At 41.5% G+C, this 470,243-nt stretch overlaps 3 protein-coding genes, 1 non-coding gene and 3 pseudogenes across 6 annotated transcripts; 2 read left to right on the top strand and 5 right to left on the bottom strand.

Moving 5' to 3' along the window:
- Window positions 1–9,734: 9,734 nt before the first annotated feature.
- On the top strand, window positions 9,735–124,902 carry TMEM241 (transmembrane protein 241). 3 transcript variants are annotated; one of them, XR_010021491.1, is made up of 16 exons: window positions 9,735–9,839; window positions 14,072–14,118; window positions 17,593–17,670; window positions 31,369–31,450; window positions 47,485–47,562; window positions 53,238–53,263; window positions 56,370–56,421; window positions 58,016–58,064; window positions 59,050–59,095; window positions 60,384–60,419; window positions 64,474–64,508; window positions 72,081–72,150; window positions 76,017–76,110; window positions 113,973–114,037; window positions 124,436–124,609; window positions 124,703–124,902. XR_010021491.1 is itself a non-coding variant. In XM_063076975.1 (15 exons), exons 1-15 carry the CDS (start codon window positions 9,768–9,770, stop codon window positions 124,494–124,496), a joined length of 891 nt encoding a protein of 296 aa, XP_062933045.1. In that variant the 5' UTR covers window positions 9,735–9,767; the 3' UTR covers window positions 124,497–124,902. The 3 variants fall into 3 exon arrangements, 2 of the variants coding, with proteins under 2 accessions (XP_062933045.1, XP_062933046.1); XM_063076975.1 differs by having other exon boundaries at window positions 124,436–124,902; XM_063076976.1 differs by lacking the exons at window positions 113,973–114,037; window positions 124,436–124,609; window positions 124,703–124,902 and adding an exon at window positions 107,451–107,479.
- Window positions 124,903–144,785: 19,883 nt separating this feature from the next.
- CABLES1 (Cdk5 and Abl enzyme substrate 1) lies at window positions 144,786–251,060 on the bottom strand. The gene is made up of 10 exons (XM_063077352.1): window positions 250,149–251,060; window positions 209,639–209,710; window positions 203,829–203,921; window positions 187,429–187,506; window positions 170,444–170,540; window positions 169,177–169,333; window positions 167,988–168,091; window positions 151,950–152,056; window positions 150,383–150,590; window positions 144,786–147,829 (listed from the first exon to the last, which is right to left on the bottom strand). The coding sequence occupies exons 1-10, from the start codon at window positions 250,961–250,963 to the stop codon at window positions 147,689–147,691; spliced, it is 1,872 nt and encodes a 623-aa protein (XP_062933422.1). The 5' UTR covers window positions 250,964–251,060; the 3' UTR covers window positions 144,786–147,688.
- Window positions 251,061–337,559: 86,499 nt separating this feature from the next.
- Window positions 337,560–411,880, bottom strand: RBBP8 (RB binding protein 8, endonuclease). The gene is made up of 19 exons (XM_063076784.1): window positions 411,647–411,880; window positions 409,015–409,221; window positions 396,486–396,528; window positions 390,170–390,265; window positions 381,889–382,001; window positions 373,826–373,892; window positions 366,717–366,892; window positions 364,656–364,760; window positions 360,339–360,436; window positions 358,424–358,536; window positions 356,333–357,221; window positions 356,124–356,250; window positions 354,199–354,287; window positions 352,791–352,902; window positions 347,427–347,570; window positions 345,676–345,745; window positions 341,606–341,702; window positions 339,311–339,452; window positions 337,560–337,680 (listed from the first exon to the last, which is right to left on the bottom strand). Exons 2-19 carry the CDS (start codon window positions 409,121–409,123, stop codon window positions 337,583–337,585), a joined length of 2,688 nt encoding a protein of 895 aa, XP_062932854.1. The 5' UTR covers window positions 409,124–409,221; window positions 411,647–411,880; the 3' UTR covers window positions 337,560–337,582.
- Window positions 343,861–345,521, bottom strand: LOC134362106 (large ribosomal subunit protein eL34-like; annotated as a pseudogene).
- LOC134362044 (glucosamine 6-phosphate N-acetyltransferase-like) lies at window positions 348,775–350,225 on the top strand (annotated as a pseudogene).
- On the bottom strand, window positions 353,886–353,992 carry LOC134362355 (U6 spliceosomal RNA). Its single transcript, XR_010021612.1, has one exon. It is a non-coding gene; the product is annotated as a U6 spliceosomal RNA (small nuclear RNA).
- A 27,282-nt stretch (window positions 411,881–439,162) lies between the features above and the next one.
- LOC134361599 (RILP-like protein 1) lies at window positions 439,163–444,012 on the bottom strand (annotated as a pseudogene).
- Window positions 444,013–470,243: the final 26,231 nt, after the last annotated feature.

Genomic DNA, 470,243 nt, shown 5'->3' with positions numbered 1-470,243 from the left:
TTGAGCCAATATGATGATTACAATGGGGGAGACACATGGATCAGGTAGCCTGAATATATGTTCCAAAGAGGGCCAGTAGAGCTTAATATTTTATAATCACAAGAAGGGGAAACAGTCAAAGGAGAGGAAACGAAAGACAGCTCCGCCTAATTACTTCATCAGGCTTTCTATTGGTTGTAGATGACAGATAGACTTGGGATTGTTACTAGGTTACATCCTACATACAGGGATCTAGCGGAAGGGTAATAAGGATTCTAGGTTATTTTATGGTTTTCTGGCGCCATTATGGCTGCTTCTAAGTAAAATGGTCTTATGATAATGTGTTCCAGGATGTGATTACTGACTTATCCCAGATCTCGTAAGGCACTGTAATTTAGCTAGCCTGATCAGAGCAGATTCTTTTGTTTACCACAGCCCCAACATACTAATATGGGAATGAAGTACAGATACATGCTAAAAGGTGGATGAACCTTGGGGAAAAAAATATGCTAAGTGAAGGAAGCCAGACACAAAGATCACAGAATGTAAGATTTCATTTATATGAAAAACCCAAACAGGTAAATTCTAAAGACAGAAAGCAGATTGGTGGTTGCCAGAGGATGAGGTGGGGAGGGGGAAATGAGGAATTATTGCTTAATGGGTATGGGGTTTTCTTTTGGGGTAATGAAAATATTTTGGAACTTGATGTAGGTGGTGGTTATACAACATTGTGAATCTACTAAATGCCACTGAATTTTACACTTTAAAATGGTTTATTTTATAGTATGTGAATTTCAGTTCAATTTACAAAAAAAAAGAACCCAGAGAGAGAGTAGTAGGCTATTTAAGAATTTTAGAGGTTGAATGGTTGCACGTTATTCCGAAGTCAGAGGAAGCCATAGTGAAGCAGTGGTGAAGTTGAGGTTGGGAAGCTTAAGGGACCCGTATAACATGTTAGGATATTGGATGGGTGATCCACATGGACCATGATATCACCCATCAAGATGGCAGGACTTGGGGTAGAGTGGAAGAGTGTGCGCAGGCCCCAGAGTCTCCAGGAAATGTGCGAATTGTACCCCTGAGGTCTGTAGATGATGCTGATAAGGAAGCTTAGAGATTGTGATAAAAGGATGGGCAGAAACTCAGGAGGAGGGGCAGGAATAACTTTCGGGGAGCTTCACTAGAGCGAAGAATACTGCCCATACCCGCTGCCATGGACACCATAGGCAATATATAGTCTCAGAAGACACTCAGGTTTTACTTAAGATGAGGAGATAGAGAGAGCAGGCTGTGGGGCGAGGGAAGTTGATTCATCATAGGATGGAGATCCAGGTTTGCACAGGTTTTGTGGGTTAGTTTTTTTTTTTTTTTTTTTTTTTGTCTTTTTCGTGACCGGCACTCAGCCAGTGAGTGCACCGGCCATTCGTATATAGGATCCGAACCCGTGGCGGGAGCGTCGCCGCGCTCCCAGCGCCGCACTCTCCCGAGTGCGCCACGGGCTCGGCCCTTGTGGGTTAGTTTTAATGATTGCATGTTGACAGTTAATGTATATACGTGATGCCACTAACTATGCACTCCATAAAAAGGAAGATAGGCGGGCATTTATGATATTTACAAATTTTACCTTTTACATTTACAAATATTATTAATAGGAAAAATGTGGTTTACCATGAAGAGCATTTAGTTCTATGTGATTTAATAGTGAATCTTTGAGTAGGCTAATAGCCATCTTGTTGTGAAGGAGAGTGACCACGATGTTTAAAATGTTTAGCTCCACCTTTTACTCCATCTCATCTCTGTTGATGAACTCACTGGTGCTCAGGAGAAACAAGGCTATTCGAGAACTTTCACTACCTAAACAGGTGAAATCAACAGATTTTTGGTCTCTATAGAGAACAGAAATAAGGCTCTTTAGTCTTTAATATTGAAATTAATTAAGTCTATTTTGCAAGTAGTATTTCAGGCAATTAAAGAATATTTATTAACTGCCTAGGTTACCCCTAAAATCCTGCGGGAGTAACAAAGAACTATGAGATTATAGTTGGAAAGATAACATATTCACACAACAATATTAAATAATAATACAACATTTCTATCTCAAAGAGTGCCTGATTTATTTCTAAATGACAGCTATAGACAATGAACATTTTAGGACTCATTGTGGGTTGATCAGATCTGGAAAGGCTGCCTGGAGGAAATGCCACCAAATTAGGCCCAGAAGTTTGGAGAGAAGTTGTAAAGCAAGTTTATGTGGAAGAACAGCATAAGACTAGGCAATAGTGACTATTGAGTGTTTTCATAAGGTTACTAGAGTCAAATGTTATGAATATGGTTCAGTTAGGTTCAGTTGGGACTTAGTATTTCTTAAGCCTATCCAATCCATTGTCTTTTTTTTTTTTTTTTTTTTTGTTTGTTTTTTTTTTGTCTTTTTCGTGACCGGCACTCAGCCAGTGAGTGCACCGGCCATTCCTATATAGGATCCGAACCCGCGGCGGGAGCGTCGCCGCGCTGCTAGCGCAGCACGCTACCGAGTGCGCCACAGGCTCGGCCCCTCCATTGTCTTTTTTAATAAAAAATATTTTGTTTTACTCCCTTTACTGCATAGTATCTTTTAAAGTTGATATACAATGCTCTAACTGACTATAAAGGACACATAAAAGGAAAATAATTTTAAATAATATGTATTTGATTCCACTTGTATGAGTTGTCCAAAGTAGTCAAACTCTTAGAAACAGAGACTAGAACGGTGGCTACCAGGATGGGGAGGGAGGGGAAAAAGGGGAATCGTTTAATGAATGTAGAGTTTCACTTATTGCAAGATGAAAAAGTCTTAGAGATCTGTTGTTCAGCATTGTACATAAAAGTAACACTACTGTATATTATACACTTAAACATGATTAAAATGATAATTTTTATTTTATGCGTTTTCACCACAATAAAAAAAAATATGTATTTGGATATGTAAATATGTCTGAGAAGGCTTTCCTTCCATTTGGTTTGCTCAGGATTCATTGTCCCTACTATATTTATACCTTACATTAGTTCTGGGAAAGAATGCCATTCTCACATTCTTCCTGTTTGCTTTTTATGGAACACATATTAAATGTGTGGTAGACTTTCTTATACTATCCTCCATAACTATTAACCACTTTTTCATATTTTCTATATCTTTGTCTCTCTATGCTGTGTGCTTTTTATTGAAGTAAAACATACATGCAAAAAAAAAAAAAGTAGTGAGCATACACCTACACGAATATTTGCAAACTGAACACATCATGGAACCAACACCCAGATCAATAAACAGAACATTACCAGCACTCCAGAAGTACTCCTTGTACCCTCTTCCAGTCACAGCCACCATGAAGAGGAACCATTATCCTTGTCCCTTAGTTTTGAGGTAGATGTTGGGGTGTAGTTTTGCTAAAGGTTCTGTGTGTGTTTGTTTTTTTATAATAGCATTATTGAGATATAATTCACATGCCATATAATTCATCCATTTCATGATTTTTAGCATATTTGCTAAGTTGTGCAGCCATCAACACAATCAATTTTAGAACATTTTCCTCACCCCATAAAGAAATTCCATGCCACTAGCAGTCACTCTCCATTCCCCCCAGCCCCAGGCAGCCACTTGTCTATTTCTTCTCTCTAGAGATTTGTCTATTCTGAATATTTAATATAAATGAAATGATGCAATGTGTGGTCTTTTTTTTTTTTTGTCTTTTTCGTGACCGGCACTCAGCCAGTGAGTGCACTGGTCAGTCCTATATAGGATCTGAACCCGCGGCGGGAGCATCGCCGCGCTCCCAGCGCCTCACTCTCCCGAGTGCGCCACGGGCTTGGCCCAATGTGTGGTCTTTTATGACTGGCTTATTTCACTTATATTTGAGTTAATTTTTGTATGAGGTATGAGGTAGGGGCCCACTTCATTTCTTTTGCATGTGGACATCCAGTTGTCCTAACACCATTTGTTGAAAAGTGCTAATCTTTGTTTATTAAATTGTCAAAATAAGTTGGCCTAAAAAAGAAAGATACAACAACCACAATAATTCATTGAACTTTCAGAAGAAGAGACTAGGCCACCAGAGGTGGGAAAGGGGGAGGTGGAAGGGGGTTGGTGAGAAGTTGGTAAAGGGCCACAAAAAATGACTACATTGTATAATGTTGCATATACTAATTATCCTAATTTGAGCATCACGTATTGTACACAGGTTTTGACATTCAACTGTACCCCACAGATATGTACAATTATGTTTCAATAAAAAATAATAATAATTTGGCCATAGATGGGAGGGTTTACTTTTAAACTCTCAATTCTATACCATAGGTCTATATATGTATCCTTATGCCCGTATTATACTGCCTTGACTACTATAGCTTTGTAGTAATCTTTGAAATCAAGAACTGTGAGTCCTTTAACTTTGTTCTTATTTTTAAAGATTGTTTTGGCTATAATGGGTCTCTTGAGTTTCCATATGAGTTTTTGGATCAATTTGTTAAGTTCTGCAGAGAAAGAAAAGTCAGAATTTCAATGGGGATTGTGTTGAATTTGTAGATTAGTTTGGGAAATATTACAATCTTAACAATATTAAGTCTTCTGATACATAACCATGAGATGTTTTGCCATTTATTTTGGTCTTTTTAGTGTCCTTCAGTAATGTTTTGTAGTTTTCAGAGTTAATTTTGCACTTATTTTGCTAAATTTATTCATAGGTATTTTATTCTTTTTGATGATTTTTAAATGGAATTGTTTCCTTAATTTCATTTTCAGAGTGTTCATTGCTAGAGTATAGAAATACAATTGATTTTTGTATATTGATCTTGCATCCTGAAATCTTGCCAAACTCATCTATTAGTTCTAATGTATTTCAGTGTATTATTTATGATTTGCAATACAAAATCTTGTCTTCTGTAATAGAGATAGTTTTACTTCTCCTTTAGTAAATCTGGATGCCTTTTATTTTCTTTTCTTGCCTTATTGCTGCGGCTAGAACCTCTAATACAATCTTGAATAGAAGTGAGAGAGAGGTCATTCTTGTCTTGTTCCTGATCCTAGGGAGGAAAACATTCTTTCACCATTAAGTATGATGTTAGCTGTGGGTTTTTCACAGATGCCTTTTATCGTATTGAGTGTTGAGGAAATTCCCTTCTATTCCTAATTTTCTGAATGCTTTTATCATGAAGGGGTGTTGAATTTTGTCAAATACCTTATCTATGTATATTGAAATGATAATGTGCTCTTGGCCTTTATTCTGTTGATATGGTATATACATTAATTGTTTGGGGATGTTAAACCAACCCTTGCATTCCTGGGACAAATCCTGCTTGGTCATGGTGTGTATTTCTTTTTCATGTTGCTGAATTCCTTTTGCTAGTATTTTGTTGAGGATTTTTACATCTATATTTACAGGAGATATTCATATTTTGTCTGTTTTTTAAGGGGAGTTTAGGGAGTTTCAAAAAGTATGCTGCTGCTTCTCCCATCTTTTGAGAATTCTGAATGAGTGCTGTCATAAAAATTCATTATTTAAAAAATTAGGCGGAGAAAAGCTCCCCCAAGGCAATGTTTTATCTGAGCTCTACTTTTTTCTTTCATTCAACAAATATTTATTGAACACTAACGGATGCATTATCAAAAAATAAAGTAATGATGATGACCCTTTGGTTTCAAAGATCTCAACAATACAAGTAGTTTAATCTTCTCATGTGTATAGGCCTACCTCAATCTCATATATAACAGGTTATTGATTTTCACTGTAAGATGTGCTGATTTTGTTTTTATTCGGTCTTAGTTTAGTTTGTTATGTGGAACATAATACAGCTTTGGAAAAACAAATACGTCTTGCAAGATCTATCAGCACTTTTGTTATAAATGTCAATTTCTGTTTGTATGATTGTTTACTATTATGGTTGTTTCTGCTTGTTAAGCAAATTCTGTCAAAGAAAGTAAGTTAAGCAATGACTGGAAAATAATAAGGCCTTAATTGAATTTGTTCATCTACTGAAAGAGCTCAGAGAAATCTCAGGTAAATACCAACCACTGATTTCAGGCAAATTCTATTGAACAAAAATTTTCTTTGTAAGGATGATTTAGCTCTGAAATAAGTTTCCTAAAATAACTTCAAGGAAAAATAGCTTTTTAGTTTACTATCTTTAATGTAGAGACTATACATCCAATGTTGCTTGGATAATATAGTTTGATAAGCAATTTTACTTAGAGAATACAAATGATTAGTTATTTGTTGGCTATATACTCTCCAAATCATTTTGTATATTGTAATCATATACCAAAAGAAGTCAGTGCATCAAGTTCTGTTAGACACACTGTTTCAAAGTTGGCATTTGTTTTGAGACAGTGTGATATTAAGGAAGCACAGGATTGTTGTTTGTTAAATGGTGGAAGAAAAATTCTCCCTCATTCTGAAGCTGCATGAGGGCTCAAGTAGCCCTGGTTACTGCTGCCAGCAGTAATCACACGAGGACCCAGGCATCCTGGAAAGCAAAGCAGAGACTAAGAAGAAACTGGGTTTTTGATTGGTGACCAAATAATTGATTATACAAACTGGGACACATGTAGGAGTGAAAGGGGTGCTATTAATAATTAAGCTAGGACAAAGTATAAATCAGAACATTTTTTTTTGGAAAATCAGTATCCATGGTCACCCTTGTTCACCAGTCCTTGGTGACACTGTTGAATACCTGGATCAAACTATATTTGAAGCCTGATCTACCTCTGGACTTTCCAATTATATAAACCAATTTATGCTCCTCATTATGTAAGCCAATATGAGTTAGGAGTTCTGTAACTTACAGTAGAAGATATCCTAACCAATATAGTCTCTCAACTTCCTTCTAATTTCTTCTCTGTTTTGAAGCTGTTAGAATTTCTGGACATGTCTGGAAACAATATTAATAATCTTCCATGACATGTGCTTATAAGTGACACTCAGTTGGCATTTCTGCATCTGAAACCAGGTGACATTCTGCCTATTTTTTTGGACCTATAAAATAAAATAAAATAACTAAATATTATAATCATGTACTAGAACTATTTGATTTCTTCAGTAACAATATATAAGAGAAGTGAGAATAAACTTAATATAATATGAATACTTTTAATTAGAAGCCAAATTAGCATATTCATTACTTTTCAGGCAAAACTGTATAAAGCTTGGACAACAGTGGGAATAAAAACAAGAGGAAATGCCAAAGAACTCTACGAAGGCAAGTGTTTTCAGGCAATGCAATTTAAGTCTCTCATTCATGTAGTTTTCATCCTGTCAACAAACTCTCTAAAGGCAACATTCTGTGAGAATGATGTTCATGTGGCATGTTGGTGACTGCAAGCATCTTTTGCGTTATGGCTCTCAGGCCCTTTTGGTATTATACACGTTCCATGCTGTTTGAAATTTTAAAATCCCATTCATACATCACTTCATTGATGCATTCATTCAGTTGATAGGTTCATTCATCATCCATTTATACAAACTATACCTAGTTTGTATAGGCACTGAACTAAGCATGGGAGAGCCTCTGCTCTTCAAGAGCTGCTCTGTGGCTGGAGAGGGAGGGCACACAACACCCAGACTTTAATGCAGCAGTTCCCAACTAGTGTGACTGGGAGAGAGTAACAGGTGTGCCTTCTCATCCTCAGGGTGGTGGGGCCTGGACAGCCCCTCAGGCCTTAAGCAGTATCAGCAATTCAACCTGGGGCTTGGAACAAATGCTGTCATTTTCTGTGTAGGCCATAATGTGGAAAAGGGTTTAAGGTGACAATTGTAACAGGTTTTAAAAAGGACTATGGGAGAGTAGAGGAGAATAAGTTCTGCCTGAAGAGCTTGAGAAGAGTGGACTTTGCAGTTAAGTAGGATTCCTGCAGACAGAAAATACAGGAAGTGCAAAGTAATGCTTTTTAAAAATACACATATGCTGTGATTCTGTGGTTCTCCTGTTGGGAATCTGTTCTACAGAAATTAAACCAGCAGCAGGTGAAGACATATGTACAAAGATGTTTATTATAGACTTGTTTGTTGTACCAAAAGACTAGAAACAACATAATTATGTCAACAGCAGAATGGTTGAATAAATTATGGTGTATCCATACTATGGAATATCTGCAGCTTTTAAAAAGAAGTAATTAAATCTCTGTGTTGATCTGCAGTTGTAAAAAAATGTCACATAGTAATGTGTATAGTCAGATCCATTTTTTTAAGGCAGCATCTTACAAATGGGTATATGTTGGTCTGTGAATATAGAGAATATAGAGAAAGGTGTAGGAGGATACACTAACCTGTTAAAACTGGTTACTTGGGTGGTGGTGGTTAAGAGGGTGGTATTGGTTGGGGAGGTTTAGTGTGGATTGGAGGAACATAGAGAGAGGTGATTAATTTTTCTTTTATAAGTCTTTACTCTATTGGTCTTGTTACAGTGATCTTGTTTTACTGTTATTAAAGGTTGGTGCTTTGAATAGGGAGACACAAACCTGGGGGCAAGACTGATGGGTGGGAAGTGAGTGTACAAGGATTCATCCACTTCTTACATGATTTCATATCTATGGAAAGGAAAATTTAGCATTTTTAGAGCTTCATCTCATCTCTCCCTACTCTGTACTTTCCCTTTTTAGTAACCTGACCTTGGTAAAGAAAGTTACATCCACCATCACAACTTGGCCAGGGGGGTTTGAATGAGACTGAATGTCAGTTCAGGGAGGGTAGGTGTGACCAGGCCTGCCTCCATCTCTCTGCTGGTCCTCTCCGGTGACCAACCAGGAGGCCCAGGCAGAGACCTGCAGAAAAGTGAGCAGAGGCACAGGCCCGTGATGGGAAAGTGGAGTGACTCCAAGGGAACAGGCCAAAGTCAGCCTTCCCTCAATACTGGAGGAAGCTGAAACAGGGCACGCCTTTGAAAAATGCAAACGTTATCTAAGTGTTGGCATGCTGTTTCCCATTCACTGCTCCAGTGTTGAGAGCCATGATGTGAACTCATGCTCTTGCTGAAGAGTGAAGGTTTCCTGGTGTGTGGGGTGTTCCTAAAAACCTGTGTGTTTGTGCAAGTTTGGAGAACACTTGCACCTCTTGTAACCCACCAAGTCCATCGATATGTTTTCATGTACGTTCACTCTTATTTGTGAGAAGCCTAATTAGGTCAATTTTCCACCCAAGAGACTATGTGCTTGAAACTACTTTAGAAAAGATTTATTTTATAGAAATGGCAAAACAATGGCAAAACAAAACAGAAAAACCTGTAGTCATTCTACTTCCTTCCCCCTCAGCCTTCCTTCTTTTGAAATAACATTTATCGTTGTTAGCTTTTTTGTGTCGTTTGCCAAAGTAATACAGGCTCAATGCAGAAAATTGGAAAAATTCAGTAAAGCACCAGCAATATTTTGGTCCCATCGTTTAGAATCAGCTTTGAGCATTTTTCTTTAAACGGTAAGGAGGTATTGTAAATTGTTTTGTAAACTGCTTTTCTTTCTCTTCTACCACTTTCGACTTTTTTTTTACAAGTATTGCCATCCGACCTCTCTCTACCGGCGCTCACAGCCCCAGCCAACCTGGGATCTCCCCCGCCGAAACAAGAGGGCCGGGTACCGCCCCGCCCACCGCGCGGCTGCAGCCCTTCGCGGGCACGGCCCCTTTACGGGGGCAGGCGCCGGGGGCGGTCCCCACGCTGATTGGCGGAGCTCGGAGTCACGTGGCCGTCCCGGATAGCTGTGACTGCGGGGCTGGGGCGGCGGGGGACTGGGGGCTCGGGTAGCTCCTCTCCCTGGGAGGGGAGCGAGTTGGCAGATGTGCGTGAGGAGGTCCCTGGTCGGCCTCACCTTTTGTACCTGCTACCTGGCTTCTTACCTCACGAACAAGGTGAGGGGCGGGCGCGGGAGGCGGTGATTGCACATGGGAGGTTTGAGTCCTTTAATCGTACGTACAGTGCAGCTTCCAGCTTTGTGTCTTAGTTTTCCCTGATGGCGACGGAGAAGAAAGCGACTCTGAGCAGGATGCTTTTTTAGAAATAGGATTTGTCGGACTGTGGTGTCCCGGCTTCCCGGCCTGTGAAGCACACTGTACTTCTCCTGGGAAACAGGATTTTTTGACTAGCCATTTTCTGGGAACTTAATTTGGAGCTGTGTGGACTATTTTTAAGGGAAAGAAAGCAATCGGTTACTGTTTCCTCGGGGAAGGAAAAGTCGGAGAAGAATCAGAAACATCTCGCCTTCTGCTCTTAACATACCTCTGCCCCAGAACCCCCTAAAGTTCCAGAAGCCTTTAAATAGTTCCCCCTCACACCGTGGATTCCCAAACCTATTTTTTTATGTCTCCATCCCAAGCACTTCCAGTATATTCAAGAGTTTTTCGTGGGATTATTTTTTAAAATAAAATGTAAATTTAATTTTAAAGTTAAAACATTTAATTTTAAAGTTAAAACAATCATGAAACTCTGTGATGAGGAGGCAGAGAGGCAGTGGTGCCGTGTTTTGGGTTTCATTTTTTTAGGAGAGGGAGGCAGGCCTTGAGGATGGTACCATGTAGGGAATAGGGAACCCGGTGGGCATAAGTGGGACATCACCTGATGTCCTGGACTCTGGGCTGGCCCCAGCCAAAGTGATCATACGAGGCCCATATTATCCCACTATGGAGTCTCTACTGCTCTCTCTCCTTTTGGAAAAAAACCATCACCAAACAGCATTTCCTTGTACCTTCTCTCAAAGTGAGTGGCTGTCTTCAGTATATTCAGAAGATGCTTCTCAACCTGCTTTTGGTCTCCAGTTGATCTTTAGTTATGATGATGGGCCTTAAAAGGTCCGTAAATATAACCATACTGAAAGGCAGTGATGCATTTACATCCTGGCTCCACTTACTTGGCCAATGGGACCTTAATCTCTCTAAACCTAAGTTTTTAAACTTTAAGATGGGATAGAGTTCTCTTGAAAGGTTTGTTGTGAGAATTAATAGAAATGATGTTTGTAAGGTGGTCAGCCTGGTGCCCACCATATGGTAAATGCCCCATAACATAAGTGGTAGTTACTTTGGAAGAAAAAAAAGAAAGAGGAAGAAAAGACAGTAAGACACAGTAATGATTAGCTTTTAACAGATTTATTTTCTCCTCATGGGTCAGGTATCTAAACTAAAAGATTTTTTTTGTAGCACCTGCTCAGGAATCTGTGAATTTGTGAAATCCTGGCCTTTTCTTTTTCTTTTTTCTTTTGATTTTAAGCCTGGCCTTTTCAATTTAACTATTCTAATTTGTCTAGCTAACCTAATGGATATATTGATAATATTTTACTTTAAAATGGTATGATTTTCCTTTTATTTCCATATAATCTGGAAGGGGCAGAGTAACACATCTTTCCTGAAAGCCTACAAGCCATGGTATTAGATAGAAAAAGAAAAAAAAAATTATCCAAAGGAAAAAAAATCCAGCAGACAAATAGTGTTTAGTTCATAGGGAATACACTCCCTCTGGATGTACGTTTGCATTTGTGGCATTATTTTTTATTTATTGGATCACCACACCATTTTATAATTAGTATAAGAAAGACTAACTACCTTCCATGTGCATAATGCCTCAGGGTGTTAGATAAAATGAAACCCAGTTGTTGTCCTCAGGAATATATAATCTGAGTAATGGAAATTATAGATTACCAAGGGCCCTCAGAATTTAAACAGGATGGTTTGGAATGCTTTGTCTTGGAGCTGTGGGGAAGTGTCAGAGGTGGGTGGAGAGAGTAGAACAATAATGGCAGCAGGCAGCACAGAAGGGGAGACCGAGAACATTATCTAAAGAGGGAGGAGGAGGTGAGCTCAGGAGTGGAGAGAGGAGATGGGAGGGTCGGGTAGGTGGGGAGATGTGGTTGTGTATATTGGGACTCTGGTAAGGACCTTTTAGCTCTTAGCAGTTTGAACCTTTTATGGCCATTGTTTACCCTCGCAATCAGGACAGTCATGTTTCCTTCCTGCAGCTGGGGCCAGGTGGGTCTGCTTGGATCAAGCAGAAGCCAAATGGGAAGAAAGCTGTGCAGTGGACATTGCATGAGGATATATTCCTGCATCCCATCTCTCTGCCAAATTAATTTTCTGTTGAATTAGTGAAGATTTTTGTGTCAATGGTAGAGGATTTTTGTGTCAATGGTAGAAGATTTTTGTGTCTCAGTTTTTCAAAGACTTTGTGCTAGTTTATTTCCATATGTCTTGGTGTAGTTTCCTCCTTCAAGTATTTTCCCTCTTTGTAGAAAGGGGAAAAAAATCTTTTTTTGATCTTGTGTGTCTCAGTCTCTACCCTTCTGCTGTTTGAAAGAATGGTTGATTTTTGCTTGAAGTTTGAAGCAGCAGGTGTGCTGTCAAAGGAAGCTTCTTTAGGTGCAGAGGGAGGAGAAAGCAACCGTTCTGACTTTGGTGACCCGGGCTGGCTGAACCTGAGTGACATGTTCCTGTATCCTGTGGGAGGTACCAGCGGTAATTGGGGCCCAAGCAGCCACCTGTCCTTCCCCTCAAGGCTCTTGAGCCTTCAGCCTGGAGACAAAGTGCATTTCTGTTCTCCTTTCAAAGGCTCCCAGATTGCTCCTTCTCTCCCCTGGAGAACTTTGCTGCTAGGGCCTTGCTCTTCTACCAAATTGTATTTTGCTGAGCAACACTTTTTAGGGACATGAGAAATTGCTGAAAGGAGACACTTTTAGATTCCATTTGTCATAGATTTCTTTTTTTCACTGTTCTTTAGCAAGATGAGATGAGAGCTTCAGGAATTTTGATCTCCCCCAGTATCTAGGCCAAAGCTAAGCACACAGTAAACCTAAATAAATATTTGTTATTATAACAAAGGTTGTTAAGAGTGATACAGGACATGACCCAGATGCATACTTAATCCTTTCTCTTTCTTCATTTTAGAACAAAAATATCAGGGAAAAGTAGGGAGGAATATATTAGAGTATGAGTAAATTGGCTTCAGGGAAGAATGATGAGTGTAGAAAAGAGTGCAGGCAGTGAGCCGTAACTGTGGCTTTTAGGAGCTCACACAAGGCCAATTCTGTGTGGGCTAATCCCTGGGAAAAAATAGATATGTAAACTTGCCCCAAACTAGTCCACTCCATTTTTTAAGATCATGTGAGAAATCAGTGGAATCCTTGTCTAAAGCCATTTAATGGTTTTAGACTTCTAAAAATTTCTCAAAGTGTTCAGTAATAGGAAAAAATATCCAGAAAGACAAAGCACAATTCCCCTATTCATGAAGTGTTGTCAATTTGATTAACAGACATAATAGAAATAGAAATTGACCTTAGCTGAGTTGATTAGGAAAAAATCCTTAAAATGCTAAAACACAGCAAAAATTGTGACACCTATGCAGAATTAGTTAGGGGAAAAAAAATCCTTTAAAACAAAAATGATACAAAACCCCTTAATGGAAGGAAAACAAAGGAAATTAAGACTAGGATTCAGTCTAGTCAAAGAGAAACAAAGAAGGGGTTGACTTTTAGGTAAACTGGATGGTAGATAAAGTGGAAACCCTGAGAAAACAGGCTGCATCCTGGAACTTGTCTGGTTTTCTCTGGAATTGCCGCAGTTACAAAATAACATTTCTGGAGTCAGCGACACTGAGTGTTCAGGCATCTACAGCATCAGACCCAGCTACTGGCTTTTTTGCTCACAATGCCAGCTCCATCCCTCAACTAAGGTAGCCCTGGGGAAAAGCGGGCCTACTCTTTTTAGAATGACTTGGAAGGTCATTTGTTTGTCCAGTGTGTGATTTGGGGGGAATGAAGGCCTTTTATTTATTTATTTATTTATTATTTATTTATTTATTTTAAAAGATGACCGACCAGTAAGGGGATCTTAGCCCTTGACTTGGTGTTGTCAGCACCACGCTCTCCTAAGTGAGCTAGCTAACCAGCCATTCCTATATAGGGATCTGAACCCATGACCTTGGTGTTATCAGCACCGCACCCTTCCAAGTGAGCCGCGGGCCAGCCCCCTGAAGGCCTTTTAAAAACTTGAATGTACTGAAGTAATGTACTTATGTTTCTTCAATAGGAATTTCTTTGATGATATGATCTATCAATTCTCTGTCATTTGAAATGTCCATTAATCTGGTCTTTGTTTTTCAGTATGTCCTATCTGTCTTGAAATTTACCTACCCTACATTATTCCAAGGGTGAGTATCTTTTATGCTCTTTATATACATTTTTAGGAAATGTCCCACAAACATCATTAAATATTCTTTGAAATACTTTTAATGACTGTGTAGGTTTTTCATCAAATAGACATACTGTAAATTATTTAGTCATTCCATTAAAGGGCATCTAAATTATGTTCCATTTTGGGTGTATAAAAACAACGTTATCAGACAGACATTTTTGTATTCAAATCTACCAAATTTCCAACTATTTCTTCGAGATAGATTCCTACATAAGAAATGGATTAAAGAACACGAACTTCTTTAGTATTTTTCTTGAATATTAAGAAATTGTTTTGCCCCCTTTATTCAATTTTTAATCATTGTGAGTTTATTCTGGTGTAATGAAATTGTCCCTCCCCCAATAGTTAACTAATTTATACTAGCCCCATTTATTGTATCATCCTTCCTTTGCCTTTGGGTTGCTAATATCACATATAAAGTTACTTTTGTGGGTTCTCTTTTTGGGTAAGTTTTGTCAATTTTTATGGAAAAGGGCTAGTGCTGAATTGTTTTAATTATATTGTATAAATATGTAGTAGATCAAGTCATCCCTCATCTCCTTTTTTTAAAATGTTCTTTATATTATCACCAATATGTTATTTCAGGTAAACTTTAGAATTAAGTTCCTCCCTCATACTTTATAGCAAAAGTTTAAAAATATTGTCTGCGATTATGTAAATTTTAGTCAATAAAGCTGAGATAGTTTCTCTCTTAGTGAATAGGAAGCATTTTCTGGTCCTGACTGTCCTTTCACCTCTCTCCAGGTGGAGGGGCCTAGGGAGCCTATGTGGGAAAGGATGCTGTTTACACCTGGGTAGCCTTTTCCCTTCTTGGCTGTGGGTGGGTCAGGCTGAATGCACATCCCTCGGTAGAATGTAAGATCTACAAAGGCAGGAATTTTGTTTTACCTGTTTTGTCTCTGGAGCATCCCCAATGTCTAGACCAATGCCTGGGGCATAGGAGGAGCACAGGACAGCAGAGTAACTTACTGTACAAATATGTACTGGTACATGCTATGTTCCAGGCACTGTTCTAGATACCTGGGGTACATCAGTGAAGAAAACAAAGACCTCTGCCCTTGTGGAGCTTGTCTTTTTCTTCTGTCTGTCCCTGAAATTTACCTGCAGTGCATGGTGCCTCTGTTGGGTTGCCCAACTCAGAAACCTGAAAGTTATTCTTGATTTCTTTGTCTCCTTCAGCTTCAACATCCAGTTAGCCGCCAAGAGCTCCTGAACATCTTTAGAATCTATCCACCTTCTTCATCCAGATTGCTGCTTCCTGGGCCACTGCCATCCCTCAAGTTACTATAACAACTCCTAACTTGCTTCCTTAACCCTAGTCTTGCTTCTCTCAAAAAACATTCTCTTCGTTGTAAAGAGAGGGAGCTGTCCCAAATGTAAATGTGACAGTGTCACTCCCGTGCTTGACACCCTTCAGTGGGTCCCCAGTTTGAAATCCCAGCTCCTTACATGATTGATGTGGCCTTTCAGAACCAGCCCCTTCCCTCCAGTGCCAGCTCTTGCCACCCTCCCTCGAATGACCAAATACTAAAGTCCATCACTTGAACTTCTCTGAGAAGCTTTGAATGAACCATTGTCTCTCCCACCTCTGGGCCTTTGCCCCTTCTGGGTCTTCTGCTTTGAACACACTTCAGGTTTTTGCTCAGATTTACTTCCTCTGGAAGGTCTTACTCAGCTCACTGGACTAGATTAGTTGCCCTTGCTAGGGTGGTTCATGGTACCTGGTATTCTTCCTGTTAGGGCATCATCACACTTTCTTGCCGTTATTGGTTAATTATCTTACTTCCCACTAGACAAGGGTTTCTCAACCTTGGAATGACATTCCAGAATTGACATTTTGAGTTGGATAATTCTTTGCTGTGGCAGCTGCCCTGCACGTTGGAAGATATTTAGCAGCATCTAAACACTTGCTTCGGCTCACTAGATTCCAGTGGTACCCACTCCCCCTCCCACTCTTAGTTGGGACAGCCAGAAATTTCTTGAGACACTGCCAAGTGTCCCATGTCAGGAGAATTGCCTCGTTGAGAACCACTGCTCTAGACCGAGCTATTTGAGGGCCCATCCGTATTGGTCTGTTCTGCTTGAATGGGTCGATGGAGCATCACAAAAGAGACATGCAAGCTGGGTCTTATAGGCTGAGCAGGTGTCACCACCATACAAGGAGATGGGAAAGACAGTATGGGGAAGAGGACAGTGCACACAAGCTCCTAGTGTGTGAAGTGGCCTGGCACATTCCCAAGGCTGTGGGCCATTCAGTAGGGCTGGAATGTGTCTGCCTAAGGCAACAGACAAGCTGATCCTGGAGAGGGGCGGGTGCAAGTCCCAGAGGGCTGTGTGTCACACACAAGTGACTTTGTCCTGTAGGCCAGGGGTTCTCAGCTGTAGTGTCACAACACATGGGTGTGTTGTAGTCACTTCTGAGTTGAGGTGTCTTAAGTCACTTATAACTAAAAATAGGGTTTTGAAACTTACGAATGATTCACCTAAAATAAAAAAGGCCCTGTACTGGCCAGGTGCCCAAAAAAAAAAAATATAGTTATGTCTTCCACTCATTTGGCATTTTGATATGCTTTCTGCAGTGGGAAAGGGAGAGGTGTTTATAACCTGTGCACCCCCTTAAACTCTGCATGCCAAGGGCAGTGTGTCTCACGTGAGTTTTGTGACCCCAAGTGTGTCATAGCAGAAGAGGGCTGAAGGCTGCTACCTGTGGCACCAGGAAGAATCATCTGTTTTGAAAACAAGCAAGCAGCACAATTAAATTTACATTTTAGAACAAACACTTCAGCTACAAGGTAGAGAATGGGTGGCGGGGGACAGCCCTGTTGAGAGGGGCAACAGTTAGGGATTGATGCAATGGGCCAGGTGTGAAATGATGAGAGCCCTCATTGAGGCAGAGGCAGAAGAGATGGAGGCAAAGGCTTTGGATTTGACTGCTGTTTTGGGGATAAATAAAGTCAGTAGAATTTTACAAGTAGACGAGAGAGGTGATGGGGAGGAAGGGCCAGACTGACATCTGTTTGGCTGATTAGGGAGGACCATCAGGATGGGGAGGGGGAAGCATAAGGTGATGGTTTAGCTGCGTTTTAATTGGGAGGGTGTGGGATATCAGCGTGGCGATATCCGGGTGAGAAGGGGGATTGGGAAATATCAGTGCAGAGGCAGTGGGAGAAGCAGTGGCTGTGGAGGCGGTTGTTCAGGAAAAGTCCAGAATAAGAAGAGAAGAATAGCCAGGACAGCTGGACTCAAAGGACTAGTAGAAACTGAGAAGGAAAGATCTGAGAAATGGGATGAAAATTGGTAGAGAGTGGGAGAGAAGAGTTGTAAGAGGGGTTGAATGTGTCTGTTTGTGTCAGTCAGCAGGTCTGCTGGGGCTTGACGGTGTTTGAGACCGTGGCACTCTTAAATTCACGTTGGCACTTGTCTTTTTCAGGTGGCAGACATTCATTGGTGGACTTCTGCTTCATGTGTCATGGAAACTGGGCTGGGTGGAGATCAACAGGAGTTTTAGGTATGACAACCTTTCTGTGCTTGGTTCATGATTCACATCCTGCTTACTTTTGGTATTATTTAATTTCTCATAGTGTTGCACTGGGAAACAAGGATGTTTATTTGAGTTGTTTGGTCTCTTAGTTCCCCTCTAACTTTGAGAGCCAATGATTTTATAACCAGATAAAACTCAAATAATGTTTTCCTGGTTTGTAATGCCACTAATATAATATTAAAATTAATTGAGATACACAATTTATGATATGTTAATTTAGCTTTGTTTTAGAGTGTAGGATCACTATGAATGAGTTATTATGCCCGCTTAAATTTTTTTGTTGTGAATTTTTAACTTTGAAATGATTTTGTACTTACAGAAAAGTTAGAATAGTACAAAGAACCCCCATGCCCATTACTCAGATTCCCCAATTGTAGTTATTTTACCATGCTTGTCCTATCATTTTCTCATGATATATATATGTATAATTTTTTTTCTGAACTATTTGAGAGTAAGTTGCTGATTTGACAGGAAGATAATTCTTTTCTTTACTTCTGAATTCTTTACTGTGTATTTCCTAAGAGCAAGGACATTCTCTTACATGACTACAGTATAGTTATCAAAATTAGGACGTTAACATTAATATAAAACTATGATTTCAACTATAGATCATATTTCTTCCAATTTTCTCAATATTATCCTTTATAGCCCTTACTCCCAAAATTCTGTTCCAGGGTCCAATCCAGATCACACATTATATTAGTCGTATGAGTCTATTAAAATAGCCTTTCAAATAAGTTTAAAAGAAATCTCAAAGGACATGACATTTTTCAGCCAGAATTGTCATCTGAATTGGTTATCTCCACTCCTTTCCTGTCTAGCCTGAAATGATGCACGAAATTGAAAGGAAATTAAGTCAAGGTTTATGTGAGTAAACATCTCAACTGAATGACCTGGCTAAGTCATTTACCTTGTGGTCCACATTATTCTACCCAGTTTGTCCATTAATCAGATTAACTACTTAGTTCCTAAGTCACCCGTTTGGCACTCTGGAGAAGATTTGAGAACATGTCCAGTATAAATATTAATAATTTTGGCTTCTCCTGAAAATATAAAACTGGAGAGTAAAAAGCTAGTATTAATAGATTTTATGGAGGAGAAGCCATGGGAGCATAGGTGTACATTAATTTATCTGATCTTATTATATCATAGTCCATATTCTGAAAGAATGTTCTAAACAAGAGGCTTAACTAATTCAAAGAAGTAGTTCATTAAGTCATAATTTAACATTTTCATGGTATAACATCCTCAACTTGAGGAAATTAAGCTACTTTTGGGATTTTATATGTTGTATTAAGCACAAGTCTTAGTGATACTCCATTGTTATGGTGGATAGTTCAGTGAGAACTGGGGCTTCATTTCAACCAACAGGGATCCTAAGTTTACAAGGCCTATGATAGTTCCAGTATTTAAATAATGAAGCATCCTGGTCCCCAGTGGTTCAATTTATTCCTCCACAGAAGCAGGACTAGAATCGGGGAATAGGCTATCACATCTTGGACTGGGGTCCACCAGAGCTCAGCACAGAGAATCCCGAGCATGCCTCAGAACCAGGCCAGATATTTCTTATATTGCAAAGAGCTGTGTCCACCAGTCTCTGGCCAGGTCATGTTTGGCTCCATAGAGCAACCTTACACAGTCATTCTCCTCCCAGGATATTTGCCAGGCGACCCTGTCATTACCATTTAGTCTTGGATGGTGCCCTTGAAACCTTCTTTTTTTTTTTTCTTTTTAAAAAGATGACCGGTAAGGGGATCTTAACCCTTGACTTGGTGTTGTCAGCACCACGCTCAGCCAGTGAGCAAACCGGCCATCCCTATATGGGATCCGAACCCGGGGCCTTGGTGTTATCAGCACCGCACCCTCCCGAGTGAGCCACGGGCCGGCCCTTTTTTTTTTTTAAAAAAGAGAGAAACCTTCTGACTTAGGGGCAGATACCACTATTTTTTAGCCACAAGATTGTCATTATGTGACAGCTACTGCTGTTGCCAAGCGATTGCAGAATATTGATTATTTCCAGCAGATGTTGAGGTCCTTTACTGAAGGCTTTCACATTTCCCAAAAGTGATCCTAAAGAGCATTGTGACCTATGAGTGGACATCTGGTGGCACAGTGAGACCATGGCACTTTTTATTTGGATTCTCGAAGCATTGCTGAGGATGGACTCAGGTGTGATTTCATACACAATCCTACAGTTCCTGTATTGCCAGGCTACACGTTTAAATAAAAACACATTGGAAGTAATTTTTAACCTACTCACCACTTTTTGTCCATTGTAAATAAGAGCAAAATTTGAACTCTCAAGCATTCAAGGATGAAAAGTTCTAAGTTTAAAATTCTGTGCCACAATATCTTTGTGACCAGAGTTTTCTAAGATGATTGCATCTTAAAGAAGAAGCAGCCCCCACCCCTTAATTTAATGTGGAGAGTCTTTGCTGGAGAACCATAACAAATATTTTTGTTAAAATCTTCAAATTAACTCAGCACTGTCTGTAAATAAATGAATGATTAGTTAACCAATCAGGGTCCAGATTGTACTTATTATTATTATTATTTTTTAAAGATGACCAGTAAGGGGATCTTAACCCTTGACTTGGTGTTGTCAGCCCCACGCTCTCCCAAGTGAGCTAACCGGCCATCCCTATATAGGGATCTGAACTTGTGGCCTTGGTGTTATGGGCACCACCCTCTCCCGAGTGAGCCACAGGCTAGCCCCTCAGATTGTACTTATTTTTAATGATTGATTATTTATTTTTTAAGTTTTTAAGTGAGATGGCTCACCTTCATCAAAGCTGCTGATTGTAAGAATTTCCTAGATATGTCTTAATGTGCTGGTATTTCATTGTGAGTGACTCTTATACTTTTATTAAAAGTCATCTTTGCTCACAGGTAAGTTAGAGTGCAAATTTATGTGTTTTTGATACTTTCCCCTCTTGTTTTCTCTCCAGAGGAATGTTTAAATATATATGCAGAAATTACGAGAGTACTTAAAAAGTTCATGGAAAGATTTGCATTATCTTTTAATTCTATTTTTCCATGAACCTTTTGAAGTACCTTCATACTTTTTGGCGATAATGAAACCAACTTTCAGAAGTTCGTCAGGAAACATACTGAGAGCCACTGAACGGATATAATACTGAATAAGATCTGATTGGTGTTGGCGTGGTGATTATGGTAGTTTCTGGGAGAAGAGTCCATGAGGCCAGGGAAGGTCAAAGGATGGGATTTTTTGACCTTCAGTGTGCATTAGTGCGTGCAGGTCATGTCTATAGCACCCGGTGACTGGGAGTCCACTGAACTGCTTTCTTATAGACTATAGACCACACCTGATGTAGCTGTCATGCTGTGTCCATCAAGCCTCTTTCTGGCCTCCTCATAAGTCTAAGTCAACAGTACTAGATGTAATACTCCCCAGACCCAAGCTCCAGACACTGCATCTTGCACATGAGCTTGGCTTTTCAGTCACTCATGGACTGTCTTCTGGCAAGGTGCTCATACTGGGATTTCTTTCCTTCTCATACTTAGCAGAAATGAGATAGGCATCTCTTCTATCCTGCTTCGCTTATTATTCAGGAGCCTAGGAGACCTGTATTTCTTTATTTTTATTAATTTATTTCTTTATTTATGGCGGCTGCCCAGTAGGGGGATCTGAACCCTTGACCTTGGTGTTATAACACCATGCTCTAACCAACTGAGCTAACTGGCCAGCCCTTTATCTTTTTATTTTTGTTGGCTGTGTTTTGTAATGCTAACATCTCCTCTGATCTTCTGTGCTGTACCTGCAGTTCATCTCCTGAGGCTCACTCAGCTGCACATCCAGCCTTGGTCCTCCCGGGAGAGGGGGGAGATACGTGGGGCGGTGGTGGAGGGGCAAGTGCTCTGACAGTGGAGGCGGCCCAAAGACTGCAGCAGGGTAAAGGCCTGGACTTCTGGTGAGGAAGGAGAGGAGTGGTCCTTGAAACATGGCAGTGTTGGGACCTGTCACCTCGTCTCTTTGAAGCTCTTATTGGCCTTCAGGGGTTGTCGGAACCTTACTGAAGATGAGAAGCTTTCCATGTCAGCATGATCTGGGATTACATGTTAAGAATCTTGGGCCAGTCAATGACACGTAAGCGGGAGGAGTGATGCTTCTGCGTGTTTAGAGTGGTGGGAAGAAGCACCGATGGAAGTGCCCTGAGAAATGGAACTTTACAAAAACCCAGTGGTAGCAAGGTCCTTTGCATCCAGCCAGGCGCACTGCCTCGAGTATGAAGCCTCGGGCACTTCAGCTAGTAAGCTGCAGAGGTTGGGACCCAAGCTGCCTTAATCTAAATTGGGTCAGCAGTAAATATTTTGGGCTTTGGGGGCTGTACAGTCTCTGTTGCAACTACTCTGCTGTGCTCTCGTAGCACGAAAACGGCCGCAGACTTACATAAACGGGTGGCTGTGGCTGTGTGCCTATAGTGTGCTGTCTTCAGAAACAGGCAGCAGGTGGGATTTGGCCTGTGGGCCATACTTTGCTGACTCCTGCTCTAAATTATGTTCTGTGAGAAAGTGTCATCACAGGGCTCTTGGGTTCAAGTAATATTAGCGCTTTGTCAAGGGAATGTGATGCTTTCTGAATCGGGAGGAAGAGTCTGAGAAACAGTCACCAGTAGTGGACCAAAAAAATGAAATCTAGGGTTCCTCTATAGTTCGTGAGTTAATATGTGCAGAAGTCCTTTTCAGGTGTAAAGCAAATATTGACTGTTTTGGGGAATGCCAATATTCAACATCTGAACCTTGGTGTCTTGCTCTATTTTCATGTTTGAGAACTGTTTTTAGGTTCACTAGGTGTCAGTATAACACAGAATTTTCAAGAATTCTTCTCAAAGAGCCCTTCCAGCACCCTTGTATAGATAAACTGCAGAGTGTTTTAGGGAGCAGATGTTCTCTCAGTAATGCACGCTTTATTTGAAAAACAAGTGATTTAATTTAATTAGCCTTCATCTCAATAACAACAGTTTTATAATTTGTGCCGACAGACTTTTGTTAGCTTCTTGAAAATGCTTTATTCATCAAGGTTCTTTGGGATGGTAGTGTGCATGACAAAAGACAAGCCCGTGATTCAAACAAGATGCAATATTTGTGCTTATATATCAGTTAAGAAAAATTACGTACCACCACAGTTTTCAAACCAGACCCTGTGGCAAATCTCCTTCAACATGGCAGGGTCTTCAGTCTGTCCAGCTAGGAGCTGCTGTGAGACCCCACTCTCTCTAGGAGCTGCTGTGAGACCCCCACCCCCTACACACACACACACACACACACACACACTCACACACTCTCTAGGAGCTGCTGTGAGACCCCACCCCCTACACACACACACACACACACACACACACACACACACACACACACACACACACACACACACACACACACACACACACACACACACACACACACACACACACACACACACACACACTCTCTTACATGGACATGTGCACACTCTCACTGGCTCAGCAGTTCCCCAGAGGCCCACACACCACAGGAACTAAAGATTCTGCTAGGATGACTTCAAAATATAATTCCATCTTGCCTCCTTTGCAGGCAAACAGGACGGTGAAAGAATAAACCAGTACAGGAGTCTCAGGTGGCACCAACTGATGAGTGAGAAGCAGAGAAAGGGTGCTTTAGTCATATGTGCCTGGCTTGTTCCTTGTTCCTACTGTTCAGGCCTCTGGCTGTCTTAGAATCAGACAGTGTTAGATCTACAGAGGAGGGCAGGTCAGTGTCACCGCTCTTGGAAGGTGGTTTTATAACCAGTTATAAACCTTAATGCATGTATCTTTGAACAGCAATTCCACTTCAGGGAATTTATCCTGAATATTGCAAAAACATCATGAATATGAGAAGAGAATTTATTTAAGGATGATCATATAGCATTAGAATAATAAAAATGTAGGATTAACTTAAGTGTCCAGCAGTAGGCTGGTATTTAATTATTGATAAATTGGAGGTGACTTTTTTTTTTTTTTTTTTTTTAAAAGATGACCGGTAAGGGGATCTTAACACTTGACTTGGTGTCAGCACCACGCTCAGCCAATGAGCGAACCGGCCATCCGTATATGGGATCCGAACCCGGGGCCTTGGTGTTATCAGCACCGCACTCTCCCGAGTGAGCCACGGGCCGGCCCGGAGGTGACTTTTTTGACAGGGGAAGATGTTAAGTTAAGCAGGTTATAAAACAGTGTGTACAATAAGATCCTATTTTTGTTGATGTGTTCATATACATGCATATGGATGCTGTTTGGAAGTAGACATAGCAAGGTATTAACTGCTTTCTGTGGGCAGTGGGATTATAATAGTAATGATTTTCTTGATTATATTTTAAAAATTTTGTAGTATGGATAGTTACTACTTTTTAATAAGAAAAGATAAATTATTGTAGAAAACAAAATAACTGCCTCCATTTCAAGATTCTAATAAGTTCATGTTTATTGAAGATGTATGTGTTTGTTTTTTAATACAGTTTTTTGTCGTGACAGGTGTAGGTTACAATATGATTGTTAATAAATGTTTATGGAATTTGAAATTGTTAGAATTCCCCATTAGTGCCATTTCAAAGAGGTGCAGGATGTAGGTATTTTTTGCTCTCCTCGCTACCCTTTAAAACCAAGTAGCTGTCAGCACCAGCAATCCTGTTCAACACAAAGCCTCTGAAGGGTTTGAGAAAAGCAGAAGAAGAAATGTCCGTTATGGTCATGACTGGAATTTGTTGCTGTTGTTTTCTCCTTGTGTCAGTCTAGAGAGAGAAGGAAAAAAACTTTGTTACAAAGGTAATGTTAATTTGTTCAGTGAATATCTGAGTGTCTGCTGTATGCCAGGCATTGTTCTTGGAATGTGCAGTGAACAGACAAAAGTCCTTGTCCTCATAGAGCTGACATTCTAATTGAGGTAAGCAGACAGTGAATACATGAAAATGTAAGCATATGATGTGTCGATGGCTGTGAGTGTAGAAAAGAATAAAGGGTGTGTGTGTGTGTGTGTGCGCGGGTGCATGCTGGTGGGTGGGGGGAGGTTGTTATTTTAGGTAGGGTGGGTAAGAAGGAGACACAGGTAAGATGACTTTTGAGCAGATATCTGAATCCAGAGAGAGTGGGCCAGGTCAGGGTAGAGGGTTCCTGTTGGAGGAAATGATAGCAAGCCCTGATGTGCTTGGCATGTTTGATGACCAGCAGTGAGGCCAGGATTCAGTTTTATTTCCACTTTCAAATGAAAGCATTATTATAAATACCTTTACCCACGTCCAAGATTGTTTTCTAGGGATAAAGTCATAGAAGTGAATTTTCTACATCAAAGAGTATGCATATTTTTAAGGCTTTTGATAAGTGTAGCCAAGTAGTACATACATACCCTCCGGAAAGATGCCAGTTTTTATCTCAGTGGTATATGAAGGTGTTGGTTTCATGACCCTTGACATTAGACAACTTTAAAATATTGCTAGTTTCTTGGGCAAAACCTGATATGTCTTTAATTTAAAGCTATTTCATTTAAAGTTCTTTTATTATTAGGGAGTTTCAATAATTTTTCATATATTTATTGGCCATTTGTATTTCTTGTGTGTGTGTATGGGGGGAGTGAGAAGGGGGAGAGAGAGAGACAGAGAGAGAGAGAGAGAGAGAGAGAGAGAGAGAGAGAGAGAGAGAGAGAGAATTACCCATTTTTGTCCACTGACTGGTTTTCTTTTAGTGAGTTGATTTTTTTCTTATTGATTTGTAAACATTCATTATAAATTAAGGATACTAAACAGACTGTCTTATATGTTGCCATTATTTTTTCCTGGTTTGTTAATTATCTGTCGATTTTCTTTATGGTGTTTTTTGACCAGTGCATTTTATGTAGGCAGATCTATAAATCTTCCTTAATGCTTCTGTCTTTGAGGATATGTGTAGAAAAGCCAGAAGGAGAACATTTATGGAGTGTTGTTGTTTTTAATGTGCCATACACTGCCCGTAAATATTGCATATTTATTCTCTTATCTCACTTTATCAGTAGTATTCTGAGCATTATCACCCCCATTTTATAAGTGAAAAAAAGTGAGTTCTCATTGCAAACTGGCTTTAGAGTTGGGATACAGATCCAGGTTTTCCTGGCCACCGTTAAAAGAAAAAGTTCACACAAAATAAATTTAACAGAGTTTATTAGAGCAAAGAACAATTAACGTATTGGGCAACACTCAGAACCAGAAAAGGTTCTGAGAGCTCTGCTGCAGCAGCCTGGGCAGCAAGCTTTTATAGGCTGAACCTGGAAGTAAAGGAATTCCTTGACTGGCTACAGCTAGGCATTTGCCTTATTTGGGTATGGTTCAATGGAAGAGCCATTAATTATATAACCAAATGGACTGGTTGGCCTTTTGTGATTGGCTGAGGCTCAGAATTTTGTTTTTTCACTGTTAAAAGAAATGCATCCAAGTTAAGTTTCAGTTTGCTCACGTTTAGAGCTTCGGGTACAAAGACAACCTCAGACTAATGTCGTCCTCCTTATTTGCTTTAACACCAAAAGGGCCACATTCCTTCCACTATGTAAAACCCCCTGCTCTGTGCTGTACATCCTTCCCTCCCCTGCCCCTAGATGACCTGGCTATACCAACAGGAAGGACACAGCCCAGGGAAATGTGTGACATTTGTCCAGCCCTTGGAGCTGTTGGTTAAAGTTAGTCAGCTAGTTGCCAGAACGTTCGTTGGGAACAAGAGAACTAATTATAATTTCAAAAGATTTGGGTAACCACTTAACCGTTATAAGATTATATTCTTTAGTGCCTAGAACCAGGTCTGATTTGCATCACTTATGGCTATTTCTCCCTAGAAAATAATCCTCAGCTGTAGCAGAACTAACTAGTATTTTAAAATTGTTTCATTTCTTCCTGAAGAAGTGATTTTTAAAAAATATTTCAAGAGATGACAAAAGAACAAAGAAGCACCGTGCTTGTAGCTTGTGTCTTTATCTTGTCTCTACACTACCTAGAAAAGCATGGAAAACTCAGTTGTCATGAATGTATCTGCACCAGGTAACTACTGAAAGGTCTGACCCCTCTGTGTTGTGATAGCACATTAACCGTTGTGGAAACTTTGTAAGCTAGAGATCCAAATTCTTATTCCTGAATCAGCAAGTGTCAACAGTTCTTCAAATTATGTAAATGTAGCTGCCAGCTGACTACACTCCTTGCAGCAGGTTCTTTCTCTCTTCCCATGACTGCTACAGTCTGTTATAGTCTGGCTCTCCCACTAGCTTGTAAATTTTGTGAAGTCAGGGACTTGGTCTGTCTTGTTAAGAGCTGTATCTTTGTTTACTAGAATATTGGTTAATAAATAGTTAATGGATGTTTTAGTCCATTCGTGGTGCTATAACAAAATGCCGTAGACTGGGTAGCTTAAAAACAACAGAAATTTATTTCTCACAGCTCTGGAGCCTGGGAAGTCCAAGATCAAGACACTGGTAGACTTGGTGTCTGGTGAAGGCTTGCTTTCTGGTTTGTGGATGGTTCTTTCTAGCTCTTTCATTATATGGTAGGAGGGGCAGCTCTCTGAGGCCTCTTTTATAAGGACACTAATCCCATTCATGAGGGTTCCACCCTTGTGGCCAATCACCTCCCAAAGACCTTACCTCCTAATGCCATCACCTTGGAGGCTTGGATTTCAACCTATGAATTTTGGGGGAACACAAACATTCAGACCACAGCAATGAAGAATAAGTTTGTGACAGTCTCACCAAGCCACAGAAGGCTTTTATTGCTGATAATAATGACCAAAAGTGAGAAATTATGTTGAAGAAAATAGATTTGAATTTTATCCTCAAAACTGAAGGATTAGGGGATATGAAAAATCAAATGTAAGATGTACTTAAGAGTGCATTCTTCTTCACTAGAGGACAGGAAGGATCTGCAGACCCTTACATCCAGTTGCCTACTTGATGTCTCTGCTGGGATGTCCCAAAAGCATCTCAAGTTCATTATTTTCAAGATTTGAATTGTGATTTTTCCTAATCAAACCTGTTCCAGTGTTTCCTGTCTTCATATACCACCCATAACTCCATTCCAGTCTGTTGTCCATACTGTAGTCAGAGCAACCTTTTCCAAATACAAATCTGGTCATATTACATCCTCCCACCCATGGGTTTGCCCCTCCTTCTACTCAAGATACACTGGCCTTCCTCTGATTTCCTCTTGCCACAGGGCCTGTGCACGTGCAATATCTATGTCTGAAAAGTGTTTCCCTTGCACTGCTCTACACAGTTTAACTTTGAATTTCATCTCAAACACTTATTTGGGGAAGTTTTCTGTTTCCTCACTGACTAGGTCAGATGCCCTTTATAGTATAGCATAGTGCTTTAGTCTCCATTTTAATATTTATTAGTGTAGCATTTTACATTTATTTTATATGAGCAAAATACAGTTCCCACCCTTATGAAATTTACAGTATTATTTGGAGGAGGGGGAGACATTAATAATTATTCAGAAGCTCCCTAATCTGACTCTATCATACAGATAATTAGTGGGTTGGTTGAGAATCAGGTAAATCAGGGGATCATTTTTTTGATGAAACATCTGTTTTAATTTAAGACATATAAATATGTATTAATTTGCCAATCTTTTGGTAAGGCTTTTCCCTTATGGATTACTGACTGATGTTCCCTCAGGTCTTTTTTTGCACAAACTACACTTAACATAATACTCTGTGATTTTCAGTTGAAGTGTATTCTTAAAGGTGGAATGAGAACTGTGATGCTTTGAAGCTTTATGAGTACAGAATCCTTGATTTTTAACTCTTTTTTCCTTTTTGCCCTCTCCTTCCACACTTGCCTTGCCCACACCTGTTTTGGCAGCAATTTTTTTTAGTGACTCCTATTTATTATTCTTAATAGCAGCTGTGGTTTTATGTTGGCGAGTGGTAGAGGAAGGCAGCTGTCTCACTGATGAGTGCTTAGGGGGGCCAGGCAAGGGCTCTGCAGCCAGCCACTTCTGCAGGCGGCTGAAGTTCCACCACAAGTGCATGTTGCTTTGGCTCCGTGGGTGCTAAGTGAGATGACTTTGGAGAACACAAGCACCAGTGTCCTGTGCCTGGGTTGTAGGCATTGGAGCCAAATGCTCACACAGCTGTCCTGTAGCATTTCCCAGAAGTATCTTTTGTCCAACTAGACCTGTATATATTTGTTCTAGGTAAAGTTATCTCTTGGTATTTTAGGATAGAAGGGCTAAAATACAAGATGTTCCCTAGGCATGTTTTCTTTTCCTCATGTCCATGGCCACTCAGATACTCTGATGTTCCTGAGAGTTTTCTTTGTTTATTTTAAAAGAGAATGGAGTGCAAATGTCTGGGGCCTCTGTGACCTTACATTCCGAAGTACGGGGCCTGCTGCTGCCTAGCCCAGCGCACCCTCCTTACCCATCAGTGCTCCATCTGCTGCCTCTGCTCCAGGCTCCTTTCTCATGTGCAACAGGCTGGGGATCCGTCCCCTTGATACATATGAGCTTTATGCAAGTGGGAAAGTCTTTTCCTAGAAGAGTGGCAATTGGCTGATGTTGCTCCTGATCCATTAGGGGGGAGGATGGCAACCTCCTTTCTCTGTTCACCTTTTAGATGGGGGTGCAGACATCCCTTATTACAGCAGAACTAGTGATACTAGAATATTCCTCAGATAATTAGCTACTTGGGCAAAGTATAAGAGGGTGATGAAAAGCTAGAACTTCAAGGATTTGGATGACCACACCAGCCAGCTGCAAAAAAACAAAACAAAAAAACCTAGGGCTTTAGAGCCAGACAGACTTGAATCCCCATTCTGGCTTTGTCATTTACCAGCTGTTCTAACCATAGGCAAATAACTCGAACTCTTTGTGCCTCAGTTTCCTCATCTTCACAATAGGGCAATAATCATACCCTCTTTGTAAGATTGTTGTGCAGATTTTATTTATTTATTTATTTGTTTGTTTTATTGGCAGCTGGCTGGTTACGGGGATCTAAACCCTTGACCTCGGTGTTACCAACACCATGCTCTAACCAAATGAGCTCTCCGGACAGCCTCTGTTGCATAGATTCGAAAAAGATACAGCATATGAAACATTTAGCACAGCGTCTTGTTTGTCGCAAGTACTCAATAAATGTTAACTGTGATGCTGCTGCTATAATAATTCTCAGCACGCTGTAAGTTGCTATTAGCATTTGCTGAATTACTTTATACAGCAAGTAAGGTTTGAAGGTTTTACTAGAGACTGGAAACATTTAAATGCTAGGTTCCCTGGGAAGTTTAACAAATCAGGTCTGATTTTGGATGGAGTGCCTGCCCATGCTAATAAAATGAACAGAGAACATTTCTTGAGCAGGCACCATTCCAGGAGAGCAGTTCATTGAGTTAATTGGGATTATTATGTTATATCCGCAAACAAACAAACAAAAATACCTCACAAATCTTGTTATGTTATGTCCTGCCGGAATGGTTTCATTTGTTTTTATTCATTATTAGGGTAACTCTGGGAACCGGAATTAGTGGATCAAATGCATTTTTAAGTGATGGGGGATGCCAGTTGCAACCTCAGTGGTATGCACTGTGTGTGAAAACTGGGATTTTGCTTTTCTTGAGAGCAAGATTCTAAGCTGTAATGAAAAAGCAGTTCCTGGTATGGCCACAATTGAATCAAAGAAATATGCCCTTCATAGGTCCTTCAAGATTCCCTGAATCTGATTTAGAGAGGATAGGTTATTGGTGAAGAAGTAAGTGTATGGCCACCTAGCTGAAGTTCTAGGACTCTTTTTTTAAAAAAAATTCTGTCCTTTGATATTTGTGGTTCTTTTTGTTGTGATCCCATGGAACTATTTGATATATTGCCTAGGTAAATAGCCTTTTAAAATTCTTAGTAATTTGGTGTTGATTCAAGACTTCTGACCTTCTTAAAATCCAAAGAATATTGTTTACTCCCCTTGAAGAGATCAGATTTGTTTTTTCCCAACCCGTGGCAAGGCTTTTTCCATTTCCAACTCTGGGATCAATAATGCTAGGTAGTTGGCAGAATGACAGTGCTGTACATAGGATGTCTTTGTCTGCCTCCATCACTCTGTTGATGGACAAAAACCACTTCTCACTTAACATGCTGTATTAGTCCTTTTTGTGTTGCTGTAACAGAATACCTGAGAGTGGGTGATTTATAAAGAAAAGCAAAGTTTATTGCTTACAGTTTCTGAGGCTGGGAAGTCCAAAGTCCATCTGGTGGTGGCAACAGTGACTCAGGGGCCTCACATTGCAGTATGGTGGAAGCAGAGAGAACAGAGAGAGAGAAAGACAGACTCTTCTCTTTTAAAGCCCTCAGAACCACACCACTGACCACCATTTTTAATCCATTCACACTGCTCAGTCCTATAATCCAATCACCTCTTCAAGGCCCCACCTTTCAATTACCATAATAGGATTTCCCACCCTCTTAACAGTCACAGTGGAGGCTAAGTTTCTAATACATAAAACTTGGGGGACACAATGCAAGCTTCAGGGAGTTTTGGGGGGACATAATTCAATGCACTACATGTGCCCATCAGGGATGTTTAGACAACCTCTATTGCTATTGCTGGTGCCTCTGAAGGGTCCAGCCTTCCAGCTAGTTCTTTTTTTAACATGAAGTGGCAAATGTATTATGGCTTTTTTCCCTCTTTCTAGATCTGATGTTTTCACATGGCTTCCTGCTTCGGTGCTGTTTGTGGGTATAATCTATGCTGGGTCCAGAGCCTTGTCCAGATTGGTAAGTGTTAGAGGTTTGGGGGGACAACCCATCTCTCTCTTCCCTTTGCCTGTTAACTTACTGTGGCTTGGACCTATAGGGGGCAAAGCATCTGCTTTATTAAGGTAAAGCTAGATTGCAGAACAAGTCTTTGGCCTGAGGCTAACATGAAACCTTTTACCCCTTTTCACTGAATTGAAGATTACCAGATAACAGGGAAAAGCCAACTTGTTTTCCAAGGTGGAGACGTACAGGTGGAGAAGCAGAAGAAAGAGTAGTGATATTTGTGGAGCCTGCCATAGACAGGCCCTGTTGGGCTGCCTCCTCATGGAGAAGGGCCATGAGGAAGAGTCAGGCCAGCCACCCTGATCTGCTGAATGCAGGCTGCCCATGGGAGCAGGGAGAGGAACCATAACCTGCTCATTGGTAATGTGGCCTGGTGGATGCTGGGCTTGGTTGTGGATGCAAATGCCTGGCATAGAGTTAACACCCTGTACATGCGGATGCTGGTGAAACAAGCTGTCGGTCTGTCCTCCCATCCCTTTTCCCCAGGATTGAGCTCCTCAAGTGAAGGAACTGTGAAGACCAAAGTTGCTTCCACATACATTATGTGGAACTCCAGAATTTTAGTTATTTTGCCATCAAAAGAGAATCCATTTAAACCACCATTAATAGAAGGTAGCTTAGAAATCAGGAACAGTGTTAATGTCTCCATCTGTCTTGTACCCTGACTGCTAACTGATTTTATCTATTAGAAAATGGTTGTATTCTGATTTTTAGAAAAATGTAGAATTTGCAGAAGGATTTAGTCTCTTTATGTAAAGTTTGTTGTTACGTTGGTCCCTTAGATTTCAGATATGAAAACAGTAAAAACAAACAAATAACAAAATCCACCTAACTGAACAAAAATGTTATCGTGAGGGGAACAACTCCAAAGTTGCAAAATAGTGGCTGCAAATGTAATTTCGAAATTAAATTATCATTTTTTTGTCATGATTCATAAGCTCGAGTAGATGGGAGGATACATACAATGGGAGAGAAACTTCCTGGGAGGGCCTTAGAACTGACCCACAGTGCACGCTGGTGCTCAGCCTAGAACACAAGGCTTTCTGCTGCCTCTTCTTGGTTGTCAGGCTCCAGCAAGTCTGCTGATTCACTTTACACCCTTTGGCCTGGAAAGGATGCACCCTTTCTGCATTAGTATGTTTCTATTGCTTATAGCAGAATACCTGAAACTGGGTAATTTATAAAGGAAAAAAATGTATTCCTTAAGTGTCTGGGGCTAGTAAGTCCAAAGTCCTGGGAACACATCTGGTGAGGGTCTTGGTGGCTGGTGACTCTTTGCAGAAATGCAGGGTGTCACATGGCGAATATGGCAGGAGCAAGAGAGAGAACTAAGCTTCTCAGTTGTTCTCCTTTTAAGGCCATCAGAATCACGCCCATTACTCCATGAATGGATCAGACCATTCATGAGGACAGAGTCCTCACAATCTAATCACCTCTTCAAGTCCCCACCTTTCAATTACCATACTAGGATTTCCCACCTTCAACACTATCTCAGTGGGGATTAAGTTTCTAATGTATAAAACTTTGGGGGACACAATTCAATCCATAGCGTTCCACACCTGGCCCCCAAAGTTTGTGTTCTTCTCAAAGGTAAGTGCGTTCATTGAATCCCCAAAGTCTTAACTTGTTTTTAACTCAGAAGTCCAAAGTCCCATCTGTGAAAATCAAAACAAGTTATCTCCTTCCAAGATACAATGGTGGGACAAACATAGAATACATATTCTTGTTCAAAAAAGGAGAAACAGAGCAAAAGAAAGGGGTAACAGGTCCCAAACATGTCTGAAACCCAGCAGGGCAGCCATTAAATCTCAAAGCTGGCGAATAATGTACTTTGACTCCATGTCCGGCATCCTCTGCATACTGGTACAGGGGTTGGGTCCCCAAGTCCTTGGGCAGCCCTGCTCCTGTGGCTTTCCTGGTCTCCAGCCATGCTTTAGCTCTCCCAGGCTTGTGTTGCATGCTGGTAGCTCTACAGTTCTGGGGTCTCTGTGGTGGTCCCACTCTCATGGCTCCATTAGAGATGGCCCTGGTAGGGATTCTCTGCTGCAACTCCGATTCCACATTTCTACTTGGTGTTGTTTTAGTGAAGGTCCTATGCTGTGACTCTGTCCCTGTGACGGCTCTCTTCCTCGTCCCCCAGGCTTTTCTTACATCCTTTGAGATCTGGGTGGCACAGCTCTGGCATTCTGGGAACCAACAGACTTAATACTACATGGATGCCACCAGGGTTTCCAGCTTGGATATCTCAAAGCAGCAGGTCAGAGCTACACCTGTGGTCAACTTAACCACTGCTGGAGTGGCTGGAACAGCTGGAGCAGCCAGGGTCTGGGGAGCAGCATCCTGAGGTAGTAGCCCTGGGTAGTGAGCCCGTGGAGGGCATCTCAGACCTGTTCCCCAAAACCATTCTGTCTCCCTAGGCTTCTAGGCTTGTGATGGAAAGGGCAGCCTCAAAGATCTCTGAAATGTCTTCAAGGTTTTTCTTCCATTTTCTTGATAATCTTCTTAGCAAACAGTCACTGGACTGCACCCTTGGTTTCCTCTCCCAAAGATGCCTTTTCACTCTTTACAGGCCCAGGCTGAGAGTTTTCCAATTTTTTATTTTCTGTTTCCTTTTTAATTATAAATCCTGCCTTTACATCATGCCTCTTCTGCCATAATTCAGCATAGGCTGTTGCAGGTAGTCATACAACTGCCTGAATACTTTGCTGCTTAGAGATTTCTTCTACCAAATACTCTGGTTCAGCACCTTTAAATTCCACATTCTATAACACTTTTGGGCATGAACAGAATGCAGCTAAGTTCCTTGCAACTCTATAATAAGGGTGACTCTTGCTTCAGTTTCCAATAAGCTCTTCGTCATTTCCCTCTGAGACCTCCTTAGAGTGCCATTTACTGTCCAAATTTCTATAAGCATTCTGGACATGACCATTAAACCCATCTCTAAGACGTTCCAAACTTTCCCTGGTCTTTTCTTCTAAAATCTCACCAGCATCTAGGCTTTTTCTAGCCTGCTCCTCCAAATTCTTCCAGTCTCTGTGCAACACCCAACTCCAAAGCTGCTTCCATATTTTCGGGTATTTGTTATAAGGAACAGCTCACTCCTGGTACCAAAATCTGTATTAGTCAGGATTCTCCAGAGAGACAGAACCAATAGGATATGTATATAAATATATGAGAGGGGACTTATTAGGGGAATTGGCTCACACAATTGTGAAGGCTGAGGAGTACAATGATAGGCCGTCTACAAACTGGATGCCAGTAGCGTGGCTCAGTCCAAGTCTGAAGGCAGCAGAACCAGGGAAGCCAATGGTGTCCTTGGTGTAAGTCCTGGAACTCAAAAGCTGAAGAGTCTCTGTTTCTGATGTCCACGGAAAGGAGAGGAGGGTGTATCGCAGCTCCAGCAGATAGAGTGGTTCTCCTTTTCCTCCGTTTTTGTTTTCTCCAGGCCCCCAGAAGATTGGATGGTTCCTGTCCATATTGAGGACAGATATTCCCCACCTAGTCCACTCAGACCCATCTGCTAATCTCTTTTGGAAACACTCCCATGGACACACCCAAAAAGATTGCTTTATGAGGTTTCTAGGTGTTCCTTAATCTAATCAAGTTCACACCTAGAGTTAACCAGCACACTTTCCTACAGCGGGAACACAGAATGGTAAAACAATGTGTAACTCAAAGGCTTTTAAAATTTTTTCCATCTGGCTGGTTAGCTCAGTTGGTTAGAGCATGGTGTTATAACACCAAGGTCAAGGGTTTGGATCCCTGTACTGGCCAGCTGTCCCCCCTGTCCCCACTTTTTTCCCCCTAGGTTCTGGATAGTTATGGATGCCATAATTTTGAAGTTTGAATACATAGAGTGTTGTGCTCATAATAGGAATACTTTTTGTTTGTGCAGTGCTTTTTCATAGGTTTCCAGAGTGATTTCCTGTGTATCTTTTATGTGATTCTCACAATCCCCTGACAGGTGATGGGGGAGACAGATGCTAATCACTTGACAAAGGAGGAGATGAAGGTGTGGAAAGTCTTGCTAACCTGCCTCTAGTCCTAGATTGTGGCAGCTCTTCTGACTTCCTACCTTTAGCTTTTTGAGATTTGTTTCTTAGTACTAATGCATGTGGATTTTAGAGTGAGCCTAGGGTATAGTAGTCATGTATAACTACTCTTGGTTGTAAGTGTTAGAAAGCTCACAAACTGGTCTAAGCAAAAGGAAAATTTACTGGTTCATGTAACTGGAAAGTCATGGGATAGAAACCTACATCAGGCATGGCTGGATCCAGAAGTTCCAATGACATACTCGGAATCCAGTTTCTCTCTTTGTCTTTTAATTCTTCTATCTGTGCTCCATTTCACGGCTAGTCCCTCCCATCATTGGTGGTGTTAACTCCAGGCTCACATACTCACAGTTTTAATGGAAAGGAACTTTTCCTGGTAGCCCCTGCATGAGTCCCAGGCTTCACTCTGATTGGATCAGTCAGGGCCACTGTCCGTCCTGATGTGAGAACTAGCCAGGAGGATGGAGTTATATTGATTGGCTGGCCCTGGAGTGTGGGTTCCCTGAACCATTCACTGTGGTTGGAGGGACTCAGAGCACTGATTGGCCAGCTCTGGCTGTACGGGATCCCTGCCTGCATCTCACAGACTGAGAAGAGGATGTGGTGGAGCCTCGATATTGAGATGCTTTACCAGAAAAAGGGACATGGATACTAGGTGGCCAAAACCCCTCAAAAGTCCATTGTAAATGTCAGTCTAGTACGTTCTCAGTTAGATGGGGAGTTCTGTAACCTAGAACAATGCTTGACGTGTGATCCACAGGTGTGAGGGTCTTTCAGCTCTTTTACCTGTCCATGAGAAGATAGTGCCAGAATGTACATCAACTTCAGCACTCAACACACTGCTTAGTTGAGCTGACTTTTTGAAGAAGGAAGCAATCAAGACTTTTTGAAGAAGGAAGCAATGTGTTGACTTGCATTTGGTACGAATTCCTTATCTTCTTGAGGTCCAACATGTTGAGTGGAATTGACCTAGAGCACAGCCTGCTTTAATAGGCAGAAAGAAGCTGCTGCAATACAAGCTCTTTGAGTAAAGGGAAATAACCAAAAGCCAAATATACCCAATTAGAGTGGGAGGAGGGTGGAAAAGAGACACATTGTTTTTTAATAAAATTACTCAACCCAGCATCTTTTCTTTGTTTTCTGAGTTCTTTGTTTTTACATAGTTGCTTAGAAATTCATAGGGTGGATAAACATGAGGCACTCGTGCGGTTTGTATTGGATAGAAAACTGGCATCAATATGCTGGTGCCAAGCTGTCAGTTTAATGAATCCATAAGGAATCAAGGGAAAAGTGCTCAGTTAAAAATCCGTGGGTGTATTGTTATGCAAAACATGGCCGAGATAGCTCAGCTCCAGAAAGGCCTCCTTTATCTGACAAAGACTTGAGATTCTGTTGCCCTGGTGTGCAGCTCCTGGGGGCAAGCTGAGTTAATTCTGCAAAGGTGCTGTGGGAAGAGTTCTTTGTTGATTTTTCCACCTCAGACTTACAGTTGAATGATTTTCAGAGTTAAGGGAAAGGTTATTCTTGTAGCTGTCTATTCCGCAAGTATTTATTTGGTATCTATGTGCTGGGGGCTTAAAAGCAAATAAGATCTGCTTCCTGACCTTGTGGAACTTAGGGGAGGGACAGTGAGAGACACATCACTCATCATGGGAACAGCACCATGAATATTCAGTGTTAAGCTTGTGCCAGTTACTTTCTGTTGCCAATATGTGACATATGAAGTTGGACTTAAGCTTCTTTCCACTTGGCCTGATTCAAGCCTGCTTGCCCAGCGTTTTTTTTTTTTTTTTTTTTTTTTTTTTTTAATCTGTGACACTGGATAAGGTCATGGTGATGATGGGTCTGATATCCTGTGTGTCAGTCTTTGGAGGGACAGTACAACTTCGACAGGTCCTTATTACTCATGTTATAATTTCCTGGTCTGAAACTTCAGTTAGACAGGATTGCCTCAGAGCCTGCACCGGTGAGCATTTAGAACAGCTGTGCAAATTCATACATTCATGAGCTTGCTGGTGAGAGGCTATCCTGGTGTTGGTGACTTGGCTGCTTACACCATGCTGTTTTCTTGCTTAGGGGAGGTCAGGGTCAGCAGTTGGAGGGACTCTGCAAATCTAGGTTAAGGCACCTTGACAGGACTGGAATTGGTTTCCTTGCTAGGCTCTTTGATTGTAGTCCTTCCTAACTGCTTGTCATGGTTTCTCTCTTCCATGAGCACAATATTCACTCAACACGTTGGGGATGGAGATGGGATTGGGGGGAGGCATTGGTGAGGAAACACATATGGATAATCAAACTCATGTGGAGTGACTTAGTTAAGGAAAATGGGGCCTGTGGGCCCCCTCTCCCCTTGTTTGGATCCAGTATCATATAAAGGAATCCACACAGGGAAAGAATGCAAATGGTGTAGACAGAGAGTCTGCCTCTAATGTTCCCTGTTATTGCTACTTAGAGGCAGTCCTCCTCCTTCACATTGTTTTCTTATCACACGTGATCAGAGTCCAGCTACAAGGATTAATTTTTAAAATGTGGGCTAGGTGGAAACACAGTAAACCCCTCCCCAGATTTTTGTTATCTTCTAGCTCCATCTAAAAATGTTTTCCATGGAGTTCCGGTCAAGATGGCAGAATAGACGGTTCCCAGTGTCACTCTCTCCCACAAATCAACCAAATTTACAACTATAAACATGTAACATCAGCCAAGCTGGGGCTGGTGGAGCTCAGGGGAAGAGGAGGAGAGACCTATGGAGTTCATGAAGGCAGGAGAAACTACGATGAAAGAAAGAAAAAGCTGCTCTGAGCATTTCGGGCCACGGCTGCTTTAAGGCTCGAGCTGCTGAGCACATGGAGCAGGAGCCAGCAGAAGCTGCAGCTGTGCCCTTCAGATGGAGTCACTAGGAGGCAGCAGGAGAGAAGACGGCCTTGGCGGCCCCCAGGACAGCAAGACCTCTAATAGGGTTCCCATGGACCAGCAAAGGAGCAAGGAGCCAGAACAACTGAAAAGAGGGGAGCCACTCAGAGGCCAGTGAGTCATTGCAAGGGACCAGTGCAGGGCCCGTCCCATGGGAAGTGTTTAGAGCATAGGCGGTGGGGGAGATAGGCCCACTAGGAGAACACTGGGACACAGCAAGAACAGCCGACCTGCCCCCCAATCAGCACAGGACCACTGAGAGGAGACTGGTCTGGAATGCAGAATTGCATGGGGTGCAGTTTGATGGAAAAACTCGGGCCCAGATCAGAGATTTTATAGAACACAGATCCACCGGGTCTCTGGAGAGCAGGAAGTACCTATAAGATAAACCATTAAACCCTGAGCTGCACAAAAAGCCTTCCCTAGGGAAACAGCAGCAAAGCAGCAATTTAAACAACCACACACTCAAGTACTGGTTCTCACAGGAAGTTCCCCTGTGTTAGAAGCAAAGGGCAAAAAATTAGTTCCGGCCCAGGCACACCACCAGTACCTTGGAGCCTTTCTGGGAACCAGAGGCTTGGATCTGGGGACCAGACCCCACTCCCACTTCCAGGCACACTGCGCCAGTCCCTCAGGGCCTGCCCAGGGACCCGAGGCGTGGAGAAGGGGACTGGACCCCCCTCCCACAACCAGGCACACCAAGCCAGCTCTTTAGTTCCCGCCCGGGGACCCGTGGTATGGAGTCGGGGACCAGACCACTCTCCCACAACCAGGCACACCATGCCAGTGCCTCGGGGCCTGCCCAGGGAACTGGGGCATAGAGAAGGGGACCAGAACCCTCTCCCACAACCAGGCATACCACCTCCACGTGGGTGGCCCACCACAGCCACCACAATAACCATGGCTGCCACAAAAGCAGCTAGATGCCACAACCACCACACAGATGGTCTGCCAACCACTGGAGTGCATTCACACAAGAACAGTCACCAGCAGAGACAAAGAAAAGAAGAGGATGTCTCTTTCCACAAAGCCCATTTCAGAGTGACAGAAGAAGCATCTGCTCTATGATAATATTGGGGGACCTGATCACATCTCTTAGCATTGGACAGATCATCTAGGCAACAAATTAACAGAGTAACCATTTTTCTTTCAGAAGGAGAGAAGAAATCTAGGGCAATTGGGGAGGTGGATGAAGAGGGAGATGGGGAGAGATTCAACAAGGGGTATAAAGAATGATTACAATTTGTAACAATACATATGCTAGTAATATTGATTTAATCAACATATCTCAATATTCAACCTCCAAAATATGTAAATCGATTTTGATTCAATAAATAAAAATTTAAAAATAATAATAAAAATAAAAATGTTTTCCATAACTCATAAAATGGCTTATTAAAATTGGACTGTTAGGGGAAAAGCTTCATGACATTGGATTTGACAATGGTTTCTTGCATATGATATGAAAGGCACAGGCAACAAAAGCAAAATGGATAAGTGGACTTCATTAAAATGGAAAACTTTGGTGCACCAAAGAACACTGTCAACAAAGTAAAAGGCAACCTACAGTATGGGAGAAAATATTTGCAAATCACTTGTCTGATAAGGTAATAGGCTATAGGTTATATAGAGAACTCCTAAGACTCAACCACAAAAAAAACCCAAATTCAAAAATGGGCAAGGGATTTGAGTAGACATTTCTGCAAAGATGATATATAAATGGCCAATAAGCCCATGAAAAGGTGCTCAACATCATTAATCAAATCAAATGCAAACCAGAACCTGAAAGAAAGTGAGCCAAGACACTGGGTACCAATCAAGCTTTCTCAAAGGAAAAGAATCTGCCGGGCTGTGCCCAAAGTGGGGGGCAGCCCAAGGCTGCCCTCAAAATGGAGAACAGTACCAGGTGTGGGGGTGGTAGAGCTTATATAGGGCACCAAGGGTTGGCTGATACCATCAAGGAGGGGCATTATGCTAATGTGGAAACTGTACAACCAGGGTGGAGAATTATGCCCTTGCAGAAGCAAAAGGGTTTCCGTTTAAGTCAGTAGGCTTCTTGTAAAGGGAAGGGGAGGAGGGGTTTAGTGCTGGAGTGGAAGACAAGGCTGGCAGCTATTTTGTGCTTATTGTGTGCACAATGGCGCCAGTCACATCCAAAATCCATCAGAACCATATGAGATACCAGATTATACACATTAGGATGTTTATTATCAAAACAACAGAAAATAACAAATGTTGATAAGGATGTGGAAAAGCTGGAACCCTTCTGCATTGCTATTGGGAATGTACGATGGTGTAGCCACTATGAAAACAGTATGGTAGTTCCTCAAAAAATTGAAAATAGAATTATCATATGATCAAGCGATTCCACTTCTGGATATATACCCAAAAGAACTGAAAGAAGGGACACAAAGAGATATTTGTGCACCCGTGTTCATTTGGCTATTTTTCACAATAGCCAAAAGGTGGAAGCAACCCAAGTGTCCATCAGAATAGGTAAACAAAATGTGTACACATACAGTGTTATATGACGGTACTTTAAAAAGTTCACGGATTCACATTTATTTTAATTCTATTTTTCCATGAACTTTTTGACATACTCTTGTATTATTCAGCCTTAAAAAGGAAGGAAATCTTGTTACATGGTACAACACAGATGAACCTTGAGAACATTATGCTAAATGAAATAAGCCAGCCACAAAAAGACAAATACTGTATGATTCCACTTATATGGGGTACTTAGAGTAGTCAAATTTGTACAGACATAAAGCAGAATGATGCCTGCCAGGGCCTGGGGAGAGGAGGGGATGAGTAGTTAGTATTTAATGGGTACAGAATTTCAATTTTGCAAAATGAAAAGAGTTTTGGAGATGGACGGTGGTGATGGTTGCACAACAATGTGAATGTTTTTAATGCCACTGAACTGTTCACTTAAAAATGGTTAAGATGATAAATTTTATGTTATGTATATTTTACCACAATTTTTTAAAGTTTAAAAAAAAAAAAACCTGGGCTCTGGTAGAAGTTTTCTTAAGGATTACATGAAAAGTAGGGGGTGATAATGTGTTCTTACTTGTCTCAGCACTCCTTTGGGGTGCTGTGGGATATGCGTATTTAGTTTAACTGAATTCAGTTGTAAAGGATAAAAGTGCAAGAAAAATAGCAATTCACTGAGAGCGGGCAAGTCTGCCCACTGTTCCAGCCCATGTATTTATGCCAAGCTGGAGGACCAATGCCCCCATTAGGATTAGCATTTTGCTAACGTGGAGGAGCTCCTGGTATTTTAAGATGTCTATTTTTCATACAACAAGGACCCTAACCACAAGTCAGCTACTTTATGTGAGGCACAGATGAAGGAAGGAGATTACCTCCCAGCTTTGTACCAGAGATGCATGGGGAAAGAGGACAAGTCTGGTCCTCTGCCCTCAAGGAGTTTGCCATCTAATGGCAGAATAAGGTTCATGTAAGTAAAAAATTTATTCCATGCTAATCAATTTATGAATATTCATTATATGTACACATATGCTTAGTCAAATACGTCACCATCTTCCAAAAAGGATGTGTGGTAGCTTATAAAAATAATTATGATTAAAATGGGATAAACATTTTTTTTTTTTTTTTTAAAGATGACCGGTAAGGGGATCTCAACCCTTCGCTTGGTGTTGTCAGCACCACGCTCAGCCAGTGAGCTAACTGGCCATCCCTATATAGGATCCGAACCCGTGGCCTTGGTGTTATCAGCACTGCACTCTCCCAAGTGAGCCACGGGCCGGCCCACGGGATAAACATTTTTATGGAGAGAATTTTAGGAGAAATCAAGGTAAAGGGTAATAGAACTCGAGGAGACTGCAGAGAGATTTAGCACATAGAAGTTTATACTCTAACGTCTCACAACATAAATACAGTTGGGCCGTGAATTCAGCTCTCAGCTTTCTGCAACCAGATAAAAAAGTTACACAGCTCTCAGTGCTTATAAGATAAGAGTAGATTTGGGTGACTCAGTGGGGCAGGTCTTCAGTACCATTCTTATAACGAATATGACCGTAACCTTGTGTCTAGGAGTCTCAGTGCATTGGAGGTATAATGACTCAGTGTAGTTCAGTAGGAGCAGCCCTCTGGGGGTAAAAACCACTGCTCTCTGGTTATCTGGTCTTGTTCAGGGGTGGGCCGAATACCTTTAGACTGTCTTCTAGGAACATTACTTTTTGTATGCACGATTTTGATAAAAATGGGGCAGCCAACAGTTCAAAGTTACTTTTTTTGGCAAGGTTCCAAAGTGTAGTTATTCTATACCATAGATTAAGGACACAACTACATGTTTTAAAATCACCCAAGAGAAAAGGTAGGATTGAAATTGTTTTACAAAAGTGAAGAAGCTGACCCAGGACTTGTGCTTGAGTGAGAGTGTCATTGCAGGGCTAGGGCCAAGGCTTTCCATAGAAAACTGTTCTAAGTCAGTCCCAACACCTGAACAAATAATAATCAAGCTTCAAAATTCCACTCTGGGAAGCACGAGAATAATGAATATGTCCAAGTAACAGTTTCTAATTTTTCTTCATAGCCAGAGAAAAATTCCCATGTAATATGGATAAAATGTTGAATTTTAAGCTAGTGGACTCTAAGAAAAAATTAGTTGCAAATTGTGTCCCTAAGTGATTAAATATATTTTAATACATGCCTGCAGTATACTTGAATTTGGTCAGTTACATTTTGGTGAACTTGGGTAAGAAGTGATGATTTTGGCTTTGTGGTAGTTGATGTTGCACCATTTTTCCTGTTGAAAGATGGTAAGAGCTTTTGTTACTGAGGCCATTCCTGTGAGGCACTGAATAGCAAGCTGACAGAGTCCTTGTTATCTTATGGGAATTACTCCAGCAAAGGCTGGCTTTCCATTTGCCTGTTTCCTCCTTCTCCCTCCCTTTGAGATGTGACCTTTTAATAAACCTGGGATCCTGAGATCTTTGTAAAGGAGGAATTTATACTCTTATTTTGCTGATAAGTGGTTAGCCATGAACCTTCAAAGCGCCATGGCAACAGAAAGTGTTCTAGAAACAGCTTTGTACCAGATATAACTGGCTTAATCAGTATAATATGTTATTTTTACTGGCTTATAAAAAGAGCCTAAAATAAACTAAGGTGCTTCACACATCAGCAGCCTGGGAAGTCCTTTTAACCTCATAAAAGTGACTCCTCATTAATTCCCTACCATCTCCCCTCTGGTACCGATCCTCTACACATTCCTAGAGTCTTGACAGTGTGGAAGAATATATTTTTCTGTTCTCTTTAGCAGCAAACAAATATCTAGATCACCTAAAAGTGGTTTCAGATGATTAAGAGGCTGGTTAAAAATGAGAACCAGAGCACATATCTCTCAGTTTTCTCATCTGTATAATGGGGATGTTACTGTCTACCTCATAGAGTTATGGAGTTTAAATATATAAAAGCGGCTGGAGTAGTGTCTAGAACACTCAATATATCTTAACTACTATTATTGCTGTTATTTCTCAGAATTTTTGTTTGATTTAACAAAGCAAGTCCTGCTGAACTTGACTCCATAAAGATAACAAAAGGCAGGTTTTCTAGAAGAATCAGTCTCAACAGGGTCTCCTGAGTTAATGTACCATAGTTCAGACCGGAATTTGTGCAGAGTTACAGACCAAGGAAAGATTGGTAATTAATGTTGCAAACTGTATTAATATTGTTGTTTTGCTTTGTTTTGTTTTTTGGTGGCTGGCTGGTACAGGGATCGAACCAATATTGTTTTTGATGGATCAATACAGAGGCTGATAGAGCGTAATTGGAGAATAAGCCCGATAGCTTCTCAGAAGAAAAAATGGCTTTAGAAAGTCAGATTTTAAATTTGTTAACTAGGAGTGGAAGATAGCCCTTTTAAAAATGGCAATGATTTTACTGAGCTCATTCATTTTAGATCTTACCAGTTTTATTACTGGAGTAAGCAGTAATCTGCCAGGATTTGGAACACACCAGTCATATTGAACTTTGGACATTTGGAGGTCCAGGAAGTTTTCACTGGAGCTTGACATAATTTGGGTATCATAACATTGAGGCTAGGAGTGTGGGCTTTGCAGATGGACATGGCTCTGCCCCTGAACCACCTGTGAGTGCTCAAGCAAGTTGCCTGATCTCTCTAAGCCTCAGTTCCCTTGTCTATTAAAACAGCATAACAGCATCTACTAGAGTTGTTGGGAGGAGACAAATAAGAGAATACAAATAAAATAATTAGTACAGTGTTTAAAACGTTGTTGGTAGATATTATTAGTGTACTTTAATTCTTTTTTTTTTTTTGTCTTTTTTGTGACCGGCACTCAGCCAGTGAGTGCACCGGCCATTCCCATATAGGATCCGAACCCATGGCGGGAGTGTCCGCGCTCCCAGCGCCGCACTCTCCCGAGTGCGCCACGGGCTCGGCCCAAGTGTACTTTAATTCTACATGTATAGAGAGATCCTTTTCCAGAATGGGATAGAGTAGGGCCTGGGAAGATTGACAAAACTGTCCACAGATCATAAAATTGAGAAAATTAAGCCTCCTCGAAGTCTAGAGTTAAGGTCTAGAGTTCTGTCATCTCAATCCCAAATCTGATCTCATTATTGATTTTATAGCTGAGGAGGCAAAAGCCACTTTAACTAAGGCCTTGATTTGATAAGCTCCAGGCCAGCCACCCTTTTATATTTGCTGTGATGTGCCACATGATTGACTTGTCCAAGCTTTTCTTTGCTGTCCCCTCAAGCCAGGAACTAGACGGCCAGGGCCCAAGTTTGCCAAACATGGGCCTAATGGATAAAGCCAGCTTTAAAATCTACATATACATATAAAATCTCTTTAATAATCTTAAAACACAAAAAATCTGTATAAATAAAAATAAAAATAAAAAAACGAAAACCGCAAAATCTTAAAATATAAAAATTTTAAAGTAATAAAAAGAAGCACAAAAGGTAAATGAAATAATAGAAAATAAAATAAAGTTTTAAAGAAAAAACCAATTTGAATTTTTAATGAAAGTAAAAGTAGAAAATATTAAAAAAAAGAAGGCAAGAACTGAAAAGGACATAAAATAGTGCAAGTTAGAACAGAATATTAAAATAGGGAAGAGCTGTACAGTTATAGAAGAAGTTTCTAGAAGTTTATAAAGATAAAGAATAAACTCAGATGAAAGTAGGCGAGTGGCATAATCTTGAAGTGGGTCCTCTAACCTAGAACAGTGTACCCAGGTTGGTTCTCAGCAGAGGCTGCTGAATTAATGATGTTGACCACCCTTCCTGCAGTGCTCTTGGGCCACTGTCTTCAGGTCCTTTACCTACAGTATTTCGGTCATTCCTCCCAGCTGCTCCAGGTTAGAGATGTTAGTATCCCCATATGAAAGGGAGGAAACAAAGGTTTGGATAAGTGCCTTGCTCCACTAACAGATGGTGGAGCTGGAGTCTGAAGCCCAGTCTGAGGCTAAAATCCTTTTTCTTTGTTTTCTGCCTTCCAGGAAACATCATTATCACCAACGATAAGACAATAACAGAATCCCCTGCCCCTTAGTCCTTCCCCCTCGCCTGTCAAGTTAGGGGACACTGCCATTCTCAGCAAACAGCCCAGCAGTAGGAAACGGGCAGCAGGTACCTGCCTATCCTAATAACCCACTGGAGTGTTACATTTTTTGTATCTTCTCCTCCCATTTTTTTTTTTTTTTTTGAGCAGAGTTGATCCCATTTATTCAAATGTTTACCTCAGTTCAGTCTCCTAAATATTTTCCTAATGTGGCCACTTCTCTCCATCTTCACTGCCACTCCCAAGTTCAGGCCACCATCTTGTCACTCCTATTAGTTTCCTGTGGCTGCTGTAACAAATCACTACATACTTGAGTGGCTTAAAACCACAGAAATATATATCCTCACAGTTCTGGAGGCCAGAATTTCAAAATCAGTATCCCTGGGTCTAAATCAAGGTGTTGGCAGGGCCGCACTCCCTCCAGAGACTCTAGGGGAGAATCTGTTCCTTGCTTCTTCCAGCTTCTGGTGGCCCTGGCATTCTTTGGCTTGTGGCCACATCACTCCAGTGTCAGCCTCTGTGGGCAGATGGCCTCTGCTCTGTGTGTGTCAAGTCTCTGCCTTGCTCTTATAAGGATACATGTGATTGCATTTAGTGCCCATTGGATAATCCGGGATAATCTCCCCATCTCAAGATTCTCAATTAACTCACATTTGCAAAGACTCCCTTTTTTGCCATATAAGATAACATTTATAGGTTCCGGGGATTAGGATGTAGATCTCTTTCGGGGGAACCATTTTTCAGCCTATGATACCCCTTTTTGCAACCTCTCTGCTTCCTGTCCTCTACTCTGCAGCCTGTGTTCCTTTAAATAAGCAGTTCATGTCATGGTCTGCTTTCAAACTCTGAGGTGGTTCCTCTCGCCCTCAGGACTATCCTCTGTTCCTTGATACAGCCCTTCCTCTGCCCACTCTTCCCTTCCTCATTATATCTTCCCATGCTCAGCTTCTTCCAGTTCCTTGGAGGAGCTGGATTCACTCTCTCCTGTGGGCCTTTGTGTGCGCCTCTGCGCACGACACTTGCCTACCTGCTCTCTTTATGTTTGGCTCATGTGAGGTCATCTTCAGTTCTCATTTAGACTTGGGACTTTGCTTCCTCCAGGAAGACTTGCTGTTCCCACACTGGGCTCGGTCTGCCCTTCTGTGTGTTCCATCTGAGCGCTCAGCTGATGCAACAAGTGCCCTATCATGTGCCCTCCTTGTTCACGGATGTGTCCCCTGCTTGGGCACAGTGCCTGATACACAGGAGACTTAATAAATACTTGTCGATGAGAAAACCCACAGAAGGGGAACCTCTCCATCCACTCTACCAAGAATAATACTACAACAAAGAGCACTCACTTAGGTGGAAGAAATTATATGTGTGAATGCCAGAAGTTCCCACAGATCATTATTTTTAAGTAAAAATCAAGAATCATGTAATTATGATATAGACGAAAATATTTTTATGCTTATTATTCTGTTTTCTTTCAGGCTGTTCCTGTGTTTCTCACTTTGCATAATGTAGCTGAAGTTATCATCTGTGGGTACCAGAGGTGTTTTCGGAAAGAGGTAAATGATCATGCAAAATGCTACTTTCATTCCCTTGCTTTAAATTGCAAAGAAGCACTTTTCTTTTCATGGCCCAAATTAGTGTCTTCCTTTTCCTGCCACCAGTTTCCTGTCAAGACTGCCTGACGGTGGTCACTAATTTCAGGCAACACAGTTTGGACATAGCTTCGGTTCACCAGACATACGTGGGAATGCTTGTTGGTGCAAACGGAACTCGCCTGCAGGCCAGGGCCAAATCAGGCCCTTGGGAGAGAGAGGAACCTGCCGAGGGCTGGTGCTGGCACTGGCTGGGGGTGGAAGAGCATGGCAGACTTCCACACGGGCGCCGGTGCTCTAGCCCAGCAAGGGAAATAGTTTTGTTTCCAGTCTCTGCTCTACCTCATTCCCCTCCTGCTCCTCCGTCTGCGAAAGGCATGACAATGACACCCAACTCATAGAGTTGTTGGGAGGATGCAGCAGCCACCCACGTGTAAAGTGCTTCCAACAGTTTCCAGCACGTAGTAGGTGCTCTGTACATCAGCTATGTTTATTAATATTGTTAGTGGCGGTTTTAATTTGGTCCCTCCTTCGGGAGTTCCTTTCTTCTAACATCTGCCCATTTGGTTTCATATCAAGTTTTGGAACTTTTTAAACTACAGAGAGGGCTAGCTGGCTGCTTCAGGCCACACACCCCTTACAGATGTGCGGGAGACAGAGGTGTCCTTCCCGTGGGCTGAGGCCACCACCACACCTGAGCTCCCTCTGTCATTCCCTCGGCTCCTTGGAGGTGGCTTCCTCGGTTATCCCCTCCTTCCTGTATGGTGACCGTCTCCCTCTCTGCTGGCTCATTTCCCTCAGTCCCCTGAGGATGGAACGGGCTCTGGGAGACTGACTCTTGTTAGCCCAACCCTGGAAGGGTGTGTTTGCAAAATCAACCCTCAGATGGGGACGTCAGCAAGCTCGTTGCCTGTGTATCCACCTCCACCTCTGCCTCATCTCAGCCTTTCCCTTCTTGGACACAGGCCTTAAAGAGCTCAGGGCTTTATGCTGTCCACGTCCTCTTGTCCTTCTCACTTTCAGCTACTACTGCTTCTGCCCCTGCTGTTTCCCTGACGTTGCTCTGGCTGAAGTCACCAATGGCTTCATCTCTGCAACTCCTTGTTGGCTTTTCTGGAATCTCTTGGCCCCCTTGGCCTTCATGACCCTGCACACTGCCTGCTTCTCTTCCTGAGTCTCGGGCTCTTCCTTCACAGCCACTGTCCTTCTCTTCTTTTTCCTTTGTCTGCTTCTTCAAGGTCTTCTAGGGCTACGTCTCAGGAGCCTTCTGTTTACTTGGGATGACTCCCAAGTGCCCATCTCCAGTCCAGACCTCTTTCCTGAGCTCAGGTCCCCAACAAGGCCCCAGGGCCTGATGTCGTCTGGCTGTCCCTGGGTATTTGAAATGCAAAGGGATCAAAGTGCAGCAGATCTGTTCCCCCAGACCTACTTCCCACTTGGTAATCAAAATCCTGTTCATCGACACCCAAGTCAGAAGCCAGGAGTCGCCCTTCCACCCACATTCAGTCTGTTACTGAATCTGTCCTCTCTGCTTCCCCCCACTGCTGCTGCCGCCTTAGCTCAGGTCCTCATCTGTGTTTCACGGCTGCCCCACTGGGGGCCAAGGAATGAGAACTTGATCCCCTGAGCTCTTGGGGCAGCTGGGGAGGGCCTGGAGGGAGCAGCCCTGGGTTTATCCAGTTGTTTTCCACGCAGGCTGTCCCATGACAAAGGCAGGGAGGTGGGGGCCTCAGCACTTTTGGCCAATCTCTGTGCAGTTGTAGTCTGGGCTCCCCAGGGAGGCCATGCAGCTTTCTCTGACGTTTTACTCACCGTCCCTTGTGCAGCATCCGTATTTCATCAGTTCTAACGTGTGATTCTTTTTTTCACATTTTAACCTATCTAAAACTGGGAGGCTCTTTCAATCACTGATGTGTCCTGGTGTCAGTTTTTCCCCTTTCTTTGTAGTACATAAAATAAGGGGAAATTTTACAGTCAGCAGCGTCTTGTGTTTAGTAAGACATGGCATAGTTTTCCCTGTATCTCCGGCTGCTTCCTCTGAATCCTCCAGTGGTGGGGACCACATGACGGCTCTCTCCCTAGCTCTGGGCTCAGCCCCCAGAACTGGAGCTGAGCAAAATAGTCACTAAATAGTCACTGAGGGTTCAGGTTCAGAAACTTCCTGAGAGTTACTTAGCTCTGGGAGACTGACTCCTGCCACTCACATTCCAGAAAGCCCTCTTGTTCACCAAAGGGGTACTTTCTTATGAATGGAGAAATGAAAATTTACCTGGCCTAGGGCCAAGATCGAGGCTTCTCCAGAGGGTTTTGCTTCCTGATAGACAAGTCAGATCCTATAGATGAGGGTGAGTGCAGGACTCAGGGTGAGGGAGCTCTCCAGGGAGAGTTCCATCCAGGGTCAGATATCTGGCTGTGAGTGCCTCTAGAGACCAGGGTCAGATATCTGGCTGTGAGTGCCTGTCCCTGGAAATAGGTGGATGAACAGCACAAGATTTTGAATCTTCACCTCCATTTCATCACTAACACAAAACATCATTTCCTGTCAGGGAAAATTAGAAAACAATTGAGTGCGTAGGGTATTTTTTTAGTTATTAAAAAAAAAAAATCCACCTTTCTTCCCTTTATAAATGCAATAAGGCATAAGAAGTTATAGAAAATGCAGAGGGAACGCCCCACACCTTCCTCCCTGAGGACACCACTCTATTCTTTCAGACTTTTTCCCAATGTGCATATATAGATGTATTTACACAAATGGTAAAATACATCCTGTTTTTCCATTTAAAAATTTGTGAGGAATCTCTTTTCGTGTCACCGTTGGACACTGGAGGAAGCGTAATACGTTGGCCTGTCCTGACTTGTAGACTTTCAGGTGGTTTCCAGCAGTTTAGGATAAAATGTGCTGTGGGTTGAAGAGTGCTGTGGTATGTTCTCGATGTGACTTCATCCCTGGTCACACAGCCAGAGCCTTTATGAGGGGATCTCACATGAGGAAAACAGTTGCATGCCACCTCACAGATGGTTACATGGTACAGTGAGGGTTATTTAGTTCATGATGTGTAGATTTTATTGGAATCAATTTTGGAAAGTAAAGTCGGCCTCCTTGTGATCTCATTCCCAGATTATTAGAACAAACTCCCTCTGGAGCCTGTAGCTCATTTTCAGCACCCACAACTAGTTCTTTGTGGACGCATGCACACACATGTAGTTTGACTGTAATGTAATGTGTGGCTTGTGAGATTAATCTTACTACCTTGCAGATATATTTATCACGCTTTAATATCAGCATACTGCTGTTGTATTCATATGTTTGTTCAGTATTTATTAAGTAGACACTAAGTGTCAAATGTTTTTTAGGCCTTCTCCAGCTGCAGAGATGTAGAAGACACATTTATTACTCTCACAGAACTCAGGGTGGAGTGGAGGAGTTGACATGTAAACAGGGGCTTTGACTTCCATAGAGTGTCTTATGGGCGGGGACAGAGATGGGGGTGGACAACCAGTAAGTCTGCTTGGAGTGGCAGGGAAGTCTCCCCCAGGGGGCTAGATTTGTGTAGAGGTTTCCAGCTGGACAAGGAGAAAGGCACTCCAGACAGGCAGAAGAAACAGCAAATGAAGACTACTACTGGCTTTGGGGCCAGTGGGGGTGTCACTGCGGGACTGACAAGTGTGCTGTGGCAGAAAAGGGCCTGGTTCTAGAAACAATCTGGAGCCAGAGCACATGGACCCAACCCTGTGACCCTGGGCATTTTCCCTAATTTCTCAGTGCCTCAAGTGCCCTTATCTGTAACATATAACCCATGACTGTTAATAAGCCCATAATTAAGTGAGTCAATCCATGTAGAGCTCTTGTGACAGTGCCCAGCACAGAGTAAGTGGCACTCAGAGTAAGTTAGCTAACCCAGAGAAATGTGAGCTATTTATTGTTATTTTTGGCAATATGACTTTTTTTTTTTTTTTTTTTTTGTCTTTTTCGTGACCGGCACTCAGCCAGTGAGTGCACCGGCCATTCCTATATAGGATCCGAACCCGCGGCGGGAGCATCGCCAAGCGCCGCACTCTCCCGAGTGCGCCAAGGGCTCGGCCGGGCAATATGACTTTTGAGGAGTTAAACTGACCCATTCAGAACGCTGAGATATCTTTAGAACTTATTACGAGGTTATTTTTGGACTAAGGTCTTGAAAAGGTGATTGCCCCCACATTTACTCCTCAGCTGTTTTCAGAGCCCTGGGGGAATGGAGCTAAGTCATGAATCTATTGTTTGTTTTTACTCTCCATATCTCAGTTTCTGGGCTCTTTAGGTCAGAGGGAATTTAAATGAAAAAAAGAATCTCTCCTGCGTGGAAGGGGTGAACTCTTTCAGGCACTGGATTGATCAGTTGAGTTGCCCTGTAGTATAAGCCCTGGAACGCTTACTGGGTGGACATGTTATTCAAGGAAAACTTGGAGCATCCCTTTAGTCTCTGTCTTCTCTTTTTCTACTCTTCCATCAGACTGTTGAGATTTCAGTTATATTTAGCCCAGAATCTTTTAGTCCCATGTTTTACTGTAATGGGGCAATCAGGCAGGTATTGTGAGCCAAATCACCTTTGCCCTGGCTGTCTTCTCTGTGCTGAAGGGCCAACTGTTCCCTCCAGGGGGCAGTACAGTCACGGTGGGCCTTGCTTCCTGTACTCTGCAGAGGCAGGGTTGGGCAAAGATCAGAGAGGAAAGATTACAGAGATGCAAGCCACAGCTTTGCATGCAAATAGAATCTGTTTATTACACCAATGAAAACTTGGTTATTTGGAAGCACATAAAAACTCAAGTGCCTTCACAGCAAACCACATATGTTTCTCTTGTCAACTCTTCACTTCTAAACAATGTTTATACTTCACACTTTATCTGAACTGGTATCAAAAATTGTAGTTTGTCCCCAACTAGCAAAATAATCCTTCTGAAATGTTCAGAATTAATCTGTCATTCTACTTGTTCTTTCCCTGTATCAAATAGAGAAAAATCTGTGCTACTTCCTGCAAAAACTTCCTCAGTGCAAAGGACAAATTCCCTTAAATTAATTAAAAGGAGTTGATGAGGGTAGATCCAAATCGTCATTAAAACAAGCTTTAAATGCCAACTTTACATTTCCCCAGTCTGCCCTTTTTTCCTTCTCTCTAAGGGTGGAGTAAAATGTTCCTTCTCTTTTTTTCGTTTGTTACTTCATATTCACATTATACTGGATAATTTACAGGGCTGCTCAGAGTCACAGCTGGATTAATGAAAGAGATATTTAAAGAGACAGAACTAGGGTAGAAGTTGAACAAGAGCTTAATTTCTTTTTTTTTGTACAGGTTATATAATGATTTCTCTCTCCTTTCCTTGGTAAGATTTCGAGGGCTTGGCCCTGACGTCATTTTGTTTTTCTTGGGTAAACATAGCTCTAATGCTGAAAGTGCTTTGCTGAAGTGACTCACCTCTGGGACTGAGTCATTCTTCATTTGGTCCCTGCAGAAAAAGCCTCAATAAATGCTCAAGTGCAGCAAGCTATTAAGCCCTCTAATGAAATTACTCATAGTTTATTTGCCTTTTGATCTAAATGTTTTCTGTTGGGGAGGAAAAAAGGTTTTTAAAGACTAATTATAAGTCTCTTTACTTTCATACAGAAAACATCTCCTGCAAAGATCTGTAGGTAAGTTTAAAAAAAAAAAAACCCTCTAAAATAGAAAATTTAACCCGATTTTAACTTGGATGATAAACTGTTGAAGATTCATACTCTGGGAGCTGACAGAAGAATTTATTACAAATACTAATGTGTTCCTATTTTGTATCTTATTCTAAAGTTTATTTTTTCTCTTCCTTTTTTTTTTGTGGGAAATTTTATTCGTAAGGGGGAAACAAACACAACCAATCCATACTAGATTTCAGCCATTGAAGCCTAAAACTTCACTAATAGTTGCTCAATACTGATGAAGAATGAAAATGAAAAACATGGAAATGACTTAAAATTTTAAAAATAATGTTTGCAGTTTATTGGGTCTTTAAGATTTTCCATTGTGGAAAAAGCACTAGCCTGTTGGTCCTGGGATCTGAATTGTGGTCCTGGGCCATAGCAAAGTGATCACGGGCAGGTTTCATTAACCCCTGTGCCAAAGTTCCTTAGTTGGAGCATGAGCCAGTCTGTCCTCTCATGCAGGCCTGCAGTATTCTAATTCTAACCTGGGTGCCTTGCTCTCTGACTGCTTCCTACTTTCTCTGCAGTAGCTAAGAAGCTCAGTCCTATACACAGAAAACCAACAGAGATGCTTTATTTAGTAGATGGATTTAAGATTTTTGTTTCGGGTATTTCTGGGCTTTCATCTAAACTTCCCTTCTTTTTTGCCTTTACTATAGGCCGCAACTTGAAAGAAAAACAAACAAAACCTCAGGACTCAAGCTCTTGTTTAGAAGGACAGGTGTTAAGGATGCGTTAAATCCCACTAATATCTGATATAATCAGATGTGGCTCAAGGCCAAGTGTGGTGAGAAAACCAGGCAGCTCTGCCCTAAGGTGTTGTCTGTTGGAGGGGATCTCCAATGCTCATTCCCTGTCGATGGGGAAGCATCCCGTATTCTATAGCGACTTCCACTATAGGCAGACACCAACCTTGTTAGGATTCTCCCTTCCTTCCACCTAAAACTTGCCTATTCCTGTGCAATCCCAGGAAGCCCCCTGACAATCTCCCTTCCACTCCCCACACTCTTTGCCTCGGATTCTTCTCTAGGTCCTTCACGTGTGTGCCTTGAGAGTCAGCAAAGCTGTAGGAGTAGGGTGGCCTATTGTCGTGACCTTTCCAAGACTGTGGGGCCCCAGCTCCGAGGGCCCCTCTGTGCCTGTCCTCCTACCTCTGGCACAGCTGGCCCTACTAGTCTGTCAGGTACAGTACACAACTACATGTGGTTACAGCAGAGAGGACTGTCAGAATTGATGAGCATCACTGTTTTCAGAGAACTAAGATTATAAATATCAGGTTGTTGCACATTGCATAGTATAATATGAGGGTACTTTGAAAAGTTCATGGAAAGATTCATATTATCTTTTTTATTTTTTGGCAGCTGGCTGGTACAGGGAGTGAACCTTGGACCTTGGTGTTAGTACCATGCTCTAACCAACTGAGCTAACCGGCCAGTCTTGTATTTTAATTCTGTTTTTCCACGAACTTTTTGAAGTACCCTTGCATATATGTGTGTATATATAAAGCATATAGTCTATATGTAGAATACAGAATTCTATATGTATATAGAGTACATACTGGTATGAGACTGAATATGACAAAGTCCCTAAAGTGCCCATGCTATATTCAGTGCTTTTGTTCATACCTTTGGTCCTTTGCTGTTTGCCGTCTGACGAATGGTCTGTAGTAAATGAGCCCAACACTATAGTTTATGTTGTTGCATTTATAAAATGGAAAGAGGATTGAGTCTAAGTGATAGTTTGGGTTTTGTGCTTTCTGGAACTTCTTTTAGGAGGAGAGAATGATTGGGGAAAGCTACAGGCAAGACCTTTTGGTATATGAAACCCAGAAGAGATGCTAAAAACCGGTTATTACTGAACCAGCTCCAAATCACCTATCCAGTGAATGAGGATAGCTTTCTGAAAGTATTTGTGATTGGCAATGTGACTTTTTTATGCAAGAATTTTTAAAAATCATTTTATTGTGGAAATTTCTAAACATATATGAAAGTATGCAGAATAATACAATGAAGCCCCATGTACCCGATTCCCACCTTCAACAATTTCCAACTTATGGCCCTGCCTACTGCCTCGCTTCAGTATTACTTTGAAGCAAATCCCAGGCACCATAGCATTTCATCAGTAAGTATTTCAGTATGTATAAGAGATTTTTCTAATCAAACTTTTTATCTGGGGAAAAAAGTTTAAACCTACAGAAAAGTTGCAAGAGTATTACAGTGAACTCCCATTCACTTATGTTTACCCACTGATAACATTTTTTGCATTTGTTTTCTTTCCCTTTCCATATAGATGTATGTATATTCACACATAAGACACAAAATATGTAATATATTTTACTATTCTTATCTTGTTTTTTCTCAACTGTTTGAGAATAAGCTGTAGAGATCATGACCCTGTCCCTAAATACTTCAAAGTGTATCTCCTAAAAATAACAGTCTCTTATATAACCAAAGTGCATTTATTAAATTTAGAAAATTAACATCTGATACAATACTCTTATATAGAGTTCATGTTCAAATTTTGCCAGTTATCCCAATATTGTCTTTTATAGCAGTTTTTCCTCCAAGATGTCATGTCTCTGAACACTTCTTCAGCCTTTCATTATCTTTCATTGCCTTCACATTTTTGAAGAGTATAGGCCTGCTGTTTTGTGGACTGTCCTTAAATTTAGGTTTGTCTCAGTGTTTCCTCATGATTCATAAAGTGGTCTGATTGCCCAATTTTCCAGTTGTGCATTTTTTGGGATCTGTAGTTGAAAAAAATCTCCTTTTATTAGACATTTAGCAGGCACACTGTTTTTCTTGAGTGAGCCAGCTGTGGTTTTCCAGATGTCCTGCAAATGCCTTACTCTGGGAAATGACTCGCTGAGCCCCAGAAAAGGAAATGTCTGGTTATCAGCAGACCACATAATTGAAAACTATACCCGGGTTCTTAGAGGATGAACAGGGGAGCTGGGCAGGATCTTTGCCCCATCCAGACCCCAATGAGTGCATTTCAGCCTCCTTCTCTGGGAAGCCTTTGGTGTTGAAAGGTGAAGCTGCCTTGTTTTATCTCCTCCCCACAGTGCCCTCTTCCTCCTGGCCGCTGGAGGGTGCCTTCCGTTCAACGACTCCCAGGTAAGTCCAGGTGAACTCATTCTGCCTTCAAAGTGCCTTTTACTCTCTGAAGCCTGCGTGTATGAGCAGAATTTTCTAGTCCTTCCTTTTAGAATTGGGATAACCCCGCCTATGCAGAGGCATTCAGAAGCTTTCAGGCTAGGTGACTTTTGGCCTGGGCAACACCTTTTCCCCAGGGCTTTGCCTTCTCCCCAAGGCTGTGACAGCATGGCCTGCAGAGCTCTGGCCCCAGGTGCAGGTGCATGCAGTCTGCCCTCTATGTGCCTAGTGAACCTGCAAGCCAATGCCTAAGTTGCCCCAACCTTGAGCATTGAGGCAGAGTTGATTTTTCCTCTCCACCTGAGGGCCCCATCTTCTGCAGAGTGATTTTCACTTTGTTATCTGGTGCCGAAGTTGAGTTTTCTTTATGAAGCACTGAGGACCCACTCCTGCACCCAGTAGTCATCTCATTGCTAGGTTTCTTTTCTTTCTTTTTCCCTCTCTCCTTTTCTCCCCCAGCATAATTAAGTCCCCACCAAGTATCAGGCACTGAGCCAGGCTTTGGGGGCACAAAGACGAAGATTAATCTTTGTCCAGGCAGAAGTCGAAGTCTAGAGCAAAGGGGAAGTAAACAGATGAGTAAAACAGACCATTATCACACAGGGAGACCAGGGCTCTGCCCCAGGAGGAATGGGGGGCTGTGAAGCACCTAAGGAGACTTGGGGAGGGGAAGTAGGAGCAGCTAACAATTACGGGGAGCCTGCTGTGTGCCAACCCTGAGCCAGTGCTTAATGTGCCTCATTGTGTTTAAAATCTCACATTTCTGTAAGGATAGGGACAAGTATTATGTCTATTTCATAGCTAAAGAGTAATGAGGCTCAGAAGTTCCACAGCTAATGAATAAGCAGGGATTTTAAAATTTAACCCCGATCTTTCTGATGCCAGAGCCAGACTCTGCTTATTACACCTAAATGTGGAAGAGCGAGGAGGTGTTAGCCAGGAGAAGAAAGCAGGTGAGGGTAGAGTCCTGGAGGTGTCATGACTATTGTGTGATTCAACTTTATTGAGCACCTACTGTGTGTCTACCCCTGTTCCAGTTCCTGCCCTCCTGGAATTTACAATCTAGGGGAGGGTGGGTGGAGATAGAGACAATAAGCAAAGAATAAGTAAAATGGAGAGTGTATCGGATGATACAGAGTTTTACAGAGAATAACAAGGAAGAGAGGAAGAGGAGGGAATCCCCTCAGCTGAGTTGTAGGGGAAGCAGGGAAAATGCAGGTCATCCCTGTTCTCTAGGGAAGGGGATTGTAGATGCGACTGGAGGGGTTGATGGGGGCTTGTCCTATATAGAGGTCCCTGGGTGTCGTGAGTTTGGACTTGAACACAATGTGATGGCAGCATGGGGCATGGGTGCTGGAGGCAGAGCATCCTGTTAGGAAGATGTTGTAGGCAACTGGGTGAGGAACGTGGAGGAACTGACTTGAGGACCCAGGAATCCTGTTTTGTGACCCTCCCCTGGCTCTGTACACTGATGACTAGGGTCTCTGATTGCCACGCTGGATCCTGTTTGTCTGTACTTACAGCCATTTCTTCTTTTTTCAACCCTGTGTTACAGTTTGATCCAGATGGATATTTTTGGGCTGTAATTCACTTATTCTGTGTGGGTAAGTTTTAAAAGAATATTTGCTTAAATAATTGAGGTGTATTATTTAGACCTTATTGTGTGTCCACTTTTTAGCAACCCTGGACAAAAGGAAAATTAAATCCGAGGTGTCAAGGTTAAAATTAAATGGGCATTTTCTGGGTTGGTTTTCTATTTTTGAGCTTTCCTCCAATGTTTCCATTTCCAGTATAGCTCCCTCTTTTTTTTTTTTTTTTTTTTTTTTTTGTCTTTTTCGTGACTGGCACTCAGCCAGTGAGTGCACCGGCCATTCCTATATAGGATCCGAACCTGCGGCGGGAGCGTCACTGCGCTCCCAGCGCCGCACTCTCCCGAGTGCGCCACGGGCTCGGCCCTAGCTCCCTCTTTTTCATGATAAGTATTAAGTAACTCACCATGGCTCAGGTTTTGCTTGTCAAAGTTTACTTGTGGAATGCTGGTTGGTCTTCTCTAAAAATAGTGGGAAGATATCCACAAGTTCGTGTCAAGAATAGTTTCTTTCAGTAGTACAGCAAAAAAAAATTTAGGTGGTGAAATAAAAGTACCATTAGATTTTATTTCAAATCACATGTTCAGTGTTTCTTGTCTGGAGGCTTAGATGGAAACAACAGTGCCCTGAGTTTGTTAACACAGATCAGAAAATTTCAGAAATCCACTGGTGATTCCCTTTCTCATGTGTGTCATGTAAAGGAAATAAAAGCTTCGTTAATCATGTCGTTCTGTGGTCATGGAGCTTTCATTGCCCAGCACGCTCTTTGGGTCCCTTGAAGGACTGAACTGCATTATCATGGAGGATTATTGAATTCGCATCCTTGAAACTCTCCAAATTTTGGTCTCCTCCTGTCAGCTGTGTGTGACCCTTGTAGGGAAAAGGGGACCAGCAGCTGCACCTTTGGGGGCCCTTTTCCATGAGTGTTTTGTGCTTCCCTGGAAGTGTACTAACTTAAGCAGAAGGCTGTGTACAGTGACACATGTAGCTTCATTTTCAGGAGCTTACAGAATACTGCAGAAGTCCCAGAAGCACAGCACGTTAAGGTAAGCTCTTTTGATGAGCTGTCATTTGGTTAGGCGTGTTGGAGAGAGTGTTCCCTTCAGCCGTGAGGGCTGCAGACTCGGCCTCAAAGCCATATCTCCTCTGGGTGCTTGGCCCACACAGGCTGAGCCCACCAATGCCTAAAACTAGTCACCCTTGGTGACATGTGAAGAGGCATGGAGTCTCATCCCCTTTCTTCAAGGGCAGCCATTTAGATGGCTTTGTAATGAAATGTGTGTGACCAGCTGCTCTGGGCCCCAACTGACTACATCCGGCTGAGAGAGACAACTCTTTTTTTCTTGTTTCCCCAGCCCCTTCCTGACTTGACTCAGTTTAGATCCAGAAGTCTTCCCAGTTACCAGCTCTGTTCTTGGGTAAAATGAGGCCTTTGTTGCAGGCAGTCAATGAAACAGCCTTGGTGAATGTAAATGAAAAAAGATGAGGATTCAGGCCTCAATTGAGCTATGTAGCTAGCTGGCCAGCTGGCTTCTGGGTTTGGGGGCCTGCCTCAAGGCCTAAAAAGAAGGGCTGAAGGGAATGACTCCTGAAAATAGGTCTTACCCTCTGAGAATGTGTGGCTTTCACTCCCTAGGGCACCTTTTGTTCTTTCAATAAAGTGTTTTTGTGGCAAGAAGCCAGTAGAGTTGCCAGATAAAATACAGGATGCCCAGTTAAATTTGAATTTCAGATAAGCAGCAAATACTTTTTTTTTTGTTTAAGTATGTACCATGCAATATTTGGAGCATACTTACACTGAAACATTACTCTTTATCTGAAATCCAAACTTATATTTGAGTGCCCTGTGTTTTTATTTGTTAAATATGGTAGCCCTAGAAGCCAGTCCAGTGGCCTGAGTTGACACTCCTTCAAAAGTGGCAAATGTATGCATGGGAAACAGTTGGCCACAGGGAAAAATGTATGACAGTACTAAACTAGGAAATGTTTTTTAAAAATGAACCAGGAACTTGTTTTGAATATAAAGTACTCTTCCTCCTATTTATTGATAATTTACAAAAGTAGTAACATATATACACATAGAATTTATTAATGAAAGGTAAATACTATTTCACGTATTTAAAATACTTTTATTTCTGTTTTATCTTTTTTTCTGCATAGAATTTATTAGTAAGAGTAATGACTATTTTAAGTATTTAAAATACTTATATTATTTCATGTTTTATCTTTTTTCTCTAACATATATATACATAGAATTTTTTAATAAAACAAAATGACTATTTTATTTATTTAAAACCCTTTTTTTTTCCTTTTTTTCTCTCTCTCATTTCTTAGTGACATTGACCAGCAGTACTTAAACTATATATCCAGGTAAGTATAATTTACATTTTTAAAGAATGCATATCCTTCTAGAGCTAATGGATTTTTGTTTTCCAAATATTTTGATTAGAGGGTTCTGAGCCAATGTGCCTGCCAGGAATGCTGGTAAAATAATTTGTGAGGTGACCAGAACTGAGGAAACGAAATAGTAGTCCTGCCCTTAGACTAGACAAGAGGGGCCTTTGTCTGAACTTGGGAGGGCCACATCCCTCCCCATGGAGGACTTGTGCTTTAGAGGTGGAGCAAAGGAAGAGCCTGAGAAAACCGGAAATGAAGCAGGGAGCTAAGTCCCCTGTGAGGCTAAGGGACATATCATCTGGAGCCCACACCTTCACTGCTAGACTGCCCTAGAATCCCTTACCTGGGTGGCCCTGAGCTCAGTTCCAGGGCTTCCCTGGATCTGTCTTCCCAACTTATTCCTAGGCCCAAGGGATGTCCCAAGGGAGGCTTGTAGTGGGGGTGGGGGAGGGTGGAGATGAAGGGTGGCCTTGCAGGCCGAGCTGTCCACACACATGTGTGAGACCCTCAGGTGCAGGAGGAGCCTGAGGTGGAAAGAGAAGAGTTGGCAGTTTGGAGCCAGAGGCTGCCTATGCTTCCACATTCTGACTTGAAGCTTCAGGGAGTCCAGGAATGCAGCATTTTAATCTGGACTTCACATTGCTTCAAGTGTATATTTGTTAAGGTAGAATCAAGTTTGAGGTTTGATTAATAACTTTAAATAGGGTATATGGATTTCTTGCCATAGCCATTCCAAACCAAGCAGGGGTCAGCCTGCTAAATAGAATAGCTGGGATTGTTCTTAGATTTTAGCAGTCTCAGACAGGGCACTGCAGGGTCCTGACTGAGAAACAGTAAGATTTGCTCCTGGGAACCCAAGGTTGCCTCGTGCAGCTACTTCCAATGAAGAGGACCGAGGTTGGAGATGCACCTCAGCATTTGGTCATGCTGATTTCTGGAGGAAGTCACTCAGCTTAAATTGCTCAACACGAGCTGTACATTCCCTTTGCAGATAAAGCTTATAAATATCGGTATTTATTCAGATGCCTTTTTGAAAGCAAGATACACCCCAAGCATGGCTGCGGGCCTCTTCTGTACTCAGCTGAAAACACCCATTAGCTCCTCTGTGCTCTGACCTGCCAGCTATCTTCCAAGAGACTTTTCTGAAAACACAGAGGGCTCCTGGTATTTACAGTGTTTCCATGACATTGGGCCACTTTAGGCAGTTCTTTTTCTCCAAGCAGCCAAGGGATAAGGGATATGGAAAGACGGTCCTCCTGTCCTCTCCCGCTCCCCCCAGCTCCCTCACCTCTGCGAGGGCATTTATTGCCAGGAGCATGTGGCTGAGGCTGTGGCACACCCACCAAAGCCCCGACTCTGTTTCCAAGTCTTTTTTTCAGTACAAGTGATTAAGACGTGCAGATCAGAACGAGGGCCACTATTCAATTTCGTACTGCTGCTGGACACTGAGGGCTCGGCCTCCAGAAGCCTGCAGTCCACTCAGATGTATGGGCTGTCCTTGTGTGCTGGCCCAGAGGGCTGTCTGCCAGGGCAAAGTATTGTTCTGAGCTCTCAGTTTGAGAGAGGCAAGTAGTGGGTTGTCTCTACCTTTGGCACACACCACTATTTTCTTGAGGATCTGTTTGCTCCCTGGCCCTGACTTTTTGGTGTTTCTAATTTAGATGGAGGGATAAGTCACAAGATAGGGTGAAAGGGTGAAGAAGAAAATAAAGGGAAGGTTGTATGTGGGGCTAAAGATAAGTGCAACTTCTAAAAATGGGTATGGTTTTGATCTGCCTTTTGGGGAATCTTGGTAGTGTATCAGGAATAAATATTATGGGATGTACTGGTAGCGCCATTTCTTTTTAAGATGAGGCAGACTCTAGTCTCCCCCAGTCTATTAAATAGAAAATTATCATAATGTTACTCATTCACACTCCACCTCCTTATTTTGTAGATGAGATTGTGTGTGTGTCAAAGGGAAATAGGTGTTCTCTCTAGGGTATGACTTAGTGACACAGAAAAAAGTGTGTTGGAGTTTAACATGTGGAGATTATATTTTCCCTTTTTATTTCCTAGGAGCATAGGGAAGTTTTCTGTTTTGTTCACTGCTGTATTTCCAGATATTAGAACAGTATCTGACATATATTAGGCACTCAATAAATATTTACTGAATGAATGAATTTAAAAAGCCTGCTGCTTATCTGGCATAATATGACTTTTATATTAGTATAATTTCCTTATTAAAATTCACATGTAATTTACATTCTTAGAACTATAGGGTGCTTCAAGCTATATTTCTCTTGAAACATATTTTCACCACGAATACACCTGGAGGTGATCAAGTGCATTCAGAAAACATATTGAGCACCTGCTGTATGTATGACACTGCTAGACACTTGGGATCCAGAGATGAATAAAATATGGTCTTGCCCCCAAAGAGGCCACACGAGGAATTAGGAGTGGTTTAACACTACTTGGAATATTCAAACAGGGACTGGAGAATCAACTCTTTCATTTAATTATTTCTTCTTATTTCTACCCTCTAATATTTTATTTTAGGATTACCTTTTGGGGTGATCCTGATGATGGGATTTGGGGTATTATGGCAGGCCCTCAGAGATATTTTGGGATGGGAAGAGGTCTGTCATGTCCTGCCATAGGGCCAGTAAGTTTTGCTCCTGAAGTTATAACCAAAAGGGGATCCAGGGAGATATAATAGTGGAGTACGCACAGGGTATGTGTCTTCCAAAGGAAGACAAGTTTCAAGCACAGACTTCGTCTGTGCAGAGGACCAGTCATCGCAGTGTCTCCAGTCTCGTTTATAGTGTGTGTGTTTTTTACAGCTACCTGTAAACACTATTTTAAAAACCACAATATGTGGCTCTTCTCCATTGCCTTTCTCCCGAACCCCCTCTCCTCCTGCCTCTGCCCACGCTGCTGCTGCTCTGGGGACCATCGGAGAACTTGTGCTTTAGAGGTGGAGCAAAGGAAGAGCCTGAGAAAACCGGAAATGAAGCAGGGAGATAAGCCCAGCAGTAGGGCAGAGCCTGCGGGCTGACAGTGGTTTCCCTGCTCTCAGCCATCTCCCTACACACTGCCTACAGTGTCACCACCAACTAGAGATGCCTTGCGATGGTTCCCAGTCCCATGCACCTTACAGCCACTGAGGCTGTAACAGAAAAACAACTGCTGCCTGGACCTTTGGGGAAAGGTTCTTATTTAAGCCAGGATGCTGAGCTGTTCTGATGTGCAGCCGGGGTTGAGAACCAAAGTAGGCCATCCAGCCCTTTTTAAAAAATAATTCTCTTCTGTACTTAGATAAGTTTATTCTTAACCTCTAACTAGATCAGCTGCCTGGATGTCATTGAGTTTTGATGGAAGAGTGTGCAGAAGGTGGGGGATCTGGGTACCGTGAAGATACAGTAGAGGGGTGGGAGATGGGAGAGGTTCCTAGAGAGGAAGGTGGGAGGGTGCCAGGGTGCACATGGCTCGCATCAAAGGGACACCCCTTCACGTTCTCCTTTTCCTCCCTCCTCCCCTCTGGCATCTGTTGAAAATCAGTGCAGGCAGTGTTCAGCCACTTGGTGGATGGGATGGGTCATTTTGTGCACTTACCTTTTTAGAAATTTACCTCCTACACAGTTAATTTTGTGGCACAAAAGTACTTAGCTCACACCTACAGCTGGCTTTTAGATTGCAACCTATTTGTAATTTGGAGTTTGCATTATTTAGCTTACAGATACCCTTGGTAAATAGGTGAGTATGATAATAATTAGGATCAACTGGGTTTAAGAAAGTGACACAGCTGACCGCCAGGTAGGACATAGATTCTGTCTGTCCCAAGGATGGATTCAATCCTCTTGCCAAAACAGGAGGCATTTCAAGAGATTCTCACTCTCTCTGAGGGGTTGGATTCAGGCAGAATGAGACCAGTCAGTGCTTGTAGGCAAATCAACTATTTCTAAGTACAATGGGTAGAAATTTATATTGTTGTTTTTTTACTCCTGGCGAAGTTTTCTTGACTACTTTGCTGTATCTTTTGCAGTGTGGTGCTCCTGGCATTTGCATCTCATCCCACAGGTAAATGCCATTTGAATGTTATTTTGTTTGTTTTAGATTGCCCATTCAACCCAGTGGGCATGTCTCTGAGAGATATTTTATAAAAGATTATGGTCGCTTTCAGAGTGTCAAACTGGGAGGTTACAAATGGCTCACTTATTTGAAACTGCTCTTCATAACCCATGATATAATATTGCACAGGAATTTATTCTTTTTCTCTCTTGAATTTTGTTGTCTTTGTTTTCATTTGGTGCGATCTCAGATGTACAGACAGGTTTATTACCTGCTGAGTAAACTAGAGCTTGTTTTTACCTCTTCCAAAATTCCTTCTCCAAGCATCCACAATTGCTCATCAATTTTAGTGCTAAAGGATTTGGTGAAAAAGTTCAAATTTAGCTAGAAGCTGACCTCATTTCATAAAATTTTAACATGTGTCACCATCCATTTTTTGGAATTCCAGATTACAGACAACAAATTTTGAAATTCACCTTCATCCCATTGCTGTCTCAGTTACTCTATAGTTGGTTTTCAGATTTAGGAATTGCCCACAATACTCTATTCCATCATGGCTTTTTAATCTGAAAGGCTTTGAAGTTGATGCCAGAGATAAAACAATAACGTGTGTATGTGTGCCGTGGTTGGAAACACACATGTTCCTCGTGGCATGGTAGAGTACGGTGGAAAGAGCAGAAGGGTTGGAACCTCTCTTGCCTCCTCCACTGAGTGGCCATAAGACCTGTTTTCTTTTTTTTAGCTAATGTTTATTCACCACTCGCTGTGCGTAAGGCATTGCCCAGGCTCTCAGGATCTCAGTTTTCTCATCTGGAGAATGAGAAAGGCGGACTGGATTATTTCTAAAGCACCTTCTAGCTCTCATCTTGTGCCCAAAACAATGGCTGCTTTATGCTGGTGTTTTTAGCTGCTTCAGACTTTTTGAACAAGTATCCTCAGAGAACTGTCAATTGTGACTCAGGAGTAATGTTTCTAGGTTGTATGTGACATATTTGAACCCACGTCTCGTAAGGATAATTTGAGTTAATTTTTTCTTAATTCATTACTCTCCACTTGCCCACACTGAAGCCATCTGCTTTTGTCTGCCTGGTGACATCTCAAGATTCAAGTTTGCTGTTGAGTGCCCTCTCCACTGACATTTGTTGAAAACCCATCCTCGTGAAAGGATAAATCCTATGAAGCCATGCCGTTAACCCTAAACAGTTTCTGCTTACCCGCTCTGCTGATTGTCTGCCTTCCAGTCATGTCGCTTGTCATTCCTTCATGCAGACAGGCGGTTGTCCCCTCACAGATATTTAAGAGCCTGCTAAGTGTCCTCCCTCTTTGAAATGTGCTTTTTTCAAAGGCCTTTGGAAAGTTATGTTCGCTGTTTCTTGATTTACGTGTTCATTTACTTCCTGAATTATTTCTATTGGACTTTGGCAAATAACTTTTACTTCAAGAAATCATTTTGCCCTTCAACCAAGAGGTGATGCTTGTTCGTTGGTTATACTCATGATTATCAGAGTGGGGAGGAATCTTAGTGATTATTCCAGGTGCTACCAAATTTTACAAGTGAGGAAATTGAAGCCCAGAGGAGTTAAGTGACGTGACCTAGATGATGCAGAGGGAGACTGGAGTTTAGGTCTCATGACCCTCTTTCCAGGTTTTTTCCCCCTAAAAATGCTGCTTTTTCAGTGATCTTATACTTTATTATAAAGTATCCCAAGCAAGTGAATACTTTTGTATGGAAATTTCTACATTTCTTTCTGGAGCTTCTCTTGGTTTCGGGGCATTTTATCTACCAGTTTCCAAGTTGGTGTCTGCTGGTAATAGTGGCCAGTGGTCTGACATTTTACCTTGAGCTATTGCTAAACTTTTAAGTCAGTACAAGAATACCTTGGGCTCTTAGTTACTCTCTGGGAACACAAAGTGGTCAGCAGCCTAAGACTGTAGACTGGCCTGGGCAGAAGAGTAATTTAAAGTAGGCTTCCATTTCTTTTTGAGGTGTTAAAAATGTTCTGGAATTAGATAGTGGTGATGGTTGCACATCTCTGTGAATATACTAAAAACCGCGGAAGTGTATACTTTAAAAGGGTTAATTATAGGTAAACAAGAAAATGTGTGGGTTGGGAGGAAGAAATCTCTCTGATTTGAGAACCTATTTGGAGCTTAGTTATGCCACAAGAGGATACTTGCAAGGATTACTTTTCCTTTAAATTATATTTTAAAATTAAAAAAAAGAAGAATGGACACCAGGTGCTCGCCTCCCATTCTTTCTCCTGCTGGCTTCAGTCCTAGCACATGGTAAATGATCCAGGATTGGCCTGCAGTGGGCAGCTCAGGGCGTTGCATAGCCTGTGGGATTCGTCAGAGAGCGCCTTGGCACATGCTCTTGAAGGAATCCTGTCTGTGGCTTTGGTTTGTTGCAGTTTCCTGCTGGCTGAGGTGGTGTCACTGAAGAGGCCAGGAATAGAAAGTTGGGCTTCTGAGGATTTTGCTGGGCCAGTGATACTGGCTGTGCCTCTCATGTCAATAGCAGAGGTGGTTGTGGCCTCCCTTGCTATAAGTAGCTGAGGCTCCCCAGCCAAGAGATGTAGGGTTCAGGAGTCCTGCAGACCTCGGTAGCCCTCATAGCAGGGCTCCTGCAAAAGCGCTGGGGAAGGCATAGGGTTATGTACAGACTGGTTGCAGCCTTCCAAAAGAAGCCAGACACTTCCATGTACCAAGTTCAGTATCTAACCCATGAGCATCCCAGCGAAACACTGTAAAATCACACCTACTTTTATGTGTATTAAGTGATGTGAAAGCATGTTCTTTTTATAAAGGTGTTCTATGTGTGATCCCCATGGTCATGTTTGTTACTTTCTTAGAGTTTTTACAAACTGTGTCAAAGTTTGTGTGTCTGCTTCTCCTTTCACCTCTTGTCAGTGGAGCGCCACTGACTTAAAGCCTTGGTAGACGTGGAGTTTGTCCGTGGTACCTGCTTGGATGAGGGCTACTGAGTAGCAAAACAATCTTGACTAGAGTAGTGAAGCTGCTTATGAAATCCGAATGAGAAGAGACTGTCCAGGTTTTGATCAGATTTAACTTTTACAAGCTCTCGGGGCCACTGCAAACAATTATGTAGACAGTGGCCTGTCCTTTGAAGTTGTGTAGCGCACAACTTGTGCAACTGTAAGCATTGCCCACTGCTTCAAAAAGCACTCGAGAATAGTAAAGTGCTTCATTTGTTTGTTAGAGTGGATAAGTACTATCTAAGGCAGGTCCATATTAAGGTAATCATTTGGTGTGAGAGATGATGGAAGCTCAGAATCTAGAAGACCCTTGGCGGGTCAGTTGCCCTACACTCACTGATGGTTCCTGATGATGTTTTCTCATAGTAGTATACAGTTGACTACAAAGTTTCAGCAAATAAAACAGCTAAGAAAGATTTCTCTCCTCCACAACTATTCAAGGTCTACTCTTCTTGAGTGGCTCCAATTCTTGCCAATTTGTTAGCTTTCCGATTGGACCCATGTGTAGTCTAGCTCATTTTTAAGATAGAACACTATTCTTTCCCACTTGCTTATTACACTCTCCATCTAGAATGTCCTCTGTGGGGCCCGAGTGTGGGTTGGGGAGAGCTGTCTTCCTGATTCCCCACCTGCCCTAGTTAAGACACAGTGAGAGTCAGGGTCTATAGGTACAGTCTTTTTTTGAAGAATCTGTTAATACTTTCTGAAATTTTAAAGTGGGGCTTCATTTTTTGGGGTCGTTCTTACCCCTTCTTTTGTTATTTATGTCTTCATTATTTGGTAGTGCTTTAAAAACATTTTTTGAGATATAATTTACATACATGAAATACACATATCTTAAATGTACAGCTCAATCTACTTTAGCAAATGTACACACCTGTGTAATTCACACCCCTATCAATATAGAGAACATTTCTGTCCCTACAGAAAGTTTCTTCAAGCCCCTTCCAAGCCACTCCTCACCCACCACCGAGGCCACTACTGATCTGATTTCTATTACCATGGATAAGTTCGGTCTATTCTAAAGCCTCATATAAGTGGAATAATCAGTTAAGTATTTTTTGGGTCTGGCTCTTACATTCAGAGTAGTGTTTAGAGATTCATCCATGTTGTGTGTATTACCAGTTTGTTCCTTTCTGTTGCCGAGTAGCGTTCCATTGCGTAAACATACCACGTTTTATCTGTTCACCTGTTGATGCCCCCCTGGGCTGCTCCCAGTTTGTGACTATTTTGAATATCCAAAAAGCTACTGTGAACATTCTCATACAAGACTTTTTCTGGACTTATGTTTGCATGTCTGCCGGATGAATACCTAGGGGTAGGATTACTGGGTCTTAGAGTACATTTGACTTCCTAAGGAAGTGCCAGTTTTCCAAAGTGTGTGTGCCGTGCATTCCCACCCAGCAGTGTATGACAGTTCTAGCTGCTGCACATCCGTACTGACGTGGGTGTTGTCAGTCTTGTCTTAGCTGTTCTGGCGGGGGTGTAACTGTCTCTAGATGGTGTTCCTCATGGAGCTTCCCCCCTCGCTCATTCATGAGTGACTAGGAAGATGAGCTTTCATGTAGATGCACCTTCGGGGTGCACTGGCAGTGGTGGTAGGGATCAGGTAGACAGTTCTCCCTGCCCTGGGCCCAGGCCCTGCCACAAGGTTTGCTTCTTGGCAGGTGGAAGCCATCTCCCCCTCCAGCCTTTCAACCTCATGATTCATGTAGAGGCTCCAAGAATATTGGAACCGTGTTTGAGATGAGTACCACCTTCCCCCGAGACTGTTTTAAGCAGTCACAGAGAAGAGAAATTCTTCCCATGCTGGAAAGTTTGCACCTCATAGTTGTATGGGGCCCTCTGCTGTGGTGTTCAGGGGAGAGAAAGAATTTCAAGGAACCAGAGGTGGAGGGAGACCTACAGGGATCTGCCCAGAAATAATCTGGCTACCTGGTGTGTGCTGCTCATGTGTGAGATAAAGCAAGCAGCACTAACTACTCTTTGGCCTTCCCTGCCAGTTCCGAGGCTAAGATGTGGTGGGAGGAAATTTTCTTCATGTTCAGGTATCAGTCGCAAATGTGGTAATACTGTGCCCCACTTCTCACCATGGCAGTTTCCTGCTGTGGGATACACTCCCTCACTCCGAGTCAGCAGAATTTTAACTGTGGAGCCCAATGAAGGCTCAACTCTGGCTTATTGAATAAGCCTCATGTGGCTGCCACAAAACATGTGTATGGCTCTTTTGTCACTTACACCAGGCAGTGCAGGAGTGTTATCTTGTGAGCATCTTCACATATTTTTTAGGCTTCCGTGTCAAGTTCTCCTGTGGTTGGGGCCGGCCAGCTACACTGTGAATACTCTTCAGGGGCATTCACAGCACAGTTACAGCCTTTGCTGGTTAGGGGTTGCTGTGCATCCTGTCGGCTTAAGAGCCACTTTGTAAAAGAGAAGGCAGGTTGAAGGCATCAAAGGGGAAGCATTTGTGGCCAACTGGAAATCAAGGAGCACAACTGGAAACCGTACCATACATTCCCACCCAGCAGTGTATGAGAGTTCTAGTCTCTAAGAGCAGCAACTAGACGAAGCCAACTGGAAACTGGAGCATTATCTTCAGGGAAAGCAAGAGAGGTTTAGGTCTTTTGGATATTCTCAGTTCGGTATTGCTTGCTACATGTCGGGGGTGGTACTGACACAGTGGATATGGGGATGAGCAAGGACCCGATAGTTCTAGGAGGAGGGGCAGCTGCAGTCAGCATAGCGCTGGGTGAGAAATGGCTCGGAGGTAAGATCGGGCTGTTCTCTTGTTCCCTCATTCTCTCTCTCAATAATTTGTAGAATCAGTTTTCAGGATTTGGGTGGGGGTTATTATCTAACTGGTAAATTCTGTGATTTTTTGTTTATCTTCCTCCCTCCCAATCTACCTCTGACCACTCCTCTGCTCTTCAGACCGCCTTCAAAGCCTGGGCTCGGCTATAGAAGTTGCCAACACATCCCCAAGTCCAGTTCACCCCCTGGGGCATTTCTAATGAATGACTGGGTGTGAGAGGAGGGATGTGCAGGTCCTGGATTTAACCAGCCTCCCTCTCCGCCATTGCTCATTATCACACTGACTGCATTGCCGTCCCTCTCACACTGAGAGGGAGATTGGGAAAGGGCTCTGAACCCACAGCTGCCAAAGAGACAAAGCAAATTCCCCATGACGTCTCCTCCAGCTGCCTGAAAAGGGACTCTGGCCACTCTATAGGCCTGGGGTCCCCAGGGTTGCCTGGGCTGTCACTTCTGTGGGGAAAGGGACTTCAGAAGATATCGGGGCTCTGCATGCACTAGATGTTGTCTTTTTCAAATTGCCTTCACCAACATACATTAGATGGTAGAGGTGTTCTGTGAAGTCATGGCAGATCCCAAGAAACCCTCCTTGTAAACACACACAGACACACACACACGTGCACACACACACACACACACACACACAATTGACATGAACAAACATAACAATCATGATAAGAAACAACCCTCCAGGGAAGTAGAGTTCAGAACCTTCCTTCCCAATAGAGGGTTGAATCATTTGAGATGTTTAGGCCTCCAGGGAAACATAGAAGCCAACTGAGTCTTTCGTTCTGAATGGCTTGATTAATAGGTGCAGTGGTGATGCAAATGCTGTCTGGGTGTCCCACTGCACCCCAGTAAATCATGAATACTTAGGAAAATCAGCCTTTCCCTCCAGTCCCCCCGGAATGAGAGACAGACCAAGGCCTAGCGTATGGAAGGCCAGTTTCTCCAGAGTCTTAGAAAACCCAGATTTGAAGGGATTAAGCTATCTGCTGTGGAAATGTTTAATTCCTTTTCTCTGGACATTTTTGGAAGGCTTTCTGCTTTTCTAATCTCCTGACTTCTTGTTTGTGACCAAGTTCAAATTCCAGAAAGGGAAGCAGCCAATATGTGTGATTATTTCCTCTTGCACTAAGTGGAACTAAAAGAATGAACTTACTTCACGAGAAATAAATGTACCCTTTGAACCTCAAACTAAATTGAGTATGCACAGTCAATCTGGTCCCTGTGTTGTTTCCACAGTAATTAAACACAAAAATGAAAAAAGATGTCAGGGGAATACATTCATGCCTTTTTTTTAGACATAACACAGAAAAGATTCTTTAAAAAGTTTCTTTTTTTTTTACAGCCTCCCTTGTTCAGGGATGGCTGCCTGGTGAAGAGGAAAGATCTCAGGGTTTGGATTGACTGGAGTTCACGTTCTGGCTCCACACTTCAAGAGTTGTGCAATCTCAGACACATCTCTTAACTTCTCTGAGCTCCAGCTAAAATTCAAACCCCACAGAACCTTGAGAAAATTGAGTGATAATATGCATAATGCTTTAAGAATAGGGCCCTGCACAAGGCATGCTCTCAATAAATGGTCACTGTTATCAAGCTATTATTATTATTATCATAAGGCAGTGCCAACACAGAATCCCTAGGAATGCCAGAGTGAATTCAGTGCAGGCCTCTCAGTGCAGGGGGCTTCTGTGCTGAAGACCCTCGTCTTGCGTGTCCTGGGTGTGTGGGGTCATGCGGGCCAATGTTTCACCATTTCTGTGCCCCTCAGGTGATCTCTTCAGCGTCCTGGACTTCCCATTCCTGTATTTCTACAGATTCCATGGCAGCTGCTGTGCCAGGTAATCTTGAACTCACTGATTTGTCTGTTTTCTGTGCTGTCAGCTGTGTCTTTGTCTCTTTGATGTCCAGGGTCATTGCTGGTGATCTGAATGAGTGGCAGGAGCAAATGGGTACAGGCAGGAAAGCAGCCTGCTCGGGCACCAGTAAGTTGGTACTGAACACCCTTGGGCACCCAGGGTCAGCTTATGTCCTACGATGACCCCTGGCCTGCAGAGGTGCCTCAGCCAGGGCAGTGGGTTTCAAAGTTGCTGAAAAGCTAGGATTCCCCCACTTTTTTCCCCTCTACAAGTAAATCTCTCACAGAAATTCAAGATATAAAACTAATGAAACTGATTCAGTTCAAGGGTGGATTTAGGCCACAAATCTCACCCTCTCAGCTTCCATCGTGGCCTCCGTCTTGCTCCTGAAGTCAACTTCCAGAAAACCTCCACTGAACCCTAAGACTCTGAGCAACCGACAACTAGATGTCTAGACAATAAGGTGATCATTAGTATTTGGCCTTGGACAGTACTCAGGATGTAGACCAATTAATGAAGATGGATACATCTAAATATACAGAAGTTCATACTTACCCTGCATCCCTTTTCCTGCCATGATCCCCACTTTGCTTGACTTTATTATGCTGAGAAGTAGAAAGGCTTCTGTGGACAGTCTCAGAGCATGTACCTGGTATGGGGGAAAGACCAGACCTGGGTTGAACCCCAGGATTGCTGCATGCTGCTTGTGTGGTCTTCAGGCCAAGTTACCAAGTTCTCCCAAGCCTTAGTTTTCTCATCTGTAAAATGGAAAAATAGACCAACACAGGGCAGTTGTTTGTATTATTAAATAAAATGTGTAAAGCCCTAAGCATGATGCCTGGGCTAATAAATGGTGACCATTACTATTATCTGCTCATGTCGACTATAAATAAAATGTTAAGAAACAATGAGCAATAGCTATGTAAAATTGCTGTGTCAGACCACCTGTTCCCACACATATAAAATGGCACCTTGTGAAGCAGTGATTTTGGACAGAGAGTTAAAAAGCTGATGTGTGCCTGAATACTGTCTCTGAGTGGGGTACATTATGCCCCTCAGGTTTGTTGGGGTAAAAGAAAAAGAAAAAAAGTCAGTATTATAGAGTTTGTTTCTGCATATGAGCCTTAAAATGATTTATTTATCACTCTTAGAAAAGTTTCAGGAAGTCACTGACAGAATGCAATTTCGTAGTTCCTGTCAGTTTGATTAGGCCTGGTCCGCTTGCCCACTTGCTGGGATTAGGTGGCTCGGGTCTTGGTGCTGCCCGGTGCCCACGTGCTTGTTGCTTTCTGAGTTGGTTGTTGGCAGCACAGGCAAGCCGGGTGCAGGGGCAGTCAGCAATTGTTTGGTTATTTGGAACAGAGCAGCACAGTTCACTGCACATTGGTGCTGGCTTTGTGGGGGGACACTCTGCCTCTATTTCTGCCCCTTTCAATCTGCAGGTTTCTCGTGATGCACATGATAAATCAGATGTTTTTATTTTAAAAATTTGGAAATCATTATTTGAATTAATTCTCTGTTACATTTTGTCCCCTGGCTTCAGTACAAAGCTTAACCCCTTTAAGAATGTGGTGGTTTTCCCCGTGTCATTTCAATGGCTCTTCTATGACCATATCTCAGACTGAGAATTGTCACTTTCAGAAGGTCCTGGGACAGCAGACCCGAAGGAAGCAACAGTACCCATGACCTGAGGACCCCACTAATAGGGTGTCTCCTGTGCCCAGGCTCCTTCACTCTTGGGATCCTGTCTCTGCTTTTCAGAGCTATTTCCCTAGCAAGGGATAGAAGAGCTGCACATGGAAGGAGAAAGATCAGAGATCCACGTGTCATTTAGAAATGATTCACAGACACACAAGTCAAACCATGGGGAAGAATCCTAGATGCTTCCATAAGCATGTCTGTCACAAGCTGGGACTCGCCTTTCCTAGCCCAGAGTCTTTGCTGACTGGATAGGTTACGTGGAATCATACCCTTTCTCTGGCTGCAGATAGATAGGAGATGAAAAGACTGGGAGGGGAGTAGGTATGGGGTATTGCACAGGCCCCTGTGCATTGGTACCTCCTTGGACGCAGGGCATGGAAGCCAGCAAGAGGAGGCCTGGAGCACTGGCTGCCTCACTTTCCACTGCATCCTCACAGCCACAGGACCTGGAATGTCCTGCTCTTTGTCTAGCTGGTCAAGGACACATGGAGACCTGAGTTCTAATTGTACATGTGCTGCAGTTTCTTTGTTAATAGAGTGAGACTTTGGGCTTAGGAGGTAACCTGTCTGTTCTAAAAGTCTCTGATTTTTGTAAAATAGGATGATGACTGCTATGCATATTCCTACTTTAAGAACACAAAACCTGAGGCAAGAAAAAGGGGGATTTGGTCAAGGTTACAAGGGTCAGTGAGCACAGCTAAGAATAGTGATCCAGGGCATTTTATTTCCAGCCTGCTGCCTACCCACACAGGCCTCTTTGCCTTTTGGGTGTGACTTGATGTCTTAATCCATAGCTGCCTGGTCTCCCATGGCTGCAGATGCAAAACACAGGTTATCAGGGCCAAACAGGCTGAAATGTACACAGGGGAAACCTAATGTCTGTCTCCTGTCCTGCCCCGAGAATGTGGCTATGAACTGATCTAATCTAATGAAGTAAAGGTACACATCTCTGTGAAATTTGGTCTTAGATGTGCTCAATTCAGTTCAAACTGCTTCTAATTCAACCTGACAAGCCTTTATGTAGTACTTACTATGACCAAGGCACCATGTTGTGCTCTGTTGGAGAAAATACAAAGAGCAGCCCAATACTGGGCCCTTCCCTCTCAGAGTTTGTGATCTGGGTCGAGCTCACACCAATGCCTATAATGAAGTTCAGGTGGAGTGTGGCTCTTGAGGCTCTGCAGTTACAAAAGAAATACAGCTTGCATGACCGGGCTCTCTGGCTTGGGGAAAATATACAGTCATTTCTCTTGCTTTTCAATTTTTAATTTCAAATAAAAGTCACACTCAAGCCACCACTTGCACATAGTCATATTTGTGAGAAATCAGCCTCTCTCTCTCTCTCTCTCTCATGTTTTCTTGCCTCACTTCTTCCCAATTGTCCTGTCTCCAAATGCCAGGAAGAGTTGGGAGCTGCCTTTGCTATGGCTCTGATCACATGGTGACACTTTTGAATATGGTTCCAGCATAGGCACTACATCCCTACCCACTGCTGTGCCAGTGCCCTTGCTGGTCCAGACCTCTGAATAGCCCCAAGATGCTGCCCCACCCTAAGGCTCCCAGGGGTGGGGATCTTTCAGTACACACATATGTGCTTAGGCATCATTTCCAAAGCCTAGCTTCTATGGAGGTTGGCCTGGTTTGGAGACCTCTGGCCTCAGCTGCATGGGTTACTGGAGCCAAGTCTCCCCTTCAGATTCTTACCTTGAGCCCAGGAGACATGTGGTGAGTTTTCCTTTGGAAGTCTTTTCCTGCCAGTTTGTTTTGCTTGAAAAAATTGAAGCTCTACCTTAGCAAGCACCAAGCTCCAGAAGTAATATGAGAAGGAGTGGAAGGTATTGTCCTCTATGTTATAATTTTTTCTTTCTTGATTTAGCCTGAGACCAGAGACCTCCCAAATTTCTAAACCCCCTCCCCACCTTCAATGAAATGGTCTTATTGCATAGCTCCTTAGAAAAGAAGAGCTTAATGGTTTGTTTGGTTTTTTTTAATTTTTGATATTTTTATCCAGAGGTCACTAGAAATCACAGATGAGATAGAGGTTGCATAATAATTAGAAATTGACTGCTAAAATGTAGCAGAAACTAGACAGCTATTGGTTAGAGGAAGACAAGCTTCACTAACAAAAGAATATTTTCTCTTTCCAGTGGATTTTTGGGATTCTTTCTCATGTTGAGTACAGTGAAGCTAAAAATCCTTCTGGCCCCAGGGCAGTGTGCAGCCTGGATTTTCTTTGCTAAGGTAAGAGGGAGGGGAGGGCTGGGAAAATCTCTCTCAAGAGCCTGTGTGTCCAGTGTTCTCAGAGCTTGGGTAGTGTAAAGTTGGATCTTCATGAAACCATTTCTAGTCACTGGCCCTGAGCTTGATTCTTCACTCATTCAGATAATTTCTGAGGCCTTCTGCCTATTTTATCAGGATGACATATTTAATCTTTATCACGCTCCTGGAAGGTGGCCATGAGTAGGCCACTTAATTTCCCTGAGCCTTAATTTACCCATGTGAAAATGAGAGGTTTGCCAAAGAATCTCTAAGACTGTTCTAGCTCTGAGACTAGACTCCTGGATGCAGGGGGCAGTTCTTATTTTCCTTCCTGGGGGCTGTGAGGGTGTCCAGAGCTCAAGTGACTTGCCCAAGAGGACTCAGCCTGACCAATGTGACAGAGAAAGGAAAACAGACAGACGGCCAAGTTGGGTAACATAGCCTTCATAAAAGAGTCTATTTCAAGAAAGGCCTTTGTATATGTGAATGACCATAGTTGATGCATAAGATAAACAGGTGGGAAAATTACCAAGACACAGGAGGAGCAGAAAAGCAGCGGTGGGATGCACAGTCTTAACTAAAATGCTTTGGGACTAACTTCTTGCCATTGGAGGATTCCATTTCCCTAATGTCTTGGAGTCAAGTTGCAGGGCCCTAGGTGCTGCTTCTGAGGAGTGAGATTTCTTAATTAATTTAATCTAATGAAATAATTAAACTTGCATCTTTGATCATTTTTATGTTTTTTCTTTGCTTTTTCCATAAAAAATACTAATACTCAATCATTTTTCTTTGAAAATAAGATTTCACAGTGATATTTTCACCCAGTGGTCTACTTTTTAATAGAATTAGAAATTTGTAATTCCAGACAACTGTAAAGAGTGGCTGAGATATTGATTTCCAGCATGACCAAGTGAGGAAGTTGACAAAACCTTTCCCAAAAAAGCAACTAGAAAGCTGGAAAAAGACTGTCATAAACATCAATTTCAGCTCTCTAAAAGTTGACAAAAGGCATACACCAAACTGAGAAACATTTATTTATGAAAACTGCTAAACTTTGAGTAGAAACTGAATAAATAAATTTGTGATGTTCTTGCCTGTCGTTGCTCCCATTCCCTCCGCCCCAGTGCTGTCAGTGTGATAGTTCAACCAGAGCGGGGCAGGCTGTGAAAACCAGCAGCCTGTTGCAGCTTCCAGAAGGGGCTCACTCTGTTTGGAGGATTGTCAGTTAAAGTGGCCAACTTGGTGATAAATGAACAGGAAAGGTCAATAGCTCCACTAGCTTAAGTTGATTGTCCTCTTTGGAGCAAGTAATGGACCAGTGGTCTAGCTGGGGACTTACTAGGTAATTCCGGGAGTTAAGACAGACATCAAGGGCTTGATAGCTCTCCATATATTTCAGATTGAACTTAGTCTGTGTGCATGAGCAGCAGAGATGGAGCAGGACCAAGACAACCACACATCCCTGGCCAACAGAGCCTGCATTCACACACAGGAGATGTGAGAGAGCCAGCAGAAAGCAAAAGCCAGGGCAGACACGAAAACAGCCTGAGGTTTGAATGTGCTCCCCAGCCCACACACAGAGTCAGAAGCAGAGAGAAGCCTTTTTGGCTCAAGGTGTTTGAGCAAAACTTCTCAATAGTCTTTGCCAGAACACTAAGCTATGCAGACATGGCGATGACCCCTAGAAACCACACTTAAAAATAAAAACAAGGAAAAATATTGAGTAAAGACATCAGCAACTGTACCTTATATGGGAGACATATTTCATAGACTTAGCCCAGGAAAACTTCTAAATAAGCAAAACAACAATAAAAACAACATTGTGGGAAAAGTCAGAATCTGGAGCTGCTACCATATATTATCTAAAATGTCCAGTATTTAATAAAATATTAAAGACATTCAGGGAAGCAAAATGTGATGCATGTGCAGGAAAAAAGCGATCAATATGAACTATCTCTGAGCATCTATCCTCAAATGTAGGATTTAGCCAAAAAAGGCTACAAAGCAGCTATTTAAATATGTTCAGAGATTGGGAGGAAACCAAGTTCAAAGAATTAAAGGAAAGACTCAATGAATACAGAATCTCAATAAAGAGATAAAATCTTTTTTCTTTTAAAAAAAGAACCAAATGGAAATTCTGGAATTGAAAAGTACAGTAATTGAAATGAAATTCTTTAGAGAGATTCAACAACAGATTTGAGATAGCAGAAGAAATAATAAGTGAACTGGAAGATAGAGTAGAGGAAACTATTCAATCTAAAAAACAAAGTTTTTTTTTTTTTTTTTTTTTTTTAAGATAACCGGTAAGGGGATCTTAACCTTGACTTGGTGTTGTCAGCACCACGCTCTCCCAAGTGAGCTAACCGGCCATCCCTATGTAGGGATCCGAACCCGTGGCCTTGGTGTTATCAGCACCACACTTCCCAAGTGAGCCACGGGCCGGCCCTAAAACAAAGATTTTTAAAAATTGAAGAAATGTGAACAGGACCTCAGAGACCTGTGGGACATCAAGCATGTCAACATATGTGTAATAAGAATCTCAGAAGAAGAGGAGAGAGGGATAGAAAAAAATATTTGAAGAAATAATGGTTGAGAACTTCCCAAATTTGATTTAAAAAGCCTATTAATTTATAGATCTAAGTAGCTCAATGAGTTACAAGTAGGATAAACAAAAAGAGATCTATACCTGGACACATTATAATTAAACTGCTGAAAGACAAAGAGAATAATCTTGAAAGCAGTAAGAGAATAATATTTTAACACATATGGGGGATCAACAATACTATGAATAGCTGACTTCTCAGTGGAAGCAATGGAGGCCAGAGGCAGTGAGATGACACGTTGAACTTGCTGAAAAGGAAAAACCTATCAACCACGATTTTGATATACAGCAAAACTACCCTTCAAGTATGAAAAAGAAATAAAGGTATTCCCAGAAGACTGAGATTCTTTGCTAGCAGCGATATCAATAATTACATTAAATGTTGTGAATGGACTAAATACCCCATTCAAAAGACAGATTGTCAGATTGGATTTCAAAAAGGAAGATCTGGGCTGGCCAGTTAGCTCATTTGGTTAGAGTGTGCTGCAAATAACACCAAGGTCAAGGGTTTGGATCTCTGTACTAGCCAGTTGCCAAAAACAAAACCAAAAAAGCAAGACGCAACTATCTGCCATTTACAAGAGACACACCTTAGATTCAAAGACACAAATAGAGTGAAAGTAAAAGGATGGAAAAACATACACCATGCAAGCAGAGAAACCATAAGAAAGCTGGCTGGAATGGCAATAGTAAAGTCAGGCAAAATAGACTTTATAACAGGAAATATTACTAGAGAAAATAGAGACATTTAATACTGATAAAGGTTTAATACGGTAGGAAGACGTAATAGTTCTAAATGTATACATACTTAACAATGGCACCCCAAAATATATGAAGCAAAAAGTAATAGAAAAGAGAAATAGACTATTCAACAATAATAGTTGGGGATTTCAATGCCGCACTCTCAACATTTGCTGGAACTAGAAAGAAGTGCAAGGATATAAAAAGACACAGAAGACTTGAACAACACTATCGACATACTTGACATAAATGATGTTTATATGACATTCCACCATTTGATTTCAGAATACACATTCTTCTCAGGCACACACAGAACATGCTCTATATGATAGATGATATGCTGGGTCACAAAACAAGTCTCAATGATTTTTTTTTTTTTTTTTTTTGTGGCTGGCTGGTATGGGGATCTGAACCCATGGCCTTGAGGTTATAAGGCTGTGCTCTAACCAACTGAGATAACTGGCCAGCCCTCTCAATAAATTTTTAAAGATTGAAATCATATAAAGTATGTTCTCTGACCATAGCAGAATTAAATTTGAAATTCATAACAGAAAAAGTATAGAAAAATCCCATTTACTTGGAAATTAAATATACTTCTGAATAACCCATTGGTCATAGAAGAATTTATAAGAGATATTAAAAATATTTTGAACGAAATGAAAACAAAAACACAACATATCAAAATTTATGGATGCAGCTAATGTAGTGCTCAGAGAGAAATTTATAGCTGTAAACACCCATGTCAGAAAAGAAGAAAAGTCTCAAATCAATAACCTAAGCTTCCATCTTAAGAGACTACAAAAAGAAAAGAGAGCAAACTAAACCCAAGTAAGCAGAAGGAAGAATATAATAAAGTTCAGAGTGGAAATTAATAAAATAGAAAACAGAAAAGCAATATAAAATGTCAGTTTTAGTTCTTTGACAAACCTCTAGCTAGACTGAACAAGAAAATAAGAGAGAAGATACAAATTTTTTTATCAAAATTAGAAATGAAAGAAGGGACATTACTACTGATTGTATAGAAACTAAAAGGATTGTATATTATAAATAACTTTATCCATTTTTATTTTGAATAACTTTATGCCAGCAAATTAGAAAATTTAAACGAAATGGACAAATTCTCAGAAAGGCACAAATTAGGAAAACCAACTCAGGAAGACGTAGAAAATCTGAATAGACCTGTAACAAATAAATAGATGTAAGTAGTAATTAAAAATATTTCCACACAAAAAAAGCCCAGGCCCAGTTGGCTTTATTGATGAATTCTATCAAATATTTAAAGAAGAATTTTTTGTTTTACAAATTCTTTTAGAAACTAGTGGAGGAGGGAATAACTCCCAGTTTAATCTATGAGATGAGTTACCAAGATATTAAAGCTAACCAAAAAATTGTAAGAAAACTACAGACTAATATCCCTCATGAACATAGATCCTTAACAAAATATTAGCAAACAAATTAAACATATAAACATATATAAAAAGGATTATACATCATGATCAAGTGGGATTTATCCCAGGACACATCGTTGGTTTAGCATATGAAAATTAATTAATATAATGTGTTATATTAATGGAATAAAGAACAAAAATACATGGTCATTTCAATAGGTTCAGAAAAATTGTATGGCCAACTCCAACATCTATTATGATAAAAAAAAACTCAAAAAACTAGTAATAGAAGAGAACCTCCTCAACCTGATAAAATCTGTGAAAACCCTTTAGCTAACATTTTACTTAGTGGTGAAAGACTAATTACAGTTGACCCTTGAACATGCAGGGGTTGGGGGAACTGACCCCCTCTCTCTCCCATCCCGTTATCCCCCACAGTCAAAAATCCAAGTATAACTTTTGACTCCCCCAAAACTTAACTGCTAATAGCTTACTGTTAGGTAGGCTACTTAACTGATTAGGTTTGTCATGTGTTCATTTATTGCAAAAAAACCACGTGTAAGTGGAGCCACGCAGTTCAAACTGGTGTTTGAGGGTCAACTGTACTTTCCCCCTTTCGGGAGCAACACAAGAATGTTCACTCTTCCCACTTCTATTCAAAATTGTACCGGAGGTTTGGGGCAGTACAATAAGAAAAAAAAAAAAAAAAAAAAGAAGGCATCCAGATTGGAAAGGAAGAAGTAAAATTGTCTTTATCCATGAATGAGCTCATCCTATGTGTAGAAAATCCAAGGAATCTATAAAAATACTAATTGAACTACTAAACGATTTATCAAGTTCTCAGGATGCAAGATCAGTGTACAAAAATCAACTGTAGTTTTTTATATTAATAATGAACAAGTCATATTCATAAAAATGAAATTGTGAAAACAGTTCCATTCAACAGTAGCATCAAAAAGAAAAAATACTTAGGAATTTAACAAAGGAGTATGAGATTTATACACTGAAAATTACAAAACCTTTCTGAGAGAAATTAAAGAAGATCTCAGTGGAGAGACTCAATATTGTTAAGATGGAAGTTCTTCCTCAATTGATCATAGATTCAATGCGATCCCTATCAAAATCCCAGCAGACTTTTTTTTTTTTTGGTAGGAATTCACAAACTTATCTTAAATATTTTTGGAAATGCAATAGCTAAAACAATTTTAAAACAGAAAAACAAAGTTGGGGACTTATACAACATGACCTGAAAATTCAATACAAAGCTAGTATTAGCAAAAGGATAGGCATTTATGGTCTATTGATTTTCAGCAGAGGTACCAAGGCAATTCAATGAGGAAAGGATTGTCATTTCAACAAATGGTGTTGGAACAGTCACATATCCATATGCCAATCAACCAACAAACAAAAAAGCTTAGATTCCTGCCTCACTTTGTTAACTCAAAATGGATTATAGACCTACATGTAATGCTAAAACTAGAAAACTCTTAGAAGAAAACATAGGAAAAAACCTTAATGGCCTTGAGTTTGGCAAAGAACCTTTAGGTAGGACACCAAAAGCATGGAACATAAAATAAATTCATTTAAATTAAATTACATCGGGCCGGCCCGTGTCTCACTCGGGAGAGTGTGGTGCTGATAACACCAAGGCCACGGGTTCGGATCCCATATAGGGATGGCCGGTTGGCTCACTGTGTGAGCGTGGTGCTGACAACACCAAGTCAAGGGTTGTGATCCCCTTACTGGTCATCTTTAAAAAAAATAAAAATAAAAAATAAATTAAATTACATCATTTAAATTAAAACCTTTTGCAATTCAAAAGACATCATTAAGAAAATGAAAAGATAAGCCTCAGCCTGGGAGAAAATACTGCAAATAATATATCTGATAAAGGACTTGTATCCATAATGTATAAAGAATTCTTATATCCCCAGGAGAGGACCTATAACCCAATTTAAAAATGGTCAAAAGACTTGAACAGACTTTTCACTAAAGAAGATATATGAATGGTTAATAAGTACATGAAAAGGTGCTCAACATCATTAGTCATTAGGGAAATGCAAATTAAAACCATGATGAGATACCACAACACACCACTAGGATGCCCATAATAAAAAAATGTATATATAGACCATACCAAGTGTTAGCAAGAATTTGAGAAACTGGAACTCTCATTAATTGCTCGTGGATATGTATATAGCCACTTTGGAAACAGTTTGGTAGTTTCTCAAAAGGTTAAGCATAAACTGCTTATACAACCCAACAATTCTATTCTTAAGAATCTACCCAAGAGAAATTAAAATATATGTCTGCAAAAAACATTCATACATGAATGTGTATAGCAGCATTATTTATAATAGCCCCAAACTGTAAGCAGTCTAAATGCCCATCAACTTACTAGTGGATGTAAAAGCAAAATATAGTACATACATGCAGTGGAATACTATTCAACAGTAAGGAGGAATGGGCTGATAATACATTGCCAAAACATAGATGAATCTTAAAAACATCATGCTAAGTGAAAGAAGCAGTCACAAAAGAATTCATATAGTCTTATTCCAGTGAAATGTCTAGAAAAGGAAAATGTGTAGAGGTAGAAAATATACCAGTAGTTTCTTAGAGCAGAAATTGACTACAAATAGGCTCAAAGGAGTTGGGGGTGGGGCACAGGGGTGGGTAATTGAAATATTCTAAAACTGGTTGTGGTAATGGTTGTACCATCATTTAAATTAATTTATTAAATTTATTCATTAAAAATCATTACATTTTACATTTACAGTAGGTGGATTTTATGACATGTAAATCACCCCCTGAAAGCTGTAAAGTAGTAGTGCTCAAAGCATAGTGCTAGTGCTTAAAACTTGTCCTTTAGTATTTGGAAAGACATTTTCCCTATGTATATGGCTTTGCTTGTTTGACCTCTAGTTTCATGAATCTGCTCTTCATTCATTTTATTTTATTTTTCTTCTTTAAGTCTGAGGGAGGTTTACCATTTCCTCCTTAGTAACTGGTTTAATGCTAATCCTTCTTAAATGTGGAGGATTGAATAAGATGAGCCATTAAGATCTCTTCCAGCCTCAGTACATCAAGCAGTCTGTCTTCTTTTTCTATTCTTTTTGAAAATAAACCCAGTGATCCTCAGTGGCAAATACGTATCCATTCTCAGGACCACCTACACGTCAAAAAGTGCTGACATTTGAAATACAACATGATCGTATTTAGAAATAGCACATTTCCCCATGATGTCATTGATTTTACTGGGTGCCAGCACATTCAGAAAGTGACTCAGAAGGATGTTCTGTTGGTGCTGGAGGAGAATTTGGATTCTGTGAAAGACTCAAAGACACACAGGAGGGGAGGTCATTCAGGGGGCTGAGGATGACTTCTTTCTTGACACATTCTTGGCCATTTTCCTAGGCATAGTTAAGTCAACCTCATCATTTCCAAGTCCTAAGTGAAGGCTTCCATGGCTCTCTCTAGTCCTCACCTTTCTCAGTATTTTCGTCGGGTCTGTGAATGCTTAGTTAGCATGGGGGAAAAGTGCCTTCTGAGTCATTTTATATTGTTATCATTATTAGGATTGTTTTTCTTTCTGGAAATTTGAGAAACATTCTAAGAAGCTAAAATATCAGAATATTTAGCAATCCCCCTCTTTTTTTTTTTTTTTTTTTTAATATTTCTCCTTTCATTTTGGTAAATTCAGACATGTGAAATCTAACTGCTTCTTCATAAAATCTTGGGCGTCTCCTTTCATTTGTTGTGTAAAGCACAAATACAGAAAAAGTGAATGAATTTAAGAGAAAAGCAATGAGTGTGTAGACGTGTAAGGGAGACCTGGCATGAGTTTATATTTTTCTCCTAGTGGGTGTTCCAGCAGATTAAGTTGTCACAGCAGAGTTCTTCCTGGATTGAGTGGTGCCTTGCCTCATGCTTGTTAACTGCAAACCTACTCACCCTCTCAGCATCGCTGGGAAGCAGCAGTTGAGGCAGAATGAGTTTGTGTTGAGGACGAGCCAGGGGTGGGGCGGTGTCCCCAGACAGCAGTGCCAACCCTGAGAGGCCAGAGGAGCCAGCACTTGTTTCCCTTTCACAGCTGTCGCCCTAAGAATTCTTCCTTCCTTAAAAGTCAGTGCAACAATTGTTGTCCTGAATACAGTGACAGACCAGAAAACCAAGTCTTAGTCTGTTCTTATTATGGCCCTGGGAAAATAATTTTCTGTAGCTTGCTTAGGATCAGTCTGTTGAGTTGGTTGGTTTGTTTCTTGCTTGTTAGAGTTCTGTCTTTCATGTACTCAGAGGGGTCTAGGGGGTCCTCACTGTCAGGGCTATGAAGCACTGTCGCCACCTGAGAGGAAACTGGTGCCTCCTTAAATGTTGTCACCAAGGTTCCTTGTGTGCCTCCCCCCAGTCCCTTCCCTAAAACTGGGTCATAATTTACTGCCAGCCTGAAACAGCTGGCAATTCGGTGGGATTTAAGATGCACTAGATTCTTACCATTTGGTGGTATTGGAAGTGTCACATCAAGGCCTGTGGTCTTTCTTTGAGTGGCCCTCCACTCAAAGAAATGCCAGTTGGTCCATGTAGAGCTACGGCTAGGTCTCACAGACCCCTCAAGCCAATTGTCCAGACTGGGTCACAAACCCTTCACACGCAGGTCTATGAGCTAGGTAACAGGAAAAGGTCCTTGGAGCTGTGGGTGAAGAAATAATAGGCTTTATTTCTAGATGCGAGCTCTCTGCTGACCAGCAGTTCAGAGCTTCTGCTTCACACACCCTGAAAAAACATGCAAGAATAGCAACAAGCTAAAAATACATGGGCATGCATGCACACTAACTCCACCCACACACAACTTGTTTACAAAGAATGTGCTGCACCACTCCCAACCGGACCTGAGTCAGGCAGCCTGACCAAACTACTCTATTTTCCTCACAGTCCACATTTACTTAGGGAAAGCTTTGGAGTGTTTGACTGTCGTTGGAGGGGAATGCATTAGTTTTATGCAGCACCTGCCTAAGGCATGTTAGAAGCCAGAGAAGAAGGACAAAAGAACATGGGAGAAACTATATAGAGGGTGATGCTGGGCAGGGTGTATTGATTTCAGGAGCTGGGAGAAGGAAGAGCTCTGTGAACAGGCCAAGGCAGAGGAGCAGCAGGAGCTGGCTTCTGCAGGTCAAGGTTGCCCACAAAAGGTTGAAGAAGGGAGCGAGAGCCTTCTAGAAAGAGTAGCAGGGCCCTGAGGCGGGATGAGCAGGTGGGGAACCATGATAGATAAATGTGACCAGAAGAGGACGAGGGTGTGGAGGTGGGATCAGGCACAGAAGAGTCAGGTGAGAGGAAACCCTAAAAGCTACTCCACAGAAACCAGTATGGACCTCTGAATGAGACCGACCAACAGTGAATAATGTTTAAACCGGTGAGTATGGCAGTGGTGCTTAAAATAGATTGGAGATGAGTTCCATACATTTTGAAGAGAGGTAAGTCAAAGCAGTGATGGCAAGACTAAAGATGAAAGGTCAAACTTGACTGACACTTTGAAGGAAAATAACTTTTAATCATCTAACTTATATGATTATTGTGTGGCATGATAAAAGAATTAGGTAACAAAGACTCAGGTCATTTTAGAACAGATAGGGTGGGTAATGATAGTTTGGACATAAGGAATGCTGGATGAGGAAGATCATAAATGGTCTGAAGGTTTGTAGCTAGAGACACAGGAAATCCATGGCATGACAGACAGAAATGGGGTGATTGTAAAATAATCTGTGGGGAGGAGAGCTAGTGAAATACATTTTAGACAAATGTGTGTGTTGATAAAACATATAAATGGAGCTGTTTTGTGTTGGAAACATGGGACCAAATGTAGATGAGAACTCAGGTCTTTGCATGTCCACTTGGATTTCACCTACAGAAATCAAGAAAATGAATCAGTAGATAAAGTCACTGAGAGAGTGAAAGGACAAGGAGAGAGGAACAGAGGCCTAGGACTTAGATTGGGAGACAGATGCCAAGGGCTAGTAATGAGGAGGAGAGAGAAGTAATAAGCAAGAGGTGGGAGGCAAGCTAAGTTCACTGTGGGAAGTATATATATATATATATATATATATATGTATATATATATATATATATATATATGTGTATATATATATATATATATATATATATATATTTTTTTTTTTTTTAAAGATGACCGGTAAGGGAATCTTAACCTTGACTTGGTGTTGTCAGCACCATGCTCACCCAAGTGAGTGAACTGACCATCCCTATATAAGGATCCAAACTCGTGGCCTTGGTGTTATCAGCACCACACTCTCCCAGGTGAGCCACAGGCCGGCCTTAAGAAAGGATTTTAAGGAGTAATGCAAAAATGCCACCAAGACGTCTAAGAGATCCTGATTGAGAAAAGACTAGAGCAAGGACATTGCTAACCTTTGAGGAAACACTTTTAGTAAAAGGCAGGGATGTGAATGGGCAGAAGAAGGATTGTAAATACTCAGTGAAGAAGTGGGTAGAAGATTGTGATTGGTGGTGGGCAAGGGGATAGCTAGATCTCATTGTGGAGATAACCTCTTTTCTAGGAAATTAAGGACTTTGGTGTGCTTGAAGCTAGGAAAGGAGAAAGCCATATACAGAGAGATTGAAAGATGCTATAAAAAGAGGGGAAATTGGGAAAACTAGTTTCAATAGGCTGTGGAAAGAATAGGGAGACCAGCTTTAGAAAAAATGGAAAGCCCTTCTCCTGAGCTTTAGCAGAAGGGAGGCATACGTCAAGGCTCTTTTCTTCTCCACGAGGTGTGTGGTAGAGTGACTGAGATTTCAGGAGGAAAAAGGAAAGAGTGCTCTTTGACTTTCATCACTGTTCACTGTACCTGTCTGCTGTGGTCTGAATATTTGTGTCCCCCTAAAATTCATATGTGGAAATTCTGACCCCCGAGGTGATAATACTAAGAGATGGGGCTTTGGGGAGATGATTAGATTGTGAAGGCAGAGCCCTCATGAATGAGACTAGTGTACTTACAAAAAAGGTCCCAGAGAGCTGCCTTGCTCCTTCCACTGTGTGAGGACGCAGTGAGAAGGCGCCATCTATGAGAAAGCAGCCTTCACTGGACACCGAATCTGCTGGTGCCTTGATCTTGGACTTCCCAGCCTCCAGAACTGTGAGGTATAAATTTCTATTGTTTATAAGCTACCCAGTCTATGGTATCTTGTTAAAGCAGCCGAAACAGATTAAGACATGCTCTAATCCTCAGTTGTTTCATCCATCAGGTAAGGAGTCTGGACTAAAAGATATCTAAAGATAGCTCAAAACTGTTAGGATTCTAGTGTGCTCTGCCAGTGTTGGCTTATCTGATATTCAAGACTAAATGCTGATGGCATTTGCATTCAATTGTAGCACCATATAGTGATCTTCTAGGAATCATATCATTAATTATCAGTACCTACTTAATAAGGCATTTGTCAGATTTAAAAATTATTTAATAGACTGATCAGAATAAAGTAGGAAACCAATGAGGAACCTGACCTTCTCCTATCCCTATCCCCAAATTCTACCTTCTCTTGTGGAAGATTGGGATGTAAATGTTACAAGTGGTTACTTGGAATATATGTCCTCTTTTTACTTAGTTTAGACAGTCAAAATTTACATTTATGGAATGGGATTTTCCTTCCCATTGCTCCGTAGGATAGAATGCTGCTCACACTGTCCACGTGTGATGGTAAAAGCCTCCTTAGATGTGGTTCCCTTTGAGTCCTCAAACCTGGAGTGTGTTGTAGGTGCAGAAAGGGAGCAAGGAGTCAAGGACCAATGGGGGAAATATTGCAAAATTAGGAAATGCTAGAAGCTGGGCTCCTAATTGTTTCAAAGCAGAATATACGAGATAATGTATGTGAAAATAGCTGGGGAGCGACAATGTGCTCTGCAAACACAGAGCATTATGTAGAGTCCTGTAGACTTGAACCAAGACTTAATTATCACCTAGCTATAAGTCTCAGGTGTGCCACTTTCTGGGCGTGTGAATCAATTTTCTCATCTGTAAACAAGTATAGTAATACTGTCTACTTTATTAAGAGGATTGAATGATGTATAGACAGCCCTAGATTAGTGAGAGCCAGCAATTGGCAGGTCCTCCTTGGCTCTCTCAAGTCACTAGTGTAGTTCTTTCTTGAAATTAACTAGTGATTTTCTGGGTCTGAATTTACCATTTGTATTCATGAGTTCCAGGTGGTGAATTTAGTTGTGGACTGCCTACTCTAGGCATGGCTGAGAATTCAGCATGCATGAGAACATGGTCTCTCGCAGCATATTTAATCAGACATTGTCTAACAAAAGAAGCAATTGATGCACCATTCACAATGTTTTTAAACCTGTATAAAGAGTCATTGATTCAGAACAGTTGCTGTGCATGTCAGAATGTACGTCTGGTGGTTTCCATGGACACTACCCTGCTGGCTGTTCTGTGATCACTCACTAGCCTTAATTATACACTGGAATTGCCAGGGAGCCTTCAAAGCTGTCTCCATAGCAACATCTCCTTGTGGAGTAACATGACCACCATTCTGGACTGTGTTTCCCATATAGGAGTTGAGAAGATTCAGCTGGTAAATTGCAGCCTCTGTTTGATTTATTCTTATGAAGAGCTCTTAAGAGCATAGGAATTCTTTTTGAGTTTTGACTGCCTTTCAGGCTATTTTGCCAGGTCTGAGGAGCTTGGGTGAAGATAATAGTGGGGCTTAAAGTCTTTCTTTTTTCACTGACATGTTGACATGTCTCTTGACCTATTGATATGGAACTAAGAAAGAGTCTTGGCTATGTCAGTTTAAATATAGGATGACACTAAGTTCAAGGGTTCAGATCCCTTTACTGGCCAGCCTCCAAAAAAATTAAAAAGAAAAAAAAAAAAGAAAAGAAAGAAATGTAGGATGAACTTGTGAAAACATTGACAGCAGATGCTATTAGGATTAGATGTTTGGGATTTTAAAATATCTCCATTTGTAAAATTCTTGCTGTTTCTGGTGGAATTAAAAAAAAAAAGCTGAGTGATTTTTAATGGAATCACACAGATTTCATTACTTCTAAATAGCATAATTTTTTTGCTCTCTAGCTAATTTTTCTAAATTTCATTTCATTTTTATTTTTTTGGCAGCTGGCCAGTAAGGGGATCTGTCCACCTAATTTTTTGAGACATTTATATGGAAGTTCCAAGGTTTAACATCATACCTTGAACTTCTGAAGAGGTGACAAGTTAACGCATCATTCAGGTTCTGTAGTCAGAGTTCTTAGGTTCAATTCTAGCACACATGCATGTACAAGCGTGTACATGCACACGAGCAGACCACAGAAGAAATCCCAGAAGTACAGTTATGATATTCATCACGTTTGCTCTCACTAGGTCAAGTCTGTGCTTAACGGAGTTAGTTCTTTTCCCCTTCTACTTTGTATCTATTCCTACTGTTATTTCTTTTTATTGTTGTCGCCATTATTATTGTCACCATCATTATCACTATCTCTCAGGTGGGGGGCCTGTTGCTGTCTTTCTACACTTCCTGCATGACAAAAGGTGATCACAGAAGAGGAGGCTATTCCCCTTCAGTTCACTATTTGTAGTTCCTAGCTTCTTTTTTTTTTTTTTTTTTTATGATGACTGGTAAGGGGATCTTAACCTTGACTTGGTGTTGTCAGCACCACGCTCTCCCAAGTGAGCTAACCGGCCATCCCTATATAGGGATCTGAACCTGCGGCCATGGTGTTATCAGCACCACACTCTCCCCAGTGAGCCATGGGCTGGCCCGGTTCTCAGCTTCTTGAGACTTCTCATCCCTTCTTTCCATCACATTTCAAAGTTCTTTTGAAGATACAGCTTTCTGTTAGTGGTTTGGTATTCCTTCTCTTTTCTTCCTTCCGTTGTTATTCAACACCTTCATGTGTTCTGGGAATGGTCTGGTGAAAATGGAATTGTTAAACCGAATGAAGCTGTCCTGTAATGTAACTTTAATGTTGAAAGAGTATGCTTAAAAATCTAGTTATGGCTCTTTCCTAATTAAATCATTTTTCTTTTTCACTATGTAAGCAGCTGAGGCAATGAGAACAATTTTTCGTGGAAAATTAAGTCCTACAGGAAGCAGCCACATTTTCCCTTACAATCTCTAGCTCTGCAATAATAACAGCGTTTCAATGTCTTTCCATGACATCACTGATGAGGTGACAGGAGCATGAAGTGGCAAGTCAGGGAGCTGCTGTTCGTGTTGAGCTGTATGGAAACAGTCAGCAAAGAAGTTAGTTATCTGGGGAGTATTTGTTTAAGGACAAAGTTTCCCAGAGGGCACATGGGAAGGGAAGTACAGTTTTGGCTTCTAGAAAAAACTTTAAATTCCATTTCCTATTGTCAAAATAATTCATAGAGAAGTGATGGAAATTAATGGACATTTTGCTATTTTGGTAAGGTGGTTGTTTTTCTTGTTTCCATTTATGTACTTTTAATTTTTTCTGGGTTATTTTTAGTGCCATTGATCATCACTGTGTTCTGTTTTGCAAAAATATGGTAACAATTCTGGGTTTCACAACTTTGACCAGACTGAATTTACTTTTTAGTTCATTTACTGAGGAGATACCCTTTATTTCTGTAAATTTCCTGACTGTAAAGTTTTTGTGGGTGCTGTTAGTATTTCAGATAATTTAAAATAACTAAAATTAAACTGATTTTTGCAACATAAAGTCCAGTTAGTTGGGAAAGTTTGCAAGGTCTCTCCTAGGGGATGGATTGATGTGTACCATAGTTGGTTCATTGTAGAATAGTATGGAATAAATGAGTGTCAACTGAGTGCTTAAATAGAGTGATCTTACTCCACAAACCTTTTCAGGTTTGTGTGCTCACATCAGAAACAAAGATGGGATTTCGTGAAGTGACTGTGATACACGTACTCCTTTCTTTATTTCTGCCATCTACTCAGAGCTCACTTTTCTTTTTTTTTTGTTTTATATTTATTTTTTTATATATATTTTAATTTTTAAGCTCACTTTTCCTTGTAAAGACCCTGTATCTGTATCCCTAGTATTAAGTTCTCCAATGGTGGCCCAACATAAGGTAATCAGCAAAGAGCACGTCAGGCTCTGCACACGCCACACCAGAGCACAGGTGCCACGGACCTGCGGGCCTTTGTGGGGAAAGAATGAAGTGTGATGGTCAATCAGATGAAGCAGTTCTTGGGAAATTTGAATGAGCAGACTTTTATTATGGGGAAGCTAAGCTTTGACACATGAAAGATAGAAAGGAATGACATGCAGATTTGAAAGACTTTTAGTAGATATTTACTAGGTGCAATTTTGTGAAGATAACTATTCCGTCACATTGTGTGCTAGAGACATCTTGGTGGCCTGGCACCTTGGAGGCCTCCTCACACTCGTTGTCTTGTTTTATCCCCAAAAGTGGAGTTTATTTAAAGCATAGAGAGTTGTTCACTTATTTTTTTCCTGTTTAAAATCTCTCTCTTCTGTTACAAAAAGTAGTCCAAATTTGCTTTTCCCTTCTTGACTCCACATTGGCACTTTGCACTAACTTGGTCGTTCTCTAGGTTAAGATTTTTGATGTTGTTTTTGTTAATATATAAGCAAACTGTGTCTGACTTTAAAGCCAGACAGTTAAGTACAAGCAGCTTGTGCTTGTTTACAGGACTCCAAAATAGCCAGTCAGTCAAGTATGTGGCAAGAAAAGCTTTTTAGTCAGCAGCTAATTGCCTTGTACCGCGTAAACACAACTGGCTATTAGACTGAATTTGTAGTTTTATTTGATTGTTTCTGTGCAATTTGGTGGGGAGGAGGTGTTGGAGAGGATGAATGTGTGGGGAAGGGCATCTCCCATGCTATATATCCACATCTGTCTTCTTGTCGTGTGACTTCTGGGAAGGGAGGGCTTCACAAGGGAGCGGGCCCATGGTTGCATCTGTGTCCAAGAAGAATCCTTTCTTTCCTGCCTCACCACAGGCCAGTATTCTCTATTTGGGGGGACTTTGTGTGTTGTCTGCACAGTTTTCCAGCCATATGGTTATGAGTGGCCTGGAATATGGTTGGTGATCAGTCAGGATTTGATCGATAAAATGCCCCCCACTTTCTGTTACCTCCATGTTGGGAGAAGAAAAGTAAGGGTAATTAGAAAAATTAACAACAACGATCAGGTAACTGTACTTCCCAGCAACCTACCTGCTATATCATCCTGTAAGCCTGAGGAAGGCAGAGCGTATCTTACTCAAAGTTTTATCCCTGAGACCTGGTAGAGCACCCAGCACACCATAAGTACTGCCTAAAGAGCAAGTGAAGGATAGAGTTTTTTTGTTTTTTTGGGTTTTTTTCAGATGCAGAATTTCAACTGCAAATGGATTAGGTGACTTTTAAAGTACTGAATTTTTTTTGTCGAAAGGGAATTAGGAGCCAAGGTTTTCAAGTCTCCAGTTAGTCCTTTGTACAATGACTACCCTTTCTCCTCCAAAAATAAAAAAGAAAAAGATTTTACTTCTTCCACTCTGTGTTAGATTTATCTTCTTGAAATTTGAAATCTTCAGTTTCAATGATCCAATCACCTGTTACCTGTGCCTTACCCCCTGCCTCAAAAAAGGAGAATTTGTCATCTGTGAAAACATATTTTTTCTTCAAGTGGGAGTTATAACTTCAGGCCTTGTGTTCCCACCTTAGAAATGTCACTGCATGCAGTGTTGGCCCAGCTCTTCCAAACTGTCAAACATTTGCTGCCATTCAGAGCTCTGCTTCCCTCTGTGCACCCTTAAAATATTAGGATTCGAGAGCTCAACACTGTGGGAGAGGAGGTTTTGGCAGTGATTAAATTTCATCTTCCATTGGAGTACGCTTTCTATGTTCCGTCCTTCACAGAGAGCTAGAGCACTTGAGAAGTCAGAGGCATTCACTCCAATGAACTGAAAGAGTGGGTGTCTTGTTGTGTCCCCCACAGCAAACAGCCTAGTTCTGAGCCCACAGTCAGTGAGAACAGGTGCCTCTTTGGTTCGAGTATTCTCTGCCCTGGCATCCGAATCGAGCTACTGCGGTGTGAACCCCCCAGATCTGATCCATCCTGATGATTTGAAGTCTGTATCTTCTATGAAGTCAGTCACGATTATTATTATTTTCCTCAAGTTATGCTTGGACTGTGACTGTTTCCTACATAACCTGGTTTTAATACTCATCCTCTTACGACGGTTTTCTTTTCCATGAAAATTTTTTTCCAAGTTGCTTTGGTAGAAGATGTTATATAAGCAAATTTATTCAGATGTATAGAGTGACCTATCATATTCCAGGCTAGGGAGATAAGACAGTAGAGAGTTAGTGACACAGCCCAGCCTTGCGGAGAGAGAAAAACCTGGGTAAGAATCCCACTCCCCAGCAACCTGATCTTGGAAAGATTGCTTAACTTCTCTATGTATCAATTTTCTCCTCTAGGAGTAATAGTACTTCACAGAAATGTTGCAAGAATTATACAAAATAATGTGTGTTAAGCAGTTAATATTAACTGTTATTATTACTTGAAGAGAATGAGCTCTCCTTTGCAGATGGAGAAATGCTTGAAGTGCTTATTTGCATTCTGAATTCAGCCACAATTTGAGAGCTGCTGGTCGTCTTGGTCTATAGAAAGCCTTTGCTTCTTTGTTCCACTTTGCTGTTATGGGATCAAGAGAGATTTAAAAATTACCAGACTCAATTGGCAACATAGATTTTAAAACACATTTTGGGGGGTTTTTTTTCCCCAGATTTTTTAAGTAACTCGGGACCTGATTTATCATTTTATCCAATGTTCTCAAAGTGCTACCCTGGTGTTTATTTTTTTTAAAAGAAGCATCAACCATAAAGACTGTTGGGTGAGTCCATGGTATGCAAGTGGCAGCATTCAGTTTGTACAAGGTTGGTGGTAAGAGAGTGGGAAATTGAGACAGAGTGATGTTTAACCTCATGTGGAACTGCACACCCACCAGAATGGTCAGAATGAAAGACTGACAATGCCGAATGTTGGTGAGGATGTGGAATGACATTTCTGGTTTAGAAAACGCTAAAGCTATACAACATCCACATTATAACCCAGCAGTCCCACTCCTGGGCATACCCGAGAGAAAGGAAGATGTATGTCCACAAGAAGACGTGTTCTGTGTCATGGCATTAGATAGTGGTGGTGGTTGCACAACTCCATGAGTATCCGAAAAACTATCGAGTTGCACCATTTATCAGGGTGAATTTTATGGTTTTTGCACTATATCTCAATAAAGCTATATTGTTTTTAAAAAGACATATTCCAGAACATCTGTGGCAGCTTTATTCATAATAGCCCCAAACTGGAGCAAAGATCCACACATCAGTCAAGGAGAAATTGTCATCGATCCCTACGATAGAATGCTGTGCTGGAATGAAAAAGAGCGTGCAGCCACATAGGTGATTGGGGTGGGGTGGCCTGATTGGGAAGGAGCCTGAGGGAGCCTGGAAAGATGCTGGGAAGGTTCCGTGTCTCTGTCCAGGTGTCCAGATGTCCAGGTTTTGTGGGTGTTTTTGGATGCAAATGTTCAGTGAGCTGTACACTTGAGGTTCCTGTGCTTCATGGTGTTTATGTTATACTTGGGTTTAAAAACAAATCTGCTGTGGGTCCCATCCTGATGCCATCGTCAGGCAGAGAGCCAATGTGCCAGAGCTACTCTCCTCCTGGTAGGTGGCTGCAGGGAAGGCAGCAGGGGCCATGCTGTGGCTTCCCGAGCACACCCCTTATGCCCTCACTTGGATGCTGTCTTAGAGGTCTGGGGCCTCACCTGCCAGAGAAAGGAAGGCCTTGTGGGCTGGTGCCTTGCTGTTCTGGGCAGTGGCCACCAGTTCTCCTCAATGTCACGGTTGGAGGCTTTCTAACAAATGTTCAGCTTGGTGCCAAGGTAAACAAAGTGACCCAGACTTCGTGGTAGCATTGCGGAGGGGTTTATTGTTCTGCTTTTGCTCCACGGGTGAGGGCCATGCCCTGTCAGGTGCACGCTTCCTTCAGGGGCTCTGATGATTTAAGGAAGACAGCATACCTGCCATTCTCTCAGGTCATGTGGTGTAAATAAATGAACACCGTGGCCCAGGGCTCTCTTCTCACCAGGCCTGCTACCGGACCAGGGCTGGGAGCTCCCCCGTGGGTGCCCTTGGGCTTGTGGTGCTGGTTCACCTCCCTCTCACCTCTCAGGCTCCCCTTGGCTTTTTCTTCAGAGCTGGGGTCAGACACGTTTTAAACATGCTCTCCATGTTGGCAACTCGCTTAGTCCGGCAGACCTCCTTCCTCATGCTGTTGCCAAAACATAATTTGATTTTTACTCCATAGATAGCAGCTCATTAACTGATCTGATTTTATTTTATCTTATTTTTTTGCTCCTCTCTCCCCCAACCAATCTGATTTTAGTTTCAGGGCTACTTAACACTCATTGAATACCTGGTGTAATAAAAGTAGAAAGAGCTTTCACTGCTGATTCAAACTGTGATCACTGTGTGCTAAGCAGTGTGGTACGTGCTTTGACACACATTTCTTACTTGATTCTCATCCCAAGCTTGTGTGGTTCCAACTATGTGCTTCTCTCCACTTTTAGAGATGAGGAAACAAGGACATTACATGAATTGTCTAAGGCAGAATAAAGGGGTTGGACTTGAACCCCTCTCTACACTCCAAAGCCTGTGCTCTTTCTGGTGGGCCTCTTTCGAAAGACTCTGTGTTGGGTGAGAAAGACTCCTATTAACTGTGGGTGACATTTGAGAGACCGATTCTGAATGTGATTGCTGCACGTGCAGTCTCCTGGGGAAGACGTTATGGTGGTTGGATCCCCATGCTTTGCTGTTGTCGCAGACTTCCTTATGGGTAACTGCACAATATTGAAAACACCCCCAGGAACCCGAGAACTGATGGAGACTAACAGGGAACAGATGAACGTAAGGGAAGTAGGTTGTCACCTGAGCCAGGAACTCAATCTGCAGCTTGGGTAGAGCAGAGCCATGCTGTCAGCATGTGTCCTAGGGACACCCACTGCCTAGCCATCAGAATAGCTGAGCGCTAGCCATGCCCAGCCTTGAGCTGGCCGTGGGCTGAGGAGTGGGGATGCAAACAGCATGGTTCTTGTGTTAGGTTTTGAATTTCTCCATAGGTGTTTAACTGTGGGACACGTTCACCATTATTGAAGCAAATAACTTTCTCCTTACCTTGGGACTTGAATTTTGATCCATGACACCTCTAGAAAAAAACCTTAAAAACTGTTTAGTTCATTCCCTTTATTAAAAAAAAAAAAATGCAAAAGGCTTATTATAGAGAATGTAGAAAGTAAATGAAAAGAAAAAGCTTGTGTGATTCCACCACAGTGAACATTTTGAAGTATGTTCTTTGGGACTTTTCTGTATACACAGGTAACTGGGTTTGGCTATCTGTTTTTACAGAAATGGGATCATTCTCTACCTGTTGAGTTTTATGCAGTGGTACTGGGAATACCTTCCCCTTCCTGAGGGCGGGGTGAGGAAATGGAGGCCTAGAGGGCCTAATGACTTATCTGAGGCATTCTATACAGGCCTGAACTGGGCGAGGTGGCCCCAGACAGCTGCCCCGACCAGAGGTCTCTCAGTTGGATAGAGGCCTGAGAAGGCAGCTGGGGGCCCAAGGCCTGTGGGTCCAGGGCACCAGGCTTCTCAGTGGCCATGGCATTCAGCATAGTGTCTGACATGCGATAGGCCCTGGATAGAGGAAACGAATGTGAGAAAGAAACTGGCTCAGTGGCTGAGGCCTCTCTCCCACCCTCTTCATGCCTAGGCTGCCCAGAAGTTTGTTTTTAGCAGATGCCTTGCTCTCCCCACCAGCCCAGAGCTTCATGTAGTAGTTGACTGTGGTGAACTCAGAGCTTCTAGTGTTAAGTTTGCAGAAAAGGCTATGTCTTCCCTCTAGCAGGTGTGCTATGACTGTAATGTGTACAGTCTAGCAGTTAAAATCCCAGTTGTGGGGGTGAGTTCCTTGATTTCATATGCCACAAAGCCCTGGAGAGCCTTGGCAGGTTGAGGTGGTAGCTGATGGGCAGACCAATGGTTTTACACATGGTTAATAGGGGATTCTTGGTTGAGATACTGAGTGAACCACAGTTAATCCGTTGTATTTCTCTGCAAACCTATCTGACTTTCTATACTTACAAATGTGTATACCCTTTGACCCAATACCTCCACTTCTGGGAACATATCCTATAGATATGTTTCCACAAGTGTAAAATGGCATATATGCAGGGTTATTAAACAACATTGTTTATAGGAGCAAAAGACTGAAAATAATCCCAGTGTCCATCAGTAGTGGATTGCAGTTGAGGACACTTTATGTACTGCCAATATATATTACCAGGCGAAAAATGTAGGGAATAAAACCATGTGTGTAATATGCTAGCTCCTGTGTAAAAAAAGAAAAGAAAAGAAAGAGAAACAAACCGAGAGTCTGTATTCACATCACTTACATGTGCACGAAGAAGCATTAATACGTAAGCCCATGATGGTGTATGACAGGAAGTGAGAACTGAGCCAATGGGGACTAGGAGGGGAGGGAAACACTTGACTATGTGTATTTTTACAGTTTTTCGTTTCAGAATCATGATTGTATTACCTGTTTTAAAATGGAATTAGGAAAATAAAAGTCTTCAGTATGCCCTCGACCCCCGGCAATGTCATGGAAAAGGTTACACCTTTGTTTCTACAGAGCTTAAGCCTGGGTACAAGAATTTTGAACCAGAAAGAGTGAATCAATTGCTGGAAACCTGAATCTGAAAGAAAGATGATAGAAGTAGCAATGAAGTGGGTCTCATTAGGGGAGAGAGAACAGTGTCCTAGGTACGGTGCCCTCCTGGGTTGAAGGGTATGACCTCCTAGACCACTAGGAATAGAGCTGCTCTCAGCAGCTGGCTTTGTTTGGAGTAAGCTGAGCGTTGTCTGCTCTGTCCAAAGGGCGGCCATGAGCACTCTGAATGTGAGTTCTTCAGTGACAGGATCACACAGCCTCAGTCCTAGTATCATTCAGACAAGGACTAGATGCTTTGTCCTGAACAGATGCTCAGTCGATGACCAACTGAAACGGAGCAGGGTCATCCACGTGTGTTGCTGTCCCCAGCAGTTTGGAGATGGCAACACAATAAGGCAGGCCCCAAATTCTTCCTTTGTAGATGAGTAGACCGAGTCACTTTGGGGTGCTGCATGGGAAATCTGCAATGCATACTTCTTGCCTTCAGACTATTGGCATGTGCCTGGGTCCACAGGCTGTAACAGGTCCTCAATAAAAAGTAGCCACTCCTGGGCACTGTCCTCTTCTCAGTAGAGGAGGATGCTTGATGGGCTGCTGGCTGTATCCAGGGAAGAGCTGGGTCCACGCCAGCAGCTCAAGTTCCTTTCATGGGACCCAGGGAAGGGCCACAATCCAGATTTGTTTTTAGCTTTCATGAAGGGTATGCCTTGTAAGTTAGAGGGGGACAAGACCGTGCATTTTTTATTCTGGGTCATTATATTAGGCTTTATTGTGGCAGTTGACAGATTTATGAAATTAAAGGCTCTCTTCTTTCTTTGGAATATGGCTTGAATATCTGTAACAAAGTTTTCCCTTAAGTCGCTTCTCCAGCATTGGTACATCTTTGCCTTAGGGACACTCTGTGTGACGATCACATGCCCTCTTTGCTTTGGCTACCAGAAAGCACACAGTCAAATTCATGAGCTTCCTTCCTCCCCTCTCGGTACGGTCCCTCCCCGCTGCAGCTGTAGATGTCCCTGGTATGGATTTTGTATTATAGCCTCCTCTCTGCCTCCCTATCCTTGTTTTCCCCTTTCCTTCATGTTTCTTATCTACTTCTAATTGATATTTTCTGTCTGTATCCATCTATCTTTTTAAGCTTCTTGAAAATCTCCCTGGAACAAGTCAGGGAATGAATAAAATTTCCCTTCAAAGAAAGGTGTTAAGTGAAAGAACAAAATTCAGTCCCTGAGAAATACTGTCTAAACAGTTCCTTTATTTCATAGAGGAGGAACCTGAAATCCAGAGAGGGGGATCAGCTTGCCTGGGGTTACTTGGCAAGTTTGTGGGCCAGTGAGGGAATGCCTGGGACTCCCGCCACTCGCTTGCAGATGCAGGCACAGGCACCGAAGCGCACAAGGCTGGGAGAGTCTCTCCTGCAGTTTGTCTCGAGGATGGCCTCCCGTGTGCCGATTGCACACCCAGCCGACCTGGGAGCAGCGGCCCCTCCATGTGCGGCTTGTTCCCATCACATTCAGAGTATGCCCATGTCTTAGCACTTACCATGTGATACTGAAATTATTTGCTTTGTAACCTCTAGAATTGGCTGACCTAGTGTGGGGGTGCTGCAAGGGCGGGTTCTCACCTTTGTGTAGTCTCTCCAGTGTCTAGTTGGTGCATAGTGAATGTAATTTGGCCTCAGCTTCATCCCATCAAAACTCAAAGCCCTTTTCCTTTTTTCACTTCTAATTCAGTGAAAGCTCTTCTGAACGTTCTGAACTCTCCAAAAGAGCAAGGAAGGGTGTCTTAGCTCAACTGCTGTAACAAAATACCATAGACTGGGTGCCTTAAGCATTAGACATTAATTTCTGGCAGTTCTGGAGGTGGGGATATCCAAGGCCAAGGTGCCAGCAGAGTGGGTGTCTTGTGAAGGCTCCTGCCTTGGGTTGCAGATGGCTGCCTTCTTGCTGTGTGCTCATATGACCTCGTCTTTGTGCATGTGAGGTGGATGGGGACAGAAAGAGGGCCATCATGAGGGCCCACTCTCATGACCTCATCTACACTTAATTACCTCCCAAAGACCCCATCTTCAAATACCATCACATTGGGGGCTAGGGCTTTAATAGATGAATTTGGGGTGACACAATTCAGTCCATAGCAGATGGGTTCACAGGTGACCTATTGATATTTGCAGTGAGGTCTGAGTTCTCTGGCGAGAACTAGAAGGCCTTCATGGTTTGTGTCAAAGCTTCAAGTGGAATTCTGTTGGTGGACTGAATCTCATGTGAGCTTTGTACTTTTCTAAGGAGTTCTCATTCTCTGGTCATGTGAAACTAAGTGTGACTAGACTTGGAGCCAGGGTCCAGCTCTTGATAGCACACAGAGGACTTGCTTCTTTCAACTGGTCCTCCTTCAGGAATTGTTGGTCTAGAGGAAGGAGGCAGGTCAAAAGCAGCAAAGGGTTTTTTACCAATGGGCACCACATTTCCTACCTGTGAACACTGCAAGGAAGTGCTGGGGTCTATGGTCTCTATGTACATCTTTTAGCAAATCTATTCTTTCACTTCCATTATTGCTAAGTAAACAGTAGCATGAATTGAAGTTATTGTTATAACAAAAGTAGATGAAAAAAATCCTCATGGCCTTGGGGTAAGTATAATTATGGTATTTTTATTTAAAGCTCCTTTGGTCATAAATTCATCTCATTTCCAAAAATAGTCTGTAGAGATTAGATCTATGCCTTGAGTGAATCAAAACAAAAACACCTTAGCCATATGCCCTTCCTTTTCAGCACAGAGTACTGCTTAACTTGGGAGACTGATAGAACTTTCTAATCAGCAGGACAAAAGTTTTAAAAATAAGTGGCAGAAACTCATCCTTCTAAAAGTAATATGATGGTAGATGAGTGTATTTACTGAGTAAAATGAAGTTGAGAAAGTGAAAAGTACTAGAATGAAGAGTCAAGAGACTTTATACCAGGCTGTCACTAAATTGAGTTTGAGGGAAATTTAGGGTAGTCTCAAATTCTCCATTTGGCTTCTACCACTGGAGGTTCAGAATATGCCTACATTATTTGGCTTTTTATACTACTTGGAAAAGGAAGAATACTGGCAAACGTATAGCCACTTTATTAAAGAAGATTAGAATAGCAAATAAAACAAAGAAACAACCCAATCAGGTATTTTAGGACTAGTTGAAGGGGAACTCCCAAAGAGAAAGATGAAGGAAGAAGCCATCTGAAGGTACCTTGAAACACCACTTCAGCAGACATGATACTACTTCGGCCTTCTGAGAAATGTGAGTACTGAAGAGAAAAGTCGGATACCCAACCCAGGGAAGCGTTAATGCCTCTTTTGTACAATTGGGCCCGGAGCACTGCAAGTCTAAGAGAAAAGGTCCACATGTTTCTGAAGTTATGCCTGTGTTAAAGAGTTAAGCGTTTTGGTTCTTGAATTCTCCTCCCTCCTCCTCCCTCTTCCTCCATTCTTGGAGTATAGACCAAGAGAACATATGGACAAGGAATAGTAGGCAAGTGGGAAACAAAGGTGAGTTTCAAAAAGCCTCAACCCTGTCTGGGAAACAAGGCTTTCTGCTCACTATAGGAGGCATGGCTTCCTTTCCATCCTCCTCCCCCAACCCCAACACACGGAGACAGAAAGTCTAGAGAATTTTGTGGCATGGATTCAAGAGAAGAAGAATAGACCATGTGGAGTTTAGGTTCATGCTTTTAAAGCACTGGGATCCCACTAACTAATATAATAAGCTCAGTAAATGTACAATCAGATGAACAATTTTTCCCCTTGAACTTGGAAAAGAATTAAAGGATAGAAGTGAAGGCAAAAGAGTTTCCCTCCCCATGGGCAGAGATGGAATCAGGAGAAGGAACTGAGTATTCTTCTCACCTCTAACCTGCCATAGTAATCACCGTCAGTTGTATCATATCTGCAACCCTATATCTGAAGAGTAAGAGACTGTGCCCTTGAGAAACTCTCGTTGCCACAGGCTGGTGTATACAATACCCTAGACTATGATAAAGAAAAAAAAGCTAATTAAAATTATAATGATGAATTAATAAGGTTGTCAGTAATCAAGAAGCCATGAATCAATCAACAAAGCCTCCCCACCTTGCCTCACTACAGTATTCAATGGCTGTAGGGAACTAGTGGTCAGCCAAGCCTGGTTGAAAACCAGTGGCTTAGACTATCTTTTAGCTCTCAGTTTTCTTATGTATATAATAAAGGGAAATCTTTCACTCCGGAGTAGAATGTTACACCTGTGATAGGCCAACATTTCAATAGAAACTACTATGGGGAAAAACAAATAAATTGCAAAACTCATATTTTTAAAGAAATTGGAGAGCTGTAAAAGCAATGAGATTGAAATTAAATAAATTTCCAGATAGGGAAGAACCTTTCCTAGGTATACTGGGTAAAACAAGGTTTGTTTGTTTTTTTTTTTTCCTTTTCCGTGGAGGGGGTACAGAGGGAGGGAGGATATTTGCTGATTATGGGTGTGGGCTAAGGATCTTGCTTGGTCCAAGAATGGGAAATATTCTGAGGGAAAGAGAAAAGGCAGAGGTTTTGGCAGTCCTGTGGAACTGGCTTGATGGATTAGAAACAAGAGGAGCCCTAAAGGCAAGTCCAGTTTTCCCACGGGACACTTCCTGAGTTCTGGGATGGTGCAGGAGGCCACAGACTGGCCCAGAAAGGCAAAGAGAAAATTCTCTTAGTCTTGAGGAGTTTAGGAAACAGGGGCCTGCAGCAAATGCCCAATGAATCTTTCCATAAAGACCATTGCCAGATTTTGGACTTGCCTGGGATGGGAGGCTAAAAACCTAAGGTCAACACTTCTGAAAGGCAGAAATTTCATGCATGAGGAGACAGAAATCCACAGACCTCTAAAACACAAGTCTGGGATGGCCACACCTGAGGGACAGGTAAAGTAGAGGTGAATTAATTTACTAGAGCTACAGCCCACCCCTGTGTCACTTGAGCCCATCTTCCTAGAGGAAAAGGGGAATGCTTCCTGGTAGAAGCTATCATCTGGAGCCTCTACACAGTGTCCAGCATACAATCAAAGATAGAGACATGTAATAGGTAGGAAAATGTGCCTGATAATTAAGTGGGAAAAACTAAAGAACAGAACAGCAAATGATCCAGATATTGGACTTAGCAATAACTTTAAAATGACTGGTTAATATGTTAAAGAAAATAGAGTAAAAGACAGATAAAATGATGAGAGAATTTCAATGCAATATTGGAATCTATTAAAAAACATTAAAGTTGTTATAAGCTGAAAAATTATATCTGAAATTAATAATTTATTGAACGGGTCTAAGAGCAGACTGGACACAACGTAGGTGGATTAGTGAACTCAGGGTCAATAGAAAATACTCAAAGTGAAGCACAAAGAGGGAACAAAGAATGGAAAGGACAGAACAAAGCATAAGAGACATGGGCTAAGTGTTAAAACATCTAGTATATGTGTAATTGGAGTTCTAGAAGAATAGGAGAGAGAGAGATTGGGCAGAAGCAATACATGAAAGGATAATGGCTGAGAATTTTCCAAAATATTGAGAGACATCAACTCAAAGCTTCAAGAAGCTCACTAAACCCCAAACATAAAATACAAAGAAAATATACTTAGGCATATCCTAGTCAAATTATTGAAAACCAAAGGTAAAGAGAAAATCTTAAAATCAACTAGAGATTTTAATTGAAACGTAGTTGATTGTACATATCTGTGGGGTACAGAGTTGAATATCAATACCTGTGTGCAATATGTGATGCTCAAGTCAGGATAGTTAGTATATTCAACGTTATACTATGTAATCTTTTTTCATGGCCCTTTACTAATAGATTGAAGAAGCAATTATAAGATTGATGGCTGACTTTTCAACTGACACTATGAGTACAAATAGACATTGAAACAATATTTAACATGCTGAAATAAAGTAAGGAGAGAGATTAGATCATCTCAACACTCCATTTCTCTATTCTCACTTCAAAATTCATATGAAGGTATTTGGAGAATTACTATGTAAGGTGTCTAGACTCTTTCATTAAATATATGTGGTTATTAGATTTCCTAGTCCCCAGATTTCTACTGAATCACAAAACCTCAGATTCATATCACATAGCATGATGTCAGTTTTTTCCCTAATATCACATTGGAAACTCATTATAAATCAAGAGTAACAGTACATAATTTGGGTAAATCATGTTCTGAAGTAGAATTTTTGAAGAGAGAATAAATAATTTTATAAAAAGGAAACCATGATATAACTATGATACATGTATAGTGTTAATTAATATGTTGGATGTAATAATGATTTAGAATTCTTTGCTACCTAAAATGTGGCTATGACACCAGAAGCACAGCAACAAAAGAAAAAAATAGATAAGTTGGACTTTATCAAAATTAAAAACTTGAACTGTCAAGAAAGTGAAAAGACAATCCACAGACAAATAATTCATCTGTTATGGGACTTGTATCTAGAATATATAAAGAGCTCTTACACCTAATAATGAAAAGACAGATAACCCAATTTTTAAAATGGGCAAAGGGATCTAAATAGACCATTCTCCAAAGGAGATGAGCTTATGGCCAATAAGCTCGTGAAAAGATGTTCAACATCATTAGTCATCAGGGAAATGCAAATCAGAACCACACTGAGAGCCCACTTCACATGCCCTAGGATGGCTATAATAAAGACAGATGGCAAGGATGTGAAGAAACTGTCACCCTCATACCCTGCTAGTGGGAATGTAAAATGGTGCGGTGGATGATACCTGCAGACACTGATGCTGATGAAGGAGATAGTCACGATGGTGTCTTGTTTTACCAGGTATCTGGTCTCTTCCATCAATGTGATGAAGTTTTTCTGTGATGTTTGTCCATTTTGTGGATACTTTCACTATGTCAATACTCAGGGCTTCAACTTTATCTTCATCTGAGATGTAAAAGGGGATCTTTTAAAAAATGCCTCATTCTAAGAAATTTTATTTGAGTGATGTGAGACAAGAAATTAGTGTTTTTTTGCTTTTGCTTTTGTTTTTAACTTCTCATGAGATTCTGGATGTGCAGCCACGGTTGAGAACTACTGAGTCAAACTGACATCTCCAGGGTTAAGCAAAGCCACCGTTGAGGGTTAGTGTGGAGCTGGAAAGGAGGTTTGGCACAACACTCAGGAGACGTGGGTTTTAGTCCCAGATCTTTCTTTGTTATAACTGTGAGCTTTCAGCAAGGTATTCATCCTCTGTGAGCTTCAGTTTCTTCATCTGTAAAATGGGACTAAGCACCCTCCTGCACAGGGATGTTATGGGGAGCACATGAGATCATATATGTGACACTGCCAGCCTGATGTCTGTGACATTTTAGGCTCTCATTGCAGTTTGGTTACTTTCCTCCCTTACCTTCCATGAACTAGATAGTTATGGTTTTCTAATTTCATTCTTATTTATTCTGTAAAATATAGGAGTTTGTTCAAAGTCACTTAAGAATTCTAGGTTTAATTTTTTTTTTGGCAGCTGGTTACTATGGGGATCAGAACCCTTGACCTTGGTTTATAACACTATGCTGTAGCCAACTGAGCTAACTAGCCAGCCCCAGGTTTAAAGTTTATTATGTCCTCCACATGAACCTCATCTCTTTTTGTTCCTCATCTGTGTTCTCAGTCCCATTGTGCTTACAATAAATTTCGGTTTTCTGATACCTGGAAAAATGAATGGTTCATATATTTTAATGAGGTGATACCAAATGCTATTAGTAGCCATGTCTGGAGTTTAGCATTTGTTGTTGTTCATTAATAATTACACTGATTATGGTAGTAAATGAAAGGATGGATGATATGAGGGTACTTCGGAAACTTCATGGAAAAATAGAATTAAAAGATGATATGCATCTTTCCATATACTTTTTGAAGTGCCTTCATAAGGGTTAATCGAATCTTTTAAAAATGCCAAATAGAGTTCTTAGCCTTAAGTGTGGTTTCTACCTGGTGGACTTGGTTCCTTGGGTCCTGGGAGAAAAAGAGAGCCTGCTCTCAGATTATAAATGTTATATTAGATTTACTTTTTAACCTAAAAGGAAGGCTGGGTTAGTAGGATTCATATATGAGTCTGCAGCACAGCCAGGCTCCAAGACCATCTGCCCTATACCCCCAGCTCTGCGGCCTATGAGGGACCTAGTGTCTGCCTGTACCTGGGGATCAGCAGTGCAGAGTGTCCATACACCAGCTGGATAAAGTTGTTCTTGAGCCTTGCTGCTGGAGTTGAGGGTATAGAACAGCACTCCCCACATTAGTGCGTGCACGCAGACCACCTGGGCATTTGTTCTAGTGCAGATGCTGTTCAGCAGGTCTGGGGTGGGGCCTGAGATTCTGCATTTCCTACAAGCTCCCAGATGATGTCGAGGCTGCTTGTCTGTGACCATGCTTTGCATGGAAGATAGAAGATATCTGCTGTTCTGTGTGCCAGCGCTTTCCATACCTTCCTGTAGGGAAATGTTTCTTCCTATACTCCAACCTTGAAGTTCCCAAGTGAGCTTCCTTATTCTCTCTGCCTCCCGGACCACCATCGGTTGGTCCAGTAGCCAATTGGAATCTTCGCTGGCATTTTTGGACATGGAACCAGAGAAATCCAGTCTTAGATCCTCTCTGTGAAGCTCCTTCTAGCCTTGTGGAGGTAATTGGTCAAAGATGAGGTACAGAGAGATTGTCTCAGTGGTTCTCAAGTCCTTGGTCCAATAGTCCTTAATATACAAAAAGGGATTTTAAAAAGTTTCATGACCTTAGGGGTTATATTACCAGCTCTGATGATCTATTACAATTCTGTAAAATGTACCACTTGTCACACTCAGGTCTCTGTTGTTTAGCCCCTGAACATACAAAGAGGATGAGCACACACCCTGGTTGAGGAGACCACACATCGCAGTAGAGTTTGGCCTACTCTAATGGCGAAGGATGGTACAGCAGTGCCTGATCCACCCGGGTGTGTGGAAGGGAGCCAGGTTCAGGAAAAGTTTTCTAGAGACAGATTTTTGAATGGTGAGTAGGAATTGTGTGGCAGGCCTATGAAATGATTCCGGGCAGAGAGAACTTGCTGAGCAAAGGCAAGAAGATCGTATGAAACTGTGTTTGAAAAACTACAACTGGACTCAGAGGGAGGTGCATGGCTCTAACGGGCTGAGGAAGCAGGCAGGGGAGGGCCTGTGTGCATCACTATTGTCTTAAGTCATGCATTCAAAAAATGACAAAACAATAAACCTGAATCTGTGATTCTCCTCCAGTACCTGACTGTCTCTCCTAACAACCCCTTCCTCCCTTTTCTCTTAAACAGAAAATTTGTCTTAGGATTGAAATGAATGTTTAAAAAACAAACCTGATCTGCTTTAAATACCAAAATCTGTTTAAATAACACAGAGGTTGTGACATCCCTTGATAAAGCCAGGAAGTTCAAAGCCCTGGGCCCGCACATTGTATTGAGTTCTGCTGTTGTTGGCAGTCCTCGGCCTGTGGCAGGTCCTGGTGTTTGTTATTCAGGGCTGCGTGCGTGAAGGAGACATTCCTCAGACAACAAGACTCTTCTTGGAAAAAAATCTGTATTTTAAAAAGGCTTTTTAAAATTTAACAATTGGTAGTAATGGCTATTTCTTAATTCTTCTTGAATGGCAAGTTCCACAAGTAACTTGAAGTCTTTTTCATGGGCAGATTTTTAGCCATTTTAAAAGTTGACATGTTTTTTTTCTGTAATGTTTATTCTTTTACTGACATTTTTGGAGGGCAAAGTGTAATTTATTTGAGACTATTTATTTGTGCCTCAGGCAATATTATCATATTGAAGGTAGTTGGAGACATTGAAGAGGTTGGGGCACTTAGTGGCACTGTAGGGTGAGCACACACAGTAGGGTCATTAACATCTGGGACCTGACTCTCATCTCAGCTCTGGGACGTTGGGAGCTTGATTTTATCCCATCACCATGGAGTGAGATGCACTGGACTGATTTCTGTTGCTTGGTTGAAGGGATTTCTTGATACAGCAAGAGACCTATCTGTGGATCAGCGATGGAGCGAGTGGCATCGCACCTAAAGCCTTACAGTATGAGGCCCATTGCTGAAGCCCACAGCAAGGGAAGAGGGGAAATGGCTAGAATTAGGGAGACTCTCCCATCAAGGTGTGTCCAAGTCTGAGAGGCTATTCATGTGTGTGGAGGCTGGCTCTGGAGGTACAGCTGAGTGGGCCACGCATAGTGTCTGTTGGGACATAATAGTTATGTCAGCTATGAAAGTGGAAGGTGGGACACAGGGTCAGAAATCCAGGCAGTGGTCAGTACTCAGACGGAGTGTCCTTCTGGAAGATCAGTCTTGGTACTGGGGTATAAATCAAGGCTGTAGTCCTGAGGCCGAGGACTGGCCCGAGCCAGGCGGGCTAGAAAGCTCCCTTCCCTGAGTTGGAGACGAGAATCAAGTGTGGAGTACTGAAAGGGAAACTGGTGCAGCTCCAGAGTCAGGACCAAGGCAAGGTCCCATTCTGTGGTCTGGGTGGCCTTGGGTGGCTAGGGTGCAGTGAGGAAGGATGGGAATAGAGAGGGCTGCTTCTGTGGTTCCAGCCTCAGTGCTAAGAACTGGGGCGCTATGCCTCAGGTTTCACCATCAGGGTGATCACTCAGGGAGCCCCTGCTACAAATGCATGTCAAAAGCAGTGCATTCCCACAACCAGTGCTTAGCAAACGGTGTTGGGGGTGGCAGTGAAGCTCTTTGAGGGTTAGGCAGGCAAATAGAAGCTAGTATAGAATTCATGCTTGCATGTTCTTGGTAGAATTACTGGTCTATAATCAGTCGGAGATTTGGTGACCTTGTCATCAAGGAGCTGGAAGTTAGGAATTAAAGTTATGCTTCTTGTGTCACACATACACCGCAAACCCCAGTGCATTCCTTTGCAAGCCTCTAAGGTATTCCAGAATCACAAGAGACTCTTCCATTTCCTGTTTTACCCTTTTGTTTTTAAATGCTTCTTTTGTGCTTAATGATAAGATATTTTGTTTCATTGTTGAACCATATGCTCCTACATATTTTTCAGAACAAATTTTGAGCTTTCAAGCACAAGAAAAACCTCTCCCTTGGAGCTGGCTCTCCAAAGGAGCAAAGAGGAAGTCACTACCAAGCCTGTTACGTGGTCCTGTGCTCTCCAGAGATAATCAGTGGCTCCCATTCTTTCCAGCCTTTGTTGGATGCCGCCTGAGCCAGGCTCTGCGCCATTGAGCTCCGTGCCGGGAGGGCTTCCAAGTCTTTGACCTCAGGAGCTCACAATCTAGAGAGGAGAGATAGACTTGTACATAGATCAGTGGTTAACAAGTATAATGGGAGACAGCTAGTGGGGCTGTCATGCAGGTAGCAATCAAGTCCTGTGGGGAGAACAGGTCAAGTAATAGAGTCACTTGAGGAAGGTTCCTGAGGAGCCATCATTTCAGAAAGGTCTCGCCAGAGGCCTTGAAGATTTAGTTAGGCAAAGTCGGGGGAAGGCCTAAGATTTAAGAATTCAGGCAGACAGAAAGATATAGATTTGTGTGTGTGTGCATGTGTGTGTTAAAATAAACATAAGATTTACCATTTTAGTCATTTTTAAGTGGACAGTTCAGTGGCATTACATACATTCACATTATTGTGCAGCCATCACCACATTTATCTCTGCAAATTTTTCTTCTTCCCAAACTGAAACTCTGTGCCCATTAAACAGTAGCTCCCCGTTTCCTGCTCCTCCCGGGCCCTGGTAACCACCACTCAACTTTTTGTCTTTAAGAGTTTGATGTCTCTAGGTAACTTAGATAAGGGGAATCACACAGTATTTGTCCTTCTGCGTCTGGCTGATTTCACTTAGCATCATGTCCTCAAGGTTCATCCATGTTATATTGTGAATCAGAATTTCCTTCCTTTTTAAGGCTAGATAATATTGCATTGTAGATATGCAGCACATTTTGTTTATCCATTCATCCTCAGTGGACACTTGGATTGCTTCCAACTTTGGCTATTGTGAATAATGCTGCTATGAACATGGGTGTACAAATATGTTTGGTGCTGATAACACCAAGGTCCAGGGTTTAATCCCTGTACCAGCTAGCTGTCAAACAAAAACAACAAAAACAAACAAAAAAACCCCCACAAATATCTGTTTCAGTCTCTGCTTTTTTTTTTTTTTTTTTTTTTTAAAGAGAGAAAAGACTGTATGGAGCTTGTGTGGACCCTTTCTGAGTTTGTGGCTGTGAGTGAAGGTTGACTTTGGAGTCAAGGCCTTGGTTCTACTTCTCACTGCCACAGACTAGCTGGGTCCCTGGAGCACGCCACACACCATTCTGGGTCATGTCTCTCCACCTGTGAGCAAAGGGAGTCCCTTGCCCCTCTCAGGCTCTGCCCCTCGGGTGACTACATGTGGGACGTTCTGTACTCAGCCTTGGCACACTCAGCCGCTCCTGGAATTAGGAGTTGAGTGGACCCTCGGTGTGAGTAGATTTAACATTCACACTTTCTTGAGCAACCCTGAACACCCACGGTGTCCAGAAACCTATCATTTTGCTGAGATATGAACTTGAACTTCATACATGGTCAGGGCGATGTGTGGGAGCGACTCCCTCGTGGGTGTGCCCAGCTGGCCAGCTTTGCAGTGTTGCCTCTCTGCAGGCGTGTCGGCTGCTGCTCGTCCTTTCTTATGAAGTGACTTTTATGAAGTGGTAGGACTTTGGTGACTGTGTGTGTGTGAAAATGCCTCCAAGAAGAGAGCTAACTGCTGGGGCTAGTAATGGAAGTAAAAGAAAGTGGGGGAGCCTGAGAAACCGATAGTTCTTCCTGAATACATTAAAAAGTGGCCCGTCTACTCCACAGTAGCTCTGCGGAGCAAACTGCCTCTGTACACATTCTCTACAGAAATAAGACAAACCTTGTGAAATTTCAGTGAGTGTGTCAGCCAGCAGAAAACGTCCTCACTGAGAGAGGAAACTTGAGAGAAGTCTGAGAAAGTGGCCCAGGAGAGAGGCTGGAGGCTATACTGACACTCGCAGGAAGTATGCAGGGCGAAGGCACCAGTGTGGCACTAAAGCAACCTTATTTTCAAGTAAGGGCTGGCTTGAACATTGTAAAATGTGTTTTTCTTGCAAAAGTTGCAGTTAATAGGGATAAGCAGCGTAGCTCTCTGTCTCACAGCAGACATGATTCTTCCTATGCTAGAGCAGCTCATGAGAGAACACAGGCACAATTCCCAGGCTGTGAGTGTGGCAGGGCACAATGAGGTGTCCCCCTTCACAGGCTGGTCTGAAAGTCATGTGAAGAGGCAATCAGATAGTAAGGAGAGAAGCCAATCAAAGGAGGCTTTGAATTGCTGGTCAAAAGGGCAAAGGAGATACAGATAATGGTGAAGAAATGAAAGAGGCAAGCTGAGTCCTTCATGAATTCAGTGAATCGTTCCATTGTGCCAAGCTGTGCACACAGCAAACATCTACCTACCAGTGGGATGGAGCCTTTTCCAGCAATTCCAAGAAAGACATCTCCATTGGCACCATCCCAGGAAATGTTTAAGAAGTTGAGAAAGGAAAGAAGGATTAACAAGATAGTTAACTTTGGTCAAGACTAAGGAAGGAAAAGAAAAATGAAAATAAGAATAAAAAGGAAGGCAGTAAAAACAGGCACAAAGGATATAAAATAGTATTTCTCCAAATGGCTAAATGTTAATGAATTGGAAAATCTCCATGAAATACATTTTGGGGAAAAGTGAAAATGGAAAACTTGCAACAAGGAGAAAGAGAAGACCGGATTAGGACAGTGTCCATTAAAGGCCATCCCCAGCTAGAAGCTCCAGGAGCCTTCAAGTCAGGGTTCACTTTCATGGTCAGAATTGTCTTTATCCTTTGCAAGAAAATAAGCAGGGAAGCTGATGAACCCACTTAATATGGTTAGTATAACCTTGTTTCCAAAACCAGACAATTGTATTGCAAGGTAATAAAATTTTAGGCCTATTTCATTTGTGACCATAGATGCAGAAATCCTAGATCAAATGTTAAATTTAAAAAAAGAGAGAAAGAAACAGCTGTCATTCATCATGCTCTTTAAGAAAAAACCCACCACTCACTACTTTGAGAACTCTTTTCCCTTATCATTTGTGTTCCGCTTTGCAATCATCTCTCTGGCCCTTTTTTTCCTTCTTTATTGCCCCTGAAGACAATACACAGGTCTTTTTTGTAGTCAGCGTCTTTGCTGCAAATCACGAGAACAGGGCAAACAGAAAATGATCTCAGTGGGTAAACTATTGAAGTTCCAAAATCTCACCAAGTTTATATGCTTAAGGTTCTAGGTTTGTAGTTTTGACTTCTTTCTGAGATGGTCAATGAGAGATGGTCAATGAGTGAGGAAGAGGATAATTAAACACGTCCTTCCTCCTGGCCATTCCCACATGGAGACCTGCAGAGGCCTCCAGGGCAGCATATTAAGGTCCTTGAGTGAGATGAAATTTGGCATTTCTGAGGATCTCCAGCCAAGTGACCCTCATCCCAACATGGCCTGTTTCCCACTTCTCACTGCAGGAAAGCAGGTCCTTAGGGTACCTTCCTGTGGGAAGCCGTTTTAACCTGCAGAACACAGAATTCCAGAAGCAAGGAACATCTTTTATGAAGCAGACGTTCCAAGTGTGGACAGAGTTGGGCCACTGGTTCACACACACTCTTTGTGCCAGCTGTTTAGAGGCACCCCTGGAGTGTGAGCCTCTAGATTGCCATTCCTAAGAGACTTTTGGAATTTCTGGCTCTGAGAGATGTGGGGGGAACTTCTCTCTCCTTTGGCTTCTAGACATTTGCAAATAATTAGTTAATGATTTAATTGCTCCCTTCTCCAGGTTGCTTTGAATGTGTGTCATAGGCCAGAAAGATGGGTACATTAGGCGAGGTGGGAGAGATGTGGTAGGGGCAAAGGCAGGTTGACAGGTAAGTTTTTATCTGGAGGATTGGGGAACAGGTTAATGAGCACCCCTGACTTTGAAGATGAATTCTGCATCACTTAGACAAGATGAAAATGAGTGTTCTTCATGCACCCCCATCCTGGAGAGAGCTGAGGGAAATGTTGGCTGTGTGCCTCTTTTAAAGAGTTTGGAAGCTAAATGCTTCTCTGAAGATTCCGACCTCCCAAACAGACCAGAAGTTAACTTTTTCTATACCACATGCTTTGATCAGAGGTAGCACTAAATACAGGGAACTAGGAAGTGTGTGGGGAAATGGACATGAAGTGGGAAGAAATGGCTAATGTTGGGGATCTGAACTAATACGAACTAAGCTTGTGAAAAATACCTCTGAAGGTTGCTGGAGTCCTGCTGCTCTGATGACCTTTTGTTGAAATTATTTCTGCAGGTAATCACAGCTGGTTTATCAATATTGCTGTTTGATGTTATCCTGACCAGTGCAACCGTGGGGTGGTAAGTCTTTTGCACAGAGAGGAACTACAAATTAGTTTTTTGGGTTTCATCATGATACTAATTTTGGCCCTCAAATGTTGAAGGAAGGATATGTATTTGGTGTATGTCTCCATCCAAATGTAAATCCCATGTTGGCGAAGGTTTCTTTTAAAAAAAAACTATTTTATTGACATATAAATATGTGCGCATTCAGAAGGGTATGTATATCATAAATACACAATTTGATAGGGCCGAGCCCGTGGCGCACTCGGAAGAGTGTGGCGCTGGGAGCGCAGCAACGCTTCTGCCGCGGGTTCGGATCCTATATAGGTATGGCCAGTGCACTCACTGGCTGAGTGCCGGTCACGAAAAAGATAAATACACAATTTGGTGAACTTTCACAAACGGAACATTCCATACATATTGTACCCAGCATTTGCCCATTCACATAAAAGTAGACACTGTTGGTGAACCATTACCCACATATGCATATATACATACATATATATGTATATGTATGTATGTGTGTGTGTATATGTGAGTGTGTATGTGTATATATGCGTGTGTACAGGGGAGGCTTGTGGGAGATGAGGCTGGAGAGGTGGCAGTAGTAGATGAGGTGGCAGACCGTGTGGGGCTGTGAAGTCCATTGGAAGGGCTTGGCTCTACCTGAGAGAGCTGGGAAGCTCCCATGTTAAAGATGCATCCCTCTGCCGTGTGGAGAACAGGCGGTGGCGGGTGCGCGGAGGAATCAGAAAGATCAGACAGGGCTCTGGCGAGGATCTACGTGCAAGATGATGGTGACTGGGATCAGGCTGCAAGCTATGGAGGTGGCAAGAAGTGCTAGGATATCTGAGGCAATAGGACTTGAGAGAAAGAAGGGTTGAGGATGGCTTATAGGCTTTGGGCCCGAGCAATCGGAAGAAAGAAGTTGCCTTTCACAGAGATGGGGACTAATGTGTGAAGAGCAGAGGTTTGCAAGGTGGCAGTGGAGTCGTATCGGAGGTGGTTTGGACATAGTTAAGCTGAGGTGCCCATTATACCTGGGATGGAGATGTCAGTAGGTAGTTGGCTCAGTCGGTGTGGGAGGCAGGGGAGGGGTGAGCCTTTCTGTGCCTTGACCATGGTGTGCACATTCCCACCAGAGCCTTTGGGCTCATCCACTCAGCCCGGGATGCTTCTTCCCAGCATGTAGTTGGCTGCTAACCTTTCATCCTCCATCCAGGTGACCTCAGAGAGGCTTTCCTGACCATACCCTAGGTAAACCCCCCTAGCTGTTTCCTATTGCCTGGTTTATTTCCTTCCTGACAGCGCTGCCCTTGGTGACCTTGTCTGTTTATTGTTCTACTGGTTGGGGTCTTCCTCCCTCAGAGAAGGAGCGCAGTAGGACTCCGGGGTGGCAGGAGAGAGCTGGAGAAGGGCATCCAGTGAAGGAGGACTGGAGCAGGTGGACCCTTTGGAAGATGGCCAGGGCAGCCGGGGTGGGGGAGGATGGCTATGGAAACGTGGTGACCTGCCATCTGCAGGAGGACCTGAAGAGGTAGATGTGGCCGTTGTGATGTGAGTTCAGGACACACCTTCTGGAGAAGGCCACACAGCCAGCACCATAGCCCTTGAAGCCTGCAGCTCACGAGGAGGGTTTGGCTGACTGATGACAAGGTCATGTAGAGTCTGCTCAAGGAAATGTAACTGCCACAGCATGACTCAGTGTGGCCAGTGCTCCTAGGCTCGCCTGTGTCAGGAAACAAGCCCTTTGAACTTGTGCGGGACCATGTATCTCTTGCTGGAGGGCCAGTTGGTCATGACCGCATTAGGGACAGAATGAAGCGATCATGTGGGTTTCACTTCTGCACTCTCTACCCAAGACTCTGCCTATTGGAGAGCTGACTGGTTACGAGTTTTATCTCCTCCAGATCGCTAATGTTCAGGCCATGGACGGGTCAGACCGTGGGTTTCAGCTGTGGTCTGCAGGGGGTGCTTACGCCGGGGAGGCAGTAGCACAGTTGAGACTGTGAAACTGCTCATTGCCGCGCTCATCAACGGGCATGTGCTAATTTGCCGAATGTGCACTTAGTGTTTTTAAACAACAGTCATATGTACTATCTGGAAGATGTTGAAAATAATACAAAAATACATCAAGTAGAAAGGAAAGGTCTCTCGTCCTTCACTGCCTTGGTCGCCTCTCCCCAGAAATGACCACAGTTTGGTCTCACAGTGAGAGCACTGTCCAGTGTTGGTCAGGGATTATATTCCAGGTTCCCTGACCAGGTTTTCCCTCCAGGGAGGGATTAGATTTGCAGGCCCAGCCACAACAATGTTTCCTAAAATGAAGCCACACTGAATGGTGCTTGGCAGGCGAGACACCATGTTGTTTCATGTGAATAGTTCCATCCTTGGTCAATTTTTGGCCAGCCTCCAGGTGCCGGCTGGTGACATATAGCTTTCCTGCCTATGACCCTGTGCTCCCTACCAGGCCCGAGTCACTAGTGCAGCACATCGTGTAGAATGACTCACATTTGTTGTTACTGTTCACTGGTCTTCTCTCTTTTGTTTTAAAAAGAAAAATAAGCCTTGGGCCACTTTAGGGTAATGTTTCTTTCCATCCCAGGTTCGAATTATCGTGTGGCAGGTTTTTTTCCCCCACAGGATGGCACTACAAAATTGAAGTGTGGACAAGTTTTAGAATGGGTTTTTACATTTCTTTACCAGTACTGTCAGGAAAGAAGAGGCATGTTATTGCTTACCTTTGCCCAAGTAAAGCATGGCTCTAGAAAGTATTTTTCCCTATGCCTGGGATCAGAGTGATCCCAATAGCTCATTCCTCTGTCACCCCTCTCCCCCCCATTTTTCTGCATTTGTTTACAAGCTGGACCTGCTGAATTGTCACTTGTTCAACTCAGGACTGCAGTGCTGGTTGGTGGGGGCTGGCACAGTGTCTGGGTGTGCCCGGATGTGCCCATGCCAGCTTCCCATCTTCCAAGCCTTCTTGTGGGAAATGCCCTTGGGTGCTGTCATAGTTACAGTAACAACAGTGTTACTTTTAAACATCAGTAGGAGGTTCTGATGGGATAAAGTGAGGGGCAGGGCCAGTAGCCCTGTGGAATGCCAGGATAAGGAAGTCCAAGAGGTGAGCTCGCACCTGGTGGGGCCCTGGGCTGAAAAGCTTCGTTCAGTAAACAGATATTTACCAAGGGCTTAATATGTGCCAGGAACCACTCTTTTATAAAAGTAAAAAATGACTGCCTTTGTGGTGTCTGTAGATGCTTATCTCCCTGCCTGAGGCTAAGGTCATCTCAGACTGACAGAAATCAATATTTTTGCTCATGACACTCAGAATAAGGGATTCCCAACCTCTCTCAGAAGCTGCTAATGGGGGCATTTCCTGCCCCAAGAAGAAAAATGGAAAGAAAAGAAAAATTAGGAACTACCCCTACACCTTCCTTTTCTTCTTGTTCCTTCTCCTGTCTCCCCTCTTCCTTCTAATCATAAATACTAACCATTTATTGAGCAAGTACTATGCTTTAAACATTTTTACTTTAATACTATCTTATTTACTTTTACAACCACTCTCTGAGTTACTCACATTTTAAAGATGAAGAAGCTAAGGTTCGGAGACATTTAAATGATTTTCCCAGGATTTTCTAGCTGCTAGGTAATTGGACCGGGATTCAAACTCAGGTCTCTGTGTATACAAAGCCCCATAACCTGCCAGAGCTGATTTGAGAAACACTAAGGAATTACTGGCAGTATAGGTAATGTGTAAGTGGAAGCTTGTAAGGGAGGTGTAAGGGAAATTGGCCCAAATGTTTCTCTTGCCACCAGTGTGATCATCTGTAAAGAGCATCTAGAGGAGTCAACAGCTAAACAGAGAGAGCATTACCCAGGTCAGAGCAGTTCTACTTCTGGTTCAGGGGCTGACTCGGCAAACTGAGAATGTCCAGTGGAACATTTTGAGGCAAAAAATCTCACTGTCTTAGATTTTTAATTCCATAGCTATAATCCTATCAATTGGTTATATTTATTGAGTGACTGCTGCATGCAAAGTATGTGGAAGCCATTGAGAAGTATAAGACATCATCCAACCCTAAAGGGATATGCAGGGGAAAGGAAAGTCAAAAAGATAATTTATGGGATGGAGAGGCCCAATGCATGGGAGAGAGGACAGGAGTGCTTGGTAGGGAGGGCCTTGGACCTGGCTTGAAACTGGGATGCATAGAAGGGAGAGGATTAGCTAAGTGGAGGGAGAGGATTCGGTCCCTCTCACCCAGGGGAAGCAGGTCACGAGGGAGGGGTGGGACATGTCCATGGGGAGACTCAACAGTTTGTAACTGGAGCTGGGCTGTGGGGCAAGAGCTAATCCCAGCTCCCTCCTCCTTCCCCCGCACCTGTCCCCCAGGCAGTGAGGCCACATATGGTGGCAGACTGACATCCGAAAACCCAACCTCCGAGAGCAGGAACCTTTATCTCCTGGTACGTCCTGAGACTCTTCCCCAGATTTGTGTATGCTAACCTCCATGGTGTTAGTCTAAATTTTCAACAGTATTTTTCTTTCTTACAAATAAGCCCTCACTGACCATATTTTGTACAGAATTTCAAAACAAACTAAAGAAACCCAGGCATTGAACTGAGCCTGAGAAATAAGCAAGACAGCTCTCCAGTGGCGAGGAAATGCAGAGTGGGAATATCGAGGCGGCATTAGTCGGTAAGAGGCTGTGTCTTCAGGCTGCTTCACGTCCTGTGAACTTTATGGTATGCCATGAGCAAAGTGGAAAGAAAGGCTTTGTGTACCCAAATCAAGGGAATAGCATGTGCCATTATTGCAGAAGGAACCTTGACTTTGGAATTTCCTGATTTTTGAGAACTCTTGAGGTTAAGAATGGTATGTTTTCAGCCTCAAAGAATTTTCCAACCACAAAGCAAACCACCAGAAGAGTGTCAGGCCATACTTCAGATTTTCTGTCTGGCACAGAGCTGGTCTGTATTGTCTGTAGACTGGGTGTGTTCAAGCCATAGTGACCAGCTCTGAGATCCTGGGTGGGGGTGAGCTCGTCCCTGTCGCATGGGAGTTTAGACTGACCAGAAGTCACAAAGGGTGGGGGCTGCAGGCCTGTTTTGTCTGGGCCTACTGTATTTGCCTGTACAGTTATTGTTTCTTGTGTTTTGCTTTTCAAATTTTAGATTAGTCATCAACATTTAGAAATTGGGCAATTTCCTCATACATGTCCAGATTTCCAGATTCTTTTGAAAATGTGGAACAGCTGTTAATGTCGGGCCTGCACTTGCACACGGCAGCAGCTGCTGGGCTGCGTAGAGGCTGTGTCTCCAGGCTCTTTCACATCCTGTGAGTGCTGTAGTGTGCCCTCAGCTCACTACAGCATGTGAGCGTGTGCTGTCCCTCGGCTAGCTGAGATGGGAGGCCCTGCCTGCTTCTGTCCTTACAACCATTTGTTGGTACAGTCATTCATTCCACAACGGTGCAGTGCTGGGCTCTGAGGCTACACTGTCCTAACATCCATTTGCTGGTAGAGTCATTCATTCCATAGTGATGCGGTGCTGGGCTCTGAGGCTACAGAGGTAAGGAAGACACAGTCCCTGACCCCAGCGAGGTCCCCATCTAGGGAATCAGTGTTCATTTACATGTCATTGTCCACCTTTTTGAGTGGGCAACAGCTTACCTGTACAAAATAGGCTATCTAAAGTAGGGTTTCTCACCCTCAGCTCTGTTGACACTTTGGGCCGGATAATTCTTTGTTAGAGGGGACTGTCTTGTGCCTTATAGAATGTCTAGCAGCAAACCTGAACCCCAATCCACTAGATGCCAGTAGCACCCCCTGAGTTATAGCAACCAAAAATGTCTCCAGACATTGCCAAGTGTCCTTGGGTTGGGGAGTGGGCAGGGCAAAATCCCCCCACTTGGGAATCACTAATCTAAAGTTGACGACGGCTAAAATTTTATCAAGGCCTTAAGGAACTTGCTCATTTCCTAATTAGAGATTTGGATCAGCTTGAGCGTCAGGTCTTCTGCAGCCACTCCCACCTGCTCTGTTTCTGGCTCTGTACACAGTTGCCATGCTGAATGACAGGGGTGCAGGCTTCATCTCACCCACAAGGCTGTGAGCAGCTCTAGGAGAGGGGCCACATCTCATTCACTTTGCATCCCTAGATCTAGCACCGAGAGCTTGCTGAATAAACAGTGAGTGGCCAGCCTTCTAAATATCATATCCAAGAACAATTAATGCTGGTTGATTTTTAAAGTCTTTAATTAAAAGCAACTGCTTGTGTCCACCCAATTATCTTGTTTTCAAACATAAAAACAGTCTGTTTCAAGCCTAGTAATTTAAATATCCATATTCATATTTAATTATTCATTTTCTGATTAACAGTTTCATATATTCATATATATTTCATATATTGATATTAATTCCTTCTATTTCAAAATTTCAGAAAGGAGATTAAACACATACAGAAGAGAAAGTTTCTGACCTATGAGCAGTATCTCTGTCAAGTAGAATTAGATGTGGTGCCCGCTCTCTGAATCCCGTTTCGGACTATGAGAGTGATCCTTCTCTTTGGAATAGTTTAGGTACAAGGAGAAAAAGGAATAACCAAAATGCAATCAGATTCTGTGATCACCTTCTCCTTTGCCCATCATTTATTGAGTCTGCCATTGATCACAGGTCAACAGCCATGAGGATGGCTTGAACTTGATCCCAGCCCAAACCTCACTAACACCAAGGGGTCGTTAGAAAATGATCTCATATCTTTGAGTAAAGCTGTCTTATCCCTTTAATTTTAGGGGACTTCATAGACACTGCCCAAGTCTATAGGAAGAATGAATTTAGGGTTTAGAAAGAACTTCCCCCAACACACTCCAGAACGCCTCTAAGATGACAGTGTCTGCAATTTGTCAGATTGCCATTTGAATTAAAAATTTGAAACCCCCTTTTTAAAATGCTATTTTAGAATGGCTTCTCAATAACTCTTGCTCATACCTGTGAGATTTTATCTATCACAGCTTATCAGATTATACTGTCATTTAGCAAGGCCCTGAGGGAATGGGACATTGGGCAGATGTATTTCAGTGAGGAAGAGAGAAAAAAGCAAAAATAGTTTGGGATACAGATAGGAGAAGGGGAGCAATATAACAATTCAAGTGTTCATGGAATAAATATTTATTGGGTGCTGCATTAGCTGCTGGGCCTGCAGCCAGGAAAAGGATACAGTCTCCATCCTCTGTCTAGTGAGTTCAGTAGGAATTTATTGAATAACCACAATAATAAATGTAAAATTGAGATGGGGCCTTTGGTTCCCCGTAAGAGGAAAGGGAAGGGCTGGAGAGGCACTGAAAAGAAACCCTGCAAGAGAAGCTGGTGATGGATAGTTCTGGCCGTGTGTGCTCTGCAGTCTGATGTTTATGCCTTAGTCACATGCAGTGTGTTCATTTCTGGAATGATGGGGATTACAAGATCTGCAAACAGTTCAGTCAAGCTCTGTCTTAAATAGTTGTAATGCTATTAAGATTCCTGGACCCTGTGTCAGCTTCTCCTGCAGTTTAGAAAACAACATCAAAGCTCACCTCCCTGGCTGTCTCAACGGTAAAGCAACCTGAGGTTTGTTTTCATTTTAGCACTCACTAAGCTCCTCGGGCATTTCATAAAATAGCTCAGCCAGAGGGACCAGTGCAGGGTGATTAGGCTCGGCATTGTGTGAGGCTGTGGGAGGGAAGGTGGCACTGGGCCAGCCACTGCCCCGCTCTGCCCTCTACTGATTAAAGGGGATTAGTGGAAAGTTTATGAAAGGACGGAGCCCCGGTTACATTTGCAGAGATAAAACCCTCCAAACCCAAGCTCCACACAGCCCTCGCATCTGGTTGCAATGACTCTGCACTTGCCCGGGGACTTGAGAAGGTGAAGGATGCGTTCTTTAAGGGATTTTGAAGGGAATGGCAATCTGCTTAAAAGGAAAAGCTGGATCTTTAGAGGACAGCCTATGTACGAAAAGAATGGCTTCTCTTTCCCAGTCACGTCTTCTCCAAAGAGAAAGGGCGAGAGAGCCTCCAGCTTCTGGGGTCCTGAACAAGGGACAAGCAGGCTCCCAACTTCACACCTGGGTTGTGTTTCAAAATATGGTCTTTTGGAACTTGGACCTCGGTTTCTCACAGAAGCAGTGCTATACATGATGGTTATAGATTAGGAAAGTCCTCAGAAATTTCAGCCACATTATTGTGAGTTAAATAGATCAATTTAGTATTACTGTTTATATTATTTCCACAGGAAAGAGGAAAGTACATTTCTCCTTGGAGCTTGAGATACCGGTATCTACCTCCCTCACCCCCCTCTTCTCCTCATCTCAGTTGTTAGCCGGGTGGGGGATATCTTCCTACCCCACCCGCCCAGTGACTGGCTCCTTGATGGGCATCTCTCTCTGCCCTTGCCTAGCGGCCTTTCGTCACCAGAGAGAGGAAATCATGGTGGTTGGGGTGATTTTCCCAATGTCTAGTGTGATGAAGGAGTAGATTTGATCTCTCTTGCTCCAGAAAGCAGGACTTGGACTTGCAGGCGAGGTTATAAGAAGCAGCTGTTGGGTCAGTATGAGGAAGAGCCTCCTCCTTGAGGGAGGGCCCATGTGTCAGGCAGTCCCCAAGGCCAGCCTTCCACAAGTGGGATGCTTGAGTCCAGTGACTCTCATCGGTGAGACAGGCTTGCTTTGCACTACAGGACGTGCCCCTCACTAGACGTCTTCAGGCAGAGGTTGGGTAGCCAGCCAATGAGGAGGATCTTGAGGAGGGGATTACTGCTCCAGGAGGGCAGTTGACTAGAAAATAATCATATTTTATTGATGGTCCATTACAGGCCAAGCACAGGGGGTGGGTTGCTTCATGTGTATTATTTCTAAGCCTCTTAATTCTTAGATGTCAGAAACTGTTAGATGTGATCATCTCCCATTATACAGATGGGAACACTAAGGCTGAGTAACATGGACAGAGTTACATAGCCAATACAGTCATGCATTGTTTAACAATGAGGATACATTCTCAGAAATGCATTGTTAGGTGATTTTGTGGTTGTGCGAACATCGTAGAGTATACCTACACAAACCTAGATGATATAGCCTAGTACCCACCTGCTATATGGTATAGAGTATGGCTCCGAGGCTACAAACCTCTACCGCATGTTACTGTACTAAATACTGTAGGCAGATGTAACACTGTGGTATTTGTGTATCTAAACATATCTGAACATAGAAACGGTACAGTAAAAATGCCATATTATAGTCTTAAGGGACCACTGTCATATATGAGGTCCATTGTTGACTGAAACTTCATTATGCTGTGTATGATGGTAAATGCCTGAGCTGAAACGGGAACTCAGGTCTGCCCAATTCTAAAGTTTATTGATTTTATATTCTCACACATGGTCAGTTCATTCCTATACTAAAAGTGGAAAATGGTGCAAGTTACCTGTATGTCAGGGTCACCCAGATAGGTGACATTTTTACCTGGGGATGTAACATGAACAGCCCGTGTGTATTTCACACATTCATCACCCCAAACATATGTTAGAAATATAGGCACCATGGCTTGAATGTATGTGTGTTATGTATGAGCATATAGGAGGATTGGGGTGTTGGGGGGTGGGTGGGAGAGGAAGGGAGGAAAAGGGTGTAATTGAAGGGCTGCTGGCACCTCTGAAAAGAGCATTTCACCCTCAGGGACCCGCCATCATTATCCCTTAGCAATGACCCAGCCAGTGCCCAGAAGAGGAATGACAAGAGATTCAGACAGACACCAGACTGTTTACTGAGAAATTTAAAATAGAAAATGAAGAAACCTTTGAATGTATTAAATTTTAGGCGTGTTAAAATATTCAACTCTTCTTTTTCTCACAGTCACCAGTTCTCCTGCTGCTTTTTCGTTTTCAAATCACTGACCATATTTCTTTCTGTGCTGGTGGGAAATTCATAAGTCCCTATTTGTATTTTCATCTTTAAATGTTCTGTTAGTATAAATGAAATAACAAGATTCAGACATTGTCACCTTAGTAATAATAAGATTATGGATACCTACGTGATTTCATATCCATTGATCTTTAGTGAAAAGCAATAGAGGGCTCTGTAGGAAGCCCTACTCCCAGGTTTCCATCAGAGAGCATTAACCTGAGCACAATTGTCCCTACTGGTCAGCATGAGTGGGACCCCAGTCCACCTGCCTCCCACCATAGAGCGGGGATTTGCCCAGAGTGATGGGCACAGTTCCTGGGCTTGACCTGGAAGCATGGCAGTCTGGGCTGATCATGAGAGTCACAGTCGCAGAATGAGGGGGGCATCCCTGCCCTCTTGGACGTGGGTACTAACAGCTCAGTCGGTCTCGGCCTCCTGGCCTGAGGGACTAGAAGGCTGACCTTATGCTGTCATTTGCAGCCTCCTGCTTGGTGGCTTTGGAGAGGCCTTGCTGATTTTCTCAGAGCAAAATGGCTCTTAAAGAAGACAGTCAAGAAGAGGAGACTCACAGATTGCCATCTGGAGGATACAGCCCTGGGCTTGGAGCTCCCTGCTGAGTGTGTCAGAAAGAGGAACAGAGTGCAGTGATACCAGGTGGGCAGCGCCAAAAACCTAGTCCTGCCCTGACCAAGTTGAATGTGGTGGTGGTTGATGATGCAAAGGTCCCACTGCATCTCATTGTTTCAGGAAGAACTTTCTGGGGTCTCCAGGCTGCTACAGAAGAATGGTTCATGTTATGTCTTACCATTTTGAGACTCTCTCTTGACCGCACTACACCCAGTTCTGCAGAAACAGAAAATACAAGATTTCCCCAGGATGGCCCTGCCCCCCTTGATTGGCCTGCAGGCCTCTGTGCACTAAACTAACAAGCTTTCAGTATGAGGCCATGTGCCGGAGGGGTTGTGCTGTATTTGGTGTTTTGTGGTTTCACTTCTTTGGAGCCCTGTCCTTTCCTTGCTGTCCTCTAGCTTGCTAGAGCCACACTCGCCTATTTGCAGCACAGAGAGAATTGCTTCTGAAGGCCTTCATCTGGGGCGGGGGCAGAGAGGAAGTTCTGGGCCAAGTAAGAAGCCTGCAAGGACATTTCAAACTCTGGGGTGAGTGATGGCCTGTTTGTGGTTGACGTTGCTGTGTATCTCCTACTTCCAAACTTCTCTTGGTTCTTGTGAACTTGTTTGGGGTGTGTTGTGTTGAATTCTGCTTTTTTTTGCCCACCATTAGATTAAGCTGGTACTAAATGGTCACCAGGAGGAATAGGGTTTATAAGCACTGAGGGATGTCCTCCCTGGGCAGGTGAAAAAAACCAAACAATAGTCGCGTATAACATATGTTCACACACACATATTTATATTTATATTCCTTAAATCTTCTAATTCATTTAATTCCCCGATGTCACAGGAGGTTTCAAATCATTGAACACTGAAGTATATTTTTCAGGCCAGATTAAAAATTGGATTAAAACCTTATTGTATTAGTCAGTTTTCTGTTGCTGATAACAGAATACCTGAAACTAGGTAGTGTATAAAGAAACAGAATTTATTTCTTACAGTTTTGGAGGCTGGGAAGTCCAAGGTCTAGGGGGCACATCTGGTGAGGGTCTTCTTGGTGGGGACTCTGTACAGAGTCCCATGGTGAAGAGGCAGCCACATGGTGAAAATGGCAAGAGCGTTTTTACGTGCTCACTTATCTCCTTATAAAGACACCAGTCTACTGATAACTCATTACACCATTACCCATTAATCCATGAATGGATTAATCCATTCATGAGGGCACAGTTCTCACCTTTCAAATACCATTTTGGGGATTAAGTTCCAACATGAGCTTTAGAGGGGACAGATGTTCAGACGATAGCACCTATACTTTACTTCTATAGGAGTCAAAAGAAATGAATTTACACTAAATGGTCCCATGATTCTAAACCCACAAAGAAGGTTTAAGAAAATAATGACTGAATATTTCTTCTCATAATAGGTTTTTTAAATACCTTGCTATTCTGCCAGGTGTCAGAGAGTTTTGGTCATTTTGAGGTGACCAGTGAGTCTTCTCTAAACAGGAAGCCAGTCCCTGTAGTATAGTATACCCATGTCATTGATGGAGACCCCCCTGTATTAGTCTGTTTCTGTTGCTTATAACAGAATACCTGAAACTGGATAATTTATAAATGAAAGAGGTTTAATTGGCTCACAATTCTGGGACAGATGCATCTGTCGTGGGCTTCAGGCTGCTTCTACTCATGGCAGAAAATGGCAGGCAGCTGGCAGGTATAAGCAGATCACATGGTGAGAGTAAGCAGAAAGAGAGAGAGCAAGAGAAAGAGAGAGAGCAAGAGGGAGAGAGGAAGGGAGGGGAAATTCCAGGGTCCTTTGAACAACCAGTTCTCGGGGAACTAATAGAGCAAGAACTCACCAACCCCCTAATCCCGGGAGGGCTTTATCTATTCATGAGGGATCTGTCCCCCATGACCCAGACAGTTCCCAACACTGCTACATTGGGGATCAGATTTCCACGTGAGCTGTGGGGGACAACATATTCAAACTCTGTCACCCTGCTTCGGCCTCTGGGAAATATGCTGTGTCTGTTCTTGGCCCCAAGAGGAATAAAGTCAGCTCAGTGGTCCTCCTTTCTGTACATTTTCTCCAACTTGTTGAGAAAAGAAAAAAAAAAAGCTTCAAATAGGAATGGATTAGGATATTTGGAACTGGAGTACCTTATATTCACTTCCTTGTCTTTTCCTGGTCTCTGCTTGTTGGTTAAGGTAAGAATGTTTAGAGTGACCTTTACACATATGTAGTTTTCAGTTTGCTTTTGTTCTTCATCTAGGATGTCAAATTTTCTATAGACTGAGGACCAAATAGAAAATCTGGGTTTAAAAGTTTCTTTACTCTTACTTTCTTTACAACCAAGGCCAGTTCTTTTCCACTTGCAGCAAGTGGCATCTGTCCAAATGTCATCTTATGCCTGTCTTTCTGAGTGCCATTTAAGCAGATGTAGGTTCCTAAGGCTGAAAAGAACCATGCAGTTATCAAGGCCAGTCCCCTGTTTCTGGCAGGACTGACCTCAAAATCTTTTGCTGAAAAGCTTTAGACCCTTTTCTTTTAAGGATCTCTAGTATTGTTTGGGGGAGAGGGGGTTGTTTGTTTTTTTGGATCACATTCCAGAGTAACATCATTTTAAAAATCTCAAGTCTCAGAACTTTGACACCAGCAAGAGGCATAGGATAAGGTGTTTCTTCAATATACTATCCTGTTTCCTTCAGTTTCAATCTGTTTTAGGGCTTTTTTCTTGAAGCTTTAAGCACCATCTTTTATGCCTGAGTTCACATGCTCAGCTTTGAGTGCAGGGTGAGCCCAGGGGTCTGTGAGACAGGGAGGGGGCTTCCCAGATCATTGCAACCCCAGCTCTCCTTTTCTCTGGCTCTCTGGGCCCAGGGTCCCCAGCGAATCTCCAGGTAACCCCACGCTCCTTCTACCCTAATGACCTGCTTAGGTCTTGATCACTTTAGTCCTTGCTGGCCCCTAGTCAAAGCTGGATGTTTTGGGTTTTTTATTTGTACAAATAAAGAATACGCTTTCTGTCAAGAGTGTCAAGTTCTGTATGATTGTGTATTATTACTAACCTGCTATGGATATGAAGAAAAATAAACCATTTATTTTCTTGGTAATTTGCCTTTCTTTCTCTTCTCTTCAACTCAGGAGGGGAGTATTGCAGAAAAGGTTGTTGTTATCCCTGGGGAGGGAGTTCCTGTGTATTTAACACAGGCCCAGACTCCTTCTACCCACATCCAGGCCACTTAGCTCTAAGCAGAGGAAAGCCCCAGCCCCTTGTAAACCTGCACTGCCCAGTGTGGTTCCCACAGCGACTGTTGGGCATTGCAAGATAATTGGGTCAGATTAAGATGTGCTATAAGAACAAGTACACACTGGGCCGGCCCATGGCTCACTCGGGAGAGTGTGGTGCTGATAACACCAAGGCCCCGGGTTCGGATCCCATATAGGGATGGCCGGTTCGCTCACTGGCTGAGCGTGGTGCTGACAACACCAAGTCAAGGGTTAAGATCCCCTTACCGGTCATCTTTTTTAAAAAAATAAAAAATAAAAAAAAAATAACAAGTACACACTGATTTCAAAGACAGTATAAAAAAAGAATATAAACTATCTCAAACATTTTCTATTGATTACAGGTTGTAATGGTAATTATTTTTGATTTGTTAGGTTAAATAGAATATACTATCAAAATTAATTTCTCCTGGTTGTTTTTATTTATTTGTTTTTACCTTTTTAAATGTGATTGCTAGAGAGGTTTAATTTAAAGATGTGGCTCACGTGATATTTCTGCTGGTCAGTGCTGATCCAGAGCAGTCCATCTACACTGGGCCCAAGGAAGTGGCAAAGGAGAATGGTGTTGGCAGCAGCTGCTGGGGTTACCAACTCAATAATAATATCTAAGACTATTAGTTATCAAGTGCTTATTATATGCCAAGCACTGTGCTAGGTACGCTCTGCTGCACATCACTGATTTGTCCCAGTGGTAATACAGGTGACGTTCTCCCCATTTTATCAAGGAGATCAGAGAGATACAGTGACTTTTCCAGGGCCATCCAGCTGGAACTCAAAACCAAGTCTTTCAAAGCCCATTCTTTCGATCTTCACTCTTGAGAGTACTGTTGAAAAGGGGCAATGAAGCTGCCCACCCCCGGCCCCCATGTTTTACAGGGGCTTCTCAGTTCCCCAAGTGCTGAGATGTGGATTCCGGCTGTCCCTGAGGTCATCTGTGAATTTTTTCCTGAAGATCCTGTTCTCTTTCTTTGCCAGAGGGCAGGTCTGTGGCCTGTGTCCCAGCTGCCTTCCCAGAGTGTCCCAGCTCCTCCCACCGGCCTCCTCCTTTGGGTTGTGTCTGATCCGCCATGAATGGGGCTGGAGCAACCAGGAACACTTTGGGTCAGGTACTATTCTCACCTAAACCACCACTCTGAGTGTTCCTAGAACAACTAGCCACCACTTGTTGAATTCTCAAGCTTGAGTTTCTCGGATTGGCATGTTCAGATGGCTCAGCCGTTTGAAGGTTGATGGGAGAGCAGCAGCCTCAGGACCCTAGGGGAGAGGTCAGGAGACAGGTCAGGAGAGGACACCTTTCTCTTCACTGGAAAAAGGGGAGTACAGTCACAGATCTGGATGAAAACACAAGCAGGTAATAGCATGGCAAGTGGTTAGTAATGCTTGGAACATGGCATATCTATTGAGTAGTTGCCTTGTACAAAGTATTGAAATAGAATATGGAATCAGCTGGAAATTCAAGTGGTTGGGACTCTTTTGGGGTCACTTACTGGTCCTTTGATTCTTGTTCTGGAGAAAGCCAGTCAAAGGAATGCGGCTCTTGGGCTTGTCCCAGCTCCACCCAGTATCCTTGGCTTCAGATCTGTCACTCCCAGTTCAGAGAGTGCTGGGGCAGCTTGTCTCCAAAGATGCCCCACCCCCACCCCAATAGTATGCACACCCCTGTGTAGATTCTGTTTCATTCTCTTGAATCTGGGCTGGCTCTGTGACTTGCTTGTAGCCAATAGGATGTGATGGAGATGATGTTACATAACCTCTAAGGCCAGGTCAAAAGCAGCCTTGCAGTGTCTGCTTTGGTCTTCCGGGACAGCCTCTGAGCCCTGAGCTGCTGTGCTGGAGAGACAGGGCACAGGCGCTCCAGCAGACAGGCCCCACTGAGCCCAGCCTTCCGGCCATCTCGCCAAGCTGTCCTGGATCCTCTAGACCTGCCCTTCTGCCAGCTCAGTGCTATCAAGTGACCTCAGCCAGTGCCATTTGGGGAAAGGAATCACACAGCCGAGCAGTGCCTGAACAAATTCCTGACCACAAAATCACGAGATATGGTAAAATTGTCTTAAACCACTAAGTTTCGGGGCACTCCGTCACACAGCAATAAAAAATAGGGCAGAAGCCCACAGCCCTGTTCCCTCTGGAAGATGCTGGAATGAATGGGTTGTGCTCTGAGGCCCTTGAATTCTGCAGACTGTCCAGGGCTTGTCAGACCCCCATTGGGGGGCAATGCAGTCCTTAGCCTTTGGGTCAAAGTGCCTCATTTACTCATTCGTACAAAAGACACTGAGAACCTACTACTTGCTAGACTCTATTTTAGGATCTGGGTATATAACCATGAATAAGATGAGTCTCCTGGAGCTTTCTAGTGGTGGAGACAGACAATAAACAAGGAAGTAATAGGATTTCAGGGCGAGGTAAGTGTTTTTAAGAAAATAAAGCAGAGAAGAGAAACAAAGATGGTCTCTTCTGAGGATCTGATGAGAGGTGAGGAATTTCTCTTCCGAAATATACAGTATCTCACACAGACACATAATGAAGCATGTACTTTGGGGACATTTTTGCTCCCTGAAGGCCGTCTGAGAATCTTTAGGGGCTATGAATTCCAGGTTAAGAATGACCGACAGAACCATGTTAGGGGACACAAAGGATCTCCGCAGGTGGAAGCGTTCCACCCCGCCCCCCTCACTAGTTCCAGGGGAGGCCAGCTCCATCAGGTAGCCAGTTGGCATGTGTGGACCCTTGGCTGGCCAGTGGAGGCTGGGGGCTGCCTTTGGGATGCTCTGTCTGGCATAGGAGGAAGATGTGCAGACTGGAAGTGGACATTGTGGTTAGTGTCAAGGGCCTGAGGCACAGGACAGGTGCTGAGGAAATACCTGCCTGGAGGGAGAGGTGCCTTCCGGCTGTGTGGCCCATCGCTGAGGCTTAGCTGTGCAGCACCAAGGGCTTCACTAGTGGGCATCTCACTTAATCCTCACAGGAGCCTCTGATGGAGGAATCAGGGTTTGCCTCATATTAAGGTGGAGACAGACATGGGAGGTAAGTGACTTCCCGGAGGTCCTTGGCTAGTTAGAGAGCTGTCTGCCCACACAACCCACACCTCTTAGCTCCCACGGCATGCCGCCCTCCCCTGCAAGGCTGGGGTTTGGAAAGGCCTATTCGAGGGGGACCCGAGTCGGAGGTGTGAAAGTTGGGTGACAGGCAATGAGGCTGGAAGGTAGGTGGGGCCAGCCCAGAGTGAGCATGGGAAATAATGTTTGTGAGCACCAGACATGGTGCAGGTGCCTCCTCCTTGTTTTGTCACCTACTCTTCGTGGCCCTGGATGGGCCGACTTACAGATGAGGCCTCTGAGCCCCTGACAGGACAAGAACCCTTCCCAAGGTCACCTGCTACTAAGCCAAGATTCCAAAGCTATTTTCAAAACCAGTGTGCCCTGCTGCCACGCCATGTGCCGGGTCACTGGGTTCCAAACAACCAGGGGACACAAGCCCCCCCCCCCAGACAGCCCTCGCTCAGGGCCCGGGGTACTGCTGCTCACCCGGCATCACCGCCTACAGGGCAGCTCTGGGTCCTCTGAACTGGGCAGCCATCCACCGGGAAGGCCAAGCCATTCCAGGGCTTGCACAAGGCTCCCTCTGTTCTGGAAACATTTCAGAGACGGCAGACATTCTGTGCTCCCTGGTGAACTGAGGGAGTCTGCTCCTGCTGTGAGCTGATTTTCGGTGGCCCGACTAGCAGTGATTTGCCCTTAGTAAAGCAAACAATGACACATAAACCTCTGTTCCATCCAGGATCAACTGGGGAGGGTCCGAAGGAACCACACCCACCTCCTTTTTTGGCATCTGAGGGCGAAATCTCATTTAAACAATTGCCTGAGCCAGAAGGAACATTTGAGTCATTGATTTCCTGCTCTTGATGAGAAAGGCCCCGAGGATGGGCAAAGGCAGGGCTTTGTGCCCATTTGTCTTCACACCCTTCACTCTGCTGGAGCCTCAGGGAGAGCAGTGGGAAGCCTTTGGAAATTTGGAAACTTAATCCAGGCATGGCTCACCTGGGCAGGTGATCTGCGTGACAAACAAGTTAAGTGGGACTGTTCAGTGAAAGGGCTGTAAGTGGGGCTAGAGCCCCTAGCTCTCACTACCCTCGCGAGTTATTTCAATCATTTCTTCCTTTATCTCCTCATCCCTTCGTTCATCAAATGCAGATGGAATACCACGGTGCTAGTCTTTGTTCCTGACATCTCTGTTTTCTCTAGCAGGGCTGACCTGCCATCCTACAGAAGTGGGAGGTCTGGCTCTCAGGTGCTGAGCTGTCCTTGAGGCAGAAGCTCCCTGGTTGGCAGGTGCAGCTCTGGTGACTCTGTGTGATGGTAGCTGTACAGCGAATACCCACTTCCTGTTCTCAGGGAAGCCAGAGCCTACAAGAAGGCACAGACTGAGATTTTTAAAAAAATAACACCTTCATTGAGATACAATTCACGTGCCCTAAAATGCCCTAAAGTTTGAAGTGTGCAATTCTGTGGTTTTTAGCAACCATCACCACTACATAATTTTAGAACATTTTCATCATCCAAAAAGAAACCCCATACCCATTGTCACTCCTCCTTCTCCTTTTCCCGGTGACTTAGGCAACCACGAATCCACTTTTTTCCCTGTAGATTTGCCTAGTCTGGAGATTTCATGTGAACAGAGTCATGCAATATGTGGCCTTTCATGTTAGACTGAGGTTTGCAAGTGGTTCATGTACGTCTATCAAAGGCTGCCTTCCCTGGCAGCCCCATCTCTGCCTTCTCTACCTGGGGGTGGGGAGAAGGGTGGGGTGGTAGTCCTGCCAGCACTCTCCCAGAGCGGTGGTGGCCACGCTGCAGTTTTATTTCTCAGCAATGCCCTGTGTTATCCTCAGGCCTTCAGTAAAGTCTGTTGAGCATGACAGCCTGTGTTGTCTGTGTTTTGGGTAATAAAGGGTCTGGGTCCCCCTTTTGTGGTGAAAGTGGACAGGGGAGAGGAGACGGGGTCACCAGTATCAGGTGGCTCGGCTTAAGCTTTCAGTTCTCTGGGGGTCTTGAAGATACGAGGGAGTCAGAACTGTGCCTTGTACATTTGTGTGCTGACTGCTTATGAGATGTCCACTCTAACCAGAGCACCCTGTCCCCGGCAGGAGGAGAACACACACATGGCCATTACAGGAGTTGGTGCCCTGGCACGACAGATTCACGCACACACGGGACATGAGGAGGGGGACCAGGAGGCCGAGTGGAGAGCACCCCTGAGAGCTGCCAGTCTCCAGGTCCCCCTCCACAGTCCTGGTCTCACGGTGGAGACAGGCCGTCCCAGCTGAGGCCCCAGGCCTGGGCCCGGCCCCGCCGCCTCCATAGGGCAGCGTGGGGAGCTCTGGCTGTGGCATGGCTCTGGTGCTGGCCACGGCTGCCAGCCCGCGTGCTTATCCTCTTCTTCCTCACTGTATTCATTTCCCAAGGCTGCCCTGACAGTGCCACCGACTGGGTGACTTAAACGGCAGAAATGTACTTTCTCACAGTTATGAAGACTGAAGTCCAAATTTAAGGTGTCGGCAGGGCTGCTTCCTTCTGAGGGCTGTGAGGGGAGCCCTGCTTCAGACCTCTCTGCTTGGCTTGTAGATGGCTGTCCTCTGTGTCTCGTCATGTCGTCTTCCCTGTGTGCATGTCAGTTTCTGTGCCCTGGTTCTCCCTTTATATGAGGACACCAGTCATCCTGGGTTAGGGCCACCCTAAAGCCTCATTTTAACTTGATTACCTCTGTAAAGACCCCATCTCCACATAAGGGCACATTCTGAGGTACTGGGGTTTAGGATGTCAGCCTATCTTTTTGGGGGGTGCTCAGTTCAACCCGTAACACTTAGTGACAGAAATCTGATTTCGAGTAGCTGTGTATGCAGTTAACAGGTTATATTTTCCAACTTCCCTTGAAGCCCACGCATTTTATATGACCTAGTTGTGACCAATGAGATAAAAGCAGAAGTTGGGGAAGACGTCGGGGACAGTTCCTTAAGAGTCACAGTTAGGTAGAAGATGCCCTTTATGCCCCTTCTACCTGTTTCTTACCTGGATTGAGGATGTGATAGCTGGAGTTCCAGCATCCGTCTTGGGCCTTGAAGCAACTTTGAAGTTGGAAGCTGTCGTCTAAGGATAGTGAGCAGAATCTAGAAAGAGCCGAGTCTCTGAGGGACAGTGTACCCCCCATGCCAGCTTGGCTGCCCACATCCAACCTTTTTATGTGAGAGAAAATAATAAATTCCTTTCTCGTTCAAGCTACTATTGTTATCTAGTCTCTGTTACTATCAGCCAAAGGCAACCCTGACTAAGACTGCCTCTAAAGAGCCAGCATAGTGTCTTGGGAAAGGCACGCATTGCTACTGTGCTGTGACATGGACCTGATTGAGGGTCCCTCCCCTGTTCTCTTCACACACATGGTTGACACACAGGATAAAAGTGACCTGTTCGCTTGTCTGCCCTTCCCCTTCATGGTAAGCTCCATCAAGCCAGGATCCATGTCTGTTTCTCCATGTTTTCACAGTGCCCAGCACAGAGCCAGCACTCAGAAGTCTCTCTAGTAAGTGTGACCTGACAGTTTTAATCCTCTACGGTTACTGGCTCTGTGTGGTCTTGGGCTCTCCGAGTCTTAATTTCTTTAATAGTAAAAATAGGAGTTACAATACCTGGGCTATTTTAATCACATTAAACATGATTAGTTGTATAGCATTTAAAACAATGCCTACCACACGTAGGAATGGTGGCCATCGTTAGTATTATTGCTAAACTAACTTTCTAATAAATTCCCATTCTCATCCTGGTGTGACACCCTGTCTACTTCTGACAGCCAGACTTTTGCTTTTCCTAGGACTCGTCTCTGACTTCTGCGCATTGTGTTCGTAGGTGTCCATCATCCTCTCTTGGCCTTCCTTTGGTCTTGAGAGCTTCGTCATGAAATAGAGCTCCCTACACCCTCCTAACGGACGCTATCTGCTTCTGTAGAATTGCTTGCTTAACCTAAGTAACTCCATTTTGCCCCCTGTCTGATCTGCAGACCACCCCCCCTTCTGCATGAGAAACCATTGACCTCATAGAAACAAAAACCATTGCATAGAAACAAGAACCATACACAGTGAATTATTACAGGGGAACAGGAACCATACACAATGAAAACTTGTATGCTTGATTGCTCGAACGGATCATTCTTGGCCTCTGTGACCTACCTCCCTAGCTTGCTTTGTGCACCTGGACAAACCCGTGTGCCAACGGGATGTAGTTCTTGCCTTTAAAAACCCTACAAGACCAAGGCCCGAGGCTGCTCTTCCTTACTTTCTCCTTGGGAGATGGACACTGGCCAGCTGGAGTGAATAAACTGCCCTTTTCTGCATGAGTGGCGTGTAAGTGCATTTCTTGTGGAAGGGTGCCTCACAACAATCAGGACATGCAGTCCCTAGGTTGCCTGGGTCCCAATTCTGGCCCCTTCCAGGCTGCCCCTTCCATTGCAGTTAAGCCTTCCATGCTCAGCTGGGATACCAGATAAGTCAGGACACAGGGAACATGTGGGGGTTTATTCTCTGCCCAAGGGTCTTGGTCAGTGGAAAAGGGTCTTCCATGAAGAGTGTAGGAAATCAGCTGGAAAGATGGACACAGTTCTCCACCTTTCCCTGTGTCCATGCCATCTGCAATGTGATGGAGCCATTTACCCACTGCTTGGACTTGGGCTAGCCTTGGGGCTTGATTTGGCCAATAAATGCAGTAGAAGTGACACAGCCAACTTGGAGCCTAGACCTTAAGAAACCTTGTACATTCCAATTGCTGTCTTAGACTTCTACTTTGACAAGGATTCCCTCCTTAACCCAACTTTAGACAGACTCCTCTGAGCCCTCTTCTTAACCAGGCCTTGTTCTTGGCCTACTAAGCCCAGTTCAGCAAGAATTCTGCCAAGCCACTTAAGCAAGATCTCCCCCAATGCCTAACCAAATTCCCCTTGGTAACTTTCCATCCCCTAACTCCTTCACTTGCCTGTTGGCTATAAATCTCCAGCTGCCTCTGTTGCCAGAGTTGAGTTCGATCTCTCTCCCCTATTGCAATGTCTTGAGTAAAGTTTTCCTTGCTTGTTTAACTCCATCCAGTGCAATTTTTCTTTGACACCTTCCACCATGAGAACAAGCCTGGACTAGACAGCTGGAGGATGAGAGACCACGTGGAGCAGAGCTAAGTCCTCCCTGCTGAGGCCATCCTAGACCAGCCAGACCTCAGCTGACTGGAGACATGTAAGCATGTTGCTTTGTGTTGCTTTGCCCCCCACGGATTTGTCACCCCACTTCCCCTGGGTGACAGAGATGAAAGGATTACTCAAAGCCCATCTCTTCTGAGCAGTGAGAGGTCCTGAAGGGGTTAATCTCCCTTTGGGATGCTCAAACGAGAGCCATCCCTTCCTTGGGAAATTAACGCGGAATTGGGATTCTCTTCCAGCATTTATTTTCCAGACCAGGCAGTTACAGGAAGAGACATAGGTGGGGTTATAGTTTAACAGTATAGGCTGGTAACTTTCAGTGAAACAAGCCAGATGACATTCCAGTAAGGCAGTTAAGTGGTCCTATCAACAACAGTTTGATCTTAGCAAACATTCCTTCTTTTCTCAGTATCTTTACATAACTAACAATCAGTAACTAGTCTGTCTTTGAGCCAGCAACCTGCTGTGCCACAATCCTTCTGTTGCAACAGAGACTTATAGCCTGAAGAAAATTTCCTGTCCTTGCAAGGTCAATATTTGAAACTGCAAGATTTTGGAAAACCAGGCCCTGTGAAGTACATATGCTTTTTAGTATATTCCACATAAGCAAGCCTGGTCAGAATCAGCTGAGCTTGGCTCAGATTGGCAGAGCTGCCTGGCCAACTCATCGACTCTTGAGAAATAATAAATGGCTGTTAGTTTAAACCACTAAGATTTGGGGTGGTTTGGTTTGCAGCATTTTTATGACAACAGATGACAGATATAGAGGAGAAAAGGTGAGAGAAGCAGAGCAGAAGGACTTCCTGAAAGATACCCCTGCCCTGAGTTCAATGGATCCTGCAGATGCATATTTTCTGGTTCCCATAGCACTAGTGAGGGACAGCCCTGTCTCTTTGGCTGCCACTCCCAGGAGGGAGTTGCAGCTGGTTGTCTGGGTCCATCCGTCAGTCACCAGCAGCAACTGAGAGGCAGGCGAGGGAGGATGTACATTTAGGCAGGAAGGGACTGGCCAGTGCTGGGGCTGACTTAGCGGTATGTGCCATCTGGGGAACAATTAAGTTCTGTATGCCAAACTACTTCAAGTGAACATGTGTGGGACTGAGCTATTAATAATGGGCCTGTCTGAAATACCAGCCCACACACTGGAGGCTGGCGCCCCAGTCCCGAAGGTTCCCCTCGCCGGGCGGAGGCCCCACCTTGCCCTAGGCCTGCTGTTCCCCCACACAGCCTCTCTGGCCTCCTCAGCCCTGTGTTCTTTTTTAAAATTGTGGTAAAATATACATAACATAAAATTTACCTTTCTACCCATTTTTAAGTGTACAATTCAGTGGCGTAAATTCACTCACAACGTTGTGCAGTCATCACGACCATCCATCTCCAGAACTTTCCATCATCCCAAACCGAAACTCACACCCACTGAACAGTAACTCCCTGTTCCTTCCCTCCCAGCCCGGGAACCGCTGTTCTACTTTCTGTGTCTGCGAATTTGCCAGTTCTAGATACCTCGTATCGGTGGAATCATCCAGCATCTGTCCTTTTGTGTCTCTCAGACCTTTCTTCTCACCAAACATTTTATTTTCAGACACCTGAGAAGCAGCCCACCAAGCACGTGAGAGCTGCACTTTCTCTAATACCCGTCCCACTTCCTTTGGCCCCTGCAAGAGGGGCTGCGTGACCTTGGCCTTGGGATATAGGTGTGTCCCTCTTCCCCATCAAATCCCCAAACAAAACAAATCACTCCTCCTGGCCAAGCTCCTGAGGAGGGTATGAGGACGCCCACTCTCCCTTTCCCCTTTCTGCTTTTAGTTCTGGTGTTCTCACTGGAGCATGGTGGGCTGAATGGTCACCTCAGGTCTGTCTCACCAACCCCCCGAGGGCACGGTCCATGTTCCTCAGTACCCTCACGGTGCTTCACCCAATTTTAGGTCCAAAGCTGAGCATGTAATTATTGCTTCAGTAGCAGAGACCTGCGTTTGAGGTAAATTGGAATCAGATCAGTCCTGTGGGGCCTGAAAAATCTGGAAGAGCCTGACGTTTGTAGGCACCCTGTTTGCGTGAGCTGATGAGGTCAGTGAGACAAGCAGGTGAATGCAGAATATTGCAACGTTTCCACCCTTCGCTGCCCCTCCCTGCGTCCTACACACGCACATACACCCACACACTCCCCTGCCTCAGGGACTCATGTTTCTGAGGCCTGAGATGAGATGGCCGTTGCAGGCATTAGTCAAAGAAAGTGTTTTTCAGGGCAGCAGGGTGGGCTGGGGGCTGAGCAGTAGGGTCAGATGTGAAACCGAGGGAGACAGGGGTTTTCCCCTCACTCCTGTGAGAACACAAGCATTGCTCTGGTCCTGTGGTGCACTGGGGACAGTGCTGGGGCCCAGTGGGTAAAGTCAGTCATGGCCCCTGAGCCTGTAGGTGCCCATGGGGGGAGGGGAAGGACTGTCGCTAGCCAGGCTCATCTCCAACATGTCTGTGACCCAGGGACTCCCAGGCCGGCAGGAAACTCACTGGCATTTGATAAACTTGGCACCCTGTGGGACACCAGCCAAATTCTACCTTATCCTAAGGCATGGAATTTATTTGTATTCTGTGGCAAAGCAGATTCCCCCTTGTCAAAGATGATCTACCTGCTTATCCTCCATGGTCTTTCCCAACCCCCTTGATCAGGCATGTCCCGCCCCCTCTGTTGAGGTTGGCTGCAGCCTGGGCACTTGGTTTGAGGCTGAAGGTGAGAAACCGGCTAGGCCCCAGTTCTCTCATCTTTGAAACAGGAAAGGCAATTTAATCCCTGCATGGGTTTGTTGAAATAATTAAATGGAAAAAAGTGTGTAAGTATGCATGGTGCTTCATGTAGTACCCAGCATGCAGAAATAAGCAGTACATGTTACTGTTATCCTCGATACCAGTGTCCAGGGGGCTTCCATAGTGGTTGGCTTTAGGTGGCAGGACACTTGGGGCTTCCCAGTAAATGGAATAGGACAATGAGGTAAATGACTTTAAAATCTATTAGCTCTTCCATATCCAAGTGAGTGTGGAATATGTAGTCACACCGGAAGTCCTCATTCATTCATTCGGGAAGCCACAGAACAGGGTTGCAGACCAGTAAGCACCAGTCTCAAAGGGCTCCCTGTCCTTAGGGAAATTGAAGTTTCTTTTTTTTTTTTTGTCATTTTTTCGTGACCGGCACTCAGCCAGTGAGTGCACGGGTCATTCCTATATAGGATCCGAACCCGCGGCGGGAGCGTCACCGCGCTCCCAGCGCAGCACTCTACAGAGTGCGCCACGGGCTCGGCCCGAAATTGAAGTTTCTTAGGCTGGTTCACTTTCCCCGTCTCCACAATAATTATTCCAAACACTTTTCACTCCTTTCAAGCTACCTTCCCCTGTTTGCCCTTTTCTCTCCTGTTTAGAGGCCTCACCTCTCACTAAAGGGAAAATAGAAGCTGTCAAGTAAGAGTTCTCTCACCCTCCCAATGGCATCCCCACACACCTGCCCGTATTTGTATCCCTCCTTCTTTCTGCAGTCGAGCGTCCTCTTCAACTGGGCACCAATCTCTCTGCCTGTGCTCATTCGATTCCAGCTTCTCCTGCCTTCCCAGGAACTGGAGGGTGTCTCTCTCTTTTGGTTATTGAAGAAGAGTGAAAAACTGCTAATGAAGACAGTGGAATAGCAAAGTCAGGTAATGGAGGCAGTAGGTGTGGTTTTTCTTCTCTGCATCCAGGCCAAGTGTGAGGGGAGAAGGTTTTGGTTCTCAGCTTCTAACTTCTTCCCTAGATCTTTCCTTCCTTTCACAATTAAACTTCTCAAAAGAAGTTGTCTCTACTTGCTGACCCCATTTCCTCACATCTGTTCACTCCTGAGCTATCCAATCTGACTTCACACACCTAAAACAGCATTCATTAAGGTCCTCAATGATGTTCCTATCTTTAAGTCAATTGATACTCTTCAGGCCTCATCTCAGCAAAAAATTGGTTCTTCTTGGGTCTCAAGTCTGCAGGCTTTGAGACTGTAATGCACCATCAGCTCTCCTGTTCTTAGGCCTTCAGACTTGAACTGGAACTTATGCCACTGGCTCTCCTGGGTCTGCACCTTGCAGATGGCAGATCTTGGGATGCTCTTCCCTGGAGTGTGAGGGGGGCAGGCTCAATGGGGGACACAGACAAGCAGGCCAGGCAACCTGCCAGCCCCTCATCAATGTACTAGAAGTCCCCTCCTGCCCCTCTGTATGGGAGACCTCTCTTAGGGAGGAGACTAGAGGGAGAGAAACTAGGCAGCCCTGGCAGACACCGCTGAGGGGACTCTCCAAGGGCCACCTGCAAGGACCGCTGTCCAGGTGAGGTTGGTCTGGCTGTGGAACTCCCTCTTCTTGGTGGTTACCAAGAAAGAAGCCTCGGCACCACAGGGCCCTTATGATCACCCCATCGAGCTCCCAATTAAGCACCTGGGGGGAATTGGGGTTAATAGCAGCAGCAAAACACCTGAAACCCATTTGCTGGCCAACAGGTAGGGGAGCCACCTGGTTGAAGAGATTATGTGTCTCTTCAGGGACACCACCTGTCCCAGCTCCTGCATCCCCTGAGCTGCCACCAACGCCTCTGTCTGCGCAAGCAGTAGGGGCAGGAAAGCAGTTGCTTTATCATCCCCATTTGGTCCTGAGCTCCAATGTCTTCCTCTATAAACAGGGTTTGGTTTTTGCTAACTCAATTCAGTGGATGTAAAAAATAATAATTGTTACCATTTATTGTCTACTGTATGCCAGGCCCTGGGCCAGGCATTTACTGTACCATCTCATTTGATCTTCCAGAACCTCTCTGATGAGAACACTGTTCAGTGGTCAGCTTAAGGCCACACGGTCTGCTGGGCTCTGAAATGTTTTCCTTCTCTCCTATGCCTGCCTTTCCTAGAGTTAGCTGCTTCTGGGTTCCCTAAGGGATGCTGTTGAAAAATTGTCCCTTCTCTTCTGGTGCCTCCTGCTTTTGGCTGCATCATCTTCTCAGAAAAATGTTCTTGCCCCCAGGCTTCCCTTTGAGACCCGATTGTTACTTTCTCCAGTACTTACAGGAAACAGGAGGGCAGAGTAAGCTACTCCATTTGTGTCTTGTTTTTATTTTGTAAATAAGAATGAAAACTGGCTTTATGGGAGAAGGCAGCTGCCTTAGGAAAAATGATATCTGGCTGAGAAGCTCATAAAACAGAATGTAGGTTTCATCGGGGATGTCTACATATGTCTCAGAGGGGATCTGTTTCCTGTATTCTTGAAGCCAAGGTTTTTAAAAAATAATTTGTAGTGAGTGGTTTTGGCAGAACATACCATCCACCCTCCTCACTGGACCCACTGGATTTTCTTTTCGGTCATCTTTTAGGATCAGTTCCTGTTTAGAGGCCCTGCATAAGAGAAACTCCAAGAATTCTAAGGTTCCAAGAAGAGGTCCAGGTGGGCAACTTCAGCTCATGGGGAGGAACCTGGATGCCAGCAGTGCCCAGGTGTACCCAAATTGCCTTTTTTTCCTTTTTCATTTTTTGGAGAGGTGCGTGATTTTCTTGACCTTTCCAGTCCATAGTTGGTGCTTTTTCAGAACAACTCCTCCTGCTTATTTCCAGAACGCTTTGGAAGTATGAACAATCCTGGACTGCCTGTGCTTGATGAGACACCATTTCTTGCTCTCCAACCAGGTATATCAGGTAGGGCCATTGCTGGCACATGCAGTAGGAGCAATCAAAGTGAGTTCAGTGAAGGAACTATTCGAGAAGGAGTGGTGAGACGAGACCCTGGGTCTAGCAGGGCCCTCTCGGTTGGGGGTTGGGGGTGGGGGCTGGGAACACATAACCTGGAATCCAGTCTCCTCCTGCTCTCTGATTTCTGGTCAATGCTTCTCCTTCCAGAACATAAGCTGCAGCTGGAGGGCAAAGGAACCTTGGTGCATGGTCCATGGAATTAGCCCTGAGCAAGATGCTGAGCAGAGAGACTTGATTCAGAGGCGCAGAGAACAATCTTCCCAGGGGGGTCATTGTTGTGTGATGGTTCATTCAACCCAACCAGTATTAGGTGGCGAGTTCTGGGTAGCAGGCACTGTGGTAGGTGCTTGTGGATATGGTGGCAGATGGCAGTTCTGCCCTGCTGCGTCTGGTGGTCTAGAGCAGCAGTAAGGACTGTGTGAGGGTCTCAGTACATCTTAGGAGGACCTGTACTGTGCAAGTGGGGTAAATTGGAGTCTACCTGTGACACTTGGGGTCTGTGGCACGAACAGCCTCAGCTTATAATCCCCGAGCCATTCTTTGGCCCTGTGTGCTGTGGCCTTCCTTGCCAGCTGCCTGCCTGCCCAAGGTGTACTTAGTTTAGCCTTAGAGCAAAACAAACTTGCGTTTCCCAGTCACACACTGATGGGAGGGACTGTAGCCAAGGAGCACGCAGAGCAGCAGGGCAAAAAGAATCTGTGTTAATTACAATGCACAGTGCAGAATCCACACATGCGCATGAGACACTGTCGGAATGCTGTGGACGTGGACAGCAGCCGTGCTGCACCTCAGGGCCATCTTCTACTTACTTTCAAAGCCCCTCAGCTCACCTGTCACAGAAGTGAGTTTTCCAAACAGCCCGTTCTCTCAGGGGGCCCATATGTGTGTCCCACATCAGAGATGGAGGCTGCTCATCCCTGAGAGGACAATGTTATGTGTTTAGTGGCCCCAGAGTTCCTCCGCCTTTTTTTGGTGGCTGGCTGGTCCTGGGATCCAAACTCTTGACCTTGGTGCTGTAACACTGCATTCTAACCAACTGAGCTAACCACCAGCCTAGTCTCTCCGTTTTGACCCAAGCTTGAGGCCAGTTTCTGGGTCTTTGGAATCAGACAGATCTGTATTTGAATCCTACCTTTGTCACTTCATAACTGTGTGACGTTTATTGGGCATGTAATGCAGTGTTGCAGAGCCTGTTTTCTCATCTGAGGGGACAGATGAGGGGAGCAGGATACTAATTTTAGCATTTGTTTGAGGGTTCAGTGAGAACCTGTGCTGTAAGTGTCTAGCACAAGGCTGGGTGTTATCTGCTTGGTGAGTATTAAGTCCTCCCCAGCTCCACCCCCTTGTCAGACACCCCATCCAAGGCTTTAGCTGTCTACTGCAGTTCATGTCTCTGGCTTCTCGCCAACCTGTCCGGTGCCTTTGTAAGAAGTCCCTGATTTTATTCATACCTGTCTTCTGGCCAAGTAGCTAACTGGTTGGTTCTGCTTTCTTGGCTGTCACTCGTGGGACCACCCTTGCTCTCAGCCTACTTTGTCACCTGTGTGCTAGGCTGATTCCTGAGCACTGACTTCCACCCCTGCTGCCTTGGCCTTGTCCATTCCAGGCCCATCTTCGGAGATGCTGTTCCTCTCCTGGAGCTTCCCTTGCACTGTTGAGGCTCCCCCTGGAGAGGAGCACCTCAGACCTGGGGAGGGTGCCTTCTGCCCCCACTGGTCTCCCTCCAACTGGAAGCCCACAGAACCCAGTGTAAGACATGTAATAAACGCAAGGTGGACCTCAATGAATGTCCAGGCAAACTGGGGTCCGTGATGTCCTCAAGGTCATGGTCATGACCGTATAGTCCCCAGCTATAGCAGAGGGAAGCTCCAGCCCCCTTGATGGCCCTGATTCTCCACCATTGCATCTCTCTATCCTTGGGCCTTGAGAATCCGGCACACAGGGCTCATCTGAGCAGTGACCTTACCTGTAAGCCAGCTCTGTGCTTGGGACCTACATATTACCTGTAGCTCAATTCAGTTGAAATCTTTTTGGCCCTGTGCATCCAGAAAATGTTAGATGAGACAGCTAGGTAAACAGATGTCAAAACAACCTTACAGTGAGAGACTGGCACAATGATTTTTGGTATTAAACCAATCTACATGTTCGTTGCACCTTTCTCTTAGACCAACTCTATACGTGGTGGATAGTATCTTTTTTGTGCAATTTTATGTCCTATGCTTGCGTGGGGGAGTGGTGCCTCTTAGATTGATAAGCACACACATTGCCCAGGGACCTTGCTAAGATGCAGCTTCTGCGGGTGTATCAGGCCCTGGGGTGGGGGGCTGCTGCTGGTGCGTGGGCCACACTGGGGAGCGGGATGGTGGTGGAGATGGAACGGAGGGAAGCAGCTCCTGTCGGGCGGCCTTCGTGGTTCCGCCAGCCCTCTGCTTGCAGTCCTTCTGGAACAGGCCGCCCGCTCCCACTCTGGATTGGGTCCCTTTGGCTTGGCTGTGTGGATTGAGCAAGAGGACCATTCCCTTCACCTGTTATTTCCTTTTACAGCTTTTATCTCAGCTCTGGCTTTTATTGACGTTGGTGTTAGCAGTACGTGACTCTAGATCTGATGTTTACTGCCTTCTCCGGCCCTCAGCCCTCTCCTACCTGGACCTGCTGTGAGCTGGCCAGCACTGTCCTTAACCAAACTGCCCCAACAGCCCCTGGGAGGGGTGAGCCCTCGGGATGGCCCCCCTTCACACCCCCTTCTCCGAAGGACTTCTCCCATCACTGGCCAGACAACACAAGGAACAGGTGACAGATCTGCCTTGCTCCAACTGATTTTGGCCTCCAGCTCCCCTCTCCCCCCACCATTTGCAGCTTGCAAGGCGGGCAGGAGGCTTCAGGTTCTCATGCTGTCTGTGGAGGCAGCCAGGCTGGCAGAGGGCAGAGGGCCGGAAACGTCTGAGAAATAGATAAAGAATTCAGCAGCACGAGTGTCAAATAGTTTTATTTGCCGCTGGGGGATGGCACAGACAGGAAGGGATAACACGGAGGAGGGAAGGAAGCTTGCCCCTCCCCTGCTCCCCGCTCACTAAGGTGGGCACGTGGTACAGAGTGATTTGTGTGGCAGGAGGGACCGCCCCACGCTGAGCTGAGCCCTGCCCCCCATGACAACAGAGTGCTAGGAGAGGTTTTGATCAGAAAAAAAAGCCAAGAAAAACTAATCGCATTTGCATTTTGTATGGATTACCTGTTTTAACATAGGTTTTCTATGGGGGAAAGGGGGAAAAGGAGGAAAAGTGGTGACTTCTGGCTGTCACTGGGCTGGCCTGGGCTCAGGCCTCCAGGGCAGGCACCATGGGGGTAGGGGACTCAGGCGGGACAGCTCCCTGCTGCCCACTTCCTCTGAGGGCAGCTGCACCAGCCTTTCTGCTGTTGATCCCATCTTCCCTAGCAGGGCTCAGGAGAGGAGCCCGGGTCCCCAGGCCAGGTCCGGAGGAACTGGCTCAGGCAGGAGCATGTGGCCAGGCAGAGCTTCCCCACAGATGTTTATGCGTGGGGAGGATTGGAGACACTTCTGGGCAGTCCTGAGAGGGACAGGGCCAGGAAGGGGTTGAAACTGCCCCTCTGTGGTGGAGGTCAAAGAAACCCCTAGACCAGTCTGCTGAGTGGCCTCACTGCAGTCTCAGCCCAAGGCTGGGGAAGTATCTGGAATGTTCCATATCCCAGGGGCGGCTCTGGGAGCTACCCGTGTCCCTCACCCTCGTTCTCGTCTTCGTTTGCCTCCAGAAAGCTTGTGTTACAGACTGTTTTGAGGAGACTGCTTTAAAAAATGCCTTCATTCTCAGCCTCTACCCCTCCCTACTAAATGAAAACCAACAAAACTCCCCAGTCAGCAAATCCACAGGCTAACAGAGTTTAAAATTAAAATGAGACTTTAAAAAGAAATGGATTAATAACTTAAACCCATTTCTTAAGTGCTGAAAACCAAATCACCCCAAATCCAAGAATATTAGCCCGATTTTAAGACACAGGAAGGACTCAGGCTTCCTACCCCGTTTGGGTGGGTGGCCTGTTGTCCAATGGACCCCCCCCCCCCACAGCCTCTCCCCCTGCAGGCATTGCCAGGCGGCTCATCAGAGAGATGCGAGGTGACACACACCAGAGAGGAAGGTCAAGGGCATTTTGCAATTCAGTGATAGAGACACTCTGAATGCTTCGTGCTTCCCAGTTTGCTTTATAAACAGATAGCAGGTGCACCCAAAATATCAGTTGATCTAGCTTCCCATCAGCCAAAGAGAATGTGCTAATCATATCCCTCCACCAAAATTGTCTTTCAACTGATTCTGGCCAGGGAAACTCGTTAGCAAAATATTTAGAACTAAACTCAGTTAAATCTAAGACTCTGAAGAAGTCAAGTATTCTGTTTTGTCCCTCACCAGCTGCTGCTTGAGCTTCTCCACCATGTGACTCACATTCCCTCAAGCTCTGCTGACAGCCATATGCAGCCGGTTCCTCCGACATCTCCGGGGTGATGTGAGCAGCTCTGGATCTGTGACCTCAGTAGGGTGTGTGTGTGTGTGTGTGTGACCTGAAATAGCGGAGGAATTTAGCAGTGGAGGCCATGGTGACTGGTGAGACATGTGTCTACACACACACATACATGAACATAGAAAATATTTTAATTCTTGTTTTACATGGCCATGGGCTTGCTTCAGTCAGGTGCCTCACCTCTCTCTTGCAGCTACGAGGTGTCGTGCCTCAGTACAGGTCATCCCGGCAAGTCAGTACAAATCTTAATCAAAATTCTGCACTGACAGCCCTGGACACGTGGTTATGAGCACCACTGCCTCCTTAATCAATGCAACCCCAGCTCAGAATGTGGTTTGCCCCAGCTGCAAGAGCCTGAGAACACCAACCATGCATCTCACCCCTACGCTGGATTTTTATAAAACACTTTTATATATACACATAGCACAATAAATGTGCTTATTATGCACTCTAACATAGAGCACAGGAATACACGCCATGGAGCACAACCTTGGCCATCTCCATGGTGGGGAAAGTGCGATGGTTAAATAGATGCCTGTGGGGGTGACAGCAGACAGCACAAAGGGACAGAGCGTGCCACACTCCATGTCCTTCCATGCAACTCATCCAACACTGAGCACTTGTCTTCTTTGTCCCACTGGTGGTAGAAGAAGTAACAAAAACAGTGTGGCTTTCTAAGGGCAGAGGATGTCAAGCAGCCTGGCACTGAGAGTGAGTTATGTAGGAGTCACCTAGAAATAATTGCCGCCAGTCAGCCTGGCTCACGACCCCAGGCCGAGGCTGCTGTACAAAGGGCGGGCCAGTTTTGGGTGTCTGGGATTGGTGCAGTCTCTCTCAGGCTCTTGCTCGCTCACTCATCCACACACCCCAGGAGAAAGTATACCACTAATGGCTGATACAAAAATAGATTGGCACGCTCTTCTGACACAGCGAGGGTATCTCCCCAATCCTGCGGATTCTCTTCCCCTGTCTGCTCTAGCACTTCATGCTCTCAGTTGGAAGAGGTCTGGAGAGAAGTCCCTGGCCCAGGCTCACAAGGTTTGTATGTGCCCAGGAGGAAGACTGGGTGGGGCAGCTCAGGCTTCTTGCTAAGACAGCTGGAAGGGCCTGGCCTGTCTGTCCTCAGCGTGTCTCCTCTTCCCTTGCTCCAAGCAGCAGGCAGCTCACAGCTCCTCTCAGCTAACCAGACCAAAGACCCCTTGAAAAAATTCCAGTACTGCTTTTCCACAAAAATATGTTGAAAGGAAAAGAAGGTTTGAATTGTGTTTTTGCATTTCCAGTAGTGAGTGCTGCTCCGCTGAGCTCAGAGGAAACCATCCTTGGCCCTCCTTGGGGCCGGTGCTAGGAGCTCTGGACCAGGCGTCTGTAGTGGGGCATGACTTCATGCTCTGGTAAATGGAGTGCAAATTCCAAGGCCACTAACACTGGGAATTCAAAGGCAATCAGTTCTCGCCTATTCAGCCGGAACTTCTCTTCCAGTTTCTGCAACAAAAAATATTTTAGTTTTAAAATTAAAATCCTAGGCTTTCTCTTATTGCAACCTCTCTATCCACCAGCCAGTGAGTGTTTATGGAGAAACCTAGCATGGGCAAGACTGTGTGGAGAAGGAAGGAGGCTCAGTGTGCTTCATGCCTTCAGTCCTGGTGTGGAAGGAATCCAGCCTTCCCCCCCATGGGCCTCCAGTCTGCCTGCAGCCTCACAGACATCATGTGACTTCATTTAATCCTCTCAATAATCTTGCAAGGTTGATATGACATTTATCTCCATCTTACAGATGAGAAAGCAGGCTCTAGGAAGTCAGGTAACTTGTCCCAGGTCACACAGGCCGTAGACTGCAGTACAGAGATACGAATCTAACTGGGACTCAGACTCTACCTGCTACAACTATGTTATCAGGCTTAGAGCAAAGACCAAAAATACAGCAAATCACCCACAACAATAACAACCACGTGGTATGTTCAGCACTGGGTGAGCTGATTATATGCAGTTTGGTCCTTTCATCTTAAGCACAGGGACCCCGAGTCCTGGCGAGGTCACCCACTTTCAGTGTCACACAGCTAGTATATATCTCAATAGGGCTAGCTCCCTGCCTGTCCTGCCCCTCAGTCCACCCTGCTAGACAGGCTGCTGGAGTCAGAAGTGGAGGAGAACCAGGGTACAGGCAGACATGGAAGGGCTCGTTTTTGCTAGGGTACAATCAGCTTTGGCTTAAACTCAGCTCTTGGCTTAAAAAAAAATCTCACCAACATAGCACTTGTTGACTGCATTTGAGTATACAACTGGGCTGGGATTTTGTGTTAGGTTACTTGCTATTGCAAATGATTTGTGAAACCATTACTGTTACATTTTGTATTAATACTATCAGCCTTTGCTGTGTGGTATATTATTCAACTACAATTAAATGTGCATAACATTACTTATAATTTCTATTAATATTTACTACTTCTAAGGATTTGTTAGCTCAGCAAATATCTAAAATAAACCTATTGATTCTGAGCTCCATGTTCATGTATTTACTGTACAAGCTAGGTGATTCCGTGCCTCTTTGTAAAATCAGTAAAGCACTGACTTAAAGAATACTCTTTTTTATATGGTGAGTACCTATATTAGCTCCCTTTCTGCTTTTTCTCCTTTGCTACTGAAGATGGTTGGACAGCAAGACACAGGGGGCACTGTAGTAACCATGTCTTTCATTTTCTATACTCCGATGCTTTGACAGCTGGGGTCTTGCTGACCCTAGAGGGACTGCCCCTCCCAGGGTTAGCCAGTTCCTGGAGATAGCAAACAGCTCACCCATGGCTTTTCAAATGCAAACCAACCAACCCAGAACCTGCACCCCAACCACCTCCTCTATCAGCTCTCACTCTCTGGGCCACCTGCCTACCCCAGGCCAGGCACCAGACAACTAGGGACAGGCCCTGTGCCCCGGACTCCACTGAAATTACTCGAACTGGCCAATGCTAAGCCTGCTTCCCCTGCCTCACCCATTCCTTTCTGCAGAACCCACGGGAAGGCTCTTGTCTGCGGCTCCTCCTTCTCCCTCGACCCTGGTGCTTCCCTGCATGGCCCACATGGCCCACATGGCATACACCTTCTTATGGACTGAATTTTGTGTGTCCCCCCCCGCCACCAAATTCATAGGTTGATGCTGGGACCCCCAATGTGATGGTATTTGGAGGTAGCGTGGCCTTTGGGAATAATTAGGCTTAGATGAAATCATGAGGGTGGGGCCGTTATGATGGGATTAGTGTCCGTGTAAGAAGAGAGCAGAGAGCTTGCTCTCTCTCTCTCCGCAATTAAGGATACAGTAAGAAGACATCTGCAAGCAAGGAAAAGGGCCCTCACCAGGAATCAAAGTGGCTGCTACCTTGACCTTGAACTTCCCAGCCTCTGGAACTATGAGAAATTTTTCTTGTTCAAGGCACCCAGTGCTAAGATACCCCTCCTTTGGGATCTATGAGTAACAAACTATCTTTTCAATGGCTATTGTCTCCTGATCTGGTAGCTTTACTGTACCTCATATTTTTTAGTAATATGCTGTATTTTAAAACAGGCATTCATGCATCTGTCCAAGGACATCAGTGTTTCCTTGCTTTGACAGAGCTCTCCTTTAAAAGAAAGGAGATAGCACCTTGTCAAACCCACACTCTTCCCCAAAGAGGCGGGCCACCAGGGCAGCAGGAAGCCAAGATCTGTTGAATCAATGTGTCTGACAGATGCTCTGAAGGTCACACTGCCCACAGGTCCCCTTGCAATTATAGTAGCTTGTATGGCTGTGAGAATTTCATCCCTTGTAGTGCCTGAAAATGGATTTTTATGGCAAAACCCAAGGCTGGGGATCTTTGTCTTGTCAAAATGGATCATCCTCTGCTAAAACAGCTTGAGATGGGGCATCTGACATCCACTGCAGGAGGGAAGACTTCACTGCCCTCACTGCTATTACTTGTGAGGGATCAGAATCCTGCCAGGCAGGATCACCAGCCAGGGTCCTTGTGAGTGAGGGCTCCCCCAGCCATCAGGACACAGGCCACTTACATCAATTAAATGCTTGACTTCATGTTTTTTTAGGTCACTTCCAATTTTGGCTGCTAACAGCACACACGCTCCAGCACACAGCTTCCGGTTCTGTTTGTTTAGCTTTCCCTTGAGAGCAAGCTTCTCAAAGTAGACAAAGGCCATGGCCACCGTGGGCTCCTCCAAGCCACATTCCTCCTGAGCAAGCTTCCGCATCTCTCGCTTCAGACTAGAGAAAGACAGGAAGGAGAAAATAGTCCTGTTAGAACTTGGAGTTTCAGGAGACCCAAAAGAAAAAGACTACTCCATGTTCTTTCTCATTCCCAGAGGGTGACATGGAAGGGATTAAACCCCTAGCAGTATGAAAGTTACGTTACGTGTGGCGGCCAGCCTTACACAGCTGGGATTTAGACTCTTCTCTGCTGGTCGAGTTGTACAGACCATGTAAAGTTACTTTTATTCTTGCCCCAGACCCAGCAGTGCTGTGCTGTCACCATCGCTGCTTTCAGGATAACAACAAACAGGTAGCAGACCAGGTAGAGAGTGACCAGCCAGGGCTCCAATGAACATGATGTGGGACACTGAGCATGAGTGGATGTCTGCGGGTCCCCCTGGAAACTAGGAGTAGAGCTGTCCACAGTTTAAGAGGGACACCATCTGGGGAGCTACAATCATTCCAGAGAGACGACTATAGAAATAAATTATGTTTCTGGCCTAAGCTGCACCACGTATTGATAATGTTCATTAACTAGGGCAGAGGAGGGGTTAGGCTAAGAGAATAAAAGCCAGTGTCCCTAGAAAAGCTGCCCAGCAAAGAGAGTTCATTTGAATACTTAATTTTTCTCAAAAATTTTTTTGATTCTTTGGCTTGGAACATGCCAGAATCAACCCAGTATTAGGATACACACTTGTGTAAATGTCGGCATGTATTCCAACATCACGTTGGTTGAAAGTCCAGCTTCCATTACTATACAGACACGTGTACACTGATGTTTTGCTGTCACGTAGTGCAGACCCCACAACACGAGTCAGCTCCTCTCTGGCCTGGTAGGGCCAGTCATGTTGACTATTTGGCTGGCAGATATGGGTCAGCACAAAGCCGACCGAATCAGTTACAGGGGCGGTACAGGCCTGACTTTTCTCTGGCTGCTTTGGTCACAGCTTAAAGATAGGGCTTGGCTGTCCTTTCTGGGTGGACAATTGTGGGCTGAGAGTCATCTCCTACCATATGACACCAATGCTTCTCTTCAACTTTGCCTGTGTTCAAGGAAGCAGAGATCCGGATGCTGCCCCTTCTCTGAGTTTTCCATAACATAAACCTTACTGAACTGGTGAGCCTCATAGCATGAAATGATTCCTTCACTGAAGGCACATCCCCCCCAGATCCATGTCAACTGGATGTTAAGAGCTCTGCCCTGCCCTGCCCTGCCCTTCAGCACTCCTCCAAGTCAAAGCACGAGTCAGCCAGCATCAGGCGACATGTCTCACTTCCCCAGAACCACAAGAACCATCATGCAAAGGATGAGCTCAGTGCGTACTGGGAGAAGGGTTTGAAGGGAAAGTTCAAGGGGTGTCGAGCCTCCTGTACCTCCTTATTTTGCTGAGTGTTAACTTAATGTGAGGAAACTTCTCCTTGAAGGTCTCGTTCATGTCCTTCTTGAGATCTGAGGGCTTCACGTAGTCAATCACTGTGGTCTGTAACAGATTGGGCAACACGGGTCACTCTTTAAAATAAGGGTCATATGTACTAATGATGTGCAGGTTATGGCCAACTTGCAATTCCCCAAACCATCCAGCAATGGGAAAACTCAGATCAGAGCCACAACAAGGGCTCTGCTGAATCCTGGAGCCTGACGGGCAGTGGTCTTCCAGAGGCAGATGGAAAACAAATCGCCACTATTAGCAGGATGAGGCCACATTTAGAAGAAGTGGCCCGTGGACCATCAGGAGTTGGTGGCTGAGAGGGAGGCAGTCCCTCTTCCAGTCCCGCGTTTCAGCCTGTTCTACACACAGGGCCGTGTTTACGGGCATGGGATTTGGACTCGCGCAGACCTGGGGTCAGTCCACACTGGACCATTCATTAGTTGTCCGGCTTATGGGAGATTTATTTAATCATCCCAAATCTCAAGTTCCACATCTGTAAAATGAAAACGATAACAGTACCTACTACACATGGCTATTTTGAGAACTATAGGAGAAACAAAATGCTCCGCACAGTGCTTGTCATACAGCAAGTGCTCAATAAGTGTTAGCTACTGCTTTAAAAAATTTTTTTTAAATGGTAGTAAAAGATAATGACATAAAATTTACCATTTTAGCCATTTTTAGATGCACAGTTCGGTGGCATTAAGTACAGTCACATTGCTGTGCAGCCATCACCACCATCTACCTCCAGAACACTCACCCCCCATTCCCTCCCCCAGCCCCCGGCAACCACCACTCCACTTTTTTTTTTTTTTTTTTTTTTGTCTTTTTCGTGACCAGCACTCAGCCAGTGAGCGCACTGGCCATTCCTATATGGGATCCGAACCCGCGGCGGGAGAGTCGCCGCGCTCCCAGCGCAGCACTCTACCAAGTGCGCCACGGGCTCGGCCCCACCACTCCACTTTTTGTCTCTAGGAATTTGCCTCATAAGTGGATTCGTATATTTGTCTTTTTGTCACAGGCTTATTTCACTGAGCATGACGTCTTCAAGGTTCATCCAAGTTGCAGCATGTGTTAGAATTTCCTTTCCTCTCAAGGCTGAACAGCATTCCGCCGTGTGTGTATAAGGACAGTTAACAGACCTCAGAAGCTTGAGTTTCCTCCTCCTCCCCTCGCCCTTTCTAAAGCCTACCCATCCTTACAGACTAGGCTCCTTCCAGCCCTTTCTGACTTCTCTGGTCCTCTGTGCCCTGCACTGTTAAACGTGGTCTTTTGGTGGGTTTCATCACTTAGTCTCGTCCTTCCTAAAGACACACCTTCCAAGGGCTGGTCTTTCTGGCTGACTATGGGCAATAACCTTAAACAGGCAAAGCCAGAGAAAGAAGAAACCAGAGATTCTGATGTGCAGGCCACTCCCATGAATAGCTAACCACCAGCAAAACACCTCCTGGTTTCCTGAATGGCTTGAATAAAAGTTGGTGGTTTTCTCTAAACACCTCCAATTATAAGACACTTGGTTGAATGGGATTTTGAACAGGCATACAAAATGCTTTGGGTGTCAGTTAATAGCAAAGAGCAGGCAAACGGCCAGCACATCCCAATTCCAACTGGCCTAATGGCGCCATCTTTGCTTCTCTGGTGAGTAAGCAAACCACAGCAATGCGAACTCAGTCTCCCCAGACTCATTCAGAGTTTCACAGCATTTGGTAACTACCAGGGATGTGCCTTGCTAGGAGCAGAAATGGGGCAACCCAGCAATGTGGGACCACGGTACTAGGACCTGTGCATGTGCACCCACGCATGCATGGCTCTGCTGTGCTGGGAAGGGAGGGAAGGTGCACCAGGGATTTTCGTGGAGGCTACTCCTGCTGCCGAGGTCCAGCAGAGTGGACACCCCGGGCAGCCCTGCCAGGTAGGTTTGCTTCCCTTTCTCAAGGCAAGACTTTTCATTTAGAAAACAGGCAATAGAATGGGGACCACATCAATAGAGTGGGGACCATTCTCCTGCTTCTTACTTGCCCAGCACCACCCTCCTCTTTTCAATTCCCCACCCCCATCTGACTCCCAGACAGCCCCTCCTGCCCTTCCTCTGCAGACAGAAGTCATGAAGTTTGCAGCGAGGGGGCAGGCTCAAGCGAAAAGCTGCCCACCTCTCCTGGGGGCCTGAAATCCCATGGGTCCCAAGCAAAGATATCCTGTTGCTTAATGGTCATTTGGGTTTTCAAACCGGGTTCTGGCAAAGTGCTCAGGGAGGTGGGGGCCTGGGTCCCTCCCTGCCGCAAGCACAGCAACTCTGCTTTGATCTGTTTTGTGTGTACATCCGTGCAATACTTCTCTTCAGACAAGGCTCTCACTGCTAAAAAGAGGAGTGCAAGCGCATTCCACCCACACCATCTCACAGACGAGGAGACAGGTCCAGGGCGGTGAAGAGGCCCCTGCTTGACCTCCGTGAGCTGTAGGCAGGGCCATTGTTGGGATCCTGGTGTCCTGGACTAGCTGCTTCCAGCTTGCCCCCCCGCACAGCCTTCCTGTCTTTCCCTTTCCTTGGTCAGCCTGAATGAGCAGTGGAGGGGAGCTCTCTACTTCAGCGGCTTGTGGCATGGAGGTCTGGAGTGGCGGCCAGCCGTGGAAAGGCCTGGGGTGGTGGTCAGGTGGCTCTACCTCCAGCAAGTTGGGCAATACGAGGAATGCCACTGACCCTCCCCAGCCTCACCTTCCTCGTCTCTGGAAAGAGGTGAGAATGCCTGGTGGGGCTGTTCGTAAGTTTATCCTGAAGACTGAGGGACAGAAAAGAATGTACCTAAAGGACACTGGAAAAGTTTGTCAAGAACACAAGGGGGAAGGAAATCTGGGCTCTGCTCAGGTCCCACCGAGTCAGTCTCTGAAAGTGGGGCCCAGGTGTCCACGATGAAGAGGTTTCTATGCGCTGAAGTCAGGGGACTTAAAAGTCACATTCTCTGTGCCCGCTGACACTCGTTCCTGGTTTGTCTGTAACGCCACTTCTGCAGAATCATCCCCTACCCCACAGTGCTTGGGTGGCTCTCCCTGTGAGTTGCCTCTATCGAACACTTGGGTCTGGAAATCCAGCCTCCTCCTGGGACGCCCTGCCATGCTACAGAGGCTGGAGACCTAACGGTTACACCTCTCCAACTCCAGTGCAGCCAGGACTCCAAATACATTTCCAGTTCTTCCCACTGGACGCCCTGCTACAGCTGTGTTTCTGTTGTTTCTGCTGCCAGAAGGGGTCAGGACAGGAGTCCTAGAGTCCAGTCACGAGCTTCTGGGTGTCATTTTGCAGGTGGAGACCGCAGCAGAGGCAGAAGAAGCCACAGCTCCCTGATTGTGGTGGTTTCCTGACTCTGCTGGTGGCAGCTCCCCAAGTCAAAAGCCAGAGGCCCGAACCCAGAAGAGGCAAGGCAGCAGCCTCCCTGGTGGCACAGCTCAGCATTGTGGCTTGGGGATCATCCCTGACACCTTGACTTAGGCTGTTCTGTCAGCCTCCCCAGTGGTCCAAGGAGCTAGTTAGCACCTACCCTGTAACAAGTCCCTTTCTTCTTAGACTAGCTAGAGTGGATACTGTACCTCGTAACTGAACCACAGCCAGTGCACACATGCTGCGCTTTTGGTGATGGCATTTACCACAACTGTGACTGAACCTCACTTTGGGGAGGGTGGAGAAGGGAGCCTCTGATCCTCCTAAGGTACCAACGTCATCAGTTTACTGGAGCCGTGAGTCTTGCCCCAGGCCCTGACCAGTACTGGCTTTGGAACGATCCAGGAGAACCAGCGACTCAGCTCAGCCTGCAGCCCTGCAGGGAGGGAGGGAGGGTGGAGGGAGGGCTCGGCACACCCCAGGCCCAGGCCTTGCAGGGGATGGACTTCACAAGCAGCCTCGTCCTACCTCTCAGGGTATGGCACTGGGTCCTACCTTTCCAGGCTGAACTGGGGGCTGGGGTGGGGTGAAGGAAGACAGTGAGCTGATGCCATGGGACCCTTGGCCCAGGACCCAGTCCCCAGCAAATGTGGCATATGCGGCTGCTGCCAGGATGGCCAAGCCCTCGGTTCTTACTAGGTGACAGAATTCTGCTGCATCCCAAGTGTGACGCTTGCACGTGCAAGCAGCATTCTGCACACACCTCCCCTGCTGCCCACCGTCCTTTTGTGTGGAGTTTCTAGCTGCAGAGCTGTGTCCCTGTGACAGCTCCCAGCACTGAGAAGGCCTAGTGTCAACCTGACCTGCCACTTGCTTATCTATTTGGCCTTCATCTGGCTACTCTGAGTCTTTTCTAAATTAGACATAATACATCTTGGGGTGGGAGTCTCTGCAAGCCCCCACCTTTCTGTCAAGGCTCAGAGGTAGTGGTCGCCAGGACCAGAACCCCCCAACTCCATTCTCAGGGAGGCAGCAGTAGCGCATCTTGCTGGACTGGCAGCCTCTCTGTACGGCCTCCTGTTTCCTGACCTGCAAGTGGCCAGTAACTCTAGCCTCCCTGTCCTCAAATAGTTGGCAGAGGGAGGAAGAGGTCCAGAGAAAAGTGCTCCATCGGGAAAGGTACTGGATGGAAGGACACAGACCCACTGGGCCCAGCATCCCAGAGGTGGCTGCTTTGGGAAATCCAAGGGCATCCAGGGAAAGAGGCTGTGAACTAGGGTGGCTGTAGAATTCTGCTGCCCACACCCAGTCAGGTGCCCAGTGACACCGTCACTCTAGTCGGTTTGCTTAAATCTATTTTGAAGTAAATTGGGTTGGTTTCTGGGGCAATCAAATGCCTCCAAGACTCAAGATGGCACAAGGATGGTAAATCACGCTGGGTAGTCTGGGCACTGGAGGCTGGCGGAGACTGGCAGGAATGAGTGCGTTAGATTCCTGCGGCTGCTCTAACACAATACTGCAGCCTAGGTGAAATGTGTCTCATAGTCCTGGAGGCTGTAGGTCAGAGATCAAGGGGGCAGCAGGGCCATCCTCCTTCTGAAACTCTGGAGAGAATCCTTCCTTGCTTTTTTCTGGCTTCTGACAGTCCCAGGTGTCCCTTGGCTGGTAGACACATCACTCCAATCTCTGCCTCTGTCTTCCATGGTGTTCTCCTTGTGTGTTGTCTTCTCTGTGTCTCTGTCTTCTTGTAAAGACATCAGTCATGTTGGATTGGGACCCACCTTACTCCAGTATGACCTCTTTTTAACTCATTTCATCAGCAATGACCCTATTTCCAAACTAGGTCCTGTTCTGAGACACTGGGAGTAGAACTTCAACACAACTTTTTGGGGGACACAGTTGTACCTGTAGCAGTGGCTGGCTCCTAACGGTGCCCTGTGCAGCCTTGCTGGTCTCTGATCCCAGCTGCCCTTCGCCTGTGAGGCCCTCAGCCCCCACGCTGCCCAGCTCTGCCCCATGCAGCAGGCTTTGGCTTTGGCCTTGGCCTCAGTCTGGGGAGGACTTAGTGGCTTTCCTCCTCCCCTGCCTGCTCTGTATGCCACGACAGCTCTCTCTTCAGTCTTTCTCTCTCCCTGCTCTTCAGAGCGACAGCTCAGCAGGAAGAACACAGATTCTGGAGCCAGACCCTAGGTTTAAGTCCCAGCTCTGCCACACAGCATCTGGGGGGCCTACTACAAACTGCTTAAGGACTCTGCCTCAGTTTCCTCCTCTGGCTTCTCCATCATCTGCTTTATGGTGATGGCTGTGGGGCACCTGAACTGTGGGGCTGCTCTGTGTCCTCACACTCAACTACATGGATACACAATTGGGGCGGCAGAGTGGGTGGCCCCAGAGTGACAGTCTGCTCCCAGACCCTTGCTCAGACGGGGCCTTTCACACATGCTGATCTTGAGGCCACTGCTCTGCACCAGCCCTGCACGGGCCAGACTTTGGGTACTGGATGCATCACCCTGAGCCCATGGCCACCACCTCCAGAAGGTACAAGAGTGGATGACAGTGCTCACTGTCCTGGAGCATGGCAGGCAATGATTCCTCGGCACAGTCCTACCTGTCCTGAGGGAGACTTAGGATGTAAGACCCTTAGAGGCTGGGCCTCCCAGCCACAGTTTGAGATGGCTGTCCTCACTACGGTGATGGCGTGAGCACAGAGGCAGTGCAGGGCCCCCAGACACACATTCTTTCTGGCTCGAGAGAGAATAAATCAAAAGTGAGGCCAATGCTTTTTTCAAGGTCACTTACTACTCTAATTGCACGAGTTATAAAAACTTGCAGTGCCTAGGTCTTGCCAGTGCAAGCAGTATAAATTGAAGTGCTAATTAAACAGGCTGTGGCTCTGTCCTGGTCTGGGACAGACTGGGTCACCACTGTGTTCCAATGCTACCTTGTTACAGGCCATGAAATTCACCAGATAAAGGGCTCCCTGCAGCCCACAGCTGCAGTCCACAGCAGGCGGACTGTGTGGTGGATGGGAGGCTCCAACCCTGAGTTTTTGCAGACATGGCCATTCTGCTCTCGGGGTGAGAGGCACTGGGATGCCCTTTCTCGCAGCCACCGGGTGCAAGGGAGCTGTGTGTGCACAGTTGTGAAAAGGGAATGAGGGGAAGGTCATCTGGGAGCAAGACTGTCCAAAACACAGAATGTCCAGAGAAATGCCCAGCCTGCCCTGCCAGAGAGTTAGGAAGACCTGGTGTGGAGGCAGATGGCAGGAAAAGGTGGTAAGCCCACAGCTTAGTTATTGAGCGGCAAGAGTCTACCACGGCATGCGGAGACACTGGGACAGCCATTGTTTTATAAAAACAAACGAAGGCTCGACTCATCACGAGAAGAGAGACAGGGCCTCCACGGAACTGAACTTGGGCCTCATCCTGGCCCAGGATGCCAGCTTCGATGCTGTGAGAGCCTCTCGGGGTAGGGCTGGGGTGCAGCAGGAGAGGGTGGAGCCCTCAGCAATCCTAGAGAACAGTGAGGGGCTCAGAGCTGACATACTGTTGGTGTAATTCCAAAAGAATTAAATATACATCCTGAAATAATATAACTCCTTAAAGAAAACATAAGAGACACACTCCAGGAAGTAGGAGTGGGTACAGAATTCATGAATAGGACCCAAAAAGCACAGGCGACTAAAGGTAAAATAAATGGGATTATATCAAACTAAAAAGCTTCTGCACAGCAAAAGAAACAATTAACAGAGTGGGAGAAAATATTTTTTGCAAAATATACCTCTGACAAAGGATTAATATCCAGAATATACAAGGAACTCAAACAACTTTACAGCAAAAAAACAAATAACCCGATTAAAAAATGGGCAAAGGAGCTGAATAGGCATTTCTCAAAGGAAGATATACAAATGGCCAACAGACATATGAAAAAATGCTCAGCATCACTCAGCATCCGGGAAATGCAAATGAAAACCACACTGAGATATCATCTCACTCCAGTTAGGATGGCTAATATCCAAAAGACTGAGAACGATAAGTGCCAGAGAGGTTGCAGAGAAAAACGAACTCTCATACACTGTTGGTGGGACTGCAAAATGGTGCAGCCTTTATGGAAAGTGGTATGGAGGTTCCTCAAACATTTACACCCAGATCCACCATAGGACCCAGCAATTCCACTGCTAGGAATATACCCAGAGGAATGGAAATCATCATGCCGAAGGGATAGTTGTACTCCAATGTTTATTGCAGCTCTGTTTACGATAGCCAAGAGCTGGAACCAGCCCAAATGTCCATCATCTGATGAGTGGATAAGGAAACTGTGGTACATCCACACAATGGAATTCTACTCTGCTATAAAAAAGAATGAAATACTACCCTTCACAACATGGACAGATTTAGAGAAAATTATATTAAGTGAAACAAGTCGGGCCCAGAAAGAGAAATACCACATGTTCTCACTTATTTGTGGGAGCTAAAAATAAATAAACAAAACCACAAATAAAGGGTGGTGGTGTGGGGGGAAGACAGAATAACCACAAAAATTCCTTGAACTGTTTAAGTCAAGTGAACAGATACGATGTGGGGTGGGAGGGGAAGGGGTGGAGAGGAATGGGTAAAGGGCCATGAGAATCAACTACAATGTATTTTGAGAAGTAAAATAAAAATACATACATACATACATACATACATACATAAATTTACTGAAGTCCAAAAAAGAAAACAGAAAAGAGGCTTCCACTCCAGGGCCTGGTAAAGCTCAGTCCTCTTCTGTCCCCCACTCTCCTGTCCTCCAAGTCTCCCTAGGAATTCTTAACGAGTAGCTCTGAACAGATGTGAGCTTGCTGTGGACTCTGCAACTACTGTTCTCCTCTACATCAGAGAATCCCCCACAGGCAGGAAGATTCCAAGGGAGCCAGTTTCTAGCCCCAGCGCTACCTGTTCCCCAGGAGCTGGCTGCAAGACCTGGGGCAGCTAGGCAGCCTCTCTGAGCGTCGGTGCCACATCACGCCTGTGAAAGTCTAGGTGATGATCCGGACAGCTTTTTCCAGCACCAATGGCCACTGCAAAGCCGGACTATTCTGCTGTGGCTGCACTTGCCCCATTTCTCTCAGCCTGAGCTCAGCCAGGCGCTGGGGAAGCAGATGTTCTGGGCTTGTTCAGGTAATTAAGCAAAGCAACAGCCCTCACCGAATCTATCTACCCACCAACAGATGGGCATTTCAACTGTTCTCTGCACTGAATCCTTCCCCCTAAGAGGACAGTAAATCACAAGAACACTATGGGAGTGAGCGGGCAGCCTGTGCCACCTGGGGCTGCATTTGCTGCTATTTCTACCCAAATTCCAAATATGTAATCCAGGATTGACTCTTCCTACCTTCCCTTTAGTGGAGTCATTCTTCAGTTTCCTTCAATGAAATGGTTTGCAAATGGAGAGAGACACACAAAAAGTTGCCTTTGCTTCGGGTTTACCAGGCAGTACAAAGCATGTTCAGTGTTAGACATTTGTCGAATACTTATCTGGTGCTACAGAACTTCTGGAGTAGTGTCAAAACCCACTTGAGATGACCCTGGGTTGATATGCCCTGAGTTCACACACACCCAGATAGAATTTGGATGGACTTTTAAATGCACACTTCTTACACAGTAACCACAGAGCATGAGCCAAACTGTGCACGGAAGGAATGTCATGTTCGAAATCATGAAGTGATCATCAAAAATCTAAGACAAATCCATAGAAAGGGAACAGATGCTGCAACATCTTAGGTAAAATGTCCAGCTCATATTTCATTTTGTATTATTTTTATAAAAAAAAAAAAAATCACAACACTGATACATTTTACAACACAGATGAACCCTGAAAATATTATGCTAAGTAAAAGAGGCCAGACACAAAAGACCATATATTATATGATTCCATTTATATGAAACATCCAGAATAGGCAGATCCGTAGAGACAGAAAGTAGGTTGCTTAGGCAATTGGGGTTGAGGGTGATATCTAAAGGGTATGCGGGCTTCTTTCTGGGATGACAAAGTGTTCTGAAATTGATTGTGGTGATGGCTGCATAACTTTGTGAATATACTAAAAATCAAGAAATTGTATACTTTAAAGATGTGATTTGTATAATATGTGAATTATATTGAATAATGTTGTTACCAGACAAAACAAAACAACCCCCCCCCACCACCACACACACACAAAGTAAGGTATTCTAGGCATTTTATTTTAATGCTTACACCTAATGCTGGGGGCTTCAAAGACCCAGCTCCACAGCTACTGTGCACCTGAGGGAGCCTTATATGTCTTAGGGAGGCACCTAGCAATGGTGTTTCTGTAATGTGGCATTACTTTTCTTAAAGAGGGCCCCCACCCCAGAAGTGAGTAAGATACAGGCATCTTGAAAGCCGAGAGCCCTGGGAGGGGCCATACAAGGAAGGGGACTCAGGGCTCAAGTTGATGTAGCTTCCTGACACAAATGCACCCTGCAGACAGGTAAATACACTCCTGAGCCACTGAGACAACTTTTAGTGGAAAAAGGAAATACAGTATACACACACACACACTAAGTATATATACTCATATACATAGGGGACAGGACAGGCAGAGTCCAATCACCTATCACATAAAAATTTGATTTATTCTTTGCTATGGGTTAAATGTGTCCCCCCAAAAGTTCATGTGTTGAAAACTTGAGCTCCACGGTGCAGTGCTAAGAGGGTGGGAAATCCAATTATGGTAATTGAAAGGTGGGGCCTAAGAGGTGATTAGATTGTGAGGACTGTGCCCTTGTGAATAGACCGATCCATTTGTGGAGTGATGGGTGTGGTTCTGATGGCTCTAAAAGGAGAGCAACTGAGGAGGTAGTTCTCCCTTGCTCGGCCCATTCTGACCATGTAACATCCCTGGGTACCACAGGACCCTGTAGCGTTCCCTCCCGCCCAGGAGAAGGCCCTCAACAGATGTGTTCCCTGGACTTCGGACTTCCCATCCTCTGAAACTGTAAGAAATAAATTTCATTTCTTCATAAGTTACCCAGTTTCGGGAATTCTGTTATCAGCAACAGAAATGGACTGACAGTCCTCCTTTTATTGACTCTTATTTCACACTGCTCAGCATTTCATACTGTACTGAAAAATGCAGTTCTAAGATACATTCTCACAACATTAGGGAGATGCAGGGGTGGAGGCAAGGCTTTCTCTATATGAGAACTGTCCTTAGAATTTGATATTAAGTAAATTTTAAAATCGGCACTTTATCATGGAAGTCAATCCAAGAGATGTTCTCTAGAGATTTATAAACCTATAGATATCACAAAGGATGTTAGTCAGTTTTCTTTCCAATGTCAAAGCAGCGCAAGGAGGATTTCTTCCTGAGAAAAGGAAAGGATCCGGAAATCTATTCAGAGAGTGTTAATTTGGTTGGCATTATCTCAGCTCTCTTACTTTCTCTTCTTAACTGCTCTCCACACCCAAAAAAACCACTACTGACCTGAGATGCCAGGTTCTAATGATAAATAACCACCCTCCAGTGAACCTTTAACTATATGCCAAGAGGAGCAGAGCACTGGAAGCGTCCAGTTCTGATGTGAGGCTTCCACCCACCTTGGCACACCAAGACACATCTTCATTAAGCCAACGCCCTACATGCAGCCCAGCACCTTCATGTTCTGTGGTCGCCTTCTAGAAACTGGAAGGCCAAACCACAGGGGTAGCTGCAATTTGGTTTGCACACCTGCCCAGGAATTTTTTGTTGTTTAAAATCTCACCTTTGCACTTTCCCAGTCAATAATAGTGGGAGTGACTTGCATAGTTATTTTTTAACAAATACAAAAATACAAATGTGACTATGAGTGCAAGGCCAATTTTAAAAAGGTATCCCCTGTACTTTGTAAATGACAGCTTCACCTCTGGAACCCTCCAACTTGAAGGCATGTACTAACCGTAGCAATGAGTGGCTTTTGTATATTACACTTAGAACAAACAGGAAAGAAAATATACATCTACATCCTGGATGTTTAATATCACCTGCACTATGACTCAGAAATCCTGCTCCTAGGTATTTATTCAACAGAAATAAAAATATATGCCCATGAAAAGACATGTACACAAATGTTCACAGCAGCAGTATACACTGGAAACAACCCAAATGTCCATCACCATGAGTGGATCAGTAAACTATGGTACATCCAACACCACTCAGCAATTCAAAAATCCAGGCTACTGATAAACACAACATGGGTGAATCTCACAGGTACCATGTGAAAGACAATGGACAAAAAAAAAGTACATACCACATGATCCCATTTACATGAAATTCCAGAATAGGAGAAGCTATCTATAGCAACAGAATTCAGAATAGCAGGCGCCTTTGCGGGGAGGGAATGGGAGAAGTGGGATGGGCAGGGGTAACTTTCTAAGGGGACAGAAATGTTCTATGTCTGGATCAGAGTGGAGGCTACGAAATTCAAGGAACTGCACACTTAAAATGTGTGCATTTGATTGTAGGTAAATTATGCCTTCTAAGGCTGCAGCAGCATTTGATGTGTAGGAGGATTAGCTCATTACTCTGATGGTTACTTGATAATAAAGGCCACAAGGACATCTCTGCTGTGGGTTGAATGTCCCCTAAAAGTTTGTGTTGGAAACTCAATTTCCATTGTAACATTGTTAAGAGGGTGGAAAATTCAATTATGGTATATGAAAGGTGGGGCCTTTGAGAGGTGACTGAATTGTGAGGACTGTGCCCTCGTGAATGAATCGATCCATTCATGGAGTAATGGGTTGATAGTTTAAATGGGCTGTCATGCGTGTGGACTAGTGGCTTTATAAGGACAACACATAAACGAGTACTTGCATTCTCGTCATGTGGTTGTGTTGCCACAGGACTCTGTAGGGAGTCCCCACCAAGAACAAGGCACTCGCTGAGTGTGACTCCCAGACCATAGACTTCCCAGCCTCCAAAACTGTAAGAAATAAATTAATTTATACATTACCCAGTTTCAGGTATTCTTTTACAAGTGACAGGAAATGGGATGGGCAGGAGGGACCTTTCTAAGGGGTGAGAAATGTGCAATATTTGGATCAGAGTACTGGCTACAAAATTCATGGAACTGCACGCACATGGCTGCATTCGATGGTGTGTAAATTATACCTTATAAGGCTGCTGCAGGATTTGATGGGTGAAAAGATTAGCTCATCACTTTTGAGGTTGATTCTGCAAAGGTCACACAGACATCTCAGGGCCTGAAATTCCACACAATCAGGATGCCCAAAACCACTGGTCAACAGCCCCTGGTTCTCAAGCTTGGGGCCTCAGTTGGGCTGCCTAACTAGGACTGCCCTGTGGACCTGAGGAAGACAGGAAGAGGCAGGAGGACCCCAGAGGCCAAGTGGTCTCCAGGGCCACTGGAGCCAATATTTAGGGAGGTGGTGGTGCTGCAGATACAACCAGCTTGTGACTGCATGCCAGCTCCGTCCCCCATCAGCAAGCAGAGACGGCAGCAGGAGGCCTGGACATGCCTGACATCCACCTGCAGGAGGCGTCCTGCCAACGATGGCAAATGCGCTGACCCACACCAGGTCTGTCAGGGCAGAGCTCCCCATACCCATGAAGGGGCCAAATGTGCTCCAGACCCCAAAGAAGACTCCAATCATTAGCCTATTTCAGGTGCGGTTCCCTGTACCTAGGGCCACGTTAGAGGGGAAGAAGGGTTTGTCAGGATTCTCACTCTATGGACTTGACCTTCCCGCACGTGCATGTGTGTGTGTGTGTACAGGGAAGGGCAATGACTTTTACTATGAGAATTATCCATTTAACACAAAACCCCTTGCACACTCCCACATGGGCTCTTCCTACCAAAACCTGGCAGGGCTGCCCCTTCTCACCCCTCAGTGCTCACCTTCAATGCCACTTTCTCAGGGACGTCTTCCTTGAGGCCTACCAGCTGGAGCCCACTCTGACCCTCCCTGTCATCTCCTACCACTTTCCCAAGACAGTTCCTTCGTCGCCCCCTCCAGAGTACAGTGATCTGTCTACTTGTTACTGCCTGACTTCCCCCCTCACTCTAAGGCTGAGGAGAACGGGGACTGTGGCAGGCTGGTTCTCCACCGGGAAAGGAAGCACCTGGCCTGGCACGTAGTAGGGCCTCAACTGATATGTGCTCAATGGGCAAATTCTATTCCTGTTACCCAACAAACAAAAATAAAGCAAACAAACACACACAAAAAACCTCCCACTCTTATTCCTGTAGGTTCAGTGCAAATGCCCTACAGCCCTGCAGTCCATGCCTGTCTCTAGGAAGGACTTCTCTGGGGAGCTGGACTGAGGCTCTTTGTAATCCACGACATACTGTCAGCAACTGAGACGATAATGCCGAGAAGGGGGATTTCCCACTTTTTAAAAAGTACCAGTGGGCCGGCCCGTGGCTCACTCGGGAGAGTGCGGTGCTGATAACACCAAGGCCCCGGGTTCGGATCCCATATACGGATGGCCGGTTCGCTCACTGGCTGAGCGTGGTGCTGACAACACCAAGTCAAGGGTTAAGATCCCCTTACCGGTCATCTTTTAAAAAAAATAAAAATAAAAAAAAAAATAAAAAAAAATAAAAAGTACCAGTGTCTGTGGCAGAATAGGAGGAGATGTAGGTCATGCGAGACTGACCAGGAAAATGCAGTTCATGAGCAACGTCATTCTCCCGACGTCATTCTCCTGTAATGGCAACATGGGCCATTATGGGAGGCACAGGTGGCAGAGCCGCTGTGGTGAAACGAAAAATGACGCACTCGGGAACATGAAGTGAGGAGGCAGGACGCTTATGCTGACTTGGCAAGTCCCCCAGCACACCATCCAAAGAGGAAAAATTACACGTGTGCACCTGCGCACACACACATACTGTGGCCCAGAACCTCAAAGCTCACGATGAAATCATTTAAATAAGAAAAAATCAGATCTGGCACCAGCCTGACACCAGGCCTATAAAAGGGGAGGTCACTATTATCACCAGTGCACATCTACAGGAGTGCTCCCTGCCAAACCCCAACATCAGTCAGAAACAGCGCACTCTCTTATCCTCCTGGTTACCTAGAAATCTGCTGAACTGTTGGCCCGAAGAATCATTTCCATGTCCTCCCCTCAGGTCGGAGGCACGTGGGATTCAGACAGAGCCAGCAGAGTGAACAGAGCCCTGAGCAGGGCCTTCTGGCCTTGGCCCCCCATTTCCTGTCTGTCAACTGTGAGAGCCTCACTTGCACTCCCTGAACCACAGTTTCCTGCCCAAGTTACTTAATAAATAAAGTAAACTTCAATGAATAAAGAAGTGAGCCACCTACAGAATCCATATTCTTACATGAGTGATCACCTTTCAGTTGCCCCCTTCGACATTAAGGCAATGTTTCTGGTCGTATACTGCAGAATCAAAAAAAAAGTAACTATCCATGGCTATCGTTTTGCTTTCTGCGTTACGAGTTGGGGACGGGCATGGGACAGTGAGGAGTAGGGGCAATTTTGAGCTAAAAGCCTTTGGAAATTCATTCCGACTCAATGTGGCATATTAGAATGGCCTCTTAACTATTACAAGACGATAAATACTGAAATTACAAATACCAAATTACAAGAAGGTACATACTGAAATTATTCAGCAAGGGCCCAAGTTCTGCCCAGTGTTTCCCTGACACACAGCTGAGAACTGCAGCCTCTGAGTAAGGATCTGCATGCAGACACAAGAGCCTAGAAGAGTAAAAAGACCCTCCCACTCACTGCCGAGAACAGCATGGGCTGGGAGCACAGGAGGGAGAGAACCAGGGAGAAAGTGCTCAGCTGTGCCCGCCCCACCGGGCCTGGCTTATAGGCCAGGATGCAGAAGGCAGGGGGGTGGTGGGGGCATTCTGGGCTGTTGCCCTCCCACCCGAGGCTCTGTGTGGCAGGCCTGGTCAACCGGTTTCCCCGCAAGCCTGGATCTCCCACAGAGGCTGGGCCTGTCAGGCCCACTGGTGTCCGGAGAAACGGCAGCCCTCAGTGGTGGGAAATGCTGGTCAGCCAAAAGCAGAAACCAAGATTACACAAAGGGAAAAACAGGAAGAGTCCATGAAATAAAAACAGCAAGAAAAGGTTTTGCACTGAACACCCACAGTGTCCTACTTTCACTTTCCCAAGAGACAATTCTGTCATCCCCAGCCTGGTGCCAAACGTTTGCTTGGAATGCACTTGGAGGTCTACAGTCACCAAGGAGCTCTACACAGACTGGACTTGAACTCAGCACTCCCAGAGATGGGCCTGGTCCTCCCCTAGTGAAGTCTGTGCATGTATAAGCTTGGACACGCCCCCTCAGAGATGAGGGTCTCCCAGCCTGAGCTGGTAGTTTTCACAGACACTGGCACCCCAGCCATCCCAGGCCGACATTCACAGGCCAGGTGACCAGCAGAACCCCAGATACCAGGCAGATGCTGGTCCTTCCATAAGCAACTACACTGGGGAGCTCCTCAAGAAGGTCCCCAGGCACAGCAGTCTCGGAACAAGCCCCCAGCCCCAGTTAGTTAATGCAAGCGAGCCACCTCCAAGCCCCTTGAGGGTGGCTGAGGGATAAGCAAGCCAACCATCCGTCCAAGCCTACTCACCATGTATGAAGGAAAGATCAGAACACGTTTGTGCTTGCCACAAGGCCACTGGGGGTCATCCAGGAGATTTGGGTCATAGTCCATAAAGTCTCCCAGGTCACTACCTAAAGATCACATGCAAAATGATAATTAGGGGCCCTGGACCCTCCGAAGCAGTGGCAGCTGGGAGAATGCTACGTATAGTAAAACAAAGAAAGGCAGCTTCAGGGCATTTAGCTCAGTGTCACATTGCTCATTTGGACTTTTAGGAGATGTCTCTGCATGCCAATGAAGTATACCTCCTTGCAAAAGATTCACTAAATTCTTAACATTCTGACTTTTTTTTCCATTTTAGAAAATTATGCATTAATCTCCCTGACCCAGGAGAGCACAAAACTTCACACAGCTGCCAGGAACAGGGGGCACTCACCGATTACAGAATGTGGCCCCCAAAACACTTATGTTCCGTACTTGTATATTAAATGAGTAGACTCAAGTCATGCCAACTGAGAAGCATAGTTTGGTACGAATGCTTCTGGGCAGGCTATTGTGTCTGAATGCACACAAATCAGATGGCCGCCAATGCACACAGCTGTGAATGACCAGAGGTGGCCGCAACATCAGGACAAGGCTTCAGAACTTAGCACTTGAGGCATTCACATTCACCTCGGGTTTCTCTGATAGCAGAAGTAGTGCTGCTGCACAGTTTTCTCCCTCGTGTCAATTCTTACAAAGGTTTGTATAGCGAAGCTGGAAGCACTCAAGTCTTCCTTCAGCTGCCAACTCAGCTCACCCGCTGTGATAATCACAAGGAAGTCCTCACCTGATCCTGTACTTCAGGGCCCAATTATTTGGGAAGGAAAAAAAACCCAAACTTGAGCACTATAAAAATGTGGGATGGAGCAGGTCACGGTTGAGCCGCAGGAGCTGCGTGCTGGAGAAGCTGGGAGATGCAGCCATCTCTGCGTGGTGTGGATGGCCTTGGTGTTTCTCTGCATGGGACCTTAGGGGTTCGGCGACTGAGGCATCTAATTAGAGAGCAGGTCACCTGTGGCCCAGTCGTGAGCCTGTGAGACCGGAGACCAGGCTTTCCCAAGTCATGTCACCTGTGGGATGAGCTGACACTCTGCATGTGTCAGAGAGCCATCCACACTGCAAACTGTGGCACCTCCCTCCATAAGCTCCCCAGGCCCAGCTGGCCCCAGGTTACCTGTGTCAAGGCTCCCCTGGGTGCTGCTCGCCCGGCCGATAGAGAGGCTGCGGTGGCTTAGGTTACGGAACTGGGAGAAGGAGGAGGTGGAATCTATAGTGTTTCTCCGTGCTCCGAAGGCATTTGTGGGCAACAGAAACTGAGTATAGGAAACGGTCTGAAAGATGAAGACGAAAACAGGCCAGTGATTACTTCCAGGCAATGCTAGGTTTGCATTCTGCCCAAGCTACGATGGCCACCCCAAGTTTGGGTCCACTTTCTCATATTTGCAAATTCTAAAAGCCACTGAGATCTCAGAACTGATTGGGGTGTTGTGTAATTCAGGAGGCACACGCCGTATTTCATTTTATAATCCATCAGGTGCAGAATTCCAGGACACGTCAGGCCCCAAGAGTCTCTGGCAAGGGGTGTGGATTCCTATCACGTTCCCCTGGCAGATGCTGTTTATGATGCTCAACTGTGTCCCACCCTCCCTCACTCCTAAGAGAACACTCAACCTTCAGGAACAAAGATGGAGCAAGTGCATTTCTTTCCACTTGCTCGGGGAAGCGCCTCGCATGCATGCTGCCTCCACCTTGAGCTCAGGGTGTGTGGAGGGGAAGGTTGTTTGCTATACCAGCAGCCTCACCTGCAAGCAAACTACCTTCGATGGTCTCCCCAAAGAAACACTTGCACCGTTACCATAATAGGCTTTGGGAAGATTTATGAGGACTGCCTGGACCCCACACAAAGTCAAGTTCATCTTTCAACATGTCACTCCTGAGACTTCAACCCAGCAGCTCACACACTGTGGATGAAAGAAGGATGTGACAGCCCTGCTACTTGGTGGTCATGGTGTAAGGCTCAGGGACTATCAGCTTTTCAGACCATGGGAACCTAAAACACTTTCTAGTAGCCAGAATGTTGCTGACACCACCAGTTTACTGGATGTTCAAACCACCACTCCACCCTGGAACATGCATGTATATGTATGTGTGTGTGAGATGTTCCTAAGTACCGCACACCCAGCTGTAAACAGCACTGGCAGAGAAATACTTGTGCTCTGGCAACTCCTGCCATGCTGCTACTCAATCCCTGGCTCAATGGATCTCCGTTGGCACACTATGGGAGCTGGGTGGGCTGGCATCAGGAATGTCCATTCTGGCATTATGCCCCAGACCTTGCTTCCTCCACCTTGAGAAAGGCTGGGGGTCTGTGGTGCTGCCTCTGCTCCCTGACCCTTGCGGTGTCAGTACACACTTGGTGACCAAAAGCCAGGCGGCCTTACCTTCCCGTCAGCACCCAGCTCCACGCCTTCAAGACCAATGATCTCCTTCAAGCTCATGGCGCCTGTGGATTGTCTCCCTCCATCCAACTTCAAATCCCTGGGGAGGACAAGCCAGAGGAAGAAGTGTTTTTGTGTGCACCCCAAAGAGCCATGATGATGTTTACTGCTGAGACCCCACAGTCATACTAAGATGACCAAGTGGGCCCTGAGGGATGGGATGACCCTTTGTCTCTCCTTGGGGGGCTTGTCAGGCTCAAAAGCTGATGGTTTACAGACATCCCTTCCTCTTCAGCAAGGCCCCTGCATTCTTAGAGGTGGCCAGTTAACAAGCCAGGGAACATTCCCTGAGCACTGCAGGACAACAGCTCCCTTGGGCTCTAGCTGTTGGTTCTTTTCAAAGCTGGGTGAGACCGCCTCTCTTTGCCACTCCCCTTTATTAGAAGAGAGAAAAAAATTCTTGTCCTAAACAACTATCAGGTTTATTGCTGGTAATGAAAGAATTAGTGCCACAATAGTCACCTCAGCTACTTTGCCAGGCCACCTAAAAAATTTAAATATCTTTTTATAGAAGAAGAATCTCCAGTAATAACAAGCATTTATATAGCATTCCTCAGTTTCCAAAGACTGTCACGCATATCTCTCGTTCTTTAAGATGACCCTCTATGAGTTGGGCATTACTGTTATCATCCCATTTTAGAGGAGGAAACTGAGGTTTAGAGTGGGTAAATGGTTTTCCAAGGTCACCAGGGCAACTGGCTGTAGAGGCTGGTTTTGCATCCACTGTTCTTCCTAGGACATCACACTGCCTTCGAGGTCAAGACAGGTGCACTGCGACTGTGCTCAGATGTAACTGCACATATTTTCAAAGGACACCCCTCCCTCTCCCCCCGAGGAATTCTTAAATTTTGCTGCAGATTAAAATTGCCTGGAGATCTCTGACAAACTGCTGTCTGGCCCCCACCCCCAGACATTCCGATTTAGTCAGTGTGGGGTATGACCTGGGCAGATGGCATTTAAACGTTCCCCATGTGATTCCAAATTGCAGTCATGTTTGGGAACGACTGTCTTGCAGTGTCTGTCTCTATGCTACAAAGTCATGCAGGTCACAGCTACCTCAGACGCACAGTGTTCTTGCTGTGTGGCCTGCATGGAGGCACCATATTCAGGGGCCACCTCCTACAACCTAAGCAAGAACAATGAAATATAAAGTCCAGACTCTACCGGCCATAGGTAAAGTAATCAGGGAAAAAGACAGAAAGAGAGTCAGGTGAGTGGGGAGAAGAGAGAAAATGCGGCCAAGCCCCAAATGTGGAAGAAAAGACAGATATTGCTGAGCCCCCATCCTAATCTAGGGGCATTCTGTGGATGACCTGGCTCCCCTAACCTACCTATACAATGCACAGTCTGATGAATGACAGTTTTCAAAATAAATACCCAAGACCTGCACCCAGTACATGCTGCATTTAAAGCAGTCTCTTTGGGAGGCCATGGTACTGCCATGCTCAGAACATCTCTAGAGCCCCTTTTGGAATAGAAACAAAAGTCATGCAGGAAAAAAGCAAACAACCAATCCCTGTTCACACCCACAGGATCATGTGCCCCACAGCTCCACCTGCTACAAAAGCGACAAGGCTACGCTCAAAAGACTTCTTAAAGCAATTAAGGACGGAGGCGATGAAGAGATTACTCCAGGGCACTAACAAGGGCGGGGGGGGGGGGGGGGATGCCTGCAAAGCAAGAAACTGAACCAGGCAATGAGGTGGAAACACCTGGAAACACCTGAGGTGGGTCGGGACCAAGGGGACTGTGGCAGAACGGGGTGAGCTGGCGCGGGAAGCACAGCGTCTCCCGATTCACTGCAGGGCCCCCAGCACAGACTTCCTCCTTCCCCAGAGCCAAACCCAGCATGCTGTTCCCCAGATTCCCAGCTCCAAAACAATCTTCTCCTTGTTCCCACTTTGCCAGACAGAGAGTGTTATTTAGGGCTGAAATGAAGACAAAAGCAGGGAGTATGTCTGTGGGGTGAGAAGACCCAGGGAAGTAGGGAGTGTTAAGAAAAACTGATGTCGCGGCTCCCAGAGGGAGAGCGGGCTGCAGGCAGGAGCAGTCTCATGCCATTTTCGTGTCCCCTCTACTCGACATCTGATATGTAAAGATGCTGCCAGAAGTGTTCACCGAATGCAGGGCGTCCGGCCCTCTGCTGTCTCCCCGGTACTGGTTTATTAAGATGGCCCAGAACTTGGGTGTTTTCCCACAGTGCCCCTGGTTCACCTGTCTTCCATTTGCTCCCAGGATCACCTCTTCCCTGGCCAGCTCTCTGCTAAATGTCCACATCACAGTGAACAGAACCAAGCCAGCCGTGCCTCTGCCCACACCCCCTTCTTGGTGTGTCCCCCCAGGGAAATGAAGCCCTAACAAAAAATATACTTAATGTGCTCATATAAAATCTAAGATTCCCCTCCATGAGACAAACCCTAAACCCTTATTTAAAGAAACAGGGATCCTTAGACCCAGTGGATTGTCCAAGCGCCTCCGGGATGCTCGGGACCACACAAAAAAGAGGAACAGGCAGGGCTCCACCACACCCACCCACAGGGCCCACGTCCCACTGGCTTTCCACTGACGTCACTCGAGGTTCTAAATGACTCGGGTCAAGCTGAGTGAGGGAAGGAGCAAGAAGAATGTCAGGTCCACCTCAACTGCCACTGGAGACACATGTGGCTCCTCATTCCAGCGCCATCCCACAGAACTTCCTGCAACGAGGCAGGGGTTCTCTACCTGTGCTGTCCTGTATGGTGGCCACACGTGGCAACTGAAATGTGCCCTGTTGACTGAGGAACTGAATTATTAATTTCACTTAGATGTAAATAGCCATATGTGGCTAGTGACTGAGTCTTAGTGCTCACCTGTCAAGACTTTGGCTACCATTAATTTATAACTTCCTAGGGCAAGATAACATAGTCCTATATGACATACTTAGTGACTTGGATTTGGTCTCCCAGTTTTCCTCCCCAAGTGGCCGGGCCATTTTCTGCCGATTGCCTCAGGGGCTGTTCCTGTTACAAGCCCAGCTCACTGAAGGGACCTGTTAGGTGTCCTGGAGGGGGGTGGGAGAGAGGCAGGACACTATGGAGAAGCATAGCAGCATTACCCTTGGTGGGGAGGGACACGACAACCATGGGGTCTACGGTCAAAGGGGACCCAGGCCTGGCACCCCATCAGTGACCCATGAACAGGGCTCCCCACCTGTGATACAAAGTCACAGCCCACGTGTGGCCACAGCAACAGATCTTTCTGCCTGGAGGGGCCACGGGGGTGAGGTGATGGGTTTGGGGCAGGGTCAGAGCACAGTAAAGAATAACCAGCTTGTGCCCCTCAAATCAAATCATCACCTCAGGCCCTTCTTCATACAATCTTGGAGAGGCGGCAGGAGGCATGCTCAGTGATAACTGAATTTGAATTTCCCTTCAGCCTGGTAAAAGGGGGTGGTCAACAGTCTGTATTCAGTAAATCAAAAGAAAGAAATGAGGTATTTCTTATGCACTGAAGCTGCAACACTTGTATCCGCTACATTCACACTTTAAAAACTCCACTGGCATGATAGTGAATATCACAACAGCTCTAGAACACGGTGGTGGTGGCTGAGGGCACGCTTTTCTGTACTTTTTCCACCTCAGATTCAGGCACAGGTTGTCACTAACTCCAGGGCTGCCACTTTGATGCCTGTGCATTAAGAGCTCACACGTCCCCAGAAAATGAAACAGATCTCATTTCAAAGAATCTTTTAAAAACTACAGTAAAGAAGAGTTAAGCAGAAGTCCCAGTGAGTAGTGGTAACATCTTGATGTTTTCTAAGATCATTGTTCTGAATTCTCATTAAAATGGTGTATGAAAATAGAAAAATCTGGCTGAAATGCCAGCGTTAACCCTCCAGTAGCTGGAGGTGGAGCTGGTGGATGTGGAACTGCAGCTGAAAGTAATTAAAAGCAAACTGAAGTTGGACTTAATGTCTTCAAAAGCCTAGAAGATTTCTTCCCCAGATACACCTAGATTTCAAGTATTAATTTACTTATATCCTACCTCCTTTTAAAAATGTAGAAGGAGGAGAGAACAAATCTATGGCTTCCAGAGGTGGGAAAGGGGGAATGAGGGGGGTTAGGGGGAAACTGGGTAAGAGGCACCAAGAATAATTATGATTTGTAAGAATGAATATCCTAATAATATCAATCTGATCATTACACATTGTACACAAATAATGATAGTCAACACTGTACCCCCAAAATACGCATAATCAATTATCCTTCCATTAAAAATAAATAATAAAAATGGAATAGAGGCAAGTTCAAATACCACGCATGGTCCAAAACTGAGCTCCAGTTTAAGTGCTGTAGCTTGCACTCACAGAAGCGCGGTGGCCAAGTTACAGGAAAAGCTCTCACCCCAGCAGATTCCCTAACACAACCACCGGTCAGGAGCCTGGACAATGCAGCGTTCTGCTTCCTTCTTGCCCACAGCTGAGACTTTACCTACGAGAGCTTATTTCTCAGGCTAGGCAAGCTTGTGAACTTCTGCAGAGGCCGCAGGCAACAAACACACTTTGAAAATCTAGCACAAAGATTTTTTTTTTTTTTTTTTTAAACAAAGGCTGATGTTTAAAAATGGCCAGCAGGGGTGGGGGTGGTTTAAGGGGGATCAGGGGAAGGGCTCAGAGGAGGGGGTGGGAAGATTAAAACAGGAGATGAAAGTAAATTTGGGGAAACAGCCAAGCATGGCAGTTATCCCCTTAAGCAAGGAGAAGAAAAACAGGTTGGTTCACTTTGTGGGGCGTCAACTCATCCTTCATAGGACAGCACCACAACTTATTGAATGTGACTGTCCTTAAAAGCCTGTAACTTCATGGTTGGAGACCCCTAACTAGTCTTAGTTTGGGCTTCTGTGGCAAAAAGCAAATAGACAAGATTTTGCAGTTGTGGAGTCCTCTGATTAAAGCAGATGGCCAATCTACATATCTTGGGGCCCAAGGGGATTACCTAAATTGCTCTTAACCATAAAATGGCCAACTCCTGATTTTACCTTTTGTAAAAGGCAAAATGATTTTTAGTTTCCTCTTCCATGCCTCATCGGCAAAGGCCCAGCCAGCTGCAATACTGAGCCCTAATGCAGGGAATTGATCATGACAGGAAAACAAGATTCCCTGTTATATAACAAGAAGTTCAAGCTATGGCTCTTTCCTCAGGGAGCATGATTAATGAACTAATATTAATCTTTAAAATAAAGACATAAGATTTAAATACTGAACACCTGAGAAGTAGAAAAAGTGTGATCCAGTAAAGTAGTTTCCAGGGCTTTCCGCTTCCAAGATGGGCGTGTCCTGACTTCTATCCATTATCGATCATTTCTCTAATGGTGCTCTAAGCTCAAGATCTTGGAACGCCAACCTCCACTGGGCACTTGCTCTTTAAAGGACAACAGGTGGAACACTTTGATGTGTAAATAATTTAAAAGCCAATCAAATATTAACAGGATTTCTGGACCCTTCACAAACAGAAAGAGAGAGATTTGCTGCACAGGAAGCAAAGCTTGAAAGCTGGATTAGGAAAGGAAATACCACTTGTGAACTAACTTTAATTAAGAGATTACATATCCACTGGAACTCCACGACACAAGTATTAATCTTAGCTTAAGAAGCCCCATCTGTGGTCTCCTCAGATGCAGTGCAGCTGCCATCTTGGATCAAGGCTGCTTGCTGGAGTAGGGCAGAGTGTTACATATACCTCCACAGCTCACGGCCCATGGCTGGCAGGAGAAGAGTGAAATCAATGCAGCTTTTAGTCTAGAAGTCCTGCCCCTCTCACACTCAGCACTTTATCTATAAGCCATCCCCTCAAGGGCAACTGGCAGACAATGAAGGGGTCTTAATGTAGCTTACACCAAAAATCTTTGTCTAAAGGCAGCTCCTATAAACAGCTGGATAATGGCGTGATTCATCCATGAGATCATTCCAGAATCTTGTCTCTGTGTGGGAATATACTTGGTGTGAGGAAAGAAGCGCAATTTGTGAAGTGTAATTTTCCACAACGAAAAGAGATGTTTCTGGGGAAAGTGGGTGGGGAGGAAGGGGGGACAGGCTTAGAGCCAGGCAGGGAGCATTTAGGCTTGAAGGCTCTCTCTAAGAATAGAAGAGGCTGTTCTCTGTGTCACAAAATGATCAACACTCAGGAAATGGACCCAAGTGGATGACCTCATCTGAATGCCCCAAATGCCAAAACCTAAGGACATAAACACCATGTGGAAGCTGCTGACAATTTAAAAACATGCCCCACAGAGAACTTGCACTCCACTGGAAGCCATTTTCTCTCTCACATGGTCTCTGCCTTTGCAGTAAGCTAACCTAGCAACTATCAGTCAAATGTGGTTACCTGAATGGGTCTGTACCTGCACACACATCACAGAAACTGTTTTTATTGGAATTATCTAGTTTGGTGATTCCACATAACCCCCAAACACAAGTTAACTGGATTAATTCCTACTTTCCTGGTCAGATACATATAAACAAAAACATCTACGAATGTCTACATGTTCCAGTTCCCTTAGGTGCAGGGGCAATCTGGGGACGAGCCCTCAATACAATGCCTGCAGTCTCTCACTCTCCAGTGGGTTGTGCTCCAAAAGTTTTGGAGCAGGCAGTCTGGAACTCAGAATGCATTTCCTCATTGATGCAATGTTATAAATGGGAGGTGGTCCATACAACACCCTTCTGGCCTATAACGTAACTGAACCAGCCCAAAAGCACAAGCTAGAGCTTGGGCCACAGGAGCAAAAGGCCAGAGAGTATAAGAGGGGGTAAAGAAATAGGAGGAAGTTGAGTCTCTCTCTCGGTTTCCTGCTTTGGGGTTGACCCTGAAACAAACATTTTAAAGGTCAAGTGTGTATTATTCCACCTTCCTCTCTGAACCTCCTTTTCCTTCTCAGGACTCCAGGATCGTGTCCACTAAGCTGTTCCTATTTTTTGCAATTTCTTCCTTCTATGTCTAAACCCATAAACTCCTTTGCAGCCCCCAGATTTTCTACCCCTGGTCCTGTGTGGTGATGCAGCAGCCCAGGAAGCTGGGAGGGGGCTGGGGAACAAGTGGAGGAGCAGAGGTCCCTGGTAGAGTTACCAGACGAGCTTTTACTAAGAGGGGTCTGCCTATTTAAGAGAGTCAAGAAAGGCGCTTGCAACTCATTTTGTGAGCTGAGGGTCGCCAAGCCAAACCACAAATCCACACCAGAAAGGAGAAGGCAGTGACTAATGTGGATAAAAGGCAAAAGTCTCGGGCTGGCCCTGGCAACTGTTAGTTGAGGGAAGAGGAGCTGGTTTAAAGCTGGGACTCTTCCCAGAAAGTGGTATAATTTACAAGCTTCATCTGAGAAGAGTGTTTACAGCTTTAGGAAGGTTTGATGTTACAGTTATAGTGAAAAAGATGGGCAACATCTGTTCCTCTCTCTAACAGGCTTCCACTAGCTTGTTTTGAAAGGTGGGATTTGGCAAGAAAGACCAAAACAAAACACAATCATCTCTTCATGTTCCACAGAGTATACGCACGGGGGTGTGGGGTGGGGGCAACTGGAGGGAAATAGACCGAAATGTTAATGGGGCTCAGTGATTTTTATGTTCCTTTTATTTTCATGTATTTTCCAAATTTTCTTTAATAAGCATGTACCATTGAGGAGAAAAAAAAATCAGAGACCAAGTCAAAGCAGATCTGAAGATGAATCTATTGTGTTTGCACAACCACGCCACTGGTTAACTCATAGGAAACCAGACTGGGATTTGCTATGTTGGAGCAGATCTAGAAAGTGCAATGAAATAGCTCTGTCACTGCACAAAAATGGAACTGAAGCTAATGCTTAATGAGTCTCTATTGCAGCCTGGCATGGAGCTCAGAGCTTTCACATGTGACATTTCACTTAATGCTCTCAGAACTCCCTGAGGTTGACATCACAGTGAATTCTATGCATGAGTAAACCTGGGGTTGGCAAGGCTGGTTAATTTGCCAGGACCGAGGGCTCTGCCTGACCCCCAGCTCTGTCCCATGCACCATGCTGCTGCCCTGGCCTCAGCTCCCTATCAGTACCCATGGCAGGATGGATAAGGACTGTGGTCTTCCTAGTGGGGACATGAAGGGAGAGGCAAGGGAGGAGTGGGGGTGAGTGGGCTTCTGTCCCCAGTCCTAATTCTCCAGAACAGTTCTGCAGTTAACCGTTTTATTTGTTAGAGTTCTGTGTGAACTTGTGTTAAAAGAATAGCTTCTGCAGCTTAAAAAAAGTGAAAATCACAGAACTAGACAGTCTCCGAGTTCCTTCTAGCTCTAAAAGTCTATTGTTTGACCTGAAGAGTGCTCTGAATCATTGAATTCATTTGAATGGGCATTTCCTGAATTATCTAACATTTCAAATATCCTAAATGAGCTGCTCAGGGGTTCCCCAAAGAGAACTAGCAGTGCCCTCATGCCCGGGAAGGCTTCCATGGCCTCGGAAGTGTTTTTTCTCACTAAGCCCAGCCCATAGGCCTGCTGTCATGAAATGCAATCTGTCCCCGGTCATGATTAGGGGACTCCAGGCTCAGCGCAGTGTTATTTGAAAGCAGTGAGCAAAAGCAGTGAGCACAACCCGTAGCGAGTCTTTAACTCAAGCGTGCTGATAAATCCTAGCGTTCTCCTAGCCCCCGTACCTGATTAGAGATGGCTGTGCTGGGCTCCGGAAAGGGCTCGCAGTGAGGACTAGATTGTCTGTGTGTCTGAGAGTGTGTGTTGGGTGGTGGTGAGGACTAAGGTGGGGGCTTCAATGCACCCTAGACAGGGAGGGGGGCTCCAGGGACAGGATAAAGCCCCCATTCCCCACATTACTGAGCCTGGGAAAATGACCCTCTTTTAACTCTATGCTAGATTCAATCCAAATATGTCCCTTGCATTAAGCAAAAGCAGTATATGCAAAAGGAAAACCATGTGTTGATCTGCCCAAAACAGGGCTGTGTGTCTACATTTCGATCACCTGGTGCTGGTTTGAAGATGTTCCGATAACCTGGGTTGCTAGAGGACTAGGTAAGAGAGCCAGCCGAAAGACAGGACACTCCAGTGGACTTGGGCAAAGATTGCAGAGGCAAGTATGACCTTAGCAAAAGGCCCCTGGCATTCTCAGGTGTAACATGCAGGTGCACAGCAGGGGTGATCTGTGGTGGTGTGAGGCCAGCTGAGGGGACCTAGTCAGGGCTTTGCACATACAACCTGGGTGCAGCCGTCAGACTAGCAACTTTCACTGTGGGTACGACAAAGCCACTCGTAGAGAAGCAGGCCCTGAAGTCCCTGGAGACCATCCTCGGTGGCACCTTCCAGCCCCTCCCACGGCCTTCGTCCATCTCCACCATTTCTCCAGAGATGCCCCTGAGGATGAGGTGCTAGCTGCGGGCTCCTGAGAGACAGCGCTTGCTCTGCTGAAGCCGTCTGGCCGCATTGTGGGGGCTAGACACACACAGTCATAAAATGAGCCATTCTCAAAAGCCTGGAGACACAGCCCTCAGAAACATCGCTTTTACTCATTCATCCAACAAATGCACGTAACCAGAGTGTCTACAAGCTGGAGTACCTCGAGGACAAGGACAAAACCAACACCCTCGAGGGGGATACGGACGAGTTAAAAAAGAAGTTAAAGTATCTGTTGTAGGCACTGACAGACCTCAGCAAAGTACAGCAAACGTGAACGGACTCTTGGTGGAGCCTCGGGGGAGGGGCGCCTGAGCAAGCTGCCTGGAGGAGTTCTGCTTTCAGTCCAGAAGAGGCCGGGGTGGAACAAGGGCACAGTCTTCCGAACTGTGCATCAAACACACAAGCCCCAAAGGCGACAAGAAGCTAGCTGGTGAAGGAACTCCAGGCATCTTGCTAGGGCGGAGAGGGGCCGAGGTCAGAGCCTAAAGGGCCCTGTCTCTGTGTGCAGAAGTCTGGGGGACCACCAAAGAGCTGTTAAGTGGGGGTGGATGGAGAGGGATGCAGGGCGCCTGAGCCTTGAATGAGAAACGTACAAGTAGCCAAGAGTGGAACCACCAGGGCGCCAGCTCCCACACACCTCATTTCCATCCCATTTTCCTAAACAGAAGAGAAACCACGGATTGGAATCAGCAGCCAGCGTCAGTGCTGGAGAGGACTCAGTGGGCAGAGGAGGGGACAGACTTCCCTGGTACCAGCCAAGCCAGGCTGCTGGGTTGCAGGGGATGGTGCTGCTGTGGCTGAGCTCGGCTGGCCCAGCTGAACTTAGAGCTCTGGGGCTTGGGAATCTATTTGGATACTTATGGAATCTGACTAGAAATGGTCTTGTCTTCAAGGGGAGCATGTCTATGGGAGGGGCGTTCTCAGTTTCCTGGGGACCCTCGCTTCCCTGAGGGCTCCCTCCTGGGGCTGTTGGGTCAAAGGCTGGAGTTCTCCACAGGTTGGGTTCTTCAGGGCCTTCCCAGGCTCAGTTTGGGGTGAACTAGATACTCAAGTGAACTATCGTGACAGAGACCACAGGCAGGCTCATATTACCCAGGAAGGCTAAAAACTTTGTTTCCCATATGCCCACAGGTGGCTTAGGTTCTGCCAAGTGGAAGTGGAAGTAACAACTGGGGAGATGAGAACTTCCGTGAGCCTGGGCTGGGCGCCCCAAATGGCAGCATCAGTGTTTCCACAAGAGAAGTCCTAAATGTAGCCCTATGTTGGTCCTCTGTCTATGTTGGTATCAGTCTTTCCTTGAGATGCTGTGAGCTATCTAAAAACCACTGCCCCACCCCAGCCACCAGAGAGAATTCTGTCATCTGCAACTCGGGACACTGAGCATGCACGGCCCTGCACTCCTCAAGCCACTATGCGTTCATGCTGCAAGACAACACTTTGAGTTCCTAAAGTGAAAGAACAGGAAAATATTAGGAGCATCTCATTTTAGCCAGCAGATGATTTCCTGAAGTGTTGTATGCATGCAAGCTCTGTAAGTTAAACACATTTCATCAGCGGGTAAGAAAGCCCTGTATTTTGGAAAGCCGTGCCACAAATCCTTTTGTCAAGTACCTGTCTGGTACTGTGAACAGAACTCCTCTGAGGTAACTGTTCCGCACCCTTTCTCAAAGAGAAGCATTTTTCATGCGTGGTATCAAGACACAAGAACCACCCTTATCGGTCCTGAAATCGCTTCCTCCTGGTGCTAAGGGGGCGTCCTGGGTGAGCGGGGAAGGAGATGGGGAGATGGGCGGGCAGTGCTTCAGGGTCAAGAGCAGTACCACCCACACCTCTGCGGACAGCTGGTGTCAAAACCATATGGACATCTGGAGAATTTCACCCCCTCCCAACATTCCACACACCCTCCTATTCTAAAGAGGACAAATACGCAGATGGGGAAACTACATAGGTTATTTTTGACTCAAGACTCTACCCAGAGATGCCTGGGGTTTGCCCTGGGAGCGTCCAAATCTACAGGGTCAACCAGCAACATCCAGAGGCCACTGTCCAGCTCAGCTGCAGGGTCCCCAGGAGGCGGCCTTTGTGTGGCACATGTATGTGCAAGAGCTCAGCTGTCACCCACACACACAGCATAGCCCCAAAGGGGTGAGGGTGCAGGGAAACCCGCTCGGCTGTGAAGTGCACTCCAGCCTTCCAGAACGCCTCTGGCCTCGCAGCAGCCACGGCAACAGCAGAGCTCAGCCAGGCCGCCTGCCCTCGCCTCCCACCACCTGGGAGCTGCTAAGCCTCCCTCTGCCCTGGCCCTGCTCAAGTGACGTGACATTAGCACCTACCTTAGGAGGCTGTTGGGAAGAAGAAATGAGCAAACGTGTATAAGGCACGTACCGCCCGGCACACTGCAAGCATCACTCAGGTTTCTGTTTACATTACCGCTCTATCATCTTCACACGAACATCTGTCTACACCTTCAACTAACCCTGAGGAGACATGCTCTTCTCTCAAACAGCTTCCCTGCACGTCGAGGCAGGGAAGAGCAGTTTGAAGACCACTGCAGCTGTTAAATGATCAGAGCAGTCTGCTTTTGGGCAGGAGCTCTACAGATCACTTTGGGAATGATCCTATTATCAGCCTGCTATGTACCCGGGGGCATGCAAAATGACCCCACACATTTCAACTGTTTCCAAGCCCAGGTTAATTAAGCCCCTACTTCTAGCCCACACCAGGACACAATGGACCAAATAAAACTGCAAAAAAAGTTGCCAGATCTGCACATTTTTAAAAAAAATCTCAAATTTTACAAACTGGATGAAGCATAATTATTCAGGTGTGAGCTGTGGAAGCTGCTGACTGTTGATGAACAGGGTGCGTGAACAGCACATCTCACTCACGAGTTCCCGTGCAACAAGACTTACCACTTCCACACTGGCAGCGTCGACAAGACAAGGACAAGCCTTCAAGCTTGTGGGATCTTTGGAGTCTTCAGTCAAACATCCCTATTTACAGATGAGGGAACTGAGACCAGGGAGAGCTGAGGAGCCTGTGACAGTCATTGACATCCCAGGACTGGGCACCCCTCCACTACACAGGCCTGGATGCTGCAGTGTCAGGTCAGAAATGGGATCCAGCTTGAATGGTGCTGTACAGAACTCTCTCAACATGGCAGGCACTGTAGACCCCCGCCCAGGAGCTCATGAGGAGCGGGATTATCTTCTGGCATCCTCAGAAGTCAGCAGTGAGGCTGGGATGTCCTCCACGTCTCTAAGGCCTCACTCTTCTAAGTCTAGTGGAAGAGCCTCCTTCTCTGGGGAGCACCCCCAGATCCCTCCAGCTGAATTCCCCAAACTTCTTTGCTTAGGACTCAATTGACTGCTATTTTGTTTGATGGTTAGTTTGTTTACTAGCTTTTTTGTCTCCTACCATTAGAGAGTAGGCTCCGTGAGGAGAGACATTTCCTTGTTCACCTTTGTATCCCCCCTGCCTTGAAAAGTGCCTGGCACACAGCAAGTGCTCAGTAGATTTGGAGTGAATGAATGAATTCTGCTGTACAGTGGTAGCACCTGAATTACTAGATTAGGCTGCATGAAGAGACGGCAATGTATTTCGAGGGGTGGGTGGGGATAAAGACACTACATAGCAAACATTTTGCTTTCATTTATTTTAAATGTGAATGTTGATAAAGACTTGGGGGCAGTTAAAATGCTCTCCAGTGCTTCCTTGGGGCCGCCAGTTGTCTTGGATTGGATACTCATCTCTGCACCTCCCCTTGACCTCCAGCCTCCATCGTGGCCTCATGTTCACTAGGGGCAGAACAAGGGATCTAATGCACAAATAAATGAATGAATGGATGGATGGATGGAAGGTAAAACCCCTCCTACCGTTGGTCTGTCTGCTTTGGTCAACTGGTGTCAGGAGCCAAAATCAGTGTTCATTTCAGGCTAAACAAAGCTTTGGGGCTGCAGTGGGAGGCAGGGCTAGGAAGCTCCAGAGCAGCACAAGAAACCAGAAAACAAACCCAGAAAGGCTATCCTGATAGACGCTTTCCACGGGAAGGAGGTTCAAGCACAGGCAGATGAACCCGTGAGCTTCCTGTTTTTAGAACTTTCTTGCTATGAAATTGGAACTGGACATTATCCCCTTCATGAGGTGGGGGCAGGGGGTGTCTATGCTTGTTTGGAATAATCCGGCACATGTGGCCTGGTCCATGTGTGTAAGTACAACAGGAACGCATGAGCTAGAACCACAGAGGCAGCAGGCTGGGAGCCTGGAGGCCTGAGCTGTAGCGTTGCTGGCTCCACTGGCTGGGCCATGGGCGAGTCTCACCCCACTTTGCCTCAGATGCAAAGCAGGAAGATCAAACTATGTGACCAGTGAAGGCCTTTCCACCCCTGAGATTCTATGAGTTGTGGCCTCGTCACTGAAAGAGCTTTAGTGTAAAAGTAAAGGATTTTCCACAGTTAATATGTATATTAGTTAATGTGTATATTAACTAAAAGTAGCTTAAGTTATTTATAGGTATATGCTGTTTATTAGTATATGTACTAGTATATTTACTAGCATATAATTTTTTCATTTGAGCAGTTTCCCAATTAGTAAAAAAAAACCTTAAATCCTAATTATGGTAAATGGGTTTATTATTTATAAATATGTCTGCTCATAAAAAGTTAAAGCAGAATGCTTAATCCTGCTGCTCAATTACAACATTTCGAATTGTGCTCATAGTTTCTCATATGTGAGTACTTAAATAGAATATGCTGCAAAAACAGGCATATTATTTCTGTTAGGTATGGCAAAGAATCTGATTATGTTTTTGCTTATAAAATAATTAGCCTTTCTGCACCCTGGCTTCCTTATCTGTAAAACTGGGAGGAATAGACTTGGATCTGCTCATGTCTAACATGTAATAGGTCAGGTCCTGTGATCCCACACACTCATTCTTCCTCTCCATTCAGGGCCAACAGGCAGAATAGCCGGATCTACCGACAGTCCTACAAGGTAGCCCTTCCTGCAACATGTGAGGCCTTCCTAGCAGCGGGAAGGAGACCCAGGAGTGGACAGATACCATTTCCCTCCCGCCAAACTGGCTGCAGGCTAGCACTGCCCTGAGGAGTTAAGAATGTGGAGGACGACCACATATATGCACAAGGATGTCCAAAGGAGACGACTGTGTGATCGCCTCCTGGGTAATTTAAGTTAAAACATATTCCTATTGGCTTTGCACACAACACTGCAATCTTCAAATTAAGGATCCAAGGTAGTGACCTGCCTTCTCCATTCTACAGAGGAGCAAAGGAAAGCTTCCCAGGAGGTAAGCGATTTGCCCAAGTGGAAGCACTCTAGCTCTCTGAAGTTCTCCACGCTGATGCTCGCATTTCTTTGGCTGTCAGAAACATGGGGTCCTTGATCAGGGCCCCTCCTACCTCTCTGCACGCCAGGCACCCTGTTGGGAACCTGGTGCCCATTCACTGATGTGAACCTCAGTTACACTCCGGGAGGCAGACAGCATAAAAGCTCTGTCACTGAAAGGTTTCCACAAATACGGAGCTTGTCTTGCCTGTCTGCCAGGGTGGGGCATAGAAAAACCTATGGCTGGACAGACTGGGGTTTAAAGTCTCAATCTGGCCCAAAGTTGATATCTGAGACCTCAACTCTTGAGCACCAGCACTCTTGTCTATAAAATGGGGAGAAACACTTGGATTCTGCAGGGAAGGGACCCTGGAACTTGGAAATAAGATCACCCTTTGAGAATGAAACTAACGAGCATTTCAAGGACAAAAGTGTGGAGAAGCCAAATTGTCTTAAAGAAACAGCATGAGTCCTTGCCAGGAAAACCCAGCAGCCACCTGACTAGATATCATTAGCATTTATTAAAAATTGTAATTAATTGTATGTGTGATTTTAATGTGTCTCCCCTGCTAGGCTGTAAGTTCAGGAGGACAGGAACCAGGTTCATCCCTAACTACCTTTATCCCTGGTACCTGGTCACACAGCAGGCACTCAATAAATGAATGAATGGGACATAGCTAAGGAAAGGATGCATCAATCAGAAAGGTCAGCTAGGGAAGTCTACAGAAATGAGGGCAACACTACAGTGCCCATCCAAGCCCTGGCCAGAAGAGGATGTGCTGGCAAAGAGCCTTCTCCTGTTGATATAGAGTTGATATATATCTGGTGGTCACACTCAGATATTCTGGGCCCTGGGGCCACTACTTGTAATTAGTTTAATAGACTGGCCCCCTAGGGTCACACGTCAGGTCTGTGAGCTGGTACAATGTAGTTTCCTCAGGGAATGAGCCTGCCCTTCAGATGCTACCAGACCAGGGGCCACAGCAGGTTGATCAGGTGAAAAGAGCCTCCCCATGAGGTTGCCCCAGGGCCATCCCTAGAAGGTCCTTAAACCTCTGAGCTGCAGAATTGCTGCTACTTTTGTTGTAAGGATGCAGATAATGAAAAGGACCAGCACAAAGTGTGTACTCAATAAATGGTATGATCATCGTTGCTCTTTAAAGGCACACATCTGATCAAGGACTGAGTCAGGATTCCATGAATAAAGATGTACTGCTTTCTGTCCCATGGAGGTTCCAGTGTAGAGTACGAATAACGGCCCCGGTGACGGTGAAATGAACGGGTCATAAGTCTCACAGGTCACAAGGGAAAGGGAAGGCCATGGCCAGGAGGAGTGCCTGGGGCAGAGCTCATGGAGGTGATGAAAGATGAGTAAATGGTGAACCAGGGCCATACTGAACTCAGGAGCAGTCGTCACATGTCTGCAGTATTTGGTTGTCACAATGACCAGAGCCAACATCCCGCGATGTTCCCAACCATTCTACATAGTGAATTGTCCTGCCCTAAACACCAGAAGCCCTCTGATGACAGACACTGGGTACATGAGGAGAGGCATGAGTCTGGACACAGAGGAGGAAATGAACATGGGGCTCAGGGATGGGGATGAGCAGAGGAGGCTCTGCAAGGACAGGCCCTCAGGTACTTACTGTTTCACAGACTGAAAGGAGGGGCTTGTCAACCCGAGGGGGGTGTTCCTCTGGCCTGTACCTAATTACATACGGTCTGTTCCTGGTGCCACTTGGCTTTGATACTTGCCCTGCAGTGGCAGCTCCTGCTTGCTGGTCAGTTTCTGACCTCAAGCCCAAGGTGCAAGGATGGTCACAGGGTTTGGTCTGATCCCTTTCCTGACCTACCTTTTCCAAAAGTTGAAGTGGCCATGTGGAATAGGGTGGGCCCCATATAGCTCTTGTGTTACAATATTGGAAATGGTGGCAAAATGCACATTTAGAAAGAACAAGCAACATGGTGGGGATGCATGCACACACCCACATTCAACAACAAAGAAGCTTTCTGGCTGAAAAGCAGGTGGAACATCTTCCTTTCAAATTTACAAATACTTTGAATTTGCAGTGTCAAAGCAAAGCAAGTTCTTGAAAGTGGAAAGGGTAGCCACATTATGCACACTGGTGTCCAAACTTTTCATCCAGAGAACTATAAAGCATGCATGCATATACATACCCGACTTGGGTACTGTCGCGATACGGCAGCACTGAAAATATACTACAGAAGGATCTTCTGCCACTGATAAGGACTATTCTACAAAATAAAAAAAAGAACAAACAACAAACTAAATGCAAAGACTCAAATGAAAAGAAAACATTCTATAGCAATTAAGCATTCATGGAATTCACAGCAGTATCTGCACATGCCTGCCACCTCCTCTGACAGATGGCATTCTGCTCTCCTTGCAAAGTGCAACCTCAGTGCAGCAGAAGTGTGCTGCCTCTCCTCATCCAAGTGTTAACATGTGAGACACTAGTGAGGGGCTCTAATGAGTGTGCAGGAATCCTTTCTCCAGTCAGAGCCGCTGGCTGGGGCTGCACATGCAAGATGGAGCAGACAGAGCTGAGTCTGGGGTGGCCAGTGCTGGGCAAATGGTCATGCCACATTTAAACCACTGATTCCTATTCTGCAGTAAACAGTCTAAGAGCAATAGCACCAGAAACCGTGAGGAGGAAAGACACTCAGCAACCATTATGATCATTAGGTTTTTTTATATGCTAGCAACATGTTAGGTTCTGAGAATAGATTAAGGGAACAATTACATAATCAGTCTTATCCTCTATTCCTGCTATAAAGATACTGCTGGAAACAGTTCTACATGATGCTGTTATGCAATCAAAGCCACTTAAAAAAACATTAAAAACAAAAACAAAAACCCTCAAAAGTACTTATCCTGGCATCTGAGAATAACTTTTGTCAAAGGGAACTGCAGATGGAAAATGGAAAAACCAGTGGAAGAGATTAAAAAACAGTATTCTTTTTAGCACAAGGTCAGAACATCATATACAGAGCTTAGTTACTTTTGTGATCTTTTCCTTCCACAATTAGAATAATAAAATGAGGAAAAATAATATACTAAATGTATCAAGGTTTGGGGGTTTTAACTATGTTTTAAAACTATGATATTAAATTGCCTACACCCCTGGGATAAAGTCCAGTCCCCTGGCATGGTAAACCAGGCCCGTGTCTCCTGGCTCTATCTCAACAAGGACCATACTCCCCCTGCGCTTTATCATGCATTCATGCTGAAGTCCTTGCAGTACCCCCACCTTAAAAAACATCCTGCTGTTGAATGCCTGTGTTCTTTGCATGCTATTTCTTCTGCCTATTTTGCCCCCCCCCTTAGAACACCTGGCAAACTATTTATTCTACAAAACCTAACTCAGAAGTCGCCCTCCAAGAAATACCTCCTTCCCCTCCAGGGAGTTACGTGTGCCCTTCTTGAAGCTGCCACCACTCCTTATTCTCACTCCAGGAGTGCACTGATGTGACCAGTGAGCTAGTCAGCTGCCTCCTTCCTCTCCTAGAGGGCAAGTCCAGGGATTTAGCCCATGGTGGCTCCTCCGTAAATGTTCATTAGATGCCACTGAAATGCAGCCTGGGCTTCAGAGCAGCACCTGAGCAGCCGTCAAGGGGAGGGCAGGGCTGCAGACGTCTGTCCATTCCATGGTGGTTCATAGCTACGGTGGTTAACAGGGCAAAGGGATACTCCCAGCTTCAAATACAGGTCAAGTATCCCTTACCCAAAATGCTTGGGACCAAAAGTGTTTCGAATTTCAGATTTTGAAATATTTGTATCATACTTAAATTGGTTGAGCATCCCATATCTGAAAATCAAAATCCAAAATGCTCCAATGAGCATATCCTTTGAGTACCATGTCTGTGTTCAAAAGTTTCGGATTTTGGAGCATTTCAGAGTTCAGATTTAGGACACTCAACATGTACCAGAGTTGTCACCTTTGTTTGACCTCATGCAGTGGACAAATTCTCCTCAGTCTCAGTTTCCTCATCTAAAAAATGAGATAAGATTAGTAATTATCTTAATGGAACACTGTCAAAATAAACGAGTCCATACTGGGAGAATCCTCGGAAGAGTGCCTGGCAAATAACACACGCTCAGTGAATAGGAACTAACTCTACTGCGGACCAGCTTCTTGGATTCAGACCCTCTTCAGATCCCTGTGCGTCACACCAAGGCCTGCTCAGATGTGAATGGCTGTGCTGTAAGGACACTGAAGGACCACACGTGGCCTACCTACACAAGATGGAACATGCACATAGAAATGTGTTGCCGAAGGGAGGTGCTTCTTACCACATACCACAGACCCCGACCCTGGTCACTGCAGCAAGGACAGAAGTGTCATGTTCAGAGTGGGCTGTCAAGGCCCAAAGGGCCAAGGGCTAAATAAATCATGGTGACACCCTGCTACATAGCAGCCAGGTTCCTTGGACTCTCACACATGGATCCCAGCAACAGAGCTTCTAATGCTGCAATGCCCATGTAAATTTACTTAGGCAGACATCATCATAGCTAATTACATATTAAGTATCGATTACGTGCCAGATTCAATGCTTTAGCTGATGAGGCACCAGTGAGTAAATGATGTGCCGAAGCTGAGGCACCAGAAGGTGGGGCAGGCCAGGGATTTGAACTTTTGAGCTCGTTACAACCACCAGTGCTCTTCTCTAGACTTACTAGAAAAGTCTGGTCCTGGGGGCCTCATCGGGCATTAAGAAGTCTGCCTTCACCTGGGTGTCCTAGGGCAGCTTTCCAGCCTGGCCTGCAGGTCACGAGGCCCAGCACCGGGATCACAACAATCCTGACATCAAGAGGCTCCACACGCCCACTCTGCTCAGCCTGGGGCCCTGTGCAGATGGAAGCATAGAGGTTCTCCACACCCCTGCCATCCACCCAGGAGAGCAGCCTGGAATGACCCACTCCTCAGGTCGCTCAGCATCGATGTCTTCTGCCGCACAGAGGAAGTTATTTATTGAACAAAGCACTGGCTTAGCGTTACTGCGTTTTCTTCATTACTCAGTGCTAATGTGTCCTTTCTTCCCACACACCAAATTTGTTCGGACATTTTTAATTGAAAAGAAAATGAGAGTGCAAATTCGAGCTTCCTTTCCAAGGCTTCAACCACAAGGTGCCTACTGGTAAATGGCTGCATTGTTCTACTAGAACGAGTGCTCGCTCTGGGTGGTCCTCACCATTAGGTCTAGGAGAGGCTGACAACATGGATCTCAGTCAGAAAAATGTGTTAACACTATATCTACTGCATAGGTCAATTTAGAAACTACGAACAAGGACTGTTTCCCAACAGTCCAGAAGGGTGTGTTCTTCTCTGGTTGGCTCATCTCAAGCAGCAGGAGGGACACGGAAGGTGGAAAGGGGCATCATATCTTTGGGCTCTTCCCTTCTCAGGTCCAAACAACTTGTAGACACCCACCTTCTGCAGGGGCCAGAGGAGAAATCCTCAGCAGAGACCCGCACAGTAGCTCTGTGACAGGGTTGCCAACTGAACACATCTCACGTGTTTCCTAAAGCAGTTCTGGCATCTGGGAGGGACTGGAGGCCTCTGCCAGAGCGGGCAAGAATCAACAAGTGGCCAGCTCTAGCCTTCTTGGTTTCCTACACTAGCAACTTGGAGCAGCGCAATTCTAATGACAGGTCCCACGTGACCAACCACTATGTTTAGAACCTGGAGGGTTCGTGTGAATTTGCAGCTTTCCTCCTTGTGAGCACTGGGGAAAGGTCCATCATAATGGCAATACTCAAGAAGAAAATCAGAATTGTTTGCCTCCTTGGAGTGCCTGTTATTTGTGAAAGAATTAAATTGGCTGCTATGGTCAAGAAAGACATAAGACAACCAAACTCCATTTCCAATGGGCTTCAGAAACTGATCATTTCCACATCTCTGCCTTGTAGCTACCTTCCTTTATGCCCAGATGGCATGCAGAAAGCCCCCAGTTTTCCCCACTTGACATATAACCCTTCACTTGGGAGTCCAGATGAACAGAAAGCATCACACACGATTATGACTTCAAAAGAGAAATTAACTCCAGGGAGATGGGTCTTTAAAAAATTAAAGGTCACACTTCCACACAAACATCTGCCTGCCAAAAGGAAGGAGGGAAAAAAAACACAGCAAAGGAAAAAGCTCCACAGGGCTGCCACCCACATGGGCAGAGCTGCCTCTGGAGACACAACGGTTTCCAAAACTTCCAGAAGCATCAAGAACGCTCTGCAGCTGAGCACCACCTAGCTTTCTCCTTCACGTAGCTTCATTTCCATGCTCTTAGCAGAGTGCTTCTGGTATGAGGGAACTTAACTTACGGCTTCAGACCACAGAGCTCCCATAGCCATGCTTTGCTCATGAGATACCGGAGTGTTCAGAACAGCTGGGAGATGCACAAGGACCCCAAGTTGACAGATCACCGCAGATCACTTTCATCCAATCTGCTTTCAACCCCTCAGCCCAGCGCCAGCGATGACTAACCAGGCAACATCTAACATCATCCAGATCCTCAAGCATTTCTCCTCTTTTGCCAAAAACTGGCTTCTTGTTTCCAGAACGCTGGTGAGTCTGTTGGCTATGAGAATGTATGACTTCTTCCAGGTGGAATATTCCATTAGAGCAGAGAAACAAGCAACCAAGTTCAAGAGGTAGAGGAAATGAAGTCACATTTGCAATAATGGGAGGTGAGTGTTGTGATGCCCCAACAAAGCCCAGGGGTGTCTACAGCCCCGGGGTCCACGTTAGGCACTGGGCACAAATGCAGAAACGCATTCCCCAAGTTCTGTCGTTCATTCCTTATGTGCTCAGGAAGCAAGAAAGAACACACTTAAAAATGCCAGTGCTGAATTGTGTCCCCCCCAAAGACATGTTGAAGTCCTAACCTCCAATACCTGTGAATGTGGCCTTATTTGGCAATACGGTCTTTGCAGATATAGAGTTAGGATGAGGTCATACTGGATTAGGGTGGGCCTTATCCCCAATGACTGGTGTCCTTTTTAAGGAGAGGGGGACTTAGAGACACGTAGGCACACAGAGAGGGAAGGCGGCCATGCCACAGACAGAGACTGGGGCGATGGAGCTATGAGGCAAGGACGCCGAGGACTGTCAGCAAGAGGACTGCCGGCAAGAGGCTGGAAGAGGCAAAGGACGACCCTCCTTGAGCCTTCAGAGGGAGCACAGCCCTGCAATTCCAGTCTTCACAGCCAAGACAGAATCCCTTTTTGTCGTTCAAACCATCCAGTTCTTGGTATCTTGTCAGGCAGCCCTGGAAAACGAACAGCTGGCGTTCAGTCGCCACACATCACCTGCTCAGTGGGTGCCTTGTGCATGAGCCCTGAAGACTCATGTCAGGAAACAAATGAAAATTAAGAAGTCTGGAAAGCCTGCTCTCCTCCCAGCTGCACTCTGACCCTGTCCCCACGCCTGCCCCCTCCTCCTCTCAGCACACTTCACTGAAAGCTGGAGGAAGTGGAGCTTGACCCCTTCTCTCTCCTGAAGGGCTGGCAATGGCATAATGAGAGCTGCACGAAAACAGCAGCAACGACCCAAGACATTCTTGTTCACTCTATTGAGAGGCTCATTAGCCACTGCTGGACGCGCCTAGGGACAGGGGCAAGGCACAGGATCTGTGGGGTTCCAAGGGCGCTCTTCACAAAGCCATCTGTTCCCTTCTGTCCCACAGTGGGACAGAGACAGTATTCCAGTGCAGGAGCCAGGAGGGAAGGGACCTGGTGGAGAGGAGGGCACTAGAATGAAGAGCCAGAGGAAGGGCCAGGGCTGGGCCGGGACAAGCACATGGTATCTGGGTCAGGCTGGGAAGATGAGTGGGATTCCAGCGATGGGAACAGGACCTTAGAGTCCAGGATGAAGGGAAACACGGACTAATGCAGTGACATGTGAGGCTGCACAGGGCTCAGGAGCGAGGGAGTTGGGGGCACGGAGCTGGCACACATCAGGCAGCATAATGTATCTGAAGACCTATGTTGAGTAGTCCACAAACACCAGGGGTGGTATTACCATCGGTGGAGGAGTTGTTCTTCTTATCCTGGCTATTACTACCACACCATCTCCACCACCGCTTCCATTGCTGCTGCTATCACCGCTAATACAGTACAGACCTCACTCTCTGCTAAGGAGGTATACCTTATCCTACAACCTAGGGACTGGCTGCAGATTTCTGAAAACAAGTTATATTATATGATCTTTCACGCCTCCTCCCTCCCATCCCCAGGTATTTTCCGGGCACTCTACGCCAAATGCTGCATTAGGCGTTGGGGATCCACGATGAATGACGCTCCATCCACACAAAGCTTAGGCTTGGCGGGAGGTACGTTTACAATGGAGTGTAAGTTCTCTGACGGGGAAGTCGAGGGCGCTTTCAAGCACATTGGAAGAACATCTAACCTAGCCTGAAGGAGGCGAGGTGGGCTCCCTGGAGGAAGTGACAGCTAAGCTGAGACCTGATGGAAAAGTGGCAATCAGGCTAAAATGAGAAGATATGCTGGTGGAGAGACTGGCATGAGGCTAGGCTGGGAGGAGAAAGAGCATCGGGCCTATTCAAGGAATTGAGTATATGTAGAACTCTTCATGGACCTCCACTTGCCTCTGTAAAACACTTCCACCCTGACTCACGCTAAGCTCAGGTGCGTTGTTCTCTAGCACTCACACTGAGTTGTACGTGTACTAAGACTCAGTTATGTATGTCCCAAACCACAAACCTGTTATGTCAGTTGTACCTGTTACTTACGTTTGCAGTTGCTCTTTAAAGACTGCACAAACTAAGGAAATGTGCCAGAAGAAAAAAAATGCTGTTTCTATAAAAACAATACTGGATGCTTTGAAAAATACTCAAACAAAAAAACTGCAGGTGAAATAGGTATAGGCAGACAACCATAAAATATTAGGAAAAGTTGTCAAATTTCAAAAGGATTTTGCACTTAGATTCTTGGGTCACCTTAAAGAAGTCCAATCTGGACATCCCAGCCACAGGCAGGGGTGATGATGTGTGAGGTAGTTGATGCCACAGACACTCTGATCCACGGACCCAAATGCAAAGAAACGGCCTGGCGTCAAAACACCGTTGAATGGACCAGCACTAATATGCCTTCGATTAAAGCACGGTGTTTAAGCTGTGTATGTGATTTTGTGGGTATTTTCTTCAGCATTTACTAACTTTTCCCTTAACTGAGCAATTACTATAAATCACTCAGCACAGCTGGGGGTGGCATGGGGTGGAGGAGTGGCAGGAACCGGCAAAGCCAGCTCGAGGAAGGCCTGCTGCGTCCCGTGCAGGGTCGGATCAGGAGCTCAGCAGGCTCGAGGTGGAGACCGAAGCTGCGGCACGGTGAGCTCTCCAGGATGAGAGTGGAGGGAGGAAAGAGGTGGGGCTGGGATCCGGCTGTGAGGAGAGGGCAGTGCAGGGCATCAAGACAGCGAGAATAAGGGAGTGGTGCCGTGACCAAGCGCCACAGACTGAGTGGCTCACACAACAGAAATTTGTCATCTCCCGGTTCTGAGGGCCAGAAGTCCAAGATCAAGGTGCAGGCAGGGCCGTGCTCCCTCAGAAGGTGCTAGGGTAGGATCTGCTCTGGTTGGGCCTCTTGTAGCTTCTGGAAGTTCCTTGGCTTTTGACAACAGAACTCCAATCTTCCTGTGGCTTTCTCTCTGCGTGCACGTCTGACTCCAAATTTCCCCCTTTTATAAGGACACCAGTCATTGGATTAGGCGCTCTCTGTACTCCAGTATAAACTCATCTTAACTAATTACATCTGCAACGACTCTATTTCCAAATAAAGTCACATTCTGAGGCACTGAGGGTTAGGACTTCAACACAAACTTGGGGGGAGGGACATAATCAGCCCATAATGGAGGTCGGAGGAAAACAAGCTGAGTGTGGGGTCACAGAAGTTAGGAAGTGCCTCGTGTAGCTGGGCCCTGCCGTGTGGCCCTGGCCCTGAGCCGTCTGCCAGCTGTAATTTTGGTTTTCTTCTCAGAGTGCTACATACCACTGATAGGGACCAAGGACTAGCCTCCCTTGGGCTTCCAGGCCCTTCTCTTCCAAAACTGCCAAGGGAAGGTTCTGTCCAAGCTGAAGCGGTTCCCAACCCCTACGCCTTTCCTTTGCGATTTGTTTTATGTCCTGTAAATGGCACTGGCTGAAAAGAAGCAACAGGACTTATGAGCCACGAGCCCCGCAAAAGCGAAGATATGCACAGGCACACGTGAGGCACCGGGCACAGTCACTTCACTATGAAAAATTGTTTCCCTCAAAAGCCTCGTGAAAAGAGCCACGTAAAAAGCCAGTATCACCTCTGTGCTTTATAAAGAGGATGAATAATAAAATCTCAGTCAGGTGGTGCTGAGCCAACACCAACCACAGCCACAGCTGGGACCCTGGGCACCTGCACTGTCAGTGCTGAGTGACTGCCCGGCACCCAGCTCCTCGCTTCCTCCACTCAGCAGCACCAGGGGGTCGGTGGGGACATTGGACAGAGAAAGAAGATAAGGTTTGGGGAGTACTGGAGGCTCCTTCAGGAGGTCTTGCTGAGAACTGGTGAACATGGATGGTGGCAGGGATGACGACACCTCCTCCTGCTGGGGGAAGGGTGGGTTCTAGTCTTTTCATGAGAAACGAAAGCACTGAGGGGGAAAGCATGTCCAGGAAGGGGCTCACGTTGCACAGTGCCTCACAAAGGCGGATCGACATCTCTCCAACTGGATGGATTTGTTTCAGGGAGAAAAAGCAATCACATTTTTCTCCTTCAAGAAGTCCACTCCAAGGCCGAGCCCGTGGCGCACTCGGTAGAGTGCCGCGCTGGGAGCGCGGCGACGCTCCCGCCGCGGGTTCGGATCCTATATAGGAATGACCAGTGCACTCACTGGCTGAGTGCCGGTCACGAAAAAACGACAAGGAAAAAAAAAAAAAAAAAAAAAAAAAAAAAAAAAAAGTCCACTCCAGCACTGGCAACTTTTATTTATTGAAACATGCCACCTTCTCCACCTCATTTTTCCGATCAAGGCAGGCTGACCAACTGGAACTGATGAGCTGGCAAATGAGGTCTTCATATAGGAATGACCTGTCCCTTTTCCCTCTAAAAATTTCTAGTACAAAAAAAGGTTACAATTTGACTTCAGTTACTGTGCTTTTACCATCTTACTTTAAAAAGTAGATAAAAGGTGCTGAAATCACCTACATCTTTTTTCTCCTTATGTTTTCCTACTGAGTTCACACTTTAAACACTCTAGCTCAGTTCTTTATCCACTCCCATTGCAAATCTGTTTAAATCTCCTTGAAAATTCTTCCCAAGGGACAAGGCTGCTCAGTTCACTCACTGCCAAGAACACTTCTCTACCCACTCACTAGGGAACGATTCTCTCAGCAGCCCCAGGGTGGGCTCCAGGGCACGCACAGCCACTGCGGTGTACAGTGCACACCTTCAAACTGGACCACTTTGAAAGGATGCCCAGCAATGCCCACGTGGCACATGCCCACTGGAAACAAGGGCTTTTGGCTCCTCAGAGACAGATGTTTCTGCGTCTCAAGAGGACCCAGAGGGTCACCAGACATGAATGTCATGAAAGCCACTGGCTGTCTTTGGTCTTCATGCTCAGAGTCTCCACTGTCCACTCTGGTAACTCAGTTCGACCCGGCCAACAATGTGCTCTCAGGTGGCAGCCACTGGCCTTGTGCCTGGGTAGCACGACTGTCCTACCTCTCACACATTCACTGTGATTCACCCGCCTCCCCAACTAGCCTACAACTCTTTGCAGTGGAACCTGTCTGTTACTCACTGATGCATCCCGACAGTCCTGTCTGTCACAGAGCAGGTGTCAGCGAGCACACGTCGAATGGACTGAATGCAAGCATCATGCATTCCATATAGTTAGAAAACCACTTTATTTGGCACCTTCTACCCAGATGCACATGATTCCTTCCAGAAAGTCCACCACAAAGGGTCCCTCCTAATAAAAATCCTAAGACATGATGCTGTGCTGATGGCAACACAACAGAGGGTACAGACCCCGGTTGGGTGCAAAAATGAGAAGTTTCTGTGACACTAGTCTTCTATCAGGACAAGCTAAATTAGCTCTACTCTGTATTTACATCACATTGTCAGCCTAGGTGGAAAACACCGGCTATTTAAATGCCAAGACCATGTTCACATGAACTTCTGAAACGTCCCTACCCTGTACCATAATTGGCTGTCTCCCTAAATCATCTCTCTCCCCAAGCTGAATCTTGGGCCCAGCATTTCCAGCTGATGATGTCTCTGAGTCTCAGCGCTCGTCTGCAGCACTCCTTCCCCTCTGCTTTTGGTCTTCCGCGTGGCTGACAGTCACTGGGCTGTAAGGCCACTTGCTGTTCTACTCAGACCACCCCAAGGCTGACGCTGGTAGCCCACACTCTTCAGCCACTGCAGATTCTCCGGCTGCACAGTCACCCCACCCCTTCACCCCCCTATCCACTGGGACAGGCTGCATGAGGGACAGCCTGACATTGTGCCAAAATCAAGAAATGCAGTGTCTACAACAGTCCCCTAAATTTACTAACCTAGTTATCCCATCAATAGGGAAATGAAGTTAACTTAATACAACTTTCTTAGTGAATTCATGCTGATGGCTAGCAATCTCCACACTCTTTTCTAAAAGCACACAGCCATCTGTTCCCACACTCTGCCAGCAATCAGCTCTAGGCTTGCCAGTTTATGATTATTGCAATTTACCCTCTATCACCTCAGTTTTTCTTTTTTTTTTTTTAAACTTTTTAAAGGCAAACACTTGCCTGGCATTAGACTTAACTTCTCTTATTCTCCAGGGTGTTTTAAAGATCACTTGTATTTCTAAATTCTTTCCATTCCCCAGGATCTAGTTGTGAAGACTGAAACTCATCTAAAAGGCTTCTCCACTCATTTATTAGACACTTATCAAGTGCCTACTGTGTGCCTGGCACATTGCTTTGTTTAGTCCACACTTCACAGTGACAATGTTAAAAGCAGGCCAACAGCTGGCCTCTGCTGACCTTGTACCATCAACCCCAAGAGGTTCACCGTCCTTTCCTCTCCTCTTCTGAGTATGGGTTTAAAAGCCCCATGGCTACCACTGGCATTATTTTACTTTAGCAAAATATATATAACAAAATATGCCACGTAACAGTTTTTCAGTGTACAATTCCAGGTCATTAAGTGCAAGCACCATGTAGTGCAACCATCATATCTATTTTCAAAACACTTCCATCATCCCAAACAAAAACTCTATACCCATAATGCAATAATTCCCTCTCCGCATATCCCCTAGTAATCTCTAATTTACTTTGTCTCCATGGATTTACCTGTTCTGGATATTTGATATAAATAAAGTCATATGATATTTATCCCTCTGTAACTGGCTTTATTTCATTCAGCATATATTCAAGGCTCATATGCACTGTAGCATGTATCAGTACTTCATTCCTTTTCGTGGCTGAATGCTATTCCATTGTACATATATAGACATATACATATACATATATATATGACCTTTAAGTGGAAGATTATTGTGGATTATTTGCGTGGGCCCAGTGTGATCACAGAGTCCTTAAAAGAGGACGAGGCAGGCACGATTGTCAGGGTCAGAGTGATGCGATATGAGAGACTTGTCCGGCCAGCCGTTGTTGGCTTTGAAGGTGGAGGAAGGGCCCATAAGCCAAGAAATGCAGGCGGCCTCTAGGAGCTGGGAAAGGCACAGAAAGAGCATCTCCCCTAGAGCCTCCAGTGGGAACAGGCTCTGTCTGCTAACACCTTGATTTTAGCCCCATGAGACCCATTTCGGAGTTCTGACATCCAGAATTGTAAGATAATAAATTTATATATATCACATTTTATCCATTCATCTGCTGATGGACACCTGGCTTGTTTCCACTTTTTGGCTATTGTGAATAATGCTGCATTATACAAATATCTTTTTGAATAGCTCTTTCAGTTCTTTTGGGTATATACCTAGCAATGAATTGCTGGGTCATGTGGTAATTTTATGTTTAACTCTTTGAGGAACCGCCAAACCATTTTCTGCAGTGGCTATACCATTTGACATTCCCATCGGCAATGTACAAGGGTTTTAATTTTTTTTTTTCTTTTTAACAGTCTTTAGCTCATTCTGGATGTTAGTCTCCCCCTCACTATTCTTACAAGTTTGCTTAAGACTTTATTAGTCCTTTGCCTTTAGCTGTTAAGTTGTTAAGTTTTAAAAATCAGAATTCAACAGAGAATCTTCTCAAAATCCACAACACGCTGTCTTACAGTGTAGAGTCTGACCTCCCACTGTCCCTCCCGCTGGGAAAATGAGCTTAGCACTCTGATGCAAGTGCTGTGCTCCAGTTTCCTTCTCTGTAAACTGGGATAAATTTTAGTTTCCTATGGTTACAGTAACAAATTACCACAAAGTGAGTAGCTTAACACAAATTTATTATCTTACAATTCTGGATGTCAGAACTCCGAAATGGGTCTCATGGGGCTAAAATCAAGGTGTTAGCAGACAGAGCCTGTTCCCACTGGAGGGTCTATGGGAGACGCTCTTTCTGTGCCTTTCCCAGCTCCTAGAGGCCGCCTGCATTTCTTGGCTTGTGGCCCCTTCCTCCACCTTCAAAGCCAACAACGGCTGGCCGGACAAGTCTCTCATATCGCATCACTCTGACCCTGACAATCGTGCCTCCCTCGTCCTCTTTTAAGGACTCTGTGATCACACTGGGCCCACGCAAATAATCCACAATAATCTTCCACTTAAAGGTCAGCTTACTAGCAACCTTAATTCCCCCTTGCCTTGTAACCTAATGCATTCGCAGGTCCTAGGGATAGGCAGTCAGCACCTCTGAGGGCCTTTATTCTGCCTGCCACAAGATAGTAATGTCTTCCTCATAAGGTTGTTGGTCATTTGTATTTCTAAATTCTTTCCATTCCTCGAGATCAAGTCCTGAAGACTGAAACTCATTTAATCAAACATCATGTGATTAATCAAACCACTCATGTATTCATCTATTAAGTTTTGAGTTAATGAATTGAAGCCTACGAAGTACTTAGAGCTGGAATCCAGTAGGCACTCAATAAATGCTACTCATTATCACCTTGTGATACTCATAACTTTATAATCTCTTTTGGCAATATGGTCCCAGCCACAAGAATCCACTCCTTAGTCTGAACCTTCTGAGACCTGTGTTCCTAAAATCCAAAGACAGCATTGTTTTCTTTCTCAACACAACAGAGTCCCCCATGGACCAACCTGTCCTCTGCAGCAAGGCAGACTCGGAACTAGAGAGCACTAGCCCCGCTCCTGGCTTCCCTCACTTGCTAGAGACGGGACACCCAGCAGGGCCAGTCAAGAACTCAGCCCGTGCTCTGGTTCTACCAGTGGGGTGAATTCAGTGTGGTCCCCAAAGTCCATGTGTTGGAGACTTGACCCCCACTGTAACTGTTGATGGGAAATCCTATTATAACTGAAAGGTGGGGCCTTGAAGAGGTGATTAGATTGGGAGGACCATACCCTAGTAAATGGATCCGTAAGTTGACGGTTTCATGGTGGTCGTGGGTGTGGTTCTGCGGGCTTTAAAAGGAGGGGTAAGGAGTCAGCTCTCTCTGCTCTGCTATTCTGCCATTGACACCCTTGCATCACTGTCACCATTACCAGGGCCTTCACCAGATGTATTCCCTGGACTTTGGACTTCCCAGCCTCCCCAACTGTAAGCAAGCCTCACAGAAGTCACTGACTCCAGACAGATGAGCACGGTTTTTACTTAAGTGGACCCCATCCTCCATCGCGACCACACTTTTATTGAAGGCATTCACTTCACCTCACATGCCAGCTGCAAATCATCTAATGTCACAAAGGCAAGTGACTCCTTACATTACAGGTGAACATGCAGTCGTCTCAGGCCCCAAGGCTTGTTTCTAAGCAGCTACTCTGATATTACTGAACATGAGGTCTACTTAGGTTCTGCTGTTTTTCCAATGTGACAAGTATTGTCTTTTATTGTATCTGGTTCTCAGTTTCAAGATTTTTTTCCCCTCTATCTCAAAACTGTGCTTGACACTCTTGGTTAGGTCAGACCCAGAGCCTCAAGACAAATGCTCCCTGCTCATTTCACTCGCTGCACTCTGGTCCTTGCTGAGATAAGGGGCCCAAATCCTCAATACCGGGTCCTCTATCACATGGTTAGCAGGTTTGGGGACAGAGGACCCTCAACAGCAGGGTCTTCAGGGCCAGAGGAGCAAAGGGGCTCCGGGTTCGGCCTGCAGACTAAGAGACTGGGCTGTTAGTCAGAGGTCAGAGGGAGCCTCAAGAACTGGGCACAGCCATGAGTGGCAGAAGCCATGGGCTGGAGCCGAGACTGCAGGGCTGGGAGGGAGCCTGCCAGGGGTTCAGGGGCTGTGCAGGCACCACACACTCACCTCCCATTCCTGAGGGGGAGACCAGAGACCCCTCAGCCATCATGCGAGGATGACCAGGACTCCTCTTCCCCACCCCTGCAGGACTGGAGCTCATCCAAACACCCGGGCCACCTCCATCCAGAGACCCCACTCCTGTTAACGCTGCCGTAGGGCAAAGCTTCCACTTTTCTTTCTCAAAAGGCTGGGTCACTTCCTCCCATTCATCAGCTCTTGACCGCAGTTTCCTTCTGTCACCTCTGAAATCACATTTTCTTCCTGGCGTCCCCCCAGGTTCCTTCTTTCATCTAAGGACAATCTCACCTTGCTAACACAAAGGGAGGAAGGTGAGCATGTCGGGCCTTTCGTCTTGTTTGCACGGGAAGACCAGCCCTCACCTGCCACCACTCAGCCTACAGCTCGTGGTTCCCACAACATTCTTAGAGCTCCCTTTCCTGCCCTAAATTCCAATTCTCAGACCTTTGGATAAGCCAGGAGTCCTTCTTGGCTCCCCTAAAAACTCTCCAGCAAAAGTGCCAGCAACTGCAGGCTTTCCTGTTCTGTTGCTCCTCGGGTCAAGGTGTACTGGGGAAGGCAGCTCCATAGTGTACTTTGGAAATCCCATAAAGTCAAATCTTTTATTAACTATAGCCTCTTACTTCCTAACCAAGCCAGGTAGTTATCGGACTTGGTGTCCCAACAGCCAGCATCAAGAGGTGGAAACACTATTAATTTGACCCATTGCTTTGGCTTTGTCAGTGATTTTATTTAGGAATTAAAGGCTTTCTACATTTATTTTATGGTTAAAGATATTATGGACAGAAACAAAAATATAAAAAAAGGTTAATTATACTAATGTGGCATAAGTAAGGTTTATATTAAGTAAAAGCCTCAAAAAAGAAGAAAACAGTGGTCAATCGAATAAGGCACTGTAATTCTAAGTGACATTGAGAGAAAGGTTAAGAGCAAAATTCAGAGTATTCCATTTAAATTTTAACTAAAATCTCTGTACTTAAAATGTGAACATATACTGACTACACAGAAATTATTTAGGGAGCTTAATCTCACTAGTCTGAAACAACTGCAATTGTTATAAAATTATGTTCCCTATCCCTGTACAAGGCTTTAAAAATAGGTATAAACTTCAGGAAAACAAGCCTTTAAAAACCATAATTGTTAGTGTTATGCAGTTACACATATTGTATTTTATAGCACCGAGTTACAGGAATGCTGGGCCCTAATGAGTCTAAAAAGACTTTTGAGCAATTTTCACTTTGTATGGATTAGAGAGTATTAGTGGGGCCCACATGGTCTTCCGTAAATCAGAAGAAGATCAAACAGAATGGTCTTTGCAGCAGGACATCAGCTCCGGGATGGCCTTTCTAACTCGACTATTCAAGTCAGTGGAGAAGAGCTGCCCCTAACAGCCTCAGGGGACTCAGAGGTGTTAGAGCTCTGTTCCCACAGCCTCCATCGGGCTGAGATGAATGGACTCAGCCATTCAATCATAAGCACATTGGCAACAATGATTCCAATCTATCTGTTGTCAGGAGGGTTTTGATATCAAGGTCATAGAAATTTGAACCACAATTTTTATTTCATACAACTCTCAAAAGAGCAACTGAAGAGCTGGAGAAACATGTACTCCAGATGTCAGCAGGCCTGAGAATATGAATCAGCGCCGAGGAAAAAAATCTGCTGGCGAGGTTGTGATTTTACTCTTCTAAAGACAGTCACCAAAGCCAGAGCCAAAACCAAGTTCAGACACAGACCAGCAGGGTATTTATGGACTAGAGCATACGGTGGTGGTGAAAAACTAAAAAAAAACCCAACAAAGCAAAAAAACAAACAACCCCCCCCAAAACTCAACTGTTTTTCTCTTCGAAGTTTTCTAAAAAAAATATATTTGCATGCTCTCAAAAATTCAGTTTGTTGTTGGTCTAAACATCTTACTTAGCCTTAGGGAGCACTATCCTCTACAGATTCCTTTTGGTGATTCTGGCATGAGTAGGGTAAAAACTGTCCGGGAAGGTTGCATGAGATCTTTTTCATCTGAAAAGCGTGGGCTGAGCTTTGCTGAACTGTGGCCATTCAAATGGTGCCCCCACCCCAGCCCACCCCGCCCGCAGGCGCTGGCAGAGAGACGTCTATGTTAATGTAGTACCTGCCATTCCTGGTATCATGTTGCCGCATGTTCTTGATAAAATGAATCTTCTTAAAATTCTTTGGTCTGGGCGAACCTGAGAGAGTTCGGCATCTGGAAAAAAAAGACATTTTGAAAACACAGTCAGTTGCCCGCCGGACAGCTGAGACATCTCCACACAAAGACAGGAAGGAAAGACCAGACAAATGGTTTGAGTCACCCCCAAAGCAGGCAGGAGTCGGCAGGGATAATGAAGACAATGCAGCTGGAAGAAAGGAAGTTTAAAAAAAACCCAATGACAGACAACTTCCTCGGTAACACTGATAATATTTTATATGGGTCTCTGAAACGCTAGCTAATGAAAACCATTGTCCCAGTTACAGTAAAAAAAAACCTACACGGATTCCAAAGGCATTTTTTGTTATTGTCATCTTAAAAAGAATCCTCCTGTAAGACAAAGGGAAGAGAAAACTATAAATTTAAAAGGGGTGGGGGTCATACTGAAAAATTCAGTTAAACAACAACCCTGACTCATTTTTCTTCTGTAGCAGGATTTTGGCCTGAATCACCTGGACAGCTGCCTCAATTCTCAACTTGACTATGCCTGGGAAACCGCAGCTGTAAACTGAGGAAGAATCAGAGACCCAGCTAGTTGCTGCTGTTTTTTTTTTTTTTTTTTTTAAAGATAAATTTTAAATAAACATTTGTTGGACTAAAGTGAGAATCAAAATATTCTTTTTTTCCTGGAATATATGACATCCATGTGCACTATAGCACCGGCAAAACAGACCACAGGCCAAAGAAATCTTGGTTGTATATTGTGTTTCAAAGATACTGGCAGATCGTAAACTACAAAACTGTAACAACAATAAAAAAGCAAAAAACTCAACAAACGAGTCTGAAGTTTGGTCTTTTCTTGATAAAGGGAGCTATGACTTTTCTATTTTGTTTTTTGTTTTCTGACCGTGGGCCCCAGGAGCTGGCTCCTGCCATGGGATGTGGGTACCCACGACCTTATGCTTCAGAAGACAAGGTCCAGAGAAGCAGTGCCCAGCATCCCAAAACACACACTGATGGCTGGGCTGGGACATCAAATTCAGTCAATTCTGAATGCTGAGGCTTCAGGTAAAGAAGTAGCAATATGATCCAACAAGGAAGCATGGTTAAGGGGAAGGCGGGATGCTGGGGCACGTTTGGGAATCGCACTGAGGAATGGGCAGGGTAACAGACCTGCAGAGCAATGCCAATCTTTACTCTCCCCCAAGGGCCCCTTTCGAGGGGGATCAGGCCCGGTACGTTTCCCGCCACTCGTCTATCCCCAACCCACCCTCCCAGTAAGGGTCAGGCTTCCTAAAAGCCCTTTCCCAGAGAGCACCGAAAAAAATACTTTTTCCTAGGAAACAGTACCTTAAGATAGACTTAAACTCAAATAACCCTAAAGTAAGTGGACTTAGACCAAAACAAATGCATGATATCGGGCATTTATTTGGTGGCTTTTCATCAGGAAAAAGGGGTTTCATGGGCCGTGGGCCAGTGGAGGAAAGCCCCTCTTCTGGTCATTGTCCACTACACTGGAGAAAGAAACTTCAGCAGAAACCACAGACCTCCTGGCCTCTACCCGCAAATTTACTACCAACCCTCATCTATCACATTATTATTTCAGCCCTCTCCGCTGTTGTTGTGAGGCTTAAATATGAGGATTAAAGACGATGATGTATATGAGCTTCACAAACTGTCAAGTGACACATTCAAAAACAATATACGTATTTATACGTCCATGTAAACATTCACTTGCAAATTTCAAGTGTTGCTATTATTAAGAAATCAGTCCTACAAAAGTGCCTATTTTGTTACTATTTGCCTCCTATATTCTTAAAACTGCAGCCCTAAATAAAGTTCCTGGATTCTTGGCTTCAAAGGAAGATTCCTTTAAAAAACTTGCAAAGCCCTGTTAGAGGACATTAGTAAATGCTTCCTGTGGACTCCAGGCAAGGTTAGAAGAGGGGACAGTGTCCACCAATCCTCCTCCCTACCCCAGGCTTCCAAACTGTGATTTAACTGGCTTGGGATTCTAGGGGACAGAGCCTCACTCTGCCTTCTTGGGACCGCTCTCTGGAAGCAGACCCAGAACCCCAAACTGCCTCAGTTCTGCCTCCAGGATGCCTGCGTGAGTCTGCAGGCCTCTCAGAGTTCCCAACTGTCTCTCTCATGCACAGAAAGTTCTAGAAACATGGGGTCACTGGAGAGAAGAGAATTTACACTTTCAGTGTTTTTCTGGATAGGGCCAAGGGTTCAAGAATGTCTTCATACCCTTACTCCCCTTCCCCACAAAAGTTGAGTTTCCTGGGCCAGCCAGTCTGAGGATAGCAGGCCAAGAGCTGGACAGCGAGCAGGTTCAAGCAGCTCACAGATCCTGCCACTTCAGCAAACTCATACCTCCCTCCTCCCACCTCCCAGCTGCGAGAAGCTGGTACCGATGCCAGCACAGAGGTGAGACAACCCCAAGCTGTCCCTGCCTCCCATGCCTGCAGAAAGAGAGGCACTAAATTCCTCAGCCATCTGCTGGAACTGGAAGTCAGCAAAAGGGCCACAGGTGGCTGACCACACCAGTAGAGGAAGGAGGCAGCTGCTGCAAGCCACCAGCACCCACCAACCCAGACAGTCTGCAAACCCAGGCAGGTACTGATGGCCGTCACATCTGCCACACACAGGCCAAGGCTTTCTCTGACACCTGGTAGAGATGTCCTAACTCCTTATTTCTAGGATACCAAGTAGGGCAGGTGGAAAACTCCTCAGTCCAAGTCCTGCCACTGTAAATGCTCAGTGATGCACAAGAGAAAAAAAGAGAAAAGTAAGACTTTTAACAGGATAACTCAACAAAGGTCCTTTGTTTCGATATCAGCACCCAAGCACCCAATTCTAACTGTACACCCTATGAATGTAGCCCTTCATTCAGCAAGTTGTTTGTTGTCTTTTTTTTTTTTTTTAAAAGCATTCAACTAAACCACCAGGGGATCTAAGAAATGCTTTAAGAGAACTGTGGCGTTAGCAACAATCGCCAAGGAAACTGGAATACAGAGTGCTGAGGTTGGGGCAGGTTATGCAAAGAACGAATTAATTTCAAAGCCTCCTGCATTAACGTGTAAATATCCATTTAAAAACATGCATCTTAAGTGATGCGAAATTAAATTAGGATAGAATTAAATTAAGAACTAATTTAATGAAAGATTAGCTTCTTCCTGTTAGCACTGATTACAGGATACACCTAATTATGCGAAAGGTTTAATAGATGCCTTGAAACCATTTGTTCTCTGTGCTAAGCTTAAAAACAAGTTCAGCTAATCGCCTTCCACCCCCACAGTTCCCAAAACACTTCCATGTCATTATTGGTACCTTCATTTCATACATTGTCAAGGATCTCAGCGATTAGCTGACTCAGCCCTCCCATTTTACAGATGGGAAAACCGAGTCCCCAGGGACACTAAGTGAATTTCCAAGACCACATGACCAGTTAGAAGAGTCAGGCCAAGAACTCTGGTCCCTTTACTTCCAAATGAATGGCTTTTCTTCTACACCATGTTAATTTTATTTCCTACAAACAAGTCAATTTCTTTCTTTTTGACCAACAAGTCAACTTCTAAGTAAATACGAGAACTCTTTAAATTCAAAAAAAGTCCATATGGGGAATAGAGACTAAAACTGCCCAAATTCTTTGATTTCTGACTTATTTGTATTTCTTACAAAGGTTTATATTTACACAAGACAGTTAAAATCCAGGATGGTATTCTGTAAGTAAGAGGTGGATGAAGTCACGGTTAAGGCAGGTAACCATTTTTCCTTTGCTGCTTTTGCCACTCCAGTGCTGAGGAGTAGACGGGAGAGGACCAATCTGGCTGGCCAATCGGGGATTCCAGGAGGAGGGGGCAGAGATGACAGAGCACTGGCAGGAACACAGAGCCCAGGTCCACCTCAGGCCACCCGTTAACCACCTTGAGACACATGACACCTGCATTGAGCCGCAACAGCCCTGTCTGGGAATCCCCAAGGAGGGATTTCTTAGCCTGTACCACCCTAGATCTCCTGGTTTCCTCCGCTCATGATCACATACTGCTCCAATGACTGTGGCTTCTAGCAGCCTCTGAAATACCAGGGGCTTTTCAGCTGTCCTCATTGATTTTCCCATTTGTGGCTGGGGTGCGGGAGGGTCTTGGTGAGAACTGGACTCACCTGCTCTAAAGTCAAAGCCACTTGGTGCCTCCTAGGAAAATTTGTCTTCCACTCTTCACTGACTGTCTCAACCAAAGCCAGCTCCCTAATTTGACATTTAATGTGGCTTTCTGTATGACTCCTGCAGGGAAACAGTCTTCTCCCAATACTTAATAGTGCCTCCTAGGACACTTGTATCCAAAGCCACATTCACCATGCAGCTACAGCCATTCATCCTGAAATGCTCCCAGAGGGTAAACACGTTTCCAAAAAGACTTGAAAAGTGGAGATCGGACTGTTTGGCCCTGACTCTCTCTTTGGAATGACACTGGTGACACCACCATTGCATGACGCTTTTGGTCAGACCTCAGACCTGATTGTGCTCACTTACCCTCTGCAATTCATGCATGCAGAGCTGGTAGACACAACCTCTCAGCTGGGAGTGAAGTTACAGGCGGGGAAGGCGCCATCCTCAGGGTGAAACTCCTCTCTCTACAGCAGCACCCTCCCAGGCTCCAGGGGATGATATGGATTCCCGAGTGCTGGCCAGTGGCCACAGTACCTTGAGCACAGACGCAGGTTGGAGGGGAGCCAATGCAAGCCCAAAGAACTCACGTGCTCACGTCCTCCTGTGCACCCCTCCCCCTGCTGCCTCCTGGCAGTCCCTGGGAAACCCCAGAGTCTCATCTTCCCTGGCTCCTCCTGCAAGGCGGAGGCCCCACACGCTGCCCCACACAGCTCGGGCTGGAGTGGGGATGAAAGGAGATGTAGGCCCTGAGTATTTTCTCCTCCATGAGGAGGGCCTGGCTGGACCTTGGCACAGATGTGAGCCAGATGGGGAGGGCAGGATCAGAGGCCAGGAACCTGCCAGTCATAGGCACAGCACAGCTCAGCAATTGCTGTCACCCAATAAGATGCCTCACGAGCACTTTCCTAATCCCAAGGGAGAAAGAGAACACTTTCAGACCCAAGGAAGCACTCCCAACTATCCTAATCAGGTTTCCCCAGCAAGGAGCAAGAGCGTGTCCTCACAGTCACCTCCTAAGGAACTCTGGCTGGCCCTCCTGATGATAATGAAGTGCCGGACCCAAACTATTATGTAACCACATCTGGGGAAAGAGCTGGGACAGTGCTGGGCTCTTCTTCCATTAAGCAGCAGCTTTCAAGATGTAAAGGAAACCATAAGAGGAAAAGCACCCAAATACACACGCAAACTGGGCTATTCCAAACACATAACTGGGATTTAATAGTTTTCTAGTTCTAAAGGTCCTCAGGTTTGAGGTTCCAAACCAGGAGTGTGTTCCATAGTCCCTAAGATTCAGATGGTCATTTTTTTTTTTTTTTTTTTTTTTTTTTTTTTGTCTTTTTGTGACCGGCCGCACCGCGCTCAGCCAGCGAGCGAACCGGCCATCCCCATATAGGATCCGAACCCGCGGCGGGAGCGCTGCCGCGCTCCCAGTGCTGCACTCTCCCGAGTGCGCCACGGGGTCGGCCCCAGATGGTCATCTTTAAGTTTAGTTCTGTAGATCAAAAACTTAAAAAAAAAAAGAAAAAAATCAATCTTTGGCTGTCATTTTATACTACAAGCCATTTACAAATACATAAATGATACATCAAAAAATTACCTCCGTAAAGGGGCATTCTCTTCAATATCTTCTAGGGTCTCCAAGGATGATCTCTGGGAGATGAGGCGACGTCTGCAGAGAGAGGGGAAAAAATATCTATGAGTTAAAACTGCATTGTAAGACTGATCATACGTTTCTGTGAATCTAAGACTGTCCTAAAAAATAAAGTATATTAAAAAGAAAAAAAAAAAAAGATCAGACAAAAGCTGTCTTTAAAGGCTGCCATGTTCCCTCCATGCACAGTGAATCCTAGCTGAATCCTGAGCTTTCTCCCTGCTCATGGGGCCTCTTCATTGTGACTAAAGGGAATAGCTGACCCTTTCAATGCTGCAATTTCCCCAAGAGACAAAAAAAGACAAGATGCCTCTTGTACAATTTTTCTAAAACATGAAATGATACTGCTAAGTATTTAAATATGAACGATCTGAACCAGGTAACTGATCAATATTAAATTTTAAAACCATATTAAATAAAACTTCAAAATCATTAGGATGCAATAAAAAGTTATGGTCTCCAGATGGCCATGATTTCAAAAGCAACTAGAAACAAGAAGAAATTATTCCTTTGGGAGAGTTTCTCAGAGACCAAAGAATAAAGATGCACATAATTATGAGAAACATTAACTCTTGTGGGCTGCTGAAGAATTGAAAAGCACCTGTTAAACCCTCTCAATCTAGTTTGTTTGGCCAGGCTGAAATAAGAAAAGACCCTACTTAACTAAGATTATCTGGTACAGGGAGCAGGGTGGGGTAGTAATTTTAAATAAATCCATTTGAAAAAGGACTATCATTTCATAGTAAATGATTGGGGTGGGGGTGGGGAGATAGAAAAAATTTAACTGGGTCTTTACCTTAAAAAAAGGGATTAAAAAATATGGAGGTAAAGTCTATTTTCTATTACATTTGACAAAATTTAGGTTAAGAACATGCAATTACAACCATGTTCTAACTTGTTCTAAAGAACAAAGAATAAAACAACTGGTTTGTGGTCTTTGGGGGTTTTACATGTACTTTTTCTGACCAACTACTCCAACACCTTTTGCTTCATGTTTTCCTTTTATAAGACAATCAGAAAGGTCATTTTTGCAAACCATTCAAGCGCTGCACCACTTTTCCAAGAGTCTTCTTTAATCTACTGATATTCAAATCCTTTTAAAAATATTCCGCACACATCCTACTCCTCCTCTTTTCTTTCCCAGTTGTAAACTGGTCTAATTCCCTCAGATCCTCATTCGTCAATGTGTGTGAACCTGCTGGCTGACTGGCTCAGTCGGTTAGAGCGTGGTGTTCTAACTCCAAGGTCAAGGGTTTGGATTCAAGCTGCTAAACGAAAGAATGACGAATGAATGAATGATATAAAATCAATCATTCATAACTGTCATTGTCTTTGTGATGTACTAGACCTTCTGCAGGATCTGCAGTTTCGTTCTGCAATTAACTAACATTGAATTTCGATTTCCATAAAATTGCCAGATTTCCAACAGTCAGTCAGAGCTGTGGGAGAGACACTGGTCTTACCAGAGCAGGATATGAGGGGGTGGAAAACTGCTTTTACAGGGCCAATTCATTAGCAAACAGAACTTCCCTATGCAGCCCCGTAACTCTGGGGACCTAGCTTGCCAAGACCCCCCGTGACAGTACCCTATAGCTGTGGCTCCAAAGTGTCTGTGCCATCAGTTGAGGCACAGCCCCTCTGAAATCTCAGTGAACCCTGAGGAAAGCCATCAGGTGAGCAGTGGGCAGCGTCTCCGGGTGCTGGGTCTGGCTGGTACGGAGTCCCAGGCTGGGACTGGGGCAGATATCCCACTAGTTACACTCCCACCCACTGCAGCTCTCAAAGGCAGGTACCCCACACTCTCCATCCAATGGGTACTATAATTCATAAAGGAGCATGCATAGGTGCTGGGGTCAGACAGACTCAGATTTCAATCCTGGGGTTTCAAGACTTCGGGGACTTAAGAAAGCTCCTTAATCCTATAGCTTCAGTTTCCTCATCTATGAAATGCGCAAACAATAACTAAAAAATGGATAGATGGAAAGTCCTTGGCACATGACGGTTCTTGACGAATGGGAGCTACTCCAGGTTCCTCTTCTGGGGTTGAACCCTGAGCACCCCAGCTCAACCGACCAGTATCAGGCTAACTGTCCTCACTCCAGCCACTGCTCAGTCCCAAACAGTAGTAGCAGGGTCACCCCAAAATGCCTGTGCCTGAGCCCACCTGAGACATGTATTCCTTCCATACCCCCACCCACTTTTAAGCATAACTCACTCTGCACTTGTATATATGGAGTGTACAGGGGGGCCCACATCACACTTACTGGTACACTGGCCACCTATAAAATTAGTCTCTCCCCCCCCCAGGCCTTCTTGGGCTGCTCTCACTTAACACCTAGGTCTCCCTCACAGCCAGGAGGTAGTGGTTAAAATGATACTTATTCTGTTTATCTCTGGCTAATGGTCTGAGTTTTTAAATAAAAAAATATTAATGTAAGTATGTGCACCTAAGCTGTCATCAGGGGAAACAGCCACAGGCAAAAATAAATGTATAGGATTCAGATGCTGGCAATCTCAACAAATTCTGTAACACTGGAGCCTTCCTTTGTAGAGCAGCATTTTTTTCAGGTGACCCGTAAACAACAGTTGATGTTTTGTTGAATCTACAACCAGGTGGCTGAAGTGACTGCGGAGCTCAAGGACTGCCCAACTTCAGTTATCCTAAGGGGGTCCCCAGAAGCTCTGCAGCACAAGTACAACCCAAGGCCCCAGCAAAGCCCAGGCAGGTCACCCTCGCAAGGCACCTACATCCACCCGCTCAACCAACATGACTGTGAACCCAGCCTGTCAGGGACAGAAGCCGAACCAGGCTTGAATATGAGCTCCTTGAGGACAGGAGTCAAGTGGGAATCCACGAAACGACCACTAAGGAATTCTATTACTGATCCCTCAAGCCCCTCTGTCGTGTGGGGCCGCCCTCCCGAAGGGCAGCGTGGAGCACAGGCTGGCTGGTCCACGGCACGCGCAGGAGGCCCCGCCGGCAGCCTGGGGCCCCCAGACACTCCTCCAACATTCGGACCAGGGTGTTCACCCTAGAAAAACAGGCCCGTTCACAAAAGCACACAACCTGACAATGCTCCTATCAAAAAGCTGCATCTAGTTCTTCCAGGACTGGAAAAGACAGGGGCTTATTTGGAAACTAACCAAATTAGAATATATCTTTCTAGGCAGTTATAAAGATTTTTTTAAGCCAGCACATTTAATATTCTTCTTATGAGTTAAGCAGGTATACAGTCCACACACGCATTATTATAGACCAAATGTTTGTGTCCACCCTAAAATTCATATGTTGATGCCCTAAACCCCACTGTGATAGTATTTGGAGGTGGGGCCTTTGGGAGGTCATTAGGTCATGAGGGTGGAGCCCTCGTGAATGGGATTAGTGCCCTTAGAAAAGGAACCCCAGAGAGCTCTCTAGCTCCCTTTCCAGCATGTGAGGATACAAAGAGGAATCCATAGTCTGTAACCTGGAAGAGGGCCCTCGCCAGACCCCAACCATGCTAGCATCCTGATCTCAGACTTCCAGCCTCCAGAACTGTGAGAAAATAAATGTCTGTTGTTTATAAGCCACCCTGTCTATGACCTTTTGTTACAGAAGCCCAAACTACAACACACACACACACACACACACACACACACACACACACACACACACACACACACACACAGACACACACACACACACTCTCTCTCTCTCTCTCTCTCTCTCTCAATCTCTCTCTCTCTCTGTCTCTCTCTCATGGGCACTTAAGGTCAGAACTCCTTAAAGGGAAAAAAATCCAAAACCCAAATGCCCACCTGTTCCTTTAACTTCAGTGATGTGCTTCCCTTCCTCGTGAGATGGAGATACAGAACTCGGAAAGGATTACCACCAGTCATCATAAAAAAACCATGATATAGCGCCATGAACCAAAAACGTGATGCCTGCCCTTCCTGCTACAAGGAGGACCTATTCACTACCACAGGGAGTGCCCCGTAAGCTGGTAGTGGTAACCCACTGGTGCTCATCTCTGCCCCCTGTAACCTTGCCAGATCCTTCCAAGGTATGTCGTAATGCCTTCCCCCTCACCATCTATCCTCAGGAAGCCTGCAATGGACAAGAAGGCTCAGGGTAGGTGGCCAGCCTTCACCAGCCCTTCTTACTTTGTAACTTGCCTCCTAAACTAAGCCTCTTACCATGCAAACTCATCATCAGCATAGTTAACAAGCAGAGGTATTTGCATATTTTGATGACTGATAAAGAATACTTCACCTTGGACCAAAATAGCATCAGGCCACCTTATTAACCAAGCAGACACTCAGTAAGAGATCAGCAGGGCTCAAAACATGAGCATTAAGTGCTGATATCATCTAATGTAAGTGTCTGTATCTAGTCTCTAGGTTGAGTATACGCTCAGGGCTGTCTTGTCCGATGATTACAAGTTAGGCCTTTCCATACTGGCCACACTTTTGAGGCCGATGTGGTTCACACTTAATGCTTGTGTGTAAATCAGCCTCCCAAAAGCACCCAGACTCAGCTTACAATATCCTTTGAAGGCTCGACTCTGAGTAAGGAAATCATAATCCGTGACAGCACAATTGCATATCTGGAGAAAACTACTTGGACCAAATTAATCCACTACTCATTAAGGGATAGCGGTTCATCTGCAGGTACAAGTCACCATATACCCCTGGGACCCAGAACTGATCACAGTGTACTATTATAATAAATCACTTCTACCAAAAGCTTAAGGGAAGGTCACTGGGGGAAAAAGAGAAGAAAAACATCACACAGAACAACACTGGCTGGGGTGACAGAGGACCGAGAGAGGCAGGACCCAGAGCCAGCATTTCTTAAGCGTGAAAGGGTCATTGAACCTATTTCCAGGCAGGAAGGGACAGTGGCCAACCATTCAAACCAAATGACCGGAGGGACGCGGGCCCGGCAGGCTGACAATGCTGAAAGGCCCTCCTAGCTAATGCTTCATCATCATCCTGGTCAGCAGCAAGGACCCCAGGAGAGCAGGGGGCGAAGTGGGAGCCATATGTAGTCAGGGCACCTCCATCGGCTCTCTGGAAGAGGTCCTGTCTCTCCTTAGCCCAGTGAGAAGAGTGCTTCAGAGAGAGTGCAGGAGGGAAGAAGGAGGTGGCTTGCTGCTGTCCCTGCTGACCAGTGAGGCTGACAGGGTCACTCTGAGGTCCAGCAGGGCAAGCTGATCAAGGCTGATCCCCTTATGGAGTCTTCTGTGGCAGCAGCTCAGCCCAGAGGACAACATGAGGCAGTGGGAACTGCAGCGGAGAGCTCTGGCCCGAGAGTTAGCCCCAGCCTGTGGTGTGGAAGGTGACACCTGGCCTCCAGCTGTGTCCTCTGTATAAAGCCAAGAAGTCAGGCTAGATCAGTGCTCTTAACCCTGGCTGCACACTGGAGGTTTGGTTCCCTATACTGGCCAGTCACCGCCCACCCTCCCATCCCCCAAAAATCACTGAAGTCTGGGTCCCGCCTCTAGAGATTCTGATGCACTGGTCTGGGTGTGGCTGGGTAAGGGGGTTTTAAGAGCTCGCAGGGGATTCTAACGAGCAGGACAGTTGAGCCCCACTGAATCAGGTTATCTCCAGCATTCTACCCAGGTCAGAGATGGGTGAGAGTCTATCCCCAAGCCTCCGTACCCTCCTGCATCAGCAAACTTAGGATGGAAATGGTCATAACCAACTTGAATACTAAGTTGTCTCCTCGATCCCTGGGAAAGGGGGTCACGGGGCCTGGAGAGCTGAGGCTAGGGAAAGACGAAAAGGTCTTCAGGTATAAACAGGTGAGTCATGCATATAATACACACGTTACATGGATGCACAATCAAATGAGTGAAGAACCAGTCCTGTTTTCTCTGGGCGTGAGACATAAGCTCTGAGAGTGCGAAGGGACCTTGGTGAACATGCAGGACAGCCATCTCCCTACTCACAAACAGGCAGTTTCCTCTACGGCTCTAGTTTTCCCTGGGTAAGAAGCCCCCTTCCGGCTGCCATTTGGGCCACTGGATGGCACAGTCACCTTGTTACATGTGTGCAGGAAGTGAGGGCATGTGATACCTTGATAACACGGGTGATGGGCAAGCTGACGTCACGACTTCACATCCATTCACACAGTTGTTATGGCCAAAAAAACCCAATCATAGAAATAACTTATTAACAGTCACAGAACATGCCCAAGCTTGTGATTTATTGGCTTTGATCCTTGTGTCTTTCTCCCACCCACTGACCTCCCTCCCTGCCCCAAACAAATGGAACCACACCAGACACTGCGCTGCTCAGGGGGGGCCACACCGTTCTCTCCTGTGCATCCCAAGGGAGGGACTATGCTCAGCAAACAGCAGGTACTCAGTCAAGGCGGGCTGAATAAAGTACCGAAATCCATCTTGTGGCTGGGTATTCCTGGACTTTTCCCACAGGAAACCTGACTTCTACATCGTGCTTTTCCATACAGTGATTAGAGGATTCTCTCTAGTAAGAGTTCCCAGTCTGGTGAGCGGAGCCCAGAAACTATCCACAGAAAGCTTCCCAACACCTCAGCACAGCAAGGTTGTGGGGAAGGAGCAGGCCGGACAGTGAGAAGTCCCACTTCGGCCTTGCAGACTCGGGGAGCCGACGTCTCTTAGTTTCCTTCACTGTCAAGGTCTCAAAGCCTCAAGGAACTCAATCTGGACCCAGCAAGAAAAGGCTTGGGGCTCACTATCCTAGCAAGCAAGCTGGCCTTTTTGGCAGCTAGAAAATCCCTCCGTAAAATGTGATAAGATCTCACACTCCCTGGGTTGAAGCCTCTATTCCCTGGTTCTTGTATTCCCACATCACAGGCATGTTCTTTTGCTCTAGAAGTAGTAGTGTTCAGCTCATAAGGAAAAGGTAGTCCTACAAAGTAGGGCATAAATCTCTCATCTGTAACTGATTTGCTATGGAAGCCTACTACTTACATGAGCCCTAACGTGAAGAACTATGTATAAACCCAAGAATTATACCATCATTTATATACCTTTTGTGAAAATGGTGGTTTTCAAATACTAGGCTCTCTTCAAAGCCAAATGCACTTCTAACATCCTACTGTTACCTCTGTTTTAAGTTGCTGGGGGCCACGACACCATGAACTTACTCTCTGTAGTCACCAAATAAGTTATGACAATGTTGTTCAAGAGCTAGAAAATTTTAAAGCCAACATTCCAGATGCTCCTTTAGCAGAAGTCAAATCAACTTGTGCTCACTTAACAAGCAAACTGTTTTGTACCAATACATATGTATTCACAGATGAAGAAAGAAAAGTCAGCTATCACCTCTTAATAGAAGCTCCTCAGAGTCTTAAAGCAAAACAGCCTTAGCTTCAGACTGAGGACGCATTCATTAGACACGTGCTTAGCTTTATTTTCCATGGATCTAAAGCTTTGTCCAGCAGATGATATTAAGCCTGGCCCTGACTTGCTCACCTGGCAACAGCTGCTTGTTAGACCATGGAAGACACCCCAGGGGAGAGCTGTGGAATCTGACATTACAGTGGCTTGCTGGCTGGACCAAGTCACCATGCCAGGTGACCTGCCAAGCATCCGGTCTGAACCAGTCAGCTGCCACCCACCACACCTTGGAGCAAAGGGCACACAGCTGGCCTCCTTCATGCAAGAAAACCTCCTCCTTCAGCCTCAGCTAACATGCCTGCAGCCAGATCCATACCCAGAACAGAGACTAAAGCAATTCAAAATCCCCAGAGGAGTCACTGGGGTCGTCCTTATAAAGGAAGGAAGAAAGGATTATCTTTAAGAAAAGGAGGGATGGTTAGATTTTTTTAAAAAATAGACAAAATGCTATGAAACTGATTCTGAATCCGGCTACATTTTAAAGTCTCCAGCTGATGAATCAGGCAAAAACCAAATGAAAACCAAAACCAATATACCAAGAGTTGTCAATCAGCCGTTCAAATAAGATCTGTTTCTACATTTTTACAGTCGGGTCAAGAAAGTGACTCTCTAAATGTTGACAGAGAACACAAAAGGCACTTGGCTTGCCCAAGTTTACTTTTGTTTCAAGGGTTCTCATTAGACTTGCCAAATCCTGGAAAATCAAGGTATGAGGTCATCTCAGTGTCTGGGGCCATTTAGAGCAGACAGACTTGTTACCAGGATTTACTAACTGGCCAGGTATTCATCCCTGAAGATCCCCCAGTACACCCTGCCCACTGTCACCCGACTCATCTTACAAAACTCTCTTCCCTCTTGTCAGTCCTCAATTTGAAGATCCCCGGTGATTCCCTCTGGGAACAAGTTTAAACTCTTTTGACAAAGGGACTAGAGGAGAGGTCAGAAAACAGCACCTGCCCAGTCTCCTGGGACATCCTTGAGGTCTCAGGAAATCCAGGGGTCAGCCCAGGGCCACATTGATCAAATGTGCAGAAGAGCAGAAATCAGGAGAAGCAGGTATATTTGGTTGAAAGAAGTCAAGATCCAGAAAGGTTTCATATAGCTCCTGCTGCAGAACACACTGGATACCCATGGGGAGGGGGTGACAAGTGAGGGCCTGGCTCCAGGGTCAGGAGAGCTCAGATGCCACTAGGAGATATTTAATCAGAAACAGGAGAGCCAGCAGGGTGTCCACGGGGCTAGTGACATCCAGGTCGGTACTGAAGGGATGCTGGGAGGCTGCCTCCCTAGTAGGGACAACAGCATACATGCTCCCCTGAGCGTCTCCCTGGTTTCCAGCTTGACCTTTCTCTGTTCTGAAGGGCCTTCAGCAGAAATGGATTTTGACAGTTAGGAAACGGCATGCAATTATTTATGGCAAATTCGGGATGGATGGGGTTTCATAAATCTTTCTTTTCTAGGAGTTTTTCAGATTAACTGTGGTCCATGCTCAGTAGCAGCTGACAGAAACAGAGACTGATGCCTTCCTGCTCTATCCAGCTTCACACAACAGCGTCCTGTTCCCCACCGAGAGGCCCGAATCACCTGATTCCTTTCTGGAAGGCTTTTAGAAAATGCCTGTTTCTCTTTGGCCACCGATGTTCATTTCCTTAGTGAAAGCTGAATGGGCATTGGGCGCAGCTGAATTGCTGGCCTCATAACAAGGGGTTTGTGGGTACAGGATGCCAAAGGGTGCCAAAGGGTACCAAAGGTTGCCAAATCCTAGTTCAAAAGAAGACTCATTATCTGCTTCACCCTCTCTTTATCCACCCAGATCCCACCTCCCTCCTGAGACCTACTCCGCGAAACTGTCCCTGACCTTTTCTGAATTCCTACAACACTGGTAACTTTACTACATTTGGAAATATTCGTAATAGAATATTAATATTCTATGAATATTAATAGACATATTAATATCTAACTAAATACTCATAGACTGGTTGGTTTTCTTCTTATTATTTTACATTTATTTATCTTCAACCTGATTGCAGGTACCTTGAGGACAGACAACTGTGTCTTTCCTTCTTTGAAACCCCTTCGGTGACTAGCACATTACCTGGTAGTAGGTGCTCACTATAAATACTTAAGCATAACAGGAACAATTCTACAGCTACACCTGGTCCAGGAGGGGCAAGGATGAACCTTAAAGGCCCTAGGGAGTCAGATTACCATTTCTCCTCTGAGACCCCAGGCAGAAGCCCATGCCAAATCAGGAATGAGGTCAAAAACCAAAGCCAAGACCTGCGAGATCACCTAGAACACTGATGTTCAAACTTGTTTTGAACCGCTGAATGCCTTTTTTCCCAACTAAATCTTACACCAAATCCCAAAATATAAAAGAGTAGAACAATTAAAAGTTTATAAACTTGAGAGTATAATACTTACTCATAACTCAATCACCATTGCAGCAGTAAAGCTATTTTGTTATACAAACAAGCCTGAAAACAGAAGTTACAGATAACATTTCTAGTCCAAGGCCAGTAGGGATGTAAGGTTGTACAGTAGGGATATAATTCCCATTCATTGACAGAGATAAGGAGGTGCCTATGGTAACCATTTTTAAACATTTCAAGACGCAATTCAATTTAACAGATGTGGCAGGTGAAGCTTAATTGCACAAAATCAACTTTGGCAATGTGAATTAATTAATGCATAGTTAATTGATGTATATGTCACTAGTGTTAGGCTTTGCAATACAACACTACTGAGTTTATATTTTACTGCAGTTTTAAAAACACTGTATATAAAACTGTATGTGTTATATATTATATGTAAATATACATATATTTTATATGTATATAATATACGAGGGTACTTCAAAAAACTTGGGGAATAGAATTAAAAGATAATGCAAATCTTTCCATGAACTTTTTGAAGTACCCTCATATATACACATATAAATTATGTCTCAAAATGTTGAACAGTTACCCCATATGACCAATTCTACTCCTTGATAAAACTCAAGAGAAACGCAAACATATGTCCATGCAAAAACTTTTATACATAAATGTTCATAGCCGCATTATTCACAGCAGCCAAAATGTGAAAACCCAAGTGTTCACCAATTCAATTGATAAATAAAATGTGACATGATTCAGCCATAAAAATGAAGTACTGATAAATGCTGTAACATGAATATTAAAAACATTCTGCTAAGCCAAAGAAGCCAGTTGCAGAAGACCATATAGTGTATGACTCCATTTATATGAAATGTCCAGAACAGGCAAATCCATAGAGATAGAAAGTAGATTAGTGGTTGCTAGGGCTGGGGATGGAGAGAGGGAAGATTAGGGAGTGACTGCTAATGGCCACAGGGTTTCTTTTGGGGGTGACAAAAACCTTCTAGAATTAGATAGTGGTGATGCCTGCACAACTTTGTGAATATACTAAAAACCAATGCATAATACACTTTAAATGAGTGGTATGTGAATTACATCTTGGTAAAGCTGTTAAGACATTTATGTGATATATAAAATCTACTTATGTCTTAGGGAAATATATAAAAATAAACATATCTTGGGGAAAAAAGATATATAATGAAAATAAATCAACCATTTGTGGAACTCCTAAAGCCCTTGTTGAGATCTTTAGAGCTCCAGAAAATATAACTGGAGAACTGTGGATCTGGTTCAATCTCCTTTCACTAGAGCTATAGAGACTGAGAGGGTCAATGACCTGTTCGGGTCAGAGCTGGGTGGTGGGAGAAAGAGGACTAGGGGCCAGACGATCTCCTTTCAGAGCCGTTCCCTTCCTTTCCAATGTGGGTTAAAGGGGCCCTTTGACAGCTGCTTCCAGCCCTCAGCCACAGGCACCAGGTTAGAACTGATGGCAGGGGACATAGGCAGACCCTCAGCAGAGCTGGCCAGCCCATCACTTTCACAGGTTCTTCCTCCCCGCAACCATCTGTCCACGCTGCCTCCAGCCCAGCATCACCCAGCACCTGTTGACAAGCTCACACTTCACCCCCTCTGCATTCCTACAGGGCAAAAAGAAAACCTGACTACCCATGTCAAAATGTTGTTTGCTTGGAGTGCTGAGACTTCAACTTCCACAGCCTTCCATTTCCCTAGACTCTAGTATAAGGCACTCCTGCAAATTACTTCCTTTTTTAAAGGGCTGATCCTGTTTTCAGAAGGGGAAGCCACAAGCACCTTCCGTCATCCAAGAAGGAAGACAATACACCATGCAGGGTGCTTCTGTCAGCGTCTGCAGAGGTAGTTTAATTTTTTAACAGCTTGCTTGGAGCCTTTTGAAAATATATTATTAGTGCATCTGCCTCACCATATACATAATTAGCAACCATAGTTCTAATTACCAGGCTGTTCAGGAAAAGTTTCCAAAGTGAATTTATAGCATCAGAGCTGTGCCTAAAGCCACATGAATATTCACTTAGATATAATGTGGATTCCACTGCTATCTCTGAGGTCCGAATGGACCCTTTAGAATGCCAGGGCTTTGATGTAATACCACAGGGGCATTGTGGAAAATAATATTCACTAGGGAGGATGGGGGATACACTGTTTTCAACCAATGTTTCCAAAAGTGATAGGTTAAAATAAATGCGAACAACCACCATTTATGTTTCTAATGTGTTTAACGGTGTCATTCATTAAAGCAAGATCCTTAAACTAGGGTCCCTGGACCTACTTGGGGTTCTGTGAACTTTCTAAAATCAGATGCAAAGTGTGTGCCCATGTGACCATTTCCCCTTATTTTCTAAAACAGAGTGTATGATCCCAAGAAAAGACTAGAAACCCTTGTTATAATGCAAAGGATCGTGGTAATGGGTATGAATAAAGTCAGGAAGGGCAAGGCTCCAAATCCGATTTGGTCTCTGTGACTTTAAGCAAGTTGTTATTGTCATCACTATCATCACCACATATACACAAATATTCACAGTCCTGGGTGTAAGGGATACAAAGTAGTATAAAGAAATGTAAGACTTGGTCCCTGCTCTGGGTGGCTCATAATCTCGTAGGGGGACAGGACAAACACAGCTCTGACTTTGGTCAACACTCACAAGCCAGAGCTTGGAATGCAGGTGCGCTCTGAGTCATGCCCGGTTCTGCAGGGAGGTGGGGCTGATGTGCTCATGGGGAACCAGCGTCCATGAGGATGCTAGTGGGGGGTGGGTGCCTCCTGAGTATCTGTGGAACCTCTGGTTTTGTGAGATGCTTGGGTGGCAGTGGGTGGCAGGGATCTTGGATAAAGTTGAGAGATGACAGTCAAAGCAACACTAAAATATAGATGAGGTCCCTCTCTGAAAAATGGGTAGATTCCTAAAGATTACAATGAAAAACAATACCACTTTAGCAAAAGGGGGGGGGTGAAGGGTAACAAAATGGACTTTCTAAAGCTTTACCAAGAAATTGAGGCATGGATAAAGATATGGAGGGCTGATGAAAACAGGGTATACCATGGAAAGCTTAAGGCACACAACCCCCTCTTACCCTCCACCACTCTGGGACAAAGCTCATCAGAATTATAAACTGGCATTCGGTCATCTATCCTTTATTTATTAAGTACCCACTACCAGGTGCTGGGGAGCCCAGGATGACTTGAGCATAGGCCCTGCCTTCAAGAACATTCTGGTGGGGATTCGCATTAAAAGATCATTATAAAAATGGAGAATGTGCTGACTGATGTGTCCCAGGTGTTGTGGGAGCAAGAAGGGCAGACCCCAGCCCTGCCGGGGTAGGGACGAAAAGGAGCAAATGAGAGAAGCACCAGCATAGACCCTGGAGACCACTAATCTGGTGAGGAAACCACACCCAGTTGTACAGGCCACATGTTAACCAAATCACCTCGTTTCCAAGGGAAAGAGCAAACGCCCACCTTCTTTGGCCTGTTCTCTACAAAGCAGAAGGGCTCCTCCGGCGGTCCTTGCCTCCCACTCAGCCTGGAGATTTCTGTTCCTGGACTTTGACACCATCCTTTGAAATTGAAGCTGTCAAGTGGGAGGGTGTACAAGGCTCATTCTAAGGCTGAACTGTGCCTATCAAATGGGATCTGAGATTCAATGCCTCATAATCACCAAGAGCCCGTCTTCCTGGGTTTGTAAAAACCCAGCGGCCTCGCTTCTGATATGAGACCAATAAAAAGCATGGGAGCACCAGTGGACTGAGGCCCATCAATACACTGCCAGAGATGCCTCGGGTGTGCGGCCTTGGGACCCAGGAACACATAAGCTCAGAAGTCACCCTGCCTACCAAACCCTCCAGAGGCCGGACAGCAGGTGTGGCAGAAACGGGACTCGTTCTGCGTGTAGTCAGACATTCCTTCATGCAGCAAGGCTCTTAGGAAAGACATCAGGTCAGATGCAAAAGCAGGAGGCCCTTGATGGCATATTCCCTCTGGGGACAATCTGAACCAAGCACCTCTGCTAAGGGCATTACAGACACCTTTGAGTTTAATTCTCACAACACCCTTGTAATGTGGATACTGTTATGATTTGTTTTACAGATGGAGAAACTGAGGTTCCAATATGATACATAACTTGCCCAAGACCTCAGGGCCAGGAGATGGTAGACAAGGATAAGAACTCTGCTAAATAGTCCGAGGTCCTGCTTTTAAAAGGAGAGCATTCTTGCGTCTCACCCTTGCAGAGCCGGCAGCTGGGGGCTGTCTTCCAGAGTGAGAGGGGTTGAGAGGGACACAGGACTTCTCAGCAATCTTCCCCTCCATACAGGCTAGCTGTCCCTCTGCTGCAGGCTGTCAACTGCCTGTCCCACACCAGGCCAGCCTGCAGCCCATGGCTACTGCCAAGTCCAAGCTTGAGCCACCTACCCCTTGGCTGCCCATGACCCCAAGAGTGGCTAACTCCAATCAGGGGAAACTACCAGATTTTCAAAGGAGTCTCAGGAGAGCCCCCACAGGTCACAAGCCACTTCAAACCCCCTCACGTACTCCGTAAGCAATCGGCCTCTTTCCCCCAGTCCTTTCAAATTCTGATGAGTTCTCTCTCTAAGTTTATTTCAAAAGAAGTGAAGCTCTTTCTGTTTCTGCTGCATTTGAAAGAAAGCTCATTCAGCTTCAAACAACTTCAAAGTTTATTTTCAAGTGAAAGTTATTTTGCCAAAGAAAAAGAAAGTTTTACCCAACTGAAGAGGAATGACTTGGTTTCAAAAAAATAAACTTTGGAAACTTGGGTTGGGCCAGGGGAGGTTTCACTCCTCAAACTCTAAGCCCCCATTAACATTAGAAATAAGTTTGCTTTTCTGACAGACTAGGCAGCTTCTTTGCAAAACATCTGACATTCCATGTTTAACATGTTTAATCTTTAGATCAGAGAGCAGTCCGGTTGGCTCAGTTGGTTAGAGCACAACCTTATAACACCAAGGTCATGGGTTCAGATCCCCATACCTGCCAGGCACCAAAAAAAAAAAAAAAAATCAAATCATAAATAATTGTTAGATCAGGTCTTTAGGGGACTGAGGCATTGTGGGCATGATGTATCACGAATACCTTAAAGAATTCTGGAGGGTTCTTCCATCAGTACAAATGGGCACGACACAGATGTGATCACCCACCCATCTCTGCCTCGAGGGCCTCATGGCAGGACACGGACAGGAGAGATGACCAGGCGGACACTCCTGATGGCGAAGTGGAGTGGCCTAGGGAGTCCTCTTCCTGGCTCCACATAAACCCTGGCTTTGGACGGACACAGCTTTGCTCCATGCCCTGTTTTTTGTTTGTTTGTTTTCCTTCACTAAAACAAGTTTTTATTGTGGTAAAATATACATAACATAAAATTTGGCACTTTAATCATTATTAAGCATACAATTTCGTGGCATTGAGCACATTTACACTATTGTGCAACCCTCACCAATCATCTCCCAGAACTTCATCTTCCCCAGCTGAAACTCTGAACCCACCGAACACTAACGCTCCCTCCCCCAGGCCCTGGAAACTGTCATTCTACTTTCTGCCTCTACAAACACGACCACTCTGAGTACCTCACGTAAGTGGCATGGTACACTGTTTGTCCTTCTGTGACTGGCTTGTTTCACTTGGCATGTTTTCAAGCTTCATCCGTGTTGTATATCGTGTCGATTTCCTTCCTCTTTAAGGCTGGATGATATTCCACTGCACGTATATAACCCATTCTGTTCACCCACTGATTCCCCTATGGATACTTAGGGTGCTTCCACCTTCTGGATATGGTGAACAAGGCTGCTATGAACCTGGGTGCACAAATTCCATGCCTGCTTTTTTTTTGCTCTGCAAAGGCAAACCGCCATCAGTCCCATTAGCTGCCCCAGGGTTGGGGTTGCTCTCATGTGGCCCTGAGGGGGTGTCCTCCCCGTCCTTCCCACACAACCCCTGGTGTCACCTTGAGAGCTGGAGGCCAGCTCCTGGGCACCTCTCTACTACAGTCGGGCACGGTCATGGTGGATTTTCTAGCCTGGCTCTCCTAAGTAACTTAGGGCTCCCTATGTCCAGGGCTGTCACTCATATTAGGTGCACAAGAAACGCCTATTGAGTGACTGAACAAACTAAGATAGTATCCCAACTCCCCCAAGAAAAAATTAGCACCAAACTAACACTGTACAATTATAAAGAACAGAATCTAATGAATACTATTTGCATATCGATTGCACCTTGTTAGCCCTTTAAACTATATTTTGAATGAGCTAATAAAACTGCAAAAAGAGGCATCTGGTAAATTAAACAGACTCTGAACTTCCAGACAGCTTTTGAAAAAATTGGCCTACAGCTGGGCCATAGGGAGCCTGAGGATTCTCCACGGGGGAGACAGCCTGAGGGGCCAGGTGCCTTCAGTATGTCCCAAGCTCTGGTATGTGGCTGCACAAGTTTCCAGCCATAGAAGAGGAAAGATCCAAGAGGTCTCCCAAGGAAGCCTGTAAAGTTTTCATTTTTCAAAATGAAAAGTTTTTTTAAAAGATGTAGAATTGAAATTACCATTAAGCAGATATAAAAATATTAAAGCATACTCCCAGGAGATTAGGGAAAATAATTTCCACTAATAATGATCTTAAGATTAGTTTTATCAAGTGGATCAAGCACAAGGCAGTGAGTGAGTGATCTGGTTTCTATTTCCAGCTCCTCCTCTTCCTGGCTAAGTCATTCAGAGCTAGCTTCTACTCCTTGCTTGTTTTACCATAAAATGGGAAAAATGCCACCCTTCATATTCCATTCAGACATTCCACAGAGAAATCATGCACGGCACAGAAACTGCAGGACACCCCAACTTCTGACGAGGACCCCCCATGAGGTTCAATATGCTCCTATGAATGCAGCACTATGCAGCCACTCACCGTCACATGCAGAACGGGATCTAATTAATGACAAGGGAGGGCACTCGGAATACATAAGTAGGTGAAAAAAGGAAACTTACAAAATGGTACATGCAGTTTGGTATTTTAAAAAAAACCAGCAATATATACATACCCCATAAAAAAATCACAACTGACAGCCTAATCTGTGTGTGTGTGTGTGTGTGTGTGTGTGTATCCTGTCACCTCTGGATGGTAGATTTATGGGTCACTTGAATTTCACTCTGTTTTTTCTAAATGTTTCATGCACATATCTCTTTGTTATCAGAGAAAAACATAGTTTTTAAAAAATTGATGCATTCATATTATACACAGATATATAAATATGTAAATATGAACTGACATGTATTCTGGGTAGTATTAAAGAATCAATTGGCAACATTATTGAAAATAAAAGGTGGAATGGCAAGAAACAGGATAAAAGGTTGATAAAATGGTCTATTGTGATTAAGTAATTTCTTAGTTGCTTGTGTGCACACACACATCTAGAATTGCTTCTTTCCAGGGAGAAAAACACTCATTTCCCTTGAAATGTGCATTTTCAGGCATGCTGAATCAGTGTACTCAAACCAGCCTTCCCCTTGCCTTTGTAACTCACTCTGTATGAGAGACTGCTTCTAGACAGATAGGGGAAAAAGAGCGAAAGTTTTGGCAAGACGTACACCCATGATCACAGCAGCACTGTGATCACAATACACACAATAGTGCTAGTGGAAGCAACCCAAGTATCCGTCGAGGGACAGGTAAGCAAAATATGTTATATATATACAACGGAATATTATTCAGCCTTAAAAAGGAAGTAAATTCTGGCACATGCTACAACATGGAGGACACTATACTAAGTGAAATAAACTAGTCATAGAAGGACAAATACTGCCTGATGCCATTTATATATAAGGTACATAGAGCAGTCACATTTGAAGAGACAGTAAGTAGAATGGTGGTCGCCAGGGGCTGAGGGATGGGAGATCGGGGAGTTGTTTAACAGGCAGAGTGACAGAGTTTCAGTTCTGGAGTTTGGTTGCACAACAATGTGAATGTCCTCAACACTTCTGAACCAAACATAAAAATGGCTAAAAGATGGTAAATTTTGATATATTTTGCCACAATTAACAACATTTAAAAAATTATCCAGAAAACAACAGCAACAACGCTTTAGAGTGGCATTGGCTTGCACTCTCTGCTTGAGTTGATTTCCAGCACACAGGAATCCCTTTTCCTAGCATGATAACTGTCTTTCAGTGGTAGCCTGGCCTTTAGTTAAACCTAACATGGGAAAAGAATCACATTCCCACTTCTGCAACTGGCAACATGGACCATGCTTTACAGAAATACACCAAGCAGCACACAGCCCGCTGGTGTGCCTACACAATGCAGTGCCCTGCACCAAGGGCCCACGGTGGCATCCCCAGGAGGATCATCGAGGGCGGGCGTGCGCTCGCTGTGGGCCACTGTGATGATGACCACCATCCTGCATCAACCCAGAAGAGACCAACCAAGAGTAATACACTTGCATGGGACGGGTACACTCCGCAGGCTATGGAGAGTCAGCCCAATCCTAGTTCTCAGAGTGAAATTAATCACCAACGCCATATCCAGGTGATTTGAGAAGAACATTTAGAGATACTTCATGGGAAAGTAGTGATTCAGAACTTAAGTTTTTAAAACAATTTCACTTCCTTACAAAGGAGTGTGATGAAAGATCACCACGGTGGGTGGCCACAGAGCATAGTGGTTAAGAACTTTGACCCTGGGACCAGCATAACGTCTTCTTTCTGGGATTTTAGATGAGCTCAATAACCTCTCTGCGCCTGTTTTCCCAGCAGTAGAATGGGGATAACAGGACACACCATATAGGATTGCTGTACAGATTACTTACATTAATACTTTTTTAAGCTCTTGCTTTTAAATCTTGCTAAAGGAAACAAATACTAATAAACCTAAGTATTTATGTAACAAAAGATGGTTGGAAGACATGCTCCTCCATGCAGGGACCCTTCTAGTCTAAAGGGACCCCTTCCTCTCAATATTCATAACCTGCTTCCTTGTGTTGAACGACCACAATTGATGTCACCATAAATCCTTGCCCACCAGCCTCAAATAGGCGCTCCCCGGTGCTTGCAAGTCCGCTCCACTTCTGCATCCGCTCCCTCTCCATACTCCCAAAACACTATCCTGCGCTTTCTTCTCCCTTCTCGAGCCCTTCTCCTAGCTCCTCCTGCATCCTCTCTCAGCCACCAGGTTTCTGCTCCCACATCCTGGCTACACTGCCTCTGGTTTTGCTACTAGGTGTTCCTCTACTCAACCTCCCAATATGGAAGACCCTCTGAGGTTCAGACTCTGTCATCTCTCTGTACCCTCCCTGCCTAGGTGATTTCATCCCCGCACTTGACTTTGAACATCATCTACGCACTGATGACACCAAACACTGATGACACCAAACACGTTTCTCCAACCCACCTCGCCTTGAAGCTCCAGGCTCCTACATACCCAAGTGCCCTCCTTAAATCTCCATGTGGCATCCTCTTGGGCAGCTCAAACTTCACATGCCAAACTCAGCCTCCTCCTCCTCCTCCCCCTTTAAACCAGCCCCCCTCAGGCTGCCCCATCTCAATGTACCAGCAATCTCTCAGATCACAAGCCAAGTCACAAACCTAACACATCCACCTTCAGTCCATCACCAAGTACTGTCCTATTCCTGAAACAGACCTAGAATCCTCCAAAGGCCTGCCCCACCCCAGTCTCTCCTGCCTAGTCTTCTGAGCAGCCAGCATGCAGTAACTCCATCTTGCTGCTTCATGCTTCACACCCACTATTTGACCACTGCACTAAGAAAATCTAAACCTTTAAAGACATCGACAGGACATGAACAGCCTTACTCCCCCTTTCCTCCTGTTTATATGCTCAGTGACACTGGTCTTCCCGTCTCTTCCCCAAAATGGGTTCTTTCTTGCCACATGGCCTTGGAACATGTTGGCATTACCTCTGCCTGGAACTCCTTCCCACCCTCTCCTCCTGTGCTGGAGGAGAAGCCTTCCCTGACTCCGTCCAGCAGAAGCCATTCTTCCCTGTTATTTTTTTTCATAGTATACATTCTTTTCTTCCAGGACACTTACAATTTATGCCATATTTATATTCATTTACTTGTCTGTCTCCTGCCTAGGACTGTAAGTTCCCTGATGATGAGAACCAAGGATCTTTGTTCAGCCCACTATGCCTAACTCCTGGCACACAGTATATGCTCAATAAACATCTTCTGAAAGAATGAACTGAATGGAAAACAATGTCAGGTATATGCCTCCTTTTAGGCTGCCTAAATATACGAAAGAACGTCAGCATATTAAGCAGCTAGCTGTCTAAGCTAACAATGTCTTGCTTAAAAAGAATGTAGCACACCCACAACAATCATTAGAGACTATTATCTATATTATAAAAACTTTCTTACAAAGGATTTCTCACAGTTTTCTTGGTACTTTAAAAATGTGGTCCTTTTTTGCCTTAAGTGAAAAAGAAAAAAAAATTAAAACATATGTAAGGTATGGTACCATTTTAAAAGTAAGTGTATATATTCTCAGACACATATATATGCTAATCCTCAAACTCCATGACAGCAGGTTTGGTGTTCATGTCATGTGCCTAGTCTAGTGCCTGTCACACTGTACAAGTTCAAGAAATATGGCATGAATGAATGAAAGGAAGACAGAGCCCACCCCAGCAGCAAATGTACCAATACGTTAGCAGTGATGGTTACATAGTTTTACTTATTATTTTTTAATTGTCACTCATATTTAACACACTTTTTGTAATTTAGATAAAACCTTTCTGGAACACAGCACCCCACAAAGCACCAGTAAAATATTTTAGGAGAAAATATGAAGGCAAGATAAGACAAATAAAGCCTAAGAGCTGTTGTTTTTTAAATTTTCAAAGCGAGATTTTATGACAGTCTGTAGGCTGGTTTATTTAAAAGGTACATGCACCAATAAGGTAGTCTTTGAATAAAGACCACACAGGACGTATGGCCCCCTACAAAGTAAACCAGGTAGCAGTTCGGGGGGAATGGCCACAAGCACCTTACCCCACGTCTGGCCTTCTACTGTAATAACTTCAGACAACAGATATGCTCCAGGTCCCTGCAGGAAGGGCCTGCTGGATTGATCGGTGGGCCACAAGACAGAGGCTACTGCAGCATCACACAGAGGCCTCTGCACGCTGTGGGTGCTCTCACAGGCCCTGTCCCCAGCGGGGAGGGGCTTGCCAAAGACAGCTATGTCTGTGTATTTCCATTTCTAAATTCAAGATGCTAGCAATCCATCATATATCAAAAGAGATATTTGAAAATCAACACATCTTTTTGGAAGTACTTGCCTGAGATAATTTTATCTTATTTAGGTAATTTCCAAGTAGCTATAGATAAAAGTTACTTTACAATTCTCCAGAGACAGGAAAGAGTCCTAGTGCCATGAAAGGATATAACTAACTTGCCAACAAATCAAAACAAACAAACAAACCTTTATCATTTTCCCTACCTAAATGTTTATCTTTGAATGAGATGAGATTTTTAAAAATCCACAACCATAAATTCTTTTGAGAAAAATACAAAGAGCCTCTACAACGGCAGACTAATTTTAATCTCACTACCAGCAACAACCTTTTGTCTGTGCATGTGGGTTATTTATTTATTTTAAAACCTAAACAGATGTCTTTTATAAGTTCACACAGTTGGGATCATCGGACTGGAATCTATTTAGCAGCGTATCTCACACCATCACCTCGGGCAGAATAAACACAGACAGAAGAATCACTTGTTCACTGCTAAAAAGTTTACACAGCAGAAAAAAAACTGGGGTAATAGGTCTACTTAAAGCATGTCACAAAATATCTGCTTATAGGAAAGGTGCCCTTTTCTCTTAAGGAAATAGGAATTTTGTAACAATAACACTTCAGTCAGCTTATTAATGTAAGCAGGTTAGGCAAAGCGAAGTTTAATATTAGATAATTGGGCAAATATGAACTTAGGTCTGAAACTTCTTATAAAATATAGATGCACATAACAGAAACAACCCCTCACCCCACCAGGGTGGAAGCTTCTGAAATCCTCAACGAAATTGTCTCAATGAAAGCAAACAGGAATTTTCTAAGCTGCTCTCCTAGTCTGCTGCCCTGTTTACTTGTTCCTAACTGAAACATCCCCCACCCCACCCCCACCCCCACCCAAATTAACCTTGTGCCACTCAACTGTGAGACCAGGGACAATGGAGGGAGAAAGAAATACAGAAAGTAAGGGGGGCTCCCAGGGAGAAGAAAACACATCGATTTCCCAAATCACTTATATATTGTAATTACACAGATGTGGAAAGTAACTGCGTCCTTTGTAATTACCTTTTGCTGGTGACATGAAAGGCATTACACCAAGGAGATGGGCTGGCTCCTGAGGTCTGTTTAGGAAGGTGCACGTCTGATGGGTCAGTTGGGGGACCCCCCCCGCCATGTGACGTGGCTCTCCCTTCCCACCCCTGTGGGGCACAGGACTGCTTTTCACTAACATCTCCACCAGGTGCAGGGTGGTGGAAGGAAGGGAAGGAACACTGGCAGTTTTAAATACACTTCAATAGCTGCAAAGATGGGGGGGTTCGGAGTGGTGTGGAAACTTGCTCTTCACATGACTAATTAACGCCATGCCTCGTGACACCTCCTATCCTCATCTACTACTAATATCTTCACACATTTGGGGCAGGGACTATTAAACCCAGCAGGTGCCCACGAATATTAGCTCATCTGATTAGCTGTCCACTCATCAAAAATGACACAGACTTGACAAAGGTCTATTTAATCTGCTGTCAAACTGGATAAATAAAGCTCTAAAACAGATTTTCCAGGCCTGAACTATGTAACCCAAATGGATCAAAAGGACCGGAAAATTGCAAAATCCCTTTTTTGCTCTGGGCCATGCAATTACAGCCGTATTTTACCATTTTCCTGATTTATTTAGAGTCATCCTTGACTCAACATGCATTTCCTGAGTGCCTATCACACTAATGATAACCATGGCTAAAGCACAGAGGGTCCACAGGGTGCCAGGCACAAATCTAAGCACTAACCACAAATTAATTCACTTAAGCCTCACATTAGCCCCACTTGTTGGGTGTTATTACTATATTTTAAAAATAAGAAAACCAAATATCAGAAAGGGTTTTACTTTATTTATATAAATTGCCCCATGTCCCACAGCCAGGGAGTAGCGAAGCCAGGATTCAGACTTAAGAAGTCTGGCTCCAGAATATATGCCCTTAATCACAACGATATGCTGTTTTCATCTAACTAAATCACACAGAAATTATTAGGAAGAAGATAATTTTTTAAATGGTATTAAAATGTGATGTCAGCATATAAGTGACAGGATTTGTCACTGAAGGCGCTCACCCTATCTTGTATCTCCACTGCTTGCACAGCATGGAAGGGAAGAAAAAAGCATCAGAGCCTGAAAGTCAGACTCCACTTTCTCTCTGCTGTGACCGAGTCACATTAGCTCTCTGGTTCTTGGTTTCCTCGTTCAATAAAGGGAAGAGGATATAAGGCCAGTACTGCACCCCCCACCCCCACCCACCTCAAGGGTATTGCAAAGAATAAATGGGATGGGACACAGTGGGCCTTTGTAAAAGGAGAACAGACTCCTTCCAAGACACCCCAATCTAGGGACTCCCCCCCACACACAGCAAGCACTCTAATGAATACCTGAATAAAGTACAGTCCATCCTTATTATTCGTAGATTCTGTATTCACAAGTGTGCCTCCATGCTAAAATGTATTTGCAACCCCCAAATCAATACTTGCAGTGCTTACGTGATCGTCCACGGTCATGTGCATGTGCAGAGTGGCAAAAAATCAGAGTCCTCGACACACATTCCCAGCTGACGTGAACAAGGTGACCCTCTGCTTTCTGGTATCAGCTCATACTTTAAATAAGTGCCCTTTTCGTGGCACTTTTAGTGCTATGTTTTGCATTTTGTGCTTTGTGTTGGTGATTTCACTGTTTAACATGGCCCAAGCACAGTGCTGAAATGCCGTCTAGGCACAAGGAGGCTGCTGTGCACCTAAAATGTGTTGGAGAAGCTTTGTTCAGGCACGAGTTACATATAGTGCTGTCATCTGTGAGTTTGATAATGAACCAACAGTATATAATAAACAAGGTGTCTTTAATCAGAAACACACAGAACAAGACTATGTATTGATTGGATGATGAAAATGTGACCAGAGGCTCCCAGGAACTTAACTCTGTACTTCCCCTAGAAGCAACGGTCCAGTATTCCCTAATTCAGTGTTCACAGCAACTTCATAAAACAAACTAGTGTGAGTAATGAGAACTGACTATATTGGCTAAAAAGTTATGATAGAAATTCACTCCCTTGTAGGCAGAGCAAGCTAGTATAGGAGGACAAGCACAGAGTCTTGATGCCCTCTGACCCTTTGGGTTTCCCATCCACTGCTGAGAAGGCTCGGGCCAGCATTAGCCCCATGAGACCCCAGAGCGCTGAACCCTCCATCCCATGCACAGGGAGCTCAGAAGAGCACAGCAGCCTGGCCTCTCTGGGTCTCTGAGGTTCCTTCTCCTCCATGTGACAGGCTGCAGCCTGGCTGCTTTGGGAAATATGAGGACCCATCTGGGGAGCTGGAGGGCCCTCGGTGGAGCTCCTCTCTGTTCTAGATGGCCTCACTCCACTCACACCATCCTCCAACCACTGTGCCAGTGCACACTGGCACAATATTCTCCCTTCCAGGTAATTGTCAAGAGCGCAATTCTCACCAAAGCCTGACAACATCCCAGGTTTGGAGCCAGAATTCAGACTCAGCTCTCCCAGTCATTCAGGTGACCCTCTGATGACTTACACGGGAAAGTCAGCATATATTCTCATATGGCAGCATCTCTTAGGAAGTATTCAAGAAACAGGTAGAGGTGTCAGACGATTCAAAACTCACTTTATAACTCATTCAAATGCCAGCAAGAAAAACGGCCTGTAGGATAAGGAGATACTGTTGAGCCCAAACTTAAGACTCAAAACGAAAAACTACTTTTTCAAACCATAGGGGAAAACGTGTACTGCCACCCCACAATTCTGGGATCCTGCCACATAGAGACATGAGGCACTGCAGCCCCAGACAGAAGTGCTCTTGTACTTCTCCTCTGCCCCAAGGTTCAGGAAAAACATAAATGAAGCTCTGGACAGAGCTACACAGGCTGAACTAACTCCCAGTACATGCAGGAGATGCCAATGCTAATAAAATGTCACCTCAATTACTATTGCCAGGGTTATAAAAAGAAACTGGAGACTTCCTCCCTTGGGCATCTTCTGTTAATTGCCATTTACGAAAGTTCTGTTTTCTAGGTCTGTAATATGCATTATTTTCCCTTTGAAAACAAAAAGAAACTTCCAAAACATCAATCGGCGTTCCAAACAGCAAAGTGATTTGCTTTCCAAGTCACACGCTCAGATCAGTGCGGGAGTCTGTCTGAAAAGCAGGCATCTGGTACCAATTTGTGACAATATAAAATCAAAGCTGAACTCCTGTGTAAATTTTTTTTTATTCCAGATTTTACCAGGCTGCAAGTATCTTATTCATTTCCTTATATTTCAGTCTTGGCTTTTATTTTCCTGACTCTAAAAGAACTAAAGTTACGTGTAACAAAGTTGTGCTTCTTAATAAGCTCTACAGGCTAAATTCTTTCCAGCTCTGTGAAATACTGCTCCCAGGATGACTAGATTGAAATATATCATTCCCATCACTTCCCATCTGCCTGGACCCAATTATTCACTTGTGTTTGTAGCAAACAGGGTCAAATAAAAAAAATCCACTTCAATCACTCTGTATACGCACAGCAGCTTCTCACCAACACATCCATAGTCAAACATGAGCTGGATCAGTAAGTGACATGAACATCAGCATAAATTCCTAGACAGTGAAAGTGTCAAACAGTGCAGGTGTCAAGAAACATTGCCTGGGTCCTAAATCAGAACCCATTTTGCTCAGAAAGGTAACAAAATGTATTTGGACAGAATATTACACGTGTCAAAAGGCTACAGAGCCTGATATTCAAAGTTACACAGATCCCAGCTCAGCGGCTCTGTGTGACTTGGAGAGAAAAGTAAACTCTCTAAAGTTCAATTCCCTCATCTGCAAGGTGATACCAGCCCCTACAAAATCTGTAGAGCACCAGCAGAGTATCTGGGGTATACTGATCACATCAGATATTTATTGAGAACTATGTCCAGGTGCTGTGATAAGTGCTTTACAGAGATGGTCAGATTTGCTCTTTGCAGTCAAGCTATGAGGTATCTGATTGGTCAGTATTATCTCCCCTTCTTTACAGATGAAAACTGAGCCTCAAGGAGATTAAGGAACTGGTCTGAAGCTGCACACCCAGGAAAGGGTGGATCTGGCTATGAAGTGACTTGTGTGTGGCTCGGTGGCTCATAAGTCAGCATTCGATGAGCATGCTGTGTTAGCCTGCTTTCTGTTGCTTATAACAGAATACTGAAACTGGGTAACACATAGAGTGAAATTTATTTCTTACAGTCTGGGAGGTTGGGAAGTCCACCTTAAAGGGGATGCATCTAGCAAGTCCCTTTTTCTTGGATGGGGATGCCCTTCAGAGTCCCATGGCGACATAGGGTATCATATGGTGAGAATGGCAAGAGAAGAGCTCTATAACCTGCTCACTTGCTGTCCTTATAAAGCCACAAATGCCACTCCCATGACAACCCCCTAAACCATTAACACACTACTCCACAAATGGATCAATTCATTCACAAGGGCAAGGTTGTCATGATCCAATCACCTCTGAAAGGCCCCACCTTTCAACACTGCCATAATCTGATTTCTCACCCTAACACTGTTAAAATGGGATCAAGCTGCAATGACTCTGGGGGGACATTCAATCCTCAGCACTCACCATTATTACGAAAACCCACCAATAAACAGGAGAAAGACGCAATTGCCCTAGTAGTACTGAGACTGTGCGTAGCCTTACTCTGAATCACAGAGCAAGTACAAATCAAGCGCACACCGGGGAACCTGCTAGTTACAGCAGCACACAGATTATGCAGTTTCCTGAAGGCATCTTTTTTCCTCTTGGAGAACAGATCTTTCTTCACATTCAAGACTACTCAGACTTCAGCACCTGGTAATTAGTTGCAAATATGTCCAAGTTGAACTGGGAATTGTTTGGAAAATCTACTGATCACACTCAAGGATTTTTTTTTCTTTAATAACAAGAAATTGTATGTCTTTAAAACTAAATAAATGAAATCTGATTTCGGGTATTTTTTGAAATTAAATAAATGTTCAACATTTATTTCAAAAGTTAACATTAGAATTTTCAGGCCAAATAAGTTGGAAATGAGTACAAAACTTGGGATGATCTATAAGCATCAACATCATACTCCACTTTGGGAGGAAAAGGAAAATTTCCATATGCACATCCTCCATCAGTAAGTTATTTATGACCCTAAGAATATATCACCTCAAGCTATTAGTAAAGGCACAAGATTATGGGGAAAAAGACAACAAGAAAAACAGGGTCAGCTTCAGTCGCACAACTCTTCTTCTAAGTACCATTTTTTAAACTCATGACGTTGGATTGTGCTGTAGGGTGGCCCTGCCATCCAATCAGTCCACACTGCAGAAACCCGGGGTCTCCTCGATGTTTTCTTCTCCTCCTGCCCTCCATATCCAATCCATCTCCAAACCCTTCCCATTGTGCCCTAAATCTCTGTCGAATCTGCTCACTTCCTCCTCCATCACTACCACTGTGGGTCCAGTGGCCACCATCTCCTGCCTGGACCACTGCAGTGGACTCTCTCATCTCCTCGCACCTGCTCACCTCTGGCCTGCCCCAGTCCTCCAAGCCCTAGTCAAATACTTGACACCTGTTCACCCTCAGCCCTTAGTTCATTAGTCACCTCCAGAGGCAAGCCTTCCTTGCACCGTCATCCCCACTACAACGGGGTCAAATCCACCACGGTGCTGATTACAGGCCAAGAGGACCAAGGTCGTCCCCTCTGTAACATGCACCACACCTGCAGTCTTCCACTTGTTGGATGACTATTCAAAAGTCCCTCTCCAGTTAGACATAAGCTCTGTGATGGCAGGGACCATCCAGGTCACCCACAAATGCTATCAATTCTATCCCCAAAACGTAGCTTGAGTCCACCCACCTCTCACCATCTCTGCCCCAGTCCAGGCCACAGTGTCTCTCGGCAGGATGCTCTCACCTGGAAGCAAGAGGCTCCCAAACACGTCCCCGTGTCCACGCCTGTCCTCCTTTAATCTACTCCCCATGCAGCAGTCAGGGGGCCTTAAAACATAAGCCAGGGCACACCGCCCCAGTGGTGCACCACTCTCCAGTGACTTCTACTGAGACGAGAACTCTTGGCTACATGGCCCCTGCCCAAGTCTTGGGCCCCAGCTCCTTCTGCTCCTGCATTCATTGTGCTCCCACCACCCTGGCTTCTTCTTCCCTAAACAGATCAAGTGTGTTCACATCTCAGGGACCTAGAACACATGGTTCCCAAAGCCTGAAACTTGTGTCTCATCTTTAGGTGGCTAATTACTTTCTTATCTTGCTCAGAAAGGCATTTCCTGGCCACTGAATCCAATAGATGTTCACAAACTCCACAATTCCCTCCATAGCACCTTCCAGGATTTATTTTACCTGTAGTTTTTTTTATTGCCCCTTTTTTGTTTGGTTTGGTTTGGTTTTTGCCCATCTCCTGCACTAGTCACTAAGACCCCAAATGGCAGGGCCCCATCTCTCCGGTGCAAACCTGTATCCCCAATGCGTGGCACAAGCCTGAAAGCTTTCAACAAATCTATTTGAATATTTGAGAAAACTGCTAAGACCTTAAAATAGAGGTAAATATAAAATGCTTCAGGACACAAATGAGGGAACAAATACACCAGGCAGAAGGAGGGTAGGATCAGAGAAGGCTAAAACAAAAGGGACTCATTGGCACTAAATCTAAAAGTTGTTCACCACAGGTATAGCATGGCCCTGTTGGGGACACAAAAGGGGAGATGAACCTGAAACTGGTTATGTGGCACCTCAAACCTAAATCACCTGGGCTCTCAGCAGAGCCCTGCATCAGGAGATAACCTCCACTGATTTGTGCTAGAATAAATGCTTTGAAGGAAAATAAAAATATTTCATAATAAAAACACTGGACACTATTCACATCTTCCAGAAGATCCAGTAAAACGCAAGACACAGGAGGCTTTGTCTATAAAGCCTGCTCCCAAACTGGAACACCAGCTGCACCTGGAGGGCTTGTTGAAGCAGATCACTGGGCCACGGCCCAGGAGGTCTGAGGTGGGGCGGAGAACCACACTTCTCACAAGTTCCGGGGTGCTGCTGGGGCAGCTGGCCCAGGAGCACGTGCTGAGGACTACTGATCTACAGCCACACCGAAGAAGGGAACGAGCACAGAAGTGGCCAGCATGAAACTGAGAGCTTCCATGGGGCCTCAGCCACCTGCAGACTGCACCGCCAGCTCAGGCTCTGCATTGGGACATCCATCCAGCCCTGCTGGCCAGGGAGGAAGGTGTCTGTACAGAGAACTGGATCCAGCTCTGTGAGATGCTGCCACGGGTTCGCTTCCCGGGGCTACCGCTACATACCACCACACCCCGGGCGGCTTAAAAGAACAGAAATCTCCTCTCACAGTTCAGGGGGCTAGAAGTCCACAATCACGGTGTCAGGAGGCTGCTTCCTTCTGGTGCACTTCCTTGCTTCCTCCAGCTTCCGGTGGTCGCCAGCAATCCTTGGCTTTCCTTGGCTTGTAGGTGCACCAAATGCACCACTCGCATCTCCTTCTCCATATTCCCATGTTCTCCTCTCTGTTCTGTGTTCACGTGCCCTTCTGATGAGACACCAGTCATTGCATTTTCGGCCCACTCTAACCCAGTATGACCTCATCTTAACTAATTACACCTACAAAGACCTTGTCTCCCATAAGGTCTCATTCTGAGGTTCCAGGTGGACACAAATGGGGAGGCACTATTCAAGCCAGTATATACCACAAGAGCAAAAGCAAGGTGCTGCAGAGGAGGGTGACCCAAAGGACTTCGGGGCTACAGGCAGTGATGTGGCTGAGGGGCATGCCCCGGATCTACATGGCCACCAAGCCACTGCAGTGAAAAGCGAGTGTCACATGCTCCTAACAGTCTGAGACCTCTGTGCTGCCTCTGCATTTGGGCCCCGCCTTTCCCTGGGACTCCTACACACCAGCTTGCTCACTGATATCCCTCTCTTGGGGACAAATTTCCAAGGGTCCATGAACTCCCTGAAACTCTTTCTAAAATTCTGTATGTATGAAGTAGACAAACTCCCTAGAAGTAAAAAGCATGAATGTGCACCAGTTCATTTTTCTGAAGCCACAGCTGGATGCCGAAAGGATTGAAAAAAAGCACTGGTTTGGTTTCCGTCTTCATTCAACCTGCCTCCAGTTTCTAGAAATCCAGCTCTGCTCACACCTGTCCCTGCTCAAAATCCCCTCTCCTCCCTCTGAAACAAAAGTCACCCTCCTTAACCAAGCAGCCAGCATGCTTTGCCATCACGTGCCCACTGTGAAGCCACAGCCTGCCCGTGGGCCCAGTGCTTAGGCCATCTCCAGGACAGCCATCTGCTCCCATGTAGGAACGGCAGCCCCTGCCTCTCTGCTGCCCAGGAGCCCAGCTGCCTTAAGGAGTCATTCTCCTTCTCTTCCAGAGTAGGCATGGGGCCCCCTCCCCTCTGAATAACCAAGCCACCCCTGCCTGGCACACAGGTGTGTGTGCAGAATTGAAGCATGCCAAACAGGCTACACCTGGAGCCCGTGGACAAGGACCCAACTCTGTTTACCAGGGGTTCAAAGAGAGGAGGTGGGGGCCGCGAGCAGAGGAAACTGTGAATAGGGAGGGGAAAAGGGTGCAAGACGAGGCCAAGTCACCCAAATAGTATACAACTCTCCCCAGGGGTCATGGCCACGCTGCCCCGTGGGTCCCCCAGGAGTCCTTGCACTTAAGAGGCTATCCTACTTAGACACGGAGGCCAAGCAGGCAGCACACAACCACAGAATGAAGGCCATGGTTTCTGCAAAGGGAGTGAGCAAAGGCACATATTCCTAAATTTCTTTGGAGGTACGGTCCCCCCAGGGACACTCCAGGCACAACAGCATCTTCTGTGTGCCTGAGTGTGGACTGCTCCTCACAGCACAGCCTCACTGCTCTGGAGGTACGATGATGACCATGTGAACCCACCTGTCCTTGCTTCCCTGCCCCTGAGTGCTTTGACAATGGAAACTGTCAAGATTCTGGTGTAAATAGGGGCAAAATGCAACACCTTATGGAGGGGTACTGTTTTCCTTTGCTGCTCTGATTTTACTACTGTTCATGATCATGAAACTAAAACACTGCGGCAGCTTGTCTGTTCAGGGTGCCATAGCATCAGCTCCCCATGACCTGAGTCAACCTTGACAAATTTCTCCACTGCTTCTCTATGGACGGTGCAGGGTGTGGTGCCATTGAGAAGGGAAATAACAGCTACGATTTTACTGCTTCACCACTAAGGGCCAAACCACACTGCTAGGTGCTTGCTGAATGTTGTATTCTTATTTTAACACTTGCAACACCCCAAGAAAACAGGAATTCTTATGCCCAATCTAGAGATGAGGCTCAGAGCAGTTACGTGAGCTGCCCAAAAGGTGCTCCTGGTCTTTCCACTCCAGAATCCATTCACCCATCTTGCTGAGAAGAGGCCGAGCAGCAGGGGTGCAGGAAAGAGACAAGGGCTCACTCCCTGTGGAGAATCTGACCCCAAACTATTCTCCAGAGAGAGCCGCTATTACGGGGAAAATTTTCCATGACCTGGGCCCCAAACCAGGGTTCTGCTAGCCGGCCCCAGAGGTTATCACGTGAAAATCAGCATCCTCGCTGGAGGAGATGGCGCTGGCTAGCCAAAACCACGGCACAGTATTTCCTTGTACTTTAACATAATGACCTTGATTGACTCTAGCCCACAGGTCTCAAACAGAGGAGGCCTTAATATTTTTGTTCCTTTGGGGTCAACAAAAATACAAGTGGAAGATTTGGGGCAGGAAAAAGAATAAAATTTTATAGTCCTTAATAGGATTCTTTGTTTTTCTTAAATGATACAGCTACGGTGGAGTTTGTTTTAAAACTCTCAACATAGAGTTAAAAAAAACATAGATTTCAAAATTCCAGCCTAGCACAATCGGGGACTTTCTAATCTATAAAACAGCTACAGTACCACATGGCCATTCTGAAGTGACTTGACGGAACAACATATATGAAAGCATTTTGTAAACTGTAAAGCACCAAATAAGCAGAAGTTATAATATCATCAGTTAGTTTTGTGATGGATGACTTGCATCTCTACAGTTACCTCAGACATTTAGAATCTCATCTTCCTTCTTCATTATTCATCCTCTAAAAGAAAACTTTATTCCATTCAATAAAACATAATTCATTGGGAACTACCTGTCAACATCAGATCGACTATTTGTTCCCTTAAGATGCCAATTTTTGTCCTTAAAGCAAAAAACTTTGTAGACTTTGCCCGTCTTCCAGTTCTTTACATTCCTTCCCCTTGCCACCTTTCTAAAACTGTCAAAGTAGAAATTTTGCTTTATAAATAATTGGATCAATGAGTAAAGTGTTTTAAAATAAAAATCAATGTTCTAGGCACATAGAAATCTTTAGCATTCTCAAATATTTTACTAGTCTCTTGTTAAATGGTTTTTCATCTATTTATCATGAAACTTAACTTAGATTTAAGTACACCCTGTTTTTTAAGTCAGGGACAAGATGGGGTCCTTTCATGCACATATATATATATCATTACAGTATTCCAAGTCCTAAACTAGTGCTAGCATTTGCATATTCTGCTTTACAAGCTTTTGCCTTTGTAACTAAATGTGCAGCAATAAACCCCAAACCACATTAATGATAACCTCGTTAAATATAAACCAGCGTGCAATTATCCAAACTACTAACATAAAGAGAAGAAAAAAAAAATCAGGAAATCCTTATTGATTATATGTTATTGGAGGCTTTTAAAAACCAAACAAAAATAAAAATACAACATCACACAGTTTGTAAAAGAAAGTAACAGCTAATGATTTCATGATTCCTACACGTAATAGCAAGTGGTCTGTTTCAGCCCCAGTGTCTGTGAAAATTTTGGTTTTTAAGTTGCACACAGGCTGAAACTTGAGGGCGACAGACATTTTTTTGAGGTGGAAAAATGGGTGGTGGTGACCATGTTAAGCAGCAGATGCTCATAAAAACTTATGGTTTCTAACATACTTTCCTTTGATAGTGACATTTTGCACAGGCCCCGAAGGGGAAAATGGAGCAAAAAAGATGTGTGGTGTGGCCTTTGGTGCACACACTGATAAGCCAGCTTTCCGGAAGGCAAAAAAAACTCAAAAGCCCTGACTTGTAGCACTGGCCAATTCCTGTGGTGGAAATACCCACACCATGACCAATTTCAGGTCAACAACCAGCTCGCAGATTCCTCGATCTTCTCTATCAAGTCCGTAGGAGCCAACAGCATACCCTTGGGTCGAGCAGATACCCAGCTTAGGAGCCAGAAAAAACAGAGTTCAATGCTAGCTCTAGAGTCCAGCTATGTGGACTTAGCACATGAGAGGTACTCAGATCTCCATGCACGTCACCTCCCCTCCCTGGGGAGTGGGAGAAGCAGGCATGGATGGAGCAGGCCGGCCAGGGCAACTTACACGTCCTGTCTCACCTCACCCCGTGACAGAGACAGAAACACTCAAGTTGGGAAGGTCTTTCCTGCTGCAGAACTGAGGGAGGAAGGACAGATAATAGACTGCTTTACCAGATAAAGGGTCGGGAGTCACTGCTGGGTGAAAATAAAAGACCTAGAAAGTTAGGGGGGAAGGGGAAGACGGTTAACAGGACAGTGGGGTTTTGTCTGCCTGTCCCTGCTGGCTCTACAGAGGGAGGTGGTACAAGTTGGTGACAGCCAGCCCCAGGCCGGTCCCAGGCCGGTCCATCAGCAAGACCCAGACAACCGAGGAAGAGAAGCGCAGACCCATGGATAAGAAGCGGACCCATCAGAGTGCTGGGCTCTGCGGGGTGTGGGTGATGGGGACCTTTCCTGGGGAGAAGCCTGCTAGCACCCTCTGTAGAAGCCAACAAAGTAGGACAGTGACAGGCCATGGGAAATGGGGGGGGCAGGGAAGGCTGCAGTGGTGACCAGGGGCCCAGCCAATGGCTACCTCAAGTGAGATATAGGGAATTTAAGGCCGAGAGGACCAGATACAGTTTTCAGAAAGGTCCTTCTGCAGCCCGGGGAGAATGTGTGGACCAGGTTCCAAACCGAAGCCAGGAAGCACACAGCAAGGGTGGGCAGGAGGGACCCTGCGCACCTCCAGGCATACAGCACTGGGCAGGGTGGCACACTTTTTGTGACAAAAGCCAGAAAATAAACAGCTTAGCCTTTTGGCCACGTGTCTCTATCACAACTACTCAATGCTGTCCTTGTGGCACAAAGGCAGCCAAAGACAATATGTACACAGGTGGGCGTGGCTGTCCGAAAAAACTTATTTATAAACAGCCAGTGGAGCAGATTTGGCCTGTGGGCCATAGTTTGCCGACCCCTGGGTGGGGGCAAAGGGTGATGCTGAGAAGACACAGAGGGTCAAACAAGACAACAGGTCCAGGGAGGAGCTGGTGTTGTTATTGCCACTTCACGGATGAAAACTTGGTCAGGGTAAGAGGCAGAGCTATAGACACCATGCTCTGGGGTGCCAGACTGGTGCTCCTCCTGCACCAGGCTCTAAGCCACACAGGGCATGTAAAGCACCAGGTGAGCGAGAGGCAAGGGAGGTGACAGGGACTGAGCCCTGGCCGAGAAGAGGGAGGCACAGGCCAGCACCGGGCGGGATTTCATGACTGTAGTCACAGGAATCCCTGTTTACCCTGGCTTGTCCTCTGGGCCCTCCTGCAGAAGTCCTCCCTGAATGACAAAGGCAGAAACCTAAATAAGGAAATCAGAGTGAGCAGGGACCTTATAGGTCATTTAGGTCAACTTCTGTCCCGTTCAGCTGAAGCCAGTTTAACACATTTATGAGCCCAAAAGCCACAGCACAGTGGAGGTAAGTAAGAGCACAGATCCCGGAGCCAGACTGCCTGGTTCCGACCCAGCTCCCACATATGGGCCAAGGGATTCTGGGCAACTTACTTAACCTCTCTGTGCTTCAAAATGGAATGATGATTGGGGTGACGATAGTAGTACTGTCTCAGGGCTGTTAAAGATATGAACTTGCTTAATTTTCATAAGATGCTCAGAATAATGCCCACCACAGTTAAATAAAAACACTGCATCCAAGGTCCTGTGCCAGGTCCCATGGGGAAGGGTATGAAGTGTCCCTCAAACAACAGAGCTCACCTCTAACGAAATGCTCATCAATGCATTAAATCGTCTGTCTACTTAGTCACTCAGCACAGATGGGGCCATGTTTTATGTCTGTATCTCCCACAACTAGCAGAGTGGTGCCACATGATTGATACTCAGTACACTCAACATTTGTTAAATGAATAAATGATACAAGGCATTAAGTCCCAATACTAGAATTTCCCTTAGTGCATACCTGACACAGACAACAAAGCACCTGAGGCCACCCCTTGCCCGCTCTGTGACCTTGGATTCCTGTCCCTGTGTTGTTTGGGGGTTGAAATCAATGTCTAGAAAAGTACTTTGCAAACTGGAAAGCCTTTCAGCAATAAATACTACTACAGATCACTTGCACGATGTGGGGGTGGTTTGGGGTAGGGCCTGCCTGCCTTACTGGGCAGTGGCTCCAGCTTGGATGACCTCCTATGGCTGTCAGTCCAGTTGTGACACGTCCTCTGCCAGAGGGAACACAGCTGAAGGTGATTTTTAAAGTTCTACCTTACACTGAGGGAAGCCCATTCATTCACTCATTCATTTGTGCATGTTCTGCCGACTGGAGTCACACAGAACTTAATGCTGTTGTACATCCAATTCTACGGTTAGATTATCCACACGTCCCCAAGCCCCTCAGCAGGCCACAGAACTGAGACACTCAGAATGCAGACCTGGAAGAGGTGGCAGGCTCATCTGTCCCAAACTTTTAATTCCGTAAGTAAACTGGGGCCCAGAATCCAGGGTTCCCAGGCCCAGCTTTGGCATTCATTACCCGACATCTGGCCCCATGGCCTGGCTCACTACCATTCCCTCCCCTGCTGCCCTTGGCCCTCTCCCCACCTAACACCTCTCTTTCCAATGAGGAGGGAAAAGTCCAGCACCCAGAGCTTCCCGGGACAGCTGCTGGGCAGAGCCATGTGGTGGCTTCCCCACCTTCCCAGAGAGCAAAGGGTCACAATCAAACTCTCTGGCCTCCCTGGGCACTTGCCAACAGGGAAGGGAGCAGGCTTCCCATTTATTCGCCTTCTGAGCTCACCCACATTACAGGCTTTGCCTGCAAGGAAGAGGGCAGCGGGCGAGGCTCCACCATCAGCAAAGGGCACCCGCTTTGGCCCCTGCAGGGCACGGTCTACCCTGAGTCTTGGAAAAGCACCCTGACCAAGGCCAGGCCTGCAGCTTTGGCTTCCCTAACTCACACTGCCGGAAAAATAGCTCAACACTAACTTGTGTTTGCTTGTTGGTGAGGAGATCAAAGTCCTTTACAGACTTGTGAAATCCAGAATGGTCAGGCGGCTTCAAGCTGGAGCACAGACTGGTGACTTGCCTGAAGTCACAAAGGAAGGTAGTGGTGGTGACAAAGTTAGAAGAGAACGTCCACCTCCCCCATCTTGCTCTGGTTCTTGATACCAGGTCTGCAGACATTTTTCATTTCAGTAAAGACACTGAGACTACAGTTATAACACAAGCCTAGTCTACCCCCAACAGGGGCAATGCAGAGGAACAGGTGGGTGGCAGCTCCAAGCCGGCTAGGTTAAGCAGTCAGGTGTGACCCACAGCTCTGCTATTAACAGCTGAGTGATCTCGGACAGGTTACTTAACATCTCTGAGCCCTGGTTTCTTCTTCAACAGGAGCAAATCACAGGACTGGGTAAAGCCTCCTTCCTCAAAATGTGGCTCTTTGCATCCCAAGGAGCTTGTTAGAAATGCAGAACCTGCCTTTTAACAGACCCCAGGTGATTCTTAACACATTTACATTTGAGAAGGCCACCTGGGCTGGACTCAGGTGCTCCCAGGCAGCTGTCCACTTGAGGAAGTGGAGTGACCTAGGGCTGCTGCCAGCTGCCACCTAAGATGAAATATTTAAAAGTAAAAGAAAGCCTTAAAAGATACCTCATAAATTTACACTCCCTTTCACCTATTAACACCTTCCGATGCGGAGCTCACTGCCCAAGCAGAGAAACAAGACAGGGGGCGAAGGCATTGTCTCGGCTTCCCACCTCTGACACCTCAGCCTGAGGACAAACCCATCATGGTGGCTTCCCAGTGCTGGAGTCCCGTCGACAGGCCCAGGAGGGTCCCTAGGCCCAGTCCTGGGCTTCCTGGATTCACCAACAGAATGGGGACTGAGAAGTAGCAGCAAAATTGAGGAAACCCAAACAAAGAGGCTAAATTTGGGGTGATGAAAAGGAAAGGGAGTATAGAATCACCAGTATTACGGACCTGCTGTATCTTAAACATTTACAGCCAACAACTCAAAAATTACCTATGGGCCTACTGTGTGCAAGGCATAGTGATACAGTAGAGTGGCAGAGGGAAAGAAGCCAGGCTTGGATGTCAAAGATTCAGGTTCCCATCCTGGCCAAAGGTGGATCTGATTATTCTATGTGCCTTTCACTAACTGGGCTAGTCTGAGGCTGTTACTCAAACTCTCTGAGCCCCATGGTTGCCAGTGAAAGAATCTACACAGGGTGGCTGTGAGGGTTAAATGCGACAGATGTCAAGTATCCAGCCCCTGAGTACAGAGATGGTGCAATCATTGCATTGATACGTGTTTACCAAGCACCTACTCATGTCAAGGCCTGGGTGCAGAAATTTTCCTCCCTGTTATTTCGAAGTTTGGAAGTCCAAGCAATTAATTGTGATTTGTTTTATAACTGTTCAGATAGACGGAAGCAACAGAAAAGAAAGCGTTTCAAGATTTCAGACTGGGAAATTCTGATTTTTATATGTCTATAACAAACCCAGTATATGAAATCTCAACTTCATAGAACGGGGAAGGAGCTGACCGGTGGCTCACCTGGGACAGCGTGGTGCTGGTAACACCAAATTCAAAGGTTTAGATCCCTGTACAAACCAGCTGCCAAAAAATAAAATGAAAATTAAAAATTTTAAAGGGCAGATTTCACATTCACTATGGCCATGCTTCTCAAACTTGAATTTGTATACGAATCACCTAGAAATCTTGTTAAATCACCTAGAAATCTTGTTAAAATGCAGATTTGGACTCAAGTAGTCTAGAGAGGGGCCAGGGAGTTTGCATTTCTAAAAGTTCCCTGTGAAATTGAAAGTCCAAAGCCCACACGTTTGAGCAGCAAGGTTCTATGAAATTCCTTAAACAGCAAGAAATGAATCCAAGGAAAAAAAATCTGATTTGAAAACAACAAATTGGAGAATATCAAATTGGTGAAACAGTATATGGAACCACACAGGCTAGCAGGGTTTTTTTTTAAGGGAGGCATACCGGGGAGGCAAGTGGAAACCAGGAAAGCTGACCGTGGCCCTTATTCACATGAGTTTGTGCTCTAACCACACATTGTCTAGGCGGACAAAAGTACTCTTGAGGGTTAATAAAAGCAGCACGCTTCAGACAAAGTTCTCGAAAGCAGCACAGTATAGGACACAAATTGTCTCAGGATATTTCAAGTTGGTCACTGCTCCACAGCCAAGCTAGCCTTTCTTAAATCAGTTTTGTCTATTTCCCCGCTTTCTGCACATCAAATTTGATTTTGTTTCTGTTGAGAGCTGTAATCCTCGAAAGGCTATCAAAAGTTGCCAGATAAGGATCATTCAGAAATAGTAAGATGACTGGGACTATCAGGTAAGGAAGCTATATTCTTTGGCTCAGAAATTCTACCACATCAAGACCCTCCATATCACCTGAAAAGAGTTTCTTGGAGAAAGAAAGCAAGGTAATCTGATCTCCAGCTGCTTTGAGCACAGGGAACACATCTATCAGAAGACACGGGCCAGCCTTGCATACAGATTTATAAAAACATGTATGTTTATTACAACTCCTGTCGTGACCCTCTTGACTGCTAGGCTTAGGCTCAAATTCTAGAGTCATCGAGCCAGCGAGTGAGGTCAAGCGGTAGCATCAAGCTGCCCAGAAACCGCTGACTGTGCACCACTGGCCCAGAAAAAGGGATTCCCTCCAGGCACTCACCCGCTAATGGGGAGATGCGTGCTCCGACAAGAAACGCCAGAGCAGGGCTGTCACCTGTGCCCAGAGTAACTAATTCATCTGTGCAATCACCGGGCTGCTTCTTCTGGCTCCACACCGCGCCTGCAGGCCCATGTGTACCCAACTGCAATGCTGCACACCAAGCTCGGTGGTGATTTCATCCCCTTCGGAAGAAAGAGAGTAAGAGCAAACTTCTGGATGAACCAGGCTTGTTCTTCCCCATCTGTTCACTGGGGGAGGAAGTTAAGTTTTTCAACATGCCACCCTCTTACTAGGGCCAGAGTAAGCCTGAGTTTCCCGATGAGCATCCCAGGAGAGGCTGTAACAGAGAATGTCCTCCCCCCCCCCCACCATCTTGATGCCTGCAGCACCCCACAAGGGGAACTGAGGTCCCAGGTTAAAACAAGTGGGAAAAAGTGGAGTCTATGCTGTTACTAACTTCACAGGAGGCCTTATCAACTAACAGGAGATGACACTCCCAGGGAATTTCCCTACCTGTTCTCACTCCGGTCCTCTCCCAACCCTCAGCCCCACTCACCTCAAACAGACCCAACCCCCGACTGCCTCTTGAACATACAGCGACAAGCTCCAGCTATTTCCTGAATGAGGAATGTCCAATATTTCATGCTTTTTACTAAGATGCCTAATGCCTGCAGCTAACTTAAGCTAGGAAGCACAACAAGCTTTTAACGAATTCAAGCAAATTTGTCTTAAAATGGAAAAAATGAATACTCGAGTCCTATTTCTTCCCTGCCCCCCTACGCCTTACTCCCTAGGCCCGGTTCAAGGTAATGTAACAAGGGACCTTCCACTTCTTAGGAAAGTAAAAGGAAAATGCCAAGTTTGCCAGGGCCGCAGGAATACTCTGAGCGCAGGCGGGAGCTTCTTCGGAGGGTCACGCGTGTCTACTACGAGTTAGGCTCCCGCGCGCCGCGCAGCCGCCCGCCCGCCCCACTGCTCTCCCCTCTGCTCCCGGCGTGGGGACAGCGCGCCTCGGGATCTGGACAGGGTTTCAGGAAGTTCGTGATCTCCTCGTGCGGAGAGGTTGGGGTGCCGCTGTGTAATGGGCTCCTGCGACTCCCAATGCCAGACCCACTGCACGAGCGTGGTGCTCCTGCCCTGCAAGTGCCGGGCCCGTGCACACACGTGTGACCCCACACTCCCCGGGGACTCTCCCTCTTCCGCATGCCCTCGTGGTCTGCAATTCGAACCACGAGCACAGGATCCGGCAGGGCGCGGGAAGGTGCCGGAGACCCGTGTCCTGCAGCTACGGGACGACAGGGAGGCTGGGCGCGACCGCGTCCCGGATACTCACCGGGACCTCTGCAGCTGCTCGAAGGCGCTGGTGCTGCCGCCCTGGCCCGGCTGCTCCAGGGAGCAGTAGTTCTGCGAGATCTGCCTGGAGAAGGCGATGGGCAGGATTCCCTGAGTGAACGAGTTGAGGCGGCCCCGACTGCCGCTCCCACTCCCGGGGGTCCCGGAGCCCAGGAAGGCGGCCGTCGGCACCTGCACGCTGCTAAAGGCATCGTCCTCCTCCACCTCCTCCTGCCCGGCGCCCCCGGACCCGTCGGGCAGCGGCGGCTGGGCACAGGCGGCGAGTGGCGCGGGCCGGGGCGGCTGCCACTGCTCCCCCGACGCCCGGCTCACGCCCAGGGGGCTCGCGAACCCGCGCGCCGCCCCAGGGCCGGGCAGGGGCGCGTGGCTGCTCGGGACCAGGGGCGGCAGCGGCGCGGGCTGCGGAAGGCAGGGGCCGGCCCCAGCGGCCAACGCCGCGGCCGCCGTGCCCGGCGCGGGGAGCGCGTGGCAGCCGCCCCGATCCGCGGCGGCCAGCAGGCTGAGCCGAGTCCTCGCGCCGCAGGCGCCCGCCCTGGCCGCGCCGCCCTCCTCGCCGCTGCCCCACTCCTCGTCCTGCAGCGGCGGCGGCCGTCCGTCCAGCGAGATGTTGGTGAGGAAGGAGAGGGCAGCCTGGCGGCGCCGCGGGTCCACGCGCGGCTTCCGGGAGGGCTCGGGCGGCGGCGGGGCCGGCGCGGCGGCGGGCGGGGGCTGCGGCGGCGGCTGCAGTCCGGGGGCGCCCGCGGCGTCGGTGCCGGCGCTGCTGCAGGCGGCCGTGGTGGCGGCCGCCGCCGCCATTGTGTCCGTCTGCGGCGGGATTTCCGCGGCGTCCGAGAAGCGAGCGGCGTCCGAACGCTAAGCTGCGGGCGCGAGCGGCGGACACCCGGGCTGGGCAGGGCGCGGGGCGCGGGCGGCGTGCGCGGCGGCCCGGCCCCCCCGCGGGCGGGCCATGCTCGCCCCTCGGTGCTCGGGCTGGGGGCGCCGCCGCTCTCGCTGCCGCTGCCGCCGCTACTGTCGCTGGCTCGCTCGCTCGCTGCCGCCCGCCGGCCGGTCGCCTGGCCGTTGGGTCTCGGGCTCCGTATTTATAGGTGCGCGCGCCCCGCGCCCCGCGCTCGCGCTCCGGAGCGCTCCGAGCAATAACACAGTATCACGTGTGGGAATGAAACCTGGGAGGAAAACAAAGCCGCAGGCGGAGGCGGGCGGCGGGAGGAGAAGGGCCGGAGGAGGAGGAGGAAGGGAGAGCCGAGCGGGTGGCGGGGCGGAGAATCGGGCCGCCTGTGCAGGTCGCCCCGGCCGCCTGCTGGGAGAGTCGGTGGCTCCCGGGGCGCGCGGAAGCCAGGTGCGGGAGGCGAGCACGTTTCCCCGGCACGCTGGCTCCGGGAACTGGGGGTGCGAGCACAACTCCGCGAGTCACGGCCTGGGCATGTGCTCCTGGGAGACTTGGGGGTCTGCAGGACAGTCACTTGGAGCGACACAGAGATTTGCACAGCGAGCGAGTTCACTGGGCCCCGCGTTGCCGTGAGGCCCCGAGAAATAAATCCTTACTAATAGTTACACGAGTAAGTTCCTAGTCCCTGCGTGGACAGCCGCCCGCCGGCGCCGCTGGCGCTAACCAGAGAGGTTGTGCCTCACTCACTGGCAGGCTACAGCTGCAGCCCCGGAGATAAAGGCACGCCCCGGGCTGCCTAAGAGCCCCGGAGCGGGAACACCTTCCGTGTGGCCAGACTAATTTGCACATTCTCGTTTCATGGTGCTGTCGCTTTTCATCTCTCTCTTAGCCAAGGCCAACCTAAATGTTTTACTTTGGCCCTGAAATGTGATTTATGTTCAATGAAGACTGAGGTGGGCTAAAATGGCCTTACGCTCTTTACCTTGTCACTTGGACGTTTTTGTGTGTTTTTTGTTTTGTTTTGTTTTGTTTTGTTTTTTAAAGATGACCGGTAAGGGGATCTTAACCCTTGACTTGGTGTTGTCAGCACCACGCTCAGCTAGTGAGCTAACCGGCCATCCCTATATAGGGATCCGAACCTGTGGCCTTGGTGTCATCAGCACCGCACTCTCCCAAGTGAGCCACGGGCCGGCCCATGTTTTTGTGTATTTTGCTCTCTTTTCTCCCACCATAAACTGGGACCACTATGGACAGTTACTCTCTGTCATAATTTCATAAACCTCTATTTGGCGCCTACCGTGTCTTCTATAAAAATGGGTTCCTGCCCAACGACGCGATGACCAGTACAGAGTCACAGCCCCACCCCCGACAAGTACCTGTCTGGGCCGGGGGTGGGGTGAGAGTGGAGGGGGTTCACCAGGTTTCCCTATGCGGTTTGGGTGACTTACCAAATGCAGTAAGGAACAATTGTTACACTGAATTAAGCTCTGTAACTGACACCTAAGAAACCTCACTACACTTTACTGAGGGAGAAACAATGTGTTTAAGATAAACGGATTAATTTAATTAAAGGTTAAATTTAGCCCTGGAGCAAATGGGTAACTCTACATGGAAATTCCACTCCATTTCAAGTTCAGGAAAGTAAATTGAGTAACGGAGAGTAAATACACTCCGTCCAGAGATGTGCAGCCAACCTGGAGTGTGAGATACGAGGGTTTCAGGTTGCAATTGCTCAGGACAAACATGACACAGGGCCCTTTACATTTTAGTTTGTGCTCTTTTTTAGGCCTTTTACAAAAACGGAGTCGTGTCTATTTACAGCAACCTCATAGCGGCTATGTCAAAGCTTGGTGACTGCTCTGTGAAATTCCATCAAGATTTTAATTACTTTGTTTAACTACCTTGAAACTTCCAAGTCGCTTTATTACAATTGACTTCATTTACATGACCACTGGCCTGGTTGTGCTTGCAGGCAGTTTTTTTTTTTGTTAGTTTGTTTTTTTATTCCATTTCGTTGGTTTTTAGTTTGTCAGACGATGAAACTTTATAATGGGGGAAAGCTTGTGGTAAGGCAGAGTATGGGAAATTTGCCCATAATATTTATCTTCTTACTCTTGAGAAATCTTGCTTCTTTTTTTTTTTTTTTTTTTTTTAGTTTTATTTTATTTTGTCAATATACACTGTGGTTGATTATTGTGGTCCATTACCCAAACCTCCCTCCCCCCCCCCCCCTTCCCTCCCAACAACCTCATATCTGTTCACTTGTATCAACTTCAAGGAATTGTAATTATTGTGTCTTCTCCACCCCACCCCACCCCGGTTGTTTGTGTATTTATTTATTTATTTTTAGCTCCCACAAATAAGTGAGAACATGTGATATTTCTCTTTCTGTGCCTTGCAGGCAGTTTTAAATGAAAGACTCCAACTCTGCTTTTGAAAAGAAAAAAATATATATTTTCTTTAACTACAAAAGTGATAAATGTTCATTGCAGGACATAAGCAAAGAGGAGCAAAAAAAGAAAAAAAGCATCACTAACCATCTCATCTCCTATGGAAATAACTTAGAATTTTGATTTCTGTCTTGTGTATATTTTTAAACAAAAGCAAAATTGGGCTGTTTGTATCTTGTGATTTTTGCCAGCTCTGTTGTGATCATCTTCCATTTAGAATATTCTTTTATAGCATCATTTTAATGACTGCACAGTGTTCAATTTAATGAAGAGACTGTAAGCTGTTAAACCTGTGCATTTAATAAGTTTGTTGTTTCTACTTTTGCTATTATAAGGAGAGTGATGAAGACATTCTTTGTTTTTCTAAATCTTCCTATCATCCGATATTAATTTCGTAGGTTAAATAGATCCTGGGGTAAATGGCATATCATGTTTTTAAGTCTTCCCATCCAGAAAGTTTGTTCCAATCTTCTTCCTCACACTCTTGCTATTAAAATTTTTTTATCAATATCCATTTTTTTGCCCTTTTGATAATAACTCTTTGCCTATTTTAAGGGTCAAGTGTGCAAACTAATTTCAATTATTTATTAAAGCATTGAACAAGAATCAATGTCTAGTTAGCCTCCAAACTGCTTTTGTGATCTCCTTATGGGGATCATGATACATACAATTTATTGTTCACCTACTGTGTGCCAGCCCCAGAATACTTTATTTCTAATCCTTATGACCACCCAGTGGTGGTGGTGGTGAGGGCATTATCATCAGTATTTTACAGACAAGACTAAGAAAAATTAAATAATTTGCCCCAAGTCCTCTAGCTCTTAAAGTGGCTAACCTAAGTCTGACTGCAAGACCCATGCGTGTTCTTCGCCCTCTGCTGGCCAGGCTGTTTTATGAGAGGGCGCAGTCTCCAGATTTAATCATGCTTGAGAGTCAACTTTAATGGAAATAATACAAGCTTTCCAGTAGGAGGATCTGGGTTTCAAGAGCAAGTAACTTAACTTCTCTTGGCCAATTTCCTCTGCATGTTATTGTGAGGTACCAATGAGACTGCAGGAGTCCTTTTAAAAATGTCAGTTATTTTTACCATCCTAATCTCCTTAGTCCCTGGATTATTCCAAATTTATTTATGTTTCAACAGTTTACTCTTTGACCGAGTATTATTGAGCGAATTCTATGTACACTGTACCATCTTATGACAAAGGGATAAAAAGGAGTGTGGCCTTCAGCGCTTGTGCCCTTGACAGTTAAAATAGTGGAAAACAAAAGCTCAGGACATATTTAAATAAAAATGCAAAGCTGACTCTGGTTAATTGTCAAATGAGCAATCAGGCTATAAATGTTATCAAAATATGGAAAAGAAACTTTTGATTTGATTCGAGGCCTTAGGCAAGAGCCAGGATTTGAGCTGACCTGGGAATGAAGGAAGCGGGGAGGAGGACGCTTCCAAAAGAGGAAGTTCTGCACACAAATTCCTCATGCATTGCAGGCACGGAGGTCGAGACCTTGAAATGTAATTCTTCTTAGTCTGCAAAGATCCTCCTTTCCCCACTTCACTTTCATATTGTCCCTTCCAAGCAAGCATCCATTCTGAAAACTTTTTTTGCATGCACCAACCCAAAATGCATATACTGTTTTGTTTTGGTTTTTTTAAATTTTTATTTTGTCGATATACATTGTGGCTGATTATTGCTCCCCATCACCAAAACCTCCCTCCCTCCTCCATTCCCCCCCAACAATGTCTTTTCTGTTTGCTTGTCGTATCAACTTCAAGTAATTGTGGTTGTTATATCTTCTCCCCCCCCCCGATTTTGTGTGTGTGTGTGTGTGTGTGTGTGTGTGTGTGAATTTATATATTAATTTTTAGCTCCCACCAATGAGTGAGAACATGTGGTATTTCTCTTTCTGTGCCTGACTTGTTTCACTTAATGTAGTTCTCTCAAGGTCCATCCATGTTGTTGCAAATGGCAGTATTTCATTCGTTTTTATAGCTGAGTAGTATTCCATTGTGTAGATGTACCACATTTTCCGTATCCACTCATCTGATGATGGACATTTGGGCTGGTTCCAACACTTGGCTATTGTAAAGAGTGCTGCGATGCATATACTGTTTTGATTAACACATAGTGGGGGTCAATTTAAAGAAAGAAAGGAAACAAAGAAAGAAGGGAAAGAAGGAAGGAAAAAGAGAAAAAAGAACTTACAAGTAATCACGGACCCTTCGAAAAAATAATAGTTCAGTAGACAAAGAAATCTGAAAATTAGCTTAGAGGTGACAGTGGACATCACTCAAAACAGAAGTGATCTGATGTATGGAAACAAGGCTTTACAGTCAGATGTGCTGGGTTCCAGTGCCAGCTTAGGCCCTTACGAGAATGTGACCTTGTAAGGTCTCCAGCTTGGGCAAATTATAAGCTTAGTGGCAAATTATGTACCTTAGTGGCCTCATCTGTAAAGGCAGGTTTAGCAATATTTTACCTTGAAGAATTGTGATTACCAATAACATAAATTATGTATCTAGCAGAGTATCTGGCATTCAATGGGTAGCTATTATTAGAAAAATGCGAAATATAGAAGATGCACATGAGAAGCCCAGGATGTTTTAGGTTCTAGTGCTTTGCAGTTTTTACTGGTCCTGCCAGACAGGCAGCACCATGAGAAACCTCAGCTGTCAGCTATAGTTCAGATCAGATTATTTTACCGTGTCTTCCATCAAAATGCAACACACACCAGACTAGTCAGTCTAAACTATAGGCATGGTGCTCCTGGGAAATCTGTTGCTTTGTTTAATCCAATGTAAATTAGATCCTCCAAGACTAGAAATAGAGAAAGTCCAAGAGGTGGTCTTCAATGCCCCAACTCTTCTCCCTGAAGTTTGCCTTCCCCATGGGGACTTTTGGTCATTTCTGTTGGCCTGAGAGAGCAGGGAGGGGGAGGGCAGATGGGGGAGTCATTGTTTCCTTCTTTACAGTTTGGCATAGATACCTTAATTTCCCCAGGACATCTGAGATCAAATACAGCATTTAAGTAAGACTCAACTGGAAACTCAGGGATATTAGATGAAGAAATAAACTCAATGAGTAATATACAGCCCCACATGGATGCTTACAAAACACAACTTACTTGTAGTCCTCATTTCAATATTTTCTAAATGTCAGTCTCTTGCAAGTTCTGGGTTAGGTCTGCAAGTACCATGGAGAACAGGACGTGGTCCTATCCTAGACCCCTCAAGCTAATAACAGGGAAAGTCATGCTAATATTTTCATCATAATAAATTGTTGTATGCACAGGGTTCAACAACACCCAGCATACCTCCTAGAGTAGAGGACATTTTGAGCTTTGCACCCATGGCCACCCATCTAGGACACCCTCTTCTCCCTACACGGGAGAAAATACCAAGGGGACAGGGTGTCCCTGCTACTTCCTGCAACAGTTCTATCCTCCAATTCTCCTCTTCCTGCCTGAGGACCTCCCCGTCCCTCAGTGATTGGCACCAGCAGCCCCTGCCACTGTCCAATCATGGGCCAAACAGGATCACTCTTGTCTCCTGATCCCTGACCCTACATGGACGGAAGAGGAAGAGCAATATGCAAACCATGCACGTCAAGTTTGTCCCACTTGGCTGCAAGTCAGGGCCTCTGAGCCCCTCCTCAGGCTCAGTAATTTGCTGTGATGGCTCACAGAACTCGGGAAAACACTTACTTGTGTATACTGATGTATCACAAAGGAGACAGGTGACCAGCCAGAGGAAGTGGCACCTAAAATGAGGTCTGGAAGGGTCCCATGCTCAGGAATTTCTGTCCTCGTGGAGTTGGGACACATCACCTTCCCAGTGTGTAGATGTGTTCACTGACCCGAAGGGTCTCTAAAGTCCATCTTTCAGGGATTTTTGTGGAGGCTTTGTCATATTGGCACCATTGATTATTAACTCAATCTGCAGCCCCTCCCCTCACCCTGGAGGATGGGTATCTCTGTGTCAGGTACAAGAATCAAAGACCAAATATTAAAACAAAAGATGCTCCTAGCACCCATATCAATCAGGAAATTATGAGGGTTTTAGAGCTCTGTGCTAGAAACCAGGGGCAGAGACCAAATATATATTTCTTATTATGTCATTGCTGAAGGCATTAACTACCATGGAAGAAACCTACCATCTAAACTATGTTAGGAAAACGCATTTCAGGTGCTTGCATGGGATATCCTCAGTCTTGCAAAACGCCACCCATAATCCAACTGCAGAATTTATATGATACTGGCATTTTAAAGAAAATCGATGAATTTTCTTTGTTGTGTTACCTTTATACTTAAATCATAGTAAACTCCAGGTTTTATTTTCTCCGAAATTAACTGTTTTTATTTTCTTTGACCTTATACTAGGAGCATGAATAACCAGTTCACAGATGATGAAGAAACCACTTCTCGTGGAAGTACAGCTCATAAACACACAGCTCACAGACGGCCTGTGTGCCTGAGCCTCCTTTAGACTCTGCACCAACAGGTAGAGGCAGCCCTGCCTAGAGGGCTCTGTGTCTCCCAGTGTAAAGCATCATTTTGTAATGTTTGCACTTGTTCAGATCATTCTCACATTGCACTGGGATGGATGTGGCCAGATTCTGGGAGAAACATCAGTGCTTTGCCTTCCCCTGGGCAGTGTAGCTGGACTAATTGGTGGTCCATGGTAGCCTTCACTGTTAGTGGGGCAAACTGCATGAAGAGAGAGCTCACAGAAGGTGAAAGGCAAATGCCTGGCGATCATCTGGAAGAAGGAGAGTGACAGACACTCTTTTACTGTTGGTGGAATGTAAATTGGAACAACCTTCTGGGAAGTCATTTGGCAATATGTATCAAGATCCTTAAAAAGTTCATGACTGGGAACATAAGCTTTGGCGTCGGACTGAATCAGGTCAAATTTTGGCCCTGCTATTATGGCTTACAGCATGTCGAGCACATTCCTCTACTTGTTTGTACTTCAGTTTTGCCATCTGTGAAATGGGAATGATAACATCTCCCTTATAGCATTGTTGTGGGGATTCAGTGCAATCACATGTAAAAAAAAAAAATGATTGGAACATGGTAAGTACTCAAGAAATGTGGTTACTGTAGTAATTCTAAAGAGCTATTGAGAAACGAGGTCAAAGATTTATGCACAAAAATATTCATTGCAGCATTATTTAAAATAGAGAAAATTCGAAAAAAGAAACCCTAAATGTGGAACAATGGAAAAATAAGTAAATTATGGTTTACTCAAACAATGGGAAATTGTGCTTTCATTTAAAAAAAAATCATTTTTACTAAGATTTCTTAATGATGTGAAAAATGTTTTTGAAACAATGTTAGCCAAATAAAACAGAATAGAAAGAATAGAAACTAGGTTGATCATAATATCTCAACTGTAGAAAAAAGTGAATGGAATTGTTTTGAATATTAATATGTGGCTAAAAGCTATAGAAGACCAGAAGGTTGAATCACGGGCTAGTAGGATTAGAGTGATCTTTGTTGGCTTCTTTGTGCTTATCTACATAGAAATAAATGCATGGTCATGATAGGAACTGCTTCCCAATTAACAACTTTTAAAATATCTTTTAAACGCATGGAAATAAATCTTGGGAGAAAATATGCCCCATCGTTACATGGCACAACTGTTGGGGACTTTTTAACAATTTCTTTAGGAAGGTTGGGAGACAGCTAGCTTTCTCTGCAGCAGATGGGAGGACGTGGTTAGGCAGAGAAGAGGAGGAAATGCATTTCAGTGAGGGGCCAGAGGATGAATGAAGGTGCTGAGACAGGGATACGAAAGGAAAGGACATGTTGGAGATGGCTGGCAGTGAGTGGACCTGCCAGATTAAAAGAACTGTAGTGGTGAATAATGGAAGATAAGTTGAGAAACCCTGTGTAGGGCCTGATCATGAGGGCCTTGAACTTAAAATAAGTCATTTGAACCTATAGGTACTAGAAAGGCATATGTGATTTTTAAACAGGAAGTGACGGGTTTGTGGAAAGCCAAAATGAAGGGGCTTTAATTGGGCAAATGTTGCATAAGGGATTAAGAGAAAATCTAAAGGAGTGAAGGTTTTTTTATTCATTCCTCCATTTATGTCCATATTTATTCAACATTTGTTGAGCTCCTGCTCCGCGCCATGCTTTCTGCCAGGCACTCAGGGTAAGACCAGGTCCCAGGCTTCAAAGAGTTAACAGCCTGCTGAGAAAACTGGGGAAAAGGAGCAAAGGGAGCGAGTGGGGGCGGGTTACCTTATATGTGCAAGTCCTGAGATGGTCATTTCTACCTACACAGTTTCATCGAATCTGATGAATGAAGAAACTGAGGCTCCACAAAGTTGAGCATGGTGACGTGCCTCAGGTTACACAGCTGATCCCTGGACTGTCATTATCTGTGATGTCTTAGCATGAAGGTTTATGTCAGAGACTATGGACGGCGACTCCTAGGGGTCAGAGACGCCCCCCAGAAAAGGCGATAGTTGAACTTAGCCTCTAGTTTACATGTGAGATGGGGCATTCCACGCCGCCGCCCGTGCAAAGGCACAGGGACAGTAAAGTTAGGACCATAGTGCAACAATTCAGGCCTGAGGCAATGGAACTTGGACTTGGCAGTGAGAATGGAAGGGAAAGGTCAAGGGCAAGAAATGTTTTGAGGAAAAACTGGCTTCCAGATCACCCACCTGGGGGGCAGCTGTAATTCATGAAAGGACCAAAAGTACCCTAGAGAGGGAGAACAGATCTGAGGGTGAAACACTGGCTAATTTTTGGCATGAGTTCCTGTTCTGCACCTTCACACAGTGGCCCAATGAAGAGGCTAAGATGATCTCATTTTTCTAAATCACAGTTTTACTCCTCTTTATCAGATTGAGAGAGAAGCAGGCTTTGGGTTTCTACAGGCACAATCCTCCAGTCTGGCTACACATGGCCTTAACAGTGAGCGGCTGAGGACACGGGCCTCTGGAGTCCACTCCCCTGGCCATAATCACATGCTCCATTTGTCCTTTGAGACACAGTTTGGAGCTGTGGCCCCTTTTGTGATACAGCTGAGAGCCAGCATTAGGCCCATCTCAGCCCTTTTCCAGGCCCCTTTGATTGCAGGTGACAGAAGCCTAAGTCAAAGCTTAAGAGGAATTGATTCTAAGAATAAAGGAGGGTCTAAAGGGACACAGAGGTGGGAATACAGCTGAGCCCCTGGCACACCTGAGAACCGTGGACACGAGCACTGGGAACCCTCCTTTTCTCGCCCCCTAACTTTCCAGCACTTCAGGGGACACATTCAAACCATAGCAGAGGTGATTATTATGATGACTAAAGAGGGTAAAAAAATGTCAGTGATACTCAGACTTTCCACCAAGTGCCCCTAAAGACGGACGCAAATAGACTCACAGCCTGAGAGATCTGTCAGTGAAGCTCAAAGCGGGACATCTCTCTGCGGTCTTCTTTTTAGCTTAAAAATGAATGAGCTATGGGAATTTGGCATATCATAAAACTGACATCTCAAGTCAGTAAAGAAGAGATAGATTTTTCAGACAATTGTGTTGGGACAACTGGATTGCCAACGGGGGGGGGGGGGGAATTAGATCCCTTACAGTTTACACCAAATTAAATTCCCAGTCAAAGAAAGATTTAAATGCAAAAATGAAATCATGAAAGCTCTTTGGAAAAGGGCTAAGGAAAAGACCTTAGCAAAGGAATTAAGAACAGCTGCTCGTGGTTTGTTCTATTCAGCCCTGCAACCCCAGCACCTGAACCGTACTTGGTGCAGAGTCAGAGCTTAGTAACTTTTGATGGAACAAATTAATGAGAGAATATTTTTTAATCACTGTAGATAAGGGACTAGTCTTTCTAAGTATGACATAAAACCCAAGAGCTCGAAAAAAAAATTATAAATGATCATATGGGGGAAGAAACAAAATCAAAAGGCAAACATATTAGAGGGAAATATTTGCAATTCATATCACAAAATGTACCTTTCCTTAATTTTTTTGGAGGGGGGGACAGTGGCTGTCTGGTACAGGGATCTGAACCCTTGACCTTGGTGTTACAACGCCGTGCTCTAACCAACTGGGCTAGCCGGTCAGCCTCCTTACTATGTAAAGAAATCCTAAATATTGATAAGAAAAAGTCCAACAAAGCAATAGAAAAATGAGAAATGATAGGAAGAAACAGTTCCCAGAATAAGAAATACAAAGGGCTCTTAAACATACAAAAATATATTCAAACCTCTTTCATAATATAAGAAAAGCAAATAAAAGCTCCTACATGATACAGCTTTTCACCTGCCAGATTGGCAAAGGTCAGAAAGTTTGAGAAGACACTATTGTCCATTGTGTATTGGCTGAGAGGTGAAAACAGACACTGATACAGTACAGTATAGACTGGAATATCTCTTCAGACATCTATTGGACAATATAGTATATCTTCTGACCCACTTCTAGGACTTTATCCCACAGATATAATAGCATACATACAAATGAAGAATATTCAGGATTATATTTGTTGTAGTGTTGTTTGTAATAGGAAAATATTGGAAATGACCACATAGGGCTGGTTAACAGATGCTGGCACATCTGTACAATGAAATATTGTACAGCTGTTAAATGAATGGAGTAACTGTTATGAATGTGTTATAGAAAGATCCAAGATGTAGTGTTATCTGCAAAAAAAGCAGACTTCAGAGTACTGTGTATTTTATGCTATCGTTTGCATTAAAAAAAAAAATCCTGCATACATAGGTATTACTTATACTATGTATAGAGTGTTTCTCGGAGGGTTCCCAAGAAACTAGGAATTGTGATTGCCTACTGGGAGGCTGGGGGGTTGGAGAACCGAGGTGTAAATTTTCAATCTAAACTCCTTTACACATTTTCAATTTTATATCATGAGCATGTATTACCTCTTCAAATAATAAATAAAGAAAAATGTGTTAATTTAGCATTCTACTGTGTAATATATCCACCATTGATTTTATGTAAAAATAATGTCTTAAATTACTTACCATTTATACCAATTAACTTTCCCTCTCCAATCTTGGAGTGAAATTAACATTCTGGAAAGACTCCACATTTCTCCTGGGGCTTTGTCTGCTGGGCACACCAGCAGTTGTCCCCTTTCTAAAGGGAACAGCACTTTGCAAAATGTTTGGAACATCAAGTAGCTGCTCCACAAATGCGAGTTCCTGTCCTCCGTGGGAGCAGAACCATTCCTGGGAGAAGAGTTGGAGGGAACCCCGGCTCTGTTCACAAGGTCAAGAGGCTGATGAGTGTTGTATGACCCCAGCAGGGCCTTGGGAGGTGTTATCCATGAAATCCAAGGTTATATGGGTGCACCCTCTCCATGACATCAGCGGCTCATCAGGACCTGGCTCTGCCCATCTTCCCGGATCCACCTTCCTGGATTCGCCTCTTACACTGTAGCCCTGCGAAATTATCTCCAGCTCTGTGCCTTGCCACATTTCTTTGTTTCTGTGTCTTGACCCTTCAAAGCTCAGTTCAGATGACCTCCTCCCTCAGAAATCTTCTGAGTCCTAAAGCAGAGATTGTGTCTCCTGGGCTCCCCTGCTCTGCCATTTCCCTCCTTTGCACACGTGGCATTTCATTGTGATCCCTGCCTGTCTCTGTCTACCCTGCGGATTCCTTGAGGACAAGAGCCCTGTCTTATCTTTAAATTCTTAGCCTACCCAGTGCCTGGAGCATAGGAGTACTCAAGAAGAAAAAAATTATTTCTGGAATGAATGAGTACACCAACAGGTATGGGATCCTTCCTGAGGGAGTGGCAAACACTGTCAGGAAGTTTGAAGGAGTCTCCTAAATAGTACATTTAACCCGGGATCTAAAGAAGGAACCCTTCACACACAGTACAAGGGAGAGAGGGCAGGCATTTCAGGCAGAGAGAACAGCTTATCTTTGGGAGTAAAAGTGGAGGGAGAGGAGCCTGGGAAGGCCAGTGACGCTTAGGTCACAGAGCTTAGGAGAAAGATTTTAATGGGACATTTCAAAGTAGTTCAGGATGCAGGACAATTCTTCTTTGTGGGTGACTGCCTCATGCATTGCAGGTCACCTTGAGTCCCTGGCCTTACACGTTAAATATCAGTAATGCCCCCAACCATTATAACAACAAGAAATGTCCCACACATGTCCACAAGGCCCCATGGGTGCTACCCCTTAGGCATGGAATACCCTTTGTCCCATCCCTGCTGGGGCTGCAAGCACAACTGTGCAGTCCTACGGCAGGCTGTGGTCCAGGTATGGAATCCGGCAGTGAAGTCCAGACTGAGCAGTTTGGATTTGAGGGACCTTGTTTTCTTTAGAACCTAAGACTCAGGGAAATGGCCTGAAATTGAACACCTGAATCCCTCCTCAGGTGTGCCAGCATGGAGCTGTGGGGCCACAGTTGGCCAAACTGCATGAGGTCTGTGGCCTCAGGCACCTCTCTCCCTGCCACCTAGGTGGCACCTGGTCTAGTGGGCCAACAGGCCACGTTGTAACCTGCTGATCCTCTGGGGTTTCCAAGATGGAAAGAGTTCTGCAGATGAGTGGTGGCGAAATTTGCACAGTGTGAATGTACTTGATGTCACTGAATTGCACACTTAAAAATGGTTAAGAGGGTAAATTTTATGTTATATGTATTTTACTACAATTAAAAAAAAAAAAGAGAGCTAAGGCTGTGACAGAGACTAGGAATCAAGTTCCAGCTCTGCTCTTTACCAAAGTGGTGGATATTGGCCAACTTAACCTCTGTAAGGTTCAGTTTCTCTGTCTATGAAATAGGGATAATGACTGTGCCCTCCTGGTGGTGGCTTTCCTGGGTTCGCTTGAGATCTGTGTGTAAAGCTGGGACATAGCACCCGCCTGGGATGTTGTCAGGGCTCAGAGGTGCAATTGTTCCTGTGCTTGCAGGTTCCATGTATTCATGGCTTGGGGACACTGTCTTTCCCTCCCAGACACTCCAATAGAAGCCTTTGGAGCACTTGGCTTAATAGCAAAGTTACAAGGTTGCACTGACAAGAATGATGGAGGGACCCAATGACGGAGGGACCCAATGACGGAGGGACCCTATGACGGAGGGACCCACGAGGGCGTGTGTGGAACCCTCCTGGGTCTTCCAGAGGTGTGTCAGCATCCTCCCCCTCCCCCAACAGTGAACCAGTCCCCAACTTTGTGCAACTTCTTTTTGCCCTTCTCAACTGACCCCCCTCCCCAGGAACACATTTCCTTAATTTTAAAAACTCCTCTATTCCCACTTAGACTCATAGGGAGAGCTGATCATTGTTGTTGACAGCAATAATAATTCGTTTTGATTAAACAATAATTCCATTGGAAAGTGTTTCCTGGTGTAGCAATTAACGACTGGCTGGAGGTAAAGCCAAGGGCACTTAACCCAGCTAGTCATTAACTACCAGACAATGTTAGACCTGGAGGGTATTCACTGCTGGTGCAAACTCAGAAATTGGTAGGAAGAAAAAGAGTGAAAAAAACCTAAGCAATTTCTTTTCAGGCAATGAAAAGTTTAAAAATGGAGCGGTGTGTTGCCATAGACACTATTTCTGGCTCTAGGCAGCTCTGTCCTCCACCCCTGCACCCAGCAGCACAACCATTAGACATGGTTTTCAGCAGGGGCAGCTGTGCCTCCCAAGTACCTATAATGAGTATCTGCAATTCCAGGCTCCTGAAGAAACCCTCAAGCCTTCACTTGTCACTGTAATTTCCTTGGGAAGTGTTTCTAATTACACATTTCTTGCTGCTGTTCCAGGTCAAATCTTCTTGTATACAATACAAGAATTGCATAAAACCACAAAAGAATGAGGGGACTCTGGAATGGTCCAAATTGCGATGTAGTTGTTTTTCACTTAGTAGTTAAGCATTAGTAGTTAAGTGGGTGTAATAGGGCATCATTTGCATGAGCAAAAACAACATTAAAGGAACAGCAAGTGTCTCGTACTTTATAACTCTCTGTTGAGGTCAGAACCCATTTCAGCAAGACATCTATTTAATAGAATTTCCACTTCTAACACACACTCCATTTATTTTAACTATTATAGCAGGGGCTTGTAAAGAGGGACTTAATTATTTTGTAAGTTACATGAGACCTGCCACTTAGGGAACTTCTGGCAGTTTAGTTTCCTGGAGGGGAAAAACTCATTCCATTAGACTCTCTTAGTTTAGGAAATTCTCTAAGAAGCTAGGCAGTGTTCACCAACTATTCTTAGAGAGAACTCTGAAGTCAAGTTAAATCTATATCCAGATGCTACTGTTTGGATGTTGAGTTTCCCTTAGAGTTGAGTAAATAGGATTCTTTAGCTCTTGAGGAAGGGGCAAAAATAGTTTTCTTTAAAGGATGGATTTTGACTGGACCATGGCAACCCCCTCCCACACCCGGGTGTTCTGGAAGCCTGAGCATCTGAAGGACCAGGAGGCACTGGGGATGGATCGTCTTGGCGGTGGGGCTGTCTCCTGGGCCCCCAGCCATGCCCATTCAGGGAAGGCTGGCTCTGGCCCAGCCTACAGCTGGTGCAAGACCTGTCCTGTCTTGAGGACATTATGCTATGTGAAATAAGCCAGTCACAAAAAGACAAATACAGTATGATTCCACTTATGTGAGGTACTTAGAGTTGGCAAAATCCCAGAGAATCTTAGGGATAGAATGGGGTTTGCCAGAGGCCGGGAGGAGAGGGGATGGGGAGTGAGAGTGTCATGGGGACAGAGTGTCAGTGTAACGAGATGAAGGAGTTCTGTGGATGGAGGTGGTGATGGCTGCAAACGTGTGGTGAATTTGACTGAACGATACACTGAAAAATGGGTAAGATGGTAAATTTTATGTTATGTGTATTTTACCACAATAAAAAAATCACTGTGGGTGGAAGGAGAGGAACCCATCCTAGTCCCACTCCCTGAGGAACTTCAGCAGGAAGTGACATTCACTCTAGGCTTCCTTCTGTCCCCTTTGCCGCCTCCTCCCAGTTGCTAAGTTTCAAGTGTCTCATGGCCAGTCTAGGACTTCTCTCTGTCCACACTCGCTTCCTAGGTATCTCATCAATTACAAGGCTCTAAATTCGGTCTGTGGCAGATCGTATTTCTTAAAGTTGGTCACAACAATATCTCTCGCCCTAAATACCCTTCTCCAAGGCAACCTTCACACTCTTCCCCTTGAGAGAAGGGGTCTATGCACACTACCCCACCAACCCCACCCTGCCTTAAATCTAGGCAAACCTGTGACTCTCTCGTAGCCAACAGAATGAGCTAGAAGTGATGCTGCATGACGTCCAAGGCTGAGTTAGGGAAGAAGATGCAGCTTCCACCTTGTTCTCTGTCACACTCACTTTTGGAGCCCTGAACTACTGTGTAAGTAGTTCAGCTACCCAAAGGCTGCCATGCTGGAAGGAAGCCCAACCCACACGGAGAAGCCTCTCTAGGTATTTCAGTTGACGGCCCCTGCTGAGTTCCCGGTGAATAACCAGTCGCAGCTTCCAGGTTTGTGAGTGAAGATACTTCCAGATGATTCCAGCCCCCACTGTCATGTTGCATCCAGTCCTTGTTCTTCCAAGCTGAGGTCACCAGAAGTTGTGGAGCAGACACTAAACAATCCTGCTGTGCCCTGCCCTGAATTCCAAGCCCACAAAATTGGTGGGCAAATGAAATAGCCATTTTAAGCTAGGTTTTGGGGTAATTTTTTTTTACACAGCAATAGTATCCGGAACACCATCTATGTGCCAATGACTCCCAAGTTTGAATCTCTAACTTAAGCCTCTCTCAGCTCTAGGCTCACATATCCAAGCCTTGTATTGAGCATTTCTACTTGGATGTCTAACATGCTTCTCACAGAACATGCCCAGATCAAACTGCCCTTCCCTGCCCTGCAAAGCTCCTCGTCCCTCATGTGTCCTCATCTCAATAAATGAGACCACCACTTACTTACGCAATACCCAACTGTCCAGGCTGGAGATCTAGACATCATCTGTGAGTCCTCTCTTTCCCTCCCACTCCCCCTACTCAATCCATCAGCAAATCCTGTCAGCACTTCCTTCAAAACAATTCCCAGAGAGGACCACCTCTCACCTACTCCACTGGTATAGCTCTAATCCAAACCACATCATCTCTCTCCTGGACCATTGCTCTAGCCTCCTAGCTGGTCTCCTGGCTTCCAGTCCTGGTCTGCAGCTCCCCTCCCACCAATCAAGTCTCCAGAAGGCACAATCATCGTCTTAGATACAAATCACATCTCGGGCCCCAAGCCCTCCTTGCTAACCTGTCTGGCGGTTGGCTGGGATCCCACTGGGGCTGTTGGTCAGAATGCCCACATCTAGCTTCTCCATGTGGCCTGGACTTCCTTACAATATGGTGGCTGGGTTCAAAGAGGAAGTGTCCCAAGAGAGAGAAAGAGAGCCAGAGCCACACTGCCTTCCAGGACTCAACCTCAGACGTCACACAGCATCACCGCTGCCACGTTCTACTGGTTGAGGCAATGCAAAGGTCCACCCAGGTTCAAGGGGAGGGAACGCAGACCCCACTTCTCAATGAGGCATTAAGGTCACACTGTAAGAAGAACATATGGATGGGATGTCTTGATGTGGCCATCTTTGGGAAATACAGTCTTATACACCATGCAGGAGGATTTAGCTACTTAAGAAAGGAGAATACGAAAATATTTGCAAAATATACATCTGACAAAGGATTAATATCCAGAATATATAAGGAACTCAAACAACTTTACAAGAAGAAAACAAGCAACCCAATTAAAAAATGGGCAAAAGAGCTAAGTAGGCATTTCTCTAAGGAAGATATACAAATGGCCAACAGACATATGAAAAAATGCTCAACATCACTCAGCATCCGGGAAATGCAAATCAAAACCACACTGAGATACTATCTAACCCCAGTTAGGATGGCTAAAATCCAAAAGACTCTGAACGATAAATGCTGGCGAGGTTGCGGAGAAAAAGGAACTCTCATACATTGTTGGTGGGACTGCAAAATGGTGCAGCCTCTATGGAAAATGGTATGGAGGTTCCTCAAACAATTGCAGATAGATCCAGCTATCCCACTGTTGGGAATATACCCAGAGGAATGGAAATCATCAGGTCGAAGGTATACCTGTTCCCCAATGTTCATCGCAGCACTCTTTACAATAGCCAAGAGTTGGAACCAGCCCAAATGTCCATCATCAGATGAGTGGATACGGAAAATGTGGTACATCTACACAATGGAATACTACTCAGCTATAAAAACGAATGAAATACTGCCATTTGCAACAACATGGATGGACCTTGAGAGAATTATATTAAGTGAAACAAGTCAGGCACACAAAGAGGAATACCACATGTTCTCACTTATTGGTGGGAGCTAAAAATTAATATATAAATTCACACACACACACACAAAACCGGGGGGGGGGGAAGATATAACAACCACAATTACTTGAAGTTGATACGACAAGCAAACAGAAAGGACATTGTTGGGGGGAGGGGGGGAGGGAGAAGGGAGGGAGGTTTTGGTGATAGGGAGCAATAATCAGCCACAATGTATATCGACAAAATAAAATTAAAAAAAAAAAAAAAAAAAAAGAAAGGAGAATACCACACCAACCACACTAAAAAATACCACAGGCAAAATATAAATGCAAGAAACAGATTAAAGAAATGCTAACTCCTCTTCCTTAGCGCCTGACTGAGCCCCTCCTCTGGGCATTGTGGGTTGATTACAAGCATATTTGGCTGGTAACATCCTTTATAGTGGGTCTACTGGGCACACTTCCTCTCCTCTCTGTGGACAGGAAGACAAGGACGTTCTCTCCCTCATCTGGGCCTGTAAGTCTCGCTTCAGATGCACCTGACCACAGACCCTCCTGACCCCCCCACCAGGTACTCACACCTTCTCCCTTATATTCATTATTCCCCTATCTCTCTTAAGTCTTACCTCTCTCTAATCCTTCAAGAATATCAGGTTGTATACCTTAAACATATGCAATTTTTATATGATATCTCAATAAAGCTGTTAAAAAAAAGAGAGTATCCTGAACCATAAATTTTTCAAGGGGCAGGGACTTTTTTGATTCATCAGTGTTTCCCCCTCCTGCCCTGGTCTCTTTATTATCCACATATGTTAATTATTTAGTACATGCTGGTGGAATTTGCAAAGAAGCAGTTGTGTACCGGTGTTCATCTCATCTATTGTTAATAATCCTAGGTGCTCACTTATATAAGGACCAGTATAAGAGCTGGTCCTTGCTTTCCGTTACTATTTACATCTTGTACAATAATAGAAGAGCTACGACAGGCAGTTCATGATTATGATTTACTGGCAACAGTCTGTAGGACTTAGAGAAAGCTTTCCTAAGCATGCACAGGCAAAGTCAGAAAACATAAGGGAAAAGATTGTTTCTACCGCATAAAAATGAAGCACTTCTGTACATTAAAAAACACTGTTAGTAAAATTAAGGCAAATGGCAAGCCAGGAAAGATTTGCCAGTCTATTAATAAAGGGTTAATAGCCTTAATATTTAAAGAGATCTTGTAGATCAGTAAGAAAAAGACAAATACTCCAAAAAAATTAGAGAAAGAATATAGTCAAAACAAGAAGAAAAATATAAATAGTTAATAAAAATATGAAAAAAAGCTTCAACCTCATTAGCAATTGTAGAAATTCATATTAAAACCACACTGAAATAACATTTTTCTTTTATCAAGTTGGCAAAGTATTTTTTGTCAAGATAACATGCAATGTTGGCATGACTGGGGAGATTGAAATTGATGTTTAAAGTTGCATATCAAAAAAACCTTTAAAATGGGCATGCCCTGTGACCTGGCATTTCAATATGTTCAGATTTATGTCAAAGAATTTATCGCTGAGGTCTGCCAAGATCTGTACACAAAGACACCCCATGAATTATTGTTTTTAGTGGCAGGAAATTGGGATTAGTGTCCGGCCATTAGGACTGGTGAAATAGATCATAGCACCACTCTGTAAAGCAGCACTACATGTATATAGCCATTTCGAATGCTAATACAAAATAATATTTAATGAAGTGGGAACATATTTATGTTATGCAGTTAATTTTTAAAAACCAGTTTATTAATCAAATGTATAGTGACATTTTATTTTTTATTATATATATATATATATTTCATAAACATAAATGTGCATAGAAGACACCTAAAAAGATTTATACTAAAATTTTAGAATTCCGAGTGATTTTATTTTTCTGATCTCTTTTCTGTGTTATTAAACATTCTATACTAACTTATATTTCTTTTTCTATTCAGAAAAAAAATGCCGTTATTTCTTTTCAGTGATGTAGAAGTTGTAGAAGTTTCCCCGTAAACTAGATGGGAAAGCCGGTTTGGCTGTTTGGTCCTTTGAAAGCATCTGTAGGCCCCATGGGCACACATTTACAACAGTCCATCTTCTCCCCAGAGCATCGTGAGGGCGGGAGGGATCTGGCGAATGTTTGTTCTTGCAGTTGGTCCCTGCGGTAAATCTTTATGACTGTGGGAATAGGTGCTTTGCGTTTCTTATAAGTGGAGACCAGACGTCAGGTTTACCTGTGGTTCTGTCTACATCATGTGGAAAGATCCGGGAGCGGAGGGCTTCATTAGTCTGAATGCCACTCCAACCCCATTGGGAGCATTTCTGTTTCATGGGCAAGTGCGCCGATGAATTTGCTTTATTTTCTTCCAACAGAAATGAAGAGACGATACAATTAGTTCTGTGCACCACACGTGGGGCTGGAGGTTAAGTGAATGACAGCTTTCTTCAGAGAAGTCAAAATGAGCTGGGTGTGAGAAGCTGGATCGTAAGAGAGAAACAAAGTTTACTTCATTATTTAGGTTTCAGTTTTATGAGGATACAGAGAAATCATGTGAAGAAACCTGATGGGAATAGTCTCTAAAACTAAAAGATAAAACACTGTTTTGACCTTCATGAATTCCTCTGACTCTATTTCCAAATATAATTCCTATATAAAACTACCCCACTGCACTTTGGGGATCAGTAAAACAAGTGAATATTATAGGACACAAAAAAGGGAGATGTTGTAGAAATATGTATTCAGATGCTTGCATCAAATATTGTAACTTGTCAATTCACAGTGGCAGGATACTACGTGCTCATAGGTATAAACAAAGACTTCCTTCAAGTCCGAGGTATTTTTTTTTCATTTTGTTATTTACTAGTGTAAAAAGATCAGAAAATGCTTTAAAATTCACAGGTGTTTTAGCTGACCTTTTATGAGGTTTCCTTTGAATTCAGGAAGCTTTGAAATACGTAGATGGCCTCCATACAGATGCTTGTAGAAAGTTTATGGGCACTCATCCCAGAGGTTCCCAGATATTGGTCATCTCCACATGACACCTCCTGGGGCCCATGACCAATGACAATAAAGTCAAAGGAGGCTATAGGTCTCTCAACCTTCTTTAGGCTTGACCCCAGGAAGCGCCACAGAAAACAAGTTCAATGACACATCTGACTGGTGTCTTTCCTGTGCAGCTGTCACATCTGGGGGCGGCCAGGCGGCAGTGGTGTGCTAGAGTCCTAGACCTCGTGGAATTTACAGCTGGGGGTGACAACGGAGCCAAAGAGAGGACATTAATAGGCTTCTGATGTTTCTGTTCTTATTTCACCCTTAAGCTGATAAACTGGTTTTAACAACCTATTTTATAAAACAATTTGCTTATGTAACGGAATTATCTCTAAAAATGTGAACGGGAAGTTTAATAAGTCCTGTACAAAGTCCCCAACTCCCCCTCTTTCTAAATGTAGCTCCCATGTCCCGCAGCTGCCCCTCAAATCTCCCCCATCCCTCCACACTCTCCCACGTTTCTCCCAACCCAGCCTCCTTTGGCTTTTCTCTCTCTGTCTTTTTTCTCATTTTTCCCCTAGTGGATTTTTCCTGCTTCCTCTAGTAACTCTCTGTTCTTTCCACCGAAAACCAAATCAAGCCAACCTTGGCCCTTCTCACTTTTCCTCCCTCAAGCCCAGCCTCCCACAAACAGGCACAGAATCCCCCAGAACAGGCAGAATTCTCCTTTTTGGGTGTGCTAACTCAGAGGGCTGCGCACAACAAACTCATTGGACAAATGACAAACCCAGGACTTGGAGGGGTAAGTAACTCACCCTAGGCCACTCAGGCTGCAAGTAGCAGAACCAGTCTTCAAACTTCCTGATTCCAAAGCTTGAGCTGTTTTCAAAGTGCAAGAAGAGGCCCTCAGGGAAGGTCCTGTGTGGACAAGGGACAGAACTAAGTCATATTTACCAACTGCCACATCTGCTCAGACTCACAGGGCAGATTTGCTTCCATGCCCAGGACAGAAAACAGCCCTTCTCCCAGGAAGCTCCCCGTGGTCAGTGCCTCAGGAGGATCACCCATCCGCACATCTTTGAAAAAAGCACTGTTCCCAGTGGCCTGCACTGCTCAGTGCCAGGGGCCATTCACACTGTTGTCCTGTGAATGGCTGTCTGCAGCTGCGAGAGCTGTTTTGGCCCTGGCCACACCGTTCCTTTATTTCTCAGGGTGCTTTTGGGGAAGTCTTGAGGGAAAGACCTGTGGCATCTGCTCTTGGAATGCTTCCCAGCCCTGCCTGAGGCTCAAAGCCCGCAGCTTTCCAGGGTGTTAGCTTCTGGTTCCTCCTGCCAGTTCTCACTGACACTTCCAGAGGGGACCAATAAGCTAAGCTTAAAACTCATGCTGTGCTATGGACCAATATGAATCAGCTCCTCTGAGAAGAGGGTGTCCCAAAACATGACCATCTTCTCTAGAAGTTACTGTTACATAAAATTTATTTATTTATTTTTATTTATTTTTTTAGATGTTAAACTTTATTATTATTATTTTTTTGCATAGTACTTTTTTTTATTGGTTATCGATTTTCTTTAGATACAAAGCTGATTGTCACCACTCATGCCCAAGATGTGACGGCCAGATCCGTACAGGCGGCATGCTCATTACCACAAATTGTGATTATACCCCATGTCCCCCACCCAATTATCCCCCCAGTTATCCCCCACCTCCCTCCCCATCCCCCTTTCCCCACTCCGCTTTGTATCCCTAGGTATGTTCTCTCCCTCTGTAAGTCCAAAACACCACTGTGGTCTTTCTTTCTTTCCTTCTTTCTCTCTTAGCTCCCACTTATGAGTGAGCACATGCAGTATTTATCCCTCTGTGCTTTGCTTGTTTCACTTAACATAAGTTTCTCCAAGCTCATCCATGTTGTTGCAAATGGGAGAATTTCATTCTCTTTAATGGCAGAGTAGTATTCCATGGTGTATATATACCACAGTTTCCTTATCCAAGCATCCATCGATGGACATTTAGGTTGGTTCCATATCTTGGCTATTGTTACATAAAATTTTTTAAAAACTACAATTTTAAGTGAGAGTCTATGAAGCATTTGGTGAGAATGGGCGAGAAAAATAGAAAAGGAAGAGACTTCAAGGTTTCTGCAGAAACAATTCTGGGGGAGGGGACATGTCACACCCCCCCCCATTTTGCTGAGGCCTTTAGAGTCAGAACTCTACTTTCTCATGGCTGAAGGTCCACAGCAGTTTCCTAGCCCACCCCTGGGGAGCTGGTGGCCAATGTGAAGACCAATACAGGCAGGAAAGCAGTCTTGCATCTGCGGACCAAGGGAGCTTTCCAATGAGTGAAACTCCTTGTGCTTGGGTTGAGTGAGCCTGAACCTCCTAATTCATTTTTAGTGCTCATCGTTGATCTGCTTTTAACATGGTGATCCATCAACAGACCACTGGCTCACTGGAGCCAGAACGAAGGTAAGGCTGAAGGAGGTTTCTGGAAAGCAGTGCTACCTAAAACAAAACCATTTCTTTCTTTTTTTTTTTTTTTCAAAAGATGACCGGTAAGGGGATCTTAACCCTTGACTTGGTGTTGTCAGCACCACGCTCAGCCAGTGCGGCCTTGGCACTATCAGCACCACACTCTCCCGAGCGAGCCACGGGCCAGCCCCAAAACCATTTCTTGTGGCTGTGAAGGCAATCATCTGCCAGCAAGCTTCTCAGAAGGGATTACCAGCACTGAAGCAAAAAGAAGGGAGTTATGGAGTTTGTTCCCCTGTATTCTGAATCAATAAAAGTAACAAACCTTGCTACAAGAGTTGTTTTTAGAAGACTAGGAATTCTGGACCACTGAAAAAATTAAGTGGAGAGTGAGAATGGAGCTAAGGAGGGACATTGAATAGGTTTCTGGATGTTTCTGCTCTTAATTTCCTTCCCCTTTAGACAAGCTGATTAAGGAAAATGGTTTTAAACAGACTATTGTATAAAACTGTCTATTTGAGTTTTTTGTGTTTAAGTTAAATGAAAGTTAAGTTAAATTGATACATGGTGTTGCAGAGGCATACCTGGAGTGTTGCACCTGGCTCTGGGAACAGTGGGAAAGACTTAGCAGGGGGGGATCTGGAAGTGACCTGCTGACTGATTGATGCCACCATGCAAACAGTTGAACCATAGATAACCCACTTAAGGAATGGTTTCCCTGCCTGACCCAGAGATATGTCCCTGGCTTGTCGACCTATTTTCTGAAGCCAACACAGGCCACATACCCAGCAGGGACTGATGTCACAAGTCAATTGTATGTACACATATATTCAGAGTTATTTGCATGTTTTCATGCTATACAAATTTAACAGTATATTTATAATTTATGTTTCTTAGAATCAAAGTGTGTATGCCATGCAAAGATGAATTGACAACTTATGCTCTAAACGTAGCTAAGAATTTTCAGAAACCAAAATAACATTTTAGAAAGAAACAGGTTTGTTTTAAAAGAGAGAAACTCCATGTGCTTGGGGTTTAAATAAGCCTGAACTTCATAACTCGTTTTTCCAACTACTTGTCTTTGATTTGCTTTTAGCTAATGATCAACCAACAGCCATGTGAGTGACTGCTTGAAGAACCTCTGATGTGGAAGACACCATGATAGATTCATTATCTCACGTCCTGCCAGAACTTTGGGGGAGAAAAACATTCTCGCTAGTTTAGTGGTCAGAAGAAATCCCTTCATCATTTTATTTTGGTATTAACAATTTAGAGTCTATTAAAATGTGGAGCAGAATAAAATTGAAACCTCAGAATAAGGAGCTGAGTACAGTCTTTCTAAAAACTCAATAACCAATACATTAATATGATGTGTCAAAACTGTGGTCTTCCTAGAAACTCTCTGGAAAACTCTGTCTTCATAGAAACTCTCCAGTACTTCCCCCCCAAGTGTTTTATACTGAACAGCAGGACATGAGCTATATTCACTGCTTTGCATCTCCAGCTGCTTTTCCCAAGGAAAATTTGCTGTTGTTATCAAGTGTTTATATGTTGTGAAATTTTTACAGCTTATCAAAAGCTCTTAATTAAGAGAAATCTGTGCCAGCAAGCATCGCAATAACAGACACACACACACACATACACACACACACCCCTCCAAAAATTCAAAACATTTGTGCCTGTGTCAATATGATTTCAGATAAGCACAAACCCAAGAATCCAAACACGGTGTTGGCAGAGCCAGTCAATAAAGAAAAAGCACAATGTTCTGTTTGCCCTGGCCCCATGTGCCTCCATGTGCACTCTATTTCAATGTATTTTTATTACATAGTCAACCATTATTCTAATTTGTGTCTACTTGGGCATTTTACTAAGAAATACGTTTTTTAATTTTTGAAAAAAAAATGTTTTCCTTAATTACTGGACTGTGAATGGCAATAATTTCATTAAGGGATCTATGATATGTAGTTTAAAAAAACCACACTTAGAAAGAACATAATGATTTACTTCAGGCCATGATGAATACTATGGCCCCAGCATATACATGAATTACACAGCAGGTTTATTTTGATCACAGTTTGTCATGACTCATAGATTTATTGTATCTTGGTGGAGCTGATGTCTCAATAATTTTTAAGTTGATTCCAGGTTCCACACTGCTGCTGATTCATGATCCAACATTTTAGTAAATATTATTCAATAAATATTCCAGTCTATTGTTCATGATGTATTTAAGTGAGTTTCTCTATCATGTCCAATACCAATTTTTAGAAAATAGTGAATAAATAAAAAAGAATCCATCAAAGCATAGGTAGAAAAGAAAACATTTTTGGATAAACATTTCTCTTGCATTTGATTATAAAAAGCATCCAAAGCCTATGACTTTGGCTCCTTCTGCATGTACGTGGCTGTGCTCCTGCCCTTTCTTGCGAACATGTCTGGGCTGTTTACTAGGGGTGGCAAGTAACATTTCCTTATGTCAGGTCAAGGCACTGGTGGCATTTGACCAAAAGAGTCAGGCAGGGAACAGAGGCCAGAATACCTGGAAACCCAAGGACCTGAGTAGCAATGAGTCAGAACAGGTAAACTATGGAAGGTGAGAACCCAGAAATTCCAAGGGCTCAGCAAGACAGGAAGGCCAGTGTCCAAGCACATCCAGCTTGTCTAGAGATGAACTACTATCAAGACATAGTCAAAAGATGAGGACTTTGTTCAATGGATTTCCTCCCCCTAATTCTGTACCTTCTATGAGTGCACCCTCTCTTTTTTCTGTGGTTATTCAAAACCTGCTCCTCTTCTAAGGTTTGTTTCATGAAGCACTCCCTGCAGATGCTAAGCCGCAGGTACCCTTCCTTTCCTGGACGCACTGTCCACCACCTGTGCAACTCATTTAGGACTTACGGTGTTCCTTTTTGCCATCTTCAGAACTGCTGTTCAGTCAAATGTGTCTTGTTTCACCATATTTCCGCAGGTCAGCCTCTTCCCCCACGATGAAGCCTGTGGCCTGTGGTGTACTAAATTGTTCTCAAAGGAGACAGATGGCTCCCACAGTCTGAGGTGAGGGCTGTTTGGTCTTCTAGGGTTAAGTGGTCCCAGTGATCCTGGCAGTGCTTTCTGACTATATACCCTCTTTCCATTTTTCTCTCCAGTTTGTGTGTGTGTGTGTGTGTGTGTGTGTGTGTGTGTGTGTGTGTGTGTGTGTGTGTGTGTGTGTGTGTGTGTGTGAAACCGGTAAGTGGATCGCAACCCTTGGCTTGGTGTCGCCCGCACCGCGCCCAGCCAGTGAGCACACCGGCCATTCCTATACAGGATCCGAACCCGCGGCGGGAGCGCTGCTGCGCTCCCAGCACCGCCCTCTCCCAAGTGAGCCACGGGGTCGGCCCACCAGTTCTCTTTTAAGTACGTTTGTTTAACCTTTTCTAGATTACAAGAAATTCTCCCATTTCTCAAACCTACAAATATCTTATTCTTATTATATCTCAATATTGTGTTGACTTTTGAATTTTGACAAGCCTCTAATCATTCAGTCTTGGGCTTTTTTTACCCACTTCTTACAATTCCATGTGGGTCTTTATCATTCATCCTTTACTGTGCATTTACTGTGTATCCTTCCCACTCATGGACCAGCTTTGTTTTTGGTGGCTGGCTGGTACAGGGATCCAAACCCTTGGCCTTAATGTTACAAGACTGTGCCCACATGCTTTTAATATCAGGTTAATAGAAGAGCTACCCCAGTGGCTACTTTGGCACTCTGGTTTCCTCAGATCAGTGCTGTTCAGTTGGGAACATTACAGTAGTCCCCCTTATCCTCAGGAGATATGTTCCAGGACCCTCAGTGAATGCCTAAAGCCATGACTGAACTCTCTCTATTTTTTCCTATACATACATACCTATGATAAAGTTTAATTGATATTTGGGCACAGTAAGAGATTAACACAATAACTAATAATAAAATAGAACAATTATAACAATATACTGTAATAAAAGTTATGTGAATGTGCTCGCTGTTTGTGTCTCAGTATATCTTACTGTTCTGTACTCACTCTTGTTGTGATGATGTGAGATAAAATGCCTATGTGATGAGATGAAGTGAGGTGAATGATGCAGGCTTTTGATGTAGCGTTAGGCTACTACTGACCTGACGATACATCAGAAGGAGGATCACCTGCTTTGGGTGGTCCTGGATCACTGAGCCATGACGATGTGGATGGCTGGATGCATAAGCCAACAATGAGCATGATTATGTTGATGGGGAGCGTATGCAACATGGAGATGCTGGATAAAAGAATGATTCACGTCCTGGGTGGGATGGAGCAGGAGGCCTTGAGATTTCATGACATGTTACTCTACTCAGAACAGCGCCCAATTTAAAACTTACGAATTGTTTATTTCTGGAAATTTTCATCTTTTAGGACCACAGTTGACCGTGGAAAGCTAAACTGCAGATAAGGGAGGACTACTGTGCTGGCACTGGGAGGGTCAGTGCTCTGTCCTTGGAATTTTAGCATCCCTGGCCCCATCTCCACCCACTGAGAACCTGCATTGCTGCCAATGAATACAAGCAAAAATGTCCACACAAATTTCCAAATGCACCACAACCAGCTGAGTCACCTGCTTTAGATGCTACCTCCCTGTCCCATACCCAAAATACATACATTCTCCCTAAAGGGGATTGTTTGTGCCCCTATCAATAGATTGTTCCTTTTTTGAAAGCTTGTCATGTCTTTAAGCCATGCTTCCTTTCAGAGTTTGCTTAGCTTTGGAATGATTCCTTTACTTATTTTATTTTGTTTTGCTTTACTTGTTATGATAGGAAATGTCAAACATGTACATGAATAAAGAGTAGTATAATGGACCCTCATGGATCCACCACCTTGCTTCAGCAATTACCAACTCGGACAATCCTGTTTATTCTATGCCCTCACTTAACTGCCTTCTGTTCTCTTCCTGCTGCCTCTCAGTAATTCTGAAGCAAATCCAAGATGTTATATCATTCATTGTATGTGCTTTCTGGATACACTGTCTAATATCTGTTTTTTTTTTTAAGTCAACAAGGGTTAAGGCGAATTCTCCAGGCCCCAAACCTTCCATGTCCCCCACACATTCCTCCTAGTTTGGCAGACTTGAGTTCAGGACCAGTCAAGAATTTATCAGATGCTCTGTTTTTAGCAGGAGACTTTCAGCAGCTGTTTGCAATAGGCAAGTTTCGTGACTGCTCTGTATTTTGTCTCTGCTAGTCTGGTGGTCTGTATTAGGCAACGGGCAGCCATGTCTTCTCTCAGGTGGAGTGAAGTAGTTTAACACCATCCAAATGTCATTTCTGTTTCTACCTCTCCTTGTGTTCCTTGAAAAGCTCTCCTCCAGGCTGGGAACTCTGAGTCCATGATTTAACCAACCTTCTGTTTTCATTCCTTGCCTTTCCTGCTGATTTAGAAAAGGGATGACCTTAGGCTGGTGTACTGATGGGGTAACAATTTCCATCCCTGTACTTAATGAAACCAAAGAGATTTCTTTTCAGTTGTGTCTATGAACATATTTTGAAAATGAGGGGAAAACATGTTGAGTCAGGTAATGATTGAGTGCTACTATGCAGCAGAAGATTGAAACAATTGATTCTGTTTAACTGGCTGTTAAACACTTAGGACAATCAAGCGGTGAGTCCTGCTTTCTTACTCCTTCCCCCTCTTGGGATGACTTTGCTGGCTATTCAGTGCCCTCCCGGTTACAATTGATTAACTCTGCTGACTCTGACTCTGGGGCAAGCTCTTTGAAAACAAATTAAAGAACCATGTAAATACTAAGCTTGACCTGGAGCACTCATGAGTGCAGGTTGACTCGGACCCCTGGGCTGTTCAGTTTACATGCTAGTTGTGACCTTGACCCAATATGAAGCATTTGAGCCCGCTCTCTTACTGAAACATAACCCTTCCCCCGTTTTTTTTGTTGTTGTTGTTGTTTTGTTTTCTCCCACTTGTAACTCCTCTTCAACTCCTTACCTCTAGATGGGTGTTTAAAGAGTGTAGATCCATGGTAGGAGGAGCCTGGATGATTCCTGTATACCTGAGCTGCAAACAGTTCCAGTGGAAGGCAGAGGGTATTAAGTGCTCATCACAAGCACTCTAAAGGAATGCTTACATCCTTGTATTCGAGTAGTTTTTATATAGTCTGTTTCTGTTGCTTATAATAGGATACCTGAAACTGGATAACTTATAAAGAAACAAAATTTATTTCTTACAGTTTCAGAGGCTGGGAAGTCCAAGGTCCAGGGAACACATCTGGTGAGGGCCTTTTTCTTGGTGGTGACTCCACAGCAGCACCAGGGTGTCACATGGCAAATGGCTGAGCAAGAGAGAGCTAACCACTCACTTGTTCTCCTTTTAAAGCTATCAGAACCATGCCCATTATCTCCCATTAAACCATCAATGGATTAAACCACTCAAAAAGGTACAGTCCTCGCAATCTAATTACTTTTTAAAGGGTCCACCTTTCAACTACAATGATAGGTTTTCCCACCCTCTTAATACTGTTACAGTGCAGATTAAGTATCAATTCATAGATCTTTGGGGGACACATTTAATCCATAGCAGTAGGTGATCTGCTGTTTAGAAAAGTTGTGTCAGAATACCTTTCTATCCAAATTCCACTCCTAAAAGGAGAAATAATTTTGACTGCTTTATTTTCCTTTGTGCTTGTAATATTAACCCTAGATTAGAAGGTACAGGGGTATTATTATCTTCATTATTATTGATGTTGGCCAAATGTTGAGGGTGATTTAAGCAACTTGCCTAAAACCAAACAGTTAATTAGCAAGGGAATCTGGAGCCTGTTTGTGTGTTAGGACAGAAAGCATAGTTTGCCATGTCTTGTCTACTCATTCCATCTGCTCTTGTCAAAGTCATAGTTTATAATAATTCAGCCCAGCATGACCGTTTAAATGGCCATCAGTGAACCAGCAGGTCACCATTGTGAGTCGTGGTGTGGAAGCACATGGAGACGAAAAGGATCCTTATCCTTGCCGACCTCTCAGAGTTGCCGTGGCAGCTACAAGTGCAAATGTATGTGAAAGTTCATTGTAAGCTATTAAGTCCTATTCAAATGAAGATAATGGTGATGGTACCAGTATCACATGACATCTGTGGAGTATTTTCAGTTAGCAAGTTATTGACCCGAATTCTTCATGCATCATTTAATCCTCGTAACAATCTAATAATGTTTTTATTATAATTATTATTTTCACATATATTATAGTATAAATATAGCAATAGCATAAATGTGTTTAATAGAGCAGCTTTTAGTCCTTTAAAGACTACTGTGAGCCAATCCCACCCCAAATCATTGATGCCTAGTAAAAAAAAATACAAAAGGAATAAGAAAACCCAGTGGGCACGCCAAACCAATCAAAACAGATATCTGGTATTCATAACTCATTGCTCACATAATAGGGATTTCTAAGTGTGACAGTTAATTTTAGATGCCAACTTGACTGGATTAAGAAATACCTAAAGAGCTGGTAAAGCATCGATTCTGGGTGTGTCCGTGAGGGTGTTTCCAGAGGAGACAGATGTGAGTCAGTGGATCAAGTAGGGGAGATTTGCCCTCAATGTGAGTCAGCCTGGGATAGGTGAACACCAATACAATTGGCAGAGGCCTGGGGTAGGTGAATATCCTCTCTCTCTCTCCTGGAACTGGGAGACCCTTCTCCTGCCCTCAGATGTCAGAACTACAGGCTCTCTGGCATTGAGACTCTGTAATTTACATCCGTGGACCCTGAGGTTCTCAGACCTTCAGCCTCAGAGTGAGACTTACATGGATGGTTCCCTGCTTCTGACACTTTTAGACTCAGACTGAGCCAAGCTACCAGCATCCCAGGGTGTCCAACTTACAGACAGCCTGTCATGGGACTTCTCAGCCTTCACAATCACATGAGCCAATTCCCCTAATAAATCCCCCCTCTCATCTCTCTCACTCTATATCCTACTGGGTTTGTCTCTCTAGAGAACTCGGACCAACATGCTACGCATCTAAAAATATATATATTCTTAAAAATCATTATGTCAGCAGTGACCTGAAATTTATGAAGAAAGATTTGTCTTCTTAAAATTTATAATTTTAGTAATGATTCACTGTCACTCCTCTGGTTGGTGTTTCTCTGGGTGGCAGCTTCTTTGCCCACTCCTATTCCCTAATATAACAAAAAGAGAAGCCTTCAAATGAAGTTAATACGAAACCAAAGTCAGCAAAAAGAAAGAACCAGAGGTTGACAAGAGGAAATGCCAGCTTCCTGGCAGGATGATGTTACTTGCTTTTTAAAGACTAGAAAACTGTTTTTTCATATTGGCTTGTCAAGGCATAAGTAGTAATGTGGTTCCTAAATGTCTAACGAAAGGGAAAAAATTTAATAAATTATAGTACTGCTGTACAATGGAATATTATAAGCCAAGTAAAATTTTTTTAAATAGGGAAAATTATAGCATGGGAAAAATCCGCAAAATAAAAATGATAAATGATAAAAATCAGGATATAAAACTACATGTGGTATGATCACAAGATTGTCTTACACACACAAGAGGTAGGTATTGAAATGTAACAGAGGTTATTGTTGGTTGTTGCAATTATGAGTTTTAAAAAAATTATTATACTTTCTCTTATTTTTCAAATGTTTATAATGACCATTTATTATTTTTATAATAAAAAGATGGATGTAAAATAGTAAAGGGGTTATATATTGTGTTTTAAGTATAGACAAGAGTTTCTGAAGGTTATAGTTTCTGAAAATAAATATGAGGTTTTAATAATCCTGTTTAATTGTGAATAGAAATATGATTTTTTAAATGTTGGTTTCCCTTATCCTGGGTGCTTTTAAATAGATTCCTCTTGCACTAAATGGTTCAGTTCATCCCTGCATGTGCAGCATTCTTCAGGAGTACATGTTAAATGTTTTGAGCAAATGAGTTTCAGACAATTGTGCTTAGCCTATGTAGGGCTAAGGTCTGGAGCTCAGAGACCCCTGGAGCCCATTCACAAACCCTTCACATGCAGGTCTATGAGCTAGGTAACTGGCAAAAAGGTCCTTGGAGCCTTTGTTGAAGAAGAAATAGTCTTTATTCAGCACACACACGTCTAGGAGCTAGGCAGTACAAAGAGAAACTCAACTCAACTGCTACTGGCAAAGTCCAAAGAAAAACTGAGCAGCTGCCAGAAGAGTAAACATGTTCTATTTTTAGATGCAAGCTCTCTGCCAACCAGCCTGCTTCACAAACTCAAGAACACACAATAGCAGCAAACTAAAAAGATACATTGGTGCAGATGTGCACTAACTCCACCCACACACAACTTGTTTACAAAGAAATGTGCTGCTCAACCCCCAACCAGGCCTGAGCTGGGAGCCTAAATTATCCTATTTTCCCCACAGCCTAGTAAAGGAATCCTGCAGTGTGTTAAGAGTTTCCTTCTAATTTGAAGGAGAGTATTTAAGTTTGCCTACTTGAAAATTCTGCTAAACATACAACCAAATCAAGAAAATCAGAGAATAAATGTGGCAAAAACAGGACTAAGGTGCATTTTGATGAACAGGTATTTGAATATAAAATGTTGAAAAGACATTTATTAATTGGAGATGAGCTCCTGAAAACCACTTGAAATTAAATATGAGACATGGTCATAATATAGAGATGTTCATTTCTCCCTTGAAAATTATTTTTAAAACTTAATTAGAAAAACAAAACAAAATTTAGATTGGTATTTCCAAAAGTTGGCCAGTCCTCCTGGAGCAGAGGGGTACATCTTTCACAGTACCCCGCCAGCTAGGGCTTATGGGAGACGGGATTCCAAGGGGGTCTGCGATAGTGCCTACATCAGAGGTGTGTGCTGGGGCAACAGAGCTCCACCTCCGGAGCTCAAAGGCACAGTTGTGTTCCTTCAATGACCCTTTTGCTGTCAGACCCATTCCCTGCTGCCCTCTGCTCCCTTCTGCTGTCTCAGTGAACTACACTTCTGAAGTTCCTTGCCCCCTCTGGATTGATGTAGCATGGAAGCCACTGGAAGATTAGAGTGGGGAGAAGGGGAGAAGCTATGGCACTTCTCCCCCGCTGCACCTCGAGTGGTGTCTGTTAACAGCTCCAGCATCTGCCAGGTGATGTTGAACCCCGGGCCCCATAAACACTTTCTCTTCCCTTTGCCCTTCCATCCTTAGCAGCTTCCTGCTGCTACCCATCTCTGTGTGGCTTCTCCACTCTTTCATCCTTTATATAATGAATGCCCTATATGAAGTTCCCTCCAAAATATCCAGATTAATTTCTGCTACTCTGACGGGACTCTGACAATACAACTGGTCATAAGGTAGGATCAGGCTGGGAAAAGCAATTCTGCTCAAGGGAACATATGTGAAGGAGGCAAAGGGCAGCGAAGATCCATGGCACCCTCAGATACATTTGTCTCAGGGGCAGCAGTAAAGAACAGAGGTGCATAAACTGGGACCCATTTATTCACAGAGATTTAGAGAGAATTGTATGCATGTGTCAAAAGAAAAACAGAAGTCAGCTACCTTAATAATCCAGTTTTGATGACTGATAACTGGAGGTTGTTTATGTTATCATGAGAAGCCATTTATAATCTTAGAGATGAGCTTTTTCATGCTATGGAGTTTCAAACAATGCTTTTTCTCTTGCGTAGAAGCCTTTTGAGAGCATCCAAATTGAATAAAGCTTGAGCAAAGGCTGGATATAGGAGGACATCTCCATTGCTGTTCTGAGCATGATTGGGTAACAGAGTGTATATAATTTTTAAAAAACCACTCTGGGATAATTAATAGCTGCTTTTTAAATTTTAAAATTCTCAACTCTATATTTATTAAGTCAGGACCATAATTTGTGAAATAAAAGAATTACCAGCTGCCATAGCTTTGTCACCAGTGGGAAATCCAAGTGATAGAGGCAAGCAGAGAACTGTTACCCACTGTGCCCCTATAAAGAAAGAAGGAACAAGATGTGCTCAGTACCTAGTAAACAAAAAGTCTTTGTTGAATGAATGCATGCACACCTCAAATCATCAATGAACAGAAATGAGCCATTTATTCTGCCTAGAATAAATAGTACCTTATAAACTGGGCTTTGAAGGATGGCAAGGCATTGCACAGGCTAGAGCAGGAGGGAGTTTTAGGAAGACCCAAGTGGGATTTGGGGGGGGGCGGAGGCTAGAGTAAGGTGTTATAACATGAGGCTGGCTTTGAAGGTCACATTAAGCAGTTTTGACTTCGTTTTATGTTTTTGGGGGGGTAGGGGGTGGGGGGCACAGAAGGCCTTTAAGCTGAGGAGTGACATGATCAGATCTGCGTTTTGCAAGTTCCTGGCATGTACAAGTTCCATAAATATTTGTCAAATTGAATTTTTAAAAGATGATAATGGAACAGGAGCTAAAAATTCTTCCGAATATAATTACAGTGCTTTAGGTTGGGAGCATTTTCATGCTAGGAGTGGTTAACACCTATTGTTGGTTTCCTAGCAACCATGCATCCTTTCTGCGGAGAAATCTGAAGGGTCATTTGGACATTTTTACGTGGGAGTCACTGTAAAAACAGTAAGAGACATTTATCTAATCTGTTCTCTCAATGTGCAAAAAACCCAAGTCATGTCCAGAAGGGAGTATTGAAGTTTGGGATGGGATAAGACTGTGCTTCTGCAAAGAGTGTTGGGGATTACAGGAAGCATTCACCTATCATGCACATTAGCATCAGAATAAGGTCTTTACAGAAAACTTAAACACATTGGGCTGGCCTGTTAACTCAGTTGGTTAAAGTGCAGCCTTATAACACCGAGGTCATGGGTTCATATGCTGTACTAGCCAGCCACATAAAAAATAAAGAAATGAAAGAAAACTTAAACACAAAGGAATCTGCAGAAAAAGGCTCAAATGATAGGTGAGGCAAGAGACTGTCAGATGAGCTCCAAGGGTGAGATCTGGGTGGGAGAGGACAAAGGTGAAAGGAGCTAAGGCTCTTCAAGAAACATCATCAAGATACTGAGCATCTTTCTAATAATCCTTTCAAAGGGTAGCAGAATTTGCCACCCCAAAATATGCCATTTTGGCATAAGGATTATTTCGAGATGAAAGCAATTAAAAAGAAGCAGACAGAAGAAGAACTGTCTGACCTCGCCCTTCCTACCAGGAAGAGCAGCACGATTCCTAATCACCTCTAGAGACAGCTCTAACTCTTAAGAGATTGGAGACAGCACCAGAAGAATCTACATAACAAACCTTGCTACAGCTAGCCCTTACCTACCATTAGTTTCCCCATATGTTTATCTTTGCACACTTTCCTACCCCTAGAAACTCAAAGTCTTCTTCTTTTGTCTTGTCACTTTTCTAAAAAATTATTGTTCTTTTGTTGAGATGCTAAGTAAGCTCGACTGGTACTCCATTGTATGCATGATGCATATACTAATAAGGTGTTTATTTTTTTCTTATTAATCTGGCTTTTGTCAATCTAGTTTACAGGGCCACGGCCAGTGAAACCTAAGATGGGTAGAGGGAAAAAAGTTTTTTCTCTCCTACACATAGAAGAGTCTTTAAGGAAGTTGTTGTTATCATCTCCATTTACGGTTGAGTAAACAGAGACTCTCAGAAGTTAAGTGCCTGGGCCAAACTAGCCAGACCAGGGCCTCATCCCTCCACGGATGTGGGACACAAGCACAGAAGGGCCACAGAAGAACTTACCAACTCACCACAGTTGCTTGTGGCCAACTTGTGCTAAGTAAGCCCAGTGCACATGCTCTGCTGATCTTCCTTGACCTCTCTTCAGCATTCGGTCCTTTCCCACTTCCTCCTCAAAGCATTGCTTGCTGGCATTGCCTGCTTCCTGTCCCCACTACCCCCCACCACATACCTCCTACCAATTCAGCTGCTCCTCATAGACATCCTTGGCAGGCATGTCTTCCTCTGGCCACCCTTTCCTTTAAGAAATGGGATTCCCAAGAACTCAGCCCTCAGCCTCTTCTCACACTACAAACCCTCTGTGGTGACTTGTACACTGCCCGGCTTCACCCACCACTCCCATGTGACATCCTTTTTGGGAAAATAGAACAATTTGATCAGGCCCCCCTCACCTTGGGTCCGGTTGGGGGTGGTGCAGCACAGTCTTTGTAAGCAAATTGTGTGCGGGTGGGTGGAGCTAGTACACATGCACGAGCTGCAAGCTGGCTGGCTGGTGTTTACTGCCTGGGCCATCTGCCCCAAATGGCGATGCTCTTGAATCTATGGCTCCAAGGACCTTTTTTCTGGTTACCTAGTTCATAGACCTGTGTGTGCGGGGTCTGGTGACCTAGCCTGTCGTGTGAGGGGTCTGGGGACCCAGCCTGGTGTGTGAAAGGTTTGTAACACAGTCTGTGAACAGGCTTGAGGGGTCTGTGAGCTCCAGACCCAGCCCTAGCTCTACAATTGGCAGTCTGTAGCAGGATTCTGAGCAGGTACAGGAGCCGAAAGCCCTTGGAAGAAGGAGGAAGTGTGGCTACTTTTGAATATGCTCTGCCCTATGGCCACCTTCCTGTTGACTGGGACCTGATTGCTGCACACCGTACTGCAAGGCAGCATAGACCAAGTACTACAACAGAAAACCCCTTGGGAGGGGGAGGAAATGTGGCTGTCCTTGAGCATGTGGTGCTTGGTGGCCACTTTTCTGCTGAGTGGAGCCTGTCTGCTGTTAACTATGCTGCAAACTGATCGAGAATTGTGGCAGAGAAATCTGGCAGCAGAGTTGTTGGAAGCACGGATAAATGTCCTGGAGGATGACATGTAGCAACTGGCCACTCCTGCCTCTCACTCCAGGGAAGACGACCAACCCAGTGGTGAGTTGGGGGAGACCATGCGTCTCCAGGCATGACCTGTTGTGCATCCGAAAATGAAGCATGAGCAGCCTATGGGACCGAATGGACAACCCATGGGTGATCCACAGGTGACCTGGTTCACCACCTATGTCCCGTATACCCAGGTTGAACTGGTTGACTTGGGAAGACAGTTCAGGCAGAAACATGGGGAGACCCTGGCTGCTTGGCTGTTGTGGTTATGGGATGTAGGGGTGGATAGTGTGATGTGCTCTGGGGAGGAGATGGAGAAGTTGGCCTCCATCACCATACACCCATCCCTGAGGCGGCAGCTACAGAATAGCCGCAGATATGCACAAGGGCAAGGTAATCACTCCTCGATGGACTGGGTGAATGCAGCTGCCTGAACAGTGTGGGTGAATGCTGGAGAACTGCCCAAGATTGTGAGCAAATGGCAAACATATGCTGAGCTGTGGGGACAAGCCATGTGGCAAGAGTTATGGGAATTGGGGCATGAGAAAAGAGGTGACTCTTTTCCATATCACAGGACACGTCCCCTTAGCCAGTCCAGGAAATGATGAAGTTGATGCCTTGGCTAAAGTAAGATGGCTGGAGAGAGCCCCAGATACTGATGTAGCCCAATGGTTACATCGACGAATGCAGTGTGCTGGCAGCAAAACCATGTGGATGGCGGCTCAAAGATGGGCCCTGCCTATAAAATGGGAAGATGTAGTGAACGCCTGTCATGCTTGTCCAGTGTGTGCTCAAGAGAGTCCACACCCCCGGCGGATGCCCCATGCAGATGGGCAAATAACTCGAGGAAGGGTGCCCCTGACTCGATGGCAAGTGGACTTTGTTGGATCACTGCCAAGGTCAGAGAATTTCAGATACGTCTTCACTGCTGTTGATAAGGCTACTGGTCTTCTGTTTGTATGGCCTTGTAAGGCCCCAGATCAGGTAAACACTGCGAAGGCATTGAATAGCCTTATGGCTATGTATGGTCGGCCCATAGTCATAGACAGTGATAATGGAACCCACTTCACTGGACATGGGGTTCAGAGGTGGCCTCCTAGTTGTCTATTCAGTGGAAGTTACAAGTGCCATATCATCCCCAGGCAGCGGGAATGATTGAACGGCACAATAGTCTTTTTAAAAAGACCCCTAAAGCTATCTACCTAACCCCCATCCGTGAAAGGGTGGACACGGTGATTATGGCCGATGTCAGGATTCTACATGAGAGACCCCGCAAGGGCGGGCCCTCTCCAGTGGAAGCTCTGTGGCAGAGGGCTGCAGCAACTACACAGCTGCAAATCTCTGCTAAAGATAAGATTTTGAAGCCAGGGTAGGGCAAGAATGGAAATATTCTCTTATTGGTCCCAAGCTGTTTGCAACAGGGACAGACAGTACAATGGGAATGGCCTTGGAGAACAGAAGCCCTATACGCTTGGTAGGTCTAATAGGGCCTTGGGGGAAAGGATTAGAGGAGGGCTCGCAAGTTTCACCTTGGGTGACAAGTACCTGGCCTCCTCGAGTAAAGGTAACATGGCTCAGAACAGATAAGCACTCTGTTCCAAAGGGCACATTTGTATTATCATTGTGGCCAATTATGAGCTCCCCTATACTGTTACATGTAGAACCTACAGATCCAACAGTGTTAGCAGATAAAGTATGGTATCATAAGCTAGGTAAGATACCTATTCCTGCAACCATCCTTTCTCAGGATGGCAAACTGGCATGTATCTTACCAGAGGGGCAAGAACTTCCCCTATTGGTACCAATAAACCTTCTGTCTTTTCACCCATAGTGTTCTGGCTGCAGGCACTGCACCAGAGTTGAGTGGGTACACACATACGTTGGCGTGATCACCTACTGAATATGCATCGAACTGCCCATCAGTATGACTGCAGGATTCCCATGGAGGATCACACCAATGATGACTACTAACCAGACATGTGTGGCTAATAGTTAAAAGGACAGAACTACAAGCCTTAAGGCATATTGAATAGACAATAGGTTATGTAAAAGTAAGGGTCATTTATTCTCGCTAAGGGAACTTCGCGGAAGATTCTGAACACATACGCAGAAGATTCTGAACACTTAGATTGTATGGTGAGGGACCCTGAAGGGGTGGATTGTTGGGAAAGTAGAATAATTTGATCAGGCCCCCTTGCCTTGGGTCCATTTGGGGGTGGTGTGGCGCATTCTTTGTAAGCAAATTGTGTGTGGGTGGGTGGAGTTAGTGCACATGCTGGTGCCAGGAGCTGGATGGCGTTTACTGCCTCAGGCGTCTGCCCTGTGTGGCCATGCTCTCAAACCTATGGCTCCAAGGACCTTTTTTCCAGGTACCTAGCTCATAGACCTGCGTGTGAGGGGTCTGGGGATTCAGCCTGGAGTGTGAAGAGTCTGTGACCCAGTCTGTGAACGGGCCTGAGGGGTCTGTGAGCTCCAGACTCAGCCCTAGCTTGACATCTTGTTAATCTAGGTCTCCACTCCAGACATTTTATTAATTAAAAAAGAGTTGCTAAAATACTAAACAAAAAAGGCAACCAGATTGATGTATAAGAAACACATTGCACTAGGAGGTGCATTAAATTATTACCTGAAGTGATCATTTGAAATACCAACGAGTTAATAGCTTATGTGTATTTTTCAAGTTGAAAGAATAACAAAATTACTTTTCTCTCTTTGCAACATAACCAAGAGGGTGCAAAAACTAAAATATAAACCCATACAATTCACGTTCTCTAGGTTTGCTGCTTGGTAAATAGCAATAAAATAACTTGGCAATAGTGAGAGAATCCAATGAACACAGGAAGACATTTGATACAATACTATTTATAGAAAACAAGACACTGTTATAAGTTTAAAAGCATTGTTTAAAATAGCCAACTGGAGAACCCTGTCCACAAATAACCTTAGACCGTGAACTTCAAAGTCATAAAAAATGAGGCTTCTTGTTTACCCTAAAGTTTGATAAACAGGATGTTATAAAGAACACTAGGGTTTTTTTGGATGATAATATTGCCCTGTCCACCTTCTTAAAGAACGCAGAGACATTATTTATTTCATTTGGCAACAATATAGTTTCTCTCTTCCAAAGAACTCAAAGTATTTGTACAAATATTAAGTGATAGCTTTGTGGAGATGGAGGAGAAGAGCGGAGGGAGAGGCCAATGGAGGGGCAGGTGGCAGAGATGATAAAATTATTTTCTGTTTTTCTTAATAATCCCCAAGATGTCCACACCTGTATCAGCTCACCAAATAAGTCAGCTGCAAAATACTCTGCTCTCAAACTAATATTTGATTTATAAATGAGAGAACTTTTCCTATAAGTTTGTCCTTACACAGTTGGGTTGCTGCCTCAGTTAGGAAAAAGTGTAAATATTTGCACAAGCTGATCTGTTGTCTCAAACAGCCCAGGATTCTCTCCAGTCTGCTTTAATTCAGCTTAACGAATATTTACTGGGCATCCTCTAAGTTCTAGGCATTCTAGGGATTTGGAAGTGGATATAATTAATGCAATGATCCCCAGAGTGTGATCTTAGGGTCAGTAATATCTGTACCACCTGGGAACTTTCAGGAAATGCAAATTCCAGGGCCCCACCCCATTGCTACAGAAAGGGAAACTCTGGGGCCTGGTCCAGTGATCTGTGTTTTAACAAGTTGTCCGGGAGATTCTGATGCACTAAAGTTTGAGAACCACTGGGTTAATGGATGACTTTCGGTACAACCCCTCACACATAACAGATCAATAAGTACTAGATGAATGGATGGATGGATGAATGGCAAAATGAAAATTTGAGCTGTTGGTAGAGTTTGAGACAGGTAAAGTATTAGTATATTTACAAGGATGGAAAAAACACCTTTAGGTCTTACAGGCTTTCTCTGCTGGCTAAGGCACATCCTTGTGCTGCGGATGGTTTGTTGGTTTCTTTTTTGAGTTCATTAGTTTATTGGTCATTGTTCACTGCCAGTTGTGGGAACGACAAAATAAACAACATTGATGACAATGGACAAAACCAGAAGCAGCAGGAGCTTTTGGGAATTGTAATGTGTTTTTACAATTTGGTTTTGCCTGATAAATTGGAATAAAAGTGAGTCCGGTTTGATTCATTGTTAACTCACTCTGCCCCGGATTTGAGAGAAGACAGCCACCTCCCTTCTCCCTCTTTCTGCAAGAAGACTGAATTGTTTGGCAGAGCTTAGCTCAGCTTTTTAAGTGAAGTTAGAACTTGCTTGGGTACTCATTCCACAAAAGGTTTTTTTCAAAATAAAGGAAAAACTTACATCTCTTCTAAGTTCCAGCTGGCCCCCAGCCTGGCTCTCTGCAGCTCCTTTTGCCCAGGATCTGACTTCGGCTCCACGGGGGGTTTCTTCTGCTTTCAAAACCTTTTGCCCTGCCTAGGAGTGAACTTAAATGCCGGTGAGAACCTCCTGAAGTGAGTTTCCACAGTCTCAGATGGAAGCCCTGGAGTGTCATTCTGCACCCAAGGAGATTTGAGCTTCCTAAGAGATGAGGACACTTTGGTTTCATAACATGACTTTTGTCACAGTGGAGCACACTTTTGACTCTCACTTCCTGTTTTAAGTCTGTTTGGAACTAAGAAAATCTGCTGAGATTTAGTTTCAAAAGAGCTTCTTGAAGAAGCGTTTTCTGCCAACTAGAAAAGCAAACGAGAACAAAATTGCAGTCAGCACCCCTGACAGCCGGGGGCCACAGCTAGTGCAGTCACCCTGCTTTGTCAAGATAGGGAGCGCTTCCTACTGGAGGGGACTATGAGTGAAGTCTCGAAAGACAAGTCACTGTTTCCCAGGTGGATCAGAATGGGGAAGAAGGCAGAGGGAGCCGCATGGGGAAGCAAGGAGGACCGGGAGCTGAGGGGTGGAGGGGAGTGGGGTGTGTGGGGGGAGCACTGGAATGTCGAAGGATTGGAAGACACCGGGAGTCGGGTTGTGAGGGGTCCAGTGCCGGGTTATAGGAGTGTGGACTTCACTCCATAGGCCAGAAGGACATGCTGAAAGTTTTTAACCAGAGAGAATGGGCTGAGCCTATTTGGTTTGAAAAGATCACTCTGCATGAAAGAAGGAATATTCAGATAGCTGCTGGGATAATCCAGGAAAGAGTGGCCAGTGCGGGAACTAAGATGGTGTCTTTAGTGACAGTAGGAGGGGATAGGGACACCAGGGGAATGAAACAGAGACCTTGGTGCCATTGTCCTCTATACGGTTTGAATGGTTGTCCCCTTCAAAGCTCATGTGGAAGCTTAATCTCCACTATAGTATTTGAAAGACAGGGCCTTTAAGAGCTGATTGGACCATGAGGGCTGTGCCCTCATGAATGGACTAATCCATTCATGGATTAATGGGTTAGTGAACTAGTGGGTTATCATGGGAGCAGACTGGTGGCTTTATAAGAAAAGAGCATGTTAGGACTCTCTTGCCCCTCCCCACGTGATGCTCTGTGTTGCCTCCAGACTCTGCAGAGAGTCCCCACGAAGGCCCTCACCAGATACAGCCGCCTAGACCTTGGACTTCCCAGCCTCCAAAACTGTAACTAATAAACTGCTTTTCTTTGTAAATTACTCAGTTTCAGGTATTTTATTATAAGTGACAGGAAGTGGACTAAGACAACTTTTGTCACCTCTGGTCCAGTGCTCTTTCCCTTTCCCTAGTGCTCTCCTTAGCAGAGAGCACATAGTCCCTGCAGAACTGGAGGCACAGCTGGAAATAGAATATGGCATGCCAGAAAGTTCTTTGAAGTATCATATTTTGCCTGAAAAAATTTATGCAAACATTTGCATTCTGTTTTATAAAATTGGTGCTCCAGGAAGCTGGACCATATTTTTTTCCTGTGGCCTCTGGTTCCCTCTATTTCCCCCAGGGTTACATATGCTCCAGCTTAGGAAGGTGTCCTGCTCCACGCAGCCTTTCTGCTGACATCCCCTTCACATGCTGTATGAACAAGGGTGCCAGGCTCACTTTGTGGAGTTGGAAGTACATTTGCAGAAATCTTACCTTTCTGTGTCCTGGAGACAATGACTGCACTTCTCTTGAGTGAAAGAATTTACTGAAATGGATTTATTTAAATGAGTTTATTGTCATTCCCTTCTGATACTTTTTTCTCTCCTCATTCTGATACTCAGTTAATTGGCTTTACAGGTCAATAGATAGCTAATTGGCAGGCACAGAGTTCCAGAGTCACCCATCGGAATTTGTATTAGTCCATTTCTATTGTTCATAACAAAATATGTGAAACTGGATATTGTAAAGAAACAATATTTATTGCTTACAGTTTTGGAGGCTGGGAAGTCCAAAGTCCAGGGAACACATCTGGTGAGGTGACTCTACAGCAATATAGGGTGTCATGTGGCAAGAATGGCAGAGCAGAGAGAGCTAATGCCTCACTCCTTTTATAGGCCTTGAAACCACGCCCATGACCACCATTAAACCATCTACTTATTAACCCATTTACCTGATCCTCACAATCTAATCACCTCTTCAAGGCCTCACTTTTCAATTACAATAGGATTTCCCACCCTCTTAACACTGTCACAATGGAGGCCAACACATTATACTTCAGAGGGACATAATTCAATCTGTAATATTCTGCCTCTAGCCCCCCAAAACTTATGTCCTTTTCACACACAAATATATTCATTTCATCTCCAAAGTCTTGACTTGTTTCAGTTCAAAAGGCCCAAAGTCCAAGGTCCAATGTGTGAAAACAAAACAAGTTATCAAGGTACAATAGTGGGACAAACCTAGGGTACATATTCTCATTCAAAATGGGAGAAATAGGCCAAAAGAAAGGGGTAGCAGGTCCTAAGCAAGTTCAAAACCCCTCAGGGCAGGCCTTAAATCTGAGAGGTGGAGAATCCTGTATCTTAACTCCATATTTGAAGTCCTCTGCATGCTGGTGCAGGGGCTGGGCCTCCAAGTCCTCAGGCAGCTCCGCTCCTATGGCTTCGCTGGTCTCAGGCCACACTTCAGCTCTTCCAGGCTGGCGTTGAACTCTGGTAGCTCCACAATTCTGGGGTCTTCATGGTGGTCCCACTCTCACGGCTCCACTAGACATGGCATTGGTGGGGTTTTCTGCTGCAACTCCACTCTACATTTCCACTTGGCATCACTCCAGTGAAGGCTGTCTACAGTGACTCCTCCCCTGCGATGGATCTCTTCCAGGGTTCCCGGGCTTTTCCATACATTCTTTGAAATTGGGGTGGAGGCTCCCAAGCCTCCACAGCTCTGGCATTCTGCAAGCCTGCAGATTTAACACAACATGGACGCTGCCAAGGCTTCCAGCTTGTATTTTCCAAAGCTGTGGGTCCAGCCACACCTGGGGACAATTTAGCCATGGCTGGAGCAGCTGGGCTGCTGATGCTGGAAGCAGCTTCCTGAGTTGGTCCTGGCAGTGAGCCCATGGAGTATGCCTCAGGCCTGTTCCCAGAGACCATTCTGTCTCCCTGGGCCTCTGGGCCTGTAATGGAAGGGGCAGATTCAAAGGTCTCTGAAATGCCTTTAAAGTCTTTTTTCCATTCTCTTAGTAGTCTCTTTCTTCTGTACAAATCCCCTCAGCAAACCGTTGCTGGACTGCACCGTTGGTTTCCTCTGTCAAACTGACTTTCTCATTCTTTATGTGGCCAGGTTCAGACTTTTCCAATTTTTTACCCTCTGCTTCCCTTTTAACTGTAGATTATGCCTTGACATCATGCCTTTTCTGCCATAACTCAGCATAGGCTGTTGCAAGTAGCCATGTTTAAGTTTCCCTAATGCTTTGCTGCTTAGAAATTTCTTCCACTGAATACCCTGGGTAGGCACCTTTAAGTTCCACATTCCATAAAACTTTTGGTCATGAACAGAATGCAGCCAAGTTCCTTGCCAATTCATAGCATGGTGATCTTTGCCCCAGTTTCCAATAAGCTCCTTCTCATTTATATCTAAGACTTTCTCAGAATGGCCTTTACTGTCCATATTTCTATTAGCATTCTGGTTGCCACTATTTAAACAGTCTGTAAGACGTTCAAACTTTCCCTAGTCTTTAAGAGGTGATTGGGTCATGAGGGCTCTGCCTCATGGATGGACTAATGCTGTTATCATGGGAGTGTGTTAGTTATCATGGAGTTGGTTCCTGATAAAAGGATGGGTTCTACTCGATTTCCTCTCTGTGTCGTGCAGGCACACACATCCTCACCTTACAATGCCTCACCAGATGTAGCCCCTGGATCTTAGACTTCCCAACTTCCAGAACCATGAGCTAAATAAACCTCCTTTCTTTGTAAGTTACCCAGTCTGTGGTATTCTGTTATATCAGCAGAAAATGGACTACTACAGGTACCCAATAAGACTTTTCAATTGGAATTGTGTTTTTCTTATTTTCACTGAGTACATGGGTAAAGGTTGCAATGGTTAATATATTTCAAAGAAAACTTGATTTTGCTTTACATTTTTGAAAAACAGAAATGAAGACATTGTCTCTAACATTTACCTGAGCATTAATTGTTCCCTACCCTGGGGCGAAAGCCCAAAGATTGCACATCCCACCCCCCACCATCCCACATTGTGCACAGCACACATGTGAGTAGAGGAGGGTGCTCCTCCAGGCTACGAGTGTCATCTGCCTTGATTTTGTCTGGAATGCTCAGTTGCCCATGAGAAGTGCCTGTCTAACACTACCTGGCTGTGTTTTTGTTATTTTGTTTTGTTTGCAAAACTGTTTCTCTTGCCCCGGTTTAAAAATGCAATAGCCACTTGAAATCCCATAATGAATCGTACCATTCTTTCTAGTGCTTTTGAGTGGAAATCACTGCTGTACATGTTATGCTGGTGAAACTCCACTTCATATATATTTGTGTGTGTGTATACATGAGGGTACTTCCAAAAGTTCATGGAAAAACAGAATTAAAAGATAATATGGATCTTTCCATGAACTTTTTGAAGATCACACATATGCACACACACACACACACACACACACACACACACACACACACACACACACACACACACACACACACATTACAGAACAGCAATCATATTTCTAGAGCACTTTATAATTTTCAAATGGATTTCATTTACATACATTTCTCATTGGATCCCTGGTGATCATCAAGATGAGTACTGGCACCCCCACTTTACAGATGAGGAAATGACAACTCAGAGGAATTTATCAACTCACACAGGAGAGCTTGGAAGTTACTCTATCTGCAAGTGTCTTCTTCCTACAATGTCCCACTTATCTCCTATACAACACTCTATAAACTTATGCCCCAGTTTCTCAGTGACACCTATTGGCTCTCATGAAAGCATTCTTCCCTTGAATTAGGTTCTGATTGTGGTGACCTTGTGTCAGTTCATGGGCAAAGTTCCGGAAGATTCAGTGTAGGGCTTGTTTTTCGTGTTACTCCATGTAGTGGCTGCCTCTGGTGTCCTGAGCTTGAGGGTCACTCTGCAGCTGAGACACAGCACTGCTGAGCTCAGGAGCACCCTGAGTTTATTTTGACTGTACATCGACGTCATCCCTGAACTCAGTTTTGCTGGTTTGGGGATGCAGAGCTCCACAGATGACAAATCAAACTGTAAATGCTCCACCCCCACCCCATCACAAAAACCAGCTCCGGAAAACACCAGAAGCTAATTGAAACTAAGACAAAACTGCAAATGCTTATAGGGGCAGAAATTCAAACAACACGAGCAGAAACAAAGAACGCCTCTCAAATTGGTATTAATTAAACTAAAAGAAACACTATGGTGTCTAACATAAGAAGTTTCTTATAATCAGATCTGATACTTTCAAATGATTGTCACAACTAGGAGGATAAAGTAATATAAACTATTTACTCTAAATAGTAATCAATTTCAGCCATTTGCTCTCATGCTGGCCCTCTAGTGCTGCACAGTGTCATAGGACAGGCATGGGAATGGGAGTCAATAAATGCCACAAGTTGTTGTGTCACTGAACATGTCACCTAACATTGTCCAGTGTGGACTTTGGTTTCTTCAGCTGAGAAGAAGAGATAAGAGGGGAAGAGAAAAGGAGTGGCGGTGAGCGACGGCTAAGCAGACACGCTATTCCCCAGAAGGGCTGAACCGTACAATCTCTAATGTATGGCTGCAGAGTGTGGACTCGAGCTGGGGTGTTCAGGTGCACATCCCATCTCCATCATCTCCTAGCTGTGTGACTTTGGCAAATTCTTTAGCTTCTCTGTGCCTCTATTTGTAAACCCAACCTCATTGGGTTGTGAGCATTACATTAGTAAATGTATGTATTTCAAATAATGCCTAGGACATAGTAAATACCTGGTAAGTGCTAGGTCTTAGTATTATTAGATAATCTTTAGTTGGAGGACAAAATAATGCATACTGGAGGAAAGAAAAAATGGAGGGGATTTCTCTAAGGACTCTGTGATTTTGCCTACAGAGTACATAGCAGAAAGGAAAGAAACTAATATTGGTTATTATATTTGAAACTACAATATTCTCATTGACTAGCTCAGAGCTGGCACAAATGAGGACTTTAAAATGATTTCCTCTAGGAATGAATAATCCTGTGAAATAAATATTTTTATTTCTCCTTTTCAGGGGAGGAGTCTTAAGATCAGAAATGTTAAATAACTTGCTTGAGATCACACAGCTAGCAATGACTGAACTGGGATTTGAACCCAGGTCTCTGTGGCTCTGAAGCCCAGGCCCCTTCAACCATATTATGATACTTCCCAGAAGATGTTGGCCAGGAAGAGGTCACTCATGTGTCCTGCCCAGAGGGACACAGGGCTCTGGCTTGGTGATAGTTGCCACAGCAGAGCAGGGCCAGGGTGCAGTAATTTCACCAATGCTGGCCCAGCTGCCCACTTCATCACGGGCTACTGCCCTCCTCTGCCCTCCAGCTGCTACCATCATCCAGCTAACATGACCAATGTCAGGTTGGGATGAGTTTGATATGAGGTTATGTTTCATATGCAAAATAGCAGACACATAACTGAGCCTCAGCTGATATATAGTTGGTGTTCGATATGTTTGTTTTTGCTCCCCAACCAAGAAGACACACCAGTTTCCCCTCCCTCTGTGCTCATGGCCCGTCACTTTCACTTTCTTAACCTCTATAGCAGTGACACCTGCTTAAGGCCAAACCACCCAGTTGCCTTAGACCTTCATGTTGAAGGCAGTTTTTTTTGCCAATCACTGTGTTAGCTGGTAGGGATGCACAGGTGAAATACAGCATGGCCCATGCCCTCAGGGAATTCACGTGCAACTGGAGAAAAATGTACACAAATGGTTAAGAAGCGTTGTCATAGTGCCATAACAGAGGTGAGCAGTCATGAGAATAGTGGTAGGAGAAGGCGGTGACTCCGTAGGCAGGAGGACTGGGGAAAAGTGCCTGGAGAAAGTGATTTTTCAGCTGGAGAGGAGTGCGAGGGGTGGGAGGAAGGATGAAATACAGACAACAACTACATATGCAAAGGCCTCAAGTCAGGAAAGACCACAGGACACTGTTGAGCTAGGACTGGGTCTGGTGCTCACAGACCCCTCAAGCCTGTTGTCCAGACTGGGTCACAAACCCTCTACATGCAGGTCTCTAAGCTAGGTAACTGGCAAAAAGGTCCTTGGAGCTGTAGGTTTGAGAGCATGGCCATGCAGTGCAGACGCTCGAGGCAGTAAACACCAGCCAAGTGGTGGCACCGTGCATGTGCACTAACTCTACCCACACACAACTTGCTTACAAAGAATGTGCTGCACCACACCCAACCAGACCTAAGGTGAGGGGGGGCCTGATTAAATTATTCTATTTTCCCAACAGACACCCAGTAGGTGATGAACCATGTGTGCTTGAAGCAGAATGTGCCCCAGGAGGATGTGGGGCTTAATGGGAGGGGTCTCACTGAGGCTGTCTCCCCAGTTCATCTGTGGGGTCCAAGGCCCTCCTCTGGCACATGATGGAATGGGGAATCAAAGAGACATTGTTGACGTGGTGTCATCAGGATTTGGTGACACCCTGGTGTGAAACTCAGGGCATGGAGGTATCAAGGATCACACCCATGGTTCCTTGTTGGGAGACTGAGCAGTGGCGAGGATGTAATGGAGACAGGATAACAGCATGAGGACAGCTTGGGCAGGACCATGACAAAATCAGGTTTGATGCATTTAAGTTTGAAGTGCTATGTGACGGTGATATGGAAACATCTAATGGAAAACGTAGGGCTGAAGTCTTATCATTTGCACATGATAGTTCATGAAAGAGGAGCTGATGAACTCATGAAGGAGAAATATAAAACTTTTGGAAATCTCGTTCTTTAAGGAGCAGGTGGAGCTTGGGGAGTCAGTGAAAGACTTAGAGAAAAGATAGTCCAAGAGGAGGGAAGAAAAGCCGGAGAATGCAGTGTCCCAGGGGACAGGCAAGTTCCAAGAGGCAGGGTGAGACCGACAGAGCCAAATGCTCTGGAGAGGTCAGATAGGATGAGAACGAAACTAAGCCATCATCGTTGGCAAACTGTGGATCTCTGATCACATTAGCAAGAGTGGTCCATAGAGTCGTGGGAACAAAATCCAGATCCCCAAGTTGGAAGAATGAAGGGAGTTGAAGAAATGAAGAGAGAGGTGGTCTACTCTCTCAGAAGCTCACTGATATTGAAGAGGGAGAGGCATGCAGTGATAGTCTGCATTAGAGATTTGTAGGGATGGCTTTGCTTTGTTCCTTTGGGTCAAGGAAGGAGCCCAAGGAAAGGCATAGAACCAAGAACAGAGAGGTGAGAGGATGGAGCAGGTCATCGAGGAGCAGGAGGCTCTGAGATTCTGGGTAAAGGGGCCAGGAGAAGGGACCATCATGGTGGTAGAAGAAAGCGTGCACACTGTTGTGAGGTCTCTTTACTGTGGGAAGAGGAGACATGGAGCGAGGTCATAGTCAGGTGATTTTTGTTTGTAGGGAGAAGGATACGGCACTGTTATCTAGGGGGAGAGGAGGGCCAAGGGCCGGACTAGGGACAAGGGCTTGGCTCTGGGCTGCAGCCCCTAGGGAGGGGCAAAGTCGGGTAGTTGCCAGCATGGACTTGCCCCGTGGCTGGCCTGGCTGAGATCCAGGCTGCACTTCTGAGCGGCTGTGCAACTCAGGGCACATTCCTTAGCCTCTCTAGGCCTGTTGTCTTCATTAGAAAATAGAACACATGATCTCATCCACCATAGGGTTGTGGTGAGAATTTAGTATGATAAGGCGGTCAATGCCCTTGGGCCAAAGCTGCACCAGCCTGTGAAAGGCATCATCCTCCCCTCCCCTAAAAGGCTATTGTTAGTCTGAATGTGGGCAATATGAAAAGAAAGATCCGGAATGAGTGAGAGGATTTGGGGAGTAGCAGGTGCCCTGCAGAGGTGGGAAACAATAAATACAGAGAGAGGCCCAGTGGGCCAGGAGTGGCAGTCGGTTTAGGAGGAAAAGACCAATGGGGAAAGTGAGTCACTACTGAGCCCAGGAATGGGGGCCAGCAGCCCAGGCCTTTCAATACAGGGCACGCTGTAGTTCATCACCTCCACCCCTAGCCCATCCCTGACTGCAAACTGGGAGTGATAATAGCTCATGCCCAGCGGGGTAATGCGGACAATGCTGTCTTCCAAAAAGCCCCTTGGGGGCAGTGAGCCTCGGCCAGCAGGAAAAGGAACCCTGAGAGCAAGCAGAGATCTCTCAGAGGGGGAGAAGCCCCCTCTATAAAAGAAGGAACTCCTGTGAGCTCTGGATGAAGGCACCTTGTTCATTCATTCATTCATTGAGTGCATGGAGCTATGGACCCTGAAAGAGCCAGTCCTTGGAGGTGAATCCTGTGTGGCTTACTGGGTGTAAATTCTGAATGGAGCCGCGGCTGTTTGCTGACTGGAGGTTACACACGTACCCTGTGTCCCTGGGAAAACCACAAGCCAAGCAAGAGTTGAATTTGGGGGCTTTTGTAGCTGTCTGCTTCTGTTTATGTTGCTTGAATCAACTGCTGCTGGAAAGTCCCTTCCATCAACTGGACCTGACCAATGAACTGTGACTTGCGGTCAGTTTAACAACAACCAATCAGGACTGAACAGATTTGCAGCCCTCATTTGCATAGCAGACTGGAGCAGGAACTTGGGTGGGAATTTTCTCTATATAAGACAGTCCCTCTCCTTGTTCTGGCTGAGCGCACTTTCCTTCAGTACCAAAGGCTGTGTCTCCCTGGTTTGCAGACTGCTTGCCAAAATAAAAGTCTTTATTTCTAAATTCCTTTTCAGTGAGTTTTGTTAACAGAGCTAAAGAATCAGTAACTACAATCCAGAGCTTCACAGACTAGCTGTGAAGACAGACAAGTAAAGAGAAAAAGTATGTTAGAGTATGATAAATGCTATGGTAAGACAGGAAAAGGATGGGGTAAGGGAAGGCTTCCTGGAGGAGGTGGTACTCCTTGGGTCTTGAGAGATTGGTAAAAGATTGGTAAAAGTGGCCAAAGAATAAGACCCAAGGCTTCCAGCAGAGGAAATAGCCTGTGTAAAAGCGTGTGGAGGAAGCAGGGTGGGACCAGCAAGAATCCCACCTGAGTAAGGTGCAGGGAATAGGGAGCAGGTGACCCTGGATTTAAAAATGAACTTTGAGCATTTCCGAACAAGAGGTTGAGGATGTGCCACAAGTAATAAGAGCCCTCCTCTCAGGTAGCAGTCACCCACCTCTGAACAGCACTGATGGGGACAGGAGGTGATATACAGGCAGAACCTGCTGACGATAGAAGTTAGTCAAGCTGGGTCAGACCAAGCACATGGGGCATCTGTTGAACGTGGCTGAGAACAGCCATCAGTTTTTCGTGTGGAGGAATGGACTCTCAGGAGCCCTCTCTGGAGTGTTTGTAGTTCACTCACCAATTATGGTTCCGCCAGTTATTGAGTGTGATATTGTCTTGTTCCAGGTTTCCCTGGCACACAACTCCTAACATCCTTGGAATCTCCAAAGTGATGTGCCTTTTTTGTATGCTAATGAGCTGATCTTTGGCTGGGCCTCCCACATAGCTTGAGGATGGGGCTGGTTGTCAGGGGAACCAACCTTGTAATTAGAGGTTTGGAATTTTCAGCCTCACCCCTCTGGAGGTTGAGTTGATCACCAGTGTCCAAGGATTTCATCAACACCTATGTAATAAACTTCCATATAAACCTAAAAGGAGAGATTCCAAATAGTTGAACAGGTAAAGGTGCCTGCAGGGTGGCGGTCCCGGGGAGGGCATGGAAGCTCCACACTCCTTCCCCCTTCCCTCACTCTATGCATCTCTTCCATCTGGCTGTTCACCTGTATCCTTTATAATAAACTGGTAACATCCTTTGTAATAAACTGATAAACGTATTTCGCTGAGTTCTGTGAGCTGCTCTAGTTAATCAAACCTGAGGAGGAGGCCATGGGAACCCCAACTTAGAGCCAGTTGATCAGAATTCTAGGTGACAACCAACTGCTCACAATTGGCTTCTGGGGTGGCCTTGTGGGACTGAGCCCTCAACCTGTGGGATCTGACACTATCTCCAGGTAGATAGTATCAGAATGGAATTCAATCAATGGACATCCAGCTGGTGTCTGCTGGAGAATCTGCTGCAGAATTCATTGCTTGCTTGGTGTATGGGGAACACCACCCCCCCTACATTTTTGTGACTAGAGGTCATAGAAGTATTAAGAGGTAAATAGAGAACAGGAAAGACGCTCCCCCCCGCCCCCTTAATTCACAGTGTGGCTTCATTCAATCTATTTAGAGAACCAAGGTTAAGAAATGCCTGGGTGTTTTTCACAGTTGTCTATGGATCTGGTGGGTCCCTCTTGACCCCAGCAGGCAGTAGTTACTCTGCTGTCAGGATGGATAAACCAGCAGAACATCCTCCTTACTTGCTGGTTGGCCTATGCATTTCACCCTGACGAGTTACGACCACTCAAGCTGGTCTAATTACAGAAGGTCTCCGACTTGATGGTTCTTCCTGGCCCTTCTTCCCCAGGTTGAGGAACTGGAGAAAAAGGAATTGGTCTTAAGGTGGACACAGCTGTGTGTTTAAGAAACCATTAGTGACACCATTTGATTTTAACAGGATTCCTTTTTCTTCTCTACAAGAGCCAGGAATTTGCACTTTGCAGTTTGTTCATATATCCCAGGACAAATCCACCAAATCACCGCAACTTGGTACGGAGAAAGAACAACACAAACGAGGAACTGGCTCTACTCTTCCCTGCTTTTATGATGAATAAATCAAAGAGAATTACGGAGGAAACCATTAACATAAGCCAGAAGAAAGCTGGGCAAGTTGCACAATGCTTAAGAATGTATAAACTGCAAATTACCCATTTTGGAAATATTGTTTTATGGATTATTATAACCAAAAGATTTTGAAAATCAACTGATAGTACCCTATCATTTTCCAGATAAGGAAATTTTAGACTAAAAATAAGCTGACTCACCCAAGGTCACCATAATATTATTTGGTCTTATTTTAGGGAGCTGTGAAATAAAGTGACATAGAAAAAGAAGGACTATTCTTGTAAAACAGAGTTCAGCAAGCTTTTTCTTAAAGGGCCAAATAGTAAATATTTTAGGTTTGTGGGCCATATAGTCTCTGCCATTATAGCAAAAGCAGTCATAGACATGTAAACAAACAGACATGATTGTGTTTCAGTAAAACTTTATTTACAAAAACAGGTAGCTACAACAATTTTTTTTAAAGAGGAAAATAACAAGTGTTGGCAAGGATGTGGACAAATTGGAATCCTGGTACGCTGCTGGTGGGAATGTAAAATGGTGCAGCTGGTGTGGAAAACAGTTTGGCAGGTCTTCAAAAAGTTAAACATAGAATTACCATATAATCCAGAAATTCCACTCCTAGGTATATACTGCAAAGAACTGAAAACAGGGACTCAAGCAAGTTCGTGTACATGCATATTCATAGTAGCATGACTTAACAATAGCTAAAAGGTGTAAATAGGTCAAATGTCCGTCAGTGGCTGAATAGATAAACAAATTGTTGGATACACATACAACAGGATATTATTCATACATAAAAAGGAACGTGGTACTGACATGCTACAACATGGGTGACCTTTAAAACGATTATGCTAAGTGAAAGAAGCCAGACACAAAAGGCCACATATTGTATGATTACATTTGTGGGAAATATCCAGAATATCCATAGTTAACTCCATAGAGACAGAAAATAGATTGGTTGTTGTCAGAGACTGGGGGGAGAAGGAGATGGGAAGAAACTCCTTAATGGGTAGAAGGTTTTACTTTGGAATGATGGAAACGTTTCAGAACTAGATAGAGGTGGTGGCCACACAACACTGTGAATGTGCTAAACACCACTGAATTGTTCACTTTAAAGTAAGTTTATGTTATGTGAATTTCACCTCGATTAATTATTTTAAAAAAATAGGTAACAGGGTGGATAGACTGTAACATGCCAATTCCTGTGATGGAAGACAGAATGGGATGGTTCAATGGCTGGTAGATTTTTGTCAGAGATGTTTGTTGTTATTATAATTATTTATTCTGTCAAGGAAAAGAAATAAAGCAGTTTCCCAGGTGTAATATTAGCAGAGCCAAGAATATTAATGAGTGTGAAGATGCTTCTAAACCTAACCAGGTGAGTTTTGGTCAAATTTCAGATTCTGTTTACATCTGTTGAATCTTTCAGTAAAGACCAAATTCAGTACTGAAAGGCTTTTACTATTTTTAGAATCTATCAGATATCTCCCGTCCCAATTTTGGGAACTAAAATAAATGAGGACTTTTGTCAATTTCCTGTTTCTAAGGAAGAAGAACCTAGAAAAGTTTCATTTAAAATGTCCCAGATGTTTTGGGACATCAAAGAATTCCAAAGAAACAAGGGAGTTAGTTCATTGAAAAGGAATCTGAAAGACACCAGATAATTTTATTTAATAAACACACAGAATGACTGTTTCTCAAAGACAATTCAAGAGTTTTAATCTATCTGGAGCTCAATGACCCCAGAGTTCTGACTAAGTCAAATACGAAAACAAACCGTGAGAAGACTGTGCTTGTGGAAAGATGTGAAATTCTCATGTGAAACTGGACGGCTTGGCCTGATTGGCTCACCGCGATTTTTAATCAATTTTAACAGTTGGGAAACATGAGAAAAAGAGGCTATTTTCAAAGGAGAAGAAAGGAAATAAAGTCTGTGATTTGACTTTTATGTCTCAGGCCAGCTTTCCCAGGTGACAGAGTTGCCATGGCTCTGTTTCACTGGACAGGATGCTTTTATTCAAAGAATGACCATGATCAAAGTGAAGGCAAGGCCCATTTGGGCTTTAGAAGAGTCACTAACGAGAAGGGCTGCCTGACAGTCGGACAGCTCGTTCCTGAGCCAGCCTGTCTTCTATGGCATGTTGCTTCCTCACTCAGACACCTAGAGTTCTGGGGTGTCCCCCACTCTCCTTGTAGAAGCCCGTTCTCTCGGGAAACTCCAGCAGCCATTATTTACATTTTAGTGTGAATGAGTTTAAGGCAATGTACATTTTCATTTAGCCAAATTTTACTGTGAAACAATAAGTTCTTGAGTTCTCATTCTGGACAGCAGATTGGAAAAGAGTATTTCTGGGCAGAAGCCTCCTTGGGGATCCTGAACATTTCCTTTACAGAGGCTATCAATTCTGCCCGAGACGAAGGCTGGCCTAGGAAGTGGGAACACCGCTGGCTTTGGAACTGTGGATGAGGAGCCCCTAGAATGAAGGGCAGACACCAGAACAGTTTAGTATATTTGTTGATTGTGGAAGATTCATTTGCTCTACCTTTAAAGTTGAAAAAGTTGTTCATATCTGGGTAGGAAGAGGGTTACTGGTGATTCATTTTTTTCTTTGTGCTTTGCTATATTTCATGCAATGAGCTATATTATTTTAATAATCAGTTAAAAAAAAACCCTAAATAATGTAAAATTAAAAAAAAAAGTTTTCTTTCTACAAATTATTTTAGCTGGTGCATCAAAATTTCCATTCAATTGGTTATTGCCACTGTTCTTAAAATAATTTAAGTAATAATTACAATATTATAATTTTAACAATAACTGCTTCTTAAAATAATTGCAATAGGAAAATTCTCAGAATTCCTCTGGCTGTAGCTTTTGGTTACACTGATCAATGTTCTCTGTCCACACAGCCATGGAGAGCTCAAAGGATTAGAAGTTCCAGTCACACTGGGGTGTGGACAGATTGCCATGCTTGGTTTGATTGAAAGGGACAGTTGAGGGTTGACCAGTCAGCTCACTCAGTAGAGCATGGTGCTGGTAACACCAAGATCAAGGGTTTAGATCCCCATACTGGCCAGCCACCAAAAAAAAAAAAAAAAAAAAAGAAGACAGAAAGTTAGAATCGTTCTTGGAACTGTTCTGTCCCTCTGTGAAGACACAGTCTTAGAAATAGTTGTCCTTTTGTACCACTCCCCACATCCTTAAACTAAAACGCCACAAATTCTATGCTCATTGCTTATAATGTTATCTCCCCTCCTTGATTGCAGAGGGATAGGGAAAAGGGGGGACTTCGTCCTCCCATCACAATGCTAACGGTGAATCGATGGATAAATGGGGACCCCAGGATGCTGCATCACATGGATTTCAATGAGGCACATATAGGAAGAAAAGGAGTGTTTAAAATCTCCGCTCACCCACATGGATACATTTGGAGGCTATCTCACAGTCTTCCAGATCACAAGTATGAACCGTTTTGCGAGTTTTCTCTGATGTTCAATATTCGTATTTTATACTTTTGTTACTATAAACATAAGCCTATTAGATCAGTATCGGTGTTTGAAAGAGGGCAGGAATATTTTGCTATCAAAGAAAGTAGCTGGGCCTGGTGTTACATTTAAGAATTGTAATAAAGGGTCTAATAACCAGACCAGACCCCTTAGCCCACACTTTTGTCCTGGTGCACAAACAGCCCGCAGCCCCTCCTGCCCCACTGCTTTAGATTGTGTGAGGGCAGTGGATGGGTGTTCCACAAGCCACGGGGCAATCAGCTGTCTTAGAGTGATCAGCTCAGAATGAAATTAAGCTAAAAGCTGCACAATGAATAATTATAATTCTCTCCTTTCAGATAGTCACACTTTGTGGTTAAGTTATTATTATGTCAATGGCTCAAGTTTCAAATTTTTCATCAAGATGCCTTTTTTGGGAGTGGGAAGTTACCATCCTTTCCTGTGCAGCTAGAATCTTTGCCAATGCATTTCCCTCTTACACCTGCTTTGTCCCCTCCAAGCTGTCTGGGCCATGTCACCTGTCTTTAGTGGAGTGCTTTCTTGTCCTTGAAAGTAAAGCATGTATGATGGAGAAACTGCATAGAGACTGGCCCTTCTGAATTCCCTGTCATTTCTCTGTTCAGATCTGGGTTTTGCATATTTGGAGTCTTGCATCTTGCGATGAAAACATGATTTTGATAAGCTTCCCAGGTCACCTAAAGGCTGGAATAGATGATCTCTTGTAATAAAGACAGGTTAAGAGAGTCCAGCCATCTATTTAAGCCTGGCACCCTCGAGGTGATTCTGTGTTGGCAGGGCCACCATGTTCCAAACTTCTTAGCTTTGCAATGTCAGATACTCAGTATCATCAGATCCCTCAGGCAAATCAGGCTTTGGGAGGCTGACTTCCAATAATCAAACTCACAAAAGGCTGACGGATAAACCCACCTTATTATGTGCTTGTGAGGATGAAATGAGAGAATGGATGTCAAGCTTACTTACCCTGGCCTGGCACAAATAGTAAGTGATGTTGGCTTTTATTTTATCCAGTGACCTGTCAAACATAGTATTTGCAGCACAGGATAAACACCAACAAATATTTACTCTTGATGGCTCCCCTAGAATCTAGAGTGCATACAGAGCACCATCCTTCTCTCAGACAGTTGCCACGATGTGATAAAATAGGTCACTTTAAATAAATGTTCCAGTCCTAAGGAGGCAACTGGCCCACACTCTAGTGGCACTCTGGTCTCCCCATCAGATTGAGAGGGGCTCTTGTTTCCTGATTATATTTGGCAGAGCTGCTGACTCATGTTTACAACTGTTTGGAGTGCTTAGCTTCTGCAGAGGGCTGATCTTAGCCATTTTATGTTGATTTCTTGTTAGCTTCCATTGTGATTGAAATGGACCATAGATGTGAATTTCCCCATGTGCTCCATCAGCCAGCTGCAGCTGCAGAAGCACAACACCTACCAGTGAACACTCACTGCCTGGACTCTAGGACTGTCTGGGTGCTGGGTTTATGTTGTACATTGAATGGCGGCACCCATTCTCACCCCTGCCTGTTGAGACAACTAACCAAACCTTTGGGAACCAGAGACCAGAGCACTAATAAACTGAGATATGAAATTGGCTTCATTTCAGCAAAAATCGGGACTGAGAGAAAGGTTTGGAGCAGAAAGCTATGCTGGGGAAGAGAAGACCTGACTGCAAGGGAGGGCTGGGCTGGGGGCCAGGGTGCCAGAGCAGCCAGGGGCCAGCAGAAAAGCACATCATACCTCTAGGTTGACTGAGGAGAAACAGGTCTGTTGAAAATGAGTTAGAAGGTGGAGTGGAAGCTGAAGTTGACACTTTCCTTTTTCACTATTGAGCTTCAGGGCATATTCTGTCTATGGAAGAGGCTTAATGGTGCTACCTGTCCTGGAAAGAGAGGAGAGATGTGCATCTGGAAGAGAACGCCAGCTAAGATTAGAAGTCAGTGTAACTTCAACTCCATCTGTCCTCGCCTTTCTAGTGGAATCAGTTGGGTGTCTGCAAATGGCTAGCCTTTCTGGAGTGGGAAAAGTTATCCTCCCCTCCTGAGCCACATGGCAGTCTGTCATCTAGCTGTCTGCAGTAACATAATAACTCTTAACAGGAGAACACATCATCACTCTTCAACCTCATCTCAAGAGACATGCAAAAAATAATGGTTTCATTTAGATTCTGACTTAAAAAGCAAAACACAAACAAATCTTTTCAGGTTTGAGCCAGGAAGCTAATCAGCGGTACTAATAGGGAACTCTTCTCAGAGACTCAGCGTAATCACTGTAGCTTTGGATAAGGGGTAGGTAGGAGTGTAAGAAATCTCCTAAGGTGCTCTTTTTCTTTTTCTCATTAAATCCAGTAAGGCCAGTTGGGTGTTTGCCCCAGTCAGAATGTGCCAGAGCAGCAGGCCTCAGGGCCTCCTAGGACCAGCCTCTCCTGCCTCCCACAGCTGTCAGACTTGCCGGGGGCATCTGTGGCCTCGCCATCTTTCCTAGTCCATGGGGTCCCTCTCTGTATCTCCTCTCCAGCATCCCAGGTGTGTTGCCAGAGCCAAAGTCAGTCTAAACTCCTGATTACATACTGTACTTCTACACTGGCAGGCGGGACAAACAATGAGAATATTGTTTTGTGATGTGTGCGTGTGAGTCCCTGCTGGCAGCAGCAACACTGGTCCCCCCCACCAGCAAGGACAAGAACGCAGTGGACAAGGCTGCCCTCGGGATGAAGGTTGTGACTTGTGCTGCCACACGCCTGTTTCCTCTCATCACTCTAAGGTAATGTAAAAAAGGAGAAAGTCGTTCAAAACATAGCCCTTAGCCTCTTCACCCATAGGCAAAAGTCCCTGGCGTTTATTTAATAGTGAGGTGGTGGTTTTTAAGCTGTTGTCTCTCAGCTCAGCCGCCCTTTGTACTCTGCCCTGGTGCAGAGAGTCTATCCTTTATTTCTCCTTTGCCAGCTTGATCCCTATTGGCTCTGCCTACAGGATTGGGCTTGTCCTTTCCCCTATTGCTTGCTCTTGCTGTCATTGTCAACACAGCGATGATTCTTCACTTTGACAGCAACAGTTGATTCCAGTAGCCAGAAGTTCCAGTTTCCAGTTTCTCCCACACCGGCCAGCCTCAGAGACAGCAGCCCAGCCGGCCCCTCCTCAAGCCCCAGTGCTGATAGCTGCTTCCTGCAACTGCTATCTCTTCTGGTTACCTCTTGTTCTCTCCCACCTCTTCAGTGCTTCAAAATCTGCTTAACCCAGTGTAAATGATCTCTGTTAAAATAAGTAGTACGATTTCTCTTTTCTTGACGGGACTCTGACACAAGCGGCTCCTTCAGGAATTCAATCCACTAGCACTCATGGAGGGCAGATCTGGGCTAGGCCCTGTGCTAGATGCTGTGGTTACTAAACAAAATGTGGTCTCTACCTTTGAGGAAATCCATATGGAATAACAATAGCAATCATGTGAACAGAACTCTAGACTTGCAAACTAGAGACTTACATACAATTCCACTTCATCCTTACATTGACCTCGTAATATATTACTTCCACTTACAGATGAGAAAAATGCAGCTAAGAGACACTAAGTAACTTTTGCAAAGTCCCACAACTAATAAAGGGAGAAGTCCCACACTGTCCCAGACTCCAAAAGCAACCAGCGAGTGCTTAATTGGAATCTGATGCCTACGTCATTTCTCATTTTGAATTATTCTTCATTGTTGAAAGTGAAAGACACTTTGAGGTACCTCAAGCAGTCTACTGTCTGTCAGAATAAGAGAAAAGGGAAAGGACAATCTGTAAGTGATCAAAAGACAGTCCTGATATTTAAGATTCTCTTACTTTTTATTTTTTCAGTTGGGGTCTGTTGTAGATTGAATGTCCCCCCCAAACTCATTGAAACTTAATCCCTATTGTAACTGTGGAGGGTAGGAGATCCTATTGTGGTAATTGAAAGGTGGGGCCTTGAAGAGGTGATTGGATTGTGAGGACCATGCTGTAATGAATGGATTGACCCATTTTTGGAATAATGGGAGTGGTGCTGGTGGCTTTAAAAGTAGAGTGAACAAAGAGGTTAGTTTCTTTCTCTCCTCTGCCATTTCTGCCACGTGAGAGCCCTGCATCACCAGATGTGTTCCCTGCAGTTTGGACTTCCTGGCCTCCAAAACTGTAAGTAATAACTATTGTTTCTTTACAAATTACGCAGTTCCAGGTATTTTGTCATAAGCAACAGAAACGGATGAATGCAGGGTCTTAGGCAGCTCATGTTCAGGTGCCCAGGATCCGAGCATCTGCATGCCATTCTCTCCCTGCCTGGGTCTCCCACCAGATTGGATGCTGGGGTTGGTGTGTGGGTACAAAACTCTGCCCTCCTGGTGTCAGGAGAGGCAGGAAGGAGGGAAGGGCTGGGGACAAGGAGTGGGCATTGACTAGATATGTCTCCTCCTTCTCCCATCCTCCAGGTGGCCCGGACGGCCTCCCCTTTTTCAAGACCCAGGATTTAGTTTTATGACATTGTCAAATGAGGTTAGGCATACACTTCTATTTAGTGAGTGCATGTGCTGAAATCTTTGACTTGTTACACGTAAACAAAATAAATCACACTTTTGGTAACTCTGCTTTAGGAATTCTCCTCCTGCTTCTCTCTCTCTGACCCTAGTAGCCAACCCTTCCTTTAATTTCATAACAAATTCACATCAGTTTGATAGAGGTTTCTCAGTGGAACCTCTATTGGCAGTACAGTTGCTACTTCAAACCATTCAAAAAAAGTTATGAGTTGTACGTTCTAACCAACTGAGCGAACCGACCAGCCCTATGTTTGTACTCTTTAAATAACATAATAAAAATAATTTAAGGCAGCACCCAGGATCCATGAGAATTTTTCACCTATATCAATTTTTTCTCTTTAAAAGAGTCTGTGAATTACTTAATAATTGATGACCAGATATCATTGAGTTTTTTTCAAAGATGGTTTCTTAATTAGTTCTCTAGAAATTTGCACTGTTTTTATTGCCTCGTTTTATCATAGGGCTTATTAACTTTTTCCACCACTTCCTTCTATGCTATCTATGCTTTTCTCATTAACGAAAACATTTATTGGGCAGCCACCCAAGGATTCAACTTAAGATACATCTTGTAGCCTTTTCCTCTCTTGATTGTTGAGTGAACCCACATTCAAATGTGACACTGAGCATCCAAAAACTAAAAAGAAAATGTCCCTGAAGGGTGAGCATGCTGTAGATTTCTGCTTAGTCCCCTGATGGACATGGATTCCTGTGGCCCCATTTTAAACTTAAGCCCCTTCTGTGCCAGAAGAGGAAGAGAAGGACATTTGGAGAAAATCATGGAAAACGGCAACAGAAAAGTTGTACGCTCATCAGTGGAAAAAGGGAAAGGGAACAAGTAGAGAGAGAGCTAAGACTGCAATGGGAGTAAAAGCAACAGAGGGAAATAGAACATGCAAAGGACACCACCACCAGAGACAGCCACAGAGCAGACACTGAGATAAAGTGAAACAGGTGAGAAGTGCCACCCAGAGAAGGATGCACTGGAAAATATCAAGATCCACGGAAGCATGAAGAAAACAGAGAGGGGAGAAAAGTCTAGAGCAATGTTGTGAGGCCAGCGTGACAGGAACCACTCAATTTCTATGCTTCCTGGGATTGCTGTAGAGGTAGGGCGCTGCTCCATGGCTCCACAATTCTCATGGAGAAACAGGGTGTTTCAGGGTGCTAAACTTGGCCTGTGAGAGCCAATCGTTAAATTTTCAAGAATTTTGTGAGCTATTTGTTAAACACGGTTATTTAAAAATTAAATAATACGAACTTACAATTAAATGATATTAAAAACATAATAAATACTACAAACTCATCAATTCCTAATTAATATATTTTACTCTCTACATTTGTGTTAAGAAGTTTACTCTTGTGTGGAAACACAATATGTACAATGGTATATTAGTGCATCTCTCTTCCTAATTCTGCCTTCAAGTGAGTTCACATTGATGGGTTGAAATCAGCCATGGTGGGAGTGCTTATATTGTGGAAATAAGCAAACACTATAAATCAGGGCTTAAAATATTGTTTTATAGATTGTCTAAATGTAACAACATGGGGGAGAAAATAATAATGCAGATTAAACTTAAAAGTATGTGAATCCGTAGCTGTTACATTGTGAATTAAACAATAAATTGGGGAAATATTCTTCTAGTATCCAAAAACTATTATCCAATTCATCAAAAAACTGCTTTCATTACTGAAGAATGAGTGACATTCCAGCATATGTCTTTGTTGTTTCACTTTTATCTTACTGAACGAAAACATCAACCAACATTCATGTAAGAACTATACTTGTTCATCAATTTGCAACCACTGTTGGCTACATGAGTTTGGCAAAGTTAATTAAGTCACTCCCTGAAAATCAATCGGCCATTTGGAATTTAAAATAAAGAGTGTTGTATATTTTATTATTATTTGTAAATTGTGTGACACATCGTGTTTATCAGTAAAATTTATAATAAAGTTATGCACAAATATTTGCATGCAGGTATTTTTTGTTCTTGTTGGAGAGCCAGTTGTTAAACATATACTAGCACATCGCTGAGTAGTTTGGTGACTAACCATTGTCTTACTTAGTAAAGATGATACCTAAAGTTTTCCTTTAGAAAAGGACCTGGTGTCACTGAAAAGCACAAGCATATTTTCCTTCCTTTTAAAAAAATTGAGGTAAACATATTTAATATAAAATTTACCATTTTAACCATTTTTAAGTGTACAGTTCAGTGGCATTATGTAGATTCACATTTTTGTGCAACCCTCACTACCATCCATTTCCAGAACTTTTTCATCTTCCCAAACCGAACCCATTAAACACCAGCTCCCCGTTTCCCCTTCCCTGAGCCTCTGCTAACCTCTATTCTACTTTCTGTCTCTGTGAGTTTGCCTATCTAGGTATCTTATATAAGTGAAATCATACATTTGTCCTTTTGTGTTTGGTGTATTTCACTTCGCATGATGTTGTCAAGGTTTGTCCTTGTTGTAGCACGTGTCAGAACTTCCTTCCTTTTTAAGGCTGAATAATATTTCATTGTATGGATATACTCACATTTTGTTTATCCATTCATCCATTGACATTTGGATTGTTTCCACCTTTTGGCTATTGTGAATAATACTGCTATGAACATGGGCGTACAAATATCTGTTCTTTCTTCCTTTTTATGAATGCCTTTAATTCTTAAGCTCTGGTAGGGCAGATGGGAGTGGATGGATCAAAATGGGGCCCCAGGACTATCCCAACCTTGTTTTTCCTAAATATTTGATTTCTGTTTCTGCTCCCTCTTCTCAAGTAAGAAGCTTGTGCCATGGGAACAGCATCCAGAGAAACAAGTTCAGCTGTTGATACATGACACTGTTTCTGATGCTCTTGCCAATGGCTGGGGTGAAGTCCAGTGTGAACTACCACCACAATGTGAACTTCAATAGCCCCTAGAAACTGGGTGACAGAAACCAGAGGCGGTGTCTGGTGAGCAAAAGGCCCTTGATATTGTGGGAGATGGTGACCTCAAGGGATGAGGGAAGCAGCAGAGGGGAAATGTCACTGACACTGAGTAGCTGGTGTGATGTGGATATAAATATACTTTTTTTTAAAAAAATGCTGGAAATAATCCATCCTGATTTGTGTTTGGTTGCTATAAACACAATCAGCTTTTCCCAGATGGAATGAATTATTTGCTATTAAAAATTCATTTAAAAATAACATACTAATCATCATGTTTCTTGATCAGCTTATCTTCTTCCCCAAAGAACTGAAAATAATGTGGAACGTGGGAACAGTTTCCTTTTTTCTGAAGGAAAGAACAGACATTTTTGGCTCCTCTGAGCAAATGGTAGAGCCTTATTCAGCAGGGCAAGGTCAGCGTGACGAATGTTTTTAGGTGACATCAAAGGATGTGCAGACAGAATCAAAGCTTGAGAAAGTTGAAGAGCATTTTGAGATACATTTTAAAAATCTTTTGTCAGGCTTAGAAAAGCTTCCTAAGTTGTGGAGTGCTGGCCTATGCTGATATGTTGAGAACTTGGCAAGGTAGGAGTAAAGGGGTGAAATGTTGTCGGGATCGCTGACTAAGATATCGAATAATATCTACAAGCAGCCACCTCCACACTGTCTGCCCTCTGTAATTCCTCCTTGTGAAGACCCCCATGTAGAGGCATTTGCAATTCTGCTCTTTAATTCTTGCCCATCCCTCCTTGCCATGTGACTGCTCTGTAAGATACCAAAGCTGAGCATGTTCTGGGCACAGTTACTACAGAGTAAGCCAGCAATCAACCCCGAGTAACCCTCTCAGTTATACCCAGGTGATTTCTTTTTTTTTTTTTTTTTTGTCTTTTCCGTGACTGGCACTGAGCCAGTGAGTGCACCGGCCATTCCTATACAGGATCCGAACCCGCGGTGGGAGCATTGCTGCGCTCCCAGCGCCGCCCTCTCCTGAGTGTGCCACGGGCTCGGCCCTACCCAGGTGATTTCTGAGACCATCACTGTGGAACAGAGACAGATGCTCTGGACTGAACCAAGCCACTTCATGTCTTCACCTGAGGGAACCCTTATCCCTTGCTTGACAGCCTTGCTCAATGAAATGAGCGCGAATCAGCAGAGCCAGGTGTGAACACTAGCCCAGAAGGAGGGTAAAGTAAAACTGTTTCTCTATTCATAACACTCCACACCAAGAGATTCTCCAATTCTCTGACACCAACTAGGCGTCCTACAATTTAATTCAAGTATGACACTAACTACCTGGAGTTAGAGCAGACCCCCAGGTGAAGGGCTCAGTTCCACAAGACTGCTCCTCACTTCCGATGTCAGTTGCAAGTAATGGGTACCCAGGATATCCACACATCTGTCCAGCTTGGCTACAAATCACGGATTCCCACAGTCCCTTCCTCAGATTCAGTAATTTGCTATAATGGCTCATAGAACTCAGAGAAACACTTTACCTATGATTACTAGTTTATTATAAAAGATATTATGTGAAACAAAGAAACATCATATAGAGAGGCTCATAAGATAAGATCTGGAAGGGTCCCGCGTGTAGGAGCTTCTGTCCCTGTGGAGTTGGGGTGTGTGGATGTGTTCACCATCCCGGAAGCACTCTAAACCTTATTGTTTAGGGTTTTTATGGAGGCTCCATTATGTAGGATGATTGATTAAATCATTGGCCATTGGTGATTAACTCAGTCTTCAGCCCCTCTCCCCAGAATTGGGGGTGTGGGTGTGGTGGGCTGAAAGTTCTAACCTGCGAATCCTGCCTTGGTTTTCCTGGCCCACCCCTCATCCTGAGGCTACATAGGGGCCCCTGTGCCACCAATCATCTCATTAGCACACAGAAAGACACTCATCACTCCAAGATTCCAAGAGTCTCAGAAGCCCTAGTGTCAGATCTGGGGACTAAGACCAAATATTATGACAAAAGATGCTCCTATCACCCCTATCACTCAGGAGATTACACAGGTTTTAGGAGCTCTGTGCCAGGAACTGAGGACAAAGACCAAATATATATATATATATATATATATCTTATTATAGCACAATATCACAGGTGGAAATCCTAAGGCTCTAGGAAATTGACTTGCTTTATTGGCATTATTTTTTTCTGACCCTGTCTTAAAAACCGGCATGGCCAGTTGGCCATAAACAACCCTTAGCAACTCTGAAATTGCTTAGGGGTAAAGCTTGATTACCATTTAAAATAAATTTTACAAGAATACAGATGGATTTCCTATTTTTTTCTTTTTTCTTTTTTTTTTTTTTTTGTCTTTTTCGTGACCGGCACTCAGCCAGTGAGTGCACTGGCCATTCCTATATAGGATCCGAACCCACGGCGGGAGCGTCACCGCGCTCCCAGCGCCGCACTCTCCCGAGTGCACCACAGGCTCGGCCCCAGATGGATTTCCTATTGCCAAGTGAGCAGATTTCCACTTACATATAAATCTAATATAAATATAAATGGCTCATGATGCTGCAAATCTTTTCATGTGTTTATTTGCCGTCTGTATATTCTCTTCAGTGAAATCTCTTGTCTTTTGTCCACGTTTTAATTGAATTGTTTGGGTTTAACTGTGGAAAATGGCTTACCAAACAATCCAACTGGAATATGGGCAAAAGACAAGAAGAGATTTCACTGAAGAGTATGCAGATGGCAAATAAAAACATGAAAAGATTTGCAGCATATTAGTCATCAGGAAAATGCAAATTAAAACCACACCTATCAGAATGACTAAAATAAAAAATAGCGACATTAAATGCCGACAAGGACGTGGACAAATTGATCACTTATTCGTGGCTGTGGGAATGTAAAATGGTACAGCCACTCTGGAAAGGAGTGTGGCAGCCTCTTATAAAACTAAACATGCTGTTACCATAAGACCCAACAATTACACTCTTGGGCAATTGTCCCAGAGAGATTATAATTAGTGTTCACACAAAAACCTGTACATGAATGCTCATAGCAGCTTTTTTTGTAATAGCCTCCTAAACTGTAAACAGACCAGATGTCCTACAACAGGTGAATAATTAAACTGTAGTACATCCATATGAGAAAGAAAAATGGCTTAGAGCAATCTAAGCCATTCGAGGTCTGCTAAGCTTATCAGGCCCGTAGGGAAATGAGCATGGGACTTTGGTCACATTCCCTTTGCCCACATCTGGGATAATTGCTAACAGGCATGTTTTTAGTGGACAGACTGCTGCCACCATCAGGTGAGGATTACCCAAAAGTTACCGCAAGTTCTACCACGTGACCCTCATTTTTTGTTGCAAACTCCCTGGAATTGATGTTGCAAGGAGCAATCTATAGCTACTGAGTAGCTTATGTTATTTTAGTAAACCAGTGTAAATTCTTGGCAAACAACTTTGGAACTTCCCCTTAACTTCTTCCTTTAAAAATCAGTTTATAACTACTACCGAATGAAGCACATATTCTGGGCAACTTCAGTCTCTCTCTCCCAGGCTGCAGTCCTACAATTTGTCCCTAAAATAAACTTTTTGTTTTATAGTTTTGCCTTAGTTTCTTCTTGTAGGTTGACATACATCAGGGAATACTACTCAGTAATAGAAAGGAATGAAGTATTGATACAGGCAACAATTTGGATGAATCCCTAGGGAATTATGCTGAGTGAAAAAAGCCAATCCTAGGGCCGAGCCCGTGGCGCACTTGGGAGAGTGTGGCGCTAGGAGCGCAGCGACACTCCCGCCACGGGTTCGGATCCTATATAGGACTGGCCGGTTCACTCACTGGCTGAGTGCCAGCCACGAAAAATGGAAAAAAAACAACAACAACAAAAAAAACCCAATCCTAAAAGGTTACATAGTGTATAATTTAATTTATGTAACAGTTTTGAAATGGCAAAATTTTAGGAATGAAAAAGATTATTGGTTGCCAGGTGACTTTGGTGAATACCTGAACATATGATAAAATTATATATAACTAAGTCCACACACACAAATGTGTAGAAATAAAATTGGGGATTTCTGAATGAAATGGGTAGGTTGTATCAAAGTCAATATCTTGGTTGTGATTTTGTGCTATAGTTTTGCAAGATGTTACTACTAGGGGAAACTGGGTGAATGGTTCATGGGATCTCTGTTTTTTCTTCTCACAACTTTGTGTGAATTAAAATGATCTCACTAAAATGTCCAGTTAAAAAAATTAATCATAAGCACAACATTTTCTTTAAAAAGAACAAGGCCAGGAGAACTCCAGGCCAAACCTTCAGTTCTGTTCTGGAATGCACATCTTTCTCAGCACCTCATGTGACTTCCGATTGCCCTGCTCAGATGTATTCACCTTTTTCCCCCTAAAACACACACACACACACACACACACACACACACACACACACACACACACACACACACACACACACACACACACACACACACTTTTTTTTCTTTACAGTTCTCCCCCAACCCCCCCCCACTTTTTTTTCTTTACAGTTCTCCCCCAACCCCCAGTCTGTTGAGTAGACATTAGGTACTTTGTATGTTGACAGATTAGTCTGTTGCTAATGTGGCCTTGAGATTCACAGCCCTTAACTGTCCTCTAGATTCTTAGGTCTCACATGAAGAGATTTCCTTTCTAACAGGGCTTGAAAGGTCTAATAAATGATCCTCATAGCATTGAAAAGATTATGCCTTTAGATCTACTAATACAGAATTCTCATATCCTGGAAGCAGAAATTTTTTTATAGGGGAGAGACTAAATTTTCTCTTCCATCTCTTCCTCTTCCTCATCCTCTTCTTTTTCATTTCTACTACGTGCCACACATTAGATATATTACTTTGTTTTGTTTCATGTTCATAACAAGCCTTTGAAGGAGGTACTATTTTTGTCCTCTTATACATATAAATAAGCTGAAGTCCAGCCACTTGCCCACAGTCACACAGCTAGTAAGCAGTAGAGCCAGGACTGGAGTCTGGGTCAAACGTGCATTCTCTCAACACCATACCTGTGGTTCTCAAAGTTTTTGGTGTTGGGACCCCTTGAAACTTAGAGATTACTTGGGACTCTAAAGAACTTTGGTTAAGGTGGATTATATTAATCACTACTTAACCATATTAGAAATTAAAAGTAAAAAATTTTAGAATATTTATTAATTCATCTAAAAATAAAGCCATTACATTTTAACATAAAACATAAATTTCTGATGAAAAATAAATATCTCTCCCAAAAGAACACACAAAAAAATTGAGTGAGATGTTTGAATCTCTTCAAAATCTGGCTAACAGAAGACAGTTGGATTCTCATATTTGCTTCTGCATTCAGTCTGTTGTGATATGTTGTTTTCGTTGAAGTTTATGAAGAAAGTCAGACCTAACACAGTCTTTTAATAGATTTTTCAGATAATTTTGGATATTAGTCTTTGAGGTATATCAATACTCAACAAGTAGTAGTTTCTTAAATGTTAGATGCAATGTAGAAAATAAAATCACATCACTGAGTTTTTTTGTAGACTGTTACGTTAAAATCCACAGGTCTATCTTGCAATTTGCATCTTTTTACTCATGCGTGATTTGTAATTGGTCATTTGGAAAATATTGGTTCAATGAAATATACAGATCTTCTAGAAATTGGTCTATTTTGTTATATAACAAAAATCACTTTCATTAATACCATCACCAATCTCATCAAAAAAGTCTTGAAGTACAGTACTGGGAAGTGGTGATGCTCACACTAGCAGATACGTGTTCTATAAAATTCTAATTTTCACTTGAAAGCTCAAATTTTCTCACTGGCAACAAATACTATCAGTTTTTTTCTTTGAAGTGGTAGGCTTATTTCATTCATTTTTGAGAAAATGTATGCCAAATAATCAAGTTCGAATAATCGTAACATGTCTATTAGTCCTTTCAACACGGCATTCCACACAGAGTGGCTAGTTCAGCTTGCAACTCAGCTGAAGTGCTTTTTCTTGAGACAACTATCCCTATACAGACTATTTAAAAGATGCTGAATTTTAATAAAATAAACAATTCTTCAGCAAGGGCATTTAAAAAAAACTTTTAAATTTACAATTATTTTATATTTACAGAAAAGTTGCAGAAATAATACAAAGAATTCCCAAATGTCTGGCACCCAGCTTCTCCTAATGTTAACATAGTATACACTGTAATGTCTTTATCAAAACCAGGATCTTTGCATGGTAAAATACTATTAGCAAAACAACAAGCCTTATTCAAATTTCATCTATTTTCCCCTAATGTCTTTTTCCTGACCTAGGGTCCACCCAAGATTCCACATTGCATTTAATTGCTGTGTCTCTTTACCTTCTTCTAACCTATGACAATTTCCACAAGGTCATTCTTAAGTAAAAATAGTTTCCCTCTACCCCTTGCCAGTGCATGATAGTGAATGACTACTGCCTTGATTAGTGTTAAGGCACAAATTTTACCTACCATAGCTTTTGTGCTATCAGCAAAAATGTCAACACAGTGGAAAAGGCAAATAAGGTCTTAGTATTATTGTGAAAATGACCTCATAGACCTTCTGAAAGTGCTCAGGGGTTCCCATGGGGCTGTGGGCCACAGCACACAAACTCAGTAGAGGTAGAGCTACTCAGATTTTCCTTTTCAGCATCAGACTTGCTAGGTGTGGTGCAGCAACACTGTCATCGGGAGCACATCTATTCAAAGCTCGCAGTAGATGAGTCCAATTTCCACTCAGCTGAAATAAAAAAAACAGAGCTAACAGGAGCAGCTGTGGCGTCTTCCCAGGAATCTTCTCCTCAGTGTCTTCTTCCCAGCATCCCAGGTGTCCTGGACTTCCTGCTGCCCAAGACCACACAAGAGAACACCTGTAGTGCAGAACAGCTTGACCGAACAAGCCTGGAAGAGCAGGCCTGTCACCACTCACAGGTACAACTACAGGAACCTGTATTAGTCCATGTTGTGTTGCTTATAACAGAATACCTGACACTGGGTAATTTATTTAAAAAATGAAGTTTATTTCATTCAGTTTTAGAGGACGAGAAGTCCAAGGTCCAGGGAGCACATCTGGTGAGGGACTTCTTGGTGGGAACTCTCTACAGAGTCCTGTGGTGACCAAGGAATCACATGGTGAGAGTGGCAAGAGCACTTATTTATGGGTTCACTTGTTCTTCTTATCAAGCCACCAGTCCACATCTATGATAACCCACTAATTCATTCACCTATTAATGATTAATCCATTTACGAGGGCAGGGCCCTCACAATCCAGCCACCTATTAAAGGCCCCACCTTTCAACACTGCCACACTGGGGCTCAATCTTCCACATGAGCTTTGGAGGGGAGAAACATTCAACCCATATCAGAACCCAAAGAACAAACTCTGGGCTGCCCTACGGCTCCACTCTCTGCCTCTCCTGGGCAATGCCTGGTCTCTCTGCTCCATGGGGAGTACTTTGTGCCTCAGACTTTTCTTCAACATTTCACTTTCCAGAAAACCCTTCCCTGAGACCCTGTTCTCCTTTTTCAACATGGCAGCTGGTTACCTGAGAAATGAACCACTGCCGAAGTGAGAATGACCATTAAAATGTTCAGCATATTAGGTAGGTTGTTCACATCTTAACAAGAGACTCCTGGAGGTAGAATGCCTTAACAGAAAGAAATAATGCTGCAATAGGGAACATCTCAGGTGAGGGTCAGAGGCAAGAGGGGGATTTGGAGCCTCTGAGATTGCATTAAGGGCCTGCCTGACCAAGAGGAATCGAATGATTAAATGATTGGAAGAGGGAAACAAAATCTATGCAGCAGTAGTTTATCTCTTCATGAGATAAAGGCTGTAGTTTTTTCTTTCAGTTTCTCATAAATGGAAAATATGCAGTGTTTACATTGTCAAAGGACAAACAGAACCATGACATATTTCTCAGTTTACACAGCTGATTTCATGGACAATCATATTTCTAACATTTCCATGTTGTTCCCCCTTGTAGATATTTGGATACTACTTAAGTAGGTCATGTTTTAATATTTTTAGGGGCAAGACTCCTTCCTATGCCTTCCCTCTATACTATTTTCCTGATTAAGGAGGCTGTCACCAGTTTTCTACGCAGAGGGGCAGGGGTGCAACAGGAACATCTTTGGATAATTCAGCAGCTGTGTCAGATTAACCTGGACACCGCCACCTATCTGGAACAAATGGGGTGCACAGGGAGGTAAATTTGGGGGGCAGGTAGTGCTGTCAAGTGACATCTTGTACCTGAAATGCACACCAACGAGGTGAGCTATCAGTGTTCTGTGTGCTGCATCTGCAGAAGGGCAGGCTGGCTCTTCTTTCAAGCCCTGAATTATGAAACAGGTTGTGCACATTTTGGAAAATCCCTTTGTGGGTGTTCTTCTAAAAGTACTAATTAGTCTTTCAGTTTTCACCTGGTCCTGGGAAGACTTTTCAAGATCTACCCCCAGTCTCTGCTGATTTCATTATGAGCAAATAAGAAGTGGTCAATTAATATTTATGGAATAAAATTCACTTTTTAAAAATGACAGCATTTAAAATGAGTCTATGGCCTTGGAATGATACCTGCTCTGTATCTTTCCTCCAGAGTTTGAACATTCAGAAAGTAGGAAGGATCCAGGGCTTAGAAAGTGTATTGGTGTTATGGAGACTCCTTAGTGCACCTTTACTTATAAATCCTGCCTAAGTTTCCTTGTGTGCTCTAATGGGTCATGACTTCTCTACTGGACTCTCCTACCCAGGCTAGTTGTCTTCTCCTTAAAGCCCCTGCCACAACCTGCAACACCTCTTCAGGCCTTTGCTCATATGACCCCTTTCCGTTTATGAAATCCTCCTCTCCCACCTTGCTCTCCCAGCCACTCTCAATCTTACCTAGTCTTCAAAGCTCAGCTTAGATTGTGACTTCTCATCATCAGCATCTCTGTAATACTGACCATACGATGACAATGATCAATTATTGAACAGTAACCATGTACCAGGCATTCAGTAAGCTCCTATATCATCTCATTTAATTCTCATAATAACCTTATTACTTATAGGTGTAGAAAGCTTGGAGAATTTGAGTACACTGGCCATCTCATACTCTGGTCTGCAGCCCTGGTCTGCCTGGCTCTGAAGACCATGCTTTTAACTGCTCTCAAGGCTGCAGACCTCCCGAAAGGTGCTAATTATCTAACTGTGAGAAGCTGATGAAGCTAGATGGGACCTCAAAGGTCATATCCTCCAATCCTCTTATTTTATACATGAAGAACCTAAAGCCCCAAAAGGCAAAGAAAACTTGGCTAAGGTAGCACATGGAAGTGTTGGCAGAGCCTAGAGAAGTACCAGTTTTCCTGGTTCTCAGGCTCATTCATCATTTATTCATTCAACAACATACATTAAAATCTACTGTGTTTAAGGCACTGTGTTGGGCTGCTGCACCTTCTCTGGGTATCCTTTTGCTGGTTTAATGAATCTACACACAAAGCTGCCTTAAAATGGGGGATCAAGTAAAGCTCTGCCTCCTCTTATTATAGCTCTGTGTGGAAGCACCGTACACCACTGATGCACCAACATGGTACCCATGGTACATAACATGGTACACAACATTGGTGTGCAGGCACCATGGCCTGACCCACACTCAGAGCCATTGCAGTTCCATAGGAGAGGGTGTGCTAGACTGGAGGGGAGGATGTTTGATTGTAGCTATTTATCCCTTTACAGGGTAGCGAAAAGTGCAGAAAGGCCCTGTTTATGAAGATGATTCTACGCTGCTTAATTAACTCTTTCAGGAACAAGCATAAGAAAACAGGAAGTCTGACTTAGTTTTTTTGCCAAGTGAGTCTAATCTGACTCCAAAAGACTCTGTTCCTCTCTTACTGTAGTATGTGTGCCTATAGAAGTCACCAAACTTGTCCTCTTAGGTGTTTCCCATCTTGGCACCACTACCTGGTTATCATTATTATTAATTTCATGCGTAGATTTATCTGAGGATCCTTGGAGATACCTAACAAACCCTGTCAAGTGAGCTTGACAGGACTTGGGGACCACAATGAAGTTTTGTGAGAACTTGGAAGGAAAGGAAATGCAATTGTTCCTTGAGAGTAAAACAGTAGTATCAACACATACTAGTTCAGAGTAAAGATAGGCATGTGTATTTATGCAATGGAGAAAGAATGGCTACCAGATCAGCAGCATATGACTGCAACTTATCTTATGTTACACCCAAACAGGGGTGACTGACTGGAGAGCACACAAACAGTGCCTTTGAAAAAGTGTTATCTAGTGGAGACTCACGGGCACAGAAGTAATAGCTGGGATGCAGGTCCCCTGCTGTCCATCGCATTCTAATGCAGGCTATGGTGATCTAGAAAGGCCAGACAACAGCCTGTAGGAGAGGGACCCTGGCCCTTGGTCTGCAAGACTTTTATACTTCATGGTTGGGAAGCACCAGCCCTCCTTGTGGTGAATTAGGGGCTGAGATCCAACTGCAGATGTGACATAACCTTGGCCACCAGTCCTATTCTGTCAGCCTTCATCATTTGGGACAGCACCAGCCTTATATGGTTAGATAGATGGAGTCCAAGCCTGCTATTGCAGCTACAGGATATGGACTGATTCTTTATTTTCCCTTACACCCTTTTAAGTCACCCAGCAAATCCTTATGATGCTCTACATTTAAGTAACCATCTTAACTGCTACCATCTTAAGCCATCATCTTCCACAGGAAAACTGCAATCATCTAAGACTCCTTGCTCCTTCCTTTGTCCCTTCAGCATGTCATTCAGCCCTCACATAACCTTGAGAAATCCTTTCAAAACAGGTCAGGTCAAATCACATCTCCTCCTCTCATGGTCCCCCAGATCACTCAGACTAATACCCAGTCCTTTCCATGACACAAGGCACTACATAATCTTGTCCTAGCTTTTCCCTCTGATATTCCCTGCCAGATTCCCCCATTCATGCTGCTCCAGATAATGAGGACTCAGCAAGCCAAGCATGCTTCTACCTCAAGGCCTTCATGCTGCCATTCTGTTAGGAAAGCTCTTCTTCTAGATATTCCTATGGCTCGATTCCTCACCTCATTTTGATCTCTTACTCAGTGAGGCTTTCCCTGACCCCACCTCCCCATCAAAAATAACCTCTCGACTCCTGGCCACTTTTTAGGATGTGATTACATGAAAGCAGAGGTGTCCTCTTTTGCTCCCTGCGGAACCGCCAGCACCTGGAACAGTGACAGGCACATAGAAGGCACTTACCAAGTATTCGTTAAATGAATGAATGAATAAATGAGTGCTTCTCCAGGGTATGAGCAAGGTCTGAAATGAACCTCAGACTGCTGAGAAAAAGAGATGATACTTAGTGATTGCCTTCAGGGTGAATTTCTGCTCCCAGACATTTTTATTGCTGTATTTAGTATTTTTAAACGTGTATTAAAGAGGAACAATGATTTTCAAAAAGAATCCAGGTATTTCAGGCTCCTGTAAGTGCTCAATTCCAGTTTTGATTTAAAAATACATTTAAAACTATTAAAAGACTATAGTTAGCAAAACATGCCATGCAAACATATTATATACAAAATTATGATAAATTGGATAAAATGGAGTTACTTTGTGCTGCCAGATTAACTCAATTTTTGTGGCAACTCAGATTAAAGCTTTCCCCACTATCTCGGGGTATACATCAGAAGTTCTTACAAATGTGGAATCAATCAGAAAGGCTGTTCTTTCATGCAAGTATTTTTAAAAATTAGGCCTCCTTATGTCTACTCACAGAAAATTGCACAACCAATATATACATCACAAGTGTACTATATACACTGAAACAGCAAGCAAGGCTCAGTTGCATTTACTACAATCAGTATAATCCAAGTGAATATTAATGCATAGAGTTTTTGAAAGTATTGGCTACTTATATGATGTTAGACACTGTAAATGATTCAACTTTGTCTTGAAATTGTTCAATTATGCTTCAAGATTTAGGAATAGTTTAACAGACGAGCATCTTGTGATGCAAGAAAGACGTTAAAAACATTTCTCATAGGCAACAATTTACTTATGTGAATCAAGATAATCTTGATGCTGAACAATAAAAATACAGAAATAGCTTCAGTTTTTTTTTTTTTTTTTTGTCTTTTTCGTGACCGGCACTCAGCCAGTGAGTGCAGCGGCCATTCCCATATAGGATCCGAACCCGCGGCGGGAGCGTCGCCGCGCTCCCAGCGCTGCACTCTCCTGGGTGCGCCACGGGCTCGGCCCAAAATAGCTTCAGTTTTAAAGTCAGCATAACACGAGCCGCCAAAAACAAACCAAATAAACAAACAAAAAAATAAAGTTAGCATAAACTGCAGCTGTCATTTATAACTCCAAATTTCAAATTTACCTGTTCATCTGTAAAAAAAGGACAACTAAACCTGTACCCCCAACCAGCTTACTTATAATGGGAGGTTGTATTAGATTATTTCTAGCATTAACTTTTTACTTTTTGATACTTTGAAACTGACAATTAAATGGATGCTTAGCGGGACATTTTTGCACAGGTTGTTATCAGTAATTTTTTTGAACTTAATGCTGAATTCCTATAAAATCCATTTGGTAAAATATCTGAGAATAAGTACATACTAGGTACATATTTATTATTTCTAGTACTCTTCATTTTTTCCTGTAATTCATGCTTTTGTTTGGAATCATTTTCCTTTAACCTCAAATGCATAGGATAGTATTTTAGTGCAAATCTACTGGCAATCAATTCTCTCAGCTTTTCTTTGAAAATGTCTTTAGTTTTCTTTTGCTTTTGAAAGACAGAGCACAGAATTCTAGGTTGCCAGTTACTTTCTTTCAGCAACTAAATGTCATTTCATTGTCACCTGGATTCCAGTTTGTTAATAAATTGGCCATCTTATTGTTACTTATTTTAAGGCAATAGAGTTTTTCTTCTTTGGCTGCTTTTATGATTTTCTTTCTTTTTTTTTTCTTTTTGTGACCGGTAAGGGGATCATAACCCTTGGCTTGGTGTTGCCTGCACGGCGCTCAGCCAGTGAGCGCACCGGCCATCCCTATATAGGATCTGAACCCACAGCGGGAGCGCCGCTGCGCTCCCAGTGCTGCACTCTCTGGAGTGAGCCACGGGGTCGGCCCATGATTTTCTCTTTATAATTTTTAGCATCTTACTATTAGGTATCTAGATGTGGTTTGCTTTGCATTTCTGCTTGAAGTTTGAAGAGCTTCTTGAATTTGTAGGTTGATATGTTTTGTTAAGTTTTAAAAAAGTCTCAACATAGCTTCCAATATTGCTCCTGCCAATTACACATATGTTAGACCTTTTCAGTGTGTCTGTGTGTTCCTATGCTCTTTTATCTTCCTTTTGTTTTTTAAGCTCTGCTTCAGTTTGGATATTTTCTATTGACCTGTATTATAGTTTATTAATTTTGTCTTCTGCTGAATCTAATCAAATGTAAAAGCTATCAATTGAGTACTTAAGTTCCAATATTGTATATCTCCCTTCTAGAATTCCTCTGATTTTTAAAATAGATTTCAATTCTCTAGTGAAATTCTCCATCTTATTATCTATTTTCTCATATTTTACCCCTATTTTCTTGAGCATGTTAAAGTGCTTGTTTTAAAGTCCTTATCTTAAACTCCAATATGTAGCTCACCTGGGCTGCTTTTCCTCACTATAGGGAAAGTGAAAGTAAATTATCAGGATTCTGGGGTTCAGAAGCTTGCCGAGCATTTGATGTAAATAACTGTGCATGTGCACCCAAGTGTTCCTGGGTTATCGTACTTAAGTATAAAGGAAGAGCAGCTCTGATCCACAGGGTCCCCCTGCCCCCAGGAGGCCACTACTGCTGCTGGAGGCTGTTGCTGCAAGCTGTTGCTGCCAGGGCCCCCAGGAGGCCACTGCCACTGCTGCTGCTGAGGAAGTTGATGACTGAGCTTGCATTGGAATGAACCTGTCAATTCTGCCAACGGCTCCCAGGGTCTTTTCCTAGCTTGTGACCTGTATGTGAGGGGTCTGTGACCTAGTCTATACAACAGGTTTGAAGGGTCTGAGCTCTAGCCCAACACCCCCTTATTTTTTTAATATGGTTATATGGTTCTGTCTTTTGGCCTGACAATTTTTTACTGAATGGTAAATATTGTGCTGCTCCAGATGAGGTTGTATTCCTCCAGAGAAGACTCACACTTTCCTGTGGTAGGTGAGGGGAGGGGAGGTATGTGTGGGGGGGTGGTAGTTGTGGCTGATCACCCAAATCTAATCATGGACTAAGCTGAGGTAGATATCGTATTGTGATGTTGGGAAGGCATAGCCTGCCCCTTTTTAGCCCTTGTTCCTACGTCATAGTGCTCCAGGTCTTTCAACTGAGAGTCTGGTTTGTTCACCAGGGCACCTACCCATGGTAGGTCCTGAACTTTCTTGTTGGTCTCCTCAGCAGTCTGCTGAAAACTGCTTTTTTATTGTGGTAAAATGTACAGAACGTACAATTTACCATTTTAACCATTTTCTTAAAAAGAGGTTTTCATCATAGCTACTTAGCATCCTATCCTGTATAAGTTCAAAACTTGACAAACATCTTGAGGAGAAAATTGTGAATGAGGCTCCTCATGACTCCAATTTTGTTACTTCAGCCCGTGAGACTATCAGGAGATCTCCTGAGTTCTCTGCTTCCTAGTATCAACCCTCTGGTTGGTGAAGCCTGTATTTTTCAGACTCCTGCCTCCAGGAAAAAACAGCAGAATTCAGCTCACCTCTTGGAAGCTTCTCCTCTATCTTAGTACTTCCAGCCATTGTTGGTTCAGCAACTCTCTAGTGCATTTAAAGAGGTGATTTTTGTAATTTATCTGGCTTCTCTAGTTCTTAATGGAAGTACTGGTTTGCAACAACCTACTCCATCCTACCTAGAAACCTAAATATTCTTCTCTAATTTGAATTGAGGCTTTTGCTAGCTTACCTACATCTCCATTTCCCCAAGAATTATTGATTTTATTTTATGATATTGCCTAGATCACTGGAAATACATATCCTTCAAATTTTGAGTCCACTTGACACTTTCTCCCAAATATCTTATCAAAATAGACAGATCGATGGTATAATGTTAGTCTGTGTTTCATCTTTTATTTGTCCTGCCAGTCTTTGGTACAAATGTTAATAAAAAATAAGAGCCCAGAGTCTGTAAGCATGAATGAATGAATGATTATCTTACTGAATAAATGGTTAGAAGAACAAATAGGAAAAAATAAAAATAAAAAGCAAACCTGGACAAATCTCCAAGTGAATAATGGGTACCCTTGAATTTGAGTGGAGAGCAATGCATTAGGCAAATATCCATAATGTAATTGTTTCTGAATTCTTTAATATGTTAAAAAAAGGTTCATTTTAGAATTACAAATAAATTCATTCCTATTTTTAAGTTTCACAATTATAAATGACATGTACAACAAGGGTCCCTCCTCATTTCCAGTGGGATACCTAGTCCAACGATCCTTACTATGTAATGTCCCTTGTTAGCAATGAGTTGGTTATAGCCTCACTGAGAAATTGTCATATTCATCTTTGCATCCTCAACTGCCAGTTCTTGTATGTAACAGACAATCACTAAGTGGTTGCTTAAATTTCTTCTTTTCCATTCCACTACCACTAACTTTGCCCAGGTGCTCTCATAGTTGGAATATTGTAATAGATCACTAAATTCTTTTCTTGCACACCTGACTCTATGCCTGATCACCTCTGTTCCCATCCCCCAAATCCATTTTAAATATATTGCTGGCCTGAAGATTTTATCTAAATTAATGCATTACTACTCAGCTCAAAAACTTTTCTCTCAGGGGATGGTTGAAGCCTAACATTTTGCTATTGTTTTCCCTGTTACCGCAATATTGCTTAATTTGCCTCATGCTAATGATTTGGGAACCATTAAAAATATAAATGCTCAGACTACACCTCAATCAAAATTCCCACAGGAAAAGCCTGAGAATCTATACTTACCAAGCATCTGGGTGAAGTTTATGATTAGATTCTTGTGGCTCTTGTACTGGCAGCATCAGCATCACCTAGGAACATGTGAAAAATGTAAATGTTTGGGCCTCAACCCAGACCCACTGAATCAGAAACTTTGAGGTGGGCCCAGCAATCTATGATTTAACAAGCCTTCTGGGTTATTTTGATATACACTGAAGTTTGAATACCATTGCATTAGCCTGTAACAATGATTTAAGACCGTGTTCTCAGACTTGGCTGCACACTACAATCACCTAGGGAGCTTTTAAAAAAAACAACAAAAAAACCCCTGATGCCTGGGCCTTACCCTCAGATATTCTGATTTAATTGGTCTGGAGTGTAGTAAGCATTTGACTGGGATCAAGGATGCCAAAGATGATGTAAGACATCACCTGCCATCCATAACTCATCGCAATTTTGTATTTATCTAGCTACACTGGTTAGATTTATAAGTAAAGGTGATAATTTTTTTTTTTTTTTGAGGCTGGCAGGTATGGGCATCTGATCCCTTGACCTTGATGTTACCAGCACCATGCTCTAACACCAGCCAACCTATTAAAGGTGATAAACTTGAATGACTGAAATAAATTTATGCCATTAAAGCATCATTGTTTATTGAGGTTCTGTGTAAGATTTAACTTGAATAAAGTGATATGCTTCTAATGTTTGAAAACCACAGGCCTAACAGACTTAAGTCTAAAATTAATCTTGCATTCAAGACACAAGTTTACTGCCTCTCTGATAGCCTGTAGGAGCTCTGCTCTAACACATTCACCTAGGAAAGGGAAAGAACATCAAACTGAGGTCCCAGATGCTCTACACTCTAGTTCCAGATTTTTGGGACCTTGGCAATCACTAATTCATTGAGCTTCTCTTTCCTCATTATAAAAATGAGAAGCTAGAACCAAAGTACCTTTTCTGATTCTTGATATTTTAGCATTTCCACATTCAGGTTAGTTTCCCAACTTAGACTATTGTCTCTTCCTCTCTAACTCATCCTAAGGCAGTTTTGGGTTTTAATTGTCCTTAAGATTTCTTCAGCACTCAGCCTAAGCTTCTTTGACCTCTTAAGCATCTTTTTATGTCTGTCTGGCCTCCCAGTAGGTAATAAGATCTTACACATCTCCTTGTATCCCCAAATGCCCATCACAATACTTGTTCTTTTTGTCTCCCAAGACCCAGAATTCTTGCCTCTGCCATTTGTTTTATTACAATAGCTACATTGGAAGCTCTTTTTGGTCCAATGAGCTATCATTACTATATCCAAGTTACCCAAGTGATATCCTATTTGTCCTAGAAATTAATTTTCTTTTATGATTGCTCAGCCCCTACTTTCCAACTATATCCTCCCAAATAGCTCTCTTCTGGCCTCTGCTGGTGTGATAGCCGACAGAAGTTTCATTAATTCTTTGTTTTAAGTGCATGCTGAGAACTCAAGTGTAAGGACATTTCAGTTTTCTAAGGAACCATTCTAACGGCACCAACTTTGGGAAGAGAAAGACTGAGATGTCTCTAACTGTTAGGTATGTTGAGAATAGACAGCTGGATGGTAAAATGTGAGATATAATTCAAGTGTTTATTTCTGAAATGGCATTTTTCAAAAATTAAATTCATGCTTGTTATGTTTAGATGCCATGGAAAATAAAAAGTAAGATTCTCAGTTGTGTGTTTCTTTAAAAGCTTGTTCCTTCGGAGAAAATTTATCAAATTCACCCTGATTCTGACACTATTTAGTATTGTACCTGCTAAAGATAAAGCACTTGATAAATGTTTGTTAAATAAATGAGTTATTTGGTTTATAGGACTACTCTTTTTCTGTAAATAAATTGTGAATTAAAGACAATCTTAGGAGGAATCTTTGCAGTCTTGAAATCTCATTTAGAGTCTAAGAATGCCATGTATGCATTTTTAAATACATATGCTAGATGCAGTTTAAGTTACTAATAAATTGAGCCTATCAGCAACAGCCTTTCCAGTGAGACTTTGGGAAAAATTTTCAATGCACGATAGGTTTTAGGGAGTATTCTTCTGCTTCATTTGGTTTTTCTCAAAGTAATATATTATGTCTTCTACATACATTTGGGTACCAGTGATTAACTCATTCAAACTGTTGCTTTTGACAACCTTAGGTTTCAATAGTTTAATCAAAATACTTATTTATCAAAGGCAGAAAAGGTTTTACTCAAATGTTAAATGCTGACACACAGGTTCTGCATGTTTACGAAGTTTAAATCAGAGGTCTTCAACTTTAAAAAGGTTGCAGGCAACATGAAATTATATAACTATATATAACCAGTGAATGACATATATTTGTATGAAAATATTATCTAACATGTATATTATGCGAACGCTTTATAAATGTATAGAAACCTTTTATATACAGTCATGTGCCACATAACATTTTGTTTAATGACAGACCACATATACAGCTGTGGTTCCATAACATGATAATGGCTATACCATCTAGGTTTGTGTATGTATACTGTGATGTTCACATAACAAAATGACCTGATGCATTTCTCAGAACATATCCTCATTGTTAAGCAATGCATAGACTCCACATTATCTTTTTAAAAAAGTTAGAGTGCGCTATGTCACAAATTGCCATTTTGCATTTAAATGCAACTTCTAACTCAAGTGTTTTAAAAAAGTGTCTTATTTCTTTACTCCATTTAAAGGTAGAGCTGGTCAATGCAGATAAAAAAGGGAGCAAGACCTCAGTTCATTTAACCTCACAGATAAAATGAAACATGGTAGTTACAAATGGGTTGGATAGCTGTCAACCTACTACCAGGTAGACAAACTCTTTCTCTCTCTGCTTAGGCTGCCTTTAATTTATTTTCAGAATTTATTAATATTATGTTTTTACATTCTAAGATGTTGCGGAGCAGTTGAGGGGGAAGGGGAGAGAGAAAGGGGGAAGGAAATTGGATGGGAGTAGTAGGAAAGAGAGAGGGCTTGGTCGAGGCCAGTAGCACCCCCCTCATTCCAGCAGGGGAGCCTGGGGTGCTTCCTGTAGCAGCTGGGTAGTCATGGGTGGGCTGGCTGCAGATGTCGGGGGTGTGTGGCTGAGGCTCTTGGTCCCTCACCACCCTGGCTACTTCCTTTGGCAGCTTGGTGGTTGTTGCTGGGCAGGTTGTAGATGTCAGGGGTGGGGTGTGGAGTGTGGCTGAGGCCCATGGCCCTCCCCCCCCCCTAGCTTGAGCCCAGGGTGCTTCCAGTCCTTCTAGGTTTTATAGGAGTTCTTTGGTGGTCTTAGACCTTTACTAGTTAATATCAGACTTTGTCTCTGATCTGTGGGTATTTTGTTTTTTCTTTCAGTTCTGTGTTGGATTATTTGCTGTTCCCACCACTTAAACTCTGCACTGGAACTAATTTGTTGTCCTTTAATTACTTCTAAAATGGGGGAACTTCTTGTGGGGACCAGCACTTAAGCCCTGTAGTTGAGCTAAATTGCTGCTTTGCTGCTAATTCTCTGGGGGAGGCTTTTTGTGCAGCTCGGGTTTTAATGGCTGACCTTGTATGTACTTCTGTGTCTTGTGAGTCTGGTACACCTGGGTTGTGAGGAAACTCTGGTCTGGGCCTGAGTCTTTTAGCAAACTGCATCCCCTGCAGTTCTATATTCCTGACCAGTCTCCACAGAGTGGTCCTGCACTGATGCATGGAGGGCAGATCAGCTGTCCATGCTGTACCACAACATTCCCCTGGTGAGCCAGACTCCCCCACTGCCAGTACTCCAAACACTTCCCATGGGACGGGCAATGCACCAGTCCCAGGTGATGACCCACCAGCCTCTGAGTGGCTCCTTTTTTCAGCTATCTGCAGCTCTTGCTCCTAACGTGGGTCCATGGACACCCTGTTAGTGGTCTCGTTGGCGTGGGGGCTACCAAGGCCCTCTTCTCCCCTGCCACCTTCAAGCAACTTAACCTTGAAGGGCACAGCTGTGGCTTTTGCCAGCTCTTGCTCTGTGCACTCACCTCCTCAAACCTAAAAGCAGCCAGGGCTCGAAATGGTGGGAGCGATCCTTTTTCTCTTATCGTGGCTTCTTCTGCCTTCATGAACCCTGTAGGTCTCTTTCTCTTGCCACGAGCTTTAGCAGCCCCAGGTTGGCTATTGTTGTTTTTTAATAGCTGTAAATTTGTTGATTTGTGGGAGAGAGTGATGCTGAGAACTTCTATTCTGCCATCTTCTAGGCTGCCTTTTAAAAAGCAAAATCCATTGGAGGTATATAGCTCTAACCACACATCTGTAGTGTGTCCCATTCAAATACAGGTGTCTCTCAAACTCCTGGCCTTTAGAAGCAGGATACTATAGTAGATATGAGCTCTGATTCTGGAATTAGGCGATCATGGGTTCTAATTTCATAGCTACCATTTATTATGAGGTAGCCATGTGACAATTCTGGCTAATGAGAAGTACAGATAGTTTTTGGGTAAGGCTTTCTGAAAAGCTTTCCAAAAGAGGACAAAAATAAATGGCACATGCTTTCTTTTCCTTTCTTCCTGCGTAGAACATGGACATGATGCTAGAAGTGGCACAGCTGTTTTATAGCCACAAGGATGAACACCACATACAAAGTATAAAAGAGCAGAAAACTAGGAGAAATCTGAGTCCATGAGGGTATTTATGGAGCTGCACCAGTAGCCTTTGGTGGCTGACCTCTAGACTTTTTAAGGTGAGAAAAATAAAGCCAGGCATTTGCTGTTTTTTGGATACATTTTTTTTATAGCTTAACATTATTAAGTGATATATGAGGTACTTCAAAAATTTCATGAAAAAATCTGTATGATCTTTTAATTCCATTTTTCCATGAGCTTTTTGAAGTACCCTCAGAGAAGTTCATAGGATTATAAGAAAAAAAAATCTGTGATGAGTATGACACAGTTCCTGGCATACAGTAGGTGACCAATAAATGGTTGCTATTATTTTTGGGAGACTGGTTGACTGTCAGCAGAGAACAAAAATAGCACACAGGATAAACTATTTGGGAAGGGAAGAAAAGTGCTGAATAGAAGCTATAATAGGGTTTGTGGGTGGCCAGTTAGCTCAGTTGGTTACAGCCACCTTGTAACACTAAGATCAAGGATTAGGATCCCTGTGTACTGGCCAGCTGCCAGAAAAAAAAAAAAAAAAAAAAAGCTATAATAGGGTTGTAAAAAATTCAGAATCATATTCAGAGCCAAACGATGTAAATAAGTGGTCTGACATATAGCAGATAATCAATATATGTAATATCTTTTCCTATCCTATCTGTGAGAACACAAACTAATGCAATTTATTCACATGAGAACCTTGATCGACAAGCAAGAATATTTTAGGAACTCTAAGAAGTAAAGATTGTATCTATTTAGATTTTAGTGAGGCATTCCATTCAGTGTCTTATATTTTTGCTTATGTAATACTGTCAAGATATGGATTAAAGAAATACACCAAAAAGATACTAATAAAATGCTGTTAGAAAAGGTGACAGATATGACCAATCATCTTAATAACTCAGACACTAGGTCCTAGAGGAATAGAAAGTTGCTAAATAGAGAACTCTATTTTGAGGCCAAATAGGAAGTTCATAACATTAGTCAATCCAGAGAAACAATACAACTGAACCTGAACACATGGGCAGAAATGAACTCAAATTCAACTTGAAAACTGCACCAGAAAAAAAAGTATAATGGAAAGAAAACATGTGAAGAGCAAGAACGTTATGAAGATCAGAGGACAATGTTAATTTATAGTCTATGGGAAAGAAAAAAAGGTTGATATTTGTGAACACTTCGAAAGGAATTTATTACAGAGTAGTACCTCATTTCAATTCAACAAAACTAAGAACCTGGAGAGTTAAAAAGACTATTAAAATTTAGCCTTTTTTTAAAAAAGCATTAAATGCCAGGCACTGGTATGACCTTCAGAAGAGTAACTCATTAAGAGAGTGAAAATCTGTAATGATTAACATGAAGTCACTGTTGAATGTAAATACCAAGGGAAGACAGAACAAAAGACCTGAAAGGTGACAAAACACAGACTATAACTCTCATATTTTCAGATTTGTAATTAGGTATCGCCAAATAAAGTAAATAAACAACTCTTAAGTTCAAGTGCAAAGTGAAAGCACCTTATTGTTTTAAAGGTGCAAAAGCAAGAAAACATAACATAAACACATCCACATTTTAAATAGTTGTTTGGTAGGTAAATGTCATTTAGAAACATTTTCAATAAAAAATTGATTTATAAATCAATTTACAGAAGATCAAAAAAATCAAGGTTTAATACCAACTTTAACTATAAATAACTAAAAAGGGAAAAACTGTCCTCTATCCTGTTTTTGCTTCAACATCTATGTCTTCTGCTCCTTCCCTTTTGGAGAAAACATTATGTTGTAAGGCTGCCGTCTTTTTGGACGAGGACAAGGATCAAGATCTTCCTTAATGTAACCTTAAAAACAAATTATAAATTTAGAAGACTATATTTGCAACATACATTTCTTTCAGCATATATCCAGTAAAGATTTACCTTATTTGATGCCTTATAAACTTAGGTGAGTCTTATTATTAGCTGTGTGATGTTGATGAATAATTTCACTACTTAGCATCAGTTTCCTCATTTATACTAAAAATAATAGCAGCAAACATTTATCAAATGCTTTATGTACATTATCTCAGACACTCTCACATTCCTTTGAAGTAACTTCCACTATACCTATTTCGCAGATGAGGTAAAAGAGACCCAGGGAAGTTAAATAACTTGCTCAAGTTCACAAAGCTAGGAAGTGGAAGAGCTGGTACCTTGCTCAAGCTCTATCTAATTCCAGAAACAGAGCTCTTAAGCACTTTCCTATTCTGCCTCCAATAGGTTGCAAATGGGAAAATGGCTAAACACGATCTCTACTATTATGATAAATACCAGGTACTTATCAAAAAGACTCTTTGCAGTAGCTATTTCTTTAGATGACACACCTCTACACTCTTCAGACTATTCTCCTAAAGTGCCTCCAGTCATGTAATTTTCAGGGGAGAACCAAGCTTCTTTAAAAGTGAGGAAGGTTCCCCACCACTATTGTCACATAGCTGGATCACAGGAACTCTTAATTGAGAAGAGTTACTATAAGATGGCAAGGTTGAACTGAAATTCTAGGTGGTTATCTTATCTTTTGATATTTATTCAATGTTATTATTATATCTTCTTGTGGGTAAAAATTTTAGATGTTTATAACTTACAAATACTGGCCTAAGACCCAAAGGCTACTAATTAATTAAATCTGTCATAAACCTAAAAGTCAAATTGTAAATATTCTAAACACTGCTATATTTTCCAGTTACATCTCAGAAAACAAATCACATTTTCATAAAACTCAGTATTTAAACTACAAGACTTAGCCTATAACCGGGTGGGTCTTCAGACCATGGAGAGAACAGCAAAAAATACTAAAAAGTTCAGATAAATTCCTGCTTAACTAACAGAAGCTTTTGTGGCTTTTTCTAAACAGCTTCATTGAAGTATACTTGGTATACAATAAATTGTACATATTTAATGTGAAGATTTATCCTTTATGTTTTAGTATGATTTTGAATTAAAATTCTTTAGAAAATGGAAGAGTACATTCTCTAATTTCATCTTAACCAATGGTTACAAAAAAGTTCAGACCTTAATGACTATGAATGATTACACTGCCCAAAGGGGACTGGGAATGTCCAGATTGATCGTCCTAGCCTGAGCACAGAAATGGAAGTATGTTGCCCTAGAGATAGTTATATGACATGAGGATTTCAGAACACTATATATAAGATAAAAGAGAAACTGCTCTCTGAAATTTGAATGACAAACCAGGATAATACATATATAATCACATTAAAGTGATTATAGACAATCTTTGATTCCCATTAAATTACTAGGAGAATTGAAGGAAAGCCTTTCATCTTTTGGAATGTTTTTATGTCACAAAACTAGCACCCAACTTGTAGCAGAAGGCAGAGAGAACCATGGACAAAAAGGTTAATGTTTAGACTTGGGCACATACAACATCAAAAAATTTAATTCTAAAATGTAACAATCTATATACTCTTACCTCTTTCCATACAAGTCTGAGTGGAAGGAAAACCAACTTCCCAGAAATTCTCTGGTGTGTTGGGTGGAATGTAGCGGAATCGGTGTCTGGAGCAGGAAGCCAACTTCTTTTCTCTTTCTTCTGCAGGCATATCTGCATAATACTGATAATAAAAACTGGTAAGTTTTTTCACTTAGGATTAACAAATGGGGTGTTATGATTATTGACTATAAACTAGAAGCTAAAAAAGCTATTTGTTAAAATATTCAGCATTCTAAGAAAACTTAATACTCACTGATAATATTAGTAATTAATACTTACAGACAATTACTTACTAATAGTAATTAGGTCTGTGAAATGTTTGCTTCACAGATAAGAAAAGAAGCTTTTATGACAAGGTAAATCAATATATTGCTTCCTTCAGTAATAAAATCTTGAAATGAAAAAAAATGCCAGCTGAACTTTACAGTGTGTTTTGTGACATAGTTGATTTATATACTGGTACAAACTCCTCATGTTTGCCAGATCAGTAACAAAAATTTGTTTCTTAATTGTTATTTGGATATAACACATGTGTTTCAAAGTAATTTTCCTATCTTTAGAGATTTTTTAAAATAAAAATTTAGATTTGAATGTTGTAGGCTTTATGACTTCCTCCTTTAAGCTGTATTTTTCAATTAGGATCAAAGGCATACTATTTTTTGCCACTGTGATCATAAAGAACTTGAACTTCATGCAAACAAGGATAAGATATGTATGTAAAAACTGTACAGGTCTTCAAGCTCTAGACCTAAAGAAAACAAAGCAGTAGTTTAAAGTTTTATGGAACATAAATCATACTATCACATAATGCAGCCAATTACTCCATTTTACACTTCAGAAACTGAAAATCAAAGTGATAATTTACCAAAGATATCACCTTTTGAAAGTGACAGACTTAGGACTCGAATTTAAATTTGAAGTAAAGGTTTTAAATACATATTTATTTTACAAAGATTAAAGGCTTTAGAGAATCTCTGAAACAACTTTTTTCAGGTATCTTTTTCATCATTCCCACTGCCGTTAAGTATAAGACTTTTTTTTACCTTAGTCTGGGCTTTGGGATGACCTTAGAGAATCATGGTTTATTGGAAAAAACATTCTCACAACAGTAGACTAGTGGATCTGTAACACAGTGAGCAAGTGGGAGAGTGGTAGAATACAAAGTCAGAGAGGAAGGCAGGGTGCCAGATTATGCTGTCTTTGATAAGGACTTTGGATTCTATTTCTTAGTGAGATGGACAGACACTAAAGGGTTTTAGGCAGAGGAATGACATGATTTAACTTTTATTCCAAAAAGATCATTAAGGGAAAAAAGATCATTCATCGCTGTGCTAAAAGTATACTGTGAAGAGACAAGAATGAAAAGAAAAGGAGAACAGGGATGGGTATATATGGGAACTCTACTTTCTTCTCAATTTTGCTGTGAACCTATATTGCTCTAAAAAATAAAGCTTTTATATATATATAAAGACAAGGAGAGCACCTAGAATTTCACATGTAATTTTATATGTGCTTGGTTGTCAAACTTTCTAGCCCATAGTTGTTAAAAAGAAAATTTAAAAGGGGAAGTAAATTACTGGAGGCAGGTGTATCTAACAGCTAATGGACAGCAAGAGAAGAAATAAAAACAGCATGTTTCAAGAAAACACAGAACCTGCCTGGTACTATTTAGTAATAGGACAATTAGTAGTATCTACTTCAACATTCAAGATAGCAATGTATAAAAGGAAAAACATAAGTGTTCTAAGGATGAAGTAAAGCTTATTCATTATTTTGTTTAGGAAGGATAATGATATAGACCTTATGGTGGTACCAGTTATTTCAAACAAATGAACAAACAATTACGAGTATAGCTAATTTCCTGAGAGTGTTGGTGAAAGAAATGTTATAGTAAAGCTTCCAACTGAAATAACAAAGTTTTCCCCAAACAGCTTGTGTATAGGAGCCTTTGCAATAACAAAACAAGAAGGAAAAACTAATGCAAATAAATACAGGAAAGAAAAATGGCAGAAATGTCTTAAACTGGTCATAAGAACTAGAGTTTAGGCTCCAGATTCGCTTCATCTAAGAGAAATCGAGGGCTTTCATTTTCATCTATTTACATGTCTCAGGTCATAGCCAATATACTCTCTATTCTTTCTGTTATTCCTGGCTCAAACAACATTTCTAGATACAAATAAGGTTTGTATCTGTGATTTATAAAATCATGCAGTTATAATCTGTAAAGCCATACTTAAAATAACACAATTGGACAGTATTTCTATCAGTACTTACAATTTCACATTCCTTACATGTGTGCCCAAGCAATTTTCTTCTCTCTTCTTTTTTCCGAACCACCTCAATATGAGGAAAATTTTGTAAGCTAGTCTCTCTGGGAGAAAAAATGAATTAAATTTAAATTAATCTATTTGTTACTACAAAGATCTTTGGTTTAGGGTTTAAATTAACAAAGGTTAGAGGTCAGAAGAAAAATAATCTCAAAACATTCATTCATTTTATTTGAAATGCTTATTCAGTATGCTAGAAAACAAATATTTCTTCATCAAATATTTCTTAAATGCCTACTATATGCCAAATATTTTTATGGGCATATTTTTCTAAGTGAAAAAGAGATAACTATTACTTCCTATTTTACCTCTGACTGGCTAAAAATAATAATTAGGTTAGAAAGTAAAATATAATAACCTATTTAAAAATAAACACTATTATTAAACTCAGAAATTGGTATTGTGTAACATAACCAAGAAAAATAATAGTGCTTCTGTTTTCCAGTACTAAGAACCCACATTTCAGGGCTAACCTTTCCTCCCTAAAGAATAAATTCATCTGCTGTATGCCATTTGACATTTTGTCTAAAAGAAACATTACCTTTTGCTGCCTCCACCTACCATAAGCTCTTCAAAACATTAGGCACAATTATCATTTGCTCTTGTAAATGGATCAGATCCTACTGTGAATCACTGGCAGCCTAGGAAGGGTCAAAGCCACTGAGGTATGGATGAATTATATATGCCATAATGTGGTATGAATTAAAATGCTATGGAGTACTTTGGGAAGAAAAGCAATCAGGAAGCACAAAATTAAAAAAAAATTAATACGCTTGTATCCTGCTTTAAAAAGCCTAATATAGAAAAATTTGAACTTACTATAATGATATTATTATAATGAAGAACTATGTAATGGAATATATATTTGTTCATAATAGAAACATCCCCAGTGACCTTCAACAGTCTGACTTATAAAAACTGATTTTTAAAATGACTTGTTGGTAGCACATCTACTCATTTGAGGTATTTGGATTACATGCCCCTCCAGTTGGCAAGCACTTTCCTTCAAAAGAAAAGTTTTTACTTCAGAGGATGTTATAGGTTCCTTTTTTATTTCAACCCAAAAAACCTCAATCTTGGAGCAATTTGTGAATTAAAAAAGGGAGACAAAGAGATAAAAAATACTGCCAAAATTATTTTTTCTTTCAAAAAGTTTATGGAATCCTAAGCTTACGTAGAACACGTTTTGGCCATATCCTTTCCTCCAAGTAGTATCTATTCCATTTCTGTAGTGTGCTATAATGTAGAAGAAAATCTATTAACAGACTGGTACCTGCAGCAGAACTCAAAGCATCACCAGAAAGGTTACAAAGCTTCCTGGCCCTGACATAACACAATCTATCTTCCCAGGGTTTGCTAGTTTCTCAGAGGGGAAAGCAATCATACTAATTCTGAGAACTTTACCATCCTTACACTTTTATCCACCTCCTGTTTCTCCTGCTATCTAACAGCTTCAGAATAAATAAAACTATTGCTCATATATTTTTAAAAAATGAAGCATTTTTAAACATGAAGCATTTAAAATGACAGTTCTTCATCTGCAATCCTATTTTTAGGAATCTATCCCAAAGACACACAGGCAAAAATATAAAAAGAGAACGCTCCAGGTTATTCATTGCAGCACTATGTATGCTAGCATATCTATGAACAACCCAAGTGTCCATTACTATGAAACTACACAGCAAAAAATAAATAGGGAATATCACTATATACAATTTGAATCATTTCCAGGATATATAGTTAAATGAAAAAAGCAAAATAGAGAAAGGTACATATAACATTTTACCACTTGTGTAAGAGGGGAGAGAGTACAACTATATATATGTATTTGCATTTTTTTAATGGAAGAAAACCCGTAAATTTTAAACAAATGGTTACCTATAGGGATAGGGAGCTAATAGGGTTCAGGGGATGAAGACAGAAGCTATATTTGTTGGAACATACCTTGTTCGTAGCCTCTGGCACAATGTACATATTTATATAATTTTCAAAAGAATTAAATATGAAAAGAAAAAAAATCAAAAGCAAAATAAAACAAACCTGCATACTGAGTAAGTGGTAAAACTATACAGAAAATAATTATCCCAAGTGACTTTAAAACACAGTGATTTGACTGTACTTTTTAAGCATTTTGATTTTTTTATTACTCAAAAATGCTTCATTTTCTAAATTTAGATTCTTTTTTTTTTTTTTTTTTTTAAATTTAGATTCTTGACTCTGTGCTTATGCCTTCAATACTTTCACAACGATTTTCTACTCCTCAAAAAAGAAAGCATGCTTGATCCTGTCATGGACACATTTAGCACACATGAAACCACCACAGGCCTTGCTGATGTGTTTTTTCGTTTTAGACAACCTCATAAGAACTTCAGGTCTCACAGCACGAACCCCTTGAAGTCTGCCTGGACACATGCCACATGCAGATTTTGGTGCTTTCCCAAACTTCTTAGTATAAAGGTAAACAATTCTATTAACAGGGGTTCAGGAAAGCCTAGTTTTGTTAGAGGCTGTGTTTGTAGGAAAGCCTATAATGGTATGTCAGATTCTGGACCACTCTGAGTTCCTCTAGATGCTATCCCCGGAAGACCTGACTGTACATTTCTAATAGTGTATATCTTAAAGACAAAGAGAACATAAAAAGTCTTAAACTATTTTCATTAATCATATTATTGGTGGTAGTACTGTATTATTCTGAGACTACTCTGTGAGTATTGTGGAATAAAATAAATTGAGGAATTACGTTGGTAGCATTGATAAGTGGGATTTCAGTAGGCAGGAAAGTAAATACAGATATAAGACAGAGGAGTTCACATAAATATCCTGTAGTCCTGAATTTGAGTTGAAGCTATCACTATGAATGAGTACAGTTTATCTTAAAAACTGAAATGAAACAAAAAACCTTACTGCTAACTCTATCCACCTGAAAGTTCCAGAAACAAGACTAACCACAGCAATGAGCAACCCTAGTGGCCAGACTATGGCCTAAATACCATTTCTAAGAGAAACTAGGGATCCTGGAGAAATGGCAGATTTCAGGCCTATGGCAGGAAGTGAACAAGACAGCCTGGAACATCTTATACCAGAAGGAAGCTATGAAAGATGAGTAGGGTAGTGTCCATTCAAAGAGACTTCCACTGGGTAAAGATGGGTCAATCTGAGCATCTATAAAGATAATAACTGCAATAGATTGAAACACAAATTTACTTAAATCCATGAGTCTATCATAACACTTAAAACAAAAAACTACCTAGTCACATTTGGAATGTTAGACTACTATTTCTTTGGAAAACTAGTAAATAAAGGAAAAGAATTAAGCATTTAACAACAAAATGATGGCTCCTATCTATTAGAGTCTCACAGGAATCAATAAAAAAATCTCTTGGCCTGCTAGATTTCTAAAATTCTTAACAGAAATAAAAGTAAAAGGAATAGTTTTACCTATTGAGTGAGTCAATTTGCCAATATCATAACTTAAAAAAGGCACAAAATTTTTTTTTGAATGAATTACCATATCTTAAATTTGCTTTAAGAATGAGTAGTATGTGACTGAAAGTAACAGAATTTGCAACCTTTGCATAAAAGGCAGCAAGTAGCACTGTGGTTCAAAATCAAGATGCTTAAAGGTTTTTTTTTAAAGGTTTAAAAATTCTCATAAGATAATTTTGAAGCATAACAAACTCAAGCTCACCATCTTAAGTTTTATAACACATAAAAGTGAGAGTACACAATTTAATTAATTCCCAAAGTTCAAAATAAAATATAATAAAAAACAATATGTTATAATAAAGCAGAGAAAATAACTATTACCACTGTCAAAAAAGGGTGGCGGCAGTAAAAATTGCCTTATTTGTAAAAACTGTCATTTTTATGCTTGAGTCCCTTTTTTGTTATGACCAGAAGTAAATGATTCTATTTTAACCAAAGCAGCAATTTAGCACCTCAGTGATACTCTGACAAAGAAAGATGGCTCTGTTGTACTTCCAATCACATTGCTAATGTTAATCAAGAACAACTTACCTTTCATCATCTTTAAAATACGGCTCCATAAATGCTTTCTGCCTGACTTTATCTTGTTTATCACCATGAGCTACAAACAAAACAAGCATATCACAAACTGAATGTAGAACCTAATGAGAAATCATTAGCTTGTTTGGAAGAAAATGACATGTATCAAAACTTCAATTTTTATTGGACTTCGTACTCTAGGTTCCTGGGCAACTCATTTATATTTTCTCCAACTACTTTTTTCTTTCTTTTTCATCTGTGTAATGAAGAGGGTGCTGACACATATCAACTACATAAACACTTCCAATTGAGCTTTTGACATTCTTCCCCAAACTTTCTCTTTCCTATGATGGAAGACTAGGTAGGACTTTGTGATACAGGGTTTGAGAACATGAAATAAATGGAAAATAAGCCCCAAATTATACGCATGTGAGATTGGGAAAATAAAAATTCTGAAGGATAACTTGGTAGGAAATAAATGGAACTTGGCTTAGACATGTTAAGTTTAAATTGAAGAGACACAAAAGTGTCTAGCAATTACTCCGAAGTGCAGGACTGGGATTCGTCAGAGAAGTTAAACCTAGAGTGCAGATTTGGAATAATTTTCAGAGGTGGTTAACAAAAGCTGTGAGATAAAATGAGATGTGAGGGAGAAAGACAGAGTCTTGGGGGTAGTCTAGGAAACAGAAGTTGCCAAAGATCAAAAGAACAGTGCAATATTATCACAAAAGCTAAATGAGAAGAAATTTTGGGATGGTCAGTGTCAAAAGTAACTTTAAAAAAAAACAAAAACAAAAACTAGAAACTAAAAAATACACCTTTGTGAAAGAATATTTTTTCTTTGAAGTGAAACCAATTTACAAAAGACTTTTCTTGGAAATAAAAGTATATTGAGCAGCTGTAAATTTTTATTACAAAATTTACTTGATTTTTTTCCCCCATGGACTGAACAAGCAAAAGCCTTTTCTTCTGCATCTTTGGCTAAAGTTTCATTCACTTTGAGTTAAGGGCTGTCATTTAAAAAACCAGATGGAAACAAGCAAAGCATAATCATTGATAGATTATGATCTAATACCAGTTTGTGCCATAGCAAAGGTTATGTCCATTTAAACCAGCATAAAACCATCTTTCCATTAAGATTAAAAATTTTCCCCGTTTTACTCACAGTAAGAAAATGAGATGTTTACAAGAATTTTAACCTTCTATCAGATTATCTACTTAAGAGTTTTGATTAAATATTCTTTTGATTGCTACCCATTATAAAAGTACTGCTTCTAATGAAACAAATATTAACACTGGTATATACAGTTCCATATTTGGTAAGATAAAGCATTCAGCGCAGAAAATGAGTCTAAGTTTTCTGCAAAACTTTTTTTTACTCTATTATAATTATTAATTAATTATTGATTAAGGGAAAGACAAAAATTTTATAAACTTTATGTGTATATTATACAGAAATTTATAGTATTGAACTAAGATTAATTTCTTAGTTCTGATAAATATTTTATGGTTATGTAAGATGTTAACATAAGGGGAAGTTGAATGAAAGGTATAGGAGAATCCTCTGAACTATTTTTTTGGAACTCTTATAGTAGTCTGAAATTATTTCACAATAAAAAAAATAACCGAAAAAGAAATTTATACAAGAAACACAAAACTTTAATTACTAATATACCTCATTAAGCCTGTTACTTAGCTTGATGACTTAACTTACTGAACTCAGTGTAACTGAGAAACCATAATTAAAGAGAAAATAGCCTTACTGTTTGGTTTCTTTGTGGTGGCAGACAACTCCTCCTCTTCATCTGCTACTTGGGAGAAACCATCTGCCAAACAGGATTCATATTCTTCATGCGTTGTCTGATCAAACAAATCTTCTAAGCTATCATTCACTTTTCTTTCTCCATCTATGTGAAAGAGCATTGGCTTAGGGCAACAAGCAAGCTTTTTGCTTTTTACACAGACCAATGTTAAACTTGTAGTAACTGCCACAAAATAATGTGATGAGGTCTTTAAAGACATTAAAAGATGACTCTTACAATATGGATTGCAGACCTTAGTTTGAAGAGTTTTCTTTAAGTGAATAAGAATGTATGTAGACATGTGTGAAAGATCTACGAATGTCAAAAGCTGTCATGTTAAGAGTGTTAATTCGGTGAATGTAACTAGGTAACAAACTGTAATGTATGTAATGAAGTGTTTAAAGACATTTCCTAATATAGTTCAATTACAATATAGTTTAATTCTTACAATTTGTGTGTGAGGCAAGAATAAACACCCAAGTGCAGGTTGTTACTGTACATTTACAAAGAATTTATCCTATGGCTTTAAATATTCTTTACTCATGTGAATAGAATGCTGGTTTTTGTTACTGTCATAAAACCAAATTCCTTACAAACATTAAATTTTTTTCTCCCTATCAGCTCATGTATATAATTCATGCTAAACCAAAAGGAGTCTTACCACAGAAACTGAGAAATAGAAAATATATTATAATGAGTGATGAAAAATACTAAATTTAAATAAAAAAGTATACAAATAACATATTAAAATCTCTATAGAATTTTACCTACATGCTTATTTTTCTAATAAAGTTCCAAAAAAAAAAGTATTTTCTTGCATCATCATTAACTCTTGGTAGTTTAATATTGATAGAAATAATGAATTCAATGCCATATTTGATATGCAAAAATGCTAAATTCATCTTTGGAGATCTAACTACATTTCTCATTAAATAATCACATTTTTAAAAACACCAGAGCTTAAGAAAAACAGAAATAGATCCAGTTGGCTAACAAACATGACAGAACAGAGGCCTGCCAAGATTATTCTATATAAAATAACTACCATCTCTCCCAGTCTGGTGCTCTATACCCCTTATTCTGCTTTATCTTTTCCCTGCACCATCTATCATACCATATATTTGCTTGTTTTTCCCCCATTAGAATGTAAATTCTAGGACTGTGGCGCGGGAGGTGGAGGAGGAGGTGGGGCTGGAGCTGAAGCCGGATCCGAATCCGGTTCCGGTGCTGTTTCCTCCAGCAGCGGAGAGTCCAACGCGCCTCACGAGGAGCGCAGACGGGCAGACGTCGTGGCCTCCACCGAACTTACTGGAAAGATGAAACCTGATGAAACTCCTATGTTTGACCCAAGTCTACTCAAAGAAGTGGACTGGAGTCAGAATACAGCTACATTTTCTCCAGCCATTTCCCCAACACATCCTGGAGAAGGCCTGGTTTTGAGGCCTCTTTGTACTGCTGACTTAAATAGAGGTTTTTTTAAAGTCCTGGGTCAGCTGACCGAGACTGGAGTTGTCAACCCTGAACAATTTATGAAATCTTTTGAGCATATGAAGAAATCTGGGGATTATTATGTTACAGTTGTAGAAGATGTGACTGTAGGACAGATTGTTGCTACAGCAACTCTGATTGTAGAACATAAATTCATCCATTCCTGTGCTAAGGTTATTATCAACCCTTACTTTGCTAAGCAAGAAACTGAACTGTTATAAGATTACCCTTGAATGTCTACCACAAAATGTTGGTTTCTATAAAAAGTTTGGATATACGGTATTTGAAGAAAATTACATGTGTCGGAGGTTTCTAAAGTAAAAATATTTTAAGAAAGACAGTTGTCAAAGGAGATAATCCTACATATTCTTTCTAGAGTTAAAATATTTTGTTGCTGCAACCCAGAGACCTCCATAAATGACTGAAAGAAAACACTGTAATACTACAAGTATGACATTTAGAAGATTACTTTGGGGTGGTGGGATATGCTGTGAATTTAGATTACAAATGAATATTATAAAGGGGATGATTTTTAACCAAAGGAATATATTTTTAACTTGAATCTTCTTGCATTGTATTTTTGTAACGTTTGGCTTCATTTCCTGGTGTCAAGAGTATGGGTAGTAAGGAGTTATATGTCTGCTATCTGTTCTGCTCATTTAAAAAAAAAGTATACATTGAATAAGGCTGTTTCTTATCACATTTATAAAATTAAATATTTTTGTTTCAAAGAAACAGCTAAATACACTTAAAGGTGTATCATTTCCCACATATTAATTATGTAAAGTTGGATACATTAGTTATAAATTATAACTAAATATAGTGCAGTCTAACATATCCTGTTCCTAATACTGGCAAACAACCTGACGGCCTTTTAAAGAAGTGGAGGAAATGAAAATTAACTTATAAAATGTGACAGGATTCAAAGTAAAACAATTTAGAGGTTTTAGTTCTGTGTATACGAAATCACCTGTCTTATCTTTAAAATATAATCACTCATTTGTTAGAAACACCTAAGAGCAAGTAAGATGGGACATCTAAAGTACTACTTAACAGTGAATTAGAAAATCTTGGCATATTTTTTACCCCAGTTTCTCTTTTCATGGGTATCTGAAGGCTCTCTTGTAATATTTTTATTTTTAAAAAATGGAATATTACAAAATTGAGGACTATTTGAAAATGTATCTTACTGCATTTGTCACATTCTTACTATGTTAATAGAAGCTTTTCTACTCAATGTGATTGTAATGGTACTATTATTCTAGTCACTGTCCTGGTTTTGCATTTATTTATTTTAATTATTTTTTAAAGTTGAAGTAAGAATTGGATACTTTATTAATGGTTCTAATTTTCTGCATTCCACGTTACATTAAACCTGTTCATATGATGAAAAAAAAAAAAAAAAAAAAAGAATGTAAATTCTATGAGGTAGGTACTTTTGTTCTGTTTACTCATTATCTCCAGTTCTTAGAAAACTTCCTGGTTCAGAATTTTTGCTTCATATTTATTAAATAATTAAACATCTATTTATATTTCATGATGAGAGTCAAATTTGTATATAAAATATAACCTCTGTGTGCCAGGCTCTGTGCTAGGCATTCCCAAAGCACTCTATATGCTGTCAGTAAATCACAGTGCTGCCGATTTATTTTTTTTGGCTGGTCTAGCTTCTGATTGCGATATACTTGAATACAGAGACTACATCCTTATTGATCTTTCTATCATAGCACCTAGTAAGCCTAACACAGAGTAGTCCTAACATGGAGTAGGAGCATAGAAAACATTTCTTGAATTGAAATATTAGCAGTAACTTGGAGTTTTTATTTGTCTCTTTCATTTTTTAACCAATTTTAAGTGTTAAAAAGGTTTTACCCTTATGGGGTAGGTTGTTTTTTTGAAATATGTTCTCAACAATATCTCCTATTCCATGTGCTGTTCTTACAAAGTGATGTCAACTATCCTCCCACTGAGTGTCACTGAATGAACACTGAGGACTATATTGCTTGCTTTGAACCTGGACAGATCTTTGCAACACTAAGCACTTTCTGAGATAATAAAAATGCCATATGCTTCTGCTTTGCTCTCTCAGGGTGCTCACTCTGGGAACCTAGCCTACAAGATGAGGATGCTCAAACTAGCCAACATGGAGAGACTACATGAAGAAGCCCTGACACTTAGGATATGCCAAGCCATCCTCCAGCTGTCCAGCTCTCTGCTGTTCCAGTTCCAGCCACCATCTGCTTACAACAGCATGAGAGACCCTGACACAGAACTGCCCAGCCAAGCTCTTCCTGAATTCCTGAACCATAGAAACGATGAAGATGAGAAAATGATAGTTATTATTTTAATCCTCCAAGTTATTGGAGTGATTTATTATGCAGCAGTAGTATCCACAAAACTTTATTTAGCCAAAATTATCTCTATAACCTCCACTTATTAGTCCAAGTCCTAATTTCACTTTCACATGATACTTGCTTCAAATATATCTGAGAAATTATTGTCTTTGAATCAACTAGAGAGATTTGAAGACAAAGTGGTCATACTTTAGTGTCTCCCTTTCCTACAAAAATGAGAAAAATATTTCAGGGGCTAGTACCAGAAACAAAATAATCTTAAAAGCAAAGCATCCCCTTAAGAAGAAGTTATTTAAGTGTCATACAAAAAGACAATAAACTACTGTGAAGGTTTTTTAATAGGTGCTAGCCTCTCTACCTAGACAGCCATCTGCTGGATCATATGGTTTGTTGTTATGAATATTACTAAAGAACAAAGAATTAAGTCAAAGACAATTAAATTTTTCTCTAATTTACTGCATTTAGGGCAGAAGGAGGTAAGTTAATTCAAAAGAAGCAGGGGCAAGACTGGCTGATTTATTTTTTTGCCCTGAGCAGGCAGACTATAGAAAATTCAGCGGAAGATAAGGAATACACATACACAGCCTGAATGTACTCAGTTTCTAACAGATAATCATTAGAAAATGTCTCTGCTTTTAGCCCTACATCCCCATGTGGCAGGCTCTAACCTTTAAATACATAAGGGTTATAACTGACAAGTGTTCCCAGTCTAGTTCTTGTGTCATGAGCCTCTATAGTTAGGAATATTGCTAAGGCAGTGTTAACCAAAATCCTTCCACTGTTTTCAACTCTTTTGGAAAATCAAGGTTTTAGGTGAAGAATTAATAGTTTCTCACTACAAAGAGGTTTAGACCCCTAACCTGGCAAAACCCCTTTATCTGTAGAGATAGAATATGGCAGATTAACTCAGTATATACAATATATTCTTAGTGCTAATTTGTAAATCTCTATCAACACTTCTCAGCAGAATTCCCCTTTCTTTCCTTATCAAATTGCTTTAGAAAATCATAAACCTAGCACAGAACTCTTAAGATTATCTTTTATACCCTTAATAAAAAATCACCTAAACCAGGTATCAGCAAACTCTTTCTTGAGGGGACAGACAGTAAATATTTCAGGCTTTTAGGGCCACAAAGTCTCTGCACCAACTACTAACTCTGCTTTTGTATTGGGCAAGCAGCCATAGGCAATACATTTTTAAAAAATGAGGCTGTGTTCCAATAAAACTTTATTTACAAAACTGGCAACTGGCTATAGTTAGCTGACCCCTGGAAGCAATTTGAATTCTTTATGAAATAAAATTATTTTGGCTAAAAAGTTTTTTTCTAAAATACTGAAACTGAGCCTTCCTAAAAGGAACAAAAAAATTAACACAGCAGGAAAAAACTGCTTTATGGTGAAGAGGTCACTTGTGATAATCAGTGCAATGGCACGATTACAAATGTCACCCCACATTTTAATTAAAAAAAAAAAAAAAACTTACTTGAACTTTTATCTCCCTTCTGTTCTTGCTTCTTCATTTTTAAAAGCACAGTTTCACTAACCATTGTACAGTCCATGTCCACAGTCTCTCCTAATCTTGACTGACTGCCATCCTGAATAGATATTTAAAAAATCCAAAATCTTAACAATTATTCCTTTATGGCCTTATATTTATTTACTTTTTTACAAAAAATTTTGGTAAAATATACATAACATAAATTTTATCACTTTTAAACATTAACCTATATTTATTTTTATACTTTAGGAACAGATACAGATTTAGGTTTTATTGCCTGTAAAACATTTTAGCTTCCATATACAAGCATTCTTTCTAGCCTAGGAAAAGGACTGCTGCCAAGGAAAGAAAGAATTATTTACCACTGAACTCCCTTGAGCTTTTCTTGCCTTTCTTCTCCAATCTGCCTCACCGTACTAAACATCAATGTATGCTAAGAACAACAATTTCAAAAAATCAAATTTGATTTTTTTTGACCAGTAAGGGGATTGGAACCCTTGGCTTGTTGTCGTTCGCACCACACTCAGCCAGTGAGCGCACCGGCCATCCCTATATAGGACCCGAACCTGCGGCCTCAGCGTTAACAGCACCGCACTCACCCGAGTGAGCCATGGGGCTGGCCCCAAATTTGATTTCTTGATGGGTATATATTACTCTAGCAACTGTTAAATACTTTATTAATCTGCTACCAAGTAAAAGAGAACTTCTCAAACTATACAGAACCTAAACACAAGGCAAAAAGTATTTCTACTATAAATTCTGATTAAAAGAATTCAGTATTTTAAAAAAATAGTCAACTGAAAAATAAAAGTTTTTCTTGATGGTATGATACCTTAAAGCTAATCAACTGAGAATAAAATAATGGGTATAAAAAAAACTAATCAAGACACATGATGAATTATTTTAATAAAAAATAAAATTATTTAAAATACATAACCAGCATTTTACATTACTTTAAAAACTATATTAATGTTTTTCAGCAAAGACCTTTATTTTATTTATTTTTTTAATGGATCAAATTTTTTATTTAAGTTTTCCACTACATTTTTCTTTTTTTCAAAAAACATTTTTTTTAATTTTAAAAATATGGAACACTTCACAAATTTGCGTGTCATCCTTGCACAAGGGCCATGCTAATCTTCTCTGTATCATTCCAATTTCAGTATATGTGCTTCTGAAGCGAGCACAGCAAAAACCTTTAAAGTCAGAAAGTATTATGACCTTTTCAAAATATCATAAAGTTGAAAAATAAGCATCTTTATTTCTTAGTTTTCTGAATTTGAGAGGTATTTTATTATCTCAAGGTCATAGAATAAGTCAGGAGAGGAGGGTGACTAACAGCTCCTTAGAATAAGAACCAAATGGGCTTTGGCTTTACTTTTTTTAAACCTACCTTTGTATCTATTACAGTAATATCCATTTTATATTGAGAAAGGTCTGCTCCTGGATCCATACTCCACTGTATATTTTCAAAGGGTACATCTTATAGAAGAAAAAATATGCAATTAAAAAGCTGATTTCAAAAATTTTTATCAATTTAAAACATAATAGGACTCACAGAATGGGAAAAAATTTTTTGCAAATCGTGTTAGTAAAGAACTTGTATCTAGAATATAGAAAAACCTCTTACAACTAATATCCCAATTAAAAAAGAGCAAAAGATGTGAACAGACAGTTCTCCAAAGAAGATACACAAATGGCCAATAAGCACATTAAAAGATGCTCAACATCATTAGCCATCAAGGAAATACTACAACGAGATACTACTTCACACCCACCAGAATGGCTAGAATCAAAAAGACAGACAATAAGTGTTAATGAGGATGTTGAGAAATTAGAACCTTCACACATTGCTGGTAGAAATGTGAAATGGTGTAGCTGCTTTGAAAAACAGTTAGGCAGTTCCTGAGAAGGTTAAACATGGAGTTAGCACATAGTCCAGCAATTCCGCTTCTAGGTATAACTCATGAAAAAATGAAAACATACATCCACACAAAAACTTGTACACAAATGTTCATAACAGCATTATTCATAATAGCAAAAGAGTGGAAACAAATGTCTATCAACTGATGAATGGATAAATAAAATATGATACATAATGAAATGCTACTCAGCAATATAAAGGAGTGAAATACTGATATATGCTACAACACAGATGAAAATAGAAAATATTATGCCAAATGAAAGAAGTGAGTCATATATTAAATGATTCCATTTATATGAAAACTCCAGAATAGGCAAATATATAGAGACAAAAAGTAGATTAGTGGATTGGAGAGGAAAATGTTCTAAATTTAGACTGCAGTGATACTTGTACAACTCTGTGAGTATACTGAAATCACTGAATTGGACGCTTTAATGAGTGACTTTTATGGTATGTGATTAATATTTCAATAAGAATGTTTTAAAAAAGTTAACATTATAACATTCTCTGGAAGGGTTTTCGATATATTTTGATATACATGGCAACTACATAAAGTGTAGTTACAGAACAAGAAGTAGTACAATATTAACTCCAAATAGCTTGTGAAAGGCTGAGTAGGTATACTGTAATCCCTAGAGCAAACTTAAAAAAAAAAAAAGGCTAAAAAAAATCAGAAAAGCAAGTGAATAAAATGTTTTTATATAGAGACTGAAACCCTCTCTGGAAAAACAGCTAAAGTATGTGCTTTAGGAAAACAGGAAAATAAACCCAGGATAAAAGAATAATTTGTCAATGAAGAATAAAAGAAAAAATACTGCATATGAACTACAGAAATATTTCGTGGCTGAAAAGACAACGGGACTACTTTTAAACACAGGAAAATAATGGGAAGATTCATATACATTAAAACAATGTTTTCAAACAAGATATTTAAAAACCTATGTAAGTGTATATATGCATATATTTACAGATATGCATGTAAATGCAAAGAAAATGCAAAGAAAAAGGACAGGTTATCTATGGGGTGAGAAATAAGGTTTAGATGATAAAAGTTCTAATTTTTATTTTTAAAATTCTATATAGTTTAAAATTTTTAAAGCTTTTGTAAAGAAAATAAAAGATAACTACATAAAATAAGGAAATCCACAAAATCACTTTTAAAAGTAGATATCAAAAGATCTCAATTTATTTTTTCAAAAAGCACAAGAGCAGAAGAATCACAGGTAAAATCAAACCAATAAGATTCATCCTATAAATTGAGAAACATGCAGGAAGAAATACGATTTTTTTTTCCAAAACCAATTCAATCTATTTAAAGAATGTGAATAATACATTATAATATATATTATATTTAAAGTAATTAAAAAAGATTTTACATCTTATAGTGTGCATACCTTGGTTGTTTTGTAGAGACTTTGTTTTAGCAATTCTACATGGATTTAACTGAACAACTGACGCAAGTGCACATCCTCCACGGACTGATCTGGTTTTTATTTTTATTGGCTCATGAGAACCAGCACCCTAGAACAGAAATAATTAATAGCACCTAGATGAAATCACAAATAACCACTTTAATCAAAATCCTTGAACATTTAACACAAACCTTCATGTCTTCAAAAAGATTCTCTGTCTCCAAACTTTCACGTGGACGTAGAGGGATTGTGAAGACAGGATTTTCTTCTTTTATTTGTAATAGTGTTTTATTGTCTGGAGAGAATTTACCCAAGGGCTGGAGGAGGATGCGCTCCTGTAAACAGGGCTCTTCTGGGGAATCTTTGGGTAATGTGCAGCTCCCACCTAAGGCCTTACGGCTTGAGGAAGAGCCCTTTGGAATAGGCTTCAAAGCCTCATAAAGAGTCACTTGCCTAAATCTGTTTTTAGAGTTCTCTTGGCTTTTCTCTTGACGCTGAATAGCTGAAAACCGATCAGACAGATCCAGAGGTTTATCCATTACACAATCCCCATTCATGGAAAATTGACTATCCACTGGAAAAGGAAAAGCATTTTCTTTATCAAAAGAAGCTTGGGGGCAGCTTACTTCATGTTCACTTTCTTCCTCAGTTTTCTTCCTTTTGGATGATCTGCCTCCCAGTGATTTCAGGGGCACCAAATGTTTATCAGTAATAGCATCTTTAACATGATCAGTACTATCCTGCTCACTTGGGGATTCACTTACATTCTTGTTTATAAGTATCTGCTTATTAGAAGATGACGGGCTAATGATCTTGTTCACTTCAGACTCCAAATTATGATGTATGAAAATAGCACTATCTTCAGATTTTGATCTAGTTTTCTCTGATCTAGAAATAGAAGTGTTACTAAAAGAGGCTGTTTTCAGATGGCTCTTTTTCCCAATCTCTAAAAGAGAAGGGGACAAACTTGTATTCAAACCTAAACTACGTTTAATATTAGAGGTAGCTCCAAATACAGGAGATGACACCCGAGTAGTCAATTCTTCTTGAGGAGGAGTCTTTGAAGTAGAACCTGAAAATCTAAATAAACAGCAATAAGACTTTTTTCTACTACAGAAATAGGGTAAAAATTAAAAGATAAACATAACAAGAAAACCTTTGTTAATATATAATTAACAGTAAGATCTTATCTACCTACTAGAGGCAGATGATTAACCAAAACTTAAGATAGGGTATAGCTGTTGGCTTCTCTTCATTTGGCTGACAAAAACCAGAAGAAAATGATACAGAAAATATGTCTCAATATCATAATATTCCTAAACAAAAAAATTTTTCCTAATTTAAAAAACTTCATTATATAAGATAATCATATTTTAATAAATTCTGAGGACCCAAATTCTTTTGTTATGAAATTTTGTCATGAGTAACTCCAAGAAACAAAATTCTTTTACTATAGAACTGAACATAAATTAAGGCTCAGTCTGAGCAGAGGAGATAGCTGGAGAAAGTACACTGGATTTAAGTTTGAAGATATGTGCTGGGTAAGAGTTCTGGCTCTACCTGAGACCTTCAGATATTTAACCCCTCTGGAGCTGCCTTTTTGTTATTTTTAAAAAAAAATGGGGATAATAAAATCTACTTTAATGAGTTACTATGACAGATTAAATGTGACATATGTATTAAAAAACTCTTATAGGGCCAAGCCCGTGGCACACTCGGGAGAGTGCGGCGCTGGGAGCGCAGCAACGCTCCCGCCGCGGGTTCGGATCCTATATAGGAATGGCCGGTGCACTCACTGGCTGAGTACCGGTCACGAAAAAGACAAAAAAAAAAAAAAAAAAAAAAAACTCTTATAAAAAGCAAAATGTTACACAAATATAGGTATTATTAGTTAATAGATGTTCTGAAATTAGTAAAAATGAGATGCAAAACAATCTTGGAAGCTCATCCAAGCTTATAGATGCATCTTGTACAACACTTAGTTTTTGGAAATACAAACCCAGAAGGTTTATATTTAAACCTTAAAGGGGCAAAGTAACAAGACTAGGAGCTCTTAAGTACTACTTGATAGACATATAGAAAGTATCTAAAAATAACATCCACCTCTCTAAAGAGAAAAAGCTCTCATCTGGTCATGAACTAGAGAGACATTTTTTAAAATAAAAATTAATATAACCAGAATAACAAACTATACGCTGAGGGAGAGAAATGGTTTAATTATGTGGAACTCATTGTAACTGGATTTCACCAATAGTTAATTACGAATTTTCACCACAAATTACCTTAAAGTATCTTTAATATTTCTTGTAGATTCCTCAGAAGACTGTTTCTTGTGATCTCCTTCTAGATGGTGGTAGAGCTCATCACCAAGAGGGCTCATGGGACCTTGAGATTCCTTCAATAGTAAAATATGAAGCACATCTATACAATGAAATATTATTCATCCTTAAAGAGGGATGAAGTACTGATATATGCTATGATGTGGATGAACCTCAAAAATATGCTAGGTAAAAGAAGCCAGACTCAGGGCCGGTCCCGTGGCGCGCTCGGGTGAGTGTGGCGCTTCGGAGCGCAGTGGTGCTCCCGCCGCGGGTTCGGATCCTATATAGGAATGGCTGGTGCACTCACTGGCTGAGCGCGGTGCGGGCGACACCAAGCCAAGGGTTACGATCCCCTTACCGGTCACAAAAAGACAAAAATAAAATAAAAAATAAAAAAAAGAAGCCAGACTCAAAAGCCACATAACATATGATTCCATTTATATGAAATATACAGATTAGGTAAATCCATAGGAACAGAAAGCAGATGGATGGTTGCCAGGGACTGCAGGAAGGGCAGAATGGGGGCTGAATATTTAATGGGTATGAGGTTTTCTTTTGGGATGATATAAATACTTTCAAACTAGATAGGGGTGGCAGTTGAATAATACCGTGAATGTATTAAATGTCACTGAATTGTACACTTAAAAATAACTAATTTTATGTTATGTGAATTTCATCATAATAAAAAATATAAAGCCCATTTTAAATTTAAGGAGAAAAACATCAATATTTTAATATTTTACATAAGTATATTCTACTATTGGTAGAATATATTCCAATTACAAAAAACAATATTATTAAGATGAGGGGAAGGGAATAGAAATGATTATTTATACTAATAGGAGATGAATTTAAAAGGATCCATTAGAGAGCAGTGCCTCTCAATCTTCAACATGCATACAAATCAACTGGACCTTGTTAACATGCAGGTTTAGTAGGTCTAAGATTCTGTACCTCTAATAACTTTCAAAAGTGATACAGATGCTGTTGGCATGTGGATCACACTTTGAGCATCAAGTCTTTAGATATCAGCTCCCTTAACATATTTGGTGTCTAACTACTGACTTGCCAGGTTTACGAGTAGGAGAGAATTAGAAACCATTAAAACACATTCAAAGTTCAAAGATTAAAAACTACCCACTATCTCTTGAGGATGGGTTTAAAACTAGAAAGGACGAAAATCCAAATGCAATGAAAAACCAATTCAATTTTTAGAAATTCAACAGTAAGACAACTTTATAAGAGCACATATACATTTACTGAATACAGCAAAAGAATATCAAAGTTGTATCAAAATAGAACTTTTCCTTATGATTGAGGAATTCAAGTTTTTTATTTTCTAGAGATCAATTAAGGAAAAAATAAGCTTGCCTGATGTAAGAAAGTACTAAAATAATGAAAAGAAAATCATGGGATCAATTTCTGACCCAATCCCCAAGAAAAAGGTCTAACTGGATTGGCAGTTCTCAGTTGTCCCAGGAATTCAGCCTGTTTTTCAAATCAAACCACAGTTTAAAGTATGTCAAAAATATCCAATAAATCCTGAAATTAACCTAAAGGTTAGTTCCTCTCTTAGATGAAATGGATGCATGGAGGGGGCAGAAAAGATGGAGTGGGAAACAGGATTGACAAAATCCTCAATGTCATCATTACTCCCCTAAATTCTGACTCAACCCATAACCTCAGAATCCTAAAGACTCTAGATTTCTAGATCTGCCTGGGCTGAATAATATAAATGGGACTTTCTATCGACATCAGTTTTGTTCTAGGCCTTTACCAAATGATCTTTGGATAAAATAGTTTTCCACTTGCTCTAAAAACTGACCTAAAAGCACATATCAATTAATTCATATTATCACCAAATTAAATCACTTACAGTTTCTTCTTGAACACTAAGTCCAAGTGTTTCAGCAACAACTGCAGCCAAGTTAAAAGATGACTTATCAGTGGGATAACTGCTTTTTCCATGTGTTACTAAGGAAAAAACAAAACAAAACAAGTATACAACTGTGGAAACTAAATGTCTAAAAATTACCAAAAAAAGGAAGAGGCTCAAAGATTTTATAAGATGGGACTAAACAAATTTTTAAATTCTGTACAAAAGTCCAAAATATCTACTACAAATGGCAATAAGTTGCAGGTATTTAGTGTCCATACTTGCTAGACATTTTCAGCTAAGTTTTCTATTCTTTCTAAATGAACTGAATGCAATAGATAGATTACTTTACTTATTGCCACTGGAAAAAAAAATCATAAAATGGATTTATAATGTATTTATAAGTGACTTAAGATACAGCATGAATATCAAACTATATTTTATAGCGTCTCTCATAAAAACATACTTTGTGGGAGAGATTTCCAGCACTGCATAATTTTTCAGTTTCAAACTAACACATATTTATATAGGAATCACCTATGTGTTCAAGCATTTTGTAAAGTTTTGTGCACACAGTTTTGTTAACGCAACAAGTATTTATGGAGCATCTACTATGTTCCAGTGCTAAGTACTAGATTAAAAGAAAAAGTTCTTGTCTTCAAGGAGCTATGGGTTACAGTTGAAAGGTAAAAAGAAAACTGCAACAGAAATGTGATAAACATTAAAATAAAGGTACATATAAGGGGTGACTTAAACATCAAGGAAGGACTTCTAAATCTGCCTTGGGAAATCAAGGAAAGCTACACAAATGCCTTGAGAGAAAGAGGAATGTGGCAGGCTATGTGGACTGTGGGCAGAAAGTAACATTCTAGGAATGCTGAAGGGTCTAGATAGGTGAAACAAAATTGCTTGTTTAGGGAACTACATGTGGTTCAATTGCTAGAAATCAAATTGCAGAAGATGAAAGTAGCAGGACATGAGCCCCGTTAGGTCACTTAGGAGTCAGATTATGCTAAGGAGTGTACAATTTATCCTGTAGAAAATGAAGAGATATCTAAGAGTTTTAAATGAAGGACAGATACAATATTTGGGTTAAAAAGGTAATTCTGGCTGTGATAGGCACACAGGGCAAGGAGCAGTCACTACTAATAGGCAAGAGGACAAACTTAGATTACTAAAACAATTTTGATGAGAGATGCTGATGGCCTAAACTAGTACAACGGGGGTGCAGAAGAATACGTAAAACATATGTAGGAGGTTTAGAGACTGTTTAGAAACAAGAGATGAAGAAGCAGAAGTCTAGGGTGACTCAAAGTTTTTTGATTCAGGTAACTCAAAGACTTAAGTATAGTGTCATTCACTGAGACTGTAAATACAAGAAGAAGAGCAGATTTGACAGCAAAGTTTTTATTTTGAACATGCTGAAGTTGAAGGATATCTAGCTAGAGATGTTCAACAGCAGGCAGATATACTGGTTTGGAATCCAGGAGAAAAGTCTTAGACAGAGATATAGGTTTGGGACTTATTAGCATATAGGTTGTAGCAGAACACTGACTTTAGGTGACATTCCTCCAGAAAGAGATAGAAAGTGAGACAAGAACAGGCCAGGGACCATCTATGAGGGGTCTTCAAAAAGTTCATGAAAGGATTCATATAATTATTATTATTTTTTAAATTTTTTTGTTTATCTATGTGTTTTTAAAAATTTTTTAATTCTTTAAAATCATTGAAACATAATTGTACCTATCTGTGGGGTACAGTGATGAATATCAATAACTGTGTGCAATATGTGATGCTCAAATTAGGAAAATTAATATATTCAACATTATACAATGTAATCATTTTTTGTGGCTCTTTACCAATTTCTTGTTAACTTCCCTCCTCCTCCCATATTATCTTTTAATTCATTTTTTCCATGAACTTTTTGAAGTACTCTTGTATATTGGGAAACAACGACACTGGTGACTTTTGCCAGCAGTTCTACTGTAATGAGTAAGAGACAGGGTGTGCGAATGTGTTCTCTCCCTCCCCCATCCCTGTCCCTCTCCTCTCCTTCCTCCCATCCTTAGCAGCCCTTTCTCTTTCTCATGAGGGGCAGGGTAGTGGTGGGGGAGTATAACCCACACTGTAGTGGGCTGGAGTGAAAGGGAAGCCAAAAAAGTAGAGATATCGAGCACAGACCACTTTTTCATCTTTGAGGAGAAGCTGTAGCTAAGGGTGGAGACAATTAAGAAGGGGGTTATTTTTAAAAGATGGAAGATAACATATATATGTATATGTTGAAAAGAAAGAACCAGCATAGAAGCTGGAGATACATTATAGAAAAAGAGGACAACTGATAAAGTTTTGATAGTGGTAGCAGCAGCAGAGAATGGGCTCTAGCGTGCTGAGAAGCAAGGATCTGCCACACTTTGGTGTTATATCCCCAGCACCCTTTGCTGGACACAGAGTCTGCCTATATACATGCACACATACTCAGGCACATACAAACATACACATATACTAATATAAAATGATTTGCAGCTGTCAGAATGTAAGTTTTGCTCTAATATAAAATGAATAAATTACTCACTTTGGCCAGCCCTTCCAATTGGGCTCTGGATCTCATCTCTCCTCACCTTTTCAAGGATCTAGCAATTGTTCTCGCTTTCTCCAAATTACTTATTTTCCCCTGTTTACTTGATCACCCCATCAGCATAAAAATATGCTGAACATGCTGTAATATCCCATTTTGAAAAAACCCTGCCTTAACCCATATTCCTCTCTAACCACTGTCCCATTATCTCCTCCTCTTTACTGTAAAATGACTTCAAAGACTTGTTTATATGTGCTCTTTACACTCTCTCTGTCCCTAGTTTCTCTTGAACACGATACAGTGTTAAATGATCACTGTTATACCTTAACAGTTTTGATCATGTTGCTAGTTTAACACCCAATGATCTCCATGCAACCAAATCTGATTATCAAGCCTAAGAATCTTACTTGATCTATATTAGCACAGTTGACCACTCCTTCCTCCTCTCCCCACTTGGCTTCAATGACATCACTTTTAGTCCTCCTATCTGACTGGCAGCTCCTTCTCTGGCTTCTTCATTGTTTCCTTCTCATCTTCACAACCTCTAAATCGCAACCTCAACAGCTGCAATACTGCTGCTAATGGGGTGAAAAATGGTTCTTGGGAGGCAAAAAAAATCTTACTCTTTTTCTTTATAAAGCACAGAAATGCGGACATACATACACACAGAACTTAGATATACAACATATTTGCAGTATTAAAATTCCATGAGGAAAGTGATTAGGGAAAAAAATGTCTAAAAAGGCTCTTTGGGAGAGGAAAGAATAATAATTTAAAAAAGTTGACAATCACTGCTTTACATAAATGAAGTTCTCCAGGGCTCAGTACTTGAACTTCTCTTCCCCATCTATACTCACTTGATTGGTAATCTCACCCAGTTTAAGAGGTTTAGACACCATCTACGTGCTGACAACTTCCACAAGTATCTCCATCCTAAACTTCTCTAAACTCAAACTCACATCCACCCACCCACCCACCCAAAATCTTCACCTGAATGTCTGTTCTGTATTTCAAACATAATATTCTAAGAACCAAACTCCTGATTTCTAAACCACCTCTGTCCCCCACCCTGCAAACCTACTGCTCCAGTCTTTTCCATATCAGTAAACAGCAACTCTATTCTTATTGTTGCCCAAACCAATCTCCCCTGCACTTACTCTGCTCCAGCCATGCAGGCTTCCTTAATGTTCCTAAATTAAACAGCATCTTCACCTCAAAGCCTTTGTACTCATTGATTTCTTTGCCTGGGATAACCTTCTTCCTGACATCCACATGATTCACTTGCTTCCCTGAGTCTCTGCTCAAATGTCACCTTATAGTGAGGCTTTCTAATATCCTTTCTTACCCTGCTTCATTTTTCTTCAGAGAATTTGCCTCTACCTGACATACACTGGTTTGTTTTCTTTATACCCCAAGTAGATTGTAAGCTCTGTGGGGGCACGGGCTTTGTTTTGTTCAGAGACTAATATACAGTAGACACTTAAATATTGAATGAACGAGCAAATCACAGTAAAGCCTTCTTTACTTCAAATTATTAGCAATTTGTATTAATATAAACAGGGATGTTAATATAAAATAAGGCAATATTACTTTCCAATATAAAAGACTTCTAAACAACTATTAATAAAAACAGAATTATATAGAAAATATTTTAAAATATTGTCTAATTCAGACTATTGGTCACTCTTTCTACCAATAACCACAATTTAAAACATATGAAGTAATTTTAGTATCTTGCTTACTAGCCATTGGTGATTGACTTTGATCACAAGTGTCAGCTACTAGAATTTCATTTTCATTAGGGTTATGTTGTGGATGATTTGAAGCCTTGGAAATTTTTCTCAATTCTAAGGGAAAAAAAGAAGAGAGATTACATAATAAACGATAATGATGATAAAAAAATACTATCAAAATATTACTTTGATAAGCCAATACAAACCTGTCTTTAAATGCATTACAAGCATTATTTTATTGATATAATTTTCATATCCTAAGAAAAAGTTCCTTTAGTTTCACTAAGAAACAAAGCTGCAAGTTAGGACAATGAGAGAGAGAGGACTAGAACAGACAAGCTTCTTCTGACCTAAGTTGCCTAAAGTAGTAACATTTTAATGTTTTTTCTTCTATATTTGTTACAAATCAGCAGGTTAATTTAAAATTTATACTGCACCACACAGCTCTACAATCTTTGTTTTAGAGTTTTTATTTTCTAGAAGGAAACCCTGAAATATGCTTTATCAGACATCTTTCTATTGCTTAAGGGTCTAATTCAAAGAAAACCAAAAAGGCAATGTTAAGGGAAATAGAGCTGTACTAATTATAACTTGAAAATAATTTTAAAAAGCACTGTAAAGTTTAAGAAACAAGCAAGGTGATTAGAAAGAGGGCTAATTAGTCATTAAATCATTTAAAAATTATTTTAAAATAACCTGCATGGCTCAAGTTATATCTTAAGACCAAAAATACAGATTCCAAGTAAAAAAATGATCAGAACAAAGATTAAAACAAATTAAGTTTTTAAATAGATATATGCTGCTCTCATACAATGAAGAAACAAACCAGAAGCATTTATACTAAGTACAGAAGACTTTCCTAATACAGAAAATTTCTGTGATTTGTTTTCTGGATATTCTTATATAAAGATTTAAACATGATCTAAATGACACAGATGATTATCTGTAATGATTCCTGTCCTGTCTGACAGCAGATTAAAAGGCCAATGAATGTTCATCCTAGACCTATGACATTAATTTTAATTTAGCTCCTAATTATATGCTCAATTTTTAACAATTCTTTTGTTTTCCACTAGATGGTGATGCAAACTCATAAAAAATGGAAAAAACTACATCAATTTTCCAATATCAAAGAATAAAATCAACTTATTCTTTTAAAGGTATATATGGTCAACAATTTATTTGCATTATACAGATACCTCTAGAATTATGTACACCTCCTACCCCCATATGTTCCTTGTTACAAATAGTTTATCTTAAAAATCAAAGTCTTTACCATTTACTTTAGACTAATATTAAAAGAAATAATCATTGTATCATGTTATGTGATAAATTTCAGGGGTAATGAAAAGGTAGTTTCAAAAGGATTAGCCAAAATGGTAAACTGGCCTGGCATTAGAAATATGCCACTGATAAGCTACAAAGGAGATACATTAGAAAGCCATTTCTTGATTAACACCAACTGCTACAAATTATAACAAATAAAAACAGGCAGTTAAAGACAGCTCCAATGGTGGGAATACCTGTGGGCAAGCCCTGGAAAGTACAAAAGGTTAGAGCCATGAAAAGGTTGACGTATCTCCATACTTGACAGCTGACGTTGAGTGAGTTTTTTAAACCTCTCTAAACATGTCTTTCCTCAACTATAAATCAAAAGAACTAATAGCTACCTCATAAGCCTGCTATGAGAATTAAAATATAGTAATAATGTCTGCAAATCACTCAGCATAATACCCAGCACATAGGACCTGGAAATTAATGTTAAATTGCTTTCCTTTTTCCTTCTATCCCACTCAGATATATATACACATAACATTATTTTTTAAATAAAAAGAAAAAATGGAAAGAAACTATGCTGAGTGCTTGTATATTCAGATTAGCAACATGTCTATACATAAAACAGACAGAAAATGCCTTCTCAGTCACTTCATTAATGGAAGTTAAATTCAATTGCACCATGGGTTACCTGAAAAATGACTACCTTCTTTCCACTAGACTGAATAACATAAAAACAATAGATGAATACTATTTTATAAAACCAGATAATTAAAATACGACTCCAACCCTTACCATCTGCACACACAGAGTGCTCCAATTTAGTATGTGTTTGTTCTATGTATTGGACGTGGAGATTCTCCTTTCTTCGTAGCCGGTTAACACCAGAAAATGAAAAAGCTGTTATTGGTGAATCTGGAATCACATTCTCCTCACAGTCAAGCTCAGTTGCTTGATGTTGCTGATCATTCCTACAGGAAAATGACAATTGAAAGAAAATTAATTCAACAAATATTGACTGAAACATCTACCATATGGTATGGAGCTGTAGCAGAACACAAGTATAAAGATATGAGATCTAATCCCTTGCACCTCATGCTCCAAAACTCAGGATTAAGGATGCAAATGATTATAGTACCAAGTAGGGAATATTATTGTGAGAAGTGAAGCAGAAAGTGTAGTTGGTGGCACTTGAGGTAAAATTAAAAGTATTTCAACTGGCAGAGATCAGCAGAAAATCCATAGTTTGAGTAAGGGCATGCAGTACTATATGTACTTGTGCTGGAGAAGGGCAAACTAGAACTGCATGAAGGAGAGCCTTGAGTAAGTGTGCATAAAATTTAGCAAAGCAACAGGAAAGGAATTAAGGTTTTAAGGCATGGAAGTAATGGGACAATCTAACAGCAGTGTACAAGACTGACTGGGACAGAAGAAAAGGAGGCAAGGAAATCAATTAGATAGTGGCTATAATAGTCCAGACAAGAGCTTCTGTGGTTTGGATTAGAATATCTAAGTATGTACAGAAAGGAAAGGACCGACCAATGTTAAACATTGTGGTAGTACAATCGACATGACTTGGCAAATGACAAATACAGAATGATAATACTAACACTGATAACTACCAACATTTGCTATGTGTTTACATCGCCAGGCCTGATTTGAATTGTTACATGTATCAGCTTAATTATCACAACTCTTTGAGGTATTATTGTCACTCTCATTTTACAAATGAGGAAATGAACATAAAGAAGTTAAATCAATTACTAAAATGGTAAGTAAGAGCCAGGATTTAATGTCAGCAGTCAGACTCTAGGGCCCCTAGTGTTAACCACTCAATATGCTATCCTTAGTGTAGACCATGAGTCTAATGACTACAAGCAGGCTTCAAAATTTGAGTTTCTATCACTTCTATTCAGGCCCCCTTACAGTCTTACTCTCAACACAGCAGTCACAATAGTGACTCTTAAAACTTAAGTCATATCAATTAAATCTGATTAAACTCTACCATATCTCCCCATTTCATTGAGAACACAAACCAAAGTCCTTTGAATGATCTACAAGATCCTATATGATCTAATCACCCACCTCCCCCATTACCTGTCTGTCCTCTTTTCCTATTATATTCTACTCTAACCACACTACCTTCCTTGAAGTTCCTTGCTCTAGCTGTTCCATCTGCTTGGAAAGCTCGTTCCCAGATACCCACATGGTAATTACCTCATCTCCTTCAAGTCTGCTGCAATTTTACTGTTTAAAATTGCAACGTCCTTCCCACATCCACATACTCCTGTTTCCTGTTACTTTCCCCATAGCATCTACTACTCCCTAACATAGTATGCTAATTATTTACAGGTTAAGCACTCCTAATCTGAAAATCTGAAATGTTCCACAATCCAAAACTTTTTGAGTGCTGATGACATGATGATCAAAAGATTACTTCAGATTTTTGGATTAGGGATGCTCAACCAATATGTATTGTTCAATATTAAAAAAAAAAAAAAAATCAGAAACCCGAAACCCTTCTAGTCTCAAGCATTTCGGATAAAGGGTACATAACCTGTATTATGTCTACTGCTCACCTGTAAGCTCTAACAGGATAAGCTCTTTGGTTCACTGACGAATCCCAAGTGTCTGTAATAGTGGGCACATAGTAGATGCTGCATAAATATTTGCTGAATGAGTGACTATCGGACATTCCTAGATTCCATTAAAGGAATAAATTTGTGCGAATCTAGGCATACGTTCTTCTGGGATTCAATTCAGGGCCAATGGCACCTACAGACTGAGTTTGAATTGAATTGTGGTTATTGAGTAAAATAAAGTTAACTGACTTTCCCATGTCAAACTATTACTGAACTTATTTGCCAACCAATTGTTACCAGTCAGGCATTTAAGCTTAATATGACCAAACCAGTTTGTCCTACTATACTCCTATCAATTTGTAATATTATTGCCTAACAAAGAATTATACAATGAGAATTTTATAAACTATGACCAACAGAGATTTTTAAAAAACATTACAAGACAAAGATTAATTTTCCCTAACAAAGATTTTCACTTTCCTGGAAAATATCAATATTATTGTTTTCTATAATCCTATATTCTATACTAAAAAACAATCTTTAGAGCTAGTACTTAATCTTCTTTAAATTTTATTTTTAATTGACAAATGATAACTGTACTCATATGTATTTATAGGGTGTGTTTTGATATATGTTTATGCTGTGGAATGATTAAATTGAATTAAAAAAAATCCATCACCTCACATACCTACCATTTTTTTTTTGTGGTGAAAACATTTAAAATCTAATCTTTTGGCAATTTTGAAATAAACAATGCTGTATTATTTATTATAGTCACTATTCTGTGCGATGAATCTAATATGTAATTTTCAATCCTTTCTGGAACTCTACTCTTATTCTGGAAAAACAGAGTAAGCTAAAGTCATGTGAGAAAGCCTTACCGATTAATGGAGTGTGAAATCTACCTGACCTAGCTCTAACTAATCCCGTCACAGCCTGCTTGACTATTAGTCATAAAAATTCAACCTGAAACATGAATGAGTCACGAGACTGATTTCCTGGCAGAGTCAATGTAGAAGTAGCTGGGATCATAAAAGTTAAAACAAAAACAAAAACAAAAAAACCCCCCAAACTAGTTCTAACTAGAGGTGCCCAAACTAAGTAAACAAGTACTGGCTCTGTTCTTTTGTCATAAAAGAAAAGGAAAAATAAAGCAAAACAACTTCCATGTGTTAATCAGGTTTCTTCTTCAAAACATCAGGTCTCACTGATTTTCTGAAGAAAGTTAAGAGTTCACGTCACATCTTTCGGTTAAATTAATTGTGCATACTTGTTATCCTTCCTTTACTTTTCCTTCTGATGACCTTAAACTTTTTTGACTATTTATTTGTAAGCTTCTCCTTAAAGTACTGTCAAAACTTTTTTCCCTCCAAAAACATGAATAGTTAAAGCATAATTTAAATTTAAGTTAGCAATGTTATAGCCATCAAGTTCATTTAAATGTTCTGATGTTCAAAAAAAGAAAGAAGAGGATTCCCTAAAGTACAAACCTGTGACTCTGATACCCTCATCCCTTAGAACAGTATAAGTTATTATATGAATAATTCAAATAAGACTAATTTTAAAAAGTAGGGCTATTAGGCGAGCTGTTCTGAGAAATGCTTTATTGTATATCTGGCTCTCAGGAAGGCATCTGACAATGATTCTCTTGGTATCTTCTCTCTGTAAACAAAAAGTAGAAATACAAACTAGACATCAATAAAGAGAGCTCCTAACTGACACAAATTATCATTAATGAAGGAAATCTGTAGTAGTATGCCTCAGGACTCCATCATCAGGCAGGTTTTGTTCAACATTTTATTAATGATCTTGATGCAAGGCACTGATGAAATATTCATCAAATTTGTGGAAGACACAAAGCTGAGAATAAAAGCTAACCTTAGTAGGGGAAAAAATCAGCATATGAAGGATACCCCTCTACCCTAAGGCTAGAATAATGGGCCAAATCTAATAAAATGAAACTGAACAGGAATAAATGCTAGGTATAAGCCTTACTGAACTGAGTCAGAGGTGAGAGAATCTGGGCTTTGCCACCTACAGAGTGATACCATGTAGATACCCTGTGAGACTGTTTTTGCACAAGACTATTGAAACAGTATACAAACTATGAAGTGAGGTAGACCTGGGGGGTTTAAATCCTGGGTCTGACAATTACTAGTCACATTGGGTAAGTTATTTAACCTTTCTGAGCCTCAGTTTCCTCATCTACAAAACGGGTATGGTACTGTACCTTCCTATTTCCTTTTTGTAGGAAAGTTGTGAAAAGGAAATAATATATGCAGATATCCAGTGCCCAGAAAATTACCTTACGATGAAGAAGGCTAAATGATACAAGGTTTCTCCAACAACCTACAATGAAGCTATGACTGTGAAGTCCTGTATTTATATTTAAAACTGCAAATCTACAAGTAGAGGATAAGGAAGACTTCATGGTTTTTGTTAACTGAAAACCCCATAAGAAACTACCAGTAATATATGTATGTTTGGACCATAATAATATAAGTAAAAAGATACAGAAAAGAGGAGGTGGCAGTATCGCTCTATTGGCCAGACAATACTTATAATATTGAGTTTTTAATTAAGATACCGACAAACTAAAACATTAAAGAGAAATGGTACTTTGAAGAATCTTGAAGTAATGCCACATGAGGAACAGTTAAAGAACAAAGAATATTTACTCTAGCAAAGGCAACTGAGGAAGGCCATGATAGCTGTCTTCATGTATTAGAAGAGCAGTCAAGTAGAAGAGGTGGTAGACTTGTTCCAGATGGTCCCAGAAAGCAAAATGAGAATCAACAAATACAATTTGTCAACAGAGTGATTTCTACACAAGCTTAGAAAAAACTCTAATAATTTCATATCACTAAAATTAAATAGGCTTCAGTCCGTTGAAATCTTAAGTGTATAGACTCCTTTTACTTTCACTGACCCATCACATTTATTTCCCAAAACAAAGAAAGTCATGACCTCAATACCTAGCTTATTTAATTATTTGCTTTCTGTGACTGGCAGAGTTGACAGTGTGTGTATATGTTGTAGGTATGTATATTTAAACTTTGTAATAGCAATTTTTACTGAGCAATTTCTTACTGTAGTGTCACTAAATAACTGTCCTATTATACTAGGCATCTGTAACATCAAAACCAGCTCAGGTGAGTTAGAATACTGCATTTAACAAAGCAGAAGTATAAGTCAATATTTTTTCTAAAGCTCAGGAGGAATTTCAGGTACTAACACAATGTTATGGTGATTTAGGTAGTCAGAGGAAACTATGTTCCCTTTACAAGACGATATTTGCTACTTAAAAAAAAAAAACTGCCAAGCAAAAGAAAATTTGAGAAAAGCAAACTACAAAAGAAGCTGGCTCATGATATTGCAACTAAAATTCAGAACAGAACTGAAAGACATAATAGATTACCTCCTATACTGTTCTGACTAAAAATGTCCTAAATAAAACATTCATGCCCTGAGCTCAACTATATGATTAGCCTTTAACTTCCAACTTCACCTTTTACTTTTCTAAAACATCAATGAACTTCATCAGGAAAAACTGTATTTGAGAACACTAAAAATAAATTCTAAACTAATTAGAATTCATATTTCTCCCAAGAAAATGACATAATCTAGTTTCAATATACTTTATATTCCTCGGTTTTTGAGGCAATCACCTATTTAATTCTGTATTAACCTCTACACACTGAGTATCTTATCTATATAAATATCTTCAGTTTGTGTTCAAAATACCATAAGTCAAATGTGCTAAATCACTTCACATAACATAAATGAATGCAGGTCAACAATCACTTATCTGAAATCCTTGGGATCAGGTGAGATTCAGAACTCAGATTTTTAAAAAAATGAAAGGTAATACAGAGCATGTATAAGTTATTACATAACACCTTCAGTGGAGTCTGAGGCAACATCCTGTAATCAAACACATCAATATTTTCACAGCAAAACATATAAATACTCACACAAAGTGGGATAAAGATTATAAATAGCATTCTGTTAGCTGAGGTGACGTTAGGTTGTGAATAATATTTCAAAAAACTCTTTGGGTTTTGGAATCACATATAAAAGATTATAGATCTGTGTTCTAGCATCTCTTCATTACAGAGCATGAGTAAAATTAGAAAGTATAGACATTTTCATACACACTTTTTATAACCTGTCAGATCCCATAAGTTCCTTTCCTCATTAGACTATAATTCCTCCTCAAAATTCCTTTTGGCTCTCACTATTCTTTGGACTAATCACATGAGAGGTATATTAGAATTCTATTGGACATACATAACCTGAAAGCATACTGATAAAAACGTTAATTTCACCTGTGAGACATGTTTATACATAGACAATAACTATTTTAAGCCAAAATAATACATTACATCTCCATAGTTTACCAAAGTTTTTGTGTAGATATCTACTCAAATGCAACAGGATCTTGAAGAAACCTATTAAACCATCAGGACTATTCTGAATCCTAAGTTTTAAAAAAATACTACATAAACTTTATTTATATAAATGGGAACTAAGAGCTAGCCATATCTCTGGCTCTGCATTAATAAGACCACATCCAGAAAAATATTCTTTTTTTGAGACAGTGTTGCATAATGGAAAGAACAGAGGCTTTTAAAATAGAAGATATGGGTCTGAGTAATGGTTTTATTACCTACTAGCTGTGAGATCACAGGCAAATTATTTGACTTCATAAGCTTTGTTCTCCCTACCTGTAAAGTAGGGATACTAAAACTACTTTGCAGAATCACAGAGAGGATTATAAATAACAAGCATAAGATACATAGAAGAGCAAATAGCACACAGGATAAAAGTTATTACTTTTATTCTTTAAGAGAAATGAGGCAAAAGGGTAGAGGAACAGAGGATGGAAGAAGTTCTATAGGCCTGAGAACTGTATAGAAGAAAACACTTCTTCATTTTCTTTTATGAAACTTCTGGGATAGGGCTGCAAAGGAGGTAACAAAACACAAATATTTGAAATGTAAGTATTTTAATAATTTCTCTGTTATTTATAACATATCATTATAAAAACTGAAATGCTTTAATTAAAATGTTGATACTATCTCTATGTACTCACACACTAACCTAAGAGATACATACATACTTTTCATATATGCTCTCAAAGCACAAATGAAAATATAGTGATTTTCTTTATATTTTTTACTGCAAAACACTTCATAATTTTTTAAACTGAATCCGCAGCTCCTAAGATATCTTCATGGTTGGTATAGCTAACTAAAATAAAAAAAGAAAAATCAGGGGGAAATACTCTATTTTCTGCTACAATTGAGAAAAAATACTTACTCAATTTTCTGCTGCAATTGTTCAGAAAGCTTTTTATTTTCTTCCTGCAGAGTATTCTTTTCATTCACTTAAAAACAATGTGAGAAAGAAGGCACATAATATAGTTATATTAACATCTATGATAGGCTTTTTCAATAAAACATGTCAACGTTTATGAAGAAATTAGGATTTCTAATTCTAAGTCATAATGTTACTCAGGGTTAAAACACTACTGTGCAAAACTAATCTGTTACTAGGTGTGATTACTACACCTCATATTGTGCCAGTTCCATGTAACTGATTAACTGATGATTTTATGTTATGCTTGTGGGCAAAGAAGAAAGAGTACCTCATGTACTAGGGAGTATAGTCTAATTATTCATACAGAGGACAAGAAAGCATTCCATCTGGTTACTCAGTCCTACCAATTTCAAATACCATTTTAGTGAGAGTCACTTATGTTGAAATAAATTTGATCATAAAAATGAAATAACACTGAATATCGGTAAAATTTTTATAACATAAACACATTTATTAACTAAAATTTTCTTCCTTAGTCATACTCCATGTTTCATGAATAATTATGGTATCAGTAATTTAAACATACACATTGAAGTAGTATCTATTTGCTTGACTTTTCCTCCACTAAATTTTCCTGTCTAGCCTTATGTAATTTATAAAGCTATAAATTAAATTTTGGCTATAATTTCTGCTGGAGATAGCTCAAAACTCTTATCAATGTTTAATAGGATGTCATTGTTTAAGCATCTGTTTTACTAGAAGTAAGTACTAGAAATCAAGTCACAATAAATAAAAGTAACCTCTATCAAAGAAGGTTTATCATATTCCAAAAATGCCTTAATAATTTAGTGGTTTATAAATCTAAACATATTTTGTTACACTGAGTAAATAAATTTTTGAGGCTATCTACAATACATAAGGTTACTAAAATAAACTACCTTCTGTAGAGGACTGAAAAAAAAATTAAAGATATGGAGGCTGATATAAAGGAACGTGTAGTCTAGTGAGGGAGACAAGATATTACATAAACATGTTTTATACAACTGTAAGTGACAAGGGCATTAGAGAACTACAAATGAAGTACTAAAGAATTTCCAAGGAGAAAAAGGTTTCTTTGGGCCCTTGACTTCTCAAGGAAAGGAAGGATTCATCAGGAAAGGATTCATCAAAGAAAAGACAACGGAGCTGGACAGGATTCTATTCTATGCAGAGAATTAGTGGAACAAAGAAGAAAGACTGGCTATAATAAATGGTAGACAGCTTTCAATACTGGCTAAGAAATTGGAACTTTATCTTAAAAATTATTAGGTATCATTTTTCATAGATGAATGATGGGAAGATTGATTTGTTGGTATGTATAGCCTATACCAAAGTGAGAAGAAAGTATCAACAAGTCAGGTGATCATTAAAAGAAATGAGTAACCAGACTAATGTGGCAGGTGTAGAAATAGGAGTAAGAATAGGTGCAATAACTGTTACAGAGGCAAAATCAGTAGTATTTGGCAACTCATCCTTTACAGGGTGAGGAAAAATCAAAGATGACCTTAAATTTCTGATTTACTCGACTCTCAAATGAAACGACAAAATAACTCTGAAAATAAGTATATTATAACATTGAAAAATAAGTGTATTACAATCCAGAAAGGGTGCACAAGCATATTGTAACTATGAAAAATTCCTCAATTATTTAAAAATAGGCTCAGATTAAAATCCAACAAAAAAGAGCCTTAAAAAAAAGTGAGTTTTCCTAGCAAAACCTCATACCAATTCCAATAGCAGAGGCAGAAAAGCCCAGAAATTGCTAAATGAGTAAATAAAGGGTGGCCCACAGTTGCCCTTCCGCTAAAGTCATGACGATAGATCTCTAGAAGGCTCTGACATTAAGACAGTCCATTAATAAATACCGAGATGAGCAAATAAGAGCAGTGCTCTTAAGTAACTTATAGTAAACATTAGAGAAGGCACACTCACAACCAGAAGACAAACTATCCACATATCCTACAGAAAAGCATTTTTAGCCATTGGAGTAGGACTCCTGTAAATCAGAACTTGCATTTACCATCAGCAAAATAGGAATTCTCTCTTGGGTTAAGGAAATAAGACTGCATTTAACAAAACCAATCAATTTAAGAGATATCTACAATTATAGACAATCAATAGTCAGCAAACACTTGAAAAAAACTAATAAAATTAAAAAAATTTAAAAAACATAAAACTAGTCAAAAAGAAAAATTCACTTCTGAATAAATAATTTTAACACAGAAAAGATATCTTTTATTAAGTATAACTGACATTACAAAGATTGTGAAGGCTGATGGATCCATTAAAAAAAACATACTGCTATGAAAAAGAAATAAAGATCACGAAAAATTAGAAACTTAATAAATGGGATGAAAGCAGAAGAAATTTAACTGTAGATAGAATTACTATCTCCTAAGTGATCCTCCTAGAATTCAGCACAAAAGAATAAATTTACAAAGAATAAAAGAAAAGCTAGGCAGAATGAGGACCCAACATCTGTCTAGTATGAGTTCCAGAAGAAGAAAGAGAGAATAGAAAGGAGGAAATACTCAAAGAAATAACAGAAAAAACCTCCTTGGGCTAAGCAAACACTTGAGGGTGGTCAAGTGAATTAGAAACTCTAATAGTAGTCTTACTACAAAACTAGATCCTGCATAAAAACATAATTTTTACCAAACTGCTGAGCTCACTGAAAGAGATATCCAAGGGTCTCCCTTACCACCATTACAATCATCAACAAAAACAAAACAAACCTGCGAGCCAAAACCCGAGCGGTGTAAGCAAGCAGATGCTGGTATCAGCACTGCAATCAGGTGAGGGACTGAACCTGAGATCTCCAGTTTAAGCCTGAATTCCTGGAATGCAGTCGAAGTGATCCCAATTCACTTACCACTAGAGTTAGCAGAAAACAACTCACACATAAATTCCCAAGGACTTCAGATAATAGAGTTATCTCATGTAGTAATAAAATATTTAAAGATTTAAAAGATGACATCCACAAAATGAACACGCTAGAAGTAACTGAGCAGGCAGACAAAACTGAGATAATTTGGGTATCATCAAAAAGAATAACAAATGTAAATAACTGATGCACACTGAATATATAAAATCCCGTGTGTCCATGATACTCGAAGAAGAGAAAGAAAGCCTCACTCCCACCAAAAACAAAATGGTAAGAAACACACACACACACACACACACACACACACACAACTTTATTGTTACCACCACAGGCAACTATTACACAAAGACCTTACTCTGAAAACTGGCAATGAAAGGAAAAAAACTAATGTGTACCATGCCTTCTTAGTAGGAACTAAGCAATAGCCCCACTTGATGGAGAATTCCTGTTTACAGAATGCAAGCTGATAACTGTGGAAAGAATATTAGATTTAGAAAATTATCTTTTTACAATCTCTAATAATTGATTCAGGCAAGGATCATTAATGGATGCTAAAACCATTAAAGAAAGATCAAGGAGGGAGAATTGCATATTTGCAAGATTTCATCATATCATATTTGCACCTCCCCACTCAGATTACATGGTGGTATAAAGGGAAAAAACAACTCTGATGGAGAAATATGGCCATAGTAATCAATCTTAGATTCCTAAGAAGGGAATAAGCAGATAATATCGGTTTTCTGGTATGATACAATATGAAGTGAACAGTATTATCTATGAAATATTGTTGCTAAAAATGTTTAATCTGGACCTAATCAAGCCTTCAGATCCAATTTCTATTCTACAGGAAATAAAGGAGCAAAAAAAAAAAAAAAAAAAAAAAAAAAAAAGAAAAGAAAAGAAAAAAAAAAGAAAATGAGAAAAATCTAGAAGGTGACATAATTAAAAAAAAAATTACCCTATTTCTTCACTAAGTCAATGTCATGAAAGGAAAAAAACAGGGAAGGGAACTATACCAGACTAAAAGAAGACACGCAATGTATGGTCTGTGATTGGTTGGTTTTAACAAAACTGTTAGAAAAGACTTCAGAAGGGACAATTGTGGAAATATGAATATGGACTGGCTATTAGAAAATATGAGCAAATTATGGGCAATCTTTGGTAGTTATGGTAATTGTATTGTGGTAGGTATTAGTAGTCTAGGCAGACTTGAAAAAAAACAATTAGAATTTTTAATTCTTTTTGTTTTTTTGTTTTTTTTGTTTTTGTCTTTTTCGTGACCGGTAAAGGGGATTGCAACCCGCACCGCACTCAGCCAGTGAGCACACCGGCCATCCCTATATAGGATCTGAACCCGCGGCGGGAGTGTCGCTGCGCTCCCAGCGCCGCACTCTCCCGAGTGAGCCACGGGGTCGGCCCACAATTAGAATTTTTAGAAATGAAAAATTTTGGTTACTGAAATAACTCAGCATGATAGAAATTATTGAAGTAAATAGTATAAACGAGATCTGAAGAAATTACTACCCAGAATGCAGTAGAGAAAAAATAAGGAAATAAAAAAATAGAAAAGAGACATTAAGATATACAGAGGATGGAATGATGAGGCCTTGTCACAATCCCAGAATAGAGAGAATGGATAGTGCATAATATTTGAAGAGCTAGTAGCTAACAAATTTCTGGATATGATTAAAGATATGAGTCCATAGATCACATAATATATAATAAGCAGAATTAAAAAAAAATAACTCAAAATTCAATAACTGGGAAAAGTAAAAACAACAGAAAAATGCAGAAGAAAAAATTAGCATATAAAAAACAAGGGATTCTGGGAAGGGGGCAGCATTGACAGCTCAGTTTTTCACTCTCTCCAAATCCTCATGTAAAAAGATGGAGCAACTAGACAGAAATACCAAAAATTCATAAACATGAATCCCTTAGTGTCTTTATTCTTATAATAACTTCCTTTGGGATTTTGCCTCCATAAGTTTTCTGTTGTTCATATTTACGTGAAATTAGTTTTCCTAAACTTTTCAGTAATGACATTGATGGTATTATTAGTGGAATTATTCTGACACTAATCTGCTTGTAATATGAGATAAATCAAACGAGTAGTTAGGGGATATATTAATTCTATCATCCCGGTGTCCTTGAGAACTGGGATTCTCAGAATGAAAGAAAGATTTTTTTAGAGAAGAGGTTAGTAAAAGCTCTAGAATCTTGAATTTTAATTTATAACATAAACTCATGAGGTATTTTATCTACCTTTCTGCCTAAATATTTCCCAGTTCTGTCTATTGAAAAGGCCTAGAAACAGTGACTTTTGGCATGTCTGATCAAGGAAAAAAAGGGCACACAAACATTAGAAGGTAAAAGGGAATATAACTACTCATATGGAGTTGTTTTTTTTAAGAATATCACAAACTTCATACCAGAAATTTCTAAAATCTAAATGAAATAGACAATTTCTATAAGTTAAATTACACTGACTCACGAAAAAATAGGAATCTGAAGAGAACAATAACCACCAAAGAAATTAAAAAGGTAGTTAAAGATCCAGTCTTAAAAACAGCAGCAAGCCTAGATGATGTTACAGATACATTTTAATAAATCTTCAAAGACTGACTATTCTCAGATTATTTAAAACATAGGAATATAAAAAAAGAGACAAAGCATCCCAGCTCATTCTCTGATGTTAATATACCTTGATACCAGAAAAACTGGAAAACTAGCTATATAACTTAACAACATAAATCCATATACCACGATTAAAATATTAACAAATCAATCCCTTTTGTTCTAGAAATGAAACACTGGGTTAGCCTAGAAAAGGTATCAGGAGAATTTACTACATAAACGTATTAAAAGAGAAAAAGCCCTATGATCACTCAATAGACACTAAGAAAAGAATTTGACAAATTCATGATTAAACGAAACTCTTAGCAAAAGAGGTACAGAAGGAAATATCCTCAACTTCATTTCATATATCTACCAGAAGCCCACAGCACACTTAAAAGTGAATACTACAGTCTTCCCTTTACTATCAACTGCTACATTTGGCAATATTTGAAAGCCTCTAGCCAATGCAATATCATCAAGAAAAACCATCACCACCAAAAGAAACTGTAAAAATAACTGAAAGGAAAACATAAAATTGTCACTATTTGCAGATTTTTACCTAGACAATTCACAGTAAAATAAAGCGATCTAAAGAGGTCAGGAGAGGACCCTAGCTATCTACCCATAATGGGGAAGATGGGGGAGGTTCCTGGCCAGTGAGATTTAAGCAGAAGTTACTAGGTGTATGTTCAAAGAGGCTATTTTTTTTTTTAAAAAAAGATTCTCCTGGCACATCCACTTCAGCCTTTTGCCTCTTCTTGTCTGAATGCCTAAAAAAGTACCAACTACCTTGTGACCATGAGACAATAACTTCAGGATGAATGCTTGCATACCCTAAATATGGTAAATTTCTACTTCACATTCCAGGTTAAAAATTCCAGATGGATTAAATATATGAATTAAAAATGTGTGTGTATGTGTGTTTATATTCTTGGGGTAAAGAAAGACTTTCTAAAAAGGATAAGAAATATACAAAACTTTGGTGTGTAAACAGAAGTTATACAAAGAAGTTAACAGACAATAGACAGTGACATAGAAAACATAAGCACAATACACTTGACAAAGATTTAATAATTCTTTCCTAACATACAAAGAGCTTTTAATTCATTAAATAATATAAAGGGCAAGCAGGGCAACTTAAAACTGGGCAAAGTATATATAAGCCATTCACTCAAGAAGAAATGCAAACTAAAGATCCAGTGAAAAGATACTTGACCTGAATAGATATAGAGAATACTAATTTCAAAACGGTATCACTCTTCACCCACCAGATAGGATATTATTAATTAGTATATTTTTGCCCAAATATGAAGAGGATGAAGAAAAACGGAAATTCTCAAACATTCAAACAAACAAAAGAATTGAGCTGCCCATTAATGTAAGAATAGCTAAATAACTGACATCTACACTATGGAATACAATACAGCCATTAAAAAAAATGTTGTCTTATTGCTTTGCATGTAGACAAATCTTTTTACTTGGAGTTTTTGGCTATTTTTCAGACAGTTAAAGTTGCTGGAAATCTGACTACTAGATATATAGACATTACTGAAGATTATTTCTAGCAGTAATGGTAATATGATTGTGGATCTCAACTACATTTATTGAGATGTAACAGTTTTCTACGTGCTGGTAATATTCTTTCATGAGGATACTTCAAAAATTTTGTGGAAAAATGAAATTAAAAGATAATATGAATCTTTTCATAAACTTTTTGAAGACCCCTCATATTCTTAAATAAACACATGCACCCATTCACATGTACATACCACAGATAGCATATATAGACCTAGATATAATAACATGTAAAGACTTGCAAGACATAGTCTAAAGTGAAACAACATGTCAGAATAAGAAGAATGGTATGATACCATTAAAATTCAAAAGAGAAGAGAGAGAAGGTGGGTAAAATGAGAGACAGAAAGACAAACACGGACCTGGAAACACACCAGGTGTTTTAAAAGTCTGATGACTTTTAATAGTATTCATCTCTGGGAGCAGAATATAACCATATTCTTTCTTATCTCCTTTAAAAATAATGGGCATATATTCATATAGTTTTGCTTGAGTAACCAGAGGACAGCAATATAATTAACAGGGGGAAAAAAAAAAAAAAAAAAGAAGATGGAATTAGTTTGGAAAAAAAGATAATTAGATTTTAGATATATAGATTGTGAGTTGGTTAAGGGAAACCCAGGTAAAGGTCACTGTGAGAGATGAACAGTTTAAAGAGAAGGTTAAGAGAGATGTTAGAAGAGAAAAAGAATAAATGAAGGCTAAGAATGTAGGAAAACCCTACACTGAATGGGTAGGGACAATAAAATAAAAATAGTATATTCATAACTGCACGTCATGAAAACTATATACCTGTTATGTCTGCTTTGTATAAACTTTACTAAAAATAAAGGTAATTTATCTACTAAGATTAGAGATAATTTAACTTTAGGAGAAATATAGCTTAATAGGTTTTAGCAACAGTACATTATGCTTTCAATACTTAATAAGTTGAAGAAGGGAAACTCACTAAGCTCTGTAATAAGTTTAAGGTTCTGCTGCCGGATATTTTCAAACTCTTGCTGTTTTTTCCGCATATGTTCTTCAGTTACTGCACAGCGATCACATAATCCTGCTCTTAACCTATGAAATAAAAACAAAATAGTTTCATCTACTAAAAGATATTTCCTTATATTTGAATCCCAAGACTTTTATACTTCATGAAGATCTAAAGAATTGACTTGGCAAATATAGTGAAAATCAACTAGACTAATGATGTATTTACACCTTTAACATATGTAAGAACATAGGCTAAATGTAAGAACATAGGCTAAAACCATGTTACACAACCATTTTCTACAGACTGCAATCCTAAGTAAAATTCTGTAAAAATATGCCAATTTAAAACTCTATCCAAAGGAACTTATTTATTGAAGAAACTGACCTTGTTTCAATTAATTATGGTCAAAATTTGAACCCCAGTTCAGCACCAAGGGGCGGAATTGTATCTTAAGCAACTTTGCATCTGCTTTGCTGGGCAAAGCATATAAAACATACTGAATGTTCAACAAATTTTTTTTTGTTGAATAAACACCAAAGGTCAAGAAATACAAAGGGAAAAAAAGTCACCTCATATTTCCTTTTTAGCATTCAAAAAAGCCATTAGTAAAAATTTACAACTTATTACTATGTAAAAAAAGATTACAAAATAGCTTTTACTTACTATTTGTGAGTGCTGAAGAGAGAAATACATATATTGCACAGGGGTAGGGGGTATAGGAAAAAAGGTGTATTCCAAAATGTTAATAATAGTTACCTCATAGGTAACAGTATTAGAGGTGATTTCTTCTTAATGTTTACCCATATTTTTCAAAATTTCTCTAATTTCATTATTTATATTATCAGAAAAAAATATTGTTAAAAAAGAGACACACACCCCACATTAGGAATTCATTATAAACACTATGAACATTAAAAATTACATGGGAAGGGAAAATTAATCACAGTTTACGATATTCTCAGTTTTGAATTGCATTTATATGGTCATAATAAGATAAAAACTAAATAGCAATCTAACCAAAATTATATTGTACAATGTTATCAGAAGGAAGAGGGAAATAGAAATGGTGTCTGTACAGAGGGCAGGAAAAAGAAAACAAACTTAAGTCAAGAAAAACTTTAATAGCAATAAAAGAATTTTTAAAAAGAGGTTTTGAGGTTAACAGCAAAATAACATGCACAGTTGGAAAGTGACTACTTCTGAGAAAGGGGAAATCGGAGAGGAGAAAGATGGGTTTACTTTTCCTTAACCTTGAAAAAAGAACTATTTAATATTTTAAACTATGAACTTGTACGACTTTGATTAAACAAATAAAAATGATTGAAGGGAACAAGGATAGGAAAAAAAGATAACTGGGAGCACTTGGCACCTGTCTTCAAATATCTAAAAAGTCCATCACGTGAAAAAGATTTATGATCTAAGGGGCTAAAAATAGGACCAATGGGCAGAAATTACATGGACAGATTTCCATTTAGTATAAAGAATACTTTCCAGCTACTTAAGGATAGAATGTGTTATCTAAGGAGGCAGTGATTTCACCTATATCACTGGACATGTGTTTAAGCACAGAAAAGACGGTCACCCAGAAGTTAGGAAGGTAATTTAAACACATGTTGAATAGATCAGTGGTCCCTAAAACCTGTCTATTTCTCAAAACCACTTGGGTAACTTTAATAGGAAGGGAGGAAAAAACAAAACAAAACAAAACAAAACACCACCCTAGGAGAGAAAAGGAAAAAAGGGAGTGAGGAAAAAGATCTGTAAGTCCTACCTAAAACCAAATGAATTAGAATCTTCAGGGATGAGGGCTAGGAATCTGCTCACAAGCTCCTCTTCACAAATCCTTAAAGCTTTAGAACAAGGCACTCTCATCTTCTCCTTCCTATGTTCTCTTTATGTCTTATGCTTAAAAATTGAACGCTTTTGTCAACACTGAAAATCTATTCAGATGGATTACACTCTCGCCTCTAGCCTCTATTTAATGTCTTTGAGTGTTACAGAAAATTCCTGAGTACTTAAACTATCTACAATTGCCCTGCCACTCATTTTGAAGTATCAGAAGTAGGCCTTGAACCTATGAACCTACCCACGGCTTGTAATAAAAGTTTCATCATCAGCATTTATAACATGCTTATTAACTTTCCCACTTGTCTGCACAGCTGGGACCCTAGCTCTGCCCCCCTACCCCATGCTTGGCTTTTAATTATAGCTTAAATGCACAGTTAAGAGTTAACAATAAGCCTAATAGACATCTGATATTGATTCTGATCCTCTAGCTACATATTCAAGTATTTCTCTTTTGTCATTAATTTTTCCTTATTTCTTGCTCATTAGAGTCATGTATAATGCTTTTTACAAGTTAAACTAGAAGCTAGTACAACTTTAATTAATCAAAAATTAATTAGCTCTGTTGGAACTATTCCTATTTACCAAGAATTTTTACAATTTTGGAAGATCATGTCATTGATAACACAATTGTCATGTTATTTGAATCATCAACGAACATACTTGTATCAGCCACATTCACGATCATTTTAAATAAAGAAACAAGTATCTCTACAATTCATCTTTTACATACTCATAATATTTACATTATGAAATATGTATTATAAATCACTTTTATATAGAGATATATCATGGATAATTTAGTTCTCCATATATCAATTTTTTTCTAACAATTATATATAGGTAGATTATATTATTTATAAATTTCATTTCGGGATTGTAAAAAGGACATTACAAAATATTTTTATAAAGGGAGGACTGCAATCTGAGCATTGAGAATTACTGGTCTTAAAAAAAAAAAAACAAAAAAACTATGTTCCACTCCTAGGGCTACCTGTTGGTGGCAGGGAGAGATGACACTTTTACTCTAAATTGTAACTTGTTAAATCCCATCAAAATTCAGCAAACTAAATTTCTTAACTAGAAGAATACATGGGTTTTTATGAAAAGCTCTTCAGAAAAATTCTCATGGCCACACATTTGCAGGGACCAACGGATTAAATGAACCTTCAAAATACTTCCTAATCTTAAAATTCTATGATTCTGTAAATTTAAAGTAAATATCTTTGGGGAACCAAAAAGAAAGTGAGAAAAAGGAATAATTTGTAAGAGACATAAGGTTGGACTATTACCTTATACCATATATAAAATTTAACTCAAAATGAATCGAAGACCTAAATATAAAAGCTAAACCTAAAAACTCTTAGAACAAAATATAAGGAAAAAGCTTCGTAACATTGGATTTTACAATGATTTCTTGCATAAGACACCAAAGCACAGGAAACAAAAGAAAAAATAGATCATTTGGACTTCATTAAAATAAAAAACTGCTATCAAAGGATACTATCAAGAGAGTGAAAAGACAACTCACAGAATAGGGGAAAATATTTGCAAGTCATATATAGGGGATTAAATCTAGACTATGTAATAGCTTACAACTTGACAACAACAAAAAAACTGATTTTAAAAATAGGCAAAGTATTTAAATACACATTTCCCCAAAGAAAATACACAAATGGACAATCAGCACGTGAAAAGATGCTCAACATCACTAATCATGAGGGAAATGCAAATCAAAACCACAATGAGATAGCATTTTACACTCATTAGGATGGCTATTACTCCCACAAACAAAAAAACAACAACAAAAAAGGAAAATAAGACGTTGATGAGAATGTAGAGAAATTGCTGGTGAGAATGTAAAATGGCACAGCCACTATGGAAAATGATACAGTGGTTCTGAAAAACGCTAAACGTAGAATTACCACATGATCAAGCAATTCCACTTCTTGGTGTATACCTAAGAGAACTGAAAGCAAGTATCAAGTGAGCAGATACTTGCATGCCAACATTCATTGCAAAATCATTCACAATAGCCAAATGGTGGAAGCAACCCAAGTGTCTACCAACAGATGAATGGATAACAAATGTGGTACTATAAATATACAGTAAAATATTAATCAGCCATAAAAAGGAATGATGTTCTGAAACATGCTAAACAAAGATGAACCTTGAAGACATTATGCTAGGTGAAATAAATCAGACACAAAAGGAAAAATATTGTATGATTGCACTTATAAGAGGTATCTAGAACAGGCAAATCCAGAGATAGAAAGTATAATTCACATTGTGACAGTGGAAATACAAGGTACTATAAAAGCACACAGCAACTTAATCTAGTCAAGGAAGTTAGAGAAGGTCTCCTGATGAATATGATGTTTAAATTAAAATCTATGAGTAAGATGACTTAGCAAGACAAAAGAGGATATCTGGTCTAGTATTTGAAAAATAGTTGCAGAACAATAAATCTTCTGATTATGAGTACCAATTTTCCTTTTAATGACAGCTGAAATATGACTCCTATGGCTGCCAAAATGCCTTTAAAAATATTAAACTCTATCAGAAAACTATGGTTTAATTGCTTTGTTAAGTTTTTTTTTTAAATGCACTCTATCTACTTCTCCAGCACAATGACTGTTCCTTAGATTTAGTGAAATACTTTGGTTCCTTGAAGGAAAGTCTGTAAATGTAACAATAGTAGTAAAACATAAATGGGCCATATAAAATTAGAACTTCTAATTATCTAATTTACCTTTACTAGGTAATTCCTTTCATCTAAATATCTCATGATGTTTTCACAACATTAACATAAGAAATAAGAATCACTTATCTTATCACTTTTTTTTTTTTTTTTTTTTTTTGGGCGGCTGGCCAGTAAGGAATCCCTTGATCTTGCTGTTATCAGCACTATGCTGTAACCAAGTGAGCAACCTGTCAGCCCTTTCTTTTTTTAAAAAAAAATTATTTATTAAGCCTTCAACAAAGATTTTTGAGTATCTCTTTTGGTGTATTTTGGTGCAAAATACCTATAATCATGTTTTTCTTTTCTCACAGCTGGCCGGTACAGAGATCCGAACCCTTGACCTTGGTGTTATTAGGCCACGCTCTAACCAACTGAGCTAACCAGCCAGCCCAAATCACTTCATCTTATGAAGACTATGTAGCAAGTTTTAGAATTACTGTTTAGAAATTTTAACAAAATACATTTTGCTTTTTAAAGGTCTCAGCAAAACATTAATTTTTACAGCTTTTTTTAAAGCTTGCTCTAGATATCATTTTTTACATATGACATAAAACTAAAATGAAATTTTAAATAAGCCAGAACTTTATTAAAAGTTACCTACTCAGACATTTAAAGGTAGTATTTAATTAGTAGCAATTTAAAAGAAAAATAACAAAAAACAAAAAAACTTTCAAGAAAACAGACCAGATAATAGGCAATGTTGAAAAGTGAATATTTCAGAGTAACTGTTTTGGTAACTTTAGGTCAAGCACAAATACTTTGAAATGATCATTTAAGGTATAATTAATTTATACAACATTTATCAAAGTAAGACAACACAAAGACAAGGCATCATGAAAAAGAAGAAACTGGGGGAGAGGGGATCAAATTTAACTTAATTATCTGTTAATTATGTAATCCTGGGAAGGTTTCTTAACCCTTTGCCAGCTCAGTTTCCTCACGTGCAAAATGGATCTATCATCTACCTTGTGTTAACATGAAGATTAAGTACTAGATGCCTGGGTACAAAGTGAACCCTCAATACATATCAGCTCCCACATTTAAAAATACAGATGATCTCGGGTTTAATTAAATGAGGCTTCACGAAATGAAGGATAAATCTTAAAAGTGTGCCAGAGGAAATTTTGGATTTGTATTTGAAGAAAGAAGAGAAAAAGCATTTGTATAAAGGAGAGAAAAAGCATGTCCATAAAAAAATGAGCCACACAATCCTCATCCTCTCACTCTCCACCATCAAATTAATAGCATGTAATAAATTATAGACCCACCTACCAAAGGACGTAAAAGGTAAATGGATGAAAGACAAAAGAACATTTAGGATGAGAAATAGCAAAGCAGCATGGAACCCACATGATATTAATGTCCAGAGGTAGCATAGATCATAAAGAGAAAAGAATTTAGTTTTGAGAAAATGAAGAATAAAAAAGATAATTTGAACATTAAATATATTAACTGAGTAAAGGAGAGGAATCCAATGGGAAGGGTGAGGTCACTCATACACTAACATTTCTTCTGAGAAAGGGCCTGGAGAAGGAAAATTCACTTAGGAAGGGAAGTGCATGATGCAAAAGATAACAGAACTGGAAGCCCAAACTTTAAATCATTACGTAAAGAAGTTATTTGAAAGGCTAAGATGAAGGACACTCTATCTTGGGGACAAAATGGAGGCCAACTGAATTAAGCCAATTCAAGCAAAACACAATGAAGTCTTTATCTTGTGATTTTTTTTTAGTATATTAACTTTGGGCCTTACACAACTTGCTAAAAACTGACTAAACCAACTAAACAGGAAGAATGCTGGAAATAAATACAGCCCTGTGAAGAAGGTAGTGTTGGTGTCATGCCCTATATCCTGGCTTTTCTTCACTTTAATAGTTTCCCTTTCTCAATCTTTTTTGCTGGATGGGTCTTTATTCTTCATCAAACCTTAATTAGTATGCCCAAGGATTCAGCCCTGAGACCGCCCTATTCCTCTTCCTATACTCTTTGAGACATTCTTAAGAGATCCACTGAATTCCAGACTCATATGAAGGTACTTCAGAAAGTTTTTGGAAAAAAAGAATTAAAAGATAATACGAATCTTTCCATGAACTTTTTCAAGTACCCTTGTAATACAACTATATACCTGACAACTCCATTTGGATGTAGCAAATGTTGTTGCTACCTGCAACATCCCCCTCCTTAAAGCATCCAATGCCTTCATCCATCGCAAGTAAAATCCAAACTTTCTATGTCTCTACATAATCCAGTTACTGCCCAATTTTCCAATCTTACCTTCTATCACTCATCCCCTTTACTCATTAAGCTAAAACCCCAGTGAACTTTCTGTTCCTCAAATATTTCAAAATTATTTCTACCTTAGACTTCCGCATTTGTCTCTTCTATCTCCTTTCATCTCTAGTTCTTCAAGGGACTAGTTCCTTTTTGTTATTCAGGTCTCAGTTCAAATAGCACCTCTTCAGGAAGACCATCCCTTACTATCCATCGGCATCCCTCCATTTCCCAATGCCTGTGGTTACTCAATTACATCATTCAATTTTATTTTTTTCATAGTACTTATAATCTGACACCAACTTATCTGTTTGTTGTATGGCTTACTCTCAACCTTTGAAAATTAAATATACGTGAGATCATAATCACCAGTTAAGAGATAAGTCTTATCAAACTTCTTTTGTGTACTGTTACTTGCATTATCTCATTTAATCCATCACATACTAGGGATAGAACTGTAGCACACTACAGCAGGACCTAGGAAAGTAAGGACTAGAATATTGGTTGTTGAATCTGAATTAAGAACACAGCGTAAAGCCGGAATTCAAATACGCATGTGATTCCAAAGCACATGGGTCTTCATTCCACAATACACTGCCTATTTCAGTAAATGCACATCCACTGAGTCAGTAGTTGTAGAAGATACTCAACTTCAGTTTACCTATGTGCTGAATATTATATTATTTCGCCACTAAAGGAACAAAGGCAAATTCAAACCATGCAGCCCTTCTGTAACATATACAAAAATAATAAAGGAAAAATATTAACTATTAAGAAAGCAAGGAATATTGTTTGCTGTAGTAGGTAAAGTCCAAAACAACATTTACAGTTCAGATAAGGGAATATAAGGGAAATGCTGGAAGCCTTTTCTAATCTTGGGCATTAACCTGATACGAGTGGAAGAGAAAGAAGTCTGTGCATGGAGGTAAAGTAAGTGATATCTCATTAACATTATCTCAGAATACACACTATCTCAGGAATATTCAGAAAGAAGAATCCATAGACTGCCTGGAAGTGAAGAAATATGCAGGAAAGAAAAGAGAATGGCAGGAATAAGAAAAGAAGGCAGAAACAGAATTGAGAAGCAGTTTCTACCTTCTTAGAAGTAAAAATGGAATTAAAGCATCAAATGAATTAGAACATTACTATCCTTAAGCTCACACTACATCAAATACTTAGATATTTAAAGAGCAAACTGATGTGACCTCCACAATTAATGAAAAAACAAACCTGTAAAAGTATACATCCTTAATTTCATAAAGTACTTATTCAAAGGTGACAGAAGGCTGAGAAAAGATAATTTTCAATCTCAGAACTGATTACAAACTAAAACTAATTATTTCTATTAAGGGAGAAATCACCTCTTACTCAAGATCCAAGTACCAGACTCACCGATCTTCTAAAACTTTAATGGTTTCATGAAGGACTTTCTGTTGCTCTCTTAGCTGTTGATTTTTGGTGAAGAATTCTTCTAGTCTTTGTGCATCTCTAAAAGTCAAGAAGTAAGTTTTTCAGGGAAAAATATTCTAACAGGAAAATTTGTTATAAGAACTCCAAAGTACGGCCTCACCACTTATAAATCATGAATTTCTTGTATCAAAACAACTTAAAAGGTGAGGTTTGAATATCTTGTTAATCACCGTTCAAATTATACTAGAGTTTGCTCTGAAGTACTTTTATGTACTACAGAAGTATTATCCTAAGTACAAGGCATTTATTACACAACGCTGGAACACAGTTGAAAGGAATGAATTCTGATGCTACCATTGATTCAACTTTCTCAAAATGGTTATCAAAATGTCCTTTTACTAAAAATCATTTTGTTTACATTTGTTAATGTAAATAGATATTTCTACTCACATCATCTCTATTCCAATTATGGGGGATTTATACTTTTTATTTAATTAATTTTCTGTGTTGCTTAAACTTCTTACTTGGTATTACTTTTAAGTCAGGGTTTAAAGTGGAGTGGAAGAACACAAAAGCTAGACCCAAATGCCAGATAGGTTAGAATCCCCACTCTGTCATTAACTAGCTGTGTGACCTTGTACAATTAACCTAAACTCTCTGTGCATCAAAAAATCTGGATATATTAGTATCTACCCCATAAGATATTTGTGAGGACTAAGTACTAATGTGTGTATAGGACACAGAACAGTGCTGGCACACAGTAAGGTCTATATAAGTGTTTACCATTATGATTTTATAGTCAGGAAAAGAAATGATAAAGACATCTAAACTTTTCTTCTAGTTGAATCTGATTACTTTCCAAGGTTGTATCACATCTTACCTTTCATCATTATTTTTCAAAAATTGCATAATTATATAAAGTGTGCATATATTTTAATTCTAAGAAAACCTATTAAAAATTTAATTCAGATTTTCTGTGTGGTCTTAAAGCTGAAAATACGTGATAATACTGTGATTCAAACATTTTCCTCCAGTCCCCTTAAGGATCTAAAATATTAAATTAAATAAGGTGGCAAATCAGTCTGCCACAAAAAGACGTCAAAAATGATTGTGTCAATGGCTAGAATGTAGAATGCAATATCATGAGCAGCAAAATAGATAAGTAAAACAACTAAGTCAAAATGTCAGGGACCTAATATAGTGGGAACACTTTAAAAATATTTATTGAACAGTTTATATTGATCAAAAAACCAATACATCTAAGAGCAACAGCTTCTTGCTATATAACAACTACAGTTATGAAAGCATAGGTAGACATCTGAGAATTTGGAAATAATAGTAATAGATAGCCAAAGTTTGTTAATTTGGCTGTTTCTCATTTAATAAAAAATAAAAGATTTTCTAATACTTCTAGAAAATGTATTCAATTCAGAAGCAGCACCAAGTTTTCACTGATCCTATTTTGGAAATATTCGGCAAATATAACCAAGACCGATAGCTTGTCTAAGTCTGGGGGTGCAATTAAAGTCATATTCCAGCAGACTGTTAGCTGCCAACATATGTTCAAATTTAGCATTTAATCTAAATAATCTATATTACAAGAATACAGCAATCAAATACACATCTCAGATTCATATATTGGAGAATTACACACACACACAAACATGTACACATTCTTGAGTGAAAATTTCATAGCAAAGAATTTTTCCTTAAATTATGAACAAAACAGAGAACTTTGTAATAGTAACATGTTGTCAGACTTTTCCGTATTCATATATTCTATTACTGTTCTATTTAGAATGATTCAGAGAATAGCATTTGTTTCAAAATCAAACTATTACATAAAAGGATATCCTAAGTTAAAGTTCAAATTAACTCCAATTACTTAATAAAATATTCATGTCAACTAAGTGGTAAACATAACGGGCTTCTACTAATTGAGGAATAATTTAACAAAGTCTTTAACAAAACAAATTGATGAATTCCAAACAATGCAAAAAAAGAGTCACGCAACTTCAAAAATAGGTAAGAGTGGAATATAAGACAGGTCTACCTTGGGCCTCACCAAAGGAAGAATTATTACTATACCAATCACCATCTTCACTTCTACATCAAGCTCAATGCCACTGGCAGTATTTTACTAGAAACTCAGTATTATTTTCCTTCTGTTCTTCTGTGGCCTTCTGCCTTTTTGAAGTAATTGAATGTTTTAAATGTAACTGGCATGTGAAACTGGGTAAATCTTGTATATGAAAATGTAACTGTAATAAGACAGATAACAAATTCTCCCTTCTGCCTCTCTTACACACCCATTTACCACATACACCAGTCTTCTCATTACTTTAAAATCAAATCTCAAATATGGGGGTGGGGGTAAACTATAGGGAGAGAAATAGGAACTACTATGAATTTAAAAAATGGACAAAATGATATGTCCATGTTATACTCTCTATAAAGAAACTATTTGTGATAGAAAACAGTCCTGCACAGTTGCTGGATTTTTTCTTTGCAATTCATTAAATTGCTTAATTTAAAAAATAATTAAAGAAAACAAAGGTTTATTTATAGGTGAGCAGTTTATATTTAAGAATTTCTAAATTTTTTAGCACCTAAAAAGAGGATTTCTTAGTAAGTGCTGTAAAGCTGGGTGGTTAAATAAGGTAGATGTCATATTTATTATTTCCTCAATGGAAAATAAAGTAGTTATTATTCTTCTTTAAATAATGGCTGGTAAACAGGATGATCACATTAACTGACCATTAAGACAGTCAATCAGTTAGTAAGTAATGGATATATATCGGCAAAACCAGATACAGTCCATGTCCATAAGCGAGTTAAAAGAATCAGGCACTGGAGGCTGCCCAGTTAGTTAGAACTCAGTGCTGACAATACCAAGGTCCAGGGTTCAATCCCTGTATTGGCCAGCTGCCAAAAAAAATAATTTAAAAGAAAAAAAGAATCAGGTAGATCATGCTGAAGTATAACTTTTCAAATAATCTCACAATATTCATTTCTACATGTTCAATTTTTTAAATGAATTTGTATAAAAGAAAAGCATTAGCCATGTGCAGAGGCAACTTGACTGTCATTAAAACACAGGTCTGAAACACTTAAGTGAGGAACAAATAGTATAGCTACTGATTCATTTTCTAACTGCTTCTTTCAGGTAGAAAATAGCTAAGGACCAGGATATCTTACAAATATAGCTATTCTAACAATATGGAGATAAGACCCTCTGACTGCTACTGTACCCTAACCATACACTGTAAAATACATTGAGAAGGAGGGATTATAGTACTTTAGGTAAACCCAAATTCCTGGTTCCACAATGCAAAAACCTAACTTACTCTGGGGGGATTAAATAAAGCATCCGTTTAACTCTGATTACTCTGGGAATTTAACTACTTACCTGTGCTTCCAAAATGTGTAACCCCAAGCTACTTAAGGTACACAGGTACAAAGTAATTACAATACATATTAAAAGACTGCTACGAGGATCAAATGGCTCTGTAAACTATAGGGTAAAGTAAGGCATTATTATCAGCTACTGAATAATGAGTTACATTTACATTCTTTAGTAAAACCAATTTCCTTCAAAAACATTTAGTTGATGTAGCCTAAAATACATAATAAAATAGCAAACACAGTGATTTCTGGGTTTTAGTAAGTACTGCTTTTTAAAAGTGACCAAGATTTTGACTTTAAAGGATGTCATTCTAATCAATGGTTGTTAATCCAGTATTTACAAGATCATTAACTTCAGCCAAGTTATATGAACCACGGTACAATACAAAGAGCTCACTGTCTAACTACTAATCAACTATGAAACATTAAACTTTTGGTGTTGGAAAAGATCAGAGGGAACAAGAATTCCTACATAATGGTATATATAAAAAGGGAAACTCAGGGTTGGCTGGTTAGCTTGGTTGGTTAGAGCGTGGTGTTAGTAACACCAAGGTCAAGGGTTGGGATCCCCACCTGTTCAAGGCAGTGTCCAAAACAAACAAACGAAATGGGGGGGGGAATACAATGAATAACTGCTCCAACAAAGAGTTGTTTAGCTATTTTGTTTAGTATGTGTTAAAATCACTATACCAAGTCACTGACAGTACTCATCTTCTGATTAACAATGTTTGTAAAAACCATCACTGGCTGGACTATAACAAAAATGAAGATTTAAAAACTACAGAATAAGTATTTCATAAGTTTAAATCTCAAACCACTAAAAGAAAATATTTTCACCTCTGAGGAAAAGCCTATTTATTCCTAAGTAAAACAAAGATATTTACCCTTTTTGATTTCAAGTGGATAGAGAGAAATTTTAGTTATTACTAAGAAAATGATCTTATTGTCCTCATCCAACTGATGCAATTTCATTATATTTATTTTTGGAGTAATTTTTATTATAGAGAGAATTTATATACAAAGGTTTCTTTTCTTTTTGGTAATCATTCAGATAATTCTAACAAATATAAACATGAGTCAAAACCAATATTTTAATCGATATTGAAGTGTATTAAGAGTCTATCAAGTTTTTTAATCTATTAAAAACCATGAGTGCATACTGAAAACTCTAATTCCAACGCAGCAGAATAGGCTTCACTCTAACCGTCTCCCTTTCTGTATTTAACTCCTTTCTCCTGACAGCGAGAATCCGGGCTCTCCACGATAATATTTACTTATTTGCTCAGTCCTAGAATATACATCAAGTAGTGTCAGAATCTTTATTAGCCTCAGCTAATCATGTTAATTCAATTCCCTCTGCCAGTTATTCTTTAGGAATGACCACACAATTACGGTCATTGAGTCTGAGGAAGTCAGCTGGGGCAGCTTCTGACAAACTTTTATAATCAATAAAAAGGGACACAAGAATGTTCTGCAAGTGATGACCAGAATGATGATGGTCATCTTGCCATTTTGCAGTGAGTCAAGACTAAGAGGGCAAGCCAGAACACTAAGGATGGTAAGAAAAAAAGACAGAAATAACATGAGTCTTTGATGATTCTGAGTCACTGATTAAACAGTCCTAGAATGTCCCTTCTTGGTCCTTCTGTGTGAAAGAACACATTTTCCTTACTGCGAAAGTCACTTCTTTAAAAGTGCTACTAATTAAGAATCAAAAAAGTATTATTTTATAAAAAAACTGTCTCAAAAATTTATGATTTCATATTTCTAAATTTTTATATACTTCCAAACACGACTTTCTAGGTGTGAAGAAAAATTTCCCAATTTTCATTTTTAGATTATAATGGAAGAAACAACCACGTGTACTGATGGGTGGTTAGTAACTCTAGCTGTCGGCTATATCCTTGGCAGCTTTAGGAACATGAAGTAACTGAGGCCCGCAGGTAAATACAGTGACATTCTGTGTCTGTGGGCCCCACATCCACTGATTGAACCCATCATGGATAAAAAAATATTCAGGGGAAAAAAAAAACAAATTAAAAAATACAGCATAACAATGATTTACATAGCATTTACATTGTATTAGGTATTACAAGCAATCTAGAGATGATTTAAAGTATACAGGAGTATGTGCGTAGATTATATGCAAATACTATGCAATTTTATATAAGGGACTTCAGCATCTGGGGATTTTGGTATCCGTGGGGGGTTCTAGAACCAATCCCTCATGGATACCGAGGAAACGACTATACTGCAAAGCAAATGTACTGTCATTAGTCACAAAGATATTAATTTTTGTTATGGGTACTGACACTGTTATGCCATTTGTTTCAGATTCCTGAATGGGGAAGCTCTAAAGAACCATGAGTAAAATTTGCTCCTACCTTAAAAAGCAGATCGAATTCAGGGCTGAATAATCAAAATAATTCAGGGGATCCTCATCTAATTTCAAACTACTTAAAAGCAGTCTTAGAATATCCATTTAATTTCCACTTCTTATATGAGCTTAGAAATCCCATTATTATTCTGTTCCCCCTCTTGTGGCATTTTGAATTCCAGGTGTTAATCATAGCTGAGAAAATAACACCACTGATAGATCAAAATGAATTTACAGATTAGTTCTCATCCTAGTAAATACTTTATGGAAAAAAATATATATGTTATATTAAAATGTAAATATACCCATGCAAATATATTAACTAAGGCCCTACTTAGAATTACAAAGTTTTTCTTTTCACTTAAGAATTTTAAAGGAAAAAAAAATCACTGTCAATTATCTGAGGCCCATACTAACTAAAGCTAATTTCTTTATAAATAAGATACTGAGGTCAAATAGGGAATGAGTACCAACTACTTTATAAATAAGACATCAGTGTTATATACTGATACTTACAAAATTCGGTCCTTTTTCAGTTTGGTTACTTTTAGTTGTAAACCTGAAAAGTAAAAACAAAACAAAAAAACAGTATTTTATTTATACATTTTATTATTTCTAAAGCAGTTATCTAAATTCCTTTATTAGCCAAATGCTACACCATTAAGTCTCTTCAGTCTGGCCTCTGAATAATGAACTACGTACATCCCATTAGTTTGTAGAGTATATATATACTCCCCTTACTTGTACCTTGGGGTCAAAAAGTATATCTACAACATTATTGCTTTTAGACTATTATATGACAGCCAAGTAGAATAAATTTTCCCCACCTAAAGTGTGTTATTTCCTTTCTAATAGTAGGGTCAAGCATATAATTAGAAGTTCTCTATAAATGAAGGTCTATGTTCTGACACAGACTATGTATTGCTAAAAGCAACAGTGTTTAGGCTCAACTCTGCTGGGATTAAACTAGATTATGGCAGGAAGTACTAGACTAGGAGCAAAATTGGTTATAGAAAGGTACTTAGCAAAGGGGCACTAGGGTTTTTATCTCAAGATATCTGTTACATGCATTCTTAATTTTAATTAAGTCTGACACAAAATATAAGAGAAGACCACTGCCTGTGGGACTCAGGTAGTTACTGTGAAGAAAGCAGGCTGATGGGCATTGAAATTGCAAGGAAAGATATGGACAAAATAGGGTGACATTTCTAATTTTCATGAACAGTAATTAACAAAAGAAGGAAACATCATTAAACAAAACATGAAAATACATCCAATATCATTAGCAACTAAATATGAATGCAAACCAAAACAGTCATTTAGCAAAATTATAAAAATTATAATACCCAATATTGATAAAAGTGCTGTAAAACTTTACTCCCATACTTTGTTGAAGATATAAATTGGTACAATTCTTTTGGAAAGCAACTTAATATATCAAGAGTCTTTTTCATCAGTATCTCACTTGTTGGATTCTACTCTATGAGAAACTGTTACAAAAAATATTGAACAATTAATATAAAATGCTCAAAATAGGGACATGTTTAAGTAAAATATTATATAACCACGTGATGGAAAAATACCCAGATAGTAAAATCACTAAGTAAAAAAAATGAAATCTATTTAGCAATACTGAATTGCTTGAAATATAAATGTATTATACAAGATTGTATACTCTCTAATTAAAACTATTCCGAAACACATGCAAAAACAAACTAAAAAGAAACACAACAAAAATCTAATGTTAGTTAAATTTTTCTAATTGAATACTGCTTTTCCCTCCATTATTCTCTATGCTCCCTATTTTCTGCAATGTGATTAACATAAAGGGGAAAATCCTCAGTATTTACTTTTTGATTCCTACACCAGTGCTTTTACTATTCTATAATTTCCCCAATTGCAAAGCACTTTATTTACTTTTTAAAATAAATTGTCTAGAGAGTTTAAAAGTTCTATATCAATTCAAGAATTTCTTTTATTTGGGGCTCAATTAGCCCCCTATTAACAGCTATTAGTTGACTGATTTCTGAAAAATCAAATATTATTTATTATTTGCTTTTGGTAGTTCATGGATTCTAGTAAGTTATACACTTAGAAAAGATTTCCACACAATGTATATAGAAACTAACATATTACTCCTAAGAACAGGATTTTTCATTATGTTTAATTTGGTACCATCTTTTGGACAACACAATTTAGACAAATAAGACTTTTAAAAAAGAAAGCTATGTATTTTCCAACAGTACTCATACAGGTATTGATGGGGGAAGTCATCTTTTCTTATTGCCCCCAATTGTAATGATTTAATGCCAGGAAATCTGGATATTGGAGAAAAAATAAAGGCCCTGGAAAATTTTTGGTGTGTTACACTTTTGTCCTGTATCTCAAATTTCACCTGTAGGAAATGTCCAACTGATATGACACATTTTACCCTCAATTCTATGGCCTGTAATTTGAATAAACAAAATGTTATAAATAAGATAGTAAAGAAAAAATGTTATGGATAACCTGTACTCAAATGTTCACAGCAGCTTTATTCATAATAGCCAAACATTAGAAACAACCCAAACATCCTTCAACAAGTGAATTTTTAAAACAACAACAACAACAAAAAACCAAACCTCTGGTGCACCCATGCACCACATGAATTAGTGATAAATAAAAATGAATGAACTATCGACATGTGCAACAATTTGGATATATCTCAAAGGAATTATGTCGAGTTTAAGTAAAGCCAATCTCAAAAGGTTACATTCTGTATGATTCCACTTACATAACATTCTTTAGATTATAGAGATGGAGAAGAGATTTGGGGTGGCCAGAAGCTGGAGGGGTGGGATGAGAGGAAGGTGACTGGGGACTTAAAAGGGTGGCATGAAGGATCCCTGGTGGTAGTCACAGGAATATATGGGATTAAATTGCACAGAACTAAATACACACACACACACACACACACGAGAGCATGTTACACCTACACACACAAGTTGGTGGAATATGAATAAGGTTGGTAGGTTGTATCAATTTTTTCCTGCTTGTGAAAATTTACTGTAGTTATACAAGATGTTACCATTGGGGAAAATTGGGTAAAGGGTACATGGATCTCTGTATTATTTCTTACAACGACATGTATAATTAGCTCAAAATAAAAAGCTAAAACAAATTTATGACAAACTATTTGCCCTAGGAGATTTGGAACATTGTTAAAACATAAAACATAACAATAAAGGGAAAAATCTTTTAAAAATGTTAAGTATAAAAACTTGTGTCACGTTTTGTTTTTTTAAAAATCTTTTCCATCTGTCAAGTTCCTAGACTAAGAAGCTTCCTTCTCTGTGAGGTAATGAAGACAAACTCATGAGACTTTGAAAGTACCTGGTAAAGCATCAAATTATTCCTGAAGAATTAAGAAAAGAAGAACTTGAGACCCTACTAGGCCAGACTTGAGTCAGCAGTTTTTCTTTCTCCTCTTCCCTTCCCAAACTGTGAAAACTTACTTGTTGACAGATTTTCTTGTTTTTAATTCTGGCTGACTTCTAAAACTCAGGTTTGTTTTTAGAAGTGAAAAGTGCAGCCAAAGATGAAATAGATTCTTGCTATGAACCAAGAAAAGAAACAGTAAGATAGAAAATCCATATAAACTTCAAAAGAAAATTCTTGGGAAATACAGAAAGACTACTCTTTTATCTTGTAAGCAGTCAACACCTGTGAGGCATTTGTTCTGTCACGCAGATCGGCCCCAAAACAGGTTTATGTGTGTATGTATGTATGTGTGTGTGTTTAAATTTTAGCATTTGCTATTCATCAAGTCAATTAGGCATATACAATTAGAACCCCTATAAAGTGTGCTTTAATCCTGCTCCACACCCATCGGAAGGAATGAGCTACACAACAATGAAGCTCTTGTATGAACAGGTAGCCTGTTCAACAAAGTATTTGGGATTGTAACATTGGCAACCTGAGACATTTATTGAGGAAACAGTGCTCAAAAGACCAAGCACTGTACTATAATTAACCCTATACGCACCCATATATGAATTCTGGAGGAAATGAATCAATCAAGGGCTCATATGTGTAGTAACACACTGAACAAATTTAAGCAACATATCAGAAATGAGGCAAGAATTCAATTTGTTATACATAAACAAAAATCACTGTTCTTACTTATTTTAGTTCTCTACCCAGAACAAACCATATGAAATGTGTACTATCACTTTAAAACAAGGTATTTGCAGTTTTAAATTATAAATGGTAAGCCTAATATCACCTTTCTTGACAAATAGCGGCTTTACATATAGATGAAGAAATTTGACTTCTATGAAAAATACTAATACTGTGCTAGTCAGTAATTATCTAATAAATTATTTCAATTCTGAAGTGAAAACTCTTGCCTTTACAAGATGTAGTCATATTTAAGGTGTGCTTACTTTGTCAAGATTATCTCAAAATGGTAAATGAATTTTTGTGAATTTTATTGAATTTACAGATGTGAATGCAAATGAAAAAATAACAGGTATGACTGTTACTGATAGCATTCTTAATAATGAGTAGGACAATGATGTTATGGACCAAAATCACATGTAATTTCTTTCACTGTTGATATATGTGGTCTTAATGTGAATGTTCTCTTTCTGGAATTTTTGATGAAATATCTGAGAAAATAAACTGAGCAACCCAAAACTGAATCAAGAAATATTTATCCTGTCATTTTAGAGACTTCATATGTTTCCATTTTTCAAAGGGCTTCCAACTATTCCCCCCAAATCTCCTAGTTTTTCAGAACTCGATTAACATAATTACAAGAGAAAATACATTGATTGTGATGTTGACAGCAGAACTGGCATGGACAAGAGACCATTTGTTAAAATAGTGGTGTTCTGAAAAATAAATATTTTAAATTCTATTTTATTACCTGTGCTTTTAATAATAGATCTGATACTGAAAGATTTAAAAAGGCAAAACAAATTTGAACGCAAATGTATACACTTTTTTAAGACTTTCGACATTTAAGTAATTCTAAAATTTCTATTAATTTCTATTAAAACAACCTGTTAATTCTGAATTCAAAGCATGAAGACTATATATTATCAGTACCAATCCGTGTTGAACTCTGACAGTAGCAGTATTTGTCCTAAAAGGAACATATGACACTGAAAGAAACAATCACAAAAGGATATACCTATTCATGATTAAAGATAAAAGATATAAAAAGGTGGTCACAAGTGTTGCCAGAAGGTTACAACAAAAATGGTCTGGTTTGCATACTGCTATTCTTCAACAGAAGGTGGGAGACTTTGTTTATTCTTTCCTAGTTTTAAAAGAAACGCATGTCACTTATTGTAGTGTGATCAGTGCACATACTGTATTGTGAATGGCATATTTCTGCTGTCATTTCATTATGATTTAGTCAAATGAGGCAAACACACACACACACACAAAACAACCTCTAAATACATATAGCAGGGTATACAGATGTATGTAAGTTCCTGGGGCAGATTTATGCAGCTACTTAAGTAAAAATTATAAATCTCAAGTGCTACCATTCATAACATTTCTCCTTTTTTACTGACATAAAGCTTTAAAAGTAATGAGTCAATTTTGATTCCTACATATACTTCAAAACCTGCAAAGTCCAGACAAGTCCATGTTTGATGTCTTTCAAATACTCTTATACTGGTTTCTCCAAGTGGATCCCCTACTTTCTCAAAAAAAATTAAGTACCCTCCAGGCATGTCTTTGATGTTATCACACAATTAGAGGATCTAATTTTATATGGAACTATGTGGAACACATTGACAAAGGACTAAGGTTAAAAAAGCCCTGCCTTCAGCAAATTTGCATGGCCCAAACTAAAATCTTTTTAAATGATACATCAATTTTTAAAAAAAAATAGTGTTTATTCATATAGATTTGAAATTGGGAAAAGTGAGCTGATCAATATCTTATAATATACCAAAGGTTATCTTCTCTCATCAAGTCTAACATATGAGGGTACTTCAAAAAGTTCGTGGAGAAAGAGAATTAAAAGATACTACAAATCTTTAAATGAACTTTTTGATGTACCCTCATATATCCAATACCTATCATTCACACAACACGTGGATATTAACCACACACACAACAACTGCTGTATTCCTCCCTTAAAGTTTTTTAGAGCATACGACTAAGTTTTCTGGGAGCATGATTACTACTAGAACATAGCCACAAGGGGTACACAATTTAAAAGAATTATCCACTACATAATATTTGTGAGTTTTGTACATTCTATACTCTAATGAATATCGCATATTGTTCTTATTAAAGAGTATGTTATTTATTTTCTTGATGCTTCCTCATCTTAAAATGAGTCTCCTGAAGACTCTGCAACACCGAAGAACATGAGAAAAAATCTGACAAATGTTTTATCCTGTTAAAATTAAGAGCTCTGAAATAAAACTGGCCCAGTTTAAAATGGATAGGTATAAATATTCTAAAATGATGATTATATAACAAAAAAATAAGCAAAGTTTTGATAAATAATAAAATAACAGAAAAATAAGTCAGATATAAAACAGTACATACATTGACTGATCACAATAAACTACAAACATTTAAGACTAGGAAATAAAAACAAAAAGCACATATGTTAAATGTCATTCTTTTTTTTTTTTCTTCCTAAATGTCATTCTTGTAGAGTGGTGATTTATTTTCCCTTTCCAACATTGTAGAATATTATCTAAAAATCAAAAATTTTAAGTAAATGGGTAGTAAAGTATTACAGAGTTTTAGGCACAAAACTTTGGTATTTTCATATATATAATCGGTTTTTAAAAACTGAAGTTCAAAAAAATGTTCCATTGATCCAGCTATAAACTGTAATTCATTGAGATACCATTTACTAATTTCTTACTATGTGCCAAACACTTTTACCTACGGGGATGTAAAGATGAGTAAGATAGGAACACTGCATAATAAAAATTTAATGATCTTTTTAAAACCAGTAATAAAACAACAAGAAAGCAATTATTTGAAGGATAAAGAATTTAACCTTACACTTGAAAATGGCAGAATCCTAATTCCCCTCTGTCACATGTTTAGTAAAAACACAAGTACATCTGGCCCTATTTAAATTATTTCAAAATATACTTGCTTCACTTCTAGGTCACAGAGAATAAAATTTTTTTATAATATGTAGCAGTAACACTCTCTAATAGTTTAAACTTGAAGGTGTTCTTATTGGTAAACCTACATGCTGGGATCATGGTAGTATAGAACAAAAGGAAGATAATGCTACTCTTCAACTGAAGTTGGGAGACTGTTTCTTCCCAGTTTTAAGAAGTCCACGTAGCTTATCATATCATTGTTATCAGTGTTATCAAGACATACTATCTCGTGTCTGATTTATTTTTGCTATCATTTCATTATATAATTATATTTTATAAATATTTTCCTAAAGAAAATAAATACAGCTGCTCAAAAAACTCATCATATCTTCTTCACTGTTGTATCCTCAGCAAATGCTACCATGCCTGGCACATGTAATTCAATAACTCTTCCCTAAATGAATGACAAGTCAGTATGAAAGCTCTCAGAATCCTTCCTCAATGTTTTACACTAGACTTTCTGGGGGAAAACAGTGTAGTCAAGTGAAGGGCAAATTTAATGTAAAGTATTCATTACTAACAACAAATTTGAATTTCTAAATTTTCTAATATTTAAAGTCAACTAATCTGCCTCAAATATAAACAGCTGCTAGAAATTGATAGGAAAAAGGCCAACAACCCATGAAAATAGTTGATAAACTATACAAACAGTTCATAGAAAAAGAAATACAAATCATCTTTAAACAAGCAAAAATGCTAAATCTCACTCATAAATTACAAACTAAAACTACACCAAAAAAAGGAACAACCATATATTAATCAAATGCAATGTGCAGATGTTGTTTAGATACAGATTTGAACAGACTAAAAAAACGCTACTGTAAATCCATATTGAAGTAATAGTCCTTCCATATCCTCAGTTCTGCTTTCCATGGTTTCAGTTACCTGTAGTCAATTGTGTTCCAAAAATATTAAATAAAAAATTCCAGAAATAAACAATTCATAAATTTTAAATTGCACACCCTTCTGACAAGGTGATGAAATCTTGCATCACCTCACTCCATCCCACCCTAGATGTGAATCATCCCTTTGTCCAGCATAGGGACGATGCTACCTGTTAGTCACTTAGTAGCCATCCTGGTTATGAGATTGACCCATCTCAGTATTGCAGTGCTTGTATTCAAGTAATCCTTATTTTACTTTTATTATGGTATACTGCTACAATTGCTCTATTATATTAGTTATTAATCTATTACTATAACTAATTTATAAATTAAACTTTATCATAGGTACACATATATATATAGGGAAAAACACAGTATATATAGAGTTTGTCATAGATTCAGGCACCCACTGGGGGTCTTGGAATGTATCCCATGAAAATAAAGAAGAACTACTATATTTACAGATGAAATTATGTCAGGAACTTCAAAATAACTGAGTGGAAAAAAGACAGAAAAGTACACAGAATATATATAAAACCAGATTGGCTATATACTGATAATAGCTGAAGCTGAGTGATGGGTATACAGGAGTTCATTATATTATTTTCTTTACTTTTGTATATGTGTAAAATTTCCTAAAATAAAAAATCTTAAAACTTAAGTGAAAAATAACATATATTCATACTCCAGAAAACAACTCTGAGAGAATACACACACAAAATAATAAACATAGTTACTAATTTGTGAGTGGGGGGATAACTTTTCACTGTTTACTTTGTGTTCTGACATTTTCAGAGAAAAGATAAAATCACACACACACGCACAAAAATCAGTGGGTGAAACAATAATAACCCCATTCCATTGATACCTGGTTTTCTAAATGAATACTATTTCATCCTGACTGCATCATCAATTCTACATGCTGGAAGAGAGCTTTAATATTATCATGGATCAGCATAATCCATCAAATAGAGCATAATAGAGCTGTAAAGGGTACAGGTGAAGGAGGAGAGGTAGCTAAATTACAACTCTTCATGATAAAAAACAAATGAGTTTCTAACGTTTATCTTAGCTAGACATTAAAAAACTACAATTAAGAAATGGAGACTTTCAGGAAAATAGTAGAATACAAAATCCACACTCAAAAATAGTTGTGTTTCTATACACTGACAATGAACAATCTGAAAAGGAAATTAAGAAAACAATTCTATTTTTAATAGCATTAGAAAGAATAAAATACTAAGAATAAACTTCCCCAAGGAGACAAAAGGCTGTACACTGAAAACTATAAAATATTGCTGAAACAAATTATAGAAGGCACTAATAAACGAAAAGACATCCCATGTTCATGAATTGGAAGACTTAATATTAAGATGTCAATACTACCCAAAACAGATTCAATGCAATCATTATCAAAATCCCAAAATTTTTTGTAGAAATAGAAAAATGTGCCCTAAAATTCATATGAAATCTCAAGGGACCCGAATAACCAAAACAATCTTGAATAAGAACAAAATTGGGGGTCCCATACTTCCTGATTTCAAAACTTACTACAAAGCTACAGTAAACAAAACAGTGTGGTACTGCCATAAAGAGAGACAATGGAATAGAATGGAGAGGCCGGAAATAAACCCTCACATCTAGAGTCAAATAATTTTCTAGAAGGGTTTAAGACCATTTCAAAGGAGAAAAGATTCTTTTCCACAAATGGTATTGAGAAAACTGGAAATCCAGATGCAAAAGAAGGCAGTTAGACCTTTACCTTACATCATATACAAAATCTAACTCAAAATGAATCAAAGACTTAAACATAAGAGCTAAAACTATAAAACTCTTAAAACATAAAATGCTCCATGACATTGGATTTGGCAATGATTTCTTGAATATAACATCAAAAGCATAGGCAACAAAAGAAAAAAATAGATAAACTGTACTACATCAAAATTAAAAATTTCTGTATATCAAATGAGACAATTAACTCAGTGAATAGGCAACCCACAGAATGGGAGAAAATACTTAAAAATCATTTCTGATAAAGTGTTAATATACAAACGATATAAAAAACTCTTACAACTCAAAACAAATGTCTTGATAAAAAAATAGGCAGAGGACTTGAATAGATATTTCTTCAAAGGAGATATACAAATGGCCAATAAGCACAAGAAAAGATGATCAACATGACTAAACATTAGGGAAATGCAAATCAAAACCACAATGAAATACCACTTCACACCCAGTAGGATGTCTATTATCAGGGTATAAACCCAAAAGAATTGAAAGCAGGGTCTCAGAGAGATATCTGTCCATATAATTCACATTATTCACAATACCCAAAAGATGGCGGCAATCCAAATGTCCATCTACAGAGGAATGCATAAACAAAATATAGTATATATTATTCAGCCTTAAAAAGAAAGGGCCCTACTGGGATTTGTCTCATCTCAAAACATCCAACTCAAACCTCTCCATAGCTACCAATCCTATTTTAACATGTAAAACTTTCTAAAAAATTAAAGTTTCAAAGGGGGAAAAATAATAAAAAAAGAAAGAAAATTCTGACACATGCTGAACACGAATAAACCTTGAGGACATTATGCTATATGAAATAAGCCAGTCACAACAGGCCAAATACTATATGGTTCCACTTATATGAGGTACCTAGAGTAGTCAAATTCATAAAGACAAAAAGTAGAATGGTGGCTGTCAGAAGCTGGGGTGAAGGGGAGTATGGGGAGTTGTTGCTTAGTGGGTACAGTTAGTTTTGCAAGATGAAGAGTTCTAGAAATAGATGGTGCTGATGGTTGCACAACAATGTGAATGTACTTGATGCCACTGAAGTGTACACTTAAAAATTGTTAAATGGTAAATTTTGTTATGTGGATTTCACTAGAATTTTTTTTTTTTTTTTTAAAGTAAGCATCCGCCTTTTCCCCATCAAAAAAGAGATGGAAACTAAGAATTTTCTAATATTTCTTAACCATTTTTCTCATGTTTATGTTTGTTGTTTCCTGTTTCCTCCTAGGATAAGCAGTTAAAAAAATAAATAAAGGGGATAATAAAAAGTAATTAGTATGTGAAACTTCTGTTAAGGCTTTTTGTAGTATTTCCATTGTCCACAGCTGGGATGGTCCACAGCAGTAACTGATAATACATTATGGTTGCTGCTTCAGAATGATAGGAACAGCTAACACATATACTCATATTGCTTACTATGTGCCAGATACTCTTCCAAATGCTTTTTAAATACAATGTGAGGCAGGCATTACTTATCTTTATTTTATAGGCAAGGACTCTGAGGCACTATAAAGTTAAATAACTTGTAAAGGTCACCATTGCTATTCAAATGGTGGAGATGGTTTTTGAACACTGGCAGTCTAGATCCAGAATTCCGGGACTTAACTACAACATCACATGTGTCCTTCTCAACACAGCACTACTTACATCCACTCCCAATCAATGGAAATAAGTACTCAAAATGAAAGTTTTAGACTTAATGCTAAAGACAAGGCAAGATGACAATCTCTTCAGCAAAGCAAATACCGTTTTCACATAATTTGGACCTATCTACATTTCTAACATCACATCCTATCCATATCCCCAATAAACTCCCATCACCACTCCATTTCCTTTTAGAACTATACCAAGCTGTCTACAGTGTCCATAAATCAAACTCTTATCTCCAAACTTTGCATATGCCATTCTCTCAGAAAATTCTATCCCCTCCTCCCATCATCTTCTTTGCTTGGCTAATTAGATTTATCCAATTGTAAAGCCTGGTCTGACAGTTAACAACCCTCCTCTGCCACACACACAAACCCCTAGTTCTTCCTTTATGTTCCCAGATAACATGACACACTGCATTAAAATTCTAGACTAGAAATTCCCTTAAAACTAGAACTATACATGATTTATTCTTATTTACAAGGTCTGGCATATAGTAAACGCCTGAAAAACATTTCTTGAACAAGTGTCTCCAAGTATACTGGGGCTTGCATGAATATTTTTGGGATTCATATTTCAGAACCCAATAATTAATGATGGGGCTATTATCATAAGGTTCTACTGTCTACTAAATTTGCCATGGGAAAGTTCCAATACAGACCTACATACTACACTTTAAATTCAAGTGGATCCTGTTGTAATGGTACTCTAGTGTAGTGTTAAAGCTATATAGCGCTGTAAGATTAAACTTGTGGTTGTAATAGATAATCAAGAAACAAATGTAATATTAAGCATTCCTCACACATGGGAAAAGTGTATTATGTTAAAGTTACAGAATTAAAGTGTAATAAAACTTAATATCAAACCTTGAGCTTATCTCTTTAATAGAAAATTCCTTTATATGGAGATTTCAACACAAATAATACTAATATACTCATCCCAACCACAATTGATCAATCCTTTGTACACTCACTGCACTTTACATAAACTTTTTTGTTCTTATTTCATTGTACTATAATTATCTGTTTACATGACTACCTCTATTAGACTGCAGGCTCTTTGAAGGTAAACTGCCATTCACTTTTGTATTTCAGTGCTTAGCAACAAATAGATTCCCAAAGGTTTGTCAAATGACTTAAGTAGTATTTTTATGTCTATAAATAATCCTGCAAATAATTTTACAGAAGAAAAGTAAGTTCAGAGGTTAGATAACTTGGCTGAGATCATAAAGCAAGTAGGCAGAAACAAGAATCCAAATTCAGGTCTTCAGTCAACAATTTCTATACCTTTTCTACCATCTCATACTTATTACCACAAGTAAGTACCTAGAAGTTGTGTAAGAACTATATCCTGTTGTATATTGTCTGTAGTTACAAAATAACAACTGAACCATAAAAATGAATCACAAAAAACTATAATAGTAAATATTCTTTAAAGATGAGAACTTTAAAAAAAATAAAGATGAGAACTTTGAACTTAAAGATCATTTCTTCCTTCTATAGACAAAACTGTCATACAACGTTAGTTATTACTTCTACAGACTCAACAAATACTGCTATAAGTATTTAAAGAAGATTTTACCTTGTACTTCTTTATCATGATACTCTTTTAGTTTTGTCCAAAGTTCCTTAAAGTCACTAGATATATCTGTAGAACTAGGGCTTCCACAACTGCTTCCAGAGATGTTCATCTTCCTTAATGTGCTCCACACTTCTATTTGCTTAATGTTTTCTGACTTTTTCTTTTACATTATATAGATATGAAGTTGTCTTAGGACAGCTGAAATACCTGAAATGATAGATTGCAACTTAAATTTTGCATTATCTTTATGTAATCTGAAGTCAGGATAAAAACACGAGCCCAGCTGTTCTCCAGTTTTCCTTACTTACCTACAATCATTTTGAGAATTTGGGAGGGGATGGAAGAGAGTGAGGAAAGAAGACAATAATGGTGAGAAAAGCCCTGATTTCAGTTATTTGGCCTTTATGTAAGGTAAATTTTCAGGCAAATTTTCTTTTATTCCTCCTAGAAAGGAGTAATTACCTGAATTATGTTACATTGAAGGGATTCTAATATTGAGAGGTTTGCCATCATTCATAGTATTGATTAACCATTACAAAATAATTTACTACTTTTTAAAACTTTTGAATTGATGTGGAATGCAACAGTATACCAAACAAAAAACTGAAAAACATTCTGAAATATTCTTGACTTAACAAGTATATATATATGTACATAAAACTATATACATGTTATAAAAGAGCAAGATGTATTAACACACATGAGGATCTACATAGCTTTCTGAGAATAAGAAAAGTCAGTGAGTAAGATACAGACACAAACACAGACAAGATTTATGAATACAGATACATCTTACATTTAGAGGTACAAGGCAGTTACAATAAAGCTACTTTGTGCCTCTCAGGGTAAATGTGAATGATTGAGTTTTTTACTTATGTAGCCCTTGAAGGAAGCAAGAGTCTATTAAGAAGTTCAAGGGGGGGTGGGGAGGAAATAAAATTCAACTGGTTTAGTAAGTATTTTAATATGTATTCTTAAACTGAAACCATTAATTAGCTTCCATTAAAAAGGTAAAATGATTAGCAAGTCTTCTAAACCTCACATCTGGCTCCTTAACCAATGCCATACCATTGCTAACAAGTGCCAAAACTGATTTAAGTGTCTCTTGCTGACCATTTCTTGAGGTCTTTGATGAAGGGGCTAAAATAAACAATGATATTTCTAAAGGGAACAAAAGTATGTGTTTAGTATACTTAAAGCACTACAGAAATAAATATACTTTTATTAGGCTTTTCAAAAATTGCTATTATACTTCTTAAAAAAATCAGCAGAAACTAAGCATGTACTGGATTTTAGACGACATTGGGGAATTATTAATATTCTTGCGTATAATGATGTGGTCATGTTTATTTTATTTTATTTTTTTTTAAAGGTATTATCTGTTAAAGGGAAATATACTGAGGTATTTACAGGTAAAGTGACATATTATCTGGGATTTGCTTGAAAACACTCAAGCTAAAACAAAAAATGGATGTTGGGTGGGGAGATGAAACAAGAAGGGCTGAACTCTGACAATTATCGAAGCTGTGATGGACAGGTATTGAGAGGATTTGTACTTCTAGTGTCTCTGTCTTGGGTATGTTCATTTCCATAAGAAAGTTTTTAAAAGTGGGAGTAGGTGTACTGCATTAGTACAGCTGTTTCCAAAGAGGCTTGTATTCTATTTTTTTAACCTCCAAAGATAAATCAATGGGCCTATATAATTTTCAGTAAAAGTTACCATTTATTAAGTGTTTATACTAGGGATCGTGCTGTTTCATATTTATCATTTTACTTAGTCTTTAGAACAACTGTATAAAACAGCTACTAGTATTATTTCATTTTCGAGTTGGGGAAACAGTCATTAAGAGCTTAAGTGACTCGTCCAAGGCCACACAGCTAGGACATGGCTATGCCAGGGCTGGGACTCAAGTCATGAGAACAATAATTACAAAATACTCTTACACTTTTCTGCAGAAAAAAAAAAAAATTAAACTATTTCTATTAAGTAAATAGTTTTCAATGAAGGGTTAATTACTTTAATGATTTTAAATTGCACAGTATATTAGCTTAAAACCAATACTGTAAAATAAGCATCCTTCAAGAAACAGATCTTCAGAGGTAGTTTAAAAAGTCAAGTACTTTTTTTTTAACCACGTAAAACCACTGTATCAAGAGTAAACTTGCAAATTCTGGCTCACAAAACTTTTGCACCTATCCTGCACGCCCAGCACTGTTTGCTGGCTTCTCTCTCTCCTCTCTCTCTCCTCTCTCCTCTCTCCTCTCTCTCTCTCTCTCTCTCTCTCTCTCTCTCTCTCTCTCTCTCTCTCTCTCTCTCTCTCTCTCTCTCTCTCTCTCTCTCTCTCTCTCTCTCTCTCTCGGCACTGAACCGTTATTTTCTGCACGACGACGCGCCTTAATCTCTCAGAAATGTACGCCTTGCCTCCCAAATTGCAGTCTGGCCTCAACAGGCCTGTAATAATGTAATACTTTTCTGTGTGGCCCTTAGCAGCATAAACCACCACGATGAGGATGCTCAATAACATATTTACTGTCACACCGCCCGTATTCTCACACAAGACAAGAGCCGCGCCTCGAGTTACACAGGGACCTAAACAAACGGCACAGGGTGTTGTTGGTGCGGTCCTCTTACGAGCAAAGCAGAGGCGCAGAGGATCTCATCGCAGGGACCTTCTCCATCAGCCTCTGGTGAAAATGCTCCCAAAGCGAACGACACGACTGGAGCAGGAAGCGCGCGCGGCGCGGTGGGCGCATGCGTGGGAAGGGCGCGGCACGGGGAGGCGCTTCTTCAGTCTGCGCGGGAGAACAAGGAGGAGCTCCGAGCGCCAGCTCGTCCTCCCGCCAGTCCACTGCCAGCTGAGTTTAACCCGGGCCCAGCCTCTTTCCTCAGACTCAGCCCGAGAGCTGTGCGCCTGCCCCACCCTGGAGGCAAAGCCCTTCTCTGAGCGCGCAGGTCCAGCCCGGAAGTAGCCGCCATGAGCCGGGGCTCCGGGTCAGGGGAAGGAGATTCCTCTTACTCACAGCTGCCAAGATTGCCTCGGTTTTCTCGAAAGCCCCAGCGGGGAAGCAGGCACCCTCCGGGGCTGTGAAGGGACGGTCGCTCGCTTTTCTCCTCTTCCGCCCTTTTCCCTCACCAGACTGCCAAACCCTCGGTAGGAAAGCCGCCCCTCTGCGCAGGGCGCGCTTTAAGGCCGGAGGACGCCGGCCGGGCTCGGAGGCGACCGGGCCCGCCCCCACCCCCGGGAGCCCGCGCGACGTCACGCGGGAGTTCCCGCGGCGTCACGCCCCTTCCCCGTGCTGCTGAGCGCCGCGGGCCCCCTCACGACCCCGGGTAGGAGCGGGGTCCGTGGTGTGGCCCGGGACCCAGGGCAATGGCTGGAGGGTGGAGCGCCACCTCGGAGCTATCGGGAGCGGCCCAAAGAGCTGGCGACCGCCACAGCGTTTTTGAGATGCCCTGGAGAAAACTCCAGACATCCTGTGTGGGGAGCTTCAAGTGCTCGGTGTTACGTGAAAGTTACCTTAACAGTGATGAGTGACCTGTACCGAAGGGAGTGTCAGAATTAACTAATGTGGGAATGGACACATCAGTCTAACGTAATTTTCTGCCTTGTAGCTATCACCTGCAGTTTAGTGACGTGACCTGACAGGACTGGGTGGTAACACCATATATAAAAACGATGTTTATTTTGCTTAGGTTAAATGGAAAGTTTTTGGCAAACCTGAAATGAAAAGGTATTAGAAGTGACCAACATTATTCATGGGGACAACATGCTGTTAGGTAATGTTTTTTGTTTTAAAAGTCTTTCTTGTGGCTGTCTTTTATTCAGACTGATAGTATGTGTTCCTATGTATCTTGATTTCTAAAATAAGCGTTTTTAGACCATTAGAAATTCTACAAATGAACAAAATAGAATAGACTAGACTCACATATTTTAAACCAGTCTAATACTTTTATGTAATACTTCTAAGACCTGGAAGGAAGACAGGGAATAATAATAAAAACTTTAAAAAGTTAAGTAGTACTTAGAAAATTATAAATACAAAGTGTAAAGGTAATTTTTCCATTCGTCCCAGATCTTAAGGGATGAATAAATATCATAACTTACTCCTTGGGATTGGATACAGCAGGATGTTTATGTACTATTCTAGCACTGCCATAGGAAAGTTGGTATCATTAAAGAAGGCTGCTGAACCTTCATTACCCTGTTATAGTAACTATCATCTACTTCCTAATTTTGTAAGACAATTCATAACACTTTTTAAAGGAAAATGGATGAAAAATTGATTATGCCATTTGTAATACAACATAGGAAGTGTAATTGGCAGAGTGAAGTTTGTATGCATGTCTGTAATGGAAATGGAGAATTTTGTTACGAATGGAAAGAACTTGTAATCTGTTTGTCATTTAACAGCATATCGAAAGAACAGTGTACTTGTGGTCTAGAGAAAAACTGAGTAGAACGACTAATCCTTTTGTATGGCCTCTACCAATGGCTCACTATATAATCCACTTATACGAGTCACAATCGAAAGAATTATCTTTGACACTTTCTTCCCCTTTAACCTCCATATCCAATCCATACCAAGTCCTGTTAGTTTTACTTACCAAACATCTAAACCCATTCCCTTCTCTCCATCACTACAGTCCTCAATAGTCCAAATACCATTGTCTCTTATCTAGTGTACTGCTGGTCTACTTTCCATATCCACCCCACCTAAGCCTTTCTCATCACTGGTGTTCAGAAAAATTTTTGAGCATCTATTCCCAATTCATGTATGTATTTCATTTTAAATTATATACGTGCATTGCTGAAAAGTGATACATAGTCTAATAAGTAAGTTACAGGCTCTGGAGACATACCTCCTGGGTTGGAATCCTGCTGTAATACTTCCTTACTGAGTGACCTTGGACTGGTTGCTTAACCTCTCTGTCTCATTTTTCCTACCTGTAAAATGAAGATAATAGTACCAACCTCACAGGGTATGAATATTAAATGAATTAATATATGTAAACTCCTTAATACAGTGTACAGACACATAGTATGTGCTCAGTAAAAGCTAGCCATTATTAGTACTTCAGAACTAATAGACTATGAATATTGTAACACATTTTTACATTTTTAAAAGAATAAGAAAAAATAGAATAAAATCTATTTTCTCCTCCCCCCACCTTAAATTGTGCCCACTTTGAGAACACTTCTCTACATTGCAGCTACTGTGATCTTGAAAAGTAAATCTGATAATGTCACTATGCTGCTTAAACTCCTTTAGTGCTTTCGTACTGTTCTTTGAAGGAAGCTCCTTTGAACTGCATCTACTACCTCTCCAGCTTTATTTCCAAACATTTCTGTCCTCTGGCCTCACTGCCTTTTAGTGTCTGCCAGGCCTTTGCATGCTATTGTCTCTGGCTGGAATTCTCCACCAAACCTACTCCCACCATTGCCTAGCTATTTAATCTCTACCTTGTTTAACTAGTCTCTTCTGGGCGGGCCTGTGGCTCACTCGGGAGAGTGAGGTGCTGATAACACCAAGGCAACAGGTTCGTATCCTATATTGGGATGGCTAGTTACCTCACTGGCTGAGTGTGTTGCTGACAATACCAAGCCAAGGGTTAAGATCCCCTTACCGATCATCTTTAAAAAAAAAAAAAAGAATAGTCTCTTCTATTAGATCCTTTTATAGCACCATGTTCTTCCCCATCTCACAGCTTTTACAATTTTAATTATTTCATTAATTCTGTCTCCCCACTAGACTAAGTTTCTTGAGGCCCAAAACCACGTCTTATATTGTCTGGTTAGCTCAGTTGGTTAGAGCAAGGTGCTGATCTCCATACTGGCCAGCCGCCAAAAAATAAAACAAAAAACAAAAACAAACCATGTCTTGTTCACCTTTTTATCTCCAGAAACTAACCCAGTGCCTGCCACAGAGTCAGTCCTCTGTGGGTAAATAAATGTGGATAAATGAATGAACTGGGCGTCCCTTGATGGATTCCTGTTTTTTATGTAAGTAGAAACCTTTGGATACATTGAAAATTCTTAGATTTTCTTTATGAAATTTTATAATGTTCACTTTAACAATGGAAATGGTGGGCATACTCATATATGTTTGCCTCTCATTAGTAAGGAGCTTTAAGACTCATTTGGTGGAATAAATTATGAAGTCTCAAAGATCTGCTGAGAAAACATCTTTAATAGAGAAGCAGTTTTGAACTCTTTGTAATACTGGGTTTCTCATATTTTATGACTTAGAACTGTACTTCCCAAACTTTTTCAATTATGGCATATTTTAAAAAGTGAATGCTTGTATTACATATTGTGATGAAAAGATTAGGCTACTTCCATCCAGAGGCAACAGAAATTGAGTTTCCAGCCACTCCATGCCTGGTGCTATCACCTTCAGGGCTGAGATTTTAATTTTCCAGCATACCTATTGAAGGCCCCTTGTTAGAATGCGTAATTTAAAAATTGTGTGGTGAAAAAAAAAAAATTGTGTGGTGAAATGGTTAAAATGGTAAATTTTATGTAATGTATATTTAGCCATAATAAAAAAATGTTGGTAGTGGTAAAAACTGCTAGGATTCTTAAAACTAAAATTTTGGAACTAATATAAATTTTAACATGTAACTCAAGACGTTTTACAAATGAAACTGTTGATTCTACAATCTACGCTTCACTCCTATAGCTGGGTAGCTGAGTGTTGTGAAGAGAAAATCACATATCAGGTTAGACTGATATCACTAAAATTATACATGCTTTCAAACCTCATGCAGGGCATCAGTTAATCCTTAAAATAGCCTTTGTTTAGTTCTTTTATTTCTTCGCTATCTTCCAAACCTTCACTATTTGCTTCATGCAAATTTTCACTCTCAGCAGACATCCTAGCCTCCTGATTAAACAAGACAATTGAGCTCAACAGGTGTGATCTTCCTATATTTCCCTTTCCTTTCTCAACCCTGTGAATTAGGCCAATAAAAATAGAACCCAAATCCAATTGCTTCTCACTATCTCCTGTGCATCAACCTTGGTCCAAGTTACTATCAACCTCTTCAATAGCAATAGCCTCCTTTTATTTATTTACTTTTAATCAATTATCTTTCTACTTCCACTCTTTTCCCCCTTACAGTATATTCTCCAACAGCAGTGAGAATGGCCCTTGAAAATCTGCATAACACCATGCTCCCCTGTGCAAAACATTCCAGAGTCTTCCCATCATCTTAGAATAAGATCCAGACTTCTTTCCATGGAGTCAGGACTAGTCAGTCACTATATTCTATTCATATTACCTCCTAAATGTAATTTTAAGTTAGTGCTTTCCTTTGTATCCTCATTCTTACTGCACTAGTTTAGGCCCTGACATTTTTTGCCTAGACAACAGCCTCCCTGCTTCCAGTCTTGCTCACCTTAATCCAGTCTTGTTCACCTTAATCCAGTCTCTGTGCAGATCTAAACCATTGTTTCTTTTTTTTTTTAAAAGATGACCGGTAAGGGGATCTTAACTCTTGACTTGGTGTTGTCAGCACCACGCCCACCCAGTGAGCTAACTGGCCATCCCTATATGGGATCCAAACCTGTGGCCTTAGTGTTATCAGCACCACACTCTCCCGAGTGAGCCACGGGCTGGCCCTACGCCATTATTTCTAATCCTGGCTCTCTTTTATTTAAAACCCTCCAGTGACTCTCCACTGCCTAAAGGTTAAAATTCAATCCCTTTAAAATGTCACAGACACCCTTCTTAGCTTTGCACTCTCTCTACTGCACACCTTGTTCTTTCCCTCTATCAGCGGGAAACTGCTTTTTTTCCTCTCTCCTTCCGTTTGCTATTTCTCTGTCGTGGCTCATACAATCCCTTTCTCTTGGAATTACCTTCACACCCTTCTTTGACATTTCACCTTTTTACTTATCCTTTAAGACTCAGCTCAGGTAGTACCACTTCTAGGAGACTAACCTACCATCTCTCTTCACACCTCCTTCCTACCTGCTTCCACAAATGGCCTTCTTCATTCTCTCGTGCCCCTCAATATATATCTTTATTACTGCACTTAATGACATTATATTGTAATTATTTTCATATGTTTTTATCTTCTCCAACTACTGTGTGGGCTCCTTGGTGTCAGAGACATACGTAATTTCAAATTTCTTAGTAACCACGCTAAAAAAAGTAAAAAGATACCAGCCAGCCACCAAAAAAAAAAAAAAAAAAAAAAAAGTAAAAAGAAAAGTTAACTTAATATCTTTTATTTAACCCAATTTATCTAAAATATTATTTCAACATATAATCGATATAAAAATTAATGAGAATTTTACATTATTTTTCTTCATACTGTCTTCAAAATCTGATGTGTATTTTACCTTTACAGCACGTCTCAGTTCAGCCTAGCCACATTTCAAGTGCTCAAGTCCACATGTGGCTAGTGTCTACCATATTGGACAGCACAGGCCTAGCGTATGTAATGAACAAATGAATGTCAAATGACAGATCAGGTTATGTGATTTACCTAAAGAACCAGAATGGAGCCTGGGACTAGGACACAGGTATCTGATTCTTAGTATAGTGCTACTTCTGCTGTTCGTGCTGGGCATTTCCCATGTCTCTCCTACTCCCCACATCACCTCATCCTGCCCCTACCTTACTCCAAAGTTGAGTGCCCGGATATCCAGGAGCAAAATTAAAAAGTAAGTGAGTAAACCCATTATGATTATTTATATGCTTTTCAGCACCTCTAACATGAACATATAATACTGGTGCATTGGGGTGAGCTGATATACCTTCAGTCAGAACAAATTTAAGACAAAAGGCTGTTTGAGAGACAAGAGGAGAAGCATTAAGTCAAAAGAAAATCATATTAACTGTCAACATTTGTGTCAGCTTAAATGAGCACTTGATTTAATTTTTAAAAAATTGTTTACAATAATTAGTAAGTTGTTTTTAAGTGGGAATATACATCAACTAATGATCTTGCCCCAAGTGCCAAAATTTTGGTTTATGTTTTGAGTTAATGGTGCCAAGATTCCAGTTAGGTTGAGCAGTTTTATAATTGTTTTGAAAGATGTATTTAACATTCATGGAGGGTGTCAGTATCACAGTTTTTGTTTTGACAGTTTCACTTAAGTGCTTATAATGGACAGTAAAGATTATACTGTACATTGCTTTCCAGTGAGAAAGATTAGTCTCATGTAGTCTGGTCAATTTCCATCTTATATAAGGAAGCTTTATTTATTTTGATCCTCACTATAGCTATATTGGACTTAAATTAATATCTTTTTCATTTTCTTTACAAGCTATTAAAGTAGTTTTTTGTTTGTTTTTCAGTGTCATTCACTGAGCTATTCATTTCACATCAGTAATGGGCAAAGTTTTACTGGATAATTATTTGCCCAATTTAGGAACTATCTCTTTATGCTTGATAAAAAAGGTTATACAGTATATTCATAGTTGCCTAGGTTCAAATGGTAATGGGCTGATCAAGAGTGTTATTGAGGACTAGCCAGTTAGCTCAGTTGGTTAGACTGCAATATTGATAACATCAAGGTAAAGGGTTTAGATCCACTTACCGGCCAGCCACACACAAAAAGAATGTTATTGGTCTGTTATTTGCAAAGTGATTTGTCACCAATGGAAAGGGACACCTATTTCTTCCAGGTCACCTATTTATAATGCACTGGCTGTGTGGGCAATATTTCATATGTATGCGTATAGGTTTATAAAGCCCAGAAAATTTTTTAAGTGGTTAGTCCTTATGCCTTTTCTCTAACACTGGCATTTATAACAATTGCAGAACTTAACTACTGAAGAGATGATAAAACAACTTAAGAGTGATCCGTAAGACTGTAGAGTAAAAAAATTTCATTTTGAGAATCTTTGAATTCAAACAAATTGGAAGATTTACCTTTTTGTCCAGTAAATAAGGTACTACCCTGCATTGTCCTGTGTACATATGTATAATGTTACTGTGACAGAAACTTGGGAATATTTATTGACAGTAATGTAAATGGAAATTATTATGGAGGGCTAACTGTAGGAACACGTCACTGACACTTGGAGTCTATTAATTAAAGCATTCCTTGATAGGTTCACAAGAGCAAGCATGTTTAATATTCATTACTTTGTCTACTTTAAAAAATGATTCATGTTTTAAATAGTAATTTTTCCATCTGTGAATTTATTAATTTACTCACTGCTGGCGAATAGTTATGATCTTTAATGTACTTATGCTTCATGAATTAGAGATATGTCTTCAAACATACTGTCTGACTTTATTTTTTCCAGTCTTTCCCTCTTCTACTTATGCTTGAGAAAAATAGACTTTGTTTAAAATACTGGCTTTTTTGCTTTTCCTAATCTATGTTAGTCTAAGGGTAAGGAAGCTTTGATAGTCAGTTTCCAATGGTAAATTCAAAAATGTTTTGTGCTCAAAATTCAGTTCTTAAAAGAGACCCTGAATTTTAGCCAATTCTTTTTCAGTTTTGCGTAAGTTGTAATCAGAAGTATTAAAAATTTATAATGAAAGTATGTTTTAATTCACTTCTTGGTAACAGCTTGTTTTTGTTGACTATTTAGGATACTAAGGCTGAAATAGATAATCTTCCTCTTCCTGAATCTAGCAGGCATCTTATATAAGATGACCATATGCCCTGGCTTGCTAGTCATAGTCCAGGTTGATGTCTGTTGTTTTAGCTTCATTATTAATATGGCTCCCTTTTACTCTCAGAAGTGTCCTGAGAGTAAAGGTTTGGTGATAAATCATATGGTTAGAAGCTTTAAAGAATCTGGAATATAAATTAATAAGAAATGGAAGATTCAAATACTCTTTTGTAGTCAGGAGTATTTCCTTCTCTTCTATGTACAGGCCTATCTAAACTCTTTTTAAAGATTATTGCGTAGATAATATAAGCCATGAATGAATTATGTTTTTTGATTTATTGATAGTACTCTGAAATTCCTTTGAATTCAGACATGGCTTGTTCAATACTAATAGGAAGTTAATTCAATAACTATTAACAATAATAAAATACGAGGTACTTTTCCTACTTATCTTCTCTTTTGAACCTGCGAACAACTGTCATAAAGAGAACAGTACAGTTTTCATCTTTTCACAGAGGCTGAGAAATTAGATAGTTTGATTAGCATTATATGTACAGATTAGTAGATAAATACACCCAACTTTAACCCCGGTTTTCTGGCTATAAAAAAACTTGAATTTGCCACGTGCCAAGTACTATGTTGAATCCACGCCAATGAAGTGATATGTAGGCATTTTATTAGGTATTATTATTAGGTATTGTAAGTAATCTAGAGACAATTTAAAGTATATGGGAGGATGTGCATAGGTTATATGCAAGTACTATGCCATTTTATATCAGGGACTTAGCATCATTGGATTTTGGTATCTGTGGGGTTGGGTGGAGGGTGTCTTAGACCCAATCCCCCATGGGTACGAGAGATGATGGAGTATGTTCTTTTTGGTACACTAAGGTGTTTTTGAAAAACAGAATCTATATAAAGTTTACTCTGTTTTTCTAGTATATGTGCTGCTGAAGCAAGCACAAAGTTTACTCTGTTTTTCTAATTTTTTAATTTAGAAAATTCTTTTGAGAAAATGATAAAATTCTTTCTGAATTTTGACCCCAAATTACTATTATCTAAAGGCTAATTTGCAGTCCCAGTACATTTTTCTATTTACTTCAGAAAGCTTTACATGACAGAGGTTACTAAAAGGGCTTTTAAATTTGATAGCAATTTAATTAGTCTTATAAAATAAACTTGGCTCTCTTAGGATTGGAGTGAAGCAATCCTGTTATGGACCATCCCAATTCATTTTTAAGACTTAATTGCATTCATGATTTATTTCTTAGTAATTTTAGTACACATCCTCTTTTACTTGCCTCACAATAGGTATGTACATTTGAGACATGAATGTAAAATTTACTTCTAATAAAATTAGTGAAAATGTTTGTACTAGCTTTTCCAGCTCTGAGTTGTGGATTCTTTCATATACTTGGTCTAAAATTAAATAGATTGAAAAGCCTTGAATTATGTGGTAATCTCAGAAGGGACCAGAGCAGGAAGTCTTCCAAAAAATTGTAATCATGTTCTATAATCAATGATGGATAGTCCCAGCCTTATGGTACTGTGGAAAGAGTCCTAAGCTGAGAGACAGGACCAGAGTTTAAACTCTGGCATGATTATTTGCGTGTTTCCTAGACAAGTCTTATTTCTCCAAGTGAAAGATGGAAATATTAATACTTACTGTCTCCAAAAGGGTTATTGTAAGAATATAATAATATATTTTAAATTTCTTAAAGAAGACTGTGGAGAAGTTTGAAGCAGCTTGCCTGTTGGGAGTAGAGTGGCAGGAGGCTTTCCAGGTAGATGGCATGTGCAAAGGTTCTGCTGTGAGGAATCATTGTGAGTTCTAACTGCAAGTATATAGTAGCATATTTGTATAGATTGATATTGGGAAAGCAGCAGCAGCCCCATCTAATTTGCTCAGTGAATTCTAATTTTTAATTCTAATCCAACTGAGCAAGTAATTTAACTTCTTTGTGCTTTGATTGTTTATCAGTGAAATGAAGATATACCTTGGGTATTTCACAGGATTGTTGAGAGGATTGAATGAGATGTATATATGTATCCAAACAATTTAAGGAACTTTTGTTAATAGTAGATACATTTAGGAGCTACAGCTAATCAGAGAGATCTCTCCAATTGCTAAAGTAGTATAATTATAGTGAAATTGTTAAATTGCTATGCAAATTGTGAGAGATTTATACTTGTAGAAAGGATTAAATTATAATTTGTTAAGTGCTTTTACATATATTATCTTACTTGATTTACATAATTAAATTCAGGTAAATCAGGTAATATTATTTTATGGTTGTTATTATTTCCATTATATTCCAAGGGATTTAAAAAATCATTTAGCCTAATAGCTAAAATTGTATAGAAAGGAAAAATGAACTTATTAATTTATTTCAGAAATTAGTAGTTATAAGAAATTATTTATTTAACACTAATTTATGATCTGTTTGGCTTCAAGTCCAAGAAAGAGTGTTTATATCAAGTTAATTGTGATCTGAGCTACTTTAGTAATGACCTGAATATATTTGATTCCTTTTTAAAGTAGTATCTGTTATTATTGGGCTTTGTTCAGCAGTATGTGTCCCCATTTTTTCTTATTTGTTGTGTACTCTTCAGTTCAGTTTTACTATTTTATCTTTATTCCATTCATTAGCTACTTTACCTTCTAAGAGAGAGTTATTTTTTAAAAAAAACCTCAGATATTTAATTATTCTATTTTAACAATTCAAGTTAAATGAAAAAATGATGTACTTTTAGTCAGATTCCTTTTTTATTTGCACTTATTTCTCCTTCATTTTCTCTAAACTAAGTTTTTACATTGTACAAACAAATAGCATATTTACTTAATTAAAACATATGACTAGCTCTTTCAGTTTTTCTATTTTCAATCTGCTTAAATAGAGACTTCGTATAATGTATTCTTTAGAGCCAAGCTTCAGGATCACATTATAGGTTATAATGAATTACTTATTGTAACGAGACCCTCTTGGACACAGTCCAAGATAAACTTGTACAGTTCAAAATTCTGTGTTTCACTATAATGAAAAGTGTTACTTGAGTGAATACACTCTTTTACTGTAATTTTATCAATGTAAACTTAAACAACAAAGTCTTTGAATCAATGCTAGACATAAAAATATTTACATAGTACATACTGATTGTTCATTTTGCTGATGTTCGGCCCTTTGAAAGATTGGCAACCAAATTCAGGAAATGAATTGTAGTTTATTAGAAAATACCTTTCTCACAGAAGATCGAGTTTCAGTGCATCTCAGGTTTTGTGGGAATGGATCAAATACATCAGACAAAAATAGGCTAAAGTTCCTTACTTTCCATTTGAAATCGCTGTACTCATTTCTCAGAAAATCCATTTTAGTTGTATTGTGTACTAGTTAGAATTATATTGGTAAAACTAAAAAAAAGAAGTTTGACCATATTTGTCATATGACGTGATGTATTAGACACCTCTAGGGACTTGCTTGCTCTAGCCATTTCGGTGGCATCCAGATTCATGCAGATGAAACCTGACAGCCCCTCACCTGACTTTCTGCCCTTTCTCAGGGCTTCTCTTAAGCCAGTGGAAACAAGTGCACAACTTGAAAGTGTAAGAAATTAACAATCCATGAGGCAAGTCTTAACTGAAGGAAGTCAGAACTGGTGGATGAACGCTCTTCTCTTGTGTCCTCTGTCAGGCAATTCTGAAGTAGTTTCATGGCTCCTAAGAACATAGCTGGGCTTGTGCCCTATCTCGTAGTGGGGATGGACTCAAGAATGCACCCTTGTATTGGCTTTGCCTCCCTCTATGTTAATCCCCTACTCCTGTTCTTGGGATAACTTCCCAAATAAAGAACTTGCACATAAGCCAGAGGACTCAGGCTCTAGTTTCCATGGAGAACCTAGACTAAAAAGGGAAACATGAGATTTCCATTTCACTATTTTTTAGTTATTAATGGAAAATTTAACTTTTGAAAGTTTGCACACATGAATGAGACAGTCAGATTAATTGTATGCTGTCATTTGTAAAGTTGTTAATGTTGACCCAACATTGATTGAACATGTGCATTCGAGGTTATTTTTCTGATAGTGTTAATGGGTTGGATTTAAAGGGACTCATGTACTCTTGCCCCGTCTCTCTTATAGGCAGGAGAATTTTTTCTTGCTGCTTTTCTAGGATATACCCACCAGAAATTCTTTTTTTTTTTAAAGGGATGACCAGTAAGGGGATCTTAACCCTTGACTTGGTGTTGTCAGCACCACGCTCTCCCAAGTGAGCCATGGGCCAGCCCTACCCACCAGAAATTGTTTGGAATGGGGTTTAGAAATCTGCATTTTTAATAGGCGTCCTCCAGGTGAGTTGTATGGTTTATGGACTACAGTTTGAGAAACATTTGTAGGTTATTACAGTGGTAATAGTGCTGGGTGCAGTCTGTGACTATGGACTAAATTAAAGCTAACTGGCTCCACAGGGATTGAATTAGTATCATAGCACTATTAATCAAATGTTCTAATAAACTGAGCTAACAAACCACACACTGGGAAGTCAAATTAAAAATATAACCCAGTTTTAATTTCAGAATTACTGTGCTCTTCCTTTGTGGAAATTTGATTTGATATTACTTACTTGGCTCTAACATTAGTATTAACATGTGGCTTATTATGGCTCCAAGGAGCTGCTGAGAATTTAATTTATGCTAGATGTTTAGGCTTACTGGTAGAACTATACAACATGTCATTCATCTGAAAGAAGTCAACACTCACATCTTAACAAGTAAAACTGTGGGAAAAGAGACTGGTGCTGTCATGCTGGAGTGGACTGTACAACTTTTGCTGAATGGCCTACTGTCAGATTCCAATTGTAGGGTTAGTTCTATATTATAATTAAAAACAGTATACATGAAAACACCAAGGTCAAAGATTCAGGTCCCTGTGCCAGCCAGCCACCAAAAAAACCCAAAAAACAAAACGGAAAACAGTATTCTTGTTCTTGAGAAATATATATTTGTTTTAAATTGTATCAAACAATTGTTTGGAAAGTGACAAGAGCAGAATTCAACAGCTCACTAAAATGCTACATAGATGGTATTTACCATTCAGTACTCACCATATTATTGCAATATTGGTTAAATATTAATATTTTCAGAAAAGTAAATGATCCTACTATATCAGACTATATTTCATTTATTTTCAGTTAGGAGACCCCTGCCTTCCAAATTTAGACCTGTGTATGTTAAATGTAAACTTTTTTATAGAAGATGTCATCATAGAGCAGTCCTCTAATATTGCTTCATGTCTATAAATCTTGTTTTGCAAGCTACATAAAGTTATAATCAGTCTTGTATTTCTTAATGTTTCAAGATTCATTCAGAAATTCATTAGATTTAAAATGTTTTCATATTGGAAGGAAGGATTTCTATATGCTGTAAGGATTGTGCTCTTTCTACTACCAATTGAATTCTTTCTTTCTTTTTTTTTTTTTTGAATTTTTTTTGAATTATTTCTTCAGGACTCCAGTCTAAATTGTAGATATGATAGGCAAAGAACCTTCAAGGGAATAGACTTAAGATATAAATTTGAAACTAAAAATTTGTCATCCATTAAACTTCCAACATATTAGTTTTCTGATTACTTTTAAGGCTGTATGTCTTTAACACAATAAGCTATAATATTCTCTATTTCCCAGTTAGTTTTTGATTCATAGCAACTCTAGTTGTTAGTCCTGAATCATTCAAATTAGCTATTTATATAGAATCATTTTTAAAACATTTTAAATTTTGTTACTCCCCTACCTTCTTTTCAATTATTTATAGTAATATCCACTCTAAATATATGAAAATAAATGCAAATTAAATACTAATTTAATGACTAGCCACATAGGCTAAATTGCTTATATATCTAATAAAATAGTTTAATACAAATATATGTTTAGTAGGTTAAATTGGTAAAGAACTTTTGTCTTTCAAAATACCATCTGCATACAAGCTCCACAATTTAAGAGAAAGACAAAATTCATTTATCATGGATATAAATTCAAATTATAGCATCAGCAGAAAGCTTATTTTAACAATTAAACATATTTCAGGAAATTATAATCTATTACAAGAGCTCAATAAGATCAGGTTGTGTTATAAATCTATTAGTTGGTTCTAATATTAACTCCTAATGCATTTCCTGCTCTTTACTCATTGGAAGATGTGTTAGTTGATCCAACTTCAGTTAGGCAAGGTTTTAGAATGTTTGTCACAGTATTCTGAACTCCTTTCTGACCAATGACATACATTTCATGAATAGCTCCTGTGTGATCTTTGCTCATTGGCTCTATCTCCTGATCAGTTAATCAGTCTGAGGCTAATTTAATATTATCTTTAGAAAATGTTAAATCTTATTCTCTCTTACTTCTTATATCCAATATATTTTGGACTCACTTTCACCATCATTATTTACTATCAAGAAAATGAAATATAACTTAATATTATCCTATAATAATTTAATTCAAAAGGGAATCTTTTGGAGGAAAAAGCACATTCGAAAGCCCTGAGGAAATAATTCAGTTGGTAGAAAGAGCACAATCCTGAGAGCATACAGAAATCCTTGGCCACCTAATTTGATGTCATATGAAATAATAGATATAAATAGCCTTTGAAAAACTCAGAAACTAGGCACAAGTAAGGCTTTATAATTTGAATTATCCATTTCACACTTCCTTTCATTGGTATAGATGATTGAAATTTGAATTTTTAAGAAGTATTTAAACCTTTTAGTCATTTTGTTATACTGCTCTCAAAATATTTTTAACAAAAGCTTCTTTGAAGTGAATCTTTAATTGGATTATATGGGTTTCTGATTTTTAAAATTTAAGGTTAAAATGTTTTGCAATATTGAATCTTAATGCCTTCCAAGGTTGCTGATTTTGTTTTTATCTCTCTGGCAAAAATAAGATGTATTTTTTAGGTTAGGCTTTGACTCTCCTTACTGAAGCTATTTGTTGAAATTTATTATGTATTTTTTTTAAAGGGGTGGGAGGGTATTCACATTTTCTGAGCACCCACTATGTTCTGGGACTTATGTTAAATGTTTTATACATGATATCTCATTTAATCCTTCCAACAACTCTTAAAGACTGGCATTGGTATTCTTAACTTACAGATGGAGAAAAGAGAATTCAGAGAGTTAAATAATTCCCAAGGGTAAACTAGTTTGTAGCAGGGTCAGTATTCAAACCCATGTCGGTTTGGCTCAAAAGCCCACATGCTTTTCAATGTATTCTCTTTTCTCTTGATTGTAAGTTAAGAAACAAATAAAAGTAACTATTTTTCAGAGTCTACTTGGACTGAACTAAAATTACCAAATTTATTTTATATTTTATTTTTTTAAAAAGATGACTAGTAGGGCTGACCCCATGGCTCACTCGGGAGAGTGTGGCGCTGGGAGCGCAGCGGTGCTCCCACCACAGGTTCAGATCCTATTAGGGATGGCCGGTGCGCTCACTGGTTGAACATGGTGTGGGCGACACTACACCAAGGGTTGCGATCCCCTTACCGGTCACAAAAATAAAATAAAATAAAATAAAATAAAAAAAATAAATAAAAAGATGACTGGTAAGGGGATTTTAATCCTTGACTTGGTGTTATCAGCACCACACTCTCCCAAGTGAGCCACGGGCCGGCCCTAAAATTACCAAATTTAGAAGCATCCCTCAGGTTGGATTTTACCTGTGAAAGAGAAGGGAATTAGGAGGACTAACATATAGTAGCAGGAATCAGAATTGAAATTTTTGTGCCTTTGTTTTTCAAACTTTCTATAGTCCCATTTCCTAGGAATTCCAGAAGTTAAAAACGTTTAAAGCATTTTTTGAGCACTTGTGTGCAAAGCACTGTTTTATGAGCTCACTTGTTCAATAACAGTTTCTATCACCTGTAAATGGATTTCGAATCCTGCAATTCTGGTCTTCATAACCTTATTGAAAATTCCCTGTCATTTCTAACCAAATTTAGGAGTACTAACTTCTTAAGCTAATCCTAAACTATATCCATATAAGAATGACTAAAATAATGTAGAAATACATACCTACATGCTAAGAATAAACAGTTGAGACAGTTTAAAGCAATATTAAGTCAGAAAGTGACAGCAGGATCCACAATCTGGGTAAATATGAAGGAATGCGAGGCCCTCATCAGTTTGAGACAAAATAATATGATAGCATAAAGAGATTAGGGTTTGAAATGGCAGTCACCTTCATTACTAGTGGCAACCCAGTAAGTTCAGCCACTGTGCCAAAAATATTTGGAGGCAATAACGATGTAAATTAAAATATAAAAGCAAATGATTTCTTAGTTTGACAAAGATTCGTTAACCTAACTATACAGCACAATTTTACTTTTTTACAGATACTTTAGAAAACATACATTAGATTTCATGTAATGTTCAGAAGAGTCAGTGCTGGGTATTGAAAAACTACTAGTTTGGGCTGGTATTCAGGAACTTGTATGTTCTCAGCTCTACCCTTAGATTATACAGTAGTGACTTAGCTACATTTTTGGGCATTTCATTCTTTAACTCAAAAATGAGTTCATTAGGTATTCTTTAAGAGTTCTTCTAGCTCGAAAATGTCATGATTCTAAGAACTTTTAGTAGGAAACACATGAAGATATTAAGGAAGGAAAGAGGTTTTAGTTGCTAAGAAAGCTAGCATTGTTGACAGAAAGAGTCCTGTGAAATTGTGTGGCTAGGAATAAAGACAAAGGAATGCATCCTCAACTAAAAAGTAAAAAGATTTTAAATGAATAGAGTCCTTTTTACTGTGTGATGAGATGATGTTGGTCTGTATACAATACACACAAACATTTACAGACTCCAAATTTTGTTAATAAGCTCATATATCCTTAATTTTAATCCAGACATCACAATGTATCAGTATTTTAAAGGAATCCACTTATGGAAAATACATAAAAGTCATATTTAATAGAACTTACATGTATTTGAAGATGAAAATCCCATTAAATTAAAACTGTAGAATCCTCTTCCAAAATGTAGAGTTAGGCTTGAAATTCTACCCATGGATTTGATATGAAATATATATCTAGTTCCTAAATAGCTTTCCTCAAAACCATAAACATAAAAAATGCTGAATAAATAAATTAGAACCCCCAATTAAATTTATCTTTAAACAATAAGCCCTGTATTTTAAACACAGTTTGATCTGAAATCTTAAAATTACTATATATATTCAGTGTATTTACCAGATAATATGCTCTATTGATAAATATATATATCTTACCTGAAAACTAACTGAAAAGAGAAAAATTCAACAAACTGAAAATTTGGATCCATATTACCAAACACTTGTCAGAATACAATTTATGCTGAAATGAATTAATTTTGGTTTCCTGAATCAGCACATTCCTTTTGCAGATAAAACATTACATAGCTTTCCAGAAGTTTAGCTGTATTACCAGAAGTTTTATGCGGAACTGCCTAGAAGTAGGACTAAAGCATCCAGAGATTTTCCCTGCAAAAAATGAAATCTTATCTAAACATTTATTTTTACTTTTTTTCTTTATTCTTTATTAACATCCTAAAGAAGCTATTATTATAGCCTTGAGTTTGAACATGACAAAGTAGGGACACGGGATGGTGAAAAGGATGAATCAGTCTTGCTCAGTTGAAGGCAAAGTCCTGTTAAGATGAACTACAGATAGCTCTTGACAGGAAGTATTCACTATAAATCTATTACAATTTTTAAAAAATTCCCAGATAAATTCATATGTCAGCTGTTATGCTAAATTAAATGCTCCAGAAGATATGTGCATTCAAGCTAATGTTAATAACTAAGGAGATAGTTTGGCATGCCAAAATAAATCTAAAGAGATTGGTAACTTTTATTTTAAATGACACGAACTACTAAAATAAATAAATTGGATTAATGAAAGAGATAAAAGAAATATTTTAAAATATAACATAGATGAAAGGAAGTTCCAAGTATTCTTTAGCCTAAAAAGTTGTTCAGACCTAAAAGGCATGACAAAACCTGTCTTCATTCCTTTCTATTCAGCTCAGCAAGTGCTTTTGAGCTTCAATAGTTAATCAGTTACCAGATTCCACAATCTTTGTTTTTCACACTCCTCAATTGTTGCTGTGAATTGTTTCTATAATGTACTTAGGATCACCAAGCAGGCCAATACTTTTATCTTTTGCCTTAAAAAGGCAATTATTATTTTATCCACAATTAAATTTACCATATAGAATTGTTACAATATAGCAAGTCTGTAAATCATAATAGTGTATTATCAATCAAAGTATATGGTTTAAGATGAATCATTAATATATGAAATATATTTAGCAGAACTATTCAACCCAGCTTTTAAAATGACTATAGCCATTCCCAACTTACCAAAAAGTATAGCAAGTGTATTGTATACCAAGTAACCTTTATCTAAACAAATCAATGAACATATATGCAAGTGTTATAAAACAATACCTAATGAGTTTTACAGAAAAGGTATAATACAGGTATTGCCATGTTAAAAACAGATATTTTCTTAAACATCATTTCTTAATTTAATCTTATAAAAATACGTAGAAAATCAAGAAATATAAAAAATATATTAACTTACCCTTCAACTTATTTATAAAACCTCTGCTCTTGGTCAAAAGCAGAAGGTGTTTCACTGCTCACTTTCCCTGTAGCTATGAATTTAAACATTAAATCAGTGGACACCAGCTCTCTGGACCACTCTAGAGTTTGCTAGACACTACTGCTATGTGGAAGAGTTCTGCTGCATCTAAGCTATATACTGTGTGCAATGGATAACCTAATATGCCTTTCATTTAACTGGCTGGGCAGGTTTCTACTGTCTGTGGAACATGGAATCAAACCAGAATATGTTGGCATAACAGGCCAGTCAAACCGGTTCTTCTGTAGATCCAGAACCTGTCTGACCAGTCCTCATCAAAGGCTAGCCCAACATGCTGCAGCGGCTCAGCTCTGCTAAGCTTGTACTGGGTGAGTTATCCCCACCTCCCGTCAACTCCCAACAAACTCAGAATGTTGTAGCCTCCAGCAAAATAATTCTGAGTTTTAATGGGAGGAGTAGATCTGTGTCAGGTATAGCAAGAGTCCATTGTTATAAGTTTCTCATGGTAGATACATATAAGCAAGTGGTCTATTGTCCTCAGAGGTAGGTAATCCTTTTAAAAATGTATTCTAGGAGTCTCTGCTGACTAAAGCCTCTACAAGTAGATTATTTACAATGAAGAAGAATCCTATAATACCTGACCTTTTCCACTAGTCCACTTTGCTTTGCTTGGTCTAGCTTAGCCTTGAGAAGGGAGAGATTGATATTCCCCTACAAGGGTAGTGGCCCTGAGAGCTAGAAGGAAGCATTTCTAGGGAGTGAGAAACAAGCTGTAGGTTGACCAAACATTTGCTGGGTGTGTTATCTTCCTTGTTCTGAAATGATTCTCGTACTATTACAGACTTAAATGGGAAAAACTCCAATTTCTACATAGTAGGACAACTTACAGAGAGGTTTTACTTTAGATATTTAACAGTTCGATACAAAATATTGATACCTCCGGTGTTCTGGGAGCTATGCCAGGTACAGGGTTCACAATGGTGAAAAAGACAAATTTAGTAAGTGACGGGAGCAATGTCAAAGTTCCCAATTAAGCATGTCTAATAAGCTTTTGGAAAGAATAATGCGCAACACAAGATTACATTTTAACAGAAATTGGTTTGTATTAAAGGAGATCATGTGAGATTTGTTCTTGCTCTTTCATAATACTTGCACATTTGGGAACAGTCTTTTCTATTTATTGATGCAGTGATTCTGAAACATTTCTGCTTAGCAATTATCTGAAATGCTGGTTAAGAACACAGATTGTGGGGCCTTACCTCCAGAGATTCTGATTCTTTAGTTCTTGGATGTGTTGCCCGAGCACTTCCAGTGATTCTGATGCAGTTGTTGCAGGGACTATAGGCCCAGATTCCACACTCAGGTTCTTTTCTATTTCTATACCTAATTAAATAGAATACACATGTACCAGAAGTTGCCGCATTCATTTTTGTATCTCCACTGTCTAGAGCACTGACTGACACTTAGAAAGTACTTAATAAATGCTTATTAAGTAAATATCTATTCAGAGTCAGAACTTGCTATATATATCCCATAGGAAACACAACTAGTAACTATTAAATCAAACTGCATTAAATACGGTACTATAATTAATAATAGAGGTAGGAGCACAGAAAAGACAAATCATATGACTAAGTACAGCTGAGACTTCATAAAGGAGATTGGTTTAGAGACTATTCTTTTTTAAACATGATCAAAGATTGCTATCTGCAGGATAACCAAAAGTTGGAGGAAAAATAAAAAGAATGCCTTTGATGTGATATAGTAATAAAAGTGTTAAGTATCGGAGGACACCATGGACTCAAAACTTGGTAATAAAGTTATTTTCTAGAGTAGGAATCAACAAATTTTTTCATAAAAGAGGCTAAATATTTTAGAGTTTGTGGGCCAGGTTGTGTCTGTCTCAACTATTCAGCTGTAACATTGTAGCACAAAAGCAGACATAGATGAGTCAAAGAATGGATATGGCTGTGTTCCAACAAAACTTAACAAAACAGATGGCAGGCCAGATTTGGCCAGTGGGCCATAGTTTGCTGACCCCTGATCTAAAATAAAACTTGTAAAAATTAACAATATTGCATAATTGGCTAGAAAAATAGGCTTTGGGGTAAAAAAAACTTGGGTTCCATTATTTCTTGAAATTCTACTAAAATAACAGTAAAGAACCAAAACAGCATGAACTCTTAAGGATCAAGAAGAATGAGAGAGGTAACAGAAAAGAGATATCCATAAATTTTTGGAGGAAGGAATGAGGATGAGTAGTGACTGATTGAGCAGAATAGAGAAAGAGGAAGTCTAACTTTCTTGTCATAGTAAAAGCAAGTCTGTCTCCCTTGCAGAATGCTGGAAAACTTCAGGAGATGAAGTCATGTGGTACTTCTAAATAGTCTGGGGAGTTGGGTGGGATTGGAATGGGAGGATTGGTTGAAAGTCTCCTTAAGGAGCAGTTTGCTCTGATGGTCCCTTCTTCAACCCAGAAGCCTGGAGTCTGCCACTTCTTCAACCTTGAATGAAGACAGGTAGAGTTTGTTGATTCATGGTAGGAGAGATTGTCCCAGATTGGTTATACATTTAGGAATACCAGGCAGAGCTGAGGGTGGATAGTCAAGTACCACACTGAAATGAAAGAGGTTGCATTTTCCTATTGCTTCTATAACAAATTACCTCAAACTTAGTGGTTTAAAAAACCACACATTTACCATCTTACAATTCTGGAGGTCAGAATTACAAAATGGGTCTCAAGGGGCTAAAATTAGGGTGTCAGCAGGGCTGCATTCCTTATGGAGGCTCTAGGAAAGAAAATCTGTTTTCTTGCTTTTTCCAGCTTCTAGCAGCTGTCCATATTTCTTGGCCCATGTCTACCTTCCATCTTCAAAGCCAGCAATGACTGTATTAGTCTTTCTCACATCACGTCATTCTGAACCTGAGTCTCATACGCCTCTTCCATATTTAAATCCAACTGGATAATCCAAAATAATCTCCTTATTTTAAGATCAGCCCATTAGCAACTTTAATTCCTTCTGCTACTTAAATTCTCCTTTGCCATGTAACATAACGTAGTGACAGATTCCTGATTTTAGGATGTGTGGACATCTTTGAGAGGCCATTATTCTGTCACAGAGATTAAGTCAAAGTCTGTATATTAGTTAGTGAAATACCCAGGTAAATTCCTCTGTTTGTGAATGCTAGTAACCAGGTTCATATTTTTCCGTCATAAAGCAGAAAACTGGAGAATTTCTGTCTGGAGAAATTTTTTATTGTAACAACTAGAGAGTTGGGCAGAGGTGTGCTACATGCATCTAGTGGGTAGGGGCTAGGGATGCTGCTAAACACCTTATAATATACTACACAGCTCATCTTCCTTCCTCAAGAAATAATTATCCAGTCCAAAATGTCAATAGTGCAAAGGTTGAGAAACCCTATGCTAATGTTTTATTTTTAATTAATTAATTTTTTGGCAGTTGGCCAGTAACAGGGTGTCATGCTCTTTTACCTGCCCGTAATCCTGCTGACTGGGCCAATTGTTGAGCTAGGGCTGGGTCTGGAGCTCACAGACCCCTCAAACCTGTTGTCCAGACTGGGTTACAAACCCTTCATATGCCAAGCTGGGTCCCCAGACCCCTCACACACAGGTCTGTGAGCTAGGTAACTGGCAAAAAGGTCCTCGGAGCCATAGGTTTGAGAGCATGGCCATGTGCAGCTGATGCCCAAGGTAGTCAACGCCAGCCAGGTGGCGGTGCCGTGCAAGCACACTAACTATACCTGCACACAACTTATTTACAAAGAATATACTGCACCACCCTCAACCGGATGGGCAGGCGAGGGGCCTGATTAAATTATTCTGTTTTCCCAACATGGTGATCAAACCCTGGACCTTATCAACACCACACTAACCAACTGAGCTAACCAGCCAGACCCCTATTCTAATGTTAAGTCTACCAGTCAACATCACCCTAACATAAATCGATAAATCCCATTTAGGCACACAGTTACATATCAGCATTTTGTAACTAATTAGAAAGCATCTAACATGACAGAGATGAAAAGAAACCAACAGATAGAAAGAACTTAGACAAAAAGTCAATGCAGGGAACAAAATAATATTTTAAATCCCAATGTATTATTATCTTCAATAAAAGTAAAAGAAGTTACTGATTACATAAAACAAGTACAGAAAGGCTATCTAAAGTGGAACTTTTGGAGAATAAAAAAGAGAAATTGGAAAATAAAAATATGATAACAGAGATAATGTCAATAGGGGGAATTAGAAGGTAAAGTTGAGGAAATCTCCCAGAAAGTAAAAAAGACAATAAGAGGGAAACTAGAAGGTAAAACATTAAAAAAAAAAATTAGAGAATTAATCCAGGAAACCCAATAGTTGACTAAAGAAGTTCTGGGAAAGAACAGAGGAAATGGAAGATTGAAAATGATCAAATAACTATAAGTTTTTTCCCCATAAACAAAGGATCCAAGTTTCTGATTGAAAGGGTTGACCAAATGCCCAAAGAATGAATGAAGAGAGGCTATCAACAAGGCACATCACTGTGGAATTTCAGAATACCGGGGTTAAAGAAAAGATCTAGGAACTTCCAGAGAAAGATAAAGAGAAGAAGGAAAAAAAATTAAAAACCCAATAGAAACAACTGGTCACATAGAAAGGATCAGGAATCAGAATAGCCTAGGACTTGTTAACAGCAGCATAGAAAACTAGAAAGCAATGGATTAACCTTCAAAATTCTGTGAGAATATTATTTACAAACCAAGAATTCTATATTTATTTAACCTTGCAATCAAGTGTGAGAGTAGAATAAATGTAGCTTTGGACACATAAAGTCCCTAAAATTGTATTTCCTCATCTTTTTTATGAAACTACTGGAGGATGTGCTACAAAAGAGTAAATTAAGAAAGATGAAAACATGGAATCTGGAAGAATCTTGATTCACTTCTTTTTGCTTAAGGTCCAACACAGCCACCAGTTCCAAGACCTATATAGGGTCACTGCTTACCAGTAAGTTATTGAAGACTGTATGATCTTCATGAGAGAGAGAGACAGAGAGGGAGAGAGGATAATAATGTAATTGATTTTTGGTCACCTAATTCTTTGGACATCCTTGGATCAAGTGTCAATGATACTAATCTTCCTGAGTAGGCCACAGAGCTGTGATGCTATGCACTGGATGGTTCTCAGATAAAGAGGCTATAGGTGAAGAAAGCAATGAAACATGTTATATACAATGTTTTATTAAATGTATAGATACTCCTGCTTTTCATATTATTTTTTTCAGTTCTCAGACATTTTTTGGAAGTCTTTAAGGGTTTATAGACCATAAGCACTTTGCATATAGCATCTAATAATGGTAATAATAACAGCTATTATTTGCTGATCAATGCCAGGCACTGTACTAAGCACTTTTCACATATCATCTCATTTAATCTTTATACTGTTCCTAAGTAGAGACATCGTTATTATTATATTTCCTACTTTACAGATGAGGAAAATGAGACACATAGAAATTAAGTAATTTACTGAAGGCAAAACAATTGTTTAGTGGTGGAGCCTTTTTCGAAACCCAAGCACTCTGACTCCTGAGCCCAGGGTATTAATCTTTATCTTGAAGCTGCAGACCTACCTATGGGAAAGGGGTGGATTCTGTCTGCATTTGTAATTAGAGGCCAAGATCTGTTTTTGGTCTTCTTTCTTTCCCCAAGCAAACTCTTTCTATGGAGGTTGATTTCATTTAGGTGTTATTTTTATTAAAGCAATTGTGTGATTGATCAATAGATTTAATCATCTGTGAAGGTATTGAGTTCCAAAAAAGTAGCTTATTACCCAAATGAATAGATGGAGTTTGTCTGGGACATAGAAGTAAGTGGTCTTTTGTTGTATTTCCTTCCCTGCTTCTCACCTAGAAATGACATCTATATCAATATGTGGTCATCCAATATCCATTCCTTTCGCCCATATACACCTATATACCCATTAATGCTCAGTTTTAAAAAGTTATTTCTAGGAAAGAAAATATGGTTATGTACATTCAATATTTTTTTAAATTACTGAAAACTATGCAATACCTATTGCACCATCAATTCTATCTGTTGTCTTCATACTTAGAGTAATTGTAATAAATAATATGATTTAAATTTAAAAGATTTTTTAAAAATTCAAGTGTTTGGTTTCTTTTCTTTTAACCTGGATGTCTCTAAGAACAGTTTTTTTCTGATTTCATTTTGACAGTTTCATACAGTAATATTAAGCTTGCCATAATGACAAGAAAATAACGTAGCATACACTGAACCACAATTACATTTCTTTATAAATTAAACCAGAAAACATCAGTTTAGTTATTTTCTACAATGTAGTTAAACTGAGCTAATCCAGAGACTTGGAAATCTTTTCTAATTGATGCAAGGTTAGTGGAAAGTGGGGTTCATGTTCACAGATCATAAAATGAGGAAGGCAATCAAACTGGTACAAGTACAAACTTGCACCTACAGAAAAAGTATGCACAAACATTTACATCTGCCAATTTTCATAAGTAAAGGTTTGCAACATACTACCCAATAGTTAGTTAAACCTGATCACTATGAAATTAAGAGCATGTTTTACCTGAATAAGCCCAAATCAAGAAACCTGATTCTGAGCATGTCTCTGTTGCTCTTAGGTTATATAAACATGGGTTAGTTATTTATTTAACATCCTGAGCCACAGTTGCTTCATTCATTAAATGAGGAGAGTTTGATTGGATATATTCTAAATATCTGTCAGCTCAAAACTTTTATTCTAAGGTTCTTTGGGCAAGTGAACAATTCAAAACATGTGGGAGCAAAAGCAAAGTAGACCAAAGAGATGTTTTACAGAAGACCAATTTTTAAATTTAAGTTAATTTTAGGTTGGGTTCTCCAAGCTCACACTGAGACATGGACTTAGATGTAAATGATTTATCAGAAATGTGCTCCCATATGAAACTAGTAAGGAAGTTGGGGAGGCAGGATCAGAAAGGAGAATAAGAAAAGCAAAGGTGTGATTTCACTGTTAGTCTGGTCCCAGGAAGCTCCAGAGCATAGATTACAATGAAAGAGTTTCACCTGGAGGCAAAGGAATTGGGCTTTCCTATTTCTCAATCAGCCACTGGCTATTGGATACAGTCAGGGGATGAATACTTCCAGGCACTTTTAACTCTCAGCATCTCTACGTGAAGTATTTCTAGTAACCCAAGAGCAGTTCTTTGAGGAAGGTTGCATATGCAACCTTAATGCATCAAGACTTCTGCTTTCAGCCAGGATGGAGTAATAAGAATCAGATTTACCCTACCACCTGAAACAACAAGAACAAAATGTATAAAACAATGGTTCTCAGGTCATTGTATATTGGTCAACAAAGAACAGTTAGCCCTAAGAGAAGGTAAACAAACAAGGTGAGCCCTACATTTACCCCAGCTTACTTCCTGGAGAGAGTTTTCAAGACATGTCAAAGACAGGGGTAACCCAGGTAGACTTTCGTGGTCTCACAGAGATTGTCAGATTGAATAAATGCAAGATCCAACTATATACTGCCCCCAATAAACACATTTTAGATATAAAAAACCAAACAGGTTAAAAGGACCAAAAAAGATATACCATGCTAACACTAATCCAAAGACACCTGGAGTGTCTATATTAATGTCAGACAAAATAGGTTTTATTTATTTATTTATTTATTTTTTAAATGACCAGTAAGGGGATCTTAACCCTTGACTTGGTGTTGTCAGCACCACGCTCTCCCAAGTGAGCTAACCGGACATCCCTATGTGGGGATCCAAACCTGTGGCCTTGGTGTTATCAGCACCACACTCTCCCGAGTGAGCCACAGGCCTACCAAAATAGGTTTTAGATCAGAGTATATTACTAAAGGATAAAAAGGGTCATTTGAAAATGATAAAGGGGCCAATTCATGAAGGGAATTTAAATCTAATAAAAAATATGTGAATAAAAAGCTGATAGAACTGAAAGGAAAATAGGATAAATCCATTACTATATTCCATATTTACATCTGGAGATTCCAACACCCCTTTCTCAATAATTGATTGAATCGCAGAAAATCAATGAGTGCAGAAGGCTTAACACTATCAACCTACCAGATATGTAATTGGCATTTGTAAATCACTCCACCTTAAAACAACAGAATACACATTCTTTTAAAGTACATGAAACATTTACCAAGTTAGAATATATTCTGGGTCATAAAACAAGTCTCAAATTTAAACAGATTCAGGTCATACAAAGTATGTTTTCTGACTGCAATGGAATTAAATTAGAAATCAGTAACAGAACAATATGTGGGAAATCCCCGAATATTTGTAAACTAAATAACTCATTCATAAATAACTCATGGGTCAATGATGAAATCAAACAGGAAAATATATCGAGATAAATAAAAATGCAACATATTAAAATTTGTGAGATGTTGCTAAAGCAGTACTTAAGAGGAAAATTTATATTTGTTTTATTTTAGTGGCAAGTGATGTATTTGGCTTAAAGAAGCTTGTGTTACTGAACGCAAAAGTCTGGCCTCAGTTCATGGGATTATTAAATATATATCCTAAGGGATCAGAGTCATCTATTATAAATGGCGATAGTCCTTGGTATAAATACACATTTCTTTACAGTTTGGCTTCAGTTTTTTGATGTCCGTCAGCAGACAGTTTGTTTGAGGGGGCAGTTTTTTTTTTTTTTTTTTTGTCTTCTTCGTGACGGGCACTCAGCCAGTGAGTGCACCGGCCAGTCCTATAAAGGATCCGAACCCGCGGCGGGATCGTCGCTGGGCTCCCAAGCGCTGCACTCTCCTGAGTGTGCCACGGGGCGGCCCGAGGGGGAAGTTTTGAGGGTGCTTCTGCACCGAGAGGCCTGAGGCAGAGACTACAGGGCTGCAGGTTTGGTTGCAGGCGCTGGCTGTAGATGGTTCATGTCCAAGGGCGGAGGCAGCCAAGGTCACAGGTGCTGCAGGGCTTCTGGCCTTGCTCCGTGCAACGATCCTCACGGTGGGTGTTTTCCCACTGGCCAAAGGACTGGTGGATGTGCACGTTTCTCGGCGTGTTGGCCAGGCGCTTCTTATCTCGGGAGAAGAAGCTAGACAATCGCTTGATCCCAGACTCTGGCTGGGGGGACGTTCTCGGGTGTGCAGTGGGTGGAGTGTGGGATATTTGATTTTCCTCTTCAATTTCTTCGCTCTTATAGTAGGCTAACTCCTCTTGCAACAAGAACACCTTGGACTTGAGCTCGTTCCTCTCGTGCAGCACGTCGCACAGCTCCTGCAGCGTGAACCGGGGGCAGTTGGGGTCCTTGAGATCCATGGCTACCTTCTCTGCGTCTGAGACACGCTCTTCTCCGCCCAGCTTCATCTTGGGCTCCTCCTCCCCATTCTGGCTGAGCTCGCCTCTCTGGCAGCTTCCTGCAGGCTGCCCATCTCTTGTTTCTTGGTCTGCAGATCTGCCTGCAGCTTCATCTTCTGCTGAATCAGGGCCTTCCCCTGGGCCTCCCCCACAGTAACCTGGTGCGGAAGATCATGGTTGATTTTCATTAGCTGGGTCTGCTGCTGCTGCAGAGCCTCAGCGTCCTCATTTTTCAGGCCAAGCTCCCTGTCCCTGGCGCGGATCTCGTCAAGCTGCTTGTCCACCACCTCCTTCAGCTTCTTTATCACCCGCTGTTCCCGGTCTGACATGCCTTCGTGCTTCTGGAACTCCTCCTTGGAGAAGTTGACATCCTTGTGGAAGAGGTTGGTCAGGAGCTGCTTGTTCTCCTGTAGCTGGGCAATCTGGGAAAGCAGATCCTGCGCCTCCCCTCGCCACACGTCCTCCACCAGCTCCAGCTCCTGGTGCTTGCGCTTCTTCTCGATGCGTCCATTCTCTCCAGGCGCAGCTCGTCCAGCTCAAGGCGCAGCTTGTCCAGCTCGGGCGCGACGTGGTGGCAGCTGACCAGCACCACCAAGTCTCCAGGACACGCACAACCTTGGGCATGAGGCACGCTATGGCCTGCCAGCCTTGCTGGTCGATGACCTGCTCGAACTTGTGGCCCACCAGCGAGGCGATGTCGTACACGACCGTGATGGTCAGCTCGGACACATTCATCTCCAGCGCCGACCCCCGCTCCTCCTCCGTGACCCCACTCCGGGCCTCGCCCCCACCCTGCAAACTAGTGCTACTCCCAAACTTGACTCTTTTGAGGACAGTGCTGGGGGGCCCACCCTGGTGCTGCCAATGCAGTGCCCAGCTGGCCCGTGGGCGAGGGCGCACGGGGTGGGCAGAAGCGTTGGGGCGGTAGCCGGAGGTGAGCGTGCTGGGCTGGGGTCTGGGTGCTGGGCTTGGTCTGGGTGCTGGGCTCGGCTGAGCCTGCTCCCCAGTGGGGGAAGGAGGAGGACAAGAGGGAAATTTATAACACTAAATGTCTATGTTGGAAAAAGAAAGATCTCAAATCAGTGACCTCAGCTTCTACTTTAAGAAACTAGAAAAAGAAGAGAAAAGAAAATAATAAAAATCAGAGTAGAAATCAATGAACTCGAAGACAGAAAAATGATAGAGAAAATCAGTGTAACCAAAAGCTGCTTCTTTGACCAAATCAATACAATTGATAAACCTCTAGCCGCACTGATCAGGACAGCGGGTTGGGAGAGAAAACACAAATGATCAGTATTAGGAATGAGAGAAATCATATGACCACAGATGCAACAGATGTTAAAAGGAAGTATAAGGGAGTATTATGTACAACTTTATACCGATAATAGTCAACCTCATAGATGAAATGGACACAGTTACTTGAAAGACACAAACTATCAAAATTCACTCAAGAAGAAATAGCATTTTATTTATTGAAGACATTTAATTTGTAGTTAAAAACCCAACCACAAAGAACTCCAGGCAAAGAGATTCATTAGTGAATAGTTTCACTGGTGAATTCTTACGAACAGTCCAGGAAGAAATAACACAAATTTGATGTAAACTCCAGAAAATCAAAGAGAAGGAAATACTTCCTAACTCATTTTATAAGGTCAGCATTACTCTGATACCAAAACCAAAGACATAATAAGGAACAGATTTATATGCCTCATGAAATAGGTGCAAAATTCTAAACAAAATTCTAGCAAATTGAACCCAACAACATATAAGAGGGATATTACAGTCTAACACAGTGGAATTTTAATCTAGGAATGTAAAGTTTGTATAACATTTTTTAAAAAATCAATGTAATTTATCATATTTAACAAATTCTAAAAGCAGAGACCATAGAATCATCTCAATAGATGCAAAAAATTTTTGGATAAAATACAACATCCATTTCTGATAAAAATTATTCATAAACTAGGAATGGAAGAGAACTTCCTTATTTGACAAATGGCATCTATGAAAAATCTACAGCTAACATCATAGTGGTGAAAGACTGAAAGATTTTCTCCTGGGTTTAGAAACAAGGCAAGGATGCTCACTTGTATTCAGTGTTGTACTAGAGGTTCCAGCCAGTGCATTAAGGGAAGAAAAATATTAAAGGCCATACAGATTGGAAAGGAAGAAGTAAAACAGTCTTCATTTGCAGACAACATGACTATGAAGTGTATGTAGAAAATCCTGTGGGATCTATAAAAATATTCTAGATCTAATAACTTAGCAAGTTTGTAGTATATATGATCAATATAGAAAAACCATAATCAACAAATAATAGCAAAGAGTAATGTAAAATTAAAGTTTGGAAAATAATACTGCTTATAATAACATATCAAGTAGTATTGAGATAAAGTAAGGCTAGGCCTATGAACCAAACTGACTCCATTTTCTCTGCAGAGGACACTTCATTACTTTTCCACTCCTTAGTCATGAGATTCCCCAGGGCACATCATTACCCCATGGCCTGCCCTGATGAAATAAACTGAGATAAGAGGGGAACAGATATTCACTGAGTTGCAAAACCCCTCCCCAAGGCTTGTTGACTGTAATTGTAAAAATTAAGTTACAGATTAACGTTAAGACCCCTTTAGGAATTCCCTCATGCACAGAAAGCTTCAATGTGACTGCTACAGTGACCTTCTTGGGGTGATGATAATGAACACCACTACCATCTTGGACCTAGTAAGCAGGCACAAGGACCAAAGCCTTAACTGAGTATGTGCCCATAATGCAACCAGGAAGAACAGAATGGACCACCTCCCGTGATGCTGGCCTGTACTCCTTAACTCCTTTTCCTATAAAAGACCCTGAACAGCTCTCCCACTGACACACCTTGGACTAACCACAGCCATTTGCCCCTAATCCCACTCTCCCACTTAGATCAGGTAAGGCGAGAGTTTTGTGATCCCCAATAGGCAGGACCATCACCCCTATACAACCCATAAAGATTTATGGGGATCATGTCCCTCAGGCGGAAAATGAGATAGGATGCTAGACAGACAAAAGTGGGAGGAGGAAACCTGGTTATTGGCAAGTGGTACAACTGGGACAACTGGTTCCCCGAGGACATAGACATGCACATGTGCAAAGCGGCCACAGGAGACAAAGACAATTCCAGACAGGGAGCCCTCCCCCCACGCTGGACCAATGAGCTCCACCAGCTAGGGTGCCAATCACTTTAACCACTAGGACAGAGACTATACTCAGAGCTCAACCAATGACCAAACAACCCAAATCCAACTAAGAGGACCTAAATCCCTGGGAATGTAACCATTGGTACTCTTGAGCCACTCTCTGGCTTGAGCCGGCTCCATCCTCACTGGAGTATATTCTGGCTTTGCTAAATAAAACTGCTGTTTGTTTTTCACCTCTGGCATGTCTCACCCAATTCTTTATTCAAGACACCAAGAATCTGGATTTAGCCAGCAGAACCTGGAATTTCCTTTAAAAGTATCAAAAAATAAGAAATATTTCGGTACAAATCTCAGAAAAGGTATGTGAGAATTATAACTAATAATTACAAAATATTACTGATGGAAATTAAAGAATACCCAATTAAATTGAGAGATATATAGGGTTCATGGATTGGAAGACTCAATACTGTATTTGTTTCTGCTCCACCAAGTGCTGACACCCATGCCACTCCCCAGCGACCCCCAAGGCATGCAGGGCTCCTCTTTCACTATCGCACCCACCTTCAAGGACACAGAATCCAACCTCAGAATCTGAAGAGCAGCGTGGTGGTAGCCACAGCATCTGGAAGATAATGAACGTGGGCTTCAATATTCTTGAGATGTCATTTTCCCCAAAATTGATCTATAGATTTAATGCAATCTAAATAAACATCTCAGTATTTTTGTATTAATTGACAGGCTGATTCTAAGATTTATATTGAAATGCCAAGGACCTAGAACAGCCAGAACAACTTTGAAAAAGAAGAACAAAGTTGGAGAATTTACACTCAGTGGTGTACTGATAAATGTTTAACAGTGAACTCTCTGGGAATATATTTGTGGTGAAAATAGACTGTGGCTGATTTCAAGCTACTGATGTGACGTCACTGAACACAGAGTTGGGAAGAGATGCACATGATTAGCTATTGTGAATGGGTGCAAGCCAGTTGTAACATACCACTTACACTACGTGATTTTAAAGTTTATTATAAAGCTCAAAATGGTGTGGGATTGGCGTAAAGTTAGATAATAAAAATTCATTGAGATTGAATAAAGAGTCCAGAAAATAGACCCACACATATATGATCAACTGATTTTTGACAAAGGTGCAAAGATAGTTCAATGGAGAAAGGAGAGTCTTTTCAACCATTGTGCTGGAAAATTGGATATATATCTATTAAAAAAGAAGAACTATCCATACCGCATACAGATGTTAACTTAAACAGATCATGGACCTAAATATAAAAAATAAAACTTTAATGTTTCAAGGAGAAAACATAGGAGAAAATCTTTGTGACTTTGAGTTATACAAAGATATCTTAGATATGATACCAAAAGCATGATCCAAAAGAGAAAAAAATTCATAAATTTTCTCAAAGTTAAGAACGTCTCATCTTCAAAAGATGCTGTTAAGGAAATGAAAAGATAAGCCATAGACTGGGAGAAAATATTTGCAAATTATATATCAGATAAAAAGGACTTATATCGAGAATATGTAAGGAACCAGGGCTGGTTGGTTAGCTCAGTTGGTTAGAACATGGTGCTGATAATGCCAGGGTTCAGGATTTGATCCCTGTACCAGCTAGCTGCAAAAAAAAAAAAAAAAAAGAAAAGAAAAAAGAAAAGAAAAGAAAAAAAAGTAGAGAACCCTTAAAAGTTAATAAAAAGAAAATAACCCAATAAAAAATAGTCTGAATATATTTGAACAGACATATCAGCAAAGAAGACGTATGGGTGGCAAGTAAGCACATGCAAAGATGCTTGAGATCACTAATCATTAGGGAAACACAAATCAAAAACACAGTGACATACCACTACATGTTCATTAGAATGTGTGTAATTGAAAAGCCAACCATACCAAGCATTGGTGCAGATGTGGAGCAACTGGAATTCTCAGACACTGTTGGTGGGAATATAAAATGGTACAGTCACTCTGGAAAACAGTTTGTCATTTTCTTAAAAATGTTTGGCCATATGACCCAGCAATGAAATTAGTAAATTTTATTTAACCAAGGGAAATAAAAATGCGTTTGTTTTATATAAGCAATTTTTGTCAGGAAAAAAAAAATCAAACCCACATAAAACTATTAAAACAATGCAGATATAACATCTAAAGAACTTTGAGCCTTGGAGATCTGAATTATGGTTCTATCACTTTGGGTATTGTTACTGTGATTTCCAGTTTGCTCAAAATGAAGGATTTAAGATGTTCGGTTTATCAAGTCATATCTAGCTAAAAAACTCTGCATAAAATATGAAGAGTTCTCAAGAAACTAGCATATGGGATGTGGTGCATTCACATTTGTAAGTATTAAATAATTTTTATAAAATTGGAAAAATCAGTGGACACTGTTAGATATCTCAGTATTGTGGGTAAATAATTTGGGGGGACACAAAAAGAAAAAAATGACAAAAGAAAAGAAAAGAAAAAAATTAATTTTGCAGGAAACAAAATTATCATTCCCAAGGAGAATTGTAAGCAAATGTAACATAGTAACTATCACTTTTATGGTTTTAGATAAACTCAACTTATTTTACAAGATAATTATATTTTGAAGGAGAATTTCTGATCACAATATTTTTGTTTCATATTTCTGGCATATCTAATATTGTACCAACTATTTTGAGTTTTAGTTTGGTTATATAAAATAACAAAAAATTTTTTGTATGTAATTACAAAGTTTTCGCTATTTTTCTTTATATAATTACACCAGGTTTTGATATCTGTGAGGATTTGTTTTTGTTAATACTAGTTTACAAAACCTCTAAGGGTAAAAATTTATTTGAGATAATTCTGGTAAGCATTAATTATCAGTTTAAAAAACTCTATGATAGTGGTCAAACAATGTCTGAGACCAAGATGAAAGTAATTACTTTAGTTAAGAAAGTGATCATCCACACATGATTCAAGTAAGTTAATATTACATTAGAGGAGTTATTTAGGCCCTGTTGACATGACCTTGGAGATATGACAGCCATGCAAATGTAAATGGTTGCCCCCAGGTACAGTATATCTCCTTAAAACCATTTAAATGGGATATGAATCAGAACATAATAAAAAATAATTGCATATACAAAATAGAAATACTATAAAGCTATAACTAAATTATGGTTCTGGGGTTAACTACCAAGTCTTTCAACAGGGTTTTGTAAAATACTCTGTCCTGGTTCTGATCATAGTACTTGACTTTTTGGCTTCCTGTGGTGTCACTTGCAGTTCTCTTTTATGTCGCAAGTTGATTCATTCTGGACTGGTCACTCACTATCTTTGATCTGATATTTGAAATCTAGAAAGTTCTCAGTCTTTCTTGGAAGTTACAGATTTTAGGCTAGCTTCTTTATAATAACAAGCAATATTTTCAAATGTTTGCCTCTTCAGCACTTTTTATATAGTAACTCATTTAATTCTCACAAAACATTGTAAGGTAGGTATTATTTAGAAATAAGGAAGTAGTTACAGTGAGATTGGCAGCCTAGCTCTAGAACTCATGTGTTTAATCATTATATTATACTGCATTAGAGGTGAACTAGATTTTGTCTTCAGATTGATATTACATCTATTATTTTAGCTACTTTTGTTTATACTTTTTGTTGTTCAGGAGGTGATCACCTTTTAAGTTCCTTTCTTTTTTTTTTTTTTTTTTTATTTTTTTATTTTTTTATTTTTTTATTTTTTATTTTTTATTTTTTAATTTTATTTTGTCGATATACATTGTAGCTGATTAATGCTCCCCATCACCAAAACCTCCCTCCCTTCTCCCTCCCCCCCTCCCCCCCAACCATGTCCTTTCTGTTTGCTTGTTGTATCAACTTCAAATAATTGTGGTTGTTACATCTTCTTCCCTCCCCCCCCCGATTTGTGTGTGTGTGTGTGTATGTGTGTGTGTGTGAATTTATATATTAATGTTTAGCTCCCTCCAATAAGTGAGAACATGTGGTATTTCTCTTTCTGTGCCTGACTTGTTTCACTTAATATAATTCTCTCAAGGTCCATCCATGTTGTTGCAAATGGCAGTATTTCATTCGTTTTTATAGCTGAGTAGTATTCCATTGTGTAGATGTACCACATTTTCCGTATCCACTCATCTGATGATGGGCATTTGGGCTGGTTCCAACTCTTGGCTATTGTAAAGAGTGCTGCGATGAACATTGGGGAACAGGTATACCTTCGACTTGATGATTTCCATTCCTCTGGGTATATTCCCAACAGTGGGATGGCTGGGTCGTATGGTAGATCTATTTGCAATTGTTTAAGGAACCTCCATACCATTTTCCATAGAGGCTGCACAATTTTGCAGTCCCACCAACAATGTATGAGAGTTCCTTTTTCTCCGCAGCCTCGCCAGCATTTATCGTTCATAGTCTTTTGGATTTTAGCCATCCTAACTGGGGTTAGATGGTATCTCAATGTGGTTTTGATTTGCATTTCCCGGATGCTGAGTGATGTTGAGCATTTTTTCATATGTCTGTTGGCCATTTGGATATCTTCCTTAGAGAAATGCCTACTTAGCTCTTTTGCCCATTTTTTAATTGGGTTGCTTGTTTTCTTCTTGTAAAGTTGTTTGAGTTCCTTATATATTCTGGATATTAATCCTTTGTCAGATGTATATTTTGCAAATATTTTCTCCCACTCTGTTGGTTGTCTTTTAACTCTTTTAATTGTTTCTTTTGCTGTGCAGAAGCTTTTTAGTTTGATATAATCCCATTTGTTTATTTTTCCTTTGGTTGCCCGTGCTTCTGGGGTCGTATTCATGAAGTCTATGCCCAGTCCTATTTCCTGAAGTGTTTCCCCTATGTTTTCTTTAAGAAGTTTTATTGTCTCAGGGTGTATATTTAAATCCTTAATCCATTTTGAGTTGATTTTAGTATACGGTGAGAGGTATGGATCTAGTTTCATTCTCCTGCATATCGATATCCAGTTATCCCAACACCACTTGCTGAAGAGGCAGTCCCTTCCCCAGTGAATAGGCTTGGTGCCTTTGTCAAAGATCAGATGGCAGTAAGTGTGTGGGTTGATTTCTGGATTCTCTATTCTATTCCATTGGTCAGTGTGTCTGTTTTTATGCCAGTACCATACTGTTTTGGTTATTATAGCTTTGTAGTATAGCTTAAAGTCAGGTAGTGTTATGCCTCCAGCTTTATTTTTTTTGCTGAGCATTGCTTTGGCTATTCGTGGTCTTTTATTGTTCCATATAAATGTCTGAATAGTTTTTTCCATTTCTGAGAAAAATGTCTTTGGAATTTTGATGGGGATTGCATTGAATTTGTATATCACTTTGGGTAGTATGGACATTTTCACTATGTTGATTCTTCCAATCCAAGAGCATGGAATATCTTTCCATCTTCTTGTATCCTCTCTAATTTCTCTCAGCAGTGGTTTGTAGTTCTCATTATAGAGATTTTTCACCTCCTTGGTTAACTCAATTCCTAAGTATTTTATTTTTTTGGTGGCTATTGTAAATGGGCAGGCTTTCTTGATTTCTCCTTCTGCATGTTCACTATTGGAGAAAAGAAATGCTACTGATTTTTGTGTGTTGATTTTGTATCCTGCTACTGTGCTGAAATCATTTATCAATTCCAACAGTTTTTTTGTAGAGGTTTTAGGCTGTTCGATATATAGGATCATGTCATCTGCAAACAGGGACAGTTTGACTTCATCTTTTCCAATCTGGATGCCCTTTATTTCCTTCTCTTCTCTGATTGCTCTGGCTAGTACTTCCAACACTATGTTGAATAGGAGTGGTGAGAGTGGGCATCCTTGTCTAGTGCCTGTTCTTAAAGGAAAAGCTTTCAGCTTTTCCCCATTCAGGATGATATTGGCAGTGGGTTTGTCATATATGGCTTTAATTATGTTGAGATACTTTCCCTCTATACCTAACTTATAGAGGGTCTTTGTCATGAATGAGTGCTGAACTTTATCAAATGCTTTTTCAGCATCTATAGAGATGATCATATGGTCCTGGTGTTTGAGTTTATTAATATGGTGTATCACATTTATTGATTTGCGTATGTTGAACCAACCTTGCATCCCTGGGATGAATCCCACTTGATCATGATGAATAATTTTTCGTATGTGTTGCTGTATTCTGTTTGCTAGTATTTTAGTGAGGATTTTTGCATCTATATTCATCAAGGATATCGGCCTGTAGTTTTCTTTTTTGGTTATATCTTTACCTGGTTTTGGTATCAGGATGATGTTTGCTTCATAGAATGAGTTTGGGAGATTTGCGTCCGTTTCAATCTTTTGGAATAGTTTGTAAAGAATCGGTGTCAATTCCTCTTTGAATGTTTGGTAAAATTCTGCTGTGAATCCATCTGGTCCTGGGCTTTTCTTTGTTGGGAGCCTTCTGATAACAGCTTCAATCTCCTTTATTGTTATTGGTCTGTTCAAATTTTCTACGTCTTCACGGTTCAGTTTTGGGAGCTTGTGTGTGTCCAGAAATTTATCCATTTCCTCCAGATTTTCAAATTTGTTGGCGTATAGTTGTTTATAGTAGTCTCGAATGATTCCTTGTATTTCAGATGAATCAGTTGTAATATCGCCTTTTTCATTTCTAATTTTTGTTATTTGAGTCTTCTCTCTTCTTTTTTTTGTTAGCCATGCTAATGGTTTGTCAATTTTATTTATCTTTTCAAAAAACCAACTTTTTGATTCGTTGATCTTTTGAATTGTTTTTTGGTTTTCAATTTCATTCAGTTCTGCTCTGATCTTAATGATTTCTTTCCGTCTGCTAACTTTAGGATTGGATTGTTCTTGTTTTTCTAGTTCTTTAAGGTGAAGTGTTAGGTTGTTCACTTGCCATCTTTCCATTCTTCTGAAGTGAGCATTTAATGCAATAAATTTTCCCCTCAATACTGCTTTTGCAGTATCCCACAGGTTTTGGTATGATGTATCATTGTTTTCATTAGTTTCAATAAACTTTTTGATTTCCTGCTTGATTTCTTCTTGGACCCATATGTCATTAAGTAGAATGCTGTTTAATTAAGTTCCTTTCAATGACATACCGTCTCTTTCTGCCACTTAATGGGAAGAAAGGGTTTGAACATTCCTTCCTTCAAAAAAAAGTCTCCCTTACTGCTCAGAAGTCATTTATTGTGATAGTATTTCTCACATGTATTTGACATCAGAACACTCCTTTTTATAGCATACTGTACTTATAAACCCCTTCCTAATACTGTGTGAAGTATTCTGTGGAACATTAGTTTGGAAAAATGAGACAATACTATTACTCACTGTATTGTTATGGTATCACATTTCCTCCCTGGAATAGCAGCCAGTGTGATTAAAACTTCCAATAACTATTGACCTGGTTTTGCTGTTTGTTTATCATGCCCCTTTATATGTATATTATATAAATCTTAGTCAAAATTCTTTTAGTCACAAATGAACTTGACCTACTTTCAATCAAAAAGGGAAGGGATTTATTTTGAGGCTATAAAAGTGTCCTAAGAGGAATTATAGGGATGTAGATTTTTCAAAAGCAGGGAGTCAGTCTCGCCAAATGAGGAATTAGAACCAGGAAATAGAAAGCCTCCTTACTTTCATTCTCTCTGGAGCACCTGATCTTTCATTTCTGCATCTATCTGCAAGTCTACTTCATTTTTCTTTCTTTGCAGATCAGAATGTCAGGTAAAATATCCCAGTACTTTGAAGTTTAGATATATTGGCATGAACCATAGTCCATACCCAGTGGGACTCTGGTGGCTTCTGTGAGATTTCTACACATTTCTGAGGGAGGGAGCAGTGAGATAAAGGGATGGGAGATTGACAGGCTGATATTCTCATGATCACCTCTGGCTCTGGGTCTCTGTTCCCATACATAGTAGACTTTGTTGAAGGTTTGGAGGTTTATATCATAGGAATGTAATCAGCACTGACTGCTGGGGATACTTTCAGACACTCCTGAGAAATTTCCTTTGGCCCTTCATCCAAAAAGTCCTTCCACTTCAAACTTTTTTACTACCTTCTTTCTCCTCTCCTCATGAGGGAAACAGTTTTTTTTCTGGTGCTACGCAGAGTAGTTTTACCATCTTCTTTGTTTCTGTGGCTTCTGATACCTATGTTCTCTGGATCTTAAGATATTCCATCCTAAGCAATTCAAATAAAGATGTGTCCTTTTATGGTTATATCAGTTTGCTAGGACTGCCATAACAAAGTACTACAGACTGGACGGCTTAAGCAACAGAAATTAATTTTCTCACAGTTCTGGAGGCTAGAAATCCAAGTTCAGGGTATCAGCAGTGTTGTCTTTTTCTGAAGACTATGAGGAATGATCTGTTCCTGAGCTCTCTTCTTGGCGTATTGATGGCTATCTCCTCCCTTTTTCTTCACATCATCTTCCCTCTGTACGTGTCTGTATCCAAATTTCCTTATCTAAATGAGGACACCAGTCATATTGGATTAGGGCCCATCCTAATGACTTCAGTTTAATTTAATTACTTCTTTTAAACACCCTATCTCCAGAAGAAAAAAAAAAAAGAAACAAAAATAAATAAAATAGAAAAAAAAAATACCGTCTCCAAATACAATTACATTCTGAGGTACTGAGGGTTAGGATTTCAACTTAAGAATTTTGGTGGTGGGGATGCAATCAGCCCACAACTGTAGTATTTTTGTTAAGATAACATAATTTTTACCTTTGTTACTTTTGCTTTTCAGTGTTTATGGGGAGAAAAAGTCCTCCCTGCAGCAATTTAGTTTAAGTAAGTAGCCTTGGCTGATTAGAATTGGGTCCCAATTTCAAATCCCCAGGAGGGAGAATTAGATTGAAAGGGGTTAGATTTAGATTATACATCCACTCCAGCACATTCAGTCTTGGCCATGAATCAGGTTTGGCTGATGGGGCCCATCCTTGTTGACTAAAGATGGATTCCAGAGAAATAAGAACAGTTAACAGCTGGTTAGTCAACTTCAGCATTATCTACCATTAAAAAACCAGTGTAAATTAAAATTTATTTAGAATTGAAAAGAAAAGAGCATTATTGTATATTTTCCAATTTTAGTGGCTAAAATGAACTTCAATAGTAGAATAAACCCTTGACAATTTATCACTTAGAAAATTTTATGATTGATCAAGATTTAAGAGAAAGAACTTGAAATGGTTATTTTATATCTTTATTTAATGTTGAAGTGATTAGTATATTTAAACTTCTAATACGAAGTCACAGAACTACAAAGCAAGGTGAATGTGTGGTTAAATTTTGCAACTTGCTTTATCTGAAATTATCCAAGTACTACATAGGTGCTAATGAATTCTCCAACTAGAGGAGACATGCAGTGAAAATTGCGTCATTCTTTGGTTCTGTGTGCTGCTGTAAGCAGTGATTTTTTTTTCCACCCATAGTTTTTTCCTTCAAATTGCTACCTTGCACCAAATTAAGAGATATGAATTTGCAAATAGCTTCATTTTGGGTGCCAGCAATGATTAAACTCACCAAGGAAAGGTAACCTCAGCCACCTTTATGAAAGTTAGTATTTCATATTTCTCTCACTTTATACTTGTGTTACTACAAGTTATTTTTTTCTGTGACACATGTTGCAGATTTCCTGTGTCTGAGAGTGTCATGACCAGTGTCTTTAATGCCACAGAAGTTGTAATTAGCTGGAAACATGGCTGGAGGTCACATTTTCTAAGTAGCAACATGCCATTACTTCTGGCTTAGAAGGCAGTGACAAGCTTTTATATATCTCTTCCTACCACTCCAATTCTTTCCCCTCAGCATTGTAGTATAGTGGCTAAGAGTTTGAGTTTCAAAATGAGAAAGGCCTAGGTTCATATCCAAATTCAACTGTACACTAATTGTAAGATGTTAGGTAGGTTACTGGGCTTCTGAGCTTAGTTTTTTTCATCTTGTAAAGAGGGGTAATACAATTATTACAAGGATTAAATGGGATGATATTTGCCATGTGCTTAGCAAGAGCCTGGCACATAGTAAATGTTTAAAAAGTAGCAGTAATTAAAAATAATATTAATAATTATTTTCAGTGCCAGGCCTAGGGAAACAAAGTTGCATCAGGCGTAGTCTATGTCTTTGAGGAACTCATAGACCAACAGAATAGGTTTCAAATATCACTGTAATGGGGTGGGGGGATTGGGGAGGTGTTGGTCAGAGGACAAAACTTTAGATAGACAGGAGAAATAAGTTCAAGAGATCTATTATACATCATGGTGACTATAATTAACGATAGATTGTACACGTCAAAATTACTAAGAGAGTAGATGTGTTCTCATGACAAGTGATAAGTATGTGAGGTAATACATATGTTAAGTGGCTTGACTTAGCCATTCCACAATGTATACATAGATCAAAATGTCATATACACCATAAGTATATACAATTTTTACTCATCAATTAAAAAAATATCATTGTAAATGTATCTTTATCTTGGGAAGGCACTTGATACTTAATAGTTGGTGCTTGGTATTTCCATTAAATGCTTTGTTATTCTTTTAAAAATTGCCTATAAATAAAGTCTATTCTTTTTTTGTGTGTGTGACCGGTAAGGGGATCGTAACCCTTAGGCCTGGTGTCGTCTGCACCACAGCCATCCCTACATAGGATCCGAACCTGCTGCCTTGGCGCTATCAGCACCGCACTCTCCCGAGTGAGGCACGGGGCCGGCCCATAAAGTTTATTCTTAACTCTGGATGTTAAGAACTTTACACTTAGAGCAAGGTATTGTAAATGACTCATTAGAACTGTAGGTGCTGGCATTCTCTGCCCTGTTCTTAGTCCCAGTCCCACCAGCTGCTAGGCTCTTTCTTAGGTACCAGGGAGAAGATAGCCAGGTGGGCCTCATATCCAAATGATGGAACATACTCAGCCTAGAAGATGGGTTCTGGTAATAGCTTTGGAGGTTGAGAGGAGGGACTACAATGTGAGATGCAAACCCAGGAAATCATGCATAATTGAGGCAAAGAAAAACAGAATTAAATCATTCAGTGGGTACCCAAAGCCAGACTTCCTCCAGGCATGTATACCTTGGGTAAGAGGAAACAATCTTCAAGAGATCTGGGTAGGAGCTCCAGCCAGAAGACTGAACTTTGTAAGAGTAGTCTGACCAGGGGTTTGAGTAGAGTGAAAGAGGCAGCCAGAACAGTGCTGTCAGTGCTTTAGCTCAGTGGTCTCTAAACCTTTTTGACTGTTGATCTTTATTTATTTACTTATTTATTTATATATTATGTACATTCTATTAGTAGTTAACATCTCAGTGCATAACAATGTTCATCGTTCCTGATCATTACAATAATTTCAAATTACTTTGGCTAGCTTCTTTCCAGATTTGATTATGTTGTTACTGTTTTTATCTATTTATTTTTGGCAGCTGGCCAGTACAGGGGTCCAAACCCATGACCTCGGTGCGCTCTGACTAACTGAGCTAACTGGCCAGCCTGTTACAGTTTTTAAATGAATATGGGGCTGATGAAAAGATAGTGCTATTTTCTTGTTGTTTGGCATTGTGCTTGCATTGTTAGTATGATCTTTAATTTGGCTTTTCTTTGCCTTTTAGAGTCATTGCGTGAGTTAATTTAGTAATTCATAAATGCACTTCATTAGGTATGCATAGACATAGAAATACATCGCTCTATACTGAAACCCAGTGAAAAATTAGGGTACCTTGTTTATCTTTTTCTATTTGAAAACTCCTGCTCCTCCCTCAGGTTACTTTGCATATCATATGGAACATACGTCCTTCCCTGACATTCATAGGATGAATAGTCACAATATAATCCATTTGTTTTTTTTCTGAACTGATGATAGAAGAGGTTGGGAGAAGTTGAGGAAGTATCACTTTGCTTCTTATATAAAGAAAGAGAGAGAGACAGATTGACGTATAGAGGGCTGCAAAGAAGAGGAGAAAGAGTAGAAGTTAAAGAGATGTGGGCAATTACTAGAGGGGTAAGTTTTGGGAGAAAGAGATGAATAAATGATCTTTTGAGGAAGTTTAACTGTGTGAAATTGGAGTGGCTTGTCCTCTATATCTCCATATCTTTTATTCTGGTTGCATATTTTTGACTAAACAAAAATGCTGCATTCTTTTAAATTTCTCAATGACTGTTGTATACACCCAAAATGTCTGTCTTTGCTGCCTACCTATCTACATCTGGCAAATCTCGAGATGTGCCTTTTCCAAGTAGCCTGTACCAAGACCATATTTTCTAAAAATGGCAGCAGAAGTATCTTTTATCCTGCGTGCTTGTCTTACAAAGTGACCATGGCACTCTTTCGTTCACTGAAGATGTAAATAAGTGCATGAAAAGATGTTCACCATCACTACCCATTAGTGAAATGCAAATTAAGACCATGATGAGATAGTCCTAACATACTCATTATAACAGCTAAAATAAAAAATTTATGACATCACCAAATACCAATGACAATGCAGAAAAATTGGATCTCTCATGCATTGCTAATGGAAATGTAAGATGGTGTGGCCATTTGGGGAAATAGTTTGGCTGTTTCCCAGAAAACTAAAATACATATACAAAAACATATACAAAAACTAGATTAAACTAACCTAAACTAAACATATACTTAACATATGATTCAGCAGTCATACTCCTTGGTATTTACCCAACGGAGTTGAAAACTTATGTTCACACAAAAAGCTTTACACAATCATTCATGGCAGTCTTATTTGTAATAGCTCCAAACCATAAGCATCAAAATGTCATACAATAGGTGAATAGTTAAACAATTGGTGGTATATCCATACCAGGGAATATTACTTAGCAATAAAAATAAGTGGACTATTGACATACGGAATAACTTGGTTGGACATTAAGGTATTATGCTAAGCAAAAAATACCAATTTCAAAATGTCACATAGTGTATAATTTTGTTTATCTAACATTCTGGCAATGACAAAATTATAGAGACAGAGAACAAATTAATGGTTGCTAGGGGTTAGGGATGAGGGTGATGTGACTAGAAAGGGGTAGCACAAGGGAGATCTTTGTGGTGATAGTTCTGTATCTTGATTTTGGTGATAGTTTCATGAATGTACACATGTGATAAAATGGCACAGAAAATGACAATGTCAATTTCCTGGCTTTAAGTAATTATAGTCACTACGATGTATCTTTTGGGGAAAGCTGAGTGAGGGGTACATGAGACCTTTTTGTACTATTTTTGCAACTTTGTGTGACTCTATAATTATTTCAAAAGAAAAAGTTAAAAAAATACAAGAGACTAAATTTAGATTAGACCTTCATCAGCCTTCATCTCTATTCCTTCCCTGCCTCTGGAAAAGGCACCAGAGGGGTGTGGGCAGGGCACACCAGAAATATTTCATAATTTCTCTTGTAAGTTTTTTCGTCAACTCAGTATTAAATACAATTCTGTTATTTAATTTTCAGATATTTTTAGATTTTCTAGATCTTATTGTAATTAATTTCTGATTTCATTTCATAAAGTCTTAAACTTTTGAAATTTATTGAGAATTTATAGTTACTATATAACCTACCTCAACGAAGTTTCCATGTAAACTTGAGTAGAATGTGCATCCTGCAGTTGTTGGCAAGAGTGTTTTATAAATATTAATTAGGTCAAAATGGTTGATCATCTTTTTTTCTCACTGATTTTTTTGTCTGTTTGTCTTATCAGTTACTGAGAGGGTTATTACAATCTCCAATTTTTTCTGTGAATTTGTGTATTCCTTTATTTCTGTCAATTTTGGCTTAATGAATTTTCAAGTTCTTATTAGGTGCATATGTATTTAGATTGTTAAGCCGTCCTGATGAATTGTACTATTTATCATTATGAAATTTCCTGCTTATTCATTGTAATACTTTTTAAAATTTTAACATTTACTTGTACATATTTGTGGGGTACAGTGTATTGTTTCAATACGTGCATATACTGCACAGTAATTCACTTAGGTAAATGTCATCCATTTTGTACCCATTAGTTCACCACTTATCCTCCCCCCCAACTTCCTCTTCTTTGTAATATTCTTTATCTTGAGTCCTACTTTGTCTGATATTAATATAGCTGCACCAGCATTTTTATACTTCCTATTTTCATGATAAATATTTTTCATTCTTTTTCTTCTTACTACTTTGTGTCTTTATATTTTTTCCCTCTGTTCTTCAGTGTATAGTCTTCCCATCCACTGACTCTTTTAGTTGCCATATTGAGTATGCTGTTAAGCTTACCTACCAAATTTTTCATTTCAGTTATTGTGTAGTTTTCAGTTTAGGATTTCTTTTTAAGTCATTTAAAAAATAATAACTTTATGGGAAATAATTCATGTAATACAGTTCACCCATTAAAAAGTATATTATTTGATGGATGTTAGTATATTTACAGATATGTGTAACCATCACCACACTCATTTTTAGAACATTTTCATCACCTCAAAAAGAGACCCTGTACACTTTAGATATCATTCCAATCCTGCCGTCTTCCACCCCCCATGCCCTAGGCAACCACTAATCTACTTTTCATCTCTATGACCTATTCTGGATATTTAATACAAATGGAATCATATAATATGTGGTCTTTTGTGTCTGGCTTTTTTCACTTAGCAAATGTTTTCAAGGTTTATCCATGTTGCAATATGTATCAAAACTTCATTTTTTTATATTGCCAAATAATATTCTATTGTATAGATACACCATGTTTTGTTTAGTCATTTGTCTGTTGATAGACAATGGATTGTTTCAACCCTTAACTGTTATGAATAACCCTTTTATAAACATTTGTGTACAAGTTTTTATGTGAATATATATTTGCGTTTCTTCTGGGTAGATACTTAGGAGTGAACCAGGTCGTATGGTAACTTTATGTATAACAGATTGAGGAACTGTCAGACTGTTTTCCAAAATGGCTATACCATCTCACATTTCCATCAGCAATGTATGAGTATTCTTATTTCTCCACGTCTTTATAAACATTTGTTATTATCTGACTTTTTGATTTTAGCCATTCTAGTGGGTGTGAAGTAGTATCTCATTGTGGTTTTGATTTGCATTTCCCTGATGGCTAATGATGTATCTTTCATGTACATATTGGCCATTTGTATATCTTCTTTGTAGTCTGTCTATTCAGGTCTTTTACCCATTTTTGATTAGGATATTTGTCCTTTTACTATTGAGTTATAAAAGTTTTCTATATGTTCTAGATATAAGTCCCTTATCAGATATATGATTTTCAAATCATATAATATCCCGTTTTGTGGGTTGTCTTTTTACTTTCTTAATAGTGTCCTTTGAAGCACAAAGTTTGATTTTGATGACATCCAGTTTATCTATTTTGTTGTTGTTGTTGCTCATGCTTTTGGTGTCATATCTAAGAATCCATATCTTAGTCCAATACATTGAATTTTAATTTTTATAGTTTGTGTTTCTCTGCTGAGATTTGCTGTCTATTCACTTATTAAGACCATATTCTCTTTGAACATATTTTGCTCTAGATCACTGAATATATTTATAATAGTTTCTGTAAGTCTACAAAATTTAACATCTGGGACATGTCAAAGTTGATATACGTTGACTATTTGTTTTTTTCTTGAATACAGACCACATTCTCCTGTTTGTTCCTCTACTCAGGGTCTTAGAAGTATAAAAATCCAGGTATTGGCTGAGTGTTCTCATCTTGAGCTCTTGTTGGTCCTCTTCAAAGCTCACGTGGTTGTGGCAGAATTCAGTTCCTTGTGATTCTATGACCGAGGTCCCTATTTCCTTACCAGCTGTCAGCCAGGGGCCACTCTCAGCTCTTTGAGGCCACCTGCAATCCTTGCCACGTGGCCCTCTCCATTTTAAAGCCAGTAATGGAGGACATTTTATTCACTGAATACCCCTCATGCTTTGAACTTCTGGCTTCCTCTGTCCCTACTGCTAGACCCACATTTCAATGGCTCCTGTGATTAGGTCAGACCTACCTGTATAACCTCTTTATCTAAGGTCAACTGATTTATGATACGTGCAAAATTCCTTTCTAGTAGTACCTAGATTAGTGTTTGACTGAATAACTGGGCAAAGATATCTATACACTAGGGACTGGGAATCTTAGGGCCATCTTCGAATTCTGCTTACCACAATTGGTATAGCTATACCAGCTTTTAATTTTGTTAGTGATTGCCTAGTATATCTTTTTCTGTAATATTACTTACAACCTTTCTGTATTCTCAGGTTTTAAATGTCTTTTGTTAACAGCATATAGCTGGACTTAAGAAAGTAACAATTTTGGAGTCTTTGTCTTATATCTGGTGAGTTTATGCCACTTATTGATTACTGACATATTTAGAATTACTTTTATCATCTTGTTTTGTGTTTCCACTTTTTCTGCTTTTTCTGTATTTACCACTTCTCTCTTTCCTTGGATTGGTTTGATCAATTTAGTTTCTTCTCTCCCTCTCTACTGGTTTGATAGCTATGTCTTCTGTAGTTTCAGTAGTTTTCTTAAAGTTTATAAATTTATTAACAAATCTAAAGTTAATCAATATTTCTGTCCTTCGGATAAACAAGACAGGAACCTTAACACTATTTTCATTCCAGTGATCCCCTTCTAATCTTAGAGAAAAGATGAGTTGCTTATACAGTCAGGCATCATTTAATGACAGGGATGTGTTCTGAGAAACACATTGTTAGGTGATTTCATTGTTTTGTGAACATCACAGAATGTGCTTACACAAACCTAGATGGTATAGCTTCTTGCTCCTAGGCTTCAAACCTGTACAGCATGTTACTGTAGTGAACACTGTAGGCAATTGTAACACAATGGTGTTTGTGTAATTTAAACATATCTGAACATAGAAAAGGTAGAGTAAAAATATGGCATAAAAGATAAAAAATGGCACACCTGTACAGGGCACTTATGAATGATGCTTACAGGACTGGAGGTTGCTTTGAATGAGTCAGTGAGTGAATGTGAAGGACTAGAGTATTACTGAACACTACTGCAGGCTTTATAAAGACCGTACAGTCAGGCTACACTAAAGTTATAAAAAATAATGAAGTAATTGCACTACAATGTTATGACAGCTATCTCACTAGGCAATAGGAATTTTTCAGCTCCGTTGTAATCTTATGGGACTATTGTATATGCAGTCCATCATTGACCAGAACATTGTTATGCAGTACATAACGGTACTTACTTTCTCATCAGCATTAGCAGACTACAGAAATGAAATAATATCTTCTAAGAGTTGAGGTAAATTGACTGTCTACTTAAAAGTCAGTAATCATCCAAAATATCATTCAAGAACAATACTCACAGATCATTTCTGAAAGAACACTGAATTATGTAGTACTTGAAGTCAGAAGAAAACAATGCAGAAGAAAGTAGTGGGATGTAAGAAACAATGTTGATCAAAGAGACTGGTAAATATGCTGGCAGATTTTCTTAAAATTATAATCTCTTTATTTCACATTTATTATACAAGTGGAAATTTTACATAATGATTTAGTAGTAGAGTATTTTAGCATTATTTTTTTTTCCCATTATGCTTACAGGAGTTGAGTGAATTGTATAGGAAACTTCTCTGATTGAATGTTGGAGGTCATCTTTCGGTAAGCCTGGCACACAGTGATTCTAGGTATGATTTCTAACATGTAAATTATAGGAGCTTTGATTCTCCCAGGCAATACATTGCACAAAGGAGCAGATTGGAATTGTCATCATTTATGTTTTATTTTGGAGAAGATCATCTCCTTAACTCTTTCTTTCCCTACTTTGCTTTAGCAGATTTTGATGTAAAAGAAATCTGATATTCTTTGTAGTTACACTGTGCAAGTCTAATATTTCAGAATTCAGAATAAAACTTTCTTTCCATGCCTTTAATAAGATCTTTATTTTGATTGTACATATTTATCAGATATAGAGTTATATTTCAGTACATGTATACAATGTGCGATGATCAAATCAGGGCAATTAGCACATTCATCATCATAAAAATTTATCATTTCTTTGTGATGAGAGCATTTGAGCATCTTCTAGCCATTTGAGAACATAAATAAATTATTGTTAATTAGAGATGTCTAGCACTACTATAGCCTATTAGAACTTATTTTTACTATCTGGCTGCTGTGATTTTGCATTTGTTAAACTGATAGTTTTTAATAAGCATGAACTAGAAAAAGTAATACTGAGAATAATCCTGTGGGATAGTTAGTTCTCCATTTTTACAGATGGAGCAAAGAAGGGTGGAGAAGCTAAGTACTAAGCTTGTGTGAGGTCACACAGCTAAAGAATATTACAGCTAGAAGAATGTCCTCTTCAGAAATGGCATGGTACTCAAAAAGCAATAATAACAATCTATGTTCATTCTCTGAACTAATTCGTAACCCAGAGTGTTCTTGTGTCTATAAGTTCTACAATGTACAAGGAAAATTTACTCAGGTACTATTCTTTGAATTAAAGAGAGCATGGAACAAGAAGATCCTGTAAAGATAAATTCTGACAGTGCATCTAATTTGAAATCCCAGTTGTTCAGAGTGATTTTTCAGTTACTAGCATGATTATATAAACTTTGAGAAATTAAATAAGTAATGGTGACATGACCTTGTTAAGAAACCAAAGGCCGAAAGAGAAGCCAAATCGCATCAGCAAAATTGCTCATAGTGAAGAGAAAACGTAGAGTTTCTCTGTATTTGGGGATAAATTCTAAACAATAAAACGCATGTGATGTTTTTTAAAAAGATCACCTGATTTGTTTTTTTAACCAGGCTTACAAGCTAAAATGTAATCTCTTAAAATTATAGGTAATTACAAAAAGGCACATTAAACCTCAGTTAATCACAGTTGTTTCAAAAATATGTCCCTTCTCTTAACAAAGCAGTAACCCAGCCAAAACTTGGATAAACTGGCATTTCCCTAGATCACATGTTTCATTCCTAAACACAATGCCCCTTGTGTTTCTTTCAGGTGTCCATACTTTCTCTGAAAAATAGATCTCTCCTTCCAAAGCTTGAGCATTATCTACTCTTTGTTTGAAAATAAATGCATTGTTCGTGTGTGGACTAGTAGTGCAGGTGTTTTACCTCTCTTTTCCCAGTCAGGCTGATTCTTAAGCCTTTCATGAAATCAGTTCGGTTTAGCTAAATCTCTGACATCCACTTCTCATTGCCATTTCCCTTCATGGCCAGAATATAAGCCCCAAATGCAACCAGATCATCTTTCATTTCGTTATGTTTACATTTTTAATTAATACCTTAAGGGTTGCCAACATTCTGCTGCTTCTTCAGTGCTTGAAGATGAATTCTGGGGCAAGGCCAAAGTTCAGATAGAGCACTAGCAATCCAGGTTGCTTTCATTTTTCCTGAACTCCAGCTGTTGCCTTAAGGCACCCAGATTTGTTCCTGTCACTGCAAAGCACTGTCTGAAAGCTTTGCATGAAATTAAACTTCCTGAGGTGTAACCAAACTGAATAAAGCCACAGAAGCGTGTATTGAAGCATCTCTTTTCCTGAGTGGGGCATGTGAAACACTTACATTCTTAACAAGGATTGGTATTGGGTGTCAGGTAACTGATTCTGTCTTCTGAAGTATAAGGTTTCAACCCCTCATTTTATTTTCAAACAATCACTTTCATGTTATTCCCTAGAGAGTAAAGAGGGTATGATCTTAGATCATTGGGTAAGCTATAGATGAGAGAGGGAAAAAGGGTGGCAGAATTACTTAAAGACTTCGTCTCTTCCATACAAAAGATAGTAATTGATATTACTTATCAAAATATCTCTTCTAGCTGTGTAACATGAACTGTCAAGCAATTAATTATTGTCATTCATGCCTCTAGGTTTTTTGCATAATCCCCCTTTTCTGGCATTTACTGTACTTCAGTAAAATATAGTGCACATTTTAGGTTTTCATTATTCCTATTGCTTTCATGGCTAAGAGTTTTTAAAATTTCATTTTCCATTATAAATGTTAGAAAGTTTATATGAACCCTGTACCAGCCAGCTGCCAAACAAAAAAAAAGTTTATATGAAAATAGTGAATCAATAAAGAATCTAGCTTCTTTTTCTAATTGCAGTGTTTTGCTTAACACAACAATGTTCTCAATGCTTTGTTGTTTAAAATAATATAACACATTTATAGTGTGTATTATTGCTTCTTTGTCCAATTTACCAAACATAACTAATATGAATTTAATTGTGAAACACAATATTCTGTTCTGAGTAATTGTAGAAGTCTTGTACAATGTTGCAACTTCATTTTAAAAACAAGTGCACATTTCTTCAATTGTTAAAAAAATCATTTTGAAGGAATTAGCAATTAATTTCAAAGTTGGATTTATATTTTAGGATTGATATTTCTATAGGAAAACTTAAGCTAGAATTTGGTATTCATATTACATACTGGCAATTCTCTGTCACACTGTGGGCTTCTGATCTTATGAATTATAGAATGGAGATCAGCATTATATGAAGATATTAAGGAGATTTTACTTACAAGGAGGTGACATGTCCCTGGCTTTAAAGAAAGTGTTAATTAAGTCATTTTGGTGTTTAGAGGTTTTGATATCAATGGCTGAAGTGAATTTTTTTTTTTTTTTAAGATGACTGGTAAGGGGATCTTAACCCTTGACTTGGTGTTGTCAGCACTACGCTCTCCCAAGTGAGCTAACTGGCCATCCCTATATAGGGATCCAACCCGTGGCCTTGGTCTTATCAGCACCACATTCTCCCAAGTGAGCCATGGGGCCCTGCTGAAGTAATTTTTAAAACGTAATCATAATATGGAAACTTAGCTCAAGCATAATCTCTCCTTTTTATGGTTATGCTTGAGCATAGGCCACTTATTTATGCTTGAGCCAGCTGATTTCAAAACTCCTATTTCATATTCCCTTGAGACAGCTAAAGAAAGGTATATCCACTACATATATGGAAAATAGCACTCTAAAACCTCTTACTTGAGACAGAGAAAAGGAAAAAACTATTTTTCCAGCATCTTGGATTTAAGATTTGCAAACACAATTTATCTAAAACTTCTAAAGAGTTTTACTTAAGCTATAAATACACTAGTAAACTGATTCAACAAGTATTTTTTCTTTTTCAGCTTTATTGAGGAATAATTTATGCATGATGAACTATCCATTTAAAGTGAACCATTTGATTAGTTCTGACTCATCACTGGATGAGTTGTATGCACCTGTGAAACCAGCACCACCATCAGAATACAGAATATGTCTATGACCCCCCAGAGATTTCTTGTGCTCCTTTGCAGTTCTTCTGCCCTTCTATCCTCTTTCCTCTATCCTCAGTCCTCAGATTCCCGAGTTGCTTTTCATTTGCATTTTATACAAATGGAATAATACAGTATTTACTATTTTGTGTATGGCTTCTTTGATTCCACATAATTATTTTAAGACTCATCCATATATTGTTGCATGTATTTATAGTTCTTCCCTTTATATTGCTGAGTAGTATTCCATTGTATGGATATACCACATTTTGTGGGGCTCATTCAATACATACTCATTGAGCACATATTACTGTTCAGCAAACGTTCTTTAAAAAAAAGTGGGAGAACACAGTGAATAAAATAGACAAAATCCTGGCTCAAATGGAACTTACTGGGGGAGACAGAGCATATTATATAAAGAAACATGTATGTAGTATGCCTGGTGAGAAAAATAAATCAGGCTAAGGCTGAAAGGAAGTCCTGCCTTGGTATAGATTCTATTTTAAAAAGGATGGTTAGAGAAGGCCTCTCTGATGAGGTGACCTTGGTGAAGACCTGAAAGAAGAAAGTGAGTGATCCAGGCAGATATCTGGGTGAAGAGTATTGAGATTTAAGTGTCTAAAAATTAAAATTAAAGAAAAAAGTCTTCCTGCCTTACTTTAGCATTCATCATTCTAATGGATAATTTTGGTTCAATGGTAAGTATTTTTATAATTACTTTTGGTCATTAGGTTTAGCTTGTTGAGAGAGAGAGTGATCTACTGTCCTCTGCTGTCCAGGGTTCCTTCCTTGATGGAAAAGCCCTGGACTTTCATAAAGTTCTTTTGAGGAGAATTAATTATGCTTGTGTAGTATTTGTCCAATACTACATGAATTTTTCATCTCCTCAGAGGGGACTAGCAGACCCTGACTTTGTCATGTGGGGCAGCTGATACTTTGCCTTAATAACCTCATTTGTATGGGCTAGTGTCTGCTGTAGACCTCATACTAAAAAGTTGAGAAAAACAATCACCAGGGCTATTAGAAGTTTTCCTGGGGACCAGAGTGTGTGAGATGCCCTTGGAAAACTATCTGATGTGATGCCATTCCCTTATTATAAATTGGTGCCTGAGCCAGTATGTGGATTGTGGAAGCACCAGACTGTAGAGTGATTCTTAAGAGCTAATTCTAGTAATTAAAAAAATAGAAAAAGAAAAAGAATTATTATATCTACCCAGCTCTGCCCAGTACTGCAGGTATTGAAAGACTTTCAATATGCTCAATACCTTCATCTTTGAAAGCAAAATCTGACAGCATGTGTGCTAAATCTGGATTAGATCCCAGTGTACTACACTATGTGTCTCTTTGAGCTATAACCTTTTCCATTAACACTTACCATCTTTTACCTTGCCTTCCTGTATGTATGTTAGCCTCACCAAGAGTAGACCCCAGCATTAGCCCAATGCTAGTACTTCTCATTTATTTATTAGTATGACTTTTTAATTTTATTTATTTTTTGGTGGCTGGCTGGCATGGGGAACTGAACCTTTGACCTTGGTATTACAAGGCCATGTCCTAACCAACTGGGCTAACCAGCCATCCCTATGTATATTAGTATAGACTCGTGTGTATTTATTTTATAATTTGGGATTAAAATCTAATACTGTGTTATTTATTTTGTTGCTCAAATTGGTGCACTTTTGGCCATTAGGAGCATTTTCACATTGGCTCCTGCGTCCCTCAACATGCTTCTATCCTTTAGTTTTTTGAACACTTACTTTCTGGTACTATAGTAACTCCAGGTTTATCTTTTATTTTCCCTGTCCCGGTCTTAGAATCATCCATTTTCCCAAGAATCTCTGGTTCCTTTTATTGGAAAATGGTATTTAGAAACTAAGATGTGGGTGCTGGGTTTGTTCTTTTCTGCTGGGGTGTGATTGCTTCTAGGTCCTCTCAGTGGACAGAGCTAGGTAATACAGTTGTGCACTTCATAACGTTTTGGTCAATGACAGATTGCATGTATAACAATGGTCATTACAATCTTATAACATAAGATTATAATGGAGCTGAAAGATTCCTATCACCTAGTTATGTTGTAGCCATTGTAACATTGTAGCACAATGCATTACTACTAGGAGCAATAGGACATACCTTATAGCCTAGGTGTGTAGTAGGCTGTACCATTTAGGTTTGCGTAAGTACACTCCGTGATGTTCACACAACAATGAAATTGCCTAAGGACACATTTCTCAGTTGTCAAGCAATGCGTGTATATGTATGTACACTAACCCACGTATACACACATGTCTATAAGTTGTATCTATCATCCATCTACCTATCCATCCATCTATCTATCTATCTTGCTAGCTAGCTAACCATTAAACTGACCATGAGCTGGTCCAAAAGTAGTGAGTTATCTCAATTGATTGTTCACAGTCAGTTACGGATTGAATTACTTGTTCTACTCTTTCACTTCTTCTCACTACTACACTTGACTATTTTTTAAAAACAAACAAAAAACTAACTGTGAGTTCATGCTAATATCTCCCACATGGTTTTTCTTATTTTTCCCTTCTTGTTTATCTACAACTTTCATCTCTTATGGTGAAAAAACTGGCTTCCACAACCCTCCATTTGTTTACTTAATTGTTCAAACTAAGTATACATGTAAAGCAATTACTAACAACATTTTAAATGCAATTCTGTATCTAAGAATTTAACCTACCATACATTCACACTGGTATGCAGCAATATGTGGACAAGAACTGTTCATTGAAGCATTAGATTCTCTCCTCTCTTCTTTCCTTTCCTCCAAACATATTAGATTATCTTTGATTTTAAAAAACTTTATTGTAGACATTTTCAAGTATAATAGAAAAGCATTTTGAACCCTATGAAAGCATAATCCAGCTCTAACAATTTTTATTATTTTGCCTATCTTGTTTAATCTATTTCCCATATTTTTTGCCATTTTAAATAAATCCCAGATATCATATCATCTCACCTATAAATACTTCAGTAAGCACTTCCAACAGAGAAGGTTTTTTTTAGCATAACCACAATGTCATTATCATACCTAAAAAAATTAATAGCAATTCCTTTATATAATATGATACCCAATCTAAGGTAAAATTTCCCTGACTGTGTGAAATAAGTCTTTTTTTACAGTTGGTTTGTTTAATTCAGAATCTGTGGTAGACAGAATAATTTTCCTTTCCTCCCAAGGTGTCCACATTGTAAGTCCTGGAATGTGTGTTACCAGGTTACCTTTAGAGCTGCACAGTATTTGGTGTTTGGATGTACCATGGCTAACCAATAAGTTCCATGTTGGTGAATATTTGGGTTGTTTCTAGTCTTTGAGAAAGAACTGGTATATTCCTGTATATATTTTCTGTGGTGTTGTAAGGTGCTTCCTCCTCGGGACTCTGGCTTCTCATTTAGTCAGTGAATTCTGGGTCTGAGAACTGGCTCAAGTGTTGGAACCAAGCAAGGGATTGCCTCTTTTTATTAGGTAAGTTACCTTCAGCCCCTTGTTTCATCCATCTTTGATTTCTCTTGATCATTTATATTGAATAATACCCATGTTGGCTGCCCATCTATCTAGCCCCAAGGGTGCCCTACTAAAAAATCCTTTGGATCTTCAGCCACCAAAAAAAAAAAAAAAAAATTTGTATCTTGCTGTGGTTCAGGCCTTTTTTCCCCTCAACTTCCATAATGATCTTGCTGTTCCTGTGATAATTGTGCCTACCTTTCTTCTAATGGCTTAGCTTAGTCACATGGCCTCTATAAGTTTGGGAGCCTATCATCCCCATTGCTATCAGTAAGACTAGTTCTATAACATTCTCTTTCCTACTGTTAGCTTTGGCCTATAGAGGATAGTCACCACTGAGCTTCTCAGTGATTCTGGTCCTCCTCTCACCAGCTCATTCTTTATCACTTTGGGAAACAGGTTCTACTCCAGGCTGAGTTTCTGGTTTTTATATAGTATATCCATCATGGCCTGCCTATTTTTCTGAGTCTTTTGATTACTTATTACACTATCTTCCAAGGCAGTTCTGGCATTTTCACTTCAGTTAGTGTAGGCCATTGTTTTTTCTGCTTCTAAGAGTCGTTCTGTCAGCTTGGTGGCACTGTTTGCTGCATTCCTTGCCAGGCTGCTAAATCCTATATCCTAGGAAAGTGATCCTTGATTAACTTTCCTTTGTCCAACCTTATGTTCCATTTTCATTGATCTGGCATCCTCAGAGTCTAATCCCTTATATACTTTCTTAGCTTCTTCTGGAACATACCGACTAGATCTTGCAATTCCTTCAGCATATAGTCCATTTCCTCCCTTAGCAGGCCAAGCACTTCCTCTTCTGGGTCGTATAGAGGCTTGACCCTAGTTATTGGTGATGCTCATGAGGAAAAGAGGGGTTAGAACTTAGAGATGCGGGTGGAGAAGTGCCTTATCTCCAAGCAAGAGTGATGGGGTGAAAATATAGCTTTTAACAGAGAGGAATAGGCCATTTCTGTAGGACCAGAGGCTTCAGGGGGATCAAAGGTTTTAAGGTTTTTGAGTTTATCAACTTACATATCCCCATAAACAAACAGGTCTCTGACCATGACATCTTTTTCTCACCAGGGCCCTGACTTTGACATATCAGACTTTTCAGGACAGAGAATTCATCTTTTTTTTTTGGAACTCTGCTACTCTTATTTTGTAATTAAATCCTGAGCTCAATCCTCAGGTCTTTCTGTTCATTATCTGCTGCCAAGGAAGCTCTGTGAGTTTGGAGTTTTGCATTTCCCCTTAAATTGATAATTATTCTCAGCCTTTGATTATCTTTTTCTAGTTCATCAATGGCATTCAGCTACAGATATTTGATTCCATTGTCCTTATAATTAGTACTTCCACAAAAGCCTAAGTTGTTACAACTGCCAGTACATTTCCTTTCCATTGGTGTTCCATCTCTGTTTACCACATCTGAAAGTTTTAACAACTGCACTGCTACAACATGGCAGGTCCACCTACATCAGTGGTGTGGTCCTCATTTAGCCAGTTGGCTGATAATCCAGCTCTAAAATCCCATTTTAGGATCTACTTCCTTGGACCACTGTGGCACCAACCAATTGGGTTACCTGGGAAACAGATTGTGAGTATGTGCAGGAAGTTATTGGTGAGTGTTTTCAGGATCAACACCTTTGAAGGAGTGAAAAAGGTAGGATTGGGCATTAGGAAGAGCTGAACTGCAATGAAGTTGCACCAAAGGCCTCAGGCAATCCCATGGAGAGATCTGGAGCTAGATGAATCTTTATAGTTGTTCTTTCTCAAGACAAGGGGGCAGAGTCCTTATACCCCCAAATAGAACAGTCATTGGTTATGGACTGGGAAGCAGCTGTCTTCAGTCAAAGGTAATTTGTAAAGAGGATCTCATCTGAGAGCCATCAGCTGCCAAACTCATAAGAGTGGGATCACCTGTAGCTTATGTCATAATGAGGGGCTCTGAGTAATCCACCTGTGTAATACAGCATCCAGTATAGTATTTTTACAAGTGTATTTTTGGAATAAATTTCTAAAAATAGAATTGCTGGATTAATGTAAAAATATATATGTAATTTTGCTAGATATCGCCCCATTCTTCTCCATTGGTGTATTATTTTTTATTAGCATATTCATTATTACAAATCATACTTATTCTTTATGCCCCTTATCCAATCTTTCCCCTCCCTCTTCCCCTGCCCCCTCTCCCTCTCCCCTCTAATAACCATAGATTTGTTCTCTCCATCTGATGGATTAACTATTCCTCGGTTGGTTTGTTGCCTAGATGATCTGTTCAGTACTGAGACAGGTGTGATCAAGTCCTCCCCTATTATCGTAAATCAGAGCTTCTTCTATTACTCTGGAGTGGGCTTTGTGGAGAGACAGGACTTTTTTTTTTTTTTTTTTTTTGTCTCCTCTGATGCCTCTCCTTGTGTCAATGCATTTGAGAGTCTGGCGTGCCATCTGCACGGTGGCTGTGACTGCTGCTATTGAGACTAGCTGCTTTTGTGGCAGCCATGGCAATTGTGGTGGCTATGGTGGGCTATCCACATGGAAATGGTGTTTTTGGTGTGCTCTTTACCTTGTTGCAGCTGGGTTCAGCTTCCCCCAGCTTCATGCCTGAGGACCCTGGTGGGGCCCTGGGATCGTGGCAGCAGCTTGCCTAGTTGTGGCTGGGTTTGACTTCCCCCAACTCCATACCTCACTCTAAGTTGTTGTTCCAGAGTAGTTGGGAGAGAGGGGGAGAGGGGAAGAGGGAGGGAAAGAGGGTGGGAGGAGGAGGAAGAAGAGAGACATGATTGAAGCCT

This window comes from Cynocephalus volans, chromosome 13 (assembly GCF_027409185.1).
Source record: "Cynocephalus volans isolate mCynVol1 chromosome 13, mCynVol1.pri, whole genome shotgun sequence".
Taxonomy (NCBI): domain Eukaryota; kingdom Metazoa; phylum Chordata; class Mammalia; order Dermoptera; family Cynocephalidae; genus Cynocephalus; species Cynocephalus volans.
Note: the sequence above shows the minus strand (reverse complement) of the source record. Positions and strands in the feature narration are given on the sequence as shown.

Coding starts and splice junctions, on each gene's coding strand:
- TMEM241 (XM_063076975.1), top strand. CDS start 9,768: ATGTGCGTGAGGAGGTCCCTGGTCGGCCTCACCTTTTGTACCTGCTAC. Junction 9,840..14,071: donor CTTCTTACCTCACGAACAAG/GTGAGGGGCGGG, acceptor TTTGTTTTTCAG/TATGTCCTATCTGTCTTGAA. Junction 14,119..17,592: donor TACCCTACATTATTCCAAGG/GTGAGTATCTTT, acceptor TGTCTTTTTCAG/GTGGCAGACATTCATTGGTG.
- CABLES1 (XM_063077352.1), bottom strand. CDS start 250,963: ATGGCGGCGGCGGCCGCCACCACGGCCGCCTGCAGCAGCGCCGGCACC. Junction 209,711..250,148: donor GAGCAGCTGCAGAGGTCCCG/GTGAGTATCCGG, acceptor CTCTCTCTGCAG/ACGTCGCCTCATCTCCCAGA. Junction 170,541..187,428: donor CGCGACAGTACCCAAGTCGG/GTATGTATATGC, acceptor TGTCCTCCCCAG/GGATTTGAAGTTGGATGGAG.
- RBBP8 (XM_063076784.1), bottom strand. CDS start 409,123: ATGAACATCTCTGGAAGCAGTTGTGGAAGCCCTAGTTCTACAGATATA. Junction 382,002..390,169: donor ATTAAAGTTTTAGAAGATCG/GTGAGTCTGGTA, acceptor TTTATTTCATAG/GTTAAGAGCAGGATTATGTG. Junction 373,893..381,888: donor TAAACTTATTACAGAGCTTA/GTGAGTTTCCCT, acceptor ATTGTTTTTAAG/TGAATGAAAAGAATACTCTG.